The sequence below is a fragment of the Epinephelus fuscoguttatus genome, linkage group LG3 (assembly GCF_011397635.1).
Source record: "Epinephelus fuscoguttatus linkage group LG3, E.fuscoguttatus.final_Chr_v1".
Lineage (NCBI taxonomy): Eukaryota > Metazoa > Chordata > Actinopteri > Perciformes > Serranidae > Epinephelus > Epinephelus fuscoguttatus.
In genome coordinates, this window is record NC_064754.1 from 25,569,279 (window position 1) to 26,145,994 (window position 576,716).

General features: G+C 40.9%; 24 protein-coding genes across 42 annotated transcripts in view; 17 read left to right on the top strand and 7 right to left on the bottom strand.

Annotated features, from left to right (window-relative positions):
• Nucleotides 1–9,437: 9,437 nt before the first annotated feature.
• Nucleotides 9,438–18,636, bottom strand: LOC125886063 (cytochrome P450 4V2). The gene is made up of 11 exons (XM_049572004.1): nt 18,314–18,636; nt 18,085–18,197; nt 17,660–17,745; nt 15,857–16,047; nt 15,674–15,743; nt 15,446–15,572; nt 15,162–15,335; nt 13,424–13,526; nt 12,569–12,703; nt 10,406–10,585; nt 9,438–10,294 (listed from the first exon to the last, which is right to left on the bottom strand). The coding sequence occupies exons 1-11, from the start codon at nt 18,504–18,506 to the stop codon at nt 10,116–10,118; spliced, it is 1,551 nt and encodes a 516-aa protein (XP_049427961.1). The 5' UTR covers nt 18,507–18,636; the 3' UTR covers nt 9,438–10,115.
• Nucleotides 18,637–21,146: 2,510 nt separating this feature from the next.
• On the bottom strand, nt 21,147–36,722 carry tlr3 (toll-like receptor 3). Of its 6 annotated transcripts, none has more exons than XM_049572002.1 (7): nt 36,465–36,722; nt 34,474–34,551; nt 33,354–33,492; nt 27,121–27,588; nt 26,775–26,969; nt 24,771–26,620; nt 21,147–24,658 (listed from the first exon to the last, which is right to left on the bottom strand). In XM_049572002.1, the coding sequence occupies exons 3-7, from the start codon at nt 33,369–33,371 to the stop codon at nt 24,427–24,429; spliced, it is 2,763 nt and encodes a 920-aa protein (XP_049427959.1). In that variant the 5' UTR covers nt 33,372–33,492; nt 34,474–34,551; nt 36,465–36,722; the 3' UTR covers nt 21,147–24,426. The 6 variants fall into 6 exon arrangements, with proteins under 6 accessions (XP_049427959.1, XP_049427960.1, XP_049427957.1 ...); XM_049572003.1 differs by having other exon boundaries at nt 34,474–34,596; XM_049572000.1 differs by lacking the exon at nt 34,474–34,551.
• Nucleotides 36,723–60,217: 23,495 nt separating this feature from the next.
• On the top strand, nt 60,218–125,384 carry sorbs2a (sorbin and SH3 domain containing 2a). 3 transcript variants are annotated; one of them, XM_049571994.1, is made up of 28 exons: nt 60,218–60,762; nt 69,642–69,830; nt 84,065–84,120; nt 86,055–86,144; nt 89,261–89,287; nt 89,443–89,567; nt 89,857–90,507; nt 95,397–95,523; nt 96,829–97,004; nt 99,856–99,922; nt 100,872–100,922; nt 101,058–101,271; nt 102,032–102,146; nt 105,778–105,849; nt 107,474–107,530; nt 108,211–108,260; nt 109,175–109,350; nt 112,641–112,720; nt 113,011–113,057; nt 113,463–113,577; nt 113,706–113,834; nt 114,854–115,048; nt 116,373–117,386; nt 118,139–118,642; nt 120,049–120,129; nt 120,504–120,541; nt 120,775–120,881; nt 122,609–125,384. In XM_049571994.1, the coding sequence occupies exons 3-28, from the start codon at nt 84,111–84,113 to the stop codon at nt 122,668–122,670; spliced, it is 4,380 nt and encodes a 1,459-aa protein (XP_049427951.1). In that variant the 5' UTR covers nt 60,218–60,762; nt 69,642–69,830; nt 84,065–84,110; the 3' UTR covers nt 122,671–125,384. The 3 variants fall into 3 exon arrangements, with proteins under 3 accessions (XP_049427951.1, XP_049427952.1, XP_049427953.1); XM_049571996.1 differs by lacking the exons at nt 116,373–117,386; nt 118,139–118,642; nt 120,049–120,129 and having other exon boundaries at nt 60,219–60,762; nt 112,960–113,057; XM_049571995.1 differs by lacking the exons at nt 112,641–112,720; nt 113,011–113,057; nt 113,463–113,577; ... (6 more) ...; nt 120,775–120,881; nt 122,609–125,384 and adding an exon at nt 109,710–111,709.
• A 4,979-nt stretch (nt 125,385–130,363) lies between these two features.
• On the top strand, nt 130,364–156,515 carry LOC125886066 (PDZ and LIM domain protein 3-like). The gene is made up of 7 exons (XM_049572007.1): nt 130,364–130,545; nt 142,310–142,461; nt 144,375–144,459; nt 144,573–144,760; nt 151,275–151,402; nt 153,670–153,781; nt 156,032–156,515. The coding sequence occupies exons 1-7, from the start codon at nt 130,453–130,455 to the stop codon at nt 156,219–156,221; spliced, it is 948 nt and encodes a 315-aa protein (XP_049427964.1). The 5' UTR covers nt 130,364–130,452; the 3' UTR covers nt 156,222–156,515.
• Nucleotides 156,516–166,350: 9,835 nt separating this feature from the next.
• npy2r (neuropeptide Y receptor Y2) lies at nt 166,351–171,582 on the bottom strand. The gene is made up of 2 exons (XM_049572006.1): nt 171,349–171,582; nt 166,351–169,260 (listed from the first exon to the last, which is right to left on the bottom strand). Exons 1-2 carry the CDS (start codon nt 171,352–171,354, stop codon nt 168,136–168,138), a joined length of 1,131 nt encoding a protein of 376 aa, XP_049427963.1. The 5' UTR covers nt 171,355–171,582; the 3' UTR covers nt 166,351–168,135.
• Nucleotides 171,583–185,052: 13,470 nt separating this feature from the next.
• On the bottom strand, nt 185,053–187,398 carry si:dkey-30k22.5 (lecithin retinol acyltransferase family protein). The gene is made up of 2 exons (XM_049572009.1): nt 186,782–187,398; nt 185,053–185,785 (listed from the first exon to the last, which is right to left on the bottom strand). Exons 1-2 carry the CDS (start codon nt 187,265–187,267, stop codon nt 185,630–185,632), a joined length of 642 nt encoding a protein of 213 aa, XP_049427966.1. The 5' UTR covers nt 187,268–187,398; the 3' UTR covers nt 185,053–185,629.
• Nucleotides 187,399–187,915: 517 nt separating this feature from the next.
• lrata (lecithin retinol acyltransferase a) lies at nt 187,916–191,024 on the bottom strand. Its single transcript, XM_049572008.1, has 2 exons — nt 190,338–191,024; nt 187,916–188,485 (listed from the first exon to the last, which is right to left on the bottom strand). The coding sequence occupies exons 1-2, from the start codon at nt 190,869–190,871 to the stop codon at nt 188,333–188,335; spliced, it is 687 nt and encodes a 228-aa protein (XP_049427965.1). The 5' UTR covers nt 190,872–191,024; the 3' UTR covers nt 187,916–188,332.
• Nucleotides 191,025–203,453: 12,429 nt separating this feature from the next.
• Nucleotides 203,454–208,250, top strand: fgg (fibrinogen gamma chain). The gene is made up of 9 exons (XM_049572005.1): nt 203,454–203,593; nt 203,675–203,722; nt 203,833–204,019; nt 204,253–204,337; nt 205,458–205,588; nt 205,912–206,045; nt 206,810–206,994; nt 207,161–207,438; nt 207,589–208,250. Exons 1-9 carry the CDS (start codon nt 203,531–203,533, stop codon nt 207,771–207,773), a joined length of 1,296 nt encoding a protein of 431 aa, XP_049427962.1. The 5' UTR covers nt 203,454–203,530; the 3' UTR covers nt 207,774–208,250.
• Nucleotides 208,251–212,630: 4,380 nt separating this feature from the next.
• On the top strand, nt 212,631–222,227 carry plrg1 (pleiotropic regulator 1). The gene is made up of 15 exons (XM_049572242.1): nt 212,631–212,783; nt 213,009–213,115; nt 214,471–214,607; nt 214,841–214,894; nt 215,014–215,107; nt 215,206–215,296; nt 215,375–215,473; nt 215,574–215,666; nt 218,825–218,974; nt 219,075–219,176; nt 220,021–220,123; nt 220,601–220,709; nt 221,038–221,177; nt 221,370–221,563; nt 221,660–222,227. The coding sequence occupies exons 1-15, from the start codon at nt 212,775–212,777 to the stop codon at nt 221,717–221,719; spliced, it is 1,542 nt and encodes a 513-aa protein (XP_049428199.1). The 5' UTR covers nt 212,631–212,774; the 3' UTR covers nt 221,720–222,227.
• LOC125883569 (uncharacterized) lies at nt 221,872–225,054 on the bottom strand. The gene is made up of 5 exons (XM_049567960.1): nt 224,768–225,054; nt 224,486–224,686; nt 222,764–222,969; nt 222,273–222,422; nt 221,872–222,080 (listed from the first exon to the last, which is right to left on the bottom strand). Exons 1-5 carry the CDS (start codon nt 224,902–224,904, stop codon nt 221,872–221,874), a joined length of 903 nt encoding a protein of 300 aa, XP_049423917.1. The 5' UTR covers nt 224,905–225,054.
• A 2,415-nt stretch (nt 225,055–227,469) lies between these two features.
• dchs2 (dachsous cadherin-related 2) lies at nt 227,470–269,820 on the top strand. Its single transcript, XM_049572584.1, has 20 exons — nt 227,470–229,451; nt 233,985–234,176; nt 234,330–234,561; nt 236,904–237,140; nt 241,127–242,155; nt 242,244–242,431; nt 243,205–243,304; nt 243,393–243,562; nt 243,731–244,574; nt 244,904–245,143; nt 251,346–251,480; nt 255,144–255,353; nt 255,924–256,784; nt 258,176–258,289; nt 258,989–259,200; nt 259,319–259,470; nt 260,879–261,009; nt 261,098–261,384; nt 263,050–263,191; nt 266,199–269,820. The coding sequence occupies exons 1-20, from the start codon at nt 227,706–227,708 to the stop codon at nt 268,808–268,810; spliced, it is 9,834 nt and encodes a 3,277-aa protein (XP_049428541.1). The 5' UTR covers nt 227,470–227,705; the 3' UTR covers nt 268,811–269,820.
• A 27,649-nt stretch (nt 269,821–297,469) lies between these two features.
• On the top strand, nt 297,470–300,942 carry sfrp2 (secreted frizzled-related protein 2). The gene is made up of 3 exons (XM_049572758.1): nt 297,470–298,234; nt 298,486–298,566; nt 299,067–300,942. The coding sequence occupies exons 1-3, from the start codon at nt 297,733–297,735 to the stop codon at nt 299,369–299,371; spliced, it is 888 nt and encodes a 295-aa protein (XP_049428715.1). The 5' UTR covers nt 297,470–297,732; the 3' UTR covers nt 299,372–300,942.
• Nucleotides 300,943–309,061: 8,119 nt separating this feature from the next.
• tnip2 (TNFAIP3 interacting protein 2) lies at nt 309,062–312,529 on the top strand. Of its 2 annotated transcripts, none has more exons than XM_049570893.1 (6): nt 309,062–309,757; nt 310,177–310,482; nt 310,595–310,684; nt 310,855–311,118; nt 311,233–311,349; nt 311,437–312,529. In XM_049570893.1, exons 1-6 carry the CDS (start codon nt 309,440–309,442, stop codon nt 311,713–311,715), a joined length of 1,374 nt encoding a protein of 457 aa, XP_049426850.1. In that variant the 5' UTR covers nt 309,062–309,439; the 3' UTR covers nt 311,716–312,529. The 2 variants fall into 2 exon arrangements, with proteins under 2 accessions (XP_049426850.1, XP_049426852.1); XM_049570895.1 differs by having other exon boundaries at nt 311,440–312,529.
• An 8,028-nt stretch (nt 312,530–320,557) lies between these two features.
• fam193a (family with sequence similarity 193 member A) lies at nt 320,558–341,749 on the bottom strand. Of its 2 annotated transcripts, none has more exons than XM_049570892.1 (23): nt 341,339–341,749; nt 339,532–339,606; nt 337,603–337,845; nt 333,775–333,950; nt 333,528–333,695; nt 332,876–333,122; nt 332,626–332,750; nt 331,243–331,390; nt 331,060–331,134; nt 330,869–330,943; nt 330,655–330,767; nt 329,084–329,326; nt 328,754–328,910; nt 328,412–328,558; nt 326,582–326,860; nt 326,034–326,256; nt 325,625–325,936; nt 324,768–325,050; nt 324,481–324,667; nt 324,027–324,266; nt 322,915–323,824; nt 322,046–322,127; nt 320,558–320,740 (listed from the first exon to the last, which is right to left on the bottom strand). In XM_049570892.1, the coding sequence occupies exons 1-23, from the start codon at nt 341,558–341,560 to the stop codon at nt 320,647–320,649; spliced, it is 4,824 nt and encodes a 1,607-aa protein (XP_049426849.1). In that variant the 5' UTR covers nt 341,561–341,749; the 3' UTR covers nt 320,558–320,646. The 2 variants fall into 2 exon arrangements, with proteins under 2 accessions (XP_049426849.1, XP_049426848.1); XM_049570891.1 differs by having other exon boundaries at nt 325,577–325,936.
• A 305-nt stretch (nt 341,750–342,054) lies between these two features.
• On the top strand, nt 342,055–361,087 carry arfip1 (ADP-ribosylation factor interacting protein 1 (arfaptin 1)). 3 transcript variants are annotated; one of them, XM_049570998.1, is made up of 10 exons: nt 342,055–342,321; nt 343,743–344,119; nt 347,793–347,894; nt 350,429–350,537; nt 351,172–351,273; nt 352,600–352,712; nt 352,938–353,159; nt 355,422–355,579; nt 357,672–357,846; nt 357,951–361,087. In XM_049570998.1, the coding sequence occupies exons 2-10, from the start codon at nt 343,745–343,747 to the stop codon at nt 358,104–358,106; spliced, it is 1,512 nt and encodes a 503-aa protein (XP_049426955.1). In that variant the 5' UTR covers nt 342,055–342,321; nt 343,743–343,744; the 3' UTR covers nt 358,107–361,087. The 3 variants fall into 3 exon arrangements, with proteins under 3 accessions (XP_049426955.1, XP_049426956.1, XP_049426957.1); XM_049570999.1 differs by lacking the exon at nt 351,172–351,273 and having other exon boundaries at nt 342,057–342,321; XM_049571000.1 differs by lacking the exon at nt 343,743–344,119 and having other exon boundaries at nt 342,058–342,321.
• Nucleotides 361,088–387,742: 26,655 nt separating this feature from the next.
• fhdc1 (FH2 domain containing 1) lies at nt 387,743–414,150 on the top strand. The gene is made up of 11 exons (XM_049572453.1): nt 387,743–388,432; nt 391,249–391,310; nt 395,819–395,921; nt 396,060–396,145; nt 397,004–397,104; nt 399,256–399,326; nt 401,705–401,812; nt 402,600–402,670; nt 404,365–404,482; nt 404,647–404,811; nt 406,385–414,150. The coding sequence occupies exons 1-11, from the start codon at nt 387,926–387,928 to the stop codon at nt 408,560–408,562; spliced, it is 3,570 nt and encodes a 1,189-aa protein (XP_049428410.1). The 5' UTR covers nt 387,743–387,925; the 3' UTR covers nt 408,563–414,150.
• A 7,799-nt stretch (nt 414,151–421,949) lies between these two features.
• Nucleotides 421,950–467,019, top strand: trim2a (tripartite motif containing 2a). 4 transcript variants are annotated; one of them, XM_049571945.1, is made up of 12 exons: nt 421,950–422,087; nt 450,483–450,661; nt 452,730–452,967; nt 454,676–454,827; nt 454,944–455,124; nt 459,174–459,897; nt 460,025–460,128; nt 460,356–460,523; nt 461,338–461,518; nt 461,936–462,006; nt 462,322–462,462; nt 465,374–467,019. In XM_049571945.1, the coding sequence occupies exons 2-12, from the start codon at nt 450,528–450,530 to the stop codon at nt 465,524–465,526; spliced, it is 2,247 nt and encodes a 748-aa protein (XP_049427902.1). In that variant the 5' UTR covers nt 421,950–422,087; nt 450,483–450,527; the 3' UTR covers nt 465,527–467,019. The 4 variants fall into 4 exon arrangements, with proteins under 4 accessions (XP_049427902.1, XP_049427900.1, XP_049427903.1 ...); XM_049571943.1 differs by lacking the exon at nt 421,950–422,087 and adding an exon at nt 434,745–434,912; XM_049571946.1 differs by lacking the exon at nt 421,950–422,087 and adding an exon at nt 434,745–434,912 and having other exon boundaries at nt 461,338–461,506.
• Nucleotides 467,020–467,592: 573 nt separating this feature from the next.
• On the top strand, nt 467,593–492,996 carry mnd1 (meiotic nuclear divisions 1 homolog (S. cerevisiae)). Its single transcript, XM_049571218.1, has 8 exons — nt 467,593–467,759; nt 468,559–468,624; nt 469,733–469,790; nt 471,957–472,105; nt 474,438–474,512; nt 474,648–474,762; nt 484,936–484,980; nt 490,627–492,996. Exons 1-8 carry the CDS (start codon nt 467,757–467,759, stop codon nt 490,731–490,733), a joined length of 618 nt encoding a protein of 205 aa, XP_049427175.1. The 5' UTR covers nt 467,593–467,756; the 3' UTR covers nt 490,734–492,996.
• Nucleotides 492,997–494,216: 1,220 nt separating this feature from the next.
• tmem131l (transmembrane 131 like) lies at nt 494,217–535,843 on the top strand. 2 transcript variants are annotated; one of them, XM_049571085.1, is made up of 34 exons: nt 494,217–494,414; nt 495,136–495,209; nt 498,638–498,681; nt 509,122–509,193; nt 515,199–515,322; nt 515,440–515,556; nt 517,266–517,370; nt 519,026–519,103; nt 520,540–520,693; nt 521,524–521,582; nt 521,667–521,772; nt 521,900–522,002; nt 522,267–522,411; nt 522,597–522,767; nt 522,854–522,923; nt 523,025–523,148; nt 523,264–523,333; nt 524,263–524,372; nt 524,519–524,588; nt 524,786–524,919; nt 525,114–525,256; nt 525,393–525,579; nt 525,887–526,072; nt 526,332–526,481; nt 526,603–527,158; nt 527,273–527,385; nt 527,519–527,688; nt 528,181–528,387; nt 528,546–528,624; nt 528,902–529,008; nt 529,128–529,260; nt 529,909–529,979; nt 530,135–530,268; nt 535,287–535,843. In XM_049571085.1, the coding sequence occupies exons 1-34, from the start codon at nt 494,291–494,293 to the stop codon at nt 535,593–535,595; spliced, it is 4,599 nt and encodes a 1,532-aa protein (XP_049427042.1). In that variant the 5' UTR covers nt 494,217–494,290; the 3' UTR covers nt 535,596–535,843. The 2 variants fall into 2 exon arrangements, with proteins under 2 accessions (XP_049427042.1, XP_049427043.1); XM_049571086.1 differs by having other exon boundaries at nt 522,857–522,923.
• A 2,812-nt stretch (nt 535,844–538,655) lies between these two features.
• LOC125886267 (toll-like receptor 2) lies at nt 538,656–544,220 on the top strand. Its single transcript, XM_049572331.1, has 2 exons — nt 538,656–538,794; nt 540,512–544,220. The coding sequence occupies exon 2, from the start codon at nt 540,521–540,523 to the stop codon at nt 542,912–542,914; it is 2,394 nt and encodes a 797-aa protein (XP_049428288.1). The 5' UTR covers nt 538,656–538,794; nt 540,512–540,520; the 3' UTR covers nt 542,915–544,220.
• Nucleotides 544,221–544,388: 168 nt separating this feature from the next.
• Nucleotides 544,389–548,209, top strand: LOC125886268 (protein PERCC1). The gene is made up of 2 exons (XM_049572332.1): nt 544,389–545,992; nt 546,096–548,209. The coding sequence occupies exon 2, from the start codon at nt 546,111–546,113 to the stop codon at nt 546,954–546,956; it is 846 nt and encodes a 281-aa protein (XP_049428289.1). The 5' UTR covers nt 544,389–545,992; nt 546,096–546,110; the 3' UTR covers nt 546,957–548,209.
• Nucleotides 548,210–549,358: 1,149 nt separating this feature from the next.
• Nucleotides 549,359–576,716, top strand: part of pdia2 (protein disulfide isomerase family A, member 2) — a 177,197-nt gene continuing 149,839 nt past the window's right edge. For 2 of the 3 annotated variants that reach the window (XM_049571476.1, XM_049571477.1), the window contains exons 1-11: nt 549,359–549,882; nt 550,862–551,065; nt 553,236–553,369; nt 553,461–553,598; nt 554,259–554,375; nt 554,479–554,604; nt 554,727–554,921; nt 555,018–555,138; nt 556,491–556,669; nt 556,913–557,050; nt 557,143–557,206. In XM_049571476.1, coding sequence (XP_049427433.1) covers nt 549,606–549,882; nt 550,862–551,065; nt 553,236–553,369; nt 553,461–553,598; nt 554,259–554,375; nt 554,479–554,604; nt 554,727–554,921; nt 555,018–555,138; nt 556,491–556,669; nt 556,913–557,050; nt 557,143–557,199 — 1,686 coding nt within the window. In that variant the 5' untranslated portion in view covers nt 549,359–549,605 and the 3' untranslated portion in view covers nt 557,200–557,206. Of the gene's footprint in view, nt 549,883–550,861; nt 551,066–553,235; nt 553,370–553,460; nt 553,599–554,258; nt 554,376–554,478; nt 554,605–554,726; nt 554,922–555,017; nt 555,139–556,490; nt 556,670–556,912; nt 557,051–557,142; nt 557,278–576,716 lie in introns of those variants that run through there. The other variant, XM_049571475.1, reaches the window with a different exon arrangement.
• si:dkeyp-75b4.8 (lipopolysaccharide-induced tumor necrosis factor-alpha factor homolog) lies at nt 559,941–568,962 on the top strand. 2 transcript variants are annotated; one of them, XM_049571483.1, is made up of 5 exons: nt 559,941–560,050; nt 563,268–563,427; nt 565,412–565,504; nt 565,632–565,836; nt 565,928–568,962. In XM_049571483.1, exons 2-5 carry the CDS (start codon nt 563,292–563,294, stop codon nt 566,031–566,033), a joined length of 540 nt encoding a protein of 179 aa, XP_049427440.1. In that variant the 5' UTR covers nt 559,941–560,050; nt 563,268–563,291; the 3' UTR covers nt 566,034–568,962. The 2 variants fall into 2 exon arrangements, with proteins under 2 accessions (XP_049427440.1, XP_049427439.1); XM_049571482.1 differs by lacking the exon at nt 559,941–560,050 and adding an exon at nt 560,061–560,254.
• Nucleotides 569,284–576,716, top strand: part of zgc:136472 (uncharacterized protein LOC678514 homolog) — an 8,041-nt gene continuing 608 nt past the window's right edge. The window contains exons 1-11 of the mRNA XM_049571478.1: nt 569,284–569,592; nt 570,063–570,263; nt 571,591–571,715; nt 571,831–571,968; nt 572,682–572,789; nt 573,994–574,119; nt 574,236–574,433; nt 574,535–574,655; nt 575,814–575,995; nt 576,272–576,361; nt 576,484–576,716. The exon at nt 576,484–576,716 is cut by the window's right edge and continues 608 nt beyond it. Of these exons, the coding sequence (XP_049427435.1) occupies nt 569,409–569,592; nt 570,063–570,263; nt 571,591–571,715; nt 571,831–571,968; nt 572,682–572,789; nt 573,994–574,119; nt 574,236–574,433; nt 574,535–574,655; nt 575,814–575,995; nt 576,272–576,361; nt 576,484–576,567 (1,557 nt within the window). The 5' untranslated portion in view covers nt 569,284–569,408 and the 3' untranslated portion in view covers nt 576,568–576,716. The remainder of the gene's footprint in view (nt 569,593–570,062; nt 570,264–571,590; nt 571,716–571,830; nt 571,969–572,681; nt 572,790–573,993; nt 574,120–574,235; nt 574,434–574,534; nt 574,656–575,813; nt 575,996–576,271; nt 576,362–576,483) is intronic.

Genomic DNA, 576,716 nt, shown 5'->3' on the forward strand with positions numbered 1-576,716 from the left:
TAACAACATCAATACTGGAATATTAATGTGACATACAAGACTGGACTTTAAAGCACCATAAAAAAAATAAATAAATAAACATGAATAATAAACTGCACAAACAATACACCAGTGTTTGTTTTTGTTGATCGGATGGATTATAGAGGATGACTTTACCCAGAGTTAAAATGTTTTGATTTCATTTTCCATTTTGAAACTGCCATTTTAAGATATTCATTTGCCCAATTTTCTTTTTTGTGTTTTTGTTTTTCTTTTGAACATTTAATTATGGCTTAATCGTCCCTGCAGTACAGTAAAAGAATGGATTATTTTCCTTTTTAAAGGATAAAGCTGAAGTTTTAATATTTGATTGTTTTTTTTGCCATGTTCAAACAAAAGTTCAAATATCTTGTTCATAGAGATGGCATGATAACAGATTTTCACAACATGATTAGGATGGCCAAAAGAGTTAATGACAATGATATTATAGTAATAGAAAATTTTAAAATATTAATTGGAATTAATAAGCTCTCGGTCAAATTCAACTTTAACTTTGTTTATTGTGTGTTTTGTCTCTTTTGAATGACAATCATACAAAAAGAGTATACACTTAGAGGACAGTAAAAAGACAAGCAGAAGGCTTTGGAGGTGGCAGGGGTTGTTTATTCATTAATTTTCCATGACCGCTTATCCTGTTAGGGGTCACGAGTGTGCTGAAGCCTATCCCGGGTGACCCTGGACAGGTCACCGGGGGGCTGACACATAGAGACAAACAACCAATCGTGCTCACATTCACACCTACGGACAATTTAGAGTCACCAATTAACCTGCATGTCTTTGGACTGTGGGAGGAAGCCAGAGTACCTAGAGAAAACCCACACTGACACAGGGAGAACATTCAAACTCTGCACAGAAGGGCTCCCCCACCCCAGGGTTCAAACCCCCCACCATGGGTTGCGAAAGTGCTAACCACTGCGCCACCGTGCCACTGTTGGATTTGGTTGTTTTTTGTGTTTTTAACAATTTTCAGCAATAGTTAAAACATAGTAAACCGCCAGCCTCCCCTTTTAACTTTCTATTTGATTGTTTAGGTTATATTGGGGGTAAAGTTATTCTCCATACAGATCAGGGCTTATGGAGCAAATAGGGAAGTCCAACAGGGGCCAAACGAGAAATGCACCAACATGTGGCAAGCATGTGATGAAGGACCCCTAAACCGAGACACATTAGGTCATTGACCACCATTTGATAAGATTTTGTTTCAGGGACCTCCATCTCAATATGATTAAGACTATAATTCTATAGTTGTCAGCTGCAGTTGAGGAGATAACTATGGAGGAAACGAACCCTATGATCAGAATAGTAACTCTTATGACTCTTAAGCCCATTTTCCACCAAACTTTGTGCGTGTACAGTGGTTTTTAAACCCAATGAAAATAGGCGATAGACTCCTTTCCCATGGCTGGTAGACCAGAGCTGTGCACACGGCTCTGTAGCAGACAAGTATGCCTTTCTGTTTTGTTTTGGTTTTTTTGGGTGTTTCACATTTGACGTCACGGACAGGCCAAAGAACGGGTAATCAGTAGAGAGGAGCTTAAAGTCATGTGATAACTTCACAGGGGTTTCTTCTTTTAATACTTACTGAGTCTCTCTTTCAAACTCTGTGAAGACTAATTTGGATCGATGCTTAAGAGCTACCTGGTTGGAGACCGACAATATTTTGTGGTGGCACATTATTGCATCTCGTCGTCCACCCGGATGTTGTGTTGCCATCAATGCCGATTGGAGCCAGAGGTGAAAAATACCCGTGACAACTGTGTGAAATCTGATTAAAACCTTTCCCATTGCATTAAAAAGCCAGATGTTAGCAACTGCAATTATCTGCGCAGTGGGAAAGGGGCTTTACTCACGCTGGGCTCACTTCTATAGTGAATTAAATAGTGAAAATAAACTGTTCCCCATTTTTCTGGAGACCCCTCAGAACTCCCACGAGGACCACTTGGGGTTTCCGAATCTCTGGTTGAGAACCACTGATCCAAGTGATTGCATAGAGTGAGCTGTCAGCTGTGAGAAAATGAAAACTAATCTTTATGGGGGGATGAGTTAATTTTGTACGGGTAGTGAGTCACTCCAGGTCTGCTTCCTCAACACAACATGAGTTTGTTTAGACAGTATGCATCCATTTGCAAATGATAGCCAGTGGGTTGCTTTTTGTTTCCGCTGTGTTTGTCTCATGGTCCGATTGATCTTGTCACATGTAAATCAATGTCAATTTTAAGTTTTCTCTTAAACAGGATGAGATAATCTGTATATGCGAGAAACGTGGTGGAATTTGAGCTGCGGCGTTCCTAAGACAGGACACGTGTTAATTAACCATTTTTAAAGGGACATTGCACATTTATCATGTGTCATTCAAGTGTCAGAGCGCTGAAAATCTGAGACTCACAGGCTATAAACTGTACACATGCTGAATACAGCTGTCACTCACATCAACACGAAGCTGCCGGGCATTGAGACAGAAAAAAACTGTAGATACATTCTGCTGTTTGTGCTGTTCTTCCACCCCCCTCACTCTCTGTCTGACACACACACACACACACACACACACACACACACAAACACACACACACACACACTGTACTGTACAACTCATGAATGTCCGCTCCTTCCACTCATTCAGAAACGTATACACTGCTGCCCCTCTCTGGACAACAGGTTGAACTGCACCTCATTTAAAAGCAACACAGTTTAATGACGGTCATTTTATAAACTACTGCTACTTACTCTTTTATATGTCAAGACCTCATTGTATCCTTAGAGCATATGATTGACTTTCCCCTCTGGGGAGTCATAAACCGTTCAACAAAATTTCAATTCTGGAAGTGAAATGGGAAATCTATCATCATTTGGCATCTTGAAGTGGTTTCATTCAGTTTCATCACAGAGCCCAAGGGCGTACGGGTGTCTCAGATGGAACTCGCTGACACAAAAGTCTGATTGAAGCCTTTTCATGTTGTTTTTATTGTTATTTCATAGTGCTTCACATTCATCTTAAAGGAGTACAACACTTAAATGACAGAAATTCATCCTTGTTAAAACTGCAACATTATGCTGTTGAGTCAATGTCTGTCACTGCAGAGGTGACACTACAGATAATACACAGAGGTCATGGCCTTTGTGTTTTTCTCCTGGGAATATGAACCTGAACTGCAGTTCATATTTTAGAATTTAAAGCTCAGCAGTCAGTTTCTAAAGATTTTGACATCTTTTAGACTCCATGTCCTAAAAGGTCCAGTGTGTAGGGTTTAGGGGGAAGTCCAGTCTGGACTACTGCAACAGTCTACTCTATGGCTCATCTTCAGAAACTCTCAATAAGCTCCGGTATATCCAGAACTCTGCTGCTCGGCTACTCACCCACTCTTGCACCCGGGGCCACATCACCCCCATTCTCCATAAGCTCCACTGGCTCCCCATCCCCCAGAGAATCCACTTCAAAATCCTCCTCATAACATACAAAGCCCTCAGTAACCAGGCTGCACCCTACCTGTCTGAGCTCCTCCATCGTCACACTCCCACCTGCACATTCCACTCTGCCGATCCAAACTTCCTTGGGCAGTAACTTGCAGCATTTATTTTGAAAGAGAAAATATGTAAATGGTAAATTTCCTAAGAAAACGGAAGTGTATTTTGAAAGAAGACAATGCATGTTTACCATTCTAACCTGACATAGCGTCCTAGAACATCAACACCCAGTGCAACCAAGGCTGAAAAAACATTGACTGGGCTTTCAAATTTGCACAACCCCAGTACCAGTTTCAGTCACCTGGCCAATTAGTTCTGGAGAGGACGAGTCCTCTGTGAATAATTCAGCTTTCTGTAAAAACCTCCTGAACAATGAACACTGAAGGAATCCTAATTTGGAGTTCAAGCTTGTCACATGGGAGATTTCTCAGCTGGTTGCAATCTGCAATCCTCACCACTAGATGCCGCTAAGTCCTGCACACTGCTCCTTTAAAGTTAGAGGTCAAGAAAATTCAGGAAATAAATTAATAAACTAAAAAAAATCTGATTTGATTTCACACGCTACACAAACACCTGTCTCCTGGGTGAAAGTCATGTGCTTGTTTGACCCATCCACCTCACCACCCTCCCACACTGAGCCTATATTGACTTTCTTGCTCTTTTTGTTATGTCGCTTGACTCCCGTCTTTGCTCCTGAAATAATTACTAGGGTCACCAAAAGTCACCACCTAACAAAAAAATATTGTGGTTGTGTTTTGAAGGACAGTCTCAAATGTATCCAGAATTACAAAAAAATAGAAAAATTTAGCTAAGTTTAAAAATAAAATGATATGCATGCTTTTCATGTTTTTCCATCTCCTTGTAAATCATCTCATGACCCTTCAGATTTATCTCGTGACCCCTTGTGGGGACCTGACCCCGAGGTTGCCAGTGCTCAAGTGTGTCACACAGTATCTGATTGGAATTTGAAACTGCCCACAGACTTTGAACTGGCTGCTGTCAAACTTTAGGAAACTTTCCCTGGCACTTCTGCCAACTGCTAAATCTGCACTGATAAGAGTATTAACCTTGCAAATCATAAAATGCCTTGTATAATGTTAAACAATTATCTAAATGAAGTATGCAGTCTTCCATATGTAACTGAAGAACTGTTACTACTGTACACATGCAGCTTTCCCTTTGTTGCCCAAGTACAGTAACTGTTATTGAAAATGATTACATAAATGCAATGCACAATAAAATAAAACCATCAGGCATGGGAGAGCTGACAGACCTTCAGCCAACTAATGGGGTCAGTCTTCTGCACTCTCGGGTTTTTTTTCCTTCCATTTATTGTTTTTACACTGAAAAAAATGTTCAGCAAAACAAAGAGTTGACCATAAAAACAGCGAGCAAAGAGGAAATTATGTCCCTTAAGTTCCTCACAAACAAACAATACACAACAAAATAACAAAATGCAGTGGGACAGAAGCTACCCCTTTCAAACACCAAACTCATACAATTACACTCACTAATGGATTGATGCAGTGGTAGACCAGCAGCCCCCGTGTTCAGAGAGGTAGAATTAGTCTACTGTTTTTGTCAGCAGAGACTGGCTTTGAAGAGAAAATAGATAAGTTCACTTTCAGTTCAGTTGCTTGTTGAAAAGGGGTGATTGGGAAGTACGAAGCATATGAATGGATAAATGAGACTTTTATTGCACAAATTGTGTTAGAGTTTGTAAATTCATGTTTTAATTAGGATTGCACCCGACGAAGAACATTCCTAGTCGACCATAGTGGTCATTTACACTGATAATGTATTGTGAGATAATGAGACAAATAAAAAGAAGAATTATAAGTCACATCTATAATGTTTTATTACTGTTGATATAGTGCATCTGGAAGCATTATGTGTAGTTATGAGTGCAGTCATAGAGCATTCACAGTACACTATAAATGTCCTCTTAAGGCATTATAGATGTGGTCTTCATAGAAAGTGTTAGCAACATTTTTACTAAGTACTTTATTGATGCTGCAAGTAGAAAACTAACCAGCTTGGCACAGGCATAATGTCCTGAAATCCACCTACTGAAGCACAAAAGCTCCTTTATCCCAGCTATTTATTAGAGATCCTCAGATAAATGAACTCTTCCTCCTTCATTTGGAGCTCAGGCGCCTCAGCTCTATCCAGCCATTGATTAGAGATGTGTTCAATAATTCAAATAATAGCACTGGAGAAGAGCACGCAATTCGTCATCAGTCATGTCGTTTCGGTGTTAGGCAATGACCCTTGAAGGCATGCCAGCTAAATCATCCTATGACATTATGGATGGGGTCATTTGTAACTGTGTCATGCCATGATTACTACTTTGTTACAATGGATCCTTCTGACCTCAATGTGATTCAGTCAGTAAAGAGTTTTCTCATTATAAGCATAAACCTGAATGAATTCTCATAAGGGTTCCTGGCAGCAGGGTGATGAGAGGTCAGGAGTTTTACCCACAAGGTTTTTTAAGGTAAATGTGAGTAGTTTTGTTCCTGAAACTCTTACAAAAAGTTGAATTTTACAGTTGTGTGAAAGGAGTGGGCTATTCCTATGTCATGCAATGAAAACAGTTACAAAATGTCTTCTATGGCCTTAAAAATAACTCCGATGATGTCAGAGTGGTGTCATTAGGGCTGTTATTTGGACCGGATTTCAAGTTTTTAGCAGAAAGATTGTGTCACAAACTGTGGGTGGGGAGTTTGAAAGATGTGGGTGTTAGTAAAGCAGTTGTGAGGGGGGGCAGTGAGAATTATTGTCCAGCTGCATTATGGGAAATGTAAGATTTAGTGTTTTGGGCGTTTGACCCAAAAGATGGACAGATGGACAGCTCCCAAAAATTGAAGTTAAAACAACTGCCCCTGGTGGCTGTCTGCAGTATAGGTCACAGTTGACACCAGGCCAAACTAAAACCTCAAAGTTCATGTCAATGACACTTTTCCCAAAGATGGTTTCTGTCATTTTATGTAGTTTTTATCACACTAACATGTTTTCAAGCTTATTTTATTGGTGAGTGGTTTTAATTAGTTATTTGATGCTCTAAAAAGGAGGTTTGACATTGCAGTTGACAGCTTTGTTTGTCATGCTCATGATCCCGACTCTTGGTGTTTCTCAAGGGTCTTTTAGACTGAGAGTTTGCTTGCTTTGATCTGAATCAAAGTCGAGGTCAGAACACGCTCTTACCACAAAAGAACCACACCAGACCACCTCTTTAAGAAGGTCTCAGTCCGGTTGTTTTGGTGTGTACTCGAGTGTGATCACTGTTTTCACACCTGCCCAACAAACTACACTTTGGTGGCAAACAAACAGGGCAGGTATAAAAGCACCCCCTCAAAATCAAGGATGCTTCCCTGGTAGAACAGGTCTTCCAAGTTGGGTCCTACAGAGGCTAGGCAAGACTTCTTCCTAGCATTCAGGGAACACACATTGTAACAGGCTAGCAAGTGCCCAGGTGTCCATCATTAAGAGACCCCACCTTCAATTCCAGCAAATTCTGCACAAAGAATTGTGGGTACTTCATGCCCGCTGAGGATACACATATACATCCTTGAAAATTCTCTGGGGGAGGGTCTTAGGTCTTGGTGGAATTCTAAGGATCCTTGACATTGGAACAGTACTTTGGCAGGATTCGATTCGATAATGTAGCCTTTTTGAAATTCAGCCGTTTAAGGATCCTTCCTTGACTGTAAGAAACACCATCTGGTTCTAACATCATCAGTGCAAGATGGCAGTGGGCGTATTCGGGATATTTTGGCTTCATGTTTTTTGAGTGGGAATAAGTGGAGATGCAGCACCCATATTTGTATATACTCATGGGTTTGATTCAGTCTGGGAACTAAATGTCAGGACATCTGCAGCATTAGTTTTGATCACTTTATTTTAAAGAAACCTGTTTTTATATAAACACTAAATCGAATGACTGTAATGTGGATGGGGTGACCTGCATGCCAAGAACAAGATGGACACCCAACAGCTCTGTAGGTCAACAAAGATTTTAGCTTCTTTTGGTTAATTATTTTGGTTGTGCAGCTTAGCATTACTTGTGTAGTCGGGACTCAGATCTTACTTCCCCATATCAGATTATCAGCTGTTTTCCAGCAAAAATGTTTAGACAAACAAAATGCAAACTAGCAGAAATAGCAGAAAGATGCAGATAAAGACTTATTTTTTTCTTTTCAAATTCCAGTGAATATAGGTACTAGATTGCTTATGTGTCTCTGAGACCTTTATTGGGATTATGATGCTGTTCTGTGTCCGATGGATGTTACAGTAGGCAGGCATTTTTTGCTCACAGATCAGCCATAGCAACTTTACATAAGTCAATAGTTGGATTGTTTCCACCCCATTGTGGTCATTAAAGGGATAGTGCACCCAAAAATGAAAATTCAGCCATTATCTACTCACCCATATGCCGACGAAGGCCCTGATCAAGTTTTAGAGTCCCCACATCCCTTGCGGAGATCGGCGGGGGCAGCGGCTAGCACACCTAAAGGCTGACGGCACCCCAGACTAACGTCCAAGAACACAAAATTGAAACCACAAAATATCTCCAACATGCCCATCCATAGTGATCCAAGTGTCCTGAAGCCGCGACATAAGAAGTTGTTTCGAAAAACATCATATGAACTCTGTTTTTAGCCTCACTGTAGCCTGTAGCTCTGACTGCTTCTCTGTGCTCCGCATTCACGTGCGCACGCTCAGGGTGATCGGTGATGCACGGTCTCTGAAGAGCAGCAGTCTCGTCAGTACTGATGTCCAGATTCTCAAGTGCAGGCATTGCCAATTCCCAGACTGAGCAGCAAAGACTTTCCTCATCCGTTGGCATTGCTTTGCATTTGAAACAACTACACCACCAGGTTTCCAGTGCTCGACTCCAGTATTCTGCGGCTGGCTGAGGCTCATGAGCTGCAGCGGCTGCTTCGTCCAGTAGCCTGAGTTCCGTCCGTATACTCGGGCTCAAACAAATACGGCTCAACAAAGAAATGCTGTTCCTCCTCAATTTCAAAGTCTTCAGACATGTTGGGCTGTCCTTTGCTAAAAGACCGTAGTGCAAATGATCTTTTAGCTCTGTGGTTACTGTTGTCTCTCCCTGTGGTGCATGTGTCACGTGATGTAAACATGGGTAAGCAAAGCTCATGCTTTCGCTGGTCTCACGCAGGCGCGCACACGTGAGCGCGGAGCACAGAGGAGCAGTCAGAGCTACAGGCTACAGTGAGGCTAAAAACAGAGTTCATATGACATTTTTCGGAACACCTTTTTATGTCGGGGTTTCAGGACACTTGGATCACTATGGATGAGCAGTATGGAGATACTTTGTGGATTCAATTTTGTGTTCTTGGACGTTAGTCTGGGGTGCCGTTTGCCATTAGTTGTGCTAGCCCCGCCGATCTCCACAAGAGATGTGAGGACACTAAAACTTCACCAGGGTCTCCATCGGCATATGGGTGAGTAGATAATGGCTGAATTTTCATTTTTGGGTGCACTATCCCTTTAATACAGCTTCCAAATTAAATTGGAAAGACAAAGCCTGGAAATTTAATATTGTGAAATATGTTTACATAAATGAAAGAATTTGTTTCTTCAGTCACACAGACTGTCCTCCAAAGTCAGACTTACATACAATAGAAGAAGTAAGTAAACAGATGATTCCCCAAACATACGGTCATAAACTTTAGGAGATCTAGTGAGGGGTCATACAAGTGAAAAACTGCTGCAAATGAAAGACTTATCTTTGTTATGTGTTTGTAAATGTAATAGGTATCTAAAAGAGATTGTTATTAATCCTTGTTCTGCACCTCTGAGTTAGAGGGTTCAAGCATTTCTTTACCAGCCAATAGCTAGAATATGTATCGTCTCATATTTATCCATTTATCACACGCTCTTTTGAAAAATGTAATCAAAAACAGAACATGTTTAGCATTTTAAGTATGCTTTTATTTCCTCTGGAATTAGAAGTGACTATTAAGAGACAACAATAGCAACAAAAATCTCACTAAAAGGGTCATAAAATAGTTTTGTGTGGGAATGTGTCCATGCAAAGTGTTATGTTCTCTTAAAAAATGTGTTGTCTTGAAAAGCATGCGACCTAGAAAGTGGATGGCAGTGACTGATTCCAGCGCAGTAGCACCATTCATCTCAATTTCACCCAGTTAATAATTAATAACGTGTCGTGTGTATTCTGTTTTTTAAAGCTTTTTATGTAATTCCCACATACTATCATAGCTTAGCTTTTTATAGCATTTTAATATGTCAAATGAGATCACATTTATACAGTTATTTTTCATGTTAAATGTTCTTGGGTCACAATAATGATGCAGATTTGTTGATATAGAGAGTCTATTACATCATCATGCAGCTATTCTCCCCCCCAAAAAGCATGTATTTTTATAAGTCTTAGTTTTTTGTAATTATGATGACTATAAGGATGAGATCATTCTTGAACCTTAACACCAAGGTCACTACTCTCCCAGACCTCTCACACAGTATTTAAAACCATTACAGTGTCCACCACCATTGGAATTTGGAAGGATAAGCAGTAAATAAAGACCACAAAGGAATGTGAATTTAACTTTGATAAACTGGACCAGGTGCTAGTTTGATAAAGTCTGGGGTTTCCTTTTTTCCAGTTTGATCCAGATGCCCTTCTCTGGTCGCAGGATCAGCTCTCCCACTGGCCGCAGCTCTTCACGTTTCTGACAAGCTTCAATATTAAACTTGCGCAGAATGGATGCTAAGACCACCTTTTCTTCCATGAGTGCAAAGCGTTGACCTGAGGAGGATAACAGTTAAACACACAGCAGTCATTCTGGAGAAAGCTTCTCTGAGGAAAGCATGACAGACAGGTCTGGTAAACTGCATATCAACCCCGTCCTGTTCTTACCGATACAGTTGCGGAGTCCAGCGGAGAAGGGGAGGTAGGCATATGGAGGCCTTCCCACTGAATTCTCAGGCAGGAAGCGTTCAGGCCTGAACTCCTCAGGGTCAGGGAAGTATCGTGTGTCACGGTGGAGAGCGTAGGTAATGATGACGGCAGTGGCATCTTTGGGCACCTTGAAACCATCTACAGGTACAAAACAATCTTACTGTAGGAAAAAACTTGCAAAGCATGTTTTGTTTCACATACGATCATTATGAATTTTACTGCCTCAGCTTAAGCCAATTGGAATCATGGCAGAGAGATGAGAGCTGTACCAAGGAAAGCAGGGGGCAGTACAAAGATAAATCTAAGGTGTTAAAATTTGGGTCTTAATGTTGTAGTTTGAACATCATTCTTAGACTTTGAAAAGACTGTCTGATGCCCTCTCACATCTAAGGTCAATGTGAGCTTTTAGTCACAGACCATAAGATTTTCTTAATCTTTCAGGTTCACTATTTGCAAGACTACCAATAGATTCCTTTTGAGATTATTTCCCATTCTGCTGCTGGTGGAAAATGGATGCAAGGGAGTCAGCTGATAGATCACTGATTCCTTTCTGTGCAACCAATTGGAGAATCTCATTCAGGGAGCCCTATTTAAACTGCTCTGGCCTGCCTACTGTTGCTGCTTCCTCTGCAAGCCACTTTGCAAACCGCCTCCACCCCAGCTCCTCCTTTTCATGCTGTGTCTGACTTATCAATGTCATTTCTGTTTGTCATTGACGCTGCTCTGTTCTGTTCCTAGGGGAGGTCTTTTCTGCTGCTCTCCGTGCATGGAAGGGCAGAGAGTTTTGCTCTCTGCCTTAGGCTTTCCAGTTAGGCGCGTGGAAGGGCAGAGAGGTGTGCTCTCTCTGCCTTAGGCTTTGCTTTGAAGAGACTTTCTGCATAGGCCAAGGAATGACAGAGAGGCCCCAGAACAGAGCCATGCTGCCAAATGAAAATAAAGTTTTCTTTGACTCAAGTATTCCTGACTGAACTGTATATAAACATTTGAACAAACTTTACATTTCAGATTTTGTCACCTCATCTCGCTTTCAGCTTCTGTGCTATTTTAGTGAAATTAAACAACTCTTGTTCACTCCACAACTCCACCAGTTTTTCCTTCTTTTCCAGTACAAGAGAACCAAGACTTATTATGTCCTCTCCATGTTTACTGTCTTGGTTTGAGGCTATTCTCACACACTGTTTGCATATTTTCCAACAGAAAGTAATGCACAAAAATTTGTACATATCCCATGTAACGATGATTCAGTGATTTGTCCATTACCCATCTATTTCTGAAGTCTGTGATCACGTGATCAATGAGCTTATGGGAGTAAAGAAGGCAGAGGCAGGCTGGGGTGGTGGATGGGTAACAAAACACAGGACTTTCCCTGGGAGACTGGAGTTCAGAACCTTGTGCACTTTGAGTCATTTTAGTTTGTTTTCCTAAACCTAACCGCAGTAACTTTACTTGCCTAAATCTAACATCCATAACTTTAAATTTATTACATAACTTTACTCTTAGGACTTAACGTCATTCATGGGTACCAATTCGTAGGATATCGTATGAACCATTAATTTTATTAGAATGTCAAGACAAGAAAAGGGACTGGCTTAAGACGGCTTGAACTGATTTTTATGACCGCTTACTCTACCACACTCAAGTGATTTTATTCCGGTAGTGATGCCATATTTCAGGTGTCTTAGTTTCATCAATTCTCCCATAATTCTAATGACTCTATTTTACTCCCACACCAGCTCCTATACTTTACTCCTTTAGTAACTCCCCCACTTTTTAATCAAAGACTACCAATTTTTCTTGGCTTTCTATTACCAAACTCAACATGATCATCCATTGTAAAGCACCATTCGATCTTTTGCCACATAAACTGACTATTTGCCACATGCTGCAATCCATAGGGGCCTTGTGTTATAAATTTGATGAAACCATAAAAACTGTGGAAAAGACAGCTGCAATAACAACACACAATAAATGTTATGTGACAAAGGAACCTATTTTTCAAATGAAAATGACAGAGGAAGCCTGGCCTCCCCTGGCTTCTCATAAAAAATACCACTGCCTTGGGGGATTTGCACTCAGCAAATGAATGTTTCATTCTTGTGTCATCACTCATGTGTAACTCACTGATACGGCAGTCTTCACCGATGTTGCGGGCAAAGAAAGGCACAGAGGGATACAGTCGCAGGGACTCCTTGATCACGCACTCGAGGTATTTCAGCTTCTTCAGGTCGTCTGTGTTAACAGGCCGGTCAGATTCACCTTTGCACATTAAACAGGAAACACTGATAAAGTCCTCGGCGCTAAATGCAGATAGAACAGAGTGTGAACTACTTCTTAGGTCAGACAGTTGTTATTGAAATTGTGCTGCAGTTTCCTGCCGTTGCACTTGCTCTACTTTCATGTACTTGATGTATTATACTTATCTCTCCTTTTACAGCAGATAAGAGTTTTCTAGCATTGCATTGTTTAGGTGACACACCCCATGACTGTGCTGTGTTTATCTCTTTGAGAGAAAGAGTCAAGAGTCTTTACTGCAGTGGATTCTGTTGGCGTTGTTAGAAAACAGAAATCCTACCTAAATTAACAATGAAATAAACTGAACAAATTGATTATAAAACTGCAAGGTAATGTCAACCAAACAATAAATCTAAATTGAAAAAGAAAGATTGAATGTCACGAGGACAACTTTGGCACACACCTTGCATGTGTTATTACAACAAGGCTATCTAACTCACGTCATGGAAAACATGCATGGAGGCCATGGTGAATCCATGCAGCAGTGGATATAATTTGATTATTCTTTATGTATTTTGGCAAGGATTTTCACAGCTATTATTTCTGTGCAGGCTCCCCTCGACTTGTAAAGAACAAATGAATCTGAGCATAGATGAGTCAAAAGGCCTTTCGGGTAGGAAAACAAATGATGTCAGGAAAGCGAGAAGGCGTGCGGTGACGGGGGAGAGGGCATGTTGCTGTTACCAAACACCTCCTGAAGCTCTTGTTGAACTTTGCGGTGCACCTCAGGGTGGGAGCCCAGCAGATGTATGGCCCAGTTCATAGAGGCTGCTGTAGTATCATGTCCCTGTATAATGAAGGCAGTTAAATGCTGACAAACAACACATTATTTACAATTTTAGAGCTGTATTAAGTGATTTCTTTTCATCTCCCTTTTGGCCACTTGGGGACTAAGGGAAAAAGCTACAAACTGAACTAGGAAATATAAAGTTATCATATTTTAAATATGACCCCAATTCCAAAAAAAAGTTGGGATGATGTGTAAAACATCAACAAAAACAGAATGCAATGATTTGCAAATCTTTTTTGACTTATATTCAACAGAACACAGCACAGAAACAAGATGTTCAAACTAATAACTTTCATTGTTTTTTTTGTAAAATATACGCCTGTTCTGAAGTTGATGCCTGCAACACGTTTCAAAAAAGTTTAGACAGGGGCAACAATAGACTAAAAAAAAGCTGTGAAATGCTCAAAAAGCACCTGCTTGGAACATTCCATACGTAAACAGGTTAATTGGTAGTAAATGATAGTATCATAAAAAGGTATGAAAGGGACATCCTCAAAAGGCTCTGTTGTTCACAATCTGTGATGGTGACTACGTGAAAAAATACAGGGGCAAACACTGCAAGAGTTTAAGAACAATGTTTCTCAAAGTCCACTTGCAAGAATTAAGGAACTTCACCATCTATAGTCCATAATATCATGAAAAGATTCAGAGAATCTGGAGAAATCTCTGCATGTAAGGAACAAGGCTGAAAACCAATATTGAATGTCTGCACTGCATTAAAAACTGCTGTGACTGTATAAAGGATTTTACCGCATGGGCTCGGGAATACTTTGGAAAACCTTTGCCTGTAAATACAGTTTGTTGCTGCATCTACAAATGCAAGTTAAAGAATCTATCGTGCAAAACGCCACCAACCTCTCTGGGCCCAAGTACATCTGAGATGGACTGACAGACTGTGGTCTGACTAGTCCACATTTCAAAATGTTTTTGGAAGTCATCCAAAAGCCAGCATCTGTGATGGTATGAGGGTGTGATAATGCCCATGGCGTGGCTAAATTGATTATTTGTGAAAGCTGTATTAATGCTAAAAGATGGAGCAACATATGCTGCCATCCAGATGATGCCTTTTTTTTAGAGACTTTCCATCTTATCCTGCATGTGGTACAACAGCGTTGCTTCGTATAGTAAAAGAGGTACCAGACTGACCTGCCTGCAGTGCAGACCTATCTCACATTGAAAAGGTGTGGGGCATTATGAAGCACAAAGTGCAGCAATGGAGGCCCTGGATTGTTTAACAACTAATGTTGTATATCAAAAAAATTCACTTTGAAAACATAGACAGTTGTTGTGATTGAGAATAAGCGGATATTTTTAAAAGAATAACAAAGTTTATGAGTTTGAACATTAAATATCTTGTCTTTGGACCGTAATATAGGTCAAAAGGGATTTGCAAATCATTGCATTTTGTTTTTATTTATGTTTTAAACAGTGTCCCAACTTTTTTGGAATAGGGGTTGTAGTTAGCAAATGTTTCCCTGTTTACAGTTTACATTGAGCAGATATGAAACAATGTTAGTAGCGACTTTGTGATGGGTTTCTGACCCCCTAACAAATGTGAATTGAATGTGAATATGCAGGTAGTGTGAGAAGGAGAAAAATCAATAAAAGTGAGTTATATTTCTAACCACCAACCCTAAACATGAAGGTGTCCACTTCCTCCTGAATGTCTTGATGACTCATCCCGTTGCCGTCTTCATCTGTGGTCTTCAAGAGCATGTCCAGAAATGCTCGTCTTTTCTTTGGGCCCGCGTCAGAGTCGCTGTCTGATTCAGTATTGGAAATGTTCTCTGCCCTTTCATGTATCACCTGAGATAAAACGGAGGTCAAGGTTAACGCTGAGTGTTTATCTCTTTTGTGTGGATTCTGCTTTGTGCTCAGCATCCATGGATTTTCGAACCATTGACGTCGTCACTCACTTTGTACGTAAAGGAGTGCAGGATCTTGAGTGTCTTGTCATGTTCTCGGCCCGTACCAAAAAAGTAGTACACGAAGTCAGGCCAAAACCAAGGTGTCCTCTGTCTGTGGCTGATAATGTCACTCATTCTAAAGACAAAGTTAGGAAGAAGACAAAAACATGTCATAACTGAACAGATAATTGTTCACTTATTATTTGGGTGACAGAAAAGAAAATGAGAAGAACTCACTTGTACACGCACTTCACATACTCTGAGTCAGAATTACTCTGGGCATAAATTTTCTTTCCCATTGCAGTTTCTGAAAAGATATCATTTGTTGGACACCTTTCTTATTGTATACAGAAAGTCAGCATCTGTTATGTATGTTAGGCTCATCCATATATGCACACATTCACATTACCGTACACTTACCACAGATAATGTCCAGGGCACACAGCGTAATATAACTGAAGCAGTCGAACGGACCCTTCCCTGCCTGCTTCTCCAGCTTCTCCACCAGTATCTCTGACTGCTCATTCATCACTTCCAAGAAGTCTGTCAGGATGGAGAAGTGGAAGGTGGGAGTCAGCATCTTCCGCCGCTGACGCCATTTACTCCCAGTGCTGATCAAAAGAATAAGACATCGAAGAGGATTAGAGGGTAAAGGTGTGGTCAGACCAAACATGAAGTGAATTTTCACCTTGCGTACTTCCTCGAATACGGCAGCTGGAGTGTGTTTTGGAGTCTTTCGCAACCTGTGAATATTTGTCCTTAACACCCAATGGGAGTGCGCCTTAACAATTGTGCTAACTAACCAGGGAAAGCAGCTAATGATAAAATTAGCGCTAACTTGGTTCATAGTAAAGTAAAGTAAACTTTTTTGTTCTTTCTGTGTGGTCTACAGTACTGACATTGAGTAGCAGAGTTTCAGGTGACCACTGACGATAAGACGAGACGGCGACAACAGTTTGTCCTCCATTTCTAATTCTGTGTAACGTCAGGAAAATCTCAATGCTGATCGGCTTTTGCGATATAGCCTCATTTCAGTTTAAACATTTCAACTTAGCGGACACATGTATTCATGTCTGTTTGTATCTTTGCATTAGGGTAACCAGATCCAAACAAGCCAAATGTGGGATAAAGAGTATGTTTTGTGGGGCAATGTGGGACATGTTACCAATGCTGAAAGGTAGTCTAAAATGTTGATATTATGTCTGAAATTTGGCATTTGCCCAGGGTAAAATTTAAAAATATCTGTGGAAATTTTGAAAAAACAAACAAACAAACAAAAAACACTGATTATCATCTTAGTTATTCAGTTATACGTAGTTTCCCATTCTTGTTGTAGCTGCATTTCCTTTCCCTTGTAGTAGTTTCAAACTTATTCTGCCTAACTCTGCATAGTTTATGACTTTGTCAAATTCACCACATTAGGTAGCGTAGCAAAGACATCGAAAGCCACTCTGTGATAACACACTTCCCTGCTTTTTCACAGCCACTGGATAAAAGCCAGATCTTTGAAGGGCATCTGTCCTGTAGTGGTTTGACCTTTGAAAACTGGAACCCGTGAAATTGTGGGGCATCGTTTCAGTATGTGAGATGTGGGACAAGGGATTGAAATGCTATGCAGCTGGTCACCCTAGTTTGCACTGACTTTGTATGTAAGTAGGGCTAAAAAATAAGGCCGACACAGAAGTGATTAAAAAACTGCAGTTCATTGAATGGCCACTTGAGGCCGACACCAGATGCCAGTCAATCCCCATAGACCTCCATGTTAAAATGCCCAACTTTACAGCAGATATAAACGTGTTTACAGCCAAGTAAGCAAAAGAAATAGAAAAAAAACAGCTTTGGTCTCCATAGCTAATTTCATAACATTTTCATTTTAATGTCATTTAAATTTATAAAAGCTTAAAGTTATGCATAATTAGGGGTGCAGCTGCATTGAGTGACAGACTGTCTGCGAGGCATCAGCACAGTCTTGAGTCAGCTCCACTCTCTCATCTAAATATGCTCACTACTGGCTCCAAAAATCTAAGATGGTGACAGCCAAAATACTGAACTCCAGGCCTCATAACAGTAGTCCACACACCCATGGATGATGCCACGGTGGCTGTGTCCATTATTATATTTAGTCTAGTTGCCTGAGTTTATGCTTATTCTTGCCGTTTTCATCTTTTTCTGAGAATCACTGACAGACTTTTAATATTGCGCATGAGAGCAACAGGTAAATACCTAGTAAGAAGGCCAGTTCCAAGCCAAGGGTGGAGGAAATTGTATGACATGCTTTTCTCCATGTGAACAGCATTGGTCACAATTGTCTAAAAATGACAAGAAATAAAGAAAGAGTTAGAGGAAATAAACAAACAGGAAAGCAGAACTCTGGAATGGTGAGGAGCAACACTTAGTTAGCAGTCACAGTGACAGTAAGTTGTTTCAAATGCATGAAAACCCTTCTATAGTTTGGTGTTATAGCTTATATCTGTACAAACACTTTGTAACAGCTTCACATATCATCATGAATCAAAATGATAATACTTACTCCTATTCATGTTACTGAGAGAACTTGCATCAACGGCATATTTTCAGTATTAGGCATGTTACATTACACAAGTTGCACCGACTGAATGAATACTTGGTGGTGTTTTCAGCTGGTGTACCTCAACAGTTTCAGCATGAAACAGAACCACAAATGGGACAGGTCCAACCCAGAGTGTAAACAGCGGTGCATCTCGGAACTCACGCGTAAAATCCTCAATCTGATGAAAGAAATCTGAAACAAATGCAAAAAAATCTATGTAAACAGTAATGAAGCATTAGGTAGGCAATCAGAAAATAATTTTTCAGCCTAAGTGGCCTCTTGCAGCAGCGTGTTGATCGCTTTCTTACCTCCTGCATTGGTTTTGAACTGCAGTGCATTTCCAATAAAGGGATACGTCCCTTCTGCCTGTGGGACAGGCTTCAACATAAACCATTTGTGCAGGTAACTGCTGAGCAGCTTGTAGGTGATGTAAGTCAGAGCTGCTATGAAGATGCTGATTCCAAGCAAGGGCGTCGAGTAACCACCGAGTAAAACTGCCATCTTTCTGCTGTGTGTGCACAGCTTGTGTGTTTTTAAAGGCAGCAGCAGACTGTCTTCCTGTGACTGAACGGGACTTTTGCCCCTCCGTTTTCTGCAGACAACCCACTGACAGCGTACTGGGTGAAAGGTGGGAGCACTGTATTTATTGTCAGTTATTGCTCTTGGGCATTGTATAGATTGCTATGAAAGAGAAGATTCACTGGATGTGGGTAAACATGAATTTAAAATGTGAAAAAGAAAACAACAGATTAAGCCAGTAAAAGCTGGCACAACTTATTATGGGATGTTAATTATTAACTTATAAAATTGACATGGCCTAACCATGGCCTCTGGTAACTGTCAACACTGTGTTATGTATCATCTGACCTATTTGGTTAATAAGTAACAGCCTTATCCTAGTGCCAGGTATGCTTTATATATATATATATATATATATATATATATAGTACAGGCCAAAAGTTTGGACACGCCTTCTCATTCAATGCGTTTTCTTTATTTTCATGACTATTTACATTGTAGATTCTCACTGAAGGCATCAAAACTATGAATGAACACATGTGGAGTTATGTACTTAACAAAAAAGGTGAAATAACTGAAAACATGTTTTATATTCTAGTTTCTTCAAAATAGCCACCCTTTGCTCTGATTACTGCTTTGCACACTCTTGGCATTCTCTCCATGAGCTTCAAGAGGTAGTCACCTGAAATGGTTTCCACTTCACAGGTGTGCCTTATCAGGGTTAATTAGTGGAATTTCTTGCTTTATCAATGGGGTTGGGACCATCAGTTGTGTTGTGCAGAAGTCAGGTTAATACACAGCCGACAGCCCTATTGGACAACTGTTAAAATTCATATTATGGCAAGAACCAATCAGCTAACTAAAGAAAAACGAGTGGCCATCATTACTTTAAGAAATGAAGGTCAGTCAGTCCGGAAAATTGCAAAACTTTAAATGTGTCCCCAAGTGGAGTCGCAAAACCATCAAGCGCTACAACCAAACTGGCACACATGAGGACCGACCAGGAAAGGAAGACCAAGAGTCACCTCTGCTTCTGAGGATAAGTTCATCCGAGTCACCAGCCTCAGAAATCGCAAGTTAACAGCAGCTCAGATCAGAGACCAGATGAATGCCACACAGAGTTCTAGCAGCAGACCCATCTCTAGAACAACTGTTTAGAGGAGACTGCGCGAATCAGGCCTTCATGGTCAAATAGCTGCTAGGAAACCACTGCTAAGGAGAGGCAACAAGCAGAAGAGATTTGTTTGGGCCAAGAAACACAAGGAATGGACATTAGACCAGTGGAAATCTGTGCTTTGGTCTGATGAGTCCAAATTTGAGATCTTTGGTTCCAACCGCCGTGTCTTTGTGAGATGCAGAAAAGGTGAACGGATGGATTCCACATGCCTGGTTCCCACTGTGAAGCATGGGGGAGGAGGTGTGATGGTGTGGGGGTGTTTTGCTGGTGACACTGTTGGGGATTTATTCAAAATTGAAGGCACACTGAACCAGCATGGCTACCACAGCATCCTGCAGCGACATGCCATCCCATCCGGTTTTGCGTTTAGTTGGACGATCATTTATTTTTCAACAGGACAATGACCCCAAACACACCTCCAGGCTGTGTAAGGGCTATTTGACCAAGAAGGAGAGTGATGGAGTGCTGCGGCAGATGACCTGGCCTCCACAGTCACCGGACCTGAACCCAATCGAGATGGTTTGGGGTGAGCTGGACCGCAGAGTGAAGGCAAAGGGGCCAACAAGTGCTAAACACCTCTGGGAACTCCTTCAAGACTGTTGGAAAACCATTCAGGTGACTACCTCTTGAAGCTCATGGAGAGAATGCCAAGAGTGTGCAAAGCAGTAATCAGAGCAAAGGGTGGCTATTTTGAAGAAACTAGAATATAAAACATGTTTTCAGTTATTTCACCTTTTTTTGTTAAGTACATAACTCCATGTGTTCATTCATAGTTTTGATGCCTTCAGTGAGAATCTACAATGTAAATAGTCATGAAAATAAAGAAAACGCATTGAATGAGAAGGTGTGTCCAAACTTTTGGCCTGTACTGTATATATATATATATATATATATATATATATATATAATGTGTGTATATATATATGTGTGTATATATACAAGCTGCTTCCAGTATTTCCAGTATGTTTTCATTTGACCACTGTTAGGGCTAATAAAAGTGTCTGCTTCCCTCCCTGATAACTCTGTTCCTGACTTTGTGGTGAAGACTTTAACAAATCATGCAGTCCTTCATGTTGGGACGTTGCTCAAAGTGTAATTGAACAGTAAACAAATTAAAATATGAAAAGTTATTTTAGCAAGTGTATTGAACTTTTTTGCAGTACTCAAAACCTCAGTATTTCTAAAATCTAAAATACTTTGAGTTTGGCTCTGACCTTGATGTTGCCTTTATCTTGCCGACATAGCAAGGAGACCAGGAAATGGAAGAGATCTGAATTGTAAATTTGAAGGTTTGCACAGTTTTGTCAATAGAGTATTTTGATCACATTAATTTAAATTTTGTTGGTGCTTTATACTGTGACTGTATTTTTGAATGTGTAGTGTTTTGTTTTGAATGTACTTTTGGAGGTAACTTATTTTTAAGTTCTCAAAGTGGAACAATTCAATTCAATTCAACAGAACTTTATTTATCCTGAAGGAATTCTTGTGCTACAGAATGCTTCAAATTACAGTAACACTAAGTACAGTAACCACAATTTAACGCTCACAACCAGTAACAACCAGACAACCAGTGGGTTCCCCGGGTCAGGTTCACTCACTGGGCCACGTTTTATAACAACTGAGTATTAAATATCTGTCAGAATATACAAATATACAAGATAGGAGGTGTTTTCAAGTAGCAAAAGCAAAACCGGTGCCTAATTGAGTAACAATAGGAGTAAGATCAGTACAACACCACCTAAACAAAGAATTCCGGTGTTATTCCTTTGTGTTAGGAACATGAGCTACTCTCTCTTAAAGCCGAAAACAAGAAAAGAAAGTCTCAAACTTGTGATGTCATCAAATATAGTCTGCAGCTGCTCCACTGACAATGAATTGGAGCCTGATTTTGTGGACACACAGAATGTTTTTTTGTCTTTTTCATATCCAAAAGAGCTTTGCTGTGTTGCAGTGTTCTCAGCTGTGAAACAGAGAATGTTCCTCTGGGTGCTCTCAGCGTCATCAAGAACATCTTTCCCAATTCATTGTTCAGGGAGCAGCTCCAGATTTTACACTTGATGACAAATTTGAGTTTTAGCATTTTAGCTTTTGGATTTGTGAGACTTGTTCATGTTTACTTAAATGTTTTAGACTGTCTAAGACCATAGGACTAACAAGTTTGATTTTTCAAAATGGACATTTTTTCCCCTTTAAAGAGTAAAGTACAGATACTTTATGTTACATTTGTGTGGGGCCACTCTGTTGTGATGTGTGCTGAATTCAAATTTTAAACACAGGGATATGAGAAACTGTAAGATAATGTAATGTTAATAATTAAATAAGATATGAGTAGTGGGGACAGGAATGGTAAATTAATTTTATTGCAATGTCTGTGTATGTGTACTTCATTACTTAATACAAGTTTCTTCTTAATAACTGTGGATTGTGTAATATGTATTGAACACATCTGTGCATCAGCTGTGTATGTCAGTCATTAGCAGTAAGACATTCAGTATTAACACAGTCTACTCTGCATAGCCAGTGATGGTGTAGTTTCTCACTCTGACCACTAGATGTTATGACAACACAATATTTGGTCAGATTTTGAGACTCATTCTTTGCTCTTGAAGAAAAATAAGCATTTCTTCCCCAAAAGTGATCACTGCAATGCTAATATTACTGTGTAAAAATAGACAAATAACTGCATCAGCTAACTTATATGTTTAAGTCATGCTTTACCATCACATTACAAGACTGATATATATAATTTAATTGGGTTCATTTACAATATTTTATAAGCCAGAAACTATAGCAAACAACTTTATTAAGAAATGACATCATTAAAACTGCACTTGAAATACTTCATTTTAAATTCTAGATTTTTTACACTGTACATTGCATATGCAGTAAATGACTGTTTGTGTAACACATCAGAGAACATCAACAAAGATCATGTCATTAAATGTGTACCATTCCCTCATTACCATCACAGAATCAGCGTGCAGGCCTACATTTGCTGAGTCATAATAAACCGTGTAATATTCAAGTTGAAATACTTGAAGAACATGAAGAAGAACATAAAACTGGGCTGTCTATGCATCAGAAAGATGCAAATCCTTCTGATATTGGTGCTACGTGAACAGAGAAAACAGAGGCAGTGGTATTCATTTTTTTGCTCCAGAGGTAGAAAACCTGAAAGTACCAGAATGCACTGCACTGCACCGGACCAATAAATGCTCCCACTGGTGGGTGATGTAAGGTCAGCTGGCTGTTTTTCCACAGGAAACAATATTGCAGCCAGCAGGTAACAAACGACCTTGAATTACAGTTAAACAGTGAGTTAAAATATGTTTCTGTTAACATCTTAGGTAAGAAAGAGGCAATGCAGTGACAGAGTCTTGGTTCATTTCTGATCAGCAGTGATTAGTTTTACTGTTCAGCCTCTCTTTTTACAACAGGAAACAGTACAGCCCCATCGTCCTGTTCACAAATTCCCATATTAGAGTCAAAAAGCGCACCAAAATATGTTTCTGAATATGTTTCCAGGTGAGAAAAGGACAATACAGTAACAGAATCTTGTTTGGTTTTTTTTAATTTGATCAACACTGCCTAGTTTTACTTTTTGATCTGAGTTTGGTCTGCATAAAGCCCAGTCCAGACAAAAGATCTACAACGAGACAAGTTGAAATGTACAACTACATGCAATGCACCACACTGCAACGTTCTAAAAACCTGCTGGTCCACACCAATGCAACTAGATGAGATGGAGTATCATCTCTATGCAACAACTCTCTGTACTCCCATTCTGATTTCCAGCTTTTCAGGCTTATTTTGTGGCTGAATACAATTTGTAGCTTCTTAAAATATGAATGGAGATAGTGATATTGAGATACTGGCCACTCTTGCATTTGTAGTTGTGATGAAATGACAAAAAACAAACAAAACGAGCATCAGATGGACTGTATTCAATAATAAATATGCCACAACAGTATGAGTAAGCAGCATCAATTAATCAGTCAATGAGAATGTGTGTGTGTGAGGATAAGCATAAGCATAAGCATAAGCACATACAGCGAGCAGCAGCAGTGGCCTACCGTCTGACACCAGGACACGTGAGGATGGAAACAGAGGGCTCGGCGGGAACAAAGCACCTGCGGGAGCAAGCGAGGCCGCAGACTTCACCAGGGGACTTCCCTACAAGCTGATTCGCTGTAGAAACAGGTGACGTGCTTTCTAAAACCGTTCTAAAACCAGCTGCCTGCAGTTTGACACCATCAGCCAGTTTGAGTCAAGCTCAGATCGGCCAGTTCACACCGCTGCAACGATCTGAAACGGTTTTGTCTAGTCGCAAATCCATGGTCTGAACTGGGCTTTAGAGAGAGAGTTAGAGAGAGGGGTGGTTTTCTCTCTTACTCTGCGTCTATACTCTTTGTGTCTGTGGTGCAAATGAAAATGCAGAAGTACAATCTGTAGTTGGAGCAACAGCCCTGGAGCCAGTGCAGATCTGAGTTGGGAGATGAGCAGGGAGATCTAGGCACTGATTAGATGGAGGGGAGTTTACCACAGTTCATTCACACATACTACTCTAATTGTTATGATACAAAGCTGGTTGAAAATCGGCAAAATATCCCTTTGAGCACAATATTTACACAGAGACCCAATGAACGGAACATACATTGCTTATTATTATTATTATTATTATTATTGTTACCAAGGGATTTTCCCATTCCTACCAATGGAATGCAGTCACTCCTTTAAACGATTAGTCATGCCAAGTGCTATGAGGAGCTTCTGGTGAAAGGCTGGCACCCTCTCCCTCTCCACAGGCCAGTCCAGGACGCAGCATGGACGCAACATGCCCCGGCGGAGGAAGAGTGAGTGAGATAACTTGTAGTCATGTACATCCTGCAGGAAAACCAGAACCACAGAGTCCCTGCTGGCTTCAATGACCTGGTGAAGTGCATGATGGGCTTTAAATCTGGGTAAGGAAAGAGATAAGGGTAGAAGGGCAGAGAGGGAAACTGTGAGAACTCACTTTGTTTGTATAATCTATAATAATATATAAATCTAGCAGTGTACGTTTGACTTACCGTCTACACCAGGGATCTTTGAGAAGAGTTTCAGTGACCACAAACAAGATTTTTCTGGACCTTCTCATATTATCCACAATGGATTCAAGCTGGGACATGCCAGGGACCGAATCGCGATCCTCCAAACAAAACCTGCAGTTGTTGTTCTCTAAGGGCACCATCCTTCTCTCCACCCAGCTGCTGTCTTCCTCTGCATGTATGACGTAAGCATCGTACTCGAACTCCCTGCCCTCTTCAACTGTGGCGTCGCTGAATCCTAATGTGCGATTGATCAGTATGTTCCAATAAAACTGGATCCTCCAGCCGTGGAAGCGCACCATAAGCGAAGTGACCATCAGCATGATGACAGCAGTGCTGCTCAGTATGTATAGAGCCTGAAATGGGGTCATATCTTTGCAAGAGAGGGCATCAAACTTCATGATGGGGTGGTTGTAGTAAGCCAGTGGAGTGTTGCATGTATACTGGTCCCTGAGGCCAGGCACTGTGGTCATATTTGTGTTATTCAACCATGTCACGAACCACAACATGCTCTCACACGTGCAGTCAAATGGATTTTTGTCCATGACAAGCAGGCTGAGGTTGCTCAGAGGAGTTTTGAACACTTGGGGCCTCACAGCTGTGATCAAATTCTTCTGTAAATTTAAAATCCGCAGTGACTTCAGATCATCGAAAATGAACTCCTGAAGACTATTAAGGAGGTTGGATGCCAGGCTCAGGTTATGGAGGTCACTCAACCCTCTCAGAGCCTCTGCTGGGATCTCATCCAGCCCGTTACTATCCAAATCTAAGATTAACAACCTCGGTGTGTTTTTGAGGAACAACACTGGCCCACCTAGGTTGGCGCTCTTCCACAAACGAGCTAAGTTATTGTGTTGGAGCTTCAGTACCTTCAGGTTCACAAGCCCCTCAAATGTATTCTCTCTGATGTTAGCGATGTTGTTGTTACTGAGATCCAGGTAGGTGAGGTTTGGAAGGTGACGGAATGGAGAGGAATCACAGTTAATGGCTTCTGCTATAAGGCTCCTTCCAAGAGTCAGGACCCTCAAATTGGGCACATTAACAAACGAGTCAGAGCTCAGATTGACTTTCTGGTGGTTATTGGACATGTAAATCTGTTCAACTTGGTCCAGGCCTTCGAACTCTTCGCCAGTGAGATTCTGCTTGATAAAGTTGTAATCTAGCAGAAGTGTGGTGAGGTTTCTCAAAACGGAGAAGCTTCGAGGATCAATCTGTGCTATAGCTGTTCCGGTGAGATTTAACTTTCTGAGAGGCGACCCCGCCAGTGAGATGAACGTCTTGTTGGAGATGTTTCTGAGTGATGTATAACTACTCCAGCTCATATCGAGTTCTTTCAGACTTGTCAAGCCTGTGAATGTGTGCTCTGTGATGTTACGAACTGCAGTTCTCTGTAAAATCAAACTCTCCAGGGCACTTAAGGGTTGGAAGGAGAAGTCATCGATAATCGGGATGGGATGACTGCTCGCTAGAGCATTAGTCAGTTGGAGTTTTTCCAAGCTTTTGAGTCCCTGAAATGTGTGCTTGGTCAGGTGCTTGATGTTGTTGTCTACCAAAATAAGAGTCTGAAGTCTGGACAGCCACCGAAATGAGTCTTCTTCAATTCTGACCATGCCATTACCGGACAGCTCCAGAAAGGTTAGATTTGTTTTCTGCAGTCCTGTAAAGGTTGTGTTTGTGAGGGTGACCAGCTTCATCTTCCGGAGAAAAAGAGCATCAATGGCTGTCTGTGACAGCTCTGAGCAGAGCTTAGAAATGACCTGTGGGCCCATATTGCTTCCATCCATGACTAAAGTACGTAGGCCTGAAATGGGCTGAAAGCAACCAGGCTCCAGCTGCAACAAAACATAACAAAGAGATCATGCAGTGAGACAAAAAAGGGAAACAAAACAGATAACTGAAAGCAAGGTGCCACAATAACTACTTTCTGACACTAGTTACAATTTTGTTAAAACAATTTCATTTCCCATTTCTAGGTAAGTTTCTCACCGTTTTTAGAGACACATGCGACATGTTGAGGACTTGTAGGGAGGATGAATGGTTAAGAAACAAAAAGTCATCTGTCTCTAGAGTGGTGAAGTCATTGCGTGACAGATTGAGGCTCACGAGGTTGGGCAGCTGAGGCTGAGAGCCAAGCTTGGCTGACTTTAGTTTGTTCAAGGAAACATCAAGAACTCTCAGGCTCTGTGAGTGATGAAAGGAGAATAGAAATTACTATTTACTTAATTGTCTCATTTCTGTCGTCATCACCATTATTGTACCCTAGCTCATGAGGCTTTTAATCAGTTCCCATCCAGTTAATGATTCAACTCATCAATGTCACTGACATCTGTACCTGTAGTGCAGAGAATGGCTCTCCTTGTAGCTTTAGTTTATTGCTAGCCATAATCAGCCATGTTAGATTAGTGCAGTGGCTCAGTTCCTCCTTCTTCAGCACATACACTTGATTGTGTCCCATGTTCAGGGTCTTCAGCAGAGGCAGTGTCTGGCACACACCCTGGTCCAGCTTGGTGATACTGTTGTGACTGATGTTGAGGTGGAGCAGGCCTGGGTATGGGGTTAGTGATCCAGGGGGAAACTTTGTCAGTCTGTTGTGAGACATATCCAGGCTGGTGATGTTCCTGGGCAGGTCTTGAGGGACCGCACTAAGGCTGAGGTGGCTGCAGTCAGCTTGGCCATTTTGCACTTCACAGGAAGTCTTCTTCTGGGAGGTCGCACAATTGCGCGGCCCCGTCATACAGTAACATATGACGATCACCGCCGAGACGAGAAGGGAATAGGGGGCCCTCATTGTTTCAAAAACCTTTAAAAAAAGAGAGATAGAATAAAATTTGCATAGGCCATAAAAACATTTTTTTGCAACAACTTAGGGGCAGCACAACAAGAGCAACACTGACATCTTATCATCTTATAAGGCAAACATGTTAGGGAGCAGTGAATCAAAACAGTACAGTTTTGGGCCATAAAACCAAGACAATGAGCTAAAAGATACTAAAAGATACTAAAACATTTCATAGTGGTGAGGTAGGGCTGGGTGATATGGCCTAAAAAAAAAATCTCCAATTTTTTCACAAAAAATCCGATTCACAATTTAAATCGATTTTTTCCCCTCCTAGTTAAAAAAAAATAATATTTGCGGCCTGGTAGCACATACCTGGGGTCCAAAACTTTCAGCATGTGAATAACCCCAGCTTTTCCACGGTAGCCTATATATGGGCACCATATCTCTTGCAATATACATGGCGACTGCATCTGTGATCGCTTTCCACCTCACCCCTTTTTTACCATACAGCAGTGTTTCCCCTACCATCATATTGGATCACAACAGAAGTCATTTAAGGTTACCTTTCCTATTGAACAGGTCTACCTTGTCCTTTTATTAAACAAACTAAATAGCCTTATGTTACAGGCTGAGCCTGATGTGTGTGGCTTGTGTGTGTGTGTGTGTGTGTGTGTGTGTGTGTGTGTGGAGCTGTGTGTGTGTGTAGTTCATGTAGGAGGTATGAGACATTACTTAGCGGGCCGGGTGTGGTGTGTGACGTCAGACGGATGCGCCCCAGGAAGAAAGTGAGGCATGTGATATGTTGTTTACATCGAGCAGCCACAGTGAAGAAGCCTACGCAGTTCTGCATGCTGTTTTTGAGTTATGACTCTGAACTACGGGAGCCCAGCGTGGAGCGGCGGTGGCGGATTTTAAATAGAAACTCGATTTTCATTGAAACAAATCTACCTAAACTACAAATTCGAATTAATCGATAAAATTGATTTATTGCCCAGCCCTATGGTGAGGGTAACTAAGCCCTGTCGGGTGATCATTTTCTATAGATTCATCACTATAAGCTACATCTTTTTAATTTCATTTTATCAAGGGATGTACGATATATATATATCGGGCCGATAAAAGGACATTTTAAATATTGCGCATTTTTCCGATAGTTACAATTATAGCCGATAAATAGCACCGATAATGCGAGGCCAAACTGCTTTCTTTGACCTAAGAAGGGCAGCATCGACACACCCTGACACTGCGGGTGGTGTTACATGTATCTTCAGACTTGGCTTGCGAGCTGCTAATAAACAGAGACGAAGAACAACAACAACTGCAGCACGCTGTCTAGAGGACAAAACATGTTGCAGTGTGGACGTCTTTCACAGTTCCAGAGGAAGACAACAGGATTGTTAGGTTAGACACTGCGCTGAAGGACCATCTCCAGAGTGTTAGCATGAGCTAATTAGCAGCAGCGGCTTACATCCAACACCGAGCTTTTAAGAGGCTCGACTTAGGGTTACTTAAGGTGCTGACACACCAAACCGACATCAAAGAACTAGTGGCGACGAAAGCCAACTGTTGCGTCGTCTACGTCGCCCTGTGTCAGTTGCATTTGAACACACTACAAAGACTACATCTGACGGCCAAGTAGCACGTACGTTCTGTGCCTGCGTGAGAGGAAATACTGCAAAAAGGGAAACCGGAAGTCCGAGGAACGCATGAGATAAACAAAGTACTGGAGTGAGAGAGTGGTACATCCTGTCAGCCGAAGAGGTTTCCTATCTGTGCAGCCGAGCACTGCAGCACCTCCACGGACTATTACATACAGACGGTGGGAAGTGGGAGCGGGTCTGTCGGGCAGCTGAGTGACGTGGAGCCTGAGGAGGAAGAACCCATTAGCCCTGGTTTCACTACAGGCAGGTTCACTCGCTACAGGGGCAACGAAATAAAACCTGAACAGCCAATCAGAGTGATCTCTCTCACCGACAAGCTCCGCCGCCGATTCAACATGCTCAATCGGCCAAAAAGCCGCCGACACCGACGCCCAAGTGCCAACGGTGCTGGACACACCGCAAAAACTAGGCCAACAGATGCTCACCAATGGCCCAACTTTGACCAACAGCCAACCGTCGGCTTGGTGTGTCAGGGCCTTTAGGGTTATATGGGGTCAGGGGCATTGAGGGTAGGCCATATGACAATACCCCCAAAAATCGCTCTCTTTTCCACAGCCTAATGTTGGCAGGTATGGAAGAGTCACAGCTGTTCTTTGTTTTTGTTGTGTTAGCAAGTGATGTCAGTTTGATTTGGTTAGGTCAGGGCTATGGAATATTAAATCATCCATATTTTCTCACAACATCTTAGCCTTTCTTGCCCTCAGGTGTAATTATTGGTTATCGGTATTGATTGAAAAAATCCATATTGGTGCATCCCTCATTTTATCTGTTGTATATTTCAAATACTGATTAATGCTGCTTTCATATACAGAATTTTAAAATCAATGTGTCACTCATTGTTGAGGAAAAAAGTTATAATCTGCTCTATTTCTGACATCACAACATATAATCAGAAATTGTAAAGCTGTCTACAAGAACTTCTCTTGTGTTGCAAGTGTTGTATGACAATCACGGTGTGCCCTTGACACTCCACACACACTCAGTCTGGTTTATATTTGGGGCATTCTACCGATTTTGTGCAAAGTGCTGTCCCTTTACAAAAAACAACAAAAATAATAAAATTGAGTATTCAGACATAGATATTTACAAAGATTATGTTATGACCTATTTGTGGTCCAAAGTCTTGCTCTTCTCTGCTCTACTCTACCCAGGTCTACTCTGCTCTACTCTACTATGCTCGCTCTACTATACTCTTTTCTGCTCTGCTCTACTCTATAATCTGCTCTACTCTGGTCTACTCTGCTCTACTCTATCCTGCTCTGCTCTGCTCTGCTCTGCTCTGCTCTACTCTACTCTACTATACTCTGCTCTACTCTACTCTTCTCTACTCTATTCTGCTCTACTCTGCTCTGTTCTACTCTGCTCTACTTTGCTCTACTCTGCTCTACTTTGCTCTACTCTACTCTACTATACTCTGCTCTACTTTGCTCTACTATACTCTGTTCTACTATACTCTTCTCTACTCTGCTCTACTCTACTATGATCTGCTCTACTCTATAATCTGCTCTACTCTGCTCTACTTTGCTCTACTATACTCTACTCTACTTTGCTCTTCTCTACTCTGGTCTGCTCTATAATCTAGTCTTCTATACTCTGCTCTGCTCTACTCTATTCTGCTCTACTCTGCTCTACTTCACTCCACTCTGCTCTACTCTACTATGCTCTGCTCTACCCTATTCTGCTCCGCTCTGCTCTGCTCTGTACTCTTCTCTGTTCCACTCTACTCTGCTCTACTCTGCTCTGTCAAAAATTAAATTGTTTTATTGACCACAAAACATTTGTCTTTGTAATATTCCCACCATAAGGCATACATTTGAGGAAATATGATGCAACCTTAAAAACAGAATAATGGTCAGTACCGAAACAGGACAGTCACTACCAAAACAGTGCAGTCACTACCGAAACACTGGGTGTTTTGTAAAAAATAAAGTATATTATTGAGTTATCAGCTAAAGTATTATGATGCTATCAACTAAAGTATTATGATGCTAATGGGTTACATTTATGTTCTGTTTCATCAATTATTAACTCTGAAATCAATCTGATCAGCATTATGCATTTTACAAAGAAAGACTGCAATTAAATTTTGAAGAATTCTATAATTTGAACTTGGAAATTTGTTAAAATATTATTTTTTATAGATTTAATTGTGAAAACCTTCAGGAAAAAAATTGTAAAAATTTAAATCTTTAGTCAAGGGAAGGAACAAGCATAACAGGTTGATATACAGTACAGGCCAAAAGTTTGGACACACCTTCTCATTCAATGCGTTTTCTTTATTTTCATGACTATTTACATTGTAGATTCTCACTGAAGGCATCAAAACTATGAATGAACACATGTGGAGTTATGTACTTAACAAAAAAAGGTGAAATAACTGAAAACATGTTTTATATTCTAGTTTCTTCAAAATAGCCATCCTTTGCTCTGATTACTGCTTTGCACACTCTTGGCATTCTCTCCATGAGCTTCAAGAGGTAGTCACCTGAAATGGTTTCCACTTCACAGGTGTGCCTTATCAGGGTTAATTAGTGGAATTTCTTGCTTTATCAATGGGGTTGGGACCATCAGTTGTGTTGTGCAGAAGTCAGGTTAATACACAGCCGACAGCCCTATTGGACAACTGTTAAAATTCATATTATGGCAAGAACCAATCAGCTAACTAAAGAAAAACGAGTGGCCATCATTACTTTAAGAAATGAAGGTCAGTCAGTCCGGAAAATTGCAAAAACTTTAAATGTGTCCCCAAGTGGAGTCGCAAAAACCATCAAGCGCTACAACGAAACTGGCACACATGAGGACCGACCCAGGAAAGGAAGACCAAGAGTCACTTCTGCTTCTGAGGATAAGTTCATCTGAGTCACCAGCCTCAGAAATCGCAAGTTAACAGCAGCTCAGATCAGAGACCAGATGAATGCCACACAGAGTTCTAGCAGCAGACCCATCTCTAGAACAACTGTTAAGAGGAGACTGCGCGAATCAGGCCTTCATGGTCAAATAGCTGCTAGGAAACCACTGCTAAGGAGAGGCAACAAGCAGAAGAGATTTGTTTGGGCCAAGAAACACAAGGAATGGACATTAGACCAGTGGAAATCTGTGCTTTGGTCTGATGAGTCCAAATTTGAGATCTTTGGTTCCAACCGCCGTGTCTTTGTGAGGCGCAAAAGGTGAACGGATGGATTCCACATGCCTGGTTCCCACTGTGAAGCATGGAGGAGGAGGTGTGATGGTGTGGGGGTGTTTTGCTGGTGACACTGTTGGGGATTTATTCAAAATTGAAGGCACACTGAACCAGCATGGCTACCACAGCATCCTGCAGCGACATGCCATCCCATCCGGTTTGCGTTTAGTTGGACGATCATTTATTTTTCAACAGGACAATGACCCCAAACACACCTCCAGGCTGTGTAAGGGCTATTTGACCAAGAAGGAGAGTGATGGAGTGCTGCGGCAGATGACCTGGCCTCCACAGTCACCGGACCTGAACCCAATCGAGATGGTTTGGGGTGAGCTGGACCGCAGAGTGAAGGCAAAGGGGCCAACAAGTGCTAAACACCTCTGGGAACTCCTTCAAGACTGTTGGAAAACCATTTCAGGTGACTACCTCTTGAAGCTCATGGAGAGAATGCCAAGAGTGTGCAAAGCAGTAATCAGAGCAAAGGGTGGCTATTTTGAAGAAACTAGAATATAAAACATGTTTTCAGTTATTTCACCTTTTTTTGTTAAGTACATAACTCCACATGTGTTCATTCATAGTTTTGATGCCTTCAGTGAGAATCTACAATGTAAATAGTCATGAAAATAAAGAAAACGCATTGAATGAGAAGGCGTGTCCAAACTTTTGGCCTGTACTGTATATATATTTTTTGTGTAATATAATACTATATGTTTCGGTAGTGACAAATTTTGGGAGAGGAAAAACATTCCAAAACAGTCTGAAAATACAATATAAAAATTTACAGTCATTTTACTAGATAAGATGTGTGACCTTTACATATGCTAAAATAGATATAGGGACAAAGTTTTGGAAATAAAACATACAAAATTTCAAAATATTTCCAGCCTAACTTTGCACACATTCGGCTGAATGCCCCATTTAGGATATAATACCTGCAGAGTTCTTACCAGATTTGGCCTTTGCATATGATCTGTTGCGTTCAGACGTCACAGACTTGGAAACGAGAGCATTGTGTACCAGCACCACAGTATCCAGTGTGTTCTTCAGGAGAGCCGACAAGAGTCTCAGTCTCTTATGAAACCCACACTGCAGCGACAAGGCAATAAAACAAGGAAATGAGAAATATGAGAGTCCGGTTTCACTTCCACAGTTTTGTCTCGAGCCACTGGATAATTTAACTGTTTCACGCAGGAGGATGAAAACAACTATTGGGAAATTTGAATGAAATTCACACTAACCTCCTACAAACCAGACTAAATCCACTGTCATTAAGAAGGTCATCTGATTATTTAACATTCCCTATGTTCGATGTAATATGGCTCGAGACATCGGGGATATTTTGGTGAGGGGTGGTGTAAACAGGCAAAGCTGTGCGGGCACAAAATGGGACAGACACGTAGCTGAAAGGTAAACACTGGATCAGTACCGTAATGTGTGTATGTGTGTGTTAAATAAGTTGATGGCGATTTCAAAAGCGCAGCACTTAAATAAATACCGTAACTTTACGAGTAGACGTGCAACACTTAATGTGGAGCAGCAAGTCTAGCTGTAGTGTTGCTTTGAATAGTGTTATTTAATAGCTATAAAGCCTCTGATACGTTTGAAATAAATGTATTCATCTGACACATACCTGTATGTGTGTATGTGCTGTCTTATTGGCTATGTATTGTTTTAATAGTGTTTCAGGTATTTTTAAATCCTTCAAGAGATGTCTTCTGGAAACCGCATGACTGTGCTCCACACCTAAACTCCTTTGTGTCTGAATTCTGTAGTTAACAAGAATAAACTTGTCTTCAATACATGACGTGTCACCATTTCTAGAGGACAGGTAAGTCCAGTTTTGCTCTGAAATGCCAGGCACTCAGTCCACTCAAAGGCTATATTTAAAGAGGAGCCAGGTCCAGCCCTCATGATGTTACCTGCTACCTTTTATTTTCTATCACCCCTTAACACGGCCGTTTGGTCTCAGGGGGCTCAAAACCAGTTCAATGGTGTTCATTATGTCTTTAGTTTCTGATAATGACTTTAGTTGTTCTTTTATCTCAGACATGTTAGGATGTTACATACCTTGACATGTTTTGGCAGAAACTCCTCAGAAGTGTCACTTGGTGGTGGTCACAACCACCACCAAGTGGCCAGCAGCTCCTGTGTTCAGCAACCAGAAATTACTGTTTTCTCAATGGAGTCCGGCTTTGAAGAGAACAACTGAACATCTTTATTTTCCCATTGAAAATCACTGTCTGACATTAAGGTGAAGCATACTCTTAATTATAGTGCACCCTTCAACTGATGTTGATTTTTTTAGGTGGCTAAAGTATGTTTTGTTGCTGACCCCTCCACAGCAGTAGATTGCTTACCGTTCCATGTCAGCACGGCCCCTCCCCCCCAACCCCCAAACACACACACCCTTACTTCCTGCCATTGAAATTCTAAAGTAAAATATGTACACATTCACCTAATGAAATGAATCATCCTCTCTCTTCTCTGTTTTTCTTAGGCATTGAAGTTATTAAACCAAATCAAAGAGGGGGGTAATGTCAACTTCATGAGAAAAAGGAAAGAAGCATTTTGGATTTTTTAATCTGAAAAGTCTCTCCCCACAGGGTATGAATGAGGATTTTTCAATTAGTGTTTTATGTGTGTTTTATCTAGTGTATTTATAAAATCTCTGGACCAGTCTTTACAATGCTTACTATGATACTATCTTTTTACCTTTAAATATTTTATTATTTTTTGCTGTCTTTGCTGGCCCTTTTTTTATTTTTTATATTTTATTTTTAATTTCTATTATTATTATTATTATTATTATTATTTATTTATTTATTTATTTATTTATTTTATTTTATTTTTTACCTTTTTGTAATTTTTTCTGTAAAGCACTTTAAATCCCCTCATGCTACTGCTCTCTAGTTCACGACCAAACATGGTGTTTTCTATACCTCTGCTAGATACTCCCCTTACTTCTCTGGCAGTTCTGGTTGGTCCAAAGGTCTCATGTGCTTCCAACACACTCACCTTTTCTGGTGATTCATTGGCTGAGATATATATATGTGGATGCAAAGGACTGGTCACATGCATGCATTTTTTTCCTACTCTTTCAGTTTCAAATGAACCTATTTAAATGACGTGTGCAATATGTTTCTTGATGACCCTGATGAAGGCCACAAGCCGAAACGCGTCGGTCAATAAAGTTTTTTTTCCATACCACAAGTGTTGCTGGAGCACTTTTGACATTTTCCAGTGTTTCCTCACTCTCTATGCTCCTTGTGAATAAGTGAAGTTGTGCCAGAAACCACTTTCTACCTTACAGCAGTCTGGCAACAAAGTTGATGGCAACCATGGCAACCAGCCTTGGCATTCTGCTACGGCAACTCCACTTGGACAAACCACACGCAGAACTGCAATACTTGAACCGATAGTAATAATAACAGGGATTTGTTATGTTTAGTTATAATTATTATGATTACATTATTTTGGATGGGGGTATGTGGTTGCCTATCATAGAACAGCAGTGAAAAAAAACAACTTTTTTTTGTTGTTGTTGTTGTTTTTCCGTTTCAGTTATATATTGGGGGGACATTTTGGGTATATCTGAACACTGGGGGGGCGTGTCCCCCTCAGTGTATATGGTGACTACTGCCCTGCATGTCAGACTCCAGCCTGCTTCTCCAAACTGGAGACATGCTGACTGACATCTACTGTATGTAATATACTGTCTATAGATAAATATGGGAACTATCCCTTTAAGGATTCCCACATATTATTTTGGATTGAATTCAAACAGCATAAATGAGTCTGCCAAGAATTTGTACTAAAAAAATATTTGGATCTGTATCTGCTGTGACACACAATATTTGTTTAAGGTTGCCAGAATTCACCGCTCAACAGCTGTTTTATTCAGGATCAGGCAGGTGCAATTATGTTATCACTTTATTTGTGCTGTCCAAAGATTAACAATAAGGGGACACTGATGCAGGCATTTATTAAAGTCACATAGGATCCAGACCTCCTATATAGTCCAATATCTTGTAGCAGATGGAAGTGAGTGAGTCTCTTACCTGTGGCAAGCAGTTCCCTCTATATGTAGAAGTAAAGGAATAGGTTCTTTAGTGCTCAGGTTAGTAGAATCCACATATGGGTGTAGACACAGAAAGCAACCGCACTTATTGAAGATCTGCAAGTTGCCTGTGCCAACACAGTCTCAAAGGCACTTTAAAAATTCTATGGCAGAGGTGGGTGTTATTCACTCACTTACTCCTTCTATGTCGAGGAGACAGAAGTCTTTTTCGTCATCTGATGATGGTAGTTACATAACTCTATGCCCCCACCCAGAGCACCAGAGAAATGAAACTTAAGTGAGGCATGACAAGAAAAAAAAACAACTGGGTTAGTTGGGAACAGCCACTAGAGGGCAGTAAGATACTGTAATTGAGCCCCTCACCATCTAAGCAATAGTCACTTTAGGTTACAGTGTAATTCTTGTGCTCATTGTAGTTGCAGCATATTTCATTTATAAGAGGTTTGGTTACAAGAAGATACCACAGATTAACTTTGTTTGATACTGTATGCCCAATATAGCATTGGATCTGATATATTGTTGCTCACCTGCAACAAGTTTCTCTGTCTTTGTTTCTCTCTGTATTTAGAATGGTATTTGGCATTATATGTGACTCTTCTTGGAGTCTTACTTTATTGGGAATTACACAACAAGAGCCACAGCTCCACCCCAGGCTGAGCACTAAGTAGTCAAAGTCAGCTGAGAGTGACACAATAAGTAATCAAGTGACGATACAGACATACACGATTATTGAATTCATTATACTGGGGTTTCCTGGTGGACAAGGGAGAGACATCCCCAATTTGAGTCTGGTTGACGACCTTTTTTGCACGTCTTTCCTCCATGGGTGACTCGGAAGCAACAGTTGTCGGTATCTGGCATTAATGTTGAGCTTTTTTGCAAACTGATCTGGGCCATCTATGACTGTAATCCTTTATATGTACCATTATTTTAATTCCTTCTCCTGCCTGGTTTAAAACAATAAGTTGGCTATTAAAATGTATGAACCTCAGATTAAATACATTCCCTGGGATGTACATTGCAAGTAAATGGAGTGAAGCTAATTTATTGAACAGTACAGAGATCACAACAGTTCCAGGCTACAAGTACGTGCTTTATTCAGACAGTCCAAACACCAATAAATCTGAAGACAACCTCATGGCTAAACCCATTTTAAAAGGTCAGCAGTAATGTAAAAGCAGAAATGACCTGCTGCTGCTGTTAAATGAGGCATAAATTGGAACCATGGCTGATCAGCAAACTCTGCTCCACTGAAAGCAAAAGCAATTAACTTGTTGTAATTGATGGGTGAAAGATGTGTCATTTCACCCTTTAAAGGCAGTCTTTTCAGTTTAAGTGAATTTCACTTCAAACGGAAATACTGCTTTTTTATAATTGCTCTAATATCCTGTTGACAGTTCACTCGCTGAGCACATCTTTCACCGAAATATCCTCCGTGTCATTTAAAATCCTTAATGATATCATACAAACAGCCACTTTGAACCACAGTGTGTTAATTAGTTTGACATCAGCTGTTGTGCAACAGAGCATATGTCCCATCATCCCCAAGTATGTCATTAATACAAACCAGCTTTGCTGTGGTTCAAAGCTGCACTGTGTCAAAGTGCTGCTGAAATGATTGATGAATTCCACAATAAACTCTGATAAGGAGTCAGCATGATGTGAAATCTTTTTTTTAGCCAAGCTAGTGGCTGTGGGGGTTTGGTCACTTTGGTCCAGACTTATCATAGTTCCCAGAGGATGAATCCTTACTATGGTGATCCCATGAGTTTTCCTCTACAGGCCACAGTGAGTGTGACATTTGATGATAATAATAATGATAATAAAATGTATTTGATATAGCACCTTTCACAGAAATGAAATTCACAAAGTGCTTCACGAAAAACCATCAAGCAATCAAACAATCAAACAAACGATCAATAAAAACAAAGGCAATATAACAAATAAAACAAGGCAACAAAAAGAAAGTAAAACATAGAGCAAATTCAGGCTACTGAGGCCCCGAAACAGAAACATAAGAGAGCAAGCACTGGACAATTTGGGGTGGGACAAAGGCCATTTTGAAGAGACAGGTCTTCAGTTGATTTTTAAAAGCTTCTAAAGAGACCAAAAACCTAATAGAAGACAGCTCCATAGTGTTGGAGCCGCGACTTCAAAGGCATGATCAACTTTTGTTTTCAGTCCAGAGTGGGGGACAGCCAGTAGGTCCTGTTCTGAAGACCTAAGGGACCTAATGATAATATATGGATGGAAGAGATCACTGATGTGTTCAGGTGCCTGACCGTGAAGGGCTCTATACGTAAGAACAAGTATCTTGAAGTGAATTCTTGAACCTGACAGGAAGCCAGTGTAAATGGGAGTGATGTGGACTGACCTGCTGCACCTGCTTAAGAGCCTGGCAGCAGGTTCAAAGGAAAATATCTTCACAAGTATTGGCTAGATTTGCATTAAGTTTGCAACAGATATTTAAAGTCTCAAGAGGTTGAGAGCGCCTTATTTTCATCTTAGCCCAGTCACAAGGTTTACATTTTGAGTTTTTATTTTAGTAAGAACACATTTGCTTCCTTGTTATTGGATTTTTTTAAATGAATAAAGCTGTAGATAAATGTTTTGACAAGTATGGATTTCTGGGAAATTTTGTGCAAACATTCTTGGTACCCAAAGAATTTAAAACACTTTGACCCCCTGCCTGAACTTTCACTGACCTCCATCGTCAGGTCAAAACTTTAAGTTGTCCAAATTTTTACCTGTAAAACTAATATCAATCACAAAAGCCTTTGCTCTACTTTGTGTTTAGTGCTAAACTAAGATGATTAACATGTAAACAGTATAGTACATTACAGTCTTTTGTACCAGGCTGTAAACTTGTTTTTTTCTGCTTTAAAGTTGAGCATTTTAACAGTGGGGTCTATGGGGATTGATTCACTTGAAGCCAGCCTCAAATGACCATTCGACAAACTGCAGTTTGTGGCACTTCCGTGTTCGCTTTATTTTTCAGCCCTGAATGTTTCTGTCTGGTTTAAACATGACCACAATCATACACACACATTAAATTATGCTGGATACAAATATGTGTGGTTGTTTTCTGGATTGTATTTAGCATTTCCTGCACCAACAAGCTCTCTAACATGCCCGTCTAACCAAAAGTGGCAACAACCTGTGTTTAATGTCATGTCTCGTAAACATTTGGATGTAGCACATCAGCTTTGTCTCCTGTTTTCCAGCTCCTGTGCACAGTGTCTTTGCTAATAGATCATTGATTATTTGTAGATTTATGGAAGGAGGACAGTGACCCTGTGACCTTCAATCACAGCATGTTACTGGATAAACAGATAACTAGATAAACTGTGTCCCTGAGGACAATCGTGCTGCATATCTTTGTTGGTAATTCTACAGTGTGCAAAGCAAGCAGCATGACACTTTCCCAAGGGATAAAAAACTGCAATAAACTCTCCTGTCATCCCCACCCACAGTCATACAGACACAGACACACCTTTCTAACCCCTCTCTTTTCCTCTTTATCCTCAGATTAATAAAGCAGGTCCTTCCTGGGATAGACTTCAGGCCACCTGATTGGTTTAGCCCAATGCTAAGCCGAGGCAGCTTACAGGGCTTTGTGCCAATGGCTGGATAGCTGAAGACCTGTAAAAAGTAAAGAGAGCTAGCATGGTCAGCACCGTGGTGGTGGTCAAGTTAGTAATGTGATAAATGAACACAGGAGATAAGATTCAGGGGCTTTCTGCAGGAAACACAGCTGTAAAATGAGCAGAGAGCAAAAGGAGAATGGAGGGCCGTGATGAGAACCAGAGCAAATGATGCAGCAGGGAATTGTTGCAGCTCCGTTCTGGCCAAATCATGAAGTGCTCTGTGAACGGCTCAGGAGGGGAAGGAGGCAAACACAGGAATGAAAGCTGACAGGAATTAGATGCACATCAGATTCTCTCAGGAGAAACAACCTGGCACTGGAATGAGGGATTAAAAGTAAAGAGAAGCACCAGTGCTGCAATGTGGACTAAGTGACAGGCATTACCGTATATGTTTCACTTAGCTCGAGACTGGCTAGTGTGTGTCATGCGTTTGTGTGATTGAATGCACTCATGCAAGAGGGATAACTATAGGGGGGGGGGGCAGCGGCTCCATCAATGGGAGTGTGTGTGCCACATTCTTCATCTTACCAGCTCGGGTAAATCTCCTCTCCCTCATTTGCAGACTGAATCTCTGGAGTGGTGGAAAGCCTCGAAACCAAAGGTGAGTGTGCCCTCTTGGCTCTTGACTGCTATATATGGTGGATGTTAACCTATGTTATGTAATCCTGTGCACACAGTAACTTCATTATCATGTTCAAATCCTCACTGCACACTGATACACATGAGAATTTTACACAATCATATTGAGTGCTTGTGAGTGTATGTGTGTATCGAGCCCATAAACATCAAGAAGAGGCTAACTGAGTTAGTTGCAGTCTCGCAGCAGTGCTCTGTAACTGTCTGACGTAATGGGCATCTACTGTGTATGTGCAGCTCAAGTGGGAGACACAAAAGCTGGAGCAATTATTCCTAAAAAATAGGGCAGCAGTGGTAATTGATTGACTTTGCACTTGTATTTTAAGAAGAAGGGGGGAAAAAATCCCTGTTTATCGTCACAGGAGGCTGGCGAAGACTAAACAGGGTGAGTGAGATGAAGAGATTTTAGATGCAGAAGAGGGAAAAGGGTGATGTGCATACAAGGAGCGCTGCAGCCGGGAGCAGCAATGTTGTAGCATGTTCTCTCTGCCCTCTGCAGAAAAAAAGACACTGCAGTATATCTCCCCCTCCCCAGTTTGCTGACCAATGATGTTTGGAGGTCAGACGCCCAGCTCTGCTACTGGTGTCAGCCACTGTCACACAGCTTGTTCCTGAACACACTGGTTATTACACCCCAGAGGAAGGGAGGGGCAAATGGTTTAAAGTAATATATGTGCATTTTGATTGCAATCACATGCCGCGGGGAATATAGAACAGGACATGGATGTGCTACTCTCACTGTTCCAAATCAGATTTTGTACTTTATTAAAGACACAACACACACAGTCATGATCAATGAAATTCACATGACACAAAGAAAAAAAAGACCTGCTACATAACTGAAAAATATCATTTCCTCATTTCAGCGAAAACATACGCTGTCAGCTGCAGCTGTTGTGCAGTTATCGACACATGCATTGTATATTCTTTTATTTGAGCATTAGCTGATGGTACGTGCTTCTCATCACTGGCTAGTGCCCACTAAGTGCTGACTCAGGACTTTTCTCACTATAAGTGGTCCCCAGGGGCGACAGGACATCAATACCGAACTGGAATCAGCAGCATGGATCTACTACTGTGCTGTTAACTCTCTGCAGTGCAGCTCGGTAAAATGCAAAGAGAGACAATTTCGTGGGTGTGGGGAGTGTGGTTGGAAATATGGGAGATACAATGAAAGCCTTATTAAGTCTATAACTTATTCCAGTTGTTCAATTAAGCACACCAGTGTGAGGAGGAGCCTTAACATTCCCCTTTCTTCTGGGCAACAATTAAATGAATAACATGTATTCTGCTTTTACAGTTATATGAAACAGTGGTAAGGACATCATCACATGAAGCTATGACCACCAGGTTAGACATATCAAGTCTTGCTTTTTGTAATGACATAACAAATCGGATTTATTTGAGGGGAAAAAATTTTCTCTTTGAATTAAGGAGATTATTATCTTAGAGTTCTGAGAAATGCTTTCACGGGGAAAAATCTAATCTTGTTTTTCTAATTCAGAAAAACAAGAATTAATGAGATTAAGATCTCAGCAAAAACAAGAGTAGATTTTTTGAGTAAAAACTTCTCACAGAATTCTGAGATCATAATCTTGTTAATTCAGAAAAACAGGGCAAATACTTGTAGATGCATTACATATAATAGACATAATGTGTATAGACACAGGAACCAGAGATTTAAATCTGCATGAACTGCTTTTTTGGGCCACCTGGGGGCAGCAGAAACAAGCTGCAAACACAAAATTATCTTGGCATCCTTTTCTAAAGTTGATGATTTATTAGCAAGGAGTGGACTTATTCAACATCCAGAAGATATGGAGTAACACAGCATTAATTTAAAGTTTTATTTTTGGACATCTGTCATATAAGTCCAATACCCACTCTCCTTTTAGCTTTGTTTTAGTTGCCACCAACTTCTGTGGTATTTTGTCTTTAGCTGCTAAATGCGTGCAACACGTTCTCATCCCAACTTGTTAAATACTGCTTTGTCAGTGGACATAGACGTCTAAATATGATGCACTAAGTTACCTTCTGCATCTGCTTTGGACATTCAGGGACAGCATGTCAGTTTACGGCTGTAACATAGAAAGGGTCAGTTGAGGTGGTTTGGACGTCTAATTGGGATGCCTCCTGGGCGCCTCTCATTAGAGGTTTTCCAGGCATGTCCCACTGGTAGAGTGCCCAGACCCAAAACATGCAGGAAAGATTACATATCTCGTCTGGCCCGGGAACGCCTTAGGGTGCCCCAGGAGAAGCGGTAAAGTGTCTCTGGGGAGAAGGACATCTGGGGTGCTTTGCTCGGCCTGCTGCCCCCGTGACCTAGCCCCGGAAAAGTGGATGAAAATGGATGGATGGATGGATGGATGGAACATACATTGTGTCATTTCAAAATATGCTTCTGTTTTAACAGGACATGTGGCCTTCGGTTTCTGCTCATTACATGCATTCACTCTTTTTTTCAAAATAAGCTTACAACATAAGTAAAACACTGTTTTGGGGTTTATTTCCAGTTTGGGCAACAAAAGTATGTGGTTAGGTTTACCAAAAAAAAAAAAAAAAACCATCATGGTTTCACTTACAGTTCACACAGAAAATGAACACCAGCCTCCCAGGTGAAAGTCCAGAGTTTGTTTGACCCATCCAGCATTATGCTAGTTGCAGGTGCTACAAACTGACGCCGCCCAGTGAATGTCAAACTGCCGAAAAGGGTGCCTCTGTGCGTCCATGTCTGAAGCCGACATCCACTGAAAAAGCTGTGGTATCTGACGAGTTGAGCTGTTGCCTGCTGCTTCTAAAACTAACATTCCCAGTGTGTATGATGCCGCCATGAAAGGTGCTTCTGTGTGTCAGTGTCTGATGCCAGCGTCACTAATTATTTGACAAGTTTAAAGTGAGAATGGGATGCTCCACTTTGTCCATCAGTTAGTCACTAGTTTTGTCTACTGTTTGGTGCTGAGCAGGTTGTGTACTGTTGGTTTTTCAGAGCTTATTCATTGGCAACATCAGGTGAGAGAAGCGAGCATAAACCAAAACATTCAAGCTAAAACAGGCTAAAACTGCTGCAACTGCTTGATATTAATTCTCTGTGGGTTCATTACCACAGATTAACACATTTCACATGACCCATAGCTCATTCCTGATATAATAATATTGATTAGAGCTGCTTTAAGGAATGATTCAAGCATGACTGTAGTCGTCATTTGCTTGTTTCATGCTAGTAAATGTTAACAGGACAATATAAAAGTTGTTTTGGCCTTTGTGTACTGTATGTCAATATGCTGGAATGAACAAGCAAATTGTTATTATCATGTTAACTAAATCTTCTCACATTGTCTTTGAAGGGCTATGTGATGAGATCTGTGCCTGCAGTTTACAGAAAGTGCCTTCAGCATTGTCCCCCGCTTTTGCAGGGACATCTTGTGTAAAGAGTTGACACTGCGAGGCTTTGACCATGTGCTAAAAGCTGTGAGACAAGTGGCCTATTCAGAGGGAGATTACACCAAACTAACACCAAACGGAGTGCGTGGAAGGCAGGCAGAGCTTTGTGCCAGCACCTTAAGCTTCGGCTACAACAGTCTGGCAGCACCAACAGCCTGTCAGTGATAGTTAGCAGATGGGACTTAGTGCTGTCTTGATTTAAACAGCCATATGGGTTGAGGGAATGTTTGAGGTGTAATGGTTCCTTTGAACATACAAACAGGATAATTAGAAGCACCATACACAGCAAGTCTCTGTGTATGGTTCAAAGTCAAGGACAGTACATTTGCTGCTTCTCATCATCTTCATTCAGCAGTGTCATTATATCGCAGAAAGCTCAGACTTATTCCTTTAATTACAACTGGCTGCAGACTTTTTAACATTTTCTCACATGATTTGTATGTTTTGGTTCGATATCAGCATTGCCCAAACAGAGCACAGTATCCTCAAACAAAGAAACAAACCAAAAATACAAGAAGCAAAAACGTGACCAAAGAAAATAAAGCAATAAGATCTATTATTTCAGAGGGATTTAGTGGACTTCATGAGTAAATAAACACCCGTGACATTTTTCTCCTGTTCACTTCTCTTTAATAAGTTCATCCCCCTTTGGCTGAATACACAAATATTTCTCCGGGTCATGTGGTCAAAACTGATTTAGCGATTTAGGTCTCTTTTGATGTGGTGGAGCAGAGCTGCTACCAAAGAAGGAAAAAGGGAGATTCATGGGTCACATTCCTCATCCTAAAAAATTCTCAGCCTGGACAGATTGCTTTGCCCCAAAGATAGCAGGACAATTTGCTACTTGTATATAACTATTATTGCCATTTCCTGTGAAATGTTTGTGCTAAAAAATGTCCTGGCTGTGACACAGCATGCTGGAAACGAGAAGTGAAAGGCGTGTGATAGCTTTGCGACTGTGACAGCTGTAATTTTCTCTGCTGCTCATCCGGTTTGGAGGAAGCAGAAAGTAAATAGTGTTATTCATCTAACTCAAACCCATTTATTCCCTTAACTCTTAAATTATTCTGTTTCAATGTTTTTCCTCTGACTGCAAATATCATAATGTCATTTTTGCTGTTAGATCAATGTGCAGAGTCTCAGGGGGGTCGAGACAGGTTGTTTATTCATTTATACACATTTCTAAACGTCATTATTTTGCACCATCATGAACACAGTGTACCACCACTATTGTATGTTTGGTCTGCATTAATCTCCTCCTGTTGCCTCCTAATGAATGCCCGTGCCCTCCCCTCTAGCAATGCAGGTCTGATAGGATTAATTGAGCCATTACTTAATTACAAGCCCGAGAAGAAGCTGAAAATCTATGAAGAGGATTTAAAGCTTTAACAATAAATCAAGGACAGAATTCTGATGCAGATCTTTTCTTTTTTTTTTTTTTATAAATACTTTTCCTAACAGGCTCATTAGCAAGTAGATGATGGAAAGAGCTGGTAATGCGGCTGATTCTGCCAGCTCTGTATAAGCAACCCCAGCTGGTTTCTCTACTGCTGAGCAGAGACAGGAAAAAAGACATCAGAATGGGCACTGTTGTGAGTTATAAACCTGTTGCTGAAAAGGACAAAAAGAATGTCCGGTTATTGGTGTCAACAAATGTGTTTAATCTTGAATTGTGTATCTTAAAGACAGAAGCATTGGGTCACAGATCATTTTAATAATTAGGTAAATGTGCTGAGGTGTGGAGGTCCTGTTGCAAATTCACACCAAAGCTGTTTTCTCAGTGTATGTTGGAGTAGGCTACAACAGGAGTGGTGATAGAATTTAAAAAGTGATGAATCAATTGAGATGGTCCCTGCAACGCCCTCTACTGGCTGACTTCAGAACATCTTGAAACTCCATATACTTCAAGGATGGAAATGTGCTTCAAAACACAACAGTGGCAAATGCTTATATATTTCAGAATCCCAGAATCCCTTACCTAACCCTAACACCTGAGTATCTCAAGTGAGACGCTGAGATGTGGGACGTCCAAAACTGTCAGGACTTCTTCTTTATCTTCAAGATAAACAAACATGTTCCACCAGAATACAATGATCGCAGTGTTATCGTTATATGTTTGCTTGTGTTTCGGTTTGTTTGTTTGTTTGTTTGTGTCACTACTTGGTTGTGTAAGTGTGGAAGCTACTCAGAGTGAGAGAACATCCCCAGCTTTAAGTAAAATTCGTCTTTGGCACTAGTTTAGCTTTTTGTTAAAAATGCAAAATGTTCGAGTAGAACTTATGTATTGTAGATTGTTCTGTTGTAATTTTTCATAGGATGAATAACGTTTCAATCACAGCTTCTGCTTAATGATGCTTTAAAACACTGTCATCGGCTACGGATCATAAATTCAGGTGAATATAGTAGGACAGGAGATACTGGACTAGACTGTCACTGCGATACATCAGTCATGTACTTTCTAAATACATTATGTTTTTTCATGCGATTAATGAGGCAGATACGATTAAGAGCTAACAATGCAGCACCATGTATTGCAATAGTTTGTGTAGTATTGTTGCACTGTGGTTGATTGTTTTATATGGTAGTTGTGTTGTTTTTACTTTTTGGTCCTAGAATAAAAACACAAAAGCTGAATGTGCTGTTTGCTAGTTTAAATAAAGACAAACCTTTCTTTAAGGAAAAAACGAAGATTAATATTAAGTGTAGTTTACCACCCCGAAAAAAGAACTTCTCTCCTTAGTTGAGAATGTGTGTTTTCTCACAAAACACCTGATAGCGTGAGCCTGAGAGGCAGGTTCATGTGACACAGTCTGAGCCAGCTGGCATATCCACCAGTTCTCTGGCATCACATCCTCTTAAAGATGCTCTTACTCTCGGTCACGTCACTTCTCATTGTCCCCTTCAGACTGTTCTCCTCTGTACACACTCTCATCTCACTCCCTCACAGTCCATTGTGCTCTTTATCAATTTTCTTCTTTCCCCAGCTCTTACTCCTTGTCTTTTATGTTGCGTCTATGTTGGTTGTGTCTCATCTTCCATCCTGCTCTTCTAGTGTGTGTTCTGGCAGACATCACATCAGCATCCAGCTATGCAACATTTCATCAGCCATGACACCACTTATCAGTCCACTCAGCAGTCACACAGGAGAGGCCTGGCTTACCAACACCAGTGAAGGGTACTGAGGTGGATGAAGTGCAGAGTAATATTAGAAATGTGTTCCAGAGAGAGTGTCTATCAGTAATTATGTTTGGAAGACACACGTGGGAAACATGAAGAGGTATGTTGCATAACGAGCGTAAGCCGCTCTGCCTGCGCTCCATGCCCTGATAAGGAAAAGCAGAGAGATGTGCGAGGCTATGAGCTCCAAGAGTCAGATCAGATGCTTCAATATCAGGGTTGCCTGTAGCAATGAACCGTACTCTCAGAGGTGTAGGGGAGGGTTTACGCAGGTGAACGGGTATACTGGCCATTTACAGTATACCCACCTGTCAGCCAAAAAGCTATTGTAATATATAGCAGAGTAAATCCACCTCCCCCTCAGTAAATTATCCATCTACACCCACATCATCAACTGCACCAATGCATACCCTGCAGTGTATCACAATGATCCCATTACAGAAATGATTAAAGTCATTACACATGCATATATACTTTATTAGTTTGGTGTCTACTGTGCAACATCAAGGCAACTATATAATCCTGCGAGTTTCTTATTATTTTTTTTCTTCCATACTATAATTTTGCAGAGAAATTCATCTTGCAGCGTTGCCAGCATGATCACAAACAATACACCAAATTGTGCAGGATGATCGGGAATGGGGTGCTATCACTTTTCTGAGAGATTCACCTAGCTGTTTTTGCGAAAATCATAAAAAAAAAAAAACTACATAGAATTTCCCATTCAAAGTAATGGGAGATTGTCAAGAAAATGACATGAAAACAGCAAAAATTACTCTTCTTTGAGGCCACATCAAATCTCCACGTAGAAAAATGATTCAAAGTTTAAACGGCTCGCATGACTCTTGACTTTATTGGACCAAAGTGGCATTTTGATATCTAGTATGATTTTTAAGAAAATGCAGTTTACATTTCATGATGTTTTACATACGCTTCAGATTTTATAATGGGTGTCTATGGGAGAGCACTAGAGTGGTGACATCATCGCTAGAGTGAGGAGGAGCTGGAAGATTTTCTGACCAAACTGCTCCCACTGCCACAATTCTGACCCTACAAACACAATTTATACATCAAAATGTAGGAACATTTGTGCTGGTTGCAGAAATGTGACAATGGAATCTCACACACTTACACATGTACCCGATGTTTAGCAGGTATGATGTTAGTTTAGTGTGGTAGCAAGCTAACATTTGCTAATTAGCAAGGAACAGCCTTGATGATTATTGCAGTTATTACAGTTCATTCTCAGGGGGCATGAGTGTCTAACCCAAATTTCATAACAATCCATACAATAACTGTCAAGACATTTCCCTTAAAACATCCTGGTGGCACTAAAGGAAAAGTAATGGGATCACCAAAGTGATTAGACTTCATCCTCTGGGAACCATGAATGTCTGTACCAAATTTAATGGCAATTCATCCAATATCTTATTGGATAGTTTGTTAATATCTTGGGGATGTTTAAAAGCATGTGTGGAATGTTGTTAAAGATTATAGCCTATCTGGGAGATAGTAAAATGTTTGGTTATAATTATTTCATCAAGTCTACTATTTGAAGTTATTGGAAGACAGATTCCATTTTAAAGAGAGTCCCTGAGGCAAAATACATTTGCTGTTTGTCTTTTAGAAACCACGTTTCATCAAGTTCCACCTACTGCAGCTTCACACTTTAGGAAATAGCAAGAGGCAGAGATAGGCAGAGAAATTAGCACCCTGATTGCCTAAAAGCATCCTCGTGTCCTGCTGCTGTAATTACAGTGTTTGACTCATTATACAACTGCAGCCTCTGTTGGTGTGAGCTGCCTCTGGATGTGCGACAGCTGCTGACTCCTCATCTGAAGAGAGAAAAATAGCAAGCCGTGCCGCATACTGTGCCGTGCAGATGTGCTGAACATGAAGTATTGTCATTAGTTTGAAAGTAACTGACAGCTTGACAACTTTTAAAGGAGCAACTCCTCAATATGGGGAACCTGAAAACCTGATTCACATAGACAATAAAGTTTGTGTCTGGTTTTCAGTGCTGTATGTCAGTTTTATATATAACATATATCTTAGCATCTTGTACATGACACTGGGAGACCATAGCGTTGTCGCTGCATTAATGATTTTGGGCGACTTGAAAGTAGAGATACTCCACAACAACCTGAAAAACTCTCACACCTTTTAAAGCTCTAATGGCAAACAATCTGCTTAGCCAAAAACTCATGGAGCATCATTAGCATTCAAGTGGATCTGTGTTTTTGTTCAGTATGATGAATGAAATCTACTTTAATCAAACTTTAGCTCTGTTTAAGTTACCGTCTACTCCTGAGAGAAATAGCCTTCCTGTGCTTTGCTTCCTAGCTTTTAAACTTTATTCTACAACTAGGTGCTTTATTTGTCTGCTGATTTTCTTGTTGTAAACTGTTGCCTGTTATGATTGGCAAGTAGGGTTTATGAGAATGGAATTCTAGAGGCTAAAAAGTAGCACTGCAGAGTTTGGTGATAATCCTTTGTAGATGTGTCACAAAGAGTGACACATCTACAATGTCATTCCACAATGTGTGATGAAGAGGCAACCAGCTATAGCCATAGCTGAAGGTATTATGTTTTTGGGTTGTCTGTCCGTCCCACCCTCTGTACATACATCCATACATGTCATTCTCGTGAACGCTTTATCTCAAGAATGCCTTAGGGGAATTTTATATTTGGCACAAACGTTCACTTGGACTCATGGATAAATTGGTTCGATTTTGGTGGTCATAGGTCAATAGTCAAGGTAACTGTGACCGTGTCTATCTCGTTCTTGTGAACACAATACTTCAAGAAGAAATTCTTCAAATTTAGCACAAACGTTCACTTAGACTCAAAGATGGAATGATCAGATTTTGGTGGTCAAAGGTCAAGGTCACTGTGAACTTGCATCCATGTAATTTCTGTGAAGGCTATAGCTCAAGAATGCCTTGGGGATTTTCTTTTCAAATTTGGCACAAACGTTCATTTGGACTGAAGGATGAACTGACTAGATTTTGGTAGTCAGAGGTCAAGGACACTGTGACCTTGCATCTCATTCTCATAAACGTGATATTTCAATAACACCTTAAGGAAATTTCTTCAAATTTGACACAAATGTCCACTTAGACTCAACAATAAACTGATCAGAATTTGTTAATCAAAGGTCAAGGTCACTGTGACCTCACAAAACATGTTTTTGGCCATAACTCAAGAATTCATATGCTAGTTATGACAAAATTTCACACAAATATGTAATAGGATACACTTATGAAGGGATGACATTTTATATCCAAAGAGTCAAAAGTCAAACTTCACTCATTATGTTCTGCAGAGACACTTTTCTGGCCATTACGCAATGTCATATCTCAGGAACAAAAGGGGAGACATTTTGTCAAATATTGCCTGGTTGACACTTATCGTGGGTGTCCACCTCTCCAAACTGTGCTGATTGTATAGATCTTCTGTGCTGTCGGGGGAAGGTGTGTGAGAAGCATCTATGTTTTTACTGCCATGGACGTAAACTGTAAATGCAACTTAACTGGTGCGCAGAGGCATACAACCACACGGTGGTAATTCCAGTTATTTTTATTCTTGAAATAAATATAAAAAATAGGAGAAAAGGGAAAAAAAACCATAAAATTCTGCCTTGACCCAGCTGTTCTGGCCTGCATCAGATCCTATCCTATCTTCCTTTGGTCATTAATGTCCTCCATTTGCTCTCTCTCTCTCTCTCTCTCTCTCTCTCTCTCTCTCGCTCTCCGTTTTATATCCTTTAGATCCACCCATACACCCACACAAACACACACTGACACACCCACAGACACTCCAAAACACATGTGAACGTCAATAAGAAAATCTAAACCAACTTTTAAAGACCTTCTAAGTATTTGTTTTTTGTTTGTTTGTTTTGTTTTGCTTGTTTTGGTTTGGGTTTTTTTCCGGTTTGCATGAGACTAGTTCCACCACTTGTCTTTTGCTGTGTCATATGCAGGTCACTTGTTTTGCGCTGTTTGTTTTCATGTTACATACTTATATATATGTACAAAATAAACACATTCCACATAGCTAATGTTTATGTATGAAACTGATCATTTCTAAGGATTCATTTAACTCATAATATACATTGTCACGCAGTTAAGTAATCATGTCTAGGCTGGTAGAAAAATGATGATGTCAACTTGTATAGGCTTGGATGTAGCCTCTGACTCTTATCTTGCATCTCTGCTCCTCTACGTCCTTCACTGTGTCATTCCTTATTCTGTTCTCCTTCATTTTCTCTTTTCCACCATTTTTCTCTGTTCCGTTATGTCAGCTTCTCCACAACATCTGTCATAACAATGCAGTGCCAGCTTTTATGTACAAAATGAAGAGCTGTGAGTGACACTGGAGTTTTCACCGGGTGATGTTTTCTCTTTTTGATTGATAGGGCACAATAGAAAGGCAGAGGCCAGGGTGAGTGTTGGGTTAGATGAAGTGTAATTTGTATTTTGGTGGTTGAATGATGGCTGGTTGACAGAATTCAGCCTTGTATTGTCTCTATCACTGAAACATAGGGCTAAACCCGGGTAAAATTACAGCAGCTAATGACGCTTAATAATAATTGACGTCTGAATTGCAGCAGTTAATTACAGGAAAAGGAGTCTAATAAGAAAATCTAACAATACTGACATGGAAATAAAAGCCTGCAGCTGTGAACAAAAGGTAAAGGGTTGACTCGCACTTCAGTGACACTGCTAAACAGAGAGATGATGCAGGACTCTACATCAGCAGCCTCTCACAGATTTGCCTGGGCATTTCACCTGGTCAGCTCTTAGACATCAAAGCAAGTCTGGATTATAAGCAAAAGTGGCATGATGTCATTGCCAGACAATGTCCTCATGCACTCATACCAGGTCCACTCATTCAGCACCACTGTGCCACTTTAACATTGGCCAGACGAGTGAACCTCGGTATCAGCCGTTCCAAATGTGGATCTCTTTGGAAAGCATCAGTGGAAAGATGTGAGCGAGTGCCACTGCTCAGATAAAAGAGTTATTTTCTCACAAGATCCATGTGCCAGCGTGCTCTCCTTTATTGTGGGCTATTCTAAGAGAGGCCATGAGGGGTGCGGTGGTCGCACAACTTAGGGCTTGGATATTAGATAATGGCAGACGTGATGCGGATGAGGACAGGGCGCTGTGGCCATAAAAGCATGACACATGCTTGATGATGTCATGTCCTCTGAGATAAGGTTCTTGTTGCCACCCTTAAAGGGAAATACTATTATGGGAAGCTTTACATATTTGCATTTCAGTGAAGGTTTGACACATATCCAGATACTGTGTGCAGACAGTGATGTAGTGGTTTCTTGACTGTGGGCAGCTTCAGTATATCTTGTATCCAAGGCCAGCTTTTTGGACTGCACTCACGTCAACACATGACTCCACACGTTGCACAATGATGACACCTCCACTACCTATGCTTAAAGCTCATTCTGGGCTCTCAGAGGGGGTTGGTAAAGATTCCTTTGACTATATGTGGCAACACAGTCCAGGAGGCCAAGTTATACTGGTTGTCAATTTAGGTACACTAGCAGCATGGCTCTATGGATGTCATTGTAGGCCTGTCGGTTCACCACTTTGATCCAGACTGAAACACTTAACTATTGTGGTTGATTTACCGTTACATTTTGTAAAGGCCCTGAGAGGATGTGGCCTACTGACTTTGGTGATCCCCTGACTTTTACTCTGGCACCATTTCAGTGAAATGTCTCAGACTGCCTATGCATTTGGTACAGATTTATGTCTTATGGATGACTTCTAATCATTTTGGTAATCCCTTAGCTTTTTATTTTGTGCATTTGTCCAGTCAATTTTTTTTAATTTTATTACATACTTTGGTTTATGACGAAATAACAACCTGGGCTGAAAATTGAAGCCAAAACTTAACGGCCAAAACCTGCAGTTCTTTGAACGGCCACTTGAGGCTGGCTCCAGAGGCCAGTCAATCCCCATAGACCCCCATGTTAAAATGTCCGACTTTGTAGCAGGTATAAACATGTTTATAACCTGGTACGAAAAACTGTTTTGGTCCCATTAACTAATTTAAACACTCGTGAAAACTGTAATATATGAATATTTTCATAATTCACCCGTTTACATTTTATTAAGTCTTAAAGTGACACATAATCAAGGGTGGACTGCTTTAAACGACAGACTGTCTGCCAGTAGTGTCCTCGGCTTCTCAATCAGATCTTTCCCCTCGCTCCTCCACAGTGCTAGCCTCTTGCCCAAATATGGTCACTTCTGGCTCCAAAAACGCAAGATGGCAACAGCTGTAATGCCGAACTCGAATTTGGTGACATCACGGTTACTACGTCCATTATTTTTGCAGTCTATGTTTATGGCTAAATACCTGCAAAATTGATGACATTCTCATCAACCTCAGCTCTACTTTGTGTTTAGTTTAGTTATAATAGGTTAGCATGATTACATACCTGAACCTAAACATTATGACTGCTAATCATCAGTGTGTTAGCATTGTCACTGTGAACATTTTAGCCTGATGATGTTGGCATTTAGTACAGTCAAATCACTGCTGTGCCTAAACACAGCAGGTCCCCAGGAAAAGAGCTGGTCTGTGAAGCCAATTTGAAACAATGGCCAGTGTCATGAGATTTTTTTTTCTTTTTTGAGGTATATTAACTTCCCAGTACAAACACTTGAGTAGCCCTTTTCTAAATCGTTATGTCCTAAAAGTAAAATTCACTAATAGCCAAATCCAGAGTTATGAACTCTCATGTGAGTGAGACCAAGCAGTTGCGAGGCAGGGTTAAAAGAAACGTTTGCGCTCGCTCTTTAAGGCCCATGGATGTGGAAGATCTATAGATGTAAAATAATGACAAGATACTGGACCCCAAGATGGTACCTATTCAGTCCAGTAGAGCTGTGCCCCTGGTTCATACGCTTAAAAAGAAATTTCTTTCTTCCGGGTTTACTTTTGCACGAGGCTTTTCAAAAGAGGCTTGGACACGCTCTTTGACACCATGGGAGCTACGGGGTATGACACATGTGCGGTGTAACTGGAGCTTTGATGTTGGAGGGTTACAGCAGATGGGGCTACAAATAAAGAGATGGTGTCTGCTCAGGTGCTCTTTTGGGTGTGCTACTTTTAGCCCTCTTGGGTACACCCAACCTGACGAAAACTTTTTGGATACACTCAAATGGATGGCAGCTGATATGCAGTAGAACATTTTCATATTGAAAACATCTGTTTTTGGTATTTTATTAAGGATGTTTTCAAAGGCTGCAGAATTGTAATTCTCACCCATATCTTTCTAAATATGTTTTGGACTGCAGACGCCACAGTGAGACAAATCAATCATCCTCATGTTGTATGATAGTGTGCCAGCTATTGAGTAACCTCCTTTAACCTCCTTTAACCTCCTTGGGTATGCGGCCCACTGAATATGCACAGTGGTGTTTCTCTGGCTGGCCATGCCTGCAAGTTCTTGCTCAGCTCATAGACTTTACACTGTGATGACATCACATTTCTTGGCTTGGGAAAAGCTTTACTAATATGAAACCTCCATAGATCAAAAATTCATAATAGAGATAGTCATAACTGAGGTTATTTGTAGTTCAAGGTGTCCTGTCAACAGTTTTACAAATGTCTCTTTCACAGTGGTGGTCAATGGGGAAATTGCTTTTTGGGCTGCAGGGGATTTTTTGCTGCAATGCTACAAGTGGCCACTGGAAAAACTGGAAGCAAGGCTCAGGGCCCAGGAAGATCCTGCTAATTTTACACCTGGAGGTCAAGCTAACTTTTTTTTAGTTTCATGCACCACTGGAATGGGATAGAAGTGAGGTCCCGCTTCCATCGCTGTAAACATATGCATTGGGTTGTGTGTTCATGATCACTGAAGGAAATAGACTTACAGTGTAAAAATGAGTCTTGGGATTGTGGTTTCGTGCAAATATAGCGCCAGTGAAATGCAAGCTGTTATGCTGCCTATGTAGACAGCTGAATTGATTAAAATAGAAGCTTATCTGTTCTGTGTGTGAGACGGACGTCTGAAAACACGTCTGAAACACCTCCTGTGTAGCCATGCCATTAGTCTTGTTCTGTAATGTGTCTCAACATCCTAAGCTCCTCTCTCAGTATGTCTGCACCTGTACCACCAGTGGACCACCGCATACCAGGCATAATGTAACGTCATCATCCTCGCCGGCCCCGTCAGACTGGATCGCTGAGAGTATGTCTGTGGATAACATACCACCTATAAAAAGGGACCTACTTGACAACAGTAAGATTCAGTAAGAGCTGCCTATGCCGCACATAAGAGCTGGTGATAAAAGACCTAACCCATGCATGCATGCGTCTACACACACACACACACACACACACTCACAGATGTGGTCTCGCTGACACTGTGAAAAGGTCAACTATCAATAACGGTCTAAATTTGTTCACCTTTAATGTTGACAGGAGAAAGGGCTCTATATGCATATGTGAACAACAAAATAACACTGCAGCTTTAAAATGGCTTATTAGTTATTTGTCATTAATGTAACTTAAAGTATTACTTAAATCTAAACTGACATGTTAATTGACCTTAGAGAGAGGTTCCACCATCTTGGAGCATTATATAGTAAAATATGATCAGAAATATTCACCATACTAAATCAACTGACAGGAAAATCGTTAGAGAGGACATGCTTTTTATATTAACATAAAACCAGGTGATCTACAGATTAAAAGCGCTGCAGAAAATTCTTTTTTTTAAGCAAACAAGGTCATTCATCAATTTCATTACGTAAAAGTGGTTTTATTATTAGGATTTACATAAAGCAGTGCAGGTTCTGCTGCTGTTTGGTGGGGGATATGAGTTAGCTTTGCATAATCATAAAGCTATTAAAAACACCATTAGGCTGAACAGGTGAACACATAAACTTGGCACTATTGCGTAAGCTCATGAAGGATTTGTCAGACATTTACATAAGAATGGACGCATTCCTTAAGTGACATTTTCACAAGGTAAAAGGGTCATATCTTTCCATATCAGCTCACTAGACTGTCTCTAACAGCCCTCTGAAGGTTTTAAGAATTCATGAGCAATGGGGCTTTTGCCTTTTAATCCAAGTCTGCAGATCTATGTCTCTGATGTTGCACTGAGACTTCATATTTGTAATTACTGCAAACATTAGATGGATATATAGATTTTGTTTTGAACCTGTTGGTTTAGCTGCTTCTCTGGGTGCACAATAAGAGGCTCAGTGGACAGACTACTCATGCAATGTCATTTAAAACAAAAGCAACCAATGTGGTAAATGTGTAAAGGCCATGTTTTCTGCCATGGTCACAGGATACCCAGCATTGACTATAAAGGGCTACCATCCAGTCTGTAAATAATTTAACAGCTTGGTGTGTGTGAGAGAGACAGAGAAGGAGAAATACAGACAGATAGAGGGAGAATTCCCCAGTTAAGCCATCAAAAATCAAGACACGGTCCAGTTGCTTTGCCTAATGAAGACAGAGTTAAAACAAATACGGCTTTGTTACAGGGCAACACTTAAAGAGACAAAACCATAATTCAACTTTGGCGTTTACCCAGCAAACATCAGTTTCAATTTAAAATGTTGTGTGTTAAAATCAACACCATGCCAGTGCTGATATAAATCCACACCCATCAGAGTTTAACACTTTCAGATCATTACAGGATTTCGCTGCGGCAAAATGATGTCAGCGCTCTGTCAACAACTGAAAAATCCACACATGCAGTGTTAACACTGAAACAGTTGCTGTGTAGATGCACCACGATGATTAATGATTGGTAGAAGCTAACTACGGAAACTCATTCATCCAAAACACCTCACAGAAATGTAGATATAGGCTACTGGAATCTGTAGTCCTGTTCTACAGAGTGCTGCAGAGATGATGTTTATTTGTAGGCCAGCATAGAAGTTAATATCGTCCTGGTTCCCTCGACATAAACCCAGTGGGATATTTCCATTGGATTTGGATTATTGCTGAAAATAACCTCTGTGGCAAACAAAGGATTATGATACTATATGTTTTGCTCAGCAAGATAATCTTCACAAATGCATACCACTATAGAAATAAACCAGTAAACCAAAATGCCAATACCACTATGATTGTTTAAATGCAGTCACCAGAAGTAAAACGCTAACCTTAGGCTATAAAGAACTCCTATACTATGGTTGCATTTCTTCAGTGTTGCCACCACAAGACTGTAAAGGCCATGTTTGGTGCAATGACGTTCTGTAGTCTCATTTAGCCACTTGTTAGCAACTGCTTTTTTTTAAGACATGCAAAAGCTTCTAAATTCACGACTGGTTTGCTGATGTATTTTATGTCGTGGAACAAAAAGTGTCTGAAGCTTGTGTTAACCACAGACCTTATTTCAGACATCTAACCAAAAAATCCAATCAAAACAACCAACTGAATTCACAGCAAGGCAACTGAGAGTGCAAAAATGCTGACTCACCTCTGGGTTTTTGGACTCATTCCTGCACCGCTCTGTTATCCAGTGTTGGGGAGCAGCTAGTTACAGTACATGTGACTAAAACTACAAAATAGATGTAATTGTAATCGGTTACAGTTACTGAGACAAAAATGTGTCTAAATTACAGTTACTAATCAAGATGTTGGTGATTACAAAGGATTATATCCAAATATATTATTTTTAAGAATAAGCTAATATGTAGCATAAAACATTCATTCTGTTGCTTTGCATCTTTTTCACTTTTTCTCATGCAGGAATGCCTTCTTCTGGCAGAGCCTATTTCCAGACAATGAGTTACATTACTTTGATGAAGTAATTCAAATAGTTTCCTAACCTATTAAAGTAACCTTCGCAACACTGCTATTTTTTTTTTTTTTTTTTGTCAGACTGTCTATCAAGGACTAGGCATCTAGGACTAACGCCTCGTTTCCACATATGCGTACGGAGATGAGTCAAACAGAGGTCCATTCATTCCTATGGGAATCTGTGTGATATCTGATGTGCCTGCAAAACTCCCTCCCCTTTGTAATATTTTGGTCTGGACTGCCTCGGTTGTGTTCAAAATAATTTGAACATTTGCGGTGGATTTCGGAGGGACTCTATGACGGTGTGCTAGCTAAGCTAACAGGCTGCTAACTAGCTAACAGGCTATTTCCTTAAATTCAGTTGCCTGTGTTGATGTCAAGTGAGTTTGTTTGATTAAAAAGAACTTGTTTATCTAGTTTTAACGAATTGTGAATCTGAGTAATACATACAGTCAGATTGTCATTATGACTCCTTCAGCCGTTCATACGTCTTTTTAATGGAATATTTCACAAAACATGCCACGTACCTGGCAGTCCAGCATCTTCAGTTATTTGTTGCAATGCAATATCAGTCCTGTTTTTGTCCTGGCGCTGTTCAAAGCGCATATTCCAAACTACTAGACGGCAAAAAAATTGACAAAATTAGCCTCTTCCCCACAGCTAGGTAGTTTCTATTAGCTTTCTATCCATCTGTAAAGGAATGCACTTCCTTGCATTGGACACTAGAAGCATCATCCATAAACGCACGGCTCCATGGACACCAGTCACATATGTAAGTGAAAACAAGGCATAAGTGGCTGCAAACAAAATGTCTGCAATAGCCTACTATAATAACATTTGAGTAATATAAATATCCTTGTTTTACCTATTTACAGTGTTGGAAAGGTTACTTTTGAAATGTAATAATTTACAGGTTACTAGTTACCCTGTTAAAACTAGTACTATTACTACTATTCTAATTACTTCATCAAAGTAATGTAACTTATTATATTTAATTATGTTTTGAATAGTTTTCTAACAAATGTGTTAAAGTGGGCAATTAAGATAAGCTAAGTTAAGCCGCACTCGTGGAAAGAACAGAATGAATGTTATATTCCACGCATATTATTTTAACAGAAAGAATATATTTATATGCAACCCCTTTATAATCTCAAATGTTTTAAACTGGGCAATAAAGCTAAAAAAAAAATGTCTGAAAATAGGCTCTGCCAAAAGAAGACATTCCTGCACCACAAAAAAGAGAAAAGATGCAAAGCAACAGAAGGCTACGTTTTTTTGTTTTGTTTTTTACCAAAAAGAATATATTTGGATATAATCCTTTGTAACATTTTGATCAGTAACTGTAATTTAATGTAACTAATTAATGTAATGTAATGTAATGTAATGTATTAATGTAATGTAACTGATTAAAATGACATTTATTTTGTAAATTAATTACATAACTCTGCCTACATATAACCTCTACTCTGCTTGCACTTCTACAGTGTATAAAGAAGATATTGAAGGCTTACCTGTATGCTTAATGTGGCCCTATAGGTTTATTTTAAGTTTATCTTTTTCAGTTCTTTAATAGAAAATGTAACCCTACCCTAATAACACAAGTCAGGCCCACTTCAAACAGCCCAGTAGCCTAATTCTACAAGGATGTCAAGCTATAACTTACTTGTCATTTATTAATAGCTCCACATTTGCCCTGAAACAGTTTGATGACAACATGGTATGCTGCCAGGGAAACACATATACATTTTGGCACAGCTCGAGCTTTATTCCCAGCATGGCTGTGTGTGGATCACCCAGTAAGCCTCGCTGTATTATTGTCATGTTGTGGCCATTAACACACAGCATGGAGCCTCCATTAAAGTTTCTGCTGCAGATACAGGGTAAAGTGGCACTTTGCTGTTAGCTGTGAGCTGCACACAGGCCTGCTATGTATGTGTGTGTGTGTGTGTGTGTGTGTGTGTCCTCTGTGAGCACTGATTGAACCGCGGGCGTTGCCATGGCTACACGCAGACCCAATGAGAAGCTCGCGGTGGACTGTTGCTGAATGAAAATAACAGAGGCCATTTTGCGCACGGAGCCACGGCATCATTCAATAATAATAAAAAGCGGAAACAGGAGGCAGGCTCAGTCCATTTCGGGACAGACGGGAGTGTTTGAGAGCCGGCGGAGCGGTGTGAGAGCTGCGGGACCGCGGTGCGACTGGCGGCGTAGTCAAACACACAAAAACACAGCGGCATGCGGTAACTACTTGTGTCGCCGCGTCGCCTCTTCCGTGGTGGTTTGTGTGTTGTGAGGGGGAAAAACGGGGACAGGACGACTTCACCGCATTGCTATCCGAGCCCTTGTGACCCCCGAGAGAGGGAGTTGTCTTTACTTAGCTGACCGACACCGGCGACATCCATGCGCGTCGAAAAACAGGTGTACAGTTTCATCACACGGACGCCGCACTAGCTCGCGAGCCTCTGCTGCAGCTCGCGGTCTGTCTGCTCCGAGTTGAGTCATTACACATGGAAGAGGCTGATTACCTGACAATGTGCTGCGGGATTAGTGGAGAGAGGCGACGGTCGTTTTAAGGTAGGTATGAGCAGTCTGTTGTTGTGAAGGGGCTGTTAATAATATCTCTCTCCCTCCGCGCCGCTTTGAGCAGCTGCAGGGGCTCCGACCTAGGACTCCCTGTTTTTGAGGAGGTAAACAGGCTGTGTGGGGTGTTTTAAGTGTCTTACAAGCAACAATGACCCTTTAGTTGTAATCGGGCAAATGAATCAGCTCATCCGGGATGCGGTAAGGTCGCCTCTGTTTCCCACCAAAGTGCATTCCGGTGGATTGCTGTTTCCAGTGCATTAAAGGGAGATGCGGTCAGAGCTGCATGGATGGAGGATGTTAAATACTCAAACCACAAGCATTTCAGCTGGGGAAATGTTGCTTTGCATTAGTAGCAGTAGCCTAAAGATTGAGGTACAACAACAAGCATGAATTGGGATATCCATGTTTAACCTACATCCCAAATGCTTAGGATAATCTCTATTGTTTGCTTGCACTTCTACAGGACAGTACAGTGCAATGTTTGATGTGCCATGTCAAAAAAAATACTTAGTTTAGCAGGTTTATCTCAATTAGCTTTTACCCATGTGCAAAACTAACCCACAAATGCATGTTTGTTGCATTCGCTTGCCTTTAAAGGTTGAAATCAGCCTCTTATTGAGAGGACATGGATGCAAACCAGTGGGCCCCTGCTTGACTTGTGAATGCTGCTGCAGTAGTGCATTTTATGTAACATTTTAAGACAGCTGTGTTGCCCATGTCATATCCCAAATGTGACAGAATGCATCAAGAAGTAGTCAGCCGCTGTGTTCTTTGGTGGTGGCTGCTGACTGATATGAAGGGATGATGTAATGAGGAACAAAAAAAGGCCAGCAGCGGTGGATGGTATCTGTGAGTCCCATTTGAATGCTGGGTGAACAGGGAGAGTGGGGAGGTGTCCACACCATGCACAAAGTGTAACACTATCACTCCGGGAACCTCATACCACTCCCAGTGTGGCCTACCTGTTCTGTGTGTGTGTGTGTGTGTGTGTGTGTGTGTGTGTGTGTGTGTGTGTGGAGGCTTAACTGGATGGTATCTTTGATGTAGTATTCTGTGTATTTCTATGACTGCATACTTGTGTCTGGGGGAGAGGAAGCGACACAGTGGGACACGATATGCCGAGCAACAGTTGGCCGCTATCTGTCTCATGAGGGGCTACTGCGCCAATAAACAGCCCCTCATAGAGGCTTAAATATACATGCTTAATGGGCCATCATAGCATTTGGACTTGATTGATGGCCAATGTGCCAGAAAGTATGTCTCTGTTAGCGTTAACTCAGTTGCACCTGCCAGTTTAGAGTTACTGTGAGCGATTGTGTGTGTGTGTTTGGTGTGTGTGGACATTCATGTTTGAGTGAGAGCAGTAGAGAGGATGAGAGGAGGAAAGGGGATCAAGGCAGGCCATCAGGGAATAGGAGAATGTGATAGATTTTGTCCTGAAAGTACACAATGTAACAGGCGGTTACTCTGATAGTTCACTTCATTTCCCCCTGGCTGTCGCTCTCTTTTAATCTCGCTCTCACACACTCTCATTTTAATTTCCCTTTGTTTTCGTGCCCTTTATTTTTGTGCCTTCTTCCTCCATCTTTCCTCATCTCTGCCCTTCTTCAGAGGCTGATGTCATGGCTCAAGTGGTGTGTGAAATGCTTGCCTAATTCTTAGTCCCACTGATAATAGGGGCCGCCTGCAGGACATGCTTCCTCCCTAAGCGTTTTCACTGACCAAATCCGTGAAAGCCGACCAGCTGTTTGATGATGGTGACTTTTTGCCTTAACTTCTGAGCCTCTTTTCTATAAACATATTTATTTGTTGCCAACAGTGGACTCATCAACGATTCTGGGTCAGTTTAAGTAAAGGATGTCACGATAATGTTGAATTTATCTACTAACAGGGTTAATATTAATAATCCAGACAGTCCTGTTATAAATGTAGCCAACAACATCACATAGTGGAAAAACAAATTTTGCATTTTTTCACAAGTAGGGATAGAATCAGAACATCATATCATGCCTTTTTCTACTCATCAAATTGCAATGAGGAAGCACCACTCACTGTGGACTGTATGGCAATACTGTTGCATTTACATTTACAATGATCAGATGTAGAAAAACAGATATTCTAGTGGCACAGACAGAAACAGTGGAAGCAGAAACACTAAAGTAAGTTTTTAACATGTCTTAAATTCAGTATTACAACAATAAAGCCTTAAAAGTCATTAAATAGTCTTAAATTATAATTTGTGAGGTCTTAACTACTACAACCATTTAATCTTATTTCATATATCCATTTTTAATTTCTTTTTGTGAACATGAGTAAAGCCTTTCTATGTAAAAGTCCACATTTCTAATCTTACTAATTAAAAAACTATAATACTGTCATTTTACTTCATACTTGCACTTACCTATTGGCAAAATGTAGATTGACATAATTCACTCTGGCGGCACGGTGCTTTGGTAGTTAGCACTCTCGCCTCACAGCAAGAGGGTTGCCGGTTTGATCCCGGGCGTGGGAGCCCTTCTGTGCGGAGTTTGCATGTTCTCCCCGTGTCAGCGTGGGTTCTCTCCGGAGATGGGGACTAGGTTAATTGATAAATCTAAATTGTCCATAGGTGTGAATGTGAGCATGAATGGTTGTTTGTCTCTGTGTGTCTGGCGACCTGTCCAGGGTATACCCTGCTTCTCGCCCGATGTCAGCTGGGATAGGCTCCAGCCCCCCCGCGACCTTCAAGAGGATGAAGCGGTTAGAAGATGAATGAATGAAGATAATTCATTCTAATAACCATAAACGTACATAACACCTCTGCACAAGACCACACTTGCCTGCAGTGTTTATCTGACATGGCTAAATAAGTAAAACATGATTTGTCCAAAAATCTGTCTGAAATGTGGTTAAAAGGTGTCTTAAACAGGTCTTAAAAAGCATTCAGTTTAACTGTCTGATACCTGTAGACAACCTGTAAAATGCATAATGTAATAAAACAATTCTTTTTGTGCTCTTTAATTTAAAATTTGTATTATAAATGTGAACTTTTAGACAACCAAGACCTCCTGAGGTGGGTTAGTATTATTGAAATGTTTGCAAACCATGCCCATACAGCACAGGTAAATGTTGAAATCCACCAGCAACTCAATAGTAAGTCATTACTATGTGTCTGAAATTTACCTGACACTTTTTTTACCAGCACTCTCACTAGAATATTAATGGATTTGATATCTTAAACTTGTAAGTATCAAAGTTAGGGATGTCCATTTTGGTTAATTTAGCTGATCATAAACCTGGTTAGTGCGTGGTGCAGCAAACTGAAGAGCAGCAAAACAAACCTATAGACTGACATGTGTTATCCGTCAGAAATATTCTCTGCAGTTAACCTGTTAACAGGTAGCAGTTGACATCCCTATTTAAGGTGTGTTAATGTGGAAAAATCCTAAATTCATTAACTGGTACATCTTTACTTAGTAATGTCTTTCCCAGCCAGGATCCTTTTTTTAATCCTGTTATGTAAATACAACTTCCATTCAGGGAATTTTAATATATCTGTTTCATAAACACAAGTTTATCGCAGCTTTATAAAAAGGCAGAATTTAAAAAAAGGCTCTACGCAGTCGAGGATTGAGACATGCTTTGAGCTAATTAGCGACTCAACACAGAGGTATTAAGGAGTCTTTCCTGCTAAGCTAGGAGAGAGTAGAGGAAGACTACCTTGAGAACACAGGTAGGTCAGAAGTCTGATCTTTAGATAATGTTAGACGAGTGTTTGCTGCCTAATGCTTGCACATCTCAGTTAATGGAGAAACTTGTGGAATTTTAACAGAATAGTATTATCATTTCTGTTCATTGTAAAGACAGAGTTCAAGTCTGATGAAGAGCGTCTTGCTCGAAACGTTACTTCTATTTCTCTGCTGCACACGGTGCTAATAAATGGACTGAACATTGGAGCCCTGTGGTGTGCGAGCTGTTTCTTCTTTGCATTCTATGTTCATTGTAAACAAAAACATAGCAGCACCACAATATTTTTGCTGATGTAGTATTCAGCCTGTCATAGATCAAACTAATTTGGAAATGTGCGGCTAATTTCCGCTAGATATTTCCATATGAATTCAGATGAATTTAAAATAGCTAAGATAAAGCTGTCATAGCTTACAGGTTTCCAGATCGCATTTTGGCCAATGCCAAGCCTGTCCACATGGACTGTGGTCAATAGCCCACAGACTACAAACAGACTACAAGTGAACTAGCTTACATACTGAAACTAGAACGCTTCTAATACCATAACCTTGTCCCATTGCCTACAAATTCAACATAATTCAGACAGATGATGTAAGAATTAATACAACAATTAAAGGCAATAATATTTAATGAGATAATGTAAAATGTGTCCATCTGTGTACCGGAGTGCAGACCTGTAAGAGAATCTTTGTGGGAATTTTCTAGGTCAATGGCTGCATTAATTCTTTATAAACTGAACTCTGTAGGGAATATTCTGCTCCTGTTTGACACCAGAGGCCTTAAAACCTTTCGAGGTTATGGTTAGCTGGTTTGAAATGTATTATAAATGACTTCAACTTGCATCTAAAAATTGCATTTACTATATCAACACAAACCAGTGAGTCCCTAGCTCATACTCCTGCATCGTGTGCTGCTCCAAAGCAACGACAGGTGTGTCTTGTCTCTGTTGAGCAGTACATTTGTGGGTATATTTTTCCTTTTTTGATCCGCTCCCAGGTTGAAGTGTTTTCCACTGACACTTACTAATGTGTACATGCACAGCTCTCCTGCTTTTAATAACCTGCCACTTACTTAACTGGGAATGGCAGGGCCTTGCAGAGGCTGATAATGAATTAGGTGTTGAAACCGTACGGACGAGACCATGTCGACGCGGCCACTGTGGTCCGGACTGGCTCATAGGTCAAAGTGTCGGTGCGTTTGAGTGTGAGTGTGTGTCAGTCGCTATAAAAATAGTTTGCGCTGGTACTTCAATGAGATCCTTCCTAAGCTGCTGGTGTGTCATGTTGGTTTTAATGGTTTTGTAAATCATTCCTTCACATGCAGCAATTGATAGGAGATGCTAACTTTGTTCACTAGTAACACTGAGGCTCCCTGCCGAAACTTTTGGGAGCACCAGTGCAAAGTTTTGGACTGGCCCTTTTAAATCAACATACAACACAACACATTTTCATGTTTTTCTCCACCTTAACTACATTACTCATGAATGCTTTGGTAATAAATAGGTAGTTTACATAAGTAACAATGTGTTGTTTTATTTAAAGGGAAAAAGACACAAACTCTTCTGACACTCTGAAGTTAGCTGGTGTTTGCTGGGAGCTGAACTTGTGTACAATGTTTACACCTCAGATCACCTCGATATTTCAAGCTGCACAAATATTGGACTTTAATTTTGGCAATTTTCTCAAACTGATACAGTAAAAATGCTTGATTGTGAGTCTGTATGTATTTTGTATGTGTTGCTTGCTGGTCTGTATTGGAAAAGTGATAGGACCTGAACAGATCTTGGTTGTTGTATGGATGGAGTAGTGACAGTATATGTTGACGCCTTATCTTGAAAGGCTGATGTCACGTGTGTATTATGGACTGTTTCAATGCATATATCTAAAGGTCAGGATTTTGGGGCACAGCAATTTCAGTGGTGGCTGGTTTGACCATGGAGACGTGAGTGGCTGCTAGCTTGATGCAGAAACATCAAACCCTGACTCGATTCGAACCAGCCTGGACCACGTTAAAGACTGTGGTCAAGCTAGCTGTCAGTGGTTAAACCAGCCTCCGCTTAAGTTGCAGACAGACACATGCAGAGCAGAGCAAAGTTGCAGTGAGTAGAGCAGACAAAGTGACGTTGTTTGCAAATCAACACGCACACCAATTCTTGATCCATGCTGGTGTTTCACAAGATATACACAACGATAACAAACAAACAAAAAAGAAATACAAAATGGGTGGCATATTTACAAGTCGCTCCTAATAATAAAATTTAAGGTGCTTTCACACCTAATGCGTTTGGTTCAGTTAAAACAAACTCAGGTCCGTTTGCATAATTAGTATCGTTCATTTAGGATGGTTTGAAGCTGTCAGTTGAACCCTGGTGCAGACTAAACCACCAGACCGAGACTGCCTAAAAAGATGGGTCTTGGTCCGTTTCCAAATGGACTGTGGTTCAAGCTAATATGTTATTTTAGCAGGATTTCTACAGCTACACCAAGTCCAAACAACAAATCCATCTGCTGATTGTGAAATCCATCAGCACTCACGTTATTGATCCTGAGAAAGGCCATGTGTAGCCCATGACCGAGTTATGCTAATGCATACAAGTAACCATAGTAATATGTATGAATGTTGGCAAGGATATTTTCTCCGATGAAAAAGCTGTTAATACTGCCATGATTGTATCCGACTAGGTGTGCATTGTCTGTTGATTATGTCCATTAAAATGTGTGTGACAGTGATTCCACAGTGTAAGACCTGGAATCATTGCTGTACAAGATACAATTGGTTTGCAGTCTAATACTTGCCCACTAATAATGCTTACAATCGGTTATTTCTCTATAAGCTCTTTGTGACACCAAAGAACATAGATAAACACTTTAAAGGCATTAAAGTGCTACTGCACAAACTTTTGTTGGAAATTGATTTCCCCAAATTTCCCCCAAAACTATCCAATTGATGTGTTACTTGCCAGGCGGTAGAACTTCATGATTACCCCTCTTGGTTAATTTGCAAAAAGTCGGTGTGAACAGGGATCAAACCAGAACTAAAATGCAGCAGTACTTTCCCTCTGGTATGGACCGAATGAACCGAACTACAGGTGTGAAAGCACCCTAGTAGCACTGTCTCCAAAAAATGAGACTAAATGGTCTGAAGCCCTGTTGGTCATCCTTTATAAAGTCTCATTTGGGTTTAAGGATAATGTCTAAAGTACATAGATATGAAGTTTAATACCAAACTAAACTCAGGTGCTGCGGCCGTTCAATACTTTATCGGTCTCTTGATATTCCCCTGATTCTGTCCCCAATGTTACATCATTAGCACCTGTCAGTCGTCAGCTTTTCACCATACCTCCATGATCCTTGGCACGTGACCAGAAATTTCCGGGGGCCAGCTGCTGTTTGATCACGTCTGCTGACACACCAATCACTGTAATAGGCTGCCAAAACCCTAAGGTCTGCAGTTGGACTGTTTGGGGGGCATAGTTGCAGGAGTGCTACTTATCATTGGAGCTGTCCGTGCACGTGTAGATGGGATTTTTATATTACCACTTCATCACTGGCATGGTGACAGCAGACACAGATAGTGTTGATCCAGGACATCTCAGCTAAGGCCGTCCATGTTTGATTTAAAGTTTGGCAGCATGTTGACGCTTGAGTAAGCGTGTTTATGAGTTTCGTGTTTTACATTTGGAGATTTATACACCATCTGCGTTAAATACGTAACCCAGCTAAACGCAGTGGTTTTTTACAGTTGCACTAAGTGGTCCACTTAAGATATAGAGCGACACATGGGATTGTTTTTAGTTGTTGGCACGCCAGCTTAAAAAAGGATGTGGACTGAGGAGGGTGATGTCACCCCACTGCTTTATTTAAGTAAGCTGGAACAAGGCAGGAAAACCTCAACAAAAGGCAGCATCACTAACTGTACTAGTCATTGCTACAATCACAGTAGTTTCAGCCATCTGTTTTTGTAGAGAAAAAATAAGTCACCGCTCAGCAATCTTATCAGCATTCACTTGCTACTAATGGAGCCGCATTACCATTTCCTTTATAGCGACTGAACTCTTCCTGAACCCAACACGGTAATTTGTTAGTCGCTGATTTTTGTGCCTGTTTTGTTTATTGTCGAGTACGGGTGTGAAGGGAGGAGGTGGAAGTGATCCAAATAGCATGTTGCACAGTAGCTGCCTGGTTGGTTTTAGGTATCCAGGCTCTAAAAATGAGATGCTAATAGCAGTAGTTACATCATCATTCTGGGAATAGCAGGGAGTCTGGGGTCTAGAGGTGCCTCTGGCTGACCTCCTCTGCTGTGTATATTCAGCCTGTGTGTGTACGTGTGTGGTCATTTCCAAATATACATTCCCATATGGATTACACAGCAGTAAGATTATTAATGACACAGGTGAGTGGACACATAATTAGTCTGTATATATTTACAGCCCGATATGACACCGACTGCACATGGTTTAGTTGTGATAAAAAGAGCAAGAGCCAGTGTGTCTGCTTCTCCTCCGTGTTTATGTGTGCACATTTGCGCATCTCTGAGCCACCCCCTCTTCGCAGGCAGTCAATGTGTCGGCAAAAGAAAGTGAAAGAAAGTCTCCTGTGAGAACACTTTGACACTCCTGTCAGTTTCCGTGTGGAGTCGTCCACTTGACATAGCCCCACACTGACGACATTGGCTGCTGTGTGACATTAAAGCCCTGGAGGGGCGATGGGCATGTGGAGACACCCCTCTCTGTCTGCTCACTCCCACTGCCATCCTAACCCTGGGTCATTTAACCATGCATAACTTGTCAGAGGTGCACCTACCTCATGCATTTTGTACCTTAGAATTTCAATGTGTGTGTGATGCTGTTTGTAGAGTGTGTATGTAGTATAGTCTGCCTCTGCTTGTTTTTGTGAGTGCATATCATGTGGTATGCATGCAAACATGTGTGCGTGTGGTAAAATAGAGATAGTCAACCCTGTCACTTTGCCCCCACCCATGTACACTGGGGGGTAACTTTCCAGTCTCATAGACGAGCATGCCTGAGTCTGAAAATAGCCGTATCTGATCACTGCTTCACCCAAACAGGGAACTCTCATTCCCTGTCACTCCCACTCTTTGGCTCTCTAACTTTCTCCTCGTTCTGTTGTCTCTTTGCTTCCCAGGCATTAAACGGGATAAGACCTGGGAATAAAGCCTGACTGGGAGGAGAGACTTATCCTGAGCGGAGGGAAGAAGACGTATAAACAAATCAGAACATAACAAGACAAAGCGTGAGGAAGAGGCAGTTGGGCTCGCAGCTCACCTATACCTGACTCTTCCTAGCAAGTCTCCAGTCTTTTGGTTTTATGACGGTAAGAGTTAAATTTCCTCTGCTTGATGGACTGTTGCACCTGCACCCTGCTGGCTTTTAGGGTTAAATACCACAAAAGATACTGCAGGGTTGTGTTTCATTAGGAGATAATGTGGTCATGTGCATTTTCATGCCAAAACAAAGGAGAAGTTTATTATTTAAGTCCAGTTTTCAAAGTGTTTGAACATTGGGAATTATGGATTGACAATTACAGGTTAAATTTATCTTTCTGACTCACAAAAAAAGAATTTGTAATACATGTGATTTACATACATTTATGTTCTTAAAATTATCCTCAGTGTTTGATTTCTGCACACACATAAACAGATTACATAGTGCTGTCTGTTCCTCTGTGATGTGTCTGCATTCATATACACATTGATGCTTTAAAGGGAATGTAAATTAAAGAGATGTGAATAGATTTTACAACCCAAACGCCAGAAGTGAATTGTATTTATTTGTTCTGCCAAAACCCACAATTATAGAGCGAGAGTAGAATTTTTGTCTTTTGTGACAGTGGACAGGGGAAATGGTGTCAAATAAAACCGTGGTTGCTACCGCAGTCACCTCAGGAATAACATCAGCAAATAACTTAGATTACAGTTTTGGATTGAGAAGTTTTATGCATCAAACCCAGAAGATTAATTTAGGCTTGAAGAAAAAAAATTGTCTGAGACTTTTGCCAAACTTTTTGTACTTTGATTGACTAAATGTCAAGGAAAGTGTTAATTCTACCTCCTGAAACTTCCTGTCCTCTTTCCGTTTACCGCTTACCTTCCCATAATTTGGCCCCGGAATCCCTTTTTCCTCTCTCTGTCCCTTTTACATACTTCCATCTCCTGTTACACCCTTTTTCATGGTCTCTTCTTTCCCACTCAACAAAAGCCATGCTCCAATCCCTCCATTAGGCCAGTCTCAGAGGTGTTGTGGAATGTCACCTTGACCCCTTGGGTACACAGTAAGGGGTGGTTCCCAGCCTCGGTTCGTAGCACGGGTTCGCTTGGTTTCCTTACTGCCAGACCCTACATACAGCGAGGCACTTTGTCTGTTCCTTGTAAACGTCACAGGGCGCTCCATTTTTCCATGGTATATGTGACATTATTGAAACATATATTGATTCATACCAGTCCCAGTAAAACTATTTGTTAGCAGACTTTTATAATACTCCTGTTAAACTGTTTGGTTAGACATAAGCTACATTATTTGGGACACAGATGGCTAGATAACCTGCAACGTGGGTCTAGGATGAAGTTACTCTGTTGGAAATAGAACAAAATAAGTCAGATTTGAACACAGATTTGTTTATTTTTATGTCTAGACTTAAGTACAGAATGAACTCGTACGGAATGTTTCGAGGTATGTGTGTCCTACAAATCAGGGAGCTTACCAGGGCGGTACAAAAATACTAATGTCTCACTTTCAGCAGCTTGAAAACTTCAATTCCCTTGTTACTGTCACACTGTTTTGCCCTCCTCTTCCTCATTCCTTCCTGATAGTGAGTATTTGTTTAAAAGCTGATGTACAAAAGCGCAGAGACATTCAAAAGGTGCCTTTGCAGAATAACTGCAAACACAAGGCTCTTGAATTTCAGTCTCATGAGGCTTTGTGATACTCTTAGTAAACAAGCATCTTTCCTTCCCTGTCTGACATGCAAAATACCTTTAAAATGCCTTGGTATTTATGGACATATTTGAATATAAATTGACTCATATTATAGTTGCAGTATTCTTTGTCACCATTTAACATCAACAAAGGGCTTTCAAACCTTGGACTTAATTAGAATAGAACTGTCACCTCTGTAAGATACTTCCTGCCATCATTTCTCTTTAACCAGCTGGTGAATTTTTGAAAACACAAATGTAAAATCATAATAGTCTCTCATGCTTTACATCCAGAGTACATAAAAATTCCTCGGATGCATTTCCATAATGATCTGGACCACCTCAGAGGGTAAAGGGCCCTGTCTAATGGCAGTAAATATAGCACCCCTGCTAATCAAGTTCCTCTTATCTTCGTGCTCGACACTTAACACTGGTACCTGGGGAATCCAGACTATGTATGGGAAACGTAATCTTAGCCACAGCTGATAGCCTTTCAGCTTTAGTGTACCCCTTGCGTCGAATGACAGACTATTTTCAAAATGTTTCGTTGTCCTTGTTAGATTTGAAAAATGGTATAAAAGAGTGGCACGCAAAGTCATCACTGAACTGCTAAATTTGTCCCTAAGGTATCAAATCTTAATGTGATAACTACATTTTTCTTCAGCCACTCATTTTTTCCTGTCGAGGTGCAACGATCTACAAGGCTTCTTTGCTGTCAGGCTGTATTTTGCACAGAGCTAATTTCCCCACAAGGGTGATTAATAATAAGCAGTGTTTACCTCCCTCATTCTCTAGATAGGAATGTTTACTGCCCTGGTGTTTAAAGAAGCTAATTCCTGCTTTCTCCTGGATGTCTGTTCTCCATTAGGCCTCTTACTAAACATCTTAGGCAGACTTCTTACTAGATAGTGACACATTCAGTCAACATTTTTGGCCTTATGTACTGGTACGAGATTGGAATCAAGTTGGAGTGAAAGAAAAATGTATATACTGTTCAAGTGAAGTATCAATCAGGCAGTAAAATCAGCATTTGTCTAGAAAATTCTCTCTCAAAGGCATGAACCTAATTTGGAAAACATTCATTTAAAAGCAGACATGTATTCAGTGTCATCTACAACCTCTTTACTGTCTTTTATAACCTGTTAGTATGCTATGGTACTCATCTTACTGTAGATCCTTCTCTTGCTTGCATTAGCTGGTAGTTGTGGCATTTGCCTACCATGGATTCCTGCTCTCAGGAGTGAGAAGTCTTCGTAAAGATCATCATCCCCGTAGCATTTTAAGAAATCATTTGTTGGTTTTATAGAGCCTGTGCATAGTTTGTGAGCAGTGTAAAGTCAAGTGGTCTAGTTTGTTTTACAGCTTGTACATCACAGTTTAAACTGAAAGTGTTTGAGATTCCGAGGTGACCAGCAGTTGTTCTCCCGTCACTCAACCATGTGAAAAAGCTGAGGCCATAACAGGGGCCTGGCTATAACACTAAGTCAAACTGTCTTGTCAGGAAAAGCTCAAGCTTCATCTCTGAAATTGCTTTGGCGTGCTGCACCGTGTAGCGGCACTATATCCTATAATATAACTGTATCTCTGCTTATATTTGCTTGTTGTGATTGTCTACATGTAGAGTACACATCTTGCAGAGGAGGACATGGAATAGTGGCAGCTCTAGAGGTGTTGTTTACTGGTGATGCTGTGTCCCCAGACAGCTCTTGCCAGACTGCTTACATAATCCTACATGCTAATATCAGCGCCTTCTCATTTTCACTCTGTGTTTGCCTTTTCAGACATATTCCTTTTGGGAATCTCTCACCCTCTCTGCATCATCTATGTTTTTTATTTGAAATTTCCATCCCATCTTTTTTTCATCTCTCTCTCTCTCTCTTTTATATTCCTCCTTGTGAACATCAGAGCAGTCTAAAGCGAGTGCGTCTTTCGCTGTGTGTAGACATGGTAAGATAACAAACCCACAAATTGTCACATCCAATTCATCCTTCTTCTCCCATAGCCCCGACTCACAGTGCTGGGGCTTGTGTTGCATAATTGCATTAGTGCTCTCAGGCCAGTGGCTCTGCTCGTTAGTGGGGTTGTGATGCAATCTGCAGAACACACGGGCCTCTGTTGTTTGCAGTATGGGCAGTGAGTGGGCACGCAGGGTCAGTGTATTGACCTCCCCTATCCATTCATACAGCCAGAGGGGGGTCTGCTAATGAGTGGCAAGGTTGAACAAACAAGGCTGATAACGGAGACTTTGTTGGAAGAGGTTGTTCTTCAACTAGTGGCAGTGTTGATGCAGTCGAACAGTTACATGGAGCTTAAAAATATTCCTTATAAAATGGCCTCCATCTAATAACAAGTATCTTTGTGTGAAAGAGAGCTTTAAAACTTTGTATAAAGACTCATTTCATTCGAGCTATTAGTTCTGCATTAGCTGTGTTTCTCAGTTTTTTTTAGTAATGCATTAAGACTGCTTTATGTTCAGTATTGATTTTTGATTTAAGGCATGGTTTGGCTCGGGGGTAATCGCTGTTCTAAATTCAAATGCAGGCCACAAAGTTGCTTAAAAACCTATGCAACCATGCCAGTATGCTGATACAGTAGCAACCCAAGCATAAGAAGGCTAACCTTTACTGCATAATGTTTTGCATAACGTGTCCACAGCAGTCATCAACATGTGCCAATGTTCTTGTTAAACATTTTTGGCAAGTGACCAGGGAATAAGCAGGATAATCTTCTGAGTTAAGAAGAACCCTTAACAAGGATTTTGACACATGCCTCTGTGCTGTGCTTTATGTGCTTAAACACATTGATGTGGATTAAATTCAATGTCACATTGTCAGATTTTGATTTCAGAATTTTGACTGAATGGTGACACCATCATGGTGGAAAGTTGTTGAGCTATAAATACTATATTTAGGAGGCCTTACTAGACAGAGTCATAAACAAAACATAGAACAGAAATTGATTTAATTCATTCTCCTGCTTGTATGGAAATACAAATTCAATAAATCCAGATACTTGTATGGTCCAGTGGTTCCTAGCTTGTATGCAGTATACCAGCCTCCGCTGTATCTGAAGTTACCACAGCCTCAAATGAATAGACACATTTAAAAAATCAGAACAGCCTCATTATGTATTAATGTGTCATCAAGATGAATAGGTCCACTTCACCAAAGGCTACACTTCAATAAGCTGGATGGCTGTCGAGTCAATGTTATTTTATTAACTTGTCCAAAATGGAGATAACAAGTGACGAGCTGCCTTTGTGGCAGCTGATGTAACACTTTGCTGCTCCTGCAGGATTTACAAAAACTAGCAAATTTATGCTTGTAGTAAAACATTATTTGCATCAAGACCACCATATCATTTTTTGATGATTTCCTGTGATTCAAACTACAAAAGTAAGCACCCGTAGAGTGTGAATGTAATTAACTTTAAGTCAATTGTTAAAATTTGAGCAAAGCCAAACGTATAACCATTAGAAGAGAAGAGAATCCTTTATTTGTCCCACAGCGGGGAATTTTGCAACGTTACAGCAGCAAAGAAACAGTGCAAACAGGAAGCATCAATAAAATAACAAAAAAAATACAAAGCAGTTTATAAGTACATAAAATAAGTAAACTGTACAAAATCAAAGAGCAGTGTAAAAACAAACAGTATAGAAACACTAACCAATCTGATAAGGAAGCATTAAAAAATAAGCAGAGTGTAATAAAGAGACAGACTGAATGACTGATTTTACATTACTGACCAATGGAAGTAAAGATAATGCACAGTTTAACAACAATGATATTCCACTTGAGTGATCGATTGTAAGCGGTAAAAAATAAAAGCAAGATATAATAAGTATCCTTCTCCTGTACTGTTTCATCATAGCACTGAATGATGTACTGTTGAAATGTTAAGTAGTTTCACTTGTTTGGCTCATGCCTGGCAAAACATTGAAACTGTAAAATTCAGTGTCCACTGAAAGCACAGTGGGTATTTACATATAGCTAGACTCTTATTTTGATTCCCAAGCCCTCCTTTTTTCCTCTTACCGCAACCACATACTCCCACATTTTTACCACAAAAATGCACCACTGAAATAACTTGGCCGCAATTCAGTAATTAAGGAATGAAGCATTTCTAAATTCTGCCATTTTTGGAGGGGTCATTCTCCCTGTCAGCAGGGTTTCAGGCTGGCCATGCCTCGACTGAGATTTATGTGGGATCTCCTGGGACATTCTGTTGCCATGTTCAGGGTGGATTTGTTCCCTCTGATTCGATGAAATTGAATGTTTTACATTAATATGGTGTCTGTTAATATTTCTACCATAATGTATGTAAGAGGAAAAATCTTACAAGCTTTCAGCAGCTGGTAATCTTTGGCATATAGAACAGCTGAACATAAAATGTCTATCTGATGACTTTTTGGTTGGGTCTTTAAATAGATCTGCTAAGGAGCTTAATCTGTTGACATCCTGTGAGTATGTCTCAGTCTGAGTGACCACTCAAGGGTCAGGACCCTCGAGGCCATAGTCGGCTTATCTCCAATGATTGTTCACTCTCTCCTGCTGCCCTCACACATGCGCACACAAGGATCATTAAAAGGCCATCCTGAAATTGAGTAAATGACATGGAAATGGCTACAAATAAACTTCTATACAAAAGTTCTATTTCAGCCCAATGAGTTTTAATGAGTTGAATCATTTTACAGTTTATTTGATCGTTTATATAATTATTGGGTTTATTTTTGTATTATTTCATGAGACTTTTTTTTCATTGTGACATCATTTATCATCAGCAATTTTGGAGTCCAGTTGCTGACGGAGGTGCATGCTTTCATAAGTAGCTGAAATGATAAATTCTTGACTTGTCTTGTAAAGGGAGTGAGCAATCAGTGGAGGAAGATATGCAGCTGAGCTAGTGCAGAAGGAATTAGGAGTTGTCTTCCGGCCACGTACTGTAACCACAAGACTGAATAAGGTCGTGTAAAATCCTTAAATAATGCTTCAGACAGTTCATCATCGTTATTATGTCTTTTGTTTCCATTGTTATAATTTTTCTCATGGAAGGATGGTGACACACTTGTTTTTAGACACTTGTTTTGTCTATGCCAAGGCAAAGTGCCAGTGACTAATGGCATCCCGGCCAGTGCTCTTTGAGGACATTGTTTGTGTTTTCTTTCCTTTCTTTTGTGTCTCCATTAAACTGTCTGGGTTACATTCTTCATCATGTTATTGTTTTTTCAGGACATTTCTTTTAGTTTAAGAATCGTGCCAAATGACCTTTTATTTGTTAATAAGGGCAACGATGGGGGTTCAGGACATTTATGATGTGCTTTAACCTCATTCATCAGTCGCATTAAGTTTGTCATCAAAGTGTTGTTTCCACACTCATTTTATGAGGTAGTTTATAAATAGCGCACACAGAGACAGATTACTTATTGAATGTCCTATATTCTCAATGCAACTTAAGTACTATTCGGACAGGATTAGTTTTACATAGCGATGTGGACTAATGTCAGTTTACCACAGGATGTCTGTATAATTCACACAGGACAAGAAATCTCCGTAATTCTTCCAGAGATGGGAGTGGTGACTCGGTTTGCGCCCTGCCATCACCTCCTTGTTGGCATGTGCATGCTACCTTGCTTCCTGTAAGCATCAGCTGAAGGATAATAATAATTAATGATTAGCCCAATATGAAATATTGCCCATGATCAGGATTGTGTGTACACAACGATTAGCAATATGGATTTATGTTAGGCCTACCTAACACAACCAGAAGTCTCGTGGCTCTGAAAAGTGCTTTCCTCTCAACCTTTTTGATTGGTCTCCTATGTAGGGCTATGCGATCATTAGAAGAATGTCCACTATCATGACTGAAGACAGCACTGAATGCTTCTTCAAGCGCCTCCATCATCGAAAAAACAGAGGATCACGTTCGCACGGGATCAATATTACTATTACTTTCTCTGGACCGTTTTACAGAAGGTAAAAGTCGCCGTAATTTTTACTGACATTATCCGTAATGATTACAGACATGGCGCATTTGGACGGGACTAAAACCCCTGGTAATAATTACTTTACCCCACGTCTCCACGTTAAACTAATCCCGTCCGAATAGGGCTTTAAAGACATACTAGGCTGAAATCATCGATTAATGCTTGTAAACAGGAAGGCCAGCAAAAGTAAAAGTAAAAGCGAACCCCAGAGTCACTGTTGTTATGGAGTGAGCTTTGTCCATTTGTCATTTCGTCTCTATTTATTTGTGTTTTTTTATTGCTGTATCCATAATTTTCATAACTTCCTCTTAGATGCATGCTGCTTACAGTCTTATCACCTGCCTCTACCTTTTTATGAAGTCCTGACCTTACCTTCAGACTTTGTCGAGGTCTGTTGGGACACCGCAAAATAAGAAGAAAATACAGGAAGAGGGCAGGGTTCTTGCAGATAAATACACAGCTACACACATCTAGTGGGTCATATGTGATGATTGAGGGGGGTTACGTCTGTGTGAGTCTGCGCATTGTTTATAAGCAATATCCTACATAGTATAACTATAACTTCCGGTATGGAAAATTCTCATGTCATCAAGTGGAGGAAAATGGCCGTGCCATTATAGAAACAGTTTCTGGTGATTTAGCTAAAATCAATGGTAATGTTCTTTAAATAAAGAGACAATGGGGGGTGAGCTGTCTACCACAGTGTCTTATGTTTCTGAAGGAGTCAAAGCTCAAACCCTTTTAGTCCACTGATATGATCTGATGGCTCCCAGTAGGTCACCCAACAGGCTAATGAGACTTGATGGGCTTGTGGTGTTGGACATCACGGCTTTCTGTGGCTTATAGCTCTGACTTGGGTATTTGCAGTCCCACAGCTATTACACTCAGTAATTGCATACACACTAGTCTCCAGAGTGGCCGAGCAATGCCTAAATTACAGTCGGTGGATAAACCACGGCAAAGTAAGAAAATAAAGTTAACATACCAAATGTCTTGGCCAGCAAAACTAGGACACGAATTGAAAACTGCTCTTTGGAAACTAAGGTCTCTTGTTTGTTTATTTAGCACATTTAGCTTTCATTCAGTAAAGATATAGCAGGGACTTAATGTAGATATAAGTTCTGGGAATTGGCATTTAGATTAATTCATTATTAAAAATGAAAGGAGCGTTTGATCTGTCAACATTTATTCCCACAGCTTGTAATTATTACATTAGACATTACATTTCGGAGAAGCACTCCTTGAATATTAATGGAAACATTTGGTGCCTCTCCAGTATACTGTATACCGTGATGTGCATACTGAAAGACATGAGCTGCTAATGATCTATCTCTGGCTTCAGAGAGAGCCGCACAATTTGTGATTAAAAGCTGTAAAAGGTCTGAGCAGATAGTGAAAGTTGTCAGAAAGTGTCAAGCCTGGCGGGTTTTCTTCAAGTGTCCAGCCATAACATTACACCATGCCCACAGCTGCTGTGTCGCCGCGGATCTGTCCCCAAGAAACATGATCCTGTTTATAATCTGACCATCATTTGGACGGCGACTGCCTGCGACGCCAGACCCATGATTTACCCCAGTGCGTGTGTGTGTGTGTCTTTTCAGAGATAGATTTATGAGGGCATACTGTATGAGGGTGAGGGTTAGGTCTTGAGGGGCTGAAAGTATCCCACGGTGCATGGCTTCATGTAGTCCCACAAGTAATATTTCTTCCTCACCAGCATCAACTGAGTTTGCAAACCTTCATGCAGTGTCAACAAAGTAGTTGTGTATGTGGATAAATTAGGGTATATTAATGATTTGATGGTTGTTAGTGAGTTTTTAATATTAGTATAGTACTTATAAGTTACTCCTGTTGCAGAAGAGCTCTTGTAAAGATCGTTGTCAGGCCGTGCAGGTTGAAGTGTCTTACCTGAGAGAAGTGGTCCCAAATGTGCCTTTATGTGTGTCCAGTAAACACTGTCTTTAACAAACTTAGTAGAACATTTGCATTACTCATGTCACTGCCTTGGCAAAGCAAAAGCCTACAACATAATTGATGGCAAATTAGATTCTAAATACAATTCAAATGACCTCTTTATAAAGTAAGCAGGTAGTTATTTTTATTGACTGCCTCTCTGGGTACAGCTTTTATCATCTGCCTCCATTTAAACTTACCTAAGTTGCATATTCACTGACAGTTGTTTTTGATTGGACAGATACAAATAAATTATACATGTATTTTGTTGTGAAATGCCATGTATCGCAGCATGCTAAAATTCTGACCATGCATAACTAATGGCACCTTATACACAGACCATTTGGTTAGTGTTAGCTACTATGTAAACCAGTGTTATTAAGGCATGGCCCTGTAAGGTTTTGTGTCAGCATGGAGACAAAGTAAGAGAAGTGATAATGAGGTAACAAAACATTTTATGTTTTTATGTTCCGATTATAGCCAGATGTTTGTTGGATGTTATGTTATTTTTGAGGCTGATACTGACATAGGTATTTGGAAGTTTAAAAAAAACCTCTGATAACAGTAGATTGGCCGTTTATTTATTATTTTTTTTTTTTTAATAAAAACATAATATAATCAACAATCTTGATACAGATTTCTTTGATTTGTTTTGTACAGTAAGGCTACATGACCTGCATAGTTACCAGGCCATTTTACAGTCAAAACAGTAACTCGTCATTTACCTCTGGTGGACAGTTGGCATGGTGACATAATTGGTTTTGGTTAGGGGTGTACAAATGTTTTTGGAACGAAGGCCACATTAGTTAATGTGAAAATACCTGGGGACCAGCTGCTCCTCCCATCTAATCAGTTATTGGAAAAAAAAAATCATACGAATGAAAGAAATTCGTCTTTCAGTGAAAAGGTATTCAACTTTCCACGGCTCCTGAAAGCCCTCGCTGTTGACTTTTATTTATTTTATTTTTTTTGCTGTGGCCATGTCTGCTAACTAGTCAAAAATGTCTCTAGGAAACCATTTGTTTGCTACTTTAGCACCTGTTAATGAAAACACATTAGTTCCTCCTGCATAGTTTCTACCTGGTGCATGATAGTGCTGCTACAGTGAAAAATGCAAAATGAACTTGCTTGATTAACCAATATTGTGTGGCAGGCTACACATTTTGAGAAACAAGTCATGGGACATTTAAAATCGGTCTGTGGGCCACGACGGGCCCCGGGCCAGACTTTGGACATGCCTGGTTTAGATCTAGCTCTAATCCTAATGAGAAATATTGTATTGAAGAACTGTAGTGTTGCTATTTGTTGGTTGTGTGGAAATACAGAGCTGCCACAGTAAGGAAAATGTGATTTTACAGCATCTTGTTGTAATGGTTTTCTTTTTCTTTTTTTTAATTAACACATTTTATTGCAATAGTACAGTAACAAAAGTATTAGTATTATGAAGAATGTTAAACCCAGTTTTCTTGTTGTAACAGTATATATTGTCGTAATTAGGTGTTAAAATGGGAATCTTTATTTAAGTATTGTCAGTATCAGTTGTTAAAATGGGAAAAGGATCTCAGAAATAACTGCTCTCATATCTGGATGCCAGTAGAATTTTCAGCGTGGTCAAATACACGGTAATGTTATGCCATCCATCTAGTGCCACTCATCACTAGAGCCAACTGCTCGGCCACTCATGTCAGAATATGGTAGCATACCTACCTTCAAAATAAGCCCCGGTAAATGATAGCCATAATTATCCGTCAGTGTGCAATGAGGCCCAGAGTTGTCACAGTGTTGAAGAAAATGTCTATTAAGGCATTGTCAGTTTGTTCATACCCAGAGCTGTAACAGGATTCAACAGCATAAGACAGACTGAAAAAGGCACAGTGGAAACATCTCTACATTTTGCATCTTGAACAGAATAATAGAATTAAAAAGACAATTTTCATTCATTTAGGTGTGCAAACTCTGTATGTACTTATAGATGAATTTACAGCAGAAAGTTTTAAATATGCAGTCCAGGCGTAGGCAGGTAATTACTGTAATTGCCCTTCTCTAATGTACCTTAACATATTATTATACATTATAAAACTGCCAGATTACTGGAGATTGTAATGGACAAGAAAATTAATTCAACACAGATGCTCTCTTGACAGAATTAAAATAATTTGAGATCACAGATAAGCATATATGTTGGTAAAATCACCCATCAGTCGTGCCCAAATGGGACTTATATGTTGAAACTGTGTATAGCGATGGATGATATTTGTGACTTTGTCCTTGCCGCCTCTTTAAAATATATTTTTCTTTCTGTTACATTTTCAGTTATTAAGATATTGAGATCATTCCAGTCATAACATTTCAGGTCTGGAGCCATCTACATCTCCATTTCAACAACAGCTACTGTACATCACATCCCCAAAACTTCACAACAGTATCAGTGTGTGTGTAAGACAAGGCCAGCCTTCTGTATGTCGTAGTTCTTTACATACCAGACATGTATGATCCCCTTGTAGCCACTGTAAGATGTCACTGGTAGTATCTGTCATACACACTAAGTCCCATGATGACACACATGTGCATGCATTCACACAGCGATGCATCACTCTGTGTTGCGCCTTTGGCTTTTGATGTGTGCCCCTATTCATATCAATCATGCACCCTACTGCAACAGTTCTATAAAAAGGTCTCCTTATAGTAGGAGGCAGGCATCACATATGGGTACAGTAAACATGGCAGTCTGTATCATTTATCAGTGCCATTTAAGTTATTTATGCTTCATATAAGTGCTGTAAAGCATTTGCCAAGGTCATTAAGTCACTCAGCTGGGAGAAGTTATGTTCCCACATGTTGGTTTCTTGGGCTTTGGCTTAAACATCTTTCTGAACATGACAGGCAGTATGTGTTGATTTGATTTAAACATTTACTTTTTTTTACAGTGCGGCATAGTAACTCAAGAGACAGAGCCTGTATGCTTGCTATTCCACAGCACTGAAGAGAAGATAGCATGGGCTCTTTTGCAGCTTCTATCTGTTTTAGCTGCACTAAATCACAGACAGTTGAAGTATAATTTCCGTTCACACTGAAAACACTAATGTATAAATCAAGTCCTACATTTATGTGTCAGATGTTCACGCGGTATTCTTTGTCTTGTTGAAGCAGTTAGTCAGAAATGCCCTCATAATCTTTTTGTGATGTTTATAATTCTCTGGATCAGCTTCTGTTAATGATTCATCACCATGCAGTATTATATATGTATTCACTTTCTAACACTCATGTCTTATTTAGTGTGACTGGGGGCCTATCCTGGCACACACACGCAACACCTTTTGTCGACAGTCAGTCCCACATCTATACCACTTAACTGAGCGTAGCATTAGTTCAGACAGGACACGATGCCAAGCTCAGCTTACATCCCAGCTACATCAGCTGATCTCAAACAGCCAATTAACTGATGGATCAGCTGATTGATGGAAGGGAGTCAGCTGATAGATCACACGATTACTTTCTATGCAACCAATTGAAAAATCTCATTCAGGGCGCCCTATTTAAACTGCTCTGGCCTGCCAACTGTTGCTGCTTCCTCTGCAAGCTGCTTTGCAACTCGCCTCCACCCCAGCTCCTCCTTTTCATGCTATGTCTGACTTATTAATGTCATTTCTGTTTGTCATTGATGCTGCTCTGTTCTGTTCCAGGGGGTCTTTGCCGCTGCTCTCTCTGCCTTAGGCTTTCAATGTAGGCACATGGAGGGGCAGGGAGTTTTGCTCTCTCTGCCTTAGGTTTTCTTTGTTTGCATGTGGAAGGGCAGAGAGGTGTGCTTTCTCTGCCTTAAGGCTTTCCATGCAGGTGCTTGGAAGGGCGGAGTGGTATGCTCCCCCCACCTTAGGCTTTCCATGTAGGCACATGGAAGGGCAGAGAGGTGTGCTCTCTTCACCTTACGCTTTCCACGTAGGTACATGGAAGAGGCTTTCTGCGTAGACCCATGGAAAGGCAAAGATGCCCCAGAACAGAGCCATACCGCCAAATATACTACTGAAAATGGAAATATAATTTTATTTGACTAAAATGTTCCTTCCTGAACCCTGATAATCAGATTAATTGCCATTTTAGTTCACTTTATATGAATCAGTGAACAAATCAGCAGTTGTTCTGAGTTCTTGGGTCTAGGACCAGGCTAATGCCACCTTATTTTGCCCATAAATTCATAAATACACTATAATTCAGTTCATCCGCATGGCTGTCAATTTTCATGTCCAGGAGGTCTACACTTCAACCCTCAGCCTAGGGTTTCTCAAGATTGGAAAATGAAATGTGTGAAGTTTAAATTGAGCTGACTTGCAGTCATTTGCAGTATGTCAGCAAACAGCATTCCCACTCTTAAACATTATTAATCTCTTCAGACTCTCCCTGCACAGAGATTTGGGCTCTTTGTCGTGTGAACCTATTGACCTTGTGGGCAACGTAAAACTGCCTGATTCCCAAAATAACTGTTTATATTTGAGATTTGATAGCAAAAGAGTTTACGCAAAAAATGAGATTGCCTCCTATAATTGCAGTGAGTCAATTATTTATCGAGTAGCAGCCTCAGGAAGATCTTTGTGTAAAAGCAAAGCACTTGAAAAGACGGTAACTTTGACTCTTTTAGTGGGTCAATTAACTGTTCTAGAGACATTTATTGTTTTTCTGAAACACTTTGTTTTTGTTTTGCAGGAAAGTGTGTCTCCCTGCTGCGTATCAGTAAGAAGTGCTCTTCAATATGAATACAGGTATTTAAGCACATGCACACACACAAACCATACAGTGTGTGAGATTGTTGGGGAATCGTTCACTCAAAGTCCATGTCTATTATTTTGTGTGGTAAAGCTGATTAACTATTTTGTTTTATTTTTGCAGTCTATCTCATATTTCTTTGTCAAAATCACCTGCTCATAAAACTGTTGTTTACATTTGATACTCTCCTATAAAAAGTCAATATGCTTCTAAAATTCAGACCACCGAGCTATTTTAAAAGCTGCTATGTGTCCTAGTTTCCCTCGACCACAGGCATGAGTCTATAATTCTAACCCTGACCCTGTTTCACCACTTTGATGTGATTGTCCATTTCGGGCCTGGTTTATTGTGACTGAAAGCATCAATAAGAATAGTAAGCCTGTTGCTTTTAACCACAGTGACGTATTCCTCCCTCAATACATTCCCAAAGCTTTGTCCTAAACTTGGCAGCCATCCCGAGTTAAAGTGTGTATTGCAGCCGGAGAATCAATGATGAGTAATCTGTCTCTGAGCCTTCTACACACACCGCACTCCACCACACGCTCTGTGTTGGTGCCAGTTGTAGCTTGAATCGTCTTGGTTGTTTGCCCGTATTTACAATATAGATAACACAAAAATAGCTTTGTGTTGAAAGAGAGCTATTAACACAACCAGAATTAGACCAGAGTTTGAATCACAGATTTTAAACCACCTGTACTGTCTAGGGGCCTCATTGCAGAATCTTGTTTAGTCTGAAATCCTGTTTTATCTTAGTTTAGGGTGACATGATAACTTGTGTCTTAACTCAATCCTATCTTATCTTAGGATAAGAATTTAGCTATCCAAAACCATCCTAATTTAGGATTCCTGCCTTGGGAAATCCCTAATTTAGGATGGCATAGATAGACCCTGTCCAGCAGTCAAAATAAGTACCAAAAATGTGTCTGTATTGCAATGACAATTAAGATGGGAACAATATAAACACTGAAATATAATGATTGAGAGGCTACTCAAACTATATGATGACACTTTAAGGTTCAATACTTCAAGTACATTAATTAGCTTTTTAATTTTAATAATTTAAAAATAGTAATTCAAATAATTGAGAAGAAAACTTCCTGGAAAGGTGGGTTATGCTTTCCACTGACACGATTAGTGCCTCCAACTCCTTGTAGCTAATTGAATGAGTCTTTTTGGTTCATAGTAGCAACCTAGCCAGCCAGTAACAAGTGAGAACCATTGATATTATGGCTTGTCTATCCCAAATAGACTGCTGGTACATTCTAATCAAAGACATAGACATGACAGGATAAGTGCCGGCTTGGTTTTTGTTTTAACTGGCGTGCATAATGGTGCATAATTGCTTATTGATTGTTTTTAATGTCTCTGTTTATGCTTGCCATCATTGAAAATGAGGGTCTCACTCAATTGATTTCCCAAGTCTTAAATAAAGGTTTGAATGAATGAATGAATGAATGAATGAAGAATCGAGTTAAGAGTTACAGTTTGGATTTTTTAAGATAAGATCGGAGGTCTGACATGTTCCCTTACATTAAACCCATGTATCACATTAGTGTCACTCAGGTCATATTGTCAGATATTGTTTGTGATTTGTTAAAACTAATTCAGGGTTATCTAGTTTAAAAGGTCCAGGTCTTGCCATCATGAGCATACTGTTCTGTCAGAAATGGGTAGGCTAGTGTAAACTACTGCAACATCTGCTAACTTCTGCTTTATAATTACATTTTTCCGTTGTACTGCACACTATTTTGAGCTCACACAGTAAAAAGCGGGCTCTTTTAAATGCATGTGCTTTGCCTCCACTTGTTTGCATTATATTTCTGCCTGGATGCAATTGTGTGCAAGCGCATTTGTGTTTTTGTGTATATGCATGTGCATGTTTGCTACTGCTTCTGCCTCTGTGATCACCCGCCTGGCTGTGATTTCTCAGATAGCGGAGGATGCTCTCGCAAAAGCGTGGCCTTGTCACTCATGCTCTCTCCCATGAAGAGGGTCCAGAGCTCACCAAATCTAGGCACAGGTACTAACACTCAAAATACACACTACATATTAACACATTTGAATAAGAAGAGTTTAACAAATAGCTAAAATACAGGCCGCTTCAGGAAATCACTGGACTAAACTCTCAAAGCATGAGGTAAGTCTCAGTGGCTTGTTGTTTTGCAGAGATCATGTTTGGCCCTCATCAACCTGATATGGCTTAAGCATATTTGAAATACTTTCAAATAGGCTGCGTCAGTATGCTTAAGCAATGTTTAGACTGTGGTATGCTGTGTTTTTCTAATCAGTTCATTGTTTAATCCTTTTATTTCCTTTTGTTTAGTCTCTCTGGTCTTGGGCTTGTTTTTGCTTCCTAAATCAGTCATAAATTATACTGCATCTGCCTACCTGTTGTTGAATCTTCCTTCCTTTTGACAGCTCTCATATGTCATGCTGTCACACTGCTCCATGCTCTCTGCCCCTCTTTATGGGTAGTTTACTCTACTCACCCTGTTATCTTAGATATTTCTTCCACTACTCTTTTTCCTCTGTCAGTATTGATTGGTGAGACATGACACCACTCCCTAAACTCTTGAAGAATGTGGAAATTTTTTGGATGGGCTTGTGTGTTGCCTAAAATGGCACCATTCTGGTTCCTCCTGATGAGTGTTTTAGTTTCAGGCAAGCACCTCACAGTAGATCTGCTCCATGTCTCAGCCCCCTCATCCTAAAAATGTTGCCTATTTTGTTTCACACGTAACCACAGGTCAAGTTTAGATGAATGACTGAAGAGATTTTTACATATCACCAGGCAGAGCTGAAGCTAAAATATATTCTCAGCTTCTAGAAGCTACAGCTGGTCGTCCCCAGCTGCCTGTTCCTTTGCTCTGCTGAAAAAGCAGTATGCATGTGCCTGGACTATGTCAGCATCCAGGTTAACTACTGCACCCATGTCAGCATTCTAGAACTGTCAGCTCCCTTTTAACAATAACAGGACACTGCCTAAAAACTGATGAGCTGTTGCCAGGTATAGAAGGTTTAGGAGCATGGTAGGACTGATCAAACCACCACCCAGAGGGCTGTAGGATCATGTGTGTCAGCACTAGTGCATTATTGTGCAGGAGACATGCAGGCGTCAGCTTCTGAGGGACCCTCAGCCTTGCCTGGGGTGTACACAGTACACCCACCTACGCTGTTTAGCATACTGTTAAATACTCTGAGTCTACACTCCAAAATCTGCAGTGCTGTTTCCTAGAATTACAGAAAGCACCCTTGAGCCATCTCCACTGGTGAAACAAGCTGTTACAGTGGAAACTGCTTATAGTGATCACAGCTACAGAGATCAACTGCTTATATGGATCAAAGAGCTTCAGACAGAATCATTCCTGTACAAATGCTGTTTAGATAATTCACTTGTAGTCCGCTAACAGTATTCATTTAGGGTCTTTTCATTTGGGCTGCAATGATTAGTCGATTAGAAAGTTAATTGTCAACTATTTTCATAATCAGTTACTCATTTCAACCATTTTTTGAGGAAAAAAGTCAAACGTGCTGGTTCAAGCTTCTTAAAAGTGTCAATTTACTGCTTTTATTTGTCATTTATGATGGTAAATGTAAATGAGTCACTGGATTAAGGACTGTTGGTTGAAGAACAGAAGCAAAGTGAAGTTGCATTTCGGGTTCTGGGAAATTTTATGAGCATTTTTCACAATTTTTAAAAATATTTTGTGGACTAAACAATTAGTCGGTTAATGGTGGAAATAATAATAATGGTGGATTAATCGATAGTGAAAATAATCATTAGTTGCAGCTCTACTTTTCATACACGACAAGATATGGAAAGACATTTTAAAACTACAATAATTCTATTTTCTATTTTTACTTTACTCCCATGATACTTCCCTCATAGCAACATGTCTGCTTCTAGCTGGCTGCCTGAGGCTAAGAGTTTAAAGCTATTGCTAAGTTTCAACTCTTGTCCCTAGTTGGGCTTCACATGTAGACCGAAAATGTTATTAAAAGTATACAGTTTCTCAATAAAAAGCACAGGCTCCTGAAAGCTTGTGGCTGCTAGTGATGGAGACCGAAAAGGAATGTGCACGGGTAAAGCACCTGTGCTTGAAGCCGCCCTCGTCATGTGGCTTGATAATGCCCAGGCATGTAATAAAACAGCTATTCTGTATTTTGAAACAGTCAATAAAATACAATAAAGGGCAAAGCTGTCTGTTTTATTACGTTTTATTCATGTAATAAATATACAGATGTCAGTGAGATAGTCATCTACATGAGAAAAAAGAAAAATACCGGCTATAATAACCATCCTTGTGTAGTTATTAATTTGACCTGGAAAGACATGATCACTATTAGCACGACCCACAGAGCTACAGCAGCCACCTTTATTGGAAATATGCCAGGTTGAAAGAAACCAAAATCATCCCTCAAGAAATCATTGCTCCGTGCACAGTGGTGTTTCTTCTTTGTAGATTTTAATCTCCTGTTCAATAATGGGGCTCACATTAGTGTGCTCTGGAGGATTTTTTCTTTTATTAGTCTTGGGAGTGAAGTGGTCTATCAAGTCTTAATGTGCATGTAATGCTTTAAGCACTCCTCCTCTCCTCTTTTTACTGTACACAGCCTGTAGTCATTTCTATAATAGATACTGCACATAAAAACCAACCCTCTGAAGAAAGCCTGCTTTCATACATATAATTTATGGATATATCTTCATTTGATACAGGTAACGCTGTGAGAGTTTTGCCTTTAGAAATCTGTAGTGTCTTTAGCAACAACAACTTGGACCTTAAATCATATCCAACTGTTAGTTTGCCCTGTGAGTGCATAGTATTTTTCAGTTTTCCATTTTACAAGGTTGTCGGGAAAGCAGCAGGTGATATTGCTCATCACAACAGGATAAATCATGCAGTGCTTAAGAAAGATTTTCTTGTTCTTTGCTCTTCTTCTTCAGAGCTCTGTCTATTCGCTTACCCCTAACACTACGTCTGTCTTTCTCACACAAAACATCCTCAAGCATTTTGTCAGATGACGACTACTTCAGATGACACCCTATGCAGTAGTATTGACATTTCTTGCAGGGATGAATGTGACCACGCCTTCACTCATGTCACTTATCATTGCTGTGTCTTCTCTGTTCCCCAGGGAGTGATTCTCACTCATCAGACTTGGGTAAGTCTCTGTTCCTTGTGCTGAATTGGAGTTAAGAATCTTTGGAGAAAATTTAAAAAAAAAAAAAAAAGCTAGGAATCACCCCGTAGGAGACCAGTTAAACTTAAATAAAACACTGTAGTGTGTGATGTTAATATTTTGAACTTTATCTCCAGATTCTTGGCGGTCACGCAGTGCAACAGATGGCCTTAAGAATGGAGACGCCAGCAGCTCTTCTCTCGCTGCCAAAGGCTTCCGCAGTGTCAGACCCAACCTGCAGGACAAAAAGTCACCAACACAGGTAAAATGTCTCACACATCACACTGACAGATGTTGGCATTTGTGTTTTTGCTTTTCTTTTTTTAATGCTATGTGTAGTTTAATCAGAAATTGGGGTGTTGCTTGTCTGTGTGAAAAGCATTTTCTAAACAACACCACAAACTATCATAATTATGGATAATTTACACAGAACCATGTGGTATTTCTGAGTATGTGTATTTGGGACAACTTGATGATTTGCACTGATGATTTTTCTTTGTTGTTGTTGTTTGAACGTAACGTTGGTTGTTGCTTTCTAATTGGCCAATAAGGACATCAATCACGTGCCGTTGCCACCCCCCAGGAGAGAGAGTTTCTCCTTCTCACCCACAGGCACTAACCCGCCAGAGTACAGCTCCCTTGTTGCCCTGGCTAATGATTTCAGCCCTGGAACGCTAACATTCACGCAGAACGAGAAAGCCGTTTTGAAAGAGTCCTACACTATTAAAAGCACATCTTCTTACTCCTACTCAGAGACCAATGCAAACTCAGTCCAGCAGGCACAGCAGTCCACTGTCCAGAATGATATCACCAATTGTATTGCATCTGCCGCCACTAATACACAGGCCCAGGAGCGTAAGGTGTCTTCCCTTAAAATAACCCCCGTCACCATCCCTGACCCCCCGGCTCACAGCAACTCTTACTGTGACCCCCTGCCTAAGACCCAGACCACAGGCTCCCCTCCACCCACTTCCCCGCCTCCACAGACAACCTTCTCACAGCCCCTGACACAGGCAGCCTCGCTCACTGTCCACTTGGGCCCAGAGAATCCGAAACATCCACAGCGTCAGCCTTCAAGCAACACAGTGGAGCTCAAGGTCCCAGATCGAGCCTCAAATCAAACCTCAAGTCCAGCTCCATCCCAGGTGGAGATGACGAAGGCTCCTGAGGTTCCACCAAGACCTTCTCCTGCACAGTTGTTGGTACATAACTGACTACATACTGTAACAACAGAGAGCAATGACTGTGTTTATTTTAAGGTCACTTTAATACAACATTGGCAGGTTTTTGTCTCTGTGATATCTTGAGTGATTGAAGGGTAACAGACTGGCTGCGTCCCATCATGTGACGCCCACACACACACAGTGTGCCATATAAACAGAAGAAGAATTCAAGATATCGTTGCCGGGATGTGCCAAACTCAGAGTTCAAATGTGATAAAGTTGCTGTTTTTCTGGTGTTGTGATGCGTGCGAACACTGGGAAGTCTGACAGTGACCCATGAGGCGACTTGCGTCAGGCCTTACATAGAAAACAAGAAGCGCAGGTGTTTTGATGCACGCCATACGCTGCTCGTGTGTGTTGCACTGTAGTTTGTCAGTCTTGGTGCTGTCATCCAATCAGCCAAACTAATTGTGGTTCTACATGTGTGAACTCATACTGTATGTGTGATAACCAACTGTTTTTATTTATTTATTTCATGCCAGTGTTACAGTCTGTATATTTGCTGCCTTCCACAGAGTTTGAACTAACAGAGCCTCTTCATTTCACAGCATTAATCATGTTTCAGAAGGTGATGCTGCAGCCACAGGAGTGTGGTTTCACAGCAGCATTTCACCTTCTGTCAGGCTCACGTGTTACTTCCACACATCCTTTGTGACAACGTGGCTAATGAGTGATGTCACTAAGCACTCTCCTCCTTTCCTCCTTTTCCAATCAATTCCCTCTCCCTCCACCGCCAGGGGCCTCCCTCCCCCGACCCCACAGCACGGCACTCCCCCTATCGCTGCCACAGCTCAGAATCGCTCGACTACCTGCCTGGCCTAATGCCCAAGGCGCTATCACCCACCCCGTATGTTCCTAGCGGAGCCGGTGCAGTCAGCAGGCCGAGCCTTCCCACAATCAGCAGTGCGAACATCGGTGGCTGCGTGTCACCCTCGGCTTCCCCCGTGACGGTGTCAGCTCTCAGCCACTACTCGTCGTCCACGGCGGGTCTGCTGGACGAGCTGCAGATCTGTAGCCTGGATTCACCCGGCGCATCACCCACGCCATCGCCCACCCTCAGCCATGTCTCTGCCTACACATCCACTGCTGGCCCTGATGATGTGCTAACAACCTTTGCGGCCTCCACTGCTGCAGCAGCCACTGTCACTAACGTAATTATCCCAACAAGTCACTGCTGTAACACACATCATTACCAAAATCAAATGGTTCCTTGCCCCCACTCATTTGGATGACTGAACCAAGCCTTCACAAAATGTGTCATTACTACCGAGTTTTTACCTTTCACTAACCATCAACTACAACCTAATGTTCCCTTATTATGTTAATGCGTCTGTACTCTATGTCTATGTGCTTGTCTTTGTTTCTCTGTTATGCCTTTTATGCAGTCCAGTGCAGTTATACTGTCTCTTAAGGCCAGTTCATATCAAAAATTCACGACAAGACAAAACCATTTTTATAGTGAAGCTGTAGCAGGGTTATGTTGGAAGCTGTTGGCTGCTTGGTTTGTAATGTAACGTGTGAAGACTGTAGTTATGTTTCCTGTCAGCTCGTTATATGTCCCTGGGAGTAGATGTGAGGAGCTCTGCAACAGAATGGTATGTCCTCATTTAATACGTTTCCATGTGCACCTTGTCTGCCCAGTTGCAACAAGATAGATACTGACATGGAATTACCATTTTGTTAGCACTACATCATTGCAGTCGCACTGCCTTTTTTATTTAATTGAATGCCGCGAGTGAAAAAAAAAAAACACTTGCTGCGTCTTTATTGTTGCCAGGCAACCACGGACTCACCTCCTTATTGTAGCCTTACCGTGTAATCAGCCTACCGTTTATTCATTCATTTTAGTTTTTTGACAGTAATTGGTATCTAGTTCCTTAAATGGACAGGACGAGGGTACTGTAGCTCTGGTTGAGGGTGAGAGGCTGTCTGTAAATAGTTGGTTGGGCACAGGGAAACAGAGATCTGTGTGGCTACATGAGACTTTAAAAAAGAGGGTGGATCACGGGGAGTACCACGAGTTGGTCCAGGAGCTTCACCTCGATGATGGCCGTTTCCAGGCATATTTTAGGATGACTCGGGGACAGTTTGACAACCTGCTGTCTATCGTCAGGCCATATAGCTCTGGGTATCCAGGAACCGGTACCACCAGTTTTTCTTCCATTGTTTACCAACCGTAAACTTGTCGTCATGGCTACCACAGAAGGCCTGCCTCTCAAATCATCTGATTGGACAATGGGGAAAAAGATGAAACAGAAAGAGATGACTTGGGGCGTATTTAAAGTTTGAGTTGAAGTATTTTCAACTCAAGGAGTTCAGAGCGCTGTGGCATAAACGCCAGGTGCTTAGGACGCAGAAACACGAGGTGCGTTGCAATGCAGAATCCACAAGCAAAAAGTTTCATTCTCATTAAAAACAATTACAAAAAGGCACGTCCAGCTGCTAAAACAATTTCTGTGTGGTCAGGGCTTTAGTCTGACACTAGCTCCTTGTTAGCCAAGCATTAGCTTGGTCTCTTTCCTATCACTTACTCACTTACTTTACCAGCATCAGTACCACTGTTCCCTTAAAGGAATACTGATACCAAGAAAGTACAACATTCTGTGACCCCCTCCTTCCAGTGATAATCATGTTGATGGAAGCATTCCCTATGCCACCAGATGTCATAGGTGTGTAGTAGGGCATTAACGACTTTGATTTTTTTCAGGTCGACTTATCTGTCAATAAAGTCGAAGTATTTCCACACATGTGATGTGTGTCTGTCAAGGCCCGAACATACTCGGGCGGAACATACACGGAACGGACTCTGTGGAGGTCCGCGCGGGCTCAAGGCGGACGTCCGCAAGCCCTGTGTGCGCAAAGCTCAGATTTTATGACCGTGCTGCACACAAGTGACTGTTCGGCATGTATTTTTCACATCGCAGGGTTTTTTCACGGACATTTTTACAGGAAACTACAACGCGGAAGTGCGCTCAACTATGAAAGCCCAAATGACTGAAGTCTGCTCCGCTTATAGTACGCCAGAGTATGTTCACTTAAAGTATCAGTGTAAGCCAATCAGAGGCAGCGATTGCATTCCATACACAAGCGCACATGGAGAGAGAGAGGGAAAAAACACACGACTTGTCAACTTCTCCGGGGGGGAGTCGACTTGTGCCACTGATGTCGACGCGTCGACAAATCAACTTTTCTGTTAATGCCCTAGTGTGTAGTACAGCTATACTTTTGAAGGTTTTGGTGGCATCTTGGCACGGTGAACTGCCAGCTCCATCAAATGTGCCATGCTTGACTTCACCTCATCACAGACTGTATGAGTTGTAGCTGCTGCAGTAGTTGGCCAGTCACATGTCATATTAAATCGAAGAACCATTGCGATGATTGGCTGCAAGCAAAACCATCCAAAAAGTCTTTATTTTCCTAGATCTGGGTACAAAAAGGATCAAATGCAGGTATTGTTTGATGGGAAAACATTGGATGGGACTTGGCACTGCGTTATTTCAGTCTATACCATACAGATATCCAGAACCAATGACCTAATTGTCACTGTTTACTCAAAGCATTGTGACTTCCATCCTTCCGTCAGTGCAGTTGAGTGAGAAATATCTTCACTGCATGGTGTTGTTCTACCAGAGATGCCATTCCCAGGTGCTGATTGGCTTGGTTGCTTCTCCAACCAAGAATATATCCATCCACAAGAGCAACACCAGACTCCTGGAACTAGGGGATAATAGACCAGCTTCAAACCCTTGGTTTGAAATTGTGAGCTGTGGCATTACGAACATAACAGCAGTAATCTGCTCACTGTCATCGAATTATCCATTTTGCACTGTGCTTTAGCACTAAACAAGGAGGAAGTTAGAAGTAAGACATAACACTGTGTCTACACTGAATGCGTAGCGTGAGCAGCACATCAGCAGAGCAGCAGCTTCAGGGATCCATCTGTGTCTACACAGGATGTGTTTGGCAGAGTTTTGAGTGTAGGTCACCCGTGTTTTGGCATTGCTCAGAGCCCAAAATTGACTTGAAGAGGAAAGATGTGCTTTGGGTCACAGTTGCACACGTATAGGGTGAGTAAAAGACAAGCGCATCCTGTGTACAGCTGGATTGTTTAAAATAGAAGCTTATCTGTTCTGTCAGACGTGTGTGAGACAGTGGCAGTAAGTAAGTGTTGTCACCTCAGTGTTTGTCTGTTTTAGCGCGAACTGACGGCATTGGTGTTTTTTGAGAGTTACTCGTTGGTTTAAGACTTATCATGAATCTTTGATCTAAACACACTGGCCTTAAAATTAAAATCCTGTGTTTTTATCCTTTGTCAGATGAAGTCATATGTTCCTGTGTCATGTTGAATGGGAGAGCATTCTTCAGAAAAGCATCCCATTGTAACTGAATCCTGTCCGTTGTCTTGTTTGTCACAACTAATATAATGAAATATTTGTGAATCTGTAAGAGTTGTGTTTGCTTACCGTCGCTGCTTTAATCTCTTCTGTCTGTTTGGAAGTAAAGTCATTCGATAAGTGCCCCTTCCCCCTGACTAACTGTTCTTACATTGTACAGTCACTCCAGATTCAGCATATCCTATGAATCACATCAGCCCCAGTATCTGTCTACTTGTACATTCATCTCCATAATTGGCTTCTTTACCCCTTTAAATGTTAAGTTTTATCGCAATACATTGAATAATAATGGATTTTGTAGAACTAATCATTTTCTTGTTTCGCTACTTGTTTTTAATATTTGCACTCATTATCTAATGTCGTAGGGCAGAACAGCAACATTCCCAATTTTAAATGGCAATTTGTACATTTTGCTGCAGTTTGCGATTTGCAGTGGCTGATTATCTCTGTTGTTGGTTTGTGGGTCACTTCCAGGGCCAGGTCCTCTCTCACGCTATGAATGGAAGTACTAGCCATCCACAGAGGCCCCTCTCTCCTCCATCCTATCCTCCTCCACCCACCTCACTCCACACTGGGCTCCAGAGACAGAGCAGGAGTTCAGGTGAGTCACTGATCTTTTGTCTCATCATGTGAGTGCAGGACAACACATGGTAGCAGTTCTTTGAAAATCACCACCCACTATATAACATGCGGAAATCATCCACAGGCATGATAAGAGAAGTCGTTATGTCTTCGTCAGGTGTCTCATTTAATACTGATACTGATACGATCAGACCCCATAGAGATAGAGATGGTAGGATTTCAAGGTTGGTGATGAATCCAGTGCAAGTAGGGAACCCCTCCAGGGTCTAGACGCTGGTGGTGGTAGAGGTGGTGAAGATGAGATGAAGATGTGGAGAAGTGCCGATGATCTGGATGAGTAGAGGAATGAGCCTTTGGTGAGCTCGTCCTGGGCTCTGGATGCGATGGCTGGAGGTGAACGGGGTGGAGGAGGGCGCAAAGATTCTGCCAAAAATGATGGCTGACAGCAGCAGAAGAGAGAGCAGATTTGAAATTTTGCAGTGGCATCCTGATTGGCTGATGAAGATCGTGGCAATGTTTGATTTGATAACTAGAAGAGTGAACACCCATAGTGAGCTGATTAGAGGAAGCGGTGGGAGTGGGATGGAAAGAATTGTGAATGGATGAGCACAAAGAAAGTCTCTCTGATTGAACTTACGCTGAGCTTCATATGTGGTTTTGCTGCCGCCTTTGAGCTGCTGTCAGAGCAGTGACGGGAGGCAGAGAGCTCTCGCCCAACAGCAGAGGCTCCTTGTCCACCCAGGAGCAGAGCTCTACCTCGCTGCTCTGCTGTTCCCCACTGATGACAGTCCCAGGGGCAGCAGTGTCCGTGTGCATCGCCCTTTTCTACACTATAATACAACCAAAATGTCATGTAGATGATGACGCAAGTGTACTTGCATACAGAACGTTGCTAATGTGAAAGCTGAGTGGTGGGGGAGTGGAGAGGGGGCGCAATTGTATTCTGCACGGTAGGAATCAGATGTACCTAATATGAAAACGCTCTTAATCTCCTCATCGTTGCGCATATCAATTAAATAGTTAATGGGTCTTAAGGTCAATGTGTTTGTTATAAGCCCAGGATATGATATGTGGACACCTACGAGTAGATGACAGAACCAGTTGGAGAACAGTATGAAATTAATTAGTACAAAACGAGGAGAAAGACAGTGGCTGTTCTTGTACTACTCAAACCATGAAGCATGCAAAAGAGCAGCTAATCTCAGGATGATTCAGTGTTCGCTTGTTCAGCTGGTGTTGGTGCCCAAACTTGGATGTCTGTTTGATTATCAGTAGCTACAACTGACTGTGTTTTTCTCTTTCCTCTCCTCCTCCTCATATCCAGAGGGCAGTGAGTCAGTTACCAGAGAGTCTGTGGTGTCGGGCCACACCAGCGTCAGCAGCACTGTGCCCATCGCCCGCTTCTCGGAAGAGGAGAAAAAGGTGTCCATTATTAAAGCACCTCATTATGAAGGCATCGGCCCCGTGGACGACTCTGGCATCCCCATCGCCATCCGCACAGTGAGGTCACACACACACAGAGCTAAACACACACAGTGGCGTGCAGCAGGCTGAGACAGTTAGGTACTGTAGTGTTGCACAGGAGTGTCTTTTGACCCATTTCTGTTGTCTTGATATGTGATCAGGCTCACGAGAGGGGATTACTTTCAGCTGTCAGCAGCTTTTGACCCCATATTAAAAGCCCTTTCTCTCCCGCGCTCAGTATCTCTCTGTATCTCTTTTACTCTCCCTCTGTGTGCTAGTTATAAAGATGAGCTAAGTCAAGGTCTTTCCTTCAGCACTGCAAGGTCCTCGCTGCTTACTTGTCAAAGTGTGTGTTATCTCTGTTGAGGCTTTTCGTGTATTAACACTTCACTCAGTTATCCATTTCTTGAAGAGTGGCATTTAAAGGTGGACATGTTCAACTACAGAAAGAGTGAGCCAGAGAAAGTTACGGGAAGAATGAGAGACAGGTAATAAAAGCAAAGAGAAAAGGTGAAAAGAAAAAGCTGCAAAGAAGAAAAACAGATGCTCCTTGTTGTGAGCAGACAAACATTTTTGTGGGCACTCTATGTGGTAACCATGGAGAGTGAAGTGGTAATTGGCCCGTCTCTCGGCTGTGCCAATGCTACATGCTCAGTCACACACACTCCTTCACTGTGGAGCCAAACTGCCTCTTCTCTGACCAGAGTCCAGACCCAGTGTTTAGCACAGCTGAATAAAGGGAGGATTAAGTCTCTCTGCCATTTGATAGCTCTTTTTTCAAGTGGCTGTTAGATCTATACTGTATACACAAAGACACACATACCAGAGTTTCTCCTGGATTTTCCAGGCAGAGCACCAGGAGCTCCCAATTTGGTTTTGTAGCAACATGGCTTCTGTATCCTCTATGCTGTGAGACCAAACCTGCTGACAGTGATTTCTGAAAGAAGCCACAATCACCTTAAAACACACACAAAATTCATATCAAAACAACCTCCATTAGTAGTTTGTCAAGTTTGTGATGGCACTGTTAAGTTTTTTCTCTGGGTATGTTTTTGCTAACAGGGATTACTTTTACATTTGTTTACCTCAATATCTGAAACTCTGGCCACATTTAAAAATGAACATCCTTCATTGTATCACTATCCGCCTTATTTCTAGCCCCCATGATATCTTGCGTGAATTATGTGCGCAACTTGCAGCGTTAAACTGAAACCGGCGATTTCCAATGGTAACAGTTTGTTTACAGTACTCTATTCTTCTTTCCAAGAGCAATTGGGAAATAAAACTTGGAACAAACCACCTGTTATAGCTCAGACAGGATTATTTAATCATACCTCTGCCATCTCTGACAGCCATCTCAAAGCATTGTTTGTTTTTCCTTTTCAACCGAGCAATTAGCTAGCCTTGCTCCATTAAAATCAGAATCAGAATTTCCTTTATTGTCATCATACTTGGTGCATGACGAAATTGCAGCAGCTTCCTCAGTTCAGTGCAAAATATTGTTAACTTTAACATGGCCCGAGCTAGCTTAAGCTAAACATCTGCTCCTTCTAAAGATGATTTAGGATTTATGATGACTTATCAAGAGATACTAACACATTCGGCAAACATTTAACATAATTCAGTGTTAAGTGTAGCTCCATGTAAAGTAAATAAATGTGATGTTTCCCAGCTAATCCTCCACTCGTCTGCGTTAACGATGCAGTTTACACATTGTTTTCAACTTCTGATTGATTAAAAACTGTTGTGAGCGAAACATGATGCTGAATTTAGCAGCAGACTTCAGTAACAGTAATATAAAATAGTTGTAAAAGAAATAACGTTTGGCATTCATTTTTTTATGCGATATAAAGGAAGTACAGTAAATCAGCGACACATTCTCAGCCCTAATGAGTGAATACATATTTCAAGGTTTGTTGCTGAGTTTATTTTCTAATGTAGGTTAAGTCAGACAGGGAAAGACAGGGATACCATGTGCTGACGCTGAGTGACGGACCTGTCAGTCTAGGTGTCATTCTCTTCTGCAAATTTTGATTTAATACTTTTTCGCTATGTCTCGTTAAACTCTTGTGGTTTTATTTCTCATCTCAATGGTGCCTCTGGCAACAGGAACAATCCATTTTTGCTCTGGTTACATGTTCAACACACAGTTGCTGAAGAAATTTAGCTTAGACTGGTTGTTAGTCGTTACAGACACGGACAGTGCAACAGGTACCAGAGCTCCGCAAAGACATTTTGGAAATGCTATGTTAACATTAGTTAAATATTAGTTAAAAAATACATCAGTGTTTACCAAACTGAAGGCAAATTACTTTCGAGAAGAACCAACATTGACGGTTAGCCACCAAGACACTGGAACTAACCACAGACAGTCTATGGGACTTAGGAATAAGGTGGATATATAAGACACAAAATACAGTAAAGCGTAATAGATCCTCTCTAATAAATTGTCTTGTGAGTTTGAGAACCATGCAATTTACTTTTCTTGTTTCTTATTAGCTATTGCTGATTAAATAGACCAAACATCTTGCTAAGACAAATTAAGAGTAGACACTTTGAATCAAGTTAAATAGTCAGATGCAAATGATTCTTGACAAGATTATTAATCGTAAATAAAAGAGGAGGAGATGTAGTCATCCTCTGGTCTAGTAGACAGTTTCTCACAAGTTGAATCTTTATAAATAATTTATTCATGGCTCAGCATAGGTTAAATTCTCTGTGAGTGAAATATGGATCACTAGAAGGGCTGAGAGTGTATTTTTCTCCTCTCAGTACGGTCTCAGTCCCATAAAACAGTGGGAACCTTTTCTACTTTCCAATTTCAGCTATCCAGTTTATGTTGCATTTCGCGGCACATAAATCTTTACGATTATTTCTCTCTCTGCAGACGGTGGATAGGCCTAAGGACTGGTACAAGACTATGTTCAAACAGATCCACAAGGTTCACAAAGCGGGTAAGTCTGTCCCGAATCACACTGAAAGGCAGAAATGTCCCGTTACTGGATGTGATTTGATCGTCAGACATTATGAGAGGAATTGGCCAGGCATGCATGCTGTGTACGCACTTGTGTATGTGTGTGTATCTGTGTGTGTCTGTGCATGTCGATTCTTGTTAAACCAAAAGACCCAGAGAACCTCAGAGCCAGAACTCATTAGATGAGAGCAAGAGAGTCTGGAGAGGAGGAGGAATTGAGAGAAACCTCTAATAGACACAGAGCCGTCCTGGGAAATCTGCTCTAATTTTATGGGCTTGACAGTATCGCACACTCGGTTCAAAGCTTGTTTGTTCTAAACTGCTCAGGCCTCTTCTTCTGCTGCAGCACACACACAAACACACACACTATTTCATGATTGTGTGTGCCCAAAAACATCTACAGGCCCGTGATTATCTTTTTGGTGCATCTTGGAGAGTTCCCATGGCTCTCTGAATATTCACATATTCTCAGTGAATTTATAAAGCAATATTCCAGCCCTGCTGGCGTCTATCTTCTGATTAACCCCCTGTAGACTTAAAGACTCAAAAAAGTAGTTTCCTCATTTGCAGAAAAAAGCACCTTTGAATTCAGCTGGAATCAAATACTTGTAGTCATGAAAAAATAAGGTTAATGCATGCGTCTGCAGGGTGCTGTGGCCCCTTCATAGAATTTTATAAAGGCATATTGGAAAAACAATTGTGTGTGACATGCTGAGCTTGTGGATGAACAAAGGGGAAGTGGTTTATGCTGCTTAGGTGGTTTTGATTCTTTTCTCCACTGTGAAAAATGGTCACTATTGGAAATTACTTTGTAACTGACTGTATTCAGCTGACTAAAGGTGCTGAGGAAACTACACACGTTTATGCTCTGTACCATAAAGCATGTTTGTGCTTGTTTCCCAATCTGTCTTTGTTCCATTCCCCTACAGACGATGACTATTCTGACACATATAATGCAACATACGCTGTCATAAACAATGGTAAGAGATGTTCTGTGTAAAACAATACCCTCAAACAATAAGTAATTCCTTCCCAACCCATTTGTCTCCTCCTGTTTGGCTTGTTCTGCCTCATTATTTCTCCCTCCGCTTTCCCCTCTGTCCTGTCCTTAACAGATGACTACAGCCTGCCACCCCACACCACCATGGCTCACCCCGCTCCCCGGACACATACGTACAGGCCGCTCGCCAAAAGCCCCTCGGACAATGGAGGGCAACTGGGCCCTCGGGAGCCTTCGCCATCCCCCGTTCCCCCACCGCCTCCGCCAATGCCATCTCTCCTCCAGCTGAGGGCCAGAGACAGTGACCGTGAGAGAGACTCGCCTGACACGTAAGAGGAGCTTTGTCATGTCTCTTTCATTTATTACACCTTGTTAGTTATGAAATACTGGCACTCAATCATTATTATATAAGCAATGAAAATGAAATTTAGATCTCCCCTTGTCATGCACGTAAACTAATAAATGGGATCGATTGTTTATTATGAAAGTTTATGTGCTTTTTGCGAATTAAAGGGGCTGTGTGAGACATTCAGAGCATTAATAAAAAAATTGAACCGCTGTTTTGGTGCTGTTAAAGATATAGTGGAGTAATGATGTCCTGACAAGAGAATGAAATCACGTCTGATGTCGGTCTAGCCATGAGTGCAGTTGTGTGTGTCCTGTGTGTGTGTATCTCACTGGCTAGCTAATCGCTACTGCTCTGCATTGGTTCATACAGCGGATACCGCTGATAATGCCGTCCTGACTCACAGTGGCAGAACGGTCATGTTGCAAAAGCATAGCACCCACCATCCAGTCCCCAACCCCCCCACATTAACATTGTTAGCTCTGTCAGCACTGTTAGCATTGTTAGCTGCTAGCCGCCGGCTCAGCCACCTCCGTGCTAAAAGCCGTGTGCAGACAAACTCGGCTCAGAATCTAACTCAAATGATCTGAATGTTGCATACAGCTCCTGTAACCTTTATTTGGTCTCATGATTTCTGAGCTACTTTGAATTCTATTATTTAAAACGCACTAGAAGTAAGTGTTGAATGATTAGCTAACTCAGTTAGCTTTCTAAGACACATACTTCTGTGTTTTTTGCACCAGGAATGAATGGGGTCCCCCCAACAGGAAAGTGGACACACGAAAGTACCGTGCAGAGCCTAAGAGTATTTTTGAGTATGAGCCTGGGAAGTCCTCCATTTTGGAGCATGAAAGACCAGTGAGTATATTTTTAAAATGTTCTTTCATTGGATTATAATGTTTTCTGACATTTTTTTGAAAACTTGGAAGCCATCATCACATTACAGCCTTCCTTCATGTCTGATACTTACATGTGAGGGTAGCTGACTTCACATCGGCATCCTGGGAGAATATTTCTATTACTGTGGCAGTGGAGTGATGTCAGTTAACTATTGTTGCTTGTTATTGTTCAGTAAACAAGTAAACAGTATGCAACATGAAGTGAAGTAACGCTGCAGAGATAGAGCTATAGTACAAAAAAACAACTGGATGGTCAAGCACATTTACTTTTCCTCCTTGCTAGTCTTTATAGACATTACTGTGTTGTTAATACATTTTCACATTATGGGCTTCTGCATGGACTTGTTTCCATCAGACATGGTGTGGGCGTTAAAAAGCGAAGGTTTCCAGTGCTGCATCCTCCAGCGGCTGTACTGGCTGTTCACTCTGTGTGGGGTGAATGACAAAGCAGACGGCAGTGATAATTACTGTGTAGAGGGAGGGCGAAAAATAATAGACATGAGGTATCTGAGATAAGAACAGGATAATGGAGAATGCGTTACAGATGAGGAGTCTGTTATGTGGAAAAGGTTTTTGTGAAGGTTTTGCAGATGTTTAATGCGATGACTGCAGAGAGCTCTCAGGGTGATAACGCATGAGTCAGTTCCTGATAAGGCAATAAAAGGAGAAAGCTGTAGAGAGTAGAAGTGAACCCACGCTGCTGTCTGAGATTCTTATATATACCTGTGTTGTTTGTTAGAAGGGTTTTTCTCTTCTCTTTCCACTTTAAGAAATAGCACCCAAAAACATCCTGTTCGATGTGAGGTGTCCATTCGGTCTCCAATTATGAGAAATCGCACCCAAAATTGTTTTTCTGGCATCTGTTCAGTTCCTTTTCGGTGTGTCTGTCCACAGTACTGGTGTGATTGGCGGCCTCTGCTCCAGGCTCCCACTTTTTTTTTTAAGGGTGACTCATTTGTCTCTGAGCTGAATTCTCTTTTTAGCAAGAGAGATGTAACACCACAACACCTACCAAGCATCTCCTGGCAGTGTTTCATTCGGCGTGAAAACTCAATTTCCATGTGGGAATGGGGTTAGAAAGGGCAGACAGAGTAGTAAACCAATGCATAATCTCTTCAGTTACAATAACAGTTAAATGAATAAGCCTCTTGACTGTAGTGCACGCTGAAGTGCGTAAAATAGAGAACACTGTTAGATTTTAAACGTTCGACAACAAAGAGTAGATGATGAACTGGCTATACAGCGGCGACCTTGTTTTGGCTTCTCCGTCTAATTCTGTTGCATGTAAATACTTAGATCCCATCTGACAGTGTTTACTGCAGGATTATTTGTTATGAAAATGTTTGTCTCTGTGATACAAAGGAAGTGTTTGGCATTAATAATCCACCATATCACATCAGCAGAGATAAACCTCTGCTTCCTGAGGCAATTTGTCCGTCATTTACATGCCATGCAAATGCGAAAAATAGCGGCGGAAATACAGAGTTTTACACATTGGATGGCAGCTCAGTAGTCTCAGCATGAAAAGTACATCTCAGTTCTGAACTAGAAATTAAATATTTGCAAATCTGCCTGTAAAAGTGTCTCTTTTATTAAACATGAGGGGTTAAGGGGAGAGTTGTGTGATTGCAAGAAAACACAAGTTTATTTGTATAACGAATTTCAATAAGATGGCAGTTCAAAATGTTTTACATAAGACATTAAAAAGGAATTAAGACAGGATGTAAGAGAACACAAGGTGATATAAAAAGATGCATAAATAGGGTTTTAAAAGAGTAAATTAAGAAAATATATGGTAATTTTCTTATATAGAAATATGAAGTGCGAGGTCAGTTTAGGCCTCACACAACAACTCCTAAAACAGCCAGTATGTGTAACTCTGATCAGGTATGCTCAGGCACATACATACAGTAATGTTGCATTTCATTAGTCGTTCAGCGTGCCCTTGTTGCACTTGCCGTCGGGGGAATCTTTGCCACCATCATAAGTATCATTCCATATGTCTGAAAAACTGAACTTTGATTGACCCTCACTGGGCTGAGGGAGCAAGCCAACAATCATGGTCACTCCAGTGGTGTATATCACCCACAATGTGTTGCAGTTATGCATTTGGTGCAAGAAATAAATCCATGCTTAGGTGGCAGTAATGTTCCTAAAACTCTGTGTGCTTACCACCAGAGAAGGAGAAGATAAATCAATTAGAAAACAAAGTAGGTAATAAAAATAAAATGAATGCACTTTTTGACATGCTTTTCAGTTTCAGTTTTTCCAATTTATCATAGGAATGTTTAGGTACAGGCTTTCATGTTTATTGGTTCACTTGCCCTAGTTAGAAGAAAAATCTGACAACTGGCACATAACTCATTGCAGTTAATGTTTAGATTGTTGTACTGTTCTGTTTTGCAACAAATCATAAATCAGAATCAATAATAGTTGGGATAATCATCATACAGATCAGAAACAGGCATTTCTAAATCAGAAACTGATGCTGACATATCATAGTTATCCTTCACCTTACTGAAATGCAGGTATTTCTGATGATTTGTAAAAGCAGAAGAGTGCTAAACCCACAACTGCCGGTCGATCCATAACAATTTGGGCTTAAATTGAACAAGGGCAGTTGCCTTCCATATAAATCCCCTGCTTCTCCCTCGTCCACTTTCCCTCTGCTCTCCAAGTGGCCTCTGTGCGATGGATGCTGTTACATAACACTAAGGGCTGAGGGTAAGTGAGTGAGGGAAGTGGAACCACTAATGAAACACAGGGTGTAAGTGCGTAACACTTAGGTCAGTTGGATAGCTGACTGTGATGCCGTCGAAGTTAAACCTATGGTACACCCATATGAATAACCTCTCATGTCTCTTCCAAAATATGTGCCCCTTCTTCTTAAATACAACGAGTACCTCTGCTGATAATCTGGCCTTTCCCTGCCACTCTGACATACTGTGTTTAGTATTCCATCCACTGAGCCTGCACAAAGGAGTGGATAATGAGGCTGGGTGTTAAATATGTAATGTCCAAAGTAACATGCTGATTTTCATTATCTGTCACCTGCGCTAAAGCTGTGAAGAAAGCTGCGGTAATGTGATTCTGTCATGGGATTCACAGGCCTGTTCATTTTTATTCATATGAAATTAATGAATATTAATTAAAACTGGCCAAGGTGTTGAAACTGTCTGCCTCCTCAGTCCCCAATGGTGACAAGAGTTGGATAGTTAGAGATGGAGAGTTGGAGTTGTGCATATTAGATTATTTAGTGTGCACAAGTTTAATCACTGTCTGATGACATATATGGCGCTACTTTACACTGGCTAACAAGTAGTTTGGATTCTCTAATGTTTTGGAAGTGCTGTCAAACCAGTTAAAGTTGTGAAGCAAACTGTTCTCAGTAGGATTTGTCAGTAGTAAATTGGTTTTGCATCACTGCTTTGGTCCCCATGAGCCAGTCTGAATCTTCATCCTGTGCCCATCTCTCTGCGCCACCGTTGCTCATTCCTAACCATGAGGTCCATGTCTCTCTTTGTGTGTGACTTCTTTCCACACTGTCTTTCCTCTACCTTTTTCTCTCTGTCACTGTCATGCTTTCCCAGACCTATGATGACATAGATTTAGAGAACGAGCCTTGGTATAAGTTCTTTTCCGAGCTGGAGTTTGGGCGGCCGGTAAGTCAGGGCCATAGCTTACTCCTTCAACCACAACCCTGCCTTAGGCATACACCCACTCTCTACACTCCACCCAGGACTTTTTTAAATGTCTCCGCCAATAGACTGGGTGGGGCTAGTTGTTTGGGCATGTGGTACTTGTTGGGTGCTGTGACCCCCCCTTCCCCCACCCCTGTGACAGGCTGTGTTATGTCTCTGCGTTGCTGGGTTTTTTGGTCTGGTGGCTAGCAGGCACTGAAATGTTCACACACATACTTGGATAATTTTATTTCAGTTGGTTCTGTGTTGCATCTTGCCCCAAAATAAGCAGGACAAAAGGTTAAAAAGGCAATGTGTTCCAGATGCTTTAGATGACCTGGCTTTTTGGCGGGTAAAACTGCACAGAACAGTAAATCATCGATCAACATTGATAATATAAAATAATCTTATCCCTCTGTTTTGCATAACAATCTGAATCTGTGCAGTTTCTTTAACATCTCTTGCACATGCTAACATAAGTATCAGTTAATCAGCCCTTTATTTATCCGGTTAAATCATTTAGTCATTTATTAATTTTTGCTAGTTCATTTTTATCTTCACCTCTGGTGGAGCAATGCTCTGCATACAAACTAAATGCTGTAGTGCCCTCTGCTGGATGCAGGTGGTAATAACATCCTAGTGGCTCAGAGCAGTGATTGCCTCTAGCCACTGATCTGAGATCAAATTACCCCAACCTGGCCGATTTACAAAGAGTCATGAGGACACGCCTCTGTCCATGTCAGAGCATGACATCAGGTGATGGTTTGTTGGGCTTATTCAAAATGTTCAGGTGCAAATGTCACATGTGGAGCTGACATGACTTCCCAGAGTCCTGTTAGGCTGTGTTGAGATTTCTACCTGCAATATTTTGAATGTTTCACACCACTGAATAAGCCCTTAGAGTGTAGACGGTTCCCCTACATGCACTGACTGTTCCAGCTGGGACAGAATCTCACTGTATGTTCAGTGTTTGAGTGTTTATTGAGGTGACAAGTCACAAGAACTTTTGACCGACTGAGTGAACGATAGTTTATCTGCACTAAATCACAACATTTGATCGTGCAAGTCACTGCACTTTCAAATAAACACAACACTGCCGCTTGTGCTTCACTCGGCTTTCTGCTTTACAGCTTGCTCTTACACTCTGCATGTGTGTGTGGTACATGGGCACATTTTTGTGTGTGTGTATGTGTGTGTGGTATAAAGGTTTATGTAGTAGGCCTATTTATTATAGCATTGACATACTGTAGTTTGATGTTGCTGTTTTGAGAATACAAACACAGCATTAATAGATGACATTAGAATGTGAATAGGAATAAACAAGTATTTTGTGTAAGTGTGTGTGTTAGTGTGTATTGAGTGTGTGCACACGTGTGCACTGTACATGCAAAGCACATGTGCAACGTTTGTGAACTAGTCCATCTCTGATTACTCAGATTCTCTAACGGGTGTCACTCTCTCCACATGTTTTTTGTTTTTGTTTGTTTCTCCCCATGACGTCACCACTGCTTCTCCTCCTTCACCTCATTTTCACCCTCTTCCTATTCCTCCTCCTCCTCCTCCTCCTCTTCCTCCTCCTGCTCACTGCTGCCGCTTGGGGCTCAAGCCTCCTAAAAAACGGCTGGATTATAATCCAGACATCTCCGCTCGCCAGCGCATTGAGGTAATCTCACCTTCATGAGTGTTGCAGAAGTGTTGTTAATCTCAGAATTTCTAACCAATGATAGGAATTAAAATCTGTATTGTTAAGGAACATGATTGCTTTAAATGAGTGTAATGTAGCGTAGAAACAATTCACTATGATGTCATGTCCCTATGTCAGCTATCCATGACAAGATGAGGATGATGTTGATTTGAAAGCTCTGATGCTGGGCATTTATTTGCTTGGGGTTGTATTGTATTATTCACTGGAAATCATTCTTTTGTTTCCTGTGTTTCATCTGATGGGTATCATTTCCTCTGAGAGACCTTTGCAGTTAAAGTGTATCAATCATTCTTTACCACTAAGACCCATTCCAGCTGATCCATGCCAGATTTTGCAGGGCAACATTTGCCCCCCCCCTGAGCTCAGCTCAAAACATCCTTTGCTGTATCACCTTTGTCATCATCCTTAAGAGCAGCCCAAGAGTGCTCAAAAATTTTTCTTCACTACGTACACCGGTAGGCCTCTTCTCACTCAGGTGTGCCATGTGGAACCAGCATCTGTCGTACCTTACGCTGGGGGAGCGTTTTGAGTGTGGCACAGCAACAACCGCATGCAGGCTGTGCATTGTGAGCTGCTCTGCCTCGAGTCTTTGTTCTTGCGGACCTCACTTTTCTCTTTTGTCGTCTGCCCTATTTCAGACATCCCTGCACATCGCTCCTGCTGACAAGGCTCCGGAGAGACCTGCGAGGTAACCTCTGTTTCTTCTATTTTCCCTCTGCATCACCACCCCCCTCCCCCATCTCCTCAACAGCACTGCTCCTTGTTGTGATTCAGCAGGGAATCAAAACTGCTCTTTCTTGCCTTGACTGTGGTGCAAATAGCCTCTGTGTCTGATAATTTTGCAGGGATTAGTGTTCGTCTTTATTTGCTCTTGCCACTGAAGGCAGAGAGCTTTGCATCTCTCTTTCACTAACTGAGCCAGAATAAATTAACCCAGCAAACCTATTGATTCTGCCCTTCACCTCCTATCCTTCACACAACCCCCCCTCTTCCTCCCCTCGTCCTGCTCCCTTTCACAAATGGCCTGCTTATTCAGTCGCATTTTCCTCGGTGAACAGAAAGGGCAGAAATGGGATGAGATGAATAGGCCATGTAATTCATGTGTGCGACATTGAGTGTGTTTGTCCTGAATAGAAAGCCCACTGGGTTTTTAGACATTTTGAATGAGAGAAGTTATGGTAACGCTGCTGTCTCATCTTTTCGGACACAAGGATAATAGCCTCATTATAAGTAGGATGAGCTTGGGTATACTTTAAAATGATGCCAAGGATTTATCTCTGTCCATAAATAAACATGAAAAGGTTTAAAATTTCCCAAATTTCAAAAGAGATTTTTGACCAACATTACATATAGTTTGTATACTTCATTTGTCTCCTATTTATCTAAGTGGTTTAGAAAAGAGAAAAATGTTTAATCCTTAAAACAACATTCACTTGCTCATAATTAATCATATTTTGGTCTGCATATGGTTTGTAAACAGATGTTATAGTATGTACTCACAAGACATTTCTAGTCCCTGAAATCAATGTGCCTGCAGCAAACTGCATTCACCTGGGTATACTCTTCTGAAAGCATTGTCATTGATGTCTGACTATGCTGCAGTGCTGCCAGCGACTACAGGAAGAGAAGGAAGTCTGAGCCGACGAGTTCCCAAGTGAATGCTCAGTCTCAGAGCAGAGCTGCAACTTCCCCTAAACCAGTGGATGCCTACAGACCCAGCAGCAGCCTCAAGAAGCCTGCGGTTCGTTCCTCACCATCCTCACCCTCCAGAGCCAAAGGTAAACACACAAACATCTTGTTTCACTTGATATTTTTTTTCTCTGTGTATTTCTCTTTTCCCGTCTCTTCCCCGAGCTGTTATATGTGTGTATTGTATTAACCACTTTGACAGAAGATCAAAGATCTGTTGTGTTTTTCACATTATGTCTGTCTGGTGTGGTCGTACGTTTCCTTGATTGGTGTTGGTGGAAGTCTGAAGAAAAAAAACATCAGATCATCTTTTTCCACCTGTCCTCTTTTTTCTCCTAACTCTTCTCCCTCTCCCCAGCTCTTCCACCCTTTTGCTGGGTATTACTGCTTAACATGCTTTCCTCCTTCTTCTCTTTCACCACGCTGCTCTTTATTGGACATCTGAAAGGTGGGGACGCATGCAACATGTATTCAAACAGTTTGACCTCCCCAGGTCCTCATCAGCGCCCCTCTCTGCCCCCTGTCCCCTCTGACCCTGTTCATTGCCAGGAGGATGCCAGCCAGGAGGGCAGCTCCTCCTCCAAGCAGTCTGTCTGTTGTAAGAACAGTTGGCAGACAAAATGCCAGGATGCTGAGACATGGAGCAGTGCTGAGGAGGTACCGCCCGTCCCTGGCAAGCTCAAGTCACGCAGCTGCGATGACTTACTCAATGATGGGCATGCCGGCTCGGGCGGGCGCAACGCAACACGCTCAGAAAGTGCTGGGTCGCTGGTTTGTGATGGGAATCCCTCAGGTTCAACCGGATCCATGTCCACTCACTCACTGCCTCGCCTCCACCGCCGACGAGCGCATGATTCACCGGGTTTTCTCCAGCTCTATCGTAAGATGCACCAGATCGACCGAGCTCAGCTCATCCCATCTGAAGTCATCCGCTCGGTGCGCGCTCGTATCCTGGAACTAGAGCGCCAGCCTCACCTGCATCGCCATCGTCTCTCTCCTTGGGCACCTTCTTGGGGCGTTGAGGTGCCGCGCGATATGGTGCCAAACCGCATTTCTGCATATGAGCGCCTTATTCAGAAGTCCAAATCCATGCCCAACTTGGGTGACACTGAGGTGCCTTCAGGCACTACGACGCCAGGTGGCTCGTCATCTCGAGCCAGCAGTGCTGGCGGTGGCACACCCAGTTTTCCAAAACGCCGTTTTTCCATAGAATCTTTACTAGAGGAAGACAATAACGGCAATAGTGCAGTAGTACCTCACACCATGGATCACTTGCATCGACCTCGTAGCCCACCAGAGGGCCAGCCTCGTGTTGGGCCAGAGCCCGGCCGTGCACGGTCCTTTCCTGCCCCTCCTGTTCCCCAAGGCCCACAGGCCAACCCAGACTACTCTGACAGTGAACAAGATGCTGTTGCGTCAGACCTCAGTGACTTCATCCAGGTGGAGGGCTCCTCATTTTGCAGTGAGAGTGACTTTGACCATTGCTCACTAACTTCCTCTGAGAGCTTATATGGCTCTTCCACCCTTCACCACCACCACCACCTCCGTCATCACCACCACCATCACCACCACCATCACCCTGCTCACCAAAGTATAGGCCAGAGCCAGGGCTACCAACACCGCCACCTCATCAGCTCCTGCAAAGGCCGCTGCCCGGCCTCCTATACCCGCTTCACAACCATGCTTCGCCATGAGAGAGAACGAGCACGCCAGGAGCACCAGAGATCTTCACAGCAGAGCCGCAGCAGCCATTCACACATCCAGAGCTCACAGTCCCAACAAGCGATGTCCAAGCTGGCCTTCCTGGTCAGCCCAGTGCCTTTCCGCAGGAAAAAGGGCTCACCACCTACCTCTAGAAGAAGCAATGGTGGCGGAGATCGAGGTAGCAGACCCAAGTCCAAACAGGCCATTTATGAAGCACTAGATGCAGCCTTGAGAGACATTTATGAGCACATTCAAGCAGAGAGAGGCCACAGAGGGACTCGGGCGCCTGACGATAGCATCCTGAGGAGAATACTGGCCGAACTGCTGCCAAATGTGCCTGAACGAAGCTCCTCATTGCGGGGGAGGAGGGGGTGTTGGCACGGGGGTCACTCCTCTGCATCTTTGTACCCAGATGGGAGCCCCACTGGGTATGCCTCACACAGAGGGGATCCCTCCACACCACGGCTACAGTCACCAATCAGTGCCTGTTATGGACGCCACTCAGACACCTCAAACAATAATGAATATGGAGAGGAGCAGGGCAATGGGAATGGTCTCTGTTATTCAGGTGGAGATAATACACATATCGCACCTCAAATATACAAATGTTCACTTTGTCATATAACCAGTCTTACCCACACATAGTTTTTTTCTGCATACTCACATATAGACGTGTACATAACCCACATACATTCACCTTAGTGTCCCTTTCAGTGTTGCATGGGCTTGTTGCCCTTTTCCCCTCATTGGTCAGCCGATACATCCGTTACTGTGCTGTTTTATATTTTACGTGACATTCAGTAAGACCTGTTTACTGTAAATTCTCAAGTAAAACCTGGTATTAAGTAATGACCATTCTTGTGAAACTAAACACCTCCTCCTGATGTTTCACATTAAAGGTCTGCTACTAAAATGCGAGGATTATGCCTTGGAGCTACTGGAAACCTAATTTGAAACACTGCAGAAAATGCTGGCGTTGACAGTAATGTAATACTGAACAACACAACAGCGATGTAGGAACAATTTGAATTAAATAGTGAAGCGGAGCAATAATTCCGTCAGAAAGAGAAAATCAGAGCAACAGAATGGTGAGGAAGAGCATTTTAGGAAACAGGGAGGCATCTACAGTACTAAATGTGATAAAACTGGACTTCTCTGTGACTGGGTAAAGAAATAGTGAGAATTTACAGTATAGTATCTGGTTGGAGTAAATAAATGTGAACATTCTTCTGTTTGTTTATAATTTGATTATTGTTTTGCTTGTATAATTTGTCTGTTTTGCAAGTTTATTTGTTGTAGAGGCATCTTATTACCCTAAAATCATTCTTTCCTTCAGGCCACCTGCTTGTATGTTTATGTTTGTAAATGTATTTTATCATATTTAGTCATCTTTGGGCTGTATTCCCCTATTTTATTTTGTGTTTGAGCAATTTTTGATTGCATGTGTCATGTTTTGTGAATCCCAATCACCTTGTTTCTACAATGAAATGGAAATAAAACACAACTTTTGATCCTGTGCTATTATTCCCTCATTTACCTGTTGGAATGATGTCATCACTGCACCATTCAGTACTTTCCCAAAGCACGTCTTTGTATTGTGAGCATGCATGTGACATAATTGTGGTTACTGTCGTAACCCCCATGACCTTTCTCATGTGTCTCTCACTAATCACAGACCAGGATGTCTCCAGGTGTTATTCCACCATGGATGGACGCCACACACCCCAGAGTAGAAGACCTACTCCTGACAGAGAGGTACAGCACTGAAACTGATGGCTGGTATTCTCAGCACCAACATGCACTTCATTAGGAGCACTATTTTTCTCTTTATAATAAAGTAAAAATACTTTAGATTGAACTTCAATAACCTTTTTTGTCTTTAGCATCACTCCTCCACAGCACAGTTAAATTTTCTCACAGAAATTAAAAAGCTGTATTTTATGTTTTGCCTGGTAATGCTCGCCGGCTTTCTTTCTCTCACTCTCATCTCCTAGGTCTCCCATAAACAGATGACACAACTTATTCTGTTCTCTCTCCTCCATCAGAAACAGCCTGCGAGAGCCATTTATGATTTTAAGGCACAAACAGCTAAGTGAGTACAGTAAACGCACCGTGCACGTACAAGGAAGCCGAGCCTTAAAGCATGAATGCCTAACTGCATATCAGCACATCTCGACTCATTGCATTCAGTATTATGGTTTCAGATTCTTGTGCATTTCATGCAAAAAGTTTCTTTTTCTTTCTAAGATAACTTCATCGTCACATCTTACCACCACACCTGGATGGCTTTAACTGATTCCTTTTATTTATACATCCTTAAATAGATGCATGAATAAAGCTGATTTCTGTTGTACTTGGTTTTATATTATCCGCTTCAGTGGCTGACGTTCTGTAGCTGATGCTGTTTACATGAAATGAACTGTGCTGGCTGAAATGATCAGCTCATTTTTTCTTCCTGCCTGTGTGCCAGCACTGTGATGACATGAATGTGTTGCAGGGAGCTGTCATTTAAGAAGGGTGATGCAGTCAACATCATCCGGCAGATAGACAACAACTGGTATGAAGGAGAGCATCGTGGGCGGGTTGGGATATTACCCATATCATATGTAGAAGTGAGTGTGCAGCTGATAAACTGAGTGCAGTACTGTAGATATACACTAATTTGTGTCTTATGTTTAATTTCTCTTTATGATTTCTCCTCCTCTTCAACACACACATTTACACTATTGCACATAAACAGAAGATGCCATCCTCAGAGAGGCAGCAGCCAATTCGTCCTCCTCCGCCAGCACATGTCAGAGAGATCGGAGAGGCAGTAGCTCGCTACAACTTCAACGCTGATACTAATGTGGAGCTGTCTCTCAGAAAGGTAGTGTTTTATTTATTTATTTATTTATTTATTAAACCTTTTTTTACACCAGAAAAACTCTTTTTCAAGTACACCATCCGTGAGATTGGCATATAGAAGATTGTGTACAAAAATCCTGCAACAGTGCTTTGAAATGGCCGAGATGAACCAAAGGGTGCAATTTTAAGTCCTTCTGCAGAAGGAGAAAGAGTTCCTGAAGATCCTTTAAAGTATTAAATAGCATTGAATTCATTCGTCTAAAATTAAATGTCTTAAATCAATATTTCAACAGTCTTAAAAGCCTCTTGTATTTACATCTTGCAAGGATCAGGGTAACTGAACCAACAACACACATATATATATTTACCACATCTATCAAATGACAAATGAGAAAGCTTTTTTCAAACCACATAGAAAAGTTTATGATAATAGATTGATTGTTTTCCCATGTGTTCTGCTTAGAAAGTGTTTTGTTTTTTTCTTCAACATTTTAGCTTGATTATTTAACTTTTTGACTTGACCAAAAAAGAAAAAAAAGTCATGTTTATGTCATAGTTAACAATTGGGAAAAATTGTCCCTAACCCAATGTAACTGATGTCAGTTCATGTAGTATTGATGAAGTAGTCAATCTAATTTACCTTAAGCATAGGAAACCCGGTGAAGCTGCAGAGTTTATCGACTGGACTTCACAAAAGTGCTTATTTAAATTTCAAAGTTCCAACATTTTCTCAAATTGTAGAGAAACGAATAATCATTCAGACATAGTTACAAGGTTCCCACCAGGTAGTGATGATATGTTTCATGTGGTTAAAGCTACTGTGTGTAGACTTTGAAGATATCCTGCCTGCAGCCTCAAAAAGATACAGTGGTAGACGATAGTACATATGATTAACCAACTGTGGGTCTGACCTGGAGAAGATTCACAGTGGCTCCAAGAAGTGTGAGAGGAAGTACTATTGAGTTCTGTGTATTTAAAACAGTCTGTATTGCAGTTAAAAACCATGTGTATATTTTTTGTGTGTGTGTGTTCTGTGTGAAGGGCGAGAGAATAATTGTGATAAGGCAGGTGGACCAGAACTGGTACGAGGGGAAGATCCCAGACACAACCAAACAGGGCATCTTTCCTGTGTCCTACGTTGACATCATCAAGCGCTCCCCAGCCAAGAGCTCCGCCCACCACATAGATCCACATGGTTACCCGAGCAGCAGGACACCAAGTTCTACACCTGTCAAGGTTTGAAAACCACAACAACGTGACAATAGAATATGCTAAACCAATTCAATACAGACGACTTTGTAACCAGCAGTTTGTTTTAAAGTGCTGTATCTAATAAAGCACTTTGAGCTGCTTTATAATTGAATTTATAGATTTTAAACCAACATCACAAACAATCATTGTCCATCCTCAAAAACTGCTGTAAACCAGTGGTTCCCAACTGGTCCGTCCACGGGGTCCAGATTTCTCCTTAATCATTATTCCAGGGTCCACACAGTTTAATATATTTGGTGTCATGCTTGCTTTTGGCCATGTCTTCGAGCTAGTTTGCTGCCTTAGTCAAGTAGCTGTCGGTTAGTCACTCACTTTACAGCAGGGAATAGCACTCCAAAATAAAAGCTATGTGCAGGAAATTCACTGTACTTCAAAATAAACTTGACTCGTTTGCGAGTCACTTGCGGTCCATTCAGAATGGACCCACAACCCACCAGTTGGAAACCACTGCTATAAAGAATGTCTCCAGTTTACTAAAAAAGTTTGTTTTGATATCATTAAATCAGTAAATACATAAATGCATCATCTGCGTAAGGGAGCAAATACAGCTTTAAAGGGGATAGTTGACCCCAGAATCAAATGTAGGTATTTTTCCTCTTACCTGTAGATTGTTTCTGGATGACTTGTCAAGAGTTGGAAATATAAGCTATAGAGATGTCTGCCTTCTTTCCAATATAATGGAACTAGGTGGCACTCAGCTTGTGGTGCTCAAAGCACCAAAAAAATACATTTGAAAAACTCAGCAGCAATGTTTCTTTCCAGAAACCATGACCTGGTTACTTCAGATAACCCACAGCTGTAACACTGGCTAGCTCAGTTGTGCTAGGTGAGCTAGCAGTAGATGCACGGTTTCTCTCTGCACGGTGATGTGGTTGTTGGGTGTAGTTTGATAGAAAGAAAACAGTCTCAAAATAAAACTGCTCACAACAGGGTCTGTGGATTGTCTTAAGTAACTACACCAAGATCTCTGGAAAGAGACATTGTTGTTGAGTTTTTCAGATGTATTTTTTGGTGCACCACAAGCTGAATGCCATCTAGTTCCATTATACTGGGGAGAAGGCAGACACCTCTATGGCCAGTATCTCCAACACTGGACAACTCACACTAAAATAATCTAGACTGATAAATAGCCCCACAGGTAAGAGGAAAAGTATTTCCACTTTGGGGGTGAACTGTCCTTTTAAGCTCTGTTGAGTCCTTAACACTCACACACTAAACACACATTGTACTCTCTGTTCCAGTTTTATAAATTCCACTGTTCTTTCTTTTTCACCTCATCTTCATGGAGCCTTTCTACCATCTACCTCCATCCTCCACTCTCCGTGACCCCCTGTCCCCTCAGCCCTCCCTGCGGAGGCCTGACCTGCAAGCTGTCACCAGCGAGTGGCTGTCCCTCACAATGGACCCATCAGCGTCCACTCCAGCTCACTCCCTCACAACCACCCCTATACCACCCACACCTCCCCCTCTCCCCGCTGACCTTACCCCTTTCCTAAAGGCTCAGGAGTCGAAGCCACCATCACCTGCGCCGTCCCAAAGAGGCTTCACCCTGCCGCCTCAGAGGTTTTCTGTAACTCCTCCCTTTAAAGAAGGGAGACTTGGTTTAGGTCACACCCCTGTTGCCCTACCTTTCTCACAACCAGCACCACTACCACCTCCACCTCCTCCTCCTCCTCCACCCCCTCTTCCTCATTCTGCATTTACTTCTCCACTGTCTGACTTTTCACTGCGATACAACAGTGGCAGAGCTCCGCCATTACACATTTCTAAGCCAGAGATTTTATCCTGCACAGTGCCAGAGCCAATAAAGTCACCCACACAAGTTCCTCTGCGGCACAAGTCAAATGTGGAAGATGTTATGCCACAAGCTATAGACCCTTATGACAAGCTGTTGTCCATGATTCTGGATGGTTCTACCAGTACAGACGATGCTGGCTTTTCAAGATTGTCTCCAGTAGATTCACCTCCACCTACACTAACCAGTGAATCCCAGAGCAGGTTTAAACTAAACGAAAAAGAAGAATCCCATCAGCCAGCAGTGAAACCCCCAGCAGTTACTCCAGCCAGCGACTCGGCAGGCAGCGTTCGGTTAGAGATGCCGTTTCACAAGCTTGTGACGATGGAGCCACTTTCCATCACTTGGGAGGGGCAGTCAAAAACTCTAAGTGAGCAACCGGTTGAGTCGCAGAGACCACCATCGGTGAAAGGAAGGGGATTTACTGAGTTGTTCATTGAGGAAGAGGATGAAGTTAGTGAGGACAAAGAGGACATTAAAGGTTTAAATGAGAGGCTCAGTCCACAGGTAGAGCATGGTGTGAGCTGTGTCTGTTGAGTTTGGAAACACCACAGAGTCCTGGAAGAGAGATGGAGGGAAATGTTTTAAATCTTAGAAAAACAGGCCTACTTTTGAATTCGCTTACAAAAGTTTGACACAAAGGTTCATGTACGTGTTTCAGGCAGCCATTACAGAAACTTGGATGCATTTACAGCAAAGTAGGGTAGAAATAAATGAATTGAATTTCCCTCGGGATTAATAAAGTATCTATCTATCTATCTATCTATCTATTTATCTATCTGTCTAGAATTAAGCATGGAAGCTCAAACCTTAAAATATCACGGTTGTACAGCAAACTGTACATTTACTCAAAAGCATTGGATAGAGAAGTGTTCAGATTCTTTGTACAACTTACAACAACAACAAATACACAAACTAATTACAAATAATTCAATGAAGTATTTTTGCAAATTAGAGTCCTAGAGATGTTTTTTGAATAATGATAATGTAGATGATGATTGTAGAGATGGAAGAAGGTTGTTTCAAAGAGATGGTCCTTTGTATTTCAATGACTGAATTGAAGTGAAAGTCTGAAGAGTAAAAAAAAAAGTAGCATAAATTACAAGTCCCTTAAATTTTATACAAAAGTACAGTACTTCAAAATCATTTATTTAAAATATTTTCCTCCACATCTCTCCCAGGGCTCAGTAAAGATCCTCAGCATTTAGCTCCTGTGATTCAGCTTCAGGATTGATGTGTGTGTGTCATTACCTCCATAGGCTGATGTCTCTCCTTCTACTCTGACACGGCTTCCTCACCCCGGCCTCCCCTCGCCCTCCACAGCACCACCTCTGACCTCCTTACCTCCTCTGTCCTCTTCTTTTACTTCTTCTTTTACTCCTTTGTTGTCGTCTGTCTCCCGGTCACAACAGCAGGATCGTACCCCCATCCCTCCCTCCATCCCTCCCTCTCCGCCTGTCTCCCCTCGGCCCCCATCCCTTCCTCGCCTCATGACATCGCCGCTACCCGCAGTCTCTCCCTCTCCACCTGTCTCACCCCTTCCTCTCCACCCCTCTTCAGCTGTTCCCTCACAGCGCCCTGTCTCTCACCCTCCAAGCTCTCCCTGTCTTCCTCCTGTCACATCCTGCACTGGCACAGAGTCACCTATTCCTCTTCCTACTCAGACTCCCCATAAACCTGCCTCTCCTCCCCTCGCCACTCCACGCTCTCCCCCCACTATCCCCGCTGTACCCCATCCAGGACGTAGGTCTCCCAAGGTGAAGGTAAAGCTGGAATGTGGAGATGTTGGCGTTGATTTGAGTCATGTTTGTGGTGCTGAGGATTGGTACAAGTCCTCTAACTTTTGTGTCACTGACATCAGCGAAGCTGGGACTGTGGTTGAAGTGACTGGTGAACTAATCAACTGACAGATGAACATGTTTTATATCTGATTAATCCTTTATGTCATTCATGTGAGGAAAATGCCATTACAATTTGATACTTCATTCTGTTTTTTATCATCATAAATTGACTATTTTTACATTTTTGGCTGTTTGACAAAAACTGAGCATAGCATTAGTTCAGGCAGGACACAATGTCAAGTGCAGCTCAAACAGCCAATAAACTGATGGAACAGCTGATTGATGGAAGGGAGTCAGCTGATTGATCACATGATTCCTTTCTATGCAACCAATTGGCAAATCTCATTCAGGGCACCCTATTTAAACTGCTCTGGCCTGCCTACAGTTGCTGCTTCCTCTGCAAGCCGCTTTGCAACCCGCCTCCACCTCAGCTCCTCCTTTTCATGCTGTCTGACTTATCAGTGTCATCTCTGTTTGTCGTTGATGCTGCTCTGTTCTGTTCACGGGGGGTCTTTGCTGCTGCTCTCCCTGCCTTAGGCTTTCCATGTAGGCGCATGGAGGGGCAGGGAGGTTTGCTGTTTCTGCCTCAGGCTTTCCTTGTCTGCACATGGAAGGGCAAGGAGATGTGCTCTCTCTGCCTTTAGGCTTCCCACGTGAGCGCATGTAAGGGCAGGCAGATGTGCTCTCTCCATCTCAGGCTTTCCTCATTTGCACGTGGAAGGGCAGAGAGGTGTGTTCTCTCCACCTCAGGCTTTCCACACAGGCGTGTGGAAGAGGCTTTCTGTGAAGGCCAGAGGAAAGTCAGAGAGGCCCCAGAACAGAGCCATACCACCAAATATAATACTGAAAATAGAAATCAGGTTTTCTTTGATTAAAGTGTTCCTGCCTGAAATACAATCTGGTAAATTGTGATGACCATTTTTCACTGTTTTTGGACTTTTTATAAACTACACAATCAATCAAAATGTGTCAACAGAATAATAGATATGAAATATAATTGTTTGTTGTTGTTTGTATAATTGTCCTGTTGCAGCCATAGCATAAAGTTGTGCGTCATTTGTACACTAAAATACATTGTGCACTACCATGTAAGTGATAGGGTGTTTATTAATGGACAGTAGAGAGCATTCTTGAATTAGTGTGTTGCTCTCCTTGGTTGTACTGTGGTGTGTTTAGGAGGATTTTCATCAGCATGTGGCTCGATGATGTCTCACAGCATGTCATTAGCCTTGGTGCTTATGTGTTGAGCACATGTTGAGGCCTGCTGACTCATTTACTGTTGAAGATTATCGGTTTGTTGCTTCTGGTTTTTCTTGCCTGTTGAGCAGGATCCAGTTGTTGGTGGTAAACCTCCTCGTAGCCCCATCCTGACTCGGAGGTCCTATCTGTCCCCCATTAGAGGTCGAAGGGTAGGGGTGCATGTCTTCATTCACCCATACTCTGACTGTTCTCTTGTCTCTGTGCAGGAAGGAAATCTTTAGAAATAACCACATCATTCATGACTCATCACCACATATTCTATAACATATACTAAAGTATAATGTTTTGGAAACACAGTGTTAATTTCCTTAACATGGAGATAAAAGGAGATACTGCAGTATTTCTGCTGTGTTTGGTTGGTTTACTTATTCATGCCTGTCTGGGTATGAAATTATACCTTATTTGTAATGAGTGACAACGTCGGACAAGTCTTTCCTTTTAACCTTAAATCCTAAATAAGAGCCTCACAAATACCACATCCTGTCTTACTGTCTGTTTCTGTCTGTTTCTGTCTTTCTCACAGCGATTAGTACAGGATGCGCTCCATGGCGGAGGAGACCCGTAAGTGATTTATGTTATTACACAGTGATTTGCTGCCATACAAGAAAAGAAAAGAAAATATTCCTTAGTGCTAAACTGTAGGCTGAGCAAGGTATAAAATATGTGTGCAGTTCAGTTTTTACATTTTTAACATATTAACAGAAACGTAGGGAAAATACTGAAAAAAATACAGAAAAAGTAGCATCACTGTTGATTAGGGGTGTCAGTTCACCATTTTTCTTTTTCTTACACAGGTACCAGGCCGTGTACAACTATCTGCCTCGCAACGAGGATGAGCTGGAGCTGAAGGAGGGCGACATTGTAGATGTGATGGAAAAGTGTGATGATGGCTGGTTTGTTGGTAAGTATGAGGAGTATGGAGTTAGATTTGTGTCTTTATTACATGTGAGAAAATAAATGATATGAGAGAAAAAAAATATTTGAGAGAAAAAGTTTTCACACTGATAGCAAAAAATAATTGTATTTGAGACTAAAAAAGTTTTGAGACAAAGTATTTTGTCACAGAATATAAAAAAAATAATCTGAGATTTAAAAAATGATTTCCAAGAAAAAAAAAACTCTCTCCAAAAACTTTTTTTTTTACTCTCAAATATTATTTTTTTGCTATCAGTGTGAAAACATTTTCTATTAAAAAAAATTGTTTCTCTCAAAACATTTTTCTTCTCTCTCTCAAAACCTAAGTCTTTGCTTTTGTGTCAGGATTTTGTTTTCGCTGCAAAAATAATGTCACGGATGGGGCCCCGTTCCTATTGGCCAGTCTCAATTGAATCGACAGCTGGGTAAGGATCGTCTTGGGAGTCGAATTGAACTGAATCATTCATCATCTGTCATCATCTTACCCAAACATTGGAGTCTCTGCTCCCAAATAACGCAGCGCATCTATGCTGGTGAATCAACCATGGTGGATGAATGATTCAGTTGACTTCGACTCCCAAGACAATCCTCACCCAGCTGTCAGTTTGATTGAGACTGGCCAAATCTAACTCCGTAGAGGAGGGGATAAAGAGTTGTACTTGTCTACTAGGCAGGTACATGTGATACTAGATTGAGAGAAGTGCGTGAGTCAAATAGTCGCAATAGTAGTCGGTTGGACTTATTACAGTTATTATAATTTCATTAATGCACACATTTTAATTACATATTGACATAATTTGCACTTTAATGTCATGTCTTCCTGGTTAAATGTTACTTTATAAAAAACAAACAACTGTCCCGCAAGAGGTGAGACAGAAAGAGGGTCAAAGATGACATCCTGTAAAACCAGTGTGGTTTGGCAGTACTTTGATTTTATTCAGTAAGTTGTTGCCTAACTACATTAGGACTGTAAATAATGATTATTTTCCACTGCTGATTAATATGTAGATATTTTTTTCCATTAATCAATTAGTTTTTTTGGTCTATAAAATGTCAGAAAATGGTGATTAGTGACGTCCTTGAGTGTCTTGTATTGTCCACAACCTGAAGATATTTAGTTTACTGTCATGGAGTTAATTAAGCAGAAATTATTCACATTTAAGATTTTTTCTTATTTTCTTCTACATTTTCTCTTGACAAAATGACTCAAACCAGTGATTGATTTTAAAATTATTTGGCAATTAATTTAATAGTTGACAACTAATGGATATATCTTACAGAACACCTGGACAACAAATGTACACAGTGCGAAAAATACAGTAGGTCAAATTGATGCTCTAACTGTCTGAAGTGTTTGTGGTCTGGTTGCAAACAAACAGAGACCACTAGATGGCACTGTGATCCCACCACACATTGATAACATGACATGTTTAAGAAGTCAACATTGTCCTGCACAGCTGAGTAAGTCAGACAATCCTGAGAATCTGTCTGACGTGTTAACCTTTACATTCTTCTACAGACAACTTTGCCCTCTAAAGAGGTTTCCATGTGATTAAGTTTGATCTGCAGCTTTGGCTGAGGTCCAGACTGCAGTGAGCTGGAATAATATTAGTGAGCGCTGCTGCTGCTGCTGCCGCTGCTGCTGCTGCTGCCAAGTTTCAGCCAGACCCTCAAACACTGACAATCTCATTTTATTGCTCTTTGTTTTTGAAGGGACCTCTCGAAGGAGCAAGTTGTTTGGAACCTTCCCAGGAAACTATGTGAAGCAGCTATAATGATGATTCCAGACTCCCTCCCCTCCCCTCTGGCCCCGCCTCTTCCTGTGACACATTCATCACCCTCAGCACAGCACCCGCAGGACACCACCTACCAACACTGGTCCCCCAAGACCTGTCGCACATTTCTGTGTTTGCGTGTTATGTGTGGCTGGTCAGCTTCACACAGACAGAACATTTAGCTCTAACTAGCCATCTTTAAAGGAAGTCTTCTATAAAATAATGTTGTTTTTTTAATCTTATCTTTTTATCCTTATTTTTCTATCATGGAGAACTCAAACTTTGTGCTCCAGTCAGTGACCTTTAACTTTTGACTGTGATAGAAGGATGTGAAAAGAACTTTGCAAACAGTCAAAGATAGAAAACAGGGCACGGCAGCGATGCTTTTCTTCCTGTTAAAGGGCAGTAAGATCACTTTTTTTATTTTCCCGCAGTATCTCAAACATAAAAACACTTGTTACATTTCATATCAGTGTTCACTAACAAATATCCCCAAAGACGTTACAGTGCAGAGAGTGTTGTAAACAGTATTCTGTCAGCAGGTCTGTTGTGTACAAGCTGTGTTGAAGGGATTGCAGCCATGCAGCTGATATTTCAGGTAAAAGGATGTTAGATCCCACGCTTACAGGACTGTAAAAAATGTGCATGTATCAATGTTATGTGTCGCCCGAGGTGCTGATTGGTTGATAAGAATTTGGGGATATGAAACACGATCATTATGAAGCAATCATTTCGCATCTTATCGCAAATGAGGAAGTGGGAAAAATATCATCAGCACTGTTGCACTTGCTGTCTAAACCTAATACAATAGATTTAAAGTGTAAGATTAGAAAACACAAAAATATTTTGGACTTGTTGGTTCTTCATCTTCACACTAGGATTAATGCACTTTAACAAAACTTTAACGTAATTTCGTGTGTTTTATCTCAAATGTCACTTCAGATTTTACACACCAGGTGTTAAAGGTTCAGTGTGAAGGATTTAGTGGCATATAATGGCAGAAATTGAACATAATATAACAATTATGTTTTCTTTAGTGTATAATCACCTGAAAATAAGAACAGTCGTGCCTCCATGACCTGAGAATGAGTCGTTTATAGAGCCGTACACATGCCTCGTTTTGCGCCCTTAAATTCATTGTTTTCAATGTTGACAAGCGCCTACGTTTCAGGGCGCAGCAGCTGTGCCCCAAGATAAACCAAGTGTAACTTTTGGAACACAGCAGTGTGCCTGCCAATCACAGCAGACAGATACCTTTCCCTTCTTTCGTAAATCTCAGTCTGTGGTAACTATAGAAAAGTTGATTATTTTGGTGCAGGACTGCCAGAGCTTTTCATCTGTCCCACGGACAGCGCCTGGAAGAAGATCAGCTCTGCACTCAGGATTTCAGGTTAATAGGCTATGATACGGTGCTTGTTGAGGTTGCTTGGCAACCACAGACACAACATGCCGGCGCACTCCTGAAAGCTGGCTCGAAAAAGGCACAAAAGAAGTGCCCAGGACCCGACCTCAAATTTCCCAGGCGGTTAAAGACGCAGCATGTGTACCAATCCCGTTATCTACATAGGGAGCGGGTTCTCATCCACGGGGATGGCTCTGTTACACCACCATGTTTCTACAGTGGCCCAGAATGGACAAACTAAACACTGGCTCTAGACAGGGTCATTCCCGTTCTTTGGATTTTCGGCCATTGTAGTTAGCAGCCCCTTTGTGACGAGCAGTGTTGGAAAAACACTAATTGTTTTTAACGTGAAACTGCATTATTCACTGTTTTTACCAGTTTCAATCACCTCGTCCATTTGTCTCGGAAAGGAGGAGACCTCTGCTGATAATTTAGCGCCTAAACAATCAACACCAAAGGAATCTTAACCGGGAGTTTATGCTTGGTACATGGCAGAAGTTCAATTTGTGGTAATCTGCAGTCCTCACCACTAGAGGCCACTAAATCCTTCACACTGCTCCTTTAAAATGTCCGTGGGCCTTTGCAGTATATTGGTCATGTTTGAAAAGTGTATGCATAAAGGCTACCAACCTTTTAGGTATTATATTTATAAGAGGACAAGTGCTGGTTGAACTGTGTTATGAGACGATTTTAGAAAAGATGGAACAACAGGATGCTTTTCTAACATCTTTGAACAGCAGCAAACCCACATATGAAGGACTATTTTATTGTATCAATGCCCAGATCAGTGCTGAGTGACAACAGGAAAGTTCATGATGGTGTCATTATGTTTTATGTTGAATTATTTAAGTGAGACGCAGGATGAGATAGCGTTTTACGAAACAAAAACTCCAGTCACACAACTGCAGTTTTTCCACTAGATTTCGGTGGCATCTTCTAACCCTGTTGTCAGAGCGCGTGGGTCACTGTTTCATGTAGTTATATACTATTTGGAATTATCGTCATCTTAGCTTGCTCAGTGAATATATTTTATGTTTTTGTTTCTCATTTTACGTGTTTCACATAGGATGGACACTGACAACAAAGCAATTGTTAAAGCACCTTAAGATATATGTTTTATCATTCATTGTCCTTCACGTCACCCCCCTGTCATCCACTATCTCAGCTGATGTGACAACACTCCGTGTGTGTGTGTGTGTGTGCGTGTGTGTGTGTGTGTGTGTGTCTGTGGTGTTTTTGTAAGCCTTTTGTATGAGAGCTGTAAAATGGCCAACATCCACATGCTTTATAAAGTCAGCTTTTTCTCACCCACCATCACATTTGGTTTCTTCTCTTTCTTTCCTCACATTCTTCATCAGTGGTGCTAATTTCCACTTTTTTCAGACTTATTATTGTAGCCAGGCATGTAGGCCTTTCTTTCCTCCAGTTACCTGTTGTTTTAAGAGCCAGTGACGTATTTAAACTGAAGTTACTGTAGTTAGAGTCGAGTAGAGTTGGTGATTGCTGCCTTACATCCAACTCACTAATTTAATAGCCATGTATATGTAAACCTCTTCTGTGATGCAAAAAATTAATTTATGCATATATAGTCTAGAAAAACATCAGGAAAGTGTGCACAGAGCGCGATCACAAACTCTAGTCCGCCTTTGATACATCGTTAGGAACAGATTTGGATTGAAGACGAGAATTTGACTCCTGATATGTTTATACATGTAATGAAAATGTTAATCTTATATGTTATTCATGTTAATATCAAATTCAATGCACACTCTTGGACCTAAGTATTTCTACAGTATCTTAGCATTTGTTGGATGATTTTATGGGGCTGTATTGCTAATAAAATCCAGCTGGTAGATGAAATATTTCACCCTTTTTCCCCTTTTAGCCGAACAGAAAAGAAAACTGTTGATGGCTGAAAAGGAAATCTCATTTATAATGTTTAAAGGTATGTGGCTGAGACTCTGACCTCTTTCCTACCCTTTTAATTCAAGCACAGAGGTGATGTTACACACTTTCATGTCCTCTCTATTTCACACAATTCCACACATGGCCAGTTGTTGGCGGTAATGTGCTGATCAAAAAGAAGACGTTTCAAAAGCCTCAAGAAAAGGGCTTTTGCAAAAAGTAAAAGCACAAAGCTTTGGATGAGAAGTGTTGCATGTACAAACAACTCCAGGCTACACGGGGTATCTTTATACATTCTTGTTATTGCTGACCTAGAATGGTCTAAAGGAAAAGGCTGGTGACACCTATTGTTCTTACTGTTTCAGGAGAAAACCAAAGACAGCAGTTCTCAAGTCCATCTCTCAGTACTTTCTGACTTCCCCACAGTCATGTAGCTGCAAGCCTGTTTCTGAGGCTGGTCATCACTTTAACCCTTTGAAATCTGAGCAAATTGGCTTGATTTTTGTGTAAAAAAAAAAAAAAAAACATGGGAAGAAGGCAATTGGCAACAGAAGAAATGACCCAAAAAATGAAAACAAGAAAATTAGTTTAAAAAAAAAAAGAAAGAAAGAAATTAAAAAATAAACAAAGAATGAAATGACCTGGAAAAATTATAATAATTCTCTAACATAATTTTAAAATGTGATAATAATTATAAATACAGTTTTTCCCTGATTTTTTTCCCCCCTTTTCCCTAGTTTTTTTTACAATAATTTTCTTTCCCTTTTTTGCAATTTGTGGGACATTTCTTGCCAAGTTGCTTCCTGCCTTTTTTCCTATGTTTTTGACAGAAATTGCGCCAATTTGCCCAGGGTTCAAAGGTTTAAATACTTAGGCATCTGAAAGTGGGACAAGAAAAGTGTTTCTCCAGGTTTCAAAGGGTTAAAAGGGGTTAGTAACTTATGAACAGCTAGGCACTGTAGGCTACTCAAATACGAGTAAATATTCTATTTCTTGGGGGTCTTCTAAAGCTGTGGATTAACATACTAAGTGATCCAGCAGCAGGAAGGTGTATATGTGGTGGTGACACAAAAGGAAAATAAACTATGGTGTCTGTGTTCATAGTAATGAAGAAACATGTTCCTGAGTGAAACACTGTGGCTCATTAATGTGTTTTTGGACAATACTGGAGGTCCAGGGCAGACAGAACTAAGCTACATCAGGCTTTAGCAATACAAGCAATGCTTGGAATGCCAGTCAACATTTGTATGTGGTTAGTAAATGAGCTCAAAAAGTGGGCCCTGTATGTGGCTGTCCATGGGTTCTATTTTAGCCCCATGCTAATTGCACACATGGATGAGTTTACCCAAGTGGACCTAAATAGGTAATGCTGCAGCTACCTGGGCACCAAGTGGGTATGGGCCCAAAATGGGCCTTTTATCTCGGGCACACTTGAGTAAAACCACCTATTTGGGCAAAAAGCATGGCACCATTATGGAACCCTTGGACAGTCACATATAGGGCCCATTTTTCAACTCATTACTACCCACTTGGGCCCCACATACAAATGTTGGACGGGAATACTTCACCCACCAAATGATCACCTGTGTATAAATTACTCACTGTGTGTGATGTACTCTTGAAGAAAAGTTTTTTTTTTCTCGCATCCCTCCACAGTGAACAAAGAATCCAAAAACAGAGAGAAGTCTGGAATTGAAGTAAAACAGGGCCGTGTTTAACAACATCAAAACTATATCAAAACATCTGTTCACAAACTCTCACACAGCTCATGTGGTGTAATCTACGTCAGTTATCCAGTCCTGTACTTAGTACAGGGCAGCTGTGGCTCAGAGGTAGAGTGGGTCATCCCTTTATCCAAAGCTCAACAGTTGGATCCCCAGCTGAAGTATTCCTTAAAAAACTTGAATTAACCATTAGTTTGAATTGTTGCTGATAACAAAGAATAATAATCACCAGACCTGTCCTTTAACTTCTCAGCTTGCTGCAGTGATGTGCAATACTGTGTTCATACTATGAGCAACAAGGCAACAGCATGACCAGCTACATTATCACTTAGTCATTTAGCAACACTTAGTCGTTAAAGTGTTGCTCAGACACCTCTTAACATAGTTACATCATCGCAGACTCGTGTGTGTTAGCTAATTGCCACAAAGCCAACACATTCTCACTCCATTCTCACATTCTGTGGTTGTTGACGTTCTGAGACGCCGAGTCAAGTTCTGCCTGTTACATGCATTGTCTTCTTTCAAAATATACTTCCATTTTCGCAGGAAATTTACCATTCACATACAGTCTCTTTCAAAATAAACGCACTGTGTCAGTACAACAACGCAAATTGATGTTTTTCTCTTCCAACAACTAACTAGGTTTAGGAAGAAAAGCACATGGTTAGGTTTAGAAAAAAATACAGGGTTTGGCTTTAGAATCTTACAGGACTTGAATGCCACTCCCCCGGGTGAAGTTTGGTGTTTGTTGGACCCATCCTTCACCCCTCCAACCCACCCTAATCAGACTTTTGCCACCTTAACTTTCATTCTTGTCCCGCTGCATTTTCCCTTGACGCCCCCAAGCGCCATTAAACTATAATGGCAACCGGCCACGTATCATGCCGACATTAAAGGACAGCTTTTTTTGTCACCATCTGACGCCGCAAGTCATTGCCAAAGCACTGGATTTCAACAACTTCGGAGTGAGATCGCCCCATTGCATCCCTGTGTGCACATACAGCTAGCATAGTGTCAGCTAACTAAGCTAACAACAGACATATGATTGGTTGACACTTCATGGCATCATAGGAGCACTGAAAAAAGTTGAGGCCAGCTCAACTTTGATTTGTAGCGTGTCACACCCATCAGCAGAGATAAATGTCAGGCATCAGTTTGTAGCTTCATGTCACTGGCCTCCATTGAAAATGAACTGTACTCGATTGCCTTGCTGCTTGTAAGTGTGCTCCAGGGTGTGTCAGTACAGCGTGACATCATTGTTGAGTGTGGTTACAGGTGAAACACACTTGAAACCTTTTAGCCAGAAACTACAGCCTTAAAATCAGAAGTAGGCTACATGTTTTATGTTTTTTGTAAAATACCAAAACAGGCCTTGCAGTGCACCTCCTTGTTATTTTAAAAGGGTGCACTGATGCTCTAACAACCATTGTTTCAGCTGTTATGTGTTATAAGAGTCACATAGGTCAATTTTAATGTGCATGTCTTTAACAAGTCAAGCATACACAAGGGGAGAGTTTATATAACTGGTTTATGGTAAACTTAATGCAGGCAGACTCTTACTATGTTTGCAAAGAAAGAGACATTTTGGAGTATGAATGCTCCATCATCCACATCCCTTTTTGTCCGGGAGTTTCATCGTCATGGTAACTGCAAAAACAAACCATGAATCCGCTCCACTTTATAACACATGCATCAAATGAGATTTTCAAGGCTGTATGCGGCTGATGGATTTCATGGTATGATTATTAATTTGCACGATTGTTTAAAAGGCAGTTTGATTAATCGCCACAATGGAAAAACAGAGCTAAGGTTTATCAGTGCTGACACAGATTAACAAACCTCACTCACAGTTTGTTGACAAAGTACTGTCGTCGCCACATAAAGCCTTCTGTGTTTTTATAATTTTGGATATAATGCAGACATGAAAGGCATGCGGACACGAGAAAAATATCAGCTGACTGGAATGAAACACTATAATCATAAACAAGCAGCGCAGCGAGGAAGGTTTTTGAAGGCTAGAGGAAATCCTTTATTTTAACAGCGAGGACAGACGCAGATATAAACACAGAGAAAAAAAAGGATGATGTGTTGGAAAACTGTTGAAACTGGATTGTTGACAAGCTCAGGGGTGAGAGTCCTGGGTCCCATCCAGATCAATAGTGGCTGGAATGTGCCTGTGGGACCTCCAGGGCCTCAGAGCGGAGCTGCGCCTCCAGACCAAATAAGGACAGGAGCAGCAAGACCCGTCAACCAGAGCGAGAGGAGGCCAGCCAGACTGTGAGCTGCCCAGGGATGAGAAGTGATGATGGTGGCGGGGGGGGGTGGGGGGCTGGTTAACATCCTCACTCTGTCTACAAGTGTCTATATAAGTATGCACACTCTGAGCCAACACTGGATTTGTTCAGGACGACTGAAGCTTCAGTGGCATTTGATTTAAGAGGCAAAACATTTCTGTCTTTTTGGAGTGAGAAGTAGCAAGAGAGAAAGTAGACACAAGAAAAATTGCTCAATAAAATCAGGAAAACTGGCAACCAAGTGCTGGTAGAGCAGTCCCGGAGCCAGTTTCCAAAATCTGACCAATTACTTCACTGCTGGGGTGGGGTCTGTCCATTCTCCTCCCCCTGCACCCACCCACATGGGTCAAAATCTCCATCACTTTGATACTCCTTTGCTCTTTAACTTTGTGCCCCGCAGCGTGCAGTGTGCTCTCTGTGCTGCTGTTATCTAACAGCGGGGAGACATTAAAGGGTCATGCCAGTCACTGTTGTGTTAGACGGTCCGGCCCCCTGGGGGTTTCGCCTGACGGGAGGGAAGGACTTCAACCAGCCTCTGACCATCTCCAGGGTGAGTGAGTGAGAGGATGACTCTGTTATAACAACACAAGAAGGATTCAGAATACTTTCCTCTGAATGACTTGATTAAAAGAAAGACTTTTCTCAGATTTAATGTCTTAACTGTTCATTTAAATTGTGACAATGTGAGTGTGGTTTAATCCTCTGGTGGTGCAGTCCAGAGGAGTGTGTGTTAGCATCAGCTTTGTGTTTCCAGGATGATTCATTCTAGAAAGAGTGTGTCTTGACTGGCATGAGGCTTGCACCTGTGCCACAGTAAATGCATGGGGCTTAGATACAAATAGCAACTTACATTGTGCTCTGACATGCACACACACACTCACTATGTCTCACTGAGTGGATGTCAGACTGAAGAGTTTAGAGGCACGGTGAGGTCACACAGAGTGGGTGGTTTCATTGTGAATTGTGAAAATTATGAAACAAAAATCCATGTTATATATTTAAATCCTCCATACTTTCATGCTGACAGTCAAGTCATGATTTTGTCAGTGATTAGAGAGCACAGTGTGACTGTAAATGCATCAATATGAAACATCTATTATAACAGTTAGTGAACGGTCAGCTGAGGGTCAACACGCAGCATCACACAGCTTGTCGTCATCGTACACTGACAGCTCAAGCAGAGCTGTGAGATGAAGACAGATTACAAGTGTAAAACTGAACAACTGATTCATTTACTCACAGTGAGCACATTACTGACACTTTGGATGAACCACAGGATTTATTATAAGACAGAAGGCAGTGGCCGCTGATACAGATTGGCAAATTGGAGTGATGAAAGTGATAATTTCCTGGACAAAATATGGTATTTCCTGTTTATACCAAGTACAACTGAACCACATGAAAAAAACACCAGATGGTTCATGATAAGAATTTATTCCATTTAAAGGAGCACTTCATCATGTTTATATGCCTCGTCTTGGTAAGAGATAGATGAGAAGATCCACTCTGATGTTTGTATGGTAAATGCGTAGCTTGGGCTAGCAGGCAGTTAGCCTAGCTTAGCACAAAGACTGGAAACAAAGGGAAACAACTAGCCTGGTTCTGTCTATAGGTAACAAAATCTAAAACCGAAACCACAACCAGTTCCCATAAAGCTCACCGAGACCCTTTTCCACTGGACAGAAACCATCAAATATTTGGCTTTTGTCTTTAGTAGGAGGTTGCAATCGTCATGGGTAGTTATTGGCTCCAGCTCAGATCAGCATCTTGGACATAGAGCACCTGGGTGGACATGTTCATTTTGGTCCTTTTTTTACAGCACCACCGTTGGTACCTTCTGCAACTCTTTGCCATCTCAACTACAAATTTGGTTAATCTCCATCCAAGCAGCGCTCGAACGTCATTTCAAATTTGTTTTTTGAGTTTTAAAGCTAGACTGAACAAGAAACATATATAAAAGTAGAAGTAACCATCATGACATTTTCACTGTTTACTAACCTTGTTTTGCTGTGTGTTTGTGACGTTGAACGTGACACACTCGGGGGAAAAAAACACAGGGTATGAATCGCACTTTATATCTCGATCCTGGAGTCTCCAAAACCCTCCGTATAAACAGCAAATTTTCGTAAAGACATAACGTGCTGGCGAGAAGCAGATTTTGTTTCGTTTTGTCGATCTTTATGCTAAGCTAAGCTAACCTTCTCCTGGTTGTAGTGGCATATGTAATGGAGTCATGTGAGAGTGGTAGGCCTGTCAATCTTGTAACTCTCAACACGTGACAAAGACACACAAAAAAACAAAAAAACTAAGCGACAAAGATGAGAGGACAGACTGATCAGGGGAATAAATAAATGATTAGCGGAAAAGGAGAAACGCGAAAAAGTCAGTATACAAAGAAATGCACAACATACAGCAAAGTAAACATATAAAGCAATATACCATCACTACCACAATAAAAATACAACCTCACAAAAACAGCAGCAGACTCTTCAAACAATAAAAGAAAGACAAACTGTCTGACTATGGACAGTGGTGTCTTCATCAGCAGTCAGATTTGACTGCTGTATCCCCGCTGTTACACAGGATCAGATGTGAGGAGACCCAGTAATCCGGCTCTGTTGGGGTTATGTGCATCTATATTTAGGGAAAGACCTCAGGAACTACTGACTAAAAGCATAGTTAGCTCTCCAAACCACTGGGTCTGTCCAATAACCCACCACCTGTTGTGTTAGGAGACACTGTGATGAGAGAAGACTGGGATGGACGAGGAAGACAGGGGGTAAATGATACATGAGCAGTAACACAAGAAGAGACGTGTTAAAATGTGCTTGAATTGGGGGAAGTACATCAGAGAAAGATATACAGTAAAGTTAAACCTGATTGAAACATCTCAGCGGCACGTTCGCTGTGTATGAACCCTCAGATTTCATTTAAACACAAGTGAATCCAGTTTCTCCCTTCACTGCCATGTTTGGTCAGGAACATCCTCCTCTTTACGACTCGCCGGTGTTCCCAGCTGGTCGAGGAAAGTAAACACAAGTGATAGTCATCTTATTCTTCAGCAGACAGCAGCCTTAAAGGGGCAGTCCACTGAATTTACACATCAAGATCCATTTACTTGATCCTCATGTCATAGAGAGAACTGAGCCTATGGAAACAGTTGTATACTGTCTGCTGTCACGTCTGACAAAATAACCCTGGTGATGTCATCAGGGTTATTCTATCTTGAGTGTGGAGACTGGAAATGTATTAACAGTAAAGGCCTTTATACACCAAGTCCATATTTTCTTCCAAAATTGGCAAACATTTAAAACATAAATAAGACCTCATGTTGTATCAATCACGTTTACACATGACTCGAAACTTTTGTCCGTCATTTAAGTTTTTGAAACAGGTTTTTGTGTTTTTTTGCGTCCGTCAAAAGCCTTGAGGGAGTTTGCTGACCAAGAAGCAATGAAGTAAATATGGTGCAACCTGTCAGACACCCAGCCAGAGAGGGGTTCAGGGCAGAAGTGGACAGGGAGCAGCAAGATAAAGAAGTGGAAATATATGGAAGTAGTGTCTTCCTTGAAATCTTCCATGACAGAGACAAGGTAACATTGGCCTATACAGAAATGCAAAACAGCCATGATGATGCAACCTGGTTTCACCCCGAAGACGTCAAAATCCAGCGTTTGAGTAGTGACTTGCGGTGTCAGACACTGATGAAAAAGCCGTCCCTTCACTGTTACTCAGCCGCTCAACAGCATCAGGGGGAAACGCAGTGGGACAAGAACGAAAGTTAAGGCGACGAAAGTGCTAGTAGGGTGGGCGGAAGTGGTGGTGGACTTTCATCTGGAAGAGCAGTATTTACATCCCTAAAGGTTTGTTTTTTTTAAACCCTAATCACGTGCTTTTGTTGCCTAAACCCAACCACGTACGTTAGTTGTTGAAGGAAAAAAATCATCAGTAAGCGCTGACGCAGTGCTTTATTTTGAAGGAGACAGTACTTATGTATGTAAGTCTGAGACAGTATGTAAACAGCCAACGCACCCAGAGTACCTTTCACGTCGAATCTGGACATGGACAGTCAATGACCGAACATCAATATGTGACAAGGTCGGAGTGAGAATGTGTTCGATGATACTTACAGCAGAGTGAAATTTATTAGCCGTACAGTATCATTTCATAACTCAGGTAGCTGCAGAGCCGAACACAAGATGCAGGCTGAGAGGGCCGACATTCTGAGAGGTACCTCCAGTGGAGAAAAGCAAGGACACAAATATGTCGATCCATTTTGCCTCATATTGCAACTTTTTCCAACAAATAGAACAATAAAACGCATTAGACTCTGTGTGCAAGGTTTCTTTGCGTGATGATTTAACTGATGATGCATTTAAAAAACACATACAAGAAATACAGACTTGGTGTACCAAGGCCTTAAGCCAGCGATAAAAATTTAGAGCATCAACAGTAGAGATGTTCAGATAGACTCTGGTACTGCCTAAAATGCTGGAATCGGGGCCTGGTGAGAACGCAAGTCTGTGCACTGATCTGAGACCATGTCATTTATTTATTAACTTAAAAGTACTTTATCATCTGAAAATCAGTTCTTCTTTACTGTTTTAAAGTGGTAGCCTACACAAAGAGTTGCACTGTGCGGCCTCTGGTAACTACTGTTTTATAGTGGCTAGGATTAGGGCTAGAAGGGTTAGGGAAAGAATTAATTGCCAATAAATAGTGCAAAGGTAATTATTAGCAAAATGTCAGCAATTTGGCAATATTGTACATCAGAAAGTCCCAGCACTTTAGGGTTTAACCTGAGCCACTGACTCATAAGTGGGACCACGTCAGGATATCTAAGCCTCTGCTGCATCAGTTTTAGCTATTCCTTTTGTAACCTGTCATTTTTTCGAATTCTAACTTCATACCAATATTAAATCATTTTTGGCCACTTGGGGGCAGCGCAACAAGCTGTAATCAGCAAATTGTTGCCTCCAAACACATCCAGCAGAGAGAGAGATTTTAGCATTCATTTTGAGTTGTGCCTCTGGGCACTCAGTAAATGTAAGTCCAATCTTCTTTTAGCTCTGCTTTGTCTCCACCAACTCCTGAGGGAAGTAACTGTCTCTTTAGCTGCTGAATGCTCCGCAGTGTTCACCAGCTAGTGGCTAAAATTGTCAGGCCGCAGAGTCAGCTGTTAATTCTCTGTGGGTTTGTCACTATGAGCGACCCCTTTTACTTTACACATAGTAATGCGATCCATTGTTGATAGAAAAATTATTGATGAATGCAGCTTTAAATACGACTGGAATACTCCTTTAAGTGACAAAGATTTAGAATCACATCTGCAAACACTGCGACCCAGAATGCTCTCCCCGAGGCTGTACTTAAGTTTATCACTGTAATTGGATTATCTCGTCCTTTCTTGATTCCTTATTTACTTTTACACTGCATTTCATTCATACTTTTGTTTTACTTCCAAAACTACTCAGACACATATTTATCAACTTTCCTTAAGTATCCAAAATAACAGTAATAACAGGGAAGAATAGAAGAATTTAGTTTTGGGGATTTTTATGTTTGTAGATCAGTTGAGAAAAGAAAAGACGGAAGTAAAGACAGTAGACAAGAAGATGTCAGGAAAAAAGGAAATAAGGAAAAAATAAAGGTTTCAGGAGGCAGCAAAGACAAAAGGAAGAGAAAAGGAAAGTCGGAAAGAAGCAAGAAAGAAAACAGACGGAAAGGAAGAAGGGAAATATGGTTTTAATTTAAACAAAGACAAATGTTTGACAACCGAGCTGCCTGGAAACAAAAGAATCCGATAAAAAGCATAGTTGCACAGAGATTCAGGTAACAGACATCAGAGCAGTAAAACATACACTCAGACAGCAGCACTCCCAAAAATGCCTGACTGTAAATTACTGCTCCCTTTTTGGCAGCATGAGACATCCCCTCAGCACTTTCATCCACGGTTATTTATAGGCAGATGACCTAATTTAAGCTTCAACGCAACATCCCAGTGTAGCTAAGTTTCCTATGTCCCGTAATGCAATATGGTTCAGCATAGGTCACGACCTGTGTAGTGTAAGTGGGAATGTTCGGTCGGGTTTGAAGCTGCCTCCGGAGGTATTTTCTGTGACCCTGTGGACTCTCCAGGAGTTCTTATTAATCTTGATCACTTCCTGGCCGGCAGAATACATGTTCCATCTGGATGCTGTCACTTAGTGGGAAGCAGCGCATGTTTACTTTATCTCCATGACAAGGGACGGGTAGTTTACACGCATGCATACCAACCAGGGCAATCTGCATCTCAGAGAGCAGTGTGGTGTTTTTAGAGTGCGTTAGGTGAAAAACCTGTAGATTTAGGTCATGAATGGCCCAAATCTTTCTGTTTATAAGTTTGAGTTTGAGAGTAGTTGGGCTTCTTAGTGGAGTCTGTGTTTTGTATTTTGCTGTTTAGGCCAGGCGAGACTCAGAGGAAGGAGAAGTAAATCATATAAAGCTGCGATATCAGCAGGCGAACATGAACAAGGAGCCTTGCAGTCGAGCTGTGTATAAAAGATGAAGTGCCAGTGATGGAGAACAGACCAACACTTCTCACAAGGCTGCCCCACCTGTACATACTTGACTGTTGAAATGGGATTTATGGAGAGACAGAAAGTGAAAGTGTTTGGGAAATGAGGACACTAATTGTTGCAGTTCTGAAAGTTAAATTCTTTCCCATTCTTGCTTGATATACGACTTCAACTGCTCAGCAGTCCAGAGTCTCTGTTGTCATATTTTGTGCCTTATAACGCACCAACATTTTCAGTGGAAGACAGGTCTGGTCTGCAGGCAGGCCAGTTTAGTATCCGCACTCTTTTACTGCAAAGTTACGCTGCTGTATTACATGCAGAATGTTGTTTGGCATTGTCTTGCTGGAATAAGCAGGGACGTCCCTGAAAAAGATGTTGTCTTGATGGCAGCATATGTTGCTTCAAAACCTGTATGTATCTGTCAGCATTCATGGTGCCTTCACAGATGTGCAAGTTACCCATGATGCCATGGGCACCAACACATACCTATACTATTACAGATGCTGGCTTTGAAATTTGTGGTGGTAGCAATCAAGATGGTCCTTTTCTTCTTTAGTTCAGAAGACCAACACATTCTCACGCTAACCTAGTCACATATGCAAGGTAGCCCAGGTATATATGTTTCTGACGTTCTGGGACACCGTGTCAACTTCAGTCTGTTACATGTATTGTGTCTTTTCAAAATACAAATTACCATGCCGACGAAAGAATGCCTTTCTTCGCTGGTGTCTGATGCGGAAGTCAATGCACAAGTGCTGGTATTCGACAACTTTGGATTGAGACCGGGTTAGAAGGACACAATGTCCTTAATTTTCAAAAACAATTTGAAATATGTACTCTACTTTTCCACTTTGTGTCAGTGCATCTCAGATGGGCTCGGGCTCAGAGAAGTCGACAGCATTTCTGGATGTTTTTCATATTAAAAAAAGTGATGAACTACCTGACACTTCTTAAGATATTTTCTTAAAAGACCTGAATCATTTAGGTTCTCAGAAACTACAAATTATTTACATTTAGAGCAGCCTAGATTATTATGGCATGGATTTAAATGTAGCAGGTTTGTCAGCTAAACACTGAATCTGTCAGCTCTACTCCAACACGCTCTCATCCCAACTCATCAAATACTGCCGCTTTGTTAGTGAACCTATGTCTAAATAGGACGTGCTAAGTATCCTCCTGCATCAGTTTACACTTGTTACATGCATTATGTCTTTTCAAAATACACTTCCATATTCACAGGAAGTGTACAGTACAATACAAATGTACATGTGTGCAGTCTTTTTCAAAATAAACTTACAACAGTTGTAAAATTTAATTTTAGGTTTATATCCTTAAGTTTAGGCAACGAAAGCATGTGGTTAGGTTTAGAAAAAAGGCAACAAATAGTGGGCTCCCTGGTGAAAGTCCAGAGTTTGTTTGACCATTCACCAACCTTCCCGTCCTCTATACACAGACTTACTCACTCTTTATTTTGCAGTAGTTGCCTGCAGCAGCCTGGGGCGTACTGTACTGCCATGAAAGGTGTTTGATTCGTCTGGTATCAGGCGAGTTGGGAGTGAGAGCAGGCTGGCACATATAAAAATAGGTTTCAAGCTCAGTTATGCTGTTTAGTCACCTGTGTTATGTGACTTAAAGATAGTGACATCAGACAATTGTGAAAATCGGAATTGAATGAAAAATTGCCATCCTCAACATTTGTCATTGTTTTAGAATGATAAAGGTTGTTGGAGAACACTTAGATACAAAACAGGATGTATGCTCTTCAAGATGATTTTTTCCTTTGTAACTGTTATGTTTTTCCCAAATGATATACAGATTTTTAGGCATTCTTTTATCTCACATGGCTTGAGAAAATAGCACATATAGCTGCTGTTAATGGAGAAAAAAATCACCCAAGTGGAGCATGACCCCTGAACCCCCTAGGTTTAGGTTGAGCCCTGCATGTTTACAACCTGGCTCCACCCTTGAATGTATTATTATAAGATTATGTAAAGCCCGGTAAGGGACTAACTAATACATGTAAGCATTCACCTCTAGCCCTTAGCAGTAATGATTTTAATGACAATGACAAAATTCTAACTATTAGAGGCAAAATTCATGACCTCCTGTCCTCAGATAGTAGGCCTACCTATCTAACCTCAAACACAGCTGTAAGACCTAATATATATTTAGATTGTGATTTAGATCAACGTGTCTCTTAGACCCCATCCCAACTAGGCTACTTAAGGAGGTCTTACCTTTAGTTAACACTCATATATTAGATATGATCAATATATCCTTATTAACAGGCTATGTACCACAGTCTTTTAAGGTAGCTGTAATTAAACCTCTCCTAAAAAAGCCCACCCTGGATCCAGAGGTGTTAGCCAACTATAGACCAATATCTAATCTTTCCTTTATGTCAAAGATCCTTGAGAAAGTAGTCGCAGACCAGCTGTGTGATTTTCTCCATGATAATAATTTATTTGAGGAATTTCAGTCAGGATTTAGAGTGCATCATAGCACTGAGACAGCACTAGTTAAAATTACAAATGACCTTCTGATTGCTTCAGACAAAGGACTCATCTCTGTACTTGTTTTATTAGATCTTAGTGCGGTATTTGACACTATTGACCATCAAATTCTGCTACAGAGACTGGAACACTTAATTGGCCTAAAAGGTTCTGCACTGAGCTGGTTTAAATCTTATTTATCTGATCGTTTTCAGTTTGTTGACGTTCATAATGAATCATCCTTACGTACCAAAGTTTGTTTTGTTCCGCAAGGTTCTGTGCTCGGACCAATCCTATTTACTCTATATATGTTTCCTTTCAGTAACATCATTAGAAATCACTCTATAAATTTCCATTGTTATGCGGATGATACTCAGTTGTATTTATCGATGAAGCCAGAAGAAAGTAATCAATTAACTAAACTCCATAATTGCCTTAAAGACATAAAACTTGGATGAGCACCAATTTCCTGATGTTAAATTCAGACAAAACTGAAGTTATTGTTCTTGGCCCCAAACAACTCAGAGACTCTTTATCTGATGACATAGTTTCTCTAGATGGCATTGCTCTGGCCTCTAGCACTACCGTAAGAAACCTCGGAGTAATATTTGATCAAGATTTGTCTTTTAATTCTCATTTAAAACAAACCTCACGGACTGCATTTTTTCATCTGCATAATATTGCGAAAATTAGGCCTATCCTGACCTGAAAAGATGCAGAAAAATTGGTCCATGCTTTTGTTACCTCAAGGCTGGATTACTGTAACTCTCTATTATCAGGTAGCTCTAGTAAGTCCTTAAAAACTCTCCAGCTAATTCAGAATGCAGCAGCACGTGTACTAACAGGAACTAAGAAACAAGATCATATTTCTCCTGTTTTAGCTTCTCTGCACTGGCTCCCTGTAAAATTCAATTCCAGAATTGAATTTAAAATCCTACTCCTAACTTATAAAGCTCTAAATGGTCAAGCTCCGTCATATCTTAGAGAGCTCATAGTGTCATATTATCCCACCAGAACACTGCGTTCTGAGAACGCAGGGTTACTCGTGGTCCCTAACGTCTCCAAAAGTAGATCAGGAGCCAGAGCCTTCAGCTATCAGGCTCCTCTCCTGTGGAATCATCTTCCTGTTACAGTCCGGGAGGCAGACACCGTCTCCACATTTAAGACTAGACTTAAGACTTTCCTCTTTGATAAAGCTTATAGTTAGGGCTGGCTCAGGCTTGCCCTGTACCAGCCCCTAGTTAGGCTGACTTAGGCCTAGTCTGCCGGAGGACCCCCCTATAATACACCGGGCACCTTCTCTTCTCTCTCTCTCTCTCTCTCTCTCTCTCTCTCTCTCTCTCTCTCTTCTATTACTGCATCTTGCTAACTCAGCCATTCTGGATGTCACTAACTCGGCTTCTTCTCCGGAGCCTTTGTGCTCCACTGTCTCTCAGATTAACTCATATCGCAGCGGTGCCTGGACAGCGTGACGTGTGTGGTTGTGCTGCTGCCGTGGTCCTGCCATGGTCCTGCCAGATGCCTCCTGCTGCTGCTGCTGCTGCCATCATTAGTCATTAGTCATACTTCTACTGTTATTATACACATATGATTATTGTCACACATGTATACTGCCAGATATTAATACATACTTTCAACATATTGTACCACAATAGCCGGAACTATAACTATAATATTATTACTTTCATTAATGTTGTTGTAAGCTACTGTCATTACCGTCTGTCCTGCATCTCTCTCTCTCTCTCTCTCTCTCTCTCTCTCTCTCTCTCTCTCTCTCTCTCTCTCTCTCTCTTTCTGTCTCATTGTGTCATACGGATTACTGTTAATTTATTATGCTGATCTGTTCTGTACGACATCTATTGCACGTCTGTCCGTCCTGGAAGAGGGATCCCTCCTCAGTTGCTCTTCCTGAGGTTTCTACCGTTTTTTTTCCCCGTTAAAGGGTTTTTTTGGGGAGTTTTTACTTATCTGCTGTGAGGGTCATAAGGACAGAGGGATGTCATATGCTGTAAAGCCCTGTGAGGCAAATTGTGATTTGTGATATTGGGCTTTATAAATAAAATTGATTGATTGATTGATTGATTGATTGATTGATTGACCTCTACTATTGTGCTAAATCAGGGCTTTCAACCTTTTCTGCTGCATTAATCTTTTAAGGCCCCAAATCTCTCACAACCCCCATCAGTTGGAGATGTCAGTTACATCTCAGCAATGGTGATGTTTTCAGTGGGTGTTGGCCTCTGCCAGGCTTGTGCCTTGTCACTGATTCTGTTTGTGATATTCATGGACAGGACTCAGTGCAGCCATGAGGAGAGGGGTCCAGTTTCGCGGCCTCAAGCATGTCTGCTTTTTGCAGATGATGTGGTTCTGCTGGCTTCATCACACCGTGACCTACAGCATGCACTGGGGCAGCTTACACCCAAGTGTAAATTGGTGAGGATGACAGTCACTACCTCCAAGTCTGAGGCCATGGTTCCCTGCCAGAAAACTGTGGATTGCCCCCTCTGGGTTGGGAGAGAGTCACTTCCCCCAGCAAAGGAATTAAAGTATCTCGGGGTCTTGTTCACAAGTGAGGGTAAGATGGAGCGTTACATGCATTGGCGGTTTGCTGCAGCGCCAGGCTGTCGTGGTGAAGAGGGAGCAAAGCTGGAAGGCAAAGCTTTCCATTTACTGGTCCATCCCCTCACCTATGGTCATGTGTTTTGGGTAATGACTGAAAGAATGAGATCGCAGATACAAGCAGCCAAAATGTGTTTCCTCTGTAGGGGGGCTGGGCTCAGCTTTAGAGATAGAGTGGGAAGCTCAGACATCCGCAGGGAGCTCAGAGAGGAGCTGCTGTTCCCTTGTGTTTAAATGGGTCACTTAAGGTGGTTTGGGCATCTCATCAGGATGCCACCTAAGTGCCTCCTGTTAGAGGTTAGGCTGGAGAGATTATCTATCTCGTCTGGCCTTGGAACACCTCAAGATCCCCCAGGAGCAGGGGAGGGAAGTGTTGCTGGATAGACGGACGTCTGGTGTACTTTATTAATCCTGCTGCCCCTGCGACCCAGCCTCTGATAAGCAGATGAAAATAGATGGATTGGTGATTGTTTGTGGTTAGAAATTTACATGAAAAATATTTCTGAATTACTGGGTGGATCTCTCTCTCTTTCTCTTCTTTCTCTTTGGGTAAAATCATCAGTTCCTGCTCTGCATGAATTCACAAAGGAATCAAAATAAATTGTCTTTATTTCTGTTGTTTACTTTTTCTTCCTCTCACTTCCAGATCACTCCCGGCAGTAAGGCAGCCATAGCCAACTTGTGCGCCGGTGATGTCATTGTGGCCATCGAGGGAGTCCCGGCCGCAGACATGCTGCACTGTGAAGCCCAGAACAAGATAAAAGAGTCGACCAGCCAGCTCAGTCTCACTGTTGAAAGGTTATATTCAGAAACCAAAAGCATGCACACCAACAGGTGGTGGACACAGTAAAGCCAACACCTGCACAGTATAATGAAACGTAATACATTAGCTTTGCAATAATTACTGTGTTTATGAAGTTTATATTGTTCCATTTCTGTGTCAGACAGCTGTGGATTCAATTCTATATTAAGGTGTGGTGGTGTATTGGATTACATACTGTGTCCTAAATGTTGCTTTCACTATGTGGAGTCAGTCCATATGCAAGTGTCAACAAATGTGTCCTTATGATACCGAACAAAAATATAAACACAACACTTTTTGTTACCCCATTTCTCGTGAGTTGAAAAAGAAGATTTAAGACTTCTGTATGCACACAAAAGGCTTGGTCCTCTCAAATTTTGTTCACAAATTCCGTGTTAGTGAGCATAATAATCCATCCACTTTACAGGTGTGTCGTATCAGGTTACTGATAAAGCAGCATATTTATTTATTTCGCATGCTGACTGCAGAAATGTCCACCAGAGCTGTTGCCCATGAACTGAATGTACATTTCACTACCATAAGCCAACTCCAATGTCATTTCTGTGATTTTGGCAGTACATCCAACCTTACTCACAAATGCAGACCACATGTAACCTCTCAAACCCAGGATCTCCACATCTGGCTCCTTTGACTGCAACATGGTCTGAGACAAGCCACCTCAACAGCTGATGCAACAGTTGGTTTGCACGACCACAGAATTTCTGCACAAACTGTCAGGAATCATCTCAGAGGCTGCTTCACAGATGATCCTGCTTCTTGGTTAAGAAGCTGGAGGTCATGAGCTGGTTCAGTAAACCCGTTGGATGTATTGCCAAGATGCCATTCAACTAGCATCTTGATAATCCACACCTGACAGGTGAATGGATTATGGCTTATGTTTGCAAAGTGCTCACTGACAGACATTTAAACAAATGTGTGAGGAAAATTTAAGAAAACTAAGCCTTTTGCTTTAACTTATGGAAACTGGGAACAAAAACAGAAGTGTTAAATGTATACTTTTGCTCAGAGTTCGTACATACAGTAGCTTACTGGTACTGTGCAGTAGTGGTTCTCAACCTTTTTGGCTTTTAACCCCTTAAAACAAAGTGATGCCTAGTCACCCGTTTAATTCCAGTAGTTACCAGAGAGAGATGTTTTTTGTCTTAGTGTTTAATTCAATTCAGTTCAGTTCAATTTTGTTTATAAAGCCCAATATTATCTCTGTCCTTGGACCCTCACAGCAGATAAAGAAAAACTCTTATATATACTTTTTGAAGAGGCCCAATTGTCCAGTAATTCACCAGAAATAAGAGGAAAGGAAAATCAGAGAATTCTGTGTACCCTTTAATCATCTTACAACCCTCTGATTTATCTTTTGATCCCTTCATATGTGCTGACCACCAGGTTGTGAACCACTGCCTGACAGTCTGAACTACAAACTGATCTTCATATTAATATGTTCTACAGTTAATGAGCAAGAAATTACTATACTTACCTGTTTTGTACAAACAGGAAGTGATAGCCTACATGATGTGTACTGTGCTGACATCTGTCAAATTGCTGTTATCAAAAACTTCTGTCTGTGTTTCCGCCACCTGATTTTAGTTTTAGAATTTTAGAATTCTTTTTTGGCTGGATTAGTGGGAAACTTTATCCAACAGCACATTCAAAATCATTAGAATTAGGTGTAGCTTATGACTTTGAATAATATGTATCCTATGGAAAGGCAGGAACATGTGAGCAGAAGTTTAAACCTCTATAACTGTTTAAACCGCTATAACTGTCTATAACCCTAACCTTGTAGGCTGGGGTTATAGACAATTTACATGCTCATTGACTCAAAGGAGAGTCACTCAACAGTTGACATGTTGTGGTGAACTTCTAACCAGGATCTGATTCTTATTTCTAGAAATGAATCAAGACTGTGGTCACCACGTGTCGTGGAGGATGGTAAAAGTCACCCATACAAACTGAACCTGGAAGCAGAACAGCAGGTTTGCGAGTGTGTTTGAGAAATTGATTCGCGTTTATTAGAGATGAGCCATTTTGCTTCACATCACTATCTCATGATTGTCTCAATTATAACACTGTCTTCTCCTCCCTACAGGAATATAAACCAATTGGCACAGCTCACAACCGGAAAGCTCAGCCGTTCATTGCGGCAGCGAACATCGATGACACCCATCAGGTGGTCAGTACGGCCTACAACACTCCCATAGGCCTCTACTCCACAGGCAACATCCAGGACGCCATGGAAGGCCAGATCCGAGGTCTGGTTTTACCCAAGCCTGTGAGGTGATTATTTTCACTCTATCTACACTTAAACATGGCACCCAGGTTCTTTAAAAGCCCAGTGCCAAACAGCAGCTAGCAGCATGCGAAACATAAGTACACTGATTATCCAAAAGTCATCCTAGCAATAACAATATGACTCAACAGATGGTTATGTTGGTTTGTCATGTAGCCTTTTCAACAGTTGGTCTCTGGTTAAAGGTGACATATCTTCACAACTACATAACGCTTGATATCAATAATCCCAGGCTCCCAGGAGCGGCACAAGGCTTAGCATGGATTTTGGTGTAGTGGTCACAATTGTATTTGCAAGTCATGCGGCGTGCTTCGGCCCAAAATGACATTTGGCGGGTGTTTGTTTGGTGGAAAGAAAATAGTTCTGACATGAAACTGCTCACAGCAAGGTCTGTGGATTATCTTGACTAACTGCATCACCATTTCTGGGAAGAGACATTACTGTTGAGTTTTTCAAATGTATTTCTTTTGGGCGCTTTGAGCACCACAAGCCGAGTGCCATCTAGTTCCATTATAGTGGAGAGAAGGCAGACATTTCTATGGCGGATATCTCCAACACTCAGCAACTCACACCAAAACAATCTAGACTGATATATTACATTAAATGTAAGAGGAAAAATATGTATTTTGGATTTTTGGGTTCAACTGGGCCTTGGAGCTGAAACACACTTTTTGTTGTTTAACTGAAAGTGCTTTACAGAGCAATAAAATATAAAACATAAAAGGTTAAATTAATTACTAAATGATAGTAAAAGATAATTAAAATGATTTAAAATTGAGTTTAAAAAGGGTAAAGAGTAAAAAAAGATCAAATAGGGTTGCAGTTGTTACAGGGTGGAGTAGGCAGTAAAAAAATTAATAAATAAAATATAATATAATAAAATATATAAGAAAAAATAAAATAAATAATAAAATAAATAAAATAGCTAAAGATAAAAATAAAAAATAGAATTAAAAAAAGCACTCACAATTTTCAAAAGTACAAGACCTTTACATCATTTATTTTATCTGACTTAAAGTCACAGTGATAGGAAACAGAGACAAGCAGCAAATCCTCACATTTAATAAGCGGTAAAAAACAAATGTCCTTTTGTTTTCCTTATAAAAGATATTTATAATTAACTGACTCCTTGCAGAATTGCTCATTGCTTTTCTGCCATACTAATTAAATGATTGATTCATGACCTTGGAGAGCCGTATCTGTGATGAAATATTATAAACTTGATTTCATTCACCAGCTTCTTCAGCCAACAGCTCTGGAAATAGGCTGAGCTCAGAATATGTTATCACTGGACAAACTGATGCATTATTTCACCATAGAAAACTTTTCCCTGGCACTGCCCTCAGGCCAAACTTTTTTTTCCCCACGAGCAGTAATGACCTAAGAATAGCAAAGTGTCCATTTTCATCCATCCGTATTATATTTTCTGGTGTAATGATCATTGATGCAGCAATACATTGTGATCCCTCCATGTTATTCTCCTTTTCTTTTATTGTCCTGCCTTGCTGTTGTAACATCGACTGTAGGCTATTCCACCTGCTCTTTACATGACTCACCTTCTCAATCACCCAGTGTGTGTGAAGGTATCAGCTGAGTAGCTTAACACAGCCACAGATGTGGGAGGGTGTGTTAGCCTTCAGCCTTCAGCCCTCCCCTCATGTGGATTTCATTAGGCCACCTGATATATGATGTGTCACTCTGAGAATATATTACCACAGCCCGCAGGAATGAATCTGTCCATGGCCGAACCACTGACTCTGAATAAGACATATATCACGTCAAACCTCGGTCATGTCAGCTGATACACACACTCACCCTGCATCACTTCTGAGCTACTTTACATGGTAAAATAGGAATGTAGATGTTATTGTAATGTATTCATAACCACTGTAACCAGAAGACTGGAATTATTGTGAAACAGAATATGATTATGGAGAGGAAATATTACAATATGGATGAAAAAGGGCATGTTGTGGAATCAGCATGCTGTAAAACCCGTGCAAATCTCTCATCAATCAATGCCCTGTATGTGGCCCAGCTCATGAATTTTCTTCCTCATCCCACATTCAGTATCTGACTCCTTTTCTCCTTTTAAGGTTGACTCATGATCTAACTCCGAGAATAATCTCCAGCTGGTTGTTCTCACCTGATCTGCTTCACTCAGTAACCACAAGTTTAAAAAAAAAAAAAATCTCAGAGCGATCCAATAAAGATTGTAATGCATCATTTCTGCCACAAGCATGAATCTTTCCTAATGAAACTGACTTAGGGAGGTCTGGGGGAAATGTTAATTTGTCACAGTCATACTGGCAGCCTACAAACCAAAGCAGTGATGTGCCACAGATAGTGGCAGCCAAGTACATTTACTCAGTTACTTGAATATTTCCATCTACTGCAACTTTATACTTCCACTCTCAGAGGACAATATTGTACTGTTTTTCAGACAACTTTGGGCGAGTCATTTTTCAGATTACAATTTACCCTTCCTGTCTAATGTAAACCATCTCCAAATTTGGGAGTGCATCTACTGTATGTTCCCAGGGTCCTAAGTTCCCCAGTTCAATATTCCTTTAACAAACATCAGCCCTTTCTGTAGTATTCAATGTCACTTATCGTCACTTTATGTCCTTAAAATATCTTTGCTTTTGTTCTGCATCTCACTGAGCCCAGTCTCCAGAATCGTCGAATTTTGGCGTCAGAAACCAACGTAAAAAAAACCATCCTTTAATGTTGGCACGATACACGGCCGGTTGCCTTTATAGTTTAATGGTGCCCGGTGGTGTCGGGGGGAAATGCGATGGGACAAGGATGAAAGTCCCAGTAGGTGGCAAAAGTCCAAATGGGGTGGGGCGCGAGGGGCGGGTTATGGATCCAACAAACACCAATTTTCAACCGAGAGAGCGATGTTCGCATCCCGTAAGATTCTAAAGCCAAATCCTGCTCTTTTTCCAAAACTCAACCATGTGCTTTTGTTGCCTAAAACCAACCATGTTTGTTTGTTGTTGAAGGGAAAAAACCTAAATTCTCAGTGTTGCACCGATGGGCAGAACTTGTCAACAACCAACGCAACCAGGGTACCTTGCCCATCGTAAATGGACGTTGAAAGTCTATGACCAAAACGTCAATATGTGATGAGGTCAGAGTGAGAATGTGTTGTTTCAATACACAAGATACATTATATTATATGAAGAGCCATAAACAGATTAAATGTCAGAGTAAAATCGACAAGTAAGAGTGTGTGTGAAGGGTTCAAATCCCCAAAGCAGTTTTTTTTTTTTTCCTTACCATAACCTGTTCAGAGATGGGATTAAACCTGGCCCTAGACCTCTTAGTTAGCCTCTTTTTTGGTCCTTTTGGTTAGTTGTTATTTTATTTGTTAATTCATAATAGTTCTTTTTATTTTTCTTGTGCTGCAAATAATTTGAACTGTTCTAACAGAAATAGCATCTATATTAAGACAGAGACCTGTAAAAGTACAATGTCATCACCCGCAGATTCATGATTTTCATTCCCTAGCCTGACATATATCATATTAAGCGAATCCAGAACTGAGAAACATTTTGCAAGTTCCCATTATGTGCTATGGAACTGGGGAACATGGGACCCTGACATAGGACCCTTTGTCATGTTTCCATTGTGTGTTTTTGAGAGCTGGGGAACAAAGAACCCCAGAAACATAGGAATGACTCTCCAACCTTGTTGATTTTGAATTGTAATGATTCTGAAGGAAAGGGTCCTTTATTAAAGGAACACATACAGTCTGAGTGTTTAAAAAAATCTCCTCCTTCTTAGGCTACATAAACTCTCTAAAACCCATCTTGGACCAGCTGGGAAATGTATCAACACAAAGCTCAAAAAGCTCAATGGTTTTATTTTTCTGATATCATGAAAAGTCGACTTTTTAGAGATATATGGTTCTCAAAGGACAGTGATACTGCAAACATATGATGATCTTACAGAACATGATGCATTACTGTAGATATAACAACCCAACAGCATATAAAGGAGTTCAAATTAGCACAACCTTAAACATCTACAGCAGTAAAATGCAACATACATAATAATACCATAGTAATATTAATCCAAAAACATCATATATGATAATAAAACACTGACAGGGAACATTTTACTGCAGAATGATTGCTTTCACTTTTTATACTTTAAGTGCATTTAGCTTATCTTACTATATAATGACGAAAACTCTGTCTGTGTCTGTTCCACGTTTTTCTCCTCACTGACTTGGTCAATCCATGTGAAATTTGGCACAGTGGTAGAGGGTCATGGGAGGATGCGAATGAAGCAATATTACATCAGTTGGCCAAAAGGGGGCACTATAGCAACCAATTGAAATTGCAAACTTTGAATGGGCATATCTCATGCCCCGTATGTCGTAGAGACATGAAACTTTGCACAGAGATGCCTCTCCTCATGAGGAACAAATTTGCCTCAAGAACCCATAACATCCAGTTATATAGATTTTCCGCCATTTTGAATTTTTTGAAAAACACTTAAAATCGATCTCTTCCTAGGAAGTTTGACCGATCTGCATGAAACTCAGTGAACATAATCTAGGGACCAATATCTAAAGTTCCCTCTTGGCAAAAGTTGGAAAACTTAGTAAAACTGAGCTTCTATAAGGCAATGAATATTGCAGAGGGCGTGGCTCGTCACATAAAGGTGTATAACATCTCAAGGGTTTCATCGATCACCACGCAACTTTGTAGGCATATGACCACACATAATCTGAGGGGACCCCTCCATTATTGACCCCATAAAAGAAAATGGGGGCGCTAGAGAGCTAATTTCTTATCTAGGCCTAACCGCCATGTCGATTTTTACTAAACTTGGTAGATATGTAGAACAGGACGCCTCAAAGTGACTGGAGAAATTTAACTCTAATTGGCAACTGGGTGGCGCTATAACAACAGAAAAATGCTTAAAAATTGCTAAAATGCGACCGATCCCTGTGGCTCCCCCTGTGGCTGGATGTTGTTGTTTCCCTAATTTTTGGTATGACTAAGTCATGGTATGGTATGCTGTACATTATCTCGGAAACTGTCAGTGTGTTATTCTGTCAGTCAGTCATTCTGTCTGTCCCACGTTTTTCTACTCACTGACGTGGTCAATCTATGTGAAACTGCACATAGGCATTGAGGATTGGCATAGGTAGAAGGTGACAACGCTACCAATGGGTATGGACTAGTAATACATAAATGATTAAAAAAAATACTCTACCTCCAAGATGACCATCAGTTACTCACTGTGTTACATTTCATTCATGGAGAAGCCTTTGTTTTGCTTGCATGCCTCCAAGCTGAATGGAGAATCCAAAAAAGGTGAACATGTTTCATGAATTGAGGTAAACGGGGACGGCATTTAACAACAGCAAAACTATATAAAACCATCTGTTTACAGACTCTCATGCAACTAGTGCGATAATCCAAGTCTCATTTATCCAGTCGTATGCTCAGTACTTCCCAAACACATGCATTTTCACAAAGACTTTTCACATTTTCACTCAGGTGCGTTACTTGTTTGCAGATCTGTTTTTAATAGTAAGAGTTAAGCAAAAATGCATGTTTCTGGGAAGTACTGCACATATGACTGGATAACTGACACTTCCAAGAGGAAAAATTTGTTGCTAACATCGGTCTTTTCTCTGCCTCATCAGACATGAATCAGCTTCTTATCTGTAGATTACTAAATACTGATCTGTTTCTCCTAAATCTAATAAATCCACAGGATTTCTTTTGCTGTGCTCCTAGGCTTCTCAGAGGATTCTCACCTCTGACAACAGATAAAATACACAGAGCAGAGACTTGTATTCAATCACTGAGACAAATTTCTGAAATTGTGCAGGTTCATTTAAAAGCCAAGTCTTTTTCAAGACCTTACTGTTATGTCAAGAGCTGATATTTTATGAGATAAATACAGATGACAGCAGTGAGAGAAAAGGGAGCATTTTAGAATCTAAAATTAGGATCAAGCTGAGACAAGAGGAAGGCTTTTTCTCAGGAGGTGAAATTAAGAAGTATTAGAAAATGGTAAAAATCTCATACTGATGTTATCTTGAGGTCAGTTAGGAGAAATAAGCAGGACAAAGAAGAGCTCTTATTAGGAGTTTTCCTTTCCTTTGATTGGATTACAATGCATGAGTTGTGGGAGAGTTTGTAAACTGTTTGATACAGTTTTGCTGTTGTTAAGCGTGGTCGCCAATTACTTCAATTCATGAAGGATGTTGCCTTTTTTGTATTCTTTGTTCACTGTCGAGGCATGCAAAAAGAAAAAAAAAGGTTTTTCAAGGCAACACGTGGTGAGTCAGTGATAAATAAATGGTCATTTTGTGGGTGAAGTATTCTTTTAATACATAATTTCACTTAAGAAACAGATGTAAATACTTCCTTCATCACTGGAGTGTTCTTTTGTGTTTTGTATCCTGACTATGTATTGTACTTCTGTGTGTGTGTGTGTGTTTGTGTGTGCATGTGTGTGACTGCTCAGCCCCAGGACTTTGACCAGCATCGAGGATTCTGACGTGTACCAGATGTTACAGAAAGACCAGGAGGAGCCCCAGGAGCCTCGGCAGTCTGGCTCATTCAAAGCCCTGCAGGAATTTATTGACAGTGATGGTGAGCACCTCATCTCTCCCAGACCATTACCTCCACAACACTAAGACATCTTACAGGTTGAAATGATTACTGGTGCAGAGAAATATTTGTACTTTCATTGACATGCCTCATTTTGGAAACAAATACAGATGTTTAAAAGGCCCTGAAAATGTATTTTCTAAATCAGCTTTTTTACTATGAGTTATGGGGTTCTGCATGAGGGTTTGATTATTTTACATTACAGTTTTGTATTTCCTTTTTTTCTCTGATCTCTTCTCGCTGATTTGAAGTGGGCGGGGCCTTTTTTCTTCTTTCTAAATATGTTAATTGTTTAAAGTATACATTTATGTCTTTTTCATGTCTGTCAATGTGTTTTTTGTCTAGCAGGGCTACACCAATACATCATGTGTCCTGTGTCACATGACCCTCACCTGAGCTCTTAAATTGCACACCTGTTTGCAATGCATTTTACACTCTGATGAAGACTCTAGTCAAAATACTGTGCTACATTACATCCTGGTGTGATTAGGGCTGGATAACACTGGTGTAATTAAGTAGAACAGCAAATGATTTGACAAAAGGCATGTCTTCATCACAGTCTGTTGAAGACAGCAGATTTATTATAGTTTTGTATTTTTCACTACTTATTATGTCTATTTCTTTTTCATTTTTGTCTTCAATTTGGTTTACTTTCAATTTCCAGAGAGGGACGTGTAGACATGTAGACACATCAGTCTCAATAAACTTATGCACTAATGCCTCCTTTTATCCAAATTGACAAAGACTAAAACTAAACCTAAAAACATTTCCTGTACATTTTTATGTTATTTCAGTTAGTTTTGTAAGTACACAATATTGTTTCAGTTAAGCGGGATTTATACTTGTGCGTCAGCTCTATGCAGAGCCTATGCCGTTGTGACCATTTATACTTGTGCGGTGGTGTGTCTGTGTCACTCTGCAGTTACACCTCTAAAACACTAGTTGACGGCAGAGGTTTCTGTGAAGTGCTGTCAAGTTTAGTTGATTTAAAACACACCCAAAACACACATTAAACATGGCTTAATGGCGACAGTTTCAAATACAAGTACACTAATCAGCTTCACTATAACTCGCAGCATTCACAGACAAAACACTTGTCTTTATCTGGACACATTTTCCCCACAAATACAACATGCTACTGTTTTTAGCACAAGCCTATGACATTTTACATTGTATAAATTAGCCTAGCGGCTACAGGACTTTTCCTCTACTCATATGAAGCCAGGGACAACAGCAACATTTAACAAAGGTAATATTACATAATTCAGCTCCATTACAACACACAAGGTTCACTGACAAAACAACTGTATGGTATAAATTAGCCTAGCAACTAGCAGAGATTTCCTCTGCTCATATAAAGCCAGGATAAATCACGCAAAAGACTTAAAATGCAATTTTTTTGGAGGCTTTATTGTCTTCACAATTTATTGTTTCTTATCTGTGGAATTAAAAAGTAAATGGTTTCAGCTTATAAAAATAGACAGAAGGTCTGCCTCTCTGCAACATGCAGTTATATTTCTGAGGAAGTACATGTCAGGCTACAGTGTAGTGTACATCTATGCAGAGCCCACGCCACATATACGGCGTCAATTTGACGTGCAAGTATAAATCCTGCACTAGTCTTCTTTTTGTTTTTTTGCTAAAGTCTAGTTTTTATTTCTGTTTAAGGTTTACATGTCATTATATATTATACCCTAGGAAGATAGATACTTTGTCCAAAGCAGCTCATATTTTTATATCCTACACACACATCAGGAACACATTTGGGGGTTTAGTGTTGTTGCCCTAATACATCTCCACATGTGGACAGCAGTGGCCAGGGACTGAACCCACAACCACACAACCAAGCTGCTGCAAATCCTACATTACACCTGGGGAACAGGGAACACATATGAAGATAACATGCAGTATTTTGACCCTGTATGACTAACCGGTCTCATAACACACACAATATGCTACACATTATGTCATCAGGCCATACCCCTTATTGAGTTGTGCAGCCTTAAATCAACAAAACATGTCATCACAAAAACACTTCTCCGTGTGTTGGTTTTATGAATTGAGTTGTAAAAATGTGTCCTGTATCCAAGTTATGAAATATGCTCATGCCCAATAAGGACGCGTCAGTTAGGATTCAGGAGGTTGTAAGTGCCCCCGCCTCATTTCTCTTGAGTGTTTTGTTTTTATTTATGTGCTCCTGTGTAAGTACGGGCTTGTTTTGTTGAGTGGTCTCTCTCCCATGTGGGCAGGCACTCGTCCCATTGTGACCAGGACAGTGAAAGCCCCCACAACCAAACCAACTGCGCCCACAGGAAACCTGCAGAAACTGCCCGTCTGTGACAAGTGTGGGAATGGGATTGTGTGAGTAAGAATAGAAAGGAAAAGAAATCATCTGTGATTTACATTCAGAGCTTCCATGAATCAATAGGCATACAAACAAAGGGTGGAGGAAAGTACAGGAGAACAATACAGTCCACTACAGCAACAACATTAACTAGAGCAGGTATAGAAGTAATTAACAGTCCTTTTGTCTGAACATACAGAGGCTGAGCATTCATAAAATACTATTTATTGCAGGGCTGTTGCACTGTTACAACACTCCCATCACATTATGCGCTTCAATGCCAGTATATTGTTCAGCAGTTATAGAAATCCTTTTATTTATTGACAACATAATGGAAAAAATCATTGGTTCAAGGTCCACCCACTTTATTACAGTCAGCTTCATACAAAATCAGACTCCCATTCATTGTCTATGGAGCAGCTCCAGGCTTTATACCTGATGACATCCCAGTTTCAGATTTACTTCTCTGGTTTCTGGCTACGGGAGAGAGAAGCTAATGTTCATAAATATTGATTTAACTTTCATTGGACATGGAAATAACATTAAAAAAAATCTTAATTTAGGTGGTGTTCCCTTTTAAAAGGAGCTGTATATGACAGTCAGAGCATATCTATGATTCAGACTCTTGGCAGTGATTGTCTAGACACAGCTCTCAACATGGAGTTGGCTAAGCTGGTGGCCAGCAGCTAATGGTGCGAACCACCTGAACAGTGCTGACAACAGCAACAATACTGACAGTTAACATTGTTAAAGTGGGGGAGGGGCATTACACGTTATCCTGCCCATAAATGTATAATAATTACCAGATACCGGATGACAAGATATCGCCTATTCAGTCCAGTGGAATTGCTCACCTGGCACATACCATGGATGTTGAAAGACAACTGGATACAGCACTGGGGCGGGGCCACGTTCTTTTCTGGGAAAGTTGTTCAGTGGCGCATGACGCCAAAATGGTTCAGCTGCCTCATATAAAATTACACAGGTGATCGACACTGCTTCCACACTGTGCGGCCCATAGAGCAGGCTGACTAGAGAGTTCTGACAATTGATGAATGGGGATAGAAGGATTTAATCGTGCAGTCCTTTGAATCTCGATAGTGAAATGAATCATCTCACAGAGGTTGTGATGCTCAAAAAATGTATCCACCGATTTACAGATGTCTCTTTCGTCATGTAAGTCTATGGGAAAAAGTATTTTGGACCATATAGCATCATCTGATATTGTAATTACACTGTTTGGCCACTACAAAAATTGTCTCAAAGCCCACTGCACTTCCTGGGGGTCTGGCACATATGCCAAAAAGATTCTAGTTTACTTCCAGGATGTGCAGTCCACTGAATATATACAGGAGTGTTTCCCCCGCTGGCGCCATAAACTTTAGTGATGATGTTACCGATTTTTAAATCGCTTATCTCGGCTTGAGGGAAGTTTTACAAATGTGAAAGCTACATGGATCACAACGTCATACTAGGAAGAGCCATAACTGACCTTGTTTGCAGTTTGAGGTGTTCTGTCAACAATTTTAAGTTTGAAGGTCTATAGAGTAAATGCTTTTTGGGCACAAGGAGCTTTTTTGGCTGCAGCCACTGGGAAACTTTAAAATCAAGGCTGAGCAGCGTTCTTGGGGGCCTGGTCCTGCCACCATTATCGGTGGTACGGCGGTGATTAGCCATACAGTGCGCAGTTGTTTTCCCAAGCGTATTTTGGACTTGGCAGAACATGCTTGGGGGAAAAATAACGCTGGTAGGATACACACACAGGGACTAACACGCATGTGTGGTTGGACTGTCTACCAAAACAAAGAACAGAGAAGCTCATACAACAACACAGAGTGCCTTTATTCCCTGATCAGAACCCCATTACTCTGCTATATCTCTACATAGCAAATGGTTGTTTGCTGCTATATTAATGTTCTGAATGTCGTATACAGCTCCTTTCCCACTTGAAACTACATTATACAGCGTTTTACACCATTAGGTTATTATAAAAGCATAAAGGGGAGTTACAGTAAAGAGTTAACGTAATAGTTTTGTATGTAAAACCTTGAGATAATGAGATGGAAAAATATGAGATAATCCCATTTGAAAGTTAGCACAGTCTGTGTGTTGCCTTCAGGTCACTCGTGTCAGTAACCTTAGTTTGGATCCATTGCATTGTTATAGTTTATAATATACATACTGTACAAACTAATTACTACTACTACTACACACACACACACTATTCTTTGTGTCTGACATCTCCCTCTCTGTTGTTCATGCTACAGCGGGACAGTGGTGAAGGCACGAGACAAATACCGTCACCCTGGTTGCTTTGTGTGCTCCGACTGTGACGTCAACCTCAAACAGAAGGGCTATTTCTTTGTGGAGGGGCAGCTGTACTGTGAGACTCACGCTCGTGCTAGAATGAGACCACCAGAGGGACACGACCTGATCACGACTTTCCCTTCTGCATAGATTCACAACAAACACTCAGACACACATACAGACAGACCCTCCTACGGCCTACATCTGTTTATGTGATAATCTGCACCTGTTTATCTGATGTTGTCTGTGTGCAGTAATATTTCAATTACATTACACTTTTCTCTCTGAATGTAACAGTATGATGTCTTCTCTGTGTAGAAACTTTTTACAGGTGATATTTGAACAGCCTGGTTGTTTAAAGAGCAGTGCAGTGACTACAAAACACACTTGTCAAATTCATCATGTCAGTTTCTTGATCAATAAAGATCTCTGCTCATAATGTAAGCTCCCATGTGTATGTGAAGTCATGAGATGAAAAACACCGCTTGGTATTATCAGAAAATAGCCTTCATTATATATGGCAATATATAGAATGCTCCAGGCATGACATTTTTCATCATCATGCGTCATATAACCATTGATGGTTGCAGTTTTTAACATGTGGTTAATGTTTGGACCTATAAACCTATGTGGTTAGCTTTAGAAAAAAGATTATAGTTGGGGTTAAATCAAATACATGTTGCAAAACTTGACATACCTACTGACATGTATGTCATGACATCACGTCACACAGTCAGTTATATTTTTTCACATAACTTTACTCACATACAGAGATGTATGTCACATGACATTTGTAGCTAAAATAACTCAATTTTGGCTTCTGGATTCACACGATGGCAGTCTCCTGGGTGAAAGTCCTGTGTACGTTTGATCCATCCATTCACCCTGGACTTTGTTGCTCTTTATACTACATTACCTATCTCTTTTGCTCCCGCTATAATTACTATGGCCACTAGAGGCTGCCACTGAACGAAAAACATAAATATGGGTTGTAATAAACTGCTAGTACAAACAACCATGTGATCGTATTTTTGTTGCAGTAGAAAGTACAGGGATAAATATTGAAATGAATGATGGCTTAGTTTCTTCACTCTCAGGGTCCTCGTATTGTGTTTGCTGGCTCACTGTCACACTGTCATGGCTTACAGGGACACTTGAATAACACAGACCCATCGTTAATGTTATAAGTAGCACCTGTGCTGTAAGTGAATTGAAGTTGACCACAGCTGCTGCTCTCTGTGGAGCTACCAACTTTTTAAAAGCGCCTTTTAAGCCTATGGGGGAGAGTAGGGGCAAAGATTATTCTATTATATAAAATGCTTTCAAACACCAACAAAACACACGGCACACCCATTGTAAAACCACACAGGTGACTTCTCTTCCTTAGTTTGATTAAGCTGCTTCTCAGGACAGAAGCAGAACCTGAGAGGCCGTTTACACGTTGCCGGCTATTTTCATATATGGACATTTCACCGTCTCCGTTTTCAAAAAGATCTTCGTTTACACTTACCTGTGTATATATACACAAGAGCATGCCAAACCTGTAGGTGGCAGTGTAATGAGAAGCTCAAGCCTTCCATGTATCCATTGTCACCATAGCAACATAGGTTTTGACACAGGCACAAGTTCCGGCGCATACTGTGATGTGGGCTGCCTATAACTCCGTTTACCTCAGTTTATATGCAAACGCGCAACCGGAGTTTTCCAAAATCTCCACTCTGGCCAGAGTTTTTAGAAAGACTCGTTTTCAGAGGAGAAATCTCCATTTGCGTGTAAACGAAGGGCACAAACGAAGGAAGATGACTCTGTTTATTAAAATCACCGTGTACATGTAAACGGCCTCTGAGCTGAGGTGTAATTAGCCAGACTAAGTGAAAACACCTGTGTGAGTGTGCAGGAGCTTAAATGCTTTAACCACAGCTTCAGCTGTAACTTTACTGCTTCTGAGGGAACACATGCTTTGCAGCTAGGTCAAACACAGAGAGCCTTGAGCACACAGATGGATAAAGCACATTAAACATGTACACATCAAGTGACAACATTAAAGCTGGAGTTAAGCCATCCCCATTCAATCAAGGTCTTCAGAGAGGAAGCAGAGGACACTGTAAATGAGTCAAGCCTTTGAAATTACTCTCTTTCAGAAAACATGACACAGATTTGGCTGTTAAACACCAGTGGCCACTCTGACTAGTAGCAGCTTGGTCTTGTCACCTGTTAAGAGATTACTAGAGCAAGCAATGACAAAGAAGGTGATGACTATAAGAGCATCATGAGTTTACTTCCCATCTCAAACCAGTGGAGCTTCCAGAGGAGGTTTTAGTCGTTGCTGGGCTTTTTTTTTTCAAGCAATGCCACAGTGCTGTTACTGAATTACAACTTACTTTAGAGTAGTTTATCCAGACATAACATTGAACCTGTTCAACGATCTGACCCTTAATGAGTGTCTGAATTGGCAGTTAGGACACGAATCTTTAGTGCTTGTTACATTCGCTTTTAAAAAAGCCATTATGAACAAAATCATCAACAACACTGTGACCGAGTCCTTTGTGCACTTCAGAATGTGTCTATCAGGACTTCTGCTGTCGTCAGCTTGTAAAAATGGTGACAGAACACAGCCCTGTAACGATCCAGTGGAAGGAACAAATCAGACATGGTGCAATTTAACCTGACACACTGGGATCTATCTATCAGAAGATCTATAAACCATGCATTTCTCCTCTGCTTTTAACAGAACACAGCCCCACATTACTTTCAACTTAACTTCATCTGAAATTCAACATGCTTACAGTGAGGGGGGGCACATCTGGTGACGTCTGGTGTTTGTGGTTGTAGCCTGTGTAGCCTGGTCTTCATCATCTGTTCTTTTTGAGGAAAAATACATCAGCACTGGCTGGCAGCCAGAGACCGCCTAGTGCTGTATTTGACCACTGCTGCTGAGCAGACTGGTAGACCGGGACCCAGTTGTCTGAAAATGGGAACACTGAAGAGGTGAGGTAATGTTAAGGAACTTGGAAGCAACAAGTAAAAGGCAATAAAGAAAGGTGATGTAATACGGCTCCTTGTAACACCACAGGTTTGATCCTGTAGTTCAGGGATACTTAACTTAGTACCAGAGGCCTGTTAATACAGAAACATTAATGATATTTATCCCTGCCTGTTTACAACCTTTCAACATTTTTCTGCCCCCTCCTCATTTTTGCCAAGAGTCAAATCCAGTCACAGCAGCCCTGCACAGATCACATGTACATATGGGTGTTTCGAGGATTTGAGGACATTCTGGGCTTAGCCCAGACCTCTGTTAGGGGTCCAGGGATCCTCCCTAGGCTCTTTTTTCTTTAACAACTACAAAAGTACAAATAAATTACCAGTGTGAATCAGTTTATTTTCATTGTGAATTACAAAATGGTCCTTGGACCACCTGGCACCCTATCGCAGGACAGATTTGGCCCATGGGCTGTAAGCTGAGTATCACTGACATAGCTATTAGCAAAAGACAGCTTTGTTACAACTGTCTGTTTAGTATATACAGAGGGCTCTATCTCACACAGGCTCCACCCTCTACTGGACTCTTTGGGTAATACTCCACTAATCGCAAGCGCACATTCACGCAATGAGAAAAGTTTAAACATAGCTAGCCAATCAGGATGTGCCTACCTGAATATGTGAGGACCCTACAATATATAGAGGGGAATCCCCATGGCTGACGTCCATTTTCTCTTGAGCAGTTTTGACTAGCACACTGAGCAGCTTCTTCCATGGATGGCCGCTCCTAGGACCTCATCAGTGTCTCGGCATAGACCAAGCAGTGAGTGGTGTTCAGCAGCCACCAGCCTGTGAGGCCTGCCCGATGAAAAAAGAAAAAAAAAGGACAGACCCTCCCACTGTGGTCAGTGCACACTCCACATATAGCGTGGCAGTGTCAGGGGCCTTGTCCAGCAGGGTGAGTGTCGAGGACATATGTACAGCAGCGTCATGGTCTACACCCTGCCTATTCAGATGGCTCTATCTCTTGGACATGTTGGGCTCCTTCTAACTGCCTGTGCTCACTGGAACGACACAGGATTGGTGAAAAGGGTTGGATGTACGTATGTCAACTGTATTATACCTGACTCCCCTCTGGGCGTGATACACCAACATGTTTCTGTGTTCCTTGATGACCCGGGAAATGTGGTGTGCAGGGTGTCAGTGCTTGTCTTTCCACCCTTGTAAGGTTTGGTCAAAGGTCCATGCAGTTCGGTTGCTCACCACCGGGCTACGGTGACTTACCTTTAGCCCATCAGGATCAGGTGTGGCTGGCTCAAAGTTATGTCATAACAGAGCGTTCATTCATTTGGCTCCACCCCCTATACCCAAAGAATCCAGTTGAGGGTGGAGTCTGTGTGGGATAGAACAAAGGTTACAATATTGTAACTCTAGTTCTATTAAAACCAAGAGACCCTGTCGCTCCTATGCCGCTTGCTGAAGAGGGTGTTGGACGTCAGATCCGTGAATCTGCCTCCCTATAAACTGTGGGGTTCGCATGTACTCGGGTAGGCACGTCCTGATTGGCCGGCTACGTTTATGCTTTTCTCAGTGTGCGAATGTTTGCTCGTGATTAGAGGAGCATCACCCTAGGACTCCAGTAGAGAACTCCACCTTTGCTAATAGAACTAGGGTTACAAAATCGTAACCTTTGTTCTGTAGGTTACGATATGATTTTATTTCCCCTGTTTTTCTTTGTCTGGGTTGCTTCAGCAACCATTACATAACCCCAACAATTGATATTACAATGGTGTAACATACACTCCTGTTTCTTTTTGAATTAGTTGTTGGCTTGATCACCGTTAGAGGACATGTTTCAGTTAACAAGTGTAAAAGGACAGCAGGGATAAAAATGTTATTGGTGAGTCTGAAGCATTTTCATTTCTGCCTCTGCTACAGTTACACAACTGAAAATAAAGCACACCAAGCCGATGGATCCATCAATTTTCCATGCTGTGTTTTTCAAACCCAGAGAACTTTATTCAGATTCCAGTTTCCAAAATGTCTGGCTTTAATTGAGGTGAATTATCCAAAAAAAAAATGGTGCAGTCATTTAAGAACATGGCATTAGGATACAAAGTTTTGAAATTGAGTATGTGTTTATACTAAAAAACACACACCAGGCTTCTACTAGTGAACAAACCCCTAAAACTCTTAAGTGATCCTACTACACTGTAGAATACAGACACATACAGGTACATTGCTTAATAATTATAGTAACAGTGTTTAACAGTATCATCAGCAGGTTTATATCAGTGATTTAGTCTCCTGCACACATTGTGACTCTGCTGGTGTGTTAAGATTGCTGAGACAGTGGGGGGAGCTAAAGTATCATTTTGAGCTCATCACACACAACAACACAAAAAACATTGCAGACAAGATATCAGGTATACTGTATACAGAAAGGCTGTATATGCAGAGGCAAAAACTTGAAAATGCGAATGACCCTTTCTAAAGCCAGTGTTTGGTTTGTTCATTCTGGGCTACTGTACAACATGGCAGTGCAGCATTGCAGACTCTGTGGAGGTGGACCCACTTCATATGTAGATATAAACAGCTCATTCTAAGTTACAACAAGAACACAATGATTTTTATTTTCAGGTGATGATAAACTGAAGAGAACATTTTCCATTTATGCCAATATTTCCCCCTGTATCCTACACATCTGACCTTTCACGTTAAAGGAAGTGAAAGGTGTCACTTATAGCGACATGCACACAGGATTATCATTTCACTGATGGCTCTCAGCAGCTTGTATTGACCACCACAGCTAGCTGTTTCCATTTAAACCCAAAGTATGCAACCTGCATCACCAAAAAAAAAAAGAATGCTAACTTTGCTCTGTGTCTGCTGGATGTGTAAATAGGTAACTGTTGTTAACATGTCAGCTGCAGTATAACCATCTTATGTCAGAGCTGGGTGTCTATTGGTTTTTATTATCGTTATTTCCAAAAAAAAAAATAATGCCGCTTTACAATGACCTATTTTGTTTGTCCGTCAGTCCAATAAATCTAAATTACAATAATGTGACGAGCAAACAAACTTGAAAAGTTCAAATGTTGGGCTATTTAACTTCGTACATGAAAACATGGTGAAATTTCTGTTTACTTAAATAATAGATTGATACAATTAGTTTCTTCAGCTACACTTAAAATTAATTTGTAGTAACAACCTCCCCAAAGAATGTTATGAGGCACCATTAACCAAAAGGATGCTCTTAAAGTGAACCATCTCTGATTAATATGCTTTCACACTGTGTCTCACTACCAGCTCCACTTAATTATTTCACAATAGAAATAGAAATGCAAGTCAATGACAAAATAGACACACTGTCCACTGATGAAATGCCATTCATCAAATATTAATACATATGGATGGAAAGCCAAGAGACAGACATAAGGAGTGACATAAGTGCTTTCTCTTATGAGAGCCAAAAGACGAGACTATCAGCAAACAAGGATAAATTTAATTAGATCCAAAGCTATTGTTCATTTTACTTGATTAGCAAGTATCTTCCTCCTGAGGGCACACTTTGTGACAGCAGCAGCTGCTCAATAACGTCAGACAGTTAAAGAAACATTTATTGATTTTGTGCCGCATACACCATGAATAGCTTACTAATCACGGACATGTAGAGTTAATGCATCAGTCCCTCGGCTCCTCACGTACGCAAATCAGTGAGGACCTGGTCAACAGGAAGGGCTCTTCAAAACCTGAGCACCGGTGTAATCACTGGAGAAGCAAAGAGAGGTAATTAGGATGCTCGCTGCGAACAAAGACGAGGTGGGGAGGGGGAGGAACTCCTCATATGTCTCATATGAAAACATATTTCAGTTTCCTGCTGAACTCATAATGCAAACATCTGCATCCCTCTGTGACTGCAGCTCAGACCACATAATAACTCAGACCACAGTAAACATCAAGGCTGAAAGAAAGTCAGATGTAGGCTGATTGGTGGTACTTCACATGCCACACATGTACCATGAACTCACATGTATCTGGTATGTATTTGGCAATTTATTTGTCATATGTTTTAGCATGCAGTATAATTTACCACCACTTTACATTTGACTCAAGTTTACAGGATATGCTTATTATGTCAGACCAGGCTGTAAAAGTGGGGCATCATGACACTCCATTAAATGTCCATTTAGCAACATTGTTAGTGTAACATCAACACTGAATCAAATGCCTCGAAAACCTTGGAAATCATCACACAACTCTGCAGCTCTGTGTTTCTGTTCCTTCTATGAGGTTATAAAGCATGTTGACCCAGATGCACTCTGGCTTGATAGATTAAACGAAGTCCTCCAGTATCTTTGATTTATCCTTTGGTAAATGCAGACAAATTCCTGATATTTAATAGCTGCATATTTTACTTATATAACATGTCATTATAGGCAGTGACGTCTCTTCAGCATTGCTTGCGCATTTCAGAAAATCGACAGAAGCTCCAATTATTCGTTGGACAATTATTAGTTCTATGGCTGCCTGAATGAAACCAATTATTTTCTAGATGAGCAACAGCTCCACAGCAAAATGGAGGAAAATGAACATTTTGCAATGGATAAACTATGTAACACACTCATACTTTCCAAAGTAAGTAATATGACTGCTGGTCAGATAAATAACATTTGTATAATACAATAAGATCCATGGGCAAAAATTATGAAAACCAAACCAGTTCAAAAAGACTTGGTCAACACATTCTCACTCCAACATCGTCACATATCGACATTTGGTCATGGAGCTTCCATGTCCACGTATGACGTTCAAGGTACCCTAGGTGCGTTGGTTGTTGACGTTCTGGGATGTGGCATCAAGTTGCCTGCTACATGCATTGTCTTCTTTCAAAATACACTTCTGTTTTCACAGGAAATTTAACATTTACATAGAGTCTCTTTCAAAATAGACACACTGCGTCTGTACAACACCAGAAATTGATATTTTTTTCCCTTCAACAACACACACACACGTGGTTGGGTTTAGGCAACAAAATCACATGGTTAGGTTTAGGAAAAAAGAACCAGGTTCGGCTTTAGAATTCTATGAGATACAAACACCACTCTCCTGGGTGAAAGTCTGTGTTTGTTGGACCCATCCACCGCCCTTCCTGTCCACCCTCCTTGGACATTCACTGCCTGAACTTTTGTTCTTGTTCCGCCGCGTTTCCCTCTGTCGCTGCCGAATGTTGTCAAACTATAACAGCGACCAGCCGCGTATCATGTCAGCATTAAAGGACAGCTTTTTTCGTTCTTGTCAGACGCCACAAGTCACTGCCCACGCGCCGGATTTCGACGACTTCGGAATGAGACTGGGTTGAGTCGGTGTACTTGGGGGAAAGTACGAGAGACAGAGATTTTAAACCAAGTTTGAGGGATGACACATTCAAAATATGGGCTGACAAAGGACTAACCAGATTTAGCCAGGTGATTACAAATAAGGGGGTAAATATCTCTGAGAACCTTGCAAAAGTGTTAAACCTTCTGAATGCTCAGTTTTACAAATATCTACAAGTCAGAAGCTATCTGATTTTTTTTTTAAAAAAAAACACTGTGCTACAATAAAATCTTAAATGATATACACCCTTTAATGTTAGATATATCTAACACAAATAATAGTTTAAACTAGCATCAGTCAGAGACCTCTCAGCTGAGTGAGATTGCTTCAAGTTGAGCAGTCTTTTATTTCTAGTCAGTGTGCTGTGCAGTATACTTCTTTTTTTTTTTTAAAGATTATTTTTTTGGGGGCTTTTTGCCTTTAATATACAGGACAGTGTGAAATGGGGAGACAGAGAGAGTGGGGGCACGACATGCAGCAAAGGGTTGCAAACCGGAGTCGAACTCGCGACCGCTGCAGCGAGGTATCACCTCTATACATGGGGCGCCGGCACTATCCACAAAGCTACTGACGCCCCAGTGCAGTATACTTCTGTGGACATTTTGGTCCCCAGATTTTGCTGCAGAGTGAGCGCTCTTGACTTTCACGCTACCCTTTGGAACAGACAGCTGCAGACCTGAAGTAGCTGCACAGAGAAAGAGAGACTTTGCAGCAAAAGGCTCCCAGATAACACTGTCTTCTCTCTTCTGCTTTGAAGTGGTGAATTTACAGCTCACAGATACTTACTACAGCACAGTGTCTGGCTTTTAGTCTTGGACACTTAGGATCTGTTGTTAGCACAGTTAGCTTGTTTCCTATATTAAGTGAATGCCACAGTCACTTAGAATGATGCTATGATGATATGATGATGTTACCTCTTAAGATTCTACGGAGATATTTAAATATCCATCAGTATAAGTGGCCGATATGTCTGGCAGTAAAAAGGAATCTTACTGTATATACAGAAGGAAGTAGGTAGGCAATATGTAACATGATTGACCTGAGATGTAGGAACTTCAGAGGACTGTTTCTACCATAGACTGTATAAAAAACAATGGACATAGCTACTGTGACATCAGCCATTGGTTTGTGGATTCCTGTTTCCAAGCCTTTGTGTTGAAGTCTTGGCCATATTTGGATGAGAGAGTGAAGCTGTGGAGGAGAAAAGGGTGAATCTAACACATCCCCATCCAGTCCTTCACTCAAAGCAGCCACACCCTTAATTATTCCTAACTTTAAGCCTTAATACAATTTAAACAGGTGGGTTATATAAAAATTCACGCCCTGTGCAGATAGAGAGATACTTTGCACCAGGCTGTAAACATCTTTATTTCTGATGTAAAGTTGGGCATTTTAACATGGATGTCTATGAGATGGACTCGCTTTTGGAGCCAGCCTCAAGTGGTCATTCAAGGAACTGCAGTTTTTGGCACTTACGCATTGACTTTCAGCCCGGAGGTTGTCGCTTGGTCCTATATTTTAAGAATGTATGGCAATTTTACTTAGTAGGAGTTTTATTTAATGTGAAATGTGTGTTTAATGTGTATATTTTTGTGCTTGTATGTGATATATATTGAAATCATAGTTCTTTTTAATGTTTTTTGTTGTATACATTATCCTTTCATAATGTGGTTTAGAATCAAACTGAAATAAATTATACTTGATAGCCTGACACATAAGTTATGAGAGGAGAAACAAAAATAATGTTAACACCTGTTAGAAAAGAACTTAAATCATTAAAGTGAGACAATCACAGTTACAAACACTGCAGCAAAAGTGGGTCATGTTGTACTGACCACTGCAACATTTATCAGTGAGTAAAAGATCAGTCTTGCGAAGTAGCATGGTATGGATATGAGCTTTATTATTGGTAGGGAAGGGCGGGCTCCATAAAGCACTTACTGATGCTTGTTAAGCTCATTGTTCCAAATGCAAGGTCAGAACTATGACAGTGACTCAGATGAGTGTATTGACATGTCTGTTAGCGAAGATCTTCTCTCATTGTGACTGTGGTGCCTGCAATGTATGAGAACAATGTCCAGTCTTTAGTGAAAAAATCAATCTGAAACAGTTAAAGAGAGAGGGACATGTGATTAATGTGGCTCTATCCATAGAACAATTGACAGTCCACCTCAGCCCCCAGCAGTAAACAGTAGGGATCACAGGTGAGCTTATTGTCCTCCTACTGCCATCGTCAGGTGAAACTGAAACTAAGAAGCTGCTGCTCAGTCTGGAGTGAATATCTGTTAAATGTTCAACTTAAAACGAAGTTCTGCAGCTGGCTTGACCACGTTGTTTTGGACTGGATGGAGTGTGGAACAAGAGGTTGGAGCATGCGCAGTCAGCACCCTTGCTATTCATACAGTCAGCATGATCACAAAAAAATGGGCTGCACAGGGACATCCACAAGGGACGTGGGTGGATGATGACATCTATGTCACACAGACCAAAACAGACCCTCACTGACACGCAGATGCGGAAAATGCGAATTGACCTTTACGCCTCATTTCCACTTACGTATGTGACTGGTGTCCATGGATCCGGGAATATACGGATGATGCCTCTAGTGTCTAATGCCAGGCAGTGCATTTCTTTACATATGGATAGAAACCTGATAGAAGCTTCCTGTAGCCGTGGAGTAGAGGCTAATTTTGTCCGTCATCCAGTAGTTTGGAATATACGCTTGGAACATTACCAGGACAGAAACAGGACCTGCTGAGTACATGGCATGGTTTGTGAAATATTTGATTATAAAGACGTATGGACGGCTGAACGAGTCATAACGACAATCTGACTGTATATAATGTATAACCATATTTTAGCGGAATATTATCACTCAAATTCACAGTGTGTTAAAACTAGATAAACAAGTTATTTTTAATCAAACAAACTCACTTGACAATCAACAAGCAACTGATTTGGAGAAAATAACATGTTAGCTTGTTAGCAGCCTGTTAGCTAAGCTAGCACATTGTCATACCGTCTCTCCGAAATCTCCAAAGTTCAATTTTTTTTAACATACTTGCAACAAAGTCTGGATTGAAATATAACTAAGGGGAGGAGTTTCGCAGGCCCATTGGATATCACAACGATTACCATGGGAAAGAATGGACTTCCAGATGCCTCATCTCTCTACGCATACGTAAGTGGAAACGAGGCGTTAGGGACACAAAAATTTGCTTTGTGTTTGGTGTGAACACACCATAACTTTGGAGAAAGGCAATTGATTGTTGAGGCTCATTTCCAGGTCAGTCAAACACTTTGGGTCGGTCGTTGGATCCGAACCACCAGCCCAAAACATGTTAGTATTTGACAACCTGGAAATGCAACTGAACAATCAGCTGTCTTTCTCCAGAGTCACACACAACACTTTTAATACATTAAAAGAAACAGGCAGAACAATCCTAAAGAAACAAGCAAAACACAGACAAACTGTATCCAGGAGGAATATCCATCATAGACTCATAAATACCAGTGAGTTTGTCGCAGTGTTTGTAGTATTAATTTAGTCACTTTAAAGTTGAGGTCCTTTTTTTAGATATTTAAGTAATTTCTTTCAACCCACATATCATTTTTATCATCCCTCAAAATGCCCACACAAAACTAAATTGAAACTTCACATTTCCACAAATGATCATCGATGAACATCCTCTGACTGTGCAGCCTAGACATTAGTTGATTTACAGTCTGTACAAACCCTGTCTCGATCTTTTTGTGTCTCTCTTCCGTTGGAGCGTCTTGACCTCAGACTGAAGGGCTGGTAACACTTACACACAGACAGAAAGGCCTCCCTGTAGTTGTTGTTCATCCACCCATACAAGATGGGATTGACAAATGTCGAGCACATAGCCACAATGTGGAACACAGTGAAAAGCAGCTTAAAGTCCTTCATGGACGACACAGTGCTGTCGATGTCAGCAGCCAACTGGAACGCATGGAGAGGCAACCAACTGACAGCGAAGACCACCACCATGGTCAGCAGCATCTTCGTCGTCTTCTTCCTGCGCTGATTGCGGTCATTTCGACCTCCATAAGTCATGTGATTCTTCAGCTTATTCCAGATGCGGATGTAAGCAACACAGTTGATGGCCAAAGGTAAACCATACTGAACCAGAAGTGCTAATATACTGTAAATGCTTCCGTTCATGCTGCTGCCCGGCCACTTCTCTGTGCACACCTGAATAGAATCTTCCGGCGAAAATTCCAACGTCCCGTACTCTCTGAAAATGGCAAGCGGACTGGCCAACAGAGCGCTGACGGCCCATGTGATGACAATGACCACGGCGCACATATCTTTGGACATCTTGGTCTCCATGTGGTAGACGATGCTCCTGTGGCGGTCCAGGGCAATGACGTTCATGGTGATGGTGGACACGTGCACTGCCATACCTTGAGCGCAGGGCAGCATGAAGCACAGTACCTGACCAAACTTCCACTCGCCATACAGAGTGTAGACAAGGGTGAAAGGCAAACATAGCGTGTTCACCAGCAGGTCGGCCACAGCTAAGTTTACGATAAAGAAATTGGTGACAGTCCGTAGATTTTTAAACTTGAAGACAACATATATCACCAAGGAGTTTCCAGTGACACCAAACAATATGATTGTGGTGTAAGCAAGGATGAGAACAACTTGAACCCCAACCAGCGTCGTGCTGTCGTTCAGCTTCAAAAAGTTCTCACTATTTGTTGTGCTGGGAGCTGAGCAGCAGTTGTAAGATTTTAGTTCTTCCACTTGAGTCATGTTGAGTTGATCTGCTGTATCCATGGCTAACAGTCCCCATAAGTCACTCTGTGAACAGATGGACATCACTTTCAGCAATGGGCATACATCATGTTGTCACCAAGACAAAGACAGTCTTTTTTTAAATCAATCTACAGACAACGACATGTTTTCATTATTATGTCTCTGAAAACAATACAGTGACATCCAGGCAAAGAACATATGAAAAGCAGTTAATGAATATGTATTCAGCCTCCAGACAACAGTTAAACAGTGATTTATGATATGCATGGTGAAACAACCTGTGAACAAACCATGTAAGATGAGATGGGTGTGACAGAAACGGTCCACCATAAACCAGCTTTAAACCCAATTAGACCCCCCCACCATTCCAATACCTCTTCTAGGATGTCTAGATTTATAGTTACTGCCATCTGATTCCACCTACATGTGAAAACGTCTTTAGTTGGACGTCAATAAGCCAATAACATTGTTCCATATCATCTGAAGTGGACTGCAGCAGAGCCACACCCTCTTTTCCAACAAGCGTGGCCGACCGTGAGGCAAGGAGGAAGTGTAAGGTACATTTTAATCTGTTCATCATATTGTTAAAGTACATCGTTTCAGTTCAGTTTAGGAGTAGATGTTACAATCCCTGATCCACATACTTGAAAGTATGAGTGGGAGTAATAATGTTGCCTGGGGGTCCAAGTGAGAGCCAAAGGGTGAGATGATAAAAAAAAGTAGGAAGAGCAAAGGTAGACAGAGAAGTAACAGGGAGCACAGGGAAGGTAGAGCCAAGAAGATGTCTGTGCGGACTGAACTCCCCCCCGCCGGACCAGGCTGTACACTCTACCTCCCCCTACTCCCTCCCTAAAGTAAAAACATGAGGTGTTATATTGCTTATCAAAATATCAAATGAAAGATTTTTGGATTTGCTTCATTGGACTGGACAGGGGATCTGAATGGCACTGGGAAATGAATTGTGAAATACTGTTTGAACAGGGAGATAATGTAGTGATCTGATATTTTGTTTTGTTTTGTTTTGTTTTTATGATACAATCAGTTTATAACGCATACTTCAGAAACTGATCTTTTTGAAAAGTGATGATAAATATAATACAAAATATTATGCAAGTTGTTTTAAACCATTACTTTTTTTGAGTTAATCATTCGTGAAAAATGAATAAACTCATGTTTTTTGTTGAAAAATTGTTAATAATTTTTACAATTAGGTGATTCAGATTCTTCATCCACTATTTTTTTTTTCTTTTTTTATAATATTTTGTTGTGTTTGGAATAATTGGGTTCTGAACATTAACACTTACCACATCTCTAATACTGTATAGCAAAGTTTTAATTTGTTAATTTGACAAACCTCATTAAAATAAGCTAAACACACTGCAGACGACGCCTCCAGGAGTCTGATCCTGCAGCTACAGGTACAACAAAAGCTGTGGACACTCTGAAATCAGCTGTAGGCCTAATGATTTTTGCTGTAATATGGGTACACTGATCCATGGATATTAAAAATAAATCTTACACAAAAATATCTCTAAACTTCTTCTGTCAGTCACTTTATATGCAGCAAGTCTTGATGCTTCTTTGTCCTGCTTATAGTATAACTGCTGTGTGTTTGTATATAATGACTTCCACTGTCAAAAAAGCACATTAAACATTCTTTTTAGGGTGGATTTTCCCTTTGCGAGATATTGGCGTATCAAACTAAACGCATGAACCTCAGTTACATACAGTATCCTCCGTGTATGATTGATGCTGCAGTGATATTTCTTTAAAATTCATAAAAATCGTCATCTCATTTTTTCTTCTCATGAAAAAAACCTATATCTGTGACCATCAAGAGTGAAGATGAATGACAACCTGTTGCTGGACTGGAAATCTTAATTAGTATGACACAAGCTATGGGACCATCCCACCCCTGAAATTTTTCTCATATTTCATGTACCCATTAAAGTTGTTTTCAAAGTTATATTGCAGTTGTCACTGAGTCCCACAGCTTGTGATGATCATTTATAAGGAAAAAGACATTAAAATTGAGGAACGTGACATAAGTCAGTGGCTATAAAGCTTACAGCTGCTGCCCACACTGATCCAGATAAAAATATCAAATGCAAAATCAGCAAGCTTTTCACTCACCTCCATCTGCAGAGTAAGATTCTCAAAATTCTCTCATTGTATCTGCCACCAGTAAAGTTTCCAGAAAGCTTTTTGTTTCTTCTCCTTCTTGTGATATCCAAATAACTGAAACAATATGACCCCTCAAACACCGATGGATTAATTGATCTTCTTCAAGGAGGAACAACGCGCACCCGACAGCAAAGCGCGCCGCATTTTCCAGTGCGCACTGCAGCCAGTTTGGCATTGAGGGCGCATTACCAGCCCTGCGAGACTGTGAGAGACCCACAGATAAGGCGGGTTGAGTAACAGAGAGGAAACGCGTCCTTCCGCGACCAGCATCCTCACCCCGACAGATGATGTCTCTTTGCCTCACAGTGGGTCGTTTTTGATCCACTTCTTACGTGTCTGCGTCTGCAAATGTCATGTTCCCGCCTATCAGTGCCAATTAAATAAGGTTATAATGTGTATATAAGGAGCATTTGTGTTACATTTTGCTGTATGAATTAAGTTCTGCATCACTTTTACATTCATGTGAGTAGCTCTGCGCTGGGTGTGCCTCTGCAGATCAGTCCTTGAGAGAGGAGCACACAAAGCTTGACTGGTTATCAAACATGAATCTGCGTGACCCTGCGGGATCAGTGGTTGGATCATAATTTTCTGACGATTTAAAGAAAAAAAAAGAAAAGATCATTTGATTATCAAACAGAAACATAATGTGACTTAAAGGCCTGACTGAGCTTAACTTCACGAGAGGGGTTTAATGCATTAGTGCAATTTAACAGGGTCAATTATACTGCAGTAATATGTGTGACAAGTCAACTGTACATTTGTGTGTACATTAATGTTGTAATTATTAATTCCACAAAATTAGTTTCAGTTGTTATTACCTGGCATGCTTAAGCCTCTGTACTCAACATGTGGAACATTTGATACCCAGTTTTTGTACCCCTATGTTCACCTTTGGGGGCACCCCACCTATAAAGGGTTGTCTTCCGCCTTACCTCTCCCCTTTTTGCTGTTGCGCTCTGTGGGAGAGGTAAGCAACATTGCTTTTATGGTAATTGCCGTGTTTTAGTGCTGGTAAGCTATGTTTAAAAGTTAATTTTATGCAGACATAATCTTGTGTCGCTCAATTTGTGTAGGGGCTCCAGTTTGTATGGTTGTGTATGACGAAGGATTTTGCTTTTGCCACTTGCTGTCAGGAGAGGACCAAACAGAGATCACCTTCGAAGATATCCACGATCTGGGCCTCTTTATATCTAGGCTACACAATGCAGACATCACTAGAGTCCACCATACATAGGCAAATTATGAGACAATTGGGCCCTGGGCAGTGGTTTGCAAATGATCCACACGCCTCTTCAGTAGGAGCAAGACACCCTAGACTTTGTGGTGGTTTTGCATTTTGTGTCTTTTTTTGGTCATTTTGTGTCACTTTGTGGTTGTTTTGCCCATTTTTTCATGTCATTGTAGTCATTATGAGTCCAGGTTGGTATATGTTAATTTCACATTTGAAATCCTACAAGTGAAAGCCTATAATTCTTTGGCCCCCCTAGACCTATGCCTATGCCTGGAAGGCCTGTTCAAAAATCAATGCAAATAGCAGCAACAAAGATGGCAGAGCTAACAGAGTTCATCCAAGGAGAACTGTGGGGTAGGGGCTATGTTTCCACTACAACGTTATATTTATATCAGGGATAACTGCTGTATGAGCACAGCACAATGCAGAGTGGTGGCAGTTAGCTAACCAGCACACACAGGACGCAGGTGCATGACGTGCACTCTTGGCTTGGCCATGAAACACACAGAAGCTCGGATTACAACACACACAGAGGCAGTGTGACTTCATCCTCTGCTCAGGACACCATTTCAATCAGGAGAGACAGAAGAATGAAGTAAAGATGATATTTAATACAGAATATGAGTGTACAGATTAACAGATGATTTGTATCTTTGGCGCTTGGACACCAGAGGGAGATACTTTATAATTGAGGGACATCTGAGCCACAGTTGTTGGATAATGGAGTCCAGACACTGGTGGCGGTGACGGTGGCTGATGACTGAGGATGATGGCTGCTGAGGCATATGAGGCTGATGAGCCTGTAAAGACTAGGTGGTGATGGGGAGGTGGAGGCCGGGCACGACTGCAGCAAGAAAGAACTACTGCAGAGAAAGAACCATATTTAAAATGAGGAGCAGTAAGATGATAGGGTGACAGAGATGGTGTGTCGCCATGCTGTTGGTTGCTGATGACTCAACTGACAGACCCAGACAATGACACCTAGAGATAGTGAGTGAGCATGTGTGCAAGGAGTGAATGGCAGGGTGAGAAAGAAACTTACAGCCTGAGCATGAAAAGTATTGTCTTCCTGACTGTATTGTCTTTGCTAGAGCTTCATTTCTCCACTGTATCTTTACACAACAAATCGTAGTTTGGTAATGCACTGAATGTCGTATAGAGCTCCTTTAAGTCTGCCAAAATCAACACTGTATAGTAGCTACTGACAAACTCAACTGAGTGCCTGAAAATGTATTTTACAGAAATGTTTCTTGGGTAAGAGCAGCATCATTATGTCCCAGATTATAATGAGAAAATAAAGCAAACTGCTCCTTCCTGGAGGAGATAAAATCCTGAAGCATCATTGACTTTACTCCACAAGCCACATACTGCATCATCATTAGACCTCAGCAATACCAATATTTCACATTATGGTCAATGACAGGGAGTGTTCGCCATTTAAAGTGTAGTACAATGTGGCTAACCGGTTTCAAACTGTTAAGCCTCTCACTGGTAATTGTGCTCATAATTTGATTACCACTGTTATAAACCAAGACACCATGTGGCCAGTGGAAATTGAGTTAGTGTCAAGCAGCCTCCTTGGCAAAAGCCCACTTAGCCCATAGTGCAACTACACAGATGGTGAAGTAATGAGAAAAAACAGGAAACCCTGAATAGATGGGCATGTTAAGGGTTTCTCCTTTGACTTTAGGAGGTGGAGCAGACTGTAAATGGTGACCTTGTGTTGACATGAGTGTCAGCACAAGAAAAAATTCTTTAGTTCTCGTTAAAACTGTGTGTTTGGCGGTTTCGGCTCTTTATCTACATTGTATGTAGACTTGCTGTTTTTGCAGACTATTGTCTACACTATCTGACATTTTTATGTCTTTTTCTTTCACTTCCAGGCAGCTGTTGTTTATCGGTCACGATCTCACCACAGTAATGTAACTTTAAAGTCCACTTAATGTCCACTGGGATGGATTACACAAGCCAAGAAAGTATTCTAAAGCACAGCAGCATTGCTTGTAACTAGGAGGACAATTTTGCAGTAAATGGGATAACACATACAAATCCACTGGCAGCCTATTCTTTAACAGGAGAGTGGTTGTTAAAGGACTTACTATGCAGGATTTTCCTTTCAAGAAATCAAACAAACAAAAGAAAAAAATGTATGGACTCAGCACTTATGAACCACCAGAATTGTGTGGCAGTGTATCTATCTGCAGAGACTCTTCCCTCTGCCTGTGTTTTCTTATTTTCTGCACAGCAGGCACTTCATGAAATGGTAGCGACCAGTGGCCACATCATACGCAGCAACCATCCTAGAGCTAGCTGAGCACTTTTTATTACGTGGCTCACGTAGTCACTTTGTCTCTTTCGTTTCTTTCTTGTTGTTTATTGCCCTTGTGAAGCACTTTGTGACTTAGAGGAAAACAATCACAGCCACAGCAACAAAAAAACGCAAATACAATGAGATGAAATGCCAAGGGGACAAAGCTCGTTCCAAAACAAGAGTAAATCTGTTGTTGGCTCTCTTTTGCCGGCAATACTGTTTAAACATTAACCAACAACAATTTCTGCATAGTGTTCCTTATGTTATGTTGAATGTATTAGCAAATATATGCACATTTATGTACCCAGCAGACATGAGGCAACCTCAGCATTCATTTGGAGTAGTGTTTTTGGGCACCTGATGAATGTAACTCCAGCAGTAGTGGATGTACCTGAGAGCCGTACTAACCCCTAGTCCCTTTTACTTGCCTGGTGTGGCGACACATTTTGACAAGCAAAGGCCTGTCTCAGTTAGAGGCCTGGTCTGGTTGCCATGCAGTTCAGTTTTATAGAAGTTCTTCGGATATATAAAACCAGGTTGTTGGCTACCTCAAATTATGTGTCCATTCCTCAATTACCCTGTAAGTTACTCATATTCCTTTAGACCGTAAGGGTCCTCAGATCGAAAGAATGAAAAGAGATTTTGATAGAAATTAATCCAAGTCTTGAATATTGTTTTAACGGGATAAAGTGGTGTTGTGTCGGTATGGTGGGTGCTGCAATCCACGAGTGCTGTCTCTCTCTCTCTCTCTCTCTCTCTCTCTCTCTCTGATGCACTGTGTGTTGAAGCTAGATCAAACGAATCAAATGAATGATTCATTATTGATATATTATCTGTAGCCTAATTTTTATACAAGTAATATTCATACTGGTTTAAATGAACTATTTGACTGTATTTCCTGATCTTTGCTGAGCAACAGTTTTGTGTGAAAGGAAATAAAGGCCTGTCCAAAGTATAGGCCTGTTGATTTCAGTGATTTCAGTGATAGCCCAGGCAACTAATTGAAGTTTAACAGTATATAAATGTAAAGTATTGAAAGTAAAAGTACATGTAAATGCTGGTAATAATGAAAGTGGTCAGAATTCTGAGGATTACAAAGTTTATTTCTTAACATGAACACCACCTTAAAAATTGAGCGTACATTAAACTGACAGAAAAACAAGGTCTTCTTAACAAATTAAGGATTTAAAGAAAATCTTTGACCATCCAGGGCTGACACACAGCAGGGGAGCAGTCACAGCACAGTTACATGTCACAAGTCTTTATGTCCTTGAATCGTTACTCACCGTCTCTGCTGTGAGTCTCTGCTTCTATCACAAAGTCGGTCTCATCGTCAAGTAGAATGTAGTCGCTGGCATGAAGCCTCTGATCTGACGTGAAGCCTGGGCCTGACTAGAAATCAAACCTTCACTGCAGCTTTAGGAGCACTTACTTGCATTTGCCCTTATGTGATTAACCTATGATCTAACCAGTGATTTGAAACCTCCAATTTTATTCTGTAGTAACGAAGTCATGAAAATGCTTAAGACATAGAAATACATAGATACTGGAGTAAAGTATACATTTTATTCAGGAAATGTAGAAATGTAGTGTATGTAAAGTAGAGATAGTCCCAAAAAGTTCTACAAAGCAATGAGCTGAAAGATGCTATAAGGCTGATAATTCTCTGCTAGTTCATCACCACAAGGAATACTTTAAATTTTACCCATAGTCACTTGACGCATAGCTGATATTAAGGTATTGATTAGAGCAGCTTAAATGTATTCCCCTGTATTATTGTTGTAAAGGGATCAGTGCTGCAAATGGAAATGCAGGAGCTCTCTGAATAAATAAATGTTAGTTTATTAAAACTCAAACGATGTATAATTTCATATTTAATCTACATCTTTCTTCTATCTTCATTTCTTCATTTTGTAATCAGACTAAGTTCCCACAGGGTTGCTTCAAACGATTAATGAGAATTTCACCACATTAATTTCTAACATTACTATATAATGAGAATTACTATAATTCAGTGCTTGTATAATTTCTACCTTTCCAGTAAAAAGTCAGCAAGGCAAAAAATGTAAATGTATTTCCTCATTGTTTTATGCATTATTGATCTTATTTAGAGCAGAGTTACATCAGTCATTGCCTTAACTTGCATCCAAGAAATCAGCACGACTCATCCGCTGCATTAAAAAACAACACACAGCAAGGCGGTACCTGAACGCCACAGCACAGTGACTGATTATTGATTTCCTCCATCTGAACAGAATCATGCACCGGAGATATCTGAAGTTAATACCTGCAGGAGTTCTCATAGGTTACACGCTGTGTTTGTGGAGGATGACGGCACATTTGTCATTCTGAACAGCACAGGCATTAATATGCAGAGGCACACAGGGGCCCATATGTCAGGGGACTGTCTATGAAATAAAATTATTGACCACATGTCACCTGTTCTTTACGAAACGGTACACCCCCGCGCCCTCTAAAGACCAAATGCCAGATAAAAGATTAAGTGCTTAAACAAGAAAACTTCACACTGTACTTGCTTTGATTTTAGCTATAAAAAAATAATAACTGGATTAACTTTTCATGCTGTGTTATTATTAATGTAAATGTTGTTGGTGCAGTAATGTCAAGGTTGTATAGTCTCATAACAAAAAATCTATTCTACATTCAGGTGTTGCCGCTTGTGCTGCGTCTCGTGAGAACACACAATTCAAACTCTATGCTGCAGATTCTCTCCTACACAAACACACTTTTCTTACAGATATTTCTGCCTTTATTTTGATAGTGACAGTAGAGAGATGACAAGGAATGATGGGAAAGAGAGAATAGATCAAATGCACCAAAATTACAGTCACCCCCTCTGAGGGCAAATATGCAGATTTTGTGTCATCCTGTTTATTCTCTAAGGCATTATTTGCAGTGAAATATTGAAGGTATTTTCTATCCATATGACCGTGCAGGTTTCACTTAAAGGATGCATCTTTAGGTGCATTGCCTTCAATCTTGATGTGTATATCCAGACACACCAGAGTCCTTTATGAATCCAAATGAGATGATCATGATACATCCTCAGTCACAACTGCCGGAAATTTGTATTCACATAACAATAAAGTTTTGCCCTTCCTGATCATAACCACAGGACTCCCAGTGTGTGTGTGTGTGTGTGTGTTTGTATATAAGGTCAATTTGGGCTTGTGTTACCACACTGCCTTCTCACAGCCAGTGCTTATAGTCTTTCTGTCTGCCGGCTGACCATTTATCTGCGTCAGTATTCATCATGATCACCATGTGTCATATTTACCCTTACTGTTTAATAAAGCTGTGGACAACAACAACTGTGTTTCTCAGTTAGGCATCGGACCAGTTCAACTACCTTTAACAATAAGAGAATGATTTTTCATCTTTGTCTCAGGTGCACAGAGATGCTGTAAGTAATAATGATAAACCAACTCTGCAACTGTTGAAGCTGAACTCAATGTTGAAGATGTGTTTAAGGGTCCCACAACGCTGCTCACACTGCCTTACTTCAGGTGGCCTCTTGTGTGATCATCATAACATGAACATGAGCTATAATGTCATCTCCAAATTTGAGTCACACTACAGAGCATGAGCTGGAGTGTACTGTAATAGAAATGTGCCAGGAATAAAGCTCATTTTTTGTGATTCAGAAATGATAACAGTGTAGAGGGAAAATGCTAAGTTGGTTTTAAAGACTAACACAAGCTTAGTTTCTGCATGGAGTCACTGGTTATGGAGGATCGTCATGTATTACTATATTTTGGCATCGTTACAGAAACAATGTTTGTTTATTCTCATTTGAATGCTGAAAAATCAATAGGGCTTAAAAAAAAAAACAAGACAAAAACCTTGGCAGTAGTTATCAAATTGGCACCTAAATGTAAATGAACATCCCAGTCTGGTTGTCAGAAGCAACTGTTGGCATTGCACTTTTGTGCAAACCACAAATATGTTACATTTACATGTTTCATACCATGTCTATGTTTCTCATGGTGGTGGAGGGGATGGTGGATGGTGTGTCACCTTGGCAAGAAGTTGCAGATTACTGCAAACCACTGACCAACAAATAACCAAAAGTATTTTGGCGAGTCATTGCTGTGTTTCCATCAGCTTTTTAGGCTCCAAATGGGGGTGTTTTGTAGCAGCCTGTCACTATTTTTCCATTTGGGACAATGCCACGAAAAGCAGTTGTTTTTTACCAAGACACTGCTCTGATTGTGCCCCCAAATCTGGGTATTTTAAGCCAAACCATGATCTTTTCATACCCATAATCAGGTATTTTTTGTGCCTAAACCTAACCATACATTAACCACAGTGTTGCTTAAACGTAAAGTTTCAATGTATCTGCAACAAAATAATGTATGTGGCATATCCATGGTTTGCAGAAACATACAATGCCAACATTAATTTCTGGCAATTAGGTTAAACATCCATGACCCAAGACTGTTTTTTGCAACACATTCTCACACCGACTTCGTCACATATCAACATCTGGTCATCGACTTTCCACATCCACATATGAAGTAAAAGGTACCCTGGGTGCGTTGGTTGTTGATGTTCTGGGACACTGCGTCAAGTTCTGCCTGTTACATGCATTGTCTTCTTTCAAAATACATTTATGTTTTCACAGGAAATTTAACATTCACATGTAGTCTCTTTCAAAATAAATGCTTGAGTGTTGTACAACACTGCAAATTGATGGGTTTTTTTCTTCACCAACAGACCCATGTGGTTAGGTTCTGGAAAAAAACAACAGGGCTTGGCTTTATAGTCTTACAGGAGACAAACACCGGTCTTCCGGGTAGAAGTCAGACCCATCCACCACCCCTCCTTTCCACCCTACTCAGACTTTTGCTGCCTTAACCTTAGTTCTTGTCCTGTCATGTTTCCCCCGATGCCTCCGAGCGCCATTAAACTATAACAGCAACCAGCCATGTATCATGCCGATGTTAAAAGATGGCTTTTTCGTCAGTGTCTGACACTGCAAGTCACTGCCCAAGTACCAGATATTTACACCTTCAGAGTGAGACAGGGTTGTTTTTGGGCCAATCATACACATCTAAGTTTTCATAGGATTTAACTGGCTGGCAGTTGAACAGAAGACATTTTTGCACGCAAGTGAGCAAGTCTGTGAGTCGTCATTGGGTTTGTTTGCATATAGATTTGGGTGTCATTGGCATACGTGAGAACAACATCATTACTATGGCAGACTTTGCCTAAACACTGGAGGACAACAGAGAAAGCAGCGTACAGCATGTGCCAAAACACCAGTACCAGTTGTTTTATATGCACCCCACACACCAACAGTGTCTTGATGTACGTCATTGCAATTTGATGGACAGCAATGTTGCAGGATCAATGTCTCATTTCCCATCTTCAGCATGCGTCCTCTCTAGAGAACAGTACATTTATCATATTTAATCCCCAGACTGGCAGCTCGTAGACCTGGTATGGGCATCAGTTAACGCATGTGTCTGACAATGCGTGTTGCAATTTACACTGACAAGAAACTAGAATGTTTACTGTGGCAAGTAGGTGCTGTACACTAGTCAGGGGATGTGCCTTTACACCATGAAAGTCCCAGGCAGCAGATGTCAGTGTTAGACTTAGACTTAGACTCAGACTTGCTTTATTGTCATTCAACAAATACACTATTGGTACACATATTAAACGAGATTTCGTATCTGATTTAGATAAACAGTATGTGATCAACTGTATTAACTGCTGCACTTAAGTCAAAACAAATCTAAGGCAAATATTTTGTGTTGTTTGCTGCATCCGAACATAAAGTAAAGGCCACTGCTGAAGAGATAATCCAAATTGAATTATTACTACAAATTTTTCCATAGTGTGGGAACCATTACACAGTTGGAATGTTTGGACTGTGATATCCCTTGAGGCTGTGGGTGAGGAAACTCTTGAAAACAGGGAACTAGAGATTTACTGCTGTGCTTAAACAGCAAACACAAAACATTCAGAAGTTCAAAAGGCCGAAATGTCTATAAAACAAAGCATAATTTTTTAATTAAATAAAAAAATCAGGATTAATAGTACAGTGATGGCTTTTTCGCCTTGTTTTAGTGCTTATTGATAGCTGACAATGTTACCATGTTACCACTGTGTGCTGTTTGTGCTCTCAGTATAGATTCCTACTCAGCTCTTACAGAAACAGAAAACATAATTTCTGAAGCAGCCATGTGATCCATGTTTTTCTATAAATTGGTTGCTAAATAAGGGAGACCCTTGACATCATGTGGGAATATTGATATGAAAATCAGATTTCCCTCAGTGAATGTGAGCTAAAAGCTGAAAGGGGTCAGTTTTCAAGGTGACAAAACTCAGTTACTCTTCAATCTCAGCAGGGGCTGTGCACCTGCACTCTGCTTAATAGAAATTGGGGGCTTCAGCCCATTATATCTGCCTGCCTTCAATCAATACATAGTGTTTCTCTGCAGGATTAGTGCTTGGGTGTAATGGCAAGGCAATTATGTTCCATTGACGCTGCTCTTTACATGTGTTGTTCAGGTTCAAGGCAGAGATAAATTTAAACAGTCTGACCCTATTGACTTTACATCTAACTACCCTGGATGTCCAGCAGGTATACAGTTTAAAAAAAACATCCTGACATCAGTCTGATTTGTCCGAGCCAAGGTCAACCAGCTTCTTCTTGTATGATATCAATTTTATGTGTAGAGCAAGCGTTTTATACTTGACCTTGGAAAAAGTAGTAGACTATTAATATTAATTCATAGAAAGGAATAGAGAACTTTATTAATCCCAGAAGGGAAATTCAGCTGTCCAGCAGCCCATAATCCATGGTCGATTTACTACAGTAGGTAATTATGGATGTAGCTTGTATTTTCTGAAGTATAAAACTGAACTTTGGTCACGTGATAACAGGTGGTCATATATGAGGGATGATTGTAACACGTAATTTATAGTTCTGCGTTGAATCTACACGTAGGTTACGCCGTAGGCTCCATGTCGATTTGGAGCCTCCGCCGTAGCCTAATGTGCACCTCCCCAGAGTTGTAACTACGCGTTGCAGTGACTCAGACTTCCTGTCTGTTTCTGACACCATTTCCCTCAGTGGAAACGAAGCTTGTATTTACTTTTAGTTCACAGATAAGAAACAATAAATTGTGAAGACAGTGGAGACAGACTCCACTGAAATAGCATTTTAAATCTTGTGTGTGATTTATCCTTCAGGGATTTATGAGAAGAGGGAAAGATCGTTGGGCCGCTAGGCTAATCAATACAATGTAAAATGCCATAGGCTTGTGCTAATAACGTTAGCATTTTGTATTTGTTTGGAAAAGGTGTTTAGTACAAGACAGCTGTTTTGTCAGTGAACCTTGTGAGTTGTTATGGAGCCAAACTGTGTGCCGTTACCTTTGTTAAATGTTGCTGTTGTCCCTGGTTTTATATGAGGAAAAGATCGCTAGTTGCTAGGCTAATTTATACAATGTAAAATGCCATAGGCTTGTGCTAACAACGTTAGCATGTTGAATTTGTGGGGAAAAGGTGTCTGGATTATCACAAGTGTGTGTCTGTGTATGCTGCGAGTTGTAGTGAAGCAGATTTGTGTACTTGTTTTTCAAATTGTCTCTATAAAGCTATGTGTAATGCTTGTTTTGAATCACCTAAACTTAACAGCACTTCACAGAAACCTCTGCCACCGACTAGTGTTTTGGAGGTGTGACTGCAGAGTGATACAGACACACCACAAGTAAAAATGCTCACAACGGCATAGGCAACGTGCGTAGGGTCTACGCACAACCATAAATCCCCTTTAACTCCTGTGTGTTTAAGAGAGGTTCTTGGCATCGGATGCATTTCCAGCATGTGAATGGCTACTAAACAGCAGGTGGCACCATGTGTGGTAGCCTCGGCCTCCAGTATGTGACTGTGTATGAATGAGTGACTGTGACATGTAATGTAAAAAGCACTCGGAAGACTAGAGAGACGCCATACAAGTGCAGTCTGCTAACCATTTACAGTTTCAGTAAATATGAAAAAAGTTATTTACATAAAAGTTACCAAGTGTAGCTCTGTTAGTCTATTAGAGTTTTATATTAAACCAAGGTTATAGCTGCCTTTATGTTCTTACATTATATAATACATAAAGGTTTAATTAAACTGAGTCTGAGTTATAAGTGTTTTTCTTTGTTGGCACCGTGACTAAGAATCCATATTTCTGAAATACGAAAGAAATATGTTATCAGCAATGGAGACAGGTGTCGCCAATCTGACGCTTTCTAATGTCCTAGTGTTACAGAACCTGCCTTTCACTCCCTGTCCAGTAGTTGTCCCCAGAGTGTTCCTGAATTTCCAAAACAATTAACCGCTGCACCAACACACCTGCTCCCAATCCCTCATCAGCTTCCCAGCATATACATACCAAATATAACCTACATATTTACCCGACACTTTAGTTGTTTTTCCAGTCTTGAGCTGTCCAAGCTGCAACATTACAGCCAGTTAGTCTTTTTGTTTCTGCTGTTTTATGAGCCCAGCATGGCTCATTTGTACTTTGTTGCCCAAATTTATTAAGAAATATGTATATCAAATCTTAACGTTCAATGTTAGTTCAGTCTGAAGTTCATTTCATCCCAATAAAGGTCTAATATGCAGGATTGCCTTTTACACCATAGACTGTTAAAATAATAGATGACAGCAGCCGTCACTTTGTGGACTTCTGCTTTGAAGCCTCGAGTTCAGCATTTTGTCAATCTTGGTTTACTTTACATATTTGATGAGCAGCTGCCGCTGAAGACAAGCAAGGGGTGGCTGTGACTGAGAAGCCAAGGACACTATCAACAAACAGCCTGTGACTCAGAGCGACCTGCTCTCAATTATGAGTAAATTTAAGCCTTGAAAACAGTGTCAATGAATGAATAATATAAAAAAAAACACCCTGATAAAATTGTCATGAATGTTGAAATTAGCTATAAAGAACAAAACCATAGGGTTTTTTTCTGCTGTAAAGTTGGGCATTTTAACAGGGAGGTCTATGGGGGCTGACTGGCTTCTGGAGCCAGCCTCAAGTGGCCGTTCAAAGAACTGCAGTTTTCGGTACTTCGTGTTGGCTTCATTTTTCAGCCCCAGAGGTTGCTGCTTGGCCATCAACAGTGAAAGTAAAAGTCAACCCCAGAATGACTCGCATTGTGTCTCTTGGATGCCTGCTGCTCATGGTTTGGTACCTACCTTTAGTCTCTGCAGAAAAATACACCACTACACACTTCTAGTGGGTAGTGGCGTACGTGATGATCAAGAGGGATTACTTCTGTTTGAGTCTATACAAAGTGCATAGTGTATCTTTAAAGGTGTACATGACCTTAATAGCTTTGCAGGCACAGTCACATCCACCAACATCAAACTGTAATAAAGATTTATTAACTCGTTATATATATAAATTCCTCACTCACCAATAAGTGTCTTCTCTGGGTCTTGTAACCATTTATTTTTTTTTCTCTTTGGACAGAAGCAGAATTAATAATTTAAAACCCAGATCCTCTGATTATTGAAATAATTAATCATCCAGAGAGTCTGTTTTTGATCATATTTCTTGCTCACCATTGACTATCTCCTCTAATCACTTGATCTATTACCGGAACAATTTTGCTTGCTTGCTCTGACTTCTCAGGGGAAATGCTTAAAAGAAAATTTTGGATTGTTTCCCAGTGTGGCCGTGCTATTCTTATTGTCCTCACAATGACACTAAGTCGACCCCATTCTCTGCAGTAACAAGCATATAATTTAACTCTAATTTGATTGTTTATGGCTGTTTTTCCCATGCCTGTATTCAGTAGTATGTTCCCATGGACAGTCCTTTTGTGTATTTCAGTCTTTTTATGGGGCACAATCCAGGGAGTGAAGTCATAATAAAAGTAATCTTTATTTATACAGCACTCTTCAAAACAGTGCTCTACTTGGCAGAAGTGGAATTTGAACATTTCAGGGCTTTAATGAGGCAAACGAAATCGAACAATGAAAATAATCTAAAGCTAAAATGGAGTCAGATTAATGTTGACAGCGGCAGCAAAGATGATAAGGTAGAAGTATTTGATGTATCGTGCAGGAAGGACAACAGGAAGCAGGTAGAAATACATGTTTAATGCACTGACATTTGTCATTACAATATATCAAAATTAAACCGTATTCCATTAAGTATAAACTTATTGCACTTCGTCCAAGCCAACTTTTAGCTAAAGCATGATACAAGTATCACACTGAAAACCACTCATCTGCATTCACCCTCATGTTTCAGTCTCTTCTTTCCAGATATCTCTGCTGAGCTTTATCTCAGTCTTCCGGAGTTTGCGGCTGTGCTCAGTCAAAGTCCATTTATAATCAATGAGCTGCTACTGTAAAATGAGATTAATGTTGAATATCAGAGCCCGATGAACATTAATGATGAATAACGCACAAAATTAGACATCTAACAAAAAAAAGCTTTATAACCAGAGGAGCAAACTATCAAGGCAAAGACAAATGGAACATCAAATCAAAAATTGCCCAAAGAAGGTAACAAGTAAAGTAGTGACATTTTTTAAAGTGAACACATTTATTTCCCAGTGCCTTTAGTGACGCAGCTAAACCACAGGACTTCATTTCAGCTTCCACCAGTGTGTTAAATTAGTCTTTCTCATGAGCCGTCTCAACAGAGGCCGTTAGGCTGCCATCCAGATGGTGAACGAGATGAGCAGGGTCGTTAAAACTGTCAGTGGTGTCACACAGCCCAGATACAGCATGGTTCCTACGCCACACAGAGCAGTCAAATAGGCGCTCATCCTGCTGCAGACGATCTTGCGTACTGTCGTGCAGAACTACAAGAAAGAGTGTGAGAATTAGACAGTGATCTGAGGCGAAGTGCAACACTAATTGGCTGTGCAGTTGCAGTGTTGCCTCCAGAGCAGCAGCAATTAGAGTGTTAAGTAACACTAGGTGGAGCCACTCGCCTCATGAATAAGGCAATTTTCTCTCCAGTGGACTGAGGCAAACAACTCTCCACTCCTGTGACCAAATGTCAGAAAGTCTGAATTTCAGCTTCAAGGTTGCCAGTAATTGTGAAATAAACCCCACCACTCCACCTCACACTGAGTGTTTTACTAAATCCATGGAAATAAGTAACAGCATTGCAGCTGCAACACGTGCAATGAACCTTAAATCTGTGGCTTTTGCATGTGACTTTTCTCATGAAATAATCCCCAGCATTCAAACATAGAAACAATTGTGAGAAATGAAAGATAACTGCAAAGGTTTCTGTTTATATACAGCATATTTACAAACGTTCTCTGTTGCATGTATCAGCAGTATGTCAACCACACTTCGACTAATTCAATCATACTGAATGGAAAGAACTTTATTAAAGAACTGGTTCATATTTTTCACGTCCATGCTGGCTGTAGAAAGAGTCCTTCCTAATGCAATTCCAATGTAACTGATAGGGTGAGTGTAAAAGTAACAGTCCTGGTTCTATGCTAAAATGTTTGTCAGTGTTCAGCTGAAGCTAATGTGAGGTGTCAGCAGTCAAATTAAATGTCTGTCTTCCAGAGTTACTCTAGTTTTGGTACAATATTCACTTCTGTAGTAGCTCAAGGGAAATTAAAAATTAAAAATTAAAAAAAAAAAATGGCAATAAAGGACCTTAATTTTGGAAGATACCGACTAACTCACACAGTTGAAGCTTCACATTAGTTAAACACTGGACAGATGGAACCAGGACTGTGAATTAAGTCAGGAAAGGATCTTTTCACAGCAAATATGGACAAAAAAATTAAACTCTTCTAATCTTTCAACTGACAGCAGGCCAGAGACTGTACCTGGTACGTCTGGTAGCTGATGGCCATGCCATATCTGCAGTACATGACATAGTGTTCACAGTTGTACCACAGTAAGCTGTAAGTGACAGAGCCCAGCAGTTTCTCAGCCCTCCTGGCCACCTCGTCCCCATCCAAAGGAGGCTGGCTGCACACTTTGTCCATGTGGTTGATCAAAATCTCTGAGCCGTATGCAAAGTCCGTCACAGAGTCCACTCTGACGCTGGCAACCTTGGTGATAACCCCCAGCAGTAGGCGGTTATTTGTTACCATCTTGGCAATAGCAGATTTATTCTTGGAAATCACTGGCAGGATGTCCGGGATGAGATGAGCCACACGGTTGTTTCCCAGATAGATACCAAAATGTGTGAATAATGTCCGGGGGACTTCCAATAAATCCCCACGCTTGTAAAGGGACAGGTCATGTTTGGAGTCATCCTCCTTTTTGGAAGTTACAAAGAAAAGGTTGAGGAGTTGGTAAAGAAACATGATGCCAGTGTGCTACAAAGAGCCTGACACCCATTTTATTTAAGGTGAAATTGGGAGGGGCTTCACTAGTTAGTAGGATTATATATTGGCCAATGTTTCAGAAAGATTTTGACAGAAAGAAAGGAGCTTTGCAGTGTGGTTGGATTCTGAAACTCAGGCCTTGTTGTATTAAGGTCGTGGGTCCTCATTAAGAAGGCTGACTTGGCAACGGTGTAAATCCTCATTTAAAATGTCACTGATATTGAGCCATCATACCCAAATAAGCAGACTTTTGTTTTTCGTGGACTAGAATGACCCTTTAAATATGTCGCATCATTATTCAGCACTTTCTTGGACATTCAGAAAAACTTTATTTTTATGTTTTATCGCAGTTATAGAAACATAATGTCACGTGAAACATTATCAAAATCCATCACAATAGTGGTCATAGGTGCAGTATCATAGCCAAAATGAGACGACTCAGCAGTTTAAAGACACTGCTTTGATGTGATTGAATGTTTGCCATCCTCACTCAGCATTTTTGCAGCATATCTACACTGTATAGTATTTTCTCTCAACAAGAAAGATATCATGAAATATCACACATATTAAGGCTATTCTAGGACTCTGCTTTCACTGGCATGTCGTATGAAGAGTCACACTCACACAAGGCACACACGTAAAAATAAACTGTTTATTAAACATTTGTCATATTTACAACATTAGCACACTACTATAAAATATCCACTTTATACACATAAGATATTGATATGTACCACTGGATATTAATTCTTCTGGTGACTTGCGTGTTAGCAAAAATGAATCGCTTACTCTTTTCCTATATGCAACAACAGCTACGTATTTCCCCAGTTATAAGAGAGGACAAATATAAGCCACACAGGAAACTATTAATACAGGTATCAAGACAGAACATTAAACACTGTCCAAGTAATCAAATGAGAGCATGGTTGCAAAGCAGACTCATCACATGACAAGAGTGCACCATCTTGAGGAGGTATTCAGGTCAGTACTCGTCAAGTTAAAGTTCAGTTCAGTTTGTTTGCAGGTCCTCTGTGCTGACCTCCTTTAACCAGCCATCCACAGAGTAAAGGGGATAAGGATTGTGGGGAATGTAGTTGATGGCGCCATGCCAAAACAGATGATGGAGATGAATCCAAGGAGGCTTGTGACAATCACGCTGCGCTGGTCTCTGATGATCGATTTCAGGCACTCACAGAACTACAAAGGAAAGAAACACAGTTGATTATTTCATGTTGTGCTTGATAGAATTTTATAACAACAACTTTCAAAGTACGAGACGTCACCTGTAACTTTACACCCACTCCTCTGCATGGAAAACCAAAATCAAGTCTCTGCAAACAGCTTAGCCACCACTCTAAATCAGCGTGTAAGGTTAAACTGGGGGTCACCATAGCAACAATACTCCTCTTGATGGTTAAACTCAAAGCTGGATTACCAACTTGACAAAGCGGGGCTGCCACTTGGTCCTGAGAAGCATAAAAACCCAAGTCTGCTCAGTGTTGGTTGGTTTCAGTAATCTGATTTGCAGATTTATTTGGGAATGTGCACCACTGAAAGTACAGCATGAACTGAGTCATAAACCCTGCTTTATCAGGGTTTCCTGCTGTGCTTTATAGCAGAGGTGAAAATGAAGACAGCCTCTGTTAACAACAGAGAATAATACTCCATAAAATTACAGTAATTTTAAGAGAAAAGGAGCAAGTTGTTAAGACATATTAAAATAAATTGATCACAAGACTAGATGTGTCAGGATCTAGGTACCCTGTCTTGTAGAGGGTCAAAATCTAGTGTCAAGGCATTATTTTTCTTTATAGTATGTTCACATTCCTCATAAAGAAAGTGTTCAATCAAAATGCCTAAATATCACTGACACACAAAAAAAATCTGATGTATTACTTCAACATATGAGCACTGGTTGTGTTTTGGGGTCTTTGAGAGCACTGTATCTAATGGGAACTTGGAGGTGACAGGGTATATACACAAAAGCTGGAGGGGGCCCAACAGGGAGGTCAGTTGGGGCCCAACAATACCAGTGCCAATATGGAGTTCACCTTGTGTTATGTTTACCTTCAGTATGCACTGGGCTAAATCTGTATCATCGTGCTGTTTACGTGATCAATAACCAGAATTACACTTAAAGGGACAGTTCAGATTTTTTAAAGTGGGGTTGCATGAGGTGCTTATCCATAGATACTGCATTTCACACAGTAGATGTCAGTTGGCACAACCCCAGTTTAGAGAAGCAGGCAGGAGTTTCACACAGAAGCCAAGTATTGTACTGCTGTGGATGGGGGCCAGCAACAAAACATGTTTTAGCCAACTAAAAAATCCTTGTCAGTTTAGGTGTAGGCTATATTGAGAGTATTTTTACAGCTTTACTTTTCAGTCAGACAGCCAGTTTTGATGGGGAAGCCATTAAAGACTTCAGTTCCCATCTATGCTCTTGTTAAAGCCACCAGACTCCATTGACAAATACAGTAATTTTAGCTCACTGAACACAGGAGCTGCTGGTCAAACACTGCTTCGATCAGTGAGTTTGTTTGTGTTATTGTGTGACTTTGGTGAATCTGAACAACCCTTCACAACACCAGAGTCACACAATAACACAAACAAATTAACTGTTTGAAACAGTGGTAGACCAGCAGCTCCTGTGTTTAGCAATATTAAATCACTGTTTTTCTCAATGGAGTCTGGCTTTGAAGAGAGCCATGTAACGGCTTAATTCTCCCATTGTAGATCACTGTCTGACATTAAGGTGAAGCAGTGAAAATACCCTCAGTACAGGGTACACTTAAACTAATATTGATTTTTTTAGGTGGGACATTTTTTTAGGTGGTCAAAATAAATTTTGTTGCTGACACCTGTCCACAGCAGTACACTGATGTGCCTCCATGTCAGACTCCAGCCTGCTTCTCCAAACTGGGGGGACTGCTGACTGACATCTACTTTATCAAATACACAAACTATGGATAAGCACCCCATATAACCCCACTTCAAAAAAATCTGCACTATCCCTTTAAGATAGACATACAGGTCTTGGGGACTATACCTTCTCTGTTTGCCGGCTCACTGCAGATCCGTATCTGCAGTATGTCACAAAGTGTTCACAGTTATACCACAGCAGACTGTAGGGAATTGCTCCCATGAGTTTCTCAGCTCTCTTAGCGACGTCTTCATCAGGAAAAGCTTGATTCTTCATCATCTTATCCATGCGGTTTATCAGTATGTTGGAGCCGTATGCAAAGTCCTCTAAGGTGTCCACGCGCACCGTGGCGCACCTGTAGATGCAGCCGAGGATGAGCCTCTTGTTGGTGATGACAGAACTGATGAGCTTCTTGTCGTTTGTAAGCACGGGCAGGATGTCAGGGATCAGGTGAGCCACTTTATTGTCACCTAAATAGATGCCGTAGTGGGTGAAAATGGTTCTGGGAACCTCCAGCAGGTCTCCCCTCCGGAGAGGCGGAGGGGGGCCGCGCTGCGCGTGCTGCTCCCGCTCCTCACCGTCAGACCAGCTGGACTCAAAGAGTTTGAAGTTGGAGAGCAGAGAAATCTTCTCCACCAGGAATGTCAACAGCTGCAGCATCGTGGGAGTTTGGGGGGGGAAATATCCTAAAGTGCTGCAGTGAAGTGAGCCTTTTATCCTCACTGGCACGAGGAGGAGAGAAAGTTCAGGGGAAGTCCCGAGGACACGATTGGCCACGAGTGACCTCCTGCACGTGCGACCTTCTCAGCATCTTGTTTTGTTTTTTTTTCTTCTCTGCTGCATTTTTCTCCAGCCTGATGCATATGCTATTGCTTCACTAAACCCTCTCATTAATCATCTCATTACTCAGCAGAGAAGAGAATTAGCTGCAGGAGGCATTTTAATTTAAAGGAAGCATTAAAGCAAGGCACCATTAAACATACATGAAGTTAGAGTTTGAACAGTTAAACCTCATGAAATTCAAAACATGATGATCACTTTTAAAGTATTCATTTTTCTTCAGGGGAGACCGGGGTTGGTTGTCACATTTTTTATTCTTGTGTGAATTGCTCATCATTATTAAAACATCTTTCAGTGGTCACTTGTACATTAAATGAAATCTTAAATGGACATCCCTTTCATTTTTGCAACTTATTTTAACCAGTATTAACCAAAGACACTCTGACACATTGTGGGGTTGGTTGTCCCTGCAATTATCAATGGGGTTTCAGGAAAAATACAATTATTCAAAGAAAAATGTGTAACTTTTTTGTTTCTTAAAATAAAAACACCAAATAAGTTTTGAAATGAATACCACCCCTATAATAGTGCTCATCAATGCTCCTAGTGTTTAAACCATGACTTTGAACCAGATGATTGTTTGAATTGTCCTTGGTATTGAGATGTAAAAAGAAGAAATTTACAGTGCTGAAAAAAAAATCTAGTCTTTATTAAAGCCATTGTTTCGTAACACGAACATGACTATAACATTAAATGAAACAGTGGGATTGGAATAGATTAATCTTCATCACAATATGACAGGAACGTTTGTTTGTGTGTGTGTGTGTGTGTGTGTGTGTGTGTGTGTGCAATCAAAAACACCTGAGAACATATGGACTATAACATGTCTGCAGTGCTGACTGTCTTTCTGAACTGTCACACGTGTCACAACTAACCCCAACTGACCTCTTGACAAACATTTTAAGCTCGCTACCGCATTACTTTAGCTTGCTAGCCGAAAGCTGACTCAAATCAAAGCTTTTTAATAAGTGCTTGATTTTTAAATGACAAATAACCTACAAGATTTAAAAAAAAAAAATAAAAATTTCAAAATATCTCCTCATCTCAATGCTTTGTGTGTGCTTCACAAAATGACCAGTGCAACATGAGCAGGATGTCAGGCCAACTGTCTGATATCAATATAATGTAGATACGTTGTTGAGCATGGCTGTAATTAGCACTGTGACAACCAACATGTGTGACAACCAACCCTGGTCTCCCCAAAGACAATAAAGTAACTCAAAATAAAACTGATGTAGAGGAAAAATTATCAGTAATGGCACAGGTGTGACAGCGAGCAAAGTAAGGGTTGTATAGTGTTGTTCCCACTGTCCCTGAACATCTCGCAGTAGCGCTTAACTGGAAGAATAAGTTAAGATTGAACAAGTAACATGCTCAGTTGTGTTCCTCTATTATAAAACTGGGAGAAGACAAACATCAAGAGGCTGTCACTTAACAAATCCCCGTTAAAGAATCCTTTTTAACCCACGTTAAAGCTGCACAACCTCATGTTTTTATATAAACAATGATACATGTATGCAACAGGTGTTCATTGTGGCAACCAACAGAAAATGACTTCTCACTTCTCACAAATCATTCAGATAGGCTGCACTGATAAATGTCCGTCATTAAATTTTACCAGCTTGAAGGAAACAGATCTTCTCACGTGTGTTTTTAATGAATTGATAGCAGATGGATTTCTGGAGAGCTTTTGCTTGTTTAACAGAGGTAAAAGAAGTATTGCGATCATTTACTTACATAAAAGTACAGATGCTGCATCACAAACTACACCATTATAGGTAAAAGTCCTGCATTAAAAGTATCAACAGTATTCATTATGCAGAATGGAGTATGAGGAGTATGAGTATGAGCTGAGGAGTATGAAATGAAAATATATTTAAGTATGGATACATCAAAAATGTACTTAATAGCTAAATTCAGCTAAATTCAGACAAGACTGAAGTCATCGTATTTGGTCCACAGAAACAAAGAGAAAGTGTCAGCAGTCACCTCCAGTCTCTCTCTCTAAAACCTACAAATTAGGTTAGAAATCTCGGGGTAATAATGGACTCAGACTTGAACTTTAACAGCCGCATCAAATCAATAACATCAGCAGCTTTTTACCATCTAAAAAACATTGCCAAAATCAAAGGTATAGTGTCTAAACCTGACTTGGAGAGACTTATCCATGCATTTGTCTCTAGTAGGTTAGACTACTGTAACGGCCTGCTCACTGGCCTCTCCAAACGGGCCGTAAGACAGCTGCAGTACATCCAGAATGCTGCTGCTCGGGTCCTGACCAGAACCAGGAAGTACGAGCACATTAGTCCTGTGCTCAGGTCTCTACACTGGCTTCCTGTGGCTCAGAGAATAGACTTTAAAGCAACCCTGCTTGTGTACAAGTCTCTCCACGGCCTAGCACCAAAGTACATCTCTGACATGTTAGTGCCATACGAACCATCTCAGACTCTGAGGACCTCAGGGACCAGCCTCCTGCTGGTGCCCAGAGTCAGGACTAAACATGGGGAATCAGGATTCCAGTTTTATGCAGCTAAAATCTGGAACAGTCTTTCTGAAGATGTGAGACAGGCCTCTACTCTGACAATGTTCAAATCTAGGCTCAAAACAGCTCTATTTCACTGTGCATATGACTGAAAGGATCTTATCTTATCTGCACTCTTCTCTTTTAAAGTTCATTTTATAATGATTATTTATGTTTTTATTTTGTATTGTGATTTTAATGCATTTTCTTGTTCTGTAAAGCACTTTGAATTACTTTGTGTACGAATTGTGCTCTACAAATAAACTTGCCTTGCCTTAAGTAGTATTTGAGTAAATATGCTCAGTTACTTTCCCCCGCTAATCTTTACAAACCCAAAGCATAGGTCCGTAACAAGTTGAAACATTGTTAGGTGCTGTAAAAAGAACGACACTAATTAAAATAAATTCCTTTCATTTTTCTTATTTGTTTTGATTTGACTACCCTGATGTGAAACTGATTTCTAATCAGACTATAAAGCTGATTACCCTTCAGATAGCGAGGTGCAGAGGTGGGCGGTGGATTTGTTGACTCACAGTGGACACTCTGTTCTGTCCCATCATCAATCCAGGATCAGTGTTGGGAGAACTCAGGCTGTGCTGGATGGTCTGCACTCTCTCAGAGGAACCAGATGATGAATTAAAACATTCCTTTGACCAGATTACCTTAATCCTGTAGGCTTCACTTACATGCTCATCATTTGACCCAGAAAAAATCCTTGAGAAACACTTCAGCTGTTTTGATCTTGCGTCTTTGAATCATTTGTTACACTACATTTGCTGACCTAGATACTGCACGGGGGATAAACTATTGCTGGTATTTAAGCGGCTGTTCTTCTGACTTTGAGAAAACCAGTTTGACCTACAAAGCATGCAGACCCTACTTTTGGAGAAGTGTGTGTAATTAATGAGTATACAGCTCTATACAGCTCTTGAACTTCTAACCTGCACAAATGAAAAGCTGAGACAAAAAAACAAACTTAATCTACTTGCAGGAGAAAGTGTTGGCATTATACGTTTCTGCAAACCATGAATATGTTGCATTTTCATATGTACGAATCCTATCAGTCTTTCTAAAGTGACATCATTTGAACTGACTTTGTCATGTGGAGGTGGAGGGGATGGTGTATGGCATGTCACCAAGGCAAAATGCCTGCCAAGCTGCAGACAACTGTCCAAAACCTGTCATGTTCTCCCATCAGCTTTTTAGGCCCCAAACGTGGATGTTTTGTTTTATACAGAGACATTGCTGTTTTTCATGATTGTGCCCCCAAAACTAGGTATTTTAAGCAGAAACACAATATTTTCCTAACCATAACTAAGTTGTTTTTGTGCCTGAACCTAACCACACGTTAATTATCTTAAGTGGAAAAACGTAAAGTTGCAAAATTTCAACAACATAATAATTGCTACATATCCCTTGTTTGCAGAAACGTACAATGCCAACATTTGTTTCTGGCCTCTGGGTTGATCAAATTGCAAACTGTAAATATAGTCCACTACAACTACAAAAATCCTGCATTCACAATGTTACGTTTTACCAGCAAAGTGTAGTATCAAAAGTGTCGAAATTACAAGTAGGCCTACTCACTCAAAGAATAGCCCCTTTTTAACTGTTGTATTATAGCTATAGTAAAGAATTATTATTAGTATTATTGAGGCATGAATGTTGGGAAGCATGCTGTAGCTGCTGCTACTTTACGTAGTGCTGGATAGTTGCTCCAAAGTGATCATTTATACAGTGGCTAAAATAAGATGTTAAAAAACACTTACATTACTCATACAGACGTCCACTGTACAGTCTCTGAAGTTAGAAAACCCTCAAAAGCAATTTTTAAAAATGGTGGAAAACACTAATCAATATTATGTCAGGAATTCAATTCAATTCAATTCAATGCCTTAATTGTCATTGCACAGCAGTACAACAAAATGTATCTCTGGGCTAGTACACATAAAAACAACAAAAGACAATAAACAGCAACAGTGAGACATAAAATATACTGTGGGTAAAAAGGACAATATATAATGCAGTAATAAATATATAAATAATATAAATCCACATGCAGTGTAATAAGAACAGCAGTATAGACTTAATTGCACATCTGGCCCAGCCAAGGAGCATGCACACTATGCACTATTGCACATTGGATGAGTTAATTATCTTAATAGCACTTGGATAAAACTGTTGTTGATAATAATGACAGAAGTCATGAAAACTAAACATGCCTGATATCGTTTGATTTTTTTTTCAAATATGCAGTCTATTGCCACAACAAAAACCATGGATATGTGATATTTGTACTTATCATACGTGTCATATTAGTGTTTCTAAAGTGACGTAGTTCTGATTACATGTAAATGAGCTGACTTTATCTTTCAGATGTGAAGGGCATGACTGATGGCATGAGACCAAGGCAAGATGGCTGCCAAGCTGCAGACTGGCCATGATCGTGACACCAAAACCAGGTATTTAAGCCAAAACATTATCTTTTCCTAAACATAACCAAGTGTTTTTTTGTGCCTACACCTAACCACAGATTAACCAAAGCATGGCAAAACATAAGAGAGGTTTAACATATCTGCGACACAGTGGTGTAGTGGAGGGTTTATGCCAGTACACCTTTGTTTCTGGCTGCTTACAGTATACCCACCCATCAGCCAAAAAGCCATTGGAACATATAGGTGATTACACCCACTTCCTCCTCTGTAACTATACTTTCCTGCCTAGTAGTACACCCACATTATCAACTGCCACTACACTACTGCTGCAACATAATAACTTAATGTTACATATCCATGGTTGGCAGAAATGTACAATGCCAACATGTACTCAGCCGATCGTGCTGCAGTTTAACAGGTTTATTTGAAACAGTTTCTCAGAGAGAACACAAAATATATATATCAGTCATGGTAATAAATGGCACAATGAGCCAGCAGAGACAAGTATTAATATATTGTACATAGCATGAAAGATGTGCCCCATTATGATAGCACAGCTGCAGGAGCAACTGAACCCTCTCCTGACTGCGCGTAAGCAAACAGAACGTGGAACAATCAACAGAGAACAATAAATCTATATGGCAGGGCTAATATTAAGCCCAACATATCCGGGTCAACTCACTTCCTTAGTAACACAGATATTGAAATCTTGTGACCATTTATGATGTGTGGGAAACAAAGCGTCAACCTCGCTGCATGTTTTACCTCGGTTCTACGTTCAGCTGAGTTGGCTTACCGTCTGTGACCACAGGTTGAACCCTGAGGTGGCATTACAACAAACCTTTGCCCTCTGTCCTGGGGGAGATTTACACCACGTTCAGACGGCTCCAGACTTATAGTTGTGACCAACGGGGGACCTGAACAAGGCTCTTAAAATTTAATTCCCGGTCAGACCACCTGTGAACTATGCTGACTTTGTTTTTCAGCCTTGAAACTTAAGTTGGTTACTCACGGACTTGTTGCCAAAACAATGATTCAGCACCGTATAAACTAATAAATTCATGTTGCTTTCCCTCTCGCTTTGTGTCCTGATACAGTACACACAATGTAAGAATGTCAGCCTGGCATCACCGTCCGAATGCATCAATAACAACAACAGCCCAAAGCACATCTTAACATCCTGGACACAGTGTTCAGAGGGAGTGCCATGTCTTCATGGCACTTAGAGAAAGAAAGAAACACTTTCCATCTGGTGTTCGTTCACAAAGAGGCCAGTTCAGCAAAAGTTCAGCTGTGTTTAGGTTCATGGGCCTGGCAGTTCATTCTCAGGTCAGCAAGGCTTTATATCCATTCCAGGCCTGTTTTTTCCCTCCACATAATAAAACCAGGTCACACAGTAGTTAAGGTACAATTTATCATCTAATGTCAACACGGGGGCCCACAGACGAAGCCTTATGCAGCTTTATTTTGTCACATATATCTCCACTGTCTGTTTGGATTCAATAAAAAGTGTTTGCCTGGAGCACCCTGTAGAATATCCTCGAGCTGATTATTATCAATAACTACATCCATGTGTGGTTGTAGTTTAACTGTGCAGCATACAAAATACTGGTATAATAAGACCTGTGTAAAGTGACCTTGAACAGTCTGGAGTGAACTGCAAATATGTATCAGTCAAAAAGTAAAACATTGCATTTTCATTGATATCACCTCACTTTCACCCAGCAGTGTGTGTCATTTATAATGATAGATCCATTTACTCACTGACAGTTCAACCTTAAGATCCAGACAGACATTTCTCTTTTGAATGTGGGCCTCATGCTAAAAGAATACGCCTCAAACTCATCTGTCTCAAGAGAGGAAGTGTATTTCCATTTAGTGCAACTCCAACAAGCACAGCAGGGACTCAAGCCAAGAGGTGATTGGGCATTTTTATTGTCCTGGGGACGTGAAATAGGATAATATGTAAGCTTGATAGGATTTGATGCACAATTAGATCGGATCAGTTTATCAATATGTGCAATATCTGATTTATATTTTTACTCATATACCATATGCTCTGACCTTTATCAGCTGTGTCCTTCAAATCAAAACTGATTGTGACTTCATCTTTTGACTGTCTGACCTTGTTTTACTGATATTTAAGGGCTGTAGCCAGGATTTTATAGAGTGTTTGAGACCATTAGGCCTATTGCTACCCCACCACTCAACCCAATCGCATTGACAAATGTTAGCACTGTACAATTCTGCAAACCACGGACACGTTACATTTGCACGTTATTATGTAGCCGATATGGTGAAATATTTCAGCAATGCTGTGGTTAATGTGTGGTTATGTTTAGACACAAAAACCACTTGGTTATGGTTTTGGGCGCTAGAAACATAGCAATGTCTCAGGAACAACCCCTTTTCATGACACAATCTGCGCTGTAGTCTGGGGCTGTTTAGTGGCCGTTTTGCTAAGGAACCTGAACCAGGGCAAGAGAGACAGGATCCAGAATTCAATGGATGCGAACCAGAATCCAGACAAAATTCAGAGTGAATGGAAACCAGGCTCTTGCCCGTACGTGAAGAGCCTGGTGATGCAAGGCTACCACGCTGAAAAAAGTCACAGAGCGCTAACAAAAACAAATCTGTGGGCTAAATAGCTGCATAAAACACAACAATGACTCACTAAAAACTGGCTTCATCCACTCCTTTGTGTGACAATCCATTTTCACTGACCACTTTTGATTGAATGCACATGAGATGCAACTGGTCCTAAGGAGATTCCACCCCTAGCTCTTCCATTGGCGACTTCTATTTTGCAAGTATCTCACTCAAAACTATAAGTGTAACTGTTCTGGTGTTTTATTAGCTAAATTTCAATGCATTGTATCCATGAACTGGTTTTAGAAAAAAAAGAGTTTGCATGTTCTCCTCGTGTCAGCGTGGGTTTTCTCTGGGTACTCCAGCTTCCTCCCACAGTCACTCTAAATTGTCCATAGGTGTAAATGTGAGTGTGAATGGTTGTCTGTCTCTACGTGTCAGCCCTGTGATAGTCTGGTGACCTGTCCAGGGTGAACCCCGCCTCTCGCCCAATGTCACCTGGGATAGGCTCCAGCCCCCCCGTGACCCCTAACAGGATAAGCAGTTATGGGGGTAAATGAAAAAACTTTTGTGAATTTTGCATCAGGATCATGATGCAATCAACACTCTCGTACCTAAATGACTGAATAGGTCGGTTTCCACCAAATGACACATTTGACCGTCCCTTTAAACAACACATATTATCGTGACATCAGTTGAAGTTTTTAACATGTTCTTAAGGTTATGAAATGGTCGCAGTTACACTATATGCAATGAGATTAGTTAAGACCAAGTTCTCCCAATAGACACACCCATCAGACAATTCTGACAGTACACTAAATATCAAGTCAGACATTTGTTTTGTAATTTTACTTATTCATAGCTGTTCAGTTGTATAGTTTGTACAATTACCCAACATCAAATTCGGCTGTGTGTTTCAAAGTCCTCTCCACACTGCCAGAAATTAAATCACTGTGGGGAAACACTGGAACATTTTTTTATTCAATTTATTCATTTATTGGCATAAGTCTTCATAAGTGGAGTCAAAAAAATGATGAGGTTTTTATTCACATTAAAGAATGTAAAAACCCTCAAATCCCCTCAAAAACACAGACACTATGCCCTCAGTGTCCTGAATAATTATTCTGTATTATAGAGTTTTTAAGAAAATATTGTTTGAAAGTTCTCAACCTTAATGCAGATCAGCAGAGAATTCCAAGTGAGATTATTCCACATGGACTGAGAGGGACTAAATATTCATCTACACAGAACGACCTATGCACCACCAACATTTACAAACAAGCCTGTTGAAATTCATGATACAATTAGTTACCCACAGTGTCACTGTCTGATATTCTCCTCCTCTGCTCTCGTCCATCGATCTCTCTCCTGTCTCAGGTGTTTGGCGTCAGTAAACAATGGCTCAGCTGCACGTGCTGCTTCTTAAAAATTAAGCCTGAGAAAAACGTGCTTTGTTTGCTCAGAGAAAAATTTCCCTCAGACTGGAGAGACTAAATGATTAATACTCCCCCGTGTCTGAAATATGTTCCATGAGGAACATTTCATAAAGGTGTCATATTCATTATGTAATAAAGTACACTCCACCAGTAGTTCATTTGTCTTCCTTATGTGCCACAAATTAACTGAGACACATCTCCACACAACTGTTCAGTGGAGTTAAATTTATGTTGTCAGAAATACAGGGCACCAATTATGTTTTTGTGTTGCTGTGAGTCAGATTCACCCTCTTGAGGTCATTTGTTAAAATATATATTGTGACATGAACATGTCATCATAAACAGTCAAATTTATCTCAATTCTTTCTCTACATAATCTCGCATGCATGTCCTTTTTTTTTTTTTTTTTAAACTTGAACTACATTGCTGCTGTGTCCTGAATGTTAATGAAGTCTTCACTTGGTGCTCACTGACTGTAAGGTATGTGTGATTTATTGTGGTTCCACTCCCACTAGTGGTTTTACTTATCAGTGCAGCCAGGTTTCAAATATGAGGTCAGTACCATCCACCAAACTGCACCATGTCAAGTGAAAAAAGCTAAAAGAAATTTAATACAGAGAGTATATAAATAAAATTATTTACCACAGGCAAACACAGAGCAGGGATAGCTTTTCTGTTATCAAGTAGCAACTACTGTATAGCAAGTACTGTTGCTATGGTTACCTTCAACTAATATGCAGTGCCTTCGACTCTGATTTAGAGATGAATATTTGTACGGAAGCTCATTTACACCAGGAAAATGGGAAAAAGGAAAACTATTTAGGAATGATTTGAAAGAAATCTCAAAAGTGTGACAATGTAAGTCAGTACTCTGATAAAACAAATATTTTTTATAGTGTTTTTTTTAATATTTGAATAAAGTGAATTTTTTATATTCAAAAATATTTTTTATTAAGGTTATTATTTAAAGAAAAAAAAAGAACGTCGGGATTAGACGGACACATTCCACAGTGCCACACAGTGTACACCAGTGTGCAGAACAAATAAAAGTAGACATAACCCTGAGGTGATTACAGTGATACCTTCTATCCTCCTGAGACCCGAACTTTTATTTGGTATGCATTTTTAATTTCTCCTAGCTATTTGGGATCAGTAGGACTTGATAAGTATATGAATCTAAACATTGTCAACGATTATTAAGTCCCAGTGTCCTCAAACGAGATGAAACAAGATCCCTGTCCTGATGTCTTCAAATCAGTGCTTCCTAATTAGCAGCGTCCTAGTTTCTTACTTTTCCTAAAATTGGTCAAATTTGTTGCCATATTAAACTACAAACATTATTAATCATTAATAAACAAGTTACAACATAAAATGTGATCAGGTTTTGGTCTACTTCTGCAGACTGACTTGGCAGAGATGGCTGCTATCTTGTTTTTACATGGATTAGTGTATTGTGATCTTACTACCACTAGATGGCAGAAAAAAGGTCTCCATGAATGAGGACCTAACGAGATTGGCATCACTGCAAACCGGAATGCCAAAAAATCGGGGGTCTGTCCCCAGAGGCTGTATCGGCATCTACCGGAAGTCAGACGCCAAATACAGCCGATGGGTTCCAAGAATGGGGCCCATCTTACATCACAGACCTCCTAACGCCTTAGGTCAGCTGACCTGGGGCTCCAGCTTTTCCACGCTCCAGATTTAGTTTAGTTTAGCTGATATAAAACACACATTAAACACACATTAAACATGGCTTAATAGAGACTATTCAAACACAAACACAAATCAGCTTCACATAACTGGCAGCATTCACAGACAAAGCATTTGTCTTTTGCTGGACACATTTTCCCCTCAAATACAACATGCTAACGTTTTTAGCACAACCCTATGGCATTTTACATTGTAAAAATTAGCCTAGTGGCTAGCGGACTTCTCTCTACTCATATGAAGCCAAGGACAACAGCAACATTTAACAAAGGTAACGTTACATAATTTGGCTCCATTACAACTCACAAGGTTCACCAACAAAACAACTGTCTTATACTAAACATGTTTTCCAAACAAATACAACATGCTAAAGTTATTAGCACAGGCCTATGGTATTTTACATTGTAGAAATTAGCCTAGCAACCAGTGGAGATTTCCTCTACTCATATGAAGCCAGGATAAATCACACACAAGTCTTAAAATGCTGTTTTGTGGAGGCTTTATTGTCTTTACAATTTATTGTTTCTTATCTGTGAAATTAAAGTAAATAAAGCATTGTTTCCAATGAGGGAAATGGTTTCAGCTTACAAAATTAGACAGGAGGTCTTTGTCACAGCATCGAGGGGGATTAATACTTGCGCACATCAGCCTATGGCGTATGTACGGCATTGATTCATTGCAGAAGTGATTGTGCCTTTGCTGTGTCTGCCCCCAAACTGTGGAACAGCACCCTGACTCTTTAAAGTCCAGGCTCAAACACAGGCCTGTGTGTGTTGTGCCTCTGAATGTGTGAGCTGTGTACCTGACAGTTTGTATCTGTTCTTAGCATCTTATTCCTTTTGTGCAGCACTTTGGTCAACGTGAGTTGTTTTTAAAAGTACTTTATGAATAAATTTGAGCTGAGTTGAGTAAATCCGTCACACCAGACCTCTCAGGTGAGGAAATAATCGTTGACATAGTTACTGTAAATGTAATCAGGGTAGACTGTTGGTTGGAAACAGGAAGCCAGCAGAAGTGTCCTGTGTCAAAGTCCGACACTACACTTCCACATTTTTGCTGTTTAAATTTTGCTTATAATTTTGACTATCTCAAAATGATGACAAACTTAGAATCTCATCATGTTGATTTACAAATGTGACTTCATTTTGTGTACTCTTTCTTTCTTTCTTTCTTTCTTTCTTTAGTTATTTATTTATTTATTTATTTTCCTGGCAGAAATGAGCTTCCGTATATTTATACGATATTTTAACCAACATTTGCCAGACAGTTTAAAGTAGATATTTCCTGTGGTGATACGGAGTTCATCCAGTATTTGTTGGCATGTCTTTATTGACAAGAGACTGGTGTTAATGTTTTACAGGGACATGTTGTTATATCCAGATTGTGTCTTTAAGGAATGACTCATGCTGGCATTCGTCTTTTATGATGAATAGTAAACAAAATCTGTTCCAGTTTGACTGACAGGTCAAAGCAGAATCATGATTCTTTCACACTTGCTTTGTCATCATTAGCGGCACTGGGTTAAACACAAACATTTTATGGTAAAGTCACATGTAGTTGTGCTCTGATAGGTCAATACAGCTGTCAGTTGCAGATCCTGTCAAATGCGGGAAATGACCTCGATTGGACGTATGAGTCACAGCTTTGTCCCTGCACAGTGAGTGGGATGTTTGCATATGGACCCCTTGTGAAACATTGACCTGAGGACCTTGTTCAGATATATATTCCACAGAGTCCAGCAGCTCTTCATTCTCCAAATAGGACAAGACCACAGCTGGTGGCCCAAGCAACATGGCTCCATCTCCTCTAGCAGCCGCAGGAGGGCTTCTGTTACTTTTCTCCTTGGCATCAGCAGTAAGTCACTCAGTTTAGATTTTTCACTGATGCAGTTTTCTTGAGCACAAACATCTAAATTATTATGTCTTTTGTGTGCAGCAAACCAGAGGAGACAGCAGCGGATCATGCACCATACATGATGACTTTGTAAGTATGCAGTCACAAATAATATGCTTGTATTTTTTTGCTGTGTGGATTGTTTATGTATATGAGCGCAGTGTCGTCAATGGATTTGTGCTTGTCCTATCTGTCTTTAGGGAAAGTACTGTCCTACAACATGTGGAGTGGCTGATTACATGTTTAGGTATCTGCCAGGGGTGGAAAAGGATTTGGATGATATGCAGGAGCAGCTGGACACAATTGCCAATTTGACCCAGAGGGCCGAAGAACAAGTCGTCTACATGAAAGATTCTGATTCTGCAGCTCAAAAGAGCTCCCAGCCAGGTAACACACTTCATTTGGTGCCATTGAATCTCATCCTAAAACCATATTTATGCAGTTCTTATGTATTTCCACTCAACCACGATTCTCCTTCCGTCAATAGTAGTCTTTAAATGTGTTCTGTGAATAAATGAATTTGACTCGGCAGCACAAACTGTTGTTAATATATTTATAGTATTTAAAAATTGTGGTGAAACTGTGTTGAGATCACAACTGACACTGACTTTTTGTTTCAGACGTACAATTCAAAAAGGCATCAAGTTTGTTCGATGATGTTGTTCGATTTGAAAAGACTATCATCGCACAGGAGCAGCAAATATTGTAAGTTATTATCATGAATATAGCTTCATTTAATCAAGCTCCTTAAGTATTTTAATCTCATGCCAGAGGGAAGTATTGTACTTTTTACTCCTCCTCGATTTTTTGACAAGTTACTTTACAAATTATGATTTCTGTACACAAACTACATTGAAATAAATATATGTAGGCCTACAGCTGAAACATTGATTAGAACATTTATTGGTAACTTTTTTAATAAGGCTTTTAGTCATTTATGTGCAAAAACATTTCATTGTTGAGACTTAAATTATTTTAATTATTTGGATTTATTAAATTCTTTATTATTATTTTTTTCTGTGTTAAGAACTTTTACTTTTAATACTCAATACTTCTGTACATTTTCCTGATTTGACTTAAATAATTTTACTTATGTAACATCCTCAATGCAGTACTTTCACCACAGAGTACATTCACTGTGTGCTATTAGTACTTATTGACTACATTTTTGTTTGTGATATTTTACTTGATATTTCTACTCCACTCCATCTCAAGGGATCTTTTATTAACCAGGATCTTTATTTTACAGCTGTAGTTAAAAGTTACTTTGCAGATTAGATTTTTTTTACTCCACAAAATATGAGCTGTTTCTAAATCATTATGATTTGTCAAAGACAGAATGTAAAATATAAATCGAATTAGCTCCACCTGTATCGTTTTTAATGTGAAAGTGCTTCTAACCCATGAAGGCATTGGTAATAATAGTCAAATACATTGAATACTATGTTTAATATAAAACAACTGTAAACTCCACTGCGCACCTCTACTTTTGATACTTTTACCTATTTTTACTTCTCCCTGCCGCCCACACCTTCAGGTCAATGCACGCCAGCCCTCCTCCCCCACACAGTTCATGGATCATGGGGCGATTTGCCACCCACTCCTCTTTCCCCTATCGACACAGGAACTCAGACTGACTCCTGACATCTTAAAGTGCTCATATTTGATTATGTCTCACACCTTTTCCCAGATTTGGTTCATCATTTGTTCCGTTTGCTGCTATTTCATGTTTATATAATTTTCTTCCTCTCACTGTGTAAGGCATTGAGACATGACTGATTTGGGGTACAGCTCCAACAACTCATATTTGTTTCCCTCTCCCCAGTGATCTTCAGAATTTACTGTCATCCAACGAGAGGAGAATGGCAGACTTAAAACAACTCTCCATTCAGCTGCAGCAGAAATGCAGCGAGCCCTGCAAAGACGAGGTTGAGATTCAGCCCCTCACAGGAACAGGTAACAAAAAAAAAAAAAAAAATTCAATTCATTGACCCTGAGGCCAGTCCAGTTTCACAAGAGGTTTCTCAATCACGGCTCATCTGAACCATATTTGTCCTTGTTCAGTGTTTAGTTAGAGACTAAAATCAATATGATGATGCATCCATGCAAAGTAAACAGATTTATTCTGCAGCTAACTCGCTTTAAATAAGTTATTTCTAGACTTTTTACTTAAAATAAATGTGGAGGGAACTACACAGTCTTTCTTTGTAGGTCTTTTGACAAATTTATAATGTCTAAATTTCCTCCCCCCCCCCCCCCCCTCCCTTTTATTTCACCAGACTGCCAGGATGTTGCAAACAAAGGTGCCACCACTAGTGGTCTTTATTATATAAAGCCAGGGAAGGCCACTGAGCAGTTCCTGGTCTACTGTGAGATCGACAGCTTTGGACGTGGCTTCACGGTGATACAGAGGGTACGCTTCACTTTAACAGTTCATGAAAATGGATCTTTATTGTCTTTATCTTGCATTGGATGATTGCTACAGATTATTTTGGAAAAGAAGAAGAACTTAACACTGAAATACTAAACTAAAAACAGCTTATAATGTGCCATTCCCCAAAGCAAATAACTGATAAGGGATTGGATAAAATTATCAGAGAGGGATGGAGCAACATGTTCTCAGATCTGTAAAAGTAGAAAGCCCTCCCAAATGTCACTAACACTCTGCTGCAACCAGCTACAACATGAAAATGCATTTTACATCTTACTGCATCAATAGTTATATTCCAGTATTATTACATTTAATAGTGTAACCATGAAAGAGCCAAATTGGCTGCACGCATTTACTTTTATACTTTAAGTAGCCTACATTTTTTACAGTTTTTGAATGCAGGACTTTTATTGTGAAAAGGTGTTTTTTTTTTAAATCGTGGTATTAGTACTTTAGATTTTCATATTTTTTCGACCACTTAATATAACAGAACTAAGTTAGTTCAATTCATTTATGACTGAAAGAGGCAAAATATTTTTTAAGAAAAGCTACTTTTAAAGATTTATTTTCTCAGATTTTGATCTTAAAAAATTGAATTCAATGAGATGCTGCTGAGGCCTGTCATGTGTGAAATCAGATGTTTGTCCAAGTAATGAATTTGACAAGCGAAGGTCAACAGAAAGTACACTGAGGAAATTAAAAAGACCGTCCCCTGCCCAACACTGATCACTTTCTCACGTCCACAGAGACGCGACGGCAGCGTGGACTTCAACAAGGACTGGGTTCAGTACAGGGAAGGCTTTGGTTACCTCTCACCAGACGACACGACAGAGTTCTGGCTCGGTAACGAGAAGATCCACCTCCTGACGGCCGCTACGACCATCCCAACCGTGCTGAGGATAGAGCTTGTTGACTGGGACGGCAACAAAAGGTACATACACCCACACACATGATAACAGATTATGTAAGAGTAGAGCAAAAGGACTTACTGACAGGGCAAACATGACCCTGATGATGAGGTTCCCTTTGAAGAGTTGACTCAGCAGAGGTTACCAAAAAATAAACAATAACCCTGCGCTGTGGCCTCCTTTTTCCAGGTATGCTGACTACAACATGTTCAGAGTCGGGCCAGAGATCGACAGTTACCGTATGACATACGGCTACTACTTTGGCGGTGATGCTGGAGATGCTTTCGATGGCTTTGATTTTGGCGATGATCCCAGCGACAAGTTCTTCACCGCTCACAACGGCATGCAGTTCAGCACCCACGACAAGGACAATGACAAGTACGACGGCAACTGTGCTCAGCAGGACGGCTCCGGCTGGTGGATGAACAGATGTCACGCTGCACATTTGAACGGCAAATACTACCAGGGTAAGACCACGTGGCTGACTCCAGTGCCAAACCCTTTTAGTTTATTCGATTGATCTGTTGAAATTTTTAAGGTTCTTTGATTAGGTCAAAAAATCACCAGCTAGCCCCCACACACAACGACAAAACTGTCTGTGTTCTCTTCGTCTGTAGGTGGCAGGTACACAGAAAAGGACGCAGGTGAATTCGGCTACGACAACGGCATCATTTGGGTCACATGGCACAACCGCTGGTACTCCCTGAAGGAGACCACCATGAAGCTCATTCCCCTCAGCCGCATCACAACAGGCGGACAGCAAGCTGGGGTGAAAGAGTTTGGCGGACTTGGAGATTCTTAAAAAAAAGTAGACTAACATGCTTGTGTGGTGTGTGTAAGCTGCAGTTAAGGTGTTCAGCACAACAGCAATGAGCCCTCCTTAAATGAAATAACATGCTCCAGTGGAAAATTTCTGACTTTATGATGTGTGATGCGTGGGTGTTTTGCAGACCTGACCCAGCGGGACACTGATGCTCACATTTTCCTTTCCCTTCCTCAGTGTTGTTTTGAGCACTAAATAAATGTCTTTTCTTCACCAAACATGGTCAGTACTTCTTTGGGCAGTAATCATTTGAACTACATATGGCAAGCATCTGTTTTGTAAAACAATGTGGAGATTAGACAAAAGCACACAGTTAAAAGAAATATACAAGAAAGCTAACATAACGTACATGTTTGAACTGACATAAAATGTTCACCACGTGACCACAAATACACCTGTATGTGACAGCCAAACTTAATACACCAACTCAAGACAAATAAAACCATTTCAAATGAATATTTTGTCTTTATTTGCTTGTGTTGTCTGATATAATCAACACCACAGTTGCACAGTGTTAATAAAGTGATTCAAGTTTCATTACGTCGTGTTCCTGTTCCTGTCCCTACAGATACAAACTCACACATGAGAAAGCAGCAGCGTATTTAATTTATATTACTGCTTTTGAGCAATCTGAACACACTGAGGACCTGGAATCAATTAAATCTCCTTGCACAACCACAGATCGTCAGGTGCTGGTAGGCAGCAGGAACGTGAGTCATAAGATATGCAAAAAAATCCTCCACACACTGACATGGACTACTATCGAAATTTAATGAAGGGAACAACGCGTTTCGCGTTTAGCGTCATCAGGTTCACCTCATCAGGTCTGACCTAAGCATTCTCAGGTGTGTTTAAATGCTTGCTGGTCACATGACTAATTTCGTTTTTTCTTTTTTCCTTTTTTTCTCTGTTTGTCTAAGCAAGACTCAAAAAAATATACAAAAACAGTACAATTACATACATCATGAAGCTGAAAAAGTATGCATCAACCATGGTATAAGTTAAAAACATAAGAATTTCAATGCATGAATATCAAACCATATAACCTCTGCATAGAGGTATTTGTATATAGGTACTGGTGGTCTCAAGCTAGGATAGAGTAATTTGTAGTAATTCTACCTCTTATCCTCGCTTTGTGTAATATTGATTGTGTAAGTAGACTTTGATATTCATGCATTGAAATTCTTATGTTTTTAACTTATACCATGGTTGATACATACTTTTTCAGCTTCATGATGTATGTAATTGTACTGTTTTTGTATATTTTTTTGAGTCTTGCTTAGACAAACAGAGAAAAAAGGAAAAAAAAAAAAAAACGAAATTAGTCATGTGACCAGCAAGCATTTAAACACACCTGAGAACACAGAGGACCTTTTAGGCAAATTAAATGCCAGGTTTGCTTTATCAGCAGCAAAATGCGATCCATCTATAGCCTGTTCTCTGCATAAAATGAATAATTGAAACATACTGAGCAGGGCAGTGATCCTCAAAGGACTTCTAACAGGTACTTGAAAACATCCCAGTTGAAGTTTAAGGAGTATGTAATTAAGTTATTTAGGTGCTCTTCATAGAGACTCTCCATTACCTGTAGAAAAAGAATCTGAGTTTAAACTTAATGTGCTGTCCTGCATGCAGTGCCACACCTAGCGTATTCTGCGCCCTGGGCAAGCTCCCCCGGTGCTCAACAACTTACCTAATGAACAATAATCAATAATAATGATAAATAACAAACAACAGAAGAATATGTGCAAATTTGCATTTTTTTTCTTTGTTCTTTTTTGTACGGTGTCTGGATGACTTCTGCCTTTCCATTTTCTCCTGCTCTGTTGCCCTCCACATACACTGCACTCCACCATACCAGCCCGTCTCACTCCCATCTTTTTAAACACTAACGCTTGGTGAGTGGCAGACACCAATACACAGAAGCACCCTTAGCTGTGGTATGACATGCACAATACATACTATTAAGAGCAGGGGTGTCAAACTTATTTTAGTTCATGGGTCACATGCAGCCTAATTTGATCTCAAGTGAGCACCGGTAAAACCATTACATAATTGCCTTTATACAACAGTTAGTTCCGGCCCTGCAATCTGATTGGTCAAGAGACAGTAAAACCGTGACGATATTGGAGTACAACATCACGGTTATTTCACTGTGTATGTATCACTCCGCCTCACAGCTGATTGCAGTCAACAATCAAATCTAAACTGACGGTTAGTGTCAGGTCAGCAGTTGCGTTGTAGGCTAATTAATTCATCCACTGTCAAACAGCCAAAAATATGGATTTATTTCCTAAAATAAGTTTTGAATTGAACTATGAATGGTCATCAGAGGAAGATGAGGGAGAGGAGAAGCTGAATCCATCTGAACACACATCCAGGTTTGTCAGTGTTTCATCAGCGGAGCTCAATGACTTGGAGAAAAGCAACATACTGTCAGATCAGAAGGCAGAGTCGGCTGTGCCTGTAAAGCGACAGTCCACCATGCAGTCACCAGAGACTTATTTCACCGGCTGCACAATTAATAGAAATGTGCAGATAAATGTGTATAAAGAGTAAGTGCCTGGCGCACCATGTCTGCGTTACATAGCAATGGTGACAGCGGAGTCCTGAGGGAACTATTTTTGTTGGCGGAAGACAAATAAAATGCTTAAATTATCTATTTTGTCCTCATTTTTCAACATTTCTTAATCAGCCTTGCTTATTTAACTGACTGAATGTGAAAAAAAAACTGAGACATACTGTTAAATTTCTACGTGTTTTTCTTTGGATCTCTCAGGCTGTTCATCATTGCTTCTGTAAATGGATGAATCTTTTCATCCATTGTAATTTCATCCATGTAACTGTCTTCGGCACTCGGCCTGCGGCCTCGTGCCTACGACCGAATCACAGCCGTGACGATATCACAGTACAACATCACTCCCTCTCGTGTGATATTGCTTAAATGAATAACAACCCCTTCAGATTTTCCCCCTCTTTAGTGAAAAGATTCATCCATTTACAGAAGCAATGATGAACAGCCTGAGAGATCCAAAGAAAAACACGTAGAAATTTAACAGTATGTCTCAGTTTTTTTTCACATTCAGTCAGTCGACTACTCACTTTCGTTACATGTGACTTTTCTTCATCATTTGGAAGCAACTGAAGACACAGGTTACATCATCCTCTGCCTTACAAACCATTTACAATCTGAAGATCTGTCAGTCTAATGTTGTGTTTACAGCAAACACGATGCAAATTTTTGCGTTGTGTTACTCGTGCCAGTTTGAATGCTAGAATATTTTGTGTTGACTTGCTTAATATGCGCGAATAACTTGCATCATGCTTGTGTGAAATCACTGAATCAATGAATGATTCGATGAATGAACTTCCACCGGTATGTCCTCAGCATCATATGTCCCTGGAGGATCTCAATGCTGATTGGCTATCGCAGTGCGAAATTGTCACTGAAGTTCAGATTTTTAACTTTTAACTATTGCAGATAAGCGTATGACATGAAATTGGGCTACTCACTTTATTCACACATTTTAAATGGCATATTTTGCATCATTCAAGTTGTGTCCATTGTGCTGCCCGGTGGGAATTTGTGTCTAATCGTGCCTGCTGCCTGTATCTTTAAATATGACCGCCAAAAGTATTCACTGTTATTTCAGAGAACTGTATTCTGGTCGGAAACAACACTTCACGTTAAGTATCTACTCACTGTTTAACCTACTCCTGAAACCTGGCACCTCTTCGCCTCAATATCACATGTGCCAAGTCACCCATTGGGCCGCATTGGACCCTTTGGCGGCCGGTTCTGGCCCCCGGGCCGTATGTCTGACACCCCTGATTAAGAGCGAGACAGTAGTAGGCAGCTGGATATGTCGCCTAAAGGAAGATGTTTGCATGCATTAATTCTCTGACATATTTTGGGGAACTGACTTTAATGTATTTGCACAGCAAATTACCCATGCAATGAGTTGAATTAAGTTTGACTTCATCACTTAAACCACAAGGTTACTCTTTTCTGCAGCTGACCCCAGAACAACAGTTTCAAACTAACTGCAGGAATTAAATAGTTAAATTATCAGGATCACTCGAGGACATCAAAGTCACTTTGTGACCGAGTTACTGTAGCAGAGTTCTTATCAGAACATCACATTTGCCATGTTTATTTTGATCCACATTATTTAATTTGCATAGTGTACTAGTAGGACTTGTCCCCGTGCATCATCCCCCTCACCTCACTACCCACGTGGAGTTCAAATTCCGTCTGGCTCATAGTAGATGGCTGTACCAAATAACGAGTGCCTTTGTACTTTGTATGGCCTGATATAAGGGGAAACTATGCAGAGGTCTGACCTACAACCCCCACCCCCCAAAAAAATCCTTAAAGTCAACAAGTGTATTTGAAATTGGTCTCACGATAATAAAAGTAAAAGTAAAACTTGCAATAAGAATTTTGGTCCCGAACAGGATTTTTTGGAATACAGCTCTATTATGCCACAGCATGGCCACCCACTGCACCAACATTATTCTGGCGTTGATGGCGAAGGATTGGGTAACCATTAATCAATGTACTCTGTGAGGCAAACATGGCCTGGGACAGGAGGAGGGGCAACCAAACTTTGGCCTACACTCACTGCAAGATACATTCATTGTACCATATGGACAATAATTACCAGTGAAAATCCAGAATGTCATTTCTAGAATATAGTATCTTATGGGAGTAGCAGAAAATATATTTTGCAAGGAGGAGACTGTTTTTACTGTTGTGTTTGCAGAATTGCAGTGCTCTACACCTCCTGACCGACAGAGGGCGCTGGCAAACCTCTAGCTGCTGTTGGTATTATTTACTTCCGGGTCCTATGGTCGTTGGTGTGCAGTGGTGGTCATGTTTGTCGTATTGTGATATATTTTTGAGTGTAACCAGCCTATAAACCTTAAAGAAAGTAGTTTCTTCCGCTGTGGGATTGTATCCGTGTCCATATCACCACCATGGCCGAGGTAAACCCAGGTTTGAAGTTGTCTCGAGGCTTTATCTGTTGCTCCCGCTCTGGCTGGACAGAACGTATACCGTGTCGGGCCCGGCTAATTGCTGGATCGCGTTACGTTCACGATACGATTTCTTGTCTGTATAACTTATTTTCAAGGGTAGAACAATTTATAAATGTTGCCGGTTTGTGTTGGTTAAACATATGTTTTATTTAATATTACTATTTTCTTCTACAGGATGTACAGAAGCACTCTGTGCACACTTTGGTCTTCAGATCCCTCAAAAGGACGCATGACATGTTTGTGTCCGACCATGCGAAATCCATCGTACAGGATGATGAAAGGTACGTCTGGCATTTTACATTAATACATGTTGCAGAGCAGTTTGAACTATTTTTCCTTTGTTTGTACAAGCACATTACATATTTTTTTAAAAAAAAAATCTTAAAGTGGGTTTAAACTATTCGCAGTCTCCAGTGTTTACCTAGTCCAGCTTTGACTAGTGTAAGTAGTGTAATCATAATAAACAGAATTACTGTTTTAGTAGAAGTTAAGTTGTGTAATAAGAGAGAATGGGAAGATACTTCTTCATCTCTTCTTTCTATAAGCCTTGGTGTTTGTTTACATGTAGTTTAAGACCACATAATGTGAGTTTGTAAAGTTGCTTGTAAGGCAACTAACGTTATAAGAGATGAATTGCTTATAAACTCAAGGCTGGGCAAATCCTAAAAATGTGCTGTTACTAGAGGTAGGAATTATCAGAGGACCCACAATACAGTATTATCACAGCACCTAAGTCACAATAAAATATTATTGCGATTTTAAATATGTTGCGATATGCTGAGTATTGCAATAAAATGTATTGCAATTTATTACCTTTTTCAAATGTTACTTATGTCCCCCAAAGGAAAACTTTGTCAATGTCTGTTTTATCTAATAAGATAAAGTTTTTAGTTGTAGTAAAATGTATCTTGTGGACTGAAAAAGCAATTGATTATATTATCCTAGCAGGCTACCTGAAGTTTAATCTGTTTTTGTCATATTAATACTTTATATAATAAAAAAATCAATACTTGACACTGTGTGACGATACAATATTGCCATATAAAAACATAGTGATATTAGCCACTACATTAAAACCACTGCCAGCTGTGGATGCTACTTGAAGCACCTCACTTATCCAAACACAGTTGCGCCCCCCCCCCCCCCCCCCCCTCCCGATGCGTTGAGCTTTCTGTCACATTCTTGGGGCCGTTCCTGAGCTGTTTTGTAGTGTGGCATGGTGCATTGTTCTGCTTGATGGCCACTGCCATCAAGCCGCTTTGTTGCCATGAGGGGGTGTACTTGGTCCACAACAGTGGTTTGGTGGGTGCTGTGTGTCACGTGGTATTCACATGAATACCAGGAACCAAAAATATTCCCCGCAGAATGTTACATTGTAACAACAAGATCAATATTAATCACTTCACCCACCAGTGGTTTTAATGTTTTGGCTGATCAGTGTAAAGTTGAGTAGCATGCCATACAATAAGAAACTATTTTAACCACATTGCCCACTTCTGGAAAAATAGCCAATCAGTTATCTCTGTATTGTTTTGCGTTACATCAGGCAAAAAATCTGCTCATTCATCAAACAGAGTGAGCACCTAAGTGATTGTGAAATGAGAAAACAATGCATTGTTGTCTCCTGTGTTTGCAGCCACAAGTTAAAGATGGCTGTGAAACTAAAAGCGGATTATAGTGCAGTTTTACACATGCCTGTCCTGAAGGAAGGGAAGGACAGAGTGTCTCAGCTTCCTGGCAGTATGCTGGGCCAACAGAGCTACGCACAGCCAGGTGAGAAGGAAACACACACTGCATTATGCGCTCAATATGATAATAGTTGATTACTGAGAAAAAACATCCACACAGAAATGTTATCTTCATGTGTCCAGAAAAGGCTCGTGCTTAAAAAAGTTTTGTAATTCATTTAGACTTGTTAGGTTATGTCTTTGTTGTTTCCCTGAACATTGATGCTCTAAAATTAGCTCATTTGTGGGTTGTTGTGTTTTTCCCCTGATGTGTTTCAGGGGATGACCCAGACTACCTGGTCACTGGGACACATGCTTATCCTTCTGGACCTGGTAAGTACTGTGCTATTTATTGATTTATCAAACCTGTTTGCTGTAATTGTTCTGAGCCCATTCAGTAAACCGCATCAGCTTTATTCTAGTGTTTTATACCAGTATTTCTCGCCCAATAGGAGTAGCCCTGACTGCTGACACAAAGATGCACAGGAATCCAAGCGAGGCAGGAGTCCACTCCATGGCGCTCGCTCTGCCACCCTCACAAGCCAGGTAAAACAAGTTACTGGTAGCAATTTGACATTAACACTCAAGATGAACCTTTTCAGGATTTTAACGCAACTAATATTCATGTTGTTTTTGAATTGTAGGCAGGACGCAAGCCGCACTGCATCCAGTGTCGGTGACATCCATCGACACGCAGGAGGAGCAGAGAGGTCTCACCCTCCGTCGACTGCTGTGGTGGGTCGCAGTGTGTTTTCACATGCTGTTAAATCCCTGAAAGATGTGCAGAGCTAACAGTGAATGTATTTATTTTAGTCGCTGTTGGAGGGAAGTGCCACCAGAAATTCTGCACTCGCAAGGAAAGCTCCGACCATGCCCAAACCCCAGTGGCATCCACCATGGAAACTGTTTCGGGTAAGCACAAATCAAATTGACAAACTGATGCCAAAGCGAGTCCAGCATCTGGGACGTGTCCTCTGTGCTATTTTTAACGGTGGTATGTTTTATCTGACAGGTCATCAGTGGTCATCTTGGCTGGGTGAGGTCCATCGCTGTGGAGCCTGGGAACCAGTGGTTTGTCACAGGGTCTGCGGACAGAACCATAAAGGTCAGAGAAACTGAAAATAACCAGTTGTCCATGTTAGTCAATGCTTTGATTGCCTTTGTGGGTGTGTGTATAAAATGTCAAAAACAATTACAAATATTATCCAATACAATAAATTCTGAGCATGAAAGCTCCCTTTTAAACTTTGGAACAGCAGTTTGAGATTGAAGGACAAAATTAAGACCGAGCACTTACCCTGGTAAATCATTTCTAATCTTCATTAATCACCTGTTTTATTGATATATGCCGTAAGGTGAACACAGTTATCGTTTCATCTCGTTCTGACATCTGGGGACTACACGATCTTTACTTCATAAAAAAGATCGATACATGTTCAGCTAATCAGCGGGAGTTCGTAGCTCATAACCCCACAACTTGTTCCGTCTGAGCGTAATGATCAGTTCCGCCTGAGCGTAATGAGATTTAGTACGCGAGTGGTGGCACGGTTGTCACGTGATCGATCTACACCAATAAGGTACCCGCATTTCGTGTCGCCATGGTTTCATTCAGCAGAGGAAAACAGACCCGGAAGTCCTCAAAAGTGAGCAGAAATGAACTGAAACAGCGCTATTCACATCGCCGTGTCCATGAAACACGATGAGACAAATAGACAATAAGGTGAACTAAGCAAAACTGTCTTAAAACACATTCGATTCAATACCTGGGCATAACCGACGTATTATTACATAGACAACATAGCTGTTCAGTACGGAATACGAGAACGGCCATGTATTTTTTTTGTGTGTGTGTGCACTGTTATCTCGTGATAACGACTTAATATTTCGCTATCTCGATATAACAAAGATTGTTTTCCCGTGATAATTGTCAAGTCTGATGATTGCGCACTGGTTAATGTGATCGTCTTGATTTCAGCCTACAAGAGCAATTATTTCCTCATTCATTGCCTCAAGGAGGGACAGCCCTGCAGACAGGGAGAGAGCACCGTGATCACCTACACCCGCATGCGTAAAAGCGCACACAATTCCGTGTCCTCTCACCACGGATGCTGTGATTTGATGGCCCGGTACTCATTGTAGGTGATCACGGATATTTAATGTGGGAAAGATGTAGCCAGATGTATTACCTGTTTTAGATACGTGGCTGTCTGTCCGTCCGTCCATCCGTCTGTCCGTAGCACCAGTCATGTGCGCCACTTCACCACCGACCCGTGCGTAAAAGCGCAAACAGTCCCTCAGCCCTGCAGACAGAGAGAGAGCAGCCCTTGCGAGCTGCTCTCTCTCTGTCTGCAGGGCTGTCCCTCCTTGAGGCGATGAGTGAGGAAATAATGCCCCGGCGTTTAATACGCAAAATGGGGTCAAACCCCCGGCGGCTATTAGGTGCCCCGCGGCTGTATGCCACCGGGCGACTATTTGGAAATATACGGTATGTGACAATAATCATATGTGTATAATAACAGTAGAAGTGTGACTAATGATAACAGCAGGAAGCATCTAGCAGGACCACGGCAGCTCTTGTAGGCTGAAATCAAGACGATTACATTAACCAGTGCGCAATCATCAGACTTGACAATTATCACGGGAAAACAATTTTTGTTATATTGAGATAATCAATTCGTTACCATGAGAAAACAATCTTTGTTATATCAAGATAGCGAAATATTAAGTCGTTATCACGAGATAACAGTGCACAAAAAAAATTAAATAAATACATAGCCGTTCTCGTATTACTGCAGCTATGTTGTCTATGTAATAATACGTCGGTTATGCCCAGGTATTGAATCGAATGTGTTTTAAGACAGTTTTGCTTAGTTCACCTTATTGTCTATTTGTCTCATCGTGTTTCATGGACACAGCGATGTGAATAGCGCTGTTTCAGCTCATTTCTGTTCACTTTTGAGGACTTCCGGGTCTGTTTTCCTCTGCTGAATGAAACCATGGCAACACGAAATGCGGGTACCTTATTGGTGTAGTGCGATCACGTGACGGCTGTGCCATCACTCGCGTACTAAATCTCTTTATGCTCAGGCGGAACTGATCATTACGCTCAGATGGAACAAGTGCTGAATTACGACCCCGATCACAGGACTCTTGCGGGGTTATGAGCTGCGAACTCCCGCTGATTAGCTGAACATGTATTGATCTTTTTTATGAAGTAAAGATCGTGTAGTCCCCAGATGTCGGAGCGGAAATCAGTTTCTGTGAGACTTTTTCTGATTAACCTTACGGCCTAATATCTTCTGCTTTGATTTAATCTATTCAATCTATATTCCATTACATTTTAGGTAAATTTATGCATGCAGGAATCATTGATGGTCACCTTATTACACTCTGCTGTTACCAGCCATGTATCGTACATTTTCTGTGCACTTTTTTCAGTATCTACAACTGCAGCTTTTATGATAATGTCCCTCCGGCCACCTCAAGATGGCGCTCTGGAGACACTATTTGTGGAAATGTTCTAAAGTTCTCATTATGGCCCTCATTTATGAATGAACGTACGACAGAAAAATGGGTGTGCGGCCATTTCCATGCAAAGCTCGGCAGTTATCACTGTGAAAGTGAGTGGCGGCTGCAATCAAATCTCACGAAAGGTTTCAGCTCGTGTACACAAGTTTGAGTCAGCGTGGATTTGCAGTGCAGCATAGTAGATCTGGCTGAGTTGGATAATTGTTATGAGGCCGTATTAGCTTTTATATGAATTGGTCATTTTAACATTATCAATATTATACACTTCATGGGCTCATATTAATAATACATGTATCCCATAGGTCGGTACATATCATTGATGTATAAATAAAATATTCCAACCTCACCTGAAGTTCGATTGTCCACTGCAACACAGTTGACTGCAGCAGTTACTTCTTTCCATACTGCGTTTTCCCAACTTCCTCAATGCCACTTTACAGGCCACCAGATAGAACCAGTTGATTAAATTAGACCTGCAACATCCGTCATTAACTCTCAGGGCGAGGGCTTTAAACTGAGAATATACTGTGGCAGGACATTTAAATAATGATTTTTTTCAGTGGCCACATTCATCAGCACCCTATCATTCCTACGCTGTGATAGGCAAGATAAGAACATGTTATAAATCACGCGAATCCTATCGTTAGATGATTTCTGCACTCGGATCTGTGCTGGTTTGTACGTTAGACTGATAAATGACGGCCACTGTGACTTGAATGCTGTTTGTTTTGACAGATCTGGGACCTGGCCAGCGGGAAACTGAAACTCTCCCTGACTGGACACATCAGTACAGTGCGTGGTGTGGCGGTTAGCAACCGTAGCCCCTACCTGTTCTCCTGTGGAGAAGACAAACAAGTCAAGTGTTGGGATCTGGAGTACAACAAGGTATGGCATAGTAATGAGAGTGGGGTTACTGTGATGGAGTTACTTTAGTCTTATGGGGCCATTACTTTGATTTATGATATTATGTCAATCTGTTTATCAGGTCATCAGGCACTACCACGGACACCTTAGCGCTGTGTATGATATCGACCTTCATCCAACTATCGATGTATTGGTGACGTGCAGCAGAGATGCCACGGCAAGGGTAAGATGGTACTTTGATGTTTGCTGTGAATGTGTGAATGAAATGTTGAAAAGCATTAAAGGAGTACTACATCCATTTTCACAATTGATATATGTTATTCCTGTCGTCTAAGACAGCCCAAAAATATTAGTGAACATGGAAAATTCCAACAACTTGAGTGCTAAAACTCAAAATTATGTTGTCATAAGGTAAAAGGTCTGAAACTGCCTAATAGACAGTGAATTGGGTAAGATGTGTTTGATGACAGTGAGAGCACTCAGGGAATGTTCTGAATATATGGGTACATTTTCTGTTTCAGAATTGAGGACACTACAGTAGAATAAAGCTCATTTGGGTGGGAAAAAGAAAAACATTCTGTGGGTCCTTTTGGATTCAGGCATCGGGAACGTCAAATCAAATTAAATTCCAGTGTCTGAATTCTTTGCTAAGCATCATGTCAGGTCTGCTCCTGAATGTGATTTGCATTCAGTTCTTTATTTTGTGTTTCACTGTCCAGGAGTGAATAACTATCTATCGGCTTTCGGATGTCTTCATCTGTTACCTTATACTCCGCCGCACTTATTGAACAACAGTTACATATTGAACAACACACTTATTCCTCCCTTAATTTAAGAGCTTCATTTTCACTTGGTCTTGGTAAAGTTTTCTAGTGTGCACCTTCAAATAGCATTTATCTCTCATACTTAAAACAAGTGAAGGTGGAAAAGTGAGCGTTGGTGTTAAGAGGGACCATCCCTCCATCATACGACTGAAGTTTAATATGATTTGAATATGATGTGTAAGTAAAAATGCCTCTGCAGGATTAATTAATGAAACTAATTGGATGTCTTCTCTGCCCATACAGGTGTGGGACATCAGGACAAAAGCTAACGTGCACACTTTAACCGGCCACACCAACACTGTGGCCACAGTGAGATGTCAGGCTGCAGAACCACAAGTCATCACAGGTAAAATAATAATAGCGAGAAGAAGAGGAACAACTAAGAAATTATTCTGTCATTAAATGCCAATTTCCACTGCATGGTAGGTGTAGGTCAGTGTAGGCAGGATTCTCAGCTTATGCCCATAACGACACCTCGACATCATCTTCAATGCGACACTTGCTGAATCCTTTCATCCACAACCAAACAAGAGGAACATCGGCACTTCATCAATGTTTGGCGTTGTTTTTGCTGGCTGCCATTTTTTAAAATCTGGGTTAAGTGAATCAAAAAATAGTGATCGATATTTGTATATTTAAAAAAGGTCTGCAGTGATTTAACTCTATTAACACTATTCATAACTATTACTGCTATACATAAAAAACAGAGTAAGTCTAGTTGAGTAGAGCTGTGCTGTACCACGCAGTGGAAATGCAGCAGAAGTTGTAGCTGCTTGGTCGGCCTTCATCCGTTATCAGCTGACAACTGATTCACTTCTTGCAGGCAGCCACGATTCAACCATCAGACTGTGGGATTTGGTCGCTGGAAAAACCAGAGCAACTCTGACAAACCACAAGAAGTCTGTCCGAACACTGGCGCTGCACCCCAGACAGTAAGTTACCTAACCCTAACATATGTTGTTCAGTTAGTGTGAAGCTGAAACAATTGTTGGTTGTTGGTTAATAGTCAGAAATGTTTAACACTTGAAAGTAATTTATCAGTAAGACTAGCTAAACATTAGCTGGTTTCTATTTATTTAGGGTTAGGTTTTTTTAGGATGTGTTATAATAAATTGTATAAGGTTTGAATTGTTCCAGCAAAATAAGTTTTGTTTGAAGGGATATTATACACCAATTACACCATTATTAAAAAAAATAAATAAAAAATAAGAGTTCTTAATATGCTCAACATGTTGTCATATTATTTCCTGTGTGTCACAGATACACTTTTGCCTCTGGTTCTGCTGATAACATCAAGCAGTGGATGTTCCCAGATGGCAACTTCATCCAGAACCTGTCAGGCCACAACGCCATCATCAACACTCTGGCTGTGAACTCTGATGGCGTGCTGGTGTCTGGAGGTATTGATAACCAACCACACTGTCACTGGATTTGTCGACAGAGAATGTTTAATTTTTGAATCTTAATAATAGATAACCAAATTTTATTTGTGTTAATGTTGTTTTAATTATACAGGCGATTGCAGTATTGAATCAGAAACACACAAAGCTCAGAATCACGGCTAATCAAACACATATTTATTCTCTGTGCAGCCGACAATGGGACCATCCACATGTGGGACTGGAGGACAGGCTACAACTTCCAGAGGATTCACGCAGCCGTGCAGCCTGGATCTCTGGACAGCGAGTCAGGCATCTTCGCTTGCATGTTCGACAACTCAGAAAGCAGACTGATCACCGCAGAGGCAGACAAGACCATTAAAGTTTACAAAGAAGATGACACAGCTGTAAGTTGCAACATTATCATCAAAGTCAGTTTATATGTTAGCTTTAGTTCCCAGGCTGCGGAGAGGTAATACAAAACTCTGTTTCCTTTGTTGCAGACGGAAGAAAGCCATCCAGTCAACTGGAAACCAGAAATCCTCAAGAGGAAAAGATTCTAATGATTTTTTTTTTATTTTCTCCCCTTGTCACAGTAACGTTTAATTTTATTTCTACCAAACCCCCTGTTGTAGATACAACCATCAAGTTTTGCTTGCTACTGCTTTTTCTTAATAACTAATGTCTTTCACTAAAGAGACCAAACTGTCTCGTTTTACTCTAAGAACCATTTGCAGTCTTGATTGTACGATGTTAGTCCGATAAAGCGGCCATGTTGGACTGCGAGGAACCTCCCAGAGTGTTTGTTTTTGATGACAACGGCTCTCTGATGGCTCTGGTCCGTCTGATCCACCAACATCAGCCACTCCTCAGACTCACACAGACTCGGCACAGAGTAAACCTGTTTGCTGCGGGGGTCAAACCCTGCAGATGGAAGGAGGTTGTTTGTGGAAAAAAAGTACAGACTCAAGATTCCCATTTGTACGGACATGGAACAAACATTTCCCTTTTTCTGGCTCGAAATGTGAAGTTTATTTTGCCTCATTTAATAAAAACTACATTTTTCACATACTTGCTGTTTCTCTTGTTTCAGTTACGATCAGTTTGTGTACTCACCGAGGTATCTGTTGGTGACAGCGTTCCTGTAGTATTTACAGCCGTTACCCTTAATCTCCACCCAGTAACAATGATCTCCAAGTGTCTCGCTGAGCTCCACTGTGTTTCTGGTGTCACCGGTTGGGTGGATTATTTCCTCACCTTGCTCACCTGTGACATTATGTCACGAGGAACAAGAGATGGTATCACATACGCAAGTTTTCAAGAGAAGTCCACACAGTTAAAGTTTCAGTGTGCAAGGCTCAAATTGCTGTTGAGTTTAAAGAGTTCACCACAATTGGAAACTTGAAAAGCCTGACTAAAGTGGTGTCCAGCTACGCTGTTAAAAATAACGGCAACATTTTAACAATGTCCCAGTTAACCCTGGATAATTAATCAGCATCACCCCACTGTGCACATTCATTGAAACCACTGAATGGATTTCCATGAAATTTTGTACAGTCAGCTATGGCTCTTGGGGGAATATTTTTTGATTTGTGTTTCATATCTACCTGAATCACTTATGTAGAGCCTTGAGAGAGCATGACAAAACCCTCGTCCAGGCTTCTTCTTCAGATGGGGTTTTGGTGGTTCTGGCTGATCCACCTCCTCACTTGGTGGTTCTTCAACTGCCAGCAGGTGACCGGCATTAAACATGATCTCCTCCTCCAGAGACCTGAGACACATCTCAAAGTTCTCCTCTTCCTTTTCTGCATTTCTAAAAAGACAACACCATTAATGGTAAATTGTAAAATATCAGAAAGATTAGATGTTAAGTGTTTAATCTATGTTAAGTACATCCATGTAGTCTCATCTTTAAAGGGACAGTTCACCCCAAAATTAAAAATACATGTTTTTCATCTTACCTGTAGTGTTATTAATAAGTTGATTTTTTTTTTTGGTGTGAGTTGCTGAGTGTTGGAGATATCGGCCTTAGAGATGTCTGCCTTCACTCCAGTGTAATGAAACTAGATGGCACTCAGCTTGTGGTGCTCAAAGTGCCAAAAAAATAAATTTGAAAAACTCAACCGCAATGTCTCTTTCCAGGAATCATGACCCGGTTACTCAAGATAATCCACAGACTTTGTTGTGTAACCCAGTCTCACTCCAAAGTTGCCAAAATCCAGCACTTAGTCAGTGACTTGCGGTGTCAGACACCGACTAAAAAAGGCCGCCTTTAACATCAGCATGGTGCATGGCCAGTCACCATTATAGTTTAACAATGCTTGTCAGCATCAGGGGGAAACGCAACGTGACAAGAGCGAAAGTTACGATGGCGAAAGTCCAAGTAGGGTGGGTGGGACAGGTGATGGATGGGTCCAACAAACACCAATTTTTACCCAGGATAGCGGCATGCATGTCCCGTAAGATTATAAAGCCAAACCTTGTTCTTTTTTCCTAAACTTAACCATGTGGGGTAGGTTTTTTTTGTGGGCTTTTGCCTTTAATGGATAGGACAGTGTGTGAAATGGGGAGACAGAGAGAGAGAGCAGGGACTGACACGTAGCAAAGGGTCGCAGGCTGGACTTGAACCCACAACCGCTGCAGCGAGGTAGCATGGGGCGAGGTACATGGGGGGCCAGCAATATCCACTACGCTACCGATACCCCACCATGTGTGATAGTTGTTTGTGTTGTTGTACTGACATAGTGCATTTATTTTGAAACAGACTGTATGTAAATGGGAAATTTCCTGTGAAAATGGAAGTTTATTTTGAAAGAAGACAATGCTTGTAACATGCAGTTGACACAGCATCCCAGAACGTCGACAACCAACACACCCAGGGTACCTTGCACGTCATATGTGGACGTGGAGGGTCCAGGACCAAACGTCAATATGTGACGAGGTCGGAGTGAGAATGTGATGTGTTGTGTTGTGAGCAGTTTTATATAGGAACTTTTATGTAGCAGAAGGAAGATTTTTTCTAATGCTAGGTCATCTAACACCCCTGAGCTAGCTAACATTACAGCTGAGTCAAGGAGGACGCCATTAATGTTTACATCTTGCGATATCACAAGCACAAGCCTTTTGTCCATGAGTAGATGCACTCTTCCTTCTGTGCAAGAGCAGGCGGACACCGCTACTGCCAATATCTCCAACACTCGGCAACTCACACCAACTGCCTCTTTGAAACACACTTCAACTGACCAAGAACACACTCTGTACCAAAATCACTTAACTTTTAGAGAGGATGAAGTGGTTAAAAATGTGTCCACTGTCCTCTTTGTCCTCACCTGAAGTCGACCCACAGCAGGCCTGCAGTGATCAGCCCCAGCCACTCACTGGCCTCCCAGTTGTTGGCCAGCATGACGGGCACCATGATGACCTCCCTGGAGTCTGCATAGTTGAGCTCTTTCTTACAGCTGCGGGAGGCCTGGTAGGCTGGAGTCATGAACGGACAGATCACCACAGCCTCTTCCACACCTGCAGCCATCCTGAAAACACACAAACACACGGCTTCTGCTTAAAGAGACTCTTATTTATCCCATCTGTGATTATGATTCCTCTGTACTCACGAGTCATTTATGTTCCCTGTCACGCCTCCTTCGATATCCATCCACACCGGCAGACCATCTTCTCTGAGGCGGTCGTATATCTTTTTCACTAGAGCCTGGTCATCCCACTGGTAGGAGAGCATAATATGGGATGGCATGTTCCCTCTTTTCCACTAACGTCTGTGAGAAAACAATCCTGTGTGAAGTGTCTGAGTTTGTGGAATTGTTGAACAAACTGACAGAGACAAAGGGAGGCTCAGTCGCTGTGCTGCTTGGTTACTCAGGTACACAGCTCAGCTTACACCTGTTGCCTGGTTACAGTGCGTGCAAGCACCGATGGGAGGCTGCATGATGCCCTGCAGGACCAGTGAGGATTGTACAATAATCAAGGTGCTTATAGAACAATGTGTCCAAAGAATTAATGTGAAATGAATTATGTTTTTAATTGATATGGATTACAAAGTGTAATCTTTGTGGACTGGTAATAAAAGTTATTCTCTGAGTTATTCTTCCAGTGTATTTAGGCTACTACAGAATATTTTTGAAAACTCTTGTCACCTTGTCCATGTTTGGTGTTACTTTGATCTTAATTCACTGATCATATGTCAGTTTTTTCTTTTATTTACAATGATTTAAAATGTTACAGAAATAATGCATGTAAAATTCATAGTAAAAACAATCAGAACTTAAAACATTTATTTGTGTTTTCATCTTAATTAATGTGTTTTTAGATTATGTTTGTATGTCGTTATGTTATACATAAAGCGAGTCCTGGCTATAGACCTATGTGATAGTTTTATCCTGGTGTTGGTTAGTTTCAATGTTCTGTCATTATTTTAACCTCCTGAGACCCTGCGTCCTGGGTGCCTCCCACTGGAGGTGTTTCAGGCACGTCCCACTGGTAGGAGGCCCCGGGGCAGACCCAGAGCAGGCTGGAGGGATTACATATCTCATCTGACCTGGGAATGCCTTGGGGTGCCCCAGGAGGAGTTGGAAAGCGTTGCTGGGGAGAGGGACGTCTGGGGACGCGTTGCTGGGCTTGATGGATGGACTGTATACTTGATTCTGCTTAACTTAGACCTGTTGTCCTCGTTCGTGGACACTTTTTTGTGCCACCTAGTGGTAGTAAGAGCACAATACACCATGTAAGAACAAGATGGCAGCCATCTCTGCCAATTCAGTCTGCAGCAGACCCTGACACAAAAGTGGACAAGGTCCAAAACCTGATCACATTTTATGGTTGAAACTTCTTTATTTATGATTAGTAACTGTTGAAGTTTGATATTCCGTACAATAGCAACAGTAACAAGGTGAGATTTTGTTATTTAGAAAGTCTGTGTTTGAAGACATTGGGAATTTATCATCAGCTCATTGAAGGACATTGGGACTTAACTGTCGTCTCATATGAGGACATTGGCACTGTACTTATCAGGTCCTACTAATCCAAAAAAGCTGGGAGAAATTAAAAATGCACATCAAACAAAAGTTCAGGTCTCAGGAGGTTAACGGTTATGACAACTAAGAAGACTCAGTAGTGTAACCCTCTTTTCTTGATTGTTGGTGTTCCCCAGTTCTGCAGGCTGTGGGGAATAAGCAAGCTACAACATTTGTTTCTTCCTCTTAGTTTTATCATTAACAACATGGTAAGACAGTACTAACACACCCCAGCTAATGGGTACAGAAACTTCTCTTCACTGTTAAGCAAGAGGCACTCACTTTCTCTTGTGTCTCACTCATACCTATCCCCACAAAACAAGGGCAGGTAGGAACCAAGTAGCTCAGAACTGACCCCACTTAAACACAGCATAAAAAAATAGAAATGAAACAAAATACAAAGTGCTATAAAATAGTAATAATAAATAATAATTAACCAGCAACTCAATGCTGAATCTATTAATACTTAAATATAACGTACCCATTAATAAATAACACAGTAACTCAAGTCATAAAATAACCCATAAATATAATGTGTGCAGTAATTATGGTTACAGTGACATTCTGCGCACGTGAAATGATTTCAAAGCTTGTTTGTACATCCACAAGTGTGAGCGCTAGTCTCCATGAATATAATACAAAATGGCTTCTTTTTTGAACACCTGAGTAGAGAGTTGGAATCTGTGTCAACCATCCCCACTGTAAGTTATGTGTGCACATATTTTATCTAGACAACCTTTTTTAGGACACTTTTTTCCCCACTGGTTTACAAATGGTGATAGACAATCACAGACTTTCAAATTATTTCTGAGCATTATTTCACACGCTTAAAATGTAATTGAGACTTATTTGAGCCCATAATTGGCCAGACTGATTTTACCAGTAGAGGGCGCCACCTCTACTGGTTATACTATACTATATGGACCTTTGCCAAACCTGAATGGTTTATTTATTTCATTTATTCTAACCACTTCACTAAAATCAGACGGGCTGAATTACAGATTATATATAAACTTTCTCATAACTGTTCACTCTGCATGACTTTTATCTTTATTCCCTCTACTCTCCTTCTCACTTTATGATCCTCAACAGGTCCCCAACAGGTCAAACGTACTATGCCACCTTCCAGCACGCGGCACTGAAGGGAGGTAATCTCTCGGCCTAATTAAATCTGAGGCAATCAGGGCCACAGATGGAGCCGATCAGTGTGGGACGTGCCGCCTGCCAGGAGGTGTGTTCAGTGCGCACAGTTGGTGCTCTGTGGCCACTCAGTGCCATGATGTGTGAAGGAGCCCTGGGGGATTTGTGCTACTAGATGCGTGGACATCGAGTCTCCACAATCACGCAGAGCTGCTGAAATCACTGTAATGGAGAATGACTGCTGGCTGTTTCCCCGCGCGCAAAAATGCACGGTGCGTTTACCCGTTTTTGTTTGGAGAGGTGCTCTGAAATGTGATTGAGGAGTGTTGCTTTGGCACGGAAATATGTAGCCTAACTTCGATTTACAACCCAAGAGTTCAAAGCCATGTGGAGAGGAGCAATGGGTCGCAAAAATGCCGCAACTTGGCTCCTTCGGACGGTCTTCCTGTCGCTGCTTTGCGCGCACTCGCTCGGGCAGGTGTTCAACCTGACGCTGTCTGTCAAAGAGGGTTTGCCTGCTAAAACCATCGTCGGAGATCTGGGAGCGGGGTTAAGCAGGCCAAGCACTGGGTTCTTCATCTCAGAGAGCAGAGATTCTTATGTGTTCAGAGACTTGGAAATAGACGCGGACACGGGGATCATCTCCACAGCTGTGGTCCTGGACAGAGAGAGCAGAGATAAGTATGAGTTTGTGGCAGCCACTCTCACAGGTGAGATGATAAAGGTGAAGCTGCAGGTGGAGGATGTGAATGATCACTCACCTGTGTTTCCCTCAAAGGAGGTTGACTTGGAAATATCAGAGCTGAGCCCCCCGGGGAGTCGATTTCAGCTTGAAGGAGCTAAAGATGAGGATGAGGGTGAGTTTGGTACCCAGGGATACAGGATCACAGACAGTGACATGGGGCAGTTATTCCACTTGGAGTATCGCAGTGGATCTGAGAACCACCCCACCCTGGATCTCATCCTCACCAGCAAACTGGACAGAGAGACACAGGACTTCTTCTCCTTCCCCATTGAGGCCTTTGATGGGGGCATTCCAGCCAGGACGGGGACTCTTCAGGTGAACATCCACGTCCTGGATGAGAACGACAACCCTCCAGCGTTCAACCAGACTGAGTATCACGCCGCGCTGCCTGAGAATGCTCTGCTCATGACCTCTGTGTGTCAGGTCCACGCCACTGACCTCGACCTGGGCAACAACGGCCACATCACTTATGAGATCAACAGGCGGCAGAGTGACCCAAATGAGGTCTTCTCGATCGATGAAAACAGCGGGGTAGTGTATCTCAACAAGCCCCTTGATTATGAGACTCAGGCTTTTCATGAGTTGATCATCAGTGCGAGAGATAATGGGGCTCAGCCTGAGTACAGCAGCACGTTTGTGGGTGTGAAGGTGCTTAATGTCAACGATAACAGTCCCACCATCAATGTGCTGTTTCTCAGTGAGACAGGAGATGCAGTGGTGTCAGAGGCAGCAGCAGTTGGGGACTACGTTGCCCGGATTTCAGTGTCAGACCCCGACTTCAGGGATGAGATGATTACTGTCACACTTGAGGAGGAGGATGGGAAGTTCACCCTGAAGCAGACGGATGATTTTCTGTATGCTTTATGTGTCAATGCAGAGTTAGACAGGGAGGAAAAGGATCTCTATGAGTTAAAGGTGCAAGCCACAGATTTTGGGAGCCCACCCCTGAGCAGCGAGATGGTCCTCCTCCTGAGGGTGGCTGACACCAACGACTGCCACCCAGTCTTTGAGAAGGACGTGTACATCATCAGTATATCTGAGGACGCTCCTCAGGGGAGTTCCCTCATCCAGATACGGGCCCGAGACGCAGATGAAGGCGTCAACTCAGGTGTTAAATACTCTATCCTCAAGTCCAACCATGACAGCCTGCTCAGCATCGACCCTGAGTCGGGCCTGGTCACAACAGCTGCGGCTCTGGACAGAGAGACACAGATGGAGGTTTGGTTCCTGGTGGTGGCGGCTGATGGAGGGGAGCCGGCTCTGTCATCCACGGCTACAGTCACTGTGCTGGTGGAGGATGTCAATGACAACGAGCCTGTGTTCCAGCAGCAGCTGTACAATGTGTCCATACCGGAGCACAGTGATGTTGGGAGCTGCTTTTTACAAGTACGTTGGAGAGTATTTACCTTAAAGCATGCAAAAACATTTTCTCACTTGCCCTGAGAGGTATCTGTTACATGACATAGATAATCTGTTAACAAAATCATGTCCCTCCTCCTCTTCATAGCTCCTCCTCCACTAATGACATTTGCAAGAATTCATCGCATGTGAGTGAAAACAACCAATCAAAGAACAAAGAGTCTCTAACGCAGCTGCAAACTGTCAAACTAGGCAGCGCTTATCAAATATGAATCAAGATTCTGTAACTGCATTGCCTGTTTCTCACCTCAGATGTTTTCAGGGATACATTTTAGTGTACTGTTGAGCTGTAAAATGAGGAAGTTTGTGGCCCAGGCTGCTGTGTTGAAAACAGTCAAGCCAAAAACAAAGCAGTGCCCACTGGCTGGAGCAAACTTTTAATTTAACAGCTAAACAGTGCACTAAAATATGTTTCTGAAAACATCTGAGGTGAGAAAGAGACAATGCAGTAACACAATCTTGATTCATATCTAGTCAGTGCTGCTGAGTTTCAGTTTGACCACAGTTCACAAAGTGATTGTCATAATTGACAGCTGATTTAGAGACTTCTCAGCTCTGATTGGCTGTTTTCCTTCAGGTGCAGTGGATTCTAGCAAGCATCAATAGAAGCACAACAAGAAGGAGAAGGACTTTTTTCTCACAGACTATCTGTCTCATGTTGTGCTGTGTGGATGTAGGGACAGTTTCAGCTAATATGACAAAAGGTTATTACATTTACTGACTGTAGCTTTAATGGTCTTAAACTCTTAGGCCACACATAATGCAAATTTAAATGAGAAGAATTTTGTTTTGGATGTTCAAAACACTGAAAAATGTGAGCGCCACAGACTACTCCACAATGTTCCATTCTCTTTCACTGTATTTGGATGGAGGCAGAAATCTCAGAGGCAGATATTTCAAAGTCAGGACAACTGACACGAGCTTAAACAATTAATCAGTTGGTTGATCTACAGAAAGATGAGCCTATTCTGTCATGATGACTTTATTATTTTAGTCATTTTTCAAGCAAAAATACCCCAAAACTCACCAGTTCGCACTCTTTCATTGTGATTGCTCACTGCATTTTGCTGTATGACATCATTATAAATTTGATATCTTTGGCCTGTTGGTTAGATAAAACAAGCAATTTGAAGATGTCATCTTGAGCTCTGAGAGGTTATGATTGGCCTTTTTATTTTTGACGTTTTATACACTAATCGATTATTCAGGAATATAATTAGCAGGTTTGTTGTAGTGTAGAAAATCATCAGTTGGGGCCCTAACTGACACCAAAGCTCTCTGCATGAAAAGATATCACCAAAGTTAAGAGTCAACATATGTGTTTGTAATGTGGATGAACTGAGCCTTTAAATTATATTAGTTTGTCTCTGTAGGTTCATCTTATTCTTCCTGACAGTGATGTTAAGTTGAAGTTTAGGCTCAGTGGTTCACAACCTGGGGATCGCGGCCCCTCCAGGGGTCACAGTGTAAATCTCAGGGGTCACGAGATGGTTTACAAGACACAAGAAAAAAAAACATAGTTCTGCTTCACAAATTAATATTTATTGTGTTTGTTCATAGAGAGAGATAAATGTTCATTAAATGGAGTTGGGGTTGCTGTGGCCGAACTGTCCAGTCCAGGCCTACAAGCCATGTGAAATGAAGGACTCAATTCATTGTTCAGACAAACAAGAGGTCTCGTGCTAGTTCACATCAGCACTTGTCAGATACTCGAAATAGAAGTCGCTCATCTTTCCTTCATTCTTGTGAAATATACTGTCGGACAGTTTAACTTCTAAAAATATGCAAATCGTTCTTGCAGCAAATACAGTTTTTGACACAATTAGGCATTGCTTTATTTTAAGGGCTCATATGAAAAAAAAACTTGTGAACGACTGCTCACCATCACACCTACATGTTACTTTCAACTTGACAATCATAGATCAACTAGTTTTGTTGAACATAAAGCTGAAGATTAAAGTGCAAACCAGAGCAGGGCTAAGAGATCTCCAGAGACAACTATCAACATCTTAATGCTCTCTGTCTTGCTGTCACTGTCTTACATTGCATAAGACAAAAGTAGCCTTCAGTCTGTAAACACAAAGCCATCAGTGTTCCTTCTAAACACACACACACACACACACACACACACCCTGTCCAGTTGTGCACTGTGACTTTGATATGACAGATGTGATGCCTGGTACCACACTCCTGCAGCCTGGTACGAACTGAAGCCCTTTACAAAACAAGCCTTATTTACCAACTCTGTAAACATCACTGATATTTGGAATCTAATTTGATTAAAAAAAAAAAAGATGCTTCACACCTTGACATCTGAGACTCTTCAAAAACCTCACGGCAGAGAGGTGAGGTACAGGTGAGAGGTGGAAAATCAAAGCAACTACAGCTGCTTTCATAATCAATTCATCTCTTAATTTATTATCTTATTAAGCATTTAGTCTATAAAATGTAAAAAAGAAAAAGGTGACAAATGGTGCCCCCCGGTTTACTTGGCAGTCGTAAAGAGAGATATAAAGTCAGTTCAAAAGCTTCCTTGGTGCTGGGTGTGTTACACGTCTAATCAGACCTTGACCCATGACTGTAAAAGTTTCCCTGATCAGAGTCCATAAACTCTGAGATCATATCATCTTCATTGCTGGAAAGTGAGCGCTCTATCTGTGAAACGTGCGTCTTGTAACGAGTACGGTCCAACATGAAAGGAGCTGTGGTCGATCTGAGGCGTGTCTTGATTCCTGTTTTCCACAGCAGTGATACTCTTCATCCTTTGATTGGAGGGATTTTTATGCTTTTATTATGTTGACTTTCTCAGACGGGGAAGAAGACAGAAGTCTTATGATTCACAGTTACAACAGAGGTTAAATCTAATAGTTAACAATTGACAGATGGTACTGACTGCAGTGTCGCCCTCCTGTAACATAACAAACTGTATACTGGGAAAAAGAAATGTATGTTCTACTGAATGGAAGAATGAGTTAGTGACAATGAGTGTTCATGTGAAAAAGCCGCCTGTAGTACATACAGTAAATACAAATGTATATATAGACACAAGACTTAGATGTCCATTTGCTGAATAAGGCCATGAGATGCGGTCAGAAGCTCCGGAAAAAGCTTGTAGATTACACTAAATGTCACGGCAGAGCTGTGACAAGTTCTTGAAGCTTTTATTCTGTCTTTATATTAGAGAAACAACAAAGTAACACAATTTGTTGAGTGTGTTAAGTGCTGGGATTAACGCTGATAGTTATCTACCTGCTATTTAAATAGACACCATGACAAAATCAGTTAAAATATTGGCGGTTTTCTTGGTTCAATTTAACTTCACTTATGTTTCCTACAAGAAGCACTTACAACAAAAGCACAATAACATGGTGGTCTCCTTTTTGTTGTTAGTGAAACATGAGATAACACGAGGCACCCATGAGCTTACCTGGTAGAGCAGGCATCCCCATGTAAGGCTGTGTCCTTGCCGCAGCGGCTGCGGGTTTGAGTCCAACCTATGGCCCTTTGATGCATGTCCTCCCTCCTCTCTCTCCTTCTTTCATGCTATAACCGTCCCATCAAATAAAGGCGAAAAGCCCCAGAAAATATCTTAAAAGAACACACACACAAAAAAAACCATGACATAACACAGAGGGAGACTAGACAAAGTTGACAGAACGCAAATACAAATATGACAGCAAACAAAGTATTCTGCAGGTTAAAACCACAATATAAAAACAAAAGGAATATAAAAGGATTAATCAAAGTAGTTGAGCCGATTAAGTTTATGGGCATCAAAAAAGCACAAGTATGTATACTGAAAAAGTAGCAGAGTGGACTAATGTTGCTGTGGCAGAAAATAAACACTATTCAAAACTCTACATGAAAACTATCCATGCTGAACTGTATAAAACAAGGACCTGACTCTTAATGGAGGCTTATAGGTTTATATACGCAGGTGATGTTTACTGTAAATAACAGCCTTGTGGTCAAGGCAAACAAAGGATTACCACCAAATAAGGCTTTACAAGTTTAATCGTTTTCCAAAGACAGTCACCTTCAACAGTAACAAACCATACTGTGCACATTCTCACTACTTCATTATTACTTTATTTATTATTTATTTGACAAGGTCAGTGCATACTACTAAGATTTCTGAAGTTAGCCAGAAAGGATATGTGTATTTTCATCTGGAAGTGATGTAACATTTCCATGTTTAAAATCTCCTTTATTATCACACTCCATTCACGACACCAGTCACATTTTATTGTTAGTGAATTCTCCTTTTTTAAATGTGGGTTTATTCATTTCTTTATCTGGCAGCGAAGCAGTGAAGTGTCTGAGAGTGGATTGTCTTTTTCTACAGCTGTTTTCATTTTCAAGATATATTTAAATTCCAGATTCCTTATTCTTTAAACTTAGTACTCTGAACACACCTACCGTATTTTTCCTTAATGGTTTTCACATGTTACTGACTGTGTTTCAGTTGCTTGCATCAAACTGTATTGCTCTTCTTTTTAGGTTGTTGCCACAGACGCAGACAGCCCTGAGTTCGGCACACTGCTCTACTCTCTGTCTGACGGCTTTGACATGCAGGACCAGCACCCTCTCTTCAAAATCCACCCTCAGACCGGAGAGCTGTGTGTCTCCCAGGATATCGATCGAGACTCGGGGCAGATGGTCCACGACATTCTCATCAAAGCTGAAGATCCAGTGAGTGGGCTTCATTAAGGAATAACCAGTGCTGTGTCAAAACCTGATTTTCTGTCTTGATACATCAGAATTTACTTCCTGCACTGTGATCCAAACAAGATGGCAAGGTTGCATTAAACTCACTTTTTTCTTTCTTCACTTTTCAAATGACAGGGAGGCCTGAGCGCTCAAACGTATGTGCACATCGAGGTAGAAGACCTGAATGATAACGCTCCAGTGTTTAACCCCGATGAGTACACCATGAGCATCAGCAGCCACGCACAGCCCGGCACCGAGATCCTCAATGTTATCGCCACTGACCGAGATTCTGGCAGGTTTGGACAGGTCACGTATGACGTCGTCCCTGGTGACATGTCCAGTTTGTTCGCACTGGATCAACAAACAGGTTGAGAAAACACTGACTTTACAGTGTCTTTAGTGTCTTTTCTGTGTCTTCTTTAGGAGAATTATTAAGATAGAATAAGAGATAGCATTGATAGCAGCTCATAAATCTGTAATGCCTTTATATATGTTTATGGATTATATATATGTGGCACTCATATCTGGCACCGGACTGTTTCCTTATTTGTTAATATGTTTTCTGAAATGTTGTTTTTTAAGAAATACAATTGTTATTTTTTTTAAAATGCTTTTGTGTTTTGCCCATCTGAACCACCGTACCAGTGGCACTTCACCAGCCAACAAGCTGTTCATCATCAAATCAAAACTCTGCACTCCCTGTTAACACAACAGTTACACATCACTGTGGTTTTTAAGTGGATGATTATAATGAAGTGTTTAAACTGTGAATACGACCTCTCAAGCTTCAGTGACTTGTCATGTAGATCCACTCACGGGTCTTTAAGTAAGTTGTGTGACTGGCAGTCGCAGCATTCAGGGATAAACAACTACTTACTTTGTGTAAATCCCCATGATATGATTGTCAGTGTCACTGCTCAGCAGGGGTGATGCAGGAGGCCCAGAGCTTTAGATCCCCATGTGGCTGCGTGTAAGATAAGATCTGCACTCAGCCACAGTGTAGCATTGAATAAAATATTTTAAATATAAAAGTAAAGTAGAATAAGCCAACCATTTTTAAACAGGTGTATCTGACATACCTGCACACGAACAATTTTGTAACCAGTGTCAGAAATTGGCAAGGGCCACGGGCCATTTGGCCTGCAATTTATCCAAGAATGCCCCCAAAATCCATGTTCCGGGGGCCAAAATTGCCCCCAGGTTTTAGAAACAACTATATGTATTTATATTTTTAACAGTATTACAATCTGACATTAAAGTATAATTTTATTTTCATGAAATTAATTTACCGTCACATCTACAACTCATTTTCCAGACATAATCAACGAGATTGCACTGATTACGTGAGAGTAATCTGACAGAGAAGGGGAGGGGGCTTTGCTGTACCATCAGTATAAATTAACCATTTCTTGGGTGATCTGTGTCTACACAATGACAAATTAATGAAAAATTAAGGTAGAATGAATGTTAAATTTCAAATTAACTTACTTCCAGGATTGTATCTAAGGAATTTATAGTAATTTGGCCTTTATAACAGTAAAAGTAACTGTAATGTGGTGAAACATTAGTACTGCTATCAGTAGATTAATGGTTAAATCATCACATTTAAACTGGTTGAATTATAGGAAATCTGAGTGATATTTTGCAACCATAACTTTATGTAACCCATTATTTATTTAATTTATAGTGGTTTCTACTGAAGAGTGAAGACACTATCTTAGTTGGTTTTGCTTTTCATGTGCTTATTGTTAGAACATAATTAAAATTTTTTGATGGCCCCCAAACATTTTGAAAATGCCCCCAGTTTTTAGACCGTGGGGGCCAAAATTGCCCCCAAAATATTTTGTTAATTTCATACCCTGTTTGTAACTGAACATAGTGTGAGCAGTAGGGTTGATTCTCTGAGATCACAAGGAGAGCATGGAGAGGTGAATTTAGGTGACCCATCTGTCATCATGCAGTCTGTCTATAAATGCAGTAAATAATGTGTTGACTCATATAGGTAGGTTTATTACCAATTGAGCATGTTGCAAATCTGGCTGTGAGCAAAGTCTGTTTGTACGAGTTTGTAACATAGCACCCATAGTGATGTATTCAAATTAAGTGGAGGTTTTTCTAAAAATTCTTAATGCTAGACATTGGTTGTGCTGTTATTGTGCAGTGCAGTTTTTTTCATCTAAATTATGTTTTTGTAACACTGTTTTGGCGCTGCCCTCGCGATCAAAGGTCTTCAAAAAGAAGTTTTAATCATTTTAATCTTGATCTATCCGAAGATAATTTTCCAAAATGTTGATTGTTTCTAAGATGTCACAAAAAAGTGGGAAAAAAACAGTATATTTTCCCCAAATTGTTTTTGTCTGACCAACAGTCCAAACCCTCAACCCCCAAAAATATTTTACATAGATATGAAGCAAAGAAAATCAGCAAAGTCTCAAATTTGAGAAGCTGGACATCAAGATGAACTGGCGTTTTTGCTTGAAAAATGATTTACATGATTAATCAATAATCAAAAATAGTAGACTGATAAATGTTTTTGTCATTCAACTAATCTTGGCTCTAATTCCAGAGATAATTCCCTGGTTAAATAAATTAAAAGAGAAGAAGAAAATGACAATTAAGTTATTAAAATGAAGCAACAAAAACCTTTAGAATGATTGCATGATCTGCCTTAATGAATAAAATGTATTTATCTCCTGTCTGTCCCTGCAGGGATGCTCCTCCTGAGCTCCACTCTGACCCACCTGGGTGCAGCCAGTGTGAAGCTGTCAGTAACAGCACAGGATGGGGAGGGTTTGACCTCAGTCAAGCCTGCAGAGGTCACCATCAATGTTTTACAGAGCGCCCAGGCTCCAGCTGTGTTCCAGAGGTCACGCTACACCTTCACAGTGCCTGAGGACGCACCGCCCGGGACTCCTGTGGGGACAGTGGTGGCCACAAACCCAGCAGGTGAGTGCACGTCTGGCCACATCATCATTTTGTGGTCGAAGAGCAGCTGGCTGAGAGGTGATAGCTTAGGTTGACATTACCACAGATAAATATAGGGGTAATCAGATTACTAAAAAAAAAAAAAAAAAAAAAAAAAATTAATTGGTGAAAAGGTTGAAATCTGTCTGCGTCTTCCGCAGGTAGTGACAATTAAAATGTGTCATCATCACATCATCAACAAATCAAGTATCAGCAACACAGGATCCAAGGGGGAATGAATTATAATGCTGCCATTGAGTCAGCAAGTTAAAGGGATATTTCACTGATTTTCAGCCAGCTTTGTATCAAAACACTGTGTGTAGTATGTGTAAATGTACTGTGGTAAACTGCCCTCCATCCAGACAATGCCTACATATACCTCATCGCCCCCCAATGAAACTCAGTCAGATGATGTTATTTACATCATCCAGATGAGCACTGTTTAACTGTAATACAAGATCGTTTGTTGCCAGCTCGCCGCTATTGTTTCAAACGGATGTGTTTGCATTATATATCACCCACCAGTGGGAACATTTATTGGTCTGGTGTGGTGCTGTGCATTCTGGTAGTTGTAGGTTTTCTCACTCTTGAGCAAATGTGTCCTTTTTCTCTGTTGCCTCTGGATCTGTGGCACCATTTTAAGATCTATTTGCATCTTTCTACTGCATAAACATGCTAGTTTTATTGAAAGGCCGTCTTTCCATCAGTAGAATACTTCTCTTACTGTATGCTCTTAGCCTATATTTGTTTACAATTTGGAAAATGGCAGTATTAACAGTATAACAAATTGGCTATTACTGACTCCTGTTTGGGGCGGCACGGTGGTGTGGTGGTTAGCACTCTCGCCTCACAGCAAGAGGGTTGCCGGTTCAATCCAGGGTGTGGGAGCCCTTCTGTGCGGAGTTTGCATGTTCTCCCCGTGTCAGCGTGGGTTCTCTCCGGGCACTCCGGCTTCCTCCCACAGTCCAAAGACATGCAGATTGGGGACTAGGTTAATTGATAACTCTAAATTGTCCGTAGGTGTGAATGTGAGCGTGAATGGTTGTTTGTCTCTATGTGTCAGCCCTGCGATAGTCTGGCGACCTGTCCAGGGTGTACCCTGCCTCTCGCCCGATGTAGCTGGGATAGGCTCCAGCCCCCCCCCCGCGATCCTCAAGAGGATGAAGCGGTTAGAAGATGAATGAATGAATGACTCCTGTTTGCAATGTACCCTTGAATGTACAGACAACTATCACCTGATCACTTTAATGCTAAAAAAAAGATTAAAGTTCTGGAGTTAGAAGGAGGCTTTTTTCTATGATTTATCATTGTGGATTCATCGATTATTATTTGTGATGGACATCAGAGATTCTGATATCACCTGAAAGTGTAAGTCACGCTGAATCATGTGACTGAAAGTAAGTGTATCATGTCTGTGTGTTCAGGTTTGAATTAAATTACAGCAGTCATGTGCTAAGGGTTTTAAAGTACCTCACTTGACTCCAGTGAGCTGTTCACCGCAGCCTCTGCTGCAGCTCCACCTGCTGACTGTGCTGATAGGCAGAGCAAATCAGTAACTTTCTGTTTTTAGAACACCAGCATGCATCTGTCCCTTTCTCCTAACAACACAGTTTTATAGACATTCTAGGACATGATTAAAATTTCCACATGCTTAAAAAGAACGATAGTGCATGAACACCTCCAGTCAAAGTTAAGAAGTGAAGTGTATTCATAGCCTCATGTTACCTGAAACAGAACTGCCCCAATCAGTTCTACAAAGCGAACTATACTCTCAAAAGTAGATCTATAGTCTATTGGCTCTATTGTTCTGTTGCAAATGTCCTCACATGGCACGGTGACCCAGTTGTAATCACTGTCACCTCTCCATGTGTCTGTGTGTGCTGGTTTCTTCTCGCAGTCCAAAGAGGTGCAGGTCAGGTGATTAGGAGGCTTTAAAATGTTTTGCTGGAATTGGCTGCCACTAAGCAGGTGTCAAACTCAGTCCATGTGTTCAAGTGAAAAAAGATTAACGCATTCAGTCTAAATCATGTTGCATAATTTATATTGATTATCTATGACTAACCCTAACTTTTGATTTACACAAAGTTTTCCCAACAGCAGACGTTGCAGAGCTGCAGTATTTAAGCAGGATTTGTCCTGACGGGTGACTGTGACAAAGACAATTGAGCGATCATTGTCATTGTTCAAATCTCCTTCCAGACATGAAGAGACAGGCAGTAAAGAGGCTGTTTAATCTTTAATCCTCCTGAGCCACATGTACAGATGACACATGATAACGGTGTCAAAGACAGTTGTTCACCATATTATTCTGAGAGGTCAGAGATAATCCCTCCATAAATATCCACCTGTACTGGTGTAGGATTTGTTGATATTATAAATACATATATTCATCTTGTTTTGTGAGGCTCTCTGCATTTGCAGGTAAAAGTGAGTTTAACATGTTATACATACAAATAGGACTCTGAGTAAAGGAGATACAGCAGCTTGTGTTGTGTATCATATATGATCTGCGGCTACACAGACTAAAGGCTCTTCTCTCAGGAGAGTTTTCCGACTCCCCAATTTTCCAGGATTATCCCAGCATAGTCCACTTGTTATGTGCCACTAACCCCACTTAGTCCCTTCAGCAGCTAAACCACTCCACTCCCCCTAGACAGTTATTTGAGGTTGTCTAATCACTTAACAGATTAACACCTCAACCTAAAGCAGAAACAACAGAATTGGGCCTGCTTGACAGGGTCGGGCGCCTTTAAGCTCTCTGACTGTTTCAGGGGTTTGTTAGTTACTGTTGAAGTGCAACAAGCACTTGGAGCGGATTAATGAGATCTACTGAGCTGTACTGTAATTACTTAATGTTGCTCAGTGTGTGTGTGTGTGTGTGTGTGTGTACATGTACATGGTATATAGTGAGGACCAAAAACATATTTTAGCAACAGAGTGAGGACATTTTTGCAAAGTGAGGACATTTTGGCCGGGCCTCACTTTTTCAAAGGCCTGCTTGAGGGTTAAGATTTGGTTTTAGGGTTCAGGTTAGATTTAAGTTTAGGTTGGGGTTTAAACGGGTTAGGGTTAGGCAACATGAGGGTTGGGTTAGTTGTGATGGTTAAGATTAGGGTAAGGGGCTAGGGAATGCATAATGTCAGTGTACTTCGATCGAACAAAGATAGAAATACAAGAGTCAAGAGTGTGTGTGTGTGTGTGTGTGTGTCATCATGGCGAAGTACTTTGGCTTTATACATTATACTTAATGTCGCAGAACAAAACGTGGAAGTCTCTTAAGCTTGTGTTAACCACTGACCTTATATCAGGCATTTAACAAAAAACCCATTAACTCTGAGATAAGGGAACCAGGAGTGCTAAAATGCTAATTTCTGCGTTTTCGGACTCATTCTTGAGACATCCATTATTGCAGCCTGTGAGGTCTCAACATGATGGTCTTAAGTTTTGTTGTTGTGTGCAATTAAAATAACAAATACAAATTCCAGGGCATCTGCAGGTCTTTAAAAAGTCTTAAATTTGATACCATAAGTATTAGGCCTTAAAAGTCAAAGTTAAATAATCTTAAAGTTGAATTTGTGAGGTCTTAATTGCCACAAAGGTTTTATCTAATTTAATTTATTCATCTCTTAATTTCGTCTTGTCAAAATTACTCAAGCTCTTCTCCATGAAAGTCCAAATTTTGATGTTACAAATCTTAAAATAAAAAATAAATGATGATTTGTCCAAAAATTAATCTTAAATTTGGTTTAAAGGATCTTAAAAAGGTGTTAAAAAGCTTTAAATTTAAATGTCTAATACCTCCATTGTTTTGGGGAGGAAGTAGAAATATCTCAAAAGTCTGGACAAATAAAACTGATGTTATCTGCATGGCTCAATACAACCACGCAGTTTTTGGTGTAGAATTTAGGAGAACCTACCCTCAAATGTTTCATTTTTCATCTATCAATAAAAACTCTTTGTCTTCCCAGACTCTCTGGATTCAGTCTCCTACCGAATCTCCTCTGGAGATCCTCAGGGTTTGTTCTCTGTTCACCCAAAGTCCGGCCTGATCAGCAACATCAAACCCCTGGACCATGAGTCACAGCCGTACGCCCTGCTGGTTCTTCAGTCCTACACTGACACCTCTCCAGTTTATAGCACCACCCAGGTCAACATCACTATCGCTGACATCAATGACAACTCACCTGTTTTCCCCAAACTCAGCGACACCATCACAGTGTCCCAAAACACGCTCCCAGGGACAGTGTTGTTTATCGCTCATGCACATGATCATGACAGTGGCGCCAACGGGAGGGTGCAGTATCACCTGAAAAGTACCAGAGATGGTCCGTTTGTTGTTGACCACAACCTCGGGACAGTTACGTTAAATCAGAGTTTACAGGTGGATCATCAGCAGAGGTACAGCCTGGAAATCGTGGCTAAAGATGAAGGAGACCCTTCCCAGAGCTCCACACTGACCCTCACAGTCAACGTGGACCGCACCGTTGCTGAAGACAGCCTCGCCTTCGAGACATTGGTCTACCAGGTGGAGATAGGTGAGGGCTACAGGAAAGATTCGAGAGTCATCCAGGTGAGGGCGCACCGGCACCGGGGAGCACACACGTCGAACTCAGGCCTCACCTACTCCTTAGAGGCAGAAGCCGGATTTCCTCCAGCTCCGTTTCGGATTCACCCAAAGACGGGATGGTTGTATCTCTCCAACAATCTGGACTATGAATCAGAATCCATGTTTCGATTCCGAGTGTTGGCCACAGCCAGGGAGGCCTCGCTGGAGAACATGACTGCTACGGCCACAGTGATAGTGCTGGTGCTGGACATCAATGACAATGCTCCGGTGTTTAGCAGCGAGGTCTACTACTTCACTGTGTCAGAGGGGTCGTCGCCTCAAGGCCTGGTGGGAATAGTCCATGCCACGGATAAGGATTCTGGGAAAAACGCCCAGCTGTCCTACATCCTGCTCACAGATGGGAAGTTCTTTCGCATCAACGCTAAAACAGGTAAAATGTCTCACGGTGAGAACACAATTTGAGATGATACTTTCCTTTACTGTCCTCACATTTCTTTCCCTTCTCTGAACACTTACAGGTGAAATTATAAATTGGGTGGCGTTGGATCGAGAGCAGCACAGCCAGCACAGTCTGAAGGTGATGGTGACAGACCAGGGCCGCCCTCATCTCAATGCCACCGCCACCGTTCACATCCTGGTCATGGACATCAATGACAACACTCCACAGTTTACACACCTGCCTGCCAGCAAGGAGCTGAATGTTCAGGTAAACATGTTGGGATCACTTGTATATTGTACCACAAGAATATGTATGATCCTGCAGGAATTGCAGTTGCTCAGATTTACATTCCAGCACTGAAAGGGCTTTTAATCCTCGTCGGCAATTTCACTACATGGTCCTCTCTTTGGATAGTGTGAGCCAGGGCAGCACACACTGATGAGGTATAAAGCAAGCCAAAAACCCCAGCTCCCATTGCTTTCTGGGTACACCTGCACTTTGGCAATGACCTGCATCTCAACACTTATCAATGCATCAGCATATGCCACTGTCCCATTTCCAATAAAAGCAACAATTTCTGAATTTCTCAATCCTATTTCAGAAACAGAATCATAAACAGTTTTATTGCCAAGTAGGTTTGCATATACAGAGGACTTGTCTTTGTGTTTTGGTGCATAATGATAAATACTGTCCAAAAGTCAAGAGACATAATATAAAATAGGAACATTTACGATAGAAAATATGACAAAATACAGATGTTTTTGCAAAATATTGACCAAGGGATGTGCAAATGTTATCTGCTCTCTGGATCAACACATTTCAGTCACCATGTCTTCCATCAAATAGGCATTAACTGTGATAAGTTCATCAGATGAGATTGTTTGCCTGTAGTGATAGTGATATGAAACGACTAAAACCCTTAATGGAACTGACTTTTATAAAAGCAGGAGAGACATTAGAGCTACAGAGTGTGGAGTGTGGCTGTTGTATTGTTATATCTACTCTAATTCACACTGTACATGTTCCTCTCTTTACTGCAGATATGGGCCGGTCTGTCAGCAGGATCCTTTGTGACCAACATGTTTGCCAAAGATTTAGATGCAGGAGAAAATGGAACCGTCACCTTCTCAATGGTCACAGGTGAGTCACACACATTACTGTTATGTACTATGACTGTTAGGGTCTTATTGATGAGTTCCTGAGGGTCACCATCTTGTGTTTCTCTCAGATGATTTAGAGGATGAGGGGTTCGGACACTTTGAGATTGACAGTGAAAGTGGAGACATCAGAACAACGGAGCTGTTTACCCAAGGCGCCGCATCGTACTACACTCTGAGAGTAACTGCCAAGGATGGTGGAGCCACACCTCTGGAGGACACTGCAGTCATTCATGTACAGGTACAGTCATAGTATAATTGACCCTTTCCTAAGTTACTGTAGTCTAGGCGGAGGGACAACTTTGTAGTTCTTCCTACTGTTTTGAGGTGTTACAGTTTTGCTGTGACCTTGATTAATGTGAAAATAAACCAACAAACAATATTAACACGGTGTGTAATTGACCTGCAGGTTCATGGATTAGAGGCTCTGTACGGCCACTCTGACCACCAGATTGTGAGGCGTTTTACGGTGAAAGAGGACACGGAGCCAGCCACTGTTATCGGCTCTGCCAGTGTTTCATATGAAGGGAGATTCCACTACTCCATCTCTGAGGGCGACGGCAACATCCACTTTGGCATCGACGGCTCCTCTGGTGACATATATATCAACCAGCCGCTGGACTATGAGTCCGCCATGCAGTACTTCCTCATGGTCCGAGCTGAAGATGTAGGACACGCTCCTGGTGTGAACGTGTCTGTGCTGGTCAGTGTGATAGTGGAGGATGTTAATGACCACACGCCCTGGTTCCCTGACAAGCTGGTGATGTTCGGCCTGTGGGAGGACGCTGCGGTCGGATCGCTGGCGTTTGCTTTTCATGCCAGGGACGCCGATGGGACCTTTGCAAACAGTGCCCTCCGCTACTCTTTGACCTTTGACCCTGAGCTCAGCAGGTCTTCATCACGCTTCCCTTTTCAGATCAACCCTCACACAGGGAGCCTGACTATAACAGCTCCTTTAGATCGGGAGACCACCCCCAGCTTTGCCTTCACTGTGACAGCCACCGACCAGGAGAAGAGGAAGGCCGAGCGTAAGCAGACGTCAGTGACGGCTCAGGTCTTCCTGCTGGACGTGAATGATAACCGGCCGGTGTTTGTATCAGCCGACACAGTTCAGGTGATGGAGGACGCAGAGGTGGGGAGTCTGCTGCATCATTTTGTGGCCATAGATGGAGATCTGGTTGAAAACGGGGTTGTGTCCTACGTCATCATAGCTGGAAACAAAAGAGGATTCTTCACACTGGAGGAGAAGACAGGTGGGAATTAATGATGTTCAATAGATAGGTCAGGGCTGATATATCAGCAGATATTAGCTTACTGTTATATCAGTATTGGCGTTATATGTCCACAGATATGGAAAATTTCGAGTACAGCACCTTAAATCCAATCTTGATTGTGCGTTCATTTTTAGTTAAATCATTTGCTCATTATTTGTTTCAAAATTAGCAACAATCACGATTAAAAGTTGTTTAAAAATCATCCCAACATATCATTGTGATGTTGTTTTTTATTGCATATTATCCCAGAACATTTAAAGCCACTTGTGCCTCCACATATTCAAAGTCCACCTTTCCATCATCTACAGGTCTTCTGTTTCTCTCGGCCCCTCTGGACTATGAGACACAGCGTTTCCACCGTCTAACCATCCGTGCAGTCGACCATGGCATGCCCTCGCTCTCCTCCACCCAGACTCTGACGGTGGAGGTGGGGGACGTGAACGACCAGACGCCTGTCTTCAGTCAGAGTGTCTACAATGCCAGTGTAGCAGAGAACAGAGACCCTGGAGAAGCTGTGATCAGGGTCTCTGCCACTGATAAAGATTCAGGTAATTATAGTCATCAGCATGTTTTTGGTTTGAAGGTACACTATACAGGAGCTGATGGTTACTGGTTGTAAACACAACATTCAAACTTGGCCCCTCCCCCCACACTGCTTGTGCGTACACTGCAAGCCACTGTAACATTGTAGGAAAGTTACATTTGTTGTAATGGAAAAGCTGATACAACTTTATTGACTGGCGCGTTTCGGCTTGTGGCCTTCATCAGGGTCATCAGCCGAAGGCCACAAGCCGAAATGCGTCGGTCAATAAAGTTGTTTATCATACCACAAGTGTTGCTGGAGCTCTTTTGACATTTTCCAGTGTTTCCTCACTCTCCATGCACCTTGTGAATCGGTGAAGTCGTGCCAGAAACCACTTTCTACTTTAACAAGCTAACTAAGCTAATCGCCAGCACCCACCTGTCCAACAGAAAACAGGCCAACAATTTTCTCAAAACACAAGCTACAGATTGTTTTCTCCTTGTCATTTTCTGGATCACTGTGCAAGCAGTCTGAGAAAAGTAAGGCTTTTGTATTCCCTTAAAAAGGGCACCCACATTTCTATTAATGGTTATGCTTGGCCTGTGGTTTCTCCCTTTTTGTGTTTTTTCTTATTTATACTTTTGTAACTGAGCATCTGAGCACAGAGGATGTTGCGTGTCGTACAGGTTGTTAAAAAATGTGTGGTTTTGGGCTATATTGATAATTCATTTCAGAGACTGGAAAATGGTGAGAAAATAAAGATAGATAAGGTTGAACTTTATTTATCCCAAAGAAAATGTGCTGTGCAGCAGTCACAATACAACTTTAAAAGAGTGCAGGTACAAAAAGACCAAAATAACATCTGGTTTTTATAATTTATGCCTACTGATATAACAATATATACGATGCCAAACACAAGTTACCAGTATGGATAAGATTGCCCATAAATATGTTTGTGCAGTGTAAGATCTGAGGTAGTAAGTGTAAACCATCACGAGTGCATGGTTAATACAGAATGTTCATGATTATGTCCATGGTATTTCCTCTAACGTCACATGACTGCACATTATGTACAATGAGTCAGGTGTGAGAAGTTAAGTAGTAATGACAAGAATCCACTGTGGTCTGAAATAAACCAAGGAGTCTATTGTTCTCTAAAATCCTCAATATGTTTAATTTGGAAACTGTTACATGAGCTGCAGTTTTCATCTGATAGTATTCACATTTAGCCTAAAATAGACTGTGGAGGTGGAGATGGTAGTATGCCTTCACAGTGCCTAGATGGCAGCACTTGCATGTATCCTTGAAGCCTCACAGCCTCAAACCACACACTTAATATGCAGAAAATCAAGCAGTGACACACAGAAATAAAGTTGAACTAAAAAACAAACTGTCATAGCTACAAAATATCAGTGTATTTAATGAATTATGAAGACATAAGTATATATTTTTAGACTAATATTTAACATACTAAAAGGCAAAAAGGGAAAATTACGCTACAACATTTCTCTGTTTCAGCAGTAGTACAGTGGTTCCTTCTTATTATCTTAAAAACATCATACCACGTGAAAAAATACAGCTGAGCAGTGGCTCGCTCTGCCATGTTTAGGTTAAACTTCAGCGCTGCAGTGAATCAAGGTCATCGTCTGTTTTGTTTCACTCCATTAGCAGTTTAATTGAAACCAACCCTTGAACCCTTTTCCTCGTGTGTTGTTCCACTTGTGTCTTTTCCACGTGCTGCGTCCACTGTACGTCCCAGCAAATCTCATTCATCTAACCCCTAATCATATTCACAAATCTACACGTCAGTCCTGTTTATTTTAACACGTTGTGCACGGGGCCTCCGAAATCCCATTTCATCCTGTCATGTTGACAGTACTTCTAAATGCTGGAGGTGGAGAGCATGTGGCGGGAGGATCCGTACAGAACGGGTTTCGATGTGAACTAAGATTACTGGGAGTGAGAATTGTCCAAGAACAGCAAGCACACAGCTCCTCTGGGAGATCTGAAAGGTCCTCTCTCGCGATGATTTCCATAATCCAAGCCATCTGTGCCAATAGGCGCTGTGTTTTCATCTGTCTCCTCAAATCGCCTCGTCTGGCAGCTCAGCCCGCTCTCCCACCAGTCTTATTTGATTATCATTTGTGCTGCTTTCCCCCCCTCAGTGCTCCCCAAAGATGGCCATTGTTTTGTGCCTGTGTTGCTCTCTGTATCCAGTTTCCACATGTTGAAGTCAGTCAGATGAGATGTGCAATATCAATGAGTGTGACAGCTAACCTTTGTGTTACTCTGTGTGTCCTGGATTTCACTTTGTTGAGCAAAATGTTCAGATGGTCGCAGAGATGTTTTTTTTGGTGACCAGCAGCTCTATAGATTGCTCTGTCAGTCAGTCTACAAAAAATTCCCCACCACCTGGCACACACAGTCTTTGCTGTAGGAGGCTGAAGTTTGGGCAAGAAGGTCAAGTGTGTGTGAAGGTGTGTGTTTGTGGTCATGCCAGCGATCTTAGGGGGCAAAGGGAGTGGCCTCTGACAAAAAGGCGGAAATGGACACACAGACTTTGTGGAAAGATTGATCATGAGCCAGTGGACAGCTGATTAACTGTTCATGCCAACTGGCAAAAAGGGGGCTATGCATGCAATAGCTACAACCACATATTGCGAATTTGTGCTTGTTTAAAGGAATAACAGTGTTTTCCTTTCTCAACCCTTTTCATGTCAGAGACCCCAGAATCGATACACATTAGGTCATTGACCCCCATATAATAAGATTTCATTTCAGGGACCTCCGTCAGAAAAGGTTTTGGTTGTCAAATATGATTAAGACCAGAATTCCACTGTGGTCAACTACAGTTGAGGAGATAAACACAGAGGAAGTGAAATCTGTGATCAGAATAGTCCTCCTTATGACTCTTAAGCTGCTTTCACACCGCCACCCAGTAACCACCCTGACATCAGCCAACATGCAAGGGGGATTACCCAAAAAGCAAAGCACTTTTAAGTGACTGATGCAGCAGGAACTATGGCGAACACTGGCAGTAGTACAAGCTAGCCTGTTGCTGCATACTGTAGCAAGACAACAAAAATCACAGAAGTTGCCAAAAATGTCTGCATATTTGGACAATAAACCAGTCACCCGAAGTTTGGTGGAAATGTTATCCCAGGCCCAGTTCTTCTTCTGGTTTTCCTCATAAATGGCTGGTTCTGTAACTCCAGGTATTCAGACAACAACATTATCAGCTCCTCGAGTTTATCTTCTTTCTGCTGTTGTTATACCCACTATTTGATTGGGCAAAGCCAGGCAGCAACCCCCAGAAGTTGCTGGCTGTTTAAAGAATTTGCTATGTACGTTATAAAAGTGGCAAAAGTTGCTGAACACCCAACATGATTTTATATTGTGAGACACATAATAAGCTTTAAGTTTTTGGTCTGCTTCAGCATGTCATTTATGTAAATCACTTGTTGTGTGTTTTTCCTTTATAAGAAAAAAATCTAAAACCAAAAGGTAGAAATTTTAAATTGGATAACTTTATTAATCCCCAGAGTGGAAACAAGTTTGGTCACAAGTCAGATAGACTGCCACTACAGTAGTAACACGCACAAACTAACACATGTTTCTAAAAGACATTAGTGTAGCTAAGGAGTGGGAGCCTGCCTAACTACTAATTTAAAGATAATGTAAAAACAAATACAAGGCTGATAATCAAGTGAGGCGACTAAAAAAAAGGCAACATATAATAAAAAAAAGAAAATAGAAGCAAATTTCAAATGTTTCACAGTTATGTGCACAAAAAGACCTTTCAAATTGTTATGTGGAGTTTCTTGGCAGTCATTAATGGTCACTCAACACTTTTCAGAAAGCTAAAAACACTGTTTCTAATGAAATGTTAGTGTATCCACCTACAGAGCAATTGGCAGTAATGTTATTATTGCAACATACAACAGCATAAAGAGTTGGTTTATAGGAACTACACATAAAGAATTCTCACTCAGCTCCAGAAATAAAGCATTTGGGGGTCCGATTAAACTCTTACCCCCCTGTCTGTTTTTAAAGGTGACACATGACATTGTGTGATTTACTATACCCCATGGTCTGTTTTCAGTTTGACACCAGATTGTGCCTGTCTGAAATGGAGGCAGCCATAAACATGAACCCACCTGATGAGGTGCTAAACTCAACCTGAGGACTGATGTGAAGAGATTACAGACTGAAAGAAATACGTATCAGTTTTGATTAAAAACACAAACATTATAGAACATAATTATCTCGTTTTAGACATGAAAAAGCTAATTGATGAAAATGTGACTATTGGCTGCTTCTCATGTCTCACTCATTACAAAGGCAACATGACATTTCTAGCAAAAGCTGAGACTTTATACTCAAATCAATTGAGATTTATCATATTAAAATATGGCAATTTACAGAAGAGGCAGAGGTGGTTGGCACTTCTAAGTCCAGTTAAAGAATCCTGACTTCTTTTGATTGTATAAAGCACGGGTTTCAAACATACAGCCCACGGGCCAGAACCGGCCCACCAAAGGCTCCAATTCGGCCCACTGGATGACTTTGCACACCTAATAATGATGTGTTTGTGATGGCTAAGAGGTGTCAGGTTTCGGGAGCTAAGGCTTTAACACCCTAAGCAGAACACAGTTCTCTGAAAAAAACAATGAATACTTATTGTAGTCGTATTTAAAGATGTTGAACACTGTGCACAGTGTTGTCCATCAGTAGCTTCAGTGCAAAAGAATCTGTATCAGACTTCTATCTTGAAGCAACATTGGCGGAACCCTGTTGCTGAGGCACTGCTCCAACTTTTAATTTATAAATGAAAAACAGGAGATAACTTAATCTGCTTCCTCAAATAGCTTCCACTTGAGTTTGCTGTGGTGATGTCAGCATTACTGCACAGATTTGAATACGGAAAAGCTCGAACATATTGTTGAAATTGCACTTATTTTTCTTTCGACATTTCAGGCTGTTCATCATCTGCTTTGTAAATGGATGACTGTTTTCAGAATGTACTTCTTTACCCTTAAAGAAAGGGAGAAATTAGGAGATGTTGTGATTTATAGGTTATTTTGCAATGGTTTTACTGGTCCGGCCCACTTGAGGTTAAAATTGGCCTGTGTGTGGCCCGTGAGCTAAAATGAGTTTGATATCCCTGGTCAAGAGATTTATTAACTTGGCAGCTATAATAGAACGCCTGGTTTCAGTCATTTCTCTCTAAATGTTTTCTCTTTGGTTTTGTGGATCCATGGGCTGTGTGATCAACTTTGCTGCACATACTGGGTACCAGGTGGTGCAGAAATAGGGCTGGGTATTGGTATTCAGTACTTTAAAAGGAATCAACTGAAATAATCTAGTACCAAGCAGTATCAAAACTTCTCAATTTAAACAATACAAGCATTTGATCCTGTTTGTGCTGGGGCTCTGATCCCAGACTATCCTGTCTACCTTCCGGATCAGTAATCTTTTTCTCCTTTGGATTAGTTCAGCTAACATTCAACACAAGTTGCTGAAGTTACCAACAAGCTCTTGGCGACGCAGAAACGGCTCGACTCTGTCATTTAAGTCATTAACAACCCTACGATAACTTGCGTTAGCCATGTGATGCTTAAAGTTTGCCCTTTTATTGTGTTGTGCATTTGGACTCTAACCAACTGTCCCCAGTGTGGAACTCACATTCCTGCAGCAGCTAAAAACTTTACAGTTTGTGGTGTGGTGAAGTTGAACGTGTTATATTTGACAGAGTTGGCCGTTCAGTGTGCCGAGATGTCAGCAGAATGTTCGAAAGTATGGCTTGACTACACACCACTCGATAAATCAATCAATTTTATTTCTAAAGGTATGGAATGAAGTACTCCATTGGTATCAGTATCCTGCAAACAGGAAAAGAATCCAGCCACTCCAAACAAAAATGAGAATGAGGAAGGAAAGATTAGATTAAAAAGCCTTTCATATAATGGCCAACTCATTAAAAACCTGTATCAGTATCCCTTTAAGGGTACTGGTATTGGTACTTGTATCGTAATTTTTAAACGATACCCAGCCCTATGCATGATCCTTAAATAAATAAATCACTAATCATCATCATAATAATAATAATGGTACCTTATTTTTTCTTTTTCTTGGCTTATTTTAGTTGGTTTTCTCACATTCTTTGAAATGAGGATTTGTTTTGTATAGGAGTGTATATATATTAATCTTCTGCGTTCCTCCGCCAGAGGAGAATGCTGTGGTGTGGTACAGTCTTTTGCCCGGCCCTGGCTACGAGCTCTTCAGCATCAACCCTTACACCGGTCTGATCACCACCACCTCCTACCTGGACAGAGAGCAGCAGCATCACTTCACTCTCAGAGGTAAAACACAAACACATAAATACAGTTAAAACGTGTTACACCTGCGAGACACAGAAGTGTGGATAGAAATACTGCTCTGAAACACACTCCTGTTGTTGGCAAGCAGTTTGGGTGATCAGGTTTGTCACTTCACTTAAACCCGTGTTACCAGGGTCTGAGTGCCTTAAACCTGCATTTATTCTAATGGCCAGCAGGGGGCGACTTCACTGGCTGCAAAAAGAAGTCTGTTTCACTTCTCACTTGATGTACTATCTCAGTAAACATTTTCATAATGACTTTATGGTCTCAATCACTGGTTTAAGCTCTTCTTCATGACAGCATGGTGATGTCGATGTAAAGTATGGTCCCATTCAGGGTAAAATAGACAATACAGCAGGGTGTACTTTAGGGCATGGCTACCTTCTCATTGACAAGTAACTACCAGGGCATTCTCTCAGTCAAGATATAGGCGCAACAATGCATGTCTGTCTCAACTGTCTTGTTCAAATATGGTCACTTTTGGCTCCAAAAAACCAAGATGGCAACAGCCAAAACACCAAACTCAAGGCTTTTTAAAAGGTTTTACATATCACAGTAGTTATGTCCACTTCTTATTACTGTCTATTTTTGATTTAAGAAAATCCTAGCATTTTAAAAATGTTGTTAAAGATAAAGTCAAAGACGCTGAAATAATGTTTCCCAAGGCGTTCTTTCGTGGAAGCTCCTCGCCTCTCTTGAAAATCAACCGTGCCTCTGCTAACATCAAAGGAAATTATTACACTTAATGAATCTGATTTTAGGCTTATTAAGCTTCATGGAGAGAGAGCAGTGGCGCCACATCACACAGCAAAGGCCACCTATTTAATGAGTAAGATGACTGTTGAAACCACCATCTAGGGGCTCCATGGATGATGATGCAATGTGTCACGATTTGCCTGATTTAGCTCATCAGGTGAGTTGAATGATAGATCACTTCATATGTTTTCTTTGCTGAAATTAATCAGAGCAGCGTGTTGCAACGTCGGCAGGGGAAAAAGAAACGTGAGTGTTAACATGGTGGGAAAAGTGGTGACAGTCACTCACAATCAGGTGTTGATGGGTAAGAAAAAAAACTGGCTGCTGCACTGAAAGTCATACACCAGAAGTTTGTTTTGTAATCCCCAGATGGACACATGTTAAGAGCCTGCATTGAGTTGATGTAAGTTTAAAGTTCCTGTTGACCAACTAGAGCTGTATCATCAATGCCTTTGATCAAGAATTCCTGAATAAAATATGTATTTTAATTAAATCCCCTACAATGAGAGACTGAGGATATAAGCACAACACGCTGTTTGAGAGCCTGTGATTCTGTTCTTTGTACAGTGTTCCTGCTTGGCTTCACATTTAAGTCAATACTTGGCTCAGATCTTCCTACTAAAGGGTTATAAAAATATCTAAAGCCTAAAGCTGCTAAAACAAAACGTATAAAGTCTCTATCGAACGCAGATATTTCTCTCGTCCTCTGTTTCTCATTCTCTACCTTCTCTCTTGCCATGCTTCTCAGCCAAAGTCATAAAGAATTCTTTTGTACGAGCGCAGCGTAATCCAGCAGATTGATTTATGTTGAGGAAACAGTAGACTTTTAAAGGGCTGAGGTACAGTATATCTAACCCCTACTGACTGCATCCTCTGCCTTTTGAAGTGTTTGCTTTCACTCTCTCGTGGGCATACGAGGCAATTACATTTAAACTATTCAGCAGTGTTTAGTGATAAACTGCTTTCAGATGTTTTATCATAATATTTGTACAGTCAGCAGTGTGATGAACAATTAAATATAATAACAAAATATAATAACAGGAAAGCCTGAATGTCTTGAAGCAGTGCCAGAATCACGCAGGGCTTATTGAGAAATACTGAAATATGCTGGGACAATTTTCTCTGGCTGTAGATGAATTTGGAAAGAAATAAAATAAGTTCTTTTCAGCGTGTATTAAAAGCTGTTTCACGATGTGTTCTGTTGACAGGGAGTTTTTTTATTCTTAGGGTTTGTACTGCTGTTAAAAATCTAATCTGGGTTCAGTCTTTGATCAGTAGAGACGGAGACTTGAACCTGAATGTTTCCATACACCGTTAAATGTAATATTTATGTTTACGATATATACCCTAAATTACTGTTGAAGGAGTCTGTGGCCTCTTTGTGCTGTGTACCAACAGTTCTATTACATAATTATTTGTGCTAGTGGTACGGCTTTGTGTATGGCATTATTGTTTGGCCTGTTGGCTCGTCCACCACTTTAACACAGACCGAAATATCTCAACAGCTTTTGGATCATTTTCCATGAAACTTGGTACAATATCCATGATCCCCAGAGGATGAACCCTAAAGACTTTGTTGAACTGCTGACTTTTCCTCTTGCACCATTATCATGTCTAAAGTTTAGCATGCAACATAGATGAAATACCTACCAAACAAGCATCATTTCTGTCAGCCTCAGCTGTTTTTTTTTTTGTTTTTTTTTGTGTTTAACGCTAATTCGCAAATGTTAGCATGCTAACATCCCAGCCAACATTTGTATTTGGGGCCCATGCGGGTAGTACATGGGCTGAAAAATGGGCCCTATATGGGACTGTCCACGGGTTCCATATTGGTCCCATGACATTTGCCCACATGGGTGTATTTACCTAAATGGGCCCCAGATAAGATGCCCATTTTGGACCCATACCTACTTTGTACCTGGCCAGCCCCAGCAAGACTCACCTGGGTGCCCACTTGGGAAAACCCACCAATTTGGGCGATTGGCATGGGGCTTATATGGAACACATGACCAATCCAATAGGGGCCATTTTTCAGCCTATTTACTACCCACATGGGCCCCACATACAAATGTTGGCTGGGATGTTACGGTAAAATGGTTAACATGGTAAGCAGTATACCTGCTAATCAGCATGTTTTGGGTAACATTGTGAGCAACATTCTGATGTTAGCATTTACCTTAAATAAGGACGCTCTGATCAGGAGTTTTAGGGCAGATTACTGATCACTGAAAGCAGAATCGTCAAATAATGATCACCAATACGGGTTCTATTTGAAACCTTCTATTTATTGTGTAGCATTATTTATGTAATTAACCATTCTTAATGGCATTGTGTATTTAGCATCAAAGGTAAGAGATGATTAAGTATCATGAATTGACATCTATTTATTGGTAGGCAACATGTGCAACATATTCCACTCTCGCTCCTAGAGACACAACTTAAACCATAGCAGCCGACGCTTGGTGTTTGGGAGCAGCTTAGAACTTAAGAAATAAAGCCTTCCTGTGCCAGACCGGGGAAGCCATTTTAGCAGCAAATCAATAAATTGTCTCACATGTTATAGAGCCACCCATCCACCTATTTAGAGCAAATATCAGCTGATAATGATTGGTGGCGGATCAGTCAGAGCAGCCTTAACCTCAAAGCATCACTATGCCTAAGTATAGCCTCAGAGAGATACTAGCATGGCTGTAAACTCTTAGTCTTGTTCCTTTATTACTTTGTATCGAAGCCCAGGATGTAAATAAGAACCACAGATAAGAGGTGTCGTGGTGATTAAGACTGTGGTTGCAATGTCTTCGGGTTCCATTACTAAGTATTCATCAAAATAAAATACTAAAGAGATTTCTACATTGAGCGTAAGGTTTTCCTTTCGATTCCTGTCTGCAGTCCAGGCTCGCGACAGTGGGACACGGCCTCTGTCGGGTACGGCCACGGTGCTGTGCGCTGTGCTTGATGACAATGACAACCCTCCGGAGTTCATGCAGTCGTCCTTCCAGATCAGCCTGCCAGAGAACCTGCCTCCTGGGGTGGTCCACACTGCTCAGGCCTCTGATCCAGACCACGGAGAAAATGGAACCATACACTACTCCATTTTGGGTGAGGAACTTAGATATTACTTGCTATATCAAACTATTTGGTTCATGATTTTATAGTTTTGGATATCATTTCTTTTGGTAATACCATTACACTCAGTTATCATCTTAGAACGTATTGACATTGTGATAAAGAAGTCTAAAGGGGGAAGAAACTAAGCCATCATACAGGTTTTAAACAAACCCCAAGGTAAGCCAGAATAATCTGGAAAAGAAAATGGAGGCAAATTATAAAACTGCTACCCAAGCTGTCCGTTGTAAACATCCCTCCCAGGACAGACAAACTTACTGGTTCAGCTTTGAGCCATTATACTTGTTATAGTTGTGGATGCACAGTTTTTCTGTGCATTTTAGGGATTATACATTTCAGGTTTCATCTGCAAATAAAGTGGTTTACTTAATCTGGCTAAACTGTCACCTCGTTTACATCCTGTGTGAATGTCTAACTGCTCCTTTCAAATGTAGTCATAACAATGTCAAGATCTCAGCAGTTATTTTGGTGAGTATAATGTTACCACGATGGACTGAAATGATAAACTGGAATAAACTTGTACTTTCTATCCACTGTCTTTAGGGGAGGACTACAGAGGCCGCTTCACCATCAACAGCCACACAGGTGCTGTCAGCACCACACAGGTCCTTGACCGTGAGGACAAGCAAAATTACACACTCACCATATTGGCCCATGACTATGGCCCCACCCCACTCAGCTCCTCCACCCAACTCCAGCTGGTGCTGCTGGACCAGAATGACAACATCCCCTCCTTCACCCGTAAGAGCTACCACGCCTCCATCAGTGAGGGCCTACCTGCAGGAGCAGAGGTCCTGCATGTAAGCGCCTTTGATCCTGACGAGGGGTCCAATGGAGAGGTGACCTACTCTCTGACAGAGGACAGCAGCCAGGGGGCCTTCTCAGTGGACGCTTTCACAGGACTGATCCGCACTACAAGGTCTCTGGATAGAGAGAGCAGAGCCCAATACACCCTCAGAGCTGTGGCTACTGACGGCTGCACTCAAGGACCACTGAGCTCTGTGGCATCGGTGACCATACAGGTGGAGGATGTGAATGACAACGTACCAGTCTGTGAGCAGAATCCAATGAACGCATGGGTTTCTATGAGGACTCTACCAAACCAGATAGTTACCACGGTGACAGCAACAGACGGTGACCAGGGTGACAATGGGACGATACATTTTATGTTGTCTGATGAGGAAAACCTGTTTGACATCAACAGTGCGTCGGGGGAGATTTCACTGAGAAGACGAGTGAGAGCAGGTTTCTCTGGGAGGAAGCTGCAGGTGGTGGTTTCAGACCGAGGACGACCTGCTTTAATCTCCACCTGCCTGATCTTCATCCATCTGAAGGGAGAACACGAAGGACTACAGTTCACAAACAAAGTGTACAACACTACTGTCAAGGAGAACAGTAGAGCTGGTACGTGTTACCACCTCTATTCCTTCTGTTATGACTTATACACTCTTAGAAATAAAGGTGCTGCCTAGAACTGTAGGGGTTCTTCAGCTTGTCCCCACAAGAGAACTCTTTTTAGTTCCTGGTAGTCCCTAAGAGGGTTGTGCCTAGAACCAAAAGGGTTTGGCTTGTCCCCATAGGTTCCTGGGATAATCTTGGAGGGTTCAACCTAGAACCCAACACAAAATGGTTATAGACCAAATCACAGTGTTTATTTACAATAACTTAAGGGTAAAAAATCCTTGTGTCATGTCCATTAAAATCAAATGGTGGTGAGCAGAAGCTGCCTCAATAAGTTAGTTTTTAGCCACCTAAAAAAGACCCACCAAAAAATCAATGTCAGTTTAAGTGACTGCTACATTCAGAATATTTTCCCTGCTTTACCCTGCGGTTAGGAAGTCTTTTCCCACGGTTAACAGAAGCCGCTTTATCAAGGCCACCGGACTCCACTGACAGAAACGGTCATTTTACGAAGCAGAACATAAAGTTACTGGTCCACTGCAGTTTCCTTTGGTTAATGTGTAAGGTAAAGCAAGGCTAATGTTCAAATTCAGCGTACACTTACACTTATATTTATACTTTTTTAGATGGCCAAAATACGTATTGCTGTAGCCCCTGTCTACAGCAGTACATTGTTTAGCTTCCGTGCCAATAGATTTGGTTTATCAGAGATGATAACAAAGCAACACAGCACATAAAATAAGCACAGCAGGATCGTCAGATAGGTCGGACCACTGTGTTCAACTGTATATCTTTAAACGTCACAGGTAGAGCTTGAAATTAAAACAAAAATCAAGAAGTTTGCATATTTTACATGTGTCCACAACTGTAACTGCCAGTTTTCCTACCCGGAAGTGATTGTTGTTGTTAGCGCGATGTCACAGTAATTTGGTCTATACCCAATTCAACAGGAACAACGCCCTACGAGAGGTTATACAGAGAACCCTTCTGTGGTGTAATGGCTTCACCCAGAGCCCTCTCTGTGGGTTTCATCCAGAACCTTTCCACTTTCAAAGGGTGCTCACAAGAGCTTACCCAGGGGGTTCTACAAAGAACCCTTTTATAATCCAAGGGTTTTATCGAGAACTCACCCATGAGGGCTCTAAAAAGTGTACCAAACTGAAACAATAAAATAATTGATATAATGGAACCGAAACTCATCATAATGCTGAGGGTAAGGATTTTTCAACACCCATGCTTTCAACAATCCTCAAAGAACTCCTTCCAAAAAGGGTTCTTCAGAAGCAAATGGTGTTGGGTAGAACATCAGCTCTCCAGAGAGAACCTTTGTAGAACCCATATTTGTAAGAGTGCACCATTAAAAACTTCAACCTTTCCACTTTCTCTTTGTCAAGGTACTTGGATTGCAAAAGTGGAGGCCAGTGACCAAAGCAACAGCAGACAAAGAATCACATACACCATATTTAGTGGCAACGAGAATCATATTTTCTCCATCAACCGTCACACGGGTGAGACACAAAGCTGAAACAATGCTTTTGTTCGTTTTTCTTGCCGTCCATCCAAAGTTGTTCACTGGTTGTGATTAGCAGATGGCATTCTTATGTATTTACAGGAACAAATTATGCATGCTTTCATCATTCAAGTTATGCTAATAGCACAAATTCTCATTCAGTCATCCATTTTATTTTCCACCAAAGTATCCAGAAAATAACTTTTGATTTTTAGTCCTCACGATTGTTTATGTTAAACAAATTAGAGATTTTGATTCAACTATTTCGGGCTCCTTATTTTCTGTGTCTCTTCAAAATGCTCCGTCAACTTATCTCCTTCATCTGTTTGTTTGTATGAAAGTATTTCCTGGAGGGTTTTGATTCTTGGCTTCCTGATTTTATCATATTCCACCCCAAACTCTTTTTTGGATTCATGTATACATGAAGTAATGACGCAGACATAGTTAGAGCTGAATACACAATATTATACTGACATAGAACTGAATACTTTTTCGGGTTACCACAAAAACTTGAACCTAAAAGTGTTTCTGTCAACACCTTTTTTAATAGATGAAAGTTATGTTTTTCTTTCCATTACTTTGCCTTCATTTCTCCCTGATCTGATTTAAGAAACAACCTTGAAATGCAACGGGCTACACTAGTCTCTGATGCACAATCTTTTGGTGGTCAGTATCTCATCTTTTTACTGTCTCCCAGGTGAGATCCGTGTACAGAAAGATAACTCTTTGGACTTTGAGGTGAGCCCTCACATCCAACTGGTGGTGCTGGCTGACAGTGGGCTGCAGACAGCTCACTGCAGGGTCTCCATCAGCCTGCTGGATATGAATGACAACGCACCAGTGTTTGAGTACAGCAACTACAGGACAGCTGTCTGGGAGGGGCAAGTGCACAACACATACATCATGCAGGTAGCTACTATGAATATGAACCCCCCTATGATGTTAGAAATACAGAGCAGGTATATCATATATTTTGTTGTAATATTAGTGATAAGATCTTATTAATCAGTGCCCATATTTTCTGCAGGTGTTTGCGTCTGATGCTGACAGCGGGATGAACGGGCAGATCGAGTACTCCATTGTATCCGGTAACTCTAACGAAGCATTCGTGTTGGACTCTGTTCGTGGGATTCTTGCTACAAATGTCTTACTGGACCGTGAGATCACCCCCTCATACAAGTACGCCCACCTCACATATTAAAAAGTATTATGTTGCTGTATTGAGTTTTACTTTGTAGCATAAAACCATTTATTAACAACTATTATGTTTGCATTCAATAATAACACATCTCATAGGTCTTTGCCACTGGCACACCAACAGGTCCCGTAGTTGTAAGCCGTAGTTAACAAAATAATCATTATTTTATCCTTGTTGATATAGAAGCAAGACTTCTATATTAGTTTAAAACAGTTTGTATGGGAAGTAAACTCCTGATGTCTGTAGTCAGAATGAGAGGGCCAGTGTTTCACTGTGCGGCCAATTATAGCAAAGTGACTTGAGACCACTACATTTCAAATGGTGGCAGTATTATTAGTATTTTTTTACCCCATAATTGTCACTTGCAAATTACAGAAATATATTTCAGTCCTACAGAGCTCTTGCAAGCTCATGCATGGGTTAGTAGTTTAATGAGTGAAACATGTCTACTGTAAATGAGTGAGAGGAAATGATCTCATAGTGCATCTGCAAATTTAAAGAAATGGGCCTCTCATCCTGCAGTCTCATTATGATTGTACACTTCCTATAGTTCCTTCATTAGAAAGTTGTCAGATAGATTTCCTGACAAGGGAAAAGTACTCTTGAATTACTCTGTAATTCCTGCTTTTCAATGAAGTCCATTACAACAGTCGAAAAAGTGAAAGTGGAATTACTGATTTCGAAATGGGCTCAAAAGTACAACTTAAGGATGTCCTGGTGGTGATTGGGATGGGCCATATTGATCTATCTAAGGTCAAATTCAATCCTTTGATTTACATCAGCTGTCATACAGGTGATTTTACTGGTGAAGGTTTCATGCACAGAAATGCATGGAGTGCAGCCATTGTGAACTCTACACCTCTCTTTCCTCTACGCCGCACTCCACCTGTCGCAAAATACCACAAGCCAGAAATGAAAGCAAAATGCAGTATGAGACTTTGTTTATTTATGTCATCTACCTTAGTTAAAAGTACTTGTTTCAGCTCAGTGTGAGAGTCTCTTGCATTTTACTATCGTCTCTGAGGCATGTTGTTTCTGACTGTCACTCTCATTTAACCACTGCAAGTGCAACAAAAGCCTGACAAGCAAAAAGCCAATATTGGCTAATATATTAAAGTAATCTGCATGAAAGATGTGCAGATAACAAAATAAAGCTGTATTATCTAGGAAAATAGAAGAATCAGATCGGCACTCTGTATCGGCAGCTCCTCAGATCAGGAGCAAAAATAAACTTGATTGGGACATCCCTAGTACAAATACCTAAAATGTCTGCTCAGTTCTGTTATTGAGAGTACTATAATTGGATAATATCCAAACTAGCATAATGCATCAACACATTACTCAGAACATGCAAAGTGGCATCATTTGTTTACTGCCTTTATATTACAGGCTGGTTCTGCAGGCCACAGACAGGGGGAACCCTCCGCTCAGCACCACCACCACCATCAGGGTCCAAGTGGTGGACGTCAATGACAACAGCCCTACCATCCCCCCCATGGAGCCTGTGGTTATAGCAGAGAGTGAGACCAACCCCACTGCTCTCAATGATAAACACACTTTCAGATACAAACACATGGACTTATTGTGATGTCTTCTGTTTTGCTGTAGATCTGCCAGCAGGTTACATGGTCACCCAGGTGACTGCAAACGACGTGGACCTGAGTTCAACCATCACCTACAGCTTCTCAGATAACAGCAGCACCAATGCTCCATTTGCTATTGACCGATACACTGGTGTGATCACCCTGACTCGAGCCCTGGACTATGAAGAGGAGACAGAGTACACGCTGACAGTCTGGGCATCTGATTCCCTCCACCAGACCACAGGAGAGGTCAAAGTTCAAGTGCTTGACGTCAATGACAACGCTCCAGTCTTCACCAAGGTCTCCTACCAGGTACAGATGATATATTTATCGATAAAGAGGCAGAGGGCCAACTGGTTAGTGTCAACAAGTCATGAATAAAACGGTATATGCATGTTGCTATGGTAAAATAACAAAGGAACAACCTTATGATAAGGCATGCCTTATTCAGGATATATAAGTCGTAATAAATGTTGAATGAATTATAAGTTTATTAATGCATGTTAAAGATGTTAAGGGGTCAGTTTTTGGGTGACCAGGTAATAAAAATCCATGTGTCTGATGGACATTATCCATCAGCATATGTTGGTCTATCTTTTTAGCTAACTGGCGAATTTTGATACTTTATTAGAAAGGGCCTTAGTCATTTAAGAGCTATTCTGATGATTTGGTTCTGATGATCCATGAAGTTGGGGAGCTCACATATGAGAGATTACAAAGAGATCTGTCAAAATTAAAGCTGCACGGGTTGAGATACACTGACTTTAGTCCTTAGCATGAGTCAGTCTCCTAAAACACTTGATGCTACATTTCTCATAATAGGAAAAACGTCATTTATTAGGTCCCCCCTTACTTAACACAAAAATCTCTAACCCAATCCAAGATGACATCATCAGGGTTATTTTGTCTCACTTTAGGAAACTGAACTTTGCTGGAGTACCCCTTTTAATAAAGTGTCACAAGCTTCTCACATTATAATGAGCCATCAGGTGTATAGTTATAATATTAGTAAATCATTGAAAACACATTTTTCAACAATCCAGCAACTCAGAAGTTTTAAAAGTTTTAATTATCACTTTAAGATTTTTTTCTAGATGCCCTGCAGCTTTTTCCTTAGTTTAACGCCATGTTCACACTGGAAACGAAAATGCCCCAATATGCCAGTTGTCACGCAGCAGCCTGGTTATTAGTGTGTGTGCGTACTTGTACATGCTACACAGTGAGGACCAAAAAACATATTTTAGCAACAGAGTGAGGACATTTTTGCAAAGTTTGGCTGGTCCTCACTTTTTCAAAGGCCTGTTTCAGGGTTAAGACTTGATTTAAGGGTGCAGGTTAGAATTAGGTTTAGGATTAGGCATTTACAGTAGTTGTAATGGTTAAGGTTAGGGTAAGGGGCTCTGTGTGTGTGTGTGTGTGTGTGTGTGTGTGTGTGTGTGTGTGTGTGTGCTCATCTCTCGCTCTCTGATTATACACAACTGACAAATATGTGGAATAAGTAAGCATGGGACGCATATTCTATAATTTATAAGGCTCAGATCATTTATATTATATCTAATATATCCTTTATGTCATTCTTAATAAATTATCATTGTGTTTTCTTGCCAAATTCACTCGTGGCTCATGGAAAAAATAGACCAGATGCCTAAACTATAGCTGCAAATCGCAAGCCTGCCACAGAGCTTTGGGCCATGGCGCATCCTGTATGAACAGCCCAGTTGCTTAACATGGTTGCCAAAAGGAAGCGGGCAGCGCTCCACAGTCCCAGTTAACTAAAAAGACAAAATTCTGGTGAAGAAGGTTATATAACAGTCACAGAGATTTTTCAGATCTGGCCACCAAAAAATTGTTCTTACAAATGCTGAGTTAAAAAGCATTAATAAATGTTTATTAACCCTAGAAAGTGGTATTGGACTGGATAGAGTGTACATTATGATCTTGCTGCAGATGTGACTCATCATTTGTTCTCTCTTCAAGGTGGAGTTGTCAGAGTTGGTTTCAGCAGACACGTTAGTTTTGTCTGTGTCCGCTACCGACAGAGACTCTGGACTCAATGGAAAGATCACCTACAGACTGCTTTCATCTCCTTTACAAGGCTTTTACATGGAGCCAGAGAACGGTAAGAACAGCTTAACTGATGGAAAAGACGTGCTGCAATAGCTCAGACATAAATTTCTCATGGACAGTAAACCCTCGCTGTATGTATAGGTACTGTATATATATTGAGAAAATATTGAAAAGAGAGAGGTTAAGAGGTCACCACGAGGATAAAACAATGATCTAAAATGTATTACAGTTCTTCTGTAAAAGCCATTACCTCAAGCTTTACAAGTTTTATGACTTCTGACTGTCTGGTGGTCTGATTTTCATATTCATCCCTCTTATTCTCTCCATTAAAATCAGATTTTCTGGCATAGTCAAAGCAGCGTGCGCCAAAGAAAAGGGCACAGAAAAAGTCTTTGCCTGGTTACGAGCAGCATACAGTATCAGAAGTTACGAAGAGTTGTCATTCTGCCAGGAGCAGTATATTCTCCAGTGTTTATATTTTTGTAGTCTTGGATTTGCAAGTGAGTTCCTTGGACAGGGAGAAAGAGAGGCAGCAGAGAAGTCAATTAGGAGCCATTGAGATAAAGTGCTGCAGAGGAGCCATGCCTATCCTATTATCTTCATTTTCAAAATTTCTAAACCCAAGAAAGAAGATAAATCCTACAGGGCTGAAAGGGAACCCCCACTCCTCGGTTCTGGCCAGTCTTTTCCACTCAAGTGTGATTTATGAGCTTCTGTCATGTCTGAACTCCAAAGTTTAATATCAAAGAGTTGTATTTGCCCATGTTTTGCGGTGAGGAGCACCAACGGAAAGTGAAAATTGCATCAATGTTGACTAAAGCTCTCTAAATCCAAAAATTTAATATGGTGCTTTTTGTGGTACGGTGCCTCTCAGTTTTTCCATGGCTATTTGTTTCACAAACAATGAGTGGTGCTGCTTTATGGTAGAGCTCAGAATTTATATAGTCGTCATGCAGAAAAGTTTAAGTGGTAGTGAAGTGGAACAATAAATTGGATGGACAAACGCTTTGTTGTCATCCAAGAAGAACATTTGCTCTCCTGGTCTGCACATGGAATTCATTATAAAATAGTCACACAGGAAATGATGTTGCGTTGCCGTGTCTAATGACAAGGACAATTTTGATTTAACTCTCAGTAAATTATCATCCAAACAGACATGTTTTATAGTTTTTAATTTGAAGAGAAACTAATCCAGGAACAATCCGTTTATTTGCTGAACCGTCTGGTAAATCAGTTGGAAAGAGTTTTTATAGTTAAACATTGGCAAAATCAAATGTCAGGCCTTTACAAAAGAAGTATATCGCCGCTGGAAAGATGGTCTTTTCATGAAATATGGCTGTCTATGCAGTAGAATGACACACATACTTTTAAATTGGTGCTACATGACCAGAGAAAACATAAACAACAAAAAGACTGTGGTATTTGCTTTTGCTCAAGAGGTAGAAAACCTACAATTACCATGTATTGTATACATTACTTATTATGTTACTCAGTGCATGAGTTGAGGATGTGAATCCATCAGCACACTTTAGATTTCAATCTGACAACTCTGATCATTACTTTAGTTTTTATTGTCTCCAATGGATGACATGACTTTTAGTAATGGGTGGACCTTCAAGCGTTTATGTATATTAATTTCGACCGGATTATGTGAACTGCATATATCCAAATCGTCACTCAAAGAAAAAACAGAGCCGCGAAGCACTGTTCCTGTAGGCTCCAGCAACACTAAACCCCAGAGCTTGCCGTAGAAGGACTAAATGCACAAACCTGCTATTTTCAAATATGGACAGTCTCACTGCAGCCTGTTTTATTTTGTTCTGAAAATGTCCGCATGCAGCTTCATTCTGTGGACCATAAATGAAGTGTAGACTGAGAAAGGAGGAAATACAGTGAATGCTCAACAGAGCAGTGAGTGACAACAACCCCGCCCACATGTAAGACTACTGTTTGCGGTGAAAACGCCAGGCAGACCTAGAGTCCAGGTACCATGTCTGAATGGTACCTGGAATGGAATGTTAGTGTCCCTCCGAAGGGACACTAACAACTCAAAGTACACGTCAAATAAAATTTCTCCAAACATGTTTCTTGTTATTTTAGGTAGTTATTATCACGCAAATGTATGTTCAAGTGTTCACTTCCCCCGATAAGTTGGTTTTAATTCATTATTTGGTTCTATAAACACAGTCTGACCATCTCGAGCTTTTATTGTGGTACTTCCAGTGACCGGCAGTGTGAATTTGCATATTAGCTAAATATTTAGTTTCACCCAGAACATTTAGATTTAACATTTAACATTTAGATTTAGCATTTAGATTTAACATTTATATTTATATTTAATATTTAGATTTAACATTTATATTTAGCATTTAGATTTAATATTTAGATTTAGATTTAGATTTAACATTTAACATTTAGGTGCCACATTTAATATTCAGATTTAAGTATTTAATATATTTCTAAGTTAACAAATGTAGTTAACTTAATGTGTACAAATGTTGCTGTAAATGTGGTAAAAGGTGATGTTAAAAAATTTACAATACTTTTTAAACATTGTTTGAAGCTAAATGTGGCAAAATGTTGATGTTATTTTCAGCGTGAGACACTTTACAAACGGCACCCCATAGGAAACAGCGTAGCGCTCCCTTCCTGTTCACAAATTCTGGTATACAGCTAAACAGCACATGTTACACTAGAAATCACCCAATCATGTTTCAAAACAAATGTCACTTATCAAATATCTAGAGGACCACTTATATTTAATTAAAGAAAAGAAAGTCAGATCTGTTCGAGTCATCTGTTTCAAGTCTAAGTCAAGTCGTAAGTCATGAATACCAAGTCAATGTCAAGTGTTTTATCAGTGTTAGTCAACCAAGTCTCAAGTTCTCAAATTTGTGACTCAAGTCCAATTTGAGTCAAGTCATGTGACTCGAGTCCCCCACCTCTGTCAACAACTCTTCACATTGCACAGTCACTGGATCCATTTCTGTTAAAAAAAACTAATTAGTGTAGATCTAAAACAAACTGATTCACTCATGAGCACGTGTTTTGTCTTGCAGGGTCTGTTTTCACTAATAAGCCCTTGAAGGCCATCACAAACAGCAACCTGATCCACCTTCTGGTTGAGGCCAAAGACGCAGGCGATCCTGTGCAGTCTACACTCACCTCTATAGACGTGCTGATTCTGGACACCAACGACCATGCACCTTTGTTTCACCAGGACATGTACACACTCACCGTCCCAGAGGACACGCCCACAGACACCAGCCTACTGACACTGTCTGCAGAGGACCAAGACTGGAGCCCTGAGAATACCCATTTGGACTACAGCATAATCGGGGGAAATGAGGAGAAGCGATTCTGTCTGGAAGTAAAAATGGTTCAAGTTGAGAATCAGATGAGAAATGTAGGAAAACTCGTTCTGTGTAACTCTTTAGACCGTGAGACCACAGAGAGCTACGCACTAACAGTGAGCGTGTCTGATCGAGGAACGCCTCCACTGAACAACTCTGCTGTCGTCATGGTGACTGTGACAGACTGCAATGACAACGCCCCAGTCTTTTCCAGCACAGGATACCATGCACAGGTGAGTGAAAACAGCCATGTCGGTGCCAAGCTGGTCCAGGTCAGTGCTCAGGATCCTGACCTGGGAATCAACGGCCTGTTGCGGTATGACATTGTCTCAGGGAACAGCAAAGGTCACCTCAAGCTGGACCCTCATTCTGGTGTTCTGGTGGTCAACCACTCGCTTGACTATGAGGAAGACTCAAAATACACCCTCACCATCCAAGCATCTGATGGAGGTGAATCATCTGAGGAACGTAAAGTGGCTTTTACAGTGGTCTTCATCACAGTGTTGGATGTAAATGACAACACTCCGTACTTTATGTTTCCTGTTGTTAACTGTTCTGTGCTGGAGAACCTCCCGGCATTTACCCACACCTGTTCTGTCCATGCTGTTGACAATGACTTAGGCCCCTACGGCCAGCTCACCTACTCTATTGTGTCCTCCTGCTTCATGGACTATGGCAGTGGCAGCCCTGAGAAGAAGGAAGCCTTTGCCATTGACCCTCTAACAGGCGACATTCACACCAGACAGACCTTTGACTACGAACGTGAGAGCGAGTACTGCTTTGTCGTGGAAGCCAGGGACAAAGGCGACAAAGCAGCTACAGTGAGAGTGCAGGTGATCATCAAGGGAGTGGATGAGTTCAGTCCTGTCTTCACCCAAAAGCAGTACCATTTCCTGCTGCCACAAAACGCCAAGCCTGGAGAGACAGTCGGATACGTGATGGCGATGGACCATGATGGAGGGGTGGACGGAGTGGTGGAGTACTCACTTGTGAAGTCATCGCCGTTTTTCTCAATAAACAAAACAATTGGTTCCATTTTTGTGTCAGGACCTGTATATCGCAGAAGAGGCAGCCATGCCAGTGAGGACATGGTGGAGCTAGTAGTGTCCGCAGGTAGTCCCAGAGTGGCATCCAGGACCACCGCTTGCCTAGTTTACGTCAACATCTCTAGCTCAGCAGAGGCACTCACTGGGGTGCCTCTTGATGCACACATGCTCAGTTTGAGTGTCTCACTAATTATGTTCCTTTTTGTCCTCCTCATTTTTGTGGGCTTGGTTCTCAGATACAAGATCAAGGAGGCGGCAATCAAAAAGGCCGCTGCCATTGCTGCGAACTTAAACCACGGCACAGGCTCGTTTGGTAGATCCAATAGCCAAAGATCCATTTCTCTGCAGGAGATTAAACGGCCAAGCATCTTGGTGACCAAGAGGGACGTATCGCACCCATACAATCACAATCCTTCAGACTCAAGTGGCCGTGGATCAGCAGAAGGTGAAACAGCTGAGGACCAGGAGATCAAGTGGATAAATCAGCACCCCTGCCGTAAAAGGGACGAATCTGTGCCAGGCAACCAGGCCGCAGAGATCCCGGACTCTGCTCTGCCTGGAGACAATATCTCCTGCCACTCTGTCGATGTAGGGCCGCAGCATATTTTATCCATCAATAAACGTTTAGTGTCAGGGATGGCCAGCACTGAAAGCCTCCACCACTTTAAAGAGGAGGGAGGAGGTGAGGGACTACTTCCTGCAATACTTAGGGTGAGAGATTTGGAGGAGAGCATGAGGACAAATGGGTATGCTCCCCTCTCGGAAGCCCAGGCCTCTGCAGATTCCCTCTCTTCACTGGTGTGTCTGGAGGAGCAGCTGCAGGGCAGCTACAGCTGGGACTACATTTTGGACTGGGAGCCACGCTACCAGACTCTGGCCTCCGTCTTCACCGATATTGGGATGCTCCCTGACGAGGAGCTTCAAGGCGGCCGTGAGGACTTAGCAGCAGAGGCAAGCTGTCTCATGCACCCACCACCTCTAATAACGGGGGTAGCTCAGCCCGGCATTAGGACTGTACCTCCACGAAAGCCAGGGCGGGTCCCAAGCCTGAGAAGGAAGCCCTCTTTCCCCAAATATGCATATTCCCCCTTAGCCAGGAATACAGGACTTACCCCTTCAGCCATGACACCCAATTTCTCCCCATCCCTTTCTTCTCTCACCATTAGGACCCCCAGTGCCTCACCAGTTGTCTCGGAGACAGGGGTGGGGGGAATCAAACTTGACTCAGGGCCTCTAACTGCAAGCCTATTGGAGGCTGAAATCCAGGTGTAGGTACAAACTTTGATGAAGTTTTTCTGTGACATTCAGTTCCATCTTCCAGTCAACATCTGAACATGTTTCCCTCAGTATTTTTAGGGGAAGGTTCAGTTTTGATTTTGGTTTATTGACAACATTCTAATATATTTATAAAATACAACATATCAACAGAGTTAGAACAATGAAGTCCTTGACTTATTCATATTGTTGTCCCCAGTTGTATGGCTTTAGATCTTTGGGTGTCATGAGTTTAGTCTCACAGGGGCAATTCCAGGCAAAGTTATCATTTGAACATAATGTAGTCATTTAATTACTTAGATCGTGGTTGATTCATAACTCACTTATGTAATAAAACAAATATCTGGAAATGCCTAAACTCAGCCTTGCACTTTGAATGAGAGCAGATGTTCGAGTCGGCAATTAATTATAGAATGTTTTATTGTAAACATGCTTATATGTGCATAAAATGAAACACTCTGTTATGGCAGTCGGTTGCAGCTTCTAAATGAAAACCTTTCAAGGTTGGTTTAACTTTAATAAGCAAAGAAAGGCAACATTGTTCTGTGGTTAATTCTATCTTGCTGGAATCATAAAAACCAGGGTTTTGAATACAGACCCATATTGCCTTCCTCGTCTTTAATATATTCAGCCTATAAAAATGCCAGTAAAATGAGGAACAGAACTCATTTTATTAATGTTCTTCATTTTCATGTGATTTTGTTCAATCTTTCAAAGATAGAAAAGTCATTGAGGCTTATGAAGTCAAAACGCAAAAAAATGCGGGATTCTTCACTGACACAAATGTCATATGGATTTAAGAAATGGGATTATATTGTCTTGCTGTCACTGGTCAGTATGATGGCAGATTTTCACATACCCGTTCCAGGTTGCGGCTGTTTTACTTTTTGCCATGAACAGAAATGGTCTGTTCCCTTCATGACTGTTTTGTGTGTGCTGACTGTAGACTACAGACGCCCTGTTGATAAACAGCACTTTATGTACAATTTCCAGAGAATTGTTTAAGTATTAACACATTTGCAATAAAGAAACTTTCTCCTGTATTTTTTTGCCTTCAGCATTTAAAAGTTGTGATGATGTGTGATGATGACTGTTGTTTGATGATTTATTAGCTTGTGCATGTATGTGCATTGAGTTTTATTCAAAGACAGGATTTCTTACTGTAAATGAACATTTTTAACACTGGGTAAATAATGAAAGAAAAAAAGGAGAAAATTAAACAATAAAATAAGAAAAATGATCCCAGGTAGCCAAAATAACCTGGCCCAGTATCGGCCCAAACTCAGCACACCAGAAGAAATAAGTCAGGCCACATCTGGTTGCCCTACTGTATTTTTATCCCTAAGAATTTGCGACACGACGAGTTGAAGCTGGCAATGTGCCATTCTGCAACGTTCCGAAAACCTGCCAGTTCACAACAATGCAACTAGATGCAGCAGCAACAACTCTCTGTACTTCCATTCTGAGTTCCAGCTTTTCAGCCTTACTTTGTGGCTCGGTGGGGACGGAGCACCTGCTGCAGCAAGCGAACACACCGGACTTCAGTACAGGCCATTTGGCTGTAGAAACTGGTGACGTGCTTTATGGTCTTACACAAATCGCTGGCAATTTGACCAGCTGAGTTGCAGGCGACACCATGAGCCAGCTTAAGTCGAGCTTAGACCAGCAAGTTCACACCGCTGCAACTTTTTTCTGCAACGTTTTAAAACGGCGTCGTCTCATCACGAATCTTTGGTCTGAACCAGGCTTAAGATTCAGTATAATGACGCCCCAGAACTGGGTCAGATACACTGGCCCAATTCCGGCTGCTGACACTGCCATCACTGGGCTGTTATCAAAAATGACCTGGCCCAGGATCGTCCCAAAATCATCATGCTTGAAGAAATAAGTTGGGCCGTGTTCAGTTGCCTGATACTCAGAATGATGATGCCCTAGAACCAGGCCAAATAAACGGCTGCCAACATCGCCATCACTAATCATTAAATGTATTTTTATCACACAGGGCTAAAGATTTACTGCTACTTAAAATATTGGAATTGAAGCACCTCTCTTTAAAAATGTATTTTTCCTGAACAAGTATCCAAAAGTGAACTAAATCCTACCATGTTCCACATGTTTGGAATGCCACAGTTAAAAGCTGGATCTTTTTCAACATTGAGGTTTTCCTTAAAAATGTTCCTCCTCCTTCAAAATCTGGTTTCATCATGAAAATGAATTTGTAGTCATATTATTTTCACTCATTTTCATTTAATTTTACACTTTATGCATTTCCCTATATCCATGTGTCATCGCAACCTATTTTAACATAATCTGTTAGATGTGTTATTTGTTGTTTTCATTGCTTCATCCAGTGTTGGTGCAGTTTTAATTTAGTGTTAAAAAAGCTGAAGGTCTCCACAGCTTTGAAAACTCCACATATCTAAGAATGTTGCTTCTCTAAGACAAGTAAAGAAATACAGAGTGATTCAGCATGGCTCCACTTGGTCTGCTGTTAATCCAAATGTGCCGCCCTCTGGGAACATACGAGCTGAGGAAGCTGAGGAGCTAAAGTCTTTATCAGATAGTTTCATGAAAGATAATAAACAGTCCGGCCCTGAACCGCACCAGCCGAGTGTGTCCTGCATGTAGTCGCTGATAGGTGCGTAATTATTTATTGACTCAGTTCACTCTCTCCTCTGCACCTCAGTGGGTTTTGACAAGCTCTGTGCTCCTCTGTATTTGTGATTTCAGCGGGTCCTTGGCCTTGCGATCACGGTGATGGAAGAGATCTCTCACCATATCAGGTGATCTGGCCAAACAAGCTTCTGTGTCTTAGCACAGTGCTCAGTGGATCTTTATCAAACACGGCCTGTCAGTCAGAGAAGTAAATCTGCTGAGAGGTCAGGAAGTCTCAAGTACAACACGATTCTTTGGCAGTTCTGTAAGGACAGAGAAGTTTTTGGACACTTTATGTACAGTTCAATACAAATTTGAGATTACCACAGTTTTATAAGGAACACAAGTGGAAACTGGAAACCCTTGGGCAAAAATGAGTTGCTGCACCCCCCTGATCCTCCCAGTCTGTGTGCATTGTTAATGTTAGAGATCATATACTCCCTTTATGTACGAAAATAGATCTGATAATTTCAAACATTATTACTCCCTCATACATTGATGCACCCTTTGTTTTGGGAAAGTGTGTTTATTCTAGATATTTACCATAGTACTTTTAACACATCAAAAAAGTGTGAAAGAATCATATTGATATTTTTTTTTTCATCAGATATATAATGGAATAGCATTACATTTTTGGTATTAACATCAATGAATATTCATTGTTTTGTTTTTTTTTAATTTCAGAAAAATTGTAAATGTATAATCTTACTATCACTACCTTTACCATAAAAGGCCAATTCAACCGTTTGGGTTGAGCATGGCTTCAGATGTCAATAAAATCATACTTATAAAATTATTTCACCATATAAATGATGGATAATATTAAATGTATCATTTAACAATCATAAATGATCAATGATGTTTTTATTTCTTAGCAAACAGTTTAGTTACATAGTTAAGCATCACTACCTTTACCATAAAAGGCCAAATCAGCTGCATGGTAGAGTATGTTTTTAAAAAATTATTTGATCCTTATTAGACTTTTATATTTTTTATAACATTGCATAAATCTGTTCGGTAAGGTCTCTGAAATGATAATATGCCAAATTAACACACCTAACTTTTGGAAATACCATCTCACAGAGCCCTCATGTCCGGAGTGACCTGTTTGTCACTAACTTCCTGTAGGAGGCAAACTGAAAAGTCATACTATCTAAAGACACAGCGACATCTAGTGGATTTATTTTTGGCATAACATGCCTAAATCGAATGGTACGGATGACTTAATCAGGTTGAGTTAAATTCAACACATTTTTCATTAACATATAGTGACTCAAAATGTGCTCTACCAAACAGTTGAGCAGGATGTTAAAGGGCTATGTCTTTGTCGTGTGCTAAGGTCATGTCTCACTTGAAACGTGCTACACTGCCCCCATGATTTACGGTGGTATTGCTCCGTTTCGTCCATGTCCGTAAGCTTTCAGAAAACTTGGACAAATACGGACAAAATTAACACAGTCTGTGTGTGTATACATATCTAACACTGAGCATAAATGAGGCTCTAGCCATCGGCAGTGCCTGACGAATCTGTCCTGTCGACGTCAGTTTCGGTCTACACAGAAGCCTAATTAATGACATTTGTCTTGTCAATTTAAGAATTGTTTTTCCTGTAAGATGACTTACTGCAGCTGGTCAACCTACATATCGTGTTTGAATTATTGGACTTATCAGATATGTTAGCTGAAATTCAGAGGTTCAGAACCAGGCTAACACAGGGAGCCTCTTCAAGACAACCTCAATATCAGCTAATAGGGCAGGACTCATCATAAGACCCTATCATGTCAGTTGTGATTGCACTTTAGTGGCACATATTCCCAAACAAAATTTCAGTAAATCAAAATACGTCAAACCAGTTGACCTGAGGCTTTTGGAGCCCATAGGGGTCTCAGGTCCCGTGTAGGGCAGTTGCCCACTTTGTGCAGTCAGTAATCAAGCCTTGATCCCAAGTGCATCAAAATCAGTTAGGCAAATGACGCTGATGGATAGAGCAGTGTCAAAAAGGCACTGTCAGAGGCAAATATAGACCTCTAAGCTCCACAGTAATGTATAGTCATCTGTACTAGATCATCACTTGTCAAATTTGGTCATGAGTGAGTTGACAGCGTTTACCCCGAGCCGTCTTTTTCCTGCAGTACAAGACGCAGAGATTATCATCTGATAGTCCGATCTGATAATCACTTGGACGAGGAGGCATTGTGACAAATAAAACACAGCTGTGTTCTCATCCTGGCTTGGATTTCATATTTATCTCTATTTGCATTCTATTGAGATATGTACTGGCCTCTAAACAAGTTCTGCATTGTGGTTTCTGGCTTGTTCTGGCTCAGTATCTTGGGGGACTTGAGGCTGTATGCTGCACTAAAGGAATTTAGGTTACATTCACTTGGCCGGGAAACAGTTGCAAAGCAGGAGAGTGCAGTCGGGGTGACAGCTGATTTTATAATCTATTGTTTTAAAATAGCTTTCATATCCAGTGTTAACAGTTTTGATGGATGGCTAAACTCTCCTCTTGGCTAAAATATGATTTGAGAGTTGGAGATTATACTACAGAACAGGGGTAGAGTTTTTGTATGTTTACTGTGTTACCTCACATCTACATTTGTTTTTAGCTGAACTAGAAGTTTTACCATTGACGCATGTAAAATTTAATTAAATGTAATGGCAGCCGTCTGATCCTGGTTTGTTATGTTTGATGCAGGAGGTAAAGTGGGCTGTAAGACTTTTACCTAACAGTAAAAAACTTGTGTATGTGATGCAGATTTGTAGCATGAGATTTTCATTACAAATTCCACCTGTTGTCAGTAAAGCTATAACGAGAGCGTCTGAGAACTCTTCTGAAGTTCTCTTAGATGAAAGATGGTATAGATTACAGACTGAACCTAAACTGGAAAATGAAAACAGTATAAGCAGCTCATTCCAGTGTGAGCAAGCAGTTTTCTGTCTTCAAAGAACATTTTAGTAGTTTAATAGTTTTTCTTGTAAGTTGCATGTTTTCAAGTTTAAAAAAAATTATGTTCAACTGACAAGCTCATAAGTTTGGTCACATTGCACAACTTTTTTTCAAACAGAGCAATCTGCTTCGTACTTTTCTATTTAAATCTGACGATGCTCCGCAGGCCCAAATAAGGCTGGTTAATGCACTGGAATTTTGGTACCAACCAAGATGTATTCCTAGCATTATGTGTCCAAAGCTGTGAAGCTAGCATCATACCTGGACAGACATTATTTTGTTCAATTTGAAGACTATATTTTATTACTCAAAGTCCTCTTGTGACTTGTGACAACATTTCTCATTTGAGAAGTGGTTGGTGCAGGTGTAGACTGTAAAAGAGAAGTGGACGTAGCCTCTGGGTCTGATAAAGGTAGCCAATGCAAAGTGCTTAAAAACTGCCCTCTTTCTAATGTCCAGCAGGGGGCGACTCTACTGGCTGCAAAATGAAGTTCATTCATTCATTCATCTCCTAACCGCTTCATCCTCTTGAGGGTCGCGGGGGGGGCTGGAGCCTATCCCAGCTACATCGGGCGAGAGGCAGGGTACACCCTGGACAGGTCGCCAGACTATCGCAGGGCTGACACATAGAGACAAACAACCATTCACACTCACATTCACACCTACGGACAATTTAGAGTTACCAATTAACCTAGTCCCCAATCTGCATGTCTTTGGACTGTGGGAGGAAGCCGGAGTGCCCGGAGAGAACCCACGCTGACATGGGGAGAACATGCAAACTCCACACAGAAGGGCTCCCACGCCCGGGATCGAACCGGCAACCCTCTTGCTGTGAGGCGAGAGTGCTAACCACCACACCCAAAATGAAGTTCAATTCTATAAAGCTCAATGAAAAAATGACCCAACTTCTCTCCTGATTTTTTACCTCAGCACCTAATGAGTATTTGGTCTCAATCGCTATCGCAGCTGTGATTGTCTTCGGCACTCGGCCTGCAGCCTCGTGCCTATGACCGAATCACAGCCGTGACGATATACGAGTATAACATCACGAGCTCGAGTGTGATATTGCTTAATTATCTCAGTTAGCATGCTACCATTTGCTCATTAACACTGAATTAAAAGACAGGCCTACAGTTGAGGCAGATGGGAATGTCATCAGTTTTGCAGCCATAAAACAGTTCTCCACTGATTTAACAGTGCAGTTCTATAACACTGTGGACATTTTTTTTTAAAAAGGACTTTTATTCCATACCTTTGTCTTCCTAGTCAAATCATGTGGCCTACATTACCCACAATACAACTGGACCACCAACAGTTTGGTTGGATATTTTTGGGTGTACTAGCAGCAAATGTAGCCTGAAGCTGAGATACTCTAAAAAGCAGGCTGTAGAGGTCCTCACTTCTTTCTTACTCCCCAGATTTTCTTCATTTTCACACTCGTAGTCTCCAAGGATTTTGTTATTTTGATATTTGTAATTACAAAAAAACTCACTGAGTGAGGAATTTAACTTTGACACAAGCAGTGAGAATGAACACAGACGTCTTTACAACTTTAACAAATTGAATCCATTTCAAACTTTAATGAAATGTTTTTATATAAAGCGATCAACACGCTTACAGATCTGTTTCTTATAAGAGTAAGTGGTTGCAGGAGAATTATATCTGCACTGATTTCAGATGAGTTTTTCATTTAGAGCAGATCCAGAATCTGTTTACAGTCTGTCGGCAGGTTTGTGACAAAAAACATAAATCATCATCGTCAGTATCATAAATTACCACTGGGCCCTTTGACTCCAGACAATCAACATATGTGCAGAGTCTTGAGACTTTTTCCATAAATCTGTAAGTTCATCTAAACTGTGTTGCTGAAAGATTGTGTAAACATTGTCACACTGAGAGCACGCTTTATGCTTCATTTGCCGGCTGGGAACAATCCAAATGTTTTCTGTTTTCTCTCTCTTCACCTTTTTTTCCCAAAACAAAAGAGGGCACATTTCACAGCAGAAGGAAGAAATTTTAACTATCATCATTTATTAATAATGGGGACCAATTTTCACATTTATTTATAATACAGCCATTTTTCCCACAATCCTCACAAAGGAATCACAACGCACTTTATATAAAGAATTAATCACAGGACGGGAATGAGTAAACTGCGCTGACCACAGCTTACCTCCGTTTATCAGAACCATGTGCAACGTCCTTTCTATCTTCCTTTCAGATGTTTGACAAGTGTGTGGGATGATGTATGCCAGAGTGTGTTGCTGTGCCTGGCCCTGATGAAAATTAACACAGACATGATGTGGGATAGTGGAGCAGAGCTGGGAGCAAGGATTTGAAGTGGGGATGGTAACGTGTAGAAACTGGCTTGTTGCTGGTAGATTTCTTCCAGATTCTTATCAAGGCTCAAGGTTTTTTATGTCCTCAGCAACTGTGGAGTTTCTTTCCAAAACAACAACACTTTCATATCTCTGATATATCAAAACACAAGTATTCAATGCATTTATTCAAGTATTGCTCTTAGGTATAATTTTAAAATGTAGGTTTTTCCATTTTATTTTGATTTGTAACAAGACAGCATTACATTTCAGATATAAACATTGTACGTCTTCCTCCACTACATTGATTTAAAACATATGATGTTTTAAAATATGATGCAGTGTTGTAGATTAAACCACTCAACAATTTTTAGCTAAATTAGCCAAACTGCAGTAGTGGTAGTTGTCGCCTCACAGCAAGAGGATTTCCAGTTTCAAACCTATGGTAGGGGGTTCGAATCCCAGGGTGGGGGAGCCCCCTCTGTGCAGCGCTCTGTGCATGTTCTCCCCATGTTAGTGCAGGTTTTCTGCAGGTACTCTGACTTCCTCCCACAGTCCAAAGACATGCAGGTTAATTTGTGACTCTAGATTGATCATAGGTGTGAATGTGAGTGTGAATGGTTGTCTGTATCTATGTGTCAGCCCTACAATAGTCCAGGGTGTACCCCGCCTCGCACCCAGTGTCAGCTGGGATAGGCACAGGTCTCTCCCTGCGCCTCCCAGTGGTAGCGGCTATGGAAAGTGAATGAAAGAATGAGTCCAATAATATGTTTTCTTTTCACACATTTTTCTGCTAGTGATTCTGTACCTAAAGAGGACCTATTGTGCTCATTTTCAGGTTCATACTTACTCGTATTTTGGTTTTCTACTAGAACATGTGTACATGCTTTAATACACAAAAACATTTTATGTTCCTCATATTTTCTGTGCTGGAACATTTCCAAAAACACTTAGCAAAATGCTCCGTTCTAGTGTCTGGGTCCTTAAACTCCCCTCAGCATTTCCGGGTCTTCCACATCTGTGCTCACTGTCATTACAGCATGGGAATGACTGTAACGAGGTACAGCAGCACAATCAACCATACAAAATCACAGATAAAAGTTTCTAAACCAAAATCTTTACAACTGGATGTTTTTTTGCGGTGATCTTCCTCAAAATCGAGCAGATCGAGCAATCGTTTCTTTGATGTTAGCATGTAGCTACATGTAGCAGTGTATGTAATCTCTCAAGACAGATTCTGCAATTTACATTGTAGAATCTGTCGGCAGACCTCTGTGAAAGACAACTGGGGGGGAGGGTCGCTTTGAGTTTGAACGATGCTGCGCTTTAGCCAATCACAATGGAGGGGGCGTGGCTGAGACTTGCAGGTGTCCCCAGGAAATGTGTACCTACAGAAACAGCAAGCTCCGCGTTCATAGCAACCGCTCCACCCAAAACGCCGTCTCATCAACGTGAATTTTTTTTTTTTTTCCAGCAGATGTCTGAGTTACAACATGATTGAGCTAACTGGAGTAGTTTCATATCGTATCCAACAACAGGAGGCTTTTAACAGATGACGTCCTGATGTTAGCTTTGCTAACTGTCCCTGTCAGCTGCAGCCACTGATGCTTTCTAGACATCGTGATTTCCCATAACTGAATAAATACCACACATGGCAACACAAAACTGCTTTGCTAGCTCAATCATGTTGTAACTAAGATATCCGCTAGAAAAAATATTTTAATCACGGACCATTCATTGAGTTATTACTTTATTTTTATACAGTCTATGGTTATTACAGACACCGCTAATGGTTAACGTTAACAGCTAACGGTTAGCCCAGCTAATCTACGATGTTATTATTGCTATTATTTACAAAACGTGCACACAGAAATAGTAATGTTTGTTCAATCATTGTGTTTATAGACTTAACAAACATCAGATTAATAGCTGTGATATATAGCTAAACTCTGCTGGTTTTCTACCCGAAGTATTTGTAAACAACACAGCGATTCCCTGGGGGCATCACCGGAAGTGAAGGGCGTGAGCGATCACCGAGGCCCCTGCACTTCTGTTAGTCGAAAAACTCCGGGCTGTCCCTCCAGAGGTAAAGGAAGAAAAAAAAGTTGTTGTTTTTTTTTGTTACCGATGGATTTCCAGATTGCAGTCTATGTAATAAAGTGCCCCATGAATGAAACCCACAAATGAGTTAGCATTTTAACACTCCCTGTTCCCTTGTCTCGAAGTCAGTAGGTCATTTGAATAGGTTTTTGGTTAGATGTCTGAAAAAAAAAGGTTTGTGGTTAAAACGAGCTAAAAAACTTCTTACATTTTGATGGACAACATAAAATACATCAGTCTATATCCCACTGTTAATTTTTAAGCTTTGTGTGTCTTAAAAAAGAGGGTTGCTAACAAGTGCCTAATGAGACTACAGACCCTCATCACACCCCACACTTTACAGCCTTGTGGTGGCAGTGTTGAAGTCATGTGACCATAGTGTGATTCACAAAGTTAGCTTTTTGCGTCTGGCAATTTCATTTGGGCTTTAATTCTGGATCTAACTGCAGTCCTCTGTGGAGGAAGGCAACTGTCGTCAGCTCACAACACACAACGCTTACAGTAGATTTCAACAACAATTCACTTTCACGGCTTTAAAAGTTTAAAAATGTCCAGAACCTTATGAAACCACTCAAAGTGCTCTTTGTTTTAACCATCCCAGTGGCATGTCTTTATGGGTGGCAGCGTCAGTCTGTGAGCTGGTCCACCACTTTGGCCCAGACTGAAATATCTCTACAAATACTGAATGGATTGCCATGACATTTGGTACAGATATTTCTGCTGCCCAGAGGATGAATCCTAATGACTTTGGTCATCCTTTGACTTTTCTTCTAAAGCCACCATGAGGTTGGCATTTGTGGTTTTTGAGTAAAACGTCACAACAGCTATTGGAAGTTTTATTATTTTTCCAATACTTTGGTTTATGAACAAATACCTGTATAAATAAAATATGCCAAAATATGACTATACAAAGCCGACATTTGACACCGGTGGTTAAATGTTTATGTTTATCACTACAACATTAGCAAACATAGTTGCATGTGACAAACAAACAGCAAATGAGTCAAATGAAAGCTTTTCAGAGCCACTTTTAAGCCTACAGGTGGTTTGATACTTGGCAGCCCAATGAGGTTGAACGAGGCTCCTTAACACACATACACACAGACACACAGACACAAACACACACACACACACACACACACAAACACACACATACACAGACACACACACACACACACACACACACACATACACACGTAGTCAGTCCTGGAGCCCCTTGAACGAGACCAGTGCGGAGAGGGGGAAAAGGAGCTTTGTTGGTGGAGGGCAGGAGAAGGGAGGGTCAAACAGGCTCTGGATGTATGAAGGAGCCTCAAGCATCACATTTGGGTCCAATCAAATCAGTGATGTTTTTTGGCCACAATATATAAAACAGATGGACCAAAAATGAGAGGGGTACACTGCTTTGGTATAGAAGCCTTTCGGAGTGAAGAAGTAACATTCTTTTTCTCTTTAAGGCGATTGATCTTTGCTTTGCAGCTTTCCCTTTTGATGTCGTCTATTTGTCCATGTTTCATTCTGTAGCGTTTATGTCATACTGTTGTTTTGTTGTTTTCACTCATAGCGTACAGTTAGTTTGTCTGTCAGTGCTGAGTATTTTCATGTATTACGTCGAGCTTGTGTGGCCCTCTGTTGACATATCTCAACCTTTGACCTGCCTGTAATATGAGGCCTAATAGATTTTAGAGTGTGAATGTCACCTTAAAAGAGTGTTTTTGGACATGCAAAGTTGTCTCGCACCCTCAAGTGACCTCTGACCCCTCAGGAAGGCAGCAGGGGATGAAGTGTGCACAGTAGGGTGGGGGTTGTTTTAGCCACAAGGGTAAAACAAGGCAGGTGCTCCCCACTAGGGCCTCTGCTCCCAGTATAAGGGGCCGGGTTCTCCTGTGATGGATGGGTCTGGCTGAGATGCCAGGCCCCTTTGGGGCAGAGTCCACAGCAGGGGAGGCACCATCTGGGAACAGAATGTCAAGGCTGGCCTGAGGGTGGAGATTTATGCCCCAACCTCAGGTTCAAATGGCTGCGTCTGACACAGCGTAGACAAGGTGGCAGTGACAGCTTTCCTCCCTTCTGCTCCAAAAGGAGTCCATCCATTTTTGTCTGTGAGGACATCAGGAGGATGCAGGAGATCAAACAACTTTAGGGTCAAGTTTTTCCAACCTAACCGTCTTCCTTTTATTTTTATTTTTTTCCCTGCGTCATGCAGACGAGCTTTAAACAGTACAGGTAGCAAATGACGCTGACATGAGTGTCAATATCTCCGGTGGTGCCAGCTTCGAGTCTTTGTGTTTGCTTTGCTCAACAAAGGAGAGCTGATGTTATTTACAGTGTGAAACGTGCAAAAATAAACAGATTTTTTTTTTATGTCCGACTTCAACAGCATGCACAAATTAAGAGCAGACAGACGGAAACAAACAGACTAACATCTTTTTTCCTCCTACTTTTTCTGAGCCCCCTGAAGAAGCAACAAGCAAAGTTTTTTTCCAAACCACTCTACCATCCTCCACACACACTCGTATACACAATCCAACCGCAGCAGCCATGTGGAATAAACACAGGTGGGGAGTAGCATGAGTTCATCCACTGACCAGTGAAATCTCTATCAGTGTGCTCGGGCTAACAAGAATCAGAGGCCCCAGCCGTTTCTTGATGGGCCTATTAGTGCCTCGGCTGCACAGGGAGGTTGGAAGGGGAGAGGTATTAAACAATTAGGACCATAGACACAGATGTGGGAGACAGAAGGAACAGTTTGGGGTGTGTGTGTGTGTGTGTGTGTGTGTGTGTGTGTGTGTGTGTGTTTTGGGGGGTTTCCAGGCCCATGAAAGAGGTCAGGCAGGACTTTGCACAGTGTCCCATGTGGAGCTCATTTTATCCCTTCACTTTGAGGATAATCTGCAGTGTGGAAGCACAAAGCACGTGCGCATTTCAACTAGTTTACTGGTATATACAAGGATTGTGATCACATGTTTCGTAATGTATTTATATACAGTCCAAAAGAAACATAAAAAGAGAGATATACTGTAGCTGAACATAAAGCATGATTTTAAAAAACAATGAATCTCCCATTGCCATGCATCTTGAACATCAGATTCTTGAACTAATTTTAACTTTTGACTTTTTATTCCCTGTGGTATTTGTATCAGTTTAGTTTTCTGAGTCATTGCATGTCTGAACAATTCTCAACTATTTGCACATATACTGTATATATTTTTCCTTTAAAGCTACAGAAGATGGTTATCACATAAAAGTTACATCATCTTATCACATTAAACCTTAAAGCAGGCTGCAGTAGAATCCCATTTTCTCTATCTGAGAACCAGTACTTTGAAATCTGATTGCTAGCAAGTACTAGGGTTGCCCCCAACAATGAATTTTCCTAGTCGACCAATAGTCATCATTTAGGACCATTAGTCGACTAGTTGCCTGCATATTTACAATATTAATTTAGTTATCAAATGATATATTTTGGGCGGGCAACACAATGGTTTGAGTTCAAGGTGTGAGAAAGAATAGTATCAGTAACATTGTTAACACTGCTACATTACAGAGAAATACAAAACTGTAATAATTAACCTTCATTAATATAGGCCTATATTTTATCTACAAGTGCACGTCACACACTGAGCAAGCCGCCTGTTAATGACGCTGTCAGCAAAGCAGTAATGATTGTGCTAAGTGGCTAATGGGCATGTAGCTACTGACATGTTTCAGAAGATACATCATGTTTGTAGTCGACCAGTGAAGATGAGTTTACATATCACCTTGGGTTCGTCCTTGACCTTCTCAAAATGATCCCACACTTTGGATTTCCTGCCCGACATGTTATTAACTAGCCTGTGGAATAACCGCAGGTACCAGTCCTGTAAATTAGGGGCCGTACACATGCCGCGTCTTTAACTGCCTGGAAATGCGAGGTCGAGCACTGGGTGCTACTTTTTTGTCCCAGCTTACAAGATTGTAGCAGCAGGTTGCATCTGAGGTTGCTAAGCAACCTTAACAAGCATTGTATAGCCTATTTACCTGCAGTCCTGAGTGCTGAGCTGATCTTCTTCCAGGTGCTGTTTATAAGTATGTAGGCCTATCGTCCATGTAACGTGACTCCTGTCTGACTGCTGAGCATGGCCACTTCCTGTGTCTGTCATTTCAAATTAAATTCCCACATGGTCCAGTCATATAGATTTTGATTTATTTTGACAAGGTGCAGCTCCTGATAGAGTTTCACATCTGTTCTTTTTTTTTTGTTTGCTTGTTTTTGTTTCTTTTTTTCTGCGACTAAGCGACCAATGAAATCTTGCCAACTAATGACCTTTCTGGTCGACTTAGGTGTGGTCGACTATTAGGGGGCAGCCCTAGCAAGTACATTTTGGTGTTGTGTACATAATGTATCCTTCAGAAGCGGGACAGATTAAAACTTATTTGCTTTCTTGCAGAGAGTTTGCTGAGAAGATTGATACCACTCTCATGCTTTAAAGCAACACTTCACCCCCATTTGTAAATCAGTTCATCATGCAGTGTTATCTTGGATTCAAAAAGAAAACTTTGTGTTCTCACATGCCTCCATAGAAAACAGTGAGCATGTTGATTTATTGATTGATTGGAAACAAGAGCAAACATCTGTGTACAAACTCTCACACAACTTGTGCAGTACCATCAAAGTCTCATTTATCCAGTCGCTGCTCAGAACTTACCAAACACATGTGTATTCACTGAGTGCCTGTGTCCACATAGTGTTTTTCTTCAGCAGAAAAGCAGTGGCATTATATGGCACTATAAAACAAATCTCCCAGCACATTCTTAAATTAATGTGCACCACATTGGTTTGTTTCTATGACAACAATATCTTGACACTAACATTTTGCTACATTAACAGCGGGCTGACTACACAGTGAACAACAAGCTTACAAAGCCAACTGCGGTAAAAGCACAACACTCACCAGCAACATCCAGCGTCCGCCAGCTGATCTGCTCCCAAAAAAATGGGCTTTTCTGTCTTTGTGCGACGATAAACAGTAGCCTAGCTAAAGACACAGCGGTGACATCACCAGCGCCTTTCTGAAAAGTTGAGAGATTTTGAACTGGAAGTGCTTGGAGTGGCAACACAGAGGCCAAGCGCTTTGAAAAATGATGCTGAGCACTGTGCTTTTTCTCTAGGCTGACGCATACAAGCTCTCCTCATTGGGAACAATTGAAAAAAGACGCCAGAGCTGAGAAAAAATGCCATGTGGACACAGACCTTAAAAAACCTTAATACTGGAATCATCACTGCAGCTCTCTATTATTTCAGTTGTGTTGCAAAGTCTGAATTTATGAGCAAACAACTCAGTTACCGAGGCTTAACCTTGAAAAGAACAATGACTTTATTATACTTTAAGTATTATACATGCAAAGCATTAACCCTGAAAATATTTTTGAATATTAAGTAATTTGGATTAATGAATGCCAGCTTGAATATATCAGAATACAATGAAGCTTTTGGGTTTTTTGGTTTTAATATTTCTCATAAACAATAGGATATTTCATGCTCCTTTGGCAGAGCAACAGAAACAAACGTTTTTCCTCAAAAACACAGGGCAAACAAAGTCGCCTCATCATCTTGATGCTAAGCGAGTTTGTCACTTCTTGCTTACCATTACAGTTGTAATAGCAGCCTTAAAGCCCAGACATCATGCATGGAATGGATTAGAATAAATGTTAGATTAAAGCTTGTATACACTGTATGTGTCATCTGATAGGCCATACGTAACTTCTGGCAGTGCGAGGCTTGGTTGGATGTTTCAGTTGGAACGCTGTAGCTCCATATTGTGCCACTGCCATAATTTAACCAGGACTGTCAAGCAGAGATTTGCAGACTATTTAATTAAGCACCACGGTGAAAGATAAGCATGGTCGTGTTTACGTTCTGGTCATGTGCCTTGTGGTGCAGTGACGATGCTCTAAAACACTTTCACAGAGCTTCTGTTTTATCGTCCTGTGACAAATACGAGCAGAACGTATAAAGGTTACAGCACAAACACTTTGGAGGAGGTCGTTTTGTTGGATGTTTGAGGTTGGAAAAGCCCTTGGCGTTAAAGGGGAGCCATCGTTTAGTTAATGTGAGGCCGGTTTTTATGTGTGTGTGCGGTGATGTGTCTCCCCAAAGAGTTTAGGATAACTCAGGGTCTTTTCCTCCTTGTCTCAGCGGGACTCTGCAGGTTTAATGCGCACTGCCTCGGGCTTGTTCCATCTGCCATTAGACAGAAACACACACACACACTCATAAGGCGGTGACGCTACTGTAAGTCAATGCTAACACACTCTCTACTGGGAGTGTTTTGAGGAATAATAAAGGGCTTGGTGATTCCCTCTGACTGCATTTAGGGTGTTTTCCTCTGTTACCACAGAAGGCACGTGGAGTTTTAATGTTGCCTTCGTCTTATGAAAACAACAGGGAAGCAGTGATGACATGTTTGTGGGTCCATTAGACTACTTAATCTTCACAGTTGGCTCTTGTACAAAAGCACATACGTATGTGGCGGGGAAAAAAATGTCTATTTTTGGAAATAAGCTGCAACATAAACTTAACAGAGAAGTAAAAACAAGAATATCAGTAATTATATGTTGGAAAACACAAACGCACAGAGCACAGTAAAAATAAATAAATAAATAAATAAGAATATAAATCAAGAAATGAAGCTTGTTTGAGGTTTACGTTAATCTAGTCCAGCTTGTCTTTTTTGAGGAAAGCTTATTAACATACAACTGGGCGGAAAATAAAAATAATAATGCAGTCTTGTTCATTTTTTGGCCTTCAAAGCAAAACTCACTGAAAACACATGTTTGGCTCCGAAAGTCAGCATTGTTCGCAAAATGCAGCGAAATACATGCCTTCCATTTGTCACCTACACGGAGAGCTGTTTACTTTTGTTGCACATTTCTAGAGTTATCGTCATCATGAATAACAAATATAAACAGCTGACTGTGCTGGTGAGAAGTGGAAGAAGTATATTTATTCATATTTAGGCTGAAGTGGTTAAAGTGTTTGGAACATACTAAGCAAACAGACAGCAGAGAAGTGGATTATGCTGGAGAAATGATTGTATGAATATTTTTCATCATGTAAGGCTGCCATCTGAATCCAAGCAGCCACCCAGTTTCAAACCTTTCTTAGTCTTAGAAATGCAAAAAATAAGATCAGAGTAATCCTGTAAAGGTCCAGTGTGTAGTGTTGTGTTTTCATTACCTTAGAAAGAGCTGTTTATATCTACATACAGAGCAGGACCTCTTCCGCAGAGTTTGCCATGTTGTTTCTACAGTAGCCCAGAACGGACAAACCAAACACTGGCTCCAGATAGGGTCCTTAGCATTTTTGTGTTGACCATATCCTACACACTTGGCACACAGAAGAAGTTTCAGTTCTGCAACCTCACCGCTAGACCACACTACATCCTACACAACAGACCTTTAAATCTATAGCTAGTAACTTTTATGAAAATTTTAAAAAGCATGCCCCACCTCCTCTTTCTACTGCCTCTAATGGCATTCGCTAGAACTGACCATGGTGCACTGATCCTATTCAGGTAGTGTCAAGACAATATCTTAAAGCTGTAGTCAGAAACTTTTACTTAAATTCACTTTTTGTATTTGCTGAAACTGTCTTTATATCCACACAACACTAAACGAGACAGATAATGTGTGGGAAAAAAATCATACTCCTCTGCCTAATCTGTGACCTTCTAGCATTTCTAATGACCTTACTGCATGTGATGGAAAACAACCAGTCAGAGTCAAAGAGCTGTCAGCCATGTCAGTCACTGCTCGTTAACTGCTGTCAAACTGTCAAATTAGGCAGCGCTGATCAAATATGAATCAAGAATCTGTTATTGCATTGTATATGTCTCACCTCAAATGTTGTCAGAAACATATTTTAGTGTACTGTTTAGCCATAAAATGAGAGTTTGGACCTCGTCGCCATATTGGAAGAAGACCAAGCACAGTCCACTGGCTGCACCAACTTTAGAAATAAACGGTGCAGTAAAAGAATCTTGATTCATATCAGCGCTGCCTAGTTTGACCCCAATTAACGAGCAGTGACTGACATGATTGACAGCTGTTTTAGAGAATCCTCAGCTCTGACTGGTTGTTTTCCATCACTTGCAGTAAGGTCCTTAGACGTGCTACAAAGCAACAGAATGGGCAGAGGAGTATGATTTTTTTTTTCTCACAGATTATCTTTTTCATTTAGTGTTGTGTGGATTGAATGACAGTTTCTGCAAATTTGAAAAGTGACTCTTGACATCACTTCAGTAGGGTCAATTTGCATCTGAGATCAGATATGTGTTACCTTGTGAGGGTCATTATTACATGTAATACTATAAATGTTATCTGATAAAACGTCTTGGCACAATGATGAACGATCAGTGACCGTATCAGTATTGGTAACAATATCCTGTTTCATCTAAGGCTTGTTATCACAGTATTATCTATAAATCTGTGAGATAACTGGGGACACAATAGTCCTCTGTTAGATACATACATTAGAGTACCTGCAGGATTCTGATCCAAGAATCACAGTGTTTTACGTAGTTGAGTGTCATGTTACAGGAGAGTAATGCATCCTGTTTTTCTGACTTACTGAGATCATCTCATTAAACTTATGTATCAATACTGACCTTAATTAAGGTTTTTCCATATGTCCTTTCCACATCCTGCTCTTCTGACATGCATGTATGCTGTTGCTACCTTGGTTTTGTATTGATTTATGGTCTTGAAACAGTAAATTTGAGCTTGATTATGAAACAGACCTGAGTGTGCAGAACATTCTTCTCTTCATATTTGCTTTTTAAGATCAACCAGTTCAAATATTACTTTAACAGACACAACAAACATAATCTCATGTGCTGTTGTCCTTTAGCTCTTATCTAGATGACTTTCATTCCAGAGTAAATTTCTCCACAAAACTATAAAGGCTATTTTCTGTTTACTTATGCATGTGTGTAGATTTTGGCAAGTCAGGAGTGTCTGGATAAAATTACTCTTGATTACATTTATTTAAGTTGAATGGAGTTATCAGTCTTACTTGTAGTACGCTGAGAGAAATGAAAACAGTATTTGGGGGGGGAGGGGGGGGGGTGTCATATCACATACATCTGGAAAATGAAAGAAATGATTATCTTAAAGATCTGTTTTCTGTTCTACGCAGGTTTTCATAGGAGATGGATATATTTTAATGGCTTTGTCCCTTTCTTGAAACTGTAGAAAGCAACTACGAGTCAAATCTTGTTTCACGGTTGAGAGTTTTGAAGTTTAGAGGTTGGATCAGTGAGCAGAGGTTGTTCAGAGTTTGGGCTGAACTTGGTGTAAACTCTGTTTCTGCTCAGGTTGGCAAACTCGTCTCAGTTATACCTCCAAACAAACTGCGTCCTTGTTGTGGTGTCACAACTGTGAATGAATACCAAACCTTTATTTACACTTGAGCCCGTGTCTGGTATTCCAGGGGTCACTGTGGGTCACTTGCTAACCCGCTGCCACCATCGCTAAAATTAAGAGGGGTGGTTTTTCTTTTTTGTTTTTTCCAACCCCCAAATTCCTGTGATGAAGGTATGTGAGATTATATTTCACAACATAAACTGTCAAAAGGCAAATGATCCATGACTTCTGCTTGAGTGGTAATTTGTTCATGTCATGGAGAACTTGTGTTTGTAGGAAGTAAACTAACTTAAAGGCTTGATTTAGTGGAGAGAAAAAAAAACACATTTCAAGATCAAATCATTTGTCTTTTCTATCTGAATTAACATCAAACAAACATGTAACTTGTTAAACAATGTGGATAACTCTCCAATCCCCGATTGGAGAGTTATTTCCTTTCACGCAGACACTAAACATATGTGCAAGTTTGCCGTTGGCTGTACTCTTTGCGGTGTGATCAAGTGCAACTTTTTGGCTGAGACACAAGCAACGTAAGGCAACGCAGGAGGTGACCTTCATTGCCACTTGTTCTTTGGTGTCTGTTTGGTGTGTCTAAGCCTTAAAAAATATGCAAGACAAGTTTTTTGAGTGGATGCTTCAGACAAAAATGAGACTCAGCATTCAGAGAAACAATTAAAGTCAGAAAAAGAACGCGACTGACAGTAGGGAGGTACTTAACTAGCCAATGCTTTATAACAACCTTCTCAAAACACAGTCGCTTTTCTGTAGTGGAAAGTAGGCTACACCTCTGGCTTAGATAATTACCTCATCTTATAACTCCATCACTTGGCCTTTTCTTTCCCTCCTCATTTTAATGGTTAGACTGTAAGCAAGCCTCCTTAGGGCGCGGGAGATGCAGCACACTAACATGCAGCCATACTTCATAAGCACAGGTCCACAGTGTTTGTGTAATCATTCTCACTGCCAATAAAACAAAAAGGAAACCAAACTTAAGAATTTAGTACAACACTGAAAATTATAATCAGTACCAGCAGTGATGATGTTTCAACTTCTGATAAATGGGGGAAAAACAGAAAGGGGTGCAACATCATATCAAATGTTCAAATAAAATACAAACAATGGGCTATAAACAGCCAAGTCTGAATTTTACAAATGGCCTCAGCTAACATGTTCTTTATCACAACCAATTATATATTTTATAGTCACTCCAAGACATTTTTCAGAGGGTGTGTGATCATGTCTGTTTCTGTGCTACAGCCATTTAGGATCTACTCTTGACTGAATAGGTTTTATTAGTTTGTGAGCAGGGGTAAAAGTGAGGAATTTTTACTAGTAGATGTGAGACTTGCAGGACAGCACTTGACTTGAAACCTTCTTTAAATAACAAACTTCCCTCGCTGAAGATAAATATCTTTTAAATTGTTAAAACCTTCCGATTTTCACTCATGAAATATTCAATAAAAGTTCATCTGCTCATTAAGCAGCAACATCCCTTCTGTGAAGAATGTGTGAAGGTGGCGCAGGGCAGGACTATAGGGTGCCCTTCTCCGTATGGGGTGGAGATCAGGTACGGGTCATTCAGAAAACACTTCTCAGACGGCAGAGCTGCCTGTACTTTGGTCTGAGTTGTAAAATATCCCCCGAGAGCCATTCACAGTGTGAGTCTTCCAGCTTCAGTATCGGTCAGGGGTCAGAGAGCAGGGCCCTACAGAGCGATCTGCTTGTCACACTGATCCATGGACATCCTGCAAGCATAAACCTGCCCGGCTCACTGCTGTGTTTTATGGTACAATGACACTGTTTTTGGATCCTATGACACAAATCTTGAGTGAGTCAAGCCATTGGAGCAAGAGTTCGTCAATTTGGGAAACGTATTTTTTTGGTTTATGCAGAGAGTTAGATGAGAAGATTGATACTGCTCTTATGTCTGTTCGGTAAATATAAAGCTACAGCCAGCAGCCAGTTAGCTTAGTTTAGCACAAAGACTGTAACCAGGGGGGAAAACTAGCTTAACTATGTCCAAATGTAACACTCTGCCTATCAGCACCTCTGAAGTTCACTAATTAACATCTTATATGTTGTTTGTGGTCACTTCAGGAAGTTACTGCTCCTGACCAAGAAATAGTGTGACACATAACTGCCCATAAAAACACAACTTGAATTTATTTTGTATGAATTAAACAAACTAAATATAAACAGTCGCTCCAGATTGTTGCAATTGCAACTATTAACGCAAATTCAGCCAAACCTTATGAATTCTGTGGGACCTTGCAATTTTGTCCAATCACTGCAATTTAACCACAAATTTGACTACTTAAAACAGGTAAAATCTCATTTCAGTGTCGGGCTGCTCATGGCTTGCCCCTCTCTTTTTCTCTTTGTTTATCGTGATACCACTGCTGCTCCTGTGACAGAATCACTTGCACAGTGACAGGGCTAACTGTTAGCATCACAAGGCTGACGCTACTCAGTGTTTAGTAACAGCTTTAATGAAAGACTCGAGCCATTTCAGTGACAGTGTAAGATTGTTGGGACCATTTAACGCTTAGTGGAGGAAAGCGGGTAATGACGGAGGGCTTGTGGCTGCTCTGAACAGCCGATCGTCGCGATTGTCTGTTGCTGCCCCTCTTCCATCCTGGAGGGAGGGACTGCATAACGTGTTAATTCATTAATTAGTGAGCTTTAGAAGTGCTGGCAGGCGGATTTGTTACATTTGGACAGAACCAAGCTAATTGTTTCCGTCTCCAGTCGTTATGCTAGTATAAGCTAACGGTTGCTGGTTTGTACTTATCGGACGGACATGAGAGTGGGATCAATCTTTCAGCGGTTTTTCAGAAGCCTACTTTTACTCAAGTACTATACTTAAGTACAATTTTGACTACTTGTACTTTAATTGAGTATTTCCATTTTATGCTACTTGATGCTTTGACTCCACCACATTTTGGGCCCAGTATTGTACTTTTTACTCTATTATATTTTTTAGAATAATAGTTACTAGTAACTTGTGATTATACAAACCATAAATAAAAAAATAAATTATGATATTATTATAGGTCAAGTCATCCTGCTGTTATAAAGTGATTGAAATTAGCTTCACTTTCACCAGCTCCACCATTAGTGATACTTACAAGTTAATTCTTTTGGACTTTTACTTAAGTTAAGTTCTGAATGCAGGACTTTTACTTGTAAGAGAGTATTGTAGCACTAGGGTATATTGCTACTTAAGTAAATGCTCTGAGTACTTCTTCCATCACTGCGATCTTCTTATCTAACTCTGCAAAAATGCAATTAAGCATATGTCAAATTATTATTATATGACTCATAAATGGTTTGTCACTTCACATGAAATATTTATAATATTTCTGAATTACATTTCAATAACAAATAACATAAATAATCTTGTCTGCTGCTGTGTACAGTGCCCACATCTCTAATATGCATGTGGTTATCCTGAGGTCTGGTAGAGTCGCCTACGTGTCCCACAGCTGCTCTGAAACCCCACACTGAGTCAATTAGACCTGTACAATAGGAACATCAATTACGCCAAGTAGGCACAATCTATATGACTCTGGAGCTCTAATGAGATTAATTCCTCTTGGATGGGATAAATTCTTTCCCAAATGTCAATGTAGAAGGAGTGATTGAAGTTAACAAGCTCATTAGTGAACTTCAGGACAATGTTCAGAGCTGTATGGTTGATTCTCAGTTGGCAGTCACGGGGCCGTGGATGATAAAGACTAGTTGTCTGAGTGAAGGCTTGTGGATATTTTTTATTCTGGGCTACTAAATTATCCTTATTTTATCAGGCAGATAACATCTTTTCAGTTGAGGTGTAGGCCATCTTTATGAAGTCCAAACAAGGTATTGATACAAGAGTCCATACTCTCAAAACTGGCAATGATTCAGCACAAGCAGGCACAAGAGATTTCAGACCAAGGAAGTTATTCTGTACTTAATATCCTCATATAATGTTTAGTATGATATCTTACAAATTTGCGCCCCAGGAATGTACTTCATGTACTTTACCCAAAGTTACGTAGGTTAGGTTTAGGAAGAGAAACATGGTGAATAACTCAAAGTTCATTTTGTTTCACATGGTTACAAACCCCGGTCTCCTGGGAAAAGTCTTGTGTTGTTTGACCCATTCACCACCCCAACCTACCTGCTATTTCTTAATGTATCCTCGCCAGCACATTGTTCACATGATTGCAGCACTCCTGATAATGTGGATTATACACAAATTACTGGCTGATGAGTAATAATGATGATGTAGTGCATTACCTCTTGGTACTAACAATACATGTGAACAGGTGTAAAAAAGAGTTTTCCTTTAAAGAATAAGGTTGGCATTGTTCTACATTTTTCTTATGTGAACAAATCCCATTAGAAAACCAAAACAAATACTACATTTGTTTGTCTCTCAGAACTCTCTGACTTCCCCAGCCTGTCTATGGCACTCACTCCTGGAGCCCATTAGTTCCTACTAAAGACATAAATCTTTGAAAATAAATGTAGTTTCATTTTAAAAGACACTCAGTCATTTTCTGAAGCAGTTTTTAGTCAACATTACTCCAAAATTTTCCCACTGAGTATTTTTATCTCCAGATTAATAAGCATTGGTGCACTAGGGAATACTTACAGTAAAGCAGCAGAACCAACCAGGTCTCACTCCCAACTCATCAAAAACTGATGCTTGATCAGTGGCCCTTGGCACCCTTTGGGTGGGATGGGATAAGGTGGTTGGGTCAGACTCCAGACTTTCACCCAAAAGCCCACTGTTCATTTCTCATGTGAAACCAAAAGTCACTCTCATTATTCTCATAACAACATGGTGTGTTAGTATGTGTGGCATACTACACTTGTGAAGTATGTCATGTGATGTTACATTACGTCAGGAAAAACGTATTTATTTTAAGCCAAGCATGCAACATATTCTCACTCGTCACATATCGTCACTTGGTTGTGGACTTTCCACGTCCATGTGGACGTGCAAGGTACCCTGTGTCAAGTTCTGCCTGTTATGTGCATTGTCTTCTTTCAAAATACACTTCTGTTTTCACAGGAAATTTAGCGTTCATATACAGTCTCTTTCATAATAAACGCACTACATTGGTACAACATCGTGAATTGATATTTTTAGCGTTTTGGCTTTAAAATCTTACGGGACGTGAACACCGTTCTCCTGGGTGAAAGTCGGTCTTTGTAACTACGTGGATTTGTTGCCCAAACCAAAGGAAGTAAACCTAAAAATGAAGTGTGTTACCTGCGTGCATGCATGTTACAAACAGAAACTGTACATTTCCTGTGGAAAATGGATGTTACTTTTGAAAAGACACAAAGCATGTACAAGGGTAAACTGACACACCATTCCTGAACGTCCAAAACTGACACTGGATGGGTACCTACAGCATTTGACTTACAGGGCCACTGAATAGACGAGTTGAGAGTGAGAAAGGGCTGCAAACATGTATGCGAGATTGATTCAAAATAAATTACAATGCTCATGTTCATGGCAATGAAGGAACATTTCACCCTGTGCAACATTGTGCAACTTTGTGGTTTATAATAGTTTTTGGCCTACACTATGACACAGAGGAATAAGTTTTGACTAGACAGACAATAGGCTACTTGATAGAAGTATCGCTTCATTGTTGGTTTTAGTCTTTTCATGGGATTTGTTGACACTAAGAAAACATATAAAACGTCCCCAGACCTATATTTTAATCGGTTATGATCAGATGTAATTTTGCAGAAATCCAAAGATCCTATATGGAGCAGGTCTGTATACATATGGAAGTATGGGAATCTGCTGAGACACAGGACTCTTCAAACACAGGGTTGGTTTGGTTTACATTAAAGCAGTCCTGATAGCTTTGATGCTCCTCAAACTGAGCGATGAGTCTTCATGAACGTTCAATAAATTGATTCTTCAAACATTTCCACTGGGGTTTGGCATTCTTTTGATCCTGCACCGTACACTTTGTGATTGTTTTTGACAGTAGTTTAGCCCTTGATTCTTTCTTTATGAAAAAAAGATAGGAAAAGGGGTGAAAGGTGGCTGGTAGTGGAGGGGAAAGAGACGAACGAAGGGTTACTGCTGGGCTACAGATGGACCACTTGGTCTGAGAAGCTGCGTCTCATTTTCACACACAGTTGTAATGAAAACCCGCTGGGGTGACTTTAAGCACAGGCCTAGGATCAGCTTACCTCTATCCCCAGCCTCTGACCTTAACTGTCTGTGAAAGCATATTGTTAATGGAGACTGCATGTTATCTGTGTTTGGAGAAATAAAACCTCATGCTTGGTAAGGCTTTATACAATCCTAGTTGCAGTCCATTTATCCTCACTTGGATTCCTTCCATCATTTGGTGCCTTTGTTTCTTGTCATTTTAAAAGCTGAGGCGAAGCGCCCAGGATGTATCACTTTAACTACTTTACCACATGTTTTGCAAACATCCAATGCCTCAATGCATGTCCCATAAGAGTTTGCATATACAGTCCAGGAGTGCATCATGAGTGTGTTTGCAGCTGATCACATTTAGTCACCCAAGAGAGGTTAGCATGTGACCTGCCACACCACAGGTACAGTTTAGCCAGCTGACCTGCTGCTCAGATAAAGGGAGTCCAGTTGCAGGTTAATAGGGGGCTGTAGCCCTTAAATGGCCGTATAAGTGTTTCTACAGAGACCTGAATAGATTTAACACACTTTGAAGGAAAGGGGATGAGAGGGGGAGAGTTGCCTTATAAAAGCAACTTAAACCTTTGACACAGACTGAAGAGCCATTTAGGCTCCTGCTCTAGTGCCGCATTCAAACCAACTTTGGCTCTACGTGAACAAACATAACCCTCTCATTCACCTGAATGAGGCCAGTTTACTGCTGCAGCAGGAATGGCAACAGAAAGCTAGTGTGTGTACGTGGGTCTTTTAAACATTGGTAAGCCCACAAAACATAGGCTACAGACTCCCTTCCCATTGCTCTACAGCAGACAAATATGCATTTCTTTGTGTGTTCAACATCACGAGCACGGTCTTACTCCCAAGTCATCGAAATCCGGCGCTTGGGCAGTGACGTGCGGCATCAGAAACCAATGAAAAAAGGCATCCTTTAACGTCGGCATGATACGCGGCCGGTTGCAGTTTAACCGTGCCTGCTGGCGTCAGGGGGAAACATGGCTGGACATGGACAAAAGTTAAGGCGGCGAAAGTCCAAGTGGGGTGGGAGGGAGAAGTGGTGGATGGGTCAAACAAACCATGACTTTCACCCACGAGAGTGGTGTTCATGTCCCATAAGATTCTAAAGCCAAACCCTGTTCTTTTCTCCTAAACCCAACCGTGTGTTTTTTTTGTCTGAGTTGTACCAACGCAGTGCATTTATTTTGAAAGAGACTGTATGTAAACGTTAAATTTCCTGTAAAAACGGAAGTGTATTTTGAAAGAAGACAATGCATGTAACAGGTATAACTTGACACAATGTCCAAGAACGTCAACAACCAACACACCCAGGGTACCTTGCAGACGTGGAAACCAAACCTCAATATGTGATTAGGTCGAAGTGAGAATGTGTTGCTTCTGAAGAGTTGTTGCTGTTATTCACCTCCAGCTTCACCTTGTTATGCAGTAGTGGCAGACTTTGAGACATGTAGGCCTATATCTTATAACCCCTGCAAATATAACTACAACTGTCCGCATGGCTTGATACAACTACAGGTAAGTGACAAAACTTTTACTTTTTAAATTTTGGTGTACTGATTGTTTAAATATGAAGAGCAAATATTCCAAGTCATACTGGAAGGCAGTGTCCCTGTAGCCTGCAGCCGTAGCAGTTCCAACATGCACTGTTACTGCTATAGCTTTGCTTTTGTGTGCAGTAGTCAGTTTCTGGAAGTGAGCAATACATATTTACAGTGACTGTCACTAGTCATTAATGTGGATTCATGAGTCAGTATGAGGCATCTAATTTGATTCAGACTCCTTTGTTAAGGAGATGGGAAACACCTCCGTATCTACAGCAGCAAAACAATCAAACACCTCATTTAAGGGTGCAGCACTTTATTCATAAAACAATATTTATACATGTCACGTTCACAAAATCGTTTTCATACGTTCTGGCTTGTTTTCGTACTGTAAGTAAAGGAAGTGGGAACTCCTTTCAAAATAACGTCTTTGTTAAGTTCTGCTAAAAAAAAAAAAAAAAAAAAAAAATTGGCACACCTAGAGCTATAAACCTTAATGACGGGTTTAATTGAAAGAAAATAAACTACAACTGTGTTTTCTATTCAAATACTTTTTCCCACCCCTTGAAATATGTGACTCACTGGCTTATTGAATGACTTGAATGAGCAGCTGAGGAGGATCTGAGAGACCGAATTGTGACAATACAGGATTTAACACATGGTACTTTGCACACTAGATGATTTTTAATATAGATTAATACTTATGACTTGATTCTGGGAACAAAAAAAACATGTTGTAACAGATTTTTCAGCACCACAAGTAAGATTCGGTTTACCTCATCTGTATTAGGGAGTGACAGCAGAAGACTCTGTGAGACATATGTCTAAATCAAGGCAAGTGAAACCAAAAATGTCTTAATATCTAGAGACCACATGGTAAGTGGGAAAATATGCTTCTGTAATTTGGGTGAACTGACCCTTTTAGCTAGAAATTCCACAAACATCAGATGGGAGATTTAAGTGTTCACTCATTTCAGCTTCTGAGAGAGCAAGAGGAAGGTCAGGCCTGAGAAGAACCACACTGCTGTCTGCACACCAGACTGTAGCTCAAGGGGGCCTGAGAGTGGATAGGAGCCAGAGCTGTATAGTGCAGGGAGGAGGCAGATTTGGTTTCACCCCTGGGTGCGCTGAGTGGTGGTCTGCTTCTCACACCAGGGCAAACAATATATCACCGTGTGGTATGAACCTGCAGACCCACCCAGAGGATTTCACCACTGAACTCCTAATGATGGAAAATTAACGCTCCACTGAGCTGGGCTAAATGCTCCTACTGACAACATTTCCAAACTATTTACAGCATGGGTCTCAAAACTGCAAGTTAGGGGATCACTCAGGATATATTTCTGTTGATTTGGGCGTAATGAGGAAAAGCTGTCAGACAGATTTTGTTATGATTTCCATGGAGGGCAGGAGATGAAATAGAGGGGGGGATTGTGAAGAAAACGACTGGTGATAAAATACTGTGAGCTATAATTAGAAATCAAAAATGTCTGTCAGGCTCAGAGGAGCAACAAGTGAAAATTTGGGCTTTTATTGGACTGGGGAGACACATTTGTCCACCTGATAGGGGGAAACCAAGTGCTGAATGGAGACGCGGTCTTTACGCACAACGTACAGACTCCTCCCAGACATGTCTGGAAGAAAACCTCTTGTTACGGTAGGAGCTGGTCACTGACAGAGGCTCCACGCACGCTGGCTGATGCGCAACAGCCCCTGAATAAGCGTTTATACTCTGCAGGTTTTTACGCACAGAAAAAATGAGGGCCTTCATTGCGGCAGTGACAGTGTTGTGGGTGATGATGATACCCAGCATGGAAGCTATCCACGGATTGTACAATTTCGGCCAGCATGATTTATTCTACAAAAAGAATAACTGCAAGCCAATCCCTGCAAACCTGCTCCTGTGCCACGATATAGAGTACACAGAGATGCGCCTCCCGAACCTGCTCGGACACGAAACCATGAATGAAGTTCTGCAGCAAGCTTCGTCTTGGATCCCGCTGGTTCAGAAGCAGTGTCACCCCGACACGAGAAAGTTCCTCTGCTCCCTTTTTGCGCCCGTCTGCCTGGACGATTTGGACGAGCCCATACAGCCGTGCAGGTCTCTGTGCGAGAGCGTCAGGAACGGCTGCGCGCCCGTCATGTCCGCGTTTGGCTTCCCCTGGCCAAAGATGCTGGACTGTGACCGCTTTCCACTCGACAATGACTTGTGCATACCACCTGCAGGCATCGAGAACTTTGTGCCCGTCACCAAAGAAGGTAAAGTTTCGTTACACTGTATTTTATGTTGCACATTAACCATCACCAAGTAGCTCACTGTGCAAACATGTCACATTGATTTAGTAGGACTGCATCATAAAGTGCATGTGCTCAGCATGATTTTCTATTCAGCATATCCACTCATCTGCACCAGAACCCACTTGGGTGGACTTCTTTTTTTTTTTTTTTTACATTTTCTGTTGAATTATGGCAGATCATGTAATATTTATATTGTCTGATTTCTCTTGTAGTGCCCAGAGTGTGTGATGCTTGCAAGGAAACGGATGAAAATGACAACGAAATTGTTGACAACCTGTGTAAGAATGACTTTGGTAAGTCCACCATGGGCGTAGATTACATGGCAGGGGGGCGGGGGCACAGGGGACACCCTCCAAAATTTAGAAAATGTGCATTTGCCCCAACAATAAAAGCATGAAAGTAGCAGAGGAGTTTTATTTTGACAACATAAAAGCCATTTCCACCATATATGGTGCATAAAAATTAAACAGAATACAATAAATTAAGTGTTTGATGCTCAAAATCTTCTGGCAGAGGACCCAAACACCTCATTTCACATGTCTCCAAAAATGTTGAAACCAAACCTGCACACTTGAAGTCCACACCGATTTCATCATAGCAGTAGGCTCCTAAAGGAAGCTCAGGGGCCCCAAGAGGTCATGAGAGGTTCCAGGCAATTTCAGGAAAAATGTCACTGTTAAAAGTGTTTCATTTGTAGAAAGTCCAAGGAACAAATGGTCATTGTGGTCAGGATTTCCCCAGTACAGTTTTTGTAAAAACAAATCCCTCTTTTTTCTCCCCTGCTTGCATCAAGCTCTGAAAATCAAAGTCAAGGAGATCTCCTACATCAACGGTGACACCAAGATAGTGCCGGAGAACAAGAGCAAGACCATTTACAAGCTGAACGGCGTGACGGAGCGCGACCTGAGGAAGACGGTGCTATGGCTGAAGGACGGCCTGCAGTGCATCTGCGAGGAGATGAACGACATCCACGCTGCCTACCTGGTCATGGGCCAGAAGATGGACGGCCATCTGGTCATCACCTCGCTGAAGCGTTGGCAGAAGGGACAGAGAGAGTTTAAGAGGATTTCCCGCAGCATCCGCAAGCTGCAGTGCTAGGAAGGAAAAAACAAATAACTGCATGTGTCACTGTTGAAGAAAAAGTTTAGGTGAGCTCTGTCTGATTATCTGATTATCTCTTTCCAGTTGTCACACAAGGTTTATAGATTCCTCTCTAGACTATAGCAAAGATGTTTCTCTGGCCTCAGAGAACACACCACTTCCTCTCTTTTCCATTGGTTCATTGTCAGAAAAAAAGCCCAAACTTTTTTTTTAAAAAAAAATAGGCAATCTATAGCATATCCGCTGGCTAAAATCTCTACAATTATAATTCTTGGATTTTCATTTTCTGAAAGGTGATTTGCCCCAAAACACTCAAGTTACATTCATCAGTGAGGCCACAATTTTTTTTTGAAAGCACATCTTTAAGTGGCTAAACCACATGTTGGCCATGTTCTCTGAGTGGGGCACACATTTATACCTGGTACAGACACAGAAGTAAGCAAATACAGTGGGAAAAAAGTCCCTTAAATTGTAGTGATTTTATGAAGAAATATATGGTTTTCATCCATTGACTCCCATTCATTTTGCACTTAGTGAGTATTTGGCACCCTCTTGTGGTCAGTGTTCAAGTGGTGTGTTTTTTCCTTTGCTGTCACCTCATTAATTGCACTCAGCTGGTGTCCCAGGTGTAAAGGAATCACTAATCACACAGTTAGAGTGAAAACTAGCAGAGCTTTCAATCCAGGATTAACAATGATTGACTAAACAAATTACTGGCAGATGTGGCTTCCTGTTAAATCCTGTGACGGGGGTGAGTTTAAGACATTTTCCTTTTCTCTTCTGGTAGTAGCTGGAATCTGTTTCTGCTGTCGTCACGGGGCATTCCTCACACAAGGTCAAATCATCAGCAGTTGTTTGTTTAGGACTATGAAAAACTCCTAAAGAGGAACAAGTGACGTCACAAGGGTCAAAGGCCTTCACTGCTTAGCTGATCAAAGTCAATAAGGTAAATAAAAAGAGATGTTTTGGGGAAGTTCAAGTCTTCCTAAATGAGGTATCTGCATCCCATAATAACAACCCTTTTTCTGTCATAGTTCCACAGAAACAGTTACTGATTCATGTTGTGTGGTGCACACTGAGTGAAGCTGTGATCCCCATGTGTGTAGTGTGATGTTTAAAGACAAAATAATGTTTTGTATTCCTACCGTTTTCTCAAGCAAAAACGAGAGATAGCTGGCTATATTCTCTTCCTGTCCAACATTTTAATACTCTTAGTAACCTTTTTGTACTTGAGCCACTGCATACTTTTCTACCCCACTATGGTTAAACTAATATTTTTCTACTCCCAGACTTTCATATTTCATATAAACTTTAATGTTTTGAGTTTGCATCTTCATCCTGTTGTTTGATGAGTGACACACGTTGGATTTTTAGGTTTTATTAGAGGATGAATATCTGAGTTTTTTGGTTGGTAGTGTTGATTTGTTAGGCGCAAATAATCCAGTGGTCTGTGTGTGAATGTGTGCGCAATGTATAAAGTATTTTTTTGAAAGTATTACTGTGTAAATATCAAATACTGCCTTTTATGCTTGTGTAAAGTTTTCAGCGATTAAAAGCTGCCGACGACATGCTTTGAAATGACTCATTTTATTGTTGTATATGGCAGGGAATGAAACTCATGAATAAAAGTGGAATTTATACAATGGAAAATAGACCTACAGAATGTATTATTAATAAACACCGCCATCTAGTGGGAGTCAATGGTAAAATCAGGTCATTGTAATAGTGGCATGAGGTGGTGATGTGTTCTCAACAAACTCTATTAACGGGTTTTTTGTTTGTTTGTTTTTTTCACTGACATTTACCATTATTAAACGTATAGGCTCATAATGTTAAATAAAGCTTGGCCTGTAAGGATAGTGTCAATTAAACAGTATAGTGAATCTATGCTTGTCATGCTGGCCACTGTTGTACATTTTGACCACATATTTCCGAGAAACACAGAACTTATTTTGTTTCGCTCCTGATGCCCATTTGTGTTTCCAGCTTTGAGTACTCAGGGAAATTCTTGTACCGCTCTCAGACTGTTGGTATGATTGAGACCTGAGGCTTTTAAAATATTCCAACAGGTGATTTTAGTCATGAAAAAGATGCCAGAAGGCACACTTCCTGTATTTGTCAATAAATTTTGGAAAAGTTTACAGCTTTCTTTTTATAGATGATCCAGTTCAATTGATTTATGTACCCTAAAACTTCAATTAAACACCCAGTCCCTTTTACAAGCCCGGTGCGACAAACGAACGCCTGTCTCAGTTAGACGCCTGGTCTGGTTGCCAAGCAGTTAATTTTTTTTATGTCTAAAACCGGGTTGTTGTCTACCTCAAATTATGTGTCCATTCCTCGATTACCCTGTAAGTTATTAATATTCCTTTAGTCCATAAGGGTCCCCAGATCAAAAGAATCAAAGGGGTTTTTCATGAAAATTAATCCAAGTTGTGAGTATTGTTTTAACAGGATAAAATGGTGTTGTGTTCGTATCCTGGGTGCTGTAATCCTTGAGTGCCATAACACTATCTCCCTCTGTCAGAGCTAGATCAAATGAATGATTCATGATTGATATATTATCTGAAGTCTAAGTCTAAATGAATAATATTCATACTGGTTTATATGAACAATTTGATTGTATTCCCTGATCTTTGCTGAGCAACAGTTTTGTGTGAAAGGAATTAAAGGCCTGTCCCAAATATAGGCCTGTTGATTTTAGTAACTGAATCAATTAATAGCCCGGGCTACTAATTTAAGTTTTACAGTATTTGCTATTATATCTTACGTTATTACTGTTTATATTGTATTTTGGTTTTTTGTATTGTTGTTACTGTTCTCCTTGTGTTTTGTGCTTTTTGTAAACCTCCCAAGAAACTTATATTTTAGCTAGTGACATATAAGATGTTTATTTGCCTGTACTTAACACCATATATCACCCCATAGCCTCACACACTGACATTTTTGAAAACATCAAACCAAAGCTGCAACTAATGATTATTTCACTGATTATTTTTTTTAATCTACAAGTCTGTAAGATATGTTGAAATAACCCTCAGTTAAATGGAGTACTTCACCCACAAAATGACCATTTGTAAATGGATTAGTCTTGCTGTGTTACTTTGAATTTGTGAAGGAAACTGTTCTTGCATGCCTCCACGGAAAACAGGGGACGTATTGACTGAGGGGTTTCCACACATGGCCCTCTAAATGGACTCAGAGCTGTGACTCAGCATTTTTTGCGCCTATGTCATCACACTAAGAGAACTCAGACCCCTCTGAACTGTGGTGGTCTGAGTTTGGTTCGCTTCAAGTCTGCGGTGTGGTTCACTTAACCCGTGCCTTGTGAACACAAAGTGCTCCAGGCTTGCTCTTTCCCATTGTATTTAGCCCTCTAGATCACATGCTGTTGCACTGGGACGCTTGGAAAAACAGATGAAACCACGTCAGCCTGTAAAGCTTGCAAGGATGCAGCACAAGGAGTAGTTTGGTCCATGGAAGATACTGCACGTCTCCAGATGTGGAAGGTAGAATATATCAAACGCCAACAGTCTAGAGAACAGAAACTCTGAGGTTTACCCCAATTTCAAGTTCAGCTGAAAGTGAGGGGCTTCATAACCGCACTGCAGTGCTACGTCAAAGTAAAAACACAACTATGTCAACATATATTTATAGCCTGTAGTGTGAACAGAAATAGGACTGAGGCCCCATCAGAGCTGAGGTTTACCTGAAGGGGAACTGAGTCCCCTTTTTAAATGAGCTGACAAAGTGATCACAAAAATAACTGAGTCCGTTTTCTGTTGGTCCACTTTTTGGTTCACTTTAAGAGGCCTGAGTTCTGTTTGATTAAAAGGGACTATATGTGAAAACACCATTACTGACTGACAGTGATTAACTGATTATAATCCAAGTCTCATTTATCCAGTCGTGTGCTCAGTACTTTCCAAACACATGCAGTTTCACTAAAAAAAAGACCCTTAGTGAGCTCTGAAGAGAGCATATGTTTCAGTTCAGTTATAAATAGTGAGGTGCTTTTTTTTCGTGAAAATGCACATGTTTGAGAAGTACTGAGCAAACAGTGCATTACAAATACAAAGTCCCGCACTCATCACTGCATTCTTTATGCTTTGGTGGGTTGGACGTCGCTGACCACTCACAGACAGCAGCACTGGTGTATATTTTTATCTATAAAGCAATATTGGGCAAACTCCTGGTTTACCTCTGCTCCCTTATGTGTGTCCGCTCTGCCAGTTACCAGCTGCGCTCCTTCAGGTGGTTGCTTCTGAATGTTCCCTGAACTTTAACAGCACCTGGGAAAACTGCATTCTCCTACTCTGCAGCTTGGACATGGAACAATCTTCAGAAACATCTAAAATTAGAAACCCTTAAATCCATTAATGGATTTAAAGGCATCATAAAGAATGTGGTGACAGAAACATGTGCTTGTTTTTCTTGAGAGGCCACTAGTAGTTGTTTTTATTGTGGATATTGGGGTTATATGTTGAATTTGTTGCATTTTAAATGTGTTTTGATTGGCTGCTACCTTGACCAGGTGTCTCTTGTGAAAGAGATTTTCAGTCTGAATGGGACTTCCTGGTTAAATAAAGGTTAAATAAACAAGTGAGACTTGGATTATACTGCACGAGTTGGGTGAGAGTTTGTAAAAGGATGTTTTGCTGTTGGTAAACCTAGTCCTAAATCAATGACTGAATCATGGAGGGATGAGAGAAAAACTAAGTTTCTTTATACACTGAACAAAAATATAAACGCAACACTTGTTTTTGCTCCCATTTTTCATGAGCTGAACTCAAAGATCTAAAACATTTTCTATACACACAAAAGACCATTTCTCACAAATATTGTTCACAAATCTGTCTAAATCTGTGTTAGTGAGCACTTCTCCTTTGCCGAGATAATCCATCCCACCTCACGGGTGTGGCATATCAAGATGCTGATTAGACAGCATGATTATTGCACAGGTGTGCCTTAGGCTGGCCACAATAAAAGGCCACTCTAAAATGTTCAGTTTTATCACACAGCACAATGCCACAGATGTCGCAACTTTTGAGGGAGCATGCAATTGGCATGCTGACTGCAGGAATGTCCACCAGAGCTGTTACCCGTGAATTGAATGTTCATTTCTCTACCATAAGCTGTTTCCAAAGGCGTTTCAGACAATTTGGCAGGACATCCAACTGGCCTCACAACCGCAGACCACGTGTAACCACACCAGCCCAGGACCTCCACATCTAGCATGTTCACCTCTAAGATCGTCTGAGACCAGCCACCTGGACAGCTGCTGCAACAATCGGTTTGCATAACCAAAGAATTTCTGCACAAACTGTCAGAAACTGTCTCAGGGAAGCTCATCTGCATGCTCGTCGTCCTCATCGGGGTCTCGACCTGACTGCAGTTCGTCGTCGTAACCAACTTGAGTGGGCAAATGCTCACATTCGATGGCGTCTGGCACGTTGGAGAGGTGTTCTCTTCATGGATGAATCCCGGTTTTCACTATTCAGGGCAGATGGCAGACAGCGCGTGTGGCATCGTGTGGGTGAGCGGTTTGCTGAAGTCAGCGTTGTGGATCGAGTGGCCCATGGTGGCGGTGGGGTTATGGTATGGGCAGGCGTATGTTATGGACAACTAACACAGGTGCATTTTATTGATGGCATTTTGAATGCACAGAGATACCGTGATGAGATCCTGAGGCCCATTGTTGTGCCATTCATCCACGACCATCACCTCATGTTGCAGCATGATAATGCACGGCCCCATGTTGCAAGGATCTGTACACAATTCCTGGAAGCTGAAAACATCCCAGTTCTTGCATGGCCAGCATACTCACTGGACATACCCATTGAGCATGTTTGGGATCTGGGATCTGCTCGGGATCGGCGTATACGACAGCATGTTCCAATTCCTGCCAATATCCAGCAACTTCGCACAGCCATTGAAGAGGAGTGGACCAACATTCCACAGGCCACAATCAACAACCTGATCAACTCTATGCGAAGGAGATGTGTTGCACTGCGTGAGGCAAATGGTGGTCACACCAGATACTGACTGGTTTTCTGACCCCCCCCCCCCAGACCCCCTCAGTAAAGCAAAATTGCACATTTCAGAGTGGCCTTTTATTGTGGCAAGCCTAAAGCACACCTGTGCAGTATTCATGCTGTCTAATCAGCATCTTGATATGCCACACCTGTGAGGTGGGATGGATTATCTCGGCAAAGGAGAAGTGCTCACTAACACAGATTTAGACAGATTTGTGAACAATATTTGTGAGAAATGGTCTTTTGTGTGTATAGAAAATGCTTTAGATCTTTGAGTTCAGCTCATGAAAAATGGGAGCAAAAACAAAAGTGTTGCGTTTATATTTTTGTTCAGTGTAATATGAAGGTAACACTGACTAAATGGTCATTTTGTGGGTTAAGTATTCCTTAATCAATGTATAGTGTCAAGACTACAACAAACTACCTTGAGGTCTACTCATTAAATCATGTTGTCGTAAGGTGTGTGTGTGTGGTAAAGTGTGTCAAAGCAGTTTGGATGACTAACATTACACCAACAGTTTAAAAAAACGACCACCTGCTGACTACAGTGGAGTCTTCAGAGATTTTGCCACATGTCTGAAGGGCTTAATCAGCGGTGGGGAGCCCCAGACATTTCCACCTTTCTGGGTCGCTGCAGTGTGGCACATTAGTTGTGTCACTTCAGCTGAGTTTACAGAGTCACATGATCAAGGTGTGACTTTGTGTGAAACCAAATATGTCAGATTGGCATCAGAAATATTCAGGCTATGTAGTCGCAGTATCCCCTGAGGAAGGGAAGTCGCATTCAGGGACGTCGCTGGCTTCTGAATCTGAAAGTGAAGTGGCTTAAAAAACATTCACTTAAAATCCCACCCTGACACCTCTTCCCACTTGGTTTTTACACACTTCACACCTTCATTCATGTGACTCTGACAAATGTCACATGACTGCCATGGGACCTCAGTGACTCACCTCCACAGCCTTCATGTTACCTTATGGTGTGACTGACCCAGAAATACCTGGGACTCCCCAACGGCCAGTTGAACTAATGAGGCCTTTAATGGCGCCTAAGAGACCTTTAACTCTACACCTACAGTCTAGACAGTAGTTTCATTTTGATCCAATAATGATCACAAGTGCAGTGTTTGCATCGTCCAGGGTCCGACACTAAGGGAATCGAGTTTTACTCATCACAGCAATCTGCAGTGTGTATCATTTAGTTTGCATTGTGTATAATAGGGCTGTAAATACAACCTGAATTGGGCCTTTACATGTGCAGATGTGAAGTGAAACATACAAGTGCAAAGTCAAGGTACTTGACTTGAGTATCTTCTGCCACATTATACCTCTAATTTAGTACATTTCAGAGAGAAATATTGTTCTCTGCACTTCACTACATTTATTCAGCAGCTATTATATTGACTAGTTACTTAGCAAATTGAAATTTTACATTAAAAAACAAGCAATCACTTTATAAAATATTGAATTCCTGATTTAAAACTACCAAACCCTATAAGTAGATTAGATAAGCTCCACCTCAACCAGCTACAACATTAAAAGGTTACATTCTTTAAATCATGAGTAGGCTGCTACTTTTCTTTTACCTAAGTAATATTGTGAATACCTGACTTGTACTTGTAACAGTATGATCACATTGTTGCAGAGATGGGGCCAAGTCATTGTTTTGCAAGTCACAGGTAAGTCCCAGGTCAAGCCAGGCAAGTCCAGTCAAGTCCTTAGTCAACACTAACAAGTTCCAAATCAAGTCTCTTGTCCTAAACAAGTCATAATACACTCTCCACCAAATGTAATGCTATTTGGATATGTTAAATTACACAAAAATATGAATGCTTTTAAACATTTGTATTTATTTCTTAAAACATTTTTGCAAACTATGATTCATTCTTTGGGTTTTTGTACACAAATGAAATTAACTTCTGTGTCATTTTTTCCCAACTGGTGCTCAATGACGTAATGTTAGTTCTTCTTAGATGCTGTCAGATTGGTTAAAATAAAAAAAGATCATCTAAGGTATTAAGTGTCCATTTGCAGGGAATCAGTAGCATTAATGTTTGTTAATTCAGGAAATGATGAATATGATTTGATTTGTGGAACACTTGTTAAATAACGTGCAGTTTAATCTTTTGCCTTGGGGGGATGGTATCCAGTATTTTCGTGTCAAAAGGCTAGAGTCCAAATGAAGTCCCAAGTCACTGGTGTTGAAGTCCAAGTCAAATGTCAAGTCTTTTTTGATGTTGTTGAGTCTCAAATTAAATTCTTACGTTAAAAAACAAGCAACCACCTTTATAAAACACTGCGTTCCTAGTTTAAAACTACCAAACACTATAAGTAGATTATGTAAGCTCCACCTCGACCAGCTACAACATTAAAAGAGGACATTATTCATCACGAATAGGCTGCTACTTACCCAGTATTTACAAGTCAAAAGGCTCCAACTGAAGTCCCAAGTCATTGGTGTTGAAGTCCAGTTGCAAGTCTTCTTTGGTTTTTGTTGCAACTAAAGTCATTATATTTGTGACTTCAGTCTCACTCAAGTCCAAGTCATGTGAGTGGAGTCCACACCTTTGCATTGTTGTACTAATAATGTTAAGTGAAACACCTGAATTCTTATTTTCATCACTTTACTGCGCATCTGTGTCTAGACTAATATACATTACAGCTGTTCCATTTTTACCTATGCAACACATTTTACTTGCAGTAACATCAAGAATGACATGTTTAACTTAATCTCAATTTTTAAATGTATTATTTTAAATGACTTAATTAAATTTTGTGACTTAGTTTGTCACTTAATATCTCACAGTAGAAGAGATGCTTGGATTATTTATTGATTATTTCCCTTAACATCATCTCCAAGAATACAGGGTACTCACCATGCAGTATGATATAGTGGATTTTTCTTTTTAAATATAACTAATTATATACGGTAAACTCAAGTTTCATGGCGTCACAGTGGCACTGGGCTAATTTCTAATAACAATATCATTATATTCCATGTATTATCTTACGGTAACGAACATAGTGCTTTTTGTCCAACATTTCAGAAAGCAGAAATACCCCACACGATTATCTAAAGCCATTCACTGGTCAGTCATACAGTATGAGTCACCTATTAGTGTGTACATCTCCAATACAGTCACTCACTGACTGGTGAGGCCGTAACTGCGCAACTCAGGCTGCTTAGAAATATTAAATTACATCATAACGAACAGAGGAGAGGCGACCGCACTTCTGATGCCTTCACAGCCATGGGAAAAATCAACACCTCCCTGAGTATGTTATATATGGAGGGGGGGGGGATTTGTTGTGACAGTCCAACTGCACTGGTGTGACGTTTAGGGGGTGGGATGCGTGGAAACCCTGTAAACTACCAGTGGGAAAATTAAATGCTCATTCCATGCTAAATGTTACTTAAAGGGGACTTCATGTTTGAAGCTGCTTTCTGTTGTAGAGTACAGAGAGTCTGGGGTAAACAATTGTTTGTGATGCATGATGCGAGCATTTTTCCTTGTAACACCCAGGCTATGTGGGTCAGTGTGCAAAAATAAAACAAAGTCATAAACATGTTGCTGCTGACATTTGCGCAATAACAAAAGCAAAAGGCTGCTTGGGTAATCGCACCGCTCCGTCAGAGAATGAGAGTTTCCGAGGGCAGTGAAGGCAGCACTCTTATTTTCAGCACTTGGTGGCACCGACCTTTAACTTCTTTTACCTTGTGTTGAAAATATGTCTGTGTGTTGTCTTTGCCATGTGTGCCAGCAGGCTATAAACCCCCTTTTACCTCCCTAATGACGGTCGACGGTGAATCTCAGGCAGGGCTCAGTTTGACGCTCAAAAAAGTCCGCGGGGAAGTTCCCTAGGAAATCCCCCAAGACTGTTCGGGGATATTATTGTCGACACCGATGCGCAAACCCTCGACACAATTGACCTCCTCGGTCCATTTCTAAAGACACAGCGGGTAGAAGCAGAGGCGTCAAATGCTGGATTATTAAAAGACTGATCCGTCTGTCACAAATCTACGAAGCCGACCATGGATAACGTCAGTATAAACACGGATACCGACGCGCTGAAAGACAAACTGCGGAGCTGCAGCACGCTCAATACTCTGTACCATGAGACGCGGCAGGAAATCGAGCTCCTCAACAAGCAGATTGATGTTAAGGACAATATCATTGCTGATTTAAAAGCCAGGTTGGGGAGGTACGAGAGGATCTACATGACTGTGGGAGATAACGAGTCAGTGGTCATCGGGCCGTCCAAGTCTTTGCTGGAGAGTTTGTGTAAGGAGATATGCAAGCTGAAGCAGAAGAGGAACGATATGGAGATCAAGGCGTCGAGACAAGCAGAGGTAAAATAGTGCTGGAGATGCTTTTAATGTGTTGATCCATACAGATTAGTGTTAGAAAGTTGGCTGATGGAGAAAATTTAATACAGTGGCACAGGTCTGTCCATGTAGGCACACTTTGAGTAGGTATCCTCAAGAAATAATAAGCTTTAAATACTCTAAAGTCCATATTTCATTATTTAAGTAATGTTTTTTACCACTATCATTGTCATCTAGGGGTGATGTGATGTTCAGTGTTGTTTTAATTTGGCATTTTTTACTGTAAAAAGTCAAGGACAACCCCAGTGACATGAACATAATTAGAATAATACATTTTAATCATATATGTATCTGTACGCATCTATAATACATATAATATGACAAAAATATCTCATTAAACCCTGATGTGGTCATGCAATTAACCCCCCTCGTCCTCCTCCCAGGAGATCCAGAGGCTGACCGTGCAGCTCCGAGAGAAGGAGCTGGAGCTGGAGAGTGTCAGGTGTCAGCCCGACCACGAGAAGGATCAGGAGATCCAGAGGCTGCGGTCGGCCCTGCAGGAGAGGGAGCGCTCAGAGGCCACCAGAGCCGTGCTGTGCACATCCCTGGCCGAGGAGGCTGACCAGCTGCGCAGCCAGCTCGGCGCGACGGTGAAGGTGTGCCAGGAGCTGCTGGCCAGGCTGGAGAAGGAGAAGAAGGCGGGAGGAGGAGAGGTGGAGGATGTGGCTCTGCAGCAGAAGTCTAAGGAGGTGTGTGATTGACCATTTTGGGGGGCTTTTTGCTGTATTTACTTGTGGATTGGACCTGTTGTTGTCTCTTGGGAGGGCTATTCCGTGACCTCTCTTGCACCATTTTCTCCAGATGACAGAGTCCTCTGATCTGAGTAGTGTGAACGCTCAAATCCGTCAACTTCAGGAGGAGAATCAGCAGCTAAAGCAGCGAGTGGCATATGTAAGTCTTCAAGTTCAAGATACTTACTAATATTTTCCCTTGAAATCAATCAGGCACTTCAAAAAGTTACATTTCAAAATGACTGTGCTGACATTCAACTTCAAAGTGAAATGCAGATCAGAGCACATGATCAGAAGGTCTAACCTTTTATGCTGTAATTCTCCTTTCAGGTGCAAGGACTGAACTCTCAGTGGCAGAAGTATGACTCCAGCAGGGAGGACTATATCAGAGGTTTATGTCAGAGGCTGAAGGAGACCTCTGGGCAGGGCTTGGTGCCAGGGCTTGGCTCCATAAGCACCGGGTTGCTTCACCAGGAGATTTCCAGGCTCAATGGCTTACTTGAGGAGAAGATGAGCGAGTGTGCGCGGCTAGGTAGAGACGTGGAGGAGATAAGGAGGCATGACCAAGAGCGCATCCAGACTCTGGAGCAGCAGGTCGGTGCTACATCGTGGTCTCATTCAAGATTTTGTTTGTAGAATTTGACTGGATACAGACACATGATTTTCTGAAGAAACAAAGACTAAAGGTTCTTTGTTTTCCCTAATCAGGTCCTCATCTACGCAGAGGACTTTAAGTCGGAGCGTGCTGACAGAGAACGAGCACAGGGCCAGATCCAAGACCTGAAGGAGCAGGTTTACCAGTTGAAGCAGCAGCTACACAAACAGGTGAGGTGATGGCCCTTTAACAAGGTGGATGAGTGCATCTTTAGCATCTTTGCAATCCTAATGGTGTACAAACATAATTGTCTTCAGCAGGGTACAAGCAGAGACAACAGAGACGTGGTTCCCATGTGCCGTGTCCACATAGGACACAGGATCACCTCAAGGCGACATAAGGACTCCTCAGAGCCTCTATTGAGGACCACTGCTGAGATGCAGCAACAGCCTGCAGCTGCGGCAGCAACACCGAGCCCAGCTTGGAACGAATGCCCAGGCATGTCAGAGCTACAGTGCCCACGTTGCCTTGCCAGATTCAGTGACACGGACGCTGCAGAGTACCTGAACCATTGTGAAGAGTGTGCCAAACTATAAGCGGAACAACACTCATTTTTGGAAAAGACACTTATCTCTCACTGACAGTAACTGAACACTGAAGAGCAGCACTACACGGCAGAAAATAACCTGAGTGGAGTTTCCAAATCGGAGAGACTTGACTACAAATGAAACGACTGACTTAAGATGTTTGTACATAATGAAGCAAAACTGTACAACCCAAAGTTCCCCTGTCGCAAGAGAAATGAGTTCATCAGTCTGCATAGTTGAATATCCAGTGTCAGGTTCTTAGTGTTCTCCTGTGGCAGTGCAGGAGATTATTGTGGTGGGAAAGTGGATGTGAATGCAATATATCAAATATCATATACCTCAATGTGTCAAATTACAAACCTGTTGCACTTTCATGACATTTACCCAAAATACTGAATCGTAGGATCGTACGATTAAGAGATTCATGGCGCATAAGCTTCTTACTTTGGATAATGTGGTGCTATTAGTTGTTTGTTTTTGATTGAACTTTACATATTTCTGTTCTGTAAATTATATATTCTTAATAACAGATTTAAAATATATAACTATTATATTAATATTTATTCTCTGTACATCAATAATAGGAAAAGGTTTTTTGCCTTTTTTCCACCAAAGCCATGAAATATTTTTTTTCCTGGTAAACTTTTGGGATCAAAAATGTTCAATATAAATGGAAAAATATATTTGATCCACGTTTTCTAACAGTGTATGTAAGAGCTGCATCCCAACTGACAATAATATCCTTATTTTTGGAGAGCTTGTGCTGTTTTTCTGGAGCTGGCACATTATTTTTGTAATAAAAGACTTGTTTATCCACACTTTATCTTATGGTGATTTATATAGCTTTAAGTATGTTTCATTATCGCGTGGGGTATTTTAATTCTTGAGACAGTCTGCAGCCTGGAGCTGTAACTGCAGATCATAGCCTAACCACGAAAATGTTGGCGCTGTTTAATCTAAGTCTGTGTGCATGTCTTTTTAGTGTGTGTTTGTGTGTGTCCATCTGTGTCACGTGTATGTGCTTGTGCGCGGTGGAAAACCCCTTCCCAGCGTTGCCTGAATGGGCACGCTGTACTGTGACAGCCATATTCCCAGCTGTTGTGTGGCTGAGGCAAACACTGCAGGGGTACTGAGAAGACCAGAGAAAGAACATAGCTCAAGTTACATCCAACAACAGCCTGCGGATCAGTCAGTGACCAAAACATTCTGCAGTCAGTCGCTGTGAAGTACCATTTTGACACAAACAAGCCAACGGTGCTGTTTGGTGAATCAGTTGTCATGGGTTTAGTGTAGTAAGCACAGGAAGCTGGACATCCCCTGTTTTAAAGGAAGTAGGCAGTTGCAGAGCACAGTAAAGACGTAGCCAAATAACTTTGTTCTCTGAGTGTGAGTGAACACACACCACCTTTTGCTGCATTGTTTTTAATCAGATCAAGACTGAAAGCTTTTGAAAAATAAGACACACTTTCGACACTTTCTTCTTACAGAAGAGAAGTTGAATACTCTTGCTCAATACTCAGGGGTTTTGTCACAGTACAGCTTTACTTGGTCTGGTACGACCTATAGATTGTTAATGTTGGCAAACTGTAGGTAGATATTGCTGTGTGATTGTAAAGTGTATGACTCTTAATCTACTTTGGAACATACATTGATTCCCAATGTATAACACCATTCATTATGTAAAAGACAATATTGGTAATTTTCTTTATACAATAAACTGCCAATATTTAGGTTGGTTTGGCCATTGTACTCTCCTACTACTATTACCACTACTACTGGTGTAAGATGAGGGAAGATGTGCCCCAGGGTAAGACACCCCAACCCCTTTCATTCCTCTCCTAACCAATATATGGTTCTAAATCAACTCTGGACACATGTAATGAAGGGCTGTGATATAGTGAATTGTGAATTTCATCTGAATAGCTGCATTCTTGAGAATTAAAAAAAGGAAGGGAACACTTTACCTTCACAGTATAACACCAAGTCAGCTGAACTTCAGGGATATCAATCTGTCCATTAGGAAGCACAAGTGATTGTAAATCAGTTTCACCTGCTTTTGTGCAAATGAAAGTGACAACAGGTGCAATGGAGAGGCAAAAGCAAGACAACCCCCAAAAAGGGAATGGTTTTACATGTGGTGGTCGGAGACAGTTGCTCTCTCCTTATCCTTCCTGACTGATTCTTCTCTAGTTTTGTGTTCTGCTAGTGTCCTTGTCATTACTGTTAGCATGAGGCGGTACCTGCAGCCCAATCAGGTTACACAGGTAGTCCAGCTCCTCTAGGATGGCACATGCTGTTTGCTGTGTCTCCCAGCACAGTCTCAAGAACATGGAGGAGATACCAGGAGACCGGCCATTACATGAAGGCTGGACAGGCCCGTAGAAGGGCATCAACCCAGCAGCAGGACAAAACTGTCAGAAACAGACCGCATGAGGGCCCAGCGTCCTCTAGTGGGACCTCTGCTCACAGCCCAGAACCGTGCAGCTCGATTGGCATTCGCCAGAGAACACCAGAATTGGCAGGTCCACCACTGGTGCCCCACTCTCATGCGACAGGCGTGACAGAGTCCTGAGATGCCATGGTGAACATTACACTGCTTGTAACATCATCCGGCATGAACAGTTTGGCGTTGGGTCAGTGATGGTCTGGGGAGGCATATCCTTGGAGGGTCGCACAGACCTCCATGTCATAGCCAGTGGTACCCTGACTGCTGTTAGGTACCGGGATGAAATCCTCAGAGCAATTGTCAGACCTTACGCTGGTGCAGTGGGCCCTGGGTTCCTCCTGGTGCAGGACAATGCCTGGCTTCATGTGGCCAGAGTGTGTAGGCAGTTCCAGGATGATGAAGGCATCGATGGCATTGACTGGCCCTCTTGTACCTCTGACCTAAATCCAGTTGAGCAACTATGGGACGTCATGTATCAATGCATCCAAAGCTGCCAAGTACCACCACAAACTGTCCAGGAGCTCACTGATGCCCTGACCCAGGTCTTGGAGGAGATCCCCCAGGAGACCATCCGCCGACTCATCAGGAGCACGCCCAGACATGGTCGGGAGTGCATACAGGCATGTGGGGGCCATACACACTACTGAGTCACATTATGAGTTGTCCTTATAAAATTCACACAAGTTGGATCAAGGTGTGACTTTGAATCCAGCCCTTAGTGGGTTGACAATTTTAGTTTCCATTGACTGTTGTTTTTTTCAAATTTTATTTTGTTCTCAACAAATTATACAGTGTACATTAGTAAGGATCTTCAACTTTAATAATTAGTTCATCAAGATCTGATGTGTGATTTAAGTGTTACCTTAATTTTTTCGAGTGGTGTATTCCACCAGAACTGTTTTGGGGTAAACTGATCTAATTTTTTGTCACTGGAAAATACTGATCTATGGATTTATATTGGATTGTACATAAAAAGGTGTGATTTTCTGTGAAAGTAAAAATTTAAAGTTAGTCCATTTGGGGCAAGATGTCCCCCTATCTAGTTAGTCATATGTGATTTTAGTTCATATCTACATATAGCAGTAGTATAGTAATGTAGTTTCAACAGTTTGCTAACGTTATTAGCTAGCTAACTAGCAATCATGAGCATTGCCTATCTAGAATTAGCTAACATTTTTAGCAAACTTGCCGGAGGAAGACATCCCAAATTAAAAATGTAGTTTGTTTTATTTTGTTAGATAGTTCATTTTTAACCTTGGGGGAATCTTGCCCCCTCACAAGATTTATATTTTTCGTGCTGTAACAACAAAATTGGCTACTCTACCAATTTATTTCTCCCAACCAGGGTTGTGGTAAGACACTGCTTTCAAGGTAACGTTATACCGTGATATAAAAGTTGGTTATCAAACCGTGTACATATGACATGTACGGTAAATTGACTTTGTTCTTACCCTACTACTACTTGAAGTGAAGCTGAATATTTCAACCATTTAACCTCTACTTTTAGCTAATTATGTTATCTGTTTAGTCAGTAATTTTAGCTAACCATTTTAGCCACTTACACTTCTAGCTATTTTTACTGCTTGTCCATTTTTGTTGGCTAATTAGTTTACTCAGAAGTCAACTATTTCAACCATTTGTCCTATACTTAGTCAACAGGTTTAACCATTTATCCATTCCTTTCAACGATTTCAATCGCTGAGCCATTACAGCAATTTAGATGCTTTAATCCATTTGTGTTATTTACCATTTTTAGCTAATGTTACCTGTTTAAACTCTGGTGCTTACTTGTTAACGCTAGCTTTCACACACTCCTAACTGCAGCATGTAGTGTTCAGATGTCACAGCTGACTAATAGTTGTATATTATTTCAATTAAATCATAATTTAATTTTTTTTACTACTTGAGCGGCTCCACACCCTGGGGTACAAGTACTCCAGGTTGTAACGTTATAGATTTATGGGATGGCAACAAATGTGGTTTCTATTTAGCAAGTATTTCACAGACTTTAGTTAAATACTATTAAATATTATATTTCTAGATAATGACTTTGTTTTTCTCACCAAGAGTCGGATAGGAAGATTCCACTCTCATGTCTGTATGAGAGAGTGGTACCAATCTTACCATCTAACTGTAAGGAGGTGAATATTTTCCAAAATGAAGAACTGTAAAATTATTTTGGTGTCTCTCAAAGAAATGTTTTTTGTTTGTCAAATTTCAAATCTTTCCATTAAAATTAAGGCTAAGCTTTGGTCAAGAAAAATGCTTACAATAAAAAGTGTTGAAGAACTACTTGTGAAAACAAAATGAAGAGGTTTGACAGTTGGTACGTCACACAACTCCCCGAACATTCAAATGACAGCAGGCAGCATCACATGGTAACTTACTCATCAGCTAACCGGGGAAGATATTTGTGGCTGAATAAGTTTCAATCACATTTATGTAATTTACATAACACACCACCATGACTACAATTCATGTACCCACAGAACAACTGGTACCAATTTTGGCTTTAAAGGGCAACTTCAGTACCTCGTATATAAAGCCAACCACATGCAGACTGGTAGAAATACACACAGGCCCTAAAAAGGCCATGAGCTGTCTGCTGGGGATTCTCCCCCTCGCCACACACACCCACGCGTTTACAGCAGGGTCTATAAGTGACTGAACTTCCACACAGAAAAAAAAATGCTACCCACCGATCTGACAGTGGAAAAAAATAGGTCACAAGTCCCCACCTGAGGTGTTTGGGAACTTTTCTAAGAAACAATAGAATTAATAAGAAAAGTCAGGTGACAGAACGGTAGATCAGTTCCTGTTGGAAACTAGTTTCAAAGCGTCAGGATGTGCTGGTGTAGCTGTCGTGTACTTTAACAAAGAGGGAAAACTTCAGCCTGACACTTATCCAGACAAATACAGAATGGATAGATACAGCCTTTAATCTTATGTGTATCCTAAAAGAACGGGAATTTCCCGCCATCACGAGGGAAATCCCAAAAAAGCAGACGCGTTTATTTGAAAATGGAGTGCTGTCGACTTAAGCAGATCATTTTTTATTTATCATACGTCGGTTGAGGTAGCTGGTGTGAATGCTGAGTGTTTTTAAAGGATTTTTTGGTAAGAGTCTAAGGTTTTGGCTATCAAAAACAGGATAGTGACAGACTGTAGCCAAAAAAGGAGGAGGGGATTCCCTCTTTGGAAGTGTATGTGATCCTGAAGCGCTCCAGGCAGTTGACAATGAAAAGATCAGCATTCTGATTACAAGCTACAAGGCAGCTGTGATCCCTTCTAATAATCCTATTGGCGCTGGCCCGTCATTGTCAGACTGCTCTGAGTGCATCATTGTGTTTTACTTCATCAGCTAGGACCATTTCTTCACAGCAAAGGTCAAGACAGGGGAACATTTTTAAAAGGACACATAGTGGAAATTTTTTTTTCAAGTTTTCTACAGACGTATTAATCTATTATTAAGTGAGGGGAAAGTGTTGACCTCAGTAGCTAGTGTCTCTGCAAATATCAAAAAACACAAATCTGTGCCAATTTCATGTTTTATTTAGATCACAGCCCACGTTTGTCTCTGAGACATTTAGCTCGGTGCTTTTGGCTTGTCTACGTTAGCGTAGTTTTGTGGGGCATTTGCTTAAATGTGGTAGATCCCATCTTACATCACTGGTGACTGAGAGCGAGCACGCTCTACAAACAGCCAGACAGTCATTCATAGCTGAAAAAAAAAAATTATGAGTCAGATCTGCTCTGGTGGCTCTCACAAACCAAAACCTTTTTTGTCTTCCCTCGTATGAAGTACATTTACCACAGGTCTCTCAATCATCGAAATTTGAATGAGTGGTAATTTTTCATTGTGAAATCCCTTGGTTTGAGGAGAGAGTCACTCTTCAAAAAAGTTAAGAGGAAGCAGTCTGTGGGGAGCATAACTATAACTCACTTCCTCTACACCTTATCCATTTGGCTATAAATGTAAGATATGAACATACTGTACTTGTTAATATTTAACATTTTTCTAAATTAAGAAAAATCCTACTTTTATTTAAGTAAGAGTGAAAATATGTTAACATTTTGCATCCTGGAATTGTTGGGCATCTTATTCTCTTTGTTTCAGATGTGAAATTAACAAGTAAAATGACCTCAAATTGAAACTCATTAGTTCCTAGTTTTCTCAAGCTTTGTCCAGACAGTTAAACATTGTATTGAGCATATTTAACCACTGTACATAAGTAAGGGAAGCTCAGCAGTCATGTGTAGCTTTTAAAAAGTTTACAAAAATGCCACCATGCCTCTGTTTTAGTCCAAACAAACTGGTGGAAAAACACCAACAGAAACTTTTATGGCTGGACACTTTGTCCTGTCAGTGCTATTCAGTGAAAGGTATGCATTAACTCATCTACATCTAGATAAGCCAAAGCATGACCTCATTTCACGCTCACTTCACCCTGAGGGAATGTACTTGATTTCAAAACGGCCTCAAATCAATTTTCCCTAGAGTTTCATGTGCATGTATGAAATGGGGCTACATGTAAATGCCTGAAGTGGCCCAGTGGCGGCTACCTTTGTTTGTTCAACGTGCTTAACAATTAAAAATGGACCTCGGGATCTACATGACTCAGTTACAGTGGCCTTCTTGACTTATTTTGACTGTCAATTAGTGGATTTCCCAAAAGGAACACGTATTTATTTGAGGGTGTGACTCACCCTGCAACCATGTGTAGCTGCAGACATGCAGAGCAGCAACAATAGGTGAAATTCCTGCTTTGCCGCAAGATCGCACTGAGGTGAACTGACCTTGGAGGGGAGATGAGTTTCTCAGTTTTGCTTTAAAAAACAAATTAAAATCCAGCATAAATTGGGGAACTTCTGGAAAATAAACTTTTGCTTTCTTGCCAAGAGTCACACAAGAAATATAATACAATTCTATTTGTGCTTTAAATAGGAAGTTGCAGCCAGTTAGCTTAGCGCAAAACAGGGAGAAACCGTTAGCTTGACTGTGTCCAACAGTAACAAAATCTGCCTCCGAGCATCTCTATGACTCATCAACACGCTATTATCTTGTTTCCTTAATCAGTACAAAACAACAATATGCCACTTTACAGATGCTAATGTGCTGGACTATTTAATAGCACTAAACAGTTGTCACGCTGAAGACTCCAAGAATCTATTGGTCCTGGCCAAGTCCAGCACAAACCCTCCATAAAACAGCCTATTGTTGTATTTACACCTTTTTTTTTTGGAACAAATTAAACAAACACAATTGTGTTAAGAAGTGATCTGCTGGTAAGCATAGTCCAGTCATGCTAAGCTAACTAGCTGCTCACTGTAGGTCTGTATTTCAAGGACACATATACTCATATCTGTCGTAGTGATCGTCTTATCTAACTCTGCCAGAGAGCAAACACTCTGACCTCCCAACAGTTAAACTATGTCTTTACATGTAGGCCTATGTGTAGTTTTAAGTGTCCATGCCCTTTCTACTGCATGTAGGAAATAAGATTTGACACAAGACGCATAATCCTGCCATACTACTGTATTCCATCTTTCAAAAAAGAAAGACAAGATTTAATATTACTTAACAATATGTTAAAAGTAGCCAGTTTGGCTTCAGTGTTAATACAATATACACTCTATAACAGATTGATAGTGTGAGTATTGTTCTTTTTCAATTTCATTCTGAAAGTATTCTGATACAAGCTGGCTACAGGTCAAAAATAAAGAAAACAAAAACTGTAACTGGTACACTTTTACTCAACAGTTTGTTAAACAGAACTTAAAAACCAAAAAAGAACATTGTCAAGTATTACGATTTCCTCCTTTCTGTGAAATAGGGTGGAGGTGGTTGTGGTGGTGGTGGTGGTGGTGGTGAGGGGAGGGGGGGAGCAGGGTGTGGAGACCAGCTGACCAAGCCCATTCCCTTGTCAATCATGTGGATGAGATGCCGTGCTAGGAACGGGGAAACGATGGGATAATAAGCCACAATATCTCAAATACAGCTTTTAATTCATTACATTTCTCTTTTTTTGGAGTTTCCATTGTCTCTTTTTTCTTCTTTTTTTAAAGGAAACCATCCAGACATAGTAAGCATCTTCTGACTACAGGTAAGCCAATATAAGAAAATAATTTCAGACCATGGCTTTTTCAGTCAAGAGAAATGCCCAACTCAGACTAAAAGCACACAAGCACGCAAGGAAAATTAATCAGATGTGAAGTAGCATTTTGTGATTCTTTTTGTGTCATTTAATTTTCATTTTTGTTTTTAGTTCTGCAGGTGGATCAGTCCAGATGGGTCTGTGTTGGAACCACACAGCGACAAGAACAAAGCAAGGCAGCGTGGGTGTGATTTGGGCACAGCAGGAGAGAAGTTCTGGGAGGACAACAGCTGGGTGGAGGTAAGGGATGGGCAGGGCGGGGGGGGGGGGGACGGGACGTGTGGGTTGGTATAGCTGTTAAGGTACTGATTGTGTCCTGACAGTCACTCACTAACACCCTCAATGTGCAGCAAACGTAGCTTTCTTCAAACTAAAGTTTGACCAGTTGATGGAAAGCCGTTGGCGGGTCTGCCGTGCAGAATCCAAGCAAAACCTGCGGGAAAAAAAAACAAACAAAACAAAAACATTAACCTTCTGATGAGCCATTATCCCTCCCTGTGGAGCTTTTCATTAAAGGTTTCTCACCAGAGCCATTTTGTATATCTTTGAGGCCTAATAAACATGCTGAGTGCATTTCCTTCCCTATAAAAGTTTCTTAGCATGCAGAAAGAAGGAAGGAAGACAAATTTGATGATTTTTAAACCTGCACTGTTTACATCCATATTTGCTAGCTAGTGGTCGTCGTCTTCATAATTCTGCTGGCAGCCTGATGCCTGTCTACTTCATTGCTATCCAACTGTCAATCAGTGGAACAATTCATAACTGTGGACAACTTACAAAAACATTACTCCATAGCGCCACTACTGTTCAAAAACTCCACAGGTACCTTTCAGGCTGACACCATGAGAAAAGCTTTCAGAACTAAAGCGAAATTTATACTTCTGCGTCAAATCGACGCCGTACCCTACACTGTAGTCTGACGAGCACCTCCCCAGAAATGTAACTATGTGTCGCACAACACAGACCTCCTGTCTATTTTTGTAAGCTGACACCATTTCTAGCTTTAATTTATTTCAATTTCACAGATAAGAAACATTAAATTGTAAAGGCAATAAAGCCTCTACAAAAATAGCATTTTAAGTCTTGTGTGTGATTCATCCTTCGGGATTTATCCTGGCTTAATATGAGCAGAGGAAATCTACGCTCGTTGTTAGGCTAATTTATACAGTGTAAAATGCCATAGGCTTGTGCTAATAACGTTAGCATGTTACATTTGTTGGGAAAACGTATTTAGTCAGTGAACCTTGTGAGTTTTAATGGAGCCGAATTCTATAACGTTACCTTTGTTAAATGTTGCTGTTGTCCCTGGTTTTATATGAGTAGAGGAAAAGTCCGCTAGCTGCTAGGCTAATTTATACAATGTAAAATGCCATAGGCTTGTGCTAAAAACATTAGCATGTTGTGTCTGTGGGGAAAATGTGTCCAGATAAAGACGAGTGTTTGTCTGTGAATGCTGCGAGTTACAGTGAAGCTGATTTGTGTACTTGTGTTTGAAAATGTCTCTATTAAGTCATGTTTAATGTGTGTTTAATGTGTGTTTTAAATCAACTAAACTTGACAGCACTTCACAGAAACCTCCACCACTGACTAGTGTTTTGAAGGTGTAACTGCACAGTGACACAGGCACACCACCGCACCAAGTATGAATGCTCACAACGGCGTAGGCAATGTGCGTAGGGTCTAAATCCCCCCTAACTCATTAGTATTTGACAAAGTGAGTTACTTTTAATGTACATACCTTTTGAAATATTCCACCTCCCTCTCTGTTTCATCCATTTCAGTGCTGTCCAGGTCGATGTCTTTGGGCAAGAATACATCATCTAAGAGAAAATAGCATAAATGTATGTTAATTGCTCTTATTTCAAATATATGTTCATTTTGTAGGTGTATTATTAAATGAGAAGAACTTTGATACACATGTCAGTCTTGTATGCATCTTTGATACTACCATTGTGTGGTGTCTAAGCTGGAAACAGTGTACACACAGGCTCCAAATAAAAGGGAATGAAGTCCTGCACAGTGTCACGTACAGCTCCTACAGTGAGTGCAAGAATTCCTCTGAAAAAACATCTACTTTTAGGACACAGAAGTTAGGTTTTGGAGAGACTCAGATTTGATGAGTCGATTCTACACCAGATTGTCAGAAAAAAATGTTCTCTGTCCACATCCCCTTGCAATTTTATTTTAAGTTTCAGTATTTCTGAAAGCCAGAGTGTGGCCAAGTGTTTGGGACCTAATGAAACACTGGCACCTTGTCAGTGGAGAAGGCTTTGTACAGCACACAGTGCGACACCAATATTTGTTAGAAAGTAAAACCACTTTAGGCAACACCCCGTAATACCTGCACACGGCAGTGAGACTTAAATGGCAGCAGTGATCTGTACAGTGCACACTTTCACTAACACCACTGGGATGCCATATACCACAGAATACTCAAGAGACACGCGAGGAAACCGAGCTGTCTCTGGTTAGTTTGTTCTCTTAAGGACGCAGTTAATATTTCTCTCACTCGCACGATGTCTTCTATTTCAGGAGTGAGGCCAAACAACTGGACATTAACATACACTTGAACCTTTAAATCAAGCTGTAGATCATGATAATACCGACCTATTGAGGTGTTCATCTTGTCCCCTTTCTTCTTCTTGTTCTTCTTGGTCTTGCTTTTGGGCTGTGGGGACTCTGCACTGGGAGGTTTGCCGTTCTGCTGCGTCTGCTCAGACTGGGACGCTGGAGGGGGAGACGGGGAAGGGTTTGACACAGGTGGACTTCTCCTGTCTTCCTTTATTTGGGTCAGCGGTTGTTGTAGCTGCTGCTGCTGCCTTTTCCCACTGGCGCTTCTGATATTACACCTGTCCTCCCTCCTTGGTTCAGTGGTCGGGAGAGGAGCCAGGGCCTCGGCAGGCCTGATCCGCATTGCTTTGGTGTCTGTCATAGCAGTGGGAGTGGTGCCGTTAGCTAGCTTTGCTGCCACATCAGAGCTCTTGGGAAGCTCTGGAGCCTTCTTTGCTGCAGCCTCACAAGTGGCCACTTTAGCAGACTGCTTGGACTTCACTTTAATGTTGACCTCAAGCTGAGATGGAGGAGTGCCATTGTGGAGGATGGCCGGACAGTTGGGGATGTTGTTCTCAGTAGAAAACCCCCTCTCACTGGTGTGTTTTGGGCTGTGCTGTGTGCTGGGCAGGGATACAGGGTCATATTTGGGCTCCTTCTGGTCAGGGAGGCGGATGAGGGTTTGAAGCAGTGACTGTGACTTTCCGTTCTGTAGGTTATCTAGGACGTTCTGAGCTGTCTGTTTTAGGGGCTGTGGGTTGTTTTGTGGGGGAGCGGTGTTTTCCTTTGCTTTCTCTTTCTTTTTCTTCTTGGCAGCGCGATGTTGCTGCAGCTCTTGCAGCCGGAGCAGCTCCTTTTGAAGCGCTGCCTCTTCCTCTTCCTGCCGCTGTCGCCGTTGCTGCTCTTCCAACAACTGCTGCTCCTCCCTTTCACGGGCCTCTGCCTCCAGACGAGCCTTCTCCTCCATCTGAAGCACACAGAGACATACACTTTCAGCATTACAGCAAGTTTGACTAAAAAAAATCCTAGTTGTCAACAAAAAGATCCGTGCATTTTTAGTACTAGCAGAATTACTGTACTTCCAAGTGCTTTAAACTGGATGTATATACACTGGAGGTCATTGAGACAATTCTAAAAAGACTTCTGAACTAAAAAGGAGGGACAGTTACCTTCTTTTGTTTATGCCTGGCCCGTTTGGCTGCCTTAGAACTGGAGGCAGGTTTATTGTCGGCACTATTAATGAACTGCAATAGGTCCTCTACCCGCCTGTGGTCCTCCACCCCTCCATCTCGTTCTATCACTGGTTGCTGCTCCTCGCGTTTAGGCTGTTCCTCCTTACGTTTTGTCAGACGCAAGCGCAGCTTCTCCCGCATCTCTGCATAGTTTCGACTGGTCGGAGCAGCTGGGGGCTGGGAATAAAACAGAGTATCATCATTGAGGACGCTATAAATAAATTCTTCCATGAAGCTAATTAACTATGATTCACTAGACTGTACATGCCATATTTCCATATTTTGTTTAACATAATGTGCAGAGGATCAAATGTTTAATTGAAAATCAATCCGTCTTAAAGAAAATGTAAATATGCACTTGTGATTTGCAGCATAAATGTGTGTGTCTTACCCCGCCATGCCCAAAGAATTCGCAGTAGCAGCAGTCACAGTACTTTCCTTCTTTCTGGTTTGTGGAGGTGGAGGTGGAAGAGCTATGCTCGGAGCAGCTGTCCTCATCCTGACTCTCCTCCCCATCATACGGCGGGTGCTCGTATGCCCCATTCCCCTCACAGCGATGGCCTTCACAGTCAGGATCACTGAAAAAAAAAAAAAAGATAGGTCTCTAGTCACTAGTAATAAATTTGATGAATGGTTGTCCATCTTCATGAACCTGTAGGATTATGGTGGTGGTCTTACCTGCAGACGCTGGGTGGTGCACTGACAGGACCATCTGCTGAGGAGGCCGGAGGCTCGGCAGGCGGGAGGCACAAACCCTGGTGGGCCTCCATGAAGTCTGGGGCTGGAGCGGCCATCTTTGGAAAGGGTTGGGATCCCATCGTGGGAAGGTGCGTGGTGGGTGCTGGGGGCAGGGTGGGGCCCGAGAGTGGAGGGAGGGAGGTCAGTCCTGTAGGGCAGGTTCTGGGGGGAGCTGGAGCAGGTTGCCTATGGTCCTCTTTACCTAGATTGTGAAATACATCATCTAGAGGAGACAAAGATATGCTGGTTGAGAGCATTGTTTGGTCCTTTGTTGTCCCAAAACAAACTCTTTAAAACTCTTTATTCAAAAGCTTTCACACAAATTTAACTTCTGTCTTTTGTCTGCAGTGATTGCATTATTAGTGACCATTGTAAACATCAGAAAGCTGGCAAGTTAATTAGTCTAGTTTGCCAGCCACAAACATTACCAAAAACTGTTTTATCCTCTTTTTAAAAATGCAAAATTATATACAATAGCTGAATTATAGTTATAGTTTTTTCTTACATTAAAAAGAAGAGGGAATTAAATTTCAGTTCGACATTAAAAGCAGAACTGACTACACTTAGTTTCTCGCTTGATGTTGTCTGTTATGTCTGTATTTTGATTGCAAAGGTAAGAGGGAAAACATTTTCCTTGCTGGGTTTCACAAAGGATGTCACACCCCTGTAATAACTGTGATGATTGTCTAAGTGGCCTATACTTTCATCATCAGTGCAAACCTAACCATTCCTCCTACCACCTATATTACCTAAGGAGTTGGGTCTTTTAGATGCTAGGTGGATGGGTGGGTTATTACTTGACTGGACAGTGGTGGCAGTGCAGGACACAGAGGACGTGGAGGCGGAGGTGGCCATCACTACTCGGTTGGTCTCCATGAAGGCATCCTGGAAATTGTAGAGACACTTCTTCTTGGCGCCACTCTTCTTCTGCTCTTTGGCTTCCGAAGAGGAGCATGATGACGACGACGATGATGATGAGGACGATGACAATGATGAGGAAGTGGAGCAGGAAGGGGGGATAGGGGTGGGTAGCGAGGGGTGTTCCCCTTGGGGGCTGATAGATGTTGGGGGGAGGGGCACGTCAGCGAGCGGTGGCCCAAGCATGTCACCTGTTGATAAATAATGTGTGACAAGTCATGAGTTTAACCATCTTCGACTTGCTGGGTATTTTTAAAATTTCATTTCTGCCGTGTTAGAGTGGCTCACCTGGCAGTGACTCAGGCAGCAGCACAGATGGATTCCAGCTCTTCATCACAGCAGCATCCCACAGGTTCTCAAACTTGAGCGAGAGGCATTGCAGTGAGCTGTTCCAGTCACCTGCTCCACCTGCACCGCCAAAGCAGTTCTGGTAAACGTGCTCCGGTAACGACGGGCTGAAGGCCGGCTGCTTGGCCGCTGAGTGGTTTGATGTAGGGTTTGGGGGCAGAGGCTTGAGGAATAAAAGAAATAAGTTACAAAACAAATCATGTCTCTATGAGATGAGATGAGCTTTTTACTTCTCTTAGCTTGGGTTCATTCTGACCCCTTGTGGTGTAAAATGAAAACTACAGTGAAACTTAAGTGAAACTAAAACACAACTAAGCTCATTATTGTTCCTGGAAACTTAAAAAAATCCCCAGTGATAAGGAAATGAATCAATTTTCCTTTAAAGGGACTCTCATGGTATAATTTTACACACTGTAAAAAGAAAGTAATCAGGAAAATGTAATATATGTGTAGCCTTATGAGTGTACATGCTCAAGAATTACCCTCACCTTATTGTGTGTGAGAGGAGGACTGGGTGGGTAGAGTGTAGGGTGCAGCAGGGGCCGGGAGAAGTTGTGTAGGGGCAGGTGGCCGTGGATGTGGGGGTAGAGGTGTAGGGCGGGGTGGGCGGGGGGTGTCTTGTTGTCTGTGAAGAACTGGTGTCCAACAGTGGGTGGAGGTGCAGCGTGGAGCCGACTAGGGGGCAGGCATGTGGCAGGGCCCAGGGTGGAGGAGCTGGGGTCCTGGTTGCACACGTGGCACTCGCAGGCATGCTGGACCTGTTCTACCTGAGTGTGGTAACACAAATTCACAACATGTTGGCGACTCGTAGTCTGGAGTGCGTGTATATCTGCACTGCCCTTAAATGTATTAAAGGGTTATTTATTTATATGTAGAGCTGAAACAATTGATTAAAGGACAGAAAATTGATCAGCAACAGTTCTGATCACCAATGAATTATTTTTAGGTCATTTTTGAAGCAATAATTCTTTGGTTCCAGCTACTTCAAAGTTAGGACTTGTTGTTTTTTTCTGTTCTATACAGTTGTTGATTATCGGTCAGACAAAACTGAAGAAACTGAAGACGTCACTTTAGAGTGTAAAAAACTGTAATTAGCATTTTTTTTGCTATTTTCCCAACAAATTTATTGACAAAAGATTGATCAACAATGAAAATAATCGTTAGCTGCAGCCCTACGGTCTAGGGCTGACACCGTGGGGTTGATCGGTTGGTCGAGATGATGTTGTCTTACCCAATTTTGATTGGTTGGACAATCAGTTTTGTTACTTTCGAAGCATTTTTTCCCCCCAGCTGAAATGCCGAGCTGGGAACACTTGAGATGCACAGCAGTTTTTTAAAAGTTCAGAAACGTTGGTTGCGTCTGGTTGCTATGATATGAAACATCCAACGAAGTAAAACCATCGGCATAAGGTAGAGTACATGCTCTGGCCTTTGCTCTGGATGAAGGACAAGCAGAGGCTTAAGGAGAGGACCGATTCATCAGTCTACGTGGCGGGCAGTATTCATTTCTCTTCCATCGCTGTTGCTCAGCACTTGCACATGTTGGTTGTGATGATTGGTTTCTGTGGTATTTGTCTTACACCTCCTCCAGTATGACTGGATGTCTGAGTAAAAAGTGACAGTGACGAACGCAACCTAAGTTGAAAATTGTTCAGCTCTCAGTGACAAGAATAAGCCGCCAGGTGTGCAACACTCAGCGCAGAATAGACACTAATTTCCTCGTCATGCTGTTGGTGTTTGTAGCATTGTGTAAATGAGCAACGTTTCAACTGCAGAGAATTGGCCACAGAAAAAAACTCTCTGGTGGAGACACAATGCTACCAGGTAGCGCGCACTCAGTGCTCCGTGGCTGATTTAGAATCTAGAGATAATGTGGAGATTTTTTTCCCCCACTGACCAATCGATTGATAAAAGAGAAGGTAAAATTTCAGTCAAGCAACATTTCTTTTTAAAGATATTTTTCTGGGCATTTTTTGCCTTTAATTGACAGGACAGTGAAGCGTGAAGGTGGGAGAGAGAGAGAGGGAGAGACATGCAGCAAAGGGCCACAGGCTGGACTCGAACCCGGGCCGCTGCGGCAACAGCCTTGTACATGGGGCACCTGCTCTACCACTAAGCCACCGACGCCCCAGTCAAACAACATTTCTTATGGTTGACTACAGCCCTATTACAGTCAAGGATGTGACATGGGAACTAGGGCAAGTCTGTTTTGAGAATTATTGGAAGATACTGCAAATTTATGACTGTGCATGTGTGACAGGTTAGTTTTATTTTCAAGCTACTATGACAAATCAGGGCTAATATATGTGTTACATCACCTGTTGGTGGTTGTAAGAAGGTGGGGGACTGTTGGTCTTTCCTGAGGAAAGCTCCTCTTGCTGCCCTCGGGGTTCCCCACCAACCTCACCATCAACTTCCTCCTCGTCACCCTCTGATGAACTGCTGCTGCTGGTCATGTGAGGAGACTGAGACAGAAATGTGTAGAACAAAGAGGACTCAGTTAGGGAGTAGCTGAGGAACAGTACAAAAAAGACATTTCCCGAACTACCGGCAGCCCACTCATAATGAACATCGGTTTCATCATCCAGAAACTCGGCAGGGAAATTCATAACTAATCTTGGGAGTTTTTCTGAAGTAATATACCGCAGTACAGAACTCACCCCTGCCTTTAGTTCCACGTTTTCACCCTCTCCATTGATGTCATTATGGAGGCCATTCACAGCGGCGTTCACAACGCTATTGTCCTCATAACCACTCATAGGGTAGATGTCCCCGAACTTACTGGACAACGGAGGCACTTCGTCATCATCACTAATACTAGAAGAAGAGAGAAATGAGTAGTCATGTTCGGGGTAAGATACAGAGGGGGGAAATTACTATTTATAGGAAGAGGTGTGCACTTACTAACTGATATACCCAATACTGATCTGTGCCCAAATGATTGTTACAAAGCATTAACAACCATTTGATGTGGACAGTGACAAACTTACAAAGTGTTTGTATCCCCCTCAGGCAGAATGAGCCTTGGATGCTGCTGAATGGTGATGGGAGAACTGGAGTTGGAGCCCGATGCGGAGCTGCCGGAGGAGAGGCTGGGAGGGTGCACCTCTGCCAGGTAGTCGCGGGGAGGTTCCCCTTGCAGGGGCAGCTTGATGTGAAGGTCCTCAGCGATGGGAGAGTCCATGATGCCGCATGTCAGGATGTGGGAGAGACTACAGTCATCACACGTGCACCTGTTGGTAGGGTGGTGGGCGATACGGACAAAGTTTATATTGCAGGAATTATCTGAGCATTATCTCAATATACATATGTTATTAAGTATTCAAAATCACATGGTTAAAAGTAAGAAGTTAAACTCATGTTCATCTTGTTGAGTTCAATATTTTTTTAATGTTTTGTTAGAACACCATCTCAAAATGAGACTGCTGTCTTAATAAAATTATTAAAAAAAGAAAATAATTTTACATTTTATTCTTTCATTAATACATAACCTACCTATTGGGATAAAGGGGGCAAAGTCAGGCTTATGTTGTGTTCACACCAGGCACGAATAAAAAAAAAAAAAATCACACCAGTGAATTACATGTAAAGTCAATATAAAGACGCTAGTAGATGCTTATTTCCACCAGGCGGCGTGTTGGACACAACGGGAATGACATTAAATACTTGAATGAAGTGTATAGCGCAATTTCGCACCATATGCTTATTCGCAGGAATTGAAAAATCTGACCTTCAGTGACCAATTTGCACCACGATAGCCAATCAGCATTGAGATCCTTCAGGGATGTACTGGCGGAAGTTCATTCATCGATTAAGCAAATTCACGTGCGTATGACAGGGGTTATTCCTGCATATGAATCGAGTCAACACAAAATATTCTGACGTTCAAACTTGCTTGTTATGAAAATTCGCATTGGCGTTTGGTGTGGACACAACTTTAGAATTGCAAACAGTCTGTAAATTTCCTAAAATTTTCCAAGGGAAGTTAAGCTTGGGAATTCTGGAAAGAGATGTTATCACAATTTCAATATAAAAACCCCACCTTTTCAACAGTAAACTTATTTGGGGAGAAAACACATTGAACACTGCCTTATTTCACGTTTTGGTTAAAAGTAAACCTGGAGTTGGTAAATTTCTAGAAATTTTTAAAGGGATGTATTCCAGGATTTTTTTTTAACTCTAGTCAAGCTCATAGTTGCCTTACTTTTAAATAACCATTTTCATATCAATTACAGATGCAACTATACACGTAAAACAAAGCACAAATTCAAAATGTTATCACACTTCAGCTCAGTGATTAGGTGAGACACAGGCATAATATTTAGGGTGGGATCATTTTCTTGACAACTCAGAGTTGGAGAATTAAATCTTTCATAAACTGAAGAACATTTGACATGAGAAGATCATGACAAAACTGTTAATAGATTAGGGTGGCGGATTAGAATATACTTTCTTTAATTTATATGTAAAGGTAGTTTCAAGTGTATATCAAATTCACTACGCTGAAAGCGACATGATCTCAGGCCAGACAATGACACATCAGTGACTCCTGGAGACTCACCGTCTTCGATAATTGCAGTTTGGGCAGTCTGGAATACTCAGACGAGATGAGAGCATTCTCATAGTGTCTGTGAAGTTGTTTTCTCCGGTGGGGGACTTCTTACTGTTGGGTAACTACACAGAGAGCAAAAAAAAAGAAAAAAAAAGAAACTGCATTAAAGCTCAGAAATACACTTTTAAATGTGCCATGATGGCTCCATATTCTTATCATGTACCTGTTCTTCTATAAACCTTCTCTGCTTAAAGAACTCCCAGTCCTCCTTAAGCATCCGCTGCTTAGTCTTCAGAGTCTGGAAATGAGCAGATAACAAGAAGAACATTAACTTCTATAAAGAAATTGAAAGAAATTCAAATTTAAAGATAATAGAAATGGAATGTGTTCTGATACAATTTGCAAGTCTCTTACGTTTTTGCTAATCAAGGACTTGTGTGGCTCTGTTCTTTGGTTGGTGAGACTCTGACCCTCCACCTTAAAAAGCAGCTGTAAAAGAGTCACATCCTTACTGCTTTAATTGAGACATCTTTATCAAGTATCATCTTCTGATAAAAACATTTCAAAACATGTCTGTTTTGTCTTGAACGTGTATACCTGTTCATCTACATAGTCATCAATCCTCTTCTCACACTCCTGCCATTCAGTAGCCACCGTCGCCATCTCCTGCTGCAGCTGATGGTAGCTTTCTAACAAGGTCCTGTACATATCTTCATTATATGAATCATGAGAGGCTGTGCCATGTCTGGAAAAAAGGTGCAGAACACACAAGTCGTTAAAGACAATTATATGGTTTCTGTGTTCACTGTGGTCGACAGTTCATTTAAAAGATAATTCAACTTTAAGTGTCGAACACTGATTTAATTTGGGTCAACAGCAGCAGACTAAACGAGCCCTATTATGCTTTTCCATAATGTTTGTTAGAAGGTTATGTTTTCACCGGCGTTGGTCTGTTTGTTTGTATGTCTGCAAAATAACTCAAAAAGTTATGAATGGATTCTGATGAAAAGTGGATAATGGGACAAGGAACAGATGATAAAATTTTGGTGGTGATTGGTTGAAGTAAAGTGGATAAAATAATAAAATAGCGCTAAATAGCACTGTGTATTCACCGAGTTTTAGAATAGACTCATTCCATGACCAGACGTGCGCCACTGGTTGGTCATGGTGGCGAGTAGGCCTACTTGGGCTCGTCAGGAATACATAAAGTCTATCGTCTGATTGAATGGGGGTTTTCCTGACTCAATGACACGGTATGTACAAGACGCTGCTGTTGATTAAAACTGCCTCCCAACTTGATGTTTTGGTCATGTACATAACGTTGGCAATTGACAAACATTAGCGTTTAGTGAAAGTTAGCTAAACGTTAGCGATTACTTAATGTTAGCCAACATTCAACTTTGGTTGCAGATGTTTGCAATTTCTGCTTGATTTCGGATTCTATTCCAGCTGGAGCATGTCCGGTTGTGAGGATTTTAGTTTAGAAGCTTTTATTGATTTTTTTTTTTTTTTTTTTTTTTAAACAGCAGAAACTGGCATTATAGTCGGTCGCAGTTATTCCCCAGGTACAATGACAGTGAAGAGATGACATGAGTGCAAAACACCCAGAAATGCTGACCAATCAGAGCAGACTAGGCCTTTTCAGGAGGGGGCTTAAAGGCTCGGACAAACCTCCAACACTGAGAGCTCACGCAATTCTATTCATAGTACAATTGACAGCCCCTGCAGTAAACGGGAGGGGCGGGAAGTGAGCTTACCGTCCTCTAACTGACGACATCAGGTGAGAGTGAAATTGCTGTTGGGTCTGGAGTGAATGTCTATCAAATATCAAGCTTAAAACTACACTCCCCACTGAGACACTGGACTCAGTGCGGACCCCGTGGACATAGGTGAGAGACGAGATTTAGACAAAAGGGCCTTTAAAGTGATAATGATGATTCAGTAAGTCATCATATATTTCTGTAAACTAGTAAAACTTACTTCAGCTGTGCAACCAGTGCAGGTAAACTGCTGTGCAAGATTGGTTCAGAGAACACCAGATTCTCAAAAAGGTGCTTGTTGTGCAGCTCCCACGTCACCTGGAATTTCTGAAGGTGCTCATTTTCCTGAGAAAAACAAAAAGGGTTAGAATCAAATACAGTAAAAAAGACTATGAATGTTATTTGAGGCCACTAGCAGGACAACTAACATAGTATCTTTGTTACTCTGGCTACACAAAAGATAAACTGACCAGGGTGAGCAGGAAGCTGCTGATGGTGCGTGCAGCTTGACAGAGGGCGTTGTACTCCTCTAGCAGCAGGGAGATGAACTGGTAGGCCTGAGGAGGACCCAGGGCTGCAGACACAGTCCCCGCTGGTCCTGTAGTCTTGGGTCCTGTAGAGAGGTGCTTCAGTAGCCGCACCTTCATTTCCAAGACGTATTCACGCGCCTGCTGCTCCAACCGTTGATACAGTTGGTAGGGGTCCTTCTCACAGAGTCTATGGGAGGAAAATAAAGCATTTAAGGTTAAAATTGTAAAACACTGAGACTGGATAGGTTGGCTTAAATAAAAACTTTTAATGTTACAACCAAATAAAACTGATATTCTCTCTTTAATATCCTTTAGTCTACAGATTAAACAATCCCCTCAATGATTTGGGGCAAAGTCAGAAGTCCTGTTTCAACAGGAAATACATCACGTCAAGGAAATACAGAGCAATTTTCTGGGGATTTCAGCCTTACACATTACAGTACAGACTGCAGTTTCGAGTTGTTGACATCATTCCTTACAATGGCTGCCAGGCCTGATTGTTTTTACAGAGGCTTTCTTCCTGCATCCACAGTTCAATAGAGACCCCTAGTGGACAAACACTGTGGAAAGGAGAAGTAAGACGTAGTTATACCTATCGACCAGGTCCTTCATGCCCTCCTTGTCTCTCTCTAGGGGCTGGTCATGGTCATCTGCTAACGGTGTTCCAGTCTGACGGTAGATGCAGCGTACCAGGTAGCGAACCTCTGACCAGTGATTCTGTAGCTGCTGTGACTCCCTCTCTGACTCAGCAGAAATCTCCCTGTTATTCAGGACAGACAATCATTAAGATCACATCATCTTTGAAGATTAAATAATACACTGAAATCAAATTTACTGACCGTCTCTCATTGCAGGCTTCACAGCTGCACACTGTATCAGCAGGCATCGGTGCGGTGAGGTCCGGGGCAGGGAGCATGGGTAGTGTAGGCACAGCAGTGGTCAGTCTGTCCCCTGTGGCTGCCTCCTGGCCCAGGTTTCCGTTACCCACAGGCATGTGCAAAAGGAAGTCCTGGCTCTGTGGGAAATATCACAAACAGTACACTAAGATACAGAACAATTTTTAGACTCTCTTAAGATGCAAGTGAGCATAGCTTGAGAGAAACTTAGGAACAAATGTGTTGTTGGTTAAATCGTAATTGTTGTTGTTGATTATCGTGGTCATGTTTTAGGGCCCTACCTTAAAACTGGCACAATGCACAGCACAATGGGCATTGCTAGTTTTAGACCAACGCAGCTGACATTTTCATGGCCCACACCCAGGTTGTGTAATTAGCTGCGTCCATCTGTGCACCCATACGTGTGTAGGTCTTAAAGTGAGGTGTGGTCAGGCTCATTGTTGGTGGAATGCTACTTTGAGGCAGCAGAAAGCAATTGCACCACTGCAGTATTTTGCTGCTATTTAAAGGGTGCATTATTAAGATAATAAGATGGGCCTACAAAGGTGGGTTCACAATGTGCTTACACACTTGTTTTAAACAGGGATATGCAGATAGGTTGCATGTCAGTGGAATAATATGTCATTAGTGAAGAAAATAATTATATTCTCTACAATGTGAACACAGGAGAGAGCAGAGCTGCTGTGCAAATTTCCACTGAGAGAAATGCTGTGCTTATTTACGCAGGAGGAGCAGCGTAACTTAAGCGTAGTTCAGAAGCTAAAAGTTTAGTTCTGTTTCCTCTATTATACCACAGTTTTTAGTTTTACTGCTTAAATGTCCCACAGTATTTGCGTCTCTTACTGCAGTACTCTCAACAGAAAACCACCAGCTTCCGAATCAACCATTTAAAGAGCAGTGCGCCAAGCGCAACTGGCTTTTACGGGGAACAGGAGATGGCATTGTGATTGGTTGAATTCATGTTACGCAGAAAACACACAAATGATTAAGGGGCTACATATGACCTGTGTGCCGCCTGTGCCTTACTTTGCGCTCCGATTTTGCATCATTCAACTAGCAAATGTGGATTTTGACACGCCCTAATTGCACCTGCGCCATGCACTTTAGACCATGCACTATAGATCCTTTAAACTGGGCCCTCTGTGTCTAAAGTCTAACACATGCTGCAATGGCACATCTTATAATGAGCATACACTGGACATGTCAACAGAGAGCATACAATAAAGCAAATAATGTGAGTGTGGGTCCACTATTTTACTCCATTTCTCCAAGAAAGAATATCTTTGTAAAACTGGAAGTGCAACTTGCAGAAATCTGGACATTGATACACCTCAGCGATAACTTTCTCCTCGTTCACTGTGGCAGCTACAAGGCCAAGAAAGAAGACATGCTATGAGCCGGCAACAGAAGAAGTCCAGGTACAGCAGGTGGGATGAGCCAATCCAAGGAGCAAGTCTTAAGCCTGTTTAAGAGCCCGTAATAAGGACACGATGCCAACCATGTATCCATACAGCAGGACTGGCAAGTGAGTGTTTCTTAGTTGAATCACATTTTGGAGTTTAAAGTTTAGTAGTCAGTCACGAACCTTTGTAACTAAGATGGGAGCCTCACTGGTTTCTGATTTAATCACTGCCAAACTATTGGAGCACTAACTCAGTGTTAAATTTCTGCTCAGTAAAAGCTTTCCAGTGGTTTGTTTACTACAGGGCAATGATACTGTGAGTCTGCATAGTACCCCACTGCTGTAAGGATGCAGTGGAACAATACATTTATGAGGAAACCAAACCCAAGCCAAACAGCCGAGACCAAGGCACCCACACCCACAAAAAGGAAAACAAAACCCCGACATACCTGACGAGCCTTAATATAAAGCCTGATCAATAGCGTAAGAACCAGCTTGACAATGTCACAGTTATGATTTTGGATACGATTTGAAGTTATACCACTCTGACCAGTGTTAAGTATTCACTTGCATCTATACAAGTATAAAGCAGGGTGTACATTTGTGAACTAATGTGCAATTTTATTCCTTGCAGTGCAACATTGAATCATGGGTTAGTAAGGCAGGGTGTCGTTGTGCATGTCATTGTAGTCTTACACTCAACACGCTGTTCGCATGTGTTAGTTTAGACATTCCGCTCCAATAGAGTGCCACAGGAATGAGTCCAAAAACCTGGGAATAGGCTGATTTTAGCACCTGTGATCAAATGGTTTTTTTGGCGGTTGCTAACAAGTGGCTAAATGAGACTACAGAACGTCATCACGCCGAACACAACATTACAGCCTCATTGTGGTGGCTTCACTGAAGTCATGCGACCGTAGTGTAGTTTGTTTAGAGCCTACTGTTAGCGTTTTACTTTTTGCATTTGCACTTCAGCATCTAAAATCATAAAAGTAGTGTTCATTTGTGAAGATTTTTGTGAAGACCTTCTTCTACCACAGAGTTTATTTTCTGCAATAATCCAAAACCCAATGGGAAATACCACTGGCTTTAAGTTGAGGGAACCACAGCAATGTTAAGTTCCAGGTTAGCCTCCAAATATGCGTCATCCCTGCAGCACTCTATATGCAATGCCCTATTTGGAGTTTTAAATTTCTGGTTAAGTTTCCTGATCTAATGGTTGAGTAATAATCCAGGAATTTCCCATAATTCACAGACATGTCGTCAACGTGCAAACAGTTTACCTCTGTGTTAAAACAATAATCACAGTTACCAGAGATGACTACCCATGATCTCTGATTGACAAGTTTCCTGGAGGTTCTGCTCACACAACCAAAATGTGGCTACAACCACAGCACAGTACAGTTGCAGTGGAAATGCATAAACAGCAATGACACTCACTTTTCGGCTCTGCTTAAAATTGAATATGTGGAATATAAAACTGATTTTTCTGCTCGTTCTGTTGCATTTAATCAAACCAGACATGAACAACAAACAATCTGCAATGAAAAAATAAAGGGTAGTCCTCCTTTTATAAATTCAGTGTTAAGAGGTGTTAATAACAGCCTTATTAATTACAATTAATAATCACACCCATATAAACACAACCAGCAGGAAGAAAAGTGACTTTGTAGTCTGGTATAAAAAAATGTTGAATCACAAGATGTTTCCACTTCTACACTGGCCTTGTCCTTACAGAGACCCGAGCTGAGCACATCGCCAGGCCGTCTAACATAAAGAAGCTCTTTATATAAAGAGGCATAAGTCTTAGACATCATGACATTTATAAAACATAAGCTTTCGAGGGTATTTACAGTCATGCTCGGATGTGTTAATCCAACATCTACAACGTATAAATAACACCTCAAAGTGAGGGACACACATAATAAAAAGAACAAATGCACACAGTGTATGCTTTAATAGAATAAAGCAATCTGAGTATTTGATCCACTGCATTGGCCTTTGTTTTGAGAACTCAATACTATTTTCTAGCAATAATTCAGAGTGAAGCCAAGTCAAAATATTAAACGATAGTGTGTCCTTTATAACATTTTTTAAAGCAACAGCTGTAGCTTCTGGTTGCTCCATCTGTTCTAGCTTTTTTTGGCAAAGAAAAGGATGTGAACACAAGAGCTACACCATCCACTGAAAGACTGACCACAGCTGTGTGAGTTAAACTGCAGATATATGGCATCAGTGCTGAGACAGATGATGTTTGGAAACTTGGATCGTTCAAAGAACCAGAGGACCCGCAGTTTTTTTCCACTGCAGCCACAAACTTTTGCCCACCATCTCTTAACTGCAACGCTCTTTGTACACAGATGACTTACCCCCAACGACTGCTCCAGAGCAGTGTGTCGGTCCTCCTTCTCCACTGTGCGCCTGCAGTCAGAGCACACCCACAGAGGGAGCTGGAGGGCACTGGGCGTCTTGTTGGGCTGTGCTGTACCGTTCTGGCCCAAGATCCCTGCCTCTGAAGGCACGGCACTGTCTTTGCGCTCACATCGGCATAAGAGGCAGCGATCACCAGCCGTGTAGGGCGCCCGCTGGTTCAAGCCAAATGTGAATGGGGTCTGTGGTAAGTATGTTAGTGGGAGGAAGTAGAGAGAAGCAAATACACAATAAGATATCCAGCCACTTTAGCGTTTCCTTTTCTCTTTATTCTTTTTATTATTTTATTTCTGTCATATTGTAAAATCAGCAAAGTATACTGTCACTATTGATATAAGTGGAATAAAAAGAAGTGCTCCAATATAGACCAATCTGCTATAAAGTTCGGTCTCTGCTATATATTAAGGCAGATTAAACTCTATTTCTTCGTAACTCACTGCACCCTGGATACATCAGCTGTCTAAACTGCTCCTCTGCACTCCATTAAGACACTGAAACCTTTTCCTAATGTGCAGACTTGTCAGCAAGTGAACCACAGAGTGGCACAAACACATAATTAGCAGCCAGAAGTTTCAATTAATGATATCCACATTGGCAGTGCTGGGTAGAGAGCAAAATGGCTTTTAGGGATTTTAAAAAGACGGTTGCTTTGCGCCTATCTCAGCAACATTTTATAGATACACCAGTAGTTCGCGGGAGATTCTGAATCTGTGGGTGCTGTGGGTTACTCAACTTAATTCACTCCTCCAGCAGTGGTATTTCTGACTGCACTAAAAAGCACAGAAGTAAAGCAATATTTTTCCCCCAGTCATTTGGCTGTATATTTTGGTGTACTGCAAAGGTCAGTCGGGGCGTAACAGCTGAAGTAGTTCACTGTTTGATTCAATACAACTGTATTACAATCAAATACATTTTTGGAAAAAGCCGTACCACACGATGTTCCTCGCATTTTTACTTTAAATTTATTACAACGATAAATGTTTAAATATTTACTTACTATGCTGCATGTACACAGGACAACATATCTGAACATATTCAGTAATGCATACATAAATACTTTTGTAAGAATTGTCAGCCAGACTGAAGAACATTTTAGCTTTTCAGAAAACCTGCGGCAGGGTTGGACATAAACTTTTTACTCCACCTGCCTCTGTGGCTGGTGGATTCTAAAATCTATCAGCCACTCAACAGATAACTGTTGGAGTTTTTTGGGGGCTGGTGAGTGAAGCAAATACAGCAGCCACCTGCATATTTTACCAGTATTTGGCTGGTGGCTTGTGCAAATTTCCAACCCTGACCTACAGAGACTTTACAGGGATATGGAGGAAGGCATGCATTAAAATAAGACTCATTTAAATCTGTAATGTCATCATCGGTTGTCCTGATGCTGTGATATAGCATATATATATAGCTAAATGTTAACAGAAAGCTGATTTTGAGTTAACAGCATCATAACACTGTTGTAAAATGCAACACTGACACTGAAATTACTGTTGCAACTGATCACTTAGGGCGGGCAGACACAACACAATGAGACTGGCTCCAGTCACGTTCCAGATGTGCAGTCTGAATACAGATGTTGGAGCATCTTCGTACCACGCTGTTGCAAAATGCACAACTGTGTTTGGATCCCATACCAATGACACCTCTAACAGTTGTGTCGCTCTGGACACTCAATGTTTTTAATTTTGTGAGTAAAGGCAGTAAAATTGAGCCATCTTGAGGTGTGCTTCCCATTCTAGTGCACCTATAGTTCTGGCATCAAGGTGTAAATTATGTTTGGCAAACAGGACACGACTTCAGAGAAAAATCTCACAGTGGCGTTTGTACTTGGACTTGGACTTTGGAGAGACCTGATGTAAAGTTACCTGAAGGACCCCGGAGAAGTCAGAGTTCACTGGTCCTTCTGTAAACTGTGGTGTGACACTGTTGTTTACTTGGACCTATGGGATACAAACAACTCAGTGTTTACACAGAACTGTCCACTCAGATACTTTATTAATCAGAGTTAGTATACCCTTACTTTATATTAACACAATCTATGAGACTGAATCGCCTGTCGCAGAAATTGATGACTTTGTTTAGAACCTATGGCTGATTAACTTGGTGAGTGTCACAATTATAACACTGAACTTCAGACCCCTACATGGTGAAGTAGATGTCTGTATTTTCTAAGTTTCCAAGCTATATGTGTGTGGTGCATAATCAAGGCAGAGAATTGTTAAGCTATACAGTCAAGCATGCCCAGGATAGGCAGGTAGACAAGTATATAAACATATAAGCATAGTGTCCATAAATAATGTTTAGACATTTTTCCCACTTTTACCTAGTAGACTGTAGTTTAGTTGTCCTTTATTGTCTTTTTTGGCAATTAGCATAAAACTGATTGATTTTTTACAGCAGATAATTTGGCCCCGGTAATTACATACAACTTATTTGCAGGCAAACCGCTGTGTTTTAACTACAGCAAATGAATACCTTGTTAGACAAACTTCTGTATATCAGTATAACTGGACAATAACTGTGACCACACAACTTGTCCAATTTTTAAACAGGATCTCATATAGCACTCATGAGTGTATTATTTTCTTGTAATGAATAGAAGGAGCAATTCTCACGAATTGTGTGGATGGAGAGGTTAACACAACATCCACACAACAGAGGCCAAACATCCAGGGATGGTGTTATTTACTTTATAGGAGGCTGGCTGCTTGTGCATGTATCATAAACATACACACATCTGCTAAATAATAGGCTTTATTTACCTTTATAGTTTCCACAACACAGTGAATTTACACGGGGAAAAAATGCACAGTCCACTGACATGCAGTATGACTATACACTAACTAACTACATTTCTGTGAGCCCAAAAGCTATCCAACTAACTTCTGAGCTGATATCTATCTATGAGTTGAACTATTACACACTGGTCAGTTACAAAGAGACTAGCTAGCTATGGTCCTAATTTGAGTTATTGTTTTAGTGCTAACTTTGGTGCAAATGGTGTATCACTAAGCTACACTAATAAGTGAAGATAGTCAGCATTAGGTGGTTCAGATTATTACCTGGCAAATACACCTAAGTTAAACTCTAAATAAACAAGGAAAGGTCAGCTTGTAAAAACACATCGAGGCCCAACTGGGCTGAAGTTGTTATCCTCACCATTAGCATTAGCTAGCATTAATGTTTATCTGTGTAATAGCAGCCTGTGGTTGAACTGTGTTGAACCTAACGGTACTCACGAATAATCTTGGTTTGGCCAATGTAATCTCCACCTGCCTGGACTGTGTTAGCTCAAAATAATGTTTGGTTATCTGAGTTGTTGTCGATTCAGCTGCGGTCTCTTAACTTGAGCTAACGATGATAGTCATAGCGTACGTCCAGGGCACAAGTAGCCTAATGTTTACGGCTGTTTATTACAATATAATAAAGCCACTTTAACGAACATTACACCGTTACACGACCTGCTAGCTGGTAAGGTATTCCCCAACGCATAACAACCAGCATTAGCGGCAATTAAGCCAGTTAATTTCTAGCTACGCATAGGTTAGTTAGCTAGCTGCCCTCCTCGCATCAGTGTCGGGCCCGAATCTGATTTGTGTCGTTGATAACGCTGCTAACTAGCCAGTCGCCCCGTTTTGACATCCACCAGTTAACGCTGGGTGACAGTCTTACCTCTCCGTTTATGCCCGTGATGGACCCAATATTCCCGTTGCCTGTGCTGCCAGGTGTTAAAAAGCTGACGACAGAGGCAGGTGTAGCTGTTCCCGCACAGCCAAGGGCCGAGGCAACCCCGGCCTTGCCACCGCTGGTATTGCAGACAGCACTGCAACTACTGCCACCGCCCCGCTTGTTCTTCCTGCGTTTAGCCCCTCGTTTAGCATCGGTTGGACTCATTTTTTTCCACAAAAGAAGCGAGACAACTTGCCGTCCACACTTGGCAGGGTCTCGAGTGGAATGCCTGGCGCAATCACTCGGGTATAAATCCGGGATAGCGATTTATAGACTCCCAAAACGACAGACACTCAGTTCTATCAAAGTGCAAGCCGACTTCATAGATTCCAATATGGCCTCTAGCTGGATTGCCTCAACCAGGCTTCAGCTTGCGTTGCAACGCAACTGTGCGTACCCAGTCGCAAGGGCTTATGGGTAATTGAGTTTGTTGTATAATATCGCATTGTGCTAAGCGAGGAAGCTGAAGTTGCAGCTGAGATAAACATTAACAAGGAAGCTTTAAACAGTATAATAGTCTACTTATTGTCGTGCTCATACATAAAATGTGTCTCAATAAATATACTCGGTTACACAAAAATTAAATTAGCCTCTTTCAGACCGTTGACACAAACCGTTGCAAGCGCCATATTTGACCAGCAGGGGGAGCGCGCATACAGCAAATGATGCAGTCTGCTTCTGATGACAGCCGAGGGCCCGCACTGTGGATCAGTCTTTCCGGGGTTCAAACAGCAAGTCTAGTGATCTTAAGGCGAGTCGAGGACCATCGATGATAAATTGATAGTATATCTATGCAACGTTTGCGTTGAAAACAGGCGCACTGCCTTTCAGAAACACATCCAGTGCGGCACGGCATCAAGGATTTCCGTGGACTACTGCAGCGGCTAACAGTTCGCAGCTAAATAGTTAGCCACGACCGCAGACAGGTAATGTTAACTAAACTTTTGAGCATCGCCATTCCTTGTAGGCGTTGACTTGCATATTTGGCGAAATAGTAAGATAACACTAACCATTTAAAGTTCTTTTATTTGAGTTTTTAATGGGTTCGTTATCCGCTGTTTAGCTAGGTTAACGTTAGCAAACAACACGTCAACGGCTGTGATACATTCACGTTCTCTCAAAATAGTGGGCAGCTTTATAAGATAACTGACTGAGAGGGAGAGCAACAGAGAGGTTTGTTGAATGGTTGCTTCTCTAAATAGTCTTAACAATGCAGTAAAACACTAACATTTCCTCATGTGACGTGTCGTTGCTAGCATTTAAAAGTATCTGATCACTTTTGGGCACCCTAGCTAGTCACGTGACTGCACTGCAACAGGTAATTGTCCTAACCTTGCTAAACGTGAGAGCCAGTTCCGGTGTGTGGTGTGACAGGGAAACAGAGCAAACAATGTGGCGACAGCTATAATGCCGGACTGTCACCAGTACTAGTAGTAACACCCAGGTTTCCCATGTACCCTAGCTACATGTCAGACATCAGTAATCCCAATATAAATGGGCCATACTTTCCTGCAGGGAGCTGAGAGGTTGGGAATGCACACCTTAACATTGCCTTGCCAGCACTTACCTCACATCTGTGCATGTGTATCCAAGGCAAGGGTTGCTTTCAGGTTTCAGTTGATTTGTTTTTATAGGTGTTATTGATTTACGTCTGTCAGATGCATCTAATAGACAGTTGAAGTGTATTTGCAGAACACAAAGATGTACAAAAGCAAAGTAGTAAAAGCAATCAATGGTGGTAGCTGGAAATGACCTCTCTCTTTGCTTGATTTACAGGACATTCGCCTACATTAGACCCAAATTAAATTTGCTTCTGTATTTGCTTGTCTGGGTGTTTTATGTGTGTGTCTGTGTGTATTTGCTGTATGAATGCATTTGTGTTTCATAGGTATAGATGATGCATACACTGTGGAAACACATTTCCAACTAGTGAACAGTTGAGTCTACCTAGCCTACAAACATGTATTCATTCACATATTCATTCAAAATAAATCCAGTTATATTTTTTTCTTATGTTGTACAAGATGAGCGAGGAAATATATCATTTCCAGCTGCTGTCTTAAAAGAGGAAATTGCAACATGGCAGGGAAAAGTAAAAAAAAAAAAATGTTATCATGCAGTGCTAGAACATTTTTAAATACTTTCCAAGCAGTGATAAGTGCTTTTAAACAACCGTCTGGCTTTTTCCAAATACTATCTGGGATTTATCTTTAAGAAAAAAACACATGTTTAGATCTGTGGTATGTTATTCACATGCAGACACAAACTGGGCGTACTATATTAGTGCACAATGCAGTCTACTAGCTCAGTAGGACCTATTTATACCCTTTTATCTGTCTGTTTTCAGGTATGTCTGAAGTTAGTCTTGAGGTTGAATCGGGGAAGACCTCAGCCAAGGACTCTCACATGGATTGTGTGGAGGCTGACAAAGCGGAAGAGAGTTTGAGTGAGGATGTACAGCAGGAGAGTGTAGACAGCAGTAGGGCACGAGATGAAGGAGGTGATGTGCTGTACGACGTTGATATTGACAGCGCCGAAGAAAACGATGACAGAGATGTTCAGGAGGAGGCTGAGGGCATTCAGAGGGAGAGTGTAGTGGCACGCAGTGACAGCGATGCCGCACACGTGTCTGACAGTGTAGAAAATGGGGGACGCGAGACAAATCATCGTGTTGAAACAGCTGAAAGCCCAGAGGAGAGTGGAGAGTCTCACACTGAAACAAAGGTGACATTTACCTTCACTTTGGACAATCAACCTCTTCTAGCACTTCCTCAGTGTGCTCTTGTTCATTTTGCTGTTTCGATCTTTACTTGCTGTGATGGTGGTGGTCTCTTTCCTATATAATCAACTTATTATTAGATTGAATTCAGTTGTGAAGCTTCATCTGATGTAATCAACAACATGAACCTGAGTTATAGCTGTTAGGAGCTGTGTTTGTTTCTTCCTGGTTTCAGATTCTGCTTTGCCGGAGATTGCAGAAATATAGCTGGTGTAGCTGTTGCTCTGTGTTGATGGTGCAGTTTGTGGCTTTCTTTCTTTTACTTGTGTGTTTCTCTGTGAGGTGCCTGATGTGTTTGGGGATGATCAACGCTTCATATGTTTCCTCTGCTTTGTATTAATGCTGGCTGATCTCAAGATGATTGTTGAGACAGATTGATCTTTGCTGTTCATTATCATGCAATATATATGTATATTAATGGAAAGTATACGTCAGTAAGTATACACTAATCTATGTTTTTGCCTACTTTTGTTGGGCACTGACTCTGTGTGCAAGTGAACATGATGAGTTAATGATACCATTTCCTCACAATGTTTCCCTGTTGCTAAGTTGGCCGTACATAGCGCTCTCAAATTCTACATGCTGTCAGTCACATGGCTGGGTAAGTGAAAGGGATTTGGACTCCTGACTGCACATTCTCAGGCAGTCCAACATTTCTTGTGTCGCTGGAATGTGTGACTCCTCGGGCTGTACGTCTGTGTCAGGCCCAGTGCCAGAGTGACACGTCAGATTGCAAGAATTTAGAATCAAAAGTCTTCTTTCTTTTGTAAACCCTGCTCATTTAGTAACCCCTAAATGCATCACAGTTGTAATTCAGAATTTCCAGATTTTACTTTAAGATGCATTCTCTGTGGTTTTTGCAGCCTTGAACCTGTCATTGTGCAACATGGCTGTGTCACATCCTTCTGTAGATGGAGAGGCGAGCCATGATTCCTTCCTCTTCAGCTGACGCAGCTAATTGGACAATTAGTTTATTGTTGTTATCCCTTACTCCCACGTCATGTTAGGCTGTATCCAGGACACTGAACTATAGGGAACGGCACAGGATGACTTGCCACACCTTGCCTTTATATGCTTGATTAATTTGCAGCCACTTTGCTGCTCTCAGTGCTCGGATAGGCTGACAGTGTTAGCAAGCGTCCTTGCAGAATGTTTGCAGATGTTAGGGTGGATCATTTTGGCTCTGAGAACCCGGATCATCCCTACATCTACCAGTCCCATTAGGTTTTGCAATATGAAAAGTCTTTAATCAAGATATATGGATAGTTCTGCAACAACTTTTTTAAAAAAAAAACAGTGCTGGTTGGCACATTTTGTTACAGTCATTCTTAATTTACACCCGTATGTTTTAAATGTGTGTTATCTGAGACTTGCCTCTACCTGACGGCCTGTCTAAACTTGATGGCAGAGAGGATTATCAGGCATCTGCAGTCTCATCTGCAGTCAGCTGCTACCAGTGCATGTCTGTGCTGATCTGCCTGCATGCGGGCGTCATATGGCCTTTAAGTATTTATGTGTCTGTCACATGACGCAGCACTCCAAGTACAGTCTTTGTCACACATGCCAACATGAAAATCTTCACTTTGATATACTTTATATGTTATGTCGGGTTGAGCATATCAGAAATCTTTGGTTCTGGATAAAAAAAAAAAGAGGGGCTGACTTTACATAAAGCATTCTCCACCAGGACCAGTTTTAACCCTTTGTAAACATGTGTATAGTATCAGATGACACAGTGTGATGGAAAGAAAACATTCTGTCTTAATGTTCTTGCATTAGATACTAGACCTCACATTTAATACTCTGTCTGAGGTCTCTAACTCTCCTTGCACTCTCAGCACTGCCTGTCATTTTATGGTCATACACCACTTTAGTTTAGAAAGAGCAACCCTCACATTTTTGTGTGTGGGTGTCCCTAAGTCTTAAGTGTTGCAGCATTCTTTCGTTCATACTCATAGTTTAAAATAAATCCAATATATGAACCTAGTACCGGAGGGAATCAACCCTAGCTGTCATGAAAGGCATAATTTATAAAATAAATTTCAACCAAACATGCTAGCTTTGATATGAAATGTGTTACTGATGTGAATTCATGATATAAACTCACTTTTTTGCTCACACAGTGAAACCAGTCGGTCAGCTCAGACGAGTCCCAGATCTTGTTACCTGCTGATCTGGAAGCTATTTGCATTATTTAGACTCCAGTCAGGGTCCACCTATAGTCGGAGGCTCTTATACAAAGATGCAAATTCAGATTTATTGATCAGTAATACATTTGTTTCGTGTTACCCTGCCTTTACCAGGTGTGTCACTAATCCACATTAACTAGCTTTACACCGTTTGACCTCGCAGAGCTCTCAGGTAAAGCTTTATAGTGGTGAGGTCAGTGTCCTAGTTCCTAAGTCCACAGTGATCAGGCCACAAATTGCTCTAAAACTAACACAGCTGTATCTTCAGCCTGCAAGAATAGAGAGGCAGTTTATTATAAGCTAACCAAAACTGATGCTGCCAGAAACTGTTGTCTCCACCCTGTGGCTTACTATGAGCCAACATGTAAATGTGCAGCAAGGCAAGCCAATGTGTCACAGTGTTATTTCAATCCACAGTGACAATTAAGAGGCACCTGATTTATATGTTTTCATAAAGATTATAACGGGACTTTCCTCGTGATTGTTAATTATATTCAAGGTCAAGGGGAATTTTGTTCCGTGCGTGTTCCTGCATCGCAGGATTTTCCGAGTCAGACCACAAAATGACCAGTTTTAAGCCGTGACACACAGGGTTTAAATGTGGGCTGAAATAATCGATGTCACTGTTAAACACAAGGCCTCGCGTTTGCTAGGAAACACTGGCATGAACATGGCAACCAGAAATGGGATACTGCCAGTCTAAAGCAGATATCAGAGATAACTGGTTGCTTCCCTTCTTTGCATACAGCGTCATAAGAGGAGGCATTGTGCACTTTATGGCACATTATATGAGATACTATGTTGACAATACTCCAACCAAGAATGTATTTATGTAGATTATGAAGGTGATGTAAGGCTCTTGGTAACATATTCCATCCTGTTGTGTTTAGAAATTACACAGAAATGGTGTTGTAAAAAAGGGGTGTAGAAAATTGTTGTCAGTTGTTGCACAAGAACTACAGCGGTCCTGGTAAATGCTGCGATGCTGCAACTGAGGTGACTCATAGCTCACTGAGCTCTCCATTCTGTCCAGGAAACATGATGAAAGAATTTGTAGAAGGAGGGCGCACTGACCAGAATACTAGTATTTTTATTGCCAAAATGTTCTGGGGTGGGAAAGTTTGGGTGAAATCAATATCTTTTCAATCTAATCAGTGTAGGTTACCATATGTCTTAGGTATACTTAGGTCGTTCTTTGATCATTTTAAACTTTCAAACTGTTCTCCCCAGTGTATATGATCATCCTGATATCACCCACTCATTACCCACAGAGTCCACCACCGCTGTGTCCACAAGATGGCAGCCCACAACTTCTGTGTCCCACTAGTGGCTCCTGAGTCTTCTTTTCTTAATGGAGGTCTCCATCTTTAAGGTTGTTTTGGGCAAGCTTTGGAGAGTAACCTGCTTCATTTCACCCTCCTCATTACAGGAAAGCACAATGACTGAGGAGTCCCATAGAAGCTCAGCCGCTGAGATCCCAGTCACCAGCAATGGAGACCTGGATCAGAGCCCTGAGACGGTATTCCAGAGGGTAAGGGCTTTGTTTCAGAATAGCATCTCTCAAAACTGTATGATTATCTCAGGAGAAATATTTTTACCAAATATCTCAATATTGATAGTACAACGACATTGTAGGGTTGACTATTGGTGCTTTAGCAAAATATTTGCACAATAAGATTTTTGATAAATAATCATCAGTAATGTGGATTTAATGACTATGCTAGTTACGTCAAATAATAAAACAGCTACAACAGTATGTTAAGTTCAGAAGATGACATCACTTTATTGTAATGCAGCCTTTAAAACCAGGAAAAGACACTTACTTATGCTATTCAAAATCTAAGACAATATCTAATCTCATATCATGGAATTGACTGTCGTTCTCAGACAGTGTGAGTCTACTGACGCCCAAAACAAAACCTTGACTAGGTCTTCAAAGTCCTTCAGTTGAAAGATGGTGTCATTAACAACAACACTACCCCTTGTTATAATGTCTGTCTTTCAATGATGCATCAAGTATAATATCTCTCATTAAATTGACATGACATAAAACATTAAAACTGTACTTCTTAATGAAAATTAACAGTGAAAATAATACGAAAATTTGATATTTGTAGTGTACTAGGGCTGCAACTAACAGTGAACTTCACCATCAACTAACCATTATTATCTCATTTAATCAATTTCATAGTTTAGTCTATGAAATATCAGAAAACAGTGATTTAAAATTGCTTATTGCTAACTGCAGCTCTACAGAATATGTTGGTTTCAACCTGTGTGGCAGGGACATACTCAGAGAGTCAAGGTGAGATCCCTCTGCAGTGAAGTCATTCTGATAGAAACCTCAGGGTGCCCTCTCTTTCCCATCCATCTGACTGAGCTGGCAGCTCCTCCAGATGGCCTGCTGTGTACCCCTAATAGCTCACAGTCACACTGACAGTCTGTGGCAGCAAGGACACCACAACCACAAGCATGTATGCAGCCTCAAAATACTGAATCTTAAAAAAGGTAGCTCAGGTATTTAGTGTATATGCATACATAGTGCACCACACTCTGTAGCTGCAGTTTGTAACTTTAGGTTTGCAGTGAGTTAAGTTTAAACATTAGAGTGATATAAATATTATGAAGTGTTTGCAGTCATCCATTCATAACAGTACAGCAGTAGCACCGACATCAAACCTAATGTTCTCTGCTGTTTTATGTTCGTCTCAACCTTCAGTTTGAAGTCACTGCACAAGCATCACTGATTTTAAGTTCTGCTCAACAATGACAAAAAGTTAACAGGCAGCAAAAAGCAGGTGTGTGTGGAGAACATGTTTATGTTTATTTTAAAAAAAAAATTAGATTAATGGCTTTTATTTAGGGGTGTAAGAAAATACTGATACACTTGCAATGTTATGTGATACTGTATTGATTCTCAAAAACACTATCATTTTTTAAATCAGTAGTTTACATGCAAAGATTTCTGGCAGTGGTTCATTTTGTGTTGTGTTTAAACCCACGATTGCTACAGTGTTGTAATCTCTCTTCAGCCAAAAATCATAATGTATCACCTCAATTACAGTATTGCAATATATTGAATCATATCATCTGCATAGTGATGCATATCATATTGCCAGATTCTTGCCAATGCACAGCCCTACTTTTATTTTGAAATTGATCTAAATCTATTATCATATCATCCATCCATTTTCATCCGTTTATCCGGGGCTGGGTCACGGGGCAGCAGGCCGAGCAAAGCATCCCAGACATCCTAGGACCCCAACGCGTTCCCAGGACAGACAAGATATGTAATCCCTCCAGCGTGTTCTGGGTCTGCCCCGGGGCCTCCTATCAGTGGGACATGCCAGGAACACCCCTAACGGGAGGCGTTCCAGGATTCATCCTGATCAGATGCCCGAACCACCTCAACTGACCCCTTTCGATGTGAAGGAGCAGCGGCTCTACTCCAAGCTCCCTCCGGATGTCCGAGCTCCTCACCCTATCTCTAAGGCTGAGACCAGCCACCCCAAGGAGGAAACTCATTTCGGCCACTTGTATCCACAACCTCATTGTTTTGGTCACTACCCAGAGCTCATGACCATAGGTGAGGGTTGGGACGTATGGGCCAGTAAATCAAAAGCTTTGCCTTCCGGCTCAGCTCCCTCTTCACCATGACGGTCTGACGCAGCACCCGCATCACTGCAGAAGCCGCATCAAACCACCGATCCATCTCACGCTCCATTCTACCCTCACTCATGAACAAGACCCCAAGATGCTTTAAATTCCTTGCTTGAGGCAGTAACTCTTTTCCAACTGAGAGGGGGCAATTCACCGTTTTCTGGCAGAGAACCATGGCCTCAGAATTGGAGGTGCTGACTATCCTGACTGCTATTATCATACTTTTTTAAATATTTTTTTTGCTTTTTTGTGAGTGCATTTGCATTTTTTTGGCGAACCCCAAATATCAAACCCATGTATATTAAGTACAGAACGTTTCCTGTCTTTGCTGCCTGTCTGCTAGGAACCACTAAACCTCTTATTAGAATTATCTTGTAATATAGTCCCTGTTTATTTTTTTTACAGGACTCCTACCCCAGTGGCCCCGGGGCCCTGAACCTTTCAGAGTCCTGTGTCTCCGCCAGCAACTTTGCGTCAACAACAGAGGGCATCATTGAATCAGGACCATACAAAGGTAAGACATTTCACTTTATATTGTTGCTCTGCTTGTTTTGTGTACGTACAGTTTCTATGGTATCAGACCTTTGTGATGGAGCAGCTCATCAGAAACTTGTCAGGTCTTGTCACGTCATTTGACACCCCCCCACCAATTACACCTCGCATTAATGCGTCTCATATCCGGTTGTATCTAGATATGACTGCTTTGCAGCATTCTGTGTTTACAAACAGTTTTCCCTCTCCATGTATTCACAATGCTCCACTTTGGGGTTTTAATCTCTGAGAAATTTGAAAGGAAGACATTTGAATTTGTAAAGGTGGACATCCAATTGAATTTAATGAGTTTCCTCTGATCTCTGTATTGTAACCCTTCTTTCCTTTTCATCATCATGCCCCACTTATTAAAAATGCACCATGGAGTGGTGAGCTGTTGTCGCCCATTACCACAATGTTGCCATGGCTATTTTCCATGTTATTTACTCTGGTTCAGGTAGGCTTTTGTTGATTAGCACACTGATCCTGCGGCACAGAGAGCCACCATGATAAGAAAAACACGTGCAGGAAATCAGCATCAATGAGATATTTCTCGTTACACTTGTTCAGGCTGGATGGTGACATACTAATGAATCATAACTCTGAATATCTCTCAGGGTCAGCAAGCCTGCCCACATCACCCGTGGCACCTGTAGCTCCCAGCTCAGCTGTTGCTAGCCGCCTGGCGCGCTCTTCCAGCGATAGTCAGGCTGAGCAAGGTACCAGCAGCAATGGAGTCTGAATCAGATGATACTGAGTCGTCACCATCTGCACACTAAATTAACCACAGTCCTTTTGTGCCTCTCTTGGTTTTTCATCTTACCTGCTCCTTGTTCCCACAGGCTGTGCTACATTCACAATCAAACCTCTCCTCTTCGCCTTTCTTGTTTAAATGGCTCTCCAAACTTTGTCCTCATATAAGTCTGGGCTAATGAAGTAGTTTTCTGCTTTGCAGTGGCTAATGAAACGCATTCACACACCTCTTAGAGTCATTTTCCTCAGAGTTAGATCTGATGCAACCTCTTGATGCCTAAAGCATTTGCTTGGCTTGGAAAGGAAACTGCTTTCACGTTTAATCTCAGTGGGTTTTCCTGTTTGTAACCTTTGTCCTTGCTAAAGTTGGCACCTGTAGCCTCCCATAGTTTCTATCTGTAAGGCCCGAAAGGACCAAATGTGGTAAATGGATGTCAGACAAGTCAAAATATAACAGAATACATGGATAGATCATTTTGTAGGTAAAGGTCCAGTGTGCAGGATTTAGTGGCATCTAGCGGTGAAGTTGCAGAACTGAAACTTCTCCCTTGTGCCAAGTGTGAAGGAGACTACAGTGGGTGACTTTAAAATGTGAATGGCCCTATCTAGAGCCAGGTTTTTTTTTGGCCATTCTTGGCTACCGATGGAAACAGCAGGAGCCTCTAAATTCCCGTAAGGTGATATTTAGGGGCTGTGTCCTAAACATAATAACTCACCAGCCCTATGAGCTGTTATCAACTGCACTGAAGCTAACTGTCTACAGTACAGCAGTCAGTGCACTGAATTTTAACCATCTATGTGTTGTGTAATTGTAGCATCACTGTGTGAACTCTTTGTTGTATCTAAAGCATTTTAACTGTAAAGCAAACATTTATTTTTATACTATGTTTTAGTTATTTAACTAATGACATATTTTCTGTCTATTTTCTTGACTTGTCTGATAACCTTTACCTATATTTTGTCAGTTTCGGGGCTCGGTATCTTTCAGCATTTCCCCTCTGTGCCCAACAAAGCACTTTTCATCACTGTTACTGTGACTGTTAGCATTTTAAAATGGTAAGTCATGACTAATTGTATTTTAATGTTCATTTTGATTTGAATAATCAGATGTCTTCGGCGTCCTCTAATGCCTTAAATTTAGTATGTGGTCTGAATTGAAGATTCAGTGTTAACGTGATGATCTCATTACACTGTCTGATGATTATAACCTCCCTAATTTTCACCACAGCTCTCTAGCCTGCAAATCCAATAACTTTAATCAGCCACTAAGTGAATGACTTTGAATTGTCCAGGCCCAATGAATGCACAGCCAAACAGTGGAGCAGTGGTCCTTTCAGATGACTTAAAGAGCCCAGCCATGGAAAAACTGGACCTAGTGAGAAAGTGGAGCATCAACACATACAAAGTAATTCTCTCTGTCCTTGTTTCTTTATATGTCCTTCCTCTGCTGTGCTTCTTCTCTCAGCCTTTGTCTGCTCTCAGTTTATTAGGATGTTGGCAGAAAAGTGAAACGGACAAACACAAATGATTGATATCTTCTGTTGTTTTAGATTTTGATTTTTGGCTCAAGCAGTACATTAGCTACTTCCACAGTTGTCCCTAATTATTTAAACCCTGCTGTTCTTTGCAGTGTACCAGGCAGATCCTGTCAGAGAAGCTGGGACGGGGCTCGAGGACTGTAGACCTGGAGCTGGAGGCTCAAATCGAAGTCCTCCGCGACAACAAGAGGAAGTACCAGAATGTAATCAAGCTGGCTCAGACGCTGGCCACTCAGCTGTCCCAGATAATGCAGACGCAGAGGCAGCTGGGCGACGCCTTCGCCGACCTCAGCCTCAAGTCACCAGAACTGCATGTGAGTCCGTAAATATAGATGCAGTGATATCAATCGGATGAGGTAGGATAAACGGGAAGAGGCATCTTATCATCTTTACTTAGTGTCCAAGTAAAGATACATAAAATACTATAGAATACATGTGTAGGGATGCACTGATTTATCAACTGAACATTGGTATCAGCCGATATTCCGATAGCCGCCTTGTTGACTGCCATCGGCCTATCAGCGAAGACGACATTCTCCATTGGCAGGAGCTCATGTTTTTCTGTTGTTTGCAGGATTAAAAGTAGGGCTCAAGACTAATGGTGCCCCATTGTCTTGGGGACAATATGAAATGAGTGTTTGAGATGAACAGAGATCGTCCCTGGGATGATTGTGGGACTAAAGGACGCAGTAAACTCAATAGCGATGCGTCAGGGAACACACCCCATTTTTTCCCCAGATAATGTTACACTGTGAACTACAAATCTGTATTGACATCAGCAGGAGGAGAGCTTGCGTACTAGATGAGTTTCATGATTCGTTCAAACTTTATTCTGTAAAAATGAGCATAAGGTGAAGGTAAATTATGACATTACCATGATGTGTTCTTGTAAAGTTTAGTTTTTGGGGAGAAACTTCAATAAATATAAATATAATACAGCAATATAACATGGTTATTAGATCAAAAGGCTTTTGAAGCAGATTTTCTTTAAAGGCGACGTATGTAAGAATGTGGCCAAAACGGTTACTGCACTCAAATTCAAAATACTGCCGCGAGTCGTGTCTGCCCCCCGTTCGAGCAAGTCCAGCTTCACTGCTGCTAACGCTGCTGCCGGGATACAGCGGAGGAGGAGCCGGCTGCTAATGCTATGTGCTGGGACACTGCTAATGCTGCTTGCCGTGCTGCTAACGTTTGTTTCTCAAAAAAATCAGTCGGGTCGATGACCCACCTGCACATGGGCTACAATGTATGATCGAAAATGAATAACAGTTGAAAGTATTTGAAATGTCCATCCTCATCTAGCTATGATGCTAGTTAGCCAACTTTGGCTAAAGCTTACCTGTCGAGGAGTAGAGTAGCCACTTTGACATCCGATTTCAAATTCTTCTCCGCTTTCAGCCGTCTCCACCGTTTAAAAGCATCTCCTGTATAGAACCTCGCTTTGCCTCGAGTTTTGTCTTGGCGTTTTGGGAATCATAACAAGGTTGTTTGGGTTTAGTCACACCGTCAGCCATTGTAGCTCAGTTGTAACTACTGGCAACCTGGATGCTGAGACTCTACTGACTGCGTGACTGGTAGATGGCAGTGGGTGGCGCAACAGGCCAAAACACAAATTCAAAACATAAACATGATTTGCGGACTGTAAATTTTTTTTTAAATGCGAATATTCTGGCTGAGATCAGTATGTTATATGAACATTATTCCTTAGTCTCTGTGACATATTAGGATGATTTTACGACTATTTGCTTTAGGTTTCTTACATAGAGCTCCTTTAAAAGATGTTTTAATGTGAAAGAAGGTTATATTAAAGGTTGTTTCATAGATTTGTATGGTTGAATTTGTGCTCATTCAGAGGTAGTATATGAGCTAAATTACTTTAACAGTTCAGGGTGAATAAATAACAACAAAAGCAAAACAAACCATAACAAAAAACATTTGTATCGGCTATTGGACTAATTAATTTAAGCAGCGTTGCATCACTAAAATGTATATATTGACTTTTGGGTCATCTGCAGAGCAAACTTGTTTTTTGAGACTCTCTCCTGATGCCTCTGATTACTATTTATTTCGATTTTATTGAGGCATCCAAAGTTAATGGCTTAAAAGCAGTAAAAAGTCATGCATAATTAAAGTTTAGGTCCTGCTGTTTCTTCCCAGTCCTCTCTGTTACTTAATTTATCTTTGTTGCTCCGTGTTTCAAATACCAAGTACATTCTCTTATATTTGAGTGAGCGCATATACAGTACTAACAGTAATCTAACTGCTTTACATCATAGCAATACAGTTTTATGTCTCAGACACTGATGTTCTTTTTGTAATTATGGCTTACCTATTTTCTAACTATATCTGAGGAACTGGTCTCTCTGCAGATTACATTTTTGTGTTTAATTGATGCAGATGCCAACAAATGTATTTTTTCACACTTATATTTTAATAATCACTATTACCCCTGTACAATATTTGGAAAATGTACTGTATGTTGCTGGCACCCACAGGTACTTTAGTCACTGTGGACAATGATACTGAATAAGAAAAATTCAGTGATGTGATTGAAATCTCTTTGACTCTTTCTTCAGGAGGAGTTTGGTTACAACGCTGACACCCAAAAGCTTTTGTCCAAAAATGGAGAGACACTGCTGGGTGCCATCAACTTTTTCATCAGCAGCGTTAACACACTCGTGGACAAAACAATCGAAGACACCATGATTAATATCAAACAGTATGAAGTTGCCAGGTAGGTGATGCATGATCGTGTGTGCTTATTGTGGCTGTGCAACATCTTCAAACCGCAGTCATTATCTAACTATGTGGAGAAACTGTCTCAGTCCTGGCTGCATCTTTGTGAGATCAAAGTTTCATCTTTGTCAGGTCAAAAAACCTCCACAGAAACTTCTTTGTTCTTGCTTTTAAAATGCAAGAATTCAGGCACTGTCAGAAGTCTTATTCATGATAAATGAAATGTGTGGATTGGGTTGTCTTTTGCCAGAGGAAAATTTGATATTGGAAATGACCAGAGTTGCGTTAGTAGTTACAGCGCACTTCAGGTGAAAAACAGTAACAGCAGAGCTTTCTGTGTCTTCACCATTAAAGCCCCCCACACGTACACTCATCCAGGCATTTAACTCAAAACTTCAAGCTGTAGAAAAATGTTATAAGCATACATACTGTGTGTATAAATGTATATGATAGGAGCGTTGTGGAGTATAAACAAACAAACAATATTTACATTCCATATTACTCACCCAAAAGGCATTGAGCGTGACCTTGAAGTCTGATAAATGCACTGAATACCTATTGTCCTCTTTCCTGCCTTTGTTGGTATGTTGCTGCATTTCTTGGAGCACAGCTGCCACCTGCAGATCAGTGGAATACTGTGAAACCATCTGCTGGACTGTTAATTGAATAACTCGTTGCACTTGTGTCCTCCTGTCTCAAGACAAACAAATTTTATATTTAAAAACTGCTCTGTAGCTCTACTGGAGATCAAAAAGTCTATAGGGCACTTTAAAAACATAACAAACCGGACTTGGTGTACGAGACAGGTTGCATTAAACTTTCTCATTTTCAGTCATTTTGATTAACAAGGTCATAAAAATTTCATTATAATCTACATTAATATTACCTGTGATTTTTGTGTTCAAATGTAATAGTATTTAGTTTTCATTAATTAATATACAGAACAAGTGTATAGATTACGCATTTAAAAGCAGAGGTGTAGTGCTGTTTGTTTGCCAAAGCGCACCTATGTGTACACAAACACGGTTAAGTTGTGGCTCGTTTTGAATGACATGTAACCACTGCTTAATCAACTATAACTATAACATGAAAGGATATTTTGCTGCCTTGTCATCTTTATTGGTTAAAAGTTAGCAATAAACAAAAAAAATTAACTGTGACCCTCAGCCTACCACTGGTGGTGTTTTTTATTGCATACATCACCACTGATGTTGTGAATCAGTCGACACACCTTAAACGTCAATATGAAAAGTTTGTTTTTGATTCTCTTGCATGACATACACGTAAGTGATTATTAGATATTCAAGCGCTTAAAAAAATGTAGGCATTTCAGCCTGATCAGCGAACTGCAAATATTCTGTGTTCTCACTTGGACAAAAAAGTGGTGGAGCATCGTTCCAGTGCGCTCTGGCAGCACTACTCTCCAGTGGGCATGGAGAGAAAATATAAACAGATACACCAGGATTGTAGCAATATAGCCTATCAATGCGATGGCTTAAGCCAGCTAGACAATGATGTCATGCACGTGAGATCAAAAGCAAGACAAGACTGGACTATAGTTAATTAATATGCACACTCCACCAGCTAGGCAGGGGTGTGATGAATTACTGACAGTTATAGTAGATCGCCCTCACTGTTCTAATCTGTCAAAACGACAAACAGCTGTCAGATTTTTCCATCATTGTTAAAACAGTTTCAGTCAGAGACTCCCCCCTCACTCTCCACCTTCAAGAAAACCCTGAAAACACACCCTTTCAAAACGGCCTATAACATCTAAATTCAGTGTCCTTAGCCCTTTCTGGACGATTTCCCTCCCTACCTCCCTATGGATTTTTATGGATTCTTTTTTTTTTTTTTTTGGATTAACGTTGCTCTTTGTAAAGCGTCTTTGAGTATACTGAAAGCACTATATGAATGCAATGTATTATTTATTATTATCATTATTAGTCAGTGACGGAAAATATTCATTGAACACGACCTCTGGTGCAGATATTGTTGTTGTTTATGTTGATTTCTAACAGTCTTGCTTACATAGTGATGTATAACAATGTATTCATATGTATTTCATATATTTGACACCACACTTCTAGGGTTGAGTACGACGCGTACCGTACAGACTTGGAGGAGCTGAATCTGGGCCCACGCGACGCCACCACAATGCCCAAGATCGAACACTCCCAGCAGCAGTTCCAGATCCACCGCGAGAAGTACGAGAGGATGCGAAATGACGTCTCCGTCAAACTGAAGTTTCTGGAAGAGAACAAGGTAGGTTAGAATCTGGTCGTGCTCGACAATCCTGCACCAGCGTATTGTCTTTCAGTTCAGCTCTCCTCACTATCTCTTTATTTCCCCTTCCTCCCCCCAAACAGGTGAAGGTATTGCACAACCAGCTCATCCTGTTCCACAATGCCATAGCTGCGTACTACGCTGGAAACCAACAGCAGCTGGAACAGACACTCAAGCAGTTCCACATCAAGTTGAAAATGCCAGGTGGGGACAGTCCATCCTGGTTGGAAGAGCACTAATCACTCCTTTTAAAGCCACAGCGGCTCAGTTTGACAGGAACTGTCACAGTCTACAGAAACTACAGGAAACTCCCCTCCTCTCTTCAACTCTACTGTCACTGCCTTTCAAACTTTCATAACTGTAAATCCTTTTAACTCAAAACACAAAATGAAAAAAAAAAACTCCTACAATCCTTTTTACTCTAGTTGTGAAATCATCCTTTTCATGTCGCAGTTATTTGAAATCATAGGAAACGCACTTTTATACTGTTTGACAAATCTGTTGAGCAGGAGCGGCTGCAGTAAACACATTTGGAAACTCTAAATGGCCTTTTGTATTCCAGCATATGAATGTTGCATCCCAGCTCAGCAGACACGTTGGCTCCCTATGGCCAACTACGGGATCAAAACGACTGCCGTTTTACTCATTATTAATTTTACTCTGATCAGCTGACTGGGATGGGGATGAATGCTTTATGAAAGCCTAATCAGGAAGTTTCAGGAGAATCTGAACATGAATTCTCTCATGATTTGATTTTTACACCTGTTGTGACAGACAGCGGAAAACGGCATTCAGATTGATGAATCATGCAAACTGCTCATTTTTGCAAGCAAACTGATTAATAATGTAGTTTGACATGTTGGGAAGTACATGTGTTTGCTTTCTTGCTGAGAGTTCGTTCAGTAGACTGTTTCATTGCTATTCTGTTGCTAAGGCAACATCTTTGGTCCCTGTTTACTTCCTGTCAGCTACAGCATTTACAAACATTCCAACAGGAAGTACACTTGGACTCATTTAGAACATCTAAGTTTTCAAGTTTGAAACAGTCTATATGAGGCGTGTTATTATGGATACCACTGCGTTTTTGGTGCTGGTACAGACTAAAACTTGAACTAACCATGACCTCTGTCCTAACCCCAAATGCCTCAGACCTCAACACATCAATGTGACCAGTAATGGCCAGTCACAGCGCAGTAGGGTGGGACTCGCCAAGAGAAGCAGTGGGATCCATAACGCTCATAATGCTGCATTCAAGTGCACCCTGGATGGTCTCATTTCACAAGCTGGGAAGTCCTTCTTCCGACTTTGGGGAGTTTTTAACTCGTTACGTGGGAAAACATGGACGCAACAAAGAAGATTTTTATATTTAATTGCTCAGAATGTTTAACGTCCCAGTGGAGATTCACGTTGCCAGTCTGAACAGTTTGAAGCTTTGTGTTACAAAGTGATTTTGTCCGACTTGTTGCTGCACCAGTACATCCCCTGAAACCACTAAAATATTGCTTTGCCTGACTAATGCTAATGAATAACTTCTCTCACTGATCTAAATTAATATACATGGACAGCAGCTAATAGTAACGTGTTAGCAAAAAATTGACATGTAATATGTGAAATTATTTAAAAAGTTTATCACCATCAACCGAACATTTACTTATGTCCGCCATGTTTCCGCATATGTGACATCAACTTGGCAACTCAGGTACCAAAATTTTCGCCAACTTTCCCAGTTGTTCCTCATTAATGTGAATTTTCCCAGTTGGGGAACTAATTTTCCGATCATTCCAACACCACACGAATGCAAGGTTAGGCAACAACCAGCAGCCATTTAGTTTAGCTTAGCATTAAGACAGGCAACAGGTGAAACAGCTAGCCTGACTCTGTCCAAAGGTGAAAAAACATTCTGCCTATAAGCACCTCTAAACCTCACTAATACAAAAACCAAAGTGTAAAAAAAAATTGTGGTTTCATGGGAGGTTATGTACCTTAAAATGGAGCCAGGCTAGCTGTTTCTCTCTGATTCCAGTTTTTATGCTAAGCGAAGCTAACCAGCTGCAGGCTGTAGCTTTATATTTAAAGACATTAGAGGAGTATCGATCTTCTTCTTAACTCTCAGCGAGAAAAAACAAATGAGAATATTTCCCAAAATGTCAAACTATTACTTTAAAATAAAATGTCAAAGTCACATTCATGGCTGTTCACAACAAATCCTGCATGTTGTGATATGATTACGTTGACATGATGCTACTTTTAATCAACATTGCCCTCTGTTTTTTTTAGCATTTCCCTATTTTGTCTGCATTCATGGCATACGACTGAATGGGTACAAGTGTTGATTCTCTTAAATTCCAGAGAAAATGAAGGACCAGCCTTATGTGACTAAATGTGCCTTGAATTCTTGAATTTGTTCCTCTCTTCCCCTCTGTGCTTTGATACCTGGTCTTGTTGAAAACAGGCGCTCTCACTACCAGTTTACGGGACCAACTCTTAAAGGAAGAGAACGGACCAAACACAGATGCACACATACACACACATAAACACACTCGGAGAACAGTACAGTTAGAGCCTCCACAACTGTACGTTAAAACACTCCATGCAGCACAAATATAATACTCCAGTAACATTCAAAAAGTCTGAATATATTTTAAGACTTGCTGTTCTCAAAGATATTTATCCATGTTGCACATGCACATTTATGCATTTGAGACTAATTATGACAAACTTGTAAGAACTGTATGATATGTAAACCAAAATACAACTAACTTGACAAACTTTTTTGTAAATTTGAAAGACCAGCATCCTTTACCTGAGCTGCTAACAGTTTCTTTCATTGGGTTATATTAAAATATATTTTTCAGACAGGACATATTGTACGCTGGTATTGATAACCTGCTGTCATGTCCTCATTTTGTTGATTTGTACTTTTCCTATGGCTCACCATAGTGGTTTGAGAGTGTGAATCTTGTACAACAATCTATTGTTTCCCTGAAATAGATGGATATATATTTGTAATTTTCTCTATTTTACCTTGTAGTTTATGATCAATGCTGCCATTTGGCTTTGTTTTTTTCCCTGAAGACCTACAGAATGATGTGCTAGTACTAGTATGTGCTGGTGGATCTCTACCTTTGTAATAATGAAACATTAACAAATGTTGAATTAAGGAAAAAGGATTCTGAATGTTGTGTAACCTCTTTGGGAAAATAAAAGTTTCTTTTCTTTATCATCTAGAGGTGTTTGTAGCAGATTGTATGACAAGTCACCACCAGGGGCCAACAAAGAAACCTGAGGCAAGGTAAAGCCTTAGAGTACATTTGGCCACAGCTGTCATTTACACTGGGAACGCTGGGGATGTGTCCCCACCACTTTTTGAAATGGTTTGATTTTGTCCTCATCACTTTTTATAAGCATAATTTGTTAAAAATGCTCTTAAAAATAGCTTGTACCAAGAAATACTAACTAACAAATGAGAAAGTTTTATTTGCATAATAGTAAAACACACAATACAGTGTAAATATAGAAAAAATAATATGCATTATCTCAACTAACTCAACTAAAATGACCCCAAAAACATACATGCGCCGATCAGTAACTTTAACAAATTTTTGACACAGTTTCTCCTCGTCAAAGTTCTCCATTCTCTCTCTGTAAACATGACAACACATATAAGCTATTAAAGTACAGGGCTTTATAAATTCATTTAAATTAATTACTGTGTTACTGATGTGACTAAATGCCATGTGCACATTTGAAGAGGTTACTTCCCCAAACAAAACAAGACTGATGAGTAAATCATGACTACGTGTGTTGGCTCAGCAGAGATAACATTAAACAGAAAATGTTAGGAAAATGATTATTTCAAAGCAATACAGAAAGTCTGAGAGCCTCACTGCATTATATTCCATCATATTTTTAAATTTTGAATTGTCACCTGCTGCCTGGAGTTTGAGTGTTTTTCTTTATTAAAAAAAAACACGTCTGTCAAGTGTTTGACACTCCACATTTCGTGGAGGAGGACCCCAGACACCATGCTTCTTATGTGCACTCCACAATGCTGAAATAAAGCTGTGGTAGGCTGTGCCCTTTTGACGCACCATTTTTGCCCAGCTCGCTATAATAACTCTGACCTCATACTGATCCCCCCCATCACATTACCTAAAATTGCATATGTTGAAGAAAAGAAAAAAAAATCATCTATGAGCCCATAAGGCAAGGGTGTCAAACATACGGCCCAGGGGCCAGAACTGGCTGGCCAAAGGGTCCAATCCGGCCCTCAAGATGACTTTGCACACCTAATGTTGATGCAAATGTGAAGGCTGAGAGGTTAAACACTGAGTAGATACTTAATGTAAAATACTGCCTGAGAGGCTTTTCCACCCCAACCAGAATACAGCTCTCTGAAGTATCAATGAATACTTTTTATGGTCATATTTAAAGATATTGAACACTGTGCAAAATATTGTCAACCAGCAGCTTCAGTACAAAAGTATCTGTATCAGACTTCTGTCTTGAAACAATATTAGTGGAACCCTGCTGCTCAGGCACTGACAAAACTTCAGATTGTAAATGGTTTATAAGGCAGGGGATGAGTTAACCTGCTTCTTCAACAGCTTAAAGGTCACCTGTAATGACAGTGAGCAGCCGACTGACTGAATGTGGAAAAACTGAGTCATACTATTAAATTTGCACATCATTTTCCTTTCTTCTTTGTTTAGTAAATGGATCAATGTTTTCAGAATGAAAGAAAAATTTGAAGGGGTTGCTATTTGTAGGTTATAATGCAATGGTTTTACTGGTCCGGCCCACTTGAGATCAAATTGGGCTGTATGTGGCCCTTGGACTAAAATGAGTTTGACACCCCTACCATAAGGGGTCAGTCTTCAGTCTTCACCACTTTATAATACAAAGTGATGCCCTTGCATTTGTCTAACAGAAGGCTACAGTAAAATAGATACAGACATGAACACTGAGGAGGCAAGAAAAGCTTACGATATGCCCTCTGAGAATTTACAATTATATTCCAAGTAAATCTTTCCTGCTTTCATCCTATTTTTTTGTTGCTTCCCAGAAAGACAGCAGTGGTTCATACTCTGTTGACATATGGATTGGATTTGCCTTGTGTTTACTTAAGTCCAGGTGCTTTTAGGTTCCCCTTTAGGTATTTATAATCACAAACCCACCACACCCACAGGTATACATTTGACAGGATCTGGTTAATCCTCAGAGGAGCCTTGAGGATGTTGATCACAGACTCAGTGATGTGTTTTATCTGTAGATACATTGTCAATCAAATGTGTCTACGCAAATAAATTTCCATTAACCAGATTTATAGAAGAAGTTTTATGTATTTTAGCAAAAGGAACTGAGTGCAGCAGTTTAAAGGTGTAAAGTTAAACATATGAATGAATTAAAAACGTACCCACAATTAAAAAATGCAAATGGATTTCATTTAATAAGAACACTTAGAAACATTTCCACTTTTCAGTTATATTTATAAGTTCTTTGTAGCTCAGTTATTTGTACAGAAATGAGGGATGTAAACAATTTCATAGCACTGAGGAGTTGTGCTTTTGAATCTAGTTTAATGCACTAATTTACTGTGCTATTTATGACAGTAGCTCTTTATGTGTGTGATTTTGTTCACCAAAATAACAAAAGACGATCCAGTATAACTGTCACCTTGACTTACAAGATATAGAAGACAACTGGGAACAACATGTAAACCCCCTGTTTACCAGCCAGTCAAAGTGTGAACTTGTGGACCTCTCACCTGCATGCTTGGCACAAGTTAAAGTCTAGTCTCTTACACAGATGCCGATGACATCAGCACGCTGGCTGACTCTGTCATCTGTGGACATTCCCATAGGAAAGTTGTAATAGAACTAGCAGTGGCTCCCAGCGGCAGTGATGTGATTGGATCCAAATCCGTGTACTTCCGTACTTCCTCGATCAACGGCTGATTAGCTTTGCCTTACACCTGCCTACACCAGAATTGCTGTTCCCCGAACTGTTGTCCGTAGTACAACAGAAAAGGAAGCGTTCAGTGCATCGCAAGAAGAGATTAAAATGGATTTGATTTCATTTGATTCATCTATATTGCAGAGCTGCAACATCTCTGTTACATATAACACACGTGCCAAATGATAAATGCATTTCCAGCAGATACTGAAATAATAAAGGGTCTCTATTAAATACGTGCAGTGTCATGTTTAGTGTAAACTGTCACATTACCAGAGCTGTTTACTTCCTTATTACTTCATGAAACAAGGATGGCTGCATCAAATCTCTCAAACAAAAGGTTACTAAAGTACGTTAACGTAAAGATAGGACAGAAAGTTTTGGTACACATTATCTTTAAGGTGTTTATATTGATATGTGTATTTGCAATTATTCGACTTTGTTCAGTGTGGTCACAGAATTAGTGAACATGTTGACGGTAACAATAGTGACCAGTGGGATAACACAGCGCATCTAAATGTACATGTACCTATACACATACATAGTTCTTGCTCTACCTAACTTTCTAGTCTTCTTTTTTTAGATTCACTTTGAGTGAAATTTTGGATATGTGGGATCTAGGTGACAGATCAGACAGTGTACACGACCTTACAGTTGTCCCCCAAAATCAAAATGATGCTGTCTTCAGTGATCGTGATAGCTTTGTGTCTGATATAGACCATGAGGGGGAGACAGGCATTTTGCCAGCCAAGCTGTCGAAGTCATATGCTAAAACAGATCATGACAGGAACAACTATATCAATGATTATGACCTCCCTCTCCTGCCTGTTCTTATTCTGAAATGTTGAATACTGCCACTTTGTCAGTGATTTCGGCATCAGACACCTGACGCCAAAAGTCACCTTTCACGGCAGTATGTAATGCAGCCGGACGTGACCAGTGGTGTTGCTATGATATGGCGCTCGTTGGCCGGACAGCACCTATCAGGGCGGTGTGATACTCTGCTGGAGGCAGTCAGGTTGAAACACTACTGGTAACGATGTGATATAAGGAGCACAAAAGTCTGTGTAGGGTGGGCAGCAGGGGTGGTTGATGGGTCCAACAAATCCCAGACTTTCACCCATGAGCCTAGTGTTTGCTTCCTGAATGCCAATCCAAGGTGTTTAGTTTATTTCTAAACCTAACCATGTGCTTTTGTTAATGTCATGGTATTGGGAGTGCGTCCTAGCCTGGAAATCCAGACCCAAATCTAGAAAGATTTAGGGTCTGGCTATGAGTAATGCAAATGGCCCAACTGGAGGGGCGGCACCAAGCATGCATTTGAAAATATCACTGCACGCAATTGGATAACACTATGACCAATCAGAACAGAACATGGGGTGACATATCCAGGGCGCTACCAGTGGAGCTAACTGGTAGATTAGACTCTTGGTGTATCCGGTCGGCAAAACAGTAAAAACGTCCTTGCAAAGGAAAGATTCGAGCGCCGTCTTCTGTTCCTCTTTTAGAGAAAAAGCCAAATCTAACTCTTTCATTGTAGCGGCCAAAGCCGTTTCAAACAACTGGTGTTCATCCGTAGCCATCTTGCAATGTTTACTGACTGATTCCGGACTTCGTCATCGCAGCGCTGTCGTCATCTGTTTAGCTTGCCTCTGGCCCGCCTATATCAGATACACCGATGTTATTGGTGCAGCTCGGCTCCAACGGCATGGGTAATGAGCATCATTACTGATTGCCAGAGTGACTCGCTGAGCAAATTCAAACTGTGCTCTCGCGAGAACTCTGGATTTCCAAGTTAAGTGCGTCCTGGAACGTCAACAGCAGATGCAGAAAGATACTTAGCATGTCATATGTCAATGTAAAAGGCCACTGACAAAGCAGTGATATGTATAAGGGGTTTTGATATGTAAAGTAGTCACTTAAGAGTGATGCCAGTGGTCACAATTGTGACTGACCATAAAACACACTTTGTCACTTACTTTTCCCTGAAAATTGAAAAAAAAAAACCCAGATTATTTCAAAGGGTTATCAGTGACAGATGATTTAGATAGTTTTGTGTCTGGGGAAAAAATTGGGATTAAACAGGTTAATTACAGTACTTGTGTACTTAGTCACTTTCCACCACCACTCAATCCTGATTGAGTTACATTAACCCCACCTGAGCATACATCATTGGTTGCAGCCTTGTGATTGCACCAGTGGTCACAAGCAGCGTGTGGCGCGCGCAGGGACCGCGGGAGCGCGCCTGTTCCACCTGGCCCAATCACGTACAAGGAAGCTGCTGCTGCTGCTGAGTGTGTCTGCACTGTGACTGCTGCAGCTCGGCCAACACACAGCTCCAGCTCACCTGACCGGCTCATAACCTGAAACATTACTCAGATTTTCTCCTCTGAAAAGTATCGAGCACTAACTCTAACCGTGTCGGAGCGCGTCACGAGCCCCGGGCAGCCCTCTCATCCCTCCGGTAAGTCAAGCAGGACGGTACCGCCGCATCATGCTGTGTATGTGTGAGGATGTGCCATATGTAACGACCTGCTGCAACTCTGCTGTGAGAAGTCATTGTACCGTGAGAGTCTGCAGGTCCGTTTATTAGCAAAGCAGAGAGCATGTAACCTTCCTAACTATTGATATCTCCTCTGTGAGCCTTTAAGGTGACAACACAAGGTGTCCTGCAATGCAGTTAAGCCCCAAAATTACATCATTAGGAAGATTTAGTGTAGTTTAAGGCCTGGATCTGTTGTTCTGCTGTATGTTGGTGATGTAAACACAAAGGAAACACTGGATTGTTCTCAGTATTTTAAAGAAGTTGATGATATCCTTTTAACATTGCTACCAGAGAGATCAAAATGAAAAGTAATCAACAGAAAAAAAAGAGTTGGCAAATAGGCACTGTGGTTAGATAGCAGTTAGAGTAATAGTCTTTTTCATGTTGGAGTAACAATTTTTAATTCTTACTTTCAGTGTAGGGTCTCTTAGCAAATGATTGAAGCTCACAAGTTTTGATTAATTGGTAGTTTACCCACATGCATAAATATAATAAATAAATATAATATTTGGGCTGGATCTAGTTTGAAATGGTTGAATATTAGTATTTCAGTTTGTGTTTTGGTGCTTGATAACAATGTGATACATTTCCCAATACTAAAAAAAAATCCTCCTTTAATTTAAGAAAAATAGCGCTTAATAGTGCTTAAATTCAAAATGTCTTTTCACAACTGCATATTCATATGTACATATGGAAGCCCATTTCCACCAATGTAATTCAATAAAATGAAAATCTTTTTTAAAATAATGACTTAGTATCTCAAAATGATAACATTGTATTGCAAAGTAATGATTTAGTATGTCAAAATAATGAGTTTGTCTTACAAAATAATGAGAAACTTTACCAAAATAAAGAATTAGTTTTCTCAAAATAATTATTTAGTATATTGAAAAAATGAGTTAGAATCTCAAAACAATGACAAACATTCTCAAAATAATGACTCAGTATCTCAAGATGATAATCTGGTATTGCAAGGTAATGACCAAATATCTCAAAAATAATGAGAAACTTATAAAACTAAGCATTTACTCATATCAAAATAATATGTAGAAATAATGAGTTAGAATCTCAGAATAATGACAAACTTTCTCAAAATGATGACTTGGTATTGCAAAGTAATGATTTAGTATCTCAAAATGATAACGTAGTATTTAAAGAAAATGACTAGGTATCACAAAATAATGATTTGTTATTGCAAAATAATGAGAAATTTGATCAAAATAATGAGAAACTTTCTCAAAATTATTAATGACTAATCCCCAAATAACTTAGAATCTCGAAATAATGAGTTACAGTCTAAAAATAATGAGAAGCTTTCTTAAAGCCATGACTTAGTATCTCAAAATAATGATTCATTTTGAGATACTAATTAATTATTTTGAAAAAGTTTATCATTATTTTTTGAAATACAACACCTATCATTACACTGACTTGCAGGATCTTTTTCTTCATCATATTGGCAGAAATGGACTTCCATACGAAGAAAAACTTTGCCTAGATGAAGCAGTTTCAAATTGATTTAAGCTTTGATATGAATCAACAACTTTCTGACCATTTAATAAGTGAACAAAACTATGGATCCGACCGAACATTTGATTCCAGTTTTCAGTTTTTGATACTCTGTGGTGCTTCAGATAGATTTAGGTTAAAACACAGCCCTGTATATCCGATGGACATTTTTATCCCACGTTTAAGTGATCACTGGAGTCAGAAGCAGTGTTTCAGTGTTGCAGTGGTTGTTGTGGCTTCACTAACAGAACTTAGTGCCCTTTTAGTTCAACATGTATGGCTTTATAACTTTGCCCCTGTTGGTTTTGTTCTGCACCTCAGACCCCGGCTCCCTCGGCTTTTGTACACTACTATACATGCTGAGATGAATTAGAGGGCAATCCATTCAAGTGTGGGGAACAATACCCCCGTGGAAAAAAGGGTTTCTCCCCGGGTCAGGTCAAGGGAGAGGGCGGTGTCACCCCCCGGTTGCTGTGGAGGCCGAGAGTAACACGGAAAACTCAATTCTCTGACGTCATCCCCGAGGAGGAAGATGTTGGGGGGCTTGATTTATTTCTGTGGGAGTAGGGAGGGGCTGAATAGTTGTTGGCAACTTGGGTCAACTTGAGAGGTCTTTATTGCCTGAAAATCTGTCCTTGTCTTCTAAATTCAATTTGAGCATGCAATGAGAGACGGTTAAAAAATAAAAAAAACATAACAAAAGACGAAAGAGAAGAGGAAGACAATTAAAGCGTCGTTGGTGGTTGCCTTTCTCTGATGTCATGCCCAAATGTCCCACCCATGTTAGCACCTAAATCTCTCACTGTCTAATAAAGAAAATAAAGCCCAAAATAAAACTTTACAAAACCGTCAACAACTGACACAACTTCTCCGCCCCAAAATAAAAAATGATTCAAAATAAAAACACAAATATTCCTTGCATATGTGTCGTCTCGATAACTTTTGTTTAGGGGATTTATGAGCATTGCTCGATGGCTGCTGCGTGGTGTTTTGTGAGAGTCTGTTATGTGATCCGTGCACATGTGCCTGCCTGCAAGTCATGTTTCGCAGGTATTAAAGTGCATTTTAATGAAGCCTGCTGTGTCTCTGGGCCCTTGGGCAAACACTTTTCCCCACTGCCATGTAAACATGTTTGCATTCCCTCCATGTTGTCCCGCTGTTATCTCTATGGTGACCTGAGCACCTGCTTTATTTGTCATCTTTGTATATCATTAAAACCTTACCCAGGATGTGTTGGTTTAAGCCAGTCGTTAAGTCAAGTTTTTACTTAGTCAAACAGTACGTGTCGTTCCGCTCAAAATGCTCCTGATTAATCTGAAAGCTTCCATGGCAGACGCAGGTTTAACGCTGTGAAAGCCAAGAGGTACCAGAGAGATTTGCCTAAAGCTGATTTTGGCACCGGGCTCAGATTGCTGAGGCAACAATTGGGAGCGCGGAGCCAGAGGTGATGAAGACGCAGTGGTCTGCTGCAGGCAAGACACTGATCACCTGTTAACAAAAGAACAAACAGAAGACGAGGCAAAGCTCTGTTTTTGATCCGTAGCCTCGCAGACGGTGTACTCTGTCCCATCTCATCCCTCCTCCCTGTTATTACCTCGCCTCAGTGGGTTTTGTTTCACCTGGTTTACTTTTACTCCGGGTGTGTAATGGCTTTGTATTTTTTATTAGGAGGGTTAGTTTTGTGATCTGAAGTGTAGCATACTTCTGGAAAATGCTCTCTGGAGTCTGTTTAAAGCTGCTGTGTCATTGTGCGGGACAGTGTCGCTCCAGTGGGCCATAAAGTATAACAGTATATGTCATTTTATCTTGAGATATCAGTATATACTAAGGTTCAGCAACATCTTTGTGTCCACCTGATGAGTTTAACTCCAATATCCACTCTGCTTTTAGCTCTGATTTGGTCTCCACCAACTCCTGAAGGAAACTAGGAATCTAGTTTTTATGCAGCTAAATACTTTACTGCTATCACTGGGTAGTTGGATGGTTTTATTGGACGGTTGTTTGGTGCTGGCCAGGTAGTGCAGTTTGTCAGGACACTCTGTTGCCAGTTTATTAGGTACACCTAGCTAGAAGAAATGCAGTCTCATACAACAGACCTGTTATAGATCCAGTTGTAGTTGAGGAGGTGGGTGTACTACAAGGTAGATGGGTTGGTTACCAAGGAGGAAGTGGGTATACTCTCCCATATATATTCCACTGTTGTTGTTGTTGTTGTTGTTGTTGTTTTTTAATATTTATAAACATATCTTAACTCAACAAGTTACCTAAAAAAAAATATACAACTCCCACCCCCGATGTTAGAACATATGGCATCATATAAAAAGAGAGATAGTAGTTACAAATTCCAAAAACATTTCCCAAATATGAATAAATCCAGAAACCCTGTTTCTCACTATATAGGTGAGTTGTTCAAGAGTCAAACTTACTGTTAAATCCTTCAACCAACCGCCAAGAGAGGGGCAACACACATTCTTTCAGTAGAGCGCAATTGAACACCTCGCCTGTAGCAAACATAATTCATTTGTCTTTCCTAGGCAGGATAGGAAACAAACGTAACAAATAGAGCCTAGGACTTAAAGGTATTGGAGATGAGGGCATCCGAGACACAAACTGCAGCACTGACTTCCAGGATCTTTTAATCTTAACACACTCCCACAAGCAGTGGTACAAGGTCCCTTGATGTGTGTTGCACTTTATTCCAATGGCTGTTTGGCTGATATGTTGGTATATCATAAATAGCCAGAAAAAGAGGTGGGTGTACCCTGTACACCTGTGTATAGCCTCCACTACACCTCGGGATGGATCCTTTCTTGAAAGAAGGATATAATGTTCAGTCTTTGTTTCAACTGTTGATGTGTTGATTCAGCTTTATGATCAGCACTGTCCTTTTGTATTGCATAACGCAGAGAGGTGTTAAATATTAAGTCTACTCTCACTGATTATAATTGGGGTGGAGAGTATGTTAAAACTTATGCAGGTGTACCTAATAAACCGCAAGTGATTTCAGATGCCAAAATACAGCAAAATGTCTGACAGTGGACACATTAATGCTGTGTCATGATATCATCAGGCCCAACCCTTTCTCCATTTCAAGGCTGCAACCAGTGATTATTTCATTATCAGTTAATCTGCATTTCAGGATTTTGTTTAATGGCTTGATTGTGTTGTGAAGGAGATAAGTTAAAAATCTCCTTTTCAGTCTGATACAGGTTTTAGAAACGAAAAAGTCATACATAAATTTACGAGCAGTAAGCGAGACAGTGTTTCTTTTACTTTTTTATTCAAGTTGTTCAGTCTATAAAATGTCGGAAAAGTCAAAAGTGGCCTTCACACTGTGCCAGAATTCAAGACGACATCCTCAATTTGCTTGTTTTGTCAGTGTAGTGCAATATTATTTTCTCAGTCATGTGCAATACTACTTCTCGTTGTTATATTAGATTCAATTTAACATTAATTAGCAGGCGCAGTCTGTTTTTTTCCACCTTTTAAGTTCATTTTAGTAACTCTTGTACTTATTTTACTCCTGTTGTTACTCTGTTAGGCACTGGTTTTTGCTTTTGCTCCTAGAAAACACTTGTATCTTGTATATTTGTATATTCTGCCAGATATTTAATACTTTATTGCTATAAAACTGGGTCCAGTGAGTGACCCTGACCAGGGGAACCCACTGTTTGTCTGGTTGTTACTGGGTGTGAAGCGTTAAAGTTGTTGTCACTGACTAACAGCCCAAATCTCGGGGTACTCCGGCTTCCTCCTCACAATACTCTCTAAAGTAAGTTTGAGGTTGATGCATCATTATCGCAAAGATTTATACTGTACTGAGTGAGTTAGTTAGTATCAGTCCTGTCTCTCATACACATACATGGTACTGAATTATCGTCTGTTTACCAACAAAACTTTAATGAGGGACACGCTGAAAACATTTTTCTGCCTGGTCAGTTATTAAGAGGATAAGCGCAGAGTCCTTGTTTGTTTGAATCAGATTTAGAGAGGTTTAACAGCTGGTTATATGATTAGATGAATTCCCTCCTCAGTTACAGGTTAGCTGACGGGCGTGATCTAACCTGTGTTACAGGTGAGGTAGTCATTCATATAAGTCTTAGCTGAACGCGTCTGAAGCCTGTTCAAACAGTCATTGACAGAGCAGCAACGCGTGCTCTGCAAACTTGCAGCTTTAATCTGTAAAATCTGAAAACCTTGTTGCAGACGTGGGATGTTATTAACAGACTTATGCTAAGCTTGGGGGATATGTTGTGTTGGGGGCGACGGCATCTGCACACAGTCTTTACAGAATCCTTCCTTCTCTGACTCTGCAAGTGTTTGTGTGGCAGGAGGAGGCGCAGGGAAAGGACATGATTTTGGCAGTTGACGTTTAATATTTGTGAATAATGTGCATCTTCATTAGATTGTCCTCCAGCATGGTGCTACACAGAGCTGATGTAAGCTATAATATGATTTGTTGCAGTGTTGGCAGTCCTTGTTTTGGTGATCTCCAGCTTTCCAATTCCAATATATCCCCTATCAGTAACAAGTTCCTCATAAGAAAATAATATTACACTTGTCCAGGCTTCTTCTAAGAAACGCCTAGTGAGACAAAATTTCTGCCTCAGTCTGCAGGCTACAGCACACTGCAACAACGATAATGAAAAGAGTTTTAATGTGCTGTCATTTTTTGGTATAGATTTCCACAGTGTGTGTGTTTAAGATCAGTAGAGGAAGTCATGTAGCTGAAGATAAGTCAAATAAATTAAATGAAGTGGAAATCTTGTACTGTAAAGACTGTCATTTTGGGGGTATCGGCTTGATTTGTCAGACTCTGACGGCTTAAAGAGATACTTTGCCGATTTTCAACCAGCTTTGTATCATAACAGTGTGGATAGTATGTGTAAATTAACTGTGGTAACCTTCTCTCCATCTCAGTGCCCAGATCTCCCTGCTCATCTCTCAGCTCAAGTACGTCATCCAGCAGGTTTTTGCTAGCTCTAGGGCAGTTGCTGCAACTGAAGATTGTCCCTCCACATTTTTGTATGCCTGCGACCGTGGACATGACATATAGAAGCGGATTGAGAAAGAAAACCACCCCTTTTTCTCTGTCTCTCTCAAACTGAGATCAAATGGCAAAACTAGTGAGTGTTGATTAAATATAAAGCACGATTCTGTTGGTGTATTGCCTGTTTCGCAACTAAAATTTCTTGAGAAGCGTATTTAAGTGCACTGTTTGGCTGTAATACGAGACTCCATTAATTAAAAAGTGGGCACCATGTTTCCTGTATTGTAAAAATGGGGGCTAAAAAAAAACTGTACTCAAACAGTAAAACTAGGCAATGCTGATCAAATATGAACCAAGATTCTGTCACTGTATTGCCTATTTCTTGCCTAAAATGTCTCCAGTATCTCTGTTTTAGTGCACTGTTTGGCTGTTATACAAGAATTTGCGTAAAAAGAAGTGGGTGCCATACTGTTTCCTGTATTGTAAAAACAAAGGCTGAAAATACTCAGGTCAAACTGTAAAACTAAGAAGTGCTAATCAAATATGAACCAAGATTCTGTAACTGCGTGTCCTATTTCTTGCCTTAAATGTTTTCAGAAACATATTTTAGCTCACTGTTTAAGTCTGGTTTGAGATTGTTTGTTACCAGCTGACCACAATATTGTTTCCTGTGGAAAAATGGCCAGGCTTGCAATATGTCACCCAGCAGCAGCAGCAGCATTATTGGCCCGCTGTTGCGCAGTGCATTATGGTAGTTGTAGGTTTTCTACCTCTTGAGCAAAAGCGCATGCCACAGCCCTTTTTCTTTGTTTTCTCCAGTCATAAAACATCAATTTCAAAAGTTTTTGCATCTTTCTGCTGAATAGACAGCCCAGTTATATGAAAAATCATCTTTCCAGCAGTGAAATGCTTCTTTAAACTCCACTGTAGCACCTTCACCCCACCTCTAAAACAGGGTGTTAAGTGTACAGTATGCGTGTTTTAGCAGACACACACGCATCATGATTGCTAGGAAAAGAAGCCCAGTCACTAGATGACTCATTAAACAGGACGCAAAGTGCAGCAGCAGAACACAATGCCATAATTATTTGATGTGATCATTAATCAGAACTTTAGGTGACCCAAATAGCCTTCTAAGTGTTTAGTACTTTATGGACTGAACTACATAACCCAGAAACCCACATTGCTGTCATAAGAGCTCCCTAAATCTCAAGTTGAGTCACACTGTTGGCACAAACAACCACAGACACTTTCCTCTAGAGTGGCTCTGTATACAGAGAGTGAAGCTGTTGGTACAGTTTCTACCAACTCAGTTAGAAAACACTCATTGTTCACCAGTTATTCTCAACAATATATTGTATTTTAGTCACTTTACAGAGTAAGAAGACACATGAATGCAGAATTCTTTGCACAGCTAAAGAAAAAAAATGAAATACTGAAGGTTTGGAGGTTGATAATCAAGCTGCTCAGGAAACTTTATGAATCAAGAAGACATGGCTGTCACTTCCAGCTGACAGCTTTTCTCTCACACTGAATGGGACTCTGATGCAGCGAGAGATGGAAGGGAGATTGCGGTCTATTTATAGTAACGTTTGTGAATTGTGTGCCAATTTTGAGTCCAGGAAGAGGAACATGTGGGCCAGTTTTTCGTTGTATTTAATTGCCACAGTGACGATCAAGCAGGACTGGACAATTTTTAACACATGTAAGAGGACAGCACATTGAAGATGCTGTTTGCAGGAGACATCTCATTTTTTATGGAGCGTATTTCCTATTTCCTGCTTCTTAACATCAGCAAAGTTGCCTGATGTTGAGATGTTGAGTCATAAAATGAGAATAGTAATCACCTGGCGACGAGCAAGATGGAGACCATCCTCTGCAGATAGAAGTAGAAGATGTGAAGCTCCATGTTTGTCAGTATTGCAGGTTAGATTTCACATGGCATGAGGTGCTAAGTACTGTACCTTGGCCTCATTAGGAATTTATTCCTCACTCTAGACAAATAACACCATGTTATAATCCCCTTAACCCCCGTTTTGCAGATTTGAGAGTGAAGAAACTTGTTCGAGCCATGTTAATCCTCTGTGCAGAGCCTTCTGTACAACATATGGCTGTTTGTGCAGCACGTAGGTACATTGTACATGTAGCCTAACTCATTCTGCAACATTATTTTGAAGTTACATGTCATATGCAGCACTGTTTTAATCAGAGTGCCCTAAATAATGGCTTCTTGTTTCATCATGCGTTGAATAAAGGTTGGTTAAAGAAAAGAATGAGTCTGGGAGGAGCCGTGCCTTCAGCTGTGATGGCGTCTGAACAAAAGTTAAGAGCCAAGCAGACAGGTTGGAGTGAGTAAAGGAAATAAAGGAGACACTCATGATGAGGATTATCTGATCTGACAGCTTGTGGATAGAGTCCTGACATGTTCATTGATGTACTGCTCATCCAAATGTTTATCGCTTTGTGTCGAGGGAGCAGGGCTGAAAGCTGGAGTGTTTTAACTCGCTGATCCCTCAAAGGCGATTAAGAGTTAATGTAATTGTGTTGTGTGAAACGTCCACGTACAGGATGTCTGCAGGCCATTTCAGTTTACTAAAAAAACAAAAGATCTTAAGAGGTATTAACATGTCCTCTACAAAAGTCGTAAATATTCTTCTTGGCAGTGATTTTGTTTATAAAATGTTTTTGTCTTTGATTTTAGCAAAATTCTGTCTGTAAAAAAGTGCATTTGTTCCAGACCTCAGACCTTATAAAAATCATATGTGGACCTTAAATTAATTAGGGATTTGTAATTGTCAGTCCATCCATCCATTAATCCTTTCATTTCCTGTTGCTCATCCAGTTCCAGGTTGTGTTTAATGATTAATTTATGATAAGGAATTCTGCTACTGACAGAAATGTGATATAAAAGTAAATACATTCATGCACTTAAATAATTTTAGGTCATTTTATCTCTACAGGATTTTGTTGATAGCTTTTGGACTTTGGCCAATGTGACATGAAACAAGTATTAAAGTCTAAGTATAAATGCTAACACTGAAACTAATATTTTGTTTGATTGATTTTCCCATGTAATAGTCTAATAATAGTCTACTCCTTGTCGATCATTGAGAAATTCTGGATCCGGCTTCTGCCCACCGCCGCTTGCAGTACGTCAACCGGTCAAAATTTTCGAAAAAAATCTCAGCACAGCTAAGCAACAGGTGCGTAGGAGGAAGGCGCCACCCCAAAGTATGCAAAAACCAAAAAAGGCTCCCGCACACTGTCTCACTCTCTATTTTCTTTTTATTTAGGCAACGTTTCGGTCTGATCGACCTTTATCAGGCATTAGGAGGCTGACTGGTGAAAGCATGGATGTATAAAGACAACTGGATACAGTGTTCAAGGCAGGGCCCATTCGTTCTCATGAAAGTTGCTCAGTGGCGCATGAAGCCAAGAAAGTTGAACTTACGAGGTTAGCCAGTCTCTAACTTGACTTGGGCAGCTCTTCTACACTTGTTTTTGGACCAAATTAATCAAATCCCGATAGTGAAACAAGTCATTTCAAAGGGGTTTGGTAGCTCAAAAAACAAACAAACATATCCATTAATTTAAAGAGGTCTCCTTCTAAATGTAAGTCTATGGGAAAAGTGTTTTTGGGCTCAATAGCATCATGTGACCGACCTTTAAGTTGTAATTCCACTGTTTGGCCACTATGAATTTGGCTTCAAAGCCCAGCGCACTTCCTAGGGGCCTGGTTGAAAGACCAGTGTGGGTTAAGATGGCTAGTGTTAGCCTTAGAGAAAACATCTGGAGAAATTCAGCGATACACGTTTGAGCCTCAGACTCAGAGTCTGTTGTTCACCAAAAATCAGCAACCGACAGACATATCAGAATGGTCGGTGTAGTTAGCATCTTTTATTTGTTTATATTTGTTAGCTTGTAACAGGCAGTGACTGACACAGTGTTCATGGTTGTGAAATATACAATAATATCTGCTATGATGTTCCAGTGTGTTGACATTGGTCCAGTTTACATCCAAAAACTGAACACTCTATTATGTTTGCTGTCAAAACATTGCTAACTTTGCTGTACTGACAAGTCCACTGCTGGATGTTTCGGGTTTCTTTGCTGGTGTTGTGTTGAAATCTGTTCCCTCATCAATGTGTTTCATGTACTAGACAGCAATTGGCTTTGGTATCAGTGCGTACCTAATTGAGCTTGCACATCGTATGTTTGAATTTCAGATTTAAGGAAAGTGCGTAGACATCGCCTTCTTCAGTGGAAGAATGTGAAAACACCTCTCTAGTAAGAAACTTTGCACAAATACAAGTCAGTATAGTCAAAGTCAGACATTTTAGATGATATAAACGAAGAGAAACCCTTTTTTGTTTTGGTGGCATTAAACTGCATTCTTTGTGACAAAACGCCTTTAATTTAACGTGGTGAACTCTGCAGAATGGCTCACATAGCAGCATATCTGTCTACTTTCTAGAGATAAGACCCAGAAGTTATATTTCTTATTCTTATTTCTTCTTAAATATTTCACTAAGCCAGAAATGTTCACAGGTGACTCGCCTCTGGGTCAGCACCACTGAGTGTCTGTCCACTCAGGACAGCAGCAGTCAGGTTAGAAGAGGAGTTACTTTATTCATGGAGGCCTGAATAATTTACTCTGTCAGGTTCTGCCAGGGTTCACTCAGAAAATACAGACATAACAGTACCAAGCTCTCAATCTTTGAAAATATTCGATAAATCCAGGATTTCCTGAATAATAGGCCCCTTGTCCGCAGCGTTTCCCAATTAGACTCCTGTTACTGCTGTGTTTTGTTCACGTATTGCGGTGCATTACACAACCAGAGGCACGAGGTGATAAATGGCCTCCAGTTCACCAGATATTTGATATTCAGTTTATAACTTAAGCACATTTTGCGCAGATAACACAAACTGTTAGAAGAGTAATTGATTTACAAGTTTAGAGATATTTTACATAGAAATGACATAACTTTATTTGTCCTAAGTACATTTTGTTTGAGGAGGAGGCGGCAGGCTTTAATGTGACTTATGTAACAGTGCAGCTTTACATGGGTTGAATACATTAGTGACCCTGCTGCTGCAGTCTGTCACCTTCTGCCACATCTGTATGATAAACTGCAGTCTCTCTGTTGTTACCAAGAACCGCTGCGCTGTAAACATTTGGCTGTGTTTGCTACACGCACCTAAAAGGTGTCATTTCATATCTGTTTGTGAAGAGCATTTTTGGCAACAAGGTCCTTTTGTCTTTGGTATCTGGGCAGTTGTCGCTGGGGCAGTGTGTGTGTGTGAGTGTGTGTGTGTGTGTGTGTGACTGTGTGTGTGTTGCTCCTGAGAATATACTCAACTCCCAGTCTATTGTGTGTCCTCTCCATTGTCAACATGACATGGAAATCAGAGAGATAAGCCAGCGCCACGAAAAGTGTTTCCAAATGGACACGAAATCCTTTTCATCCAAGGAGTCCCAGTAAACACACTGAGCTGCTGCAGCAAACAGAAACACGCAACCCAAGTGGTGAAACACAGACATTGTGCGCATATTTGTTTTTAATTATTGTGCAGTTATACTTTAATCAGTTCAGTTAAATTATGTGTGTAAAAGCCTTTAAATAGCAGCCATGCGGAGATCCCCCGAGGAAGCCATTAACAGGGTCTTGATATTACTGGTGAAATGATTCATGGCTTGAACTCTTAGATGTTGTAGGTACTGTCCCGTAACAGGGACGAGGGCGGACTACACTTACATACAAGAGGCAAAACTCAAGGAAAAAACCGAAGGCGGTAAAACAATTGTTTTGTATCACTGTTGATTAATTATCTATGGGGTTTGGATTGTGTGTTGGACAAAACACTCTGGGTGCCACATTGGACTCAAGGAACTTGGAATTTTTTTTACTATTTATTGACCTGCGGCAGACTAGTTGATTAATTACAGGATAAAAAGATCAATAGATTAATCGATAATGGAAATGTGTTGCAGTAAGGATGAGAGCCAAAAAAAAAAAAAAAAAATCTAAATGGAAAAAGTCCCGTCACCAGCTGCCCCTTCACCGCTGTTTGGACAAGCATAGATCAAGGTGGTCGGGGGGGATCAAAAACAAACAGGTCTGACAGCGACGTCCCACTGAGCCCTACGCAAAACGCCTCTCCGCTAACGAGCATTCCCATGATAATGATGATGGAGCGGGACTGGCCAAATTCCTCGCAAACGCACCTCTTTGCCCCCACGGTGTCAGTGAAAGACCTCAGCCCAGCGGGGTGTTCACTGACCCTCAGGAAATTGAACTGGAAGTTATCAACAGGGGATTATTACAGCAGCCGGTGGCACCTTGACCTTGAGCATTACACATTTGTGAGAGAGAGCGGATTTTATTTGTTTTGGACTCAGTGGCTCCCTGGACGCGTGTTGACAGTTACCTCCGGTTTAAATCCTTTAACGGCTCTGCGGGTGTTTTTTATAGAACAAGACAGAAAAACAATCCAGCAGGTAGTCAGAGGTCTCTGCATCAGTTTTGGTTTGTTATGTAGGCAGGTGACAAACTTGGCATTCTTCAAGTGTACAGACCTCTTCTGGAGGGTTAACACAATTTTTCCTGAAAATACTCCTTCATTTGGTGCTTTTGAACATCCAAAGGTGTTTGATTGGGTTGAGATCAGGGGACTGTTAAAGCCATAGCATATGATTCACATCAGTTATTATGTTATAGTTGCTTTGGACTATTGATTGGACAGAATGACACATTTGAAATTGTTATCATCACAATTAGAGCTATAATCTGGCCCAAAACTCAGGCTCGACCCAACACGAGCCAGCATAGTTTCTGTCCAAGCCCAACCTGAGCCTGAACAAACATTATTAGGAGCTACATTTAACTAAAGTCTTCTTAGTAACAGACATTTGTGACACAATCTCCAACTCTCTGTGCTGCCTTCTTCCTCTACCGAATGTTCAGCACAGCCCAAAAACAACCCTGTCTCACTCCCAACGAGTGCAATACTGAAGCTTGGTCAGTGGCCCATCGGCATCAGACGCACCTTTTTAGCAGTAGAATGGGACGCGAAGGGGCGGCGGCATTTGTTAACGCTTTGGGCAACTACCATAGTATAAAGAGAGACAGAAAACTCCACATAGGGTGGTGATGGAGGGGCAGGGGATGGGTCAAACAAACTCCGAACTTTCACCCGGGACCCTGCTGTTTGTGTCCTGTGTGAAACCAAAAAACAGTTTTTTAAATTACGACTTAGTGTGCTTGTGTGCGTGTGTAGCATACTACATCATAATATGCTAGTAACAAATGTGGTCATTTTAAGCCCAACCATGATGTTTTTTTTTTAAAACCTTACTACATACTTTTATTTGTAAAACTTATGGAAGCAAACCTGGAAATAAAAGTTTGGTTTTTTTTTTTACCAACATTTATTTAAAAAATGGCTGTATGCATTTAACAAGCAGAAATTGTACTGTGCCTGTGAAAATGGGAGGTTATTTTAAAAAGAAATGACACACGTAAAAAGTGTTAATTGACACCCAGTCCCTGAACGTCCAAAACTGACGCAGGAGGGATACCTAATGCATTGTATTTGGACATGAGTGTCTGTATTTGAGAAGCTGGGTGTAAGAATATGTTGCCAAAGACTCACATGTCATATAGGCAGTAGTCAGTCAGTTGTCGTTAATGGCTGGGTCAGGTCGGGCCCAGTTCAGTTTGGGCAGAGAATCAAATCTCTAATCACAATTTGTTGAGACTTTTTAGGTCAAGCAATTTAATTGATTACTCAAGAAAATGATAAGTAGATTATTCAGTAATGAAAATAATGGTATAAGTTGCTACAGTTATAAACACGAAACCCACAGCAGTAGAAAGGTACCCTACCCAGACACAATAGGTTTGAACATAACGTTGACCTGGCCCAACCCAGGTCCTGTGTGGGGTCTCAGTCACTAGGACCCAAGTGGACCTGTCAGAAGCCCTACCTCAGATTTGTCTCGGGACGCCACTGCTAAAGAGGAGCATTTATACATTCATGTTAACGTTGACCTGTTGATCCGGGCTGTGTTACCTGTCACAGACTAATAACAGTGGGTGGGGTATTTCCTGTCACTAATGAAGACTGATAGAAGTGGGAATGCCTCGGGGTAGACAACAGGTGGACCTTCAGATGAAGCCGACAGTCTGTCTGTGTTCACTGGTGGCAGCAGGTGGATGAGAGGAATCTGGACACACAGACTGCTTTTCTCTCCCTCAGGGCTTCTCTGTATAGTGTTACTGACAGGTGTGTTTCCTCCTCTGTAAATCATTTTGGGCAAAAGGTTGTCAGTCAGCCTGGTTGGTTGTTTCAAATATAATTAAATGGTTGTGAAATATCACAAATGTGTCACTGCCACAGAGCTGATTTCTTTAGAGAGGCAGGATTAATGTACCTGGAGCCTGAACACAATAAAACAGTGGTCAAATGTCCGTTTTACTACAGTTACAGTGCAAACAGGAAAACTGTAGGCTGTCTCAAGTGTGTATTAGGTCGAAGGAATGGTTTGACATTTTAGGAATTTGTGATAAGATGGTTGATACCTCTGTCACACCAAGCAGGGCTGAAGTACGGCCTACGGCGAGCTGTCACGCAATGTCATTGGAAAGCTTCAGTGGCCGCTCCGAGCTGTGGTCAACTGATTCTGAGACAAAGTGCAGCCACATTAAAAGTTGGGAATAGTTTCACTCAGGGGTGTCAAACATATGATCTGTGGGTCTGAACTGGCCCGCCAAAGGGTCCAGTCTGGCCCACTGGATGACTTTGCACACCTAATATTGATGCAGTTGTGAAGGCTGAGAGGTGGCAGGCCTCAGGAGCAAGTTTAACAGAGGCTTCTCCACCCTGAGTTTTCAGAAAAGACAGTGAATACTTATTGTGGTCATATTTAAAGATATTGAACATAGTGCAAAATATCAGCAGCTTCAGTACAAAAGAATCTGTATTAGGGATGTCACGATTATAGATTTTCTTGGTACGATTATTGTCAGAGAAATAATCACGGTTTTACGATGATCACAATTATTATGCATTAATTAATTTCACACTATAAATGTGTAAAATCACATGAACACTCCTTATAGATCTTTAAGTTTCATTTATTTCCATGCCAACATAACAAAAATAATATAGCAACAAAGAAAAGTAACCAAAAAGTACAAGATTTAATGACAATAATCCCATTAGAATTAAACAAAAATCACCTCTGTGTTAAACATCCACAGCAGGAGGTCTAGCACCTAGTCTAAGTTTTTTTTCTAGGATGTGTGTGTCTTTTTTTTTCTCTTGTAATTACAATTACACAAATAAATTGAGAGCGTATCTCATGCATTGTTAATAATAAATGAAACAGACATAGTGCTGGAAGGACAAGTCCAACATTTACTCAACACAGATGGGAGGAAGCAAAAGGAGGTAATACTAATACTAAATGTTCACTGACTGAGGACCTTGAGAAGACATTATGTATATCTTCCACATTGCACACTGACACTGAAACAGTAAGACAACTAAAAAAAGGATTTGACCTCACGCTGTGTGCACACAAACTGTAAAACTATCCATCAAAAAAGTTTTTGAGATGTGCCTTAGCTTGTCACGTTGCACTGTAAGCCCAACTCGTATCATACCACTACGCCATTAATTGCAAATGACACGCTAACATATAATTTTTAATTCAATGTTACATTAGATAAATTGAGATTGACCTTTTTTTACCCAGTTATTGTGCATTTACCTTTACTTGTGCATGTAAAGCTGGGTGGTTGTCCCGCAGGTGTTGTATCATTCTGCTCGTGTTTGATCCTTTGGCCGCGACTTTTTTGCGGCATGTTTTAAAAAATATGGAATGCCGTTGTCAACAACGACCCCTTGGTCATTTTTGCAATAGCCAAAATGATCCCACACGGCTGACTTTATCTGTTTTTTTGTGGAGGAATAAGTCTTCATCCATACTTCATCACTCGGAGACGCTTGTGTAACTTTGTTTTCATTCCGTGCGAGTTGCGCTGATCTGCCTGCTGTATATGGTTCTGCGTCCTGGCATAATCTTTGGAGAGTGACGGTGTTGAGGAATCTGTATCAGACTTCTATTTTAAATCAATATTGGTGGAACCCTGTTGCTAAGACACTGCAAAACTTTTGATTTGTAAATGGTTTGTAAAGCAGGGGATGACTTAACCTGCTTCCTCAATAGCTTTCTCTTTAGTTGGGTGTGGTGATACCAGGATTACTACACAGGAGTGGAAGTGTATGGAAAAATGAACATGTAGTGCCAGTGAATAGTGGACAGACTGAATATGGGAAAACTGATATTGTTGAAAAAGCACTTATTTTTCAAAGACATCTGTTTATTATCTGTTTTGTAAATGAATGATCATTTTCAGAGTGTATTGTATTCTTTAACAGTAAAAGAGAAGGAAAAATTTGGAGGTGTTGTCATTATAGGTTATAATGCATTGGTATTACTGGTTTGGACCGCTTGACATCAAATTAGGCTGTATGTGGCCCATGAATTAAAATGACTTTGACACCCCTGGTTTAACTTTTAATGGTGAATTTCGACAAGAGAATACTTGCAGCCAATCAGTAACAGAGTGCTGTGACTCCTGTGACATGTTGACCCTATGTTAGAAAGAATTTCTTCCTGTCTGACACACATGAGCACGCCTCCCAGCTGCAGAAGAATGCAATTATTGCCGCTTGGTGTATTTTCAGTGTCAGATATGAGAGTGGTATCAATATTCTTGTCCAACTCTCTGCAAAGAAAACCCACTTCCCATAATGTCCAACATTTCCTTTGAATATGAATCTACAGCTGGGATACGGTTAGCTTAGCAGAAAGACTGCAAGCCAGGAAAAACCATTAGCCTGGTTAAGAAATAAACCACCTACTAACAAATTATGATTATGCTTTAGTTTTTTGTATTAATCAAAGCAAAATATGTGTTGATTTTAAAGAGGTGCTGGTACTGTTTAACAGAGCCAGGTTAGCCTACTAGTTTCCCCATTCCCAGTCTTTATGCTAAGATTGTTCAACATCACTGGTTGTAGCTTCATATTTAGCTTCCAGATATCAAATATGAAGCTATAAGACACAGTTGGCTTAGCTTACCTTGAAGCCTGTAAGGGAGAGCTTTGGTCTTTCTGACAGTAAAAAATGGCTACCAACACCTGGCAGCTGTCACTCAGAAGGTAGAGTGGGTCATCCACTAATCAGAAGATCGGTGGTTCGAAACCCCGGCTCCTCCAGTCCGCATGTCAGAGTATCCTTGAGCAAGATACTGAACCCCAAATTGCTCCTGATGGCTGTGTTTTTTGTGTGTTAAAAAAGGAGTAGCAGGTGGCACCATGTATGGTAGTCTTGGCCACTAGTGTAAGACTTTAACTCTGCAAAAAAGTTTATTTCTCAAAATGTTCCATTAAAGCAGCTGAGATGACAGTGAGAGGTCTCGATGGGCCAAAATGTTAGTATTATTAGTAATTTGTGATGCTGAGCAAAAGCAGCGTGTGTACTTTCCAGCACACCTGCATCTGAGAGAGTTGGATGTGCATATATTTCCTTTGAAAGGATAAAGAGAGATAGAAGCTAAAAGAAGAAGCAAACAGTTTAACTTGTTTTGCTCCGGAGTTTTCTCCATCTGTTTGCGCATCCACGTTTTAACGCCACAGAAGGAGATGACTCAGTGTGAGGTCAGATGTTCTCACAGTCTTATGAATTAAACATGAGTGACAGTGTGGTCCAGCTCTAAGGACGGGACAGCTGAGCATGCAGGCTGATGTTGGCAACATGAGGCCATTGGTGACGTGTGCTTTATTAATTAGTCATAATCCCTGGGTATCAGGTGGAAAAGGCTGCTAACTAATGGGAGGTTACCACTAAGATGTTACTAGTTGCGTAAGAGGCTGAGAGTTGATTCAATACATGAGCAGGAAGTGGCCACTGGTATAATGTTTGGTACCAAGGATGTATTATTTCTGATCTTGAAACTGTTTGTTTGCTTTCAGCACTTTAAGGGAAAGAATTTGGTTTCAGGGCAAAGTATCATCATCATCATGCCTCTGATCTATCTCCTTTTTTTTGTCAGAAGCACTTTTCATTTCTTTGTTCAGGCCAAGAAGAGTATCAGATCACTGTAGCCATGTCAGCTGTGGCAGTGAGTGATGTGTTGTCCTGAAACTGAACCGGTTTCCCTCCAGCTGAGAGCTACGGTGCAACTGTAGATTTGACAAAGAGAGATAGAGGAGGGAAGTACTTCCTTTCCTCCTTGCCTGTAACATTGGAGGCTGGTTGGGTTTTCCCATTCTCATTTACTATATTATCAAAAACGAGTTACTTGTTAAATACGTCATGCTCTGGTGTTTTTGAATGAACGTTATTTCAAACTGAAGTAGTGAGAAAAAAGATTGTTCAGTGACTCTAATTTTTAGAGATTTAAAGATCCAGTGTGTAGGACTTACGGGATATATTGGCAGAAATGTTTTCTTTTGTGTAAAATCACCAGAAAGAATCATTGTTTTGTAACTTTGGATTGAGCCGTTTATATCCCCATATGAAGGAGGTTTTTTTCCTCGAAGTTCATGTTGTTTCTACAGTAGCCCAGAACAGACAAACCAAACACTGGCTCTAGATAGGACCACTCGTGGTTTGGCATCAGCTGCTGTAGTTCTCCTACAGGCTTGAAACACAAAGAAGTTTCATTTGGTTGCAATCTGTAACTTTTCCACTAGATGGCACTAAAATGTACACACTGGACCTTTAATCTTCTAAAAGTGTTTAAGAGTTCGATTAGTAAAATCGCTGGATATGTGAAGTGGTTTTAGCTCTACAGAGCTTTGTGTCTCAACAATAAATAAACTGATAGGTAGTGCTTTTTTACTGGTCGAGGTGCTTTATATTAATATACTGTTTTTGTAATATATAACCAGGGAGCATAACTCAATATCACATTAAGGTGTAGGGTGTATTTGCGCTAGTTTTTAAATGTATTTAATGTGTGATTTCAGTTTAATTTTGATGCCAATTTTAGTTTTTGTAAGATTTTACTATAATTTTAGGACTGTAATAAACAATTGCTGTAACTGTTTTCATTGCTGATTAATCATGTGGTCTATAAAATGTTAGAAAAAGTGAAAGTAAAAGATGCTCAACGCAATTGCCAGAAGCCAAATGTTAACAAATTTCTTATTTTCTCCAAACAGGCCTCATAAATCTGAAGATACTTAATGTACTGTCACATAAGGCAAAGAAGAGCATCTAATCCTCACAAATGAGAGGCTGGGATTGAGGAAAATTTGGTCATTTTGCTCAAAAAATAAAACCCAAATAGTTGGCAATTTTTCTGTTAATCAACTAATTGATAATCGAGTAATTGCTGCAGCTCCATATGATGTATTGTGGTATTATGGTTGTATGCTATCATTGCATGAGGCTTCTGCTGGCTCAGTCTTCTCCGCCTGTGTCCCCCCTCACACAACTGAAGACTCAGATTCAGATTCATTCTTTATTGTCCTCGTGGAGGAGATTTGCTTCACAGCCCGCACAATCAAACACCCACAACAGGTGACACGCAGGATATAAACAGATAAAGCACATTACAAAAACACAAGTCTATCAGGGTGATCCCAGCTTATTTAAAGCAGTGATGGCTGAGAGCACCAAACTCAAAGCGAGATTTCTTGCAGAGTAGTTGTCTGTATCTGCAGCCTAAGGGGAGGATGAAGCATGGTAGGATGGTGAGGTGATGATGAAGGCAGAGGCTCTTCCTTTAGAAGTTGTGTATTTGAGTGAATGTGATGTCCTCCCAGGCAGAGAGCAGTTCACAGATTTCTCTTTGTGGGCCTGGAATCACGACATAAATGTCTTAGTTGCCTCGTTGGATCTGCTGTTACGTTGTCTTCCAGGGTGACCTTGCAAAGCAGTCTGACAGAAGTTGCCCAATCTTGACTTTTTTTTTTTTTTTTTTTTTTTATTAGAGCACTGTGTTGTATTGTTAATGGGGTTGCTACGCTACAGGCTCTTCCCTATGGCAACAGATGATGCTGATCTGAATACATGAGAGGCTGCGGGTTGTTTTCCATAAAACTACAGTCAGTGCTGGATGCTGATTGGCCACACCTATCTGTTCCTCTGACATCTGCTCTGTTGGGTTTTAGTAATTGTTGTTTCACTTGCTTACACTGCCTCTGCTAGGAATTAAATAAACTGAATTAATTTAATTAACACTGAAGAGTCAACAGCCAGAGCAATTTTATTGAGAATTTATCTAAATCAGTGTTATTTATCTGCTAAATCCACTGATGTGTCCACCAGAGCAGTAGAGAACTTCTGCATAACACATGACATTATTAAATGAGACAATTTGTTTAAGCCTTCAGTAACTTATCTTTCCTAGTGGCCCGCTTCATGAGAACTTCTTGAGAATGAAAATGATACCAAACTGTGTAACAGAAGCTAAGCTGTGGTGTAACGTCTCTGACCATTACACACCCCACAGCCTGACTTCAAAGTGCTTCAGAAGTAGAAAAAAAAATCGGATTTGCCATTTCCCTCATTGTGAGCCCCTTTGACTGGGTACCCCTTCTCTTTTGATCTGTCGCACCCCTTAATTTCCCCTAATTTCAGATCGTCCCTGACAACACGCATGACTGCCTCCTGTATAATCCTGCCCTGTGTTGTTTTTGTTGCTCTCGTAGCTCCATGGCCATTGCCGCCTCCCGCCCTCTCCCGTCGGGAGGTAACCTTCAAAGGCTCTGCGCGGCGCGATGGATGACCAGCTGAGTGATGGAGATGGACAGAATCAAAGGACGTGCTCCCTTCATTGTGACCAGATGAAGGGACACTTACCTTCTTCCAGCAGTGAGGGGATGCACGCTGCAGCATTTTGATCTCCTTCAGAATTGTTGCACCTAAAAAAAAATCCTTTGGAGATACTTTAAATAAGGAGGAACTCCTAATCAGATATATTCAGCCTGTGTACTCTCTCAGCATAGAGCTCATATGCTGACTGCTTATCCCTGTGATGCTTGTTATGAGTTGTCCATCTACAACCAATGAGCCGGAGAGCTGCAGCAGCGAGGGAAGCAGCTGCACCACTTCGTCCATCGCCACCTCTGACCCATCCTCTATGTCTGGACACAGTCACACCACTCAACCTTCCCTCAGTGACGCCCCTGATATCTCTAAGCATGAAGCTCCCCCACCTCCACCTCTGCCACCCCCACCTCCGGGGGCACCCCCACCACCTCCCCCCTTGGTGACAACATCCTCCAACCACAACGCGAGAAAGAAGCGCCGTGTCCGCAGCTTCTTCTGGAAGCCAATACCGGAGGAGAAGGTACGCGGGAAGCCCAACATCTGGACGCTGGCGGTGCGGCAGCAGCAGTACCAGATCGATGTTCGCTCTGTGGAGGAGCTGTTCGGGCAGCAGGAGGAGGCGCTGACAGGTGTACGTGGGGCCACGCCAGCTGCTGGAACCTCTGCTCGCATCTCCAGGTCCCGCTCCTTCAAGGAGAGCAGCAAGGATGAGGTGAGTGGTTGAAATACTGACAGCAGCAACACTGGGACATTTCTCTTGACAGTTAACAGAGATGACAGGTGATGGTGGAGGTTAGAGTGCTGACACAGTGATTACACAACAATCCTCTTAAAATTAAAGTGGCCCACGTCTGGGAAATAATTCCCTGGATTTACTTTAGACCAACAAGATTATTAGAGAAGATTATGATGAGGTTCAAAAGTGCTCTTAGTGTGTTGTTCGCAGCTTTTTTCACGAGCTGAAGCTGAGGAAAGCGTTTGACAGATTTAGGGGTTTATATTTTTTTCTTGCATGTTTCTTCTTCTTTTAAACTCAGAAGAAACCAGAAACCTTGCACACTGTCTGTCACAGTTAGGATTCAAGCCTGTGTCTTCTCTTATGAAGGTCTACCAACTGATTCAAATTCAGCAAATGACAAAGCTACGTTAGTAGAGTTTGCCTACAAACTCTTCCATCCACTTCCATTGTTTCTGCAAACATGTGCAAGACATGCTGGTTACCTCAGGCCCTGAACACACCACTGACAGCGTAAGAAAGTCCCAGCTTCATAACCATACAATGCTACAGCACATAACTCTACCCTGCTCCCACTGTATTAAGATATCCCTGCAGGGACGCGTTAGGTAACAGCGCTCAGTTACAGCTTTTCTTTGAGCCTAAGAAATTATTTGTGTTCATAAACAGAACAAAAACATGCTTGCGTCATTATGGACTCCTGGAAAGTAGCATGTGAACTGTAAAGCGATCCGTGTGTGAGGCGTAGGGAGACTCATGTCACAGACTTACTCGCCTCTGTGTCCTTACAATGAACTGACTGCAGCTGGGTGAACCTCAAAGTGAGCAGTTTGCAGGGAAAAGTTGTTACTAAACTCTCCTTTGGGAGTTTTTAGCCACCATTTGTGCACAAAGAAGAATAATGCATCTCTAGTTGCTGCTCTTTGTGTGTCATATCATGTATTGAATATATTGTCCCAAACCATACATCATTGTTGTTAGTGTTTTGATAATGGTGGTGAAGAGTGCTTTTTAAAGAGGGCTTTGCAAAGCTTTGAGTGTGAGATAATTCCATCATTGTGTAGACACAGAAGCACATTGTATCTCGAGTTGCTACTCTGGGTGTGTTATATATTGTATATGAAATGTAGTGTCCCAAACTTCACATTATCATCTTAATAACAGGAGATCAAGGCATGTGTTCATTATATGACAGCTGCAAACAGTTTTCACTTTCAATTGATTATGTATTTCTCGAGTCTTTGAAATGGGACAAATGCTCATCACAAATTCTCAGAGCCCAAGTTGATGTCCTCAAAGACCAGCAGTCCAAAACCCAAAGGTATTCAACTTCTAATGATATTGTACGCAAATCTGCAAACTGAAGGGTTGGAGCCAGAAAATATTTGTCTTTTTAAAAAAAAAAATATATGACTGAAACAATTAATCATTCATCAATATTGTTTCAGATTTATTTTATTTTTTTGTCAGTCCGCTAATCATTTCAGCTTGGACTGGGTGATATTGAGAAAATCAAAGGTCACAGTGTTATGTGAATATTGCAGCGATATTGAAGGCTTGACTGTTGGTGCTTTAACAAAATGGTCACACAATTACACAATACAGATTTCTGATAAATTATCATCAGTAGTGTGGATATATTGCCTGGGGTCCAGACCTTTGAATCTACTCACTCTCCCAGATGGTTCATCTTGCACTGTAACATCAAACAGCGGTTTCTCGGTTGAAATAAAAAACTAATGAGCGTCGTGGGAGCCTACATTAGCCAATCAGCACTACATGCGGGATTAACGTCATTGTCAGGCTGTTGTCAAGCAGTGCGAGGAAACCAGTGATAAGGACTAGCAACAATGCAGAGTGCTACAGACAGCAAAGATGTCCTCTCAAAATTGTCTGACGTTGTAGTTTGTTTTTACTTTGCTCCTCTCCACTCTTAAAACCCTGTCAGAAGAAATAGCGTAGCTACGCATCAGTGTGGACTTAAAATGATGTTAGATTTAAAAGGTTAATATATTAATACATTGGTCTGGCATGACTGGTTAAGGAAAATCGAATCCCATTTCCCCACGAAAAGTGGTTAGAGTAGAAGCATTGTCAGACTAAAGATGGACACAGAGTGTAATGAGATGAGAATGGCAAGTTTATATAATGACTATGCAGGCAAAGGCAAATAATAGATTGGCGAGAACAGTCTGGTAAGTGACATCACTTTACTGTAATACAGCTTTAAAACCAGGAAACGAAAACACTTAGATTAGTACAATACCCAAGAACTAAGCTGATATCTAGTCTTATACCATGATATAATAGTCATATATTGCCCAGCACTTTATTACACACAATGTGTTTTTGGGTATGATAAAGAAACTTTACTTTAAATGGTTCCTCTCCTTGTCTCCCTTCCTCCACCTGTACTCGTTGTCCAGAAGTGTCTAATTGTTGTTTCAAAGCTCTAATTAGGTCTTGTGAGGGAGCCTTTTTATAAAGGTACACACTGTACAGGCACCTGTTGAAGGAAGGGAGTACAAACCATTGTTAATGAAGGGGGCGTGAACCACGTGTGGCCCGGTGGAATTTCAATGTCCCATAGGGTGACTGTGGGTGGTGGTGGGGGGATGTTCTGCAACAACAAGCAGGAGTAGTTACGAGAAGGGAGGGGGGTGGGTACACGTGTGTTTCCTTGTGTATTAAACCACAACTACAGCACATTCATTCATTCATTCATTCATTCATTCATTCATTCATGTTCATTCATATTCATTCAGTGTCACTTCTTTCTTTCTTTTTTTCAGATCAGCATCCTGGACTCCAAGAGGGGGATGAATGTGGGCATTTTCCTGAAGCAGTTCAAGAAGTAAGTCTTCTGCCTGCTTCACTACATGAGTACAGAGCTGCTTTCATAAGGCTCAGTGGAGTATGTATAAATGGGTGAAAAATAAAAGTAAAAAACAATATAAGATGTCTTAATCAGCCTCCAGACAAGCTTTGAAGCCCCTTGTTATAGATTCTCCAGGTCTCTGGAGTCTAATAAGAGCTGCTACTCCTTATTTGGTGCTTTAATGACGATGGTGAAGAGTGCTTCCCAGAGAGGCATTTGTGTCATTTCCTGTGAGTCAGCTGATGACCACAGCACACAGACAGAAAAAAGTAGTCAGGGAACAGTTGCTGCTGGTTGTGCTGATCAAAGGAGTAGATATGATTATTTTTGCTTTTAAGGAGAGTTGATCCCTGTCGATGATGAGGAGCAGCACTGGGTCATAAACTCAGAATGGGAAAGAGCCAAAAACAAAGAGGCATAAAGTCGACAGTGAGGGCTGCCGCTTGATGAAACAGATAAAACAGTGTTGTTTGTCTTGTTTGTCTGTGAGTTTGTTTTCGATAACTCATTTGATGTGAGAAGCAGCTGGTCCCCAGGTATTTCACATATTGTAATCTGGCCAACCCTCCCCCAAAAAAAACCTTAAACTCTAAATGCTTCTTCCTGGATGTGCAGACGTACAATAGATACTGTGTCTACAGAATAGAGCAACAGTAAAATTACAGCATGGACAATCAGAATGCTGTGATTATAGATGGGTTTTAAACATAAATGAAAAATATGGAGTTGGAGGAGTTTGAGTATCTTCATGTGTCGTCACTGTCACACTGCTTGTGTGTGGCCTTGCATAGAAAACAATGGCTTCAGACATCTCTATGTATTTGTTCAGTCATCAGTTGTATATTTAGATAATGCAAAACAAAATTGTAAATCACCAAAGACACAGGGAACTCCACCCAGGGAACAGGAGTTCAGGAGGAAGCAGGAATGACAAAATGAAAAAACACAATAAATATTCTAATGATAATAATAATGATGACTGTAAATAAATATAGACAGAATGCAAAAGAGGAAAAGAACAAGATAAAGACAGAGGTTAATGTTACACAAACAATAGGCCTAAATAAGTAAAAGAAAACATTGAATTCATGTAAATTTCTCCAGCTTTTATTTTTTAGTTTGTCACCTGTTTGCAGATTATACTCATTATAGTTCTATGGGAGAATGTAATGAAGCTCGCTGTGGTTGTTAAACAGTTAAGAGATGTTACGATCTTTAAATCCAGATTATGAGGCCACAACAGCAAAGAACAAGAAGTACAGAAGGTCTAAGGTCTTACTTTTTTATTGATCCCAATGTTATCTGAGACTCAGGAGAAAGGGAATAAGACGGATCGTTTTTGTTATCCTACTTCATGTTCCACATTTGATTACAGCTGTTCACACACTGAATGTGTCTTAAAAACACTCTCAGTTTCAGTTTGTGTTTTAGTTCCTGACTGAGGGAGAATCCATTAAAAAGCTTAATAACAGAGAGATTAGGGTCAAAATCTGTGTCACTTCTTCTAATAGGCTTTCTTAGCTCTTTCTATTGTTTATAATGAATTGGTTCAGGAAATCTGGAGACGTGTTCGACTGGACTCATTGGAGCATTGTGTAATGCAAGTCGTCTCGAGCAGAGTTTAAAAAAAGTGTGTTAGGTGTCTTTTTGCATGATGGTGTATTTGCATGGCTCCCCACTGTATTTTAATGACATTTGACTGGAGGACATACTGCGCTGTGTGTGTGAGCAGTGAGCTCATCTCAGATAGTGTTTATGTTTGTGTGTGCGTCTCTTCAACTCTGATATGTATCTATCCTCCGTCCTCTCCTACATGGGTTTATAAGTCAGCTTTCACAACATAATTTCAAAGTGCAGAACTCATTTAGGTTCAAATATAGCATGATCTTCTTTATAGTAGCAGAAAACCAAAAGTAAAAACAATATACAGAAATAGATTTGCAAAGTGGGAGAAGCTGCTGGTTACTGATTAGTTTCTTTTTACCACTGTAAAGACAACTCCCATTCTGGTTTTATCTTTTTAACAATATTAGTAATGTTCGTCAACACAGAAACAAAAGTTTCTCCTGGATTATTTAATGACACTATAGGTTTATGTTGTGACCTGCAGTTGTAATTGTCATTTTTTTGTCCACTTGCTATGTTGAATGGCTCTAAATGCTACAATAGCTGCTGTTGCTATGGAGACAACACCATGCCATATTTGTGAATGCATGTCATATGGACCCAGAATCCAAAATTGTAATAATGAACTCAGAAAGTTTGTTTTGAGTGTAAAAGTACACTTAATATACTCTTTGAGGGGTGCCCAGTAGCTCAGTGGGTAGAGCGTGCACCCCATGTACAAAGGCAGTTTCCTTGTCACAGTGGACGTGGGTTTGATTCCAGCCTGCAGCCCTTTGCTACCCTGGAAATCCAGAGTTCTCGCGAGAGCACAATTTGAATTTGCTAGATTTGGGTCTGGATTTCCAGGCTAGACCTAGTCTGGGGCCGTTAGTGGCCATTTTGGTAAGGAACCGAAACCAGGGCGAATAAGACAGGATCCGGAATTTGATGGATGCGCCTTTCAGTCGAAATAAAAGCGCCACGCTAATAAAAATGCAGTGAAAGCCCCAAGCCATTAAGTTAATCGATTTTCTTACACCCCTCATCACCCCAAATCGATGGTGCGCCAGAATTTAAAGTTTTACTTTGGTGAACACTTTTACTTTGGTGAATTTGGTGAATTCTGCATCCGCTCTCTAGACCAGAACCAGAATCTAGACAAAATTCACAGTGAATAGAAACCAGGCCTGGTGACGCAAGGCGAGGCTAAACCTTCCCTCTCTATCACCCTTTCACACTTCAAACTGTCCTGTCACTGAAGGCAAAAAGCCCCCCCCCCCACCCCCCCCAAATAAAGATTATATACTTTTTAAAAGACAACAATTACCGAAAGCGAAAATAATAACAATAAAAACAAGTTTCTACAAAGTGAAATCTTTAGCCTCAGTTAGCTGTTAGCTAACACAAGTTGCATTTGCCTCTTTGTCACTCCATGACGGAGACAGCCATGGTCAGGGGCATTCTGTTTTTGGGGTGTCCATCCTCCATCCCATCCTTGTGAGCACGATATCTCAAGAACACCTTCTTTGTTAAAATTCTCCACTTCCTTGCTCCATGATTTTTCTAAGTTAAGACTTTTCCACCTTCACTTTGACTCAATACGTGATTAGATTTTGGTGCTCAAAGGTCACTGTGACCTCACAAAACACGTTTTTGGCCACAATTCAAGAACTGCTACACTATGTATGATCAAATTCCACACAAATGTCTAATAGGATAAAATGATGAAACGTTAAAGGGTTTTGTTGGGGAGTTTTTCCTTATCCGCTCTGAGGGTCCAAAGGACAGAGGGATGTCGTATGCTGTAAAGCCTTGTGAGGCAGATTGTGATTTGTGATATTGGGCTTTATAAATAAAATTGACTTGAATTGAATTTTATATCCAAATGATGATCATGATGTTCTGTAGAAACACTTTTCTGGCCATTATTCAGCCTCATAACTCAGGAACAGAAGGGGAGACATTTGGTCACTAATCTTGGGTGTCCATCTTAAAACTGATCTGCTTGTATAGATCTTCTGTGTTGCGGGGAAGAATCTACATTTTAAAATATGTAGCTTCTTTGCAGCAACATCCATAATTGAAGACTTGTCAACTGTCATGACTCGTGACTACAGTACATATGAGACTGAACAGTCATGGACGTAAACTGCAACAGCAACTTGACTATTGCTGGAGGCAGACAACCATGACACAGTAATTCTAATTTTTGGATTTGGGAGAGAGTTCTACATGTGCCTTAATATGTTTGGACAATCTTCCACCATACAGCATGTATAAATGTTGTAAATGGGCATGGTTCGCCTTTAATATCTTGTCCTCTATCCTCTCATTACAAGTAATTTCGAAGTGTCACATTAATCCTGCAGCAATCCATAAATTCAGACTCAAAGATAACACAGCGTGAAACTCTTATATAGTGACAAAAGACTTTTCATTATGAACAGTTTGCAGCCCTATATGTGATCATGAGTCTGAGTATTATAAGCCTCATAAAGGTGATTTTATTACAGAGCAACTGTACCGGGTTGCATCATATTATAAGGTGTCAGCTTACTGGATATTGTCCATGAAGGTTTTTCTAACAGTCTTCTTTTATAGCAGTGATGTAATTGGGGATTGTGCTGCAGCACTACAGAGTTGGGTGTGTCATAGATAAATGAAGTTATGGTCGTGTTAAGGAAGGAACAATGAAATGCTCACATGTGAAGCTGAATATTGTCATTGGCAGTTTTTTTATTGTTCCTCAAAGGGACGTCTGACTCTGTGAGTGACAGTTAGATGTGGTGCCTTTGTAAACACAGGGGAGGCAGCTGTAAAAGAGAGAGCACCTGTGCTATTTATCATGGAGGTATACTGAAATGAATTGTCTGTTTCAGGTCGAACCGCTCCATTGTTGAAGACATACGGCGAGGAGAGGGAAAGATTTATGGAGCAGAGCTGCTCAAAGACCTGCTGAAGCTCCTGCCTGATGTAGAGGAGGTCTGTGTGTGTTTAAGAAATGGCTTTTAGTGTAAAGTTTTTGAATCAAAGACCAAATTTGATGATAAAAGACAGTGAATGTAGATGGGAAACAATCGAGCCTGCTGAGCTTCCTCTCTCTCTGTTTTCACCCAACAGATCAAGAAACTTCAGTCGTTTAAAGGAGACCCAGACAAGCTGACGCTGGTCGATTCCTTTATGTACCTCTTAATCCAGGTGCCTCGGTAAGTTGATTTCAGTGGTGTGTACACAGAGTCGTTCCAGTCAAAGGGAAATGTGACGTTGTTTGACAGTCAGTGAAAGAAGAAAGGGTTTGCATTGTGTCATTTTGTGAGGATGGATTTGCATTTTGTGGGGACTTTCCAACGAACTTGTACCTCTAACTCATATGTTTATAGTGTTGTATTTGTATGTCTTTATTTTTCTGGAGCAGTGCACATTAATTGAAAATTTAAACTAATTCACCAGAGTTAGTAAAGATGGACATCTGCAGTCTCTTCTCAGAGTGTTAGAATGACCTGCAAAGATTTAAGTTTCACGTATTTTTTACATTTGCTAAAAGTCAGTTTCCATTATTTGGATTTCTTTCTTGTCATTTTTATTTTTTTTCTGCAACACTGACTGAACACATTAATGAGGTGAAATAGGCAATGCAGTATCAGAATCTTGATTCGTATTTGATCAGTGCTGCCCAGTTTGACAGTTTGACCACAGTTCACAAGCAGTGATTGACATGACTGACAGCTGCGTGAGAGACTCCTCGGCTCTGATTGGTTGTTTTTGTTCACATGCAGTAAGGCCATTACAAATGCTACAAGGGAATAGAGTAGGCAGAGAAGTATGATTATCTGTCTCATTTAGTGCTGGGTGAATATCATGACAGTTTCTGCAAATATGACAAAAACATATTTTTTGTAAAAGTTACCAACTGCAGCTTTAACAGAAAAATAATGTTTCGGACTTCCACAGAACCTTGGCCTTCATGAGACGTCTGTCAACTTCTTTTCCATCTCATCACAACCCGCAGAATAAGATTCCCCTCATATCACAGGTGTAACCGCTCTCTGCTTCATCTCTGACAGGTTCGAGGTTCGGATCGAGGCCATTGTCCTCCGCGAAGAGTTCTTTCCTTCCTGTGCTGTGATGAGCCGAGAGATCGATGTCATCCGCGTCGCCACAAAAGGTAATAATACACAGGCTCTGCTGCCTTCACGCACACACACACGCACACACGCACACATGCACACGTGCTCAGACAGGTGACCCAGATATTTGAGCTGTGAGCGGTGCTGAACAAGAAGTAGGAATGTGTCACCTGAGATATGCTGTTGTGGGGACAGAGTGGAAAGACAAGGCTGTGTCATCTTTGTATAGCTGTTTTTTTTTCTACATGTAACTGATACATTATTTAAATTGTCAGATTTAGTTTGCGAAAATTGGCCCTTGTTTTTGTTAAATTTCAGTTAGATGTGTCAGTGTCTGTACACGCAATGAAGGGAAATCCTCATTTTATTAGCTGTGATCAATCCCTTTATGTTGTGTTCACACTATAAGCAACACAGCAACAGGCTACAAGTCATTTTCTTTTCTTTCTTTTTTTTATATATATTTTTTGGGCCATTTTGCCTTTAATCGATAGGACAGTTAAGCGTGAAAGGGGGAGAGAGAGAGAGAGGGAGTGACATGCAGCAAAGGGCCTCAGGCTGGAGTCGAACCCGGGCCGCTGCGGCAACAGCCTTGTATATGGGGCGCCTGCTCTACCACCAAGCCCCTACAAGTCATTTTCAATGGAAGCTTGAAGCTACAAATGTGATGTGCTACACACTCAAGTTGAGTTGGCCTTAATTTTTTCAGCACTCCAATGACGTATGAAGCTTCAGCCAATCATATGTTTTTGTTTCTAGCTGTGGTACTATTTCCTTTAGCTTAGCTAGCTGATGCTAGCTTTTTGCACATTGTCAGTGCACAAATGGATACAATGGGGTGGCAGAATGTGACGTTAAAATTGGGGCTCAGGAATTGATCAAAAGATTTAATTTTTTTTTTTTTTTTTTTTTGCTAAATACAAACTATAGATGATGTTCAGTTGTGGTGCTATGTGGTGAGTAGCAGACACACACAAGCCTGTGATGACGGAACGATGTAAACAATCGCTTGAGCAGCACTTCAGCGACAACTCAGCAATAATGTAGCCTGTCACGTTGTTGTTGTGTCACTAGTGCTGTGAAAACTATTACTCTCGTGATCAATCCTATAGAATGTTCAGGCTTAAAATAACAACTTCTAGTTAGGTCCCACCCATTTCTGGTTGAAGTCACACCCACTTCAGGTTTAAACTCTGAGTACAGATACCGATACAGATTATTTCGTTGTTTGAACAGACACAGATACTGATGCACTTGCTCTTCCCTACTGATATGATTAGCAATAAGCAGTACAGCCGGGGCTGACGGGTAGGCCATTTGTTTTGCAGTATTGGACCTATTGTCCTAATGATGAGACTGGATGAAAAGTTAAGGGTTCACCAGAGTTGTTACATGAATGTGTGTACCAAATTTCATGGCAATCCATCTGTATCCACGCTGCTAACATGGCTAAAGATGACATGTTCTGCTAAATTTGTCATGTGCAGTGAAACAGCACACAGAGCACACATAACAGTAATGATAATAATAATAATTTATTTGTGTAGCATCTTTAAAAACAGATTACAATGTGCTTTGACAAACAGAACAAAGCAGGAGCAAGATACCCCAGAGGCAATGTAACAAGAGAAGCCAAAAAGTAATGCTGAACTAAGGCAAGACAAAATTTAAGGTGTAAGGAAGCAAGAGATAAGATGCAAATACAGATTAGAAAGAAGCTTTTATTCTTTATCAATATCTCCAAACGTATTCTAGGTGTTTAAACTGACCAAGAAAAATCCTAAACAGTGCTTTTTGTACGCAGCCATCAGCCTGTGTCACTTTAGCTGAGTCACACTGTCCTGCCGCTCTGTGGTTTATTGGATTTTTCTTAAACCCTCTTCTACAGTACTGTGACCTTTTCACTGCATTGCAGAGCCATCAGTTAAACACCGCATGGGACAAATTAAGTCGAACTTTTGTGACACCTTTTAATTAAAACTTTTACCTGTATTGTTAGAGCTGAAAGGGCAGCTGGTCAAAATCCAGAAATAATTTTGTCACCTTTGTGTGGCAAATGCTGGCATTATTGCTGCCGGTCGTCGTTCTGTGTGGTGGTGGTGGTAAATGAAAGTGAAGTAGTGTGTAATGTGCTGCTGTGATCTGCACAGGATTCTCTTAATCGAGTTTCTATTGATCTCATGCCTTAGAGCTGATGAACTGCGAGGAGCTTCATGCCATTCTGCATCTGGTGCTGCAGGCCGGAAACATCATGAACGCTGTGAGTCCATCAGTCATGTTTACTTTATACATTAACATCTCTCTTCGGTCTGTCTCATGCAACGGGTTAGGCTGCCGCTATTCTGGTTAAGATTTTTGTGGCACTCCACCCCAAGCCTATTCAGGCCGACTGAGGACGTAAATCTGTAACAATGCACTGCAAATATATTGTTTCTGCTTTTCCTTAACCAACTGGGCCTTGGGCAATGGTTAAGGAAATGCAGCACCACCTCTATGTACATGCACATCATGCACTGTGGGTAGGACATCAGTAAGAGCTGTTTAAATTTACAATGAAGCACAACTACAGTAGGTACCATTAGACCATTACAGGCATTATGATATACATAACTGCTCAAAATAAAATGAATTATGCATCAGGGTCATATTATCACATGGTTTTTGTCTTTCTCCTCTGTGGATTGCTACAGTGAAAAATGAAGGAAATGAGCCAAAATTTTTATTACAACCACGGAAAATAAGCACAGCTGAACCAAAGTGACGTGTCATGTCTGTCTCTCCCCCGCTCCATTCAGTACCGGAGATAGTAGTTTGTTCAGGCAGGTTGAAAAGTGACAAAGCAACCTCCAGAGTAAGTTTCTAATAACTTACAAACACCGTACAGCGATTACGCTTAGGGCACCCAAATGGCCAGCAGCAGTCCTGCTCGAACAGGAGTAAATGGTGCATGTAATAGAGACACTTAGCTTAGCATGAAGACTAAAACCAGGGAGAAACAGCTTACCTGGCTCTGTCCAAAGGGAAAAAAAGATTTTGCCTACCAGCACTTCTATAGCTCTTAAATTAACACATTATATTTTCTTTGTTAATTTATACAAAAACTGAAGCGTAAAATTGACAGTTTATTGTTTTACAACAGCAAAAAAAAGACAAGAACATTAAAAAACAGCCCACCATTACCTCTAAAACTTACTAAATAACATGTTTGTTTATTTTGTTTAGGGGCTGGTAGGATGATTTCTCTAACTTTAGACCGAGCCAGGCTAGCCCCTTTTCCCCCGCCTCCTCTTTTTATGCTAATCTAAGCTGAATGGCTGCCTGCTCTTGCTTCTATCTTAATTACTTACTTATCACTCCTTTAGCTGTTGACCACAGTTCACCAGAGTCTTCTGTCGTGGACTTTCTTTTCCAGCTGTTTTCATGTCAGCCAGCTCGAGGTCCCTGCACCAGGTGTTCTTGAGCTAGCCTCTTTTTCTTGTGCTTTTGGGGTTCAATCTAAAGGTCTGCCCAGTGATACTGGCCCTTATTTATCAATCTAACATACAAACCAGCACAGATCCAAGTGTAGAAATCATAGGGTTTACTAACACATGAACAATAGGGTTCATGTGTTAGTCATGAAACGTTCTTATCTTGCCAATCACAGCGTAGGAACGATAAAATCCTAAACAAAGTTGTTGATTGTTTTCAGCTGCCACATTAATCATTATTTAAATACCTCGCCTTAATATGTTCTCGGTTTAGAGGCCTCGCCCCTAGACCTCCGACATGGAGAGGCGTAATACGGCCAAGAAGAGAAGCTTCTCAAGGAATTCAGAAAACATAGAATTGAAAGAAATCACTGCTGCAGTCAACAGCGTTGCTGTGGACACTTGAACTCCTGAGTTTGGAATATTTCATTTATACATTCATGTCATATATCAACTTTTAATATTTAGCCTGTATTTTTTATAATATTGATGTAGTTATAGTATTTATATAAAAGGGGCCACGTGTATTGGGTATGCTTCTGTTTGGGCATAACAGGTGGCAGAAGAGACACAGATGCACCAGCTGTGTACAAGTTGGACAGTAAAAAATGTAATCGCATAGAAATCTGCTACTAAAAACTGTCAGGAGGTTTTAAATTAATTATACTAACTCTAATAATCTTTTAATGCTAAATGAAAGAAACATGCATTAGTTGGCCAGTGTTAAGAAACAAAAATGCTCAGCCTTCGATGAGCCTTCAGTCAGCATGGAGCCAGTCCCACAGAGTCAGGCAGCTGTGAGCTGTGATAGAGAGCATGCTCCTCTTTCTAATCTAGGCTTGGGACCGGCCATGGTGAAGTTAGTTTCATACTTAGCATGGTATAAATTTTGTAATTTAACTCCTGCCAAGAAAGCAGTGCATCTGTACCCACAGTGTTTCACCTATTCTGTATTCATTTCTTGACATAAATGAAGGTCTATAGAGAATCTACTGAGGAATAATTAAAACCAGGCTTTAGTTATAAAGGCTGCACTTGTTAGTAGATCAGTTCATTGTCTTTGTCTTTTCATGGGATCTGTTGCCAATATAAAAAATACAGTATATGCCAACACTTATCCTTCAACATCTTAATACGTCTCTGTGATTTGTCCCTCTGTGTTTCTCAGGGCGGCTACGCTGGCAACGCTGTGGGCTTTAAGCTGTCCTCCCTCCTCTCATTGGCCGACACCAAGGCCAACAAGCCGGGGATGAATCTGCTGCATTTTGTCGCCATGGTTAGTGAAGGCTTCAGTTATGCAAAATGATGCACACATTAGCATTAGGGGCTATAGTATGTTATGTAATCCAATACGACACAGCAGAGTGGGGTGTCAGAAAATTACCATATCAATACTCCTCTGACACCACGTCAGCATAAAACTGAATGATTAAAGCTTCACTGTGTGTTGCAGGGTTACTCACTGAGTTGCATTAAGTCAAACCTCTACTGTATCTGCTTTTATATGAGAATAATAATCATATCTCTTGTGTTTTTGAAGCCGTTAATGTGTAATTTTAATTTAGTTTATGCACTCAGTGACTGTATTGTACTGTATCTATGAGATGCTCTGAATTGAAGTGGTGAGCTGTACTGTTGAAACTCTCCTGGAGACATTGCTCAGATATCTCTGAGATAAATAGACACCAATTTCATCCTATTAATATTTCATATGAGAAAATCTGTCCTGACAGCTGTGGTTAAATCACACAAACTTTGAAATGTGTGAAGTAAAAATCTAAATAAAGTGAGACACATATTTCAGTTTAATGCAATAAAAGAGTTGTTCATCATGTCAGCTGCAAAGAGTTAGTTTCATATAAAGCTTTCACAGCGGGGCAGCTGGAGTAAACAGACTGCAGGAGGGCAGGTGGACAGCAGATGGTGACAGGAAACAGAAAAGAGCCAAGAGAGGCTGGCCAAGGGCTTACGTAACCGAAGTGCTCCTTTACACTGCAATGATGACACTTCACCATGAAAAAAACAATTTAGATGTAAATTATGTGACACGTGTCTCCACACAGGAGGCAAAGAAGAAAGACGAGAAGCTGCTCAAGTTTCCAGAGAAGCTTCAGGATGTCCAGAGTGCAGCCAGGTAAACTGCTCCTCACAGTTTAACACAAAGACTTTGTCATAACAACAAGAATAAACATTACATAGCTTAATTTGTCAGTGCTGTTGTAGCTTGGCTGTAACATTGGGAATGATGGTATCAAGCAGGCTGGGAAGAATCTGCTTTCCACCACATTACTTTGTTTTCCAGAGCTTCACCACTGAATACAAGCGGTTTGTTGCATTGTTCAAAAGAAACTCAAAAGCTTTAACAACACTATAATGACACCAGTAACTCCAAACCTCTGTTTAAAGGAATACTTCACACACTAAATGATCATTCATATATCAATTACTCACCCATGTTACCTTGAGTTCAGGAAGAAAACGTTGTTTTTCTTGCATGCCTCCACAGTGACCGAAGAATCCAAAAACGGAGAGAGTTCTTGATGAAATGCAGTAAAAGGGGGCCGCGTTTAACAACAGCAAAACTATGTTAAAACATCCATTGACAAACTCTCACAGAGCTTGTGCAGTATAAGTCTAATTATCCAGTGGTATTATCAGTATTTCTCAATCACACGTCATTTTCACTAAAACTCTTCTGCATAAGCAGTCTCGCACAAGGACGAGGAGCTTGCCTGGGCAAGTGCATGAGTTTAAACTGTGCTCAATGGAATCCACGAGCAGAGTTCAAACACGCGCCTGCCCAGCTGGGCTACTCTAATGCCAAAGTGTTTGATGATGTTTGGTAGATAAGGCATGAAAGATAAACTACTTTTTTTCACAAATTCAATGTAACATGCAGCAGGTAATTTATATAAAAGGATTGTTTTATGGGTGAAGTATTCCTTTAATGTTTTAGGCACAGTGGCCTCTGAAAAACTTATAGATATATTTAATAGATATATTTAAGTCTGAAGTTCTGTCATGTCTTGTAAATTACTAAAAATGAGGAAAACCCATGATCCAGACTGAGGTTTTATCATTTTTATTATGCCTCTGCTTATTTATTGTGACATCATAATGTTTTTTAAAAAAAATACTTGTCTGGCCTTTACTCAACGCCATATCTCAGGAACAGAAGGGGAGACATTTGGTCAGAAACTGAATTAGTGACACTAATCTTTAAACTGTTCTGATTGTAAAGATTTCCTGTTGCCGGGTTAATGATATCTGTGAAGCATACATGTTTTACAATTATGTAATTATAGTTATATTAATATTCAAATTTGTCTACTGTCATGGATACATGTGATTCTGAACAGTCATGGATGTAAACTGTAACTTGACAGGTTTGCAGAGGCATACAAGATCGAGGTGGTGATTCTGGTTTATTGCTGAATTGACAACCTCGGCATCCGGCCTCATTACTTAAGCTGACATCTAATTTAAGTGCAGTACTTTGAGAGTCATGTTCAGAACACAGTGTGATGCTGGTGGCTGTCAGGCTCTGTCAGCTTCACAAGGTCGTCCTCTGTGTGGAGACAGTGCATCTCCTGCACCGCAGAGTCAAGATTACTCCTCCCACACTGCGCAGGCATTTCTCACAGCGGCGCTATCTTCACCTTTAACGGACGACAGTCTGACAGTGCATTCAATAAAATGCTGTCTCATATTGTCCTGCACAGCAGTGTTATGGGGACAATCTGCAGTCAGTAATTTGATGATTATGTGTGTCGTCACCAAAGCACATTTTCCTGATCTGAATCTTTCTGCTGTAATGTTTTCATGTAGAATCTCAGTGGAAAACATAGAGGTGGAGTTTTCCTCCTTATATGTTCGTATTAAATCCCTGGAGGAGAAAGTTCAAGGAGACCAGGAGCTACTGCAGCAGTTGGAGCCCTTTCTGCAGGTGAGGCAGCAGCAGCAGTTATGTAATACGTTCTACTCACAAACTCGCGTACAGAAAGTTGGATCCAGGCCACTGTACATTTCTGGCACTGCTGACTCAAGTGCTATAGATAATGGCATCCATAAAAGTGCCACAATAAAAAATGTATGTGCCTGATGTCTCAGAGTTCGGCACGGACGCTCCAGGACCTGAAGAGACGCAGGCTGGATCTGCGCAAAGAGGGGAACACTCTCATTGACTTCTTTTGTGAAGACAAGGACACCTTTAAGCTGGACGAGTGCTTCCGCATCTTTCAGGACTTCTGCATCAAGTTCAAGAAAGCCGTCAAGGTCAGTTTTAATGAGAGGATAATTCTGATTTTTAAAAAAAGTAATTGTTTTGAGCCTGATTCCCACAGGTTATAATAACCTTGTACTCACTATGTTAATTGCTCCGATCTGAGAACAAATCAGTGTCGCTAAAGATAAGTCAGACTGGGCAGGAAACACAAGGAGACACTTACACAGGTTTTAAAGAAACCCCCACGTTAGCCAACTTCCTCTGGAAGAAAATAAATAAATGAATAAAAATTACTACCCAAACTGTTCATTGTAACCTTCCATCACAGTGTTCAGGACTTTCACCTTTCAGTTTCAGCCTTAACTTTATTGCCCTCAGGGGAAACTGTCTCACAGCCAGGTATAACACAGAACACAGAATTACTTCCTGATTCAATTTTGACCTAATGTAAGCTCATGGTTTTCTTGTGCAGTTAAGTATTTTTACTGACATATCATGAGCACCCAGTGGTTTAAATACTGGCTGAAGTGTTATTTATAGCCTGTCTAATTGTCGCTCACTTAGTTGGAGTGATGTCACTGCAGTGACATCGTTGGTGGTACGCCACGCGTACAACTTGCAGAAACTTGGACACGCACTAGTACAGTGGTTCCCAATTGGTCCGGCCACAGGGTCCAGATTTCTCCTTAGTCATTAGTTGGAGGTCCACACAGTTTAATGCATTCAGCGTCATACTTGCATTTGGCCATGTCGTCAAGCGAGTTTGCCGTCTCTGTCAAGTAACTGTCTGTTAGTTACTCACTCTACAGCAGAAAACAACACTTGGATGGAAATTCACTGTACTTAAAAATATATTTGGACCATGACCCACCAGTTGGGAACCACGGGGGTAGTACTTCCTTGTGAGCATTAGATTCGCCTGCCATCAAATCACAGATTCATCAGATTTCTCAAAACTGTGCGTTGAAATTGGATTGTTTAACCACAACTGAGAGAATAAAGTAGATCAAAGGAAGCCGGATTATAAACAAAATATTTAGGCTTTGTTTAGTTAAAAAAAAACAACTTCTCCAAATTGAAAGGCTTGATTTTACCATTCTTTTTATTTTATAAATTTAAATGTATCCGTGTAATGTTATCCATAAATTTGATGTAACATACCATTTTTTTTCTCAACCATTCCCTCCCAAATGTATCATTAAAGGGGCTTTGTGGCTCAGGAATACATGACATTTTCAATTGTTGGACCATTTTATTAATCATGAGAACTCAACTATGCAAACCAAGCTTTGCATTTTGGTCACAATGACTGTTCTGGGCTCTCCTGCGTGATATTTTGGCAGTTGCATCCAACTTTGTCAAGCAAAGCTGGTGTGTTGCTCCAGGGGCAGGAACTGCATCAACAGAAACTGTTGGCTTAAATAGGAGAGCAAGTCATGCACACTCAGTTACTTTAGTGAAGCCAAAACTAACAGAAAGAAAGACAATGTTGAAATAACTGGGAAATATCAGTTAAGATGTGTGAATTTATAGGTAAAACAAGATGTTTGAAGTGTTCATTTCTTTCTAGTCTGATTTGAGCTTCTTCCTCTAAACATTTCTCCACTGTCCTCATTCTCTCAGGACAACTCAGACCGTGAGTTGAAGGAAGCAGCCAGACAGCGACGCCTGAGGGAGCTGGAGGAAAAGCGCTTCGCGTGGTCGGGTGCAGATCAAAGCGGTGGATTTGGTCGCAGCAGCAGCGAGAACGACGTGGAGATGCTCACCAAGGAAGGCCTGCTGGACTTCTTCCAGCAGAGGTCTCAGAGTCCCCACAGCCCGCTGGGACGCTCCGCCAGCGCCCGCCGCCACCGTCACACCATGACCTCCATAGCAGATCGAGAACTCAAAGGATACCTGGAGCTATTCGGAGGCACTGGAAATCCCACTGACTATTCCAAGTTCAACAGCCTACCTCGGTCGGGCCGTGGCATGCAGAGGAGGACGACCCCCTGGATCTTAGCCCAGGATGACAACCGCGAGCTGGGCTGTGACAGACAGGTGACGTCTCCACGCGCAGAAACTGAGCCTATCAGCCCACTGGCCAGGTTCTCCTCCTCTGGGCTGAATGATAACGACCCATACAACAACAATAATTACTCATCGGTGTCAGAGGGCAGCGCTCTGCCTCGCCCCTATTTTGTCTTTCAGAAGTCCGCCCATCTTCACAACCCAACAATTACCGGCCACATGAATGTTAGTCTGGAGACGCACACTTTAGTTCGAGGACCTCAAGCTTTTGACCTACCAAGTCCAAACAATAACAGCAGTCATCTGCACTTTGTCAACCAGGGGGATGTTGTGGTGACTGATTTGGAAAAGGAGAGACAGTCACTTCCCTTAAATCTGGACATCCTCCGACATGATAAAGTTTTAGAAAGAGGAGCAGATCCCAAGGCAGCCTGGGGAGGGAAAATAGATCCTCCCATACAAGCCGGGGTCTCTCCTGAGAGAGAGAAAGAAGAAGAGGACAACAGCACAGTTTCGTCAACAACCTGTGATACACCCCTCCCACTAGATACATCTGTGTCCAATAAGAAACCAATGTTTTATATTCTAGACTGCACAGAGGCGGACTGCTCTGTCACTTCAGATTACTCTGAGGTTGAAAGCTCATCTCTTACGAAAGAGGGACATTTCAGAACGACGACTGACTGCGGGAGATCTGATCAGGAGAGCCAGCAAGATCCAAGCTCTCTGTCCTCTAATTTGGAGTCTCCTAATGACCAGTCCATTTCAACCAATGAGCTTTCAGCGCCAAAATCTGTGGACGCATCATCCATGACCCCGTCTGCTGCCACAGAAGAGTGGGACACAGAGAGCTGTGACACGGCAGAGGGGAAACAAGGCGCGGAAAAAGATGCACAGAGAAGCAGCAGAAAACCAGCGCATACAAAGAGTAAACCTAACAAAGCGACTAAGGGCAGTGGAGGTCGCAATGTGCGAACATTAACCAGCAGCGAGACTCAGGGCATGCGGAAAGTTGTGCCCATTAGCAAGCTTACAAGGACAGGTAGCAACAAGAGAGCAGATAAACCTTTTGGGCAAGACAACGGAGAGTCTCGGCGGCCTCTTCGGGACCAGAGCACCCCAGCGAGAGGAAGGAGCGAGAAAACCACAAGACCTCCTCGACACTCCAGCCTGCCTCCAGACGAGTCAAAAGCTCACAGGGGAAGCAGCCTCACAGGCGGCGTTTCCAGATGGGCACGCGATTCGACCCCAAGGAAAGGTTCCATCCACAAGCCGAGCGCCAAACCCCTGAGGAACATCCCTAAACCCGCACCTGAGGAGAAGATGTGCCGCTCCACCATGAGGGCCCTAGCACAGGCCCAAGCTCAGGCTCAGGGCGCGGCTTCCTCTGAGAACAGCAGCTGTCACACGCTCAACGTAAAAAACACCTCCGATGTCCCCAGCTTTGCCCGCAACACAGTAGCTTCAACTTCTAGAACCAAGAAGGAGCTGGCCCCTCCGTCTGTCCCCTCCACCCCGTCTCGCAGCCCCTCGCTTCTAGCTCGGCAAACACCGGGGAGGCAGAACAGGTTGTCATCTACAGTTAGTACCAGCGAGGAGCGGCCACAAGGGACAAACCTGCGACGGGTGCAGAGTGTGAAGGCAGCCAGTCGCAGCGCCTACCGCAGCGAGACTCCCCCACCACCTTCAACACGTGAAGAAATCCGTAAGACTGGTAGCTTTTCCGAAAAGTCCGTCCAGTCTAGAGACTCGGTGACGCCCAACAGAGGCGGTAAACCAAGCTGGAAATAAACAGACTGCAGAAAGAACAGAAGAAAGAGACTTTGGTGTAAATTGATATTCGCTCTTCTTCCCCATCTACAGTGCCGACTCGTATCATGCAAAAGACAGGATTCTGAAAAATGATTTTAAGCTATCTCACCATGAGGTTCCTCCAGTAGCTGACTCTGTTTCAGGTTTATGAATTGCAAAGAGCAAGATGCAATGAACTGCTTCATGAGTTCCTGTTTTGTTGTTTTCACAACTTCTCTTTTTTTTCTGAGGGGGGGGCATTAACTAAACTGACAAATGGCAAATTGGTGTTTTTACCCAGGAGCCTCTTTGCCTGCTTCACCGTCTGTTTCCTGTATATGCTAGTGTCTGTGATGCTGTTGATGCTGAACACTACTGACTATATGATGCTGCTAATTAGCTCCGACAATTTGAGACTGAGCTTCAGTGTCCGTTTCATTCAGGGTTACAAGATCTGTTGTACCTTAACTTGCTGCTGTTACAGTGTCTTCTACTGTAGTTTTGTTGCGTCCTCCAGTAGAGTATCGCTCCTGTTTGCTTTTTGGTTCCTTTGCTTGATACCTCAGAGAGATCGCAGTGGCCTTGTACCAGCAGGAAAAGTAGAATACGTTCATTTGGCTCTGCATGATGAAGATGTAGATCTGATAAAATGGTTTAAACTGCAATGTCACTTTTTTACAAATCCCTGGTATGATAATATTACTACAATATATAAAGTCACAGATTATAAGACAGTGTAGACCAACTGTGGTACTTGTTGTACCTTGTGTATGTATGTGTGTCAGTAGTTTGTAAATGTGTTAGAACTCCTCCATAATCTCATGGAGTAGACGTGCACGTAGGGAATCGTTTCCTGTATACTGTAGGCTAACACACAATCTGATGCTTTAAGAGAAAAGCATTGATGTCTGAAACTACACTGAAATAGTCATCAGTCACGTGATTATGTTGACAGTCTGGTCTAATATTTCTACTGTGAATGTAGTCATGTCAGATGTTCTCTAGGCCTGCCTGCACCTTTTCTGACACGGTTAAATCGCAACAATAACTGGTCATAATTCAGCCTAGCTCCAGTTTGTTTTTGTAGCACCATTACATTTGAGTCACAGAGCTGAGCATATGATTTTTCAAATATTAAATATGTCATTTGTGGGGTTTTTCATAGAAAAATACAGTCTGCTGCACAAAAGAGTGGTGCAGGAATGAGTCCTAAAACCTTGAAATGAGTTAGCATTTTAGCTCGCCTGGTTCCCTCATCTCGAAGTCAGTCATTTTTGAATGGGTTTATGGTGAGACACTTGAAATAAGGTCTGTGATTAACACAAGCTTAAGAGACTTTGACATGTTGTCACGTGTCAATGACATAAAATACGTCTGTACGGTTTTGGCATCTCTGCTTTTCGCAGGTGATGTGGTTCTGTTGGCTTAATCACACCATGACCTCCAGCATGCACTGGGGCGAGTGTGAAGCGGTCAGGAAGAGAGTCAACATCTCCAATTCTGAGGGCATGATTCTCTGCCAGAAACCGGCAGATTGCCCCCCTCAGGGTTGGGAGAGAGTTACTACCTCAAGCGAGGGAGTTCAAGTATCTCGGGGTCTTGTTCATGAGTAAGGGTAGAATGGAACAGTTTGGTGCAGTGTCTGCAATGATGCGGAAACGTCGTGGTGAAGAGGGAGCTGAGCAGGAAAGCGGAGCTTTCAATTTACTGGTCCATCTACGTCCCAACACTCACCTATGATCATGAGCTCTGGGTAGTGACCGAAAGAATGAGATCGCGGATACAAGCATCCAAAATGAGTTTCCTCCGTGGGGTAGCTGGGCTCAGCCTTAGAGATAGGGTGAGGAGCTCAGACATCCGGAGGGAGCTCGAAGTAGCGCTGCTGCTCCTTTGCATCGAAAGGGGTCGGTTGAGGTGTTTCGGGCATCTGATCAGGATGCCTCCTGGGTGCCTCCCGCTGCAGGTGTTCCGGACACGTCCCACTGGTAGGAGGCCCCGGGGCAGACCCATGCCACGCTGGAGGGATTACATGTCTCATCTGGCTTGGGAACACCTTGTCCCACAGGAGGAGTTAGAAAGTCTTGCTGGGGAGAGGGACGTCTGGGGTGCTTTTCTTGCCTGCTGCCCCCGCCGCCCGGCCCTGGTTAAGCGGATGAAGTAGACATCTGTTAATACCCCCACTCATTAATTTTGAAGCTTTTATGTGTCTAAAAAGACATTTGCTAACAAGTGGCTAAGTGAGACTAAAGAACATCATCACGCCGAATGCAGCTTAACAGCCTCGTGGTGGTGGTGGTGGTGGTGACGATGAAGTCACATGACCATATCGATTTCATTTATAACACGATATTTGCTTTGAACGTCTGACGACTGTTTTTTTGCTTAAAAATGTGAAGATTATCTTGCAAAAAAATCACAAAAATCACTTCCTTAAAGTACCATAACCGGTTGTTTGCCAAAGATCTTATTTGACGAGGGAACCAGGCGAAGTCAACTTCTGGCTGGGCCCAAAAAAAGGTCATACCTGTAGCACTCTACAGTGAAGTCAAAGCAGTATATTTCCAATATAAAAAACAATGTAACCCATTTTTCAAGTTGCACAATGTTTTAACATGGTAGCTGGAAACGACTTGTGTCCCTGCTGAATTTGTACAAAGTGAAAGTAATTTTGAAACTTAAATTTGTCCATATGTATGTTACATTGTATTGTTTTATATTTTCATACAAAATAACTGGTTTATACGTATGTTGCTTGTGTCGTACAAAACTAGTAGCAACTACTAAAATAATTTCCTGCTACCTGGATAGGAAATGTAGTCACAACTTGGACAATGGGTCAGAACATCTTTTCTTTATCATGTACCAGATTTAAGAGTCTGTCAATACCTTTAAACACCTTTAGTGTTTATAATCATCCTTCTTTTTAAGATCACCGGTTATTTATTTAAAAAGCAAACAAATGCGTAGCTCCGTAGCTCAAATGCAAAGGTAATACCAACGAGAGGCACAAACTGAATTCTGCCCTGTCGACCATTTCACACCACTTGCCTTTCAAACTGCATTGTGCCATTGTCTCGATGGCAGCAACACACACCACAGTGCATTGCCTTAAAGCTTAATGTAGCCAATCCATCACCAGTAGAAACTCCTCGATTGTAAAAGAAAAAAAAAAGGAGGGTAGAAACTTTTCCTACATTCCATCACACCAAGCTGAAACAGTGATAGTGATTCACTTTGTACATAATGTAAAGACATAGTATTTTTCTGACTATCAATATGTTTACATAGCATAAAAAAGGAAGGGTAAAAGAGAGAAATATGTGACCGCACAGATATTTTAAAATGCTCCAAGTATCCGTATCTTGTATCAGATGTTGAGAGCTCTGACCTACAGTGTAATGTTGACATGTGGTGGCTTCCTTCTTCCTCTTCTTGTAATGCAAATTAAGTTGATGAACATAAAAGGCCCAGTGTGTCATGCCGCTGTGTGTGTGTGGCCTGCATGTAGCCTAAACTTAGAACCCTGTTTGAATAAGTAACAGAGGACTGTGACTACACAACAATTAGCCTAATTACATTATTGATCAATCTGACCAGTATTTTCATAGTTAATCATTGGGTCACAGTGAAAATTACCTGTTGCAAAGTCATCCTGAGGCCCAACTAGACAAATTCAAAATGCTTTTTTTGGTCCAAACCCAAAGATATTAACTTTACATTTATGGTAAAAATGTGCTGCTTTTCTAAGCACATTTGAGAAGTCGTAACTAGAGAATTTCTTTTATTATTTTTGCATGAAATAATCACTCACATGATTAATGATTGTAAAAATGGTTGCTGATCATTTTACCGTGGACTTCTAAATCGACTGATCGCCTAATTTAGCTCTGAATTTGTTTTTACTTTCAAAAAATAGTAATGAGTACTCATCTGGTAATGCTATAACTCATGAAATTTCACTGCCATTCAGCCTAAAATTAAGACTTTAATTTGAGCATGAAAATTCACCTTTATTACAGTAGTGACTGAGAGCTCTGGAAAAAGCAGAGTAGTAAGTGGACTTTGAGTTACTGAAGTAGCAAAACAAACTCAAGCTCTTTTAAAGTATATCTCACTTTAAACTTAAAATCACATAGATTGTTGAAAATAATCCACTCTTTCAACAGTTTTTCAGCTTATAAAGTATCAACGAAAACTTCCAAACAAGAAAAAAATGTGTCTTTAACATAAAAAAAGTTGCCCTTAGATGTTTAATTGTGGAATAAACTTTTGTTTAATCACGTGAATCAGGTTGTTTTAAAACAGACACAACTTATTCTGCATCAGCTGTAGATGCTATTCCTCCACCCTGGACACAATTACAACAATAAGTCTCACTCTCCTACACTCTGTCTGTACTCTGAGTCGTCCTTTGTGTATCCCACAATGCCCCCTGCTGCTACCTCTTTAACTGCACCAACCCCCTCCACCCCCACCAACCAACCCCACCCACCAGCCAGGCATTACAATGCTGCCCTTTACATTTCATCTGACTGACTGGCCTACAGCAGTAGAGCTGCTGAGGAATTTGAATACTTACTCGCCCTTTTCGCCACAACTTCCTTGTTAAGGGGTGGTTACCACAGCAACAGTCCAAACATCAATTACCATTGCTTGCTAAAGGCCTGTAAACCTTAAGAAGGTCACTGCTGTCCACAAATGTTTGTCACGTTATGTGGTATTGTTTCATGTCACTCTGCCTAAAACCTGCTCACAGTATGTGACTTTATGTTTAGAATAAATCTTATTTTGGGATTTTTAAATTTGCCGAATTGCTGATTGTCTAGTATGAATATGTATTCCCTCCAGTTATCTTTCAACAAATAATTAAATGTGTCTTATTCTGGCATTAATTTACCCCCGAGGATGTCTCTCGTACACTGGAATGACTAGTGTGTTTATTTTTTTTACTTTGTGATGAGAATCGTTGACGTGTCTGCTGTAGTTTTCACACCAGAGGCGAATACATGTAGCTGCTCTGCTGCTCAGCTTTGGTCTTCTACAATCTGAACAATGAAAAACAAAAGACTGATCACTGCGATCATCTCCGATCAGTAGACCACAGGGCTGCAAATTGTGACATTACTCTTCTGCAGTTTGTATTTCTGATGATGACATCTGAGAAATAAATAAAATCACATGTTGCTGTGTAAACTGACAACTTGGCCTTTGTTTTTCTTTGACTGGTTTTTCCTTCATTATAATGGACGCTGCTCTGATCCTGAACTTTGTTTGACTATGTAAAAATTTTTGGTTTTCTGCAGTGTTGAGCCCACAATGTGGAAACAGACTGCTAATTCAAAGCTTTGCATTAAAGGTCTGTTGTGTAGGATTTAGTGGCATCTAGTGGCGGACGTTGCACATTGCATCCAACAGAAACTTGTAGGAGAACTTTACCGATGCAAAAACACAAATGGCCATATCTAGAGCCAGTGTTTGGTTTGTATGTTCTGGGCTACTGTGAGAACAACTTGGCAGACTATGTGGAGGAGGAACCGCTCAGTATGTAGATATAAACAGCTCATTGTAAGTTAACAAAAACATGATTGTCAGTTTCAGATGATGATAAACTAATGAAAAGAGAGTTATATTTCATTTCTGCTGATATAAATGCCACTAAATGCTACAAACTGGACCTTTAAAACTATAATGCCCACAAATTGCTATTAGTCTGTATTTTTTCAAATAAATATGTTAAATAAAAATAAATACACAAAGACTTTAAGGGGAGGTGTTTTTCTTGATAAGATTATTGTCAGTTATGTATATGATTTGATTCTAAACAGGTGGATTTTATATTTTCACTGCATTTTGTGAAGATACTTACAGAATCGACCAAGACCAAATGTTCAGTGCACAAAAACACTTCATTGGGTGAACCTCAGCCTCTCAACCACTAGAGTGCAGCAGAGTACCTTGTGAGTCAGCAGTCCTGTCACTCTCAGCCAGTACTCTGATTTATTTTAAGGTTCCACAGTGCAGGGTTTGAATGTATTTTGGTATTTGACAATATTGTGTCATTTTGTTGTTTTTGGATACTGTTTTTGAATTTTTATTCTATATTTTAGGCTTTGACAAACCCAATAGGACCAAATTAAATACCATTGTGTGAGACACTCCTCTAGTAAGTTTAGAGATGTGACTGCTGTTGTATTAAAAGGTTTGATCTGGAGTTTCACATCCACTCTATATATGTATGTTTGTCAAGAGGATTGAATGCCTTTTCAAGCAAAGTTTGTATGTAACTGCATTTACTGCCAGCCTCACCTAACACAACAGTTTACAGTGATTACAGCTCAGCTGCAGAGGATGCTTCTCACCCTGTCCCAAACACAAGCTTCCTGTCCATGAGTAGATGCACGCTTCCTTCTGCACAGTGATACAGTTGGCAGATGCAGTTTGGTAGAAAGAAAATAGTTAATGTGCTCATAACAACGTCTGTGGATTATTTTCAGATTCAGATTCAGATTCAGAATACTTTATTAATCCCCGGGGGGAAATTGTTTGAGTGACTGTGTCATGAGTTTCACAAATGGATTTTTTTTGTTCTGAGCACCACAAGTTAATGGCGCATTCCAGGCAACCTGTAACTCGTGTTTTTACAACCTTCTACCCGTGAAAGTGCACTGGAACGGCAGTCAAACCCATAACTTACCACCCGTGAACTCGTACCAGATCGATGTACTCCCAGTTACGCTTTCTGACGTCACATAGACCTCTACACCAATTACCTTACTCTTCTAAACAACAATGGCAGCCCTATGGATGCAGTGTTGATGCAGGTGATACACGGTGAGAAATAGACATAAAATGACCCTAATGTTAACGCATTATTGGCAGCTGCTCTAACAGCTGGTTTCCAGTGCAAGAATAAATCAATACAAAATACGTTTCCAAACACACAGATAACGTAAAATAAAAAGTATAATAGCATCTGTGACCTTATGTGCCATTTCTCCTCCTTCGTTTCACTCAAATGACTAAGGAACTGGTACCTTTGGTGACAGAAGTGATTATAAACATACATAAACCCCACACGGTCCACCATGTTGCTTTGAGAGTTTGGTGTGACTTTCCTGGAATGCTATTAAGTCGTGAGTTGTGACTTGAAGTGGTGACTTACAGGTTCAGAAACTTGCCTGGAACGCAGCGTAAGTGCCAACTCGTCCAGTTAAAGTCAAGACAAGGCAGACACTGATAAACAGCACCAACGATAAGAGGAAACACATGTTTTTGACTGTCCCTTTAATAAAAACAAAAACCACTGTTCAGCCTTCTTATTTGATCATAACAGCTGCATACATCAGGATCTATTAGAAATGAATGATTGCCAAAATGGACAAAACCCCAGGATGGCACACATGTTGTTGTCTGACATGTCTGTTACGGCTTAGTCCTGTTATATTTAGGCCTTCATGCTGGAAGCATTGCCCAATATGTATTGTGTAGCATGAGATGTCAAACGGCTCGTGACTTGGCACGTTTATCTCTAGATCAAAGTTGCTGTAGTCATGTGCGAGGGATTATGCTCCTCGCAATCCCTCCTTATCCTGCAGCTCAACCCAACACCTGAGGAGTAGGATCTTTACTTTCACTCTGATGCTGCTGCAGGACACAGCGAAGGGTCTTACATGTCATTCACAACACATAGCTCCTGGTTTTGCATTTTGTTGGATGGATTAAAGAGCAGCTTGAGGATGTTCTCCTGCTCGGCAAGTACGTCATGATGCAGACATGGGGTCACACAACAACCTGGACAGGAAAGAGGTCTCATCAGCATCACTAGAGAGAGTGAGTCACAACTTCTGTTTGTTTTATGAGCAGTTTCGAGTGCATGTTTACTACAGCAATCATTTCTGGGAGTTAAAAATAAAAAGCACATCTAATTTTGGTCAATTTCAAATCCTCCATCTCTGAATGTTTGTACATTTGCAGCCAATTTTCTCTCACATCAAGAACTGAAAACCAAAAAACAGAATAGTACAATGAAAATTAACCCCCCAGAATGAGGCTGTGACCTTCTACTGTAATTTTTTACTCATGCAATCTTGAGTTCATGCTTTGTAACACCAGGTGACAGTCTACTCAGAGTTGTACTGCAGTGTCCCTTTGACGACCTTACTCCCTGCTGTCACTGTAAAGGACACAGTGTCACAGCGAATCACTCTGACCTTTAACAAATACAGTATATCCACATAAATGTATGTCAACATGCTGGGATGTGGTCGACTCGTTCTACTACAGCTACAGGGATTATCAGTGTGAGATCAACTGAGGACCAATGAGATTAGCGGCCAAACAAAACACAACTGCCACTTTGTGTCCAGACTGTAGAGTTAAAAAAAAATAATCATACAATAAAAAATATGCACTTTGAAATGCTCACAATGTCTTTTAATGAGGATTTAAGGAAAAGTATTATTTGTCAGTGTTGATGTGATCTCCCATTTATTGCTTCTGTCTTCAGATCTACATGAAATGAACACACGGTGAGAGTCGACCCACTGAGCTGACCCCACAAACACAGAGAGACGAGACAGGGAGAGAAGACTGGAGGAAATATGGGGTGAGACAGAACTGATTTATGATAAACTGCTTCCCCTTCCTGTTTGGACACCGCCTTTTACATACTGGGTCGCAGTACAGTGCTGAAGACTCTCTTTCTTTATGTAATATTCAGAAAAAAGAAAGATAATATTCAACTATTTTGATAATTGAATAATTATTTTGGTCATTTTTCAAGCAAAAAAAAAAAAACACTTTCTGATTCTAGCTTGATTTATGTGAGAGTTTGTTACTATTCTGTTCCATATTTTTGGGTATTGTATTGATGGAAGGATAAAACAAAGAATGTAGGCATTGTGAGGGCCATTTTTTGAGTATTTTATGACTTTATACAAACAAAATAATTAATTAATAACTGAAGATATAATCAGCCAAGGGCAAAGGTGAGCATCAAACAATTAGTTTTCTGCATTATAGTGAATTTTTGTGCATTAATTTATGCTATAAATGTCTTTATTTTGACAAAATAAGAGTCTTCTGCTACTTTCATGTCCATATTGGGGGAGGACAAATGTGCATGTTGTAAATATTGAGCGGGATGTGTCCCTCGCGTCCCCGTCCGAAATCTGAACCTATGTAATCAGCACATTACTTGTGTAGCGTAGATTTATTCCCAGTTGAACAAAGTTAAGTTGGGCACCAGACAGGAGAATAAACACGATCCTACACTGTCATTTTTAAGAGAAATATTAATTTAAAATAGTTGGGGAATTAGCCTGGATAGCTAGTACCCACTGCTACAAAACACGAAGGGAAAAACACAAATCATTGTTTCATTCTTCAGTTAAACCTCTTTATATTCAGCCCAAAATAGACTCATATCAAATGATTATTGTTAAAAATCAAACACAAGATTTCACACACCAATTTCCTATTAATAAAAAAAAAACAAGGTGTATATGATATGTTCAGTCCAATCCAATTCAGTTTCATGTGAGTGGGGAGTGTATGTGTGTGTGTGTGAGAGGGGGCTATAACTGCAGTTCAGTTCTGTCAAGTTCAGTTCAGCGTGTGTGTGTGTGTGTGTGTGCTTGGCTTTATGTTTTTTTCCTTTAAGGATTTTGAGCAAAAATGTCCATAACTGAAGTTAGCTTAAAATTTCTGCTTCTTAAGCCACACTCTCTCCATTCATGCAGTTTGTTGGTTGATTCCCCCCCTCCCCCAGCTCACAGGTGTGCCTAATCTGTCTCCTCTCACTCCTCTTATTCTCCACCTTCCTCTCCTGTCAGGACTGGAAAAAGCTGTTCTGTCCTTTTTCATCGCCTTTCCTCTTTCTGCTGCAGGTAATAATGAGAGTAATCCCTGGCTGCAGCCCTAAAATTCAGATTTACGGTCAAATTATTGTTGAGTGAGTGCGCACATTAAAATAAAATAAGATAAAATAATTAAAATAAGACTAAAGCACCACTTACTGCAACACAAGTGGTTTCTAAAGGCACGTAAGAGCTGGAATAGGGTCTGAAGATTTGCTGCTAAATTTACATGATTTACTCTGTACTGTTGCTTTTAATTGAACTTTTAAGAGCTTCGTAGGCATGGCAGTTATTCTTGAATGTAGAAAGCCTCTGTATGAATGCATCCTCTGAATTAAGGTCCAGTTTCATTCTAAGTCCCATATAGCACAGAGAATGTGATACACCTCCTTCATTTCCTTCATTTCCTGCTGCTTCTGCAGTCAGAACAGAAATCACTCTAGGCATATTTTCTGTTTTCTCCTGGTTACTATACAGTTGTCTCAGTCTTATATGATACTGTACATTTAACAGCAGCCTTCCTAATAACTGTTTCACACTAGAAAATCCCTGTAATTACCATTTCCACATCAAAATTTCGAGCAATTTGGTTCCCAACATATGTTCAATCAAAGCAGCGTGGATGAGACAAAAGGCGTTGGTCAATTATTCAGCAGCCATTCACAGGACTCTCTCTGTTAATCCTGCCATGCTCTGCTGGACTAATGACAGCAGCAGGTGCAGCTGTGAGCAGAGCGGGATGAGATTATGGTCAAACTCAAGTCTGAGTATCCTGGTTTGTCCTTAAGCTGTGGAAACGTTGTGGTGCAGGACTTATTAACTGTTTACATGTTGCTCCTTGGATGCTTTAAATTTGATACTTAATCTAAAGGTTAAGAATGAGTGCTGAGTTTTCACAGCTTCATTTCGTCTTCTGGAGCGACCTGTTGTCGTGGATCTAAACTGTTTGACTGGACTTGAAGTTTTAAAGCAGCTACTGTACCTGTTAAGTTACTTTAACATAACAGAGGTGGGATGCTGAAACAAACAGAAATCTTTGCACCCAGCCTGCGATTGTGCACTGCATGCTAAGCAGGTGGCCTTTGACTGCAACACACACAGTGCATTAGTTTTCTAAAATAGTTGTGAGGCCTTCAAATGCATCATGGTCGCCCCTCCCCCACAGCCAGACAATAAACCTCATGCCGCCTTTTTTTCTATCACACAAAATCTTTAATGGAAAAGGAATGCAAATAACTTGTTTCTGTCTTTCTTTCTTTTCTTTTCTATTTCTTTTTTTTTTTAATCTGAAAAGACTCTTTCATGGGCTGCTGCATAATGTAGGGTTGTCATGGCAACAGCCTCCCTCATAAGAAGGGAGGGGCTTGACTGGAAGCTGCCGTTACTATACTGGTGCTGGGATGTCCCGTCAGGAGAGCCGGTGTTGCTTTAAAACTTTACTGCTTTTGTCATTTAAAACAAATGTTTTTATCTCATTTGTCCTTTTTAAAGTTTACTTATGTACACCATGCATCTGTTTAAAGGTGGAATGTAACTAGGTATATTTTTGCAAAGTACTTTTTGGATTTCTGGATGATAATTAGTTGACATTATATTTGTCTGTTAATTATCAGCTGGCAGTTGGTTAGCTTAGCTTAGCACAAAAACTGGAAACAGGGGGAACAGTTAGCCTGGTTACAGAGGTAAAGAGTAAAGATCAAGAGGTCCTAATCAGTTATTTCCCACTCAGCTGAAGAAATTTCCAAAATATGCATCATTATCATTTGTTTAGCAGTCACTACTTGAATTTTACCTTATCTTATCTTATCTTATCTTATCTTATCTTAACTTGTATTGTCCTGTCTTGTCATATCTTGTCTTGTCTTGTCATATCTTGTCTTGTAATGTCTTGTCTTGTCTTCTAATGTCTTGTCTTGTAATATCTTGTTTGTCATGTCATATCTTGTCTTGTCTTAAGAACATATATTTTTCATAAACAAAGCCATACCCTTCTCAGACATGTGTTTACTTAAAATGACATTTAACACATTTTTTTTTTCACTCCTAAATATTACTGTCAGGCTGCAGCCCAGTGATACTCCGATCTAAGCTTCAAGTCCCACAAGGTGACGAAAACATAATTTTCCACCACAGAAACATCGCTTAAGTACGATAATTTCTAAATGAAAAAGATGCTGAAAAATTGATTCATGCCTTTATTTCAAGTCGACTTGACTACTGTAACGTACTTTTTACCGGCCTCCCAAGAAACACCACTGAGAGACTTCAACTCCTTCAAAACTCTGCAGCTGGGCTATTAACCAGAACCAAGAGGACAGAGCACATCAGGCCAGTCTGAGCTGCTCTGCACTGACCTGTTACATGTAGAATTGATTTTAAGGTCCTCCTCCTTGTATACAAAGCCCTAAATGGGCAAGGACCAAGCTACATGGCTAACTCACTTGTTAGCTATTTGCCTACAAGAACACTGCGATCATCTGCTGTTGGTTCATTGGAGATTCCCAGCAACAGCTGGAAGAAGATCAGGGATGCAGCCTTTGACAGTCACGCCCCAAAGCTATGAAACAGACCACCTATAGATATCAGGGAAGCTAGCTCACTAAATATTTTTAAAAGCTAAAAACGTATCTGCTCACTTTAGCTTTTAACTAGCTCTGACTTTCCTAATACAGGTCTGAAACTCTTTCTATTTACACTTCACGCTGCTGCAACTTTTTAAAATCTTACTTGATTTTATGATTTATAGATTTAGAACTCTTTACAACGACAATGATTTTATGAATCAGTTCTGTTTTTTTGTTCATTATATTTCTTCTATGAAAAGTGTTATATAAATAAAGTTTATTGTTATTATTATTATCATTATTATTACTCAACTTAAGACCCACAGGGCAAATTTGGCCCTTGACTGGATGTCGGGTGACCCGACGACCATTTTCTAATTCACAATAAAAATAAATAAATTCACACTAGGATTTTTTTTATGCACTTTGAATGTAAATAAGGTGCCAGAGTGCAATTAAAGTATTTCAAGGGAGCTTGTTTGTAATTAAAAAAAAGAGCCGGAGGAGGACCCACCAGAGGGACATTCACACTGAGCCCCAAATGTCTTCAAATCCTAGAAACACCCCTGCGTACACCTGACCTGTGCAGGGCTGCTGTGGCTGGATTTGCCACCTTCATTCAGTTTATCTTATAAATATTATTAATGTTTGTTGAGTAACCCTGATAAGTAGGAAACATTCAGTATTTTTCCTGAGTACAACACATGACGTAACAGAAAACAGGCTGTGTAACCACTGGAGGGAGAAGCAGAAATAATGCATGGATACGAGGCTATTTTTACACGTGAATGTAATATTGATGACTGGATCAGCTCTGCCTGCATCCGGCTGCGGGTGCCTTTCCCTTTTATTGTCGGCGGATCCCTTTAATAAGTGAGGTGGAAGTGAGTGGAGGCGACTCTCAGCTCAGTCTCAGTGAGTGTGTGTGTGTGAGAGAGAGTGTGCGTGTGTGTGTGTGCAGAGCAGCAGGCAGGCAGGCAGGACGGTGCAGGGAGAGACAACCACAGCAGTTAAACTGGGAAAAGTCCAGTAAGGATCACCGTCATCTGATGCATCCTCGTGCGTCACTGTAGCGTCCACACCGGCAGATCAGGAAACATTTAGGTGAGTGAATCGGAACTTACTGCATGCGTTTCTCCAGATAGCAAGGGTTGAGATTGAATCAGTGTCCACACTTTGTCCCTGTTGTTCCTGTGTGAGAGTCTTAGATTAATGCACAACACGGGAGAGACTTAAAAACGCAAAATTAAATTGTGCATGCAATCATGTAAAGTGCAGCACTGCCTGTGAGGTAATTTATGAGTTAAATAATCGGTTTACAGCAGCAGCAGCTGCAGTTTTATTCCCAGGACAAGTCTGCAGCATGACAAGCAGCAGGCCCACGCATGTGTGTGTGTCTTCTTAAATCTGTAAAAACTTGAATGGACCTCTGTGCCTGCTGATGCACTGACTGAGCTATGAGTCAACCAGGATCTTGTGCAGTTGTTTTATGTTTTAGGTACATAGTTTCATGTGCATCGGCTCAGTATTAAATTTCAGGTTATTGTCAGAACACTATAACTTCAGCTCTCAGGGTGCATGTGAAGTTTAGCTGAAAGTAGCTGCAACTGTAAAGAGATATTTAGTTAATAGTGATTATTTTTATCATTTGTAGTTAAACTTGTGAGTAAGTGCTAATAGATTTGACATTTAAGTTGAATACACCTTCCTCACAGCACAGATTTTGACTTAAACACAGATGAAATAATATAAATACTTGCTGTATTTCAGCTGTTGTAATTTCTGGAATAGAGCCATGATAATATTCTTTGTTCCACCTGTGCTATTTCTGGTAAAACAAGTCAAAATATCTGCTATGAAAAAGGTCTAAGAGTCTGATTTATTTGGAAACAACAAGGATGCAGACTGCTTTGATGCCAGTGAGGCTAGCAAAATTCATTTATTTTTATATTTATATTCAAATAGAAAAACATGTAAAATGCAAGATGTACAGACTTGACAGGGAGGAAAAACAGGCGATGCTCGTCAATAAAACATTACAAAGTCTATTTTGCTTTCAACAGTACAATCAATATACTGCACAGTAGCAGGGGAGCCTTGTGTCTTTGTGTATAAAAACTCTAGCAGTTAAAGTTACATATTTCATTTGCACACCAGAAACATCCCTCAAAAGAAGCACGCAGCTCATGTTCATGATAATGATAGTAAGTCAGTAAATTTATTTTTGTTCTGTTATTTCTGCAGTACTGTCACCAGCTGATAAAAACCTGATCACTTTATACGTCACTGGGGCGTGAAACTACTTTAAAAATCTGATAAATTTGTTGTCATTCACTTACTTACCAAGAAAAGATCAATACCACTTGTTTTTTTTGTTTTGTTTGTGTTTTACTTTAGAGAGAACCAGGCTAATTGTTTCACCTTTTATAAAAGTATGGAGCTGCAAACAGCAGCTCAACTTAGCATACAGTAGTCAGTTTTATTTACATTGTGCCAAATCATAACAAAAGTTATCTCAAGCAACTTTTCATATAAAATAGAGACCAAACAATCGCCCCGTAAGCAAGTACTTGGCAACGGCGACAAGGCTGAAAGAACAGCTGGGAAACAACTAACCTGGCTCTGTCCCATGCTCAAGTATCTGCCTGCTGCCGCTAAATCTTACCAGTTAATGCCCTGTAATTTGTTTGTTTTATTCGTACACAAACAATAATGTAACAAGAATGAGTTTGGAGTTATTGCAACCATGCATTCATGTGTTCATGCAGCTGTCGTTTGGCTCGTGGCCAATCTTACCACCAAATCTTGTGCAAGTCTGTGAATCCATTTTGGAAGTTACACGCCTTTTGTGATAAGCCAATCCCATCACTATGCTCCGTTCGACTGCAAACACACACCTTGATCCATACACACTTGACCTACATGCCAAATCTCAGCGTCCTTGGATGAAAACTGTGGGCGCTAATTGGTGGGAATTTTTTTTTTTTTTTTTTACACCAAACTGACTGACCAACTGACGGAGCAAGCTACAGAGCTGCAGGCTGCACCTAAAAATGACAAATTTGTGGTTTTAGTGTGGCTTCCAGTCTCCTGGTTGTAGCTCCAGTACGGTCAAACGAGTGAAATTAACATTGGCGAATATTCGCCTGCCGTTCAGTACAAGCAAATGCGTGAATAAAACATTCTCTTCTGATTGCAAAGCATATTTGCATCTTTGCGTCTTTTGGAATTATTGCGTCTTTGATGAATTTGAAATCGGCAAAGTCGCAGCCTCAACCTATAGCAAGGAAGTATATGTAGAGGAGACATTAATATTTGCTGTGTTTAACCAGCCGATACTGTATGATATTGACCATGAAAAATACAAACTGCCCCACATGACAGATGCTGACTGGCTGGCAGTGAGTCAGGAGACAGGCATGTCAGAGGGTGTACCAATAACATCACATTTCATGGTATTTGTTCATAAGCTACTGTACCTATCATTAGCCGTTTGTGTCACAACCAGCACTGCTGGTTATCACTTCTGCTGGTAACTCACCCCACATGGTATTACACCCTGGCAGACATTACAGTGGTACATTCTCATCCAACTTTTGGCAAGAAAGTCATTAAACACATTTCCCAAATGTCAAACTATTCCTTTATCTTTTTGTTTGAACTCATTCATAAGTAACATTGTCTAAACTGTGATTATTTTAAATACATTTTGACATTTTTTAGGTTGAATAATTTTTCAGTTACAGTGATAAGTTGATAGGATGACGGTGTTTAGTTGCAGCACTGTTAACATCACTTTGTCTTTACATAATATTGTTTCCGCAGCACATCACCGAGCCACATTCAAGTCATTAGATGGCTCCAGTCTTCCTCATAGATAAACTAAAAGTGGGTTAACGTCTCATTACATTTGCCTGCTCTCTCTGTCTGCCTCTATCTGTGTGTGTGAGTGTGAGTGTGTGTGTGTGTGTGTGTGTGTGTGTGTGTGTCCTCCTTTGATGTCTGATCCGTAGTTTTTCTACGGCAGCTGTTTTTATAGTCATTGTGACATCAGAGGTGTTTGAATGCAGTGAGTGACTCTGGGAACAGGAAATAGAAAATGATGCAGTAAAGGCTGCATAACTCTCCCATCACTGCAGAACACTGTGCTGCAGCTGCAACGCTGCAACTGTGCAGTATTCTCATGCTAATCAAGAAAAGCACTAAGATGACTCAGTGCAGTGATGTAATGCTAAATTTGGACTGTGATATACAATAGCGGGCTAATTCGTCAAAACATCAAGGCTTCTCATTGAAGAGAGGACCTGATGCTTTTACAGTGATTCCACAGTGGAGGCTGATTGCATACATACACTGAGGTATCAGTTATTTAACTTGACATGTACAGTCGTCTGTAACACCTTTCAGTTAATACTCCAGTACAATGTAACATCACCATGAACTATGGTCTAAAAAGTCACTTTAGAGTTAAAGGGAAACTTAAGTATTTTTCATTGTGGACCCTATTTTCCCATGATTTTGTTTAAATGACGAATGGAGACAATGCTTTTGAAATTGACTCAGTATTTGGAGAGACTGCAGTTGCAGCCACAGTCGCAAAACATGATGCAATGGAATTCTTATGGGCAATTGTGCACCATCAGTTTACGTCCACTGAAAGTTCTTGTTTTTCCCACTGACAGCCTGAGATGGTTTTTATAAGGGTCTGAAAATATTGATGAAAAGACTCTACAGGGAAATGAACCACTTTCCTTACCTTTAGCTGGTGTGTTTGTTAATGTGACCAAGTCTTGCTCAAGGAGAATGTATGTTACAGGAAGAACAGTGGAAACATGAGTGACGTTTGGAGAGAGGAGTGCTGGGAGTAGCTGTTAAGGCTGCCTCCTAAAAGTTGGAGATTCATATCATCAGTCTGAGACCTCTCAGTTGAATGGGATGTTTGTTTTTAAACTAGTCAGTGTCCTATGCATAGCACTTCTGGTGATGTTTTGGTCCCCAGATATTGCTGCTGAGTGAGCGATCTCAACTTCCACGCTACTTTTTGGTACAGACAGCTGCAGACATGATGCAGCGGCACAGATGGGGGGAATGTTTTCACTGTTAGGCTCTGAGATAATATTATCTTCTCTCTTCTGCTCAGAAATGGTGAATTTACAGCTCAGTATGACACAGTGTCTGGCTTTTGTTTGATATCTAGTGTCAACAAAAAATGCACATTTCCAATGCGTTGTTAGTGCAGTGAGCTTGTTTACTATATTAAGTGAATGCCGCTGTCACACTGAACGTCCTGCTGAACCTCATTCAAACTTAAAAACTTTATATGGACAGAATATTGAATTGTCAAATATCCGTATTGGCCAAATCTGATTCAACTGACATAATTCTGAGTCGGTTACAGCCCTAGAGTTTGTTGGAGTACAGAAAGCATAGCTTAGTGTCTACGTAAAGACTTGAATCATGGCTGAATATTTAGCTGATTTTGACAATGTGGAAAAATCAGACATCTCAAAACGAGACTTCTCCTTGAGCGACACTTGGTTACACACAAATAGACTGGATTACCAAAAGGCAAGATAAAATGTCTCTGTACAATAGGATCCTTTCCATCATGTTGTCAGACACCTCTTTTAACAATCTGAGCCTGTCAGTGGCAAAAACAAACACGTTTATTGGATGTAAATTGACAGTGTGCAATTCCCCATAGGGATCACATTACAGCCTGTTTAGCTGCTGCAGCTGGAGCGCTCTCTCTCTCTCTGTGCTCAATACTGGACCAGTTTCAGAAATTATCTCCAGTCATCACTCAAACACAAAAACAAAGGAAAATAGGGTCCAGGTTAAAAAATATCAAAGTTCATCCTTTAAATCAAGGTTTCTCTGACAGACTGTGAACAAATACTAAACGTTACAAACTTAACAAAGGGTTAGATTAGTGCTGGTATTAAACCGGAGTACTTTTTGGTATAGACAGAAATGTATTTGCAGGATTAAGCATTAAAGTGTTATCTCAGTGCTCAGATTCATACTCTTTGGTATGTTTTTGTATGGTTTGTTTTTAGACAACATTTAACATTTGAGAACTTTGGCTTCTTTAGTGAAGTTTTGTTGAAAATCTAGTTTATATTTCTCAAAGTAAGACAGTAAGGTATTGAGTCGATATCAGTATCACAATGCAGGTCTAGTATCAAAACATTTCAAGCAAGCTATTGCCCCGAGTAGGACTGTTTTATTAGCTTTAATGGGTGTACCCATTAAACTTGTACTCAGTTTATGAAGTTTGTGAAGATCTGCCTCCAACTGATGTTTTTTAAGGTGACGGTGAGCTTTTAATTACCCAGATAAAGACAGACATCTGATTCCATTGGAAATGTGGCCTGGTGGTTGTATTGATGTTTTGCTTCAGCTTGTACGGTCAGTGACTGAAGGCCCTGCAGGCTTACTGCTCTGTGACCCTTTGACCTCCTGGGATCAATGGACACTCTGCTGTGAGCGACAGCGACGTTTGTCTGGTTAAAGCTAATTGATTAGCATCGGTCATCAGCCAGCTTAGTGACTCTTGACCAAGTAGTAGTAGCTCTGACTGTCTGAGTGTAAGGGATTTGGAGAAGCCACACTGTGTTTGTGTGTTAAGGGTCATAATGTTTCCTGCTAAACAACAGCAACAAGACGCCTTTCAGGGAGGGGCGCTCTGTCACTGAGACGGCTGTTAAATCAATGGATGCTGCACAAACTGTAGCAAAGACTGCAAGTGTGATGCATGTATGGGGTATAAGTATGGTTAGCCAAAAAGTCATTAGCACTGTATTTACAATGCTAGAGCTTGTTTTGTTGTTTTACTTTTTGTCTACTCCTTTAAGTTGTTTCTTCAGTAGATATCATTGGATATTTTAATGTGTGTATATATAGCATGTAATTCCCTTAAAACCAAAAATATATGTTGCCACATGACTGTTTCTGGATGGAATAAATAAAACTAGATGCAACTTGTTCTTAATGAGCTTCAGAGGTGTTGATCAGGCTAGCTCTTTCCCTGATGAAGGGCCAGTGCCAGAAATGTCACATGTGGTGATACAAATAAAATTTGCAAAAGGAGCAGTTCTGGTGCGCGGACCTGTTTGTGTATTTGTTCTTCTGTCCAGCACACAGTATTTATCATTTTTGGATGTGCGTGCTGTTATTTTGAGTCTTCAGGTTAGCTCTTTGCCCCTGTTTCCAGTCTTTATGCTAAGTTAAGCTAACTGTGTCCTGGCTCCAGCTCCATATTTAGCGCACAAACATGGAAGTGGTATCGATCTTCTCATCAAACTCTTGGCAAGAAATAAGTGTAGCCTATTTCCCAAAATGGTGAACCAGTCCTATAATGTAGGATATGTCTATTTGTTAAAAAAATTACCATCTCAAGCTCCCACTGTAACATCTTCTTACCTATCCAAAAATAAAAAATATTCAGTATTCAACAGAGAAAAGCAGCAAATCATCAAAACTTAAGAACCTTGAAGCAGCTGATGTTTGGCATTTGATAACTTTAAGGTTCTGCACACCGACATGGTCCTGAGAGGAGCTGTCATCAGGTTGATTAAGTGAAAAGACCTATGACTTTGTTGAGGCTTTTAAACAATTTATTGATCAAGATTGCTGTTAATTTTCTGTTGATCAACTAGTTGATTAGTTGAATATTTAATTCCACACAAGTGAACACATTATTAGATCCAGCTTTATAACATCTGAATCCCTGGCTAGGATTTTGAGAGTTCTCATAAATCTGTTTTAAAGACATATTATATAAGAATTGTTGGCCACTGAGCAGTGAACAGTGTTGCCAGTGAAAGCGAAAGATAACCTCAGGTTTTTCCACTTGGCGTTTTGCCTTGCTGTATTTTTTTTTTCTGCGCTGTAGCTTTCTCTTAGATACATGCTGCTAACAGTCACAGGCAGAGTCAGAGTCAGATACTCTGCAGATAAACACAAGTTTATTTATATACCACAATTCAGTAACAAGGAAATTCAAAGTACTCTATACATAAAACATCAAAAGCATCAAGACAAGCTGCAAAAGAAACATAATATAAATGGACATTGAAAAACAACTGATTAAAGAATGCAAAAATACAAAGTTAGAATATACTAAGACAGGTATAAAATACAAGAATAAAAGTTACAGTGCAGTGTAAGCAATGATAAATATTTGATTTGATAAAAGGCAGCAGTAAAAAGAAAAGTCTTCAGCCTTGATTTAAAAGAACATAGAGTTTCAGCGGACCTGCAGTTTCCCGGGAGTTTGTTCCAAATATATGGAGCATGAACGAAATGCTGCTTCTCCATGTTTACTCTTGACTCTGGGGACACAAAGCAGACCTGTCCCAGAAGTCCTGAGATCTGGTCTGGATGGTTCAAACTGTAGCAGAAGGTCAGAAATGTATTTGGGTCCTAAATCATGTATGCTTCATAAACCAACAGGAGAGTCTGAGAAATAGGAAGCCAGAGTAAAGACCTCAGAGCTGGAGTGTGTGGATCTAGTTTCTTGGTCTTAGTGAGGACGCACACTGCTTTGGCAGTCATAAATGATCATTGAGAGGGATTACTTCTCTATGCGCCTATACATTTTTGAATATCAATCTTCAGACTACTTCTTCCTGTAGCTACAAATACCTCCTGTGCTCTTCGTCACAGCTCCGTCTGTGTGAACTTGTGTATGCATTTTCTAACAAGCCTTCATAATCTAATGTGCATGTCATGCAGCAGCCAGCAGGGGTTATCAGTGCTGCACAAAAGGAACATGACCCATCCAAATAATTAGCACAAGTGTAAAAAAAAAAAATAGGCTGATGATGCTTCTTTCGCAGATTTTGATGACTTGTTTCAGCTAATTGGTCTTATTTGCAAACAAAAGCAGGTAGTTCATGGCAGCCAATGACTGTGTGCACACTGTGTTTGTGTGATCATGCCAACCTCGTATTTGTCATTCAGACTGGCTGTTTGCATTTCAGATTATTCTGTGTTCTCTCTCGCTGGCTGTTATTTTGCATCCAGGTCAAGCAATTTGTCTTTGTTTTCTTTGCTGGAGGGGAGCGAGAGAAGCAATAGTCAAAATAACACCAACAATTTTGATGGCCTATTGTTGTTTTCACCTCTGTTGGTCTAATGTCTCATTTTCTACACAGTAGGTTACAGTCCCATTGGACTCCCTGTAGTTATCTTCTGACAAACTGGTACCTAGTCAGCCCAGAACAGCACATTACAGTGTGTCCTTAGTAACTGGTTTGTTATTTTAATATAAAATGTTTTTCATTTTCTTGTTTTCCAGTTCTTATTCTTAGACCATCTGCACAATGAATGAATATTGCATACACTAAAAAGCATTGTATTTCATGTCTCCATCACGATAAGAGAATTCATGCATGATATGATGTTATTTCCACTGCAGAAGAGACTTGATGATCACGAAATTTAGGTAGGGAAAAAAGTGGATATGTCGATACTGGTATCACTTAGATAAAAAGAGTTGTTACATATTGGCATATTGGATATCGGCAAAGAAATCCAACGTCGTACATCCCTAAAATTTCATATACAGTATATTGGTGAAGCTCTTAAATGCAGTTTAGCTCTGGATTCAAATTCTGGATCTTTTATGAGGTATATTCAGCTGGTTTCCCTTCACTTGGGTAAACCATTGCAAGTCACATCATATAAAGCTAAGCTGAAAAAGCATTAAATCATAGTTTCCTTTAGTTCCTACAAAGCCATTTTCTGTGCTGTAAGTAATCCAGTTAAGTGGGAGTGGATGTACAGAGGGAAAACAGATGCATTTGGATAATTACTACAAACATTGTTTGTGGCCTGCCAACAAGATTAAAGCTTTCAAGAAAGGGGGAAACTCTCCGGGGGTATATTTGTATGTCTGTGTTATATATATGTGTGTGTGTGTGTGTGTGTGTGTGTGTGTGTGTGTGTGTGTGTGTGCTCCTGTAGGAAAGTGTATGTTGGGGTGTGTACAGCCTTGGAAGACAGAATGAGTTATTTTGTTATTGTGGAACCACCGATGTTTCTCTGCCAAGATGGAAGTATGAAAAATGTGGTAACAATGAGGGGAGGCCTGCCCTCTTGGCAGCAGGTGTCTGAACAGGATGCTCATTTTGATATCATGTTGATGGATATTGGAACTTAAGTCCACAAAAGTTAAATACCAAGATGCTAATGTAAACACTGTTGTCTGTAATCGTAATGCAAAAAGACCAGAATATCAAACTTAAGTACTTTTTTTAGAACTGACAAAAACCAGTCAGTAGTGTTGCAGAGTATCCAAATGTCAGGTCTGATTTGTTGTCTTGTTTGACTTTGACTTGATGGTTCTTGAGTTTAATTCACATTTTGCCAGTTGAAAAACACCTTTCTGGGGCTTTTGATCATTTCCTCAGTGAACCGTTTGTTCAGTCATTGTGAAATTGTAGATGTTCAAATCTCAATTTGTTTTTGAGCACATAAGTCCTTTCAATGCTGCTGTGATTAATCACCTTATGTGTGCACTAGAACAACTATTAAATGGACCGTGTGGTGAGATTGTTTAATCAACTGCTGTTTCCAAGGTCAAGAACACACTTTGATGCACATGATTTTGCCAGTTTTAGACTGTTTTATGAAGGCAAAGTTCTTGTACGACTGCCTTTTAGACATTAACACAAAGAAATGTGTTGAATTCAGACAAGACTAGGAGTCTGCAGCTCTAAGGCTCTGTGAGGCTGTGCTCAGGGACAGCTGTGCTTTGAGCTCATTTAACATGTGTGGACAGGTCACGCACAAATGACAACTCGAAGATATTGTTTTCTGGCATTTATTCACTCCTGCAGAAGACAATATGACACATTAATTGCCTTCTGGGCACCTATTTCTGCACCTCTGCTCCCCCACCAATGCAAAACGGCACTGTGAGGGGCAGGCAGATGGAGCTACGGAAACCCAGGAGGTACAAAAGAGGCGATGTGCATCAAGTTCATTTCCACGGGAAACATTTAAAATAACACTAAATAAAAATTAAGATAGAGAGAACATGCTAAAGATAAATTCACAAACACTCAACAAAAAATTTAAATGATAAATAAAATTTACAGAATATAGTTTAACAACAACAAATAATTAAGTGCACTTCTAGGCTGTGCTTAGGGACAGCTGTGCTTGAGCTAACATCAGCAAGTTAACATGCTCATATGCTGATATGATGTTTACAATGTTAGCATGCTAACAGTTGCTTGTTAGCACCAAATACAAACTACAGCTGCAGGTGGGAGTGCCATTTTTGCAGGTGTTAAGACATAAAGTATTGGATGAATTAAAATGAGCTGATTATGGAGCTAGATGAAAAGTCAGGGGATCACCAAAGTCATTAGGATGCATCCTCTGGGGAAACTGACCCTGTGATCTTGAGAAGGTACTGCAGCTGCCCCTTCAAAGTAGGTACTGTTGCATGGAGCATACATACAGTTTGGACATGGTACTTCATCATAACATTGCGGCTTGAACTTTGACCTTCCTGTTTGTATAGTTGTAGCTGGTAGCACACTTTTTTGTGATCATTTTTTTATTTAGTTTCTTTACAAAGTATTAATAAGAAATCATATACACATATTGTTGAAACTCCAGGAAAAAATATTGAAGTATTGTCTAACCCTTCCCTCCCCTCTCAGGACTACCTGTGTTGGTGACAAGAGAAGGGAAAAAAATACATACAAGGATAAATAAGATGAAAAAATGAGCAAATACAAAAAACTAACTAAAAAATATACATATGTATACATACGTATCCATACATATCCATATAAAGCCCAAACAGTTACATGAATACGTATGCAGATATCAACACATTCAGCATAGTGAGCCACAGAATAATGACCAACCTGATTCATATGGGTAGATTTAGCTTGACAGTTTCAATGTTATTTACCACGGCCCTATTTGACTGAGCAATAGAGTCCCAGAGATATTATGTCATACAGTAGGGAAACCCATTGAGTAATGTGGAGTGTATGTGGGCGCTTCCACCTCTGTATTAGCATTTTCTTTGTAGCTGTCAAACCTAAAAGCAATAATCCTCTCTGGGAAAGTTTAAGAGATAATGAAGAATCATCACTTTGGAATACAGGGTCTGTCGATTCTGATTACTGTATACATCCCATCAGAGAAGCTACTTGAGACCAGAAAAACTCCACCTCTGGTTACATAAAATTTGTTGCAAAAAGAGGAAGTATGTGGATTGGAACGCAGCAGATTTTAACATTATCACTTAGAGGTACAACAAAAAGCCATTCGCCGGGCTCGCCAGAGACAGAAGTCAACCTGGAGACTGCTGTTGTTACTTTGCAAGCTATATAGCTTTAACTTTAAGGTTATAACTGACACATTGTAGATTCTAACACCCAGTACTATTTTAACAACATTGAATATATCTGCTGTTGGTTATCTTTATGATTATTTTGTTCGCTCACACAAATCCTTTTCCTATTACTATTCAGCTGGTTTTCAGTCACTTGAACGCGTTGTCATCTGTCAGTGCAGCTTCTGGCAGCTGTCAAAATGAGCTGTCAACAAGCTGTCATCTGTCTGCGGCTCAGTCAATGTATCTTCCGCTGCGCAAAGTATTGTGGGTCAGAATAGGCAGAGAAGCATGCTGGCTTGCACACTGCAAAATGCTGTGGTAGTATGGATATTGGAATGGACAGTAAATATCTTTGTGAAATTTAACAGCAATCCATCCAATAATTGTTCAGATATTTTAGTCTGGACCGAAGCGTTGGACGGACCAAGCCACCTTTAAGTCTGCAGAGCCAAGCTGCTAGCTAGAAACATGGGAATATTTCTCAGAGCACAGAGTCAAATGAAAGCATTGTTTTGCTTTATAACTTGTGGGTCGCGCAGTTCTCTTCCTCTTGTCTCTCCTGAGTTGTAGTCTTTGATCCTGTTGCATCATCTCCGTCTTGTTTACCAGCTTTGCCTCAGTGCACAGAGTCCCCCGGGGCAAACAGGACAGATAGTAACTTGCTTGTTTAGCTAGTAAGTAACTGCAGTTTCCCTTATTTGAACTATCATGTTGTGTTTATGACTGCGCTGAGATAATTTTTCAGAGGATTGTTAGGGTGGCTTTCAATCGTGGACCATCTTGTTTCAATTACTTTGGCCAGTTGTTATTCTTGAGCTCTCACGTCAGTGTCAGCAGTCAAGAATGGCAATATTAAAACTGTTTGTTTTGTACTCTGCAGTAGATTATGGCAGTGTTCAACTTTTTAGAGTTGTGTTTTTAGCATTAATGATTTGGAAGTATGCCTTTAGAAATGATGTCATTGCAGCTTGCTGCAGAGAAAAGCAGAGTGCACATGGGGCCTCTGTTGGAAGTGGAGATAAAATTGTGCTCATGAGGGTTCAGCTTAATTTATCTTTATTAAAAAATGGAAAAAAGGCATTAAGCATGTAGCACCAAGACATAGCTCATTCTGTGCCGATTGTATCGGGGTCAGTGTTCGGACAAATGAAATAATTTGGCTCCTGTTGGACAGTTTCTCTTCTCTCTCTGTCAGATCTTCCGTCCTCCGTCACTCCTTATCTACTTCTCCTCTGTCATGCCTCTGGGACTCTTGCCCTCACTGGGGTTAAAGAGCAGCACAAGCTTCAAGCCCCACCTCCTCCAGCCTCACTAAACCCTCTGATTGGTCCTTGCATTCCCTCTACACCACCGGCGGGCCCTCCCTCTCCCATCTTTGCTCACCCTGTGGCTCCCCGTCAGTCTGTTTGGATTATTGTAACAGCTCAGGCCTCTCACATGCGCTCCCCTCTCTGCCCACTGCACACACTATATCAGAGATGAGAAGGATTAGGTGACAGAGAGCAGCGTTTGTTTTCACCCCAGAGAGGAGAAGAGAGGAGAGCAGCCATGGAGTTGAAGTAAGTGGGATGTTTGGGATTTGAGGGTGGAGAGGAGGCTTGGGGAGAGTGAGTAATAGATGGAAAAAGGACATGAGGAAAGGAAAACAAGGAAAGATTTACTGTTAAAGGAGGAGTGAAACCATACTAATGTTGTACTGGGGAGAGTCCTTATACAGAGTACAGTGTTTTTGAACTGTCAGTGTGTTTGGCTTCTGCAACAGGAAAATATTCTTATTAAAAATACCTCAATAATGCCAGGTTATTACCCTGGAAAGCTTGCCTGCTAATACAAGAAATACAGGTTCCAGCTACACACGTTCTCAGGTGTTCACATACTGTAGCAAAATACACAGTGTTTACATTCTGCAGACGTGCTGCAAGGGTTTTTTTTGTGCAGGTGTAAGCTCGCAAGAAAATATCTGAGTTACTTTCATTTCCCTTTCCTGTTTGTCATGCTCAGTGACCTCAGCTACTCTGGCTTGAAGCCAAGAAGATGCACTGTACATTTGCTGGGAGAAAGTCAAACATATGATAGTGGTTGAAAAGCACTCAATTGATCCATTATATAAGTCAAAGTGTTTGTTAGTCTGTTATTTATCAGTGTGGGGAAGCTGCAGGATGAGTATAAACACCCATTAGAAAGCAGGCTGTTCATCAGCTGATGAAATATGGCATCTAGCAGCATCATTAAACTGTCTGGGTAAAAAGATTTGATGTCATATTGTGACACTGGTTACTCTTTGACTGTTGACTAGTTACTGTGTTACAGCTGTTTACAGTGAGTGAGAAGCACAATGATGGCTTTTCACTGGAACTTGATCCACTTTAATGACTGCCGTGAAAGTTGGAAAGCAGAACGCTGACAACAAACATGATTCGTCTCACTTAAGGTGCTGTACGGCTAAATGATGCTGCCTGACTTGTGTTGTGGTGGAGAGTCAGATGATAATACTGAAACAATATCACTGTGATGTTAGTCCAGTTTATATAAAGCTACAGCCAGCAGCTGGTTAGCTTAGCTTAGCACAAAGACTGGGAATGGGGAAACAGCTAGCCTTTAATTTTCAAAACAGGGGAGATTAACATACTTACTTAGAAAAATGATACAAAATTTGCATTACATGTGCTTTTTATAATGCAGCAAATATGAGTTTATCAGTACTATATCATTTGTACAAACTCTAAATGGACTTTAAACCTACTGATACCTTTCTCTGCTAGTACAGCTATGGTAAATGTCATACAGGAGGATTAAGGTTCACCTGAATCAAAAACTGAAACCACTCTCTATTGTTGCAGACATCGAGTCACAACATTTTAGCGTCACTGAATTCTGGTTGTCAGATGTGCAGCGTGGTTGGTTTCCAAAGGCCCTACGCTTGCACATCTGTAGGTCTTAATTAGAGGTCAGGAGTTAACATACATGAGCTAACACACGCTGACACCCAGACAGAGAATGGCCTTATCTCGTGCCACCAGAACGTGCGGTCGGTTGAGATATACAGTCAAGTGACACATCAATGCTGGGTTTCCTTTTTCGGAGTACAGCCTCTTTCTCTGTCACATGTAAATTTGACCTTACAAATATAAGAGAATGTGAGGGAATTTGGCACAACACTCTCAGAACACATCAAAAGTTTGTTAAATGCAAAATATCTTAAAGGTCGAGTCAGCGATTCTGGTGAAAGATGTTGATATTTAAACTCTGTCATGGAGTAATTCCATGTCTTATGGATGGTGATGTGGAAGAGGAAGAGTAGCCAGCATAGAGTTGTGTTTCACATGTACAGAGCCAGGGCTCTTTTTTCAGCTTGCACGCTAAACAGACAACTGGCGGGCCGTGAGGAGGTACTTGCAGAATTTGACAAAGTCTGTTGGATTAGAATCGCTGATTAAAGCTGCCAGAACAAAACCCTTAAATTGGCACTCACAAAATATTTATGAATTAATACGTTATTTTTAAAGTTAAACATTTCCTTGACCAGTAAACTTTAATCTGTGGTTTGTTGTGACTTTTCAAAGGCGGGAGGACGGTTGATGTTCAGGCTGAAGGCGTGCTCTGCCGTTGTAATCTCTCATCATCCTGTCCCCAGTGGATGCTTTAGATTAGCATGAGAGTGTTCTTATAATACAGGGGTGGGGCTTATGTCACACAGTCCAGTATTAAAGGCATGCAAAGCCCCTGAAACTGAAAGCTGCTGTATACATAGTCTCGCCACCAGACAATCAGAGATCTCCGCCTTCTGATAGTCTGTGGACACTCCTTTCTAAAGTGTGTTTAACACACCGGCGAAAACGGCCGGCAACAAAGCAATGTCTCTTGCATTTTTGAAAAGGACACGCCTTCTCAGAAACGTGCGCTCCTCCTTTTCTCGTCAGCAAGGAAACAAATACACAGAGAGCTTGAAAATGGATGCAGAGAGATTTAACTCCGTTTTATCAAACGTGTGCTCATCCGTGAAGAAAATATTGTTTTCCAGCGGATGTCCTAGTTACAACATTATTGAGCTAACTGGAGTAGTTTCATGTCGTATCCGACAATGGGAGGCTTTTAACAGATGATGTCCTGATGTTAGCTTTGCTGTCAGCTGGCAGCTGCAGCCACTGATGATTTCTAGACAAGAAGATTATGCTTGTTTCTTTTAGTTGGCGAGAATGTGTCGCCGCAAACGCGACAAACATCCACTAACTTTGACGGAGTTTTCTGCGAGTGCGGCTGAGCCATTTTGTACTGCTACACGTGTTTCTAGTTTGACTATGTTTACAAGCACAAGAGTTCAGCGAGCCACTGAAGGACCGCCCTGCAGATTTACTATTGGTTCTGCAACGTAGGGAGTTTTTTTTAAACTCTGAAATTGTATCCGCCCATCTAAACACAAAATCATCAGTCTTTAGTTAAGCAAAGCGTCTAAAGACTGACTTGTGAGTGCGGTGTGACTTTAATTATTTTGCGGTTAGTTCCTTGGGTCTACTGTACTCCAGATGCTGTAATTACTTTTGGTTTCAAAACTGTTGCAGCGTTGATGAAATGGTGTGATTACCAGGGTCACCATGGACGTAAGCCTTATCGACAGACCATCTGGCTTTAGGCACTGAGAGGATTTAGAATACAATAAATGCTGAAAACAAACAAACAAACTGTATTGGTTATAATCATGATACAATGTGTTTTATAGTCTGTAGAGTAAACACAATCAGTGTAGCATTCAGATCATGTTGTTCTCTCCTGATGAGTGATGATTGTAGGTGTAATGGACATGTGGGAGCTGTTGAGATGAAAGAGTAATCTTAGTCTTATCTTGTGTCCCCAGAATGGAGGATGGTTGGCAGCTATACGGTGAAATGACACCTACTTATTCGTTCAGAGTGGAGCATTTTTCTCTGAAGCATATAAAATGTGACAGTTACATGAGAAGATTGGTAGCACTCTTGACGGATTAAATTTGGTACAATCATGGTTCCCGACGATGAACTCTAATGACTTTGCTGATCCCCTAACTTTCCCTCCAGCACCATCCTGAGGTTCATCTTTGTAGTCAAGAGTGAAATGTTTACAAAACTATATAACAGATTGCCATAAAAGTTGATACACATACTTAGGTTCCCTTCATGATATTTTCCAATAATTTTGGTGATCAGTTTTCCCCAGCACCACCATCAGGTCATCACACATCCTCCACACCACCCTGTCTCGCTTGGAAAAGAAAGGGAGCTCTGTAATATTGCCCTTTATTGACTACAGTTCAGCGTTTAATGCTGTAGTTCCCTCTAGGCTGGTCACAAAGGTCAAGGAGCCGAGATCAAACCCCTCACTGTGCATGTGGATCCTTGACTTCCTGACAGGCATACCACAGGTGATGAGGACTGGCAGACACTCTGCTTCCACCCTCATCCTTAAAACCGGAGCACCCCAGGGCTGCGTTTTTAGTACCCTGTAAATATGACTGTGTAACCACTTCCGACTTAAATACCATTATCAAGTTTGCTGATGACACAGTGTTGGTGGGCCTGATCGCAGATAACAATGAATAGGTGTACCTGAGAGAAATCGAGGATCTGACCCACTGGTGTCATACTGATAGTGTCAGGATGATAGTGGATTTTGGGAAGAAGCAGCAAAGCAACTGGGTGGACAACATTGTATACCTTGGCCCCATCACTGAGGGCCTGACCTGGGTGCTGCATACTGACTCAGTGGTAAGAATGGCAAGAGAGAGACTGTTTCACCTTGGATGCCTGTGGTAATTCTGGGCATATCCTCAAACACTGAGGAATTTATACTCCTGCACTGTCAAATGCGACCGGATCATCACAGCCTGGTACAGAAATGGCACCGAACATGACTGCAAGGCCTCACAAAGAGTGGTTCGTTTAGTTGTACATACTGTGCCCTACCAGGCAATACAAAAACAAGGCCAGAAAAATGATTAAAGATCTCAACCAAGGTCAGCAAGAAGGTCCCGGTTACATTACGCTGGCACCGAGAGGCTCAGGATGAGCTTCTACCCTCAGGTCTCAAGAAACCAAAATGAAGACCCTGCTGCTTAGCTATGCTGTTGACATGAGAGCAGTATGGATTCATTTAACCTAATAAGGATATTTACTAAAAAGCCAAACTGTCCCTTAAAGTGTGTCTTTGTACGTATTTGTACGAGGCAGATAAAATGACAACGATAGTAGCATAGTAGTAGTAGCTGTAGTAGTAAGACTTTTACGATAAGTTAACTCATCAAATAGCTACACAAAAGAGAACAAAATATGATTTACTCTGGAAAGGTGTGCAGAACAAAAGTACATTTAAAACAATTAAACACTCACAATAATAAAATCTGACTTCAAATTGCTGATTTAAAAGTGGCTGCATGAAGAGAGCGGCAATAAACTGTCCTGTGACTCTCAACATGGTGTAAGCAGTGAACCTGTGTGTGACTGGACTCTTGGACTTCTAACCTGACAAGCTAATAAGTCTCGCATCATAAAACATTATAAAACATTCAGTGATGTGCAGGTAAACAAAGTGGTCTCCATCAGCACTGCCACACAGAAACAGCTCGTTCCCTGACTGAACACGTAACAGATCCACCTGTTAGTCTTCACTCTGTTTGTTGTTTACAGTCTGAAAGCAGTGGTTGTGTCCAGCAGTGTCATTATTGTGCAGGGTGACATGGCATTATGTGTGTACAGAGAGAAACAGCTGAGGTCAGAGCTCTGGAAAGAGCTGCGGGATGGACACCAGAGGGAGACCCAGAGTAACATACAAGCCACTGCAGCCTCTGTGTAAACCAAAACCCTAAACTATAGATAAAAGAAGTGTTTAAAAACTGTTTCCTCTTCATACTGGTGAGTGGAAATGAGCTGGTTTTAAAATCAAAGCTTGCTCTGGAGCAGTTAAAGGTTACCATCGGTTGAAGTTGTGTTGTCTTTGCAGGAGGAAGGATTAGTTGTGAGAACCGTTGTTGTTTTTTCTATCACAGCGACTAAGTCAGCTGGAAATGCTGTTTTTGCTTTACAGTCTTTGAAGTGTCTTAATGCATCGGGGGTGATGATGTGGGTGTGAACAGGGAAGCAACAAAAACAGGTTAAGTGATGTGTTTACTGTGTGTTAATGTGTTTGTGCCCTGAGCTATTAGTGTCTTTACTTTATGTTGCTTTCATACAGGCCTTCCAATGATGTAATGGTTCTGTTGGGTCTGTAAGAGTACAACACTTAAAGCCCTGACCTTTAATTTTTTGCCAAGCTCAGAATGGCTTTTCCTTCCTTATTGGAATGTCCCAACAACTATTAGATGGACTTTTATTATATTATGTATGAACATTCATATTCATGGTACCCAGGGGATGAATCCTGATGACTTTAGTGACCCCCTGACTTCTTCTTTAGCGCCAACAGGAGATTGATTTTGGAGAACATTTTGAGTGAAATGTTTCTGCACCCACCGGATGGATTGTCACGTTCCCGTCAGGATAAATTGAAAGAACTTTGGTCCGTTGATTCATCAAGTGGCATCATCATCAGGTCAAAGTTACATTCGTACTTGGTTAATGACAAAATACTCAAAACTACCATTTCCATCAGGTAGGCTAATTAGCATGCTAACATGCTAACTACGAATGTGACAATGGTAAACTATCTCTGCTTTTGGAATTGGATACTTTTTATGCCTCTACACTGGCAATATCTGCGGGAGGCATTATATTTTTCAGGTTGTCTGTTTGCCCCTCCTTTCGTCCATCCATCTCATTCTCGTGAATGCAATGTCTCAAGAAAACCTCAAGGAAATTTCTTCAAATTTGGCACAAACGTCCACTTGGACTGAAAAATAAACTGATTAGATTTTGGTGGTCAAAAGTCAAGGTCACTGTGACCTCACAAAACGTGTTTTTGGCCATAACTCAAAAATCCCTATCCTAATTATGATAAAACTTCACACAAAAGTCTACTAGGATAAAATGATAAAGTGAGTGACATTTTATATCCAAAAGGTCAAAGGTCAGCTTCACTGATATCATCATGTTCTGTAAAAAAAGTTTCCTGCCCATTATTCAACATCATAACTCAGGAACAGAAGGGGAGACATTAGGTCAGATACTGAATTGGTGACACTCATCTTGGGTGTCCATCTTGAAACTGTGCTGATTGTATAGATCTTCTGTGCTGCTGGGGGGAAGATGTGTGTGAAGAGTCCATGTTTGCACAGAGATGGATGTAAACTGTAAGAAAGTTGACTGGTGTGTGGAGGCATACAACCGCAGGGTGGTAATTCTAGTTTTTCTTGCTATCAGTATGTACAGCTGCTCCCCTTACAAAGTACACACTGTTGCATGGAGGATGTATAAAACAGGGACATGCTACATCATCACATTATGCTTTAAACTTTGCTTATTGTTATCACTTAACGTTACCTTGTAGATACAAAACAGCATTAGTTGTGCTTGCCAGAGACAGAGGTCCGTTATTACTTTGCAGTGTATGTAGTGTCAGCTTTTAAGTTATAACTACAGTTTCTAACATGGGTATTATATTCATAACAGTATAATTAATTATGCATTTCTCTGTCATTAAGGTTTTCATTTTTATGTTCTTTTGTTGTTTTTAGTCATCTTTATGATTATTTAGTGGCTTCTGTCAGCTGACAACGAGATGTCAATTGTAATCTTTTTGTGCCTTAGTCAGTGTAAGGTATCTTCTGCTGTGCATCCGACATACTGCATTTGACATACTATGTATTGGGGCATAATCTTTTTCTAGCATACTAAATAGTATGGTAGTGTGGATATTGGAACCCACAGGTTATACCTGCGGTGTTTGAAATTGCTGTCACGTTAGCAAGCTGGATTTACCCTTAAGCTCAAAGTAGCACTTTGCCTTAGCACAACCTCACAGAGACATGCATGGCTGAGGACTCTGTGTTGTTGTATGTTAAATTTAAATGTTACAGGATAACATTTAAAGACTGCAAAACTATTTTGGAAGCTTTTATAATAAATTTCTATAGTTTAAATGATATATAGCTAAAGACTCTTAGTGACTCTTAGTGTTGGTTAAGTTAAGCACATTTATATAAGTGAGGAGTTTAACTGGCAGGCAGAAAAAGAAGTAGCATCTCTCTTAGCAGTCATTAAATCAAAGTGCCTTTCAGTCATCGCAGGTTCCAGTCCTGTGTTCTGATTTCTACAGTGGTTGACTCTTTACTTTACATTCAGGTTGTACACTGTGCCTATAACAAATCAGAAACAAAGTGATGATGATGTGTGTCTATCATAAGAGCTGGTGGTTGTGAGGATGTGAGTGTATGAACAGAGTTTGCATTATCCAAATTGAGAGCAGCCTCTGTAACCACTGATCAAAGGTAGAGCTGTGGAACATCCTGTGGGTTGTGTTTTTTTGTTTATAAGGGTGCTTCAAAGCCTAAGGCTAGTAATATTCTATATTTTTCTGATTGATGGTAAGTCCAATGAAGAGACCGAAACGAACAAACAAAGTGATAATCTGTCTCTCTATGCTTATGGCCTCATCCTTTAGAGTAATGAATCCAATTTAATTGTGCATCTGCATATCAATGCTACACACACATAATGACTGTTTGGCCATTACATTTTCTTCTTTCCTCCGGAGTTGCATTAGTTTCTCTTGTTCTGTGTCTCACTCCTCTGACTGACTCACTGCGTTTGGCAGAGGTTGAGATGAGATCACTGGAAAAGCCCTCAAGCTGCCAGGCATGAAATGTGTGAAACAGCTTTGTCAAGATCAACTGAGGTTAGTTTTTAAATGCAGAAGTATAAATGCTACAGAAGAATTTAAGGACTCCCCATGCTTTTTGTTGCACTGTTATTTGCTTGTAGATGGAGAACAGCAATTTCAGGCAAATCAAGCAACAAATTACAAAACATAAGAGGTCATTTTAGTCAGGCTACATTTGTTCTCCAACTAGTGAAGCCATTCATGTCTTAAATAGACTCCCATTCCTCCAATCAAGGGTAAACAAGTAGAGTATTTAATGCCCTTACATGAAAATACATGATGCAGACAATGCAGACAATAAGGCTGATGATTGTGTTGGATTGCTGTTTTGTTTCACTTCATACATTCATTCTGACATAGTGTTCATGTTAAATAACTTCTTGTGGGGAGGGAGGGTTATTTTGTTTTGCCTTAACTAGTCATGGCACATTACATCCTCATCCTTGTTGCCAAAAAAAAAGTTCTGTAAAATATTTTGGATTAATTTTGAGAATTGCGTAGGACAAAAATACAGTATTAGATTAATGTTATACCAAACTTCTGGGGCTCTAACTTTAACAAAATTCAATATATGGCAAGTATGACAAGCCAAAGTTGCAATTTGTCGCCTGTAAGGCATGCCAAATTAGCATTGTGGACTCATTATATTATGCAAGCTGTGCAGGATCAAGTGGCAACCTTTGGGGCTGAAAAATTAAAGGATAACTTTGGTATTTTTCAACCCGGGCCCTATTTCCCCATGTGTATGTGTACATATGATTCATAGGTACAACTTGTTCTAAAACTGGCTCAGTATTGAGGGAGGCAGATGCAGCCGGGAGCCACGAAACGAGCTAAAATGGTAACGGGGGCAAATGCGTCCCGTATAAGTTTGCGCATTAAAAGTGCTTTTTTCGCCACTGACTGGTTCAGATCGCCAGTGCTATCTCTGTAAATACCATAGTAAACGTGTCCCTTACCCTTCACTTGCTCTGGGCTGTGACGTTATCTTGCGAGAGCTTTGCTTGTTGCTGGAAGAAAACAGAGGAACCATGCAGAGTGCCGCTCCGAGTGGCGCTGGTTGTCCCGGAGTACAGTTGAGAGTTTTACTGCATCGATTGAAAACAATGATTCGTGTTTGTGCTTATCATAATTGCAAGAACAGGATGTCGCGCAACACCCCGTACAGCTTTCATAGGCTGCCTTTGTCAGATGGTGAGATGCTGAAGTTGTGTCTAGTTGTGCTACAAATGGATGCTAACACTCCAGTCCACACACTGCGCCTTGCAGACCATCGGGTCTGCAGCGCTCACTACTCCTAAGATGACTACTGCCAGCCGAAGAAGAGAAGACATCCAATCCCGAAACCACGAGTCGGAGCAAACACAGTGGAGCAAAGCTCTCGTGAGATGACGTCACACACAGCCCAGAGGTAAGGGAAACTCTTAGTATGCTATTTACAGAGATAGCACTGGCGATCTGAACCAGTCAGTGGCGAAAAAAAGCACTTTTAATGCGCAAACTTATACGGGACGTATTTGCCCCCGTTACCATTTTAGCTCGTTTCGCGCCTCCCAGCTGCATCCGCCTCCCTCAATACTGAACCAATTTTAGAACGAGTTGTACCTATGAATCATACGCACACATACACGTGGGGAAATAGGGCCCAGGTTGAAAAATACCAAAGTTATCCTTTAAGCCAAACAGAAGTGCCCAAAACTGCAGTTCCTCTAATGGCCACTTGAGGCTGGCTCCAGAAGTGAGTCAATACCCATAGAGCCCTCATGTTAAAATGCCCAACTTTACAGTAGAAATAAACATGTTTACAGCTGGGCATAAAAAAAATAGATTTTGGTCTCTATAGCTAACGTCCCCCATCATGATAACTGTACAAGACTTGAATTTTTATATAACTCATCTGTTTACATTTCATCAAGTCTCAAAGTTACACATACTTAAGGGCATGGCTGGTTTGAGTGAGAGGCTGTCTGTGAGGTGTCACCACAAACTATAAGTCAGATCCATCTCCACAACTCCACCCTGTCCTCCAAATATATTCACTTCTGATTCCAAAAACCAAGATGGCGATGGCCAAAATGCCAAACTTAATGCTTCAAAACAAGAGTCCACCAACCAACTGGTGACATCACAGTGGCTACGTCCATTATTTTATACAGTGTATGTGCAGGATGATAATATTTCCATTCTTAATCCTGACCTTCTAAGATTTACTAAAATTGTTTGACTGTTTCTCTAATCAGTGTAAGCAGCTGTGAATGAGCACAACACTCGGCCAGTCTGGAACCAAACAATTAACAGCCAGAACAGATTTTCATGTATATCCAATTGTGCAAACAGAGTCGTTTTAAAGCAGTCATTTTGTTGACTAAATATACACACACATCTCTTTTTCTCTCACTGTGGCAGCTCCATCACATACACACATGCGTATAGTACAAAGTGTGCTGGCAGGATGCAAAATATGAAGTATTGTGCAGCATCAGAAGGTCAGTGTTTCACTGTCTGAAGGTTAAAGCTTTTGTTTTATGGTTTAGGTGATCTGCTCTTGTGAATGTAGAAAGCTTTGTAGAGAGTTCAGCTTATCACACACAGTAGTTCAGTAATTGAGATCCATGTGTCTGATGTCACGTGTACCCTCAGAGACCTTCATCTTTACGCTTTCATCTCCTCTCAAAAAAAAAGAAAGGAAATGACTTTAACCTTGTTGTTATGTCAAGAGAATATGGAGGAATAACAGCATACTATATTGTTAATGATATGCCCACTCATGCTACGTCATACTTCACAGTGACGTGAACTGTGTGTGTGTGTGTGTGTGTTTGGGGGCATATGAAGACATGTGCACATGCACGTTACAAGAGTGCCTCTGGTTTTGGCAGATTGAAGCACTCGGCTCACATCTTCACTTTCTATAATACTTTCATTCCTTTATACTTAATGATTCTCTTCCATCTTTCATATTTTGCCTTTGACTTTTCCTTTCTCACCTCTTTTTGCTCTGTCTCTGCATGTACAGTGAGTCAGCATCATGCACACACCCCCGCACACACACAAACAAGCACATGCACGTGCACTCAGAAAGCTCCCTTTAGCTTTAAGTCTATTGGTGGAGGGGACCCATAACTGCTGTCCCTTTTTTTCTATTTGTTAGATCACCATCCGTCAGCCAGTAGTCTCTCACATACTCCTGATGCTGCACACGCTCGCTGCACTGCAGTGAGCCAGCATTTACTTCAGACAGAGAGAGAGGAAGGGAGATGAATGGATGAGACAGACTGAGCCAAGAAGTGATGGGAGGAGAGGAAGTGGTGAGGGGAGAGTAAAGGAGGGAGGCGGGGGGGTGTAAATCTGAAACACAATCTGGCTAAATCGCCCCTCCTCAACTTCGCTCACATGTGTGTGCACACACACACACACTCATAAACACACGGAGGAGCTGTGTCGCTCACACACATCCTGTCGTCTCCTGTTTGCTGCTACCTGGACTGGAGCATCATCTCATGTCAGAGCTGACATGACGGCAGCTTTAGAGGGATGTTAGTGGCTGTTTCACTCACATGGAGCCAGTGTTTCGGTGTGTGTGCTGGAGTGGATGACGCCTGTTGATCCGCCTATAGATGCAGCACTGTAAGTCTTTCTACTAATAAGACAAATATTTGGAGTAGCTGGTGTGTTTGAGTTCACATTGTTGCATGATTATCTCCTGGAGTCACTACATGCAAACAAGGTAAAATTCCTCCGTTTCATGTGTGCTCTCCGCTGCGTATTAGATGACAGCTCAATCCAGCAGGAATTATTCCGCTTAGCTGGTGCGGATCTGATTATGTAAGAGTGGAGCGTTGTGAGGCTGCTGCGACCTTGTGCACTGTCAGCACAGGGCTGCTTCTGTTGTGGCTGTGTGCAGGATTTAGGAATTTCACTTTTATAATCAGTGCCATATTTGATGCTCTGTTAATCTGCTTAATCTGGCCTGGGGAGCCGGTAAATTATTAACGTACAGCCTAAGACCTGAGCTTTTGTGTTTGTGCATGTCTGTGCTGTCATACAGCTCATATATTGTCATTCAGACCTTTTCTTTTATACATGGAGACAATTTTATGAATGTGGTTGTAGCTTCTGTGCTGCTGAAATGTCACACTAGATTGTGAACATCTTGTCGAGGTTTTGTTAAAGTCACTTGCAAGACCAGCTCTGTGAGGCTGACCTGAGCTGCTCAACACATCACTATCTGGCATCTGACAGCAAACACATTACGTACCAGCCGTGTAACATATTGGAAACGTCGGTAATAACCCGCTGACAGCATGACAGCATCATTATAACAGTAATTTTATCCACCGCTCTCCATTTTCAGGCTCACCAAATCACCACATGTGCAGTTCCAGCCTCTCATATCTGTTTTCAGAGAGGGGGGAAAGACAGGAGGAGGCTTGTATAAGAGAGAGAGATTAAGAGGAACTGGAAGAGAGGAGAGGAGAAGGAGAGCATGCACCGTAGAAAGAAGCACTGTCCCCGAGGGTTTCCTCTCAGCAGCAGAGGTGGCCTGTTTCTGTGCCTGTCTTGAATGTGAAGAGACAATAAAAGCACTGACACACTTTCCGTGTCCAAGTTAGCTGCCAGATAACGTTACTGAAGAGTCAGACGTTCAAATAAAGGCTGCAGAAAAAAGATGCTCCAGATAAAACTGAATAGGAACTTCTCCACAGTTAGGAAGAATCAGTGTAAATACGCTGCAGGCTGGTTTTAAACTATTTATTTTTGTAGGTTCAGTGTTCTCTTCCTGTCTTGCTGATGAGTGCTGAACACAGAGTGCCTTGCTTTCACCTTATAATCAAATATTTATCACTCAAAGTGCCTTTTATGACAAACAGGCAGCCGCAGCTCTGACTGAAGCTTTGCTCTGACTTTCTGCTGCTGCACTGGTTCCCGACATGAAGATCGAGAGCCACAAGATGAATTCAGCTTTATTTGTTTTCTCAGACTTTCATCTGATCATGTAGAATAGTTTATGTCTTTAGGCCTCTTACAATGAGAGCACACTGGCTGAGACTTTTACTCCCCTAATACCAACCTCAACTCAGGTTATCTGCTGATATTGAGTACTGATCCAATGCCAGTGCTCTTGTTCCTGGATCTAAAATGTGTGTATACCTTATGATTCAAGCAGCCGGTCATGACAGGATGGATGTGTGTGACAGCTGAAGCTCTTAATTATATAATGACATTTACAAGGAAACTGTGTTTAATGTGGATCAATCACATCAAGCAGATACCTGACCCTCTTAACCTCTTAGGTCAGGACAGGTGACGATACTTCTCTGGTTGATCATACCAGTGAATCCCTACTAAAAAGGGTTCTCAAAAAGGGTCAAGGGTTCTCAGTGCAAACATGAACTGGCATGACTCTGAGGTTTTTGGTGCCCCTCGGGGTCTGGTGTCCTTTGCCTGATTGGAAATCCGCCCTGAGTATGGTTGAATTGCACGCAACTCCTGGAGATAGGAAATGAGTTGGATGTTTTACAGGAACTGGATACCAGACAACTGCATATATGCACTAGTGTTTCTCCTCCCAAGCCCACAGACTTTACGTTGGGATGATGTAAGGCAAATGAAAATCACTTTTCTTGGCTCTGGGAAAGTTTTACAAATATGAAGCCTCCATGGATTAAATATTCATAATAGGAAGTGTAATGATTGTCATGCATTTGGCATTTGGAGGGGTCTCGTCAACAGTTTTACAGACATCTCATTTGAAAATGCTTTTTGGGCTGCAGGGCCTTTTTTAATTTTTGATCATAAGTAGATCACATTTGGGGCCATGGTTTTACTGCATTCTCTGTCAAAAGAGCTCCATCTCTGGTGCCAAAGTTTTATTCTTAATTTCCAAGGCAAGATGGACAAAAAGGGATAGTTCAGATCCTTTGAAGTCAGGTTGTATGAATTACCTATCCATAGTAAGTGTATAGATGTCAATCAACACACCAGCTTGGAGAAGCAGACAGAAGTAGCGACATGGAAGCTAAACAGTGTACTGCTGGGGATGGGGAGCAGCAACAAAATGCATTTTAACCACTTAAAAAAAAAGTTGCCACCTCAGAAAATCTGTGTGTATGTGTATGATATATTGGGAATATTTTCACCGCTCTGCAGACAGTCCATTCTGACAAGGAAGCCATTAACGACTGCAGTTCCTTATTCATGCTCTTGTTGAAGCCACCAGACTCCATTGACAAAAATAGTAATTTTAGTCTATTGAACATGGGAGCTGCTGGTCCACTGCTGCCTCACCCAGTTAGTTTGTTTGTGTTATTGTGTGACTTTGGTGAATCTGAACCAACTCTTTTAAATGCCAAAGTCCAAGCAATAACACAGACAAACTAATTAATTGAGGCAGCGGTGGACCAGCAGCTCCTGTGTACAGCAATGTTAAATCACAGCTTTTCTCAATGGAGTCTGGCTTTATAGAGAGCAATGAAACATCTTCAATTCCCCGTTGGTCATTGCTGTCTGATGGCAAGGTGAAAAGGTGAAAATAGTCTGGATATAATGTACGCTTAAAACTGAAATTGATTTTTTTTTTTAGATAGCTAAGATATATTTTGTTGCTGATCCTGTCCATAGCCGTATATTGCTTAGCTCACTGGCATCTACTGTATGTAATACTCTTACTAAGGATAAGTAACGCATAATACAACCCCACTTAAAAAGATCTGAACTATCCTTTTAAAGTTTAATGGAAATTTGAACATCTACATTTCAATAACAATCAGGCAGACTCCATCTACTGAGGAAGATTGTCCCAACAACAGATCGTGCAGTGCGATTAAGTCAAGAAATTATTCTTTATATCTTTTTTTAGAGCTCTAAAACTTTATTCCACAATACTGTGAATGTTCAGATTCTCAGTTAGTTTGGCATTTTTGTGAACACTTGTTGTTGAAGCCATGACCTCTGTTTGACCTCTCAGATGTAGTTACTGTTCCCGGGCTGTTTGTCCCTCTGACTTGGTGATAAGAGTAAAAATAATTTTATGTAAATAAGTTTATTCCTCTGAGCAAAAGGAAAACCATCTTGTAGTTTGTTTTGTCTTGGTGACCTGCTGATTAAAGGGATGTCCCTAATTTTAATATATCTGTATTTATGAGTTTGAATTAAAGCCTGAAGCCAAAGATGCTGGTTGGTGTGTCTGTTTGTGCATTTCCTTTCTCAGCGAGGGGTTCGAAAGACGAAGGCATTCTGCTTTAAACTCTGATTTTTACAACCCGCAGATTTCCACTCGCCTCCACGGGTCATCACTGCAACGTTTGATCACATGTGGTGTCTTTTTGCTTTGTTTCTCCCTGCAGGGTGCAGGGTAAGAGGAAGAGGGACTCCTATGTCAGAGTTTTAGGATGGCCAGTGAAGGCTCCACTATTCCCAGCCCCGTCGTCCGCCAGATTGACAAGCAGTTCTTGATCTGCAGCATATGTCTGGACCGCTACGAAAACCCTAAAGTATTGCCCTGCCTACACACCTTCTGTGAGAGGTGAGTGGAGTCACCATGATGTTTCTGTCTTATGTTTTAATCCTGTGAACTTTGTATACTGGACAGAGATGTGTGTGTGCGTGTGTGTGCGTGTGTGTGTGTGTGTTGAAGTTTAAATGTGCAAACGAAGAGTGAACAAAAGTGTATTTGTCCTGAATTTAAATGCATAGTTTGCATGTTTTCAGCACGAAAGTGATGCTGTGGCAGAAAGTGGGAGATGCAGTAATAATATTTTCTCAGTAGTGCAGCGCTTTGTAAATGTGAGTATTGTTTCACATGAGATGCGTCTCTGCTGTTGACTTGGGTGTGTTGGTGCCATCCTCTGTGACAACCAGCCTTTGTTTCTGACACAAGAGACAAACTGTGGATGGTGCCTGTCTGTCCCTTTTTACTCTGGTTGCTTTCGCAGAGTCATTAGGATGTCAGATTAAACAACACATCAACTTCTCTCCTGTTATATCTGTTTCACTAATAAATGTCTGTGGCATAATGCAAGTGAACTTATCGAAGTGGTAGCAGGAAAATAGTTGAATACTGTTCATGTAGATTCTTTGGATCTGAACAGATCACATTATGCATTGTGTATCATTTATGTATCTTGGGCTTTGATCTTTTTTATTTTGTAACTTGAGCTGCAATGCTGGAGGGTGACAGCAGGGGCGCTAGATAAAAAGCGCAGGATCCGCTCAGGTGATCAAGGAGTGCGCTTGGTGCGGTCTGCTTGGACTTTTGGACGGCGGCTGCCTGAAGTTGTCGGAATTGCATCTCTTTCATTCTCACCCACAACGCAGGCCACCAGTGACAGTCCAGTAATAAGCTGTGAAAATGACATGTATGCACATCCCCTTTATTCCGAGGTCTCACGCCATCTACTGAGCCTTTGAGGAAGTGCAGACCAGATTTTACTTCGCATGTGCAATCCCCCCATGTTTGACCCTGTGTCTTAGCCTTCTCTTGAATAGCCTTGCTCGGGGATCGCTCACCCCCTTCACTTCCGGCAGTGCCCCCAGTGTTACACTCCTACCTGCAACTCGAACCAAACGGCGGTAAAAATGTTGCCGCTAATGCCCTTTTTTTCCTGTCGTGAGGAGTGGAAGGTGTGCTGGTGGATGCACAATACTTGTAAGATGTGCTGCTGTTCATGTTTTTCACGTTGGCGAGACAGCGTTTTGGGTGGAGTGGTTGCCATGGATGCGGAGCTTGCTGTTCCTGTAGGTACACATTTCCTGGGGACGCCTGCATGTCTCTCGTCCCCGCCCCCTCCATTGTGATTGGCTAAAGCGCAGCATCATTCAACCTCCAAGAGGCCACTAAGGCCTACGTATTAGACCTTTAAGTAAAAGCTGAAATACCACAATGTATAAATACTCTGTTACAAGCAAAAGATCAACAGTTAAGTACAAGTACAAAAGTAGTGGCATCATAATATGCCTCAAAGTACCAAAAGTAAAAGTATTCCTTATTGCTTAATCAAATCAAATAAATATAGTGCAATAAAAAATACAGTATTTGCTCCCAAACTGTGGTGGAGTAGTATTCAAAAGTAGCTGAAAATGAAAGGACTCAAGTAAAGTACAAGTACCTCAAAACTGTACTGAAGTGCAGTACTCATGTAAATGTACTCAGCTGCTTGAAATACTTTCACCACTAGATGGCATCAAAGTCATTTTTACCAGAGTTCATTCACTTTTCAGGTCAAATAACTGATAATAAAAAGGTGCATTGTAGTGTTTGTTGAACGTGTTTCCATCTAAGGGTGGTTGAATAAAATGATAAAAAAGCAGTGTTGCCATTCTGACCAGGTCACTCTTGAGGAAATAAGGGACTTCCTCATCCACAAAAAGATCAGTAAACACAGATAAAACTTGCTGTAGCAACTTATAACTTTGAATCTATTGTAGTCTAAATCAGTCCTCAGTTTGTACAGTATACAGTTGAATCATTTCTCTGTCTTATGTCTCCTCAATGCAGCACATGCACACTGTACACCACCCACGCCTCTCTCCAGACTGTTTCTCTCACAGGATGCTCCCACTCCTTAACGTCCCCTCCTGGTCTCCTCCTCCAGGTGCCTGCAGAATTACATCCCTGCCCACAGCCTCACACTGTCGTGCCCCGTGTGCCGCCAGACCTCGATCCTGCCGGAGAAGGGTGTGGCGGCATTGCAGAATAACTTCTTCATCACCAACCTGATGGACGTGCTGCAGCGGGCGCCTGACAGCTGCAGCCAGGAGGCCGCCGCTCTCAACAACATCACCACCGTGGCTACAGGCCAGCTGCTCTCCTGCCCCAACCATGGAGGCAACGTAAGAGTCATACACACTGTGTGTTTCTGTCGTTTCATTTGACCTCCTCTCTCTCACACACACAAAAGTTAGTTATACCTAATGAAGTTCAGATCTATAAACCAAAACATCTGAACACCCAGCTGTTGTTTGTGTAGTGCACAGGTTTATAGGCTTTTTGAGGTTTCTAGCAGGACACAGATTGTTCTTCATTATCTATGACAGGACGTTTAAACATGCTAGCACAGCATTTTGTAATAAATAACTATTGTCTGAGAAAACTGTTGAACACTGGAAAATGGACAGCTTTGATATCAAGTTCATTGGTGACATCTTTTCGGTTTTGATTTCTGATATTAGATTATAGCTGTCTGTGAAAAAACCCCCAAAACAACGATGTAAATATAAAAAAATTAACACAATTAAGAGTGTACATCTAGCTAGGGGTTCTGTGAGGCTGGGCTTTGAAGCCAATTTTATTTAGTGGCCAAACGTGGAATTACAACTTTCAGGTCCATCACATGATGCCATTACGCCCAAAAAGACTTTTTCCCATAGACTTACATTGTGAAAGAGACCTCTGTTAATCTGTAGACACATTTTTTTGCGCATCACAACCCAGCCCCAAAAAATTCTACTATCAGAATTTCCATAAAGTCCAGTTACATTTCAAAAGTCTAGAAGAGCCGCATGATCTAATCATTCAAGCTAGCTGTAAGTCCTAAGGAACAGTGCTGGGCTTTGAAGCCAATTTTACTTAGTGGCCAAATGTGGAATTACAACTTTCAGGTCCTTCACATGATGCCATTGAGCCTAAAAAGACTTTTTCACATAGACTTACTATGAAAGAGACGTCTGTAAATATGTAGATATACTTCTTTGCGCATCCTAACTACTACAAAATGACTTATTTTAGTATCAGGATTTGATCCATGTAGTCCGATAACATTTCAAAAGTCTAGAAATGTCATACAGCTAAATCATTTTATCCGCATTCGAGCTAGTGGAGCGCTAAACTGAAAGTTAGCTGCTTGGCAGCTGTCTCTAATGCACTTGCTCTATGGGCTCCATGATACGGAAGAACCGAATAATTTCATTTTTTGGCAGTCAAGCTTTTCTGGCATCATGTGCCGCTGAGCAACCGGAACATAGGCACAGTGGTGCTTTAAACTAAATGCTAACAGCACACTAACATGCTTACAATGACAATGCTAACATGCAAATGTTTAGCAGGTCTAGTGTTTGTTTACCATGTTCACCATTTGAGATTAGCATGTTAGCATGCATATATCTGCTAATAATTAAAACAAAATAAAAACTGAAAAAAACACTAAAAGCAAATTACAGCTGAGCCAAATGGGAACTTCATCAGTTTTGTATGGATTTGGTTAAAGACCAAAGTATTGGACACAAAATTTGACCTGACGATGGCGCTACAAGAAAGGGTCACCAGTGTTTTTAGAATTCATCTCATGGGGAACCAAAAATGTCAACCTGCTGGTGGCGCCAGAAGAAAAGTCAGGTAATCATCAAAGTCACTGGGCTTCATCCTCTGGGAAAAAATGAGTGTCTGTTCAACAATTCATGGTTCAATCCAGATATTTTAGTCTGGATCAAAGTGATAGAGCGACCAAAGCTGCCGTCAGCCACGCTGCAAATGTGGCTAAAACATGTTGTTCTAAGCCTCAACCCTATATTTAAGTCTAATGTACTTTTTCCTGTTGCTTAGGTCATGGAGTTTTACTGTCCTCCGTGTGAGACTGCCATGTGTCAGGAGTGCACCAGTGGCGAACATGGAGAACACCCGACTGTGCCTCTCAAAGACGTAGTGGAACAACACAAGGCCTCGTTACAGGACCAGCTGGACTCTGTCAAGAAGAGGTACAACATTGTCTAGAAGAAATGCTGTCCTCATTTATGTACGTGCTGTGTCATATGACTGCTGACTCATTGTCTGAAAAATGTCCTCATTTCTCCGGTCCCTCTGCCGCTCCCAGGTTGCCAGAGATCGACTCAGCCCTGCAGACACTGTCAGAGATCCTGCAGCAGCTGACCAGTCAAAAGAGCTCCATTGAGGACGACATCCACACAACCTTTGATGAGCTGCAGAAGACTCTGAATGTCCGCAAGAGCGTTTTACTGATGGAGCTGGAAGTCAACTATGGCCTCAAGCAGAAGGTAAATAAATATGTTCTGACAGATAGTGATCAGCTGACACATGCAGAGTGTAGCTTCAGTGTTTTACTGGGATGTTTGCTTCAGACTTTGGTCACAATAATGATGAGTGTTGTTTAAGTTTTGAGGCATTACGTTTTTGGGTTGTCCGTCCATCCTATTCGAGTGAATGCGATATCTCAAGAACGCCTTGAGGTAATTTCTTCACATTTGGCACAAACATCCACTTGGAGTCAAAGATGAACTGCTTAAAATTTGATGGTCAAAGGTCAAGGTCACTGTGACCTTCGTCTATTTCATTTCGTAGAAGCGATATCTGAAGAAGACCTTAAGGGAATTTTCTCAAATTTGGCACAAACATCCCCTTGGAGTCAAGGATGAACTGATTAGAATTTGGTGGTTAAAGGTCAAAGGTCAAGGTCACTTTGACCTTCATCCGTCTCTGTTCGTAAACACGTATACTCTCAAGAAGACCTTGAAGGAATTTTCTCAAATTTGGCACAAACATCCACGTAGACTCAAGAAAGAACTGATTCAAATTGGTGTGGTTGAGGGTCAAAAGTCAAGGTCACTATGACCTCACAAAACATGTTTTGGCCATAACTCAGGCATTCTTCCTCTAATTATGACAAAATTTCACACAAATGTCTAAAAGCGTAGCACCACTTTGTTGTTCGGTAGCGTTCTCCAGTCCCGCTGGTTTGTGGGTAATAAGCAGGCAACAATTTCCCTTTTTTTTTTTAACTTAACCTGGGTCTGTTACAGTAACACCTGTCCCGCTCAAAACAATGTCAGATAGGAACTGTAGTTACCCTCACTTGAGGCTAAGGAGACATAAAGTAGTAACTTAAAGGTACACATGAAAATATATAAACAAAATAATAGTTGAAATGTCATGAATGATAAAGGAATAATTTATGTATGTAGTAATACAAATTAAATCTGTAAGTCAAAAATAAAAATGTGAAATTATTCCTGCTTAAATATTTATGTTTCCACAGCATTCTATGACACATAAATTAGAATGGCGACTTAAGTAAATAAAATAACCGAAACATAATGTGTGCAGTAACTGCAGTTACAATAGGATAGAATTATGAAGTGATGACATTTTATATCCAAAAGGTCAAACATCAGCTTCACTGTGACCTCATGATGTTCTGCAAAAACACATTTTGGCCATTAAGGAACATAAGGGAAGATATTTGGTCAGATACTAAAATGGTGACACTAATCTTGAAACTGCTGATTATAAAGATCTTTTGTGCTGCTTGGTTGAAGAGGTAGGTGAAGCATCCATGTTTTTAGTGACATGGATGTAAACTGTAATAGAAATTTGATAGGCATACAACAGTGAGGCGGGAAATGAAGCACCTTGTAGTCTTTGGAAACCTCTTAAATTGGCTGTATTAACTGGAAGCTATGATTTCTTCTTATGAAGAGTTTTTGGGGTGTATAACATAAGGAAATAATACGGAAAGCAACAATTAAAATGACCATTGTCCAAATTATAATCTTATTTTTGGACAGCATTTATCACAGACTACTCCTCAGGCTGTTGTTGCTTATGTGTGTCAGGGGCTCAGCTGGTCTGGCAGGTGATTAACAGGCAGAAAGAGGGGGAACGGGTGAGGCTGTTGCACCACCCAAATCCAGACAGCCAATCAGCCAATCTGGCTGAGAGCCTTCTGCCGCCCCCTCAGGGAGCTTCATCACATGGGCTGCTAATGATTTACAATTCACTGGCTGGTGCGCAGTCCAAACACTGGAGCCCAGGGGAAAGTCAGATATGTGACTTTGAGCTGTGTAGCTGCTGGTAGCTAGATGGAGCCACTGTACTGTGCTGTATGTAGACTAAGGGTGTGTCATGTGCAGAGAGGGAACACCATACAGCTCTGCTCCTCAAGCTGTTAACACTTTATTCTCTTACTATGAAGCTTTATTCTTACAGTGTGTAAGGACAGTACGTCAGTTTTCAGAGCTTCAGAGAGTAAATGAGTATAAAGAGAAAGAGATAGTAGACGGTGTTTGGATGAAAGATTTGACTCCAGTCTGAGATAAATGGCTTCATGGCCTCTTATGTTGGAGAAGAAGAGGAGTGTGATTGTCAGATGCGGGTGAGTCTGTCTTGGTGCTTTTAATGAGTGTGTGGTGATGTCACAGTAATAAAGAGGAGCAGTGAGGATCTGCTTAAGGTGCATTAGCAACAAATGACTTGTTTTATTGCTCCTCAAGGTATAGAATACTGAGAGATATAATGATCTAAATGTGACTTGCTAGTTTGTTATAAGCTAAAATGGTAACACTTTCTTATGTTACAAAACATAGCCTTAAGTAATTCATGACTCATGATGGTTTAAAGGTCCAGTGTTTAGAATTTAAGGGGAAATATTGTAAGAAATTGAATATAATATTCATAACTATGTTTTCATTAGTTTATATCCACCTGAAAATAGAAATAGTTGTGTTTTTGCTAACTTAAAATGAGCTGTTCATATCTACATACGGAGCAGGTCCTCTTCCATGGAGTCCGCCATGTTGTTTCTACTGTAGCCAAGAAAGGACAAACCAAACATGGGCTCCAAATTTTCATGTTTTTTCCTCTGCCACCATAGCTCTCCTACATGCTTGGCACAAGGAAGAAGTTTCAGTTGGCTAGGTGTCCCTAAATCTTACACACTAGAAATTTAGAAATTAAGGCATCATTATTTTTTTATTCGCAATTGAACTCATTAAATCCTGCTACTTCCAACTAAGAAATATCACCAAAATCAAATCAGCTGTGTCCTTTTCTGACTTAGAAAAGCTTACTCATGCTTTTGTTTTCTCACGTCTCAACTACTGCAATGCATTGTTTACGTGCCTCAGTAAATCTTCAGTAGCTTGGCTTCAACTAATACAAAATGCTGCAGCTCGTGTTTTAACTGGGACAAATCGTAGGTCACATATCACCCCAATTCTCGCCTCCCTCCACTGGTTGCCTGTTAACTTCGGAATTTATTTTAAGATTATTTAAATAACTTTTAGCTTAACATAGTCATATATCTGAGCTTCTGACTACCTACGCTCCAAGTCGTGACCTGAGATCCTCAAGTTTACCCTCACTAGTCGTCCTTAGATCAAGGCTGGTAACTAGAGGTGACTGGGCTTTTGCCATCAAGGCCCCGGGGCTCTGGAATTCTCTGCCTGAGGAGATCAGGTTGGCTACTACATTACCTGTTTTTAAATAGTTGCTTAAAACATATTTTTATAGAAAAGCTTTCCCTTTTAATGCCTGACTTGTAACTTTTGTTTTTTATTTACTTTGTATTGTTTTGTTGTCTTATTTTCATGCACTTTGTGAAGCACTTTGTAACCTCATTTAGATAAGTGCTATACAAATAAATATTATTATATTATTATTAAACGAGACCTTTAATGCATGAATTACTGCAGTGTGTATCATGAATTCCTGCTGTTCGACATACAGACCAGGGTTGTAAAATTTGCACCAGCCGGTAAAATATGCAGGTGGCTGTTAGATTTGTTTCATTCATCAGTCAAAAAGTGCAAAAACAAAACAAAAACAATAGTAATCTATTGAGTAGCTGATAGATTTTGTAATCCACCAGCCACAGTGGCAGGTGGACAAAAAAGTTAATTTCCAACCCTGATTGGGACGTCAGCAATTAAATTAGGTAATATAATAAATGAACACTCAGTGGATTATCAGTGAATAAGTTACTTTGCACATGTATTTATATGTAAACTGCACCAGTGTCTGCAACAGTAATTTCACAGACAGGTCTCTGCAAGTCAACAGAGGATGATGTGATAGTCATCTGTTTGTTTCTACATGCAGAGTCATGAGAATGTAGGCCAACATGTACCAAATGAGCTCAGATCCTATTCCTGTAACGGTGGAAAGTCAGGAGTTGTACTGTATTTTCATACAGTTGTTGATCTCATAGGGGAATTCTTTTTTCTCTGTGGTGGGTTTGTCTGTTTTTAGTTGTGGTGGGACAACCACAAGCTAACCCTGCTGCCCCCTGGTGTGTGTATGTGTGTACTAGGTGCTCCAAGCCCAGCTGGACAGCCTGCTGCAGGGCCAGGAGGGTATCAACAGCAGCTGTAACTTCACCGAACAGGCCCTGAGCCACGGCACCGAGGCCGAGGTGCTGCTGGTGAAGAAACAGATGAGCGAGCGTCTCATTGAGCTGGCCAGTCAGGAGCTTCCTCTGCAGCCCGGGGAGAATGACCAGCTGGACTTCCTTGTGGAGACAGAGGGACTAAAGAAGTCCATCCACAACCTGGGTACTATTTTAACAACTAACGCCGTGGCCTCTGAGACTGTGGCCACAGGTGAAGGGTTACGACACTGTGTGGTGGGGGTCCCCACGTCCATCACCATAACCACTAAGGACAAAGATGGAGAGCTGTGTAAGATGGGCAACGCAGTCATCACAGCTGACATGTCCTCATCTGACGGTAGCAAAGGTGAAGGGGAGATACTGGACAACAAGAATGGCACTTACGAGTACCTGTTCTCAGCTCCTAAAGAGGGGACTTTTAGTTTATCACTGCGTCTGTATGACCAACATATCAAAGGAAGCCCCTTTAAGATAAAGGCCACCAAATCCATAGATGTGTCACCAACTTCAGACGGCATCAAGAAGAGGCTGAAGTCTCCGGGCAGTGGTCACATCAAGCAGAAGGCCATCAAGAGGCCGGCCAGTATGTACAGCACAGGGAGGAGGAAAGAGAACCCAATTGAGGACGACCTCATCTTCAGGATCGGTAAGAAAGCTGCAGACCGGCAGCTTAGATGATGTGGTTAATGTCGGAGAGAAAAGTGACACGTTTATGCGCCACTCCATGTCAGTGCCCTGATTCAGTCTACTAATATATCTCATGTTTTTTTTAGGCACAAAGGGAAGAAACAAAGGAGAGTTCACTAATCTGCAGGGAGTGGCTGCCTCTTCTCTGGGAAAGGTCCTGATAGCAGACAGCAACAACCAGTGTGTCCAGGTAAACATCACTTCCTGTGCTGAAGATGCTGCTCTCAGCCTTCAGACAGAGCCATATGTTAGAGGGTGTAGGGGGAGCTCTTTGGTAGAGCACTATAAAATGTTTGGACCTCCCTGGTGTATGCAGTATTCTCTTGTAGAGCCTTCTTAATTGAAAGAGCTCGACACCAAATAGATGCATTTAAAATCCATTTTTTTTACATCTTAAACATGTTTTGTGTGATGCAGATTTTCTCCAACGATGGCCAGTTCAAAAGCCGCTTTGGCGTGCGAGGCAGGACTCCGGGTCAACTGCAGCGACCAACGGGGGTGGCCATCCACCCAAATGGTGACATCATCATTGCAGACTACGACAACAAGTGGGTCAGCATCTTCTCAAGTGAAGGAAAGTTTAAGGTAAGATGATATAGCGTTAGAAGAGCAAAATAACTACACTTGGTCTTAACTGTGCACCCCTCATCACCATGTTGGTGTTTTACCAAAGGAAGAACAATAATAGCAGAGATATAACCACAGAAGTTTTCCGTTCACCCTTTTTACAATGACTCTTTTGAATTAGAATTTTTCAATAATTCAAACAGAAAACAGGTGCATGACTGTACACGCCCCGCCCTGATTAACATCTGTGAGTCATTTGCAATTTTCACACCTCATTGGCCAGTGTCTGGAGGATTAAGAGATGCTCACGTGCAGATTTTCACTTCCCCCTCGAGTCTCTTTCACAGACACATTGATGCTGAATTACTAAAGAAAGTGCAGATTTGATTGTGAACAGTTCTAGCCTTGTGCTTTGGATAGTTTGATCAAAGTTGTGTTATTTTCCTACTTACAGTTACAGCAGGGTTGCAACAGCAGACCATAAGATACTAACATGTTCCAGTTAGGTCATCCTGTGGTTTATTCACTGAATACAACTCTTCTCTCAATCACTGTAACAGAACTATTTCCCACACTATCTCTCTCTGTCTATCTGTAGTGTGTGTGGGATATTTAGTTTTGCACATTGCTAACTAAGTCACATGTAAAACAGTTTTTAAAGGGGCTCTATATGTTTAGAAAACAGGAATGACAATCCTGTGAGCATGAGGCAAGACTGATACAACAAACTGGTATAATATACATTTACTCTGATTTTTACTTAAACTGCTGTTTGTCTAAATGTATGAAATATGTGATTAAAACTTGAGACATGTAAACTCTCTGACTCCAGAACAAGATCGGCTCGGGGAAACTGATGGGCCCTAAAGGCGTGTCGGTGGACAGGAACGGCCACATCATCGTGGTGGACAACAAGGCCTGCTGCGTCTTCATCTTCCAGCTCAACGGCAAGCTGGTCACCAAGTTCGGTAACCGTGGCAACGGCGACAGGCAGTTTGCAGGTACACTCAATGGTAATATGTGCACTGCCCCTCCTACAGTCTTTCTCCGACCAGCTCACACCTGCATGTGGAATGAGGATGAATGTCAAACCAGGAGCCATCAAGATCCCATCATCCTTCACTTCTGATTATGTTTTTATTTATATATATATTGTTTAGACAGAAACTTAGTTAAAAAATATGGCAGACTTAAATGGTTATTACACAGAATAATAACTCAACTGTCCTAAAAACAGCATGTAGTGCCACCGATCATGGTCTAAATAAGTTTTAACAATCTTGTTTTGTCATTAAATTCATTTGGCAACTTATTAAATTGCATGTCTTACAAAAAAATATGTCATGACGTTGTTTTCTAAACCGAACTGCTGCTGTTTCATTTTGACAGAACAGCATATATCTGAGACTTTGCTGTCTGTCTTTTTTAAGGGCCTCACTTTGCTGCTGTCAACAACAACAATGAAATCATTGTGACAGATTTCCACAACCACTCAGTCAAGGTAGGTGCAGTAGCAGAGCGGTGGAAGTGTTTTACAGGTATACAAGGATGAGAAAAAGGATGTGTACTCCAGATTTTAGTCCTAAAAACGGAGGCTTGAATGATAGTCTCTGGTAGACATTTTTCCTTCCTCTATCGTAAAGTCTTGGGAGTTTTCCCCCACTAAGCGCCTGATCATCTAATTTTTATTATTAAATCCATTCTGTAGTTGATGTATTACTCATGTATTTTGTTTACTGTTTTGGCATCACTGTTTCCCAGTAGTAATTTTAGATTACTGTCTCCATGCTACTTTCCCTTGAAAACCAACTTATAGGTGTTCAACACAGAAGGAGAGTTCTTGTTGAAGTTTGGTTCTAACGGCGAGGGCAACGGCCAGTTCAACGCCCCCACAGGAGTGGCAGTGGATGTCAATGGAAACATCATAGTTGCAGACTGGGGCAACAGCAGGATACAGGTCAGTACAAGAGCTCTCGCCTTAAAGAGTCAAGCAGCAACTAAGACTTTTAGTGTTGCTGCATTCACAGTTTCAGGATGTACAGGGTTTCACTTTATGTCTTTATGGCTAATTTCTATTTCTTCATGGCTAATTTGAGCTGCTCCTGTCTGGGCGTCAATTTAGGGTCCCAAGAACCAGTTGGAACATATATAAGAAGTCCTTTATTCCCTGTGCCATACAGGCAATAAACACAGAATGACTGAACCAGGGAACACTACTGTTTTTGTGCTCTCTCTTACTATTTTTATAACATACCTCCTACCTGCCTGTTTACATCATTGTAGTGTTGTCATGATACCAAAATCTTTGTTTCGGTACCGATACCAATATGAATTTCGATACTTTTCGGTACTTTTTCCTAAGGAAAAGTCCTTTTGGATACAAACCTTTAGAACAATAAATAGTCGGGGTGTAACTGTACCAAAAAATCATGGTTCGGTAAGTACCTCGGTACGGATGTCACAGTTTGGTTGCTCAAATGTTTCACCAAGTTTGTGTGTTGTCTCCCTTTGCAATTCAGACTTTCTCTTGTCTTTTTTCACGTGCGCCAGCTGTGGATGTTGATACAGGTGTTGTCATACACACCACTTGTGCAATCTGTGCTCCAGTAGGAACAAGAAAGGTGTTTGTGTGCATAAATGAGTAAAATAAATTAACTAAATGAATGAATTGAATCAATTTCAAAGTACCGGTATTTTCCAAATGCAGTATAGTACATCATTGTATCATATATATTGTCAGTTATACGTTTTTAATCCAGTGGTAGTGAGAACACAATACACTAATCCATGTAAAAACAAGATGGCAGCCATCTCTGCCAAGTCAGTCTGCAGCTGATCCCGACACATAAGTGGACAAGGTCCAAAACCTGTTCACATTTTATGGTTGAAACTTGTTTATTTATGATTAATAATGTTTGTGGTTTGATATGACAATTTTTTTTTTTTTACCAATTTTAGCAATAGTAACAAGCTAAGACACTGTTAATTAGGAAGTACTTGTTTGAAGGCACTGGGAATTTATCATCAGCTTGTTTGAGGACATTAAGAGTGTGTATTTTTTTTTTTAGCTTATCAGAACCTACTAATGCCAAAGTGCTAGTAGGAATTAGAAATGCAAACCAAACAAAAGTTCGGGTCTCAGGAGGATATGGCGCTGACACTAAATATTGCATATTGAAATATTGCATTAAGAATCACTCTTAGGTCTTCAAGTGCAATTTCTTTTAGTACAGTCACAGCCAAAATACTAAATAAATCCAAAAAAGCCATTAAAAACTTAAAATTGATTGGTTCCATAAAAATACATAAGAAATTTTGAGTATTGGGTCATTTTGGTACCAGTGATGAAGGTCGTTCTTTTTATTAAAAGACACAATTTTTGTTGCCAAGCTTCATCTCTACATAAAGCCAGCACATTTGAAAGTTCTTCAGACACAAAAATGGCTAAAACAAGGAACCTAACGCAGGAAACATGCCTGAAGATAAAGATTCTCAGCCAGGAAGGGCACAGCTGCTGCAGATGCAGTCCTTCAGCAGTTGGGTACACTCTGCAGAAATACAGACGAACCAACAGCTTGGAAGACAAACCAAGATCTGGGCGTCCAAGGGTTTCTTCAGCAAGAAATGACCACATCCTGATCCGCATGTGCAGGCAAAACCGCCGAATGACATCACAGGAGCTTCAGCAGCAGTGGTCAAACCAAACTGGTGTCCAGTGTTCCACCCACACTGTACGTGGCCGACTTTTAGATCATGGCTTAAGGTCCTATAAGGCTATCAAGAAGCCCCTGATCAATGAGAGACAGAGGTTAGCCCGGCGTCGCTCGGCCCAGGCACACAAGAACTGGACAGCCAGGAATTGGAAGAAGATTTTGTGGTCAGATGAGTCCAGTTTCCAGCTTTATCTTCCTCCTACTAATGTGAGGGTACGCAGAAGGCCAGGCGAAGCATTATCTCCAGCATGTACAGTACCTACTGTCAAGCATGGTGGAGGCAGTATCATGGTTTGGGGATGCATGAGTGCTGCTGGTGTTGGTCATCTCACTGTCTGTGATGGCACATTGAACTCTACCAAGTATTGTACCATTCTCGAAACCCACATGCTCCCACTGTTCCGTCGAGGTAAAAACTGGATGTTTCAACAAGATAATGCCCCTTGCCACACATCCAAGGCCAGCAGAACTTGGCTGCAGGAGCACAGTATCCAGGTCTTAGAGTGGCCAGCTCAATCCCCGGACATGAGCCCCATTGAAAATCTGTGGTGGATTATCAAAAGGTCTGTTTCAAAGCATAAACCAAAGAATTTAGAAGAATGAAAAGCAGTAATTCAAGAAGAATGGGACAAGATTACCCCTCAACAGTGTGAAAGGCTCGTGGGGAACATGCCAGCCAGGATTAGAGCTCCACTACGTGCCAATGGCAGGACTACTAAATATTAATTTGATGATGTGATGGTTTATTTATTTTTTGTTCAGTTTTGAACACATTCTCTGTTATTTGTTGACTTTGATACCGACAATGTTGAGAACTGACATATTGAAACTGTCAAGAATTTAGTTTTGTTAGTTTTTCTTGCAAACAATAAACAAAAAAATATAATTTGTATTTGTTTGTATCTGTCTAATGCAGCCACACCTTTTGAAACACAAAAAAGATTTTTCCACAAATATTTCATGATAATATTTGAGATTGTGTAAAATTTTAAGGGTGTCCGAAAACTTTTTTCCACCACTGTATTTTAGTGATGTTGCATTTTAGTCTGGTCAGGGTTTGAATCAAAATCTTGGAGTTTACATTAATGTTTTGTTAAAAATCTTGTTGTGATTTCTTCATATGTGCTATATTGAATCTCTCTCTGTCTTTCTCAGGTGTTTGATGGCAGCGGTTCGTTCCTGTCTTACATCAACACATCAGCAGACCCGCTGTACGGCCCGCAGGGACTGGCTCTCACCTCTGATGGACATGTTGTGGTTGCAGATTCTGGCAACCACTGCTTCAAAGTCTACCGCTACCTGCAGTAGCCCCTCTCTCTCAGCGCACAAAACTGTACAGTGTATATACACACACACAGACACACACACACACACACACGCACACACGTACACAGAGACACATGCACTCAGTATGGAGCGACCGGCAGATTTGCACTCATCTACTCACCCATTCCTCCTTGAATCATGCTGTCGTTGTGCCATCTGTTTGACTGTGACATTCTGTTTGACCTCAGACGCTGAAGAAACAACAGAGGGAATAATTTGTGGTTTGAATGAAGTGAGAGGATGTGTGATACTCACTGACGGCTGCCGCTGATTGGTGCATTCATAACCTTGTTCACATTCCATCTGAATCACACCGATTTGAAAAATAAAACTTTAGTATTGTAAATATGTTAGATATTTGATTTGCTGTGACATGGCAGGAGAACTGGAAAATGCACTTGTTTCTAAACATACTGGTTGGACACTGTGTTAAGTGAGATTTAAATTAAAGTAAAGACGTACCTTAGTCACCTGAAAATGAATGGGGATTCTATTTATAGCTCCAGTGACTGCAGCTTCCTGTTAAACGCTCTCAAGAGTCCTCACATTTTGCCTGTTCACTATAAAAGAAAATATTCCACCTACTGTAGGTAGCAGGGTATTTTAGAGCATGATTAGGCATCTCTGTGCATGTTTTTACTAATAAACACCAGAAAAACTACTGTGCACAATATATTAATGTTTTAAGCTGACACTTAACAAAACCATCAAAATAAACTTTAAATGGAAAAACTGTTTCAATTACAATACTTCTATCTCTGTGTGGAAATGACTAGTCGATCTAATTTGTCATCATTTTAAATTAACACACACACGTGGTTATCACAGTATGCAGATAACTTCTTCTGAATTGGTTTTTACAAACAAAACAGTGTGTGTATGTTTGTGTGTGCAAGACAAGTGTGATTGTGTTTATGTGTGTGTGTTGTTATCAATTAAGGTAAAAAACAAAAACAAAAGCCACTTGATATGTTGTCTTACAAATCTGCTGTGATTATGTGCAAACATCTTAAAACTAGTTGTAGATTCAGAATTAACAGCAGAAATGGTGGAAATAAACTCATCAGTGAAAAGGTTTGTTCATCATGCTGCAGTGCAGGGTGAATCAAAAGTCAGATGCAGAGCTGCAATCACCTTCACTCCTTGCCATGTGCTCTTATGTCTTTCAAAAAAAATCTGTAGGACTACTAATAAGTTGTATTTTACTAAAAACAAATTGTCTATCCTCAAAAAAAATGCAATATGTAGTTGAACAGTTGAGTTGTGTGTTGTAAAAAAAAAAAAAAAAAAAGCACTGTGCTCCTCTTAGAAAGCCTTAGTCAAAATTCATTTGTCTCCAAGCACACAGTTTTCAGCAATTTGGTCATCGATTTTCTACACAATCTAGTAAATTATTTGTTTTCCATTGTCTTGTTTATATTTGTAATGCCAAATGGAATTAAAGTGCCCATAGGAAAGAATATTGTGTTGTGTTGTGTATCTGATTTTGTGGCGAACTTTCTGTGTTGTAATAAGCTGCATTTAGCATAATAGTATCTATCTGTTTGAAAACGGATACAAATCATGTTAGAAATGTAATCTGCATCTTCATAGTTCTAAATATCTCTTAGGTATCAAAGGTGTTTTTATTCTCCCTGTGGAGATGATTGATCAATGATTTTATGTTCATTTGTCTCATGCAGAAATTAATGACATTAAGGACCTTTTTATTATTGATTCCTGTCCTTATTTGAACACTGTACGTTATTAGACAGCAGAGGGCGTCAGGAAATCATAAGCTGTAGTCAAAGTAATGCTGCCTTCAATTACAGTCGGGAATTATATGACGACTGCAGCGAACACTATACTAAAGGCCCCAAACGGTAGCAAACAAACATTTTTCTAAAGTGTACTCGACATGTGACGTTGCAGCATAAATAATCAACGTGATAAGTAGCTTTTCAAAATAAACACACTTATCATAAGTACCATCAACAGCTTTTTATCAACCAACATCCTCATATTCAGCACGGGGACGGTGGATAACTGGAGTTTACGAGGAGCTCTGAAGGCAGCAAAACACCCGTCACAGTCTTCCGCGGGAAATTCAGTATCTACTACCTTAGCGTTTTCTTTCTTGTTTGGATTGCAAACATAACAGCAGGACTATAAAACATATTGCAACGCAAAACTTATCGTCAGTGGATGTTGCTGGTATAGCCAACGCAATAAAATGGTAAGCAAATGTTCACCTTTACCGGCAGTTGATGGGAAAGTCCTTCAGAGACGACCGACGGTAATGAGCAGGCTAGCATCAACAAGCTAGCTCTTAGCTAACATTAGCTTTAGCTAAGTTACCAGTTGTCAGTAACGTTCCTAAATTAATATGCCATATTTTTAAAGTTATACACTTGGCAAGCCATTACCAATTTACGTGCCACTGTGTCAATGTCAGCGTTAATCCAGGACCTTTGTATTTACGTCACGTATTACTCCTGTATTGCTATGCCACCCATTTATGTAACGTTAGCTCGCAAGTGCTCATTACGTCCTTTAAAGGAGGACAGATGAATACTTGGACACATCAGAGGAAAGATGAACTTCTCTGTTGACTATCGGGGGGAAACAGACCTTGGAGGTGAAGACTAATAAAAAAATAATAAAAACACGACGTACGTACAATGTAATGCAAGATTGGCCATAGTATGTTTTCTTCTTCGCCGGGTACATACTTGCTCAGTGCTGCCTGCAGTGGCTCGAAGCTGTATTACGACAACATGGATGTAAAACTAAAGATGTACAATAAAGAGCTACCACAGCTTATATTAAACATGCATATTTCAGGGTGTTGCAAATGGTAGATATGCATTTTTACGTGTTCATGTTTTGTTCCTGACAGCATGCTAAATAGTGGGAAATCAACCCTCATACAGTGTTTATTGACCCATATTCTATTGCTGTGTAACTTAGTGGCATATTAGTTGCTGTTATTGAAGTTATCCAGGCCTTATGTTACATTAAACTATATGTTACAGTCAAAGAAGAAAGGACTAAGTCTGGAGGAGAAGAGAACTCGCATGATGGAGATCTTCTTTGAAACGGTGAGTTTTTTCATTGTCACATAACAGCATAAAGTAGGAACCATATCAATATAATAGGAGGCCTATATATCACCTTTGTGTTGTTTTCTTTACACTGTGGCTGCTTGGATTGAAAACTAAACACCATACTTACTAAGAAGCATTGTTATGTGTTTTATTTTCCTTACTCAAGAAGGGTATTGTTTCAATATTGCTAATTTTGATTTAGGCTGCAAACTTTTTGTGAAGGAGACAAAAGCTGACCTGCAAACTATTAAAACATAAATGGACCTTTACAGATAATGAAGTGACACTGAGGAGGTTGTGTGTTCTAATTTTAAAACCTGCAACAAATACGTAACAGGTTGTTGTTGGAGGATGTGCATCACTGCGTCTGATTTTCTGCTTCTTTGATACGGACACAGATACAGTCATCATTACACGCTAATACATTTCATTACGAAACTGGCTCCACAATGTCAGACCAGACACTGTTAACATGAGGATTCAGAGAGGTGACATGGTTGGTAAAATTATTTTTGTGAAGCCAAACATTAAAAACTATACAGTTTAAGTCCTTGCAAAGGAAATCATTTTGATTAGTCAATAGTAATATACCAATAATAGAACAAATTTAAAAGTGCTTAGAAGTTAGGGTAAATAAAACTACAGAAAAAGTCATTTTTAGGGGCCTCAGTAGCTCACCTGATAGAACATGTGCCCCATGTACTAAGGCTAAGTCCTTTGCTTTTCCTACTCAGGGCTCTTCGCTGCATGTCGTCCCCTCTCTCTCTTACCACTTTCCTGTCACTGTTCATCTGTAATACACAATAAAGCCAAAAAAACGAAATTGAAATTTTTGTAGGCTGCCTTAAATAGCTAACCCACAGATAATAACAACTAGAAAGACAGTCATATTACTGTATATATTAAATCAACAATTATGACTATAAATCCATAAATATGTCAGGCTTTTTTTTTTTTTCAATTTCCAGAAAGCCCAAATTAAGTGCAGCCAAAAACCTAGATACAGAGACAGACTGAGATAGATGTTAAATAGTTCCCTTTTCTATGATGCAATGACCAAAAAAATCTTTTCCTTGAATATGTTCTCTCATTCTCTTTGCAGAAAGATGTGTTTCAGCTGAAAGACATTGAGAAGATCGCCCCTAAGACAAAGGGCATAGGTGAGTAACCATCAAGTTTTAGTAGAGAAACATTATTAACCCTGAATATTTTTAAGGGTCTGTCCACATGTGTCGAGCTGGTCAAGTGTTCAGATTGGCTGCATGTTTAACAGAATATGGTACAGTCTTTTCTTTGTGTGTTTCCCCTGCTGGTTGCAGGAGGGTTTTACAAGGAGGTGAATTATCTGCAGAGGTCTCTTCCTCGCCAAAACAAACAGACATGGTAATGAAAAGAGGTAAAAACCCTGAATAAAACAGTTGTAAGGTTTGTGTGATGCTGTTTGGCTCTTCGTGGAAGGGCTGCTAGCCCAGCACCTCCTAATGTGTCCTCAACTTTTTCTCTGATAACTTAAGATCCAGACATTAGGGAGGGCCAAATTCTCCACAGAGGTCCCCTCATCTCCAAAACAAACAGACCCAATGATTTAAAACAGTAAAAACACTATATAAAACAGTTTTACATAAAAAACAAGTGTTTCTCTGATGCAATTTGGCATGGCAGGGGCTGAGTCCGAGCTGCAGCTCAACTTTGCTCAGCTTGTTTCTCAAATAATTTAAGATCTAGATAGACGATGACTTAACTCCTTCATTTGGTTAAAACATATAGTTAAAAATAACCAATTTCAAAGGTCGTAAATATGTGGCTTAAAACTAGATAAATATTCAACCACAACCACAACAGATGTGCAAAGGGATATTGCACCACCGACAGGTGAGGTGACGGCAACTAAATGACATGGACTGTGTCCCTGATTAAAATATAGAGTTTTCTGGGTCTGAACGTTGTTGGAAACATTTTGGTTAATGTAAGTGCACGACTCAACAAAATATAATATATTGGTCAAGTTGTTTTTAGACATTTTAATGCACAAAAGTAACATTCTATATCTTAAAGTAAAATCCCATCCGTTTATACAGTCTGTCACAACAATGTCTGCACCCTCTTGCATTTTTGAAAACATTGTGGTGACATACTTTCAACATGACCATGGCAACCAGGACTAGCTGTTGCCATCTTAACTGTATTTAGTCTGTATAAGTAAAACCAGACCTATCAATGGCAGCAATCTCAAAGTGCAGAAAACTGTTAAAAGCTTTTGGCTTTTAAATTAAACACATTCCCTCAGTGTCAACACAGAGCCTGACATTATGAGTATCCAGGGAACATTTATAAAAATATAGACTTGGATTTTTAAGTGCTGCAGAGGAACAAAGCTGTGTTGTGTATGTTTGGGTGAAGTGGGGAGGGATTTTGTTTTAAAGTGGACATAACATTAATCTGGAGAAACTGGATCGTGTTGCTGTGATTAAAAGCACATGTTTTTGTCCCCCTTACTTGGGCATGATGTAGTTACCGAGCGATTGGGGGAGGGGGCAACAAGAGATTTGCATTATGGGCAAATTTCCTGTAGAGAGGGAGAACTTGTGAGAAAAGGGGCCAAGGGAGTGATCTCAGCTACACTGAAGAAAGAGTGGTTATAACACGCTGGTAACTGTTAACAGGCAGAATAGTTTGGAGCTAAGAGGGAGCAAAAAGCTATTTGAGTACATGAGCAGAAACAGGACTGCTCTGCAGACCTGCACATACAGAGTTTGGTTGATCCATCCAGAGTGCCTTTCATTTCCAATCCTCGTTTTTATTTTTGCTGCCGTTCAACATCCTCTCTGGACTCAGCACAGCTCAGCCCTTAACACAGCAGATAAGCTCTTTCAGTTTCACAGTGGACCGGCTTAGCAAACGTGTGGGAGTATCACATTTCACCGCTGACACTGTTCAAGATGGAACTCCTGCTCGATTACATCCTCTCATGCAGTGTTCTTTCAGATAAGCATAAAACAACCAGATAGGCTGCAGATGTGTGGGTTAAGTTGTGTGAACGTTTGAGTGGTACACTTCCCCAACAGAGAAAACGAGACCTGATGCTGACTTGTATCTTTTTAAATCCTCAGATTAGAATGCAAAATCGTATCTATCATCACATGCATTTTATGTTGTCTTAAGTCTTCTTAAGCTTGTAACAATGATACCTCTACTATAAATCAGTCTGCTGCTAATTTAATCAGTAATCCATAAATAGCATGAACTGCTGGGAAGGCAGTGTAATACACAGAACATGAAGGATTGTGGATCTTTAATGTGTTCTTTCCCCTCTCTCCTGCTTTAAGCTCCCATGACTGTAAAGGATGTGCTGCAGAGCCTGGTGGATGACAACATGGTGGACTGTGAAAGAGTGGGTACATCCAACTACTACTGGGCCTTTCCCAGCAAGGCTCTGCACGCTCGCAAGCACAAACTGGAGGAGCTGCAAAAACAGGTGAGGACCGAGCGGCAACCTCAGAGGAGGGAGAATTAAGCCAACACAAACTGCCAAAAACTGCAGTTCCTTGAACGGCCACTTGAAGCTGGCTCCAGAAGCAAGTCAGTCCCCATAGACCTCCATACTATCATTTCAGAATTGACGACAACTGTACAGGGGGTGAATTCATATACAGGTCACCTGTTTACATTTTATTAAGGCTTAAAATGATGCACACTTTAAGTGACAGGCTGTCTGCTGATAGTGCTCTCCGCTGCTGCTGCTTCTGGCGTATGTCCTTAGACCTTCAGCTCCGTTGAGGCAAGCCAGTCCAGTGTTTCATTGTCCAGGTCAGTGAGGTCACCATTGCCATTCGGTGGCCAGTGTTTGGGGCAGCTCATTATTGCTGCCCTGAAGCGTCCGTTAATTTAGTAGTCTATAATGTGGACAGCCTTAAAACAGTGACCTCATATCTTTAATGTTGTAGATGTCCCTAAACATAACACATTGAATACAGCACTTTGTGCTCTATGCAGCACAGAGACTGATGTGCAGCATGTCTTTAGAGGTTTTCCATTACAAACACGTATAATTTATGAAAGGGGATGAAAGACTCAAGCACATTTTCAAAGGTTGTTGTGTTTTTCTTTTCTAAGAGGACATTGCTCTCTGCAGTTTACAGTAAATGAGGTCAGCAGCATATGGCCCAGAAAGCACTTCTGGTAATAGACAGCACAGAGAGAAATGGGAAGTGATAGTGCTTAAATTATAGATGGGTTGTTTCATTATAGTGTTTTTGTTTCATTTTCAGGCTGTGTGCAGGTCCTTAAAAGGTTGAAAATGTATTAAATTCAATTTCATAAAAATTAGGAGCTAAAAGTTTGTTTAGTCTTAAATTTGAACTTGTGAGGTCTTACTTGCCACAAATATTAATTTTAATTTAAAATATTAACTTATACATCATTTAATTTCTTTTTTCTTTTTTTAAATACGAGTCAAGCTCTTTTGCTTTATAGTTCACATTTCTGATGTTACAAATCTTTAAACCTACCACTGAACCTGATACTGTCTTTCTCCTTTATACTTGCACTTAGGTGTTGGCAAAATGTAGATAAGCCTAACTGACTGGAATAACCATATTCCTACAAAATTTTTACCTCTGCGCTGACTACATACTTAACGTTATACTTGCCTACAATGCTTCAATAAGCAAAAAGATAATTTGTCAAAAAAATAGTCTTAAATTTGGTAAAAAAAAAAAAAAAAAAAAAAATATATATATATATATATATATATATATATATATATATATATATATATATATATCTGGAAAAGGTCCCAAACAGCAGTAAGTTAAGTGTCTTATACCTGCAGACACCCTGATTGTATTTCATATCTTTGATATTCAAAACAAACAGAAATTTTACATATAGGCAATTATAATATTAGTAATTATTATTATTATTATTATTATACTTTAGAACTGATACCACTCCCTTGTTGTGCTGGGTGGTGTTTGCGAGAGATCTGTTATCACGGAGAGTAACACTGCTGGTCTTTGTATCTCTCAGTGTCTGTTGCGTCCCACTTCCCTCTCCTGTTGCATGACAGACAGATGGTGTGAGGGTGGTGACTCCTCAGAGAATGATGGTCACCAGATTTCTGGGACAGAAGTTAAATGATGTAGAGCAGCAATCTGCCACCAAATAATGACAAGTGCTTACACCGTAAGCATTGCAATACACAGGCATGAATTACATGTCGCAGCAGATGATCACTAGATTAACTGTGGACTCGTAATGTGGAATGTGACGGTTGAAATTATATTATCCATCAACACGGCAATGCAAATGTGTTGTTGTGTTGTTGTTATGGCTCTATAAAGTACGTATGAAGAAGTTGGAGTGTAATTTACACCCAGCTTCCTCTCTTTTTGCCATGTTTATTATTGAGCATTTACAGAACTGTCTTTAGCTATTAACGTGAATAAAGTATTGGCCTCTAATGTGCTGGTGAGCAGTCATGAACATTTCAGATTTAATAGGTGTATTATGGGCAGACATATGTGAAAAAACTGAGTATGAATCATTAAAATTTGAATGTAAATTATTCATATTCAGTAGTGACACACATTTCTGCCCAAAGTGTACACATAGGTTTACTAAAAGATGTCTACTCTCTGGAAGACGATGTGCTAACCAGTTTTCATTTGTTGCCTTTCAGGAGATGATTCGTTGTTCTCAGTAACTGTTTAACCACCTTTAATTTCAAACAGCTATGTGAAGAACAGCAGTATTGATTTCATGGTGGAGTGCAGGAAAAACTAACGTAAGACTGTCTTTCTTTGAAGATTTCTGAGGCGAAGCAGCGGAAAGTGTCTGTAGAGAAAGCGGTTGAAAAGGCGAAAGTAGGACGTCAAGATACAGTAAGAATATTTTTATATGCTTCCCACTTTGTACGGAAACATGTATCTATTTTTTCAACATAAAGTGATTAAAATAAAAACAAGTATCCACTCATAAAAGAAATCTCATAGTAAGAATCTCGTGTCTGTGTGTAGAAGGAGAGAAGCGCTCTGCTGAAGGAGTTGGAGGCTTTGAGAGAGGAGCGAACTCAGCTGCAGGCCGAGTTGGAGAAGTACAGAGAATGTGACCCAGAGGTCGTCGAGGAGATGAGTGAGTACAGATGCAACATGACTGTTTTCTTGTTTTCCTTCACAAAGTCAGTTTTAAGCTTTAGCATCAGTCGAGTCAGCTACGATCACTGACCAAAGAAATCTAGCCCCCGTAAAATGTAATACAACCATATAAACCATAAATTCGCTCTGTTGAGACTAAGTCAGAGGGGTGGTGATCATTTTTCAGCTGTTGTTCGTGTTGTATGCAGCTGAAAAAGGTTAAATTACAGTCAATATTTTGTAACAATTTTCACAAAGGTGATGCTTGTTGCTATTCTATTGGATTATGTTATATAGCACAAAAGTTTACGTTGATTTGTCTTTTCCTTATCTAACAAAGTTTAATCAGTTGTTGCTGCTGGATTGACAATGTGTGTGTTCTGTAACATGTATTTTGTGTGAGGTTTTGACAGTTGATAGAATCACCTGACAGTAAAGTTGTGGTTAGCTCCTGTGGCTGCAAGCTTTGAGTGGTTTTTGCTCAAAAGAGAAAAAAAGACTGAACAAAGAAAAAGATGGAGACTGGATTTCAACATCAGGTGGCTCGTCAAGGCAGAGTAGAGTTGGGCTACATCCAAAAAACAAAGCCCTTTGGAGCTTCTCCATGACTTAAACTACCATGAATTAAGCCCTCTCTCGACCAAGCAGTACTGTACAGTTCGGTTCGGTACGCATTTTTTCCATTTCAGTTGTGAAAAGTTGTGGATGGTACCAATGGAAATGTTCCTTACTTTCCCCATTTGTGTTCCCCCCTCCGTTGAATTACCTAGCACACAGATTCATTACTGAAGGTGGAGCTGTGAACACTGCAGTCTGCTGATTGCCTCTAGCAGCAGCTGTAGACGGAGAAAAAAATTATTTGATTCACTGGGATGACTGACGGCAACTTTAAAGGTGGAGCGTTTACATATAATCTCAATAAATAAGTTGAGGTGAACCCATCAACACACCTTAAATTCCAATTTGACAACTTTGATCTTTCCATTTGTTTCAGTGTCTCTTTTGGATGACACACACTTTTATCTCAGTCATAAGTTGAACTTCAAGTGTTAAAAATGTACCTGAATTTCGACTGGATTATGTGAACTGCATGTATTGTAACCCTCACTTACAGTATTAAAAGCGTGTCAGAGCATCGTTCTGGTGCGCTCTAACAACACGAAACCCCTGCTCTTGCCTAAGAAAGATTCAGTGCCCAAACTTGCTAGTGTTAAATATCCCATTGAGAGAGACTCCCTTCAGTCTGGTCTTTTTTTTTTTTTGTTCCAAAAATGTTGGCGTGTAACCCCGTTCTGTGGGCAGCAAATGAGGTGCAGACAATCCCCTGTATCACAAGTGTAGAGGAAACGCAGTAATAGTGGACAGAGCAGTGAATGACAGCAACCCCTCCCACATTTTAGAGTACTGTTTGTGGTTGAAACGCTAAACTGATCGAGGGTCTAGGTACATGTCCGAAAGGGTTACTTTTGGTTGGCAAGGTACTATACCGAAAGTTTTTAGTGGACAGGAGGCTTCAGTGGTTTCTCATACAGTGAGTGCTGGACAGAGCTGTGACAACAACCCATCATACATTTAAGAGTATTGTCTGCGGTGGAAACACTAAACCGATGTAGCGTTCAGTGCAGAATAGATGCTTAGTGCCTTGTCACGCTGCTGGCATTTTTGTCATACTGTAAATGTGCAGTGCTACTAAAAAAACTTGAACATAGCAGTAGTGGTTGTTTGCCCTTCCCTGTGGTTGGCTTGTCAGTAGCACGCTATTGTAATATTGCAATTATTGAAGCAGCCCTAAACAGAATTGTGGAGCTGGATTATGTTGGTGTACTCTCCTGCTGATTGTCAAATATAGGAGTGATAAACATGAGAACTTGGTACAGTTGGCAGACATTAACATTTTTGTGTTCAGCAGTCATCCAGCACAGACATACTGTAGGTACATTTCATTGTATTAATTAGGATCCTCATTAGTCGTATTTAAAGCAGTTGCTATCTTTTCTGGGGTCCACACCAAACACAATATTCTATACATTGTAGTACATAATAACAAATACATCTCACCACCATAATAACAACATACAAAACACAATACACCATATTAATAGAAATGATATCAGGAAAAACCTTAAAAAGGCTTTGCTGCAATGAACTTGGCCACCGATCAAAATCACCCACTCACTGTGGTACAGAAAAAACATAAGCAGGAAGTGCATGCTTTACACCCTCAAATTTCCTCTTCACACGTTTCACTGAACGTCAGCCTGGACATTCAGACACCTCCAAATAAGGTGTGCTTCAAATGCACTTAAGAGATGTTGAGTTTCAGTTGCTTTAGCTTAGTTCAGTAGTAACCAGTGACACACATAATCACATTCACATGACGTGTGGACATACAAAAGCAAATTCTATTCAACACAGTGAACTACAGTTAGTTTGCCCATGTCACACATGTTGGGTGATGACTTTGTGGTGCAGGTTGTGGTCACAGGAGTGTGCCATCACACTGCTGAGTAGAAATATGTATTTTGTCTGTTAAGCAGCAGAGTCACAGTTTCTCACGGTTAAATTCAAACGCAAACAAGGAAGTGAAAACTGATCACAAGTGGTCACTTGAGATGCACTCTTATGTCAGTTTCAAATTGTCGGCTTGAACCACAAAGTGGTTTCATGCTGATGTGTGACCTTTTAATGTTGCACGGTATACCAGTACTAAAATAGTACCGCGGTACTAGAGTATTCCAAACGGTACTATACTGCATTTGGAAGATACCGGTACTTTTTAAATTGATTCAATTCATTAATTTATTTAATTAATTTATGCACACAAACGCCTTCCTTGTTCCTATTGGAGCACATATTGCACAAGTGGTGTGTATGACAACACCTGTATCAACATCCGCAGCTGGCGCACGTTACACCCCTAGTATTTATTGTTCTAAAGGTTTGTATCCAAAAGGACTTTTCCTTGGGGAAAGTACCGAAGAGTATCGAAAAGTATCGAAATTCACATTGGTATCGGTACCGAAACAAAGATTTTGGTATCGTGACAACACTAATGACCTTACATGTGAACAGTGTGAATCTTCCTTCTGAAGTAGGTGTGTTTCTGGTGTGGTCTTGCACGTCGGTTTTATTACAGTAAATGAATCGTGTAACCCCTGCTCTCAGCTCAGAGAGTTTGGAGTTAAAAGCTTTTAAAAAGACGAAGCCAAGGCCACTGAGCACAACCTATTGACACACCTCTTCTACAGTATGTCCACACAATGCACACAGCTATTAGTGGTATTACAACAATCCTACACTGCCTTGAGTTCATGTTACCGCTGACCTGCGATAAAGAGGTGTGTTCCTTTATGTATACATGACATGTGAAGTGTCATAAAAGCATCTGGTATGTTTACCTGCACCTCCCAATGTTAGACCAAGCGTGCATTTAGTCTGCACACAAATCTGCAGTTATTTTCCATTCTAACATGACACGACTATTGTCTCGCCTATTGACAATGACAATCACATGCACGCAAATTCCTGACTCATCTGCCTGTATACCAAATCAGATTTTTGAATTGAATTAAAAATAAGTTAAATTTTGTGGCTCAGGTGTAACAAGTTAAGATTAATGTTACAGCAATTTTACAATTAATGTGATTACATTCACTCATGAAGACTCATTTAGGTCGTAGTCTTCTATTATGCTGAAGGCAGCTGGACTTATTGTTCAGGTTGAGTGTCCAGTGCATTGACTGCATTTAACACAGTATGTCTTCATAATCATGTCCAAATTTATCTTGGAATTTAGCAACAAATGTTCTTAATTTGGATTTAAGTGTAAATAAAAAGTGAATTTAGATCACAACAGTTTACCAGCTAAATATTCTCTACACTATATATTATATTTGTTAAAATACAAAACAAAAGTTTGTATTAGCTTGGTGCGGTTTTGTGCTATGCACAAGCTGTTCCAGGACGCATTGCAGATAGTGTGTTGATATCTAGCATGCTAAATATTTGGACTTGTTGGGGACTTTGCTGGGCAACTAATTAGATTGAGAGTGGAAGACACAGATTGAAGACAGAGACAAGTAGTGCTATCGTGCTTTCCAGGGTGTGTGTGTTTGAGAGGGAGAGAGGGGAGGTGGGCTATTGTACCTAATTACTCTTTAAGTTATCTCCCCTAACTTACAGAAGGCTGCTTTGCCACTTTCTGACTTTGATATTTTCTAGTAAGCACCCATGTGACCCCAGGTTGTGGTTCAGCCCACGCATCACATGCCATACTCATCGGGGATTCCTCTGGATGAACAGTATTGTAGTGTGTGACGCCCTGTTGCTGGTCAGTCATGTCAGTCACAAACCACAACAACTTTAAGACTGCCGATTACTAGACACCAACAGAAAAGAGCAGCAGACAAAAATTGTTGAAAGTTGTGTAGTGTGAACACTACAGCGATCGTCGTGTTGTGTGAACTTAGCTTCGCTGTGGAAACGCTACCTGGCAAAAGAAAAAGAGCTCCTTTGCTAGGCTCTCAGGAAAACAGAAAGTGATCTGGTTGTCTTTGTGACAGCGGCGCCAACAATAATACCACTTGGAAATGCTAGGGGGGGAATAGTTTAAAAGTTGTCTGTTTTAGCTTTAATGTTTTTATTTGGGTCCCAGAGAAATAACTTCATGAGCACGTTGTTAGACCCTCTGCAGAAACTCAGCCTCTGGTGCCTGTGATAAAGTCACTGCCAAACTAAATCACTGCAACAGCTGTTGGAGTCCCAGTCCAAACCTCTCTGCTTTTTGTTTTTTTCTTTACTTTTTCTTTTTTGCTTTACAGCTATCGGAGCAAAGAAAGCATCTAAGAAGAATACAATTAAGTATAACACGTTAAGCCATACTGGTCGTATGATCTTGTTTGCAAATGTGACAGAGATACTAGATGGTTATCTTTATTTCCGACCCAGTAAGTAGCATCTGTCTCCACTGTAACTTGAGGCTGTGGAAACATTTCAGTCTTTCTGTAAGACTGTTTTTATATACAGTATGTTCTGTTTTAACTTGTGTACAGTAGTTAAAGGTATATAATGTCCCACAGATCATAAATGCACCCAGATCAAACAGATAAACCTGTGGGTTAATGAGACAGAGAAAGGAGAAGCTTTCTTTTATCCTCTGTGCTTTGTCACGTCATCACTGTCTCCACTTGCCTACAGGTATTATTTTCTTCTTTCTGTAACCCCACCTCATGCACGCAGCTAAGATACAGATACAGATACAGATACAGATAACCATCTCACCTCAGTGAACCTCCAGCTGTGCTCTGAGAGCTGAGTGCACCTATGCACAGAGTGTTATTACATTATGTTATGTCTACTGCTGAGGGATTGGACTGAACTGGCAGAATGGGTTCAGACCTGTTCATGCAGATGTGATGGTTGTTGGTTCAGAGAGCTCCATTAAAACAAATTGAGCAGTTTCACCATTGATGGTCTCTGATAAAGTACAGTTTGCTAATTATACCAATGTACTTTTACTTAAGTGATATTTTAAATGCAGGACTTTAAATTGAAATCGAGTATATTTAAAGTGTGGCATTACTACTTTAAAGAATCTTAGTACTGCTTCCACCACTAGTTGAGACACTGCTGCAACAACATTATTACACATTTATTTTAACCAATTTTAAGAATATTAAAGGGATTTTGAATCATAAATAAGGCTTATCATTAAATGTTATACATAACAAAATTACTCAAGTGCTACACTGTGCTACACTCTCTAAAAGTTGCGTCCGCTTATACTAAATGTTAACTCAAAAATTAAAAACAAGGTAGCCTTAGAGTGGCCCACGTCCTTAACTTCACCTCTGCTCACATAAAACCAGACTTGCGCTTCTATTTATTATGTTCTAATTATAAGGTGTTCAATTTCTTTGAGATGTCTTCTGCCCTGAAAATGTTTGACAGTGGCTGCCACACCCATAGAAACCAAGTATGGCAGTATATACCAAACATTACCAAACATTCTGGCAAATCCAGCTGAAACCGACTTTGGATACACCTGTGAATTGGGGTCAGTGTCAGGGCTCAACAATAAGGATTGCCCAATTGCCGGGGCTTGTGAATCTAGTAGCTCACTTGCCTTAAAAATAAAAAATAGCTGATGATTAGCTGAGTAATGAGCCGCCTCGCTTCCTTCTCATCCATGTTGAGAGTTTCACGTGCGCAGTACCAATTAGGTGCTCGGGAGAAAATCTGTAAGTTAAAGCGCAAGCTAGCATTTCAGTTATCCTGGAAACAGGAGTTTTGTCGGGTGGTGTCAGAGGATGTGGGTAAAACTCTAGCTTTGTATTGCACAGTTTGCCACAAATTTGAAAGCAAGGTTGTTTTTCATAGGTACCTCGATTTGTTAGTTTTCTCCTGGTACTCCAGCTTCCTCCCACAGTCCAAAGACATGCAGGTTAATTGATGACTCTAAATTGTCTGTAGGTGTGAATGTGAGTGTGAATGGTTGTCTGTCTCTATCGACCTTTTTAAACAGGAATTGTGCAAATTTGCAGGAAAGCCCAATCAGTCTTTTTTCAGCATTGGCAGTATAAAAACAAATTTGGGGAGTGCAGCAAAATGCCGCCTGCCTACTTCTGTTTATACAGAATGTGCCTTTTTGTGCAAGTAACAAAACGTGTAGCTCAGCATGTGACGTAAACAGTGACGTACTCCGAGGGAAGCCGCGGCTGGTTCGTCCTTTCGGCGATTCTCTCGTAAGTCGGCCCATTCTTCACCGTTCCCGTCATTTGACGGTTAATGGCCTCTTCATTTGTGAGGGCAAGGAGGGCGCGCAATTCTTTGTCTCCGCAGTTGCTCATCTTTACAGTGTCTGTCAGGTTTGCGTTTCCCTCTTGCTACTAGCTGGTCATTCCTGCTATCAGCTGTTTCCTGTTTATCCACCGCCAGTGGCTCGCACATGCGGCGTCATCAACAGCTCCTCCCACAAGCCGCCTCGTTCTTTTTAAACCAAAAAGGTTCTGCCAATATGACTACCCTACGAGGCAGAAAATTGGGCACCTTGGATCAACTCGCCATTCCGGCTCCGTGTGTCTAAACGCTCGCAACTTGCCTACAAAATGGCCCAACATTTGTGGAAAATCTGGCAGTGTAAAAAGGGGCTTATGATTTAGCCCTGCAATAGTCTGGCGACCTGTCCAGGGTGTACCCTGCCTCTCACCCAATGTCAGCTGGGATAGGCTCCAGGCTCCTGCAATATGATTATCTTATATAATGTTATTACTATCCTAAAACATTCTCCATGTCCTCTGAAACTCTGCAGGACTTAAGCCTCTTTCACAGAGCTTTCGCGGCGCCCACCGCGGGGTAGGGCGCAGAGGACAGGATTTGGGGGAGTACAGGCTCGTTCAGGAGCTACAGCTCCATGGTGACCGCTTTCGGGTCTACTTCAGGCTCTTCTCTGCTATTGGACGCGCGGTGCCAAGGTGCCGTCACAGCGTGTTGCGGTGAAATTAAAAAAAAATTAAATTCGAGCGCAGGCTGGCGGCACGCGCCGCTCAGCTCGGTGGCAGAGCGGTGTGCTCGCGGTAGCACATACACAATGAATGGGTTCATCAGCGGAGGTCTGCGCTTTGCGTGCTCTGTGTGAAAAGGGCTTTATTTCCACCCTGCCCAGCAGCGGTACCGTGGCGAACGGTCCCTAAAGGCCTCTACACATGATCAGCTGTAAAACCACTTTGCACAGGCTGTCCCATTGTTTGTCTATGGAGAGGGCAGCAACGCCTGAGAAAGTGGCACCGCTACCCTTGGCGTCGCCCACGATATTCATTGTGCCGACAGTGGCTTGGAAAACCGCCCATAACCGCGCCACACGGGGAAGGGGGAAGGCGGCAGGAGTTCCTCCAACATTTGCGGTTAGATTATCATATTTTTTTTATTGCCAAAAATATAGGCTGCTTCGGCTGATTTTTTTATGCGCACATGTGGCCCTAAATATTTTTTACAGTTCGCACACACCTATTTTTAGTCGCAAATGCGAGTGAAACGCTCGCACTGTCGAGCCCTGAGATCAAAGTACTATTAAAAGCACAGTCACACATGCTCACTGTAATTACCACTAAAAATATTAGTGGCAGTGCCAACAAGTGGACAAACAATGTTTTGATATGAGTTGGCTTTGTCAGGTCAAAATGTTTGACAATGGTACCACACCCGCACCACACCCACAGATACCAATGAGGTGATGTGGAAAAAGGTGGAGTTAGAAACCACCAAACATGGGAGGGGCAAAAAGACTAAGGAAATCACGGCCACAGGCATGTGCGTGGCAGCTATGACACTGAATGAGGAAGCAGAGGTAAAAGCTGGACATGAATTCACTCGTTATTTATAACGACATTGACAGGAAACCACAACAGATCAATTGATGGTTTAGATTCATTCATAATTCTCAAATTACCTGTCACCAAAGCAAGCAAAAAAAAAAAGATCTTTCCTTTGCTTTCTTTCTTAACCTTCCTTTGTTATGTGCGTTTGTTATGTAGTTGGTGAATGTGTAGTATTTTGTGCACGATGTTTATTATGTTGCCCACATTAATTTTATGTGATTATATAAAGGGTGCCCTTTAACATCTGGCCAGAGACAACACATTAGATAATGTGTCATGTAGACCAATGCAGGCTCATTTACAGGTCCATGAGTCAGAAGTTATTCAGTTCAGTCCCTCCCACTTGCAGCTGCTATTTGTTTTTGTGGATATCAGTGTTTGTTTTCATTGTTTTCATTCTTATTAAATGCTGAAATGATTGTTGCTGATGGTCAGTGACATTTGCTGCTGCTCAAGTCTTTGCACCAGATCGCTCTTCTGATCCTCTTGAAGGACAAATCAGGGAGAAAATCTGCCAAACCTGCTGTAAACTGAGCCGGGCCTGCAATAGCTTATATTGGCTGGATTTGAGGATGTTGCAGCCCGGTCTCCTGAGCACAGCAGCCAAATAAGTGTCTGTTTATAGTTACTGGATATATAGATTCAACAAAAGGTTATTTTATAAAGCGTTTACTTCAGGTTCTTAGCAACGTGATGATGTTACCTGCTGTTTTGTTTTGTGATCCGGTTTTATGGGTCAGCAAATGTGTCACTTAAAACTTGAGGACTATCCAGTTAGGGCACATTGTTCAGATGTTTTAGGTTTCTAAAAGGGCTCTTTTCTTCTGCAGCTGCAGGGGAGGCCTGGGCTAAACTGTCCACTTTAATTTAATGTTAAATTACCAGTTGCTCATACTGTATGGCTTTAGCTATCCAACCATCACATCATCGACCACAATTTCCTCTACAAAGGATATTGTTTGCTGCAGACCTTCATTTAAGTCCACTTTCCCAGTGTGTGTCTTGTCTTTTCCTCAGTGTTGTGTAAGAGTTTTATTTTATTAACCAGGCTTGCAGTGAATTTGTTGCAGGAAACATTTTCTTCTCTGGGGTCAACAGACTGTCAGCTGGGCTTTCACATTAAGCATTTGTTTGTTTGGCCTATTTTAGATTCACACAGTATGCGAGTCCTGCTCATAAGCATGAGTCAAAAACATTTTCCTTCCTTTGCTGTAAATAATCACATCAAAGCTTTAGTTGGCAACTTTTATAAAAAAAAAAATAACTTGTGTAATATTTGCAGAAACTGTCACTATATTCACACAGCACTGAATGTGACAGATAATCCTTAAAAAAAATTACATTGCTCTGCCTACTCTATTGCCTTGTAGCGCCTCTAATGGCCTCACCGTACCTGAATGAAAACAACCCATCAGAGTCGAGGAGACACTAATGCGGCTGTCAATTACTGCACGTAATCTGCAGTCAAACTGTCAAACTAGCTAGCGCTGATCAAATATAAATTAAAATTCTGTTACTGCATTGCCTATTTCTCACCTCAAATATTTTCAGAAACATATTTTAGTGTACTGTTTAGCTGTAAAATGAGAAGGTTGGTCCAGCTGATGGGCGGTGCTTGGCACTTTGGTTGACTATTTCAAACATGGTGGCCAGGTTACACACTTTCACATTTTACATAGAGACAGTTTCAGCAAATATAACAAAGTTCTTTTCATAAAATTACCAACTGTAACTTCAACACACATTTGCAGACATAATTTATAATGCACATATTGATCCTGAATTTTGTTTTGCAGGAAAGTCAAATGTTGTCGCAAAAGAAGCTGTTTCCAGGTGGACAGGTGAGTCCAGTTTTCTTTTTTAATACATGTATATTTAAGAAGTCTGGAATCGAGCTGCAACAGTTAGTTGATTAATCAATTAGTTGATCAACAGAAAAAGAATCGGCAACTATATTTGTAATTGTTAATGTCAGATGAGAGAATTTGTGAGTTTACTTGAATTACATCATTGGAAATTGTACCATTTTATTTTTTTTTTTTTTTACTGTTGTACAGACAAAAGACAACATTAATAATATCACCTAGGGCTTTCAGAAATTGTCATAGACATTTTTTATTTAGTGTTTTCTAATTTTTTATAGACCAAACAGTTGCTAAATCAACAAAATAATGATTAGTAACACTGCAGCTAACAGTTATTCATTTATAAATGAATAGTAGATGCTTTGTTCAGTGAAGTGACTAATCATTTTGTCAATAAAATATCAGTTAATAATGAAAAAAGATCATTACAATGTCAAACAGCCCAATGTGACACATTCAGATGGCTTGTTTTATTCAGCCAACAGTTCCAAACCCAAAGATATTCAGTCTAATATTATATATGACAAAGAAAACCATAAAATCCTCACATCTGAGAAGCTGGAACCAGTGAGCATTTAACATTTTTGCTCAGGACACATCTAAAACAATTTTCTGTCGATTTGCTAATGATAATAATGATCCTTGCAGCTCCAGATCCATTAGCTGCTTACTTGTTACCTCTAAATATTCAGTACAGAAGTTACTGGAGAATCCCTGTGGCAGGTTTTATTCCATTGATTACTCTTTAAAACCCTCAAGCTGTAAAGGGCACTTTGTGTTCAGCTTGTCACCTCCCAGCCGTCAGCACTTTAGGCCCTCTGTGTGCATTCATTGACCCAAGCGGTAACCTTGGAGACCTTTTGGGGATCATGGTAACCAGCCTGGCCTGTGGTTTTTGACTCACTAGGGTCAACGCTGCCTGTAACCGGTCAACAAAGTCACGCTGTCAGTTTTCATTGGCACATTTTTGCTTTACTTCCATTAGAATTATACTCGTTCTAAGAAACTGTGAGTCATATCTGCCTCTTCCATGAGTTGTACTTCCCTTGTCTGAGGTGGACGCTGCGAAATGAGTACAGAGGGGTTTCCTCAGAGTACTGTGTGCAGCAGCTGCCTTAGTACAAGTGCAGTGTTTTTTTTACTACAAGCTGCAGAGTTCTCAGCTGTCATCTTACAACTAACGACACTATTTTGTCAGTTCTGTCAACATCCCAGTCCCCAAAATAAAATGTTGCCATTATACATTTTTGCACACCACTTACCACTTGCAAACCATTTGGTTCATATGATTATATGTGCATTTCTAAAGTGACATAGTTCTTATTACATTTAAATGAGCTGACTGTGTCATCAGGAGGAGAAGAGGATGTTGGATGGTGTGAGACCTAGGCGTGATGACTGCCAAGCAGCAGACCACTGTTTGAGACCAGTAACATTTCCAGCCTTGTTTTTGGCGATCTAACTGGGTATTTTTAGCCAAAACATGTTTTCCTAACTGTGCCCAAGTGTTTTTTATGCCGAAACCTAACCACGGTAACCACAGCGTTGTCGCAACATAAAATTTAAAATTGAAACGCTAGGAAATGTTAGTGTCAACATATCCGCTACATGTGAAATGTACAAATTTAACATTTGTGGTTTTGCAGAAAAGCACAACACCAACATTTATCCTGGCGATTGAGTTTCTGTCAATCAGCTGCTTTTTTAACAAGTTTGTTACTCTGTTGAATTTTCACCAGAATCAACCCAGCAAAGCCAAATCTTCTGGGCCTGTTTAAAGTGGATTTTAAACAAAACATTAAACGTGCACTACTGTTGCTGTTGTGTAGCTGGTGTTGTTTTAGCTTCTCTCATCAGACCCCTGCAGGCTTAAGTAACAAGTATTGAATTGCCTGTGGCTACAACTTGTTCTGTGACAGCTGACTTCTCAAAGTTAATGTTGCGTGGCTTGAACCTGTAGCCTTGTCACACTGAGACACACCCATGCATACAGACTCACATGTAAACCCTGACACAGCTAATCACTTACACTTTAACTGCATATTGTCATATCAGAACAGGAGTCCAGTGATCTCACAAGCTCAAGTGAAAGGCATTACTAACACAATGATTCAGAGTTTATTGACTTAAGCTCCTGATAAAACTTATGTTAATCTACAGGAAGGTATTTGATTTAATCTTTGAATGGGTGACACATCCACAGTTATTTAGCCTGTCTCATGAATCACATCTAAAAGGCAGTCACCTTCAATTCATGGAAACTCATGTTAGATGTGAAATAAACTGCAAGAGCAAGTAAAGTGCATTCCTGATTACAGCTATGTTGAAGGTTATCTCGGCTACTTGTAGACTTTTAAGCTGAAATACAGTCAGATTGGTTATGTACTTAATGTACTGATGTGTTTTGAAATTCTATGCTTGTATGACTTAAACAAAAGTATTTTCACATTAGACTATGAAGTTAAATTTACCATCATAAATAAATAAAGTCAAGAAAGATATTATTGCGATATGAAGTTCCTCTTATTCCGCTTATATACTTTCATCAGACCAAATTGAAAGCAGACACTTGGTCTCGTCTTGACTCCATCCATAAGTGTCTTACATATGCATACGTTTCCTTGCTAGCAGCTTAGCTTGCTAACTGGCTAACAGCCAGACATTTTAAAGGAACTTGTGAGCTCCTGTTTACGACATGGGATTTCGTGTACACAAAGTCATGAACTCTGGGCTCTCAGATAATTTCAAGTTACGAGGTGGTGAATACCATAACAGGGGGGAGTTAATATGGACTCCTCTTGTGAACATGGTAACCCCACCCCCCCACCCCCCCACTCCTGTCTGAGTTTCATGCAGCACATTTGCACGAGATAAGTGAAATCTAGCCTTGTACTCGAAATTACTGACATCATCCCCCAGATGATGAAGGCATAAGTGTAGTGCTTTACCAGTTCTTCACCTCTCTAAAGTGAGGAAAAAGAATATTAACGGTTCACATACTGGTTATGTAGTTGAAATTCATATACATTTTTAAGCACTTCAAGATCCAATCATTACCAAAGCATATGTTATGCGCGAGAGTCAATACAGTCCAGTGGAATAATCAGAGTTGTCATATTGACATTTAAAGAGGCAACAGATAGCATCTTTTCCTAAATATATCATTATGAAAATAATGTGGGTTGCACAGGGTAGTGGCCACAATAAAATCAGACTATCAGTGTTTACATAGGTTACTTAGTGGCTTTGCAATTTTTGCAATAAGCTTCTGCCACCGGTGCAGAACTTTCGTGGAAAAAATCTGCTTTACGGCAGGAAACGCGTCATGTATTGCGAAACTGGTCGGTCAGCCAATCAGTGACTGTAGGGTCCTTATTAGGAGCTGGGCATGAGATAGTTGAGTCACAAGCACAATGGCAGATAGACAAAGTTTGGAAACAAGTGAAAAACGGCCTAGCAAAAGAAAATTAGCTCCTCTGTCTGAGGAGGCAAAGAAGAGCAAAAAGGATAGTGATAAAAGAAGAGGAAAAACAAGAGTAAACCTCAGTCAGGCGTTCAAGAGATGGAGGGAGCTCCGTGACCAAAGAGGCTTCAACACCCATGCCCAGCTAGATTTCTTTCTAATGGATCAGTAAGTAACACGGCTTACTGATCCATTAGATCAAATGTTAGCTAGACGAGAGAGGACTGTACTGTACTGGCTGCTAGTTAACTCCTAGCTGGCCAGCATTGCAAATCGCCGCAACCAGGGACCAGGTAGCGAGTGTTGGTCGGCTGACATCCTCGTTGCCATTCTACGGCAGCCCTCGGCCATAAATGTGAGGACAGCCTTCGCAGCTACTGGGCAACCAGCTTCTCCGACCGGGAGAAGTGGAGTAAAATCCTCTCCTCTGCTCCTGTTTGTCTGGTGAATGCCTCTCCTCTGTCAATACACTCTGCCAGCAGTTTAATAATATTGATGTCAGTTGTAACATTTGAATGTTTTAGTAGTAAGCCATGTTCTAAGCGGGATAATGTAAAGTTAGCCGGTGACAGTTGAGAATTAAATCCGCTGCGCGTCGGGGTTCCATTCCCCTCTCGGGAGTTATTTTAGTCACCAGCTCACGATACATTATCCCTTATGTGTCTACTGTTGTTTGCACTGATACTGTGCATATTGGTATAATTTACTGTGAGTTGTTTGTACTGGTACTGTGCATTCTGGTATAATTATTTACATTACTATTTGTTTTTTCTTCAGAAAAATCTGATAATTGTTGCTTGGTCTCTTTACTCATTTATTTAGTATAGTGTCCACACACCCTCTCATTCTACATATACATAGAGGTATACTGGTGGCTTTGCAACCTACATTTTATTGATTATCTCTGATCCCCACGGTCAATTTGGTTGTTGCGACAGTGCGAGCAACACCGCTGACGCTAGGTGGCGCCAAGCTAAAAAAAAAAAAAAAACGTGTCCTATCTGTTGCCTCTTTATATGGTGCGGGAGTGAATCATGGCGTCAACTCATACATTTAGTAATATGCAAGAAAACGTTCCTTCTTAAAAGTTGCTGGCAGCTGCCGATGGTAGCCTTTGAGCAGCACAGTGAGTCTATAGGTAGCTAACCATATATGAAATATGCTTCTGCCTGTGTAACAATAACAGTACAACCCCAAAGCACATGGATGAACGAAAACAACTTATCAGAGTCAAGGAGCCTCTAATGTAGCTGTCAATCATGTTAGTCATTGCTCTTAAACTGCAGTCAAACTGTCTAACAAGGCAGCACTGATCAAATATAAATCAAGATTCTGTCACTGCATTGCCTATTTCTCACCTCAAATGTTTTCACAAACATATTTTAGTGTACTGTTTAGCTATAAACCCCAAATCACATGGATGTTAAATAGCACAGGTCTAATTACAGATTACGGTAGGTAATGTGCGTAGGAATTTTTACTTGACAAATTAGAGGCATTGCAAAGTTGCATGGGATTAAGATCGCAGATGACCTCCGCAAATATTGCAAATTATGAGAGGTCCGAAGGTAGTACTAGTCCCCTGCGAATGGGGCTTAAGAGTCCAATTTAAATAGATTGGGGTGCTTTTATGCATTCATCTACAAGGATATAAATTGAATCAAAGAATCCAGGTCATGGTTGAAAATGTTAGACTGCAAAAATTCATTTTAAGTCTCAATCAGGAACATTTCTTGAAACTTGCTACAGTCTCACACAGCTGTGCATGACTGATGTAGAATACTGGTGAACCTATATAGTCTGCATTACAAATTGGAACACTGTCATGGTGTTCCCCACCCTCATTAAGACCCACTATATTCACCCCAGCTGCCCAGTAACCTTCAGGTGTGGCAGATGCTCACTGGAAGAAATGTGATCAGGGGACAGTAATCAAATCATCAGCCAAGATAACTCAACTCTTACCAAAACAAAAATGATCAAGTGCTTGAGAACAGCGAGACAGATGGTTTGTTCTTGGACTCGACCATCATTCTCAAGTCCAGGAATATTCTCATCATCCCACTATGATTGTGCTATCTGTGATACTATATATAACTCGGAGGGGCAAGTGTAGTGGTGTATATTGGTTTGTTAACGATTTTGGTTTCTGTTTTCAGATAATGTTTTCGCCATCAAGTCATGGACGAAGAAGAAGTTTGCCTTTGATGACAGCCGCATTAATAAAGCCTTTGGGATCCCGGAGGACTTTGACTACTTGGACTGACTGCCAGCTTTTCTACCAGAGTTCATGGTCACAATAAGTGGAAAAATAAGTGTTTGAGCTTCAGTTTGAAGCCAGTGTACCTGGTCTCAGCAGTTCTAGTTTATGGTCTGTGTATTACAGTGACAATAAATGCACCAGTGTTCATATTTATGGCCTGGGTTGGGCTTTGAATAAGCACTGATATCAGTAATTTCGCCGTGGCAGAGGGACTTTATCAGCGGCTATGTTGCTTTGGTGCAACCAGAGAAGAGAAGCACAAATTGTTAGTGGCTGTAAGTGGTGACAGAGTTCTGTGATGAACACAACCTAGCAGCTTGACTTTTGGGACACCTGTTTGCATGAAAATTGAGAACCCCAAGTTGATGATGGAAGGGAATTAACACTTGACACATCTGTGTAGTGAATGATCTAATTTATATGGTTTAAACAGATGGTTTGGAATCAAATGCTTGGGCTCTTTTTTCCTACATTATTTTTGCTAGGAGGGAAAAAGAAAAAGTGCTTTTGGGAAACATCCAGTCCTCCTTGTTGTTCATAAAAAGTGCACTGACTGACGGGACAGTTAAATAACAAAGGATATGTTTAGGATATGTCTACAGTTGTAAATATATTTGAGGTACGTTTACTTTTTGCAAAACCTCTTTTCTAGTGCTGCAAATAAAATGTCCCTCTGAGTTTTACAAGTCATTTTCTGCGGTTGTATTCATTCTAAAACTTAATGTGCGGTATACAAATGTATGTGCACCAGGCCTCCTGTCTTTTGTGATTTCATTTCTTACGAAATTGCCACTAAAACATTGCAAAATCTGTCACAGAAGCACATTTTTTCCAGAGCTGCACGCTCACTTTCTGTATGAACAAAAAAGGAACACTGCTGTCATGACATGTCCAGAATGACTCGTGCCCTGCTTATTTTCCTGTCTTTTTCCTCTGTCAAACCAGATGCAAAACAGGTAGTTGTGTGTTCTGTGTTTACTCAGTGACCTAGTTGACAAGGCCAGTGTGTCTTTGGGTTTGTTGATTTACATTTCAAATTTGCTCCATGCTCATCTTGTCTTTCTCATCAGTTGAGTTTTCTTTCCAGCAGATGAATGATATGCAAACACTGTTCTCTGTTACATCCTTTTTATTTATGACATTGCTTAATGCAAGTTATTTTTATATGTGACTTAAGAAAGAAGATGTTGGTCTTAAGAGACAAATGTCATGTGAAAGATACACGTATCCTTGCAAACATGCTGTAGATGAGTGATTAAACATGGGCAGCTTCCTGTTTATAATGCTTCCTCATGCACAAGTTCAGTTATTTATGCTGGTAAGGATAATCTGCCACTAAACAATGTGCAGATGTCTGTTCTTACATGTTGTTTATTTATTATGGCAACTACAACTTATTTGAAGTGTGCTGTCGGCTGTAGCAACAATAATCCAGGAAAAATCTAAATGCCTAGCTGCAGTTTTGTTAGATGGAGCTGACACACCCACAGAAGAGTAACCTGAGTGTATGTGCATGTGCGTACCTGCCCAACCTGTCCTAACTGATTTATGAGTCTGACATGCTGAACGTCAGAGAGGCCTGTGCATAGTTTTACCTCACTGTCATTCACATAAAGACTGCTGTCAATTGCAGCTTCATTGGCTGAACATTTCTTGCCCTCACAAAAGGTTATTATTGCACTAATTAGGCCACTTTCACTTAACCTAATGTACAGGACAACAGATGGACAGAAGATTATATATCATTAAAGTGATACTTAAATAGTTTTAATTATATATATGTTTTGCTCAAAGTTAATATCAAGTACGGTAAAAATAGATTTGCATTTATTTAATAGTAAAAAGTAAAATTATCATTACAACAATTTAAACACATTGCAAGTAAAAGTCCTGAATCCAGAATGTTACTTAAGTTAAAGTACATAGGTATGTTCAACAACATGTACTTAAAGTATCAAAAGTAAAAATACTCACTTAATACTAAGCATATCTAAAAAAAAATGTCCTGTAAAAACAAACTAGTAACTGCGGTGAAAAAGTGAAATATTTCCCTCTGAGATGTAGTGGAGTAGAAGTTAAGAGTAGCATACAATTGAAAAGTTCATATAATGTACAAGTGTGTCAAAACTTTACTTAAATACAGTACTAGAGTATATTTACTTAGTTAAATTCCATCACTCAGTAAGTAGAAGGAGCAAAACCATAGTATGTTTAAGTGTTCTTAAGCAGTGCAGGATTTTCCACGTACTAGTGCATAAGTGTTAACATCAAAATATACTTAAAGCACCTAAAGTAAAAGATACACTGCACAGAATAAAATATATATCATACCTAATATTTATGATCATTTTTGTCCAGTCATTTTATGAACTTCCACTGTAAATTACAGAGTTGTCTTATTTTATGATCTATGGATACATTGCCGCTTGTATTTTTTTTTGTAACTGTCTTGTAAGGTGTCCTTGAGTGCTTTGAAAGGCACCTATAAAGGAATTGTTATTATTATTATTATTATCATTTTATATAATATCACAGTTGTTGAAGCATTAATGTCTACATCACTTCGATGTTGCAGCTGGTAAATTTGAAGCTAATTTAATATACTTTATATGCAGCTGGGTAGCTTAATCTATAATAATACATCATGATTTATTATTTATATTTTGCATTAATAATCTGAACCTACAAAGTAACTAGTAACTGATGTTGACTAATAAGTGTAGTGGAGTAAAAACTGCGATATATTTCCCTCTGAAATGTAGTGGCGTAGAGGTATAAATAGCATAAAATAAAAATATTTAAGTATAGTACAAGAGTATGTGTACTTGGATAAGTTAAAGTACTGTAAGTAAAAGTTACATTGTGCAGAATAATATGTATAATATCATTTTATTACAGTTATTGATGCATTCATGTGCACATCACTTTAATGTTGCAGCTGGTAAATTTGAAACTAATCTACTTTATATACAGCTGGATAGCTTAATCTATAACAACACAAAATGATTTTTTATTTATATTTTGAATCAATAATCTGAACCTACAATTTAACTAGTAACTGATGTCAGTTGTAGTGGAGTACAAAGTACACTACATTTCCCTCTGAAATGTGGTGGAGCAGAAATATAAAACAACAGAAAATAAAAATACTTAAGTACAAGTACCCAAATTTGTACTTAAGTGCAGAACTTGAGCATGAAATGGAAATACTGAAGTAAAAGAACCTCAAATGTGTGCTTAATTGCAGCACTTGAGTGCATGTTTAGTAACTTCTCACCGCTGTGGTTCTATATTATACATATTGCATGATGGCCTTTTTTAGTCACCTTGGTCATATTTTACCTTCTGCAGCAGACACGTAAACAGGCTTGTTGCAAAGTGTCAGTGGTGTGTGCCCTCAGTGTGCAGTGTGTGTGTGTGTGTGTGTGTGCGCGCGCGCGCGTGCAGGCGAGGAGGGACAGAGGGAGGGAGCTGCTGCTGCTGCTGCTGCTGCTGCTGGCTGAGTGAAAGAAAGACCAACGCAGCGAAACACAAGGTAGGCTGCTAGCTGAGAGGGCAGCATGGCGGGGCTTCAGGACTTCCAACAAGGCAGCCACTGTCACAGGAAAACGTGGATCAATATACTACTAGGAATACTACAATTACTTTTACCCTGCGTACAGCACGGAGGGGCTCAGCTGCAAGGTTTGTGCTCACCTTCATGTTCCGCTCCGGGGGTGTAACGACCGTTAACGCGACCGTTGCGAAAAAAAAAATGTAAAAACGTTAATTTAGCTGGGCTGACTTGACAGCAACATTTATGCTAGAAAATAGCTGGCAAGCTTAATTACTCAAACAGCTTGTAAAATTAAAAATGTTGACTTCATTTTTAAGTAGCGACTTGAGCATATTTTGATTTTCACCAACATGGAAGAGCTAACGTTTATGTTTTGTCAGCCTGCTAGTTCATGCTAGCTCCCAGTTGCCTTTGCTGTTTGCCTAAACGAAATGATAACTTGTCCAGACATGGAAGTAATGTTTTACCGGGGCATTTAAATGTCACTGTTGTCCCTGTGTTGATGCTATATATCGCTGTAAGCTAACTCTACACGGCTAAACAAGCCGTGTGTACCGCAGTAGCAGCAGAGATGTTTTCCAAGTTCGTTAGCCACCGAGCTAACCTTCCTGCTAATGAAGTAGCTAGCAAACAGCCTTTGTCAGCCTGTCGAGGCGAAGTCATTTCCTCACTTGTCTGTGTGATCACAATCCGCGCTGTTTCACTTAATTCATTTATCACAACCTGTAATAATAACCGAGACGTGCAGTATGCAGTTAAATTAGCCAGTCTGTTGAAATATAATGCATTTCACCATGCTGCCCATTTTCCAACCATCACTGATAATTTTATTTTCTTGCTCCTACAAAGCTCTGAGTCAGATGTCCACCAGCGTGGTCGAGGTCTGGCAACCAGAGGATGCAGACCCATTAATCCAACTTCAGGTAATCATAGTTTCTTTCTTTGGGCGTATTTGTATAGAGGAGAAATTGAGAGTGTATATGCAAAACTCACATCACCCCCAAGAAATGCAGACAGATGCATGAGCACGTGTGTGGGTAGTGCATCCCCATTGTGTTTGACTCCACTTTGCGGCTGGTTGACTTGTGCATATTTGTGTGAGGAGATATCAGTGACCACACACGATTATGTGGTTATACTATTGTGTGAATTTTGTAGTCATCGAGCTGGTATCCACAGTAATACTGTGGAGTAAAACCAGAGCGGGAGGCCACCTGCCATGTGGCTCCTCCTTATTTTCTTTTGTACATAGTGTCCATTGTGGAGTTCAGTCTGTAGTACACACTGAGAGCATGGTAGCAATGAGACAGTCTGCACACTACTTTGCAGCTCTTTCCTGCACAGTAAATTAAGATTATTTCCTCATTTTGTAGTCTGCATGATATGCTTTTTATTGTGCAGAATATTTTTTAAAGATCTGAGCTGCAGTTTCCTAAACAGTCTTCAAGTAGGCGGGTGTAATGATTATGTAATCATGGAGCAATGCAAGCACAAACATCAGGAGTTCTGTGCTTACTGATAACCTGTCATGAGGTCACCAGCTGACTGTCATGTTACCTGAGGGGGGTGTGTCGTTTTTGTTGCCTTCCTGTGTAAGCAGATGTGAATGGTGTTGATAATTCAGTTGCTTTGAAAATGAGTAAAAGGCACATTATATCAAGCTCGTTCGGATCATTTTGTTTAGTCTGGTTTTCAAAGATGAATGGCAAGCTTTTGTGAAATTTAATAAATATAGAATAAAAAGCAGATATGCCTCCTACAAAATACATTTTAGATTTTGTTGCTGTGTTTTGCAAAGATTTTGAAATACTTATTTATACTCTAGACATGCTCAGACCAGAGATAACACAAGAGGAGTTGATTAAGCATTGAAAATAATTTTTAGGCTAGTTGTTTAATTTTTAAAAATAAGATGGTTTACATAAAGGGGAAAGGGGGAGCATGTCAGTGTTTGGGCATGTTTCTTTCCACTCACGTCTACCTTGCACACCAATTGGGCAGATGGCAGAATTGTTGACATTGTTAGGTGTCATGTTTAGATAGGCAGCAGTGAATGGAGTGACTGTCTCAGTTACATGGGTTCTGTGAAACAGAGCATGACATGGATGTCTTTCATCTATACTCCAGTGCTGCTGCTGGTCAACTGGTTAAGTAGCGTACTGTATGTTGCTGCAGGCACACTGGAGTGGTGATGCAGAAGGAAATGGCATCATGTGCCATGATATATATAGTAGATATTAAACCAGATATCAAATTTGGGCAGCAGAGACCATGACTGAGCAGATGTCCTGTGCATAACTAGAGCTTGTAATTGTTGTCATCTTCGTCTCATCCTGCTTACTTGAGATTTTGTAAACACTGGCTTGTGTTTTGGATCTGACCAGGGATCATGTGTTTGGGTTGGCTGCAAGTCTGAATAGATGGTCCCCAGTCCCTCAGTGACTGTTAGATTAGTTCAGGTTTTCATCTCTTTCATCTGTCTGTTTGAGTTTTGTGTTTTGTATACAGACCTTGGCCACATGTTTTTAAATCCCCACGTTCATCTTCAGATCCCTAGAATCCAATTCATTCACAAATGGTGCTGCTTTTGAATAATTATTGTGCTTTAATGGCTCACCTGTAGCAGTCACATACGTTCTGTCATTGTTCTATATCAGCTGGAAAATCTGCTGGGGGCATTGTAGGATATGATGCACAATACAACAAGGATGCATCAGTTTGAACTTTTCAAGCTCTTATGTGAGAAACTATAGATAGATAGATAGATGTGTGTTGATGTCTCTTTTAGCTCATTCAGCTAATTAAATGCCTGATAAATTATGAGAATTTGACACCATCACATTTATGGAAAAATCCCTAAATTCATTGAATCCAATATTGTCATAAACCAGTCTCTGATTTGCAGCATTCCCTGCAATGGCTTAACATAACCAGAGACATGTAAGGGATAGTTGCTACCTCCATGGAAACACTATACATTACTGGTTGACAATCTTAATCATCATGAAGACATGATGTAGCCATAAGGCCCCAGATTGTTCCTATGGAAACTGTATGTTCTGCATTTGAGGAGACCAAAGCTTATCTCTGTAGGCCATGCATGGTGCACATTACCTACTGCACTGTGTTTGTACTGCTGTGTTGTAATTTTCAGTCCCTTACTTAGTAATCCATATTCAGTAAAAAGCAAAATGTAGACCCTGTGTGGATGTTCATTGTTTATGGTTTTCAAGCAGTACTGCTGGTGTGCGGATTATGAGAAGTTATGCTGTGTTTCAAGGGACTTCCTTCGATGATTGTCAAACCGATTCTGGCAACAATCGCTTATGAAAATGCAGAGAAGATTAGACACCATCTTCACACAAAAATCAGGGTTTGATCCGAGTCATGTCTCTGTGACAATGGTCAGTCAGTTTTCAATTAACTACAAAGTGCACTGCTGGTCAAATTTCCCTTCCAGAGAAATTAACTTAATGGTTACTCAGTATATGGAGTACATTGACATCCCATTTATTCAAGTTTACATGATTTGTGATACTCGTGTGAGTGTGTGGAGGGACACTCTATCCTCTCAAGGAAACAAATTATTAGTGCTGCAAAGTAAGAGACAGAAAAATCGGGGGATGTTGATGTTTATTTTTCGTGTCAATAAATGAGATATTCTGCAACCGCATGCAGAGAACTTAAATTTGGTGATGGATGGATGGATGCACACACAGATATTTTATTAAGGGAATTCTTCTTGTTCAAGATGAAGATACTGTGACCTAAGATCAAGGAAAACCTTATTTCACCAGTTAACAATTACGACCATTTTTATGTGTCGTCACCAGATTTTCAGAGATGCTATATTCATTCAGTAATCCTGTATGCACAGTGTGAAAACATGTAGCGGAAGATAAACTGGATGTTTTATTCTAAGAACTACAGTAAACTCTGCCAACAGAAATTGGTGCCTGCTGTCTAACCCTCCGAGTCAGTGTGGAAAAGATGTAATGCCAGTTTTTAGTTTCCCAAGGCGATTCCAGTTTTCTGCTTGGATTTTCCTAGTTTATTTACAGTTAAGTAATATTTTATGCAAAACAAAACCTTTGACATTTCGAGAAATAAAATGCAGATGCACAGTGAATCATATCAGAGCAGTTGGTGGTGTATCGACGTGCACCAGACCTCTTGTTTATGAAAATCATCATGGTAGCCAGAAGGCAGTTTGGCATACCAGTGGACTTACATCCCACAGAGCCTCCTGATGTGGTTCTTTCTAGGCCACAGTGTGAATGTAGAAATAAATGGGTTGCAGTTTGCTTTTTTGACCGTATTGACTAATGTGTATTTTTTATTTCCTTTTCAGGTGGAGAAGGAACGAAGAAAAGATGGTCTTCCACTTGAAGACAGGTACGCTTTTTTTTAGCTTGTCTTTTGTGGGAACAGCATCAAAACGGAAACTCTTCTGTGGGTTTTTTCACACATTTGTAATGCATTACACATTCATGACAATCAGCAACCCTAGACAAAAAGTTGTAAAAGAAATTTAAACCATCTGTCTTAGCTTGTTGAAGCATTGGTCAGAGAAAGTCGCACATACATTCAGCAGTTTCAAAAGAATATTTACAGCTGTATGAAGTTAATGAAAGGTTTCCACCTGTTCTTGAGAGGCACTTGGAAATATGTAGAGATGTTCTGTCAAGCCACGTAATGACCAAGAAACTCCAAACCAGAATACAGATTGCATCATACTGATGTGTTTTCTCGTGTATAGTATAGACTAGAATTATACTGTAATATGCAGAAGGAAACCAGGCTGTGGCGTGGGTTGGTTTGTGCACAGCCCAATGGAAAAACAAGTCTGCCTCTGCATCACCAGAGAATGGTTGTGAGCTGTAGTCCAGACAAGAAGTTTTCATCTAATGTGAGTTCATTCAGCAGACCAAAAATGATAGTGAAGCTCTGTTGAATGGTTTATGTGATGTGAAGGATTAAACTGTAGCTGTGGGGGGACATGTTTTCGTACTCAATAAGACAAATGACGAGGAGCGCTTTCAGTTTAACAGGAGCGAAGGTTTCTAAAAAGGCTTTTAAAAGTCTTTCCCTGTATGCAGGCTATGTTGTTTATGTTGGTGAGTGAAGGGGTGTGTGACGGAGAGAGTTTTGGGGGCGTGTGTTAGAGAGGCACAGAACCAAATTCCTGACTAATTTTAGAACTCCTTGAAAGAAAAAGGAGGGTAGGTCTGTCTATCCCAGCTGTTTCTGGTCCTGCAGAAATTGTTAGGAAAATAGACGTTGGCAGCAAAGTATCAACGATTCATGCTGTTATTTATTGATAGCTTGCTCAGAAACAGAACAACCTTTAGGCTTTTTTATTCCTTCTTATTGATGTTAAATAGATAGTATTGGGTCCCATACATATATTCTAGCATTTGTGCTTGCCTCTGCTCTGTTTATCTTTCTAGAGAAGCAATGGCAGTATTGTAAAGTCCCCAGCCTGTCCTATAACTTACCAGGCTACACGTTTCCCACAATTCCTTTTGGTATAGAAGTTTCTACCTTAACAAATAATATGCATTTCTCGTTTTTATTGCCCTGCATGATTTAATAGTACCTTACTACTGCATATTTGCAATGTCATGATATTACATAACCCAAAAATGATGGGATCACACAGTTGTGGCAATAGTGTGAAATTAGTTTGTTGTCCAAATTGAGTGCTAATGCAGCCAACTGTATGTGTGAGCTTCCCCAAACATTAAATATTAATGGACTAAAAAGTGCCATAACATCTTAAAGGCACTATGTGGTATTGTGATGCTTACATTTTCTGTGGTAGAATTATGATAAATTTTACATTTAACAGTCAACTTGATAGTCGTGAGGAGTACTACTCACCCTGTGAAAACATTGAGTCTAAATAAAATAACCCAGATTACATAGTTATGATGTCATCAGGTTTATCTGAATCTTGGCTTGGAGACTGCAGATCTGTAACAGAAAACCTGCATTACAAACTTGGGGTGTTGAGTATAAAAGATGTGGTCATTTGCATTATGGGAAATCCTAGCTTTCTTAAGTGCAGCACTTAATTGCTGGAGTACTCCTTTTAAAGTGACAGGTTTCAGTCTTGATATAAAGTTCATCTGGTTTACATGCAGCTAACTATTGCTTAACAGTGTGAGAATATGGCTATTTTTATGCTCAGGGAGGTGAGAAGCAAAGGAGGCTTCGTAGTGCTGGTTGACCTAGAGACCTCCAGGCTGTGGGCTGTGAGGCCTCTCGTGCCAGGGTTATCAGGCACTTGGCAGGCCTGCCGTCACTCTCGCCCAGCTTAAAGAGCAAAGCAGATCCAGCAGTTAATGATATCTGCTGGAATCCATTCTTGTGAAAATGACTTTGCTCTTTGCCTTGTCTTTTAAGCTCTTTACTTGAATCTCCACCACAATCATTTCTTATATTACAGTTGCTCCTTTATTCTGTTGAGTTTTACAAGTTTTATCTTATCGATACTGACCTCCTCTTTACATTACTATAGTGCTAATATTGTGGCACACGTGTTTTTAGTTTCACTGTTGCTCCCATTGTTTCCTCGCCTACTGAAAACACTTGTGAACATCAGTTGACCTAAACTCTCCACTGGCCCTAACCTCTCCCCTGGAGCACGGCTGAGGTCACTGCTAACATTGACTTTATTTGAGTTAGATCCAGGGGATCAAATAGCGCCAAACATAACTTGTTATTTTTGTACTGTGGCTGTGGACAGAACCCTTGGACTACAGCTCAGTGGCATGCTTGTTGAGAGGCTGAGTTTTTCTGTAAGGCCAGCTGTTGCTGAATTCAGAGAAAAGTGAGTTAATACATATGACAAGGTGTATGCCCTCCTTCACCTTTTCAGAGAAGCTCACAGGAACATGACACTGCTTGAGAACCTGACAACCTGACACTGCACACCATTAAAGAGAGCACAGCATGTTTTCCACTTTTTAACATTGAATCTGGCTTTTGGATAGTAAAACTAAGCAGCTTTATGACTGCATTCATCAGAGTATGTACATTTTACACTGTCTGTTATTTCAGTAATCTGCTTTTCATCAGATAAATGGCTATAACTGCTGACTTCAGATTTCATAGATAATGCCAGATCTATATCAACTGTCTGCTTTCACCCAAGATTCCTCTGCAGAGGCAGATGACCTCATTTCTACATATTTGACCCCTCATATGCTCACCCACACACACACAGCTTTTCCGCTCTGACTGCTTGACAAGTTATGAATTAACAAACAATTAGACCTGCAGAGAGCTCGAGAGAGAGAAGCACTTCTTATGCCATAGAGCATAGAGTGTCCCTCTTATCTAGTCAAACCCCACTGCCAACTTATTAGTTCTTTTGTGTTGTAGAATTGCATTTCTCATCATGGGCTGAATCTACAGCAGGAAGAAAGAGAGTGAAATATTGTAATTTTGCAGGTGATAAATCATGAGTCAGTTTTACAGTTTAGGGGAATGAGTGGCTACAGCTTGTTGAAAGAGTAGGTGTTTGCCTGAAAAGTGAAAGGCAAGGACTTATTGTTGGTGACAATAGGTTGTAATATCTGTCAACAAGTAATGACAGCCCTTGAAAAGTAGTGCGGTTTTAAGTAAATAGAAGAGTTCCTAAATAAAGAAGGCTAATCTCTGAGGCTCCGACGGCAAACGAACACTGACAGCAAACAAGTGCTGAATGCTCACCTGCTACTGTGCTGAGGGCTCACTGGTTGGTAGGCCGCAGTGGAACATCTTATCAACATCATAACATAGAAGGACAATGAAGCAGTGATTTTGTTGTTTTTCATTCAGTTATGTCATAAAAAATGGATGTGCATTCCTCTCAAACCGTGGAGCACCACTGCAACTTGTAGATATTATAAATACATGGACTGGAGAGCTGTTAAAAAAAAAATTATAACATTTAATGGTACCGCAGTTATGGTTTAGCTTAATGAGATTAACAATAGCGTGAGCAGAGGAAGTGTGTGTCTTTGTACCTGGAGGGCTCCAGCCTGTGACTATTGAGTCACATTTTGCGACCACGGAGCACCAGTGTGGCTTGCAAATACTATTAATATGTGAGTTGGAGAGCTGTTAGTGTGTTTCCAGCTCACAGTGAAGAAATCCTCAGGTTTAAAGGTGCTGCAGCAACAATTTAACTTTGTGCTAATTGTCAACACCAACTGTTGATTGGGATCTTCAGGTTCACAGCAAAACATCAACCCTTCCATCCAGTTACAACCTGGGTGCTTCAAAATGTGAGCACCAGTGGTTTTACGCCGGATTTCCACTGGATGCGTGTCCGCTGCAGAACGGCAGCGCTGGTTATCCGCTGCGTGCTCTGCCGTCCGCCAATACCCACCGGCTGCGTTTGCTGTGCAGAGTGGTGCAGCTCCGCCGGAAGACATCTCGGTGCACTGCCATGATTAATATCTCCTCATCCATGGTGTCAATGGGGTGAAATGACGTCTGAAAACCTCTGACCTGTTGACTTCAGGCCTGCCTCTGTCCATTATATCGTTTTCAAGGTGTAGTGCAGGGAAATATGATCCGCCGTGAACACTGTGTATTTTGTTTTGAAAATTAACCGGATGTTTTATTTTGTTTCTGTGCAAGACTCCCTGCCCTGCACGATCTGCTCTGTGCTGAATTGCCGCGTTGTGCTCCGGCGTCCGGCAAAAATAGAAGTCCTGCGTATCTGTTGCGGAGGGCTCCGGAGTGCCGGAGCTGAGACAGAGCCGGAACGTAGCACAGCCGCAGCCAGTGGAAACACACACATTGACTAGAATTGAATCCTATCGGTGGAGCGGAGACGCAACCAACACGCATCTGGTGGAAATTGGCCTTTACTTGGACCTATTCAACTTCATTATAACAGTACTTTATTTAACTTAATTATAACAATATTTTAGTTAACTTTATTATAACAGTAATTTATTGTAATTGTAGTTCATCTAATAATTTTGTATTTTAGTAGTCTACTGTACTTTGGAGATTTCAAAATGTCGCAATATAGATGCAATAGGGTTGCATCTTTTTACGCCTTTTCTGTGTCCATTATTCTACCAAGTTACATCCCAGTTTTTCTTTACCCATTTGATTACTTGTAGACATTTATCATGATGACCACAGTATCTTCAAATGAAAACAGCTAAGTCTTTGAGGTAGTTGATGTCTTTGTGTGTTGTAAGCTCTTATTACCCATTGTGGATAATTATTCCAATTTAGTTTGGCCTCAAGTAAATTGTTGTTTTATATGGTGACTGAGCAGATCCTCTATTTTTTTGTTCTCTGTCTTGAGGCAAAAAATCAGCACCTGATTGGCCAGAGCGGAAGGAAGATAAAGTGTTGCTTGGGGTTTTTTAGTCTTTGTCAGTAGTCTTTTCATTTCTGTCGTCTCAGCATTGACCCCTTTTCTTTTCTGCTTCCCTGTCAATTGACTACATAGGCTGTGTAGCTGCTGCTCAGGAAGTGATCCAGCTCAGTAGAGCTTCAGTAGGTGGCAAGATAGCTATGTAAAATACAACTAGCAGACTGTTGCCATTTTTAGCTTTCCTCTGCAGAAATCCGTCTTCTCTAAAATCTACATCACTGCTAGTTCCCTCAGTGGTAGTTTACATGTTACAGAATTAATTGTGCATGATGCTTAATCCGACAGCACAGTATGTCAGGTTTGTAATTTAGTCTCCCGGCAGTAGATTGGAAACACTGTCCTGTTAAACACTATAACCACATTAACCTGAACAGAACATATATGTCTGTACAGTACTGTAAGACCTTCCTGTAAACCTTCCTCTAATGACTGAACTGACATCAGTCTGATGTCCTTTTAAAAAACTTCATAGCACTGGAAAATGTGGCCTGGGCTGGCCTCAGTATTTCTATCAACTCAAATCAAGTTGTAGTCTATAATGGAATTTATAAAAACAGGTTTTTATATGTAGGTATGTTTATTTTAGGAAAAAGGATGGCGAGCCATTTAAAATATTGTAAATGAGATTGGCAAATTAGATTGCTACCTTAACAGGAAACTACCCACTCAGCGCATGTTTTCCTTACATTTGCATTGATTATATAACCTTGTGTACTGTGCTCTTCCCTGCCGTGTGTACATGTTAATCATCAGAGGTCTGTACGGCACTGCCTGTTTTTCTCGTAATATATGTAAGGCTGCTTATGTAAAATACTGGGAGTGTTTTAGACGTGAAGCGAGTTTGTTTTGACATTTTCCCCGAGAGTATCTCAGCAGAGGCAGACGATCATGAATGATGATTTTTGGTGGAAGACATGCCTCCAGTCTTTGTGTCTTTTCTAGAATGTGTTAAAACAGCTTGTCAGATTCCTAGAGTGTATATATGATGTGATGCACAAGAGATGAGCAAGAGTAACATTATTTTTAAAGTTGTTTGCCAGTTTCACTAATTGTTATGTTTACAGTCTACTCTTTCTATTGACATGTGAGCCATCATTTACCTTTTAATGATCGTTTGATTTTATTGTTGTGAGGCACTTTGTAAAGTCAGTTTCAACATGAGTACGGTGAATGAATCATTGATCATCCCTCTAAGTTTAATTATAGCCTATTAATGATCAAAATATTACCACGATGACGCTGCACATATCCACAGCTGTGCATAATTACAGCTGCTGACGCTGCTACCTCAGTGATGTGACACAGTCTGTGAAATTGCACTCGTTCTTTGTCGTATTTCTCAATGTCAGGTCAAATGAGTGGCAGAGTGAGCACAACTATCGTGTGTAAATGGCTGTTCGAGGGCATTTCTACTTCCATTTATGGTGAACTGTGGAAGTAGAAATGAGGCTTGTGCACATGTGCAGGGGTTGGACAATGATTAAGATTTATAAAACGGAATCAGGCGTATGACAAAAAGAATGAGTACGCACATTCTGTCTTTGTTTGTACAGAGTTTAAGTCATGAATCCACACAGAGTTTCAAGCACCTGGCCCCTGTTTTTGCTTGGTCCAATAACAGATTCACCTGTTTCATCTTTTAAGGTCTTGCAAATCCCACAGCTGCTTCCTTTAAAAAATTGGAGATGCTTTATGAGACATGTCCTAGCAGCAGGAGAATGTGTCAGCAGTTGGAGGAACTGTAAAAGGCTTCATAAGAGCAATCAAATTTAGTTTTTATGAGACAAATGCTCAGCTGATTTTAATGACAAACAGACAATTAACAAAACAGAAACTGAAGTCAGATATGCCAGGGCAGGATAACATCAGGGAAGAACGCAGGCCCAATCAAGGTAGTAGCTGTGAAAAGTAGTTGTGTTGTGTAAAAAAGTGAATTGCCTCAGGGCCAGCTTTGCATTTCTTACAAAATTCTTTATTACTCACGTTCAAATGTGTTGAAATCAGGAAAGCTTGCAAGACTGAGCCTGCACATTGTGCATTGTCTGTTGCCAAATGCAGAACAGACACTTTCTATTATATTTTAATGTTTTAGACACATTGTTTTCAGAGTCCATTTAGAGAAATATTTTGCACTATTAGTATAATTGGTTTGGAGTTTATGTGTTATGAAAGTTGATTAGGAAATTATATTTAGAAGCATTAGATGATTCGGTTATGTCATCCAGCCCTAGAAATTAATGTGGACAGGATTCTTAATCACTTGAAAGTCTGGTGATAGTGTGTAAAGAGTTGACCCCCAACTTGCATCAAAACAGTCTTGCATATTGTTTTCCAAAACTAGGCCTCAAGCATCACACCAGTTGAGTCTTGTTGTGCGTTTATGCGGGTGATCATGCTTTTTGACATGCTGTTTGGTGCTCTACATTAGAGCTGAAAAAATTAGTTGAAAGACCTTTGTCACTGCAGGTATTTTGACTTGTCAGAGAAGGAGGAGGAGGAGAAGCACAGGTGCATTTGATAACAAAAAATGATGGCTGCATTCTACGTAGGGGGCGTCCTGGTATGGAGCATGCTGGCCCACTGGAATACGTCACTGGGACACTTAATGGAACTGAGCCCAGTTTCACCTGTGCTTTCCTTTCTGGCATCTCAAAATGTCTGCTGTTGAAAAAGGTCATTTGGTCCATTGAGACAAAATTATTCAGCATAGTGATGGGATTTCTCATTCACTTGTGAGAGCCGGTTCTTTGGCTCTCGTTCACTTTGAAGAGCCGGTTCAAAGATGCCGTTCATTCGTTCTTTGTTGTTTTTTTGTTTTGTTTTGTTTTTTTTGCTGTTTGTGTGTGGGGGGGTGATAGTGGGTTCATCGACGAATTGCATTGCTGATTATATCGCATCATGTGATCTGGATATGGTAACGTGGACCCAGAATAGACTCTGCAGATATAAAGTTTGGTAAACAACAAGCCTGTCAATACAAGCAAGCGCTAGCGGAAAGTGGGTTAGCATCCTAGTGATGTGACGTTCACGAACGAGCCGAGTCTTTGAACCGGCTCTTTGAAGTGAACGAGTGAGCGGCTGCACTGTCTTTCTCCCTCACAAACTAGTCTCTCTCAACTTGTTCTGGATCAAATAATATGAAATTAATGGATACAGAGTAAATTAAAGCAAAAAACAAAGAAATTAGGAACTGGCTCGTTCACTCTAAAGAGCCAGTTCACTCATTCACTTCAAAGAGCCGGTTCAAAGACTTGGCTCATTCGCGAACGTCACATCACTATTCAGCAACTATTCTGATCATTGTTTTAGTCACTCCAATCAGAAATGTCACACAGTCTCTAAATTTAAGCTTTGAAAATGTGAGTCATTTCTGATTTTCTTTGTGGTATGTTATGAACTTAATATCTTTGAGTTTTGACCTAATGTTTGATTGATGCTACTGTAGTTTGATTTGTCAAATAGCGAGTCTTTTTCCGGATTATTGTAGTTTACACAGTGCACAAGGAGTAATTTAAAGAGAGGGACTCTTCAAGTGAGAAATAGAGTTAAATAACACACAAGAGTCATGAATTCAGTAAGAACAGAGCCACAGAAACATACAGAAAAATCACCTCCTTAAAGATGGCTACATGAACACTCCTTCCCCTTGCTTGCTTCTGTTGGTCAACAGCTGTGTGAGTCTTCTGTCAACTAGGTCCAGTGTTGCTTTCACTCAAGCACACACACACACACACACACACACACACACACACACACACACACACACACACACACACACACATGCACAAGCTCAATTCAGCTGCTACTTGAAGGCACCCATTCCAGAGCTCATTAGCACAGGATGTGACACACACAGTCACCAATAAAAACAGAGTGGAGCTCCAAAAGTAGCTGCTGGAGAAAGACTGGAGAAGAGGGTTTCCTGTTTTAACCCCGACTTGTGGTTGGCTGCTCATATTTAGTGTTGCTTACATGTTGTGCAAAGCAACATAGATTGTATATGCACCTGCTATGTTGGTCTTCTGTGGAACGTCTTTATATGACATGGATATCAGGCCTTTGTGGGTTAAGTACATTCAACTCATAACTGATTAAAAATAACCCCATTCTCAAGATACATGGCTTCCTATAGACTGTTCACAGTGCTGTATAGTGCACGGTGCCTGAAATGAGATAAATCATTGTACTTGGGAGCATAATTTTATCCTTTCTTTACCACATATTTTTTTATGTTTCGTGGTTTTTTTTGTTTGTTTGTTTGGTTTTTTTTTTGGCATATTGGCCTGTTGGTGGCTCATGGCTGTCTGCCATTTGAATGATGCTGTATGTGTTAATAAGTATACACATTTTTTGTTCACATCAACAACCAGTGAATACATGGGGAAATAGATCTTTTACTTTTTTTAAGGCAGTTGGAGAAAATAAATGACAATCAGGTAGGACCATTATTAAGTCTAGAGAGAGCTAAAGGTGTAGCTTAGTTTAATGGTAACTGTATTATTTGGTGGCAACACGGTGGAGCAGCGGTGTCTGGTTTCAAACCCAGGATGGGTACGTTCATACCCCAGGGTTGGGGAATCCCTCCATACAGAGTTTGCGTGTTCTCCCTGTGTCAGCGTGGGGTTTCTCCACTCCAGGTACTCCAGCTTCCTCCCACAGTCCAAAGACATACAGGTTAATTGGTGACTCTAAATCGCTCATAAGTATGAGTGCAATTGTTCATGGTTGTCTGTCTCTATGTGTCAACCCTGAGATAGTGTGGCATCCTGTCCAGGGTGTACCCCGCCTCTCGCCCAGTGCCAGTTGGGATAGGCTCCAGCCTTAAGCAGTTATGGAAAATGAATGAATGTATTATTTGGTAATAAGGATTTTTTTTTTTTTAATGTGTGCCCAGCTTTAGCAAATTCAAGAAGATACAGACGATTGATTTAGCTGTTAAAAGTATGGCATGATTGTTCAGGAAATGTGCAACTTAAAAAAAAATAACCATCAATACATGGAGTTTTGTTCAATATAAGTCAATGTGTCAAATAACACAATAACACCATGTGTTTTCTAGTTGCAACCTTCAGTGTGGTGTGTATTTATGACATTTATTAAAAGACCTCATTTAAATTATGTTCTGTGACCTGTAGTACTTGCCTCCCCTCTTTTTTAGGATAGTTATCTAATTTCTGTGTTGGCATAATCATGGTCTCGTATGCAGTGGAGTTAGTGATTTGTGAAGTGGCTTGAGACATTAATAGTTCTGACTGTTAATTCTTCTCTGTGAACTGTCACATGCTCTGTGGGAAAGGGGACACAGTGTTCTTATTTTAATGTGTCGGTAAAATATACAAAGAGATGTTTTTCTTCTCATTTTTCAAAGTTCTTAGTGAAACTGATGAGATTACAGTACTTTCCGTTGGCCTTATTTTTTCTTGCTCCTTTCTTCTCTCCACTAGTTCCTCTCTATATACGCGGGAGACTGGGAGGCCCTTGCATTTTCAGCCCCCAGCGTTGGAGTTTGGGACGCAGTAAGTACTGTTCTCACTTCCTAGTTTTATTATGACGTTCCTAACAAGCATAGATGATATTCATTTAGTTACGAAAATAATGAAACCCCTTACTACACGCCCAGTAACAAAATGTACCTTATTTCAAAATCACTCAGTCTTCGGTAAGGTGGAAAACTCCACTAAGTTAAGTTAAAATAAGTTGGTGGCGTCATAGCAAGTGATCTGTCACTGTGATGAATGCCACAGAAAGGGAATATTTCATAAAGCAAGGGGCCCTTCAGCCTTAAAGACCAGACAGGATGTCCAAGTATGGCAGTAAGCTCTCTTTCCCAGCATCCAGACACATACTGGTGAGGGTTGACCCCAGTCAAAAGGGTTAAGAACTTCACTGTTTGCCTCCATACTCCCAAAACAGAAAGAATATCAGACGTAATGCTGTGGTTGAACAGCAGTCCCCATTACTCTTGTTAAAAGCAAACAGTCACAAGCAGCTTCTATTTTGTAATATTTTGCATCATAGACATGGAATGTAGAAAGACGGCAAATGACCAAAAATCCTGACTGTACTGGATAAATATCTGACTGAAATATTGCTGCAGGAAATGCGCAGTTGAGATCAAAACAGTCATATCAGATCAAAGTCCCACACGAGTTTGTGTGTTTTTTATGTGGGAACAGTCGTAATTATACTGTTAATTATTGAGTGAGTAGTAAATGATCCTCAAGATGTGACTGAAGAACATGTGTTGGAACTATTGGGAAGCTCGGATAGAGAAAATAAATAGGAAATAAATTGTGAAAATGATACAGCTAATGTAACAAAACCTGACAAAATAAAACTATGAAAGGTAAAGTTATATTGACGACATGAACTGCAAATGACCAGACACACTACTTTATCTGTGTTACAGTTTGAGCATGCTTGGGTGTCTGGCTTGCTGGTGATTAATGATTATTTTACAGACAATATCTGCAGCAGACTGCGTTATGCTGTGGTTAGGAACAGATCCCATGTTCAAAAATACGTTTGTGCTTATTCGGCAGAAACTCACAATGCAGTGTGAGAGTTAATCCAAAACACTGCACATTAAGACCACGGTGATAGCTGGAAAGAAAAAGTAGAAAAGATTTGAATACTCCATTAAAGTGTGGTTGTGCACGTTTCAGTTGCCAAAATGAAAGTAAACTCTCACTGACAAACAGGAAGTGAAAGATGCATCAGTTGAGGCTTTACAGCTCATCTCAAATCAAAATGTCACTACTGTGGTAATGGCGTGTTTTACTAGTAGTATTTATAGAGTGATGTTATTTTAAGTTATTTTTTTATCAGTGTTTTAGTCACCTGCTGAAATCTCAACAGCTGACTCAAAGCTGAAAATTGCAATTCTGTCTTTATAGTGATTTTTTTGACCAGAGATACAAACATTTTAAGATGTTCTGTAACTTCATGTCACATTATGACACTCTATAGTGCTCATGTTGAGGATAATTACATGTAGATCTTTAAATGGAACTGACCTAAAGTTTAACTGTGTGTATAAAATGAAACGAAGTAAAAATGCTACCTTTGTATTGCTGCGCTTCCTCTGCAGAGAGAAGCACGCATGTACACACAGACGTCCATTGACCCCACGCTAATTACGTCAGGAGTTTCTCCTCAACCAAATTCCATGTGCTGTTTGGTGCTTGTTTAAGCACGACACACTGACTGTTGACCCAGTCTTGTACATGCATAGCTTCTCTGCATCACCTGAATGGAAAAGAGAAGACTATTTAATATCTACAAAGATTTAGGTTCAGAATTGTCCAGGGATAGCTTAGCGTCTTGGTATATTTGCTGAAGTAGACACATCTGTCAAATACCAGAGGACGTAAGTAAAGCAAACCCACAGCAAGATAAAATTTGTCCTTGACTATATTTTTGAAAGTTTTCAGGTCAGATCTAACTGTATGTCGACTAAATATTTGCCTTCACAGCAGTGTAAACATTGCAAATGTTACAAAACGAGTACATACTCAAGTTCTTGGTTAACTTTTAGTTGCCAGATAAGTTGTAAAGGGGCAGAATGGAATAACCAGTTTTTCTAATAGTACTTTCAGTAGTTTGATGCATTTTCAAAATAGTCCCAGCTGCTGTGCTGCCATTTTTGTTGTGACAGCAGTGTCCCTGAAACATTTATAGCCAAAAGTTTGACAGTTCTCAGCATGTGTAGTTTGCAAGTATTTCAAAATATAGTATTTGCTACTTGAGGAAAAAACAAATATCCTCTTAAAAGTCCCAGTTTCCTCTAAAATGTTTTGTAGATTATGTAGTTTAGTATGCATGTCAAGTGCAGCAGTCCAACCACTGACAAAGGATTAACTTTTCTGTGTTCTCGATGACCCACAAAACATCAGGTTAATTTATTTTACTTTTATTCAGTTGCCATAATTTGTTTGCTGGCAATAGATGACAGCATGAAAACGTTAAATAATTTTAACCTTCATATACAAAAAATATTTTGAGCCCATTCCTCTTTGAAAGGTTATTTATTGAGTGTGAACACAAGCACACCCTTTGAAAATTTAACAGTTTCATTCATTGCCCAAAAAACAACAAACTGTGGCATCAAAACACAGTATAAATATGAACCAGCACCTCTCTGGCACAGACTTAACTAACAGTGAACAGTAAAAACTTCAAAGTGGCAGTATTAGATTGCAATTTTTGGTTATTGTAATTGTTACTACCCTCTGTATATCCAAAGAAATAAAACTTTAATAACATTAAAGCCATGCATACACTTTGCAGTATGCAAGATCATCTCTAAGACCCAATCACTGTAATGTAGCCCACATGAAAGTACCTTTCATCCCACCTCACTCAACCATACATGGTTAATGAAAGATATTGGTACTCATTTAAATTGCCTTGTAATGTTCCCTCTGCAGCAGTTAGAACATACGATTATAAAGAGAGATTTGCATTTTAATTAAATTGGACATGTGATTAAATTATGAATTTAATTAACTTTAAGAGCTTGTGGAAAAGGGTGTGGTGAGAGGTATTGATTGGTCGCCTCACTCTGGGTGTCACCAAACAAAAAAATGTTAAGCAGTGACATGTCACTTTAAAAGAATATAAAGCAGAAGTTGCCAAACTTAGAGCGCTAATCCTCGTGCTGATGTAACCCAAAGCCATTTCACAGCCTTCCTTATGTGCTTATTTGTATATGTGGTTTTACTTATTACACTGGGGCCTTTTATCAGATTAAAAATGAGGATAATATGTTTGTTTCCCATCTGTTAGCCAAGAGGCAAAGGGCTGATTCTCCTCTCATGGCCTTTGAACGTTGACAGAATGCAAAATACTAGTTATTGAGTGACTCCCTCGATGATTTATTGCACTGATAGAATTACTGGGCTAATGTCGAATTTGTAAATATTGACACAGTGTGGATTAAAGTTTAATCTAATGCTTGTTTGAATACAAACAAAAATGTGTGAGTTTGTTTCCGGGTTTTGATGTTAAATGTGACTTAAAGTACTGAGCTGTTTGTTCACATGAATTGCTGTGTTACACTGGGCTCAGTGTGTGAAGAGGAATGCAATATTCTTGTGTATTGTAACATATAACTTATGATCATGTGGAGAAACACTGGTTACACAATGTTACATGATGTCAAATGAGCAGTTTGACTCTAAATGTCCCAGTTGAAGTTGTTATTGTTCAGGGTACCCGCGGATCCTTGAAAAGTCTTAAAAAGTCTTAAATTCATGTATCTAAAAGTAAGGCCTGAAAATGTCTTAAATTCATTAAAAATGTCTTAAATTGGTCTTAAATTCATTACTCAAAGGTCTTAAAATTGTTGCGGAAGTTATTTTTAATCGGACTTTCTTTCTTTTCTTTTTTTTATTCTCATGGCACTTTTCTGTTAGTGTCCATGCGCCGTCCAATAACGGCACGCGCTGGCGGTAGCACATACACAATGAATGGGTTTGTCGGCGGAGGTCTGCGCTTTGCGCTCTGTGTGAAAAGGGCTTAACGGCGCGCGCTGGCCACCTGGCATTCAGTATGCTGCTGTAGTGGTTTGTTTTCCAGACGTGAGTATCTTTGAGCAGTGAAAGTTATTATTTATGACTTTTACTTGTCGGCAGTGATTTGTTTTCCACAGAGCTCTACGTGCGAGCATTTTACTCGCATTTGCGACTAAAAATAGTTTTGTGCCAGCAAAATAAATCATTCAGCACGCTGTGCGAGTCCAGATTTCAACCAGCAGCAGAAATGAACGGGGTGCGTGCTGTGGCCGTGCTGCCTGCTCTCTCCGGTTTTATGCCGGGCTGGGCTCCTTTCAAAGACTCCTTGCGAAGCACTCCTCCGGGTTTTTTTCGGACCTAATTATATTGCGTTTTGCACAGCAGCGACCGGATCTTTGCTCTCAAACCACAAAAAGATGTGATGGCACAACAGTCTCCTTCAGTACATTATTCTGTGTTTTCTTTTGATTTTCATATTGGCTAGTCACCCTGTTTAATTTGTCTTCTGATTAAATCGGAACCGTTGAAACAAGTTGTAGGAAGCCTCTGCAAGTAATTGGGTGCTGGCAGACACTCTGTGCTGCAATAAAATGGTTAATCAGCAGTGCCATGCACTGTAGAGCCGATGCACTGCTGGTTCTGCCAGCCTGAATAGAATATAATGTCTATAGCCTACTGTTGTGTAGGAGCCTTTATAGACTGAGCTGAGTAGTGATGCACGGGTCGACCCGTAACCCACGGGACCCGCAAATGGACCTGCGGGTCGGGCAGCAGTGATCATCTGTTAAATCGGTCTGTAAATGATATTTTGACCTTATTATTATTAGAATCTATTAATCTATAATCTATTACTGTCATGGCATCCAAACGTACTGATACATTGAGCAGGTGACAGTCCGCGGTCGTTTTCAAAACACACTTGTGTCACCAATTTACCAACAACAAAAAGACTACATTTAGCACCAAAAAATTAGTAAAAAATAAATAATAAATAAAATAAAAAAACAAATATCGAATACCAAATTTTCATAATGAATACCTACCCATAGAAACGAAAATTCGATTATCCAAATATTTGGGTACAGCCCTACCGTCGACAGAGAAATCCGACCCCAGGTCCAGTAGCCTAATTTCCTCTTTGTTGGTGTCATGACTGCCCAGTAGTACCTGGACAACTGAGCGTTCACATTTCTCTCTTTGTGGCAGGTAACGGTCCACAAACCTCACCGCACTTTAGGGACTGTTCTTATGAAGGGACTGTTCTTTACTTGTCAGGGGAGGAGGGTGGCTGGTTGATTTTTATTTTATTTATTTATTTTATTTCAGTCCCCCCATGTTAATCACTGATTGATGCTGTTTTTGAAGTATGAATAAGTCAATAAGTAATTTATTCCATTGAAATATCATTGATGTATTATAGAAAAGTTATTTATCTTTTTATAAATGACAAAAGGCACATCTGCCTCATTTTTGCTGTGGTATCGTGATACTATTCACTACCGTGATACTTTCACTGGTATCGTACCGTGGGTCCCAATTTTGGTACCGCGACAACACTAGATGTCACAACCATTCCATTTGGAGTTGCGCAGTGAAGCGGCTCTGGTGCCTCTTAAAAAAGTGTTCCCACACTTCTAATTTTACAAATTAAGCACTGGTTATAGTACAGCGGGATCCCCCAACCATCGCTTATATTTATAGTTTTTTCGGTCTCAAATTCCATTCAAGGTGGCATTAAAAAGGTCTTAAAAAGTCTTAAATTTAACTTACTGAAACCTGCAGATACCCTGTTGTTGTTGTAGTTAAATGAACATTAACCACTCTCGTCCTGATGGGTTAAATGTGGAGTGGAATGATCTTTTTTAAGCTATAGATAATTGTGTATGAGCAATTTAGTGCTGCTTAAAATTTGGTGCTTACCAGCTGCTCAGCTTGCTGCGGTGCTCTGTGGGTAAGGCTGTGTTGAGATCCCCTTATCTATGAAGCTGTTCTGTCTGTCTCTGCAGGCCGCTGGGGCTGCCAAGAGCGGAAACCATATATATACACAACCCCAGCCAGGAGGTTCCTGTGACACTGCTGTCAATGTTTACATCCAGCAGGCATTTTTACGTACCTTTCTTGCACAGAAGGGTAAGTGTGTGTGGACAACTTTTGCTGCACAATATATTCACGGTTAATATCCTCAATTGTGTGTCTTGTCCTTTGTAGAAATGTCTTGAAATAATTCATGTTTCCTCTCCATCCTAGGTGATCCCACCCAGAGGGAAGGCATCTTTTAAACTAATTTTCCTCCCGTCTGAGGAGGGCAATGTAGAAAACACATTATTTATAAACACATCGGCCCATGGGCTGCTGTCATACCAGGTCAGTTTCATTAATACACCTCCTGCTGTATAGTCTCAGGTCATGTTCTGTTGGGATAATGCTGAAATCCCACTTTGTAATGCAGTCGATCCTTCCTCTCCCTCAGCTTTTACCTCCAGGTAGTGGAGTGAAAGATGCTCACATGTTGCCACAATGTGTGTCCTTGCTATGACAGAGCTAACAAACAAACTTTAATTACATCAAACATTATTTTTCTTCAATAATTTGTGAACCAAAGCAGCACCACACCAGACTGCTACTCAGAACATAGCTGGCACCAACATGTTTGTTTTCCCTTTTCATCCTGCATGCACATACTCATAAACAAAGGAAGTCAAAAACCCAGTTTTTATTAGACTTTCTGTTTTAAAATCGCTTTTCAAAACTGCCTTAGACCTCACATTGCAAAGTAAAAAATGTGACAAGTACATCACCGTTAAAAGGAGGAGACATAATGCAGAAAAGGTGGTGGTGTTGTTTTCAGTAAAAATCAATTTATTCAGTGCTTCACTACTGCCTGGAGCTAAAACGGCATCTTGTTCTTACAGCTTTTATGATGACATATTTCACCTTAGCAGACCCATCCGTGTTCACTCAGGATAATGCAGCTTCAAACTGCTGTATCCCCTGGGCTTACCTGCTCTACAGTCCCTGAGTCTGCCTTGATATTCCACCCTAACTGGTTGTGCTACCACTTTGGGGTTTACCTGACCCCAGCTGTCTTTAATTTGGTAACTGTTTAGCGACAAGCATGTCCTTCATATTCCAAGTGACATTTGTAACATGCCTGTTGCGTGTTCCTAAGAAGCAGCTACAATGTTAAGCCGAGGTCAGAACTCAGGTGTTAGTCAACCACACTGGAACTAAAGCAAATAAGAATTACCCCTAGAGGTTTACTCCAAAATGCCTTACAAATGTGTTGCAGTTGTGAATTTTTTCCCATCTCACATTCAACCTGCACCGCAGCGTTTGTCACATGTAGCTTATAAATGGCAAGCAAACACGCCCAGACACGCAGACACTTGGACTCCCATGCTCTGCTTCCAACAGGGCCACTCCCTTCACGTGCCTCAAAGACATGTAAATGTTTCAGTCATGCCCTTGTTTTGTTTTATTTTGCCAGTGAGACCAACAACACAAATCTCTGGCGTGCATTTTCCTTAAACATATATCTGTAGACTTCTGTTCCATTCCCTCTTCTGTACAGTTGAAATAATGGTGCCATAAACCTAGGTTATTATGTGTTGTGTTCATTATGATGCTGAATAGCAATCAGTCATTTTAGGGCTTAATATCTGCTGTGAATGTATTATTTATCTTAAATGCAGGCTGGTTAATATCTTCAATACAGTTAATATAGTGAGTAATATGTGCGAGGCTGGTGTTACAGGGTGCTTAACTTTTTGTTCTATATTTCTCTAGCTCCATGTAGCATTTGTTAGTCCTTCCTAACTTGCAATCTACACCCTCTATTTGTTGTTTTGTTTGTTTTCCATCAAGAAGCAGATGGAAAACAGTTGAATACATATTGTTTGGAAAATGCTACATTATTAGCATCTCACCTTCAGCCACCATGTTAAAACAGCTTCAGAAGTTCAGTTCAGACTAAATCATACTATTCCCTTTTTGTGCTTGCTCGTAGTCTGGCCTTAATAAAATGCACATGGTGGTGAGAATCCCTTTATAAACATTAACTGTTCCTTTCCCAGGTATTTGGTGTGGGAGTTCACCGGGGTTTGTTAAAGTCTGTCCAAAGAAAGGATAGTCTGCTAGTATTCCCTCACATCCAGAGCATTAAGCTGACCCAAACTCAGGTATGTATTTAAATATCTCTGTGTTGGTTTGTGCAGGCCATGCAATAGTGACTAACGGCTCATCATTGGAAACAGCTGATTTCCCCTTTTCCTGCCAGCTCTGATAAACAGATGCCTGCATACTGACATACAGAAGTTTTCTGATACACACTGACAAGCTCTGGCTGTGGTGACACCGCTCAGTGTGTGCAGTCAACACGAAGGATGTCAAGAAACAATCACTTTTTTCATGCTTAAAATTGTAAATGTTTGCATGTAGGGTATAACCACAAACTATCCATTCAAAGTGACGCATTCTTTGTACAATCATTCATTTGTACACATTTCAAAGCCATGCAAAAACACCGTCAACCAATGACAAATTAGTGCATGGTTTTAGAAGCAATGAAAGTGTGTGAGAAGCTATCTGAAAGGAGTCCTCGCCTCCACAACAGGAAGTGGGGTGGCAGTTGCAAAATGTCAGCTTGGCCAAGAACAGACAGACTTGAGCTCTCATAATCACTCAGACTACTGCTTACGCTGAACGCAGACTTTTGTCTTCTCAGCCAGCGCCGCATTTTTTAAACTATACTTAACAAAAACCTTCTCCACCTATACAGTTGCTACACTTGCTCCAAATTCACACTGCGCCAGTCTTCTTTGCATTTCAGCTTCATATCACAAATAATGTTTAAGCTGATAGTGAGAGGAGGAGGAAGAGGAAGCCCCTGCGCTGGTGTTCAATTCAAAACAGCACGGGAGAAATGTAAAGCTTAACACAATTCAGACATAACTGCCATGCTAGATTTGCTAAAACTTAGCATAGAGTACCCCTAATAATCAACCATATAACATATGTAAAACATTTTGGCCTTGTGTTTGAATTATTGGCTAAAATGCTTAAAGAGCAACTTAACATCCTGGTGTAGCTTGAACACACCCCGTTCTTATATGAATCTGACACACACTGCTGCAGGTTTTTGGGGGGGTTAAGTTTTACTGGATTTTCTCTGAAAAGAGGGAAGTAATAAACACTATAAATGGGACCTTGAACAATAGACCGTGTAATAAAGTGTACATGTGCTGTATTGACTGAATAAAGTTTAGAATTTGATGAGTCATTCTGTAACTTGCATAGCCATAGTGCTGTTGATGTCATTGTGCTACTGCTAGATGTCACTGAAATTTGATTTTCTCAATGGTGCAGAGAGTTAATTGTTGTGTCAGACAACCTGTCACATTCAGGTTTAAATGCACATGCACTTATTGTAGATCCAGTAAACCCGCATTGCAGCGTTCAACATGGTCAGCATGTATTTACTGATTTCCTTGTCAATGTTTAAACCATGTTTAAAGATTACAGGAGCTGACAACCACACTGTGTTCAGCGGTCTGTGTTTGCAGACCAGCGAGTTCTTCTTTTAATTTGCACAATAAGTGACCAAACCAACCAAAGCTGCTTTGTTGGAGTATTGAATTTCTGTGTAAAAAAAAAAGGTGTAGTGCATGGCTAGCACCACTAGAGTTCAGTCATGTGTGGCCTTGAAATAGCCACTGATCATCGAAGGCCTTGTTTGTAAACCTCCAACTTGCTGATGTTTTGTTATATATTTTTAATGCTTACATTATTTTTTAAACCTCTGATTACGTCCTCTGTCGTGCTGTTTCTGCTGCAGGAAGATGCCTCCAACATCACTATACTGGGTCTACTCCTGGAGTGCAGCTTGCCGAAGAGTTTGTTCAACAGTCCTCAGGTATTTATTTAAAGATCTTCTCTACACATGCTCTGAGATATTAAAGCACTATGCTTGGAGTAATATGTAAGTAATATGTGTCTTATATTTATCATGTCAAAAGTTCAACTGTGGGACATAATGTGTCTCCTATGTCTACTTTACTGCAACATATGTTCTTGGTGTATGTGCACTGCAGGTTTCAAATATCCACATCGTACTTGGATTGGCTTAAGAGCTAGGTGTGAAGTCATGGAGGCAGAGAGACCCTCTTTTTCCCAGATACACTGCTGTCTTCTAACAACATGATTTTTATTAATTGCTCAGGATTAAACTTATTAATAAAAACATTTATGAACATGAACTTGTGAGCAGTCAGAGCATGAGAGGGAAGGGCACCGGGTGGACTTTGAGGAAAAACACAGAAATACAAAGGAGAGCATTTAACCAAGTGCTCTTATTTTTGGTGTTGTGCGATCTTGCACCATTTTTAGCTGGTTTCTACTTTGCAGTGAGTAGTGACGCTTCCTCACTGCTTTCATCATGCCCACTCCTTTGGGCAGAAGGCCAGCCAGTCTAAAACTTAAACAGACAGCCAGGCTTGTCATAGGAGCGCCTTCTGTTTCCTCCAGAACCCCTGAGGAGGGTGCAAGCTCCTGCCAGACTTTTAATTGCTTTCTCAAGAGACTATAATTGACGCAGGGCTCCCACTGCTCATGTGGCGCAATACACATGATGTAAGAGGCGGCTGCAGACAAACCTAACTATATTGTCATAATTATGCAAACTGAAATCATCCCGGCGTTCTGTTGCATGAGTGGCCCAGCTGTGACCTTCGGCTCGTATCCAAGATCAACACCTGCTCCTTAGATCTTTTTCGAGACTTCACTAACATAATTGAGAACTGGCCTTTGGTCATGTTGGTGCTGCTCACAGATTAAATGACCTTACAGGAAGTAAGCAGTAGCCTCTTGGTTTCAAGGGATTAGGTTTGCTATTGCACCCTCAAGGCCCCTGGTGGCACCAAGATAGGGCATCTGTCTACAGGTCGTCAAGTGCTGATTCACCCAGTGGTTTGCAGTGAGATTTGCACTCTCCCAGTAGTGACTTGTCAGCTTTAAGAGGGTGTTAGTCACAGGGTGGGGTGTAGTAGCTGGTTACTGTCTGCTTGTTCCTGTCTGTCCGTGTACATGCATCTGATTATTCTGATGTTGATCACAGCAAACAAGATAATTCACATTCTTCCATTACTATTTGTTATTTTTTCACCGTCACCTCGACTAATCTTTCATTTATTTAATTCATACGTTCTTTGTCTTCTTAACATCCACCCTTTTTGTTTTTGACTTTATCTCTGTTAGTATCTGTTCCAATTTACTAAATTTCTCAAATGGTTGCTATCATGCTTCTCCTTCTGTTTGGTGCGTGACTGGTATGCCTTTCCTGTCCCGTCCCAGGGGTCCTGCCTCCAGAGCGAGGAGCGCCTCAGCCTGCAGATTAATCTGTCGGCGCGTGGTGACCGGCCCACTGACCTGGACAAACTCAAGCCTTACGTCATTGAGCACATTTTGGTGCTGCTGATGGCCCCCACTGCTGGACAGGCTGCAGTAGGTGGGTTTGTTTGACCTGTCTGACCCGCAGTCTGGAGGCAAATTAGATGTGGGAATGTGAGTGTCGCACTGCGTGACTTAAAAATACCACACAGCTTAAAACTGACTGACACTAGTGTGTTGCTGCTTCCTCAGCCTCCACTCAGATTACCTCAGTAGATGTGCTATCTTTTAGACCTGTTTCTGTAGTGGACTGCTGTTGAAGCAAAAGTTCACAAGGTTAAAAATAGTGTTTATGTTGTGACACTAGACGCAGACTTAATGAGGCTCTTTGGAATTGCGTGTGGCTGCTTTTCCGTTCCTCCTAAATCTTGTTTACTTTGACTCTGGGGTAAAAATCAGATAATGTTAATGATTCTGCTGCTGTCAGATGAAAGAAATATAGGGAGGCATCAGTTCTGCTCTCCTGATCTCAATGTCCAGAGTAATACAGAAGCTAAAGATCAAATGAAAGCTGCACTGGTATACAACTGCTGTAGATAGTTTTATGGTGATCGTTCACAGTCTTTGGTATTGGACCACATCAGCAAACTAAATTTGTGTTTCTAAGAACTTGTCATAGTGTTACAGCATCAGACTATTTCTGTCAGCTGACAGTGACTTGGTGTATAGTCTTGTTACGTTTTTGTGAACATAGAGGTCACTTTTCTGTTCACTATTTGTCATAGTTTTGCTCAAGAAATCTGTCTCTGCCTCAGCAAGCAGGTTTCAGCAAGTTCTCTTCATGTTAAAAATGTAAGAGAGACCTTTCCATAGCAGAAAATGTACATTATGTAAAATGTTTTTATTTGTCTGATCTTTCTCTCTCTACTTTATTTCTTTTCTCTACAGGTGAACCAAAAATAGGAATTTATATGTTAAATTCTGGAGGCAAGAAGCTGTATGTAAAGGTGAGGTGTTTGTCTTGTTTTGCTATATTATAGGTACTGAAGGTAGCATTTTATAGGCTTTGACGAGATGATTTATCTCCCCAGGACATGCAGGTGCTATCAAAGGTGGAGGCCAGCCTGGAATTTAATCAGGTTCTCCTGAGACCAGAGGCAAAAAACTTCACTAAAGTGGCAACGCTTGCCTGCAGAGGTGAACACTCATTTCAGTTCAAATCATTCTTTCTCAATTTATATACTTTCGTCTAAGTGCAATTGCATTTAACCCCAAGTGTTCTGGAAAATTTTATCGTCAACAACAGTTTTGTTTCTTCCGTCAGGTTCAATGCCGGGTCATGGAGGGAAATGCATGAATCATATCAGTTTAAAAATTCTGGGAAACCAGACAACCTTCAGCTTCCCTGGACTACATATCACACCAAAGTAAGTTTGAGACCTTTTGCCATACTACCCTCAAGTTGTCCTGATAAACCATTAGAATTAAAGCACAGCTTTAATGTCCTTTTGTTTGGAAACACTGTGGCTGTAGTTAATGAAAAGCACTTGGTGCACATATTTATAGTCTCTATTGTGATGAAGATAAGTCCATTACAGAAATTGTTTAAGCGCTTTAATGCTCAGGAAGTGTTGCTAACGTGCGAAACTGTATAACTGAGTATTATGTCATTTTATTGTTGCTTTCTGCAGAAGGACCATGGGGGATTTGTTCAACCTGTTCCAGGTGAAACAAAGAGATGCAGACCAGGTGGATCTGTGGCTGACTAACTCCCTCCTCCTGCCCGTCACTGTGATGAACGCCAGCCTCTCACAGAAGCTGCAGGGAGTAATGAAGGTATGCACCACTGCCTCGAGTAATGATAGGAGGCAGCTCTGATTACATGATGACGTGATGATGATCATCAAACTTTCTCTTAGTATATGCCAAGTTAATTCTGACCCACTATACTTAACTCTCAAAGTATCCCAAGTTCAGGACAGGATTTGACACTCATGTCTGTGCTGCCCTCTGTCTATCAGGTGGTGAACTTCAGTGCTCCACTCACAGTTCCCCAGGGCTGCTGGCATATCATGTCCCTCCAGCTGCTCAGCAGGGCCCTGCCCGTCAACCAGGTGTTCACCCTCAGTCTGGACACCAGCCTGGGCACAACCCTGCACGTTCCCCTCTACTTTAGCTCTTCTCCTTTCAAGGTAAAGTACCAGCAGTAGGCAGTAGTGTGTAGGGCTGTCGATCAGTATATTGGATCAGATGTGGTAATAGATGATGTGTCTGTCAGCAGGGGGAGGTGGTGTTTGAGGCGGAACGAGAGTGTGGACGTCCCTGTCCTCTCAGAATGTCTGAAACAGGTAAGACGTGACACCTCATAACCTCTTCTGAGAGAAAAATCACAGTCTGAGCCTTTTAGTGTTTGTAAGTCATTTTTTGATTTTCCCTAATATTCCATCAGGTCGTTCAGAGTGGCAGCGTTCCCTCCTCCCAGACTTTTTCCCTTCGTCTTGGGCTGTAGACAGCAAACTGGCTGCTGAGCTCTGCTCTCGATGGCAGAACCACAAAGACAAACTATCTTGCAGGTCAGTCTTAAATGCAACACACGGTTTTGTTTTTCATGTCATTGTGTGTCTTGTAATCCAGCATTACACACTTTTATTACTGTTAATAACCATTTTAAACCTTTTGTCTTCTCAGGTGGCCCAGACTCCCTGTAGAGACATCCTTTCCTCTGGACTTTGGTGCTACACCCGTCAATGAGAGCAAGGTGGGCAAGACATAGAGGGACCTTTCAGACATTTTTCCTCTTAGGTGTAGTGCTATTTATCCGTCTAGATTGTTCTGATATGAGTTGCCAAGTGTTAGAGACATGGACCATAGAGATGTCTGCCTTCTCTCCAGTGTAATGGAACTAGATGGCACTCGGCTTGTGATGCTCTAAGAGCCAAAAACTACATTTGAAAAACTCAACAGTAATGAGGGAGATCATGATTTGTGGGATGAGACGTGGTCTAAAAATGCTCACAACAATGTCTCCACAGACGTTGTTGTGAGCAGTTTTATGTAGGACATATTTTCTTTTTTACCAAACAGATCTCCGCCAACAGTATCACTGTGCAGAAGGAAGCATGCAGCTATTTATGGACGAGAGGCTCATGCTTGTGTCAGTGTGAGATGTTAACTTTAATGGCGTCCTCGTTGGCTGAGCTGTAATGCTAGCTAGCTCACATCTACTAGGTGAGCAAGCTGTAGATGCACACTGCCCTCTGCACAGTGATATATTTGGGGGTGTGTGGTTTGGTAGAAAGAAATGAGTTCCTACACGGAACTGCTCACAGCAAGGTCTGTGGATTATCTTCAAGTCATGATTTGTGGAAAAAGTTATTGCTGTTGAGTTTTTCAATTGTATTTTTTGGGCGCCTTGAGCACCACAAGCTGAGTGTCATTTAGTTGCATTATCCTGGACAGAAGGCAGATGGTTAACCAGTAGAGGGCACAAGAGCACAATATGTAGAACTCAAATACTATGCCCTAAAATGTCAAGATTTGGACCTGAAACATTACTAAATATAAAAAAAAGTGGTTTGAGTTTTTTGTTACTTTTTAATGACTCCTCACTAAAAACGGTGTATATGTACATGGTTTTTAAGTTGGACTTTTGTCCGCAGCAAATGAAAACAGTATTTTTTGTTTCAGGTGAAGACGTTCATGCTGAAGAATCCTTCTTCTTCAGTGGTTTCGGTAGAGATTAGAATCCTCTCACTGTACCCTGCCCCCCTGGAGGCTCTGGACCTTCTAACCAAATGGTACGCTGAGTATTATGTTAAAGACTGAACAGAATTATTCATCTACAGTCATTTTGTGCCTCAAGTGTTTGAAGCATTGTACCATGTTGCTCCAGCACATCCCTCAAGTTGATTTGTCACACTGTTTTCTCTATTTTGATCGGCAGGTTTAATATCAGCCCACTCTCTGTCAACATCAGCACTACAGAGTTTTCTCTGTTGGCTTCTTCCCCTAAGGTAAATCCTGAGAACGCTCCTGGGAAATAAAGTCGTGGCACTATTGAATCTTTTTGTCTTTACTCATTGATTTTTGGCTCCCAGCATGTAATACTTATCAAACTTTATTGATTCATTAAATGCATGGCCATCACTGTTGTTGTGCTTCAGTTGCTTTTCCTTCAATATTTCCCCTCTTTCTGTGTGTTTGTGTGCAGGCGGGTGAGAATGTGGATGACATGACAAGGGAGGGTGTCCTTCGTCTGCTGCTGCAGCCCTGGGAGGCCAGAGAGGTTGCTGTGGTCTATTCTCCCTCTGAACACAAACCCACCACCACCATTCTCATCATCAGGTACAGAGTCATATTAATAGGATGAGGTTCATGCGCTTTTTCAGTATATGTATTCAGGTTTCTTAGTGGCAGAGGATTTTTGGAGTTTGGAAGAGATGTTTCACAATAGTGGAGAGATAGCCTATAGCCTGCCAATGCTGTTCATTGTGTTACTGAAGCATGTTTTTATCAAGCATGTTGTGTTTGTGTTTCAGGAACAACCTGACGGTGTTTGACATGATGACGGTGCAGGGCCATGGGGCCAAAGAGCTGCTAAGAGTCGGAGGCAAACTGCCCGGCCCAGGAGCCTCTCTGCGCTTCAATGTTCCTCAGTCAACTCTAATGGAGTGTCGTGATGGTGAGTTTAATGTTTAACTTAATATCACTACATGGCTGTTCAGTAATAGAGTTTATTGGTACATATTCACTTTTAGCAAGAAGATAAGGCAGTGGAACAAACAAACGGCTAAAACATTACTGCTTGTCACTTCTAGGCCTGCGCACCAACAAGCCGCTTTTCGCCATCAGAAAGAGTTTTAAGGTGGAGAACGCAGGAGAGCTTCCTCTGACTGTCATGTCGATGAATATTAACGGATATAAGTGTCAGGGATTCGGCTTTGAGGTGTTACAGTGTCGCCCCTTCAGCCTTGACCACAACACTTCCTCTGAGATCACCATTGCGTAAGTGGAATTTTAGCTTTTTATTTGTTAACAGTAGATTTCTCTTTTACTGTTGTCACTTGATATTTTAATGATATTGTAATCTGCTGCATATTAGAGTAAAAACAAATAAGGGTTTCTATCTGTGCCTGTTTGTTGGTGCTTTATTATTCAACCATGGGCTGTACCCACATCTTATAAGTAATTTTATGCTGCCTCTTCCTCTCTCATGTATTTGTGCAATTTGTCCTCTTCCTTTTTGTCCTCTTGTTCTCTTTCTTTGTCCATTTCTTTGTCTCTCACTGTCTCTACCTGTCTGTGTCCTCAGCTTCACCCCAGACTTCACCTCGTCCTGGGTGATCCGGGACCTCACCCTGGTGACATCACGCGGCACCTCTTTCCCTTTCACCCTCAATGTGACGCTGCCCCACCACATGTTGCCTCTCTGCGCTCAGGTGGTTCCCGGCCCCAGCTGGGAGGAAACTTTCTGGGTGGTCACCCTCATCTTCACATGGTCAGTACCTTCGAAATAGCCGTTAAAAATGGAAAAAATAAAATAAAAAAAATCCATTTCACAAGACAGTTAGAAATAGTTTATGTTGAATGATATTTTGCCCATTTTTTTCCACAAAAAAAGAAGCTATGAATATGCAGCTATGGAGATGCCACAGATCTTAAGTCACACCTACCTCTGTTTGTCAAACTACTTGTCGTTTTTGTACATGATATCAATAAGTGTAACACGTTATCTGTTGTATCTGTTTGTTTTTCAGCTTCTCTCTGTTCGGTGTGTGTCTGATGGCCTTCCATCAGGCCCAGTATATCCTGAGTGAGTTCTCCTCACCCAGCATCAGAAGCAACCACAACTCTGTCCTGTCCCGGGATAACGACTCCGTCAATAATATCACATCCAACGGAGTAAAGTATGTCCAGTGTTTTTCTGTAGTTTTGATACATGGTGTAGAGACTGTTAACTATTTGCATGAAGACAAATTCTGCAAGCACATTCAAATACCTTGTCATTTCTCTGTCTTGTTTGTGCAGTAAAACAAAGGGCAGCTGTAAGAGCTATGTGGACACCTGTCACACCTCTGACAAAGGTAAGGGGCGTGGCTCTCCAGCCTTGGCCAACAGCCCTGCCTCACGTCCACAGTCAACCTCAAAGAGAGGCTCCTTAACCACCACATCCCAGCCGCAAAAGAAACACAAGGTTTCACTCTATTACACCAAGTACAAGTCGAGCTCATCCACAGCCTCGCCTGGTGCTGTGACTGTGGATGAAGAGCACGAGGACCTGACACCGGACCCTCCCCTGACCCCAGACCCCGATGTCTGCAACAACAACGAACCGACTTTCATCAGTGAGCTGGATAAAAAGACACCTTCAGATTATAAAGAAGACGCCCACAGCACTATAGGAGAGAGAGTGCCAGCAGCAGTTATGTTTCCCATGGAAATGCCTGCTGGTTTCCCAGATAACGTCACAGTGGGTCCAGGACCTAGACCCGGCCTGTTAGTGTGCAGCCCTGTAGAGAAGAGCTGCACTGAGCACTATGCAGAGAAGATCGACTCTGAGAAAAGGGACAGTTCTGAAATGGAGGTAAGGAAGGAGCTGAAATTTCCCATATTTGTATTCAGTTAAATATCCAAATCTTAAAAAGCTGATGGTTCTCATTAAAAAACACTTTATTACTTTATTCTTTTCTGTCTGCAGCTGAGAGAAGACGGCAAAGGCCAGAAAAAGAAAGCACAGAGTGCAGAGGCTGGCGCTGCACCAGGAAGTAATAAGGGAAAGAGGAGTCGCAGGAAGACAGAAAATGTCTCCAGGTAAACTTCACCTTACCTGTATTTTAACCATTAATCCATTTACATTTATTCTGATATTTCTTGACAAACAGTGTTGCAAAGCTCCAAACGGTAAGGTAAGATTCATTGGTTCTGTCTGATTTTTTTTCCCTAGTGCTCCTGAGCACAATGTAGTAGTGATACCAGAGAGGGAGAAAGAACCTGATTGGAAAACAGGGGAGCGAATTGCCAGTGGACCCCGCAACAGGAACCGCTGCTGCAATGGCTTCAAGTCAGAAGCACCAAAGCCTGGACTGAGTGTTGAGAGCCCCCTCAAACAGAACGGTGGGTGTCGTTCTTATCTGTCATAGGGATGGGAATTGAAAATGTTTTAATGCCATTACAGATTCTGCTTGTCAGTCTAGTTCTTTATCAGTTCCCTTACTGATTCCTGATTAATTTTCTGTGGGGGAAAAAGTAGGCCTACACAGGTTTTCAGCATCAGTGCAACTGTTTTATTATCTCTGAGTCTTAACATACTATGGCCTGAGAGCTAGCTGCCATACTGGTCTGTCTGTCCTCATATAAAATGGATTAAAAAAAAAAATATTTGTACATTTATTTACGTTTTCTCAGTAAAAGAAAAATGTCTGCTAAGCCTGCCTGCATGCGCTGTTGATACAAAGGGACATTTACCCTCGGTAACTGTCAGAAAAACATGTCGCACTGGAACCGGTTCTCAATTTACATCCCGACCTGTCACACCTCTCTGCACCTTCACTCAATAATAACCCAACATTTAATTTTAATCTCTCTGGCCTCGTTGATATCCGGCAGGTGTGTGTCCTTCTCGTACTCGAAGGAAGTGTGCTACAGATCGGCGCGGTGGTGGAGTGTGTGAGTCGGGCTCGGACTCCGGCAGCTCATCAGGCAGTGTGAGGGCCAGCAGAGGGAGCTGGGGCAGCTGGAGCAGCGCCAGCAGCATGGAGGGAGACAAAGACCCCAATGCCCGAACGCATGCCTGCACTACCTCATCCAGAAAAAGTGAGGAACGTGTCCACTACCTTAACGAGGAAAACCAGGACTATTAATATACTATTAAGTTCCATAATTTTGCTGCATCATTATGAAAACCAGACTGCAGCTGTAACAGATGAGAAGGGTCAGTTACATTATTTTGACAGATATGTTGGTTTTTACAGGGGAATCCATGCAGTACAGCGTCTACCCAGTAGAGAGAGACTGCTACCAGACCATGAATACAAATTACAAGGCTCTCAGGTACCTCAGCAAACACACACGCGCGTACACACACACACACACACACACACACACACACACACACACACACAGAAACACACAACTGGATTTTACTAAAGTTTGTAAGCCAAAGATTAGTCTGATGTTTCTTTATATCCTGTTTGCACCATGACCAGGCCACTGATGAAGAAAGTCTGATTATAATTTGTTTTGTTTGAATGGAACTTATGGAAAATATAAAAATGTGTTTTTATCTCTTCTCTGTTCAACTTGTAACTTGTGCTTTCTCTCTGTTTAGCATGAACAGCTTGTACCACAAAGATATGTGCCAAAGCCCAGATCCCACAGCATCCAGCTTTGCCCCAAGTTTTGCTGCTGTTGCTGCAGGAGTAGACCGCAACATGGGTAAAGACATTCATAAATACATACTTTGTTTTTATAGCCTGAAACAAAGACCTGTCCATGTCTTCAACAAAGGTGGTTTGAGCATTACCTCTGACTCATGTTGCTGTGTGCTCCCTCAGATCTGACAGGTCAGTATTTGCCTGAAGAAACATGGTCCGCTCCATCCATCCCTCTCACCAATGAGTTCAGATACAACACCCCCGAAGCTCTGCCCTACATACCTCAGCCAGCAACCACCGCCTCATACAATGGGTAGGTGCTTGAATGCAGGTTTGTTATAATAAACGATTAACACTGAGTCAAGGGTTTAATTTTAATGACAAATTCAGCACCAAACAGCCGACGGACAAAGTAAATGACGAGCCGATGAGCCAGGACTCCAAATGTAGTTGAGTGTTGTTGTGTCCTCTGGAGGTGAAAGACAGAAGTTGTTAGCTAAGGTTTGCCACAACAACGTTTCATTGGGCCCTAAATACATATTTTCTGTGGGCTTCTTCTTCTTCTTCTTCTTCTTCTTCTTCTTCCTATCTAAACATGGGAGGAAAATGAGTTTGTGTCCAAAAACAGGATCGTAAATTGTTCCTCTTTTTATGACCAAAGTAAAATAGAAGAAATTAAAATAACTTTTGAATGTTAATCTCTAGGTTGTGGTGAATGTGTGTATTCATCTCAAAACTCAATAACTTTTATACCACTTCACCCCTCTGTCTAAGCAGCACTCCTAACAGCTACAAATAGTTTTATTAGTAAGGCACTTTAGCTCCGTCCTGGCATGGTTACTGATACTGGTCTACAGTTTGAATATTTACCTTCCCAGTCCTACAGTAATGTGTCTTTGCATTTCAGTGTTGCAATTCAGTCTGTTCCTGTTAAAACTGTCGCATCAAATGTTTCCTGCAGGTTTACTTGGAATAATGCCAACAGCCATTGCAACGGTCCCTACACCTACTGTGAGGACAGCAACTACATAGGTACAATGCAGTTTTCTTTTACCTTTACCCAGTTATATCACTCTGTCCTATTATTACATTAGATGACAACTGTTAATGGAACCATCATTGACTCTGCTTCTGTAAAGGTTCTCTGGATTCAAGTTCAGCATTTCTTTGCTCTGATCATCTCATAGGTAACGGAACGTTTCCAAGTGGTTTTCCTGGTCAGGAGGCCCAGAATGCACACGGCAATCAGAGCAGCTGGAGTGAGGAACAGCATCAGGAATCGCCCTCAACCTGGGACACAGCAGCCTGTGTGGGTAGCAAGGTGAGGAGTCACGATACTAAACTCAAATGGGTTAAACACAACCGAGCAATAGGGCTGCTCTCCGCTGCAGCTGAACGTTATTTATCATAGTGAGGGGGAGTAAATTTAGAGCCAGGTTGTTGGGCTGCAACCAATGAGTATTTTCATGAACAATTTATCTGCAGATTATATTTGCCATCTGTAATTTTTGGAGCTGAAAGTGACCATATTTGGACAAAAGGGTGGAGCTGTAGAGGAGTGAGGAGTGGATCTGACTCACACATTGTGGTGACACCTTGCAGATAGCTCAAAGTGCCCATGCCCTGAATCACCTGGTAGTGAGTGTGCCTCACATAAGCTAAGTCCTCTGCAGCGGCCCAGGCTCGATTCCGATTGTTTGGATTTCAACAGTTCTGGCTCTGATTCCAGTTTTGCTTCTTGACTCCAGTTCTTAAAAATTCTTTATCTTGATTATTTGAGAGGCAGATCAAAACAAGTGAAATGCTTATTTCACTGAAGAACATATGTGGTATAGTGTGGTGCTGTGAGCAAACACATGTTGCTGATTGGAGCAGAAAAGAAAACCTGTGGTCCATTGTGCATGTCCTTACCCAGACAGTGTCCTGGAAACACTTACTGATCTCTCTACAGTGCCTAAACAAAACACAAACAAAATGTATGGCTAAATGCAGCATTGTCCAGGTCAGAAAGAGCATCGGGGTAAGCCGAACTGACATTTATTTTCTTTCAACGGCCACAGCACACTTTGCATTTCGTAATCTGTGCTAATTTAGTTTCAGTTCCCGAACTTAATGAGAAGAGAAGTTCATTTTTCCAAGCATTGCACAATTATATTTAAATATAGATGTACAGGATGTGGTGAAAGTTGCAGGGGATTTATTTTGACAGTTAAAATTATGGTGTAAATGGAGAAACACTGAGAAATAACACTGAGAAAGAGCTTATTGTTGAGTCTCACTCCCAGGTTATCAAATACCAGCACTTTGGGTTGGTAGGTGGAGGAGTGGGGAACAGGAGTCAGATACGAGTAACAAATTTGATGACTTCGGACTCAACTTGACAAACTCTAGAAGGACTCATAACTCAACTTGGACTTTAACACCAATGACTCTTGACTTCACTTGGACTTGAGCCTTTTGACTTGAACATTTTTGATATCTTCTCCCAAAGCCAATTTCGGAAGAGAACGTTGCAACATTAGTCCAATATGAGATGACATAAATAAGTCAGGACAGAATCATGCAAAATTAATTCTGTTGTGTTACTGGTTAATAGTGCTGTATTTAAGTGCATTGTCAACTTTACTGGTGAAGTTCAGTCCAACTTGTTTTAACAAACTTTTTTAAAAATGCAAATTTTTAAAAGCATACCATTTTATTTTAATATATTATTACCTGCAGAGTTACATACAGCATTGTTGAAAGTTACACCAGTGCCACTATAATGCTTGACCATAAACATTAAACAGGTGCTTGAAGGAAACAGTGATGATTTACGGTTGCTTACACAACTGATAGATCTGTGATTACAATGCAACCACAGGCCCACATGCACTGACACAGTAATATTTTTGCTGTATCAGAAGACTTACAGGGCGTTTTTACAGAGAACCAAACGACAAAAGTATCACTCTGTTCCACTTTGCGATTATAGACAGCATTCAGACATCCCAGAAGCAATAATGGCATGAAATTCCTGCCCTGAAGAGGCAGTGTACTTCGTGAAACTGCAACAAAACAGGTACGTAAGTGTGTAACATGAAGTACACACTCACACAGTAACTGAAGACACCAGTGGCTCCTCTGATGTGATTTGTAGAACATTTGAGGAAGTAATCTGCTCTTATACTTTCATCACTCTGCTGTCAGAACAGAAATGAGGAACAAGAACATCTGCTTTAATAGACTCCTTACCGAATGTGTTTTTATAAACTTCTCCTTCGTTTGCTGCTTCTCCTTTTTTGTACAGCTGTCAATTTTGCAGTTGAGTGTGCTTTATCAAAATTACAGTATGTCAGTGTCTGTGTGTATTTAAGCACAAGTGCAAAAAGAAACTTCAACACGTACATGTCCTAATAAGCTGCAGGTGTACCTTTTTATTATTATATTTTATCCTGGCTTCATAGCAGAGGAAATCTCCACTCGTTGCTTGGCCAATTTATACAACATAAAATGCCATAGGCTTGTGCTAATAAGTCTGTTGGCTCCGCATACACCTCCCTCATCATTAGATCGGGGACAAGGGACAGATGAATGAATTAGACCTCTGTTACGTTGTTTTGTGTTGGAAGTTAGCCACCAAAAGTCTCATTTGAACGGATGAACTGTCAGTTTCATCAAATACACACGAGGTTTGACAGGAAGAGGAAAGGCAGGGATTTTGATGTAAAAATGCTCTGATACTGATTTTGGGATGTAAATGGAGTTCACATAGAGCGCAAGATTAAAACTGGGAAAATGTATTTTTGATTTCATGGGAACTTTAACCAATAGGGATGCACCAAAATGAAAATTTGTAGCCAAAGTCAAATATTATTAAGCGCTTGGCCGAATACTGAGTACCGAATACCGAATATCATTGTTTAGTTTTTCATTAGTTTTTGCGGATGAACCCCCTCCAGATTAGTGTTGTCATGGTACCAATATTGGGACCCACTGTACGATACCAATGAAAATACCATGGTTCTGAATAGTATCACGATACCACAGCGAAAATGAGGCAGGTGTGCCTTTTGTCATTTATAAAAAGATAAATCACTTTTCTATAATACATCTATGATATTTCAATGGAATAAATTACTTAAATGACTTATTCATACTTCAAAAACAGCATCAACAAGTGATGAACATGGGGGGGGGGGATCAAAATAAAATAAATAAATAAAATAAAAATCAACCAGCCACCCTCCTCCCCTGACAAGTCCCTTCATAAGTAACTAACAGTCCCTAAAGTGCGGTGAGGTTTGTGGGCCGTTACCTGCCACTGAAAGACTAAAAGAGAGAAATGTGAAAGGCTCGTTTCTCCTCTGACACGTCACATACCTGTGTTAGGCTGGCTCGGCTGTTCAGGTACTACTGGGCAGTCATGACACCAAGAAGAGGATATTATTGGAACCGACTTCTCCGTCGCCCGGTAAGCCAATGGGCGCCGTATTTGACAGGAATACATTAACGTTACTGTCTGTGTCTGTGACCCCCGTTAAACCCACAATTGGTGGGATTCTCCTTTTGTTTCTGCTGGTGGTTGAAATCTGTAGGCTGCTCGCACAGCGTGCTGAATGATTTAAGCCTATTTTTAGTCGCAAATGTGAGTGCCGTGATGGGCGGATCGCCACACTACCGACATTTTATTCCTCCCATCACGGCACGCCGTTTGATTGCGTTATCAAAACGCCGCTATTATTCGGCCTTGCTTTTCACTTATTCCACCGAATACCGAATGTGTGTTTTTTTGCAATATTCGGCCGAATATATTCGGTTACCGAATATTCGGTGCATCCCTATTAACCAACAATGATGTATTCTATTCAAAACACTTTGTGCTGAAAAAATAGTTATATTTTTGTGTTTAAAAGAAGAGAAGGCTAGTATCTGATTTTTAAAAACTTCTATTTTTATTTGTGTGAATTTTTTTACCCCCAAACACTGGTCTCAAAAATCTGCCTCAAAGTTCCAGTGTCTGTGGGGCTGGGTGCTAAGACCATGAAGGAATGTAGTAAAACTGTGATGACATTAAAAAAATGCACATATAACTATGATTACTTTCATCCAGAGCTACATAAAATAACTGCACAAGAGAATGCAGTTTTAACTTAGGAGTAATACAAGCAGCATTAAGTCTACTTGAAGTGTCTTGAGAATACATGTAGAAAAATATTTCTGTACTCTTTCATATTTGAGTCAGGTATAGTAGACAGGTTCCAAGGCTGTAGTTTGTTTTTTAATTATTATAATTATTCCTGAATATTATTATTTTATGGTATTTTTGCCTCTTGAGAGTAGAGCTTTGATTGGGTCAAAAAAAACAGGTCAACCCTGTGTGAAGCTGCATAACCATGGCAGTTTTGGGCCTGGGCCCAATCCAAAAAAAAAAAAAAAAGAATTTCTACTGTAAAAAAGAATAATATGATAATATTATATTTTATATATTATTATATTTTGTATTTTAATATCTTAACATTTATTACATGCTTATGAAATAAAAAATGAGCTAAGGTTCATAAAAACATTTAATACAAGCTAAGAGCTGATGTGTTTCCTTCCACCATTTATCCTTCCTCTTTTCCATCTGGTATTTCAATAGTCTGTCATCAGCGCTTTGCATCTTGCGCACAACAGGTTTTGCAGAATGGGCTGCACCCCTCTGTGCATCGCCATCTTTAGATGAGCTCAGCAGTCCATGCTGATGTTAGGCACGTCTCTCTCACTGCTGGGGAGCAGAGGCAAACACTGCCAACAAAGTTACCTTGCAGCCTCTTTCTCGCTGTTTCCCTCTTGATTCAGAGAAAGAACTGCTGGTTTCATTAAAAAAATATATATGTATATTTAAACAAAAAAAACACAGGGAACTCAACCCAGAGGAATATTGATAAATTATAGCCCAGCCTGGCCTGAACCTGACGGGTCGGGTCAGTCCCAGTCGGGGTTGGACAGAGAGCCAAAGCTCTACTTGAGAGTGTGACAGTCTAGAAATGGACAGGACAGACAAAGCTGGAATTGAACAGGGTCTCAACCATAAAGATGATCTGTTTTTTCTGAGGATGCAGAAAAAAACAGAGCAGGAAGGTCATTTCATTTTAGCAGAAAAGGAGAGATTAAAATAAGAAGCAGAGAAACCAGCCAGGTCATCACTGCAGGGAACAGACAGCAAAGTGGCCAGTGGTAGCAGAGCTCAGTGACAGGTAAGGTTAGAAAACGTCATGGATGTATAACACTTCAGACAGCACACAAAGCAGCTTCAGTATCTCAGATAAAGTGGCTTTACAGCTAACATTACCTCTCGATGTCTGTCCTCTACAGCCATACTTCTCGGGTACCCGCAGCCTCTCCCCCATGTCCAGTCTGTTTGGATCCATCTGGACGCCACAGAGCGAGCCCTACCAGAGCCACTTCCAGCCTGAGCGATCAGCCCCGATGTCCCCCGTGTCCCCCATCACCCCGCCTCATTCTCCCTTCAGCCGAGAGCCAGAGGCGACGTGCGCTCCGATCCAGTACTCCAGCTTCAACCCCTTTGGCCCGCACATGAACCTGGACATATGGAACTCTTCCTCCAACCGCAGCTCCAACTCACAACTCTCCAACGACTCTGGCTACTGTGGAGATGTCTGAAATAAATTTATAAAAACAAAAACAAAGCGGCAGACCTTAAACAATAATTGCAAACATATAAAACATTGATATGTAAAAGAAAGGAAATAAAAATGAATGTTCTTTTATCATTAATGGGGAAAATGTGAATATTCCTTCTCTTTTATGTTCCCATTTTCAAATGTTAAATGTTGTGAAAGGTTGATTTGTTGTATATTTTTCTAGATGTTTTGCAGTTTTGATCATAGAAAATAAAAAAAAAAAGGTTTTGTACTTGAACAACACATCAGTTTTTATTGAATAACAGAATGTAGCATTTAAATTTATCTGCCTCTACTGCTCTCTCTTTCTGTCTGCACCCTTTGACGATTACTGTCATTTTTCAAAGCGTTTTGTCATAATCCTAATCCTAATCGTCATAAGATTTAAAGCTTTTGCCTTAAAGGCTGTGTAGAAAACATTATGCAGGCTACCCCACATGCTACAAAACTGTATACATCAGCACATGCAGCTGGTTCCCTTTTCATTCTTCTTCACCCCTGCGCCTCAAGCCGCAGCTTGTCATCTGTGTGTGTGGTGTGTGTGTGAAAATATTCCCAAAACTAAATTAGGAAAGAAGGAAAAACAAGTTTCAGAAACAAACCCAAATTTCCCGTTTTGTACAAAGTGGTAAAGTCCCCACTTTTGGACCTATATTTCCTAAATTTGATGTGATGTTCCCTCTATGGTGATTGTGGAGTTCCCCTCAAAGACCACAACAGTATATTCAAATATTTAGGGTTGAAATTTGTATTGGTTGTAAACTAGCAAACTGGCTATTTGATCTGCAGATCCTTTTTTTAAACCAAGTGTTGGTCAAGGAAAGTAGTTGAAATATTGAGTCTTGTCCTAGACTGATGAGCATCACCAGTCTTGGGCTTGCACTTGAAATGCACCTTTCTCTGGCTCTTCTGACCACTCAGCGCTTTTACACTACTTGTTATATACACATGTTCACACACACATGCACACACTGGTGGCTGAGACTATCTTACTAGGAGCCACCTGTTGCTCAGTTAAACATTTAAAGACGCTCACGCACCGATGGCAGAGCCAGCGGGAGCAATGTGGGTTCAGTATCATTACCAGTGATACTTGGACTCACCTTGCTTTGCTTGGGAAAATGCCCACACCAATCAGGTAGGGCTAGTTTCAACCCAAGTATTTTAATACTGTGCACATCCATCCATCAGTTGTGTGTACCCATTTTCCCTCTGTAGAGTCAGGTTGGCTCTGAGCCTCTCCCAGCTCTCATTGGGCAAATCTTTAAACAAATTTACATCCACACCCACAGAGTCTAACTGATGCATCTCACTTGATAAGTGAAGCTGGTTTATGTTTTTTCTCCCAGCCACAACGCAAGAAGCGCTCACAGAAGTTTTTTTTTTTATTATTATTGTTTTTGGCAAGTGTTTTCGCATAAATACACTGCTCAAAAAAATGAATGCAACACTTAAATTACACATCAGATCTTGATCAGCCAAGTGTTAAAGCTGAATGGATCAGCTCAGTGGATACCACAATCATCCACCCACTCAGGGATGGATTCAAAATCACTGAAAATCAAGGAAAAAATTTAAATCACAGGCTGATCCAACTTGTGTGAATTTTATTTCAGCAACACATAATGTGATTCAGTAGTGTGCATGACCCCCGCGAGTCTGTATGGATTCCTGACAACGTCTGGGCATGCTCCTGATGGTAGGTGAATGGTGTCCTGGGGGATCTCCTCCCAGACCTGGATCAGGGCATCAGTGAGCTCCTGGACAGTCTGTGGTGGCACTTGGCAGCTTCAGATGCACCGATACATGATGTCCCATAGGTGCTTAAAATGGATTTAGGTCAGGGGGACGAGAGGGCCAGTCAACAGCATCAGTGTCTTCGCATCCAGGAACTGCCGACACACTCTGGCCACACTAGGCCCATATTGTCCTGCACCAGGAGGAACCCAGGGCCCACTGCACAGGCGTAGGGTCTGACAATCGCTCTGAAGATTTCATCCCGATACCTAACAGCAGTCAGGGTACAGTTGTCTATGACATGGAGGTCTGTGCAACCATCCAAGAATATGCCTCCCCAGACTATCACTGACCCAACGCCGCACCGGTCATGCTGGATGATGTTACAGGCAGCATAATATTCACCACGGTGTCTCCAGATTCTGTCACGCCTGTCACATGTGCTCAGTGTGAACCTGCTCTCATCTGTCAGGAGAACAGGGCACCAGTGGCGGACCTGCCAATTCTGGTGTTCTGTGGTGAATGCCAGTCGAGCTGCATGGTTCTGGACTGTGAGCACAGGTCCCACTAGAGGACGTCAGGCCCTCATGCCACCCTCATGGAGTCTGTTTCTGACAGTTTTGTCAGAAACATGCACACCAGTAGCCTGCTGGAGGTCATTTTGTAGGGGTCTGGCAGTGCTCCTCCTGTTCCTCCTCGCTCTAAGGAGCAGATATTGGTCCTGCTGCTGGGTTGATGCCCTTCTACGGCCCTGTCCAGCTCTTATGTAACGGCCTGTCTCCTGGTATCTCCTCCATGCTCTTAACACTGTGCTGGGAGACACAGCAAACAGCATGTGCCATCCTGGAGGAGCTGGACCACCTGTGCAACGTGATTGTGCTGCAGGTCCTTGGTGGCAAGGATGCGAGCAGAACACAAAATTAGAGAAGAATCAGTCAGGAAGGATAAGGAGAGAGCAACTGTCTGCGACCACCACATGTAAAACCATTCCCTCTTTGGAGGTTGTCTTACTTTTGCCTCTCCATTGCACCTTTTGTCACTTTTGTTTGCACCAATGCAGCTGAAACTGATTCACAATCACTTGTGATCACTGATATCCCTGAAGTTCAGCTGACTTGGTGTTACTGTGACGGTTAAGTGTTCCCTTCATTTTTTGAGTAGTGTATTTTTGTTCAAACAAAAGCTGGCTGCCCATCCGTCATGTGACAACCTCTGTCAGCTCTACATGCAACCGAAATGTGAGACCAAAGAAATCAACAACCTCCCTGTGAACCTCTCCCTGCCAGGAAATTATTTCTGTCACTGTACTTCCTAATTTGTGGCAGGCTATAACTAGTGACGCAGGAAACACTTAAATCATTGAATACATCCTTTTGTCAAGTCATGATTGTGCCGAAGAAGAGGATACTTCAACTCTAAGTGTAACACGGACACTCACAAAGGTATTTTTACTTTATTTTCAGTCTTCTATCAGGCTTCATGGACTGTGGAATGTGCTGCTGCAGTTATTATAGGTGTTTTCAGTGTTTGATAATAGATTTTAAAAAGCTATTTCACATTGTTGTTTTTAATGTATTGAAATGATGTATTAAAAATACAAATTAATCAATCTGACATTTTGTAAATAGTAGAAACTTCTAAATATAATATTGCAATTCCTTTTGAAATTCACACTGATACATCATTTAGATACAGAAACAACTGTATTCAAAGAAATATGTTAGTATTACAAGATGTAAGATAATGTATGGGTTTTTTTTTTTAGCAATTGAGACATATAAAATTACCAATTCTGACTGGGTGGCAGGTGTGAATTATTTTCTAGTAACTGGACCCCTGTGAAGCAGGTGCCATTTTACTTGAAAAAAGTTTTGTGACATGTTTTTACCTCCATTATTGGCCTCTTTCCAGGGGACATTTTGACATGTCACAGCAGAAAAATCACAGATGTAAATGATCAAATTAGTGATAGCTGGTTTCCATTTATGGTACTGTGCAGTCTGGCTCAGGGGACCAAATTTACATGCACAAAATATTACGTGTTTTACCCTTATTCTGAAAAAGACAATATTCCTACTGAGCTGTTTACATGGCTAATGGAAATGAATATTCTACTAATATTCCCGTTTACATTCAGCCAGATATACTCCAATTAACATGCTCTAACATGTCCTTTATCACGTGAAAATATGGACAGTGGAATTGCCGTTACTTGTGCCGGGATTCTTTCGGAATTTTTTTTCCACTAGCAGCAGACTAGTTCGACTGTGAACACAGCCTCCCTCCTTCATTCCTTCAACCACCTTCTTGAAAAGGTTGGCATTTCGATACCAACCTGTCGATATCCAAGACTTTTAATGTTTAAAAGTAGGTGTGTTTCTTTGTCTGACCACAAATCTTGCATCTCAGTGCCAAGCTTATAACCTGTTGGCTAATTTCCTTGGTTTGTTTACAAGGCGTCCATGGCAACAAACGTAAACAGGCAAGTTGCCGTGAATCACAAACTGTGGTTTAAAACCCCAGCTGAGATGCATTTTCGCAACACACTCGATACATAGCCAAAGGATGTTTCTAAAACCTGAATAATACCAGCATATCCCACGTCTCTACCTGAAGATGCTACTTTCATAATCAGGCCTGATTTGGGATATCGGGCTTATGCTGCTTACATGCTGGGCATCAAATTCAGAATATTGTCATATTTCAAATAATGGTGGAATAGTGTGCATGTAAATATACCCTCTGTCACATTTTCATGTTTTATGGGATATTTAAATAGAACAGAGCCATATTTAATATCATCAGTAGCACCTTTACTTTTCCTACTATGATAAGTCAAAATGTCTGCTGTGAAAAAGACCCGTACTGTAGTGAAACAAATGATGCATGCAACTGTATTTCCCAAGAAAAAGATTACTGTTATCTGTTGTAATTACCCAAAATGCCTTTAGGGGGGAAGTCAGACAGCATCTGTCTTATTCATAATGTTTATTTGCCTTTTTAATATGTATCTCAGATAATGTCAGGATAGTTTGATAGATCTGACCATGTGTATGTCATCATTGTAGCCTCAGCCAACAATTGTATTTTTTTATTCTGAGATTGCTTGCAGGACAGTTTTCAAGACAAAGCCTGATTCTTTTCTTTTGTGTTTTATAGGGAATCAAGATGAGAATCTTTACATTTCTCACATTTGTACTTCTGCTAATACATCAAAGCTTCTCACTCTCCAGACCACAGTGTCACAGCTGTCAACAAACATCCTGTAACTGCTCAGGACAAAACCTGACCACCGTCCCTGCGGCCCCTTCGAAGCTCATCACTCAACTTGATCTCTCATGCAACAAACTGAGGACAATAATGAAAGATGACTTTGCAGCATTTGCCAGTTTACGGTCTTTGATCATGAAAAACAACAGCATCCAAAAAATCCATGAGCAAGCATTTGTCCCGCTGACAAATTTGGAGAAGTTGGACTTGTCCTTCAACAAACTGGAGATGTTGTCTGCTGGATGGTTTGAGAATCTTGTTTCTCTTCAGCACTTAAATCTTTTGGGGAACGAATATAAAATGTTGGGTCGAGGTAATCTTTTCCAGCCACTGAAGAAATTAAAGACCCTATATTTTGGAGGACCTGAACTTCAGTCTGTCAGAAAAAGTGACTTCTCCGGCCTCAGTGGTCTTGAAGAGGTTGTTTTTGATGGAAAGAATCTACAAGACTACAAAAGAGGAAGTTTGAGAGAAGTTGGGCCAGTTAAATATGTAACACTTGGTCTGAATGGTCCGTTTAAGGAAAATCAAGCGCTGGCAGAAACTATACTGTCTGATGTTGTACACCCAAACACAACGCTGACATTCACTGACACACGCTTCACCAAGGACACTTATATGTCCCCATTTAGAGCGGCATACCATGGCGGAACTACAAGTGTTATTTTTAAAAATGTTGTCATGACGATTCCAGCTTTTTTGGCATTTATGAATTGGATGTCAGACTCCAGATTAAGCATGCTGACATTAGAAGATTCTAAATTGGTCTTAAGATTGTCGGGTGGCATGAGTTTTCCCTCAAGCATGGGCCATTTGGAGGCTATTGTAGTGAAAAACGTTGATGTCCCTGCCTTTTACCTCTTCCCAGCTCTAATTGCCGATGAATCTCTGCTGCCAGTGTTGCGAAGGGTGACTGTGCAGAACTGCAAAGTGTACCTCCTGCCTTGTGAATCTGGTGCCACTCTTAGAAGGCTTGAGTATTTGGACTTCAGTGACAACTTGATTACTGATCTGGCCCTTAGTAACATTATGTGCAATGGCGATAGTGATTTTAGGCTTCTGCAAACCATCAATATCAGCAGGAATTACCTGCATTCAATCAACAGCCAGCTCTTCACCAAACTAAATGAACTTAAAAATATTGACATGAGTGGAAACATATTTCATAAAATGCCTGATATTTGTTACTGGCCACCAAGTCTCCAATTCTTAAACCTTTCATCAACACATTTAACAAAAGTCACCACCTGTTTGCCTGTGAGTTTACGTGTCCTCGATCTGTCAGACAACGATTTGACCGTGTTCAACATTGAACTACCTTTTCTCACAGATTTATACATCTCCGGCAACAAGATCACTCATTTGCCAGATGGGGGTTTATATCCTAGTGTCGTATTTGTCTCCATTCAAAACAACAACTTGCATACAATCAGCAGCAAAAGTCTAAATGATTATAATAGTCTGACGAGCCTGGAGGCTGGTGCTAACACATTTGTCTGTTCATGTGACTTTGTAGCTTTCATGACGACTGACTGGACTAATCATCAAGTCACAATTGGAGATGAGTTGAAGTCATACATCTGTGAGTCCCCTGACTCCACAAGAGAAAAGAGCGTGTTAGATGCGAGGTTGTCTGTGTTTGAGTGCCACACAGCTTTAGCTTTTTCTTTACTCTGCTCAGGCATACTGCTAGCGTTTCTGCTTGTTGCAGGTTTGTGTCACAAATTCAGCATTTTGTGGTACATGAAGATGACCTGGGCCTGGCTGAGAGCCAAAAGAAAGCCAAAGTTAAAAAAGGGAGAGCTTGAGTATGACGCTTTCGTGTCCTACAGTGACATGGACTCTGGCTGGGTTGAAACATATCTGGTCCCGGAGCTGGAGCAGGCCGAGCCTCCTCTCCAGCTCTGCCTCCACAAGAGAGACTTTGTTCCCGGTGGCTGGATCTTGGACAACATCATGGACGCCATTGAGAAGAGTCACAGAACTCTGTTTGTCCTTTCTCAGTATTTCATCAGGAGTGAGTGGTGCAAGTACGAGCTGGATTACACCCATTTTAGAATGTTTGACCAAAACGACGATACAGTTGTGCTGATTCTGTTGGAGCCTATTGACAAAGAGACCATCCCCAAAAAGTTCTGCAAGCTGCGAAGAGTCATGAACTCCAGGACATACCTGGAGTGGCCTGATGATGACGGCCAGATTCCCAGGTTCTGGCACAGCTTGAGAACAGCTATTAAAAGACCTGAAACTGATCACAAAGACCATCTAGAGTTTGACAATACGGACGTTTAATTTAGTGTTTTGCTTTGCAGTTTGATTTCCTTACAGTGCAGTGTTCTGCTGGGAAAACTTGGATCCTGACATTTATGTGGATGCCACTTGACACACATAACCTGCTCAAACACTGTTCAAACCAATTACACCCCCTCACTGCCAATAGCAGTGACCCCCTCAGCACGACACCATGCCACACAGCACAAACTGCTCAGGATTGGCCCAGAAACGTGACAAAGAGCTCAGGCTGTCGACCTGGCCTCCAAAGTGCTCTTGGTCAGATTTGTCGGGCCATTCTGGAGCAGTTTTTGCAGTGTGGCACAGTACACTGTCACTGAGAGGGTGTACTTGGTCTGTCATGATGTTTTTACAAGATAATCAGTGTTCACTTCACCTGTCAGTGGTTTTAATGTTTTGGCTGATCAGTGTATATATATGTAATTCTATCATTTCAAGAAGCTTGTCTCTGAAACATTGATGTAAGATTGTAGGTGGAATGAGTTTGTTTGTTACTCTCAAATCATTATAATGAATTTCACTTACCGGAAAAATCTGTGTGTGTTTGTGTGTGTGTGTGTGTGTGTGTGTGTGTGTGTGTGTGTGTGTGTGTATCCATGTGCTTGTGTGCCTAAAAACGTGTGTAATTCATTGTCAGGCTCTTGAGAGCTGACATATTGGCGCTATTGATCTTTAGTCCTAAAATCAACACAGAAGCCTGGATACTAATGACAGGCAGGCCAGGGGAGTCAGGGTGTCCTGATAACACACACACACACACACACACACACACACACACACACACACACACAAACACACATTAATGCTCATCATGCACATATAAACAGAAGCACATGCACATATTTACAGAGTTACAGATGTCTGTAAAGGTCGGTGAAGTCTGGTGAAGTGCAGAACTTAATCAGTGAGACCTAGAATCATTGAATCACTGCTTTTATGACACATTATATCCATGCGCTTACATGTTGTGCATACACGATAAGTTGACTTTATCCTGTTATCTTGAGTAAAGTAAACCAGCATGACTTTATCTCCTAAAAGCGACACGGCACTGACAAATATTGTGCTGCTCATCATTGTTCAAATCAACTGTACTTTGTTTTGATTGTAGCAAAGACCTCTGCGATTCCAAAGATCGAGAATATTTCTGGTTCAATGTTGAGGAAATGCAAATCAGTTTGAAACTGCACAGAACATCTGCAACATTTTCATTTGATAAAATGACCTCACTGTAAAAACATGTCCTGTTTTTTAAGTATTTTAGACTTATTTTCAGTCCTGCTTTAAAGAGCTTTAGTAAAGTGTGAGGACACAGAGAATATGATGAATCCTGTTTTACAAATGTGTCGGGTAGTTTACTTTTCTGAGAAATTTGATAGTTCTTTGAGAGAAAATGTGGTTCTTGGTAAGTCCATGTGTGTATGTGTTTGGGCTTGTAAAGAAAAAAATATGAAATCATAAAGTAGTTGCAGAAAACAGATGAGCACAAATGTGTGAACTTCCCATTTTTTAGAAACAGCTGCTAAAATTTTAATAACTGGACAATCTGACTGATTTATTCAGTATTGGAAAGTCTTTATATGTTGAATTGAACATTTGCTTGTAATATACACCCACAGATTTTTAGAGAGTAAAAACCTCTCGGCCACATTGAAATAAATTTATCCCATTAGCTAGTACAGTTCAAGACAGAAAAGCTACTTAAAAATTAGTTTGTCTTTTTATAACTTTCAAGCTAGATTAGGGATTCATCAGGATCTTTGGGCAAATAAAGCATCCAAGTCATGTTTAGGGGAAATTACGTTAAGATCATACTGTAGGAGTCTGAAAATATAAGAGTGATATTGTATATTTTCCTTATTATCAGAAAAAAAAAAGGCCAAAACCAAAATTTAATTGATCCTTCTTAACACATATATTGTCTGTGTAGCCAAAGCCGCATTCCTTTGTTGCCCCAAATGTCTTAAAATCACATGAATGAGCCACACTTGCACTGAGTGACATGTAGTTTATTTTGAGTTAATTCCACATACACCATCCTGCTGTTGTAAATATTCACCAGAGCACCAAATGTGTATTAATCCACAGCTGAAAGTAGACCCTAATGAGCCCTATTTGAGTCTCATTTGCTAAAAAACTGCAGTGCCTGGCTGTTTTAGGAAGTTTAGGACTTGTTTTTTAAGAGTCTTAAGTTTGTGCTAATTGGCATTTGGGCTGATGCATCTTTTATGAGATGTGTTAACACTAACAAAAATAGGAAATAACACAATCCTTATTCTTTGAGATGACAATTCTAGGCTCAGTAGGTTTCAGTCAAAGTGCTAATCTGCTCATCGGGCAGCTCGAGGGTGCTTTGCTCCGCTCTAAAACTTGATCTGTTGGCACCTGCGTCTCTCCTCTAACAGCCTTTTCAGAATTTTTATTCAGCAAGTGAGCCAATAGCCACAGGTAAAACTGATGGTGTGTCTGAGCATGCTATCATCTTACTGAAGACGAGGATTGGCAGTTTGGCAGGTTGACGAGGTTGACTCTTGTGAGTCTGATCTCATGTCGTGATGCTTCCCACTTAAAGAACATTATAGTGCATCATGTTCTGAGGAGAGCTGCGTCCGCCCCGGTTGTATCTCAGTCTGCTGATGTCAGTTCAGAGTGTTCCCCTTTAGAAGTCAAAACAGCATATGATTTGATTTCATGCTCTTTTATCCTTTAACTAGTCTGATAACAGGGACGGGAAAAAACAACGATGTGTGTGTGTTTGGGCGTGTGTGTATGTACAACTACTCTCCATCATCCCCTAGCAGAGGATCCATTAGCCTTGGACCCCCTCTGCGGTTGCCCGGTGATAAAGTAAACAAAGTGTGTTTGGCCAATCCGGCATGCAAATATTTGTTCTGGAAGCTGCCTCATCCGACGGGAGAGACACACGCGTCTGCAGCGGTGTGCTGAGGTATATATACACTGACAATCCTGACGGTCCAGTATTACATATGCACACACACACACAGAAAAGTGGATCCATCAATGACCCAAGACGGACCTCTGATTTAAGCACAGATTCATCTGAACCTGGCACTTAAGGTAATTAAAATGTTCTTTTTCAACCAATTTACTTTTTTATCCTTTCAACAAAATGCTTTCCTGTTAAATTCTTAGTTTTTCTCCTCTGTTATTGTCTCTCCAGTGTCAATGAGCCAACATGGCAGCAGGCGTCATCAGAAGCTTCCTTGTCCAGGCCCCGACTCCAGCCTACTACCCCCTGATTTTCCAGCACTCTCCATGCAAGGAAGATGAAGATGTGGAGATTCTGGAGGAAAAGCCAGAGGTCAGAGAAGATGAGGAAGAAAGAGAGGTCGAGGAGGAGGATGAAGAATCTGAAGCACAGGAGGAAGAGGAGGAATGTTTGGACGAGGTTTTCTTAAATCCCACCCACCACACTTTGGATGTGACCAAGCAGCTGCTGAGGTTTGCAGATCTCATCAGCCGTGACGTCCAGCGGTATTTCGGTCACTGCTCTGGTGATCAAGAAGCTTGTGACATCTACAGCGACTCGGTCTCTGTCGCCACCAGCGGGCGTCTGCGTTACTATGATGACCTGCTGAAAATCGCAAGAGCAGGAAGTCCAGAGGAGCAAGAAAGCAGCTTGGCCACTTGTGCTGATGATCAAGGAGTTGGGGTTGCTAAGGGCAACAGCGGTTTGGGGCCCCTGGCTGAACTGTTCAACCACAGGGGCCAAAGTCAGGGCCGCAGCCGGCCGATGATCAAGCGGCATCTCCCGCTCAGTTTCTGGACTGAGCCGATCCCCTGCTGCTCTGTGGTCAGTTTCAGCAACGCACCTGACGTCACACACACAAACAGTGACACACTTTCACAGGACAGCACACACACAGACGCTAACACGCACATGCACTACAACGCACTTCCACATCACAACACACACACCCTCGACAGCGCTCAGCCGGACTTCAGTGACCTGCTGGCGAACTGGGATCCAAACCCGGAGCTCACACACACACTGACAGAGAACACACACATGCAGCATTAAACACAGAAACACACAGACACACTGACGGAAACAGTCACACTCACAGCTTTATTTATCTTGTTTTCAACTTTAATACTTTCAAAAAGTTTAATAAAAACAGAAACAAATCGATGTGTGTTGTGCACAGTTTTCTTCACTGCAGCTCATCATGTATGTGATGTCTGTTTTAAAGGGTCAGTTCACCCAAATTTCACCCGAGTTTCTGACGGGGGAGACTTTTCACTCTCTGCCGTACTTCCTAAGATAACTTTTGTTTGATTATTCTAACTAGCAGCAGATGAAAGATGAAGGACTCTCAGCTATAGATAAATATGTTTTGTATTTCGATTTTTTTAAATATATATTTTTATATATTTAAAGGTCCCATATTGCGAAAATGCATTTGTGTTTGTTATAAACACAAGGTTGTACAATAAAAGCCATGAAAATGTGAAGTTGCCTACCACTGCCATTCCTCTAGCTCCCTCAAAATCAGACCACCTTGTAGCTTTACATGCCAGTAAGATTCTGATCCAGTTTCTACGTCAAAACCAGATAACCAGTCGTCATAGCCCTGCCCCTTTCCAGAGAGGTGTCTCATTGCGAGACAAGAGCCAAGCAGGACAATGTAACCATGTCACCAAAAACTGGCCTTGAAAAATGGATTATTCCTGGTTGCAGTGCATCAAACAGATCAGATGTAGCAGACAATTGGATGGATTTTATTTTTGGAAAGTTTCCTGGACATGTCCATCTTTTGGGGTGTGTGTCACAGCACATTTTACCCCAGAGTGCATACTCAATCGGGGCTAAACGCTATTGAAATTAATATCGAAGAATGGACCCACTCCATGAATGTTTGACAATGAAAAATGGAACTGTTTTCTGAAATTAGGTGATTTGTGATTTAAGTCACAAACGTTTTGCATTTGTGCAGAAACACCTCATGAGTTGGTAGGCACAATGGAAAAAATGCTATAGTTACAAAAAAATAAAGTAACCAATAGAAACAATTTGGACATTTGATTTAAACAAGAACCACAAAACATGAACATTTAATAGAATATCTGCTCATTTTTTAAAAAACCAAAACATTTTTAAGCAATTCATTTGTAAATGCCCACTGGCCATTCAAAATAATAATAAATTAACAATATAAACATTATTTTTATACTTTCAAAAATAGTTTTTTTTTTCTTTCAAAACACAGTTACAGTTACAAATCTTAATTTTACAATTGGTTGACATGTGCCAACCAACTCCACTCACATTTAACCCACCTTTATGATGAAACTATGTCAGCTAGTGACCATGCATTGTTTACGTGCCTCAGTAAATCCTCAGTAGCTTGGCTTCAACTACAGAATGCTGCAGCTCGTATTTTAACTGGGACAATTCTCGCCTCCCCCACTGGTTGCCAGTCAATTTCAGAACTGATTTTTAAGATTCTTTTAATAACTTTTAAAGTTCAACATGGCTTAGCGCTGAGTTATATAGCTGAGCCTCCGACTAGCTGCTCCGAGTCATGATCTGAGATCCTGAAGCCTACCCTCACTAGTCGTCCCTAGATCAAGGTTGGTAACTAGAGGGGACCGGGCTTTTGCCATCAAGGCCCTGAGGCTCTGGAAGTCTCTGCCTGAGGAGATCAGGCTGGCTAGCACATTACCTGTTTTTAAATAATTGCTTAAAACATGTTTTCATAGGAAAGCTTTCCTTTTTAGTGCCTGATTTTGTAACTTTTGTGATTTCTTTCCTTTGTATTGTTTTGTTGTCTTACTTGTATGCACTTTGTGAAGCACTTAGTAACCTTGTTTAGATAAGTCCTATACAAATAAATACTATTATTTTAATTATCACTCATTGCAGACAATCAAATCTTATATCAAAATGTAGCTGATTCCTTTGTCTAATAACTAACCAGGGGAAACAACTTTCCATTATCTCTAACACAGTTTTAAAATATGTTTAGTCCACAGACCACTTTTTTACTTTCAATACTATAAACAAATGTTACCATCACCAAAGAAAGCAAACATTTTGATGTCACATTTTTGTCTCTGTCCTCAAAGGACCGGAAAATAGTTGTGTGCTAAGCAGCCTCCATCTTCCCCTACTCATCTCTAAATATCCTGGATTTTGCGTCTTGTCTGTGAAATGGTAGAAAGGGCGGAGAGGTGGAGTGTTTCCTTTAGTCTGAGTAAACACAAAATGGCAAGATAAAAGAGACAAGTGAAGAAGAGAGAGCTTGAAATCCATACACTGTCTGTTTTTAAGCAAATGAGATTCTGATAAGGCCCAGCGAGAGGAGTGGAAAATTATACACGCGTGCATGCTACCATGTGTGGGTGACGGGGACTGAAAGCTCAATGAAGACACAATGAAGAAAATCATTTTAAATTATACAAAACAAAAAGGAGAGAAAGATAAAGAGTTCTCAAAGCTTTAACAAACAGCCAGTTTGTTCAGCTCCGAATCTACAGGGCAGCACGTGATTGGTTTACACAGAAAAGAGTCCCCCGCAGGCGTACCGTCTGATTGGATGACACAGAAGGCCAGTAAAATTCTGACACACACTCCCCATCTGAGACACATAAAGGTACAAACTTTCAGTGACACATTTTTTTGTGGCTGTCCACACCTGAGCGCAGGTACTCAGACAGAAACGCCAACATGAGGACACACACACTTCTGTCCATAACTCTGCTGGGCCTGCTGCTGTGGGCCTCCTGTGCCCGGGCCAACGACACTGACACCAAACAGACAGAAACACAAGAAGACACATCGAAGGAGGCAACTGAGGAGGCTCCAGGGGAGGAGGAGGAAACCGAGGAGACACCAAAGAAGGAGAAAACAACGGAGATAGAGGAGGAGAAGGATGTGATGGTTCTCCACATCAACAATTTTGCCAGAGCTCTCAGTGAAAATAAGTTTCTGCTGGTTGAATTCTGTAAGTAGATCTGAATTATATCTCATGTAGGGATCACTATTAATGATGCACAACGTTTTTTGCTCCAAATAGGTGAACATCTGCTCCTCTTACTTCTTATATCTTACGTTTGTTGCTCTCTTTTTAGCATCAGTGACAACATCTGTTCAGCTAAAATGGATTGGCATTGACCTTTTTTTTTGTTAAAAGGTGTCCAAGATTCACACTTTTATACAGAGCTCATGCAGACACCGAGGAGTGAAATGAAGATGAAGGATCATTCTTGACCTGGGGAGCACACAGGGGTGTAGCTTTAATTTGGGGGACACTTAAAACGGGAGGTTTGGGGTCCTCTGCCACAAAAGTTAAGCATCAAACACTTAATTTCCTGCATTCTGGTGAATTTGTTTGCCCCAGATTGTCTTTAATTTTGTCAAAATAAAAGTCTCTGTTATGTTCATGTTTTTATTGGCAGAGACAAATGCACATGTTCAGATATTAAGGCATCCTCTCCCTGAAATCTGCACCTACTGAATACTAAAATGAAGCTGAGGAAGGCCGTGAAAGCTTCAGGAATAGCTAACTAAGTGAAACTTGAGTTTGAAGTGCTTATCACAATATAAATGCCTTTTCGTCTCTTCTTAGCCTCATGAGCTCTGAGGCGTTATCATCCAAACGTGAGAACACGTGGCCTCTCCTGTCCAGATGCTCTCTTGTTAAACTCTCCCACAGATGAAGTCAGCACTGCGAGCGGAGAGGTCACGCCGAGGAAAAGAAGTGAGGGAGATAAAGGCCGAGCCAAACTGCCGCTGTTGCTATCAGCAGCGTATTTCCATGTGTATCTTTGCATGTGATAGCTACAACCGAACAGAGGCCTGCGGAGTAAAGCTGCATGTCTGCTGCTTTGGTTATTGATTTTGAGTATTTCTTCTACATGGAGACACATTTGAACTCAGTCCCCTACTGTATAAAGAGAGTGTGTATGTGTGTGTTTGTGCAGATGCCCCCTGGTGCGGCCACTGTAAACAGCTGGAGCCACATTATGCAGAGGCTGCTGGGAAGCTGAAGGAGGAAGCAGCGATGCGTTTGGCCAAAGTGGACGCCACAGAGGAGAGGGAGCTGGCCGAGGAGTTTGACATCGGAAGTTTCCCCACTCTGAAACTGTTTGTGAACGGAGACCGCAAACAGCCCGTCGACTACACTGGTAAACACACACACAGGGGCACACACTAGTAACGCTGCTGTGCTTCTCAGAGTCACAACCACAGTGTGCATACGTCATCACAAACTGTAACCTGACAGTTACAGCCGTGTGTGAACCTACTGTCGAGTGTGTGTGTGTTTACCTTACCTGATCATTGCCAAACCTGTCTACTGTCTTTTACATGCCTCGAGCTATTTGATTGGATCAACAGTTTTGTCTTTAATATTTGACTGTGCATCTGGTTAATTTTTTCTTTTCAAAAAATCAGTTGAGAAGAGTTTAATACCACCGTCATGTTTGTGTGTTAACTGTGAAGCTTTACCCAGACGACAGTTAGCTTAGCTTAGCTTAGCTTAACATAAGACTGGAGACCTAAGGAAACACTTACCCTAGCTCTCTCCAAAAATCTTTAAATAATATCAGACAGAATGGTCAACTCCTTAAACTCCAATTCCATCTTCAGTCTGACATTTCCCGAACCAATGACTTGAGACCAACGTATCCACCTGAATCTGATGTCATTTTAAGTCCACACTGCGAAGTAAAAACAAACTATAATGTCAGGCAATATTGAAAATACACGTTGACTTAGAACAGCCTTGATAGCACCATCTATAGCACTCAACAACAGGGCTGCATTAAACAGAAAAGCTGGTGTATCGAAGACCCTATTGTGTTTCAAAGGAGCACTGCATTTTAATTTAGTGTGACTCAGGTCACTTCAAAGGTCTCTATCTACCGGCGAACGTATGTTTACATTGCACAATGTGAATTAAGAACCACAACTGGACGTACAATGAGTAAAGATCTACCAGAATTCGGTTTATATACATGTCGCTGCTGATTGGTTAACACCTCTGAAACACACACCAGTTGAGAGAAAGTGTACCTCAAAGTCTGTTTCACACCATTTCAAGAAAAGATGTTGTTCAACCCAGAAACTGTAGCAAAATGTTGCACAAGGTTTTCAGATTGAACATGCCCCAGCCTGACAACATCATTAGCCTCGCCCGCAGCGCTCATTGATTGTTTTTTATTTTAAGTGAGAAACCGCTTTTTCATGTCATGATGTCAGACGAATCAGTCAACTTGAACTTGGTGGAGTGGGCAGATTCAGTGTCTGGACCAAGGCCACATAAACCCACAATATCAGCACCTTTTAATTTTTTGTAATTGTCACGGTGGTACCAGAGAAATGATTTGTTGTTACGTCTAGCAGAATTAAACAATTATTATAATAGAAGAACTAGTCCAGCACCTGCAAAACCATGTCATTTTTTTTTACAGTTTTAATAATAATAACATGAAGAAGAAGAATACATCATACTTATATAGCGATTTTCAAGGGCGCTTTACAAAGAGTAGGATATATGAAAGAAAAACAGTAAATTATTTTATAAAGACAATAAAATAAAATGAAAGATTAAAACTGATTGAGTCAACTAGGGAATAAAAACATGGAGGTTGGGGGGTTAGATGTCTGAAGAGGTGGGTCTTGAGAGTCTTTCTGAATGCTGTCAGTGTGGGGGCATTTTTGATGTTGTTAGGTTAGGTGATGTGGTTAGTGCGTTCCGTAGAGAGGGGGTGGTGACTGACCAGGTATTTTTTACTTTTAGACAGAGCCAGGTTAACTGTCTAGTCTTTACGCTGAGCTGAGCTAACTGGCTGATGGCTGTAACTTCATTCCATATTTATCATACAGGTTTTTGTATGCGAAGTATCAAGCTACATCTCAGAGGTTGGTTAGCTTAGCTTAGCTTAGCTTAGCTTAGCATAAAGACTGGAAACATGGCTCTCTCCAGTGTTCAGAAATACTCATTTTATTAATGAAAGCATGCATGAGTGGTATATCGCAGGAAAAAAACCCAAAAACAAATGAGTGTATTTCCCAAAATGTCAAACTTTCCTTATTTATATGTACCTATATAGTGCCTTAGCAGTAAACTTGATCAGTGTATGTGTGTGTTTGTGTGTGTGTGTGTGTGTGTGTGTGTGTGTGTGTGTTCACAGTTTCATATGCTAACTCACCCTGTTTGCCTGAATCAGCATGTTTTTGCAAATTTTTTTAACCAGGCTGGTTTGAGCCACACTGTCACTTTAGTTTTCTTTTTATCTCACATCCGTGTGCGTTAAAGTGCCTGATATGAATTTGTATGTGCGTGTTTTCCAGGTAAGAGGTCAACTGAGGGAATTATCAAGTGGATGAAGCGTCGTGCAGGCCCCGGTGCTCTGGTGCTCGACTCTGCAGACTCTGCAGCTCAGTTCATCGACTCCCATAACATCACTATTGTGGGATTCTTTGATGTACGTTCACCTGTTTTATTTATCCTTACTAGTAAACCATTTAATCACATACTTACATTCATATTCATATTTTGATTTGTTTCTTTATTAGGATCTGGATGGTGAGGCGGCCAAGGTGTTCAAGGAGCTCGCTCTGGATATTACTGACACAGAGTTTGCTGTGTCAGCAAGTCCAGAGGTTTTCCAGAAGTATGAAGTCAAAGCCAGCTCAGTGGTGCTCTTCAAAAAGGTGCAAACATGTCATGATACTAACTGGAAGGCACAGAGTCAAGTGTTCTATACCAAGGCAGCACAAGATACAAGAAGCTGCAGCGATGTTAGCTTTGCTGCCATCTAGTGCATACAGTATGCTCCTCTGTGAGGCCCAGATATCCTCACATGGATAGAAAGATGTTTTACTGACTCCAACTGAGTAATGACAAGGCTTGAGTTAGGCCTTCAAAATAAATACAAACGACTATGTAAGAGTGATGAAGGGACATGGTTACATGCTAACCATAGTTTGTTTTATTCAATTTTATTTCCCTGTGTCTCCGGGTTGAATGTTTGTGTTATATGTTAAGAGTTACTTGTTTTGTCCAAGCATCAGCCCAAACACAAATATATAATATACTGAATTTTTAAATGATATAACACAATGAAAAGCAGAAAATTCTTACAAATGAGCCACAGTTGGAAGCTTTTGTTTCATATATAAATATACAACTAAGCAATTATCAAATTTGTTGCTGGTAAAGTGTCTGTAGAGTGACCACTGATTTATTTTCCCATTGCGTCAGAACAAAGTGTAGGTTAAAAGGTTTGGCTTAGGTCTGCCAAAGTTGAGTCAAACAAACGTGTGTGTGTGTGTGTGTGTGTGTGTGTGTGTGTGTGTGTTTTGTTTTTTTAGTTTGATGACGGCAGAGCAGACTTTTCGTTGTCAGAAGACGGGAAGCTGGATAAAAAAAATCTGACCGCCTTCATCAAGGAAAACAGCCTGGAGCTGATCATCCCATTCAGCCAGGATGTAACAACTTAACATACTTAATTATATAATTATTATATAATAATTTGAAATTAAATGTATAATTGTATAGAAGTTATATTTGACATTATGTGTGTGTTTTCAGACTGCAGAGAAGATTTTCACCTCCAGCATCCTCCTGCACAGCCTGCTGTTCATCAACTCCTCTGTGGAGAGTCAGAAAGCCCTGGTGGACGAATCCAGGGCCATTGCCAAAGAGTTCAAGGGCAAGGTAACAGTCGTGTGTGTGTATGTGTGTGTGTGTTTGAAATGAAGTCAGTGACATAAAGACCAAAACTTCCTTTACCTTACTGTCTTTGCTTGTCATGTCTCCTGCGTGTGTGTGTTATGTAGATGCTGTTTGTTGCGATCGACGTGTCAGAGGCTATTTCTCATGTGCTGAAATACTTTGGCGTGTCCGAGAAGGACGCCCCCACCGCACGCATCATCGACATGGACACATCAAAGAAGTTCACCATCCCTGCAGGAGGTCTCACCACAGATGCACTGAGACAGCTGTGCCAGGAGGTTGTGGACGGCACTGCCAAGGTAACACACACACACACACACATACATACACATATACAAGTCTCAATTTCACAGCAGCAGTAAACACAATATTAATAATCTCGTTTTGTGGTGCAGCCCTACTATCGGTCTGAGGAGATCCCAGAGGACTGGAACAAAGGACCAGTCAAAGTCCTGGTGGGGAAGAACTTTGAGTCTGTTGCTCTGGACCCGACTAAAAACGTCTTTGTGGAGTTCTGTAAGTCAGTTTGTCTGCCTGCCCTTAAATATCGTTAATATTAACGATCACGTCACAATTATGCCTAGTAAAATTGGATTTATCTGAAAGCTCTGATGAACCTGGACGCCTCATCGTCAGCTTCAAAGTCATTCAAGGTCATTGAACACTAATTTATTTGATATTGTGCTGCAGTGACCATACACAGGACTGTGTAACCCCTCAACAACATTACAATCATACAACCGTCGCTCAGTGTTAGACAGCTAACATCATTCAGTGTTCAAAGACAGTTAGAATCTCCAGTAACGAGTGAGAAGCAGCCACGTGATAAGAAAGCCAGGTGATACAGAGATTATTTCCAATCTTATCTCCAATCTTATCCTCCATCATGTGACCTGAATGTGACAGTATTAAAGGAAAAGTTGACCTAAAGGAAAAAAATAAAAGTACACAGTGCTCACCTTCCTGGGCTCTCTGTGGTCCCAGAAAACGCTATATATTAAATTGTGTTAAGGAGGGCGGAGCACCTGAAAAATGAAAGCCTATCAGTGCAAACAGACTATAGAATAGTTTAGTGAAAGCAGTTTTGATTAGATTTCCATAAATCCACAAATAGATACAAGACACTTGGACAACACTGCACAGGAATTTTCAGGAAGATTTTTGAAGGTTTTATAACGTTTTTACTGTCTTTTGTTTGACCTCCTTGTTTGTCCGAGTCTGTTTGCACACATATGCTTTGGTTTTTTTGCGTACTCCACTCTTTTTCACGACAAAATATTAGGGCCACATTGAGGTACAAAAGAATAGAAAAGAAAGAAATAAAGTCACAATACTAATAGAATAAATGGGAGAAAATTGTAATAATATGTAAATAAACTTATACTTAAATTTACAAGTTGATTCATGCAATACAAATTATGATTTTGTTTGTATTGTATTATGTCTTTGTTACTTGAAATAGTATAACTTTATTCATAATATTCTGAGGGGTTTTTTTTCTTCTCAAAATTACAACTTTATTCTCATAGTATTATAATTATATTCTCAGAATCTCAAATTGTTTTTCCCTCAATGGCCCAAATTCTCCACTGTACTACGTAAAACCATTCAATATAGAACTTGATCTGGGACCAGAGGGAGGTTAGTGTTCTGTTATTTTGGGTGAACTGTTCCTTTAACATGCCTCCTACCTTACATTGTGTTTGGTACAAACCTGACAGAAAGCCATCTGCCTTGTTTGAGAAACTTTGTGGGGTTTTTTTAATGTTAAAATAAATGTTTTGCAGTGACTTAAGACTTAAGGAAACACTGATATAAAACCGTGTGTGTGTGTGTGTGTGTGTGTGTGTGTGTGTGTGTGTGCGCAGATGCTCCATGGTGTGGCCACTGTAAGGAACTGACGCCCATCTGGGAACAGCTGGGCGAAAAGTACGCCGACAAAGATGACATCATCATAGCCAAGATGGACGCCACGGCCAATGAGGTGGAGTCTGTCACCATCGAAGGATTCCCAACACTCAAATACTTCCCAGCTGGTGGCAAAGAGGTACACACATGAACTCACACACATGTCCGTTCACACAAACTGTACATACTCAACTCTCAACTTTATAGATCACTTTAAAAACAACAACAGCCGAAACAAAGTGCTGTACATTAACATAAAACTTAAGACATAAAACAAAAGACATACATACAGACAGTTTGTACGATTTATGTGAAGAGCCTTTGGTTATTTTTTATCCTATCCTCCATCGTTTTTCTCTGTCTCTCTGTCTCGTCCTCTCAGGTGGTCGACTACACGGGAAAAAGAGATCTGGAGACTTTTTCTAAGTTCCTGGATGATGGAGGAGTGCTGCCTAAAGAGGAAGTGGAGGAGGAGGAGGAAGACGATGAAGATGAGGAAGATGATGAGGATGGTGATGAGGTTTGTATTTTTGCTGTCACTTTATATATTTGTCCCATAATTATAAGTCAGCGTCACTCACCAGTCTCCTGTTTTATCTTTCCCTCTGTCAGGAGGCCCATGTGTCTGAAGAGGTAGCGTCCAACGACACATCTAAAGATGAGCTGTGATGTCACTCAGAAGCAACCTAGCATCTTCCTATTTTTCTTAATAAAATGAATTTGGATTACAAACGTAATGATGTACTCATGAGAGTTTTAATTACTTTTAAACTGTATTTAGCTTTGTCTTAATTAAAAGCCTGATTTTCTACAACATGATGTCACTGTGTGTAAATGTGACATTTAATTTCTGAGTTAACTTTGACTTAAACTCTTTCTGACTTTTCCAGTGTGAAAAAAAATATAAGTTTATCATGAATAAGTTTATCAGACAATGTAGTTCAATGGTAAATTAATCAGTTAAGATGTTTATGAGAAGCATCTACATGGGCGATGAAAGTAAACAACATAATATGCAGAGGAGGATTTAAATCTGAAAGTGAAGAGGAGAAATACAGCTTATAGAGGAAACAATAGAAAAAGAAAGACAGAAAGAAAACACTTGAGTGATGATCCACGGGAGGAAAGAGATAAACAGATAAAGCAACATTGTGTTTCTCATTCTTGAGTGACAGCAACATGACAGGCAGATAAGAATCATAACTAATGGTGCGCTCATCAAAGGAGTTGCACTGTAGCATTTTTTGAGAGCACACTATAGATCATAGATTAATGAGAAACAAGACACAGACATAAGTAGCACACAGCTTTTACATGTAGGAAAACAGTACCATAATTACCAGCTGTGAGTACCAAGATACAATCTGACAAGCCAGACTCTGGGGTCAGGCTGACAGCTCTGTGAGGCGTAACTTAAAGCTAAAATAGGTAACTTTAATAAAATTAACTTTTTGTCATATTTGCTGAACTGTCACTGTATCCTGACAGAAGTACATGGGACATTAATCTGTGGAAAAAATTGTGTCCCACTGGCTCCTCCCAGTGCTCCTAATAGCATTTGCAAGGGTCCACCGCACCTGAATGGAAATAGCCAATCAGAGCAGAGGGGTCTCCAACAATCACCAGCAATAAAAAACCTGCCCTTCCCTACTTTGCCAACATTAACGTACATGGCAAAAACAAGTAAACAGAAGAAGACCGTTGGTTTTCTGTAAAGTGAAAGCAAGTTTTTTCCGTCAATGATCTTCCTCTATTTACTTACCTTTGCCGCTTCACTGCTGCCGTGCTGTCAGCAGTGAAGCGTGTACATAAGCAGTGATTGACAGCTGCCCTAGAGATTTTTGCAAATGTCATTTAATGATCCATCCACCCGTGGTCAACTGCTTAACCAAGGCTGGGTCACAGTTAAGCAAAGCACTCCAGTCGTCTCTCTCCCCAGCGACATTTTTCAGCTCCCCCTGATCCTGAGGCTTTCCCAGGCAAGACGAGATATATAAACCCTCCAGTGAGCCCAGTCTCACTCTGAAGTCGTTGAAATCCGGCACTTGGGGAGTGACTTGCGGCGTCAGAAACCAACGGAAAAAAGCACTCTGTAACTTCTGCATGAAACGCGTCTGGTTGCCATTTTGTTTAACAGTGCGCGGCAGCATTGGGGGTAACACGGCAGGACAAGGACTAAAGTTAAGGCAGCGAAAGGGATGCGTGGGAGGGGTGGTGGCGGGTCCAACAAACGTCGACTTTTACCTGAGAGAGCGGTGGTCGCGTTCCGTAAGATTCTGAAGCCAAACCCTGTTCTTTTTTCCTGAACCCAACCACATGCTTTTGTTGTTGAAGGGAAAAAAAAACGTCAATTCGCAGTGTTGTACCAACATAGTGTGTTTATTTTAAAAGAGACTGTTCGTAAACAAAGTGTGTCTTGAAAGAAGAGAAGTTGACATGGTGTCCCAGAACGTCAACAACCAAAGCACCCAGGGTACCTTGCACGTCGAATCTGGACGTGGAAAGTGACGAGGTTGGAGTGAGAATGTGTTTTTCTAGCATGTTCTGGGACTGCCCCGGGTCTCCTACCAGTTGGATGTGCCTGAACATCTCTAATGGAAGGAGGCATCCTGATCAGATGCCCGAACCACCTCAACTGACCCCTTTTGATGCAAAGGAGCAGCGGCTCCACTCCGAGCTCCTTCTGGATGTCTGAGCACCTCACCCTATCTCTAAGGCTGAGCCCAGCCACCCCACAGAGGAAACTCATTTCGGCCGCTTGTATCCGCCATCTCATTCTCTTGGTCACTACCCAGAGCTCATGACCATGGGTGAGGGTTGGGACGTAGATGGACTGGTAAATCGAAAGCTTCACCTTCTGGCTCAGCTCTCTCTTCACCACAATAGTCTGGTGCAGAGTTTTTAACTTTGATAATGCAAAAGAGAGTGAATTACTCTCATTGGACCCTCCTGTATAAATATGAATGAATGAATGAATGAATGAATGAATGAATGAATCACATCTTTAGCAAAACAAATCTTAGAGACTATGATACTACTATGACTACTTTTTGAACCAAGATACTGCAAATACTCTGACAACTGTATTTATGAAGCATTTACAACTACAAATACTCAAAGGAAATGCTGTACACTGTTTTTGTTATTTTGTAATATTCACACTAACTTTACTTGCTGCATAGATATCCAGTAAACACATTTATATTTACATATCCAATTCTATCACCTTTCTTGGTAACAGAAATTATGTATGTTTTCAGAGCCAATGTTGCAGATAATTTATGCTGTTCTGTAACAAAGTGCCACCTCAGGATGAGTTTGCATATTCACACCAGGCAAACCAGTGAACAGGGTGAGTTTATACCCGGTCAACAGGTAAAGAGGGTTTGGTTTTCACTCTGTGGGAAGTAAAATGTTTCTAATTCCAGAGGAGAACAGGTTCAACAGGCTGTGATGTCACCACTGCCACCAACATGGGACGCGTTTCCTCCTGCCAGCCGAGCTTCCTCATTTGTCCAAGGTAAGATCACTGCTCTGTTACATCTCAAACACCACTCTGTTTAATTAGTGAAGGAGGACACAGTGTGACTCTGTGAAGACTGTTTGTTTGGGCTGGAGGCAGGTCTGCGCTTGTTTGGATCAGACACCACGGCTTTGGATATATCTTCACTACACAGGAGAAGTCGTCCCATGTGAGCTAGATTTACTTGGCTGCACTCAGCAGGTGTGTTTGATGACTGATACTGTTGGTTTCAGGTGATTTATTGGAATCAAAACCCATAATTTGGAGAAGCAGTCATGTGGAATCACACGGTTCATGATTAACTATGTTCATACTATAATAACAATCTGTTATTTTGATTTAAAGTAAGTGTTTTACTGAGCTTTTGGACTGTGTTTAGACGACAGTGAGTGTGACCAAAACATGCAGTGGTAGAGTGTCACGTACATTCAAGTACTCTACTTAAGTACTATTTTGAGGCGTTTTTGCTTCTCCTCCACTGCAATTAATAAGCCAGCATTGTACTTTTTACTCCGCTACATTTATCTGGCAACTTCAGTTGCTTTGCAGACTCAGATTATTAATATTAAATATAAATAAACAGATTGATGATAACGTATTATTTTGGATTAAGAAAAATGGCAGTATACAAAGTTATTCAAATTAGCTCCCACCGATGAACACATTAATGCATCAACAATTATCATCCAATTATATGACATATCTTATTCTTATGTACTTTTACTTAAGTATGATTGAGAATGCAGGACTTTTACACTATGACAGTGCTGCTTTTACTGATGCAAAATATCTGAGTACTTCCTCTTCTACCACTGCCAAAATACTTTACAGCAATTTAATAAGAGGAAAAACTTGTGGTATTGAATGTATGCATCTGAGTCTACTCTGCAGTATTTGTATTAACACATATTTAGTGCTCTTGATTTTGAAATGTTATGTATTCTATACAGTAATTGGTACCAGATAAGGAGATGAAACTGCCCACAGTTTTAACTTTGAAATCAACTGAGCACAGGGTATTTACTTTGTCTCTGTACTGACAATGCAGTAATGCAATAGTGTGTTGTTCTGTTTTGATGCTGTCACTTTAAACCTCTGCTGTGACAGTTCAGAGTGGTAAATACACACAGCGATCTCAAGCGTGTCTCTCCATTGTTTAATCTGCAGCAGCGGAGGGAGGATATGATACCAGTAACTCCCATAACTGAGGCAGAGCTGCAGATTTAGACTGCAGCAACGTGACATCTCACAGCAGCTCAGTGTCTTCATACACACTGGGCTGAAAGAAAGAAGTGGTGTTTGACAGTTAGGGACTAAATAGAGGCTGCAGTAACAGAGCAGTATATCACAGGCACACTGAAAACTGGGACTGTGCCAAGACAAAAGAGAGTAGCTGATGGAGCACATACCTCTATCAATAACAACAGACATAAATATGAACTGCAGCTGTGTCCAGATCGACATGAGAAGAGACAATCATATGATACATGTTCCCGATTATTTCTAATATTCAAAGTCACTCCATATCCAGTGATAAGAAAAGCCCACTGGATCTGGATGTGCACCAAAAACGAATTGTTTGTGACAAAATAATCTTAACTCAAGGTCCGTTTATTAGCTTTTCTGGAGCTTTCAACCTCATGGTCTTCATCTGAAGAGGGACTTTGCTTAGTCTTCAACAGTGGTGGAAGAAGTACTCCAATCTTATACTTTTAATTAATAAATTAAAAAAATTAAGTGGTAATAACACAGTGTAAAAGTCCTGCACTCAAAATTTTACTCAAATAAAAGAACAAAACCATCACAATCAGTGTTTGTTTCTTGATTTACATTTAGTAATTTTTAACATCATTTTTTAGGGCTTTTTGCCTTTATTATAGAACAGCTAGAGAGAGAGGGGAGAGGGGGGTGAGAGCACGGGGATGACATGCAGCAAAGAGCCACATGTTGGAATCAAACCCAGGTCGTTCCAAAGGACTCAGCCTACATGGGGCGCACACTCTACCTGGTGAGCTAGAGGTCGCCCCTACATTTTGTATTAATGATCTGAATCTGCTATGTAACTAATAATCAAATAAATAAAGCGGACTAGAAGTATAAAGTAGGAGTGATGGGAATCACCAGAGCCCCAACGATACGATATTATCACGATACTTAAGTCACGATACGTTATCACTGCAATTTGTGTTGCCACACGATGTATTGTGATATATTGCGATTTATTACCTGTTTTCAACTGTAAATTATGTCACCAAAGGAAAACTTTGTCAACATCTGTTTTATCTAATAAAGTTGTCAGTCTGTTAATCTCACGTTATACATTTTTATCGCAGCAAATTTTATCGAGTGGTTAAACCAAAAGTTTAACTTGTATTTGTAATATTAATATTGTATAGAATCCTTAAAATCAACTTTTAAAAAAACAATTACAATTAATATAATTAAAAAATTGATAATTGGCATTGGTGCATCGATACAAAATTGCCACACAAAATTATAGGAATACTGTGCTGTATTGATTTGTCACACACCCCCATAAAATAGCATAGAATAATATAAAATAACTACTCAAGTAAAGTACCTCAAAATTGCCATACATACAGTGCCTGAGTAAATGTACTTAGTTATATTCTACCATTAGTTTTTAACAGGCTGAATGAACAGCACAAACGGACAGCTTCCCCTCACTATAAACACATGACCTAGTGTAAGTGTGATACTTCAGTGATCATGTGTCTGTGCACGAGGAGGAGATGGCAGGCTGTTTTCCAAGATTGTCTCTGCTGAATGGGGATGTGAATGATCTCTTGATCTCTCTGCACCGACTGACTTTGACTCCTCTGAGTGGATGCTGTGACCGGTTTGGCTTCATTTTTCACAGCTGATGTCTGTTTCCAGGCTTCATTCAGTCTGTTGACAGCTGAACAAGTTGCGTGTCCTGATGAAGCGCGCTGTGAAAATACATGACCTGTTACATTGTGAAATGCCAGTTTGTTGAAAGTAAACATGGCTCAGTAAGAAAACTTGCGTCAAAACACAACTCTTCATCTCTTCTCTGACATGTTGCTGGATTTAAACGAATGTCTCTGACTGCAGTAAAGAGAAAATCCTGCAGTGTAGAGGAGAAAATGCAGGTTTTACTGAACTAGATATTGTCAGGAGCCTTTGTGTGATTATTACATTAAAATCATCTGTTTCTCCTCTTCATCACCAGCTTCCTGTTTGACTGGATGATCTCATGATGGAACCCCCTTCGTATGAGGAGGCTAGTCTCCACGCTCCTGCTCACGGCACAGCAACATACCCCCCTCCCCCCTCCTATAACGCCTCCCTCCACGCCCCCCCATCACCTCCTCCCACCTATGGAGAAGCAGGTAAGATAAAATCTCACTGGTTTCCCTTTCCCAGTTTGTTTCATGCCTCATCAGGTGCTACTTATAATTCAAAGCCGAGCTAGTTATTTAAAGGTCCAGTGTGTAGGATCCAGGGGCATCTACTGGCAGAAATGGTATATAACATTCATAACTATGTCTTCATTAGTTAATAATAACCTGAAAACAAGAATCATCCTGGGTCCTCTTTCACAGAGTCTGCCATGTTGTTTCTACAGTAGCCCAGAAAGGACAAACCAAACCCTGGCTCTGGATAGGGCCAATCACATTTTTGCGTTTCTGTGTTGGCCACTGTAGTTCTCCTACATGCTTCGCACACTGGAGAATTTTTAGTTCTGCAAACTCACTACTAGAAGCCACTAAATTCTACACATTGGACTTTTAATGACAGCACATAAACACTACATGTTAACCTCTTTCCCACGCTGCTCTGATGAAGTGATAAAATCTTTATTTTAAAAACGCTAATCATCTGACAAACTCAACATGAATAGAGACTGATGACAACAGATCTGCTGAGAAAGTTAGAGGTGACCAAATATTGTCTCCTTAAAGGGATAGTTCACTCCAAAATCATTAAATAGTGTTGGAGATATCAGCCGTAGAGATGTCTGCTCTCTCCATTGTAATTAAACTAGGTGGCACTCAGCTTGTGTTGCTCAAAGCGCCAAAAAATACATTTGAAAAACTCATTCACAGACCTTGTTGTGAGCAGTTTCACGTAGGAACTATTTTTTTTCTAATGAACTACACCCACCAACTGTATCACCAGCAGAAGGAATCTTCTACTGTTAGCTCACCTAGCACCACTGAGCTAGCTAACGATGCAGCTCAGCTCAGGAGGAGGCCATGAATATTTACATCTCCAGCTGCCTCTTGTCCATGAGTAAATACATACCTTTTTCTGCACAGGTGTAGTTTGGTGAGAGAAAATAGTTCCTACATGAAACTGCTCACAGGATTATCTGGAGTAACCGGGTCATAATTTCTTTTTCAAGTTTTTCAAATGCTTTTTTCGTTCAAAAGCACGTGCCGTGCGCACATCACTGCCAGACTTTGTAACTTGGTGCAGGTGATGTCAGGAAACATCAGATCGATGGTAAATAAGTAGATTCACCACACACAAGAGGGCTGATTGCTTCTCCTTTCAATTTAATTGGGTGGCTGTCAGATAGCACCTGCCCATGGCGTAATTAACCGTGGTTCCCAGACTCTGGATCTAGAGTCCACTTGGATGGTACGGCATTCTGCCTGAGTGTCAGATCCGATGAAGTTGCTTTAGCAACACCCGCTACCTGTAACAGTGTAGCATCCTCACGGTGCCTAGGGTTTTCTCCTGTGGGGCGGGCTGCAAGTGCAGAACCTCACAGCGTGGGGTAGAGGGCATTCGTGGAGTCTTGTGTGTAGGCCTTGTCCGGTCGTGGTGCGGATAAGCACAAGATAAGACAGCGTGAGTAGCTATGACTCTCTCAAAGTAGTCTTCATTTGAAACAAACAATGCATTTCGCCCATGACTCCAGCAGGTTTGCTACACAATACAATGCACAGATGTTTATAACAAGGCTTTTTTTAGGCACTTTGAGTCCCACAAGCTGAGTGCCATTTAGTTCCATTATATGTGAGAGATGGCAGACATCTCTACAGCCAATATCTCCAACACTCAGCAACACGACCCAGTCTAGATTGACAAACAGCACTACAGGTAAGAGGAAAATAAGTATTTTTGATTTCGGGGTTAAATGTCCCTTTAACTTTACTGGCACATATCTCCCAAACCTCACTGAGCTGTCTCATATCATCACTTTGATAAAGCCCCATTTAGCCACATTGGCATTTTAAGATTTATACACTCCCTAGGCTGTTTTGAGGGACGAAAACGTTGCAGCAGTCTGGATGTTGGGCTGAACAGGCAAGAAAAAGATGCATTTACAAATTTAATGAAGACCTATTTCTTTCTTTTTTTCAGTTACTGTCCAGCCAGATCCTTTTCCTGTCCTGACGGTGCCAACTGGTGTGACGTCACAAAACTCTGGATTCATAATCCATCCAATTACACAAAGTATGAAGGCTAGATCTTTACTATTGCTCTTAATAGCATTCATACAAACCAAGTGGGCAGGTGACATGGATATTTAAATGTTTTTAATTTTGTTCCTGACGTCCTCCTCTTGGTTCTGTCCTTCCAGTTGGTGTAACACAGCCTGTCAGCAGCCGACAAACTCAGCCAGCAGTTGTGACGCAGCCACTGCCGGTTCCTGTCTCAGTGTCACATCTGGAGGAATTCCCCAGTTTGATAGTCTGCCCTCACTGCCACCACTCCGTCACCACTAAAGTCACTCACCAGCCAGGAAAGGCTGCCTGGTGCATGTGTGTTCTTCTAACAATGATGGGGTGAGACAACAGACGTGCACACGCATGAGTTTTTAATATCAGTGGTAAACAAGCTTTAACATCCTCTGTTGTTTCTCTGCATATGTTTCAGTTTTGTTTGTGGATGCTGTCTGATACCGCTGATGGTCCGAAGCCTACAAGACGTACATCATTCCTGCCCAAATTGTGGAACCCATTTGCACACATTTGCAAGATGACACTCATCCTGTCCTCAGTTCAACCAAAACCCCGCACTACTCATCACATATTTCTGTCAAAACATGGATAAATAACAGTTTGTCATAAGCTAGGAATGTAAACACATCACCCCCAAAGCTTCACAGGGAAGCAACAGGGAATGAAGTAATAAGCGTGTGATCTAATGTATATATACAGTCCATAGTGAACATAGAGATGGACAGAGGACCGGCTTACATTGCCAGAGGTTCATGGACGTTTTTATATAATGTTTTCACTATAAAGGACAAATTTCCCATCTTTTAACCTACAGCAGGCAAAAAATATTTAATTTGCAATTTTTAATCTTTGAGATGTATCACACTTTTGAACATTTTAAGGCACGGCACACAAGCATTTCTGATACATAGAAAAAAGCAGGCAAAAGCACTTTTGACCCTCTGTAAGAATGTGTTGTGGGGGTGTTTAATTAAAATCAATGAAAAAGAGAACACTGAATCTGTCCCTGCATCTGCACACAGCAAGTGCAGGATGCTTTACACCATTAAAATATACAGACAGAAGACTAATCAAAGGACATTCACTCATCATTTTGGTTTTGTTTATTTAACACTTTGTGAACAAAATCTTTGTTATTTGTCTTTTTCTAATATATATAAAACTAACATTAATGTTTACTTTAACTATGAAGGGGGCAACTTGTCCAGGTCTGACAGCCAGACATGATCTTCTTTGGTAAAGCAAACAAAACCCAGTGGAAAATACACAGACTTAACATGCTCTAATTTATTTCTCTGCAAAATTCTTTGTCTTCATATCAAATGTAAATCCACACAGGTGATTGACTTAAACACTGCTGGCTGTATTGCACCTGTTAGGAAACAAAAAGAACACCTATATCATTCCTGTTAGTACATGGAAGTCAGGTGACATGATGTAAGTCCAGCTCCGCCCAGCTTCAACATGCAGAGGTCTAATCAACCAGTGAGTGAATACACCTGTGTGGGTATGCAGGGCCTTTAAGGTAAAATCTGTCAATTATTAACACAGGATTGGAAGTTGCTACTGAGTAAATGTAAAGTAATGTTTTTTGTTACTGTAAAAAAAAAAAAAAAAAAAAAAGGTTTGCATCAGTTACGTTTACTCGCATTGGAGTCAAACAGGTTTATAATTTGAATTATGGTCAGAGCAGAAACACAAAATTGTGATTTGCAATCAAACTCTCTAATTGTGCCTTGAATCAACCTGGTCTTCGTCTTTGCATTAATTTCCAATAGTAAAATAATGATCATAACTATACATTTAAGTGTCTCAGTAGTTGCCCTCTTCTGATCAGATTTGTGTCTCAAAGAAATAGTTTGACTTTTTGGGAAATACGCTTATTCACTGTCTTACTGAGAGTTAAAAAAGAGGATAAATACTCGTATGTCTGTGTGTATGTGTTTGCAGCTACAGTCAGGAGAAGGTTAGCTGAGCTTTGCATAAAGACACCAACAAAACATGAGGAAACATCTAGCTTGGCCAACTCGCTGACAGGTTGCCAGGCAACCAGTGGAGTCTCGCCTTTATTCCACGATGGCTACTCCAACTGCTAACCCTGTCACACCCAATGACTGTATATGAAGATGGACAACACGTCTCCACTTCCCGCCCATACACCTGTCCAACCAACCATGAGCAGCACCACTGATTATGAGCACTCTGATTGGTCATCAAATAACTAAGTAAAACCAACTTCATCAGAGAAACGAAAACTTGAACATACACCAGTAAAATGACAAAAACCATGTTTGGGATAAAATTCAACTGCAATTTTGTCCATCTTTGTGTACATTCTGTGGTCATGCCAAATGAATAGCTAAAATGATGTACTATTTCGTATCAGGCATTTGTTGTGATTTGTTAGCTCCTTTTATTGAGTTGAATTATGCTGAATTTATTGTATTAGTTTAATTAATCACTGTAAATATTGGGTTTTATTTAGATGTCACCACTGGTGTTTCCAGCTGTCAAGTGGGAGATATTACTGCTGTCAGAAATCCCCAAAATGTCTTCACTGCAAATTACACCTGAGCAATTTGTCCTTTTTTGTTTGTTCGTAATAACAGTCTGAACAATATGATGTAACCATGGCAACAATCCCCCATTTTAACACGAGATATATACATCGGGTGCATTCAGAAATACTCAGTCTGAAAGTCAGATAACTCTCTGGCACAATCTGTATACAGAGCGCTGCTGCAGTGTATAGTTTGGTTATTCAAAACATTTAGCGCATCAGGGCGGAGCATCAGGGTACTCTGGGCACACTGTCTGAGGAGATGGAGCAGCAGAGCACCAAGCAAAGTGAATGTGTGATTAACTTAACCATTTGTTAATCAATGTAGAACTAGAACGCTCTGTTTCTTTGAACAACAGCGCTCTTATTTTAGTGTAGAGTGTTAGACTGTATTTACGAACACACCCAAGGTTTTTGTCCGAGATCTAATGTGTTCATTAGTGAGCTTTATAGTCAGACTGTGTTACTCTGCAAGAGCCAAGCTAGCTGTTTCTCCGTTTCAAGGCTCTATGCTAAGCTAACCGTCTCCTAGCTATAGCTCCATCTCTACCAGACATCGATCTTTTCATCTAAGCCTCTGCAAGGAAGTGTATCTCTCAAAATGCTGAATTGTTTCTTTAACCATATAGCCTTGATGTATAATGTGATATGCTGTGATAGAAAACAGGGTGAAGGTTGTGGTTGAAAGATTTGTGTGGTGCTTGTGCTGCTGAGTCGACGCACTCCACTGCAATGACTGATTACCGCACCTGTTTTACCTGTCGTTGTTGTAATAATGTGTGACGCTCTGTCAAGTTGAAGTCTTTTTTTGTAATCAGAATGTTATGTTATTATTTATCAGTCTATCATGTTGATAGGGAAATAAAAATGGTCTCGGTTACTTTGACAAAGCTGTTAAGTTGTTTTATTTTCTAACATCTGTGCCAGCAGGTGAATGGAGCATAATGTGTGTGTGTGTGTGTGTGTGTGTGTGTGTGTGTGTGTGTATGTGTGTGTGTTTGGTGAGTGTGTGCTTTTGTGCTTCCATTTTGACCTTGCTGGGGCTAACAGTGTTAGGCAAAGGGCATTTAGATATTAGTGATATACTTGATATGAACAGCAGCCAATAGCAGAGATACAGCAGGGCTTAGATAGGGAAGTTAATGAGCTACAGACTGGTGGGTCTGGTCGGCAGATAACAAAAGTGTTCACAACTACCAGCTCAGCACTGATACACACACACACACACACACACACACACACACCTGTATATCAGCCCTTCATTTCACCACTCCCCTCATACCTTCTTGTCAGGATTGCTCCAGTGTCCACTTTGTCAGTCTGCAGGTGAACCGTCATGAGGACATTGTTGCTGCTTGGGGTGACGGCCTTCAGTCTCTGTGTGTTTGTCGCCGCTGACAAACAACCTGAGCGACAGGCAGATAAATCATCCCCCGAGAAGGAGGATGGAGTTTTACAGCTGAAGAAAGGAAATTTCAACAGGGCACTGAGGAAGCACAAGCAGCTGCTGGTGTACTTCCGTAAGTTACACACAAAGACTCACACAGATTGATCTTGACCTGAGTGTTTATACAGGCTATAGGGGAGACCGGGGTTGGTTGGCACGCTTTTAAATCCCTGCTATATTTCTCTGGCATAATTTATGTCATATTTGTAGCCAACTGCATTTAAAAGTACATAAGTATTAGTATCAAAATATACTTAAAGTACCCAAAGTAAGTAAGTAATATGTTTGCAGAATAGCCCATATCAGAATGGTATCATGTTACTGGATCATTATCGTTAATGTGCACGTCATTCTAATTTATTTGTTGATTGTATTTTGCGTCATTGATCTTAATCTGGAAAGTGAAGTCTAAATTGTAGTGGAGTGGAAGTATAAAGTAGCACAAAATGTACAAGCTAAGTGAAAGTACCTCAAAAACTTGCTTACAGTACTTAAGTAATTGTACTTACTGTGTGCTGTTTGTGTCTGTTTCTGTGTGTGCAGATACTCCTCTGTCTGGAGAAGGCCATCGAATCTCAGCAGCGTTTGAAGATGCTGCTGCGGAGCTCCAGGGGTCAGAGGTCACACTGGCAGTGGTTGATGTGACAAAAGAGAAGGACCTGGCTAAAGATCTCAATGTGACGGGTCTTGCCACAATCAGGCTGTACCTCTCAGGAGATAAACACAACCCTGTGCCCTGTCCTGGTACGTGCTTATGACACATGGTCTATCCGGATCTAAATAAAGGCTGATCGCCGTCATTCCCCCTCAGTCGTCACCCATCTAAGTGGTTTAATGACCCAACAAAGTGGCCTGATATTACTCATCTGGACATCTATGTTTAAATAAATCAACAGTGTCCTTAAGCAAAGTGTTGTCTGTCACTAACCAGTGTGTTAATAGGCAACTGTTTGATCTAGGCTGTACTGACTGTACTCATGGATGTATTAAGAGACCTGGATACAGCATTGGCGGCGGGGCTCCATTCATTCCTATGGAGGTTGCTCAGTGGCGTATTAAGTCCAAATCGCTAGATTTCCATGCTTTGAAATTACCCAGATGATTGACACCGCTTCTGCATCATTAGAGCCACGGAGCATGTGCACTAGAGACAAACAGCGGCTGAGCACAGCTGAGCAGCCAACTTCCAGTTTAGTGCTACTCTAGCTTCAGTGGGGTTAAAATAATTCCAACCTGTGGTTCTTTTAGACTTTCCAGATGTTATCAGACCGAATAAGTTTCATCTTAATAGTGGAATGAGTCATTTCACAGGAGTTGTGATGCTCAAAAACACATCCACTTTCCCAACGTAAGTCTATGGGAAAAAGCCTTTTTGGGCCCAGTGGCCCACATGATGGACCCCGATGAACCACTGCTTGGCCACTTCAAGAATTGGCTCCACAGCCCGTTGCGCTTCCTGAGGGCCTGACTGTACTGCAGCAGCCTCCCACTCAAGCTAACATTAGCTATCCATCAGTAATAAATGTCACCAGCATTATTTAGTAATATAACACACTGACAGTATTTACATATCTTATGTGCCTCAAATCTCAGTGTGAAAGTCTCGTTGAACCCACTACAGAACACCTTTTGGATTCTCCTGTTTATCTCCTGGTGTGACAGCATGTTTCTTTCCCTTTAATGGGGGCAAGGCATTGGCTATGATGTGATACTGGTCTGGTCTATCCTAGAGTCTTGTTGTCAGGAGAGGTTTTCAGGCAAGCAATAGAAACTCACCTGGCTCCTGGTTGCTAATAGTTACAGCGCATAACATGTTTTTACATATGTGTTTGTGTGCAGATCAAACAAATACATGACATTAACGCTGTAAACTAGTGAGCTTTAGAAGTTTAGGCATATATTTTCCTTTGGAGAGAGCCATGCCGGGTGTTTCCAGTCTTTATGCTAAGCTAAGCTAATCATCTGGCCCTAGCTCAATAGTTGATCCTTTCGTCTAACTCTCAGTAAGAATAGTAACTATTTCTTTAATATGATCTGTAAAAATGATTCATTTGATGTTATTGTGATTAAGTTCCTCAGAGCTCGGCCTCCATCCTGACTTGGCTGAAAAGGAGGTCGGGGTCTGCTACTGACCTTATCGCTGATCTGAGCCAATCAGAGACCTCAGAGGAGCTGACCGTGGTTGGATTCTTTAAGGTAAATACTGACTGTTTCCTGCCTTTCACCTGCGTCATGGCTGCAAATTAGCTGTCTTAATAACTGTGTGTGTGTGTGTGTGTGTGTGTGTGTGTGTGTGTGTGTGTGTGTGTAGGAGCTGAACCACGAGTACGTCCAGGTGTTTTATGCTGCAGCGATCGACCTTCCTGATATTAACTTTGCTGTGACAGAGAGCGATGAAGTCATCAGCAAACATGGTCTCACACATGATGTTGTGATGCTCTTCAGAAAGGTACTTTAACATAACACACACACCTCTGACCAGTGCTGGAAAGTAACTTTATTTAAGTACAATTTTAAGGTACTTCTACTTTAATTTTTCAGTTTCTGCTAATTTATACCCCACTCTACTACATTTCAGAAGGAAATATTGTACTTATTACTGCACTACATGTATTTCATAACCAAAGTGACATGTTTATTTGTAGATTCAGATGATTAATACAAAATATAATCAAGAAATAAACTGTGATGTGTTATTAAGGATTAAGCTACCTGGTAGTATATAAAGTAATTAAGCATATAAAACCACTTTAAAGTCATAAATACATTAATGAGCCAATAATTAGTCGAATAATATAATACTATAAATTTTGATGCTAAAAAATTTGTATTCTTACTTGAGCAAACTTTTGAATGCATGACTATAACCAGTATTTCTACACTGTGGTATTGCCATTTTTACTTTAGTAAAATATCTGAGAACTTCCTCCACCACTGCTGCAGACAGATGGCTGTATATGTCTGACTATCTGTGTTTTCTTAGTACTGATTCAATTACTTACATTTCTTGGCATTTTGAATGCAAGAGATGAGATTTAAATCATTAAACCATCACATCAGGCGGTGGAATCTATTATGTATAAGGTAGTTCAAGACCAGAGGTTCATTGCATTCTAAATTTGTGTGTGTGTGTGTGTGTGTGTGTGTATGTGTCTGCTGCAGTCCAAGCTCATCCAGGCTTACAAAATGATGCCTGAGACATCTAAAGAGATGCTGATCATTTTTATCACCGTCTACCAGATGGACCCAGTCACTGAGTACACTGGACAGGTAGAGTATAATGCATTTTCAAACACACACACACACACACACACACACACACACACACACACACACACACACACACACACACACATGCACAGACAGTGTGGGGTTTTTTGTATTTACACTCACTGAAATGGGGTTTGCAATAATACATGGGCAGAATTTCCTAATTTAATTTTGGTTTTGGTTGGTATCTTTTTAAGGTGAAAATCTGAAGGTCACATGCCCTTTTGAATGAATATGAAAACTAGGAGGTTTTCTTGTAATGAGGCCAAATATTTCACTTGATTTTCAGATTTTGTTCTTTTATTTTAAGGTCCAGTGTGAAGGATTTAGAGGCAACTATTGGCAGAAATTCTATATAATATTCATACTTCTGCTTTCATTTGTTTATAATCACCTGAAACTAAGATCATTATGTTTTTGTTGCCTTAAATATTGGTGGATTATATCTACATATGACGCCCGTTGTCTCCCACAGAGTCTGCATTGTTGTTCTGCATGGGTTGCCCATCTGCATCCTAAATAGGCAACCCATCTGGGAAATACAATCAGTAAAATAAAATAAAAATCATTCTTTGAAAATACTACTACTACTACTACAACTACTACTAATAATAATTATAACTGTAAAAATAATAATGAACCAGGGTTATATGAACTCTTATGAGTTGGAGAAATAACATTTTTGTATTTATGTTTATGTTCTTTCCAAATGTATGGGTTAAATCTGAAGTCTACCTGAAATCTATGCTTTCAAATTCAGACTCAACCCCTTGTGGGCCTGAAAGTGAATCTTTAAAGCAAATGTTCTGCTGAAATTTATTGTGATGGATCATTGCAAAATGTGTGGATTTTATGATTAAACATAAAGAAACATGGAGGGGTTTCTGTAGAGCTTTTGATTTTTTATTTCATTTTGTAGTCTACTGTAAAAACAAACAAAACAAACAAAAAGAAACACATGAATTCAAGATGTAGCCATCTACACTGAAACAGTGGTTTTTTTTGTATATATTAGTGATTTTCTGTGCCTCGACAGGCCAACACTAAAAAAATAAAAGTTGAAATTTGTGATATTCGTATAAACTGTATAACAACACAGCTGAGATCTGATTCAACAGTTTCTATTTGCTAAAACCATATTCAAACACACACGTAACCATACACTGTTAACTGAGATGTATTTATGTTTTTGTCTCTCTCACAGACAGCCACTCAGATATTAACATCACCTGTGTTAAACCACGCTCTCCTGTTTGTCAACAAAAGCTCTGCTGGCTTTAAAGACATCCACGCTGCCTTTAACAGTGCTGCAGAAGCATTCAGGTTGAAGGTAGAAACCAAACACACACACGCTATTTCACACAGCAGCATTGCAACACATTATTAAAATAAGCCAATGGCATACTTCACCCCTGCATGTGCGTGTGTGTGTGTGTGTGTGTTCAGATTTTGTTTGTGTGGGTGAACGTGGATGAGCCCCGTAATGGCAGGCTGATGGAGTACTTCCGGGTTCGGGAGTTCGAGGCTCCTCTGATCCGAATGGTCAACCTGACAGATCATGTGACCTATCACCTGCCCTCTGATACTCTGGATGTACAGACCATAAAAACATTCTGCCAGTCATACCTCGATGGCAAGGCTAAGGTAACAGTCACTCCTGTTGAGTGCGTGTTACATAACAGGAACTGGTTTAACCACTTGCCTCTGACACACATAATGTGTTTGTGTTTGTGTTGATGTAACAGCCTAAGATGCAGAGCGAGCCGGTAACCGAGGGATGGGACACAAAGCCGGTGAAGGAGCTGGTGGGAATGACTCTGGAGAAAGTCGCTTTTAACCCCAACAAGACTGTTTTTGTCCTGTTCTGTATGTAAATAGACTCTTCATTTAAAAACTACCCAGTAGGGCTGGACTTGGATTTGCAGGTGAAATGATGGCTAGACACTTGGGTTGATCATGGGCTACACTTGGTTGAAAAGTGTAACATCTTGGCCCAGTTAGCAGGAGAAATGTTGGCATTGTACGTGTCTGCAAACCATAAACATTACAATTGTACGTTTCATAGGCATTACCAACATTTAGACCTCTACAGACCACTGTTTGAGACCAACAAACAACAAAACCAGTTGTTTTTTAGCGAGCCATTGTTGTTTTTCCAGCAGTTTTTTAGCTACAAGACATAGGTGTGTTTTAGCCACCCATTGCTATTTTTCCATCAGGGATAGTGCCACAAAAAGCAGTTGTGTTTAACTGAGACAACACTGCATTTCCTGCTAGGATAGTGGCACGAAAAGCGGCTGTTTTGTACAGAGACATCGCTGTGATTCCTGTTGGGATTATGCCAAAAAAACTGATTGGTCTAGGTTACATGCAGGAATTGTTCTAACAGCAATAAAGCTGTTGTAATCAAACACTCTGGAGAGTGTTTTAGCATTTTTCAGCTAATGGTTTCTGCACCACTGTTCTAGCAGGCAGCTTTTCTCAGCTCTCATAAACCCTCTTCAAGCTACCTGCCCAGCACCAAACAGCGGACACAGTTAGCGACTAGCTTGTGAACACAGTGGGGCATTTAGAGTTAGATATTTCACTCAGCAGTTGGTGGAGACCAAAAACAGAGCTAAAAGGAGGCAGAACATTGGACTAGCATTCATCATGTGGCCAGAAACACAACTTCTAATTAATCATAAAATTGCTTCATCAGTGCTGGATGTGTAAACAGAGAACTGCTTGTTAACGCATTGGGAACAGTAACTTAATGTCTGTTATGTTTTCACCGTGTTTTGTTGCCCCCCAGTACCTAAATAAATCAATTAACACAGGTTTAAACAAAACAAAATTAGATGTCATTTCACCTTCAAATCAATAAGTCCATGTATGCCTGGGTCACACTGCATTTTTATCATCCACTGTTTTCATTGTTTTCTTTGTGCTTTCTTAGCTTTACACTTCTGTTTCTCTGTGTTGTATCTTGCATTTAAACACCACCTATGCCTAAAAATCTCTACTACTAAATGTGTATTTCAGATCTCCCTTACAGTTCAGAGTCCCGAGCTCTGTTCCCACTGTGGGAGGACTTGGCCGAGGCCGTGAAGGATCGGGAGGACGTGGTCATTGCTCGCATTGATGCCTCAGCCAATGACATCAACATGTCAGTGCAGGGCGCCTACCCATCTGTCTGCCTGTTCCCCGCTCTGTATGCTGAAAGAGTATGGAGCATCTCAGTTATTCTTTTTTAAGGATTTTTTTGTGATATCTTCAATATTTCAGTTTTTTTAATGTGATGATTTGACTGTATGAAGATGTGAACTATTACAGAGATGAAAACATACAGTGTGCACACTAGGTTAGACATATGATGTGACACATCCCTGCGAGTCTTATTCATAAAAGTCGTTGATGACTCTGAGTGTTATCTCTGCACTGTGGGGGACACTTTACACATATCAAGGTAATAATGTTCAGTGTGTCTGTGTGTCTGTCAGATGGTGGTTTACAAAGGAAAGAGGAACGTGAAGGACCTGGTGAAGTTTTTAGATAAAGAGATGGCGAAAGCCAAAAAAGACAGAGTTAAGGTAAACTGACGCCCCAAAAACACTACCATCACTGCAGTGCTTTGAGTTTTTGTGACTGTGTGTTTGTCTGAGAGCTGCCTTTTTTATCTCTCTGTTAAAAATAAACGTCTTTGTGTCTGCAGGAGGATGAAGACAGGAAAAAGTACATCGAGGCAGCAAAAGCTGAAGAGGCAAAAAAAGCCAACAAAACCAAAGATGAGCTTTAACGCAGACACAAAGAGAGTACAGTGTGTGTGTGTGTGTGTGTGTGTGTGTGAGTGTGCACGCCTGTGTGTGTGTGTGTGTGTATGCGTGTGTGGCTTTTGTGTCATACTTTTTAGGCAGTATACAGATCTGGTTTTATCTCCTCAACCAA

Coding starts and splice junctions, on each gene's coding strand:
- LOC125886063 (XM_049572004.1), bottom strand. CDS start 18,506: ATGGCAGTTTTACTCGGTGGTTACTCGACGCCCTTGCTTGGAATCAGC. Junction 17,746..18,084: donor TTCATGCTGAAACTGTTGAG/GTACACCAGCTG, acceptor TGTCATTTTTAG/ACAATTGTGACCAATGCTGT. Junction 16,048..17,659: donor GGAACTGGCCTTCTTACTAG/GTATTTACCTGT, acceptor TCTTTTGATCAG/CACTGGGAGTAAATGGCGTC.
- tlr3 (XM_049572000.1), bottom strand. Junction 26,970..27,120: donor AGCCATTCTCTGCACTACAG/GTACAGATGTCA, acceptor CATCACTCACAG/AGCCTGAGAGTTCTTGATGT. Junction 26,621..26,774: donor CGCATGTGTCTCTAAAAACG/GTGAGAAACTTA, acceptor GTTTTGTTGCAG/CTGGAGCCTGGTTGCTTTCA.
- sorbs2a (XM_049571994.1), top strand. Junction 89,288..89,442: donor TTCTCACTCATCAGACTTGG/GTAAGTCTCTGT, acceptor CTTTATCTCCAG/ATTCTTGGCGGTCACGCAGT. Junction 118,643..120,048: donor GTAGGTCTCCCAAGGTGAAG/GTAAAGCTGGAA, acceptor CCTGTTGAGCAG/GATCCAGTTGTTGGTGGTAA.
- LOC125886066 (XM_049572007.1), top strand. CDS start 130,453: ATGCCAGTCACTGTTGTGTTAGACGGTCCGGCCCCCTGGGGGTTTCGC. Junction 144,761..151,274: donor GTTTTACCCAAGCCTGTGAG/GTGATTATTTTC, acceptor GTGACTGCTCAG/CCCCAGGACTTTGACCAGCA. Junction 153,782..156,031: donor AAGTGTGGGAATGGGATTGT/GTGAGTAAGAAT, acceptor TTCATGCTACAG/CGGGACAGTGGTGAAGGCAC.
- si:dkey-30k22.5 (XM_049572009.1), bottom strand. CDS start 187,267: ATGTTTCTTTACCAACTCCTCAACCTTTTCTTTGTAACTTCCAAAAAG. Junction 185,786..186,781: donor TCAGCTACCAGACGTACCAG/GTACAGTCTCTG, acceptor TCTTTCTTGTAG/TTCTGCACGACAGTACGCAA.
- lrata (XM_049572008.1), bottom strand. CDS start 190,871: ATGCTGCAGCTGTTGACATTCCTGGTGGAGAAGATTTCTCTGCTCTCC. Junction 188,486..190,337: donor TGAGCCGGCAAACAGAGAAG/GTATAGTCCCCA, acceptor TTTCCTTTGTAG/TTCTGTGAGTGCCTGAAATC.
- fgg (XM_049572005.1), top strand. CDS start 203,531: ATGGCTCCATCTCCTCTAGCAGCCGCAGGAGGGCTTCTGTTACTTTTC. Junction 206,995..207,160: donor GACTGGGACGGCAACAAAAG/GTACATACACCC, acceptor TCCTTTTTCCAG/GTATGCTGACTACAACATGT. Junction 207,439..207,588: donor GAACGGCAAATACTACCAGG/GTAAGACCACGT, acceptor CTTCGTCTGTAG/GTGGCAGGTACACAGAAAAG.
- plrg1 (XM_049572242.1), top strand. Junction 214,895..215,013: donor TGCTTATCCTTCTGGACCTG/GTAAGTACTGTG, acceptor CTCGCCCAATAG/GAGTAGCCCTGACTGCTGAC. Junction 220,124..220,600: donor AGAACCACAAGTCATCACAG/GTAAAATAATAA, acceptor CACTTCTTGCAG/GCAGCCACGATTCAACCATC.
- LOC125883569 (XM_049567960.1), bottom strand. CDS start 224,904: ATGCCATCCCATATTATGCTCTCCTACCAGTGGGATGACCAGGCTCTA. Junction 222,423..222,763: donor GCTCTACATAAGTGATTCAG/GTAGATATGAAA, acceptor ATAATGTCACAG/GTGAGCAAGGTGAGGAAATA. Junction 222,081..222,272: donor TGTCACCAACAGATACCTCG/GTGAGTACACAA, acceptor TTCCATCTGCAG/GGTTTGACCCCCGCAGCAAA.
- dchs2 (XM_049572584.1), top strand. CDS start 227,706: ATGTGGAGAGGAGCAATGGGTCGCAAAAATGCCGCAACTTGGCTCCTT. Junction 234,177..234,329: donor TCATCAAAGCTGAAGATCCA/GTGAGTGGGCTT, acceptor TTCAAATGACAG/GGAGGCCTGAGCGCTCAAAC. Junction 243,563..243,730: donor CTGCAGTCATTCATGTACAG/GTACAGTCATAG, acceptor ATTGACCTGCAG/GTTCATGGATTAGAGGCTCT.
- sfrp2 (XM_049572758.1), top strand. CDS start 297,733: ATGAGGGCCTTCATTGCGGCAGTGACAGTGTTGTGGGTGATGATGATA. Junction 298,235..298,485: donor TGTGCCCGTCACCAAAGAAG/GTAAAGTTTCGT, acceptor TTTCTCTTGTAG/TGCCCAGAGTGTGTGATGCT. Junction 298,567..299,066: donor CCTGTGTAAGAATGACTTTG/GTAAGTCCACCA, acceptor GCTTGCATCAAG/CTCTGAAAATCAAAGTCAAG.
- tnip2 (XM_049570893.1), top strand. CDS start 309,440: ATGGATAACGTCAGTATAAACACGGATACCGACGCGCTGAAAGACAAA. Junction 311,119..311,232: donor TCCAGACTCTGGAGCAGCAG/GTCGGTGCTACA, acceptor TTCCCTAATCAG/GTCCTCATCTACGCAGAGGA. Junction 311,350..311,436: donor AGCAGCAGCTACACAAACAG/GTGAGGTGATGG, acceptor AATTGTCTTCAG/CAGGGTACAAGCAGAGACAA.
- fam193a (XM_049570891.1), bottom strand. CDS start 341,560: ATGAGTCCAACCGATGCTAAACGAGGGGCTAAACGCAGGAAGAACAAG. Junction 332,751..332,875: donor GCAGCTTCCTGCTCACCCTG/GTCAGTTTATCT, acceptor TGTTTTTCTCAG/GAAAATGAGCACCTTCAGAA. Junction 330,768..330,868: donor GAAGGTTTATAGAAGAACAG/GTACATGATAAG, acceptor CTCTCTGTGTAG/TTACCCAACAGTAAGAAGTC.
- arfip1 (XM_049570998.1), top strand. CDS start 343,745: ATGTCTGAAGTTAGTCTTGAGGTTGAATCGGGGAAGACCTCAGCCAAG. Junction 350,538..351,171: donor TGAATCAGGACCATACAAAG/GTAAGACATTTC, acceptor AATATCTCTCAG/GGTCAGCAAGCCTGCCCACA. Junction 353,160..355,421: donor TCAAGTCACCAGAACTGCAT/GTGAGTCCGTAA, acceptor CTCTTTCTTCAG/GAGGAGTTTGGTTACAACGC.
- fhdc1 (XM_049572453.1), top strand. CDS start 387,926: ATGCTTGTTATGAGTTGTCCATCTACAACCAATGAGCCGGAGAGCTGC. Junction 396,146..397,003: donor CTCTTAATCCAGGTGCCTCG/GTAAGTTGATTT, acceptor CATCTCTGACAG/GTTCGAGGTTCGGATCGAGG. Junction 397,105..399,255: donor CATCCGCGTCGCCACAAAAG/GTAATAATACAC, acceptor CTCATGCCTTAG/AGCTGATGAACTGCGAGGAG.
- trim2a (XM_049571945.1), top strand. CDS start 450,528: ATGGCCAGTGAAGGCTCCACTATTCCCAGCCCCGTCGTCCGCCAGATT. Junction 450,662..452,729: donor CTACACACCTTCTGTGAGAG/GTGAGTGGAGTC, acceptor CTCCTCCTCCAG/GTGCCTGCAGAATTACATCC. Junction 462,007..462,321: donor TCCACAACCACTCAGTCAAG/GTAGGTGCAGTA, acceptor ACCAACTTATAG/GTGTTCAACACAGAAGGAGA.
- mnd1 (XM_049571218.1), top strand. Junction 468,625..469,732: donor TGGAGATCTTCTTTGAAACG/GTGAGTTTTTTC, acceptor TTCTCTTTGCAG/AAAGATGTGTTTCAGCTGAA. Junction 474,513..474,647: donor AAGTAGGACGTCAAGATACA/GTAAGAATATTT, acceptor GTCTGTGTGTAG/AAGGAGAGAAGCGCTCTGCT.
- tmem131l (XM_049571085.1), top strand. CDS start 494,291: ATGGCGGGGCTTCAGGACTTCCAACAAGGCAGCCACTGTCACAGGAAA. Junction 522,924..523,024: donor TCTCAGAATGTCTGAAACAG/GTAAGACGTGAC, acceptor ATATTCCATCAG/GTCGTTCAGAGTGGCAGCGT. Junction 529,980..530,134: donor TGAGGACAGCAACTACATAG/GTACAATGCAGT, acceptor ATCATCTCATAG/GTAACGGAACGTTTCCAAGT.
- LOC125886267 (XM_049572331.1), top strand. CDS start 540,521: ATGAGAATCTTTACATTTCTCACATTTGTACTTCTGCTAATACATCAA.
- LOC125886268 (XM_049572332.1), top strand. CDS start 546,111: ATGGCAGCAGGCGTCATCAGAAGCTTCCTTGTCCAGGCCCCGACTCCA.
- si:dkeyp-75b4.8 (XM_049571483.1), top strand. CDS start 563,292: ATGATGGAACCCCCTTCGTATGAGGAGGCTAGTCTCCACGCTCCTGCT. Junction 563,428..565,411: donor TCCCACCTATGGAGAAGCAG/GTAAGATAAAAT, acceptor TCTTTTTTTCAG/TTACTGTCCAGCCAGATCCT. Junction 565,505..565,631: donor AATCCATCCAATTACACAAA/GTATGAAGGCTA, acceptor CTGTCCTTCCAG/TTGGTGTAACACAGCCTGTC.